Consider the following 469125-nt stretch of genomic DNA (forward strand, 5'->3'; position numbering starts at 1 on the left):
TGGGACAAAAGACCACTTTTTTTTAAAACAATCATATTTTCACTGCCCTTTGTCCTGAAGACATTCTGATCATTTCCATTTCTAGAAAACATCCTGAATTAATGGGAAATGTGTACATTTTACTGATGTATCATTTTAGCTCGCCTAGAGGGGAGCAAGTGTAAAAAATGTCCCACATTACCCCGCTCTCCCCTACTGATATGTAGTTACTTGTTTTTGTGCTGTAAAAAGTTTTTAATGAAGTTTAAAATGTACATCCATTCTTTATGGAAGTGAAAATCTGTGAGTATGCATGTTAATGTCGGTCAAATAAATTTTGCGACAGTGGAAAACAAACAGGAAATAACATTCGGCAAATAAATTGTTGGTGACATGATAATATTTATTGTATTTGTAGACGCACACTCTTCCTCTGTTTTGTCTGAGACTGTATTCAAACATTTCATTCATTGCTCCTTACGCAGCTTTCATCAATCATCAAACCATTACAATCAGCCTCCTGTTCCCATCCGATGACAGTGCTCATTACTAAACAACCAGGAAACATTACGCACAAATGTTCACATCCCAGCGACATCATCCTGCATTATTTGGCTGATTAGCATAGTAAATTGATTAGAGTGGTCGTATTTCTTGCTGGGGAAGAAGCAAAGAGGATTAGTCTGTGTAGGACAACAAAAGGAGGAAATGTTCCAATCCACTCGATGGTGTCGCTCGGCACATTACAATTAGTTTTGGTCTGAGACCTCTCACAGCTGGGGTCAATCTGTGGTCGGAGAAAAGAGGGATGAAGCCCAGTATTAATCTTCAGCTCTCCTCTGTCACGTCTAACTGACACCAAACCATTACTGTATGCTCAGAGGATGGATTTAAGCAGTGAAGGATCTGCAGGTGGATTTTTCTCCAGCTCTAACTCACTAAACTCAAGTGAGAATTCCATGTAGACTGCATGTGGCAGGCGCATATTAAAGCTAGGATGGTGCAGAGGCCCTCTGAGTTCCTGTGTGCCTTTCCAGTAAAAGCTCCGTGACACGGGAGATGACATCAGGATGCACCAGGCAGTCTAACAGGTCATTAGTGGTTATTATTGAATCCTGTAAATCCTCTGAAGAGGTTCCATCAGCCCAGTCACGTGCGCCACACGGAGGCAAACCAGGGCTGTGTTTTCCCAGCTGGACTCTGACAGCAGACGCAGGCTCAGTTCTCGGTGCTGCGTCCGAGCTGACAGGGAAGTCCTCTAGAGATTTGCCTCCTTGGATCCTGGAAGATTTGACCTCCACATCTCTCGGGGTCGTCTCCCTCGTTTCTGTTGAGTCGTCTTGCTGACAGCGCACTGAGATGAGATGTGGCCCGAAGGGAACGCTGAAGGGTGCGGAACCCCTTATCGAATCAATGTTTTTCCTGATTTGTCCACTGGAGTCTCGTTTAGCAGGAGGGGCGTCTCTGGGGTCCTGGGTCAGTTTGCTGCCGCAGAGGTTCTTCAGGCTTGGAGCACATGCTGTTATTGCCATGTTCAAATACTGCATGTTCTTATTATGGGATGCCACTCCTTCCTGCAGAAATATAAACAGGCAAACTGTGACAGCGTGTTGCCAAAAGGGGCAAAATAACCACAAACTGCTACTATTACATCCAAATGTGAAACTGCAAGACAGGGTTTGATTTTGAGTCCTGACTTCAATATATGGCCTTTCATAAAATTAGCTAGTTGCCGTCCTTTCATTGAGCCTGAGGGGAAAGATGTGAGGCTTCTGTGAGTTTATCTACAAATAAAAAAGAGGGTGAAAGAATCATGTCATGATCATTTAGTCAAGCATAATGAGAAATCTGTGCTTTTAATTCAATTTGTAAATCGGATTATTTCTCTATTAGAAATGCAAAACCCAAATAAAAAGCCATTATATATTCATGAATTATTTATGTGTTTTCAATCCCATACCTCTTGACATTTTGATGTTCTTGTCCATTAAAATATCAAATAATAAAGTACATCTTACTTTAGTCAATTTGTTTATAGATCAATAAACTACTTTCTATATTGACTTTTAAACATTAGTAAATAAAGTTTATTTAATGCAGAGCAGTGCTTTACATTAAGAACGTAATAAAAGTATTTTTAAGCAATACATCTAAATATAATGAAAGAACAACAATAACAATGGATTGATTCAAACGCTACAATAAACAAGGTGAAATGAAGGCCAATATGAATAAATGTGTTTTCTGTAGTCTTTAAAAGCTTGTTATCCTCCATGCATACAGTCTTCTATAAGGATTTCCATGTACAGCAGGAGGAGGGTTTTAGATAGAAAACAATGTCAAATGCAGCTTTTGTATATCTCAACGTTAAACACAGACAAGAACCTGGAAATCTACAAAAAATTTTACAAAGAAGTACAAGGAAGTTTTAATCATTTGAGGGACTAATTAATAATAGCATCATTTGGCTACCTCTGTTGGATTGAGCCAGTCGTCAGTGTTGTCGTCGCTTCGGGAACTTTTCATGGCGCAGACAACCGCCTTGGTCACCGCTTCACTGACTCTCGCCACATCATCTGCTTCCTGTGTAGGAACAGAGAGTCGAGCACAACAACACGCCGCTCTGAGAAGTGCACATCAAGATAATTGCACTGAATGATACAGACACAGTGTCGGTGTCGGCTGCAGGCAAACTTTGTTGCGTCTGTGACCTTGCAGGCAAAGCTGCACAGGGACTCGCTGTTTGAATAAACATTTGTCTGGTGGCACAGAGACTTTTGTTCATGCGGCGCACACTCCTTGATGTCCACATACACTCATCATAATGACAGGGGATCTTTTACTGCCAGTCCTGTTCATTACTCAAAGCCGAGAGGAGCCTTTATCTGGGAGCAGGGGCTTGTTGGGGGGCAAAGAGGTGGAGGGCTAACGCGCCTCTTATTTATTTCAGACACGGAAAGTCACGCAACATCTTTTCTTTCTTTTTTTTTAGGTTGTGAGCCGAACTTGTCGGGATGCTGGGGCTGCTTACCAGCTCAATCCAGGAGTTGATGCTGACAGTGATGGGATCCACTGACTCCACGTAGTGCCACCAGTGTCTGGGAACATACAGCACCTGAGGAAAGAAGATAAAATGGATTCACAGTTAAGAGACGTTACCACCTCCTCTCCTCTTGGTCTTCAGGCCTGTGATAACTGGTGTGAAATGTCATTACTTATTTGATTATCCACTAGATGGCAGCATGCACCTTCCTCCCTGGAATGTTGGTTCACCCATTCATAAAGTGTCTATTAAAATAGAGAGTCTGATTGATCCACTGCCTCCTCAGCAGTCTTGATTCATTCATGGAGAATTGTTGGAGCCATTTTTATAAAACTATCCATTTTGTCAACAGCTTAAGTATTATTAAGTGTCTGGTGAAACAACCACCTATATCTTTCAACGGTTTGTAAATCCCAGCTCATTGATTTTGACAAAGGCTGTAAAATAGTTGTTTGTAGATTTGGAAGCCAAAAAACTGACCTTCTTCCTTATGATTCGATTGAATCATGAAATCAATTACTGGGACACTTAAGTTAAATAGAGCCATTGTTGCTATTATCAGGAACATCTGGGCCTTTTCTAATGTGAAAACGGGTCTAGACAGCTGTGCTCAAAAGTACTCAAGACCTTTGACCCTGAGATCCAAGTAAAGGTAACGGTGAGCCTGATTATAACTGAATATCTCTGGGTCTGCTAGCTGTTAGCTATCCCACAGATTTTAAAAATATTCTCAATGATTCCTGTGATGTCCTTAACAAACCCTAATGACAAAGTAGTGTAATTGACTATTATAATTAACTATGAATCTAAATAAAACACAAATATATTTATAGCTTGAATTAAGAAAATACATAGGGTTAGACTAATCTGTATCCTGTAAAGTAAGGTTTCATATCTTCTTAAGTCTGTAAAAGGCAGATCTCTTTGTACAGGCGTACAGACAAGTCACTCATGCTCTAGAACAAAAACACCCTGGAAGACTTGAAACTATTTTTACAGTAGTCTCTGAAAAACAGGGCAGCTTCTGGATGCACAACCTCTCAGTTATAACTGTGCCTTCTCTGAACTCACCTGCTTGAAAAGCAGTACTGAGGATGGGGACTTGAGTGATTAGTCAGTCGATCTACTGAAACACATGTGATCCTGTAAATCCTCTGCTTGAGAAGACTTCAGGAGTGATGACGCTGCAGATTTGGCTGTAGCTGAACCTTCCACTCTCTTGAATATATAACTTCCAGGCTGCTGAAGGTGAAACACCGGAACTGAGGAGGCCTGAATTTAATTGCAACACAAGTCACGACCATTGCCTTGCTTCTTGTTTTTATGGTTGACAAATAAATCTCACAGTTGAGTCTACTTTTACATGTTGTGAGCTTAGGACCAATAAAGCTATATTTTATGGTTATTGCTTCTGTGTCAAAAGCATTTTCTTATAAATGTTGAGTGAAAGTATTGCATAAGATCAAACATCAGTAAATCACTCACACTTGGTTTTCAATGCCTTGTAGATATGAGCAAGATTTTCAATGTTTGCCGTACAAATAAGAATGATTGAATTTAAAAGGCATTTCAACTTCCGACTAAACAGAACAAAAATAGAGCCTGGATGAGACTGATAATTGTGTATGAACAATGTCTTTAAAAGGACCAAAAAAATTGTAATTTGAGTAATGACTTGAATAATGATTCCCATCATCATTCCTCATAAAAGAAAAAAAACACCTTAAGAGATGCTGAACTATACAGCCAAATATACAGCCATGTTTTCGTTTTTAAAGAAATCCTTGTGTCTACATTTGCTAGCCATTTATTAACATCCTTTGGCTGTATGTACAGTGTGTAAACCATAGACTATAATAACATGGACGACACCTCTCAACTTCCTCCCACTACCCAGAAATCAAGATTAAAGATGTTGTCATCTTGTGCATTTGGAGCCAGACTCTGTGCAATAGCCATTGAGGTCTTGTAAATACTATGTCAGAGAACTCTGACCTGTCCTGGCTGCAGAGTGACGACATGGGCCCTGGCTCTCTGAAAGTTGGGGAACCTCCTCAGGTCTGGTTGAAGCACGTCCACCTTGCTGAAGACACTGGACTCCTCGAAGGGGATCCTGGTTGGGTAGAGTTCGCAAGTGTCCTCGGGAGGAAAGAGGTGCCAGCGTTTCCTACAGAGAGGAAACATCCCCATGAGATATGATTTCAGATTAAAGAGCACACAAAGACTGTTGTCAGATATTAATTCAGAGCCGAGTCAGTAAATGACCCAGCGAGTCGTAAATTCAGGCTGAGTGGCTTGGCCAACAACGCAGCTTTCCAAAACTGTAAATAAACTTTAATGCACCGTGACAGGGCGCAGTAAAAACGACAGATCATGAAAACATTTTCAACAGTGATGGACTCGGATAAACAACACAAATATAGGAATTACATAATGGGGAAGAAAACAATCTTCTAAATTGCATCAATGACATACAGGCAATTTACACTGTTTATAATATTATTTGATTACTGGTTACTATGTTGAAAAATAGCAGAAATTCAAAAGAGAGATGATATAAGCTGATGAAGCTAACTACAAAATAATCTTTGTAAAATAATCCCCTTTTCTCTAACAACAAATTCACATTGCTTCTGATCCATTCAGTCACAAATGCCATGGAATCAATCAGCAGTGTTGTACTTTCATGGATCAGCTGTGTAGAACAACTGCTCAAGCTGAACTTCATTGTGTTTGAGATCAATACTGAATAAAAGGACCTGAGAGCCAATTTCACGGAGTGAGATCAACTGTTGCACTCTTGGAGAAGTGAGATACAACTGGAATTACCCACACGCAAACCAGTCAAGTTTGCAGTCTACTTCCAAAGTCATGTAGAAGATGTAGTGTAGACTTTAAAAGGTATGCAAAAAAATTGATTTTGTCATAATCAGTGTGTTTTTGAGTGATTTTTGAATTATTAGCGCCCCCCGAATTGAATCAGTTCCCCTCACGGTCTGTTTCCATTTCCCTCCTTCTCTGGGACAAATCAACTCTTTCTAAGAGGTCAGAGGATGGCTCACATTCTGTGTCAGCCGTCACAATACCCTGCACCTTGATTATGTGGTTAACAGGCAGCAAACCGCCAGCGCTATCATCGGTTTGGTGAAATACAGCTGGTGACTCCATGAAAACCTGAACCTCATCCCTGCTCCATTACAACTCTCTATAAAGAGCACAGAAGCATTATCTCAGCCGTGAAAGAGCAATGTCATTATATTTTACACTCCTCTGTGGATGTATCTATCTCTATTTTGTTTCTGGCGCCTAAATTGGAAATCAGTATACGACCCAAGACTAGATATTAGTATTGACTGCACATTAAACCATACTCAATACCCATTTTTACCTCCGCCAATGAAATAATGTTTTAACCCTAGTCCGTTTGTTGGTTTATTTCTTTGGGAGCAAAATTGCACAAAAACAACTGAAAGGATTTCCATGAAACTTGGTGGCAGGATGCATTATGGATTATTGCTGAAGCGTCATCAATCGTTCTGTCATAACATGGAGTTCAGGAGATGATATACAGGATTACAAACTATATTCTCAAGCTTCACTAGTTTATTATCTCATGTATTTGCTGAAAACTTTTCTTAAAATGGTACATTTTCGGAATATCGGAAATTCAACCTCTTATGTTTAGAAAACTGCTCAAACTATATTTTTTATGGTTTTGCTCTTAATTAATACACACCATGTTTTTTCTTCGATTTCACCCTTTATTAAGAGTTTATTGTTTCGACTCCCTTCACTCTGTTCTGCTTTTAAGCTTCTGTTTTGAAGATCATTTTCATGTAAAGCACCTTGAGCTGCACTTTATGCGATGAACAGTGCTATATAAATAAAGTTTGTCATTATCATATCAAACACTAGTTAACATGCAGATGGTGCAGGTCTTCTGCATTTCATATTTTTGAACACTATTTGTCCTTGATCTGCAGCACAGAGCAAACACTACTTCTTATTCCACTGACAATTTTACCATATTACAAGTTTCAAGGCCACAGGTTTTGCCCAGTTTTGATTTGTGCTGCATTTAATTAAAGCCTTTGTTATGACTTGAAGCCATATTGACAAACCACTGAGGCGGTGAAATGAGTGATGTTTTTATTTAAAGTCCCGTCGATAACATCAGAGTGGGTGCATATATTAAATGATGCATCTCACTTTTGTCCAATACTGATCGCATTCACACATGTTTTGGAAACAAACACATTCTGTTGAGCTGTGTGGCTTATTTCTGGCTGACAACATCGGGACAATTTTCAGCAAAAAAACATGTTAAATGGTGCAGCAAGTTCAAAGGTTTGCAAGTCATATTTGTGAATAATTAAAATTTGAATGGTTCAATCAAAACAGTGATAACAGACATGATATCTGTAACTTAATCACATCAAGAATCCCAAACGTAGCTTGAAGGTGTGAATGAAGAGTCAAAAGTAATACCTACCCAAGTACTTAAAGTTTTTGTTTATGGTAACTAGATTTTTTTAATCACATAGGTCAATTGTTCTGGGGAAATCAGGGATTAAAGATGGTTTCATCTAAATCGCAAACCATACTTTTTATTAACTCGTTATTCACTGAAGGATTTATAAGCTGGCTACTTTGGTGCATAAAAAAGCAGCAACACATGCTAGGATCCGTCTTACCGTCCTTGCACCTGTAGTACCAGGTTACAGCCGTAAGAGTCCAGGTGGCACGGTGTGTTGGCCCCTTCTGTGCCAATCCACAAGGTGCTCTCTCTCCCATTGCGCCCCTCAAAACCGAAGTCGGACCACTTTACATCCTGCAACACACATGCACACACACACACCCACACCCACACACACAGACCCACAGACACACAGTCACACACACACAGATTTTTTAAATTACAAGTGTCATTTTTGTCTGTCACAGCATTGCTCACAGAGGGATCCCAACCTCATCAGCTGCTTTGACAGGCTCTATTATGGGTGACCAATGGAGGTCTCTTTGTGAGAAACCAAACTACAATATTTGTCATCTCTCCACAAAAAACTGGCCTGTCAATCATGTCCTGTCAGAGCACAAAGGTTTAGCAATCATAGCAGCATCCTGAGTAAGTCATTACCATATATGCAGAAGGCTGCAAATGACAGGCTGGTCAATCTAGCCTTCAGGCAGCCTTTTCCCAGCACAATTTTTCCTGTAGAGAGTCCATGTCTGCCTGTCTCAAAGGCATAAGACAGGCGGGAAATAATTGTAGGTGGATGTCCAATAAGAAATTATAGCAGAGATAAAAATGGAATTAACGCGTGGCAGTGGCTGGAGAAAGGATGGCGGTTTTTATGTCTTTACCTAATGCGGGACAAGAATAGCTGCTGAATGAAAGTTGTTACGTGAGAAAACTTGCCATTTTAATTGAAAATGTCAAAACAAATAAAAAAAACTTGAATAAAATAACAAATGGACACTATTTTGCCTCTTTTACATTTTTTCATTAAATGTTTCATATGTTGATAAGCTGAAGCTGTTGCAAGCTGATAAGAAAGTAATAGTATGGAAATTATTATTTTTGAATTAAACATTTAGAAAACTGATTTTCTATGTGTTTATGACAATTTAAAACAATATTTAGTATTCATAATCGGTTACTGTTCTTCAACCCTTTTGATTACAGTCATAATTCTGGTCCTCTTTAAAGGTCACTCTTGAAATGTTACAGCCAATGAGTCAGAATGAGTAGAAGAGACACCACTTTGGAGCCAGAACAGCACGTCTGAACCAGGTCTTTGTTAACCGCTGTTGTTGTGATATGGGACCCTGTTCACAGAATGAGGAGCCTTAGCTTCAAAAATGTGACAAGGTTGTGTGAACATTGAGTCCGGTACAGACCACAACCCGCCTAAAGTAACACCATTTGAGTCAATATGCCCCACATGTGGGATGGTATAGTTCAAACACGTTAATATGTATGCATAAGCCTGGTTACCTCAAACATGAAGGGCTGATCTTGAAACAACATGGCGATGTATTTGTAGTCAGCGTAAGCCCAATACTCTGAGCTCGAGAATTCAGAGAAAGGTCCAACATCTGTCCCACACTGACCCCGGGTCCAGCAGAGAAAGTGCTCCAGCTTGGCCTCCACATATGAACACTGGGTTTCAAACAGAGGGGCTATGAGAGAAGGAATAAAAAAAGAGTAATAATTGGAAAATTGTGAGAAAATTCTGCAACGCAAATTAATTGATTGATGCTAAAGGAAACACAAACCAGAATCACATCGCTATATATCATCATGTAAGCATGAGAATTTGTCTCACTTTTATGGAAGAAATAAATGATTTACTTTTGTTTCAGTAAACAAAGAGTGTCTATAGGTGAGTGATGGCATTAGTAATGAGCAATGTCCTCCTGTTAGCCTGTCAGCTGCTGCTGAAAAAGATTTAGAAATCTAATTAGTTTGCTTTTATCAGAGGACATGCTCCCTGTTATTCATCACAGAAGGAGTCATTACTGTAGCTGTTCTAGAGCCACTAGGATGGCAAAATACACCAGATGCTTGAAGGCTAAAACCCTCATTCCTTTTTTGGCTTGTGTGACAGCTTCCGATACTTCATCAGGTCCCTAACAAGGTCTGATCTGTAAATGCTCACTTGTCAAAGGATGAACTACACAATATCGCTGGCAATTATTATGTGATCTCTGAAAATTGGGTGAAAGTACAGAGGCTCTGTGCAAAGATGTTATTTAAAAAAATCAAAATCATTCATTTATCATATTTATATATCAATGATTTCCACATTTAAGTGTAGGCTTTGGCCAGAGATTGATGGATAATGTCTGACAGTGGAGTTTAAGAAACCTAAGACTATGATTTTTAGTAACAGCTTATTCAGGACAAAATAAAAAAAAGGGTTTTAAAAGGATTTTTTATGACCGGCAATGGGTGGAAATAGCATCCAACAAAATCTTCTATACTGAGTGATTCTTACCTAAAGATTGCTTTAAATTAATTGTTTCCTCATAATGTCTTTTCTTTAATGTGTATCTATCTATCTATCAATTGCTGATTTCAAATAGTCTAGACTTTGAGGGGCTTGGTGGGTCAGGCTGTTTCTTGCTTCATTAACCACATAAGAATTATTTCAACCCAGATCTGTCTTCATTAACCCCCCCGTTCTTACTGTTGATCTCCTCCTTTCTCCCGAGTCTAAATCGAATCAATTTGTTGCTGAGGCAGACGGACAGGTGCTCTGCCGTCCACTGGAGCGCCGGCCAGCCACAGGTCATGTTCATGAAGACTGCCGGCTGCTGCAGGTGATGCAGAATCCTCTGGGTCTCGTCTGTGCTGAAGGGTTTCATAGCGTCAGAGGCAGCCATGGTTTGGAGTTCACACTGGCAGTGGGCAGAGTATACCAGTGCCAAGATGGTGCTGTAGATGCAGATGTTTTTAAAGTTAAAACAAGCATCACTTTTTTGTACTTGTTTTCCTGACTTGAATTGTCTTAAGCATTTTCCTAGTTCATAATTTTTTTTTGCTGTGTTGAAGATTTCATGTGACATAGCTCCATATTCTTTCATTTAATTTGAACACTACCTTGTGTCCCACCACCTGAACGTGGTTGGCCTGCTTCCTGGTCACATTGCATCCTGCTCATTGTTATTTCTCCTATATTTACTTTTCCTGCTATGCTGTCAAGCACTTTGTAAACTCAGTTTTTTAAAAGCGCTATATAAGAAAAGTAAATCAATATCATTATCATTATTATAAATTCAGCATTGGTTTGGTCAGTGGTTCAATTAAAGAAAAATTGGTTATATTAAAATTCATATACAATATAGAAAGCTTTAAAAATCGAGTATAACAAAGTATAAAACAGTTCATCCAACAAGATTAATCAACGATTAAACGATCGTTAGTTGCAGCCGTCCATAAGTTAACTTTCTTTAAATAGCATTCATGTCACTGGTATCATTCTAGCTAACTCCTCTTAACTGCTCTTGTCCTCTTGAAAGAAACATGAGGCCATTTTATTATCATACTATTCTCATCATGAAGCACCATCATGTCATTAAACATTCGGATAAAGTGTCTAACGACACTTTACTTAATCACACAACTCGGACAATACTAGTTAGCTGCCTTTAAGAAATACCCACGCTAACTACTTGACCTCCCTGTTTGTGTCGATACAGTCCGGGGAGGCTGACGTTAGCGAAAACAGGGGTCTTTGAGGATTTCTGAAAAACAATCAACAACTCACCTTGTGCTACACGTGTAGTCGACTCTCAGACGGAAGTAAACAAAAGTCACATGACAGTGCGGGGAGCCCGCTTACAACTTGGCTCCTTACCTCGAAGCTGCTCCATTCGGGCGCAGCGGCTACAGCAACAATCCAATTCAAGCTAACGGGTCGCAGGAGCCAAAATGGCCGCCGAGGACAACAGCTTCCACTTCCGTAACCGTCTCTGTTCGCGTATGCGCAGATAAGCGAAGTGACAGGGTGCAGGCTGTTATTGTTTTGAGAAGAGAAGCTCCAGCGGGTCGTTCCACTTCTCCGCCGCTTCACACGGCGTACAACCCGGGATTTGAACTGTAGTGACACCCGGAGAGGAGGACCATGGGTGCCGGTTCGAGCACCGAGGCTGAGCGGGAGCCGCTGGTCGGTCCCTCCGGCGCGGAGGCGAGCAGACAGCCGGTGAGCAGCGGCAGGGTGTACGGGAGAAGATGGCTGGTTCTGAGCCTGTTCTCCCTGCTGGCGCTCATGCAGGGGATGGTGTGGAACTTCTGGGGGCCCATCCAGAACTCGGCCGCTCTCGCTTACGGCTTCACCAAGTCCGACATCGCGGTGCTGGTGCTGTGGGGCCCGGTGGGCTTCATCCCCTGGCTGCTGTTCATGTGGTTAATGGATAAAAGAGGTGAGCAGTTCTAATGTGGTACATAATGTCCCACTGTTCGAGACCTCGTTGTGATCCCGAACCATGACATGTCTCTCATAGACATCCAGAGGTTTAATGCACCCAGATCAGTGGAAACACAGTATGTGGAGTTCCTCTGTAAAAATGATTGGAAATCAGAGATAAGATAGAGTTATGCCACAGTTTTTCATGTGATATCAGAAACTTTTGTATTGTAAGTCTAATATTGTGTCAATATATTTATTTAACCACCCAACCTTTTCAGAAAGAGAGAAGTAACAGAGGAAATATACCTAATGTTTTGTTATTTTATTTATTAATTTAAACCAATATCAGATAATCCCTATTGTAAATGTGACAGGCAATTGTTATAAAGCAACATTTTTATACTCACTTATATTCGATGTCAGTTATATTCAATAAATCTATTTTTTCCTGGATAACTTATTTATACGTTTAAAATGAATTTTAATCTCTCAATCCAAAAAGTTTAAAATCCATTTAAATTTAACTTTTTATACAATTTCAATAATTTTTTGTTTAAACCTATTTTTGAAATATTTAAGGTATGAAATAGAAAACAAGTTTAAGTAATCAGAACAGTAGTTAGTATTTTTACTTAAAAATTGTACTTATTTTGAGTTTTCTGTCAGTAAATCATTAATTATTTCATTACTGCTCCTAATATAGGTGTACACGTTTCGCTTCCATTCACCTTAAGGTGAAGTTGATATTTGTATCAATGAACCTCAAAATGCTGGCAGATAAAACGACTCATACCCATTTAACTTTTAAAATCAGTGTACCTAGAGGAGTTTTCCTGTGTCCACTGTTCCATGAATATGATTTAGAGACATCCGAGGGTTAAAAAACAACTTGTGTGAGAAAATTCTTCTCTCTGTCGAGAGGTTTCAAATTCCCAAGAGAGCAGAAATTGAGTAAAAGTGCCTTTGAGTGATGTCAAGCAGACGCCCTCTTGACTTAAGCAGCTGAGTTAGGCACCCTTCACCCAACCAGTTCCTCTGCATCACCTGACTGACACGTCATAGTTCAACTGACAGATGACATAAACAGCAACGAGAACGCCGTAACCAAGCTGCTGACAACAAGAAGACCACAAGTGGAGATCTTGCCAAGAAATTACATGTGATCCTGATCTTGTGATTCTGATTCATCAGCGATTAGTGGTTCTGGGTGTTTTGTTTGCAAAGGTTAGGTTGCCACAGTATACCTGCTCTCAGTTAGTGGTAGGAACATATTAATGATAAGACTACTTAAGGTAGGGTTATACTGTTATTGACCCCCATTACACTGGTAAAGTTATTGCTCAGCGTAATACAAGCGTTGCATACAAGTCTGCTCAGGAGTCGTATATTGAATTAGGGCATTCAGCACACATGAATTGCATTAAAACCCCAATGTGACCCATATAACATCCAGGGTTTGCAACAGTCTCAAACTGTACACAGTACACTGGCTCTGCTTCAGATAGTCAGTAGGGGAAATGCTCCACTCCCCTCTGGGGTTTCCTCCTACCAAAGGGCAGAAATAATGGCTACAGTAATTATTTGCATATATATATTTTTTTATTAAACTCTTGGTTTGTAAAATGTCAGCTAAAGTAAAGAATGCAACTAAAATCTGATATTCTTGTTGGCTGGAGCAAAAGGTTTTGAAAATTGATGCAGCAGAACATGAAGGCAAACAACTGACTTAATATTAACAAACTTTGTCAGCATAGGTTGGAGCGTGATCATTTTGTAACAGACACAGGGTCATACTGATGAGTTATGACCAGTTTTTCCCTTCAGGCATCAATAAAACATGTTTAACAGTGGTAACAAAAACGCACACAGGGGAAAAAAGAGAACAGCGAGGTGGAGATAGTTTCCTTAAATGAACATCGTGTGGGTGAAACTGAGAGTAGACACTTCGATGGTTGACAGACACATTTCCCGAGTGATGCTTCAACATGCGATATTAAACAAGGAACTGTGGAATTTCTGTTGTCACCAAACTGAAACCAATAAGTCTAATAAAAACGTTGAACTGTTTGGGGGGTTTTCAAACTGCGTTGTCACTTTGGAGAAGGCAGTTTTTGGTGCTGTTGAGTTCATGCTGACAGAACATGAACTTAAGTTATTTTGTCCTTCCCATTTACATCAATACTTGTCCACTGAGTAACAGCGATACCTCTGTTTGTAACTCAACACAATTCAACATCATCACAAAGCTGATAAAGTAGAATCAACACTTCTCTAAATATTGTTTAAGCGCTGCACATTGTAACATTTATAAAGATAGGATTTGTTGCAGGACTCTTGTATTCAGGATTTTGAGAGAGAGTTAATAGTTTAAATAAGTGACCGACTTGAGAAAACCTAATGTTCTCTCGATCCAGCTTCTGAAATGGAATGATTTACTGCCTTTCACTGTCTTTTTTAATTATTTTTAAGTGAATATATTTAGCATATGAACTTCGGGTCAGGCTATTTTCTTACACTTTCAGTTAATTAGAACTGGAAATAGTCGTTAGCAGTAATCACCCTTTGGAGGTATTATTAGATTATAAATATAGACTGGTGAGCTCAACCATATTTCACCCCTTCAAGGCCATCTCCTATCAGCCGTTTTCTTAATTTTTCTCCACTTCTATGATCATGTCTTGTTTCCTCCAGGTTTGCGGGCATCCCTCCTCCTCTCTGCGTTCCTCATGCTGATAGGAGCAGCTCTGCGGAGCATCCCACTGACAGATCTGCCTCTCAGGCGAAGGTAAGACTCGACTATAAACAGCTGGGGGTTCAAGGAGGGCAAGTGTGACGATGAGATGAGGCTTCTGATGTCAGATGGTAGTGCTGATGATGATACCACAGGCTGCTGGCTTTTTTTCAGGTGTGGGTCTTTGTAAGTGTCAGTTCTGAAAAGGACAGCGCACAGCAGCAGGTTGTCCCAAGCAGAGAAGCAAACTTCAGAGCGTGTCTCCTTGGAACGGTAAAATCCTCAGGACGTACAGCTTGACGTCACAGTGCAGCGCAGTGATATTGTGTAGTCAGTTGTTAGGCGCATCCGCCAGTTCCACAATAAACTGCTTAACAGATATTTACAGTTCCTTTTGTTTACTGTTCATGTCGACAAAGGCCTGAATAAGTTTTGCACACTCACCAGGATATTCAGATGTCATTGCAGGGTTTTATTCCTGCAGAGTAGAAAAATACACTGTTTGCTTATGATGCAGAATTTTACATTGTCTGGTGCAAGCAGCTCCACAATGGCGACAAGGCAGGGAGAATGAATTTTCATGTAGGCTAAATCAACGTGTTTCATGGGCACTAGATAGTATAAACACCTGGATGAGAATAGGTACGATATGCAATGGTCACTATTGTTGTTTCTTTGTCATACTGTGTTCAGCTTGATTTAAACCAAGGTGCTGTTTATTTAGACCTGTAGAGGAACAGCCAGAAAGCATTTCGGCTGCTTGAGAGCAGGATTCTGTAAGACAGCCCAATATTGTGTGGATCCTATACTTATTTCTTGTGTCCTTGCTGCCAGCACCCTTATCAGCCTGCACGTTGACAGGCCATCAATGAAATCGGAGAAAAATCCCATTATTCTCTCTGTGTCAGTCTCAGTTTGACTCATAAGCTCATAGTTCCTCTTTTGAAAAGAGAAAGAGCTCAGAGAAGGTCATTTCAATTATGAATCAGCCTTTTTAAAATTGTAATCTCATTGAATATTTCTGTGTAGTAATCTGTCTAATGACTCCATTATTAGGCCTCACAACGAGGTAATATATCATAAAATATCAATACATAGAGGAAATTGTATTTCCACAGAAGTCGGATAGATTCCACTCCATGGATTTGAGGATTAAAAAAAAGCAAATAAATCGGTCTCTTTCTCACTGCGTCTCATGAGGCTAGGGCAAGACAGTCATCTGTGGACTGAAAAGCTTTTTCTCCATGCATGCCAAATTTAAGAAAAATAAAAGGACTTTGTGTCAGTACTTAAGAAGGAAATCATGATATTTTTGTGATTGGGCTTAAATTAAAAGACAGTATTTATGATTTCCCTGTGAAATGTAAAGTTTTGCGTCAAGGGCTCGTTTCCACTCCATGTGGTCGTGGCAGCTTCTGTTTTTCTTCCTGATACAGCCCATACAATTATCTGCTTTTGGTTCAGCAGGATCATACATAAATGCTCAGTTGATTTCTTTGATTTTGTGCAGATGAGCGCCATAACCATGACTCAAGGAAAAACTCATTAAGTCTTGGTTCGGATCTGGATCATGGGGGCGCATCCTGGAATTTTTTAGATTAACGTCGTGAGATTGGGGATTTCTCAACATTTTCATTTATAGCGCAGAGAATACTACATGCGCCTATTCTGTGCCACTTTAGTTTGTGATGGTGAGGAGTTCAGCCATCTTTCATCAAACCTCTGTACAGAAGATTTTTCGTCATCAAGTCTAAAAGCTAAGGCAAGACATTTTACATACATTAGCTTCCTTACGCATTTACCATACCTTATTTGGAGTACCCGCAAAAATATCAACACTGATAACAAAATATAGATTTTCTACAAAAGTAATTAAAAACATCAACAATTTGGTATCACAATACAGGAAAATGGGACCACGATAACTGCCATTACATGTAAATCACTATTTAAAGGAGGGTAAACTATATATATGTCCAAATACATTGCCCAATCATGCTGAGGAGGTATAACTCAGATTTGTTAATTTTTTTGCTGTTAAGCAAATGTCCACCATTTGCAATGTGAAACAACAACACTCCAGTGAGGCCAATGCAGCACCAACCGTCATTTGTTGGTAGATTGTATCCATGGCGTCATACAATACCATAAAATAGATCAGATCAGAGATACTTTATAATTTACAGTAAGTCCATTTTTCACTTCCAGAGTCTTTTACTGTAAAGGGGAAGAAGGCTCAAATAGAAAAGCGAGCAACTGCGTAGAAGCAAGAAAGCTCTTCCTCTACTTATCTGGGCTCACTGAGGGCAGGACTGTCAGTGGTTGTAACTGACACACGGACGCCTCACCCCTCATAAAACCAGCCCTGCAACGAGATGTATCAGATCTTGGTGTTTGCAGAGCTCGTGCGAAAAATCGGTGCCGAGCTGCTGGTCTAAGCAACCATGGACAGCCTTCAGCTGCTTAGATTCTGTCTTCAAAGAGGAAACAAGATGGCACGGTGAACACCAAGATAACATGAATCACACAGTAAATGTTAGCTCTGACACAGTTCAGCTTACTTTGCATAGTAAATGGAACCGGTCGCAGCTCTTGAGGCCATATTTTAATGGATGACATAGTGGATTTTGCTGATTGAAACATGTAGCTCCTTGGATCACCAGTAGATGCCACTCTTTGCTTTGCAGTAGTGGACATGGAACAATAGCAGACTGCCAGAGCTTTGTTAAATGACCTGTGGTGCAGCTGCCTGTGCTGGCTCTCTTAAATGAGATATTGTTTTCATATCAGAAGTACTGTTTGGGCTTAGATGAGGATTTAGACGACCTGAGACATAAAGAGGGGCTGCAGATTTTCCATTGTGTGGAGTTCAAGGACAAAAGAGGGATCAGAAGCAATGTTTGTGTTTCCTGCTCGACTGATCAAGAGACAAGTTCTCCAGGTTTAGAAACAGTTGAGTTCCCTCGTCAGCCCCCTGCAGATCTGCAATTGTTCCGCATCTCCTTTTATGTTTGACAAGCAATTAGTTTATTTTCTTTTTATACTTTCTTCTCAATGATGTAACATTCCTCTGTTTCTGTATTAGGATCATTTTTAGGAAATCAAAGGTAATGTAAACAGCAGCACCTCCTGTTTTTCATAACCAGGATATTGTTTGTATAGCTACTGCAGTTGCTTTTGAAAAATAAGTTTGTTTTGCGACGTTCAGACGGGGACAGAGAAAGGACTCAGGCATCCGTGGTCACTGATTAGACCTCGCCTGTGATGAAGTCTGCTCTCGAATCAAAGACATCAACTTTTGACAATCTCTTGTTTTCATGCATTCACACTTTTCTCAAGCCCCCTTCAGTCTCTTTCTATGTCTGTCTCTGTCATATATTTAAATCCAGACGTGGGGTGTGATTAATAAGTGTCTCTTAGTCCCTCACACTGTCTGATTGGTCATTAGTACAATCTGTGGGTCATATTTCCATTACGATTGTTGCTGGGCCATTTTCAAAACAGAATTGTTTTAGTTTTTTATTTAATGGCAGAATTAGGTCTGTTGCCCCAGTTGGACCAAAAGCAGCCAGCTGATTTCACCACAGTACCAACTTCTTTGTCTCATTCTCGATTAGATGCCGCCCGACAGGGTTCATCAATACTGATTAACTTAATCATCTCTTGTTGAAAAAAAAGCAGCTCCCTGCCCCTCATTCTGTCCCCTGCCACAGTGCGGCTGCCTCATGTTACCAATCACCCTCATCTTAGACACCATCTGTCCTCATCACCTGTCACATTAAAGGCAATTTTCTTGCTCACATCCATCCTGAGGTCTTATAGACGCTGAGGCAGGGTAATGAACTGCAGTACTTTGAAAGTACTGACCAAACTTTCTAACATAAAAGTTTCAAAAGCTGTCAAGCGCTGAAAGCCGTCATTGAATTGGTCCATTGTGAAAACTGTAAGCACCTAAGGACTTTGAGCATGTTTAGTTTGTTTAAATATATAAGTCCAGAATTTCTTTAAGTAAAACCTTTCAGGCAGATTATACCCAGTATTTCCTTTGGGGTCAGCCCAGGTCAGTTATTGTTGACATGGGCAAGAAGGTTATGTTTTTGCCTCTATCCATGGCTGAATCAGTAATTATGTATTACTTTCCTCAACAATGCGAGATTTGTTTGCTTTTGTTGGATATTTTCACCAATAACCCAGGGGAAAATAAATGGATCTTGATAGACAAAAGAACCCTTGTATATTTGAACTGATATAAGAGTGTGTGCAATAATCGGCGGTTGAATTAAAGGGAGCTATTTGGCCTACGCCGAGGTATGCTCTTTTGAGTGCCATTCTAGTTTTGAATTATAGTGATTAATTGCATTGCTTTTGAGTGTTTGGATAAACTGGGTGTACCTGCAGGTTTTGTTATAATCTTTGTATTTAGTGACAATGTGGTATAGCATAGAATAGTCTGGTATCTGGACCCTTCACAGGCCTAAATGAAATGGTAATCGCATAACCTGTCAGGCACAATACCAGTGATTTCCAGTTTGGTGTCAGTTCCATATCAGTTCAGCATCCAAACGGCGTCTCACCCCCTGTCAGTTGGGATTGGCTCCATCCTCCCCTGCAACCCTCAAAGGATAAGCGATATAGATAATGGATGGACACACGATGGCAAATGTTTCCTATTTCCACTTGAATCTACAACTCTCTGCTGCTGGTAAATAAGATACATTATGTATCAACATCATCAATTCAGACTAAAAACAATTTTTTTACAAATCCACACAGAAAAGACACTGTACTGCCTCATCCAACATTCATAAGCTATGAGATGATGGATTTTATTTATTGCTGCAGCATCTTGACCACCTGCCGCTGTGTTATTATCAGCTGATGGAGATTCAGTGTCATAGCAGCTGTCTCGTGACGCCTGCTCTCTATTCATGTTGTTTTCTCCACTGTAAGAATTACGAAACAAGTGCCACGCTGGCCCAGCCAAATGGAGTGCGGCCACATTGATATACGTGGTGCTGTAGTTAGCAGTAAACAAAGCGTGACACTGACAGACCAGCACAAACTCGTTAATCATGGAGCGCTGCCAAGCAGTTAGAGCAGTGACGTTCACTCTCCGAGCCCCAGCACTGCTTATTTACTGTATTTTGCTGAAGTACTCTTTAAACATACCGGATTAGCTGGATCAGGTTTGTTTCGTACCAAATGCAATTACTTTGTGGAGATCGTAACCACCGTTCCCACTAGAATGGTGCCCCTTAATGTGAGGGTTGTTTCTCATATTATTCATCATGATATACTGTGATATTGGTTTTAAAACAACCTGTAAAGCCGAAGGCAAATTTCCACATCTGTGAAAAATAAAGATGATTATATTGATCTGGCCAAACAAGAGTAAACTATTCCATTGTGAGCTTTGTGGTGCTGTAATTGAACTACTTGGTTTGAGAACAAATAAATCAGTCACAGATGTTGAAAGACGTGTTTGATGGCTCCTGATGTGTACAGTTATTAATAAGAAAGCCAACAGGGGCTAGGAAATCAAACAATAATCCCAATATAATTTTCAGAATGATGAGCAGGTTTTACACATTACGGATCTTCATCAGATTTGTAAAATGTTCTTACTCTTTTTCGAACATTTTCGGCTTGTGAAGAAGAGTTTGAAAACACACCCTTCACTCAGGAGCAAAAATCTGTCATTAAACCTGAATAATGTCAATGTCAAATTCATTGTGATAATTATTGATATCATTATTTTACAATATCCAACGGACAGTCAGGTCTGCAGGAAAGATCATCGGTGCCAACCTGCCCACCATCCAGGACCTGTACACATCCAGAGTCAGGAAACGGGCAGGAAAAATCACTGCAGACCCCTCTCACCCTGGACACAACATTTTCAAACTCCTCCCCTCTTTTAGGCGCTACAGATCTCTGTTCACCAAAACCACCAGACACAAAAACAGTTTCTTCCCCCTCGCCGTCTCACTTCTGAACAGCCAACCCACTGTGGCACTGTGCAATAACTCTGGATCCTTTTAATAACCACGGTACAGTTACTCCCGAAATTGTATACTATTATATATAATATATATTATAATTATATTTAATCATGTTTACTTATTTCACCCTCACTGGAAAATTGTAATATGCACACCTGCACTTCTTTTCTTAGACCGTAGCACTGTTCGGACTGTTGTATTGGTTTTTTTTGTTTTGCTTTGTTTTGTTTTGTTTTGTTATGTTTGTTTTGTGATGTGTATTCTTTGTAAGTAACTGAGAGCCACTTTACCGAGTCAAATTCCCTGTTTGTGCAAACTTACTTGGCCAATAAACCTGATTCTGATTCTGATATCTCTATATATCCAGTTATGTTTGTAGCTAAGAGCAATTTTGCAATCAGCAAAAATACAGCATCTGAACATTGAGTACATGCTCTTGGTACAAGTAAAGACGTGGATATCATATCCTCCAGACACACTTTGAGAAACCTGTATATGGTATTCTAACTTGGTTGCTCTGCTTGCACCAAATGGAAATGCTGTGGTTTGTGGTATTACCCAGGTTAATTTTGTATGCAGATACAACTTTGATCTCAATCCCATTGTAGTGTTATATAATAATGATCAACATGCCGAAGTGAGTGTGTGGCTGTTATTACATCGGGTATGATTTGTATTGCCTATCAAGCTTGTCTTTCATCATTTGTCAGAAGAAAAAGAAGAAAACAACGCAGTGGTAAAAGCAGCCACTGGGTTCAATCCTCGATGCAACAACAGAAAGGTTGGATGTGGAGGAGTGAAATAACATCACCCTTGCACCAATGCAGACGACCATATCAGAATAATGGTAGAAAAATGAAGCATGTCAATTATATTTTCCACACATGATCAAAACAGGATACTGTATGTCCTCATTGTGGACGTGTGTTAATCTGTAATGGAACCCAGTTTAAAACCATTGCAGTCAAATGAGCAATAAAGACCAGGGCACTCTAGCAAGAACTGCACAAGGAAAGAGTGCCGCAGAGTATTTGATGGTGTGTAGGTTGGGAAGTTAGCAGGTCTGGGATGTGGGAAGGAGATATTAGTCAATCTGTCACTGACCATAGCACTTTGAATTCTGCCACTACATTTATCTCAGAGTCAGTGGAGAGCAGAGTTAGACACAGTTGGAGGGCAGAGAAGTATTATCACAGAGAAGGGTGAACTTAACACGTATATACCTGCTTTATGTTAGAAGAAATGGCTTTCTCTATATAGGAATGGGCACTGGACCTTAATACTAGAACAAGTTTCTTTAGCACAGAGTATCGAGAATTGAGGATCCAAAAAGCATCAAATTTTCATATTTGTATTATTGTTTACATATTATTTAATCAGATGGGTGGAGTTCATTTGGTTTGGACAACAGTTAACATGGATTTTTGAAATGTTTATGCTCAAACAAATTTTTTAATGTTTCAATCAATCAATCAATCAAATTGTATTTGTATAGCCCATATTCACAAATTACAATTCGTCTCATAGGGCTTTACCATAACCTTTATTATTGGCCAATAAAAATCTGCCTATGTGAGCCTGTCGCAGACATATCAGTATCTATAACATTTACTTACAGAATCAATGATGCAGAGAAAATGTGCACTTACATTTTCATTTCAGATAAAAAAATATTTTCTTCATTCAAGTTCTAGGTGTTGTATTTTCTTCATATTATAGTTTTTGTAATAAAGTTTATGGTTAAATTGTAATTTGTGATAAAGGCTTGATAAGTATGGAATACATTATTATATATTGGTCGATATACCTATATCAGACACTTTTTACTATATGCCCCTAAAATCCATATCAGTCAGGCTATAATATCATAAATGTAGTCGTTATCCCTACATAGATTGATTTTCTAATACTTGTATTATTATGTCCTGGTTTTACAGTGCTGCTGATGGTTGCCAAGAACCTGGCAGCTACACAATATAGTTTTAGGATCTCAGCAAGTCCTGATACATTCTTGCACATAAACCAAAATCTTGAGTAATAATATATTAGATAATATGGAGATATTGTCTTCCCTACTCATATATCTGAAGTCAGTCTTTTCAAATATATTACATTTAACTAATTGGTGATATATTTAATCAGGACGGTAGGAACAACATCTTTAAACATTTCTCAATTGACTTAATTAAACAAAAAAATACAGTTCTCTCCGACCAGCTTGCACTCACTTATGTTGAGTTAGAATCAGCGGGGACACTTAGCTGTCAAATCTACAATCTGAATGGAAATATAATGAGTATTTTTGAATACCAAAAACTCTGAATTAGCCCGAGATCCCACATGTCCTCTCTCTTCTTCATCTTTTCTCTCCCTCTCTGCCTCTTTCCTCCCTCCATCCCTGTTCTCCTTGTATTCTCTCTCTCCTTGGCCGTCTAAAACTGCCCTGAATGAATGGGGTCTTTACTGAACTCACAGACAATCAATCAGCCGAGCGCTGTCTCTGGCGGCTGGCTGTCTCAGTTAGACAGAGCTTGAGGTGGCTGGCGGTGGTGAAGGGTCTTGTGCCATCACGGGACGTCTCGGAGTAAATCTGTCTCATACCGCTCAGTCTGAAGTTGCACAAGTGAACCTGTAACTTGGACTCTCTGTGGAGCATTTTGTTACTTTAGCCACTGCAGATAATGTGATCTTATTTTTTCCCCCCTCATTATTCCAGCACATTTTTGTAACTTTTTTTCGTGTCTGTATATTGTCAATTTACCGTAATACACTAATCTTAGGCTCACTTCTGTGGCCATGTTTGATTATCTTGGTTGTTTAACAGTGATTGGTCCATTTCAGTTTGTTATTAATAGGTCTCACACAAACCAAGGGTTTGCAGGGTTTACACTTCTGTCATTTTCAGCACTTCTTCAGTTTTCCCAGTTGAAAAACTCCTTGACGGTGAGAAAATGGACCAAACTATTTTTCACAAAGTCATAGTTAGGTTGTTAAATGAACTTTAAGAGGTGTCACAGAACTCCAAACTGCAAACTAGAACTACAAAATGTTACATTGGTTCAGGGAAACTTAAATATCATAGCAAAGTATTATATTTTCATGAATGGAGTCCAGTAGTTTTTTGAGGTGATTATAGACCCACACTATGCAGACTCAACCTTTTCAGAGACACATTCATTCCAAAACTTGTTACCTGTAATCAGACTTTCATTGGCCCGATTACCCTGAGTGCCCGGTCTCACTTTCAAATAGACTACCCTAATTATTATCCTGTGCACTGCCAGGGTAATTCATTAATTTCCTATGAGATTTGAATTAGGGCAGCATGTGCTTGTGGTCAGCTGGGGTCTTTCTGTTTGGAGTTGGCCTTTTTTCCCCCTCTGTGTCTATGTGGGTTTTTACACGTACTTTGGCTTACTCCCACAGTCAAGAGACATGCACATTGGGGTTAGGTTAATTGTAGACTCTAAATGTGTGAATGTCAATGGTTGTTTGTCTCTATATTTTGCTCGTGTCCAGGGTGTACCCACCCTCTCCCCCCCGTAACCCTCAAAGGGATAAGCTGTATAGATAATGAATGAGTTTGTATGTTATTATTTCAATTTAGTTTTATTTGTATAGCATCAAATCATGCAACACACATTATCTCAAGGGACAATCTTATATTAGCCCAACTGTTCATACACTGAGAAAGCATTTGGCGACAACATAGAGAAAGAGCGATGGAAACCGATGGTCATCAAAGGATTATGATTCATGATATCTGCTATTATGGCGACTACCACACCTCTCTTTTTATATTTCCAACATGGTTGTGCAATTTTATATTCATGTGTTGTTTTTAGTGAAGATTTAATAGCATTTTTTCTTGCTCTTTCAGGTTGATACATGGAGGTCAGCTTCTGAACGGTTTAGCTGGCCCGACCATAATGAGTGCTGGCCCCTACCTCTCGACGACGTGGTTTGCCCCCGACCAGAGAGCCACCGCGACGGCTGTGGCCTCGCTCTTCTGCTACCTTGGAAGTGCTGCTTCATTTGTAGTAGGACCTCTGGTAGTGCCGTCGCCCAATAACACCCAGAAAGCCCCAGCGATGGTAGCAGCATTTTCCGTCAGCTTCATCCGAGACAGGATCCAGCTTGTTATGTATGCAGGTACTATCAGTGAGAACATCTAAGCTTGCGGAGGATCAATAGCACATCATTTCGACATCATGTCAGCACTGTCAAGGGACACAAATACAATCAGGAGAGGGGATCCAAGAATTTTGCACAAACACCAAAAAAACTCCAATTATAATCTTTATAACTGCCCCTCTGAAAAATAGATTGCTGGAAATGTTCTGCTTAACTGACTCAGAAAATTAAAATCATGCTCAAGAAAAGAACAAGCATGCTGTAATAGATTGAGGCACTGGCTTTTGTTTAACCTAAGTTAATATTGTTATTCATTTTTAAAGGGCAAATCCGGCTCACTTTATGAACCAAGTTTTGGAAGTTATCAGAACAAAAAATGTAAGACATATGAATTACATTACAAGTGGCACTGACTACATCTACACATGAAAGATCAATGTGAGTGGAAATGCAACTTTTATCTAAGACTAACAGGCAGATGCTGTTCAGTGTTTCAATATATGATGTAATGAAAGGGGCTGCAGTGCATATGGCTGCAACGATGGACCTTTTTAGAAATAACTATAGAATGTATATTCTGGTGGCAATATATCTGGAGTACAGGTACAAAGCCTCATCCATGTTAGCAGGTGGGACATAGCCCAAAGTAAAAAGTTAAAATATGCTTCAAATTTATTTTTCTCAGAGATGAAAATTAAGCTAAAGTATCGTCAATGCCCCCTGGTGGCTGGCTGCAGTATAGGTCATGACCCATGCCTCCTCCATGTTAAAAGATGGTTTCTGCCATTATTGGTTATTCATAATTTGGGCTTTAATTAGTTATTTAATACTAAAGAAACAGGGGGGAAACATCATGATTGGTTGAGTGCTTGTTCGGTGGGAATTTAATACATCTCTATCCCCTGGTCACTCTAATGCAGACTCTGGATCCGAATGACATCATTACATTACATTACATTACATGTCATTTAGCTGCAGTTTAACCAAAGCGACTTACATTTTTAGAACACTCATCATTTTTTATGAGGGGCCATCTAGGGGTTCAGTATCTTGCCAAGGACACTTAGGCATGCAGATGGGATAGAGTGGGATTCGAACTGGCAACCTTCTTGTTGCAGAGCACCCGCTCTATCCCCTAGGCCACGCTCTCCCCACCGCAAGATGGTAGCATTCATATCTAGGATATTTTGGCTATTGTTGAATTAACAGCCTTTAGAAATAACCAAACTGTAAAATATGTTTCTTTGCCAAGAAAACAATAACATGAGATTTCAATCAGTACTTTGCCATATTGTATAGTAATATAACATCGACATGTATTTAGTCTTTCTTTCTAGTCTAGTACGATATTCTGTTCATTCCAGGGATGGTATTAGATGATTTTCAGATGTCACTGTGACCTTTTTTTATAATGTCAAATTGGTCTTACTGCCTTTTTCATGAAGATAACCTGTGTCTCTCTTATCTGTGTCACTGTGCTCCGGCAGAGCTGGTAGCAATTGCCGTGCTCTTTGCAGCGGTCCTTGTGTATTTCCCATCACGCCCACCAATGCCTCCCAGTGTGGCCGCGGCGAGCCAGAGACTCAGTTACAGAAGCAGCATCTGCAGACTTCTCAGGTAAAATCACACACTCCACACACACACACACACACACACACACACACACACACACACACACACACACACACTAACACACACAAGGTCATCTGAAAGACTTATATCACCTGATGCCTTTTGTTGAGATCATTCTTTAAGTACCTTTGTTCACTGTGCCTAGCCGTCACTGTCCTTGATTCAACTCAGTTGAAAAAAAAGTGAAACTTCAGTAGTGCATTTGAAATTAGGTTCAGAGACTCTCATATTTTAAAACATCAGACTTGTCAGGAGATTTCTGCAACACCTCCAGTGCTCTATTACCACTGTGTCTACAAATCCATTAGGTCTAGTTTGGTATCTGATTTGCTGATGCAAAGCGCTCTTCTTCTTCTTAGAAAGTTAAAGTGACAGACTCTGGAGAAGGATATGGAATCTTAATGAAGGGGTCTGCCACTCACCATCTGCTTGGGTCGTTATCTAAGGAACCCCAGCGTTCCCTCTGGATTAATTACTAAGCTCTGATACACTGGTCGCTGCTGAGATCTACATCATCCTCTGCATCTATACCATAGACGTCTTATATCAATATACTCTCAGGACACCAGTGGAGCATGTAGTTAAAAGACGAGAGAGATAATCTATCATGACAAGGTCTTGAATCTCAGTATTAGTTGGATGCCTTTATTGATGTTTCATCACCTTTGTCTGTAAATTTTCCTACTGGAAAAAAGAGCAAGGAATAAATCTAGACACAGTGATTTATTCACATTTCACTAACTCTGCAACACCCCACGCCTCTTCTTACACTTTGTACTTGGAAAATATTTATCCAGTAAGCTTTTGTTGCATTTGTGGAGGAATGAGGCCTTTGCAATGGCCAGGGATTAAAGGGCTGGAGAAGGGAGAATAGACGCTGATGGCAGCTGGAGAGTTGGCTTCATCTTGGTCCCCCTGTAGTAAGAAATAGTTTCACTACTGCACAAAGCATTCCGTAGGCCCTTTGACCAGCATAGACTGGTTTAACTTGCTGTAAGAGCCTCCTCAGATTGATGGCAGGGACTGAGCAGATAGCAACCGAATGCATAGCTTTGGACACACACACAAACACACATTGGCCAAATGAACTAGGCCATCCAGCTGAGAGGGTTTCTGTTCCACTTCTGATAGGCAGCCTTCCAGTGACCTGTTTGGGCAGCATGTTGTATCTCAGTCAAGCAGCATCAAGCATTAGAATTATCCTGCAGGGTCTAAACTAAACGTAGTCCATGTGTTTCTCATACAGGAGGTAGAAACAACAATTGAAACACTTCAGGAAAAGGAATGAAAGACTAAAGCCTCACTACTCACTAAAAGGCAGGGTTGCGTTTGATGATTAGTCAACAGAGAGTCATCTTTGGAGCTTTTAGCCCCATTTAGCTCAATGTTTTGGGTTTCAACAAAGTAAAGTAACTTCAACCCCTTCAACACAGGAAGTACTTTTTAATTTCCTCAGACCTCAGATTGCAAGTACTGATTCCTAATATGATATCACTGCTCTTTCCCCCTAAATTGCATGGGGCAACTTCAGTGCAGGCTCTAAATACTAAGTTGGTTGTGACCTAATAAATGTTTTATGAGGACATTTTATTATGACATCGATGAAGAAACTGTATTTAAAGTGGATTAGTGGCAACTGGGTGATAACCGGCTCTGTTTAATAAGGTGAGCATCAGCTCGGAAACTACCAAAGAGTTGTGTGGTGCATGTTTATTAAAGTTTGTATCTGGAGAAGTTGACAAAATGACAACAATTTACCCTTCACAGTGGCAGTGGTTGCCAACTCGTCAGTTTGTCCACCTGATACCTATCTGTGGATGTATCTGTTCATCCATTCCCCCTGCCAGCGCATGAGCACTGGTTAATGATCTCCACCTTGATGAGTGCTTCCAGCTGCTCACATCTGCCTCCACAGCAGCAGTCTAATTAGAAGCCCGACACATGGTGTAAAGTTATGATTGTATTCTGATGGCAGTCTCAGGGAATGCTAAACAGCCCAGAGTATTGATGTCATACTCACTTTAGCTTTGGAAGTTGTCATTTTGATGCATTGATCCCCAGCCAGATCTGCCAAGGACAAATGGCACTTAGCTGATGATACCGCCAGCTTTGAGACTTATTCGGAAATATTTCCTCACCAGCGGGAAGGGAGGGGAACAAAAATGCCCCGGCTCTTTACCCAGTAGCTAGCGTCTCTAGCTTACATTTGGCTATCTAAATAAGCTTCCAGACGGAGAAAAAGGTGCATGGATATTGATTTCCCACTGTTGTGGTTAGGTTAATGAAAAGGTACGTGCGTGCGTGCGTGCGTGTGTGTGTGTTGAGCGTTTGAAGTCACAGTGGAGATGGAGAGGCCAAAAGTGTTCTCCAGATGTCCCTGCACGATACTGCTCAATATGGATTTGGATTTGTATTTATATAGCGCTTTTCTAGTCTTGATGACCACTCAAAGCGCTTTACAGTACAATTTCACATTCACCCAATCACACACACATTCATACAGTGCATCTATCCCAGCACTTTGTTATTCTATGGGGGGCCATTCAGGGTTCAGCATCTTGCCCAAGGACACTTCAGCATGCAGATTGTTCAGACTGGGGATCGAACCGCCGACCTTCAGGTTGGAGGACGACCCCTCTACCCCTCAGCCACAGCCGCCCTCTCAATATGCTGCTTGCATTGAGCAGCATATTTTGAGCAGCATACCTGCTTGAACGGAGCAGGTGGAGAATGAACGTCATTAAACAGCATCCATAAACCCCAAAAAAAGAGGGCAGGAAAAACAAAACAATCTATGAATCTGCTGCCTGCTCTGGCAGACCGGCATCGTTTGTCAGACACCCAGCGATTCTAATCACATTGTTAGGGTTGAGGAGGTGGCACCGATTTAAATCAGCATGCCACCTCATTGGGCGAAGGTGATTAGTGTGGGTGTTCCAAGTGATTGTAATTGGATTGCATGAGAGTGGAAAGGGGCCATATACCCCGAAGAGGTGAGCTCTCTGTGTGTATGCAGGATATGCATACATAAGTAAACCTATGGAAGTCATTTTTTTCCTCTCTCAACAATATAGTGTGAGCTGATGAGATATAGCAGGCGGCTCCAAACAAAACCCTGCAGCACATCTTTAGCCTGAAGCCATTTATCACAGCTAAGAGAAGGCGCTTGTTTTCATCTCCTATTGTGATGTTTGACTTCATTTGGTAACTTGATTAGGATTCATCAGTTCTGACTGCATTTAACTAGTGCTGAAAACAAACTGGTTTGGAAAAATGGGTAATTAAATGTAGAAAGTACATGTTTACCTCCAAAGGGGAGGTTATGTTATCACCCCTGTCTGTTTGTTGTTAAAATTATGGATGCATCCAGGGTTGCATCCTGGGTTACAGAAGAATTCATTAAAATGAAGATGCAGATCTGGATCAGGGGGATGAGCCCATATGATTTTGGTAAGGATCCATATGAGGGGGCTGATCCATGAATTGTTTTACAACTTTCCTTGACATCATGAGTTGTTTTCAACATTTTCACAGTTCTCCCAAGGTGTAATGCATGGATGTTGATGACAACAAATCAGACTATGACTAGAATATGCTGATGTTACTGAGAGTAAACTGTTGATACTAGAAGTTGCTGTGATAGTCAAAGTTATGCAGTAGTTTCAGCTTTTCAGTCTCTGCAGAAGGAGACAGGTTTCCATTCAATTTGATCATTTTAAATCAGAGTGTTTGATTTGTTATTGCTAAATCCAGAGTGAACTGATTGCAGAATTTCCGCTGAAGAATCAGATATCGCTCACTCCACCTGTTAAACAACATAGGACCATGTCAAGCATTGAGGTCATTAAGAAAACCTATATAAATCCATAGCTTAGGACTGTATTGTTCAGTCTTAGATGCATGTTGACCTCTGTGATCCCTCTCAGCTTTATTCTGGCAGCTCTGCCCATTAGCTGGTTATCTCTGTGTCACTAAACTCCGCAGAAGGATAGATCTTATTCTGTGGCAGGAGCAGGGAGATGAGCCAGGAGTGTGTGTCTTTCTGCAGTTGTGTCTGCGTACGTGTGTGTAAAGTGATAGTAAAGACCTGGAGGTGATGGCAGGCCTCCAAACTCTAGCGAACAAGAGGAGAAGGAAGCATTCCATTATCTTGCTGTCTCTCTTACATCTCAGGCCAGTGCAGATAGGATGTAAACTGAACTTAATCTCAAGTGTTTTTATACAGAAAATAAATCAGTGGTTAACATTTAAACATGAGTCGAGCATAATAACCCTCCGGCTTTTCACTTGCCGTTATGTTGCCCGGAGTGTTATAGAAGATTAAACAACATAATCTAATCATTGCAAAATACATCTTTCAGAAAACACATCCTATTGTTGATAGAGTCAGTATATAAGATGTAGATGCGAGACTATTTTTCCTGAGCGCACTCGTGAATGTCTAATGTGTGTTTGTCCCCCGCAGTAACTTTCGGTTCCTGATGGTAGCGCTGGCCTATGCGGTCCCCACAGGAGTGATAGCAGGCTGGACAGGAGTCCTTGACATGGTCCTTACTCCGGCTAAAGTCAGTCAGGTACGCAGCAGACATACACACACACGACAGAATAACATATCGCTTTTAATCTTGTTAATGTATTAGGTTTGTATAAAAAGAACATCAGCAAACCAAGGTCACTTTTAAATTATCTTAATTTATGTTTACATTTGTCTTAAAATATGGTCAGATCTTCCATGAGCAATCCCGATCTATTTTATCCAATGATACCGTAATCATTATATTCTTGTTGTCCATACTGAAAACATCATTAACATATTCACTATGTAGGTCGGACGTATGTGAACCCCGGTACTAAAGTCACACATAGAGTGAAGCAGGAGCCAATGAAAAAAGATTGGAGATGTGGATTAGAGAAAATAAATACTTTGAACATTTTGATTTTGCTATTCACAACATGCATCTGCTTATGTGAACAGCGATTTGCCAAAGACAGATTTCCAAGGACGTCTTATCGGGAATTGTTGATTTGGAAAAAGCTGGAAAGGGTTAGCTGAGTGTAGATTTTCATCCGTTCACAGACGAAGTCTCTATAAAAAGAGAGATCCTTTAACTCTGTGACTAATTTTTCTACAAGTCCAGCTAAGATGTCTCCAAAGGCACAATGTGGAAAAGAAACTGCTTAAAACATAAAAGACTCATTGGAGCTGGTTTACATCTTTGTTCATCAATCCACCGAATGCAAATCATGGTGCGTGTGTGCAGTGTTCATGGCAGGACATGACGGGGGAGACAACGTCTCTCCAAAATGAAATTAAACGCTCATACTTAAAGGACTCATCGTTTGCCCATTTCACCACAGTTGATATGGTTCCTTGGAGTCTTAATGAAATGTCTGTAACATATTTTGGTCAAAATACCATAAGAATCACTTAAAACAGCACCTTTTTACCCTGTCTAAAACAGCCCTCCTCAGATTGGCCTGTTTCGAGTGCCCGCCCCCCTCTCACCCAAATTAACATGTAGAAGACATGCACTACAAAAGTGGAATTTTCATAATATGTCCCCTTTAACATTAACAAGTATTCCAAACAGCACATTTAAACTAGATAATCCTTGGCTTTCACCCTTACACTCAGGTCAGACATCAGGACCACTGTAGGCCTCCACCAGAGTTTGCTCTGGCAACGCTTTGCCCAGCCATATTTCACCAGGTTAGGTAACGCAGCAGCACAATGACTCTAATCATTGAAATGAAAGAAGTACAGAATCCATTTTTTGGAGTGGTTCAGTCAGGGCCTAGATCTGACATAAGATGCTTTGGAATATATTAAGAGGGTCGTTCACACCAGACATCCTAAAATAATGGCTGAACTAAAGCAGTTCTGAAGGAAGAATGATCCCCAATTCCTCCTGTCCATTGTGCAGGTCTGACCTGTAGCTACTTGTTATATTAAATCCAATGGTTTCACTTACTTTTACCCTAGGTTCGGTGAACGTTTACTTGGTGTGTTCATTAACAACACAAACGATTATATTTGAGTGTTATTGCCTCACACACGTTGTACTTTGTCTACACCTGTGATCTAGATTAAGATCAGATTATATTTTATGGATAATTATGTAGGAAACACAGGTGATTCAAAAGTGTTCACATCCTTTTCTTGGCACTGCAACTATGAGTGGGCATTTTCTTCAGCGAATACGTTTCCAGGAAATGTTTGTGTGGGAAGCAATTTCTAACAGCATTCCATCCCAAAGGTTCAATCCTTTGTCAATACTGCTATTTTTGATGTTTTTTATGAAAATGTGAACAGTAGGGCCCACTTAATCTGCCCAACACTTTAGTTTTCATCTTGATAACCCTTCAGGTGGATTCATTGCAATCAAGACTAGAATGAAAGAAAGCTTATCATAGTATTTATGCATAAAAAGGAAGCAGCAATAGTAGCTAGCCATTTGATTTGCCAGATTAGATTTTCCCATATTTCAATCTGAACCTTTCACCAATGAAGCCAACTCAGATGAACAATGGGATAAATAAGCATTGTGGTTTCTCTTGGTCTCAGTGTTGCATTACGGAAACATTTTCAGAAGCCTGTCATGCTTTTCAAAGGGTGAAGCCTGTTATTGTCAACTTCAAACCTAGTTTATTTTAGTCTTCCTTGTCCTCTGCTCGCGTGTGGTTTTCTTTCGGCTCGTCCACACCGCCCCACTTTTTTTGACTTGGTGCGCGTCGAGTGTTTTGCTCAACGTAGACTGAGCTGAAGATAAGATAAGACCTGCGAACAGGTCTGTCACTACAGACATTTCTCAGACCCCTCATCAATGAGGGAGCAAAGAGATCCCCAGATGTCACCTGTCTGGGGATTGCAGAGACTTTTGGTGGAGTTAAAGTATTCTGCAGAAAACTATCAAAAAAACTCCGGGTTTGTCAAGGCAAAGAAGCATGCACAGGCCTGAAGCGGTGCTCATGGAGAAAAAAAAGCCAGAGCTAAAGCCATCCTGTTTGTGTTTCCTTTTCTTCGTGGCCTTTTCCCGGTGGTTTGGTTGCATTTTTCTCAGCTACAACACCAATCATTTAGGAGAAGACAGCACCTAATCATGGCACCTCATAAAAGCTAGAGGCGTCATGTTGTCATTATATTTGTGTCATGACTAATCCGTCAAACATAACTGGAGATTCATTCTTCTTAAAGTCAATGCACGAAAGAAACATACTCAAAATACTGGAGTCGACTTGAGGAATAATTATCTGAGAGCTGAGCTTGTCTGTAGTGCTTTATCAACCTGCTCTTGCCCTATTTAATGTTAAGAAAGTAATTTACTGTCCAAACAACAGATTGAGTCATATTCCCAGGAATCCTAAAAGAGGAAAGACTCAACGCTTCTGTCCATCTTTTGTGTTTGACCCCATCAATTGCAATTCACCATTTGCATGTCTGCTCTTTATCTTCAGTCTGAGATAGCTAAATTAGGAAGTTGAGTAAGTTTTAAGGTGCAGGTCAAAGAAAAAAAGCTTTGTACTGTTTGAATCTTTCAGGTTTCGACACAGCAGTATGTTTCAAGGTTGTGTTCAAACAGGTGCTACTTAAGAGGATATCACATACAGGAGTGCGGAGGATGAGACACTTCCAGTCACACCTCTCTCTTTATACGCCTGTCAAGAGGGAGCAGAGCGCATGCCAAATCTTTCATTTGTTCTCAAAAGAGGGTTTTTTTCTCCTCCACATTTCTTTTATCCATGTTAGTTAAGGAGATGAAAAGTGTTTTAAGAATAAGAGTATGTTGAAGTGAGGTGAGGTATGTGACAGGATCTCTTTAGTACAAAATTTTGAGGTTGAAAATAAATCAATTATTCAGTATTCCAAGGTGAGTTGGAGGAGTACTAATGCAACAAAAAAATTCAGAAACTTTGCTTTATTCTTCACGCGCAGTTTGTTCTCCAAGTCAAATTGAACTGTGGGAAAACAAATATTGATTTATCAATGGGAGAGCGTGGCCTAGGGGATAGAGCGGTGCTCTGCAACAAGAAGGTTGCCGGTTCGAATCCCACTCTATCCCATCTGCATGCCTAAGTGTCCTTGGCAAGATACTGAACCCCTAAATGACCCCTCATAAATGCTGAGTGTTCTAAAAATGTAAGTCGCTTTGGATAAAAGCGTCAGTTAAATGACATGTAATGTAATGTCTTTTTGTTGAATTTCACTATGACTCATAAGTACTCAAGCACCGTTAGACCACCTTGGAGACTTCAATGGTACCCCATTCGGATTGAATGGGTTAACCTCATGCATTGCAGAACTTCGTTGTAGTTCTATTGCTTAACTTTGCTTGCAGCGCATATCTCTAAGTGGCAGCACAGACATATGCTAGAGTTTAGATACCCGATTCAATCTTTGAACGGAAATTGTCGACAGGTTTGCAACTATATAAGGGTTTTGGCACAAAAAAACTGAATGCCCGTCGGGTTCGGGTTGGGCTGGTGCTCCAATCTCTATCACACTATAAAACAGGTCCTTCCTGACATCACATGTCAAAAATGAAGGAGAGATTGGTAATCATCCTGTCCTCCATCCAGTGACCAGCGGGACACACGTCAGAGAAACCAAGTCTGGAGAGTGGGTGAGCCGACTAACGTTTCTCTGAAGTTGGCTCTGATGGCTAAGTTGTGTATGCAGAGTGGGAAATGTTGATTGACACCCCAGCACAAAACAAGCGGCAAAAGCATTAAAGAAACTATATTTGAGTGCTCAGTAACTAAACCTGTTTTCCGATCTGCAGTAAGATTGTTGAATCTGTCAGGTCCAAAGACAGAGCATGACATAGAATGTGATTTTTCCTCTCTTTATCACAAAAGTTCCATGCATCATTTATTGGAAGATAACTTTTTTTGCTTTGCTGTGATCCTTTGCTCTTTTGTTATATTGTTGTGATACTTTAAAATATGTAGTAAGAGCCATTGCACAAGGACAATTTTATCCGTTTTAATAATTTGCTAATTCTTACCTACTATTTGTTAATGTTGGTGAGGTTGGATGCTCCCTTCCTTTACTGATAATTGTTCCATTAAACCGGAACCAAGCCCACTTTTTTTTGTGTAGCCTGTTTAAGTCTGTTATTATACAAAGCTTACCTCCATCTATCGCTTACCGCTTATCTTACCAGCTCCAAATCGGCAGGATGCAAGTTTGCTCATTTTTGGCACATGCTGTGATGCACCTCAACTACATATCAATTTCCAGCTATCTTGGTTTATTTACACCATCTGTCCTTTTCCTGTATATTTGCTGCATGCTTCCGTGCTCATTTCAAATACAGATTTCCAGCTCTTGATTCCTCTATCCTGTATTCTCTACCATCCCTAAATCTTTGACAGCATTTATTTTAGATGTTTCTTCCGGTTCTTTAAAGATAAAGTTACTTCTGTCATCTGTCTTCTCAGCCAGCCATGCAGTCTCACTGAAAAAGCATGGCTGCTTTGAGGTAGAAGGAGCAGATGTCATAGAATAGAAGAAAGCAACAAATGTTGCCATCTATTGGATGGAAAACAAAAACATGTGCCTTATCAACAGCTGAGGACCCTAAATCAATTGAGTAAAAATAGGAGAAAGAGATCACTACAGATGCCAAAAACTGATCCAACGCCAATCCAGCTCTCTGGTCACATCTGTCATGGTGGAAAATGCATAATTAGGTGACTGGATAGATTCCGGGTGAAGCTGCGGTGGTAAGAGTAACAGCTGGGTGTCGTAGCTAAAGGCCACACACCACCTTCTCAACCCAAGCTCTTGTTGTTATAGGGCCCAGATAAAGGTGCATTTGGGGGAAATCTCTTTCACTTTATATTGATATGGTCTATCCATGGTTGAACTGAATAAGAAAAAAGATGGAAAATGCGTTTCCACTTCCTGCTTTCCAGAAATTAAGTGAAATAAGGCTTCTATCTTGTCCTGATGGTGACATTTTAGGCCAGAGTCTTGGCAGTATTGATCAGGGAATGGAGCAGTCGTATCAAGATCCCACTGATAGGTGCACTTGATCATTCAGACATTTGTCTCAGCTTTCAATCATGATGTGTAAATTATTTTTTATAGAATCAAGCAACTCTTTCCAACATTCAAGTTACAGCAACAATCTTTAAGAAAAGTTCACTTGACGTTTATTTCAACTTTTTAGTTTTACCAATGTTGCCTCCATGAACAGGATGGAGGTTAAGTTTATGACCTATTCTGCAGCCAGTAACCAGAGAGTGATTGAGAAATGCTTTGGCTTCCCTTTTCAGAGCTTTAATGTCACCCATCCTATGCAGTCTATGGTCCACTCACCACGCACTTTATAAGGAACACCTTTAGCTCTTCTTATACATGCTGTGATCCATTCAGCCAATTGTGTCTGTGATTATAGGTGAGCTAGGAGTTAGGTTATGCTCTGATAATGCTTAAGTGTGTAATTCTTTCTTTTGATCTGATGCGTAAGCGGGATTGTAGAAGATCGTGTAAAAGCAGTGGCCTGCTGAGGTTTGAACATCTGTTCTGTTAGCTTTGCGGGATGGAAATGTGTTCGACCTGCAGACAGAAGGACTGAGCACAGAGCTTAGCATTACCATAATGAGTACGACTCAGGAAACAGGTGCCGTACTGTGATCATCAGTCATTTGTAATTGTTCCCATTATGGAGATGAGCCATTTAGAGTGCACAGAACTACAAGGCCGATCCAACGTTTCTTGCTTCTTTCAGGTTGATAGCAGTTTTTATTCCCTCACAAAACTACTTTCACAGCTCTGTTGTACTGTTTAAGTTTATCAGAATATATGCCCTGCCTTCACACAGAACATTATTACAGACTGTTGTGTGGATGTCCTGGGATTACTTGCGAAGTGGAGTAGGAATACCATGTTGGGGTATAAAGCTAAGGATGAGGTCTTTGGTTATGGTTTAAAATGGCTTATAACAAGAGACTGCGAGAGAAAATTAACGAAAACAAACACGTTAATATGTCGGGAGCCTGAAGACCTGGCTTTTCCAAACCCTAAAAACAGTCCTCTCCAGCTTATTGACACAATCGCAATATACCAGACGTGATTAAGCTTCAAATCTGGTCTTTTTTAGGGTTCCCAGGCACTAAGAGTATCACAGTTAATTAACTCTCCACCCGCACATGAAACATCAGAATTTGCATCTCAGAATTGAAATGGCTTGGCAAGCAAATTGTGTTTTGCTTCCTAAATTGGTGCACAAACCGATGTCACAGAACACATCTTAAGAACCCTTGCATTGGCTCTGTATCGACTGGATATATAATGAGCAGCAGGTATACAGTGGGTGACATGGGGATAGTGGATATAAAAAATGTTGGCTTATCAAATAGTTGTTTGGTATCGTTTTTTCATCACTTACTCAGCCAGAATAAGTTTAACATTTAATAACTTTGATAGTCCACTTTTCTTTATTATAGACTTTCCTGACAGGTCGTTGCAGAGTGTGATTAAACAAAAAGCATCAGATCCTACTTGAGATTCTGCTCCCTCGCCGTATCATCTCCCATCTGGTTGAATTTGGTCGAATGTGAGTTATTGCCTCTGGGAGATTGATGGCAACCAAACACCTTCATTGGCACTTGGATACGTTCTCGCCTAGGTGCCACACACTGATTGGCTTTATGTGAGTGTGTGTGTGTGTGTCTGTATGTGCATGCGTGCACTTCACCTCATATTGATTCTGCCGCAGTCCCTTGGCCAAAGTATTTTTTTCATCTGATTTTAAGGCCAAGTGTATGTGTTGGCCTTTATCAGGATAAATAGGAAGAGACAAGCATCTTATACTTTTGTTATCTTGCAATTTACCAGACCCACTGACTGACAGGCCTCAGCGGACTTCAGGCACTTGCTCCCTGTCTAGCTCTGTCCTCATAGTCATGAATTGAATGTTGAACACTAAATAACCTTCCCTTTGCTACTCTACTTTCTCCTTCTTTCCTCGCCTTTTCTCCTAGCTCTAACCCTCCATCATCCGATTATCTTTTTTCACAGGTGGATGCAGGTTGGATTGGTTTCTGGTCGACTGTTGGCGGGTGTGTGTTCGGAGTGGCAATGGCCAGGTAAGATACTTTGTTTTTTTGAATGACGTAACTGTCTCCCTTTGTTGGTTTCCAACATGAAGTTGTACCATATGATTGGTGAAGCGAATTAAGACTGCTGATGCGTAACAGACCTTCCCTAGAATAGGCTCCCTAATTAACATTTCCGCAAAACAGACTCTGTGGACCTGGGTAGCCTGTACACAGCTTACTCATCCATGTTATTATGTAACTCAGTGTTGAAAACAAAATGGCAATTCAGTCTGATTATTAGGCTAATACCAACCAGCTCACTGAGAACTTGATGGACCCGCTGAGGCATCAAATTAGAAAATAAGCTTTAACTGTAACCCCTCATTTACATTTACAGACCTCGTTCTGTCGGAATACTTGTTTCCTACAATATATTCAATGGAGGTGATAAGTATAGAGTTAGCTGTTCACATTGAGCCACATTTATAGGAAATACGCCCAGTTGAATCAAAGTGGAATTATCCTTTAACACAGTTAGGAAGAATGTTGAAAATCTTTGAACAGGAGCAGTACTCTACTCTTAAAGGTCAAGAAGATTATTTGTTGAAAGTTCCATTAAAAAGTACTTGCTGAATCAAAAATATGATATGAAGTGGTGTATATCACTGGTTCCTAACCTCTGGCTCAGGACCCTAAAAAGGTTTGTAAGATTATTGGACAAGAAAATACATATTTTTCCTACAAAAAGGGATTTTTTTTCTTTATAAAATACTGGATAGTTTTACCTGTGTAAAAAATGATGAATGGTCAGAAATAGACAATTATTAAGGGTTAAAAATGTTAATCCTGTAATAATGTTGGGAACTACTGGAGCTCAATTTAAAGAAGTACAAATGACTTAAAGTATGTTTGAATGGTTTATATTGTTTAAAGTCACTCAAACGGGAGAAGAAAATCATTTGATTTAGTGACAGGCACAAATCCAACATATCTGCAGCCTGAAGGTTGACACACTGTCAAAAACCACATGTTCCAGGAAATATTGTCGGTTTGATGTAATAAAGCACAAAAAAAGAACAAACTGTCCTTTAAATGTAGTGATAATCAATTTAAGTTCTGGACTTTATGGTCCCCTGAAGGAAATTTGTTTCTACGTGATTGCCTTGCCTTTGTCTCTGCTATTTGAATAGCAAGATAATATGATTGTTCCATTTAAATCTTCCTCACAGTGGTCACTTGTAATGCATATATTTGTAATTTAGACACTAGGAAAGCTGGACTGTTTATAACCTATTGATAACACAATACATCTGTTCTATAGAAAAGTGGTCGACTTGAGTTAAGGTGAGGTCTCTCTCTTGCTCTCTTCATCGAATCTACTCTGCTTTAATATACGATCCGAATCCAGCAACACTGCGATAGAGTGAGGGGAATCAACTCTAATGCATCTGCCACTTCACCTCCCTCGATGAATAACGAGTCCCACTGCGGAGACAAAGTGTGGAGTCTGCAAAAGCAGCCGCTCCGTCCCTGCTCTGACAGATATACAGTGGAGTCCAAAGGTCTGAGGCCACTTTACCCATTCACTTAGAATAAGCAAAAGTTATATCAGAGTCTTGGAGTCCACTGTGTGTTTATCGCAGGCTGACGCCAAATCAGCACTTCCAGGCAGCCCCACTGTTTTCTTTAAGTTGTAATCAGGGAAATGAGCCAATAAATCCCACTGATAATCAATGAAACTGTTTTCAGCGCAAGATGAGTGTATGTAAACAGAGCTGTTGAATTATCGGTGTTGATAACGTTGACTCTGAGTCCAGGGATTATTCTTTCTTTGATGCTTCATTTGAAAGTTAAATGAAATTGAGCTGCAAGAATTGGCTGCATGTTATTTTCTCTATGTTCAACTACACATTGACGGTAGGATGTGTTTGAACTAACTGATTATGTCTGTGAGTTGTGTCCAGTTTAGAATTTGTCGATAGACTAATACAAATCAGCCGATACTTCAGTAACATTACGGTATGTGCTTTAACTTTTTCTGTTATACACATATATTTAAAAAAGCACAAAAAAAAAAAAGGGTTTCGTTTATTTTTAGAGATGTTGAAAATGCCAGGTCTGGCTTTGATGATTACGCGGGTCTATGCAATGTTCCGATGCCACGGCTACAAATTCTTATTTCCCAGGAATCACTACTTCGCCTCTCCAAAAGCTGTACTGCCACTGGCAAGTACTGTTTTTAGAACTGCAAAGAAGAAGAGATTTTTGTTAATGTAGAGTTAGCAAGCGCTGGCCAAATTGTCAGCAATATTTCACGCTGCAAAATCCAACAAGTTATGTGTTATTGTTAATATATATCAGCTGATATGGCGGTATCAGAAACTTTTACTTACTTATGTGTATGTACAGTATATTATGTGTTGTCAATTTATGTGAAGACAGGGATTATTTGTAGTATGAAAACAAACATGTCTCAAGTATCAGTGTATTGATATGACTGCGACTCTATAAATGCTACCTCATCCCAAGGATTGCTGTGATTCCTGCACTTTTGCAATAAGCTCATAACAGTATCATAACTATTTAATGATCACGTATAAAGGTAAAGTTTACTTTGTGTACAAAAAATCTAAGATGACAAAAAGTTGTTTATTTTACCAAAAAGCCTCTGAGTGGCAAATATGCATTATAGTTTTCGATTGTTATTTCAACTCCAGTATTCCTCAGTCACCCTTAAAATGTGAGGCCAGCTTTCTGAATCTATCGATTGTCGGCTGGTTTTGAAAAGTGTTGTTTATGTGTGTGTGGAGATCACCTTGTTCATGTGGCCAAAAGCGGAAATGGAAAGTTGCGGATTTATTAAATTCAGGTTGATGGATGTGATCACAATGGAAATTAGATAGATAGATAAATGATAGATGGATTCTTTATTAATCCCGTGGGAAATGTATATCATCCAGTAGCTTATACACTTAAACACCTCACTGACATACATAAATCACATACGGAGAACATATTTACAGATACAGGAATGGAATGCAATGATTGTGTCAGTGTCCAGTAGTGATACACTTGTAATACAATTTCAAAAAGTAGTTACACAACTTTCATACATAATTATTTCATTGTAGTTATTTCAGAAATTCAAAGTCATATATTGAATAATTATTTAACCTTACATCCTTTCACTGTCTAATAATTTAATGCTGAGATAGATAATAATTGATATGTAAGCCTCTTGTGATTTGTGGTTGATGATGTTAATCATCAATTGTTAGTCATTGGGCTGATGTCTCCTCTTTGACTTTAGAGTCAATGAAGAAATGAAACTTAGATGCGATATGACCACGGTTCTCTGATTCAGATTCAGACAGCTTCCCTTTTTTTAGCTTTTAATTTCTTGTTCCTCTCTCTACTCCATTAAAACTAAACACTCAGCTCTTTCCTTCTCCTTCTACATCATCTTGTGGTAACTTGGCATCATTAGACACATTCCCAAGAAAGCCTGTGGTAATGAAGTGAGCAGAGAGCAATGTTTGTCCCCTGTTCACTCACTAGAAGCCCTGAAGATGTTGATGTCTAGATGTGACTTATTAGATGCCGCCATCCCTCTCCCTCAGCTGTCACAGTACCATGCCAACGCTGAGCAGAGTTCCACAGGGGGCCAGAAAATGGCCCTCTTTTAAATGATCTTTGTGTTGCAGTTTCACATTTTAAGTGGCTGCAGAGCTGCATTTCTTAGGGGATCAGCAGTTGCCCTTTGCCAAAAAACATTATTTCATTGCCAGTTGTCTTGCCAGTTGAATGGCAGAGAGCTTAATGCAGCAGGCTCAGTTGCTAGTGGAGGATGCTCCAAGGTGTGGAACCCGTCATGGAAACATTCGACAAAACATCTGCAAACTGTTTGATTGTCTTGCCTAGGTAGAGACTGTTTGGAGGAGGCTGTTTTTTTTCTCAGATTGAGGAGGGGAAGAATAAATACTAGGGGTCTCTCATAATCTTACCATTACAAGCCCTTGGAAACAGGGGAGAGCGGAGGTGTTAGAAAAGGGAGCCGTGTTATTCCCCTACACATCACAAAGGTCTTCACCAGACAGCACTCCAGGTTAATGAGACCAGATCGAGCTAAAACAAATGAGTATAAGCTGCTTCCTGCAAACAGGGACCTGTGATTCCACACTGGTCATCTTATTATGCCGTCTACATCTATTTGGGTATTTACTGCAACTCCCTCACGAAAAACAGACAGCCCCAAATGATAATTAAAGTTAAGTTAAAGTAGCTTTATTGTCAATTTCTTACATGTTCAGAACATACAAGGAATCGATACAACGTTTCCCACTCTCCCACGGTGAGACATATAAAGTGCACAGGCACAACAGATAACACAAGACATTTCCTAATAGTAAGTAAACATACAGAATTTTTTAAGTACAGCAGCATAAGGTTCTCTAAAAGTGTAAACGTAGTGATTTAAGTGATAAAGTGCAAACAGTACAAGAGACAGTTTGTTGCAGAAGTAAACATACAGAATTTTTGTACAGCAGCATAAGGTTCTCTAAAAGTGTAAACGTAGTGATTTAAGTCATAAAGTGCAAACAGTACAAGAAGTACAAGACAGTCCTGAGTGTTTTTAGTTTTTTGGGGGGGGATTTAAGCCTCCAGTCAGACTAGAGGTATGGCTGGGGGGAGTGAGGGGAGAGAATTTAGCTTCCTGACAGCTTGGTGTATGAAACTATTTCCGAGTCTGGTGGTGCGGCAACGGAGGCTCCTGTACCTTCTTCCAGAGGGTAGGAGGCTGAACAGACCGTGTGCGGGGTGGCTGGTGTCGCTCACGATCGAGGTGGCTTTCCGGGTGAGGCGGGTGGTGTAAGTGTCTTGCACGGAAGGGAGTGGGGCACCAATGATCTTACCAGCTGTGTTGACTATGCGTTGCAGTCTCTTCCTGCTGTGTGCAGTGCAGCTACTGCCCCACGCAGTGATGCAGCTGGACAGGATGTTTTCAATGGTGCCCCGGTAGAATGTTTTCAGGATGGGTATGGGAGCTCTCGCTTTCTTGAGTTTGCGGAGGAAGTAGAGGCGTCGCTGGGCTTTCTTCACCAGTGATGCAGAGTTGGTGGCCCAGGAGAGGTCCTCGCTGATGTGCACCCCCAGGAATTTGGTGCTGCTCACTCGCTCCACAGCAGCACCATCACACAGATAATATCACACAGATAATATTTCATCATACCCTGCAGGCCCTGGATGAGGAGCAGAAAATGGAATCTGATTCCGATCCAATCTTTATGGCCAATAAATCCTGTAAGAGGAGTGTAAAAGATTGGCATTTAATTCTGACATTGCCTCATGAGATGATATGACCCTCTTTACTCACTGAGTAGTGTAACTGGCATCTGAATTACATTAAATGATATCTTTATTAGTGAGTTAGCAATCCTCAACCAATTTATTGGCATTTGCTCTCCCAGACTTGCAATGCTGGATAGAAGTGTTTTCTTGTTCAATGTCATTTCATAATTTTCTTTATGTCTCTAAATCCTATGAATACAGAAAAACCAACACGATATTTCACTATCTTACACCTTTGTGGCATGTTATTCTTTTACAAGAAAATAAAGTAGTGAGAGACAGATTTACCATACAAAGGTTAATTTTCTTTACGGGAGATTGACTTATAGACTGTAATTAAAGAAGAACGACACATTTCCACGCCCTCCCACTATCCAGAAATCAAGTATCCCGAATACAAACACTGCCATCTTGCGCATTTGGAGCCACTTCCCATCTGTTAACATGGAGAAGATGGTATTCATGACCTATACTTCACTTTTGAGTAGCCTTGATTATGTCAATCGTTATATACGGTCTATGAATTGACTCAAACTAAATTACGCTGGCCATGTTTGTGATAATTAAGGAACATTTCAATCAGTGCAACAGGGCAACTCACTGAAGTGTTGAGTGTTTTCGGATTACAATAGCGCTCTGTGGCACAAAGGGGTAAACAAGGCTTTGACAACATAGGCATTACTTGTTTGTGGCATTGACTGTTCGGTTTGTCTTTTACAGAATTTGTTATCAGTAAGAAAATATTGAAGGCCTTACCATTAAAAACATGAATATTTAGCTCTGCTCTAATCCAGTGGTTTTCAAAATCCATATTCTGCTCATTTGAATCACTTCTTATTCAAACTATGTGGCAGTCTGGCAGATGACTTATCTTGGCAATCAGTGACCTGACCAAGCTCTTTATCAAGTGGACTCAGGGACCGTCAGAGGTTGAGTACGCAAAACAAGCTACTTATGGTGATTCTGCCCAGAGGATCGATTGGAACTGATACGGGGGAGTAGCCTGTGATCCTCTCTGTAAAGAGATGAGAGTTTGGCTGTGTGCAAGCTAAGGATTTTTATCCCTCTCTGGCACCGGGGGAGGTTGAAGGGTCGTGGACGTGAGCCAGCCAGTGGCAGATGCATGATGCAGATTTGAGGGATGTTGCTCTGGGCAGAGGAACGAGGCATCTCTGTGTAGCGGCAAGCTCTGACTCGGCTGCCTTTTTCACTGAGCCAGCTCAGAAATGTGATGACTTTAGATCTGTTAATCAAAAAAGACAGAATTCATCATGCTATGCCCCTCAGCTCTGCTCTAAATTCTCCCCCAACGATTTGGAGTCCAAAGGTAGCGTGTCCTGTGGATGTCCTGCAAACCGTTATGTGTCGGGGCTGTGAATGACAGCTCATAAAATCCCAGAGGACATAAGTGACATCCTTAAATGCCATCCTGGAGTATTCTGAGAAGAGGTGTTCTCATTATCCGCCCAAAACATAATTTCCCTCCTCCCCCTGGCTCTCAGCATTCTGACAGAACTTCACACTTCGCCAAACTAATCAGCCGTTTCCAGCATCTTTTTATTCGTGCAATAAGTTCATTTTCAAGTTCAGCGCTCCCCTTTTTAAGCATCTCATCTTTGAGCGACAAAACTAAAGTAATTAGTGTCTGTCTTTGCTACAGGCTTTGTTGCTCCGTCTAATCTTTTTGTAAGCTTATGTATGTTTACCCAAAGGAGCAGAGGAGCTAATGAACTATGAGTGTTTGGAAAAGACTACAAAGGGAAAAGCACGATGCCCATCAGAGTTTGAGAATGGCCAAATCTCTTGTCTTCCACAATATAGCGCAACGCACATCTCAAGCCTGCCTGTTTAGCCGGTGAGACAAATTCAATCAACTCTGGGAATTGTGTCTGCTTGTGTAATGGCAAGTACAATCGACACACTCTGAAACAAGTGGAAGAAGGAAATGATCTTGCTGTTCTCTGAAACAATGCATGTCCCCCGTAACAGAAGATGACACAAGTCACAGAAGCGGCAGACACTGAGAAATGACATGGCTGCTCATTGTTTATGAAGGATGCCTCTTGTTTCTAAAGCAGCTGTCTTCACTCTTTTCAGTAATCTTGTCAGCATTTTTTCCTTGTGCTTTTCGAGATCAGTATTTTGAAAATGTTTTGTGTTTTTGACATTCCTCCCTTGTCCCCCCTTGTCCTCCCCATCCCCCCTGTCCTTCCTAACCCTGCAGGTTTGCAGACTCTATCAGGGGGATGTTGAAGCTGATCCTGGTGCTGATGTTAGCAGGAGCCTCACTGTCCTCCACCTGGTTCACACTCACCTGTCTGAGCAGATATACTCACCTCCCGTCCACTGCAGGTGGGTCAAAAAGCAGTGTCGCTGTCAAGGTGACATTGTACACACAGACGGTGCAGCTGGTGAGCTCTGATACGACCCAGAGCCAAAGTAAATTGAGTGGGCAGGTCGGTGCCTTTCTCCAGATAGATTTGCCAAAGGCCAGCCAATCCACTCTGAATTATTATATGGAGTCTGCAGTGAGCGACAGCTCATGTGTGTTTTCTATATTTCAACTTCAACTACATATACCCAGCATGTAAGTGAGTAGAATCTTCTCGTCAGTGCACCAAATACCGACCTCTGCTCCTGCGCATTGCTTTAAAAGACAGCCAACAAAATAGGCTGTAAAACTCATCCATCCATCTCTACAACTTATCATTTAGGGGTCACAAGGGTTTGGGTGAGAGGCAGGGTACACCCTAGACAGGTCTCAAGTGTGTCACAGAGCCAACACCACAACAATATTCACAGTATCTCCAATTAACAGAACCTCAGTCTATGTCTTTGGCCTGTGGGAGGAAGTCGGAGTGCTTGAAGAAATCATGCAAACTCCACACAGAGTTTTACCTTCTGCCTGTGAGGTGACAGTGTTGTCCAATGCCCCAGCTTCTAAAATATTGAGTCAAATAAGTTTGATTATTGCATTAAATAATCATAGTTTTTACATTAGATCCAATTGATATTGCCTGAGAAACACAGTCATCATATTGAATATAAAGGGTCAATGTCATACTAAGGTCATATCAATTAGATAACGTGCAATAACGGTACAAATTGGTACTCATTCAAAAGTATCAATCCATTAGTAGATGTCAGTGATAACCCCATCAGGGACATTAGTGGACTAAGCTACCTCTACCGAAGCCAAACAAGCATATCATTCAAAGCCACTGATTCTAGCTATCATCATCTATCATCATTCCCCAAGCCCTGGCTCTTATCAGAGTCACTGGCCGTCTGCAGCAGCCAGGCTCCAACCCCGCTCATCCACCTGGCGTGTCATACAAGAGGGTGGCATGATGCTGCAACACAATCTGCCAAAACAATTCGTTATCCCAGCAGGACAGATGCACACGCAAACACAGATCAGCTTAATCTGCAGTTTCTGGGAACACATGACCATTTTTGGGGCGAAAAAAACAAGAGTTTTCATAGAGGTTGACATTTTGCTATGGTCCTATCAAAAGACATTGAGATCCGAAAATTGACATCCCCACAATCTTCAAAATTACAGATATACTAGACCCACCTGATTTATTGCACATGGATTTTTCTCATAATTAACTTCATGATTCATTCATGCTAATCTTCACGTTGCTTGTGCAAGTATGTTTTTAAAGCAATAAAAGTTATTCGGCATGCGGTAGATTTCTTCGTCCCTTGTCACCAAGCTGAACGTAGAGAGAGGATGGGAGAAACTGATGTGGAATGTCATCTTAATTTGAAGGATTCTCTAATTTATTCCTGACTCTCGTCTTCCAACATGCGATTATGTGATATACATTTTTAGCGAAAGCGGTCGTGGTTCAGGTGGTACAGTTGGTTGGCCCTGGTCCCCTTGTTTGGCCTTTCGGTCCCCCGTGAACGTGGTTTTGTCAGCATGGACATCCAACATAAATAACAGAAACAAATCCAAATTAAATATGCAGATGGTGATCCACTCATAATAAAACCTCGGCAAATAAAACAGGTGGCGGGCCGGGGGATGAGATGCCAATCATGAGAAGCAGGTGCAGTTCACTTTCTGTGGCACGAGCACTCAGGCGCCACACTAGAGCCATTGTAGCGCACATGGAGCAGCTGGACAGCGCTATATGTGTATCAGTTAAAATTGTAATGTGGGCAAAATAAGGGAAATATGAAGTCATGTAAATTTTTCTTTGGGCTTTAGGTCAATTTTCTGTTCTTTAGTGGCTATGAATGCTCAGTTTTGTTTGGCTGCAGCCTTCTGTGTGCAACACGTTGCGGGTAGCACCTACCTTTCAACATGTTAAATATAGACGCAGTCACAATCCTTCCAGTTATTTTCAGGCTTTTTAAATCACAATGAATTTGCTATTTGTATCTACTCCTTCCAATATTTTGCGCACTCGAGTAGAAACGATATCGCATATTCATTAAGGCAAACGTACAAAATGGACTGTGCATGTTATTCTGCACACAATCTTCAGTGTGCACTGTTAATAGATCAGCTTGCATGCTTATTTTTAGTTGCAGCCCTAAATACCCCTTGGTTGTAACATGCCACGTAACATAATTTCTAGAAACAACATCGTTCTTCAGACCAGTGAGGTGCATTCTAAGGTCCTCAACTGCTTTGATCTCCGTTTCCCATCTGGGAGCTGGCTGTAGATAGCCTTGTTTGACAACCAAAGGGGGGAAAGGGCAGCAGTTGAAGTGCTCTTAGAGGTTTGATATCAGTGCTTCATTAGGGTTCAATAAAGACAAGCAGGGGAGGAGGCTGGCTTTGATGGCTGCACGAGTGCAGCTTGGGTTCCTGTCTCAGGCAGGCAGGAACACGAGGGCCCTCAGAGGCTCCGTGATTAAAGGAACGTGGAGGCTAATGGGGAGCTCATTTGGACCAATCTGCACTGATACGGGAGATGGAGGCTGCCGCGATGCCACCGAGGTGATGGCTTAATCTCTCAGCACCATCCACTCTAATACATGTTCACAGGATTTACTTTTGGTTCCGGCCAAAGAAGCGCTGCTGGAACTAGACTCTGAGACAACCAAACACACTGAATGGAAGTAAACTAAAAGCAGCAATATGTGACTAAAAGAAATTACCTTGAATGACCTTTACTGATTTGTTAAAAAAGTTCTCTGTGGATCTTTCTATCTGTCTGTAAGGTATCATATACAACTAGAATGGTCCCCAAAAGACCAACAGTCCCATTCAATCAACCTGCACTAAATTGCATTCATATATCACTTTAGACGAGCATTTTATTATTCCCTATAAAATCAGTGAACATGTAAAAAAATCTCACAATGTGAAAGAGAGTGATCAAATAATTTTCTTAGCTCCCTCTGACTTCTTGTTTGGTCGGTTTTGCGTAATCCTGCTGACAAACCAACCAACTCACAGATGATAAAACCTCTCAGTCCTTCCGAAAAGTGAGCGCATGACCAAAAACACACAATACTGACATAAACAACTTATTATGTGACGCTGCAGACCAAGTGAAGGCATTTAAAAACTTGGTAAAAATGTGAAATGATGCTTTTTTGTTGCAAAGTGGCCATTTCCCCTCGGAGCCCCTATAGTATTTTGGTTTTGTTTCAAGAAAATTGCCACCTCAAGGGGCGGCACTCTGAATGAAATGTTTCCGGATGAGGGTTTGTCATAAATCTCAGTGCTGTTGAGAACAAATGATTCAGTAGGAAGCTTCAGGATGGGCATAAATCACCACTGCTGTTCCATAAACTTGACTAGTATGCCAATGTTTTCCAACAGTCGCCCAATTACATTAAAGTTCCAAGTTGAACCGCGGCTCACTTTTTACCTTTTGCCCTTTTACAGCCATCCTGTACACTTCCTGCATCCTGGTGGGGATTTTTATCAACAGCAGCGTGCCAATATTCTTCGAGCTCTTCATTGAGACGGTGTACCCGGTCCCTGAAGGCATCACCTGCGGAGTGGTCACTTTCCTTGGGAACCTGGTCACTGGCCTGCTCCTCTTCTTCCTCACCTTTTACTGTACAGGTAAGACAGAGGGACTACATGTGTAGTAAAGTGCAGCTCGGGCTGCAATTGTCTGTCCACACCCGATTCCCGATTACAGACACATGCAACCAATGTTACTGAAATTCAACCAAACCCGAAAATCCAACCCGGCCCATCTCAAGGTATCCGCATTCTAGTGTGAAAAAATGAGGAAACTGTATGCCATGAAAACTTTAACTTAAACTTTGATAATATTTTCTAAATACAAAAAATGTTCATTGATTCATTTTCTGCACCCCCTAGTCCCAATGATCATGGTGTTAGGATAAAACCACTTCAATGGTTCTTTTATAAGTCTTATTTCTGTCAATAGAAAACATCCAAATGTCCTTTATCTGTTCCCTCCCCTGTAGATTTCTCTCACCTCCCAAAAGCCACAGGGTCCTTCATTTTCAAAAATCCATTTGAAGCCCTGCAGATGCTGCCGATAAAAGGCGGATGGTGTGAAAATTAGGTTCCTATGCAATCGACAAATTCAGCACAAAGAAAGAAAAACTTCCTGCTATAATTTAGCCCACGACTTCGCTCTGAGTCGGCTGCCTGATAGGGTTTTATATAATAATTAGGGGCCACAGCCAAGAGGCATGTCATCTGCTTCTCTTCAGACTCGGCGGCTTTCACAGGACAAGTGAATTCTTAAGTAAACCCAGCTCAGTCATCCATCTTAGCGTCTGTTGGTATGTGTCAGTGTGTACTCAGGACTCGAGTTATGTTCCATGAGAACTGCTTCTCTCTGATCTTTGCTTATCCGTCTTCCATGTCACCCCTCTGTCTAAGTTTGGCTACGTCACAGCACCAATCAGCTGGAAACACTGATCCATCTTTGACACACACACACACACTCACTCACACACTTACACTCATGCCTTCTTTCCTGTGTGTTCAAGTAAATAAGAAGAATATTCTCAGATACTCGTAAATATTCATGAGCTTCATCCTCCTCCTCCTCCTCTGCCAAATCCTTCTGAATGCTACGAGGCCACAGACAGCTGCTGCCTAACAACTATATCTTCATCCTGCCTTCTGGCTTGTCTTGCCAGTGAAGGTGGATAGGATTCTTGTTTGACCTTAACAGCCGTGGGGCCCAGCAGCCCGCTGGGACCAGCTAACAAGTACGACAGCCATAGCAGGAAAACAGCTTGTCTTGTCAAGAACAGCAGGTCTCTAACATAGCGTGATATCAGCATGGGACGAAATTAAGGCGGAAGCTAAAGATTATCTTGATTCTGGACTAATCTGTGTATCAAATTTTCTGATGGATTGATTATTAGTTTGTCCTATAGGATGCAGAAAGTAATGAAAAAGACCCTAAAATCTGCAGATAGATTTCCACCAACACTTTGTTGCTAATACAGTTTACAACTGAACACCGATCAGTACACCAAAGCCTAGGTATCCGTTTTAGTCACAGGGCTAAAGAAAAGTCTGATCTCTGAATCTGTAATCTGAATAGTGGAGGATGACACTAGAGGGATGTCCACTAAAAACAATGGTAGTTAAATGATAACATGAACTCAAAGGACACTGATAGTTGGGAATTGAATGACAAACAGTGTGTGTCTGTCAATTGTCCATATGCTGATGAATCAAAGATTAGACAACAATATACCAGGTGTGTATAGATTGCAGTTTAGGTACAGCAGCTCTGGGTCGACACACATACACACACACACACACTCAATCAATCACAAGTCGAGTAGAACTCATTAAAAATAACTTGCGTATCCTCTGCTTGACACTTCTCTCCACAATGTTGCACTAAAGAGGCTTGGTGCGGATGAAGGTGCATCTCAATGTGTTGCATGTCATGGGTTTGGCATGTGTGTGTGGGCGGGCAAGCAAGCGTCTGATGTGCTGAGATGGATCCTGACAACAACCTTGTGGCAGCTGGAGAAAAGATCAAACTGGCTTGATGGAGGCTTACGCTGCAGTTTTCTTCACTTCACTAACCCTGCAGTTGACTAAAATACACAAATTAGTTTATTATAAAGCAGGTATAAAAGCATCAAAAAAGCAATGAACCCAAAACTTTGAGCTGAGTTTGCTTAACTCTCTTCTTGGTGTGGCGCTCAAAGTCACAGACGCCAGAAAACAGGGAACTTGTGCTTTTGACATCGTTTGGAGTCTGCCAAGTAGTGATCGTGTTAGGGACTAGGGATTATTGGTTACAGGCTCCATCAATGGCGGGTCAGTCTCAGCTCTCATTTATCATCAAATATCCAAAATTAACACTAGTTCCTACATCAGTGTGATAAGAAAAACCTAAAATGACTCGATGACTAGCATGGATGGACATGTATTGCAGCTAGCTACCGGGGGGCAATCTAGATGAGTGGGTGTCCCTTTTGGGTGGCTGTCATGTCATCCATCTTCATGTCCATCATTGGTCCCACACAGTAGAAAGGACATGACATCGATTTTTACTCATGTCTACTCGAATCGATGGTGACGTTAAAACACGGATATTGTGCAGTCAGGGAATTGAAGACGTACACGTTTCCTGTCCTGTTTGATAACCAGCTGCCGTCTGTTCTCCTGAAGTAATCACTCCTGTGAAGATGAATTGGATTATTATGTGAAATTCCCCTTGGAAGTTTTCTAGTGGGCCGTTTCATTACTATAATTTCCTCTCTTGTGTCCCATAATGGATTTGGAAAAAAATATGCAGACTTCAGAACTGATAAATTCTCCATGAGCCTCATCTTTTCGAAACCCTTTCAACTCCTCATATTGAAAAATTGGCAACTTGTGCCTTTAAAGATTTCCATCTATTTCCAGTTTATAGTTCATTTTAGGGTTTTCCCTTTGGCTGCCCATTGCCTCGTTATGCATTCTAAATCATGGCTCTTTATCCCCTGCAAGGGAAGAGACGTTCATGAATTTAGCACTGTGTCCGTTTTAATATCCATGCGAGGCCCGGTCTTGCTTCAGTGATCCTAACTGGCCTCTTGACTCTGTTTTCATGTTTCTAAAATCTCCCCTAAGTCTCTGAATCATGTGACTCAGAAACATGAGTGGAAACCTCTGAGTCTTTATCCACGCTTGTTGCTCTTTCTCAATTTCATCTGTGTTTGTGTCATTTAGCCCGGAGCGGTGAGTGCAACAACAGAAAGGTATTGTGGAGCAGCAGAGCCTCAGAGGTTCTGTGGAGGAAGGAGGAAGATGAAAGATGAGGTGCGAAGGGAGGGATAGCGTCGAGTTCCGTTCGGAGACTTCTGCATTAGGGGTAAAGCAGAAATTATTCAACACGGAGAAATAATTGCTGCAGTTCTTACCTCCCGAGCACCTTTTTTTCTCTCTTTCTACTAAATTTTGCATTATCGTCTGAGGTGAAAACACCTTTGCAAACTAACTTTTTCCACCCGCCACGTAAAGACCACGGAGGTGTTTAAACAACACATACAGCCTCAGTCACCTCAGGGAGAACAAAAAGCATGTTTTTTTTCCAGTTTGGAATCGCGACAGTTCAAGGCAATGCTAGCGGGTAGATACACATTAAACACTTTAAAAAAACACGTCAGACTACGGTAAATATTTCCACATGCATCATAATGGGAAAGTTTTGCGGTTGGTCATCACACAGCTTGTCCATGTATCTGTAGGTGCGACCCCAGTCCTCTCAGACAAAGGCTGAAGTCGTAAAAGAGAACCAAGCCACATTAATTATAACGCTGCATTGACCTCAATTAAAACTGATTGAGGCCATAATTCGCCCGTCGACTCCTGTCTATCTCTTCATCTGTAGCTCTGTTCTGCTGACAGAGAGTGTGATAAGCTGTTAATGTGATGAACTGTTCACTCTGACGTCCTCTGAACATCACCACACAGTCACAGTGATCCCACTGTTGTTCAGGGCACCAGTGACCAGTCAGAGTTCTGCGTGTGGCTGATGAGTAAGTGTTCATTGTTCAGCGTCATCCGACATCATCGTCTACCGCTGCCCTAAAAGTCCAACCTGCCCCTGATCATCTTCCTTTGTTGAGGGATAGTGACATTCCAGGTGGCAAGAGACTGATGGCCGATGCAGAAATGGAAAGGTCAAAACTATAATAATTTCAGCTTTAATATAATACAGTTACTATTTTATTTAAATAGCATCTTTCAAAAACACAGTTATGAGTGGCTTCAAAAGTAAAAAATGCAGAATTGAAGGCAAGAACTAGGACTCTTATAAAATTTAAATAATTTAAATAATTAAAAGTTATTTGAAGATCACACAACATTAGAACAGAAACACTGAATAAAATAAATTCTAAAATGATAAATATAATCAGTTATTTTAGGTCAGTAAGGTCTTTTATGAAATCAAGGGGAAATTCATCTTTTCCCATTTACCAAAAAACTAGCAAAGTGAGAAAAAAAGTGATGCTCCACCTGCTGTGGTTATTATTATGTTGTTATTAATATTATTGCATTTTCTGTGATTCCTCCTTTGTGAGTCTGTTTCTTGCCTTCCAGATCACAGATAAAAGCAATGTGTCACAGTGTCATGTAAACTCTTGACTAGCGTCGCAGGTTGCTTATTCAGAATCTGTTTTCTAATGAGCGAGCGAGTCGCTGAGTTGTCAATGTTGACGCACAGCCACAGTGAGGAGTGAGAGGTGGTGGAGGAGTCGCTCTGCACAGTAAAGATGACGTTCAGTTCCTAACAACTGGAATCGAGGCTATATTAAGATCAATATATAGAAATAGATAGGTTTTAGCTTGAGCTCAGATTCATAGTTAAAGGTATAACTTTCATACCCCTCTTGCACTGTAGGAAAAGTCTCCTCTTGTGAAACTGACAAAGGTGATAATTAGATCTCAGGATTTTGACCTCAGGGCGGTTGCCATGGCACCACTGTAAGGAGCACAGTGCTAAAGTCAGGTAAGGTTGAAGAGAAGAAAGGACAGAAAGAGACTGAAAATTAAATACAAATATTACCGCTCATCCAGGTCATGATCCTCCAAGAAAAGACTTGAGTGCAAACTGGTATTAATTGTAGATACTTGATAACATTTCACCTCTGATCCAAGAAGTTTCTTTAATTCTAACTGACTCAGGTATTTAACCTGAAGGAGAAGGATAACCATTCACATGGGCAAGATTCAGCAACATAAATGCAAACTTAAACAGCCATTTAAATGACTCCTTACTGTCCTTTTAACAGGTGATAACAACAGTTTACAACAGATGAAAACTATTGTGCAAAGTTCAGGATGATTATGACAAGAGATGTAAAAGAGAAGTGTTAGAAGTCAGTCAAGTTAAAAGTTTACAGGACTGCAACAGAGCTGGAGTCAGAAGGATCTGTCCTTTAAACCGCGATCATTAAAATCTAATATTCAACTTGAAAGCAAACCGCTGATCTGAGGAGCCTCCGGAAACAGAACAAAGTGACTCAACTCATCTTTTCTCCCTTTTATCTTATTTGCTATGATCTTTTCCCCTCTTTCTCCTCCTCCTCTTCCTCTCCCCTCCTCTCTGTTTACTGTTCATCCAAACTTTAACACAAAATCTATTTCCTCCTGACTTTGCAGCAGGTGTGTCCTCAGAGATCCGATGGGAGCGATTGAGCTGCTTGTTCATTTTCACCACATCGCCTCGATGGAATCTCTTAGCGACACATTAGCATTCTTCTAACGCTGTGAGAAACAATCACACATAAACAGACCGTGTGTCTTCGTCCGGGGCTCACATGTGAGAAAATGAGACACAGTTAGATGCAGAAGATTTTAGGTCAGTTAAACACAACTCCATTACCCCGTCTCCACGCCGGGTCGCCCCCTGTCTGCCTTACACGCTGCTGATTAATGAGGCTGCTTCAGGAGTCTCGACACCTCGCTGCAAACACCCTCACCCAATCCTTCACCTTCCCCCACTCCCAAGCCTTGGTCTCCACCTGTCTCTTACCTAGATTTATCCTTCACTTCCATCTCTGCACCTTGTACCCCAGACTCTTCCCGAAGCGACGAGCACACATAGGCTTGTGTTCTGCAGCCCGTAAATAATTTACTACACATCATCTGCATCCAAACACCAGAGTCCTCGTGCCCTGATCTGGTGCTCTCTTTCGGCCAGGGCAGATGTTTGGCCAAGTTGTGAAAAGCCGGCTGAGTAAAAGTCGAGACCGAGCCGGTGCTGAGATGAAGCACACTGTGCCAGCAGGGGCCCCGGGGCTCCGCTGCAAACACGACCTGATTTCTCTATATTTAGTCTGGCTCGTTATCGGGGCCCCGAGCCGCTGCCGCCGCGTCCTGGCCTAGGGGTTGGCCCTCTCCAGGCAGGGGCGCAATCTGCTTAAAGTCTCTGCCAGCAGGACGAAACACTATTGAGTTGTCGACACAGCCGGTTTCTGCTTCTGTTTTACAGATCCGTGCTTTGTCCTGACGTGACGCCGATGTCAAGTGTGATTGCTTGTTTGTGCAGGCGAACATAAAATCCGAGTGCGTTCATTGCGGAGGCTGAGAAGACGGAGAGGTTGCCTGTGTGCTAATGAGTCAAGAGGCCGGTGGTTAGGCGGTGTGGCGAGCTTCCCGTCTGCCCTCCACATTCTGCGTTAGTGCAGACAGGCCAAGCTCCTCTCCTGTGGTTAATGGAGCCTGAAAAGAGCTGAGAAAATAGAGCGCCTCATTCTGCACCAGGGTTAGGTTCAAGTGTAGGTCAGTGATAATGGGGACCACTGGCAGCATTATTAAATAGTTCCAAAACAGGAGGCTGTGCTTATTTCCTGTATGGTGTGTCAGGATTTCCTTCTTGATCAGTCATTAGTCCCATATGATTCTAGTAAATGATTCAAGGTTGCTTTGTGCAACCTGTCGTTAGTTCACTGGGGATATGAAGATGACTCATGTTTCATCATGAACCAACACATGGTCACATGTTGTCGTCTGTTGCTTTGTGCTGAGGCAGTTTGAAGACAGTGCTCATTAGTCAGTATGATCTTTGATCTATTCAACAGCCAATGCATGAATATATCTGATATGATGTCACCCGTTGAATAATTGATTTGATTACATCGTCTCCTTGAACTACAACAAATACTATGGACACACATATTACCGTATTTTATTTTATTGTAATTGGGTGTGCATTCAGTGGCCAGAAGTAAGTGGACACCCCTAAACCCCCATGTGATTGTTGACCATGTCATTCCAGAGACCTTGGGCATTGCTCTGTTGTAATAACAACACCGACGTTGGGTGATGATTCCTCTTGCTCACAGCTTTTCAGTTCAGCACTAAGGTTCTGGACGAGGCTAGGAGCCTGGCTGATGTTACACTATTAACTGAATTTATAAATGTCTTAGATTTTCCTTAATTTCGAACTAAGGGGACTAGCCCAAATTATGAGAAACGGACCCAGAGCCAAAGTAAATGGGTGTACACATGCTTTTTTCTATATCCTGTAAGGTTATTTAGTTCAGAGAAAGAGGAAAAGAAAAAGGGGAATGTAGAATCTGTTAAAAATGGAAAAGAGGAAAGTTTTGACCTACAGAACTGTCTGGGAGGAAATTAAATTAATCATCTATCCCCGTGTATCACTGAGCGCTAAAAAAAACTAACCCTAGGCATCTCTCTTTTCTCTCTCTCTTTCTCTCTATTCAGAGCTGTCGTGGCTCAACTGGTGTCTAACGGGCTCCTGCGTCTTCAGCCTCGTCCTCGTCCTCTGCTTCAGGGAGTCGTACGACCGCCTCTACCTGGACGTCTTCGTCTCCGTGTGACGTAAAAAGGGGGCAAAACACACTTAACGACTTAATAACAAGGGACTGAATAACTTTTCTTGCACAAACAAAAGGAGAAAGGGAGGCGAAGGGAAAATGGACACTCTTATGATTTTAAGATGTAAATGTACATATACTTCGGTGACAGTGGTGATGGATCGCTGTTGTGCGGCTACTGAGAAGAACCGCAAAGCGATTCCACATCAGTGTTTCCTCTGTATATGTCATGCCATGTGACTGTCTTATTACCTGTTTTTATATGTCAGTGTATGTTTTAATGTAAACACGTTTTTTTATACGTTTTACCAGGAACGGCATGACAGACTGTTTACAGATACTATAATATTTAAAGTTGCTCTCATTGTCGCTGGCTGCTCCGTCATCCTCCCTGATTGTCTTTAAAAAATAAACTGGACACTGTCTCAAAGCTCACGCGCCAGACGCCACTGACTCCAGATCAGCGTCAGGTGTCGTGGGAGAACTTCATCAGCCAATCAGCAGGCCTGGCTGGGCTGGGTGGAGATAAACGTGGGACCTCGTGCTGCTACAGACTGACCCGCTGCTTCTCAGCATAATGTGACACTTCCTGTCATTGAGAGGCAGGCACTTATGTTCTCATCCCCTTCTCAAGACAAATATGCAAAACTGTCGAGATCGATGATTGGATGACAAGCCGCCGCTGTTTTCCTACCAATGAATTGTACACGTGGAAATCATCGGAACTGTTACATCACGTTTCAGATTGTTTGCAGCAAATTTAATGACAATTGTGTCTGGGAAAATCGCTTTTTAATCAAAAGGAATAATGTTCATTTGTTTTCTAAACTTTGTAATGATTTGTTCTCCTCAGCAGTCTGCCAGTATTTATTGGAAACATCTCAACACTAACACCATTAACACTCAGCTGCGTAGAAAATGGTTATGAAATTGACACGGATGCGACACGCTGAGGGAGATTGTTTATTATTACAGTCATGAGGATTAAATCATATTGTTTTGTAATTGCCAAGCTGCTCCTCCTCCGAAGCACCAGCAGGTGTCTCTGCGCCAACTGAGAGTTCACTGGGAAACAAAAAAAGAAAAGGAAGGAGGTTAAAAAAAGAAAAGGAAGTTCCCATTTTCATGGATTCCTTGACTGATACAACTGGGACTGTGACAAAAAGCAGCTCCGGGTCGAGAGGGAAATAACCACAAAGAAACACATGATGACAAATGGAAAACATTCATCAGTCGCAGTCAAACTTTCTCTCCGACTCGTCCATGACTTCTCTTTGTGTCGCTGTCTTGCACAGCAGCTAGAAGACGTGTTGTAATTTGATCTCCTGTGGGTTATGAGGAAGCTCTGTAACATGTTTTTCGGTGCTTGGTGTATTTTTTCATTTTGTACTCTCACTGTACAGAAAAAGGTTTGTCTTTTTACCTCTTTGACGTGTTGCCTTAATTGCCCAGTGCAGTGCGTTTTGTCTCCCTCTCCTCCACACTGTGACTATAATGTCTGTATATAGAGTTAAAGGTCATGTTCTTCTGTTCACTCTGCTGTTCCCTGAGATCTTGGTTTTAAATGTCCTTGTTCTGTGGAAAGGAAATGAACAAATGTGACTGTAAAATATTTCCAGCACCTTATTAAAATGAACATTTTAAGAATAACGTTCCTGTTGTTAATGAGTGTTATTATTGATATTTATTTATTTAGTGGCTCTTACATTAATAATCTACATTTCCAGTTGGTCCCGGTGTAGATGTGCACATCTCACATCCAGTGATCGAGTACAACACAGTAGAAAATGTATTATATTGCTTTCATTTTCACAGCAGAGCTTCTTACTCAAACTCGACTGTTATGGCTGAAGCACGTATGCGTTTGGTTTCATTATTTCCTGTGTGTTGTTTGTACAGTTTTCCCATTTTCCTTTATAGATGCAAACACCAGAATTGAATAAATGCAATAAGTTGTTGCTTTCGGTTTAAGGAAACATTGAAAGCAACGTTATGAAACTTTCTTGGCTTATATCAGCAGCTCCATTAAACAAAACATGCACAAAACATCATGTGACTTTAGACCCCAGAGAGTTGAATTCATGTTTCTGAAGCGTGGGGAGAGGCAGATTTTATGTAAAAGATTTTATGTGGTCCCTGTAATGGTTGAAGCTTCAAATAACTCTGATGACATCATTTACATTATTTTCTCAGACGTGACAAATCAGCTCAGAGTTACAGATGACATCATAGAGCTGACGCCATCATGGAGTAGGTCAGACAAAGGCAATGATAAAGTAAACGGAGCTAGATGTGCGACATTGGTGAATTTCCTCTTTAAGTAATATGTTTGACATCAAGATATGACCCCTACATATAAGTGTAATATTAATGATAAGAGGTAAAACAGATTAATGAACAACATTTTGACAATACAATAAAAACTATCAAACTTAAAAAGTCTGACTTGTTCAATGTTGACATTTTACATGACTGGCAACACTGGGTTACTTCTATAAACTTTTCAACACCAAACACCATAAAACAAATCTATTTATCACATAAAGATTAAACCGCTGTCAGTCAATGTAAGAGTGATGGATGGTTCCAGTTGTGAGTTTTAGTTTATTTCCTTGTTGTTTACATGTGTTTGACAGACTGAGCCTTTAAGCAGCAGATTACTTATGGCTCTGCCGGGACCTGAACTCATCTGCTGTGTTATTTTGGCAGCTCAGTGGAGCTCTCGCTCATCGTTCCGAGGCAGCAGCACAGAAAGCCTCCGAGGCCTCCTGCCTTCGAGGAAATCTTCCTGCTCCTGTCTTACCTCAAACACAAATCCCCATGAGCGTGAGAGTGACCTGCAGCCATGACCTCACTCACGCGTTTTGAAAAAGGCATGTATGGTCCCCTCCCCCTGGTGGCCCTGCTGGGGATGAGCTCATACTCAGTTTCTGGTGAGAACAATCATCTCTGAGTCTGCAAACGGAAAGACATGAATTCAAGCCTGGTTCCACTCAGCATCACTGGTTGTGTGTGTGTGTGTGTGTGTGTGTGTGTGTGTGTGTGTGTAGACGTGAATAAGCTGTGATTAATTTAGCCTCATCTATATAAGATCATTATTCCCTTTGTGATCCTTTGAACCGGCGCCATTAAAGCTGACAGGAACTCCTGACCCGGGACTCAAATTCGCAAATGGCATGACATGAGATCAGATTGGGTGGTTTAAGGTTGGGTGTGCCGCAAATTATTGTTTGGCATTTACAAAACAGGCCTGCAGGGACGTAAAATGGATCCGCTGTTTTATGGTGGTCTGCTTTTGGTTTTAGAGGAGCTGTCACACGCATTCATCACAGATCCTGCAGGGGAAAAGAGAAGTGCTTTGTTTTGACTTTTCAGTTTATTGACACAGTTTCAGCTCATTCCTCTTCTCCTATTGCCTCCGTCCCCCTGTGATCTCTGTGTGACCCACCACAAATCTGATAAATAACACAAAGATTATCTAATTCAAAATGAACAGTACAAACCCAACCAGGCTAAAGCCAATGTGTTTTTCATTTAAACATTTTATTGTGGATGTGTGTTTGTTATTGATGGTGAAATAGAATTGAAGATATAGTCCCAAGAAAAGTTGCTTCAAATGGTTTTAAGACAAACACCACAAAGCTGTTTGCTAAAAAAGTTTACTTTGGAACTACAAAATGTGTTTGTGATGTTACCAAACATTGATGTGGGATCATGTTAAAGTGATCCTCGAGGATTTAATGTCATGAATACACGGTTAAAGAGTCATAACACTAAATACACAGAAAACCAAATAAATTCATGTCAAAGACAAAGCCAACATATGGAAAAATGAAGTTGCCAAAATACAGAAATAAATAAATATAGAAATATAAATGAAGGAATGCAGAAATCAATGTAAAAATAGAAATGAATAATGTAGAAATTTAGAATTTAAAAAACATAAAGTGCATTTATAATCAATCAATCAATCAAATGTTATTTGTGTAGCCCATATTCACAAATTACAATTCATTACATAGGGCTTTAACAGGGTGTGACATCCTCTGTCCTTAACCCTCAGCAAGAGTAAGGAAAAACTACAAAAAACCCTTTTAACAGGGTAAAAATATGTAGAAACCTCAGAGAGAGCCACATGTGAGGGATCCCTCTCCCAGGACGGACAGAAGTGCAATAGATGCCACGTGCAGGAAAACATCATCAAGATTAAAGTCTTCAAGATTAAAGATTAAAGTCTCTAGCAGCATTTGATGAGGGTAAGCATCGCGAAGGACAACCCCAACATGACATGCCAAGCAGTCCCGCTGCAATCACAGTCCATGGTCAGCAACCAGCAGGACCACGATCCACCATCCAGACCAGAACGCCACTCTAGTCCTCAGTCACCGTCCACCGCCACCCACCACGAGCCGCCGCCGCGGTCCTGGTCCAATGCCCGTACCCAATGCCAACGCGACACAGGGTCCGCCACCACCACCACGATCAGCCCACACGACACAGAATCCACCACACAGGGTCCGCCACCACCCACACGATCAGCCCACACGACACAGAATCCGCCACACTGGATCCACCATCGCGGCCCCCTGTGCGCGATCAACAAACCGCAATCCATGGTGCGGCCACAGAGGCCCTGGATCTGCGGGTGATAAAGCAAAGGGATTCCGGGGAAGGGGGATAGGGATGGAGAAGAGGAAGGAGAAGCTGGAAAGAGAAGCTCTGTGTGTCATGTGTCATAAAATAGAACAAGTAACGTTCTGCCGCACTAATTAGCTCTAACTATAAGCTTTATCAAAAAGGAAGGTTTTGAGCCTACTCTTAAACGAACAGATGGTGTCTGCCGACACCCGAACTGAAAAGGGTAGATTATTCCACAGCAGAGGAGCTTGATGGCTAAAAGCTCTGGCTCCTACTCTACTTTTAAAGACTTTAGTGACGACAAGTAGGCCTAAATTCTGGGAGCGGAACGCTCTAGTGGGTTTATAATGTACTAACAGCTCTTTAAGGTAAAATGGCGCCATATTATTAAGGGCCTTGAAGGTGATGAGGAGAATTTTTAATTCTATTCTGGATTTAACTGGAAGCCAGTTTAGCGATGCTAACACAGGAGAAATGTGCTCTCTTTTCTTTGTTCTCGTCAGGAAACGTGCTGCGGCATTTTGGACAAGCTGTAGAGTCTTTAACGACTTACTGCTGGAGCCTGATAATAATGAATTACAATAGTCCATTCTCGATGTAACAAAGGCGTGGAGTAGTTTTTCTGCACCTTTTTGCGAAAGGACATGTCTGATTTTTGAGATATTACGCAAGTGGAAAAAGGCGGTTCTAGAAATTTCTTTTAAGTGACTATTCAAGGATAAATCAGGATCGAAGATCACTCCCAAGTTCCTGACTGTTTTGTTGGAAGCAAGGGCAATGTCGTCTAGCGCAGCTATATAATTAGATAATGCGTCTCTAAGGTGTTTGGGGCCAAGTATTATAACCTCTGTTTTGTCTGAGTTTAATAAGAGAAAATTGCGGGTCATCCAGGTTTTTATGTCCTTGAGACATGTTCGAAGTTTAGTTAATTGATTACTTTGTTCAGGTTTTATTGACAAATATAACTGGGTGTCATCCGCATAGCAGTGGAAATTTACAGAGTGTGTCCTGATAATGTTTCCTAGTGGAAGCATATATAATGAGAATAAAATTGGGCCGAGCACAGAGCCCTGGGGAACACCATGGTTTACTTTGGTGCGCACAGATGACTCATCATTAATTTGCACGAATTGGGAGCGATCAGAAAAGTATGATTTAAACCAGTTAAGGGCAGTTCCATTAATGTTAATTAACTGTTTGAGTCTTTGTAATAATGCATTTATGCATTCATAATAAAATGTATAATTATAGTCATTCATTATTATTTTTGGCACCAGTTTGTATTTGTTTATGTTTGTCTTTAACAAATGTATATCTGCATGTATTTATCTACTTGTTAATAAATATGTGCAGAGATTTGAGTGGTTTGTTTCTTTATTTGTTTTAAATGTTGGCAGTTTGTTTTGGTCCTTAACAAACCAAGAGAGGCATCAAAATCTGGAAATAAAACGTTTGTCTCTACATCAAAAACAAGCAGCAACCATTTTATTTGCTTTGAGGGATGTTACGAGAAGAAAAAAAACACTTTTACAAGGAGGACTGTGTGTAAGCAAATACATTCAACTCCTCCGTCGAACACTTTCAGCTGGAGTTCAATTCTAATTTCTTCCTCTGGTACTGTGGATGTTGAGGGTCTTTCGGGAGCGAACGGAAACGCGCAAACGGGAACAATCGTTTTTCTTTTAGTCACAAGTGATTTCTGTGATCTGGCGTATGTTGCATTGCATCACCGCTTCTTTTCCCTTCTCTTGTGACCAAAAACTCACTCGTGTCTCTTTTCCACTGTGGCACCTCGGGGTCTCCTTGGGCCTGCCTGAGCTCCACAAGTCCCATAATTGACTTCTCTGGGATTATGAAAAATGAGCTCGGCTTTCAAATGGCTCATTTAGCAGGGCTGCTATCACGGCGCCCCTTACTTTATCTTCTGCATGTTAAAAAGTGCGAGGTGCTCTTGATGAGGAGCGATGGGCTGTGAAGGCTCAAGCTACCGGCGTTTGACAGCTGGCCGCTAATTCTCCAATTCATCACCGGTGAATTTGAGGTATTTGGCTGCTACTGTGGGAAAACACAACATATCAAGATATAAACGCCCCAGCAGTGTCTCTAAAAACCAAAGGACGGACTAATGGGAGATGTAAGTAAGACACCCATGTGTGAGTGTTTATTTAGTGCAAGCAGGTCACAGGTTTATGGGCTCTGACAGTCAGGGTTTGACAAACTTGTGTCGAGAGCAACATATTAAACGCATGTATCCTCATTACCACAGCTTCCTCTGAATGAAAGCACTGGTTCAGTGTTTCCACACAATCATTACCATGCAATAATATGATTCAAACTTCTATCTGAATTTAAAATGAAGCTTCCACAAACTTCATTGAAAAAAATCCAGGGGAAAGCTTCTGAGGTAACAACCTATTCTCAACAGTGACGTCCCTCTGTCTGTTCCTCTGCAGCGCAACAGTCAAACACTGTCGAGTGAAACACAAAAAGAGAATTTCATACCAAAAGCACCAAAATGCTTTGAAAAACATTTGAATTTTTATGAAGCCTTGAATAGATGGTGGGAAAAGTCCACTGTTTTTTTACTGCTGAAAAACAGCTTCATCCCCACTTCAGTGGTGGCTCACTACTGAAGTGAACTCTAATAAACACTCATCATAATATCTCAGGACCAACTCATAGACATTTACCTTGAAGTGCAACTGCTTATACTATATTTTGGACAGCAACCATTATGCTGCTTATTATACAATTATCTTATTATCCTGTTTTTATCTTTTTTTGTGTTATTCATTAATGAGTATGAATGTGGACGATGTGCGTGGAGGAATGTGTGTGTGTGTGTGTGTGTGTGTGTGTTTGTGTGTGTGTGTGTGTGCGCAATGAGAATAAAGATTTCTAACTCTAACATCAAAAGCATAGAAACTGCACCAACCAGAAAAGCTGCATACAAAAGTTTCACTGTTTGGCTAAACAGATGTTTACAGCAGCACTTTAACATGTCTATATAAAAACAACTATTCTAATGTTAAAAAACCAACACAGTTGAACTGTATATCAGTAGTATATTATGGCAGCATGATTTTAAAAGTTTCTTTGGACTTTTCCCCCCGACAGATGTCTTTATGTTTAAGACAGCGCTGCTAGAGAATCATTACAAGTGGCTGCAACGCTATTTGTCCCTGAAATTCCAAAAGCGTTCTCTTGACACAAACACTTTACCCGCACCTCCTTCGGCATAGTGGTGAGTAGATGATGAGTGTATTTTTATTTTGGGGTGAACTATCCCTTTAAAGAGACCAAGCTGGGAATCACATGTCAGGTCCACCTTTCAGTTGAGATCGATACACGTCGTTTTATCTCCACATGAAAACCACTTAATTTCTCAGACACGGAGCCCAACAGAATGAATCACCATGTGTTAAGAGATTAAGATTAAGATTAAGATGCATTTGTTAGTCCCAAACACATGCACAGACATGCAAAGGCACACTCATGCAGGTAGGGAAATTTAACCTCTGCTTTTGACCCATCTGGTGCAGGACACACAGAGCAGTGAGCGAACATGTACGGCGCTCGGGGAGCAGATGTTGGGGGAGTAAGGTGCCTTGCTCAGGGGTACTAGAGAGGGTAGGGAGACTCTTGGATTTATGGACAGATCAATCCAGGTTAGTCTTTTGTTGTCTCTCCGTGGAGTCGAACCAGAGACCAACCAGAGACCTTCTCTGCCCATAGTCCACGTTTCGGCCACTAGACAACCACCTCTCCTTGCTGCAGGGGGCGCTGTTGCTCAGTAAAACAAACATTGTTGCTTTACGTGCATTTTTCGGAGTCATAGAGACTCACATGCATGTTTGCCAGAGCCGTCATGCAGTGTCACCAGGTTCGAATCCGATTCGCCCCTCTCGCCGCTCTCTCACTCGTCCTGCGAAATGCTCAAAAGCTAATGAATCAGTATGTCTAGCTTCAGAGGGCGCTATTGTTCAGTAAAAGTCACCTCTGAACTTCATAGCAATGTTTGGCACGGTTCGACAACTTCGTAACTCACACAATTCAAGCTGTGGGTGGAGTTTTACTTGAAGAGGAAGTACAATACGATTTGAAAGGTCATTGGAAACATCATAGGAGGTCAAGTAAGAGATGGCTGACTAGAGCTGATAAGCACTTACTCTGTCACTGAATAGGTACCCTCTGATTGTTCCTAGTATCAAACTTCATGAGGAGTTCTGAGGAGACGAGAGAAAAAGAGAAGCGTCCACCTGCGGAGCCAGGTTCTGCTTGGTTGAGGCTCCTCGCTCTAATGCAGGAAGACGTGGCCCTGACGGAAGCAGCATGTCCTCTGAGCAAGAACAATTAAGATAACCATGCAAGCGGAAAAGGCTGCAGCCTGAAGAACAGCGAGACAGGCTTTAATGCAGCAGGCTGCCTATTTAAATCACAGCTCACCTCCACCACAGAAGCCATCCTCTTCTGATGTTGATGGGCTTTTGAGACTGTGGGCTCCTGTCGGCTCCTGTGGGCTCCTGTGGGCTTCTGAGGGCTCCCTGCTCTGATCTGCTTCTTATTTTGGCCCCTAAAAACATAATTTACTTCCTTGAATGAAGGTGCTTTTGTTTCGGGGCAGAAGATTGAGTGATGTTTTCTTGTGATTTCATTAAGATGTAATGCCTAAGTAGCAATACCGTTTCTATCAGGACACGTGAAACTTGACGTTTTGGATGGAATCTTTCAAGAAACAGTTTGAAAGGCCGACAAACAGTTTAGAAAAAGTTAAGAACTCTATACCTTGGCTGCAGAAATGTTCTAAAAGTTGTTTGAAAGTTATTTAACCCATTGGTTTCATTATTAAAAAAACTGTAATTTACAATCTGAAACTCATAACAACCTTTCATCATCATGCTCACAAGCACATTCATCTTCTTCTGGTATTACACGGACAAAACTAAGAAAAAGAAAAGAATAACTCACATTCAACATACAGGATTAAAAAAAAACTTAAGAAATATTCGAAGAAGTTTCCGCAGTCAATGGTTAAATTTCTGAATATTAAATAGAACTTAAAGCCAAAAGTTTTGTCTTTATTAACTGCTTTGTAAAACTTTGCTCACCGGAGATGTTTGTTTGACATTTTGGTTTGATTTACTCAATTAGTAAACATTACAGATGACCTTCATTAGATCCTGGGTGAGCCCAGACCGGGTGCGTGTGTTTGTGCGCGCGTGTGTGTTTGTGTGTGTGTGAGCTGAACTCAGTAGAAACAGTCAAAGGTCATCATGCTTAATATGAAGATGTATTGATCAGAAAACAATTCTATTCCTTTCAATTCTGAGCAACCTCAATAAAACCCATTTGACTTGATAGTGGATTATGGCTGTTATCACATTGGGACTGTTTAGCTGTTTTGACATAAAGTGAGTCAGAGCATTCTTCCCTGAACAGATACAGTACTGCCTCAAGGCCCCGACACAATATCTCTCACTCTTTCATTTGTATTGTAAAGTAGTATTTTTTTAGTGAGGGCAGGTACATCTGTCACCACCCGACAGCAACTTTTACTGCTGATGGTCCCCATGCAGGTGATTTTGCATTATGTCTTATGTTGTGCTCTGTATCTAAAATGGTTATTGGGGGTTATAACTGTCACACCCCCCAATCTCTATTGTGATGAGCTCTGTGTATTGTTATGAGAAGAGCGGTCAGGTCCAACATAATGGTCCATTCCACATGAGCTGGCAGAACAAATTGTGATTATAGGATAGAATAGAAATAGAAAGAAGACACATTTCGAGGCAAGTGGAGAATAAAGATTTTTATTGTGCACTTCCCTGTGAATGTGTCTTTGCCTTCACAGCAGAGCACATTGTGTAATACGATGCCAAAAAAAAGGGCAAATAACACATTCTGGATTATTTTGGACAGTGTGAGATCTAGTCCTTGAGGGGGGGGGGGGGGGGTACTGTGACGTCCTGTCATTTTAGTTGGGTAATTTCTGTCTCCTTGTGTTTTTTGTTTCCTGTTTTATGTTGTAGTCTCGCCTTCCTTGTGTGTTGTTTCCAGCTTCTCGGGTTTCATACATTCAGGCTCTTACTACAATGGAATGCTAAGTGTTTACGGTTTACGGACACTTGGAGACTTTATTTGATAGGTTTATTCAAGTAAGAGTTGGGACAGCTTTATCAGGAAGTTATATGGTGGAAAATGGTACTCCTCAGGGCAGTGTCATTTGTCCAATATTGTTTTCCATTATGATTAATGATGTATTCTCTCAAGTTCAGGGTGATATTGGGCAAAGCAACATGCATGTTGTTTGCATGTTGCTTTTGGATTTTAACTTTTGACCTATAATGAAATATAGTAGTAGGTGGTGGGAATGCATCTTAATATAGGTTGCAACGAAGAGGAAAATTAATACATTTCCACTTCAGCACACCATCAAACTTCATAGAAGAAGAAGAAGAACTTCAGGACATCTTTCAACTTTTAACAATGAAAAAATTACTTCGAGCCTTGAGAATTTTTTTTTACGGGCAATGCTTCTGTTATAGGTGAGCATAGTGCAACATATCTCACATACTTTGATCACTTCATTTATACATTTGAGAGGATAGAAATTATCAGAAGAAAGCCTTTGCAAAGCATTCACAAAGCAGCATATCTAGCTGGTCAATACTACGTGAGAATAAGGGTTATAAAACATATGCAGAAACAGAACAAAAATACAGACCACCAGATTTCGGTCTATTTTGAGGAAGATTATAACAATATGGAGGTATGCACGGGAGAGTGAGAGATAGTAGATGTGAGGAGGGAGGACTAGATGTGATAGCTGATGAAGAGTTGGAGTTTAAGACCATATTGAGATTTGATGAGGAGAGAGACATTTCAGTGAGTCCAGTGAAATTGTTTTCTGTGTTGAAAAACAATGCAGGTAAGAGACATCAGCAAGGCTAAAGGCTAACGTATGCTCTCCGCGTCCGGACGGATCGGACGGACACTTTTTGATTTATAGTTCTCCATTGCTGAAAACATTTGGGCGCGAGAACAGTAGGTGGCGCAACGGAAGACGAGCTTAGAGAAGCCTACCTCATGAGTTTTCAGAAGAAGTCCACGTTAATTATTTACCTGTTCCCGGCTTTTCACACACACAGTCTGCGATGGCAACTCAATAAAATAAAGTGACACCCAGCGGATCATAATGCTGATGTTATCGTTTCTTAGCGCAGCGGTTCCCCGGTCTTGTTTACAAACTGCGTTGCTAATTCAACAGCTTGAGGCTACACAGAGGCAGCTAGCTCCCCCCGAGCTTCCACACACAGTCAGCAGGGACTCCAGATACTAACTACTACCAATTGTTGCTCCTGAGGGTGTTTGAGAAACAGTCTCATGATAGCCGTGGAATTAAAGTCGTGACAGCATGTTTTTTCACAGTTACCACCGCAGTTAGCATGGTGGCTAGGACGCTAGCGGCGTTATGAAAGTTCGTTATAACCGTATGTGACCGTACACACATGCCGTCTGGGCTCTAACCAGCCACCGTCAGCTGGACAACTCCACTGGCTTAACACACTTGTCACATTAATCGTATCACATTTTTTCAGCAGGGTTGTATGGGCTGGTGGGTTTTTTTGTTTCCAATTCGACATAGTCAGGCTTTGCGCTATGTGTGTTATAAAATGTGTACATTTGTTGATTTATCCTTTTAAAAAGAGATTTTATCTACAGCCACAACTTTGTTCACAGTAGAATAAAATTTCCACTGAGTGAGACTTTCCTTTAATTTTGAAATCAATAAGAAAAAACATACAATTCTTTCAACAAAAGTAATCACCAGGTGTGTTTGTGTCTGTCAGGAGATATGACGCCATGAATATTCCAGCACCTGCAAAAATCTTAGCTTGACATACAAATGAGAGAGATATGGTGGAAAAGGAGTACAGACTTTACAGCATTATGAATGTAAGTCTCACACAGAGTTCTACAGCTTCACATAAACCACACATTCAGTGGTCTGTACATGTACATCATAAAACAAGTGAGTAACTGTAATAGTGAACCATGAGACTTTATATTTCCTCCAACAGAATGACTTTTTTGAAATTACAGAATTAAGTCAGAGCTGAATACCTCTCAGAAACCTAACAACGAGTAAGAGACTCATTACACTTCACTGTCAGCATGTGTCAGGACAAGGCCAATATATTTCATATATTTCATAGATTTCATTGTCTTTGGTTGACATATTTAAAACCAAAGAAACTAAGAGGGCCAGTTCCTTATCCAAAAACTCAATATTTCCAACTGAACTGTGGACACCTCAGGTTAGTTATCACACAGTGAGTGTCACACTGTCCCATTCTGTAGTCCTCTATCAGGTACTCGGGTATATTATAGATACATACAGTCAATCAGTGGTAGAAACATATATTTTTGCCGCCCTTTATTGATGTAAATTACGATATTTTAATGAAGTTGCTGCGTTTTTTTTTTACATCTGTAGTTTTCCTGGAAATGACCAGTTGATTTTTACGATAATTATTTTAAATTTTAACTTCACCAATGTGGGTTTTCCAACAATTTTTCTGATAGAATATTGTATTTCGCTTAAGACATTATTGGTATTGTATGTACAAAATGAAAACTCTTTATTATTAGAGGTGTAACAATTCTCCTCTCTCAATACGAGAATGTGAATGTTTGTTTTGCTTTATGGTCCTGGTCTCAAAATTGTTACAGCCTTATCCCGATACATCAGTTACCTTTCATAACCTCAACACATCAGAGCACCTTTGGTAACAAGGATTTTTCTCTTTTCAGGACACTATGTTAGTGCGGTAGTCCAGCGAGGAGCAGTTGAAGATGATGCTACTGACTCCTGGGTTACATATGTAGCAGGGGAATCAGTTTGTAGCAATTATCAAAAAAATGCTTATGTCCTTTTCTACAAGAGAAGGGTAAGTTTACGTATTTTTTTATTTTTCTTAATAATAATGGTGATGACAGAAAGTGATACACAAAATAGACAAGAAACACAGAACTATGTACACACAGACATAACATAATGAAGGTTAAGTGATGTGTATGATAACCTTGCAAAATAAGGGTTTCTTGAGTAGAGATGAAATAGGGTGTGTGGGTTCAACATCAACAATAAATAATAATGATAAACAAAATAACATAATAGTAAAGACATGCATATAACCTATAACATAGTTTAATATATAACATGTAATATAATAAAAAACATCTGCTCCACCACCACCACTGTCACGGTTTGAGGAAGGAGATGGACCCAGGTTGCAGAGGTTACAAACAAAAAAGGTATTTAATATAAAAAGGAGTCTTAAAACAAGACAAAAACAAAACAGGAACACTAACAAGCAACACTGACGACCAGGAAAGCTGGTCGAGACAGCAGGACAAGACAAACCATATCTCACGACGTGTAGAAACGTGTAAGAGAACAACAAACAAAAAAGGTATTTAATATAAAAAAGAGTCTTACAACAAGACAAAAACAAAACAGGAACACTAACAAGTAACACTGACGACCGGGAAAGCTGGTTGAGACAGCAGGACAAGACAAACCATATCTCACGACGTGTAGAAACGAGTAAGAGAACAACAAACAAACCGACAAAGGGCTTGGGGAACACAGAGGCTTAAATAGAGACACAGGGAAGGCTGGGGTAACTAGCTACAGGTGCAACACATGAGGACTGGGAAAGACAATCACCAAGACAGGAAGTGACAAACCCGAGAAGCTGGAAACAACACACAAGGAAGGCGAGACTACAACATAAAACAGGAAACAAAACACACAAGGAGACAGAAATTACCAAACTAAAATGACAGGACGTCACAGTAACCCCCCTCAAGGACCAGATCTCACACTGTCCAAACTTGAACCGAGACAGGGGAGGAGGGGGGGAACCGGAGGAGGGACTCCGGGACGTGTCCAGGGCCCGGCCCGACGGCTCCGTGTCTGCTCAGGGACAGAGTTCTGAGGCTCGGGAGGACGGCACTGTGGCCGCTCAAAGGCAGAGTTCTGCGGGTCAGAAGGGCGGTCAGGAACCAAGCACAGGAGCTCCTCAGGCGAATGGCCCGAAGACCGGACAGGGACAGAGGGCAAGAGCTCCGACCTAAGCCCTGGACGTGGGGCAAGAACTGGAGCTGGCACCGCAAGGATATTCGACGCCGGAACCAGGGTGGCGTCTGCCGGGACCCTCCGGCGTGGGACAAGGACTGGAGCGAGTACTGGAGCAGGGAGCGGAGCTGGCACACCGAAGACCTCCAACGCTGCAACCAGAGTGGCGTCTGCCGGGACCCTCCGGCACTGGACAGGGACTGGAGCAGACGCCGCTGTGAGGATCCCTGACGTCGGAGAACGAGAGACATCAGCTGGGAGCCTCCGGCGCAGAGCAGGGACTGGAGCTGGCACCGCGAGGACCACCGACGCCGGAACACAGGGGACATCAGCCAAGAGCCTCAAGCGCAGGGCAGGGACTGGAGCAGATGCCGCTGTGAGGACCACTGACGTCAGAGAACGAGAGACATCAGCTGGGAGCCTCCGGCGCAGAGCAAGGACTGGAGCCGGTACCGCGAGGACCTCCGACACCAGAACACAGGGGACGTCAGCCAGGAGCTTCTGGCCAGAGATGGTCAGTATTTCTATTACTTGTATACTTTTAAGTATTTTGTAATTTGTATTTGATAGGGCTGATAAAAAATCTAACGTAATTTGTAACAAAATACTTTAGAGTAGAGTCATTTTGTATTTAAAATACTCAAAATTCTTTCTCCACGAATCAAAAAACAGACTAGTTAATTTGCCATGGCGGGCAGTACGGATAAACACAGCCTACCTAAAGTTTGTTACATGTATTAATGTGACAAAAATACACGGGGACCAGAGGTAGAGTGAAGTAAATGGTCTCTAATTATATAGAGGTTTTTTTTGCTTCGATGAGCACTCAAAACGCTTTACAGTTGTTGTATGCCATTCACACAAACATTCATACATGTATGATGTATGATAAATTGCGCTGAGACAGACAATAAAGTTCAAATTTTCTGGAGTCAATGCTGCTCTCCTCTTCTGGACAATATGACCAAAGGGTGAGAACAGCCGCTCACAGGGCACTTTGGTAGCTGGGGTTGACAGGTGTTTCTTTGCTATTCCTGCTAGCTTCTCATGGGTGTGCTGCCTTCCTGTCCACCAATTTAGTGGACAGTCCCCCATGCATGGCTCAAGTAGCTTCTCCAACTTCTCCAGTTTAGCCAGCTCCGGTGCAATCAACATCGAGATGTTGGTCCTGTGCTGTGGCAGCAAGCGGACCCTTGTTTCGCTTGATCCGTTTGATCATCTCCAAGGCAGAATTCCACCGGGTGGCAACATCTTGAACTAGCGCCTCTTCCTGCTATCCTTTTGCAGTTTGATGTGCTCTCATTCAGACGGGACTTATCATTTGACGGGCTGTGCTTTAAGTGCGTCGAGAAATTCCTCTGCACAGTTCTCCGCTGTATGTCACAGCTCTGTTTTTTTTACTTCGATGCAAATTATCTAAATTTCCATACGTTGTCATTAACAATGAGCTGTGACACCCATTGAATTGTCATTGCTGACTGACGTCCAGTGGTCACCAGTAAGGGTGACGCTGGCAGCTTGAGGAGCTGAATTTTATTCCGAAGTAAACAAAGTGCATTAACTGAGTTAAAATATTTTATCGCATTAATCTCGGGCACAATAATCTCATAGATAAACGCATTAACTTTGACAGCCCTAATAGTCATACATCCCCACTATCTGTGAGAAGCCATTCTGGGTTAAGCGTCCTGTCACTTGGTCATGCAGAATTTGAACGGACGGACCACTCTCTTTGCCACTCTGCAGAAGAAGTTTTTAACCCTTTGAAAAAGTTTCTTCTTAAAGGGTTTATGACTGCTTGTGTTGACATCATCAACATCTACGGTTTTGATCGCAGCCGCAGATCCAGTGTTTGAAGAAATGGAGGTTGACTCTTCACTCGTTACAGTGTTGAAGAGACTCTCGTCCAAATTATCCAAGGGGGAAACAATCATGAGCTCAAGGGCAGTGTCATCATAGGAGCTGGTCTCCATTTCATCTACCATGTGAACCATTGTTATAAACGGATGATTAAGAGCTTCACTGGGACTAATCCTCTGCTCAGGATCCACTTGCAGACAACATCGTCGAAAAATGCCATCTTATCCTGAAACTCAAGCCTATCCTGTTCATCCGAGTTTTTTTTTTATTAAGTTCCTCCTTAAAAGATATATAGCTAGACTTGTCCGTTTCTGGCTCTTCCTTATGCTTCTTCGTGAACTCCTCCCGTGTCATCAATCTCCATCCTGATTTATTCAAAATGAAAAACTCCTCGCTGTATTCTCCAGCAGCCAGCATATGGTCTGCTGGCTGACCCAGCAGGTCCACCAAATTTTCCATCAAGCCATAACTACATTCAAAAGGGAAGGGGGTGTCAACTAAAAATAGCAGCAACATGATGCAACCCAGTGACCAGATATCAACAGCTTCGGTCAAGGGGAGGCCTAACATGACTTCCAGAGCCCTGAATTGAGGATTCTGCACCAGATGTCCAATTTCTGCTTCACTCACTGGAATGGCCAGACCAAACTTCAATCAGCCGGAGCTTGAATGGATGATCCTTGTGATTGACAAGCATCAGGTTGTCCACTTTCAAGTCTCCATGTATGATGCCAAGACCTTTGAGAGCTTCAAGACTGACCAGTAGCTGGTGGAGCACAGGGCGAATTTCATTGAGACTCAGGGGCAACCATGTCCTCTTATACATCAGGTCAAAAATGCTCTTGTCTAGCATTTCAGACCATACAGAAGAGGTGATTGTACTTGAAACTGTCAATAAATTTCACAATGTTCTTTTTGTCTGATCAAGGACACTGATCGCTTTTAACATCTCCACTTCCTGAGAGATATTTTCGTCATCCGCATTTAGAAATTTGATTGCCACCATCTCGGCAGGGTCTAAACTGAAACACTTGGCAACTTTGCCGAGAGTCCCCCTACCATGTATGTCCATGTATGTCCATGTAGACCGAGGTATTGTTGTATATAATATCATTTGGCGCAATATTATTATTAATGAATGGTCGCATAGCTAGCTAGGGTGTAGCTCAGAATCATAGAGTATTTATAGACAAGTAGGTTTACACCTACCTGGAATTTCCTTTGGTATATAGGTGCATACAATTAACACCATCCAGCCCAGACTGCTGAAGGCCAAACTGGAGGGCACGCAGGTGAGTGCTCCCCTAATCGCTTGGGTCGATGACTATCTGACGGACAGACCACAGTTTGTGAGATTACAGAACTGTGTGTCTGATCGTCTGATCAGTAACGTCTGGGCCCCCCAGGGAACTGTGCTGTCCCCCTTCCTCTTCACAACATACACTGCTGACTTTAAGCACTGCACAGAGAGGTGTCATCTGCAGAAGTTCTCTAATGACACGGCCATTGTGGGGTGTGTTGAGGGCGGGAGGGAGGCTGAGTAAAGGGACCTGGTTGACAGCTTTGTGGTGTGGGGAGAACCGCATGCAGCTCAACGTGGTGAAGACGAGGGAGATGGTGGTGGATTTCAGGAGGAACAGGCCCCTGCCCTCTCCTGTCTGCATCGGTGAGACGGCTGTGGAGGTGGTCCCTGCATACAAGTACCTTGGTGTCACACTGGACAATAAACTGGACTGGTCCACCAACACAGAGGCCATCTACAAGAAGGGCCTGAGCCGGCTTTATTTCCTGAGGAGGCTCAGGTCCTTCAATGTCTGCAGCAAGATGCTGCAGATGTTCTATAAGTGTGTTGTGGCGAGCACCATCTTCTTTGCTGTGGTGTCCTGGGGTGCAGGCATCAAGGCTAAGGACGCCAACAGACTGAAAAAACTCATTAGGAAGGCAGAGTCTGTGGTTGGCTCTAAGCTTGTCACCCTGGAGGAGGTGGTGGAGGACAGGATGCTGGCAAAACTGCTGGCAATCATGGACAATCCCTCTCACCCCCTCCACATAACACTGGACAAGCTAAGGAGCAGCTTCAGCCACAGACTCATTCAACCCTGCTGCTCTAAGGAACGATACAGGAAGTCGTTCCTCCCAACCGCAATAAGACTGTACAACTCATCTACCTCTGTCAGAGCCACCATCACAGAACTGCACTAAATATACCTGTCTCAATTCATCATTTTATACAATAATATTGTCTTTTGCACACTCTGTCTACATATTCTTACACTCATAGTATATTATATTATCTATTGTATCGCCAAATACTTAGATATATTATATATTTATACCCGTACTATATATCATATATTATATCATACTCTTTGTATATTCTTTGTATATATAAGTCTATATTCACATATTTATACATGTGTACATGTTATTATTATTATATTTTACTATTATTATTATTATTATATATACTGTTGCTGCTATCATTACTATATACTGCTATTATATTGGTATAATTACTATCATATATAAATATATATTATATACTATATATACTGTACTATTTTTTATATACTGTCTAACAATAACAGTACCATCATATCATCAGTAGTATTACCATCATCTGCGACTGCACCTTATCTACCTATTTATCTTGGGTTTCTGTTTTTATTCTTTCTACCGCAATATTTTATATTTTATATTTTATATTTTATATTTTATATTTTATATTTTATATTTTATATTTTATATTTTATTTTATTGTATTCAAATGTACCGGCTGCTATGACGACTTAATTTCCCTTCGGGGATGAATAAGGTACTCTATCTATCTATCTATCATCCATCTAAAAACACAATAAGTACTTCACATAAGAAAAAATTAGTAAATTTTCACCACTTTCTACATTACTGCAAACTTTAGCAACTATTTGAGCACGTTGAAGCCCTCAAAAAGCCAATCCATTGTACGAAAGAATAATGATAATAAAGATAAAAAAAAATTGGACTGCAAAGCAGAACTGAGCGGGCCCGAGGTCATGCAGTTTGAAGTGTTGCATCGTTTTGCCTGGAAAAAATAAATAATGACTGAGGAAATATTGACACATAGAGCTGTTCAGGCTTGGATTCTGATCACGAGACATAAGTTTGGTGGTGATAGGACATGAAGTTAGGACAACATCGTCTCCTTTGGCGAAGGATGAACCTTTGCCGTACCTCAATGTTTACACGGTTTGAGGAAATGTCCAATTCTGAGAGAGAGAAAGAGAGAGAGCGACGTCTCCTTTGCAAGACATAACTTAAACACACAATTTAATTCAGTTCTTTTGACTTAAAGTAAGTATTTGTGTAAATGTAACTTGTAAACTTTAAACTTAATCTATTTGTGTGTTACCAGAAGTAAATTTTGAAGTTGGACTGACAATTTTCTTTGTTCTTTGAGATTTTTCTTCAACATCATGCTGACACAGTCTCTCAAAGAATCGAACGTTATCAGGTGGATCGTTTCTGTATTAACTGAGCTCTTATACTGGATTGTGCAGGTTTCTAACCCCCTGTAGTTAACTCAGATTCAGTACAATCAGGTCACACTGTCTTTGCTGCGTCATTACATCGATTAGAGGGAAAAACAATCCACTATTCCCATGTCCAGCTGCAGGATCGATGTGATGCTGATGACGAACACACAGCCCCGTGCACACACTTGTACTTCTGCTGTCATTGGCATAAAGAGTTTAAGTGCTGCCGCAATTGATTAGTTAATTGGCAAAAACTCGAACTATTGTCTGGTTTCAGTTTCTGAAACATGAAACAATACGTTGACATTATTAAAGACCATATTCCCAGGAAACGCTCGACCAAGGTTCATATCTTTGTTACATTGTTTACATTTGATCAGGTTAGTTTTGGTTTCACATTAGAATTCATCCTGTCGTCCTCCCCATTTTTCTGAGATGGCCGCCCACTCTGAGTCTGGTTCTAGAGGATTCTTTCAGTTAATGAGGGAGTTTTCTCTCCATTTAGCCACCAAAGCGCTGCTCATTTTGGAAACTGTTGAGTTAAGGTCTTGACCTTCTATGTAAAGTGCCTTGAGATAATGTTTATTAAGATTTGGTGCTATACAATAAAAATTCAATTGAATTGAATCATCACCTATATTGGCTGCATCTACTATAATAACATAATAATAATAATAACAGTTCACAGATGTATGTCTGGAGTCATAATGTCATCTTTTATTCATCTTTGAATGGAGAAAATGAATGACACAGTTCATTTTGGTAATTATGTTACAATATCGTCATGGTAATACTCCAGGTAGCAGTACTCAAATTATCTTCTGCTTCATTTTCTTCTTCTGTTGTTTAATGCTCTCTGAACTTCTTGCATTTGGTCCAAAAGTCTGAATCACACTGCAAATGTTTGATCCGGACCAAGACCACCTCTCATGGTCGGACAAGATTTTGGTTCATTGTTCCTGACTGTGGTCTGAGGCACCTCTCACACATTGGTTCAGACTAAACCTCAAAAGTCCAACGTGTGTGTGAAAGCAACCTGAGAAAAGAGGAACTTATCAGCAGAACTTGTTCCCTCGTTGGCTCTCCAAAATATTCCTTAAATCTTATTCGAACCAAATAATAAAAAAACCTGTGAGGAGGTGAGGACGGGCAGAAATGTCCTCACTTTTCAAAAGTTTTCCTGTGCTCGGAGTTAAAGTAGAGTTTGGTCCATAGGAAAATAGATTAACAAGAGAACACGTATATCAGAGAGGGTGCAGCCGTCCGAATTCATTTCATTCGTTGAACTTTTCATTTTCACACCCTGTGCAGTGACTTCACGCCACTGCTCAGTCCGTCCCTGTGATCCCGTCTACCAACAGCCGACGAGAGTGGAGCATAAACAGGACTGTTCTGTTTAGAGTAAACACACTGGTTTGTCTCTGCAGCCAGTGCCACAGTGGGAGAGCTTTTACCTGCGGTGAGAGTCGCTGCCAAAATCGTTCACAACAACTGGGATGCAGGAGAAACGGTGCACAGCAAGACTGTAATCCTACGTATTCAGAGCTTCAGTGCCCACATGCAGCTCTGATCTCACAGCACTCATGAACAAGAAGAAAAAAAGAAGAAGAAAAAAGAAATAATCAGGTGTTATGCAGCAGGTACACAAAGGCACAATGGCTCATTTAAAAGATACAAAAAAACTGAGTTTGGAAAGAAGGAGGTGTGAGGAGTGAAGTTTAATTAGTAATGGAAATGATAAAATGGGGGGTGGGGGGTTATGATTTGTCTTCACTATGGGGAGCTGTCATGTCGTACATCTTAATATACAGTCTATGCTATCAAACAGTACAAAGAACAAGCCAGATTTTTTAGATTTTCTCTCACGTCTACTCAGATATCGTTGAGTCGCTGCGACAAGGGAAGTAAAGACGTACATGTTTCCTGTTTGGATATCAGCTGTAGTTTGTTTTCCTGAAGCAATCACTCCTGTGAGGATTAATTAGATCATTATGTAAAATTCCCCTTAGAAGTATTCTAGTGGCCCATTTCATATCAACTATATCTTCTAGCATCAAATAATGAATTAAAACCAAAAGGTATCCGAAACATTAAAACAAGTACCTACGTCAGTGTTATAGGAACTAAAATTACAGAGAGAACATTGCTTGGTGTAAACTTTGACTTTTCAGTTTGGTCGATATAGCATTTACTAACACGGAGGAGGACAGACCTATATTTCAGCCCGCCACCAGGGGGCAATCGAGAAGATCTTGGCTTTACTTTTGAAAGCAGTTCATCTTTACTGTTGATGGAGTCAACAAACTGCTATGAATAATCCTTCTGTCCTTGAAGAATGCGTGTGATTAAAATGAGCTCGTAATCTGTTGTTGTCTGTGGTGTCATGGTTTGAGTTTCGAGGGCACAGACGAGAGGAAACTTCTCCAGCCTCTCACAGCTGCTGAGAGCAATTGTCAGTTAATGGAACACAATGGCTTTGATGCCGCAAGTGTTTCACTGACATTGCAGGAAAAGGCATCAAAAAGGCACAAGGACGGGGAAATTACTTAAAAGCCTCCCTGAGCATGTTGCGAACGCTTGGCCTGCACCCCATTTCCAATTACTTTGTCACTTTCTCATTTTTTTTCTGAATCTTTAATACCCATATTCGTCCTTTTTTGTTGTTTAAGCACTTTTAAGCTCCCATGCTTCAGACGCAGGCATAACCTCAAACTGTGTTGTAAAAATCACAGCCCCGGGCTGCATAAATGATTCATGTCGGACAACTTGTTACCATCTTAGATCTGCAAAGCAAATGGGAGTGTAAATGGCCTCTCTCTGTGTGCACTAGATGCATTAACCCTGCCAGGAGGAGAGCAGCGACAGGGGTCCCTATCACAGCTCAAGCCTGCCATGGCAGTGGGTTGAATTTAAATCAAAGGAGTATTTCCAGAGTAAACGGATATAGTGTGTTTGTAGAGCTAAGTGGCAGTTGGTATAAAGTCAGCATTAAGCCTCTTGTTCATACAACATCAAGCGCAGTGTAAACCTAAAGGGACACAATGGCAGATCCCTTCTCCATTACCTTATCAACAAATGCACGGGTGTACAGCTGTGTGCACGGGGAGGCTCAGACCGCAACAGTTAATTACGCATCACTCCTGTATGGGGAGCCTACACTCGGGCTCCCCCCTGGTTTATTTCTCTTTACCGCACAAGTTTATTACTCTTTTCCTCTTCTTTTTTTTTCTTCCGGTTGGTCTGCCATGGTGTCAGTTGGTGAGGTAGTTGTCTCTTACAACTAGCTGCTCGTTCCGGCCCTGGTTGTTAGTCTGTGAGAGCGGGTTTGTAATAATCCAGCGCACTACTAAAAAATGATGTAGTGCCGTTCCTGGTCTCCAGGGAGCGCTTTTGCAGAGACAGACGTGCTTTTCTTCCTAAATTATTAGCCTATCAAAATTATTTTGAAGACAACCTAGTATTGCTTCAATGTATTACTGTGAAAGTGAAATGGAGGCTCCTCCACACGATAACCTCCGTGAGCTGCAGGAGGAGCAGCGAGGTTATGTTACCTCGCCTCACTCAGCGGTACCCATCCCGTGTCCCCATCAATATCCTCCTGTCGTCAGCACTTCTATTTACGACATTGTCATCAATATCGGCTCCACTCAGCGAGGTTTCCAGCCTTTACAACCGTCGTCGGCTAAGTAGATTGAGTAAAATGGAAATGTTTCTCTCAGGCTCTGTGCTGCGCAAATACCATGAACTTTGATGTTCCTCAAATGAGCCTCTTGGAAACAGCCCCACAATTTGCAGCAGTGAATTTAACGGCTGAACGTTGGTGCTCGGTTCTGTGTGAGAAGAAGGCAATTCAACATTGTTTGGTCTCATCTTTCTGTTTTATTAGGAGGAGACCGGGGGGAGGACTGAACAATGGGAGCACTGGGACTTTTCCTGGTGGCCTGATGGTCTTATTGGCCTTAACCAAATAACTTGACCAGAAATAATATAGCAAGTCGGGAATGAGGTGACGGACCTTTTATTCTTGAGAGGTGACACAGATATTTCCCCTCACTCTTGTTCATAGTGACCCCCACTTTCTGTATGTCGAGTCTCAGAAGGTTTTACTTTAAAACCCTTGAGAAAATCAAAGTACATTTTACCACTTTTTCTTATGGCACCCAAAACTTGTCCATTTTAAGTATCATTTTCAAAGATTCCATGGGAGGTTAAAGTTGGCTACTTTTTCATCATGGCACCCTTAAGTGGTAGCCGTTACATCAAGTAATAGGGTTGGCCTGCAAAATTAGAGGATATTGTGCTTTGGGGGAAAAGGGTCTCTTGGAAAGGAGTCTGATTCGCGGCCTGAATTATTGTCCCAGTCCGCCCCCAGACGAGACCCTCCATCACTGCCGAGTCTGTCTCTCCCACTCATACGTCTCTGTCAGTGGAATTTAACCTGTGACACCATTAACCCGTCCTTTCCTCCTACAAGTGCATGTAAGGAGAGCAGCCCAGCGTCTCCTTCAGCAACATGACATTGACATTTCTAGCTTGTTGCCATCTGTATCATGTAAATCTGAAGTAATCTCATCATCCTTGTAACATCAAAACGCAACAAAACATAATAAGAGAGCAGCAGCAGTTTAAAGTTTAAATTGTACATTTCTTATCAAAATATAAAAAACTCAAATTTGTCATAATACATCATCCTGAACTGTGGAAATCTATGAAAATGATGAAGAAAGTGCAGAGACACATTATCTGTATCCTCGCCTAAATTTAAAAGGGTTTTCTTGAGTCAAAGCCTTGTACTTCCAGTTTCAGTTAAATGGTTTTTTCCTTAATCTTGCAAACAAATAAACCAACAAATAAACCAGAAGCCAGACGAGTGAAAACATGGCCCCCCTGGTGCAGGTAACACAGGTGTAGTGTCTTTGTGACTGGTTGTTTTGTTGGTCGGTGAATAAAACATCATCAGATCAGCCTGATTCTGTTCGACATCGCTCTGCACTCTGGTTGCTTTTCAACTCCTTTCATTTAGATTCCACTTCGGCAGATTCCCGAGCGGCTCTCCCGGGCAGGCTGTGCCCAGAACTCGCTAACACACGGACAGAAGCACCGGCCAGTGGATTGATGCTATAAGCTGATGGGTCACATCAAACCATTGCTCTGTTCTCTCATGGAGGAGCAGGATGGAGAGCTGTGATGACGGAGGAGACAGTCTTGACTCCTGCAGACGACGACAGGCTGTCATGGCTGCGGCTTCAGACAGCGTGTGATCTGCCCATCCTGCGTCTTTGTGCGAGAACACACACACGTCTGTCTGCCGGCCGCCTCCTGGGATGCCGCACAACACACATCAAACACCCATGCGGCTGCTCGCTCTGTAAACAGGACAACACCAAATAAACATCAGATGGCCACATTATGAAACTGTGATCTGTGGTGGGTGAGCCATGCTTCTGATTCCTCGGACCAGTGCTGCGGCTGCTGTCACACACGTGGATTCTTTGTGGAGACGAATCACTGAGGTGATAATGTCTTTACCGTTGGTTAATACATCATCACTCAATGCTTTGGATTAGAAACAACCCATTAATGAGAGCACACCTACAGATTGTCAGGAACTTTGTGCCTGTCAAACAACAGTCTCATCATCTGTCTCTAGTGTTTATTAGGTTGGAGCAATATGGCAAAAATTATATATATAATATCAATATTATAATATTCAGCTTCATGTGCTTTATCTTTTTCACTATTCAGTTTTACCATTGATTCCTGTGTTTTTCTATAACTGTTCTGTTGTTGTCTAGTGACTGTGTGTGTGCTTCTGAAATGTGCTTTTTAGAAAAAATACGTATTAAAGTAAATAGCTTATTACTAATCGCATAGCATAGAAATCCTTTAATAGTTCAAAAAGCCTGTTTTAATTAAGTAACGATGCCTTGGTAAAACCTTGCACCGTACTTTTAATTTTAAAATGGCTAAATGATATATAATAAATAAAATTCTAGTCTTCCATCCTCTTAAATGTGAACACATTTGCAAACTCTGTTTTTCAGCTATCATCAAGATAATTCATAATGATTGTGATTGTGACTGTCACTGCTGCTCAGTTTGTGGAGAATGTTTTTTTCCACACATATCTTCTCATTCATTTCACTGATCATTCTAAACACAAAGCTGCTGTTTTTCTTTGTCTTCTCCGGGTTGTTCTCTTTCCTCTCTGTCACAAAGAGGGGGAATCAGTCCATCCAGGGAGGGTCCTTCCCACTCCCCCCGCTGCCGTGTCTCTGCCGGACTTCGACCATTTCCATCCGAGCAGGCCTCTGCTCCCGGGCCTCCTCCTGGCGACCTCCTCCTGGCCGCTAGCCAGAGAGCCGATCACCGCAGCTGTCCGTCAGCAGAATACCAACTGATTAATGCTTTCACTGCGACCATTAATAAAACTGCCAGGAGGCTGCTCTTTCTAATTGAGAGGTACAACTCAGCCTGCACTGGACCAATGAGAAGGACATATACAGTATGGATAAGTGTGTGTTTTAGAGGATGAAGAGTAAGCTGCTCTTGCCTCTGACACTCCATGATATAGTTGCCCCAGTAGAATACAAACAGTACACTCTTATTTATGTGAGGGGCTGAAGACTGAGTGTACACAGAATGTTTTATGATTTCATTGAGTGGCTTTTTCCTGTCCTGGGTGAGAGCGGCTGTTCTCAAGCTTCGATCCTGATTTTCTACACCGCAGCAGAATCCTTGCGGTGTTGTGACAAAGTGCCGGTGTCTGGGCCACTGGCACCGGCAGTGATCCACGGGCACTCTGCTGGACACACCCTGACTACTTGGCTCTTTCCTCTAATCCATCTCCCCTCTTCTCAAACGGCAAATATTCCAGCGCTGCAATCATTCGTTTTGGGGATGAAGAGAGAGGAGGCCCTTTAGTGACACGCTAGAATTACACAATCGTAGCTAAGGTCGCTTCTTTTTCCTTGCTTTTGCCTCTCTTAGAATATATAGTGCCCTCCGCACCAGGTTCCACGTCAGTGCTAACTTTTTCCGTGACTTGTCAACTTCGGTCCAGAGGGTGCAGCATCCTCCACAGGCTTCCTGCCCAGACACACAACATACAACTGAGCGGGAAGAACCAGATCTGTTGAGGACTATCATCATTTTGCATGCTCTATCACCACAAAGAGACTTTTCAGCAAGATAAAATGTAAGTTTAGTCTCTTCAAAGTTTGTATTGATACACTGTTGGAACACAAACTTAACCATTTCTCAAGTGCTCTTTCTGCATATGACTGCCAATAAACTGTTATTACCAGAGGCACTGTCTGCACTCGTGTGATTGCTGCAGTCCAAAGTAGGAGCCATGGGTTTTTTGACTACAAGTTGTCACAAGCAAGGGAAGTTAGTGTCTACTAGGTGGTTAATGGGTGGTTATGATGAAGCAATGACTAAAGGAGAGAAGTTGTGTTTCCCTCTGAACTTTCTATATCGTCATGAGATCATTTGATTGAATGACAACAGCGTAGGTTTGATTAAGAAGACTGAAGGATAAATCACTGAAATCTAAGTTCACCACACATGTCAAGTGAACGGCACATTTTCATACAATGTCTTCAGGTTTGAGCTTAAAGCTGTAACTGGATGATAAACACCTTTTTTTTTTCTCAAAGAAAAGTGTTAATAGTAATGTTTAATTCCTTAAGATGAAGTATAGCTGCTTTCAAACATTAACTGATAAATGTTCCAGAGGGCTGGGATGGGATCAGAACATAAATGTCTGAGTCGGTTGCTCCGGATGTTTTCCGTAACGTGCCAGCCCTTTGGTAAAATGTAAACAGGAGCGGTTTACCTAGAAGACAACCACCTGGAAAGAATAGATTTGAGAGTTTGTCAATCTGCTGTAAACCAAAGCATGGGTCTTCCGCAGTAGAATTTGCGTCCTGCTTCCTGATGCTCTACCCGTCTGCCACCTCTCGCCTGAATGTAATTTTCCAGTGTTGTGAACGCGTCTGACGCACACACTCTGGAAAATGCCTGGTCCTGATTTGGCAGCCCATTTTCCAGAGTTCCTTTCTGAAAATGTCTGTCTGTATCTGTAGAGATAAAATGCCGCGATTGTCCTCCTCCAAACGGTACATCTGATTAATCCCACTGTCCATATGCTGTGTGTGTTGGCATCAAGGTTTATTATCCTTTATAATGTACAATATACAAAAATATAGGGTACCAAAAAATTCACAGTGTCTAAAAGGCAGTGATTACAGTCTACATGACAGGTCTAACAGTACACCTGGTAAGTTGCATAGAAGGGCACAGAGCCTCACATCGCAGGGGGCAGAGTTCAATACTGACCAATCAGATGACCGGCTTTCGCACCGGGCCAATAGAGGCAAAGTCTGGATCAAAAACACTTCCTCAGGATATCCGCACTCTGTGTCCACATTTCATGATCGTTGCTGCGCCGACTTATCCTCAGCCCGGAGCACTTGGTCATTTGATGTTTGAGCAGCTGGGAAAGGTCAAAAAGCCGAAGGCTGTCGGTCACATCTCGGAACTCTGTCCCCAAACAAACCTCATGGTTGGTGTGTACTTAGCTGCTGCACTTTTTTTTTTAAACAACTATAAGGCTTTCTTAAACAAACAGTGTTAGCTATACAATATACAGATACATTTACATGGTCCTCTTCATGGTCATTAAATGGGCTGCAGAAGGCTGTCGCTCATATATACAGATAGAGCTCTCATTTCGTGCATGTACAGTAGCAGAAGTGAGAAGCATTTTCTGGGTTAGCATTCATCGATCAGGCAATAATAATAAAATATAGCTGTGGAAATGCCCCTTTATAAACCAAGCATTAACTATAAATAGAGTCCATTAAACCTCCAGCAGGAACCAGAGGAGCGACGCTTTAACTTACAACAATTAACATCTGGTACGTGAAATATAGAAAAACCAGGAGAACGCCCGGAGTGTCAGTGACAGGATGTGGAAAAAGAAATGCCGTTGCCAGACCTCCTCATATATCATCATGTGTATGAAAGCATTTACATTGTACAAAATACTGTAACTTTCCTCATTCGGGCAAACAGACAAGCAGAGAGTACACGTGTTATCATGTACGCACATCTACACACACATGCACTCGTTTTGATCTTCACACAGGCAAACTTCTACACAAGCATCTTTTTTATCTCTGAGAGTACTTGGGCCATGTTAGAGAAACAACATGTTGGAGATTTCTAGAATAAAGTAATATTGTGAGAAAAAAGCTGTAATTTAACAAGAATGATGATGTCATTTTACAAGAATGAAGTTGTAGTGAGAGACGAGAATCGAGTCAATCTTTCGGCAACAGTACATTTTTTTTTTTTATTATATTCTTTGTGAAAATTATACTAAAGTATAACTCAACAAAATGCTCCACACTCCATATTTCAACGCAGATAAAAGACAGATCTTGCCCCTGTAAAATGAGACATTGCCTAAAATTATTACTTTAGCCTCTTTACCAATAAAAGAATCCTAATTTTTGAAATCTCAGAATTTTTATTTATCTCTAACATGGCCATTATAACTCATCATTCACATAGACGTTTAGTTACAATAATTAATTTTCTTGTAAAAATCTGTAATGTTTATTTTCTTTGTGTTTCAGGAACTGAAGATGCAATGGTTACAGAGCTGCGGAAAAACCAAGTAAAGAAGAAGGATGTGTTCATTCAGTGAAGTGAAATTAGAGAAACAACAATTAATCAGCTATATCTTAATTAACAAAATATTTCCTCCTATGCTACGGCTCATCTGAGCATAAAACAATTATCTTAAAAAACAAACATTAAAAAAAAGAAGTGCCAGACTACTAGCTTATTCTACCATCATAAAAAATCCCCCCCAGTCCAGTTGTTCAGCGCACTGGTCATATTTGATATGACCACTGAGCTATTTAGCACTCAGTAGAATCGACGCATTCGATGGAGAATCGATTGGATAATCAATCATTTCTCTTTCAGAAGTCTTTATTGTTCTTGGGAGAAAAAAACAAAGTGGTGGAAAGAAAAACAGATTTCGCCCCTGCCGTCTGTTGCATACGTGGCGTTTCCCGAAGCTTTATGTACAGTTCAACCCCCCCCCTCCCCAGCTGCAATGCTGCAAATAAATGTCCTTGCTCCTCAAAAGGCTTTGATCATGTGCAGATTTAAACGATTATTTCCAACCGGTAACTCCTCCAAGCCGCCGTCCAAAAAACTTCACTTAGAAGTTCTTATCTTCTCTGTCGCATGAAATAGCAACAATGGAGGGCGTGCATATCCCCCTCCGCACAACCGGGCTGATATTGATCTCTAATTTATTTCATCATCGACTTCATTGTTGTTCTCCCGCTCCTCGCTGTGTGGCAAGGACGTAACGATATGCGCTGTTTCTTCTCAGTAACTGCTTTTGTTGTCGAGGGACTCAGAGTTCATTACAGGCTGAAAATGGCTGCAACGCAGAGGAGAGAAACGGTGACCCAGATCCAGGGAAATGTTTTTTTTTTTGTTTTTTTTTACTGTTCTTTTTTCAATTCTGTAATTGTGAATGCTCGACTCAGCACCTGTGCTGATGTGCCCTTTGTCCATAATAATCTGAATAAAGCCGAAACTCGCCCTGCTGGTCTTTTCCACTGGATCCTCTCATGAAGACGATGCTCTGGGTTGACACTGCTATGTAGAGTCAGGCCGTTGAGATAACACACACTGCGCTGGCTGCATTGTTGTCCAAACCCATATCTCCTGACGGAAAGTTCCAGAAACGCCCTTGAAAACACAAACCCTGCCATGCAGAAGACACAGCGAGGAGCAGGGGCGAGGGTGAACAGAGGAACCCGGCTCTGAGAAACATTTCAGTTCATGTCAGTTCAGTAATGTCACCATGGCGTTTGGGCGGTGTCCGTTTTGGGTCTGCGGCAGAGGGGGGGCTGGAGAGGTGGTTGTGGGGCGTGTCTCAGCTGTTGTTACTGTTGTTGTAGGTTCTGCACGGCGAAGGGGAAGAGTTGGGCTGGTAGTCGAACTTGCCAAGCGGCGTCGGGTAGTAGGTGGTGGTGTAGACGTTTGTCTGCTGGAGGGGCGTCGGGTAGAAGTTGGATCGTTCATCTGGCAGAAGGTTGTTTTTATTCAGTGTCTGGAAAGAGAGAAGTGAAAAATAAGGAGTTTTAACGTTCCACTCGTACAGAATCACACGTTTTACGAAGAAAGTAATGATAATATAGTCCAGCCATTCTTCTTTGGACACCTGAGTTGTTTCCCCTTTATGCTAAGCTACGCTATCTGTCTTCTGACTGTAGCTTCATATTAAATTACAGACCATGAAAATAACCTGGATCTTCTCATGTGACTCTCGGCATGAAAGAAAAGGAAACTATTCCCAAAAATGTAAAGATTTTCACTTCTTTAAGATAAGTGAAGAAAACTGTTGAAGAAATAAAACAATGTTTTTATACAAATCAACTTAATGTCAGGTGTTTTCTAAAGTACCTGCATTTTTCATGTTATGAATAGAGACTAAAACTTATAGTAAAACCTGTAACAGCTGGATTATATAATTCCAGTTTAAATAAGAAACTGTTTCTATGGTTATGCTGCAAGTATATTTATAACCCAAGCAAACCATTTGAACAAATTAAATTTAGTTCATGTCAAGTATACTCAACGCACTAATAGATGAGATGAAAGGAATTCACTGGTCTACAATCCAATGCAATTCCTGAGTCTTAGTAAAGCTGAACACAGTGAGACAGCTTCCAGGTGCAGCATTAGTCTAATGTAATCCATGTGAACAGCTCAGGGGACCGAGGCGGTGAGATAATCAGGTTAGAGTCGGTGAAATACAGAATGCTGGGCATCATAAATTGGCCTGGAGGAGGGGAACCTGCTGGATAAACAGTGCTGCTGCCGTGAACGGTGACATCGGCTGAACGTCCAGCACCGTCTGGCTGCCCTCGCTGGTCATTAAAGCTAATGAGTTCAGGCTCTCAACGCCACGGCAGCTGTCAGCACCGCGTCCGTGCAGCGACAACAATAGCGGCGAGGACAATACGTGTCGGGAGGCCGACAATCACAAACAGCGATGGGTCATTGTGATTAGGTACCATGTTCCTGTTCTTAGACAAGGCCACGGTGGTGGGAGGAGCTGAGATGAATCCCTGCGGACACTCGTTGGCTGATGTCCTGTTGATCGGCACTTTCTGGCGTGTGACCCAACTTCCAAACATAAACACAGTTAAGTCTGAGCTGCAATGGATTCATTTTTAATGTGTCTGAAAGAGCTGTCAAAATGTCTGTTTGAAAAAACAAATATTGGGGATCAATATAGTTTCCTATCTTAATCATTTCAAACAGCTCTGTGATCACTCACAGGACGACTTGTGTTTTCAAGGCAAGTTAGATTCTGGATCACGTAAATGAATATAAACAAATGAAATGACTGTGCTACTTCTTGGATGCAGGATAGTATATGATGGAGAAAATAATGCCACCAACAGCAATGAGACAGCAAATGGACGGCGTCAGAACAACTAGATTGTAATTAAAAACTTGGATGGAAAAACTATTTGATGGTGACAAAGATCAAACTGAACCAATTCAAAGTTTTAAGTTTAGTTACCAACAGCTGTTTATCACCCGCAGACTTCGGAGCACTTAGCAGAAACAGTAACTTGACGCAGCAGATGGTTTGTTTCACAGATGATTTTGCACAGATCCATCTGGGAAGGCTTCGTTGGAACATCTTTCGAAAAGGGCAGGCACTTTTAAAGAATAATTGGCAGACGATTGGAGGAACCATCTGTCTATCACGGCCTATTATGGATGAGGAAGCCAATCAGAGGACGAGCAAAACTTCTCAAGATTAAAGAACTTTGTTGTCATTGCGCAAACACAATGAAAAACTAGGTTAAATGTAACCTTAAAATCAAATTGTGCCTTTTAATAAAGATTTACAAAGTAAAATATACACATTTTGTAAACCAAATATATAATAAAAAGACAAAAATAAGGAATAGAAGTGCAAAATATAAAATTAATTTCCATAGTATATAAGTAATCTCAAGTCAAGGTAACCATAATGCAAAGAGCAGTAGCACTAATTGGTATAGAAAATAAATATAATTCATATAAATAGTTTAAAGGTGACATGATGAGAAGAAAGCCATCGAGAAAAACGAGCAGTGCAGGGGCGGAGCAAGGGGCAGGGCCAGAGGGGGTTGTTGGAATATACAATTGTGGCCCCTTCGTTGCCCCCGATTTACAAATAATCTTGTATTTACTTCTGATGAAATATTCTCCAGTTCTAATTTAGCTGGTGCGACAGCAATGTCCATGCTAACTTCTGCCATTGTTGTTAGGAACAGTCGCTTCTCACTGTAGCTGCCAGTGGATCCTGCCTCGCGCTGTTTTGACTACAGGCAAATGACTTGGAAGTCTAGCAAGATGGATTGTATGGGTTCTCACTTGCAAGGTTACATGGAGGGGGAAATCAATCATGTCCCTGAAGTAATCAACAATCAGTTAGAGAGCAAACAATGCAAAGTGCAGAGAAAAGGACACAAAGCTGCAGTAAAAGTCTACGAGCCTCTGGTGAAAGTACTTTTCTTGACTGGTTATAAATGTGAGTGCACAGCAGAGCGATAGCAGTGGGAGGTGGAAGGCCGGCTAATGCTTTAGAAAGTTAATGGGGCCCATTAATAAGGACTTGGTTTGTGGGCTGCAGGTAGAAAAAGGCTTAAAGCCGATAGTTTCTGAATATGAGCAAGGAGGAATAGAAATGAACAGTAATTCATCTTCTGCGGTTTGCGCTCAATTGAGATAAATGCATGAATAAATGCTCTAAATAAAACATGAACCACATTCAGTGCCCTTGAATTTCAAAAAATTTACATCGGTGTGTGAGAGTAACACCAAGTATACGACATACTACCTCTATCTATGTGAAATATAAAAAAAACTCGTACCTTGAACTCCATGGGCGTGTATTTCTCATTCTTTGGCGTGGTGTTGCCCTTGTAGTTGAGGTGGTTGGGGGTGGTAGGGTGGATGACCGCAGACTCCTGCGAGGGCTTATGGAAACGCTGACAGTAGACGTAGATCAAGAAGGACAGCAGCCCCGCCCCCAGGAAACAGGACACGCCGGTCGCGATGAGGTGGATGGAGGTGAACGCTGGTAAATGAAGGAGATGAATAAAAAGGTCAGCATACATTATTGCCTCTTTGGAACTTTGGTCTCCAGTGGTTCAGACACAACTGGTCTACCAGACCTTGTCGAACCTGAGCAGAGGTCTTTATAGGATTATTCATAGTTAATATCAGTACAGTAGCATGTTCAATATAAAGATGGACGATATGAAGAACCCAATCCATCTTGATCACCCCCTGGTGGCTACCGCCTCCATGCGAAAACTTAAAGGTCAAGGCACACATTGAGAAAATGTTTCTCAGAGGTGGTTTCTGTCTTTTTAGTTATCACACTGATGATAGTTCAAATGTTTTTGATTAGTTTGGATTTAATTAGTTATTTATAATATAAATGGGCAGAGAGGTCATGATTGACAGCAGAGGCCGACTCGCGATTTGTCGAGCTTGTGTAGGGGCGGGACCACGATGCAGCCACTCCACTCTATCAAGGATATTTTAGCTTCATTTCTATACAATGGTAGGAAGTGGCAATGCGTCGTCCATCTTTATCCAGTGTCTATGGTTTTCTCCAACAAAACCTAATTTCACATTTGGTTGTTTAAAGTAAACGTGCTCATGTGCAGTGTGTGTTTGAGGGGGATAAGCTCTGTCAGAAAAGACCTTGACTCTTGGATTCTGTCATAGCTCCCCCTAGAGGAGAGGCTTTTGTGCTTATTTAACTGTATAACGCTGCGGTAGGGACGTCAGCTCTTTGTGTCTCACACTGAACTGAGCTCATGAACAGGTTGGGTGGCTGTATGAGGAGAAGACGCTCCGAGAGACCTGCTGAGCTCCACTTTCTTTCTTCTATTAATGGAATTAAAAACTGACTTCTGCAAACTTACCTCTAAAAAAAGGAGGTTATGTTTTCACCCTTGTCCTTGTATTTGCTGGTTTGTTTGTTTGTAAGCAAAGTAATACATAAACAACAAAACTGATTTACATTGAACTTGAATCAGGAAAGAACCCATTTAATTTTGGTGTGGATCCAGGGGAAGAATTAAGATGTTATTTTGTACTTTCTCAAAAATTGTGTGATAGAGCATTTTTTTCCATTTTCTTAGGTGATACTTATTGGCTCTCGAAGAGAAAAAAACAAAACCTTTAGGAAAATTTTATGAGTGCCATCTTTAAGTCTCACATTTTGCCCACAATCCAATTAGTTTTGTCCCTCTTTTGTGTTGATATCTGCCTTTTCAGGGACAGAAATGTGAACTGAAAAGAAGGTTTTATGCGAGTCAGACACATGGAGCCAGACTGCTGTCTTGTAAATGTCCTCATTTGCTGTTATACAAAAGTTTTGACAACTCGAGAGTGTTCCAGGTACAACACAAGGCGGTATCCTTCCGAGACTGCATTTGAAGACCAATTGTATCACAGCGGCACTGTTGTGTGTGAAAGACTGACACGCACACGTGTTGCTTCAGAACGTACACTGTATTCTTTACTTCAGTCTCCTGTGTCGATCAACACTTCCTTGTTCTACAATGCTCGCGCATTGCCCGTCACGTCGCATCCCATCATCATCACACAGTTTCTTAAAGGAACCGTAACCACTATTTAGTAACATACAGCAAACCCATGTATCTCAGTGTGACCATGTTATTAGAACATAACAGGCACGACTAGACTGTCCCATTTTGAAGGCTCCTTCAAATACGTCAGAAAAATGGGTCCTTTCATCTCTGAGAAACAAAGGCTCCATTCCAAGCCAGACCAATCCCAGGATTCATTGAGCTCCAGTGACAAACTGTCGGTTGCCTGGCAACAGCGATAATGGCGGGACGAGCCGGTGACAGCGATCTAACCAGAGCCTCCGTAGGCCAGAGCGTCTCATTTTGGTTCGGCCTTGGTGTTCTACCAGGTCCATGAAGACTCGCTTCCTTGCAGCTGTACAGTGCCAATCATTTTAATCATCCTCCTGATCAGCTGTTAGACTCTAGCACAGCCTGAACACACGTATGAAGATGCACATATAATGCATGGAAACTCTGATCATGGGCAGACATCTGTGGAAACAGATACAGGGACAGGAACAGAAACAAAGCGAAGGCAGCTGTGAATCCACTTACCTCCGCACTGTTGGTCCTTATCAAAACCAGATGCAGGGAGAATGACTGCAGAGAGGAGAGGAACACAGGGTCAGACACACACCTGCATGCACACACACACATGCACACACACACACATACATGCACTCTCCATGGAAAAACAGCCTTCAGAACACAGCAACCACCGACTGTAACACCAGGAGAGTTGACACATGGAAAAACAAAAACAGGGAATGAGAAATTGAGATGTTGCTTTTAATGTTCCGCAGAGATTTTTTTTTTTTTTTTTTGCTTCGATGAATTTAAAACGTACTCCGGTGAGAGCGAGAGAACAGCTCTGCTCCGTCGCAGCGACCCTCTCTGGATGCCGTTAGAGACACTTGACGGCAAGACAATTATTTACAGCGCAACACATCCTGTCCACTGCCGAGGAGGAAACAAGGAGGGTTGACGTGTGTGAGTGTGAACACTTAATTGCGGTGCCACATCCCTTGATTAATTTTTTGGCCTTATTTCCCAGCTTCCTCGCAGCCGCCTCCCCTCCGCCAGTGACCTTAACAAATCCATCCATCGCCTCATTGAAATTTGCACTGAAATTAGATGTGATTTGGTGTTTTGACAAGCCATTAATATTAATCGCCTTCGTCTGGACTCATTAGGGATTCCGTGTGGGGACGGGCTGACTGCGGCAGGCCATGAAAGATCATTCCAGGAGAAACTTTTCGGAGAGCGTCATCTGCAACACGGTGAGCTGAGGCCGACGGGGTCACCTGCCGACTTGTTGGATTCGCATGGACTTCGTGGTTAATCACCAGAGGCGGATGAGTTTAGTGCACGGGGAGGATGTTGGCCACATACACACAGATGAGGCATATGGATGGATGTGAATGCAGAAGGTGAGGCTGATGACAGTGATGACATTGAACGACTATGATACTGTGACTATGACGGATGAGCAAAGTTAAATTTAGGATTGATTTGAGGATATTCTCAGTAACCTCTTAAACCTCAGCATTCCAGCCTGGCATTTGCCATCTGGGCCCGGAGGCTCTTGAGTTTCGTTTCTTCTTGTTCTGTTTGTGTTTGGTCATGTGTGCATAAATTTAGTCTCTTGGTCAGACAAACGTACAGATGTCATTTTGGGCTCTGGGAACTAGGGACTAGTAATTGAATTGGCTTGAAAACAGGCATATCATAAATAATCAATAATTTATTTAAGCTTTTCAAACTGTCAGATCTGATTAAGGTTTCTGTTCATTTATTTGTCAACCAATCCTTGTCCCGGTGACACTGAATAAAACAAGACATATATTTTATTTAGAGATATATTTGAGCATTTTCTTGTTTGTTGGATAGTAAGTGTGAAATAGGGAGAGAGAGAGAGAGAGAGTGGGGAAAAGGGACGAGTCACAACTGAACCGACAGCTGCAGCTCACGAGCAGGGTGCCAAGAAAATGTAAGAGGTCAAGCACAGTGTGTTCAATCTTTTTCCACATTAAAAATCTAATTTTACAAGTTTTTATTTGAATGTGTCATAGAGGGGAAGTGATGACCTGAAGGTTACGGAAGCAAAGGTGGGACCAGAGGAGTGAGACAGCAGTGCTCATCCCTCACACAACTTCCCTGCTCCAGTGGAGCCGCGCAGTAGGTGCAGGTGCAGGCACCATCCAGGTGTGAATGTGTGAACCTGTGCGTGATCAGGGTGTTCTAGTAAAGCACAGGCTGCCTCTCAGGGAAAATATCCAGAATAACTATTGAAAAAAAGTCAAACCAGAAGCATGACTGAGAAAGGGAAAAACTTGTATCCATCCACAGTTGCAAAAGTTTCACACAGGTCGACTCCTCAAAACTTTGTTTGCCAACCTGCTGTGATGGAGGCTGCTCGTGCACAGCGTGTATCTGAGAACTGACTGACTCACCAGGTATTTCATTGCAGTCTCTGCGCTGCGTGCTGTTCCCCACACACGGGGTGTTGCCCTGAGCCCCACACACTCGACTCCTCATCTGCAAGCCTGAATCATCGCACGCCGACCACAGTGACCAGGCCATCCAGCCACCTAAACACAGAAAGAGACAACAATCAACACAAACCCAGACAACCAACACAGGCCACATAGAGCTCATGAGGCCTGGAAAGCAGCGCGCCCACCCATGCCGTCGCCACCCGCGGCCAGCGACCTTCCCGGCCAGCTGAAGAGCCCAGACACATCGAAGAGTGTTTGTGATGTAAACAGATTGGAAGAGTGAACCCGTGGAGAGTTTGTTTAGTGCATAGCGGAGATGTTTGTCCTCTGAGCCAAGCTTTAGAGTTGTTTCCCCGCAGCAGGCAACGGAGCAGTAAACAAAGGCGGCGACCCAAGAGGAAAGAGAAAACTCCCAACGCTCGGCTCCTCCCTTTTGAACCACGCACTTGGAGCCTTCTGTCACCCTTTGTCTCAAAGCATCGGAGTGAAGGGAGCGATGAAAGGCTGATGAGAAAGCTGGTTTGTTATTCAGGGTGCTCTCGAGTGTACAGTTTTGGCAGCGAGGGCCCGAGTCGAGGCCTCTTTTACCTTTCCTGTCAGTCTGGTGCTCAGCCACCGGCTGCTCAGTCGCCACCATCTGCTCCCTTCTCGCACCATCTAGACGCACAAAACACACAGACCACCTGAAAAGTTTTAAATGACCCTTGGTCGTTACAGCCCTCGTGAATTGCTTCATTTATTCCTGTTTATTTTTGTCAGCCGGACGACCTGTGTATTCTCTCTGTTGAGTCAGAGGCAACGCCATCAGGCCTAAGGCTCCTCATTAGTATTCTGGCCCGAAAGCGCTTCCTGCTGTCCTACATTAATGATGGACACGTCAATCAAATGACCTACGACAGGGGCATCAAATATACCTGTGACTGACAGCCCCGCTTTGTGCTAATTACTCATGCAGAGAGGGAAGCGGCACCAGCAGGACCCCGGTAGATGACTGATGCCGTTCCCGTCAATAACGCACGCACAAGGAGACAGATCCGGGCCGAAGGGGCTGTTAGCAGACAGTCAATAGGCACAGGCCAAAAGGGATGGGTTGGTAAAACTGGAAAACATTATCCTGATGAAGGAGGATGATTAGCATCTCGTCAAAGGCGGGAGAAAAAAAGACAGAAAGCCATTTACCTTTCTTTTTCTGTAATTACCAGGGAGGCCGACTGTAAGAGTTACTCTCCCCGTGAATGGCAGGAGGGGGATTCAAAATGAAAAGCAGCCGAGGAAAACGATGGTTAAGGGGAAAATACTATTTAATACAGGCAGAAATCACACACACACACACACACACACACACACACACACACACACACACACACACACACACACACACACACACACACACACACACACACACACACACACACACACACACACACACACACACACACACACACACACACACACACACACACAGGGCCATTTTTGTTTTACCGCTAAGTGACTACAGACAGAGGCTGAAAATCACATTGTGGGGACAGAACACTGAAGCTTTGATATTAAACCTGAGAAACAGAATGAGGCTGAGCTGTCATTATGAGTTCTGATACTCAGATCTCTAATGAATATTTCAGTGTCCTTGTGAGAGCAGAATAAGATGAGAGGGGGAACATGGAGGAGGCTGTTATACATCTCATATCTCATCTTCACATGATGAGACTTCCAAATAACCAAACCTCTAAATCAATTTGAAAAAAAACCTGAGCATTAGATTTATTTCAACCCAACTGGGGTCTCTTACAGTAATTGTTTTTGTGTGCATTGTTTACCTGTGTAATGACGATTTAATCAAGTTATTAAACTGTTCATACAAACGGCTAAAATAAACTTCCTTGCTCAGTTTTTCTATCCAGGTTTTAGGAGATCAACCTCTGAGATTTTGGTCTCTGCTCCAATCAAAGTAAAATAAATCTTAATTGAAAAATCTCATTTACGAAAACTTTTCTGTCAAACTGTATACTGTATATATGTCACTCAGTAATCAACATTTTTATTCATCTCTGCTCTTTACTGTAATTATAAACAAACACTACCACATAAATACATTCACTGTGCTTCATTCATACATGTACACTGGATTCATGTTTATTATTATTGTCTGTACTGTACATGTTATTGTTGTTATTGTGTTATTATGTCTTTCCTTCAAGCTTTTTTCTTCTGTCAAATTGTGCTGGTTGCAGCTTTCGGAGAAGAATCGAGGATCAGTTGTATGAATCAGTTGTTGTTGTTATCAACAACGTTTGTGTTGCTTACCTGCACTTTCAGATGCACTTTGTGAGATTCATGGTTGTTTAACACAACAACTCAAGTTGAACCTTTTACACAGAGGTTGCCATAGCGCTCAGAGCTCCAGGTGCACAGTGGGAAAGACACGGCAGGCGGACATTTTGTTCAGGCAGCATGAATCTGTTGATCTTTTCATATATCTAAAAGCTGTTCTATTCATTAGGAGAAGATGAAAGAAGCTATTTGGTGAAGGGGGACAACACACAAGATGACGCAGTGTGGGAGACGATTGGCTGCCTGGAGGCGTGATGAAAGGACCTTGAACAATGGTGGCATGGCAGAGTGAGACACTGCGAGTGTGTGACCTTACCATCACAGGTGTGTGTGTTGCAGAGGGCCTCTTCGGTGTGTAGTCCGATGCAGATGTCCCCTCCGTTGGTGGCCGCAGGGCTGTTGCAGGAGCGTGTTCGTTGGTAATGACCGCCACCGCAACCCACTGAGCACAGAGACCAGGACGACCAGCAGGACCATGCACCTTTCACTGTAACACACACACACACGTTATCGATAAAATGCAGAATAATCCCAACTATCCCACTTGTTGAGACTGATGTTCTTCTCAGTGGCGTACTCCCCCCGGGCCCGGAAAATCGATGTCTTCAGTAAGCCTGGATTAATCGGGGCTCAGTTCGAATGTCAATGACTCTACACTTGACTACTGTGACGCTTGACTTCCTGCAGACTCGACGAGACTCCAAAGAATGAAAGAAACATGCAACTCTGTTCGATCTATATAATCCACGAGCGGTGAAAATAAATAGATGCAGCAACTGGGAGCTCTAATATCTTTAATATCTGAATATTTGGGCGATTGAAGAGACACGTAACACTGAAGTTTAATGGCCAGTATTAACAGAGGGCCATGACTCTGTAAGACCTGCTCCATAACCAGTTCTGCTAGTTTAATTTTGTTTGGGTTTATTTGCACCGGCTGAACGTTTCCCAAGGCTGTGAGTGTTATGACCCTGTTGCACCACCATGGCACCTTTTGTGTGTTTAGACCTTGTTAGGTCCTACAGCCTCTACATTCACAGCTTTTTACCTGCACCAAGGAGGTTGTGTCTTTGGCCCTGTTTGCTCACTTGTCAGCAGGATTACAGCAAGACTACTGAAAGGATTTCCATGAAACTAGGGGGGGGGGATGAGACTTTGAGCAAGAAACAACTCAAATGTTGGTGTAGAACCGGTCAAAAGAAGGATCCAGGAATTATTATTATTTTTTACAAATTAGGCACATTTAGGGGACTGGTATGTGTGAGTGTTAGATATGTCAAGCAGTTTGGTTGAGTTTAACAGGACTGTAGGGCCTTGGTGAAGGTATGCGCTCTATTCGGTTTTCTTCTGTGTTGTTTGTGCTCCAGGGGCCATTTGCACCACCTGACCATTCTGCAGGGCGGTGATTGAAGACCCTTATGCAGAATGTATACCAGTTGCACCACCCGGGCACCGTTAATGCATCTAAATACAGATTTACACCTTTCAGAGGTCCCACAGCCTGTTCACACACAGAGGTCTTTCTAATTTTTTAATGTGAATATTTATTTAATATTAAATATTTTTCTTTACACAAATAAATATCAATATGATATATGTATTGTTCTAGTATGTTTTCTGCTTTTGTATAAAATATCCAGTTTCATCTTTTGCTCCGTTGCTGATTAGGTTCTTCTTTGTCTCCTGCCTGACTGCGGCATTTATCCCGTCCCTCATTGGGGACCGTTGATGTGTCATGTGACCTAATCAGAAGCGCTGACTAATTGACTGGCTGGTTGACTGGCTGGTGTCCGTCTGACTGACGGAGAGAGGCGGTGTTGCCAGGTAACGTCACAGTGCTGCAGAAAACTCCATTAGCTGAGTGGATTAGTGGGACCCAGAGTGAAGCAGGCTGTGACCAGCACGCTGCCTGACCGACTCTAACCGGCTGTTTACCTGGCTGACTAGCTGAGTGTCGGATTCATTGAGTAACCGCCTGCCTCACTGGTTACCTGACTGTCAAACTGCTTCTATTAGTCTCTCACTATTTTCCTGTGGGGCTGTTTTCATGAAGTGAAGAAGTCTGAAGTTGAAAGTAGGAAAGAAGTCATTTCTGACCAGTGATTCTCAAACTGTGGGGCCCGCCCCACCGGTGGGGCGTGAAGGCATATCAGGTGGGGCGCGGGACCGGGAGAGGGAAATGTGATGCCGGGTTCCAACCATACACGGAAGCGCGCGGCGCTCAGCGCGGCCGTCAGCGCGGCCCTCAGCGCGGCTCTCAGCGCGGAGCACCGCGCTTCTGTGTATGGTTGGAACCCGGCATCACATTTCCCCCTCCCGATCCAGCGCCCCACCCCGCTCTGCGCGGCACTCAGCGCAGTTCTCTAGCGCACAGCCGCCTGGCTGTTCACGCCGGAAGACTTGACGCCGAAACCATCGGTGCAGGGCGCGAGGCGCAGCCGATGTGAACGGCACAATTGAGTAACAGAAATGGCGCTCGCGCAGCGAGGCGCTTCCGCGTCCGGTGTGAACTGAAGAGGACCAGTTCATTGAGATGACATCTGACTCCAGCCTGAGGCTGAGGTTTACAGCAAAGACACTGAGTGAATTCTGGATTGGCGTGGAGGAATGAAGGAGCATCCACTCATAGGGCAGAGGGTTAGGAGGATTCTGCTTCCCTTTGCCACATCCTATCTCTGTGAGATGGGCTTTTCTGCTGTGGCCTCACTTAAATCAAAGTACAGATCTCGGCTCAATATTGAAAATGATTTAAGAGTGGCATTATCAAGCTTAAAACCCCGTTTTGACAAGTTGTGCAGTGTAAAACTCATTGCAGCCACTGATACAGTTGACAAGACTTGAGTTCTTACATAGTGAGTTGTTTCTGCATGTGTTATTTTTGGTTGAACTTTATCATCTTGGAAACAAAGTGATTGTAATTTAATACATTTTTTCTCCATATTAGAAATAGCACGGACTGATGGAGGAATGTAGTGAAGAATGTCACAAAAAGTTTTAATTGCTAATCAGAAATTCCTGAAAGTGATGTGAAGTTATTGTTCATGTACATGCTATTTAAGTACACAAGTTAAACGTGACAAAGGTATTGCACTATTTTTTTGTAAGAAGCACACAGATTGATGTGGCAAAGTAGTGACAAATGTCCCAAAAAAAAGTTGTAATTGGTTAGCAGAAATTCCTGAAAGTGATGTGAAGTTAATGTGTATGTTATTTAAAATACACAAGTTAATCTTGGCCTATTTTTTAATAATTTTGTTAGGGCAGGGAGCGGGTGGGGCATTACAAATATTCTCGCTCATAAGTGGGGCATGACAGAAAAAGTTTGAGAACCACTGCCTTAATGTGTTTATTCAGCTGATCACATGCAGACATTTTAATTTGACCTGGATAATCCAACTTTAACTTCAGAGGGGTGGACATTTTGATGCGAGTCAGTAGAAGTTTGAGCTTGTAAAATTACTGAACAACTTCAATTAAAAACAATTGGCTTATAAAACAAATTAGACTCAACTTGTTCTGAAAAGAGACATTAACTAAATTTATCTTGAATGGTTTGAGAGTTTATCTGGACTGACGTTAGAGTTTACCTTGATCTGTCAGCACTCTCTAAATGACTTGACCTTGACTTGGACTGACATAAGACTTGATTTGTTAGTTCAACACCTTGATCACTGAGTGACCACCACCAAATCAACTCTGGGTACCCGGTCATCACTTTTCAAACCATCCAACAACCAGCCTTCATCGCACGCCCCAGCTTCCTGCTCCATTCCTCATCCTCAGCACTACCATTGTTTAGAGAGGGAGCCTCCTCTTTCACATCCATATTCATAGGACTGCTTCCATACTATTCTACTTCCTGTCGAGGTCAAAGCACCAAAGGTTATACCTTGTATTCCCCATAGATTTGACCGATGTTCTTTTCAGAGGCTTTTTAATTGTCACCTCTGACTTTAAGTTTGCTGACGGATAAGTAAACTTGCAAAGGCTTTGAAAACACTTGAGATAATACTTGGATTACTCCCAAATGACGTAACAGGGGACTATAATCTACGCAGAAAACACACATTGTTAAAAACTGAATTAATAATGTCTCCTGTTCTCTGCAGGGGAGCCTCCTGTTCATTTGACATCACACCACAAACTGAGCTTACAGAAAACCGACTTAACTTTAAAGGCTGTTTTTTTAGGTCACTTGTTATGAAACTCATTATTGAATTCTGGTAACTTGTGACTGACTCAATGACAACACGCCCCTCTCTCTCTCATCCCCCCCACACACTCCAACGGTTATATTTCATTCTCCTCATCTCCTCAGTATTCCCTCCATCATTCTGTCTAATGTTATTGTCAATTACTATTTCACACTCATTCTCTCTTTTTTGTCTCTGGCCTTGTCCTTCTCTCAGTCTACCAGGAGAGAGACAGTGAGAGCGGCTGACACTCGAGGCAGCAGGATTCGTAATTGGCCACCTCAGAGCCGAGGCCGTCTCGTCTGGGCTCCTATAGGCTACATGTGTCGGCTGCTGAGCGAACCACTCACAACAACTGACATTTAGAGACACATCAGGAATTTGATCAGATTTGCATCATCGATCATGAATATCTTCGATATCGTACATGACTATTCAAAGTGAGAGGTCAAAAGGAGTTCAACCCTTTTTCGTGTGTGTGTGTGTGTGGTCAGTGTGATTCAATATGTGTGTTCCATCAATGCAGCAACCTGTGGTCAGCAGAGTTCAAGGTCAGCTGATCATGGTCTGATGAGTGGTTTGAAATAGATAATTTAATTTGTCGAGGACTCTCGCTGGACTACTGCAGCTTCTGGTAACCATTAGCTAATGAAGCTAATGATCCACTCCCTCCCCCTCCCACTGGCTCTATTTCTGCCTCAGTGTGCACGTCCTCCCTTCACGAACCAATACACTACTCACTCACCAGGACACGCCTGGACATTACAGTCCTGGTACTCCACCGGTGAGCCACGACACGCAACTGGGGCACTTTTCCCTTCTGGTCCAGCACAGGATCGCCGACGGGTGCGGTAGCCTTTGGCGCAGCTCTGAGAGCAGCTCGACCAGGACTCCCAGGATGACCAACCGGCACCTGCCACCCTCACCACTGGTATCTTCAGGAGCTCCTCGACGAGGGCTGGTGGGAACGGATAAAAAGCAAAACAAAAGGATCCAGATTAGATCACAGAAAAATATGCAGTGCTTGTAGAGTGAAGGCCCAAAATCATACAGCTGGCACCAAACAGTGTCTTTGTTTCTCAGACACAACAAACTGTCTTTAAACTTAAAATAAATAATAAGAAGACATTTATGATAGTTACGGATATGAAAATGCATATATTGCTATAATTTGAGCCATATTGCCCAGCCCTACTTTCTCTTGAAAATTCACCTCTACAAGTTCAGTCTGCCAAGTTGCAAGCACAACTGGCTTATAAAGGGAATGGGAGATTGCAGTCTGATTGGTTTAGTGCATGTTATCGCCAAACACAGCCACGATTCATTCAGTCTTAAGTACAAACTTCTTGAACCATGTGTCTGTTGCAGTGACCTTTCCCTTCCAATGTTAAACCAGCAGAAGCAGATCTAGGATAAAAGCCCAGAGAGTTTAAAGATTTTAAAAGGAAACATATGAAGCATGCAGATTCTTTTGAGTGTCTGTCACACACTGAATACGACTTTGCCAGCAGGCAAATTTCTCTTTCTGTCCGTCCCACAAACTCGTTCTGAGTCTCTCATGTGGGTTGTTTCATCTGATTATCAATCAATGCGGCGCCCCCAGGAGTCTGACAGGGAGCGACAGGTAATCGGTTCAGGAGAGGGGGACATGGAAAAGCCTCCAGTGGAGAGCAGTGGACTATGACCCCATGTAGCTCTCACAGTGTTCGTGCACCGGGCTCCTTCTCTAACAACATTTAGGGAAGATAACAGGCGGCCTCTTGAACCTGCTGGGAGAAATCTTTGCACGCCACTGCTTTCACTGCACATATTCTTTTGTATCAACTCCCAGCATAGCACACAGAATTCATATTATTGTTATTCATTCTCAACTATATTAATTCGGGCAGCTGCGTCTAGGGGGGATGTTGAAGGTTTGAAGTTGAACTGACTGTGTCATCAAGTGACTTTTTCACTTTAGTGGTAAGTTTATTTATAGTGCAGCCCCCCCACCCCACCCCCCCAGGAGACTGTGCGCAGGTTACAGAATATATTAAAACATCGGACACACACAGTTGCAACTTGATCACACACTCATGACTAACACAATAATACATTTGATAACTGAGACAGGTAAAGTACAAGGTAAACAAGTGAGGTTTACGAGTTATCGGGTAGTTCTGAAGGCCAATGAAACGGAGCCGCTGAACTTACTGTCCGTCTCGCAGGCCGCTGTCCCGTCGTTGGGACAGAACCGCGTCTCCACCTTCCTGCGTCCGATCTGCAGCTCGTGAGGATCGGACAGGTGAGCTCGGCACATGTAGCGCATCCTCTGCTCCTGACGCGCTCCTCCCTGGGTTACGTTGACAGGCATCCAGGGCGTCCAGGGTGTGTTCCTCTTGACCTCCGGACACGCCTCCAGGTTACAGGCCTTGTATTCCTGGATTGAGACGAGATAACAATTTCTACAACCGAGCTACAGCAGCAGCATGTTTATGTTAAAAGATGTCAGGGGGCAGGTATACAGATTCTTAGTTTGTAAGCTGGTTGTGTATCTGTGTGTGTTTGTCCTACCAGTGCACATCCTGGGCAGCTGTTGCCATTCTCACAACTGCGGACCCTGGAGTGGACACCTCCCCCGCACTCGGTGCTGCACTTGGTCCAGGATCCCCACGGAGACCAGAAGATGGGCTGAGGACAGGGCACCCCTTCATTACAGAACCTGCGGAGATGGCAGCAGCGGGGGAGTTTAAGAGGATTGGTTGGGACAAAATGACAGTATCAGTGAGAGCTGCAGACCTGAGACTAAGCCAGCACAACCATCATAGTGGATCATAGTAATAAGGGGCAGATCAATAAGTGGTTTTGGAAGGCACTGACATCCTGCAGATGATGGCAGGAGATGAGAAAAGACATATTAAGGTTGAATGTTGTTACTATTTTAGCTGTTGGATGTGAAAATTGACTAAAAAAATGTTTAATTAAGACACAGAATTAATTTGATCTTTACTGCATCAGCCCATCATATAGATAATGTGACTGCTGGTTGATAATTTTGACCATGTTAGCATAAAAGTCAAAGATGATTATATCATTATAAGTGAGCCAGTTTAAGTAAAACCAGGGTATTGTTTTCACCCCTGTGTGTGTTTGTACAAAATAACTCAACAACACATTTACACATGTTCACCAAACTTGGTGGGGACATTACTTTTGAGGGCTTCTTCAGATTATTAACTTTTGGAGATAATTGGTCAAAGTCAACAATTTGTCTAAAAATATATTATTGCAAGATATCTTGGCAAACAATAGGGGAGAGAGAGACGATCAGAAATGATCTGACATCATATGATAAGTGACATCATGAACGAGTCAGGAAACGACCTCATGCATCATTCAAACTGGTATTTTTTTAAGTATCTCTGCATCCAAATCTTAAAAACGGACCTAAAAGTTAACATAGATCCCCCTAAAAATGTATGAGTAATTATGTCATCATTACATCACTGTGAAGTCAATCAATGTAATAATGTATTAACTTTTGCTACCAATAACATTAGAGACATGATCTACAGTTTTATTCAGAATATCCCATCATTTGTCATCATATGGAATAAATGATGAGGCAGGTATCCTCACCGCTCGTCCCTGCTCGGCCCCACACACACCCGGCCGCCATGTCGGGGTGAAGGGTTGTTACATGAACGCTGCCGCAGCTCGAAGCCTGTACCACAGGTCGTGCTGCACTGTCCCCATGACGACCAGGGCGTCCAGCCTCCGTTTCTGTGGAAACAGGCATGTATATAAGGACAGGTGCTGACCCTACTGACCACCTGTGTCCCAGGGGTTCACCGACCTGTATAATTTTCACTTGTGGCTGGAGAATTAGTCACTCACAGAGTGTTCTCTAATGCTCAGAGGACATAATGATAAAACTATTTTCGGGTTTCGTCTGCGATTCTGGAAAAAGAAATGCAAACACACAGGGAGCCCGTTCTGAATAGGAAACATTCATTCAATTTGCTTAAGTGCTTTGTTCCTGGGTAGTAGTACTCATGATTTAATTGCCACTTTCTGCTAAGCACAATTCAATTTCGACACCAAGGATTAAATCTGGCGCAGCCATCCGCTGGACTGAGAGTGTCTAATCTCTCTGTCTGAGCTGCCCTCGCTGTAACACTCACTGGTCACTTCCCCCTGCAGACAGAGGTGCTGAGGTGTCACCTACATATTCTAATAAGATTCACAGTCATTATATTTCTCATGTTCAGGCAGGATGGAGATAGTGGCCTGAGGTGGCTGCTTCAAAATCAGTTTGGAGAAAAGTTTAAGAAAAGATGCTGGAGTCAATCTGGTTCTGGACTTAACTCTTATACAAATGCTCAATATGCTGAATCCCAGCCGCACTTTCCAGTTCACGCGACGCAAAAAGAAGGCGCCCCATTTTGTATGCATTATACAAGATTGTATTATTAAACAGTATCTTTGCTATTAAAGTCGTCTTAATAAGGTAAATAAATGCAATAAAAACACAATGAAGTTAAAAAATATTACAAATATGATGAAATTAACAACAAATAATTACACATGTTAAACAAGTTAAGAAAATTTACATTGCAGTAAAAATTCAACAAGGAAAAAAAGAAGCGAAACTAATTCATTTGCGCATTAACCAAAAACTGCTTCACTGTGTTTTTATACCACAGTTTCCGAAAACAATTAAAAGATTTATCAGGTTCATATTCTTCAAGCATATCAAGAATTAATTTTGTCCAGAGGCTGCTGAGTAATTTATAGACTAGTAACAGCACTTACAGGTAATTCTGTATCAAAAGGGAGACATTGTAAAGTGTTAAGAGAGGGACTGAATGAATTACACAGCTGTGTTTTTAGGTTTGTCATTTTAGGGTGACAGGATAAGAGGCTGTTGTAATACATCATGATCAAAGTCAGATTTAGATGTCGCCTTGATGTGAGATGTGGAACAATTAAAATATCCAGATTTCTATTTTTACTTTTAATGTGTCTGCAAGCTAGATTGGAAGTCAGGTCTTTTCACTTCAATTATTCAAAGGGAATAAATTAAAAAATAGAGAGATCTCTTAGATTTTTTTCCTATTGATTAAAAACATCACCCCAACCTGCAATATGATGGATAATACGTTGGTAGTATCTGTTAAATTGCAGTGATTATAGTTTTATTTATACTATAGGTCATGATAGAACAGGTGATACACAATCATTTAAACCTTTATTATAACTTATTATAAAAATCATTATTTTAGTGCTGATGTTAGTTGTTATTGTTAGAATATGACCGTTCTCTATACCTCGAACAGTTGGCGACTTCGATGGTGGGACCCTCACAGTTTTTGCCTCCACATCGGGGGGCGGGGCTGTCACAGGATCTGGAGCGACACAAACAGGAACTGACTCCATCCACGCCATCGTCGTTGTTGCAGGGTTGCCACGGTGCCCAGGGTCCGAAGCCCCCATTGGTGGTTTGATTCCGCAGCTGGAAAAAACAACAATAAGTCATGAGGAGCAATCATCCGTTAGAGTTATTTAACCAATGTTCATTGGATATAGATACATTTATTGAGATTCATCCATCCATCCTGATGACAACAGCTGTGATGCTGTGTTTTCACCGTTCTTAAAGTCCAATGCCGCAGCGACGTGATTCTTACCGGACAGACAGTGATGTTCTGCTTCCACTGGCTCATGTTGGAGCTGTCCTCCAGCGTGGTGCACCTCCGCTGCCTGAAGTCCCAGCCACAGTAGGGATCCCTCGCATCCAAGCACAGCCTGCGGGGGACAGGAGAGGAGGAGGAGGAGGAGGGAGGAAGAGTGTGGTGTCAGCAAACTGAGGAGTTGTTCAAAAAGACAATCGTACACAACGCTGTGAATGTGCCGGACTAGAAAAAGGAGAGACACATATGTCCTAAAATAGCAGAAAGATTAAAATAAAAACATATCTCAGCCCTGTTGTCGTATTAAGCCTACACACATTTTGGCACCGTGACCTTGGATCACAACTCTTTCCGATTTTTAGCATATTTCTGTGGAGTAGAGGATGGAGCTACAGTGGCGAGCTCCGGCCGGTACACACATGCGACCAATCGTGAGTCATGGCTGCCAAACATGACGTTGGACCATGTTTTTATTTCATAACTAAAGAAAACCGAACTCATCCCAAAACTTGATCAAACATCAGTGTGACAAGAATTTTTGAGAGAGCGTGTACTTTGACTGTTTTGTTTGGTTCATACCCCACTCACTGACAAGGAGGAGACAGCCTAAACTGCATCCAGCCCCTGGGCATCGATCCAGACATTTTTAATTCACTTTTTGCGGAGCTGGCACGTCGTCCATCTTGACTGTGACTTGGTAGACTTTGCATTCAGGGTTAGGATGAGACTCAGGTTCATCTGTCTCATGAACAACACCACACATGCTGCATCACACAAACTGGGATTAAATGTTTGCAAGCTCCTCCAGCAGAACTGAGGCTTAATAAAGGCTAATTAAATCTAAAGCTGTTAATGAGGACGCTAAATTGCCAGAGCTGATGTGGACACCTCAGGAACGCAGGATGAGAGGCGTCTGAATAACTCCTCTCTTTGTCTCCCTCTTTCTTACTCTCTCCTCTCCTTCATCAAAGCGTCGCAGCTTCCCTTCCTCCATTCTCTCCATTCAGCTTGTTGTTTTTATTTTTCTCCTCTGCTGGCACCGACCTTCGTAGTATATTTGAAGAGCCCTGCAGTGTTTAGCCTGGAGGATGAGGAATCTCAGAGTGTTGTTACAGCTCTCCGTGCCACGTCTGAGGCTCCACAGTGAACCATGAGGTCGGCTTGGATCCAACGGACATTACTGCTTAGCCAGCACATCAGAGGTGACCCCACAGACTGAGGGCGAGCGAGCGCAGGCGAGGCACAGCCAGGAAGAGAGGGAGATTGAAATATCTGTGGCACAGCTGGAGGACGCCCACTTACTTCAAGAGCGAGACGTATTCCCTGCTAACCTTCCTCTGTGTCATTTTAATAAAGTGACACCATTACAGCGACGCCGGATGCAATCTCCGATACAGATGAAACAATAATCATAATGAGGTCGGCCACAAATTCATAGTTCAGTGATCCTAATAGTCCATTTAAAAAGGGCGCAGGGAAGAGCGTGTTGCCATTTTGGCTCAAGGTCGAGCATATTGTGTCTGTGAAGGCTTTGATGCGTGGCTATGCATCGTCATCGTGGCCGTAGAGTTCTCATTTGGTTTTCTGATTACTAACACACACACACACACACACACACACACACACACACACACACACACACACACACACACACACACACACACACACACACACACACACACACACACACACACACACACACACACACACACACACACACACACACACACGCACAAACTCTATTACAGGGATCAGCTAAGCAGAACAATTTATAAGTGCGTTGTTCAAGGATGGAATAAATAATGTTGTATAAAAGGGGAAGATTTGAAGCCTAATTAGTTTTGGGTAAAGAGCGCCGCGAGGCAGGCCGGGGGGCGTCTGACCTCAGGGAACTCACATTTAGTCCTGGATTCACCCTGTGACTCACTGACGCAGAGGAAAATACGAGTCAAAACTTTAAAAAGCTCAATCCACAACAACTCAATTGCCGTGTATCCCGTAAGAAGAGATAAACTGCTGGATGGAATATTCTGAAAAATTGGTTAGAGGGATGTATAATTAAGTGGTAAAATCTTAAATGTTGAAAAAAAGGAAAACTCATTTATTACCACGTGTATGAGCTGATCATAGCAGATTTATATACAAGGTAAAACCTGCATTTTTTTGTGTAAGCCCCCTTAGTTTCCACTTGAGGCAAATGTTGAAGCATACTTTACACACTTTATATTTTGGAAAGCGATGTGCTATTACCTCAGAGGCAACAGTCTGTCAAGGTCCTACTTGTTTCTATTGTTCCACAAGGACAACCCAGGTCTGTTAGGAAAACGTTTGGAAAAACTTGACCACCCTGCAAAGAGTCCTGACCTCAGAACTGCAAAACCTTAGACAAACCTCACAAATGCTGCTGTTGTCGGATGGGAGCAAATCTCCACAACCAGGATCAAGAATCAGGTGTCAAGCCTTGAACCAGGAGCACAGAGTTTAAGCAGACTAAAATCCATCGATTACAATGTCCAACTGTCCAAATACAAATACTGGCCATGTAGTGTATTCTAATCAGGTTTGGGGTGTGTATAGTTGTGCAGTGGCTGTGCTACAGTGGACATCCAAAGTTTACATCTATTTCTTGTATATTCATGGACACACAGGTGCAAGAGGAGAGTGGGCGTCTTGCCTCAGAGGCTGCGTCCTTTGGAGCTGAAAATGAGACGCTCTGATGTAAAGAAGAGTCTCTCTTTGTGACAACAGCTTGTTGTGCATAATTACAGTCATTCACGTTTTCTCATGTCTTCTTCATACAAAAGAGGTCGTCTTCACACGTTTAAGCTCCCGATAAATATTTTTTCTCACAACGTTTTGGATTTGCAGATGTGAAAGCAGGAAACAGTCTCTAGTAAAGACGGCACACCAGGGGAAGAGACGCACCAGAGAATCATAAATCGTTTTCAAATTGAACAGGTGATGATTTGACTTGATTGCCGTCTCTCCTATAAAATACAGTTCTCTGCGGCAGCTCCTGCAGATCGAAACGCTGCCTTGTTAAATGACAGAATAAAATTATTATTGGGAGCTTTACAGTGTGTGGACCTGCTCCTCTATAAATCTTGTATTAAACTGGATGTTGTGACATATATAGGATGCATAGTAAATTCGAGGTTACATGGATTAGGAAAATACCACACTCCTGTCTGATCTCATCCTTCACCCCAGTTTGTTTAATTAATGAGAATTTACTTTCGGAGAAGGAGAAGTGGGCGTTTTAGATCTCACTCTGACCTTTTATGCAGCTGCATAAAACATCAGCCAAATCCTCCTGATGCCTTTTTCTGTTAAAACACAGCTCCTTAAAAGTCAATTAGAGGCACTGTGGGTGGACAGGGGGCCGTGAGATGGTAATAGAAAAGCTCATTTCTGAAACAGGCGGTGCAGAGGGCTGTCAGCCGAATCTGCAGATACACTGGAATTTAAGAGTGTGTGTAAATGGATGGATGGTTTTGTATTGATATAGCGCTTTTCTAGTCTTGATGACCACTCAAAGCACTTTACATTACAGTTTCACATTCACCCATTCACACTCACATTCATACAGTGCATCTATTAGCAGCATTTCGTTGTTCTATGGGGGGGCCATTCGGGGTTCAGCATCTTGCCCAAGGACACTTCTGCATGCAGATGGGTCAGACTGGGGATCGAGCTGCCGACCTTCAGGTTGGATGACGTCCGCTCTACCCCTCAGCCACAGCCTTGTGTGTGAGCAAGTGTGTGTGCATGATCACGCATGTGTTTTGAATACATTGCAGTACACTGTAAGCGCTTGGCTTTCTGCTGTGGGTGTGCCACAGTTTGTGAGAGCATCGCTTGGACAAGTCTACAGGGTACCGGCGGATATTTAATTCAGCAACGTGCGTGCCCGGCAGCACACTATATCAAAACAGAGAGGCCACGGAACATGGCCTGTTAAATTTTAAACAGACTGAGCAGCAAAACCCAGCAGCCCATATAACAATATGTCTGGACGATTGGCACCGGAACATAAATCTGCTCCTTTCTCTCTGTGGGTGTGTAATTTACATTTTAAATCATTTGTGAATGCTGTTAAAACCAGTGTCTCCTTTTATTATAGGGCTTTTAACAACTAGACATAAAAACAACAGTTCCCCTTGCCTTTAATGACAGGCCGTCAGTGTGTAATTGCAAATATGATCACCAAAACTGATAAATGATGGATTGGAATCCGCCATTATTAAGTGTAGCGCTGAAACTCTGGGAGTGTGTCAGTAAAAGGCTGTCTGGAGGATCTGTCTTATTTAAACATATGTGCACGCTCCTGCCTCTCCACACAAGCAACGTCTTTTTTCTCCCACTCTCAGGAGACGACCACTGACAGCCTCCCACTCCCCAGCCTCTCTCTGTGGGAGAGAGAGTCTGTCCCTGGAATTTTTGTCTTTTTTTTCACCTCTCCACGAGCGTGCTGGACTGAGCAGGCCATTTAGGAAGTCGGCTCATGATGAATTGGAAGCACAGCGAACTCCTGCTAGCACTCAGCCCTAATACATCCAATTATGCCCAGTTGGAGCCAGGCTGAAGACTGATGGTACCCGGTCAAAAAAACAAAAGTGAGACGGCTGGCTGCCAGAAAGTCCCTGCTGTCCCCAATGCACAATTTTAGTCCCTGGTGAATAAAAAGAAGCTGCAACATCACGGAGAAAGAAGCTTATGCTGAGACAAGCTACAAGACAGAGGAAGAGAGAGTAAAAGGAAATGCTTCATAAGTATATTAGAAGGTGATGTGATAGAGGACAGAATGACATGGATGAAAAGATCAACCATTTCCATTTATCTGACTTATTTTCATTTCATCCTAGTGATGTTTTCACTGATGTTTTTCATCTACATTTTATGAATTGTTTTCCTAATTCTAGAAGGGGGCCTTTCTAGTTAAATACTTTATATTTGCATCAGAGCAAGGATCAGGTAAGAAGCAATTCAAATATTAGAGCGGGTCCTTTTTTAACATTGAGAGATAAGACTTTTTTTCTCTATGGGATTAATTTCTGGATCTTTACAAAACAAGTCATACAGGGCACTTATAGCTACTGGTGTGTGAAAACACCATTGCCTAGATATTTTAAATATATATTGGCCAATATATCCAAATCCGAAATGTTGAACTTCCGTATCAGTATTTGCCCCAAATATCCCGGTCAGTCGGGCTTGAGTATAAATTATTGATATGATAATGCATGAAATGTTACTTTGGTCAGGTTGAATTTAAAAGGTCAGATCCTTTGGGAGCCCTTGAGAGAAGCGGTACTTCTGTCTTATACAAATAATAGTTCCTGAAACACTGACACCAATTTGCACATAAGAGGACAATGGCCGACTGTTTGATATTGGTCTGTCATCAGCTTACATCATCATCAGCTTACAACATCACAGTTTCAAAGATCACTAGCTAAAACTCTAGCAACTGCTGCCACTCTTGTTGAGGGTTAAGGGGAGAGGATGTCGCACCTTGCTAAGCCCTGTGAGATAAATTGTGATTTGAAAATATTCGTAATTTCATCCAACGACAGCAACAATCAATGACAGCTACAATTACAACCTAATCCTGGGGCCATTTCTACATTTCTCTTCAATATGAGGCTCATTCTCCAAGTTTAGCAAATCAAGGTATTTTACTGGATCCAAAGTGTAACTGGCTTTCAAAACCACTTGCTTGTTTTAGATTTACATCGTTCTCCCTGAAAAGGAGCAGAGAGTATTTTGACTTTGTCAGTATAAGGGAATTTGAAAGGTGGCGAGCTGGTGGCTGACATACACCGGTGGAAATCAAGGCTCGAAGAAAGGGTAGACAGAAATTGTGTATGAGAGAGAGCAGGAGAAATGATTACACTGAACCTCAGCCAGAACAAAGCCTTTAATAAAAGCAACAGTGTTGTGGATCAGTAATAAATACATCCACTGTGTGAACACCATCGCTCTGCCTCCCTCAGCCCTTGGCTGGTGAAGTGATCCTCTGATTGGTCATAGAGGCTTAGCTGCTGAGAACTCCAGAGGCCTGCTGGCAGGCTGGCAGCCTCCGCCAACAGTAAATTGGGTTTGCAGGAGACTGACCTGTAAGTTCCCCTCATACAGGGAAGTTCACACCTCGGTATAGGGGTCCTATAGGAGGTGATACTGAGGAATGAGGAAGTCTCACATATTCTGATTTTAACAAGCAGCCATGAGCCCACACACTCACAGACTGTAGCAGAGATGCTAATGGTCAGTGGTTTTCCTCTATGGCCACTTAGTTTTTTCCTAATGTTTTAAAATCCTGCTGCAGGCGGGCTTAGCTGCCTCGGCCTCACAGCTGCTGCCAGGTCAATGTTGGCCACAAACAACCATACACATGCAATCACACATAAACACAGCCAAAGCCCCTCAGGCAGAAATGTAACCAACACCAAAAATCCACCTACCTGAAAAAAAAAAACTACCTGATTTGTACAATTTCCTTCACCTCAACATTATCCTCATTATTCATTCAGCGTTTCCTCCTTTGCTGCCTTTTTGATCTTTCCTGTTTCCAGATTCTCTCTTATCGAGCTCCGTCTCACGCTATCTGCTCTCTCTCCTCATGTCCACATGCATGAAAAAAATATTCGGGAATCATTACGTTGAACACTTTCCTTGTCCGACACCTTCGATTTCGACAGATGTGTTAACAAATTCATCAAGAGTCAAGAGAGTCCGTGAATAAAGGTGCAGACACTCAATGCACCTCAAAGCTAGTTTTGAAAACCACCATCTAATATTAAGTAAAGAGGAGCGTGATGAGAAACCCAAATCAGCAGTACGACTATCAGAGTTGTTTTTATATCTCAAGACATATACTTAACTTTGACGACTCGAAAACCAAAATGTTGGCATAATGTTACAGTTTGCTATGAGACTAATGCTACATGCGTCTCACTATGCTTTTGTTTTCAAACTGAAACGATCTCTGTCCTCACAAGCATTTTGGCTCTGTATCCATTTGAATCCTCGTCCATATCAACATGCCTAAAAACACATATTTTCACTTCACAGGTGTATATGCAAAACTTTGGTAGCCAAGGTTGATGCTGTCTGTTTTCTTCTGGAAATGGTCATGTGATTGGAGGCTTACAAATGAGTGATGTGTACGTTGTGACTGAAGTGACCCCATCAGCAAGTGGTAGTGAGGGTCTACGTCCACATTTTCCAAACATCTACGTTTCGGCCAGATCAGACTTAAACGCGGCCTTGCAGTGTTGAAACTAAAATGGGACCAGTACTGTTTCAGTCGCCGTGTGGACACGAGGCATGCTCACGAGTTAAAGAGTGTAAAGACAGAAACGTAGCAGTCTGGATGTAGCCCAAATCTATAGTGCCAAGACGCCATCAGAACTCAGGTTGCTGCTTTTCAGTCATAAAGACATGTCGGTCTACCTGGTTTGCATGAAATCCAACGGGTTTCTCTCCTGAGCAGCAAAGACATCGACTTTGTGGAGCACTGAACAGTTTCATCCATCGTCTACTTGGCATCGTGGACAACAATCCTTCCTTCAGCGTAAAGGGGTAAGAATAGCCCTGATGGATGCAACACTGCGTGAAGGCTAGCACGCTGCTGCAGCCCAAATAAATCACTGCACTAACAGAGCAAGATAGAGAGATAAGGGCTGGATGGAGGACGGAGTGGTGCTGTTAGCCAGAGGTGCCAATTGGCCAGGTCAAATATAATTACCACAAATAGAGGACAAACACACACAGGCTAGGGTTTTGCGCACACACACACATGTACACAAGCTGCAGCATTTATCTGCGAGTTATCACTAAAAGGCTACAAATCACAGGCCGTTGAAAGGGTTTCCCAGCGTAACAGAAAAAGCACTTTAAAGATGTCAACGTAAATGCTACTCTATTCTCAGGGTTGCGGGGCTCGCCGGAGTTGCCAATAAGGATCAATAACAAAGGAAAACGTAAACATTAAATGCACTTACACATGATTTACTTGTGAGTCTGCAATAGCGGTACAAGCGTCCAAAGCCACATGGGTTTTTGTGGCCAAAGCTGAAAAGTACGATTCAGCATTTTGACTCTGATTCTGAGTGTTCTCAAACTGAAAACATGTCAATTTACATACACAAAGCAAGTTTTACAACCACAGATCCTCCATTATTCTGTTACTAGAGAAGATAAGTTCTTTATCCATACATCACGTCCCGCCTTCGCTGCAACGCCCACCACATTACTGCATGTGACGGTGAAAAGCAGCATGTGTGGCTGCAGATGAGCGGCTGTCGGCCACAAAATCACTGGAGTGTATTCAGCTGTTATCAGTGAGCGCTGGGACGTCAATGTGACGACCACACAAGACGCAGGGGAGACGAAACAAAAAAGGCTCATTCAGGCAGCAGCACAATGACGGGGAGTGTGTTCAGGCAGAGTGGGACGGCAGGTGGGTCTTTTTCACGGCGTCTGAATGGTGAACACCCAGAGAGATGGATGGATGCAGAGAGGGATAAAGACAGAAGTTTTATTAGAAAGTAGAAGCAGAGTTTGGTGGGAATGATGATGCAGACAAAGTAAAGTTACTGTAAACGTGTCTTTACACCACAACACAGTCATGTGTCCCATTACCAAATTCCTTAGAGGATATTGTGCCAATTGTTTTGGTTGAAAGAAAATGTATTTTGAGCATCTTAGTTTTGTTATAGTATGTTTAAATATAAGATAAATTATTAATCTTGGAGTTGAATATTCATTTTATTTCATCCATAGGCAGGAACAGATACTTTCCAGCACCCTCAGTTCCAGTTCCACTCTTGTCCCTGATCAGATTCGATGGAGTGAATAACCTTAATCTCTGGAATCACTGTCTGTTGTAAGAATATGTGCATGTGGCAGCCGGTCAGGATAGTACACCAGATTTAAATGATCAGCCTCCACCTTGCAAGATGTGTGGTTGGATAAAACAAGCAACTTTTAACATATTCGCCTTTACCTGCATAGACATACGTCCATTGCTAAGCAATGCATCACCTATAGGGCAACATAGAGCAATCTCGCATGGTCCGCCACTTTATCCAGTCAATCTCCTCCCAGAGTTCTGCAGTAACTGTAACATCATATAGAAACTTATAGCAGCCAATTAGGAACAAGTCTCTGCTCAAGAAGTTCTGCCATTGCTGAAATGTCTTCTTAGTGACCAATGATCCTGGCTACACTGCCCCCTAAGATTTGCGGTAGTACTGCTCCTTTTTCGTGTGTCTTGTCTCTTTCGTCTGCATTCGTAAGCGTTCAGAAGACGTGCACGAATATGGAAAAAATAAAAATAAAGTACAGACAGAGGGCTTCATCCAACCCTAAATGAGCCATTGGGATCTGGAAGATTTGTTGATGTTACTCAGGGGGTAGGGAGGGTCGTACACTTCAATCCTTGGATCCTCCATTCGGCATGACAAAGTGTCCTTTGAGACTGAACCCCACATTATCGCTGAGGGCAATCCCGGCAGTTTGTGATAAAGGAAGCACAGCATAGAATTGCGTTGTAAGAAATGTTCGTGTGAATGTGAAAGTGCTTTGTGTGGTCGTTAAGACAAGAAAAGCTCGATATAAATAGAGTAAATTTACTATATTCGACTAATGAACACGCTAACTGTTAAAGAAAATAGCTGCAGTCACATTCACAAGCATCATTTAACTTCCATTTTCCCTCTTGATTCCATGAGTCGACCTCATCCCATCTGCCCTTTCCGACTCGCTCCCAGACAAGTCCCTCCGCCAAAACCTTGGGTGTCGCGCTGACAGACAGGTTGACATTTGTCGTGTTCCGTTGCTCACTTTGCGTTTGGTTGCTGTGCATTTCAAAGATTGAAAGAGAGAGCGAGACGCAGAGGTGAGCAGAACATTGCAAACTGGATTAAGGACGAGCGCATTCTACCTCCCCCCCCCCCCCCCTCTCCCCCGCCCCTTCTCTGTGGTGCCCTTGCAGCGCACTCTTATCATTTCGCCACACTGGCTCTAAAATAGGACTCTGGCTGCTCACTCTCTGCATCTGTATTTCTCTTGGCTTTTCTCTCTCTTCCTGTACTTGTCTGTGTCGCTCTCATCTCACATATTTCACCCACATCTTATTTAATGCACTTGATGTCTGGTAATGTGTGTGTGTGTGTGTGTGTGTGTGCGTGTGTGTGTGCGTGTGTGTGTGTGTGTGTGTGTGTGTGTGTCTGTGTGTGTCTGTGTGTGTGTCTGGTTTTAGTAGAAATAGCAAGCTGACTCATCAGGCAGCGCGCATATGAGAACTCGTCCAAGCACCAACCCACGCATAGATCACACCGATTGGACTGCACAACATACACACACACACACACATGCATGCACCCAACGGAAAAAAGCAGGGAGCCATTTGTATGCTAAAATGAAGTCGACTTTGAAGAAGTGAGTTGGCCGGCGGAGGATCCTGATTGAAAGCGCTGATGAGATACAGAAGGTTGGACAAACAGCCAGTTAGCTTTTCTCCCCTCACTCACCCTTGAGACGGGAGATTTTCACATGAATATCACTGAAGCTGCAGATTGCAGAGTAACCCCCCCTCCCCCCCACGCCTCGCTTTCTCTCTCTGCGTCTTTGTACCTCTCTTTCTCAAAAACATACCTTCAGAGAAACTTTCCTGGAAGTTTCATTCACACACACACACACACAAACGCACACCTCTTGTTCTTCCTCTGACTCAGACCGAAACAAAAGCCAGGGCAGTTCTTTCTCTGTATTATACAGAACCTAATTACTTTGGGGAAAAGAAAACAGCACAACAAATTAATTTCCTCTGGTGAGCAGATGCCGCCACAGTCATTCGTCTGCTTCCATAAGGACTTTAATGATTATAGGCGAGGTCTTCCAGACATTAATTCAAGTTGAGGACAGATAATTACCTGCAATAGAGGACCAACCATGTTGAAATGAACAAGACACAGAAACGAACAATTGGAAATATTCAGCATATACTGTGTATGTCCCCTGTTGTATATTCCATCTTACTGCAGAAAGCACGACAACTATACTGTGCTTTCCGTATTCAGAAATTGAAGACTGCTGTCCCTCTTGTGGCTCGGCACTATTTGACTTCAGAAAGTTAACAAAACACCGGATCCCAAACGAAGTGAGGAAGCTCCTTAACTAGAGGAGGGTCTACTGGTATAGGAGCAGAGGCCGCCTGAAGATCCTGACGTGGGAAACTGAAGGGAGTTAGTTGTAGGACAAAGAAGGAAAACAATCTTAGAAGAATCGGGGTTAGTGAAACCTGGATTCAGTCGGGGAGAGGAAGATGCTGACACTGTTCTATGGCCCTGAGTTGTGACCAAAAGAATAACATAACGGATACAAGGGGTCGAAAAATGTTTTGCCGTAGGTTGTCATGACTCACACTAAGAGAGAGCTCAGACATCACGATGGAGCTCACAGGAGATCTGCTGCTCCGTCACATTGAATGGAGCTAGTTGTTGTGGTCTTAGGTTTCTTGACTCTTTTCAACTATGGACGAGAGTCTGGAGTGGACCCGAAAACTTGCTAGAGGGATTAAATATCCGACCTGGACTGGGAATATCTCGGGAATCCCCAGAGGGAGCTGGAAAAAAAACGTCTGGGAACAGGAGCGTGTGGACCATCTTGCATAAACTGTTGCCATGGTGACCAAATGTAGACCTAGACCAGCGGTCGGCAACTTGCGGCTCCGGAGCCGCATGCAGCTCTACAGCCCCTCTGCAGTGGCTCCCTGTACAGTGCATGTTGCGCATATTGTTCTCGAACGATGAACTTAACGAATCAGTTCTTTCATATGATGAACGTGATTGAACGTCACGTTCACGTTCATTTTTTAAATAATCATCGTATCATGCCATCATGAAATACCAGGAGCGGGTGAATGTGTGTGTGTGTGTGTGTGTGTGTGTGTGTGTGTGTGTCCGCGCTCCCAGATGGCCGACACACACACAGAGCCTGGGCTCCCCCCCCCGCCCTGAGCCCCGCTCACTCGCTCAGAGAGACACATTGAGAGTGACTGACCGGCTGCTTCTCAACAGTGGAAACAGTGAAAACAACGAGTTTCTCTGGTCTCAGCTGATCAGAGATCAGCGCCTAAGCTTCTTGATCAGAGCAGAAGCTGCAGGTGGTTTGTACCGATCTGCAGTTTCTGTGTCTGCCTCCAGTCTGACCTGCTCTCACGTTTTGTTTTAATATTTCAGCAACTAAAATATGCGTCACATCCTATTATGTCCCGGCGCTCTTCCCTGCAGGTCGCTAATCTATAGTTCCAACCCCCGGCCTCGGTAAGCTAATCATGGATTAAATCCCAGCAAAGAAAATTCTGGGAGGGAAATAGAGTTTAATTCTGCGTGGACAGATTACTTTGCTCTCACTGCCACCAATGCTGTCTTACATGTATGTTTGATATGTGGCAAGGAATTAGCAAACAATAAGAAACGTAATGTTGTAAGACATTTCCAGAGCAAGCTCACAGCATCTGCTGAAAAGTACCAAGCTGGAGATGAGCAAAAAAAGCTGAGTTCTGTGTTTAATTTATTCCAAAGTAGGCCCACACGTGTATTTTGTTCTCTAATTCATAAGAGTTTGGTGATTTTGTAACAGGTAAAAATAGCAGTTAAATGTCAACAGTTTTTTTTTATTGTCGCTGTATTATTTGATAAATGCAACAAATTATAGTTTTTATATATATTGTATAACTATATATATATATAACTTTATAACCTGTGTTATCAAATACGTTGTGCGGCTCCAGACAGATTTAATTTTGGGGAAGAGGGGGCAAAATGGCTCTTTCGATTGTAAAGGTTGCCTACCCCCGACCTAGACAGACCTTAGTAACATGGAGGATGGATTTTATGCTGTACTTACATCTCAGTTTTGTAGGTGGAGCACCTCTCCAGTGGAATCTTCAGGACTCGGTTGTTTAATCCGACAAAGAGCGACCTGTCACTGTGCAGGATCTGCAGGCTAAAGATTGGTTCCCGTACCCCTGGTGGGAGGAGCTCCATCTCCTCCAGGTAACAGCCTTGCAGGTTCTTGTTGGGCGTAGCCAGCGCCTTCAGGATGGTGCCATATTCTGATTCGACAAGAAGCACGAGAAGATATCAGAGAGATTTCGAAATATACACAATTAATCAGAGGCGTGTTCCTCTTTGCTCTTTGTCTCCCCACCCGTGCTGATGTATATAACATGGTAGAGCTTGTCCATGCCCTGGACGATGTCCACCACCAGGTTGGAGAAGCGAACGTCATCCTGCATCACAAGCGGATCAACAGACTCCGGCTGGACCACGTCGTTCATCAGGTAGAGCCTCTGGGCGTCCTGCAGGCTGCGCTCGGTCAAGCCCTCGTTGGGACCCTCATCATTTATGGTACCACACTGGGAAGCAGATTTGGAGAGGGGGACGGGATGTCAGAGAAGAATGTGAAAATGTGGAATGGATACAAGAGAAAGGCAAAGGATAATGGAGAAGCCCCTCACACACCTGTCTTTGCACTTTGAATTCTACATCAAGGCTTGTTCTTCGTTACTATTCTCAGTAAGTGCAACTCTTTCTAAACCCTCTCTGATTGTGATTTGAACACAACCACACAGCAGCATAATCAGATGCTGCAGACAAAACAAATATGAAACAGAACCCCTCTGGAAAGCTCTGTTTGGTTTACAGAACTCAGCCGTGGATCGCAGCTCCTGCTCAGTTCTGGTGACATAAAATGAGATTGATTTGCTGGTAGAATCCACTTTGGAGCATGCAGGAGATGTCTGATGTCTTTACTATTGGATTAGTGAAGCGTGTTTTCATGTATAAATAACTAGCCTCCTCAGAATCTTCAATTATTTGTGATTTTTGCAGCTCACAGCAACTGAATTTGCTGGAACTTCTTCAAAAAAACACATGCAAAAATGAGTGCTCTGAATTATGGCAATAGTTAAAATAAAATTAAAACATTTAGAGATTTATAATATTTTCACAAATACTACTGAATGTGATGAATATTTCATATTATTACATTTTATTGATTTACTCAGTCAATTATTGTGAATTACTTGTCTCTTAGGAGGCAGCCCAGGGTTGCCCAGATTAGCGTGTGCATGTTATTCTCGTATCTGTGTGGGTTTTCTACAGGCTTCCTCCCACAGTCCAAACACACACAGATTAGCGTAAGGTTAATAGGACACTGGATTTTTTTAAAATTTTTTAGTCAGTCAGTCAGTCAGTCATCGTCATCCTCTTATCCGGGGTCGGGTCGCGGGGGGAGCAGCTCAAGCAGGGGGCCCCAGACTTCCCTTTCCCGGGCCACATTGACCAGCTCTGACGGGGGGATCCCGAGGAGTTCCCAGGCCAGTGTTGAGATATAATCTCTCCACCTAGTCCTGGGTCTTCCCTGAGGTCTCCTCCCCACTGGACGTGCCTGAAAAACCTCCCAAGGAAGGCGCCCAGTGGGCATCCTTACCAGATGCCCGAACCACCTCAGCTGACTCCTTTCTAAGTAAAGGAGCAGCGGCTCTAATCCGAGTTCCTCACGGATGGCTGAGCTTCTCATCCTATCCCTAAGGGAGACGCCAGCCACCCTTCTGAGAAAACTCATCTCGGCCGCTTGTACCCGTGATCTCGTCCTTTCGGTCATCACCCAGCCCTCATGACCATAGGTGAGGAGAGGGAAAGAAGATCGACCGGTAGATCGAGAGCTTTGCCTTGCGGCTCAGCTCTCTTTTCGTTGCAACTGTGCGGTAAAGCGAACGCAATACCGCCCCCGCTGCTCCGATTCTCCGACCAATCTCACGCTCCATAGTACCCTCACTCGCGAACAAGACCCCAAGGTACTTGAACTCCTCCACTTGGGCTAAGGACTCATTTCAATTTTTTATTTATTTTCAATTTTTTCTTATGTTAGATGTCAAAAACGCCCACTTGTTTGAATTCTGCGGACATTTCAAACAAGTTCTGCTGTATTCTCACTTGGTATAATTCCACCATTCTGCAGAGTTTTCATTAGGGGCTGGCAGGAAAGATCAGTTTGTACGTTGACCAGGGTGCACCCCACATCTCGCACAAGGTCAGGCCCCCTTGACCCTCAAGGAACAAGCAGCATGGATAATGAACTGATGTCTGAATTAGATTACAATTATGACGAGAGATAATTTGTAAAATTGTGAGCTTTTGAAACAAAGTGATTAAACTCTTGGAGGAACTAAGTTATTCTATCTGTGATGTGTTTGGTCACAGTTTGTCACAGTTCACGATTGTGGAGGGCTGAACAGTGCAATGACAAACCGTGAATAATAAACTCACCTGGAAGTTGTGGATTGGGTTGGGCGTGGGGAGCCAGGTGGAGCGAGGGTTTTCCTGGGAGCGGAAGGGTCCGTTGAACGCCTGCGTTATGGCGCTCAGGTTGAAGGCGCACACTGCGGATGCTGCAATACTGTTGCTATATAGTGAGAGATCGATAACAGGGGGCAGAGTGGGGAGGAAGGATGGGTAGAGATGAGAGGAGAAGACAAGAAGGCAAAACATAAAGACGTTATTTCAACAGTAATGTCGGATGTGAATGAGAAGCCGTATCAGAGTAATAGAGCTTTTTTGTAATGTGTTGTGTTCCATCCTCTTAATGGAAGTGCTGTAGCTACAACCTGCACCGAACAGGAGCTCCTTGGCAGACTGGATTTGGCTGCAGGGTAAACAATGCTATCAGCGCTGCACAGTGAATGGGGACAATATTAAGCTGAGGATATAAGAGGCTGTTGCACAGATTATGACGGCACACACACAAACGCACACACACACACACACACACACACACACACACACACACACACACACACACACACACACACACACACACACACACACACACACACACACACACACACACACACACACACACACACACACACACACACACACACACACACACACACACACACACACACACACACAGAGGTGTTACATACAAGAGCTAAACTGCCAGTGTGTGCAAAGTTATTATCGCAACGCTCTCTCGCCATAATGTGCAGCGAGGTAATGAGTGTCTTAACTTCCTGCTATACTGCTAACTGCTTTTTTCTCTCTCTTCCATATACACCCAACTCTTCACTCCAGCCCAGTGCCTTGACACGGGTTGGGAGATAAAAAAAAATAAAGCTGATAAAACACGGGTTAGCGGATAGTGAGCGATGCCATTTTGTGCAGAGAGCAAAGACGAGGCAGGAAAAGAAAAAAGCTCACATTGCTTTACCGTGAACTGTTTTGGTAGCTGGGGTAATGTATTAATCAGTGAAAGCTAACAGCGGACAAAGCTGAGAATGCAAAGGTTGACTAAAATGATCCCCAAGGTTTGGTCAAATGTTTTTACTGAGGACTAAATACTTGGTTGTCAACCCTTAGGCTGATTTAAAACGATTTTTATGACAAAGTCACTAATCTCTGAGCTTGGCAGACCACACCGTAAATTCAAATGACGACAGAGACAGCTACTTACTTTTGAATCAAATTAAGGATAAAACTAGAATTTCAGTCAAGCTGCACCAAATTGCACACACTTCATATATGAAAGATATCAGGGCCCTACATATGCTGTAGTTGTCCATCAAGATCCATTAATTATTCCCTGTGAAAATATGGTGAAAATGCTATAATAAAGAAAGTGAAAAGAAATGGATCTGCACCAATATTTAATGGACTCCTCCATCACACGTAACACATCCTTCCACCGAGATTTGTGGCATTTATTTTGGTGTATTTGTGCAATCTTGCTGACAACCAAACTGACCAAAGGAAAGGACAGAAAATATGACCTCCTTGGTGGAGGTAAAAGTTTTAATTTGAAAGAGCTTCACTTTATATGATTTTAGATGACGGTCGATTTGTTGACCGTGCACGGATGTTCACTCTTGACCTTTGGGTGAAACATACAGTGAGAAACTCGAATTAATCTGATCTTTAACACACATCCACGTTAAGTTGTTCTGATTGCAGCATCATGTGTATGACCTCTGTCCTGCTATGACAGAACAAAGTGTCCCATCCCTAACATTAATTGAATTTTTCTATCATTTCATTTCAGCTTAACAGAAATAAATTAAGAATTGTGGCATGCAAAAATCTTCATTTTCACCGGAGAAGATGATTCTCTGACCTGAGAAATGTGCGGCTGTCCTCATTTGGTTTTGAATACCGGTTTCCCCAAGAGATCCAGTTCAGGATTGTGAGGAAACCAACATTGTGCATTCGTTACCTCAGAGTGGCAAAGGGCTGATCAGCACCAAATGAGCTCTGGCTAAACAATGAGGGAAAGCAGAACAGGTCGGTCCCCTATGGGACTCGCAGCCTCCAGCAAAATGACTTATCTTGTATTTTACGTGGAGTGTGTGAAGCAGAGTGAGCACTGTGGTAAGATAAAAACTAAAACTGAAGGAAACCACAAATAAGCTGCAATAACTGAGCAGCAGCCGCAACAGCCTCATACACTCACAGTCTGACATAATAGGAAGTTAAACTGCTGGTTTGTGGTCGAACTGCAGCTTCAGCTCTGCCACAGAAACCCTGAGGTGTCTGCTTCATTTGAGATTTCTACTCGCTGCACACGATGACAAGAGTACCGAGTGTAAGCGAGCACTAAGACAAATACGGTCACTAATGGATGCAACACAAATGCTTCGAGTCTGTTTTAACATGAGTGAAAGCTGTTTGACATCTGCTGTGCTGTTTGCTGGTGGAGCTGTGTGAGCCCGGCCGCACCACGATAATCACTTTCCTTTTAAGGGGAAGGATCACAGCTCGTCCTCTCAGACACTTCTTAATATCCTCTCGTTTAACAGAATTCATCCCAATCCGCCTCTCTGTCATTCCCTCCTCGTTTTGGTTTCTAATTTGTTCAAACCCCTTTTTTTAGCAAATCTTGATATCCCGCGTTGCTTGGGATTTCTGAGATGTAAGCTCTTGCTGAGCACGTCGCTGTGAGAGAGAGAGAGAATCAGCAGGAAGCTCCGTCTCTGTTCTGTGATGCACTCAACAGAAACACCTGCTCCCACTTTCTCTCCTTCTTCCCTCTTCACTGGAGGGATCAGTGTGTACAGAGGTTTCCCTACATCCCTCCAGGTTCTCCACACAGCATACCGAGATTACTGAGATGTATACATAGGGATAAAGTTAAGGTTTTTAAAGGTACTTGTAACTGTACTTTTATTAGATTTAAATAAAAATGTACCTTTTCTTGAACCACACTTATCACACAGCTCTAGATACTGTTAATGATCCAAGTATTTCCTGTCATAAATTTATTGAGTATAATAATTCAAATAGGCCTCTGCAGGTTATTCCCAGATCACGACTGGTAACAGGAAACATGCTGGGTGTCTTTTATATCATTTATTGGTTTTGTTTTGTTTTAAATCAGAAATCTTCTACAAATGTTTGAGATATTTTGTGTACTTTCTTATTCTGCTGTTTAAAAAACTGTTCATCTTTTGTGCTTTCAATTCTGTTACTTACATTTTTATAATTTTTTTGTGTTTGTTGAGCACTTTATAACTTTGTTAAGAAATGTGCCATGAGTTTGCTATTTTATAAAAACCAAATTGGATAAAGCAAATAAAAATTGCTAGAGCTTTAAGTGCAAATGGTTATTTAGTTTAGCACCAAAATTCACATTTATTTCTCACTCAATTTGGATGTTAAGCTCTCTGCCAACCACATTCAGTGCAGATCAGCCAATTGCTGAGTCTGGTCTGATAACCAGACATGTTTTCAACCAGACAAGACAGATATGATTTATATATTATTGAGCAATTTATGTACAAAATATCAGTTCTATTGTTACATTTTATCTAAAGTTATTTCTAGGATGTTATGCATCCCACTGTATTGTTAACCTCCCTTCCAAACCACTTTGGTCAACATTTATTTTTAATGTGCTACATAAATAAACCACTTTGACTAGAACAAAATGTGCATAATAAGCAGTTCATTGGAGAACAGTGGGTCCAGCTGAAACCTCAGGTTTTAGGCTAATGCACCTAACCTAATTTAATGTGGGGGAGAACAAGGGAACGGCTAAAACTACAATAGGCCAATGTTTCAACTTCAGTGAATACCTGCACCGCAGCAGAAAAGGAAAATGGCCCACTCAGCAGAGCTGCACGGCTGCAGAGATTGAAACGCGGCTGCCGGGATTATCCATACATATTTTTATACAGCACAACAATACGCCAGCAAAAGCATTAGCTTTGGCCCAAAACAGTCACATTTAGAGTCAGCCTGAGTCAGCACCACCTCCACTGAACAAGAAACAGCACAGGTATAACAACTTCCACAAACTCCGGGTGTTAGATTTCAGCAATCACGAGCACAGTATAATGATATGAAGGCTTTGTTTATGATTTGAGACAATTTTGATGAGCTGTATTTTTTTAATCTTAGTCTGACATGACCTTTTATCACAATATTTTCAATTAAATGCAAATCAGGCCTGAAGATATTGAAACTAAAGAAAGCACAAGAGGGAGTTTCACTTGAAAGAAAATCTGCAGGAGGAATGATATTAAAAAAAACAGAAGATTCTGTCAAACAGTATTCAGACACGGCTGTGCCTGCCACTGCGGACCTGCAGTTCATTTCAAGGTAGATTTGATGCCAGGGAGTTGATATGATAGGTTGTGTAACATCTGAAATATTGTACAGTTGCTGCCCAGCTTATATTTATCACCTCGGTCAAATCTGATCTGAACGTAGAGTCAGTCACATATTTTCCATGGAGAGGAAGGATTTCAGGATCCTGTGTTCTGTGCATGTACTGCTGCACATGTCTCACGTCCCAGTGGATTTCTATTGCATAAAAACCTTTGACTGCACCGGATGAAGTATGACAAAGTCTGATGGCTTAAGCAACCCTTTGTGTTCATAAAACGTAAGTGTAAGACAACAAATGTCTGCCAGGAGAGACTGTTAAAGAATATGCTGCATTTTCCCACATATGAACAACATCTCTAGCAGGTTTTTACCAAACAGAGTGTCTCAGTTTGTTTTAATTACAAACCAAGTCTTTTCCACATCCATAATCCTGCTGCTGAAGCTCTGATTAGTCTGTTGTTTCTGCAGCCGGAGAAAACCTCAGAGACGTATAGACAACGGTTCAGACGTCTGGAGCATGTGCAAAGATTACCTTTTTATCGTGTTTTTGTTAGTTTGTAAATTTAAAATAGGTTTTACAAGTTTCAGGAGTTAAACTGGATGTCTTCACAATCAAATGCATCCATCCATCATCTATATGTTGCGCATGGTTTGAGGGTTAAATGGGGAGCTGGAGCCAATCCCTGACATTGGGGGAGAGGTGGGATAAACTCTGGACAGGTCACCAGTTCATCGCAAGGCGCGCAGAGTCAAACAATCACATTAACACGTTTGGTTGATAAAGAGTCTCCAATGGATCTAACCACAGTCTGCATGTTTTTTGACCAATACATCCACGATCCAGAGGAACAAACTCAACACAGAGAGACCATGTGCAGCCGTCACATTTAAACCCATGCAGCGCTAATCTCATACAGTAAACCAGCAAATTCTCACATTTCAGATGGAACCGGCAAATGTATTTGTCTCATAAATGACTCAAATGAAACTTATCATACTTGTGTATTATCAAATACTTTTTCCTCGATCTTCTAATGATTAAATGCACCATTCCTTTCAGCCTCCTCATCCCTGCTCAGACTCTCAGTTGTGAGACCCTCTAATTAAGTGGACGGTGTGTCACTGATGTCACCTAGGAATAGATAAGGTGGCTCATAATTAGTTAGCGATGGCAAGTTACAGCTCGGCGGGAGAATGTCTCGGCCGCTCTGAGCAAATGTGAGACGGACTCTGCCAAGAAGGGCTCAGAGTTAATTAAAAGACATGGCCGTGCATTGAGCTCTAAAATGTCCACATTCTGACAGAATACTAAAAGCCTCCACTTTATAACCGCTCCACTCGACAGGCTCGGCTGAAAGTCTCAGCAGAGTTATTCCCATCACTTCTATCAACTCCTCATCTGATGTTGGCCTTCAGTTACTGAATGAGCCATTAATATTATCGCGGCCTCACGCATGAAAATCAGCTCACCAACTATGAGATAGACTCTGCAAGAGAATATAGTTGAGCTGTATACAATCTGAGGTTTCATGAGGTTTCTAAAGCTTCGACTTTAAAGTGTATCTACACCACTGGCTGTCTCAGAAATATCACAAGAGCGCAGTGCTGGGCGGTGTGAGTTCTCTACTGTATACACATGTATTAAGTAGAGAACTCCCCTCTGGAGTTTCCTGACGGCCAAGACCACCATTGTTCTGACCTGTTCAACCGGTCATGGTCTTGGAATCTCCAGAGGCAATAATCCTGTTGAAAAGTGTGTGTGAGACAGCTGGGGGCAGGAGAAGGTGGGGGACGTCTCTGAATGGCAGATGATGTGATGGGTATTCTTTCCACATAGATTCAGAAAATTAGCACGCATTCCAGATTCCCACTCACAAGCCTATGGCTCTAAAGCATAGGTGACCTACACTCAATTCTGTGCCTGAACGCTCCATGTGCAGAGAGGAACACTGAGAGGAACAAAGCTGCGGCTTTCGATCCACAGGAGATGCTGGTGATTTGCATTATGGATTTCAGTTTTGGTTGCAGTATGGGCCTTTTTTTTTTTAAATACGCCTATTGCCAGGTTCCTAGTTACATTTTTATGAAGTGCAATATTAAACCAGTGGAGTACGTCTTAAATCATTTGGAAAGCAAAACTTCTCATCTCTCTTTCTCATCCAACCCAAAAATATAAAATGTACAATTAAGTAAAGCAGAAAGCAGAGAACACATAGTTACAGATACTCGTAACAGGTTTTTAACAACTTACGAGATACTCAATAGTCATTTGTGGAACACGATGGGAAACATCGAGACAGTCGGCGGGGAGACCTGGACCAGATCTACAGCAAACTGAGCGGGTACTTCGTTCCAACTCTTCCTGTTGTGTTTTACGGCCCCAAATTCCTGAGAGCAGCTGTTCAATTTAACCAAGGCAGATAGCGACAGTGTTTGTGGTGATTGCATTAACATATCCAACCCCGATGAGGGAGGAGGTTTTAGAGGCAGGTTCAATGAGTTGCTTCAGAAAGGAAGGCCAAGGAAGGAGGAGACAAAGGACAATGAACAAAAGCTCGGGGCTTGCTGATTCATCTCATCACCTCCTCTCATTTCCTTCTTCTGTCTATCTCCATCTCCCTCTCCTTTCTTATTCCTCTGGCCTTTTCTTTTGTCTCTCTCCGCCATATACCCATTCCCTCTATCTATCAAAAAAGACGAGTGTAGGCTGAGAAGTAAGCAGCAGCGTGGTAGCGAATCCCAGCAGCTTAACAGGTGAGAGAGCAGAGGGTGAGAGGCAGGATTCACAGAATACACCTGAACACAAACGACTGTGGGCGGTCAGACTTTCGATTTCAGATTGTCGGACTCCTGATCAAACTTGAAGTGCACTCTCTAGAGCAAATTAGACTGAGGCACAACCCACGATTTTCTATGCAAACATACTATCCTCTTTACACAGGTTTTTGTTGGGCTTATTTTAAAAATCTAAGTTAATTATATTTAGATCTCTGTTCACCTTGTTTCCCCATGCATTGACTAACACCTAATATCAGTGCTGCGGAGCTCTTGGACCTGCTATAAATCACCACGTTGGCCTATCCCACCTATTTATCGTCCCGATAGATGACAACGTTGCCGGCAACAAAGTGACCTAGGTATGGAGAAACAATACAACAAGAATTGGGAAAAAGGAAAGATTTTAGAGACTGGACACGACAAGTTGTCAGGAATGAAAGTAAATAGTTATAGTAGTATTTTAATTCTTATACATTAATAATTTAACACAGGGCTTGTTTTGGAATCTGCAGCTGCTCATTTGTCTCGTGAGAGTTGGCAACAGTGAACACCACACAAACCCAACAGGAATTAAGGATTTTATGTCTAAACTGCACTCGAGCCTGATCTTTTCCCCAAACACTGTAAATACCTAGTAAATCGCCCAGGCAACATGATCAAAACACAGCCAGACAGGCTCGGGTCAGGTTTCCACATTCTATATGTTTTTTAACATTAGTGTTTTTTGGGGTAGTGAATTTAGATAAAATGAATTATGAATCATCCTCTGGGGACCAATAACATTCAAATGTATGAGGCCGTTTAGCCACTAGTTATTATACTTTCTTCATTTAAATCAAACCAAACTTGGCGACAGCTTCCTCTCGTCAAAAAAGTGATGCAGTTACACTTTTACCGAACATAAAAAGCCTAACGTGAGCTTCAACCGACACGGTTTGGCTTTTCTCTGTAATGAAGTCTGTGACACCCCCACCTGGAGCTATCAAACAGCAGAGGGAGTGTGAGTCAGTCTGTGTATTCAGCTCGGCTGAGAGCTGTATGCATCCACACTGATCATTAGCAGCAGCAGGGAGGCTCTAGACTCCGGAGGGAAAAAAATAGGTCTCTATGGGCGGGAGAAAGTGTCACAGTAACAAACCACGTGAAGTGATGAAATGTGAGGACTAAAATGAAAAGCAGCTCCAGCTCAAGTGTTTTGGTCTGCATGTAACTATTCCCCCATTAATATTCTTGTTGGGGTTAAAAGGCTTCTTCAGCACAGCTGCTGCTTGTTTCCTCTTTTTGTTCGACAGCGAGGACAATGCTGAGGAGCTGTGCACAGACTTAAGTATTAAATTACTGTCATTTCACTTTTTATATTGTCTATATACAGTTTACTGTGACACTGTGCGACTGGAGGTTGCATTACTGAAAGCTTCCATCTGCAATAACTTTATTTGTTCATCACTCTTAATACAAACCAGAGACGACTGCAGACTAAAGTGATGAAATGTATACATGTCGTCCATAAAGTTGATATCCTCCATGCAGACAGTCACACCTTATTTTTTCAGCAGCTGTGCACATACTCTGACTTGAGAACTTGTCTTTCACAATTTGGTCTGTGTACCCAACGCCCTCGGAATCTGTTGTGCATAATAGTGAAATTAATGTGTGTGCACATACACCCCGCTAACACAAGGGATTATCAAATTCAGGTGGAAACGTTACAGAAAAAGTAAAGCAAAATTCCTGGATCCACTCACTTATTTGGATCTGCCAAAAATTATATCGGGTGTTTTTTGTGAAATCCTGCTAACTGACAGTTAAAACATGACCTCTGTGGCAGACAATAATTATATCATAGCAATAGTAGACCTGGTGCCTTGTTACCACTTTAATTAATTTTATTCAGATTAATAATCTGAGTTGACCCCTGTGAAGAAGTATGCAGCTGCAATTTATTTCTCATCTCCCAAAGGTGTAATTACCAAGGCAACAGTAAAGCTTTGAAATGAGTAATGAAAGATACAGTATATAGAGAAGAAGAAGGTGCTGACAAATCATCTGCTCCTTTACCGATGGAATAATAAAACTGTGGCAGGATTTGTACCTGTGGGAAATGAGATCCTGTTATTACAAAGAATTCTCATCAAAATCTTTCCCCTTTTCCCAGAAAAAACATTTGCTGACACTCTGGAGTTTAAGCTTGTCTACATGTGTGGTCACAGATCAGTTCAGATAATATGCACCGAGTCAAAGACACACACTCGAAACCTCATTAATACAAACACCAAAACTAAATCCGACCTTGAAATGCTATTATTATGACAAGATAACTGGATCAACTGTTTCGGCTGCTGCTGGTTCTTCCAATTACTTTTCCTGATAAAAAGTCAGCTCATTGCTAAGCTGTGAGGTGAAAATACTACTCAGAATAAATGTGAATAATAAAGGGGGGAAAAAAATCAGCAAATAAAAGCACAGGTGGTCAAACAAGTGGCTGAATCCGACATGAATTTGATGAAGGGGAAGCAGGGCAGCGCTGATGATAACACTCAATATAACACCAGTGCTCCCAGACAAAGACAAAACAACATGACAAAATCTCCAAATGCTGTGCGTGTGTTTGTGTTTGTGTTGGTGTGTGTGCGCGTGTGTGTGTGCTTGAGTTTGTGTGTGTGTTTACAAGGTAACTCAATTATGCATGGACTGATTTTCACCAAACTTGGTGTGAACATTACTTGAGAGAGTAGCTCCAGACGAAACGTTTGGAGCTGATCAGTTAAAAGTTCAAAGGTCAAGGTGAACAAAACTGTGGTCCAAAAAACACATTTCCCCCGATACCTTCATCAATATAAGAGAAATAATATAAAGCTGAAATTGAGCTGAATCATTCACCATCATATCATGAAGAAGTCAGAAAATTACGTCTTTTAAAGTTAATGCATTTGTTTGAATCTCAGTATCAGAACTATACACACAAAATTACTCCTATAGATACAAATAAAAACTCTGATTATATGGTAGGAATGACCAGAGATGAAAAATATGTTCATATTCAAATTCAGCTTCATGTTTACGATTTTAAAGAATATGAGAACCATTTATATAAAATAACAATCAGCAATAGTATTCAATTTGATTATGCAAAGATACCCAATGCTTAAACATAATGTGTTTCCCTACATTTATAAGCCTTGTGGGTTAAAATGTGAGAACAGGGCTGGAAATCCTGTTGTTTTACTCACACATTGGTGGTGAAGATGCCGTAGATGAGGTCTTGCTCTGGCAGGTAGAAGGTGCTCTGCAGCTCGTTGTAGTAGAAGGGGATCTCGCCCGAGCGGGAGCAGTTGAGCCTTGCCTTCATGAACGTGGTCCACGTGTCCTCCAGGAGGAATCGCCCGCCGATGTCGTTCTTGCAGACTCGCGCCACACGGGAATAGACCGTCTTGCCACAGTCGTGCTCCACTGCGTTCTCCCTCAGGAAGAAGAAAGTGAAGAGGCCGATGTCATACGCCGAGATAAAGTGTGGCTCTGTCGGGGGGAGAAGAAGAAGCGGAAGAAGGGAGGAGGTGGAGGGGGGGGGGGTCATTACGTGATGACTCCAGGGAAAAAAGAAATATTTGCAACATTTATCTTCTAGATGCTGTTACGTTGACCCCTGTACTCCTTATCATTGATTGCAATAAAAACTTCAAAATTATACTGTGGCTCTCCTGTTTATGGTGGTCTGAAAAAGAGTGTCAATGTCAAATGTGTAAATGAGAGACAGTGCAGAGGGAGGCGGCGAGGAGAAGATAAAAAATGGTTGCTAATAAATCTGCCTGATGTTTTGATGGTAACTCCATAGAGCTATGTCTCTTTAACTGGAGGCCCGTGTTGCTTTTATTGCCCTGGATGACACGAGGAATGATTCACTGCCCTCCCTACTGGGTGGATTATCAGGTAAAGCAGACTGAATAATGCTTTGAATGGGGAATTACTGTCATCCGTCGTAAACACACGACCCATGAGGATGGAGGGATCTTGGACTTATAAATTCATTTTAGTCCTAAATCCACAATATTGACTGTAACAACTACATAAAAGTCTTTATAAGATCCTAAAGGATATGTTTGAACAGATCCCACCATTTTCCCACTTACCTGGTACAGTAATCATGCACTTTGTTTTGGCTTTATGTGCAGACATTTAAAGATATTTGTGTGTGACACACTTCAACACTGTGTATTCCAGTGGATTTAGTTTTGGTGCTTAGAAAAACAACATCTGAAAAAATAAACAGATCTTTTTGGGGGCATTTTGCCATCGACCGATATCAAGGTCTGGGAAAGGAGCGGCTGGTTGAGAAAATTTCACAGACTGATAATTGTTTGGTTATTTTGCAATATTTACATTTAAGAGACTCTATCTTGGCCCATAAGCCATCCTCCAAGTTTGGTAAAAATGTGTTCAGTAGTTCTTGCATAATCCCGCTGACAAACAAATATACCAAGCAACTGAGTACAGCACATACCTCCACCAATGCCCAACAGTCTTCTTATATCAACATTTTTTAAATCCTGCATCTGCCGCCTGATCTAGATACAGAGCAAAATGTAATGGGTACTTCCCTGGTGAAGTTCTGTCGTGAACTTCACCAACGAACTAATGTGCAGGGGTGATAACATAACCTCCTTTGTTGATGTAATAAAGCGGAGACTGTTATTAGTTCCTCATTAATTATGCATTTAAAATCCAAAGTTAAATATTCAAAAATGTCCATTTAAGAAAATAGAGCAAACCCAGCAGTGTCATTATCTTCATTATCACCATTATTCATGAAACCCAAAGGTATTGTTTAAAGCACTCGTCAGACTGATCGCTGTAACGCACTGCACATCCCCGCTCAGTTAATAGGTGCTAACAAGCAGGCGGATGAACAAGTGAGACGTGTCATGTTTGTTGGATCACTGACAATTACTGCAACTGAGGCTGAAGAGACAACCATCACGATGCCTGAGTGCGACTTTACCTGCAGCTAGAGACTGATGCGCTAACCAAAACGCTAATTGTGTTTTTGCATGTTTGAGCTATGATATGGAAGGTATATGTGAGTGTGTGTATGCAGCTATGTATATGCACACCAGGTTATCTGTATGTTTACACACTTGTGCTCATGCATACTGTACCTGTGTCAGCCGAAGGGCAGATGGAGCTGACAGATTCTGCATAATGTTACTGACGCTGCGTGGGTGCAAATGTGATGAACGGACTATTTCCAGCACCCTGCCGAGCGGTAAACAGATTGTTCAATCTGGCGCGCTGGTTGGGTGCTGGAGGTGCGGAGGCTCCATCGCTGACATCACATGACATTTCAGATCAAACGCAGCAACGGTACAAAGAGCAACGCTGTTTAATATTCATATCAGCGGATGCAAAACTGGTCCATTAGTGATATGGGATGAGGATTGGTCTGAACGGTTTTCTACACCCTGCTGTAAACCAGCTGTGTTGTCACGTACAGAACTTTATCTTTTTAATTATTATTCAGTTGTAATTTGTTCATTTTTTCCCCTCAGCACGAATATTGACCAAAGTGGAAAACATCTGCTGTAAGGAAATAAAAAGCTGTTGTTCAACAGTAGCTGTATACGGGCCACTGTGCAGGCTTTAGGAGAATATATTGCCAGAAATGGAACCTGATATTTATGATAAACCAAATTTGTGTGTGTTTTTGTTAGCTTAAAATGAACCTTTAATACTTACATTAAGAGGCATGTTTATACAGAACAAATACTGAATGTAGATATGGGCGATACCAAAAGGCCACCACAGATCCTCCTACTCACTTATCATGGAGGGGTCATCTACAACCCCACAGCTCTAAATTCTACAAATTGGCCATTTAATGTCTATAATACTTCTCAGGTAGACGGTTTACGGAGAGCATGCTGATCAGGGAGATCACGGAGTGGTTGACCATATGAAAAAGTGGGAGAGGAGCTGACATCATAATTTAAGTAATAATGAGCATTGAAACCTCAGAGCAGTGGAAGCCTGCTGTGAGCTCTTGTCTCACAGGGATCACGTTTGTTTACCTCATTATTTAAAAACATTATCTGCCATGGTTACATTATAGACAGAATATAAGGAAGAGCATAACAGGTCCCATGCATTTTTTTTTGCAGCATTACATTTTCGTTGATGTAAATCAGATCTATAAAAATATTAGTTAGAATTTTGAGGTTGAAAAGTAACATGTGCTCATTATAAACAAGGGGCTGGAAAATATCTTGCTTTAGCTTTGTGCCCACATGTGTAAAGAACCTACACTTTCTTCACAAAAGCTGAGAGCGGATAACATCAACATGAATTGAGATTCATGTCATTCAGGTGCATGATAGGAAACAGTTGGTCAGCACCTGGCGGGCAACCGATCCAATAAGGGAACAGATTAATTAGATCCAGGACCCCCTCCCTGTCTGGAGTTCTGCTGAACTCAAGAGGCTTAGAGCTGGAAATTAGATTTTCATTCACACCCCAAATCCACCGGGAACACAACTCCACATCCCTCCGTGAATCAGCCATGAAGGGAACCGGCTTTGTCTGTGATGGCATCTGTGCGTGTGTGTGTGTGTGTGTGTGTGTGTAGAGCAACCTGTGTGTGTATGACTATGTGTGCACCAGGTTATGATTATGCTGATGAGGACACATCGAGTATGCTACCCAACCCCCCCTGCCCCATAAGTGTGTGTGTGTGTGTAATGCTCTATAACACCACACTTAGTTAGGACATGCATGGACACACATGCAGGGTGCATACAGTTTAAGAACATATCGTGTAATGACACACACACACACACACACTCACATGCAGGCAGTGTGTGGTCCTGGTATAGGGAAATTTCACCCTCTCCCTGCCGAGAGAAATAATTACATTGCTCACTGATTCTTCAGTCTATCTCCTCTGCTTCCCTCCTCATCCTCGTCCCCGAACCACAACTCGCATCACTTCTCTCACACCACACGCACACACGTACACACACACTCAAGCACGCAGACACCTTTACATTGTCACACTCTCCAATTTTACCCTCCGTTCACTCCGTCTCTCCTTTATTCCGGCCAAATCTCTAAAATTCAGATCTTACACAGCCCAGTTCTCCTCGTACTTCACCTAAACCTGAAATAAGTGAATATATGTTTGATAAATTGAATGCTGATGATTAGCTATTTAATGCAATAGTCCCGAGAAAGAATACCAATCAACATTTAGTCACACAATGTTGAGCTTACTTTGGTTCCTGCTCCTCAGATGTGAGGATTGGCTCATTTTCACATCATTGTTATTTCAGTATCTTTGGGTTTTTCAAAAATTACACTGTGCTTCTTCATGCGTATCAGTGCTGCATTGGCCAGCTCAGCAAAGGATGAATGAAAGAAAGAAACTCAAAACCTGAAAGTGGCCAAATGCTTTACAAGGTTTCTACTGACTATTACCATTAGCTTCGGCTCATTGTTGGCAGGGCATATACCACATAGTACTTTGTAATTGGATGTCATTAATCAAATCAAACTGACAAATCAAAGCTCTAGTACAAAGGAAGTTGATGAACACCTCCTCCAGTGGACGGGCCTTCTACATTCCTGCCGGAGCCGGAATGTGTGGGAGAGGATTTGGCCTGCAGCACGGTCAGGGGAAAGTCACGGTGTCAGCAGCAGGGAGATTACTGACACGGACACCAGGAGGATTGACAGCATTTCATGTTCTACGCTATTCCATAATCCCACCAATTCCTATGCCTAACCTGCACTGTGTGTTCCACATACAACTTCAAATCCAAACAGTCTTTCTGATCCTTTGAAAAAACACCCCTGTCCAATTGATCCATCTTGGCTCCAACAAAAGAGACGATTATATTGGACTGGCTGAAAGTGCAGACTTGGCCCTTGTGCTGCAGAAAGCCAGCCCAGAAAAACGTGTTAAATAACAGGAGGAATTTTCACAGATTGTTTGACACAATTCTTCACCCTGCTATTTCCTCTCATGTGGAGTTCAGACCTGATCAGATTACTAAGCCTGTTGGTTTAGATTTCTCACGTCTGATATGAAACTGAGAAAACACTGAACCTGAGAAAGTTGGAGCTTGAACCTGTATTTCATTATTCATCCTCAATTCACAGAATGTTGGGCCTCAAATGATCTGAATGAGTTAAGTCAACGCATGACAATTAATTAGCAATTTATCAACATTTAGCCTGTAAATTCTCGTTTAGCACTATGAGATTGCGATGCTATTTATGGAAAAATGCTGTGGAATCATTGCCAAGGAGGTTTTTTTTGCCCCAGTCCATTTGTTTGTTATTTTGTTTGATTGAAAGCAATGATTATGCAATAACTACTAAATGGAAACTTTGTAGAAGGACGGAACGTGGGCCAAAAGGAACCCATTACATTTTAAAGGGTAGAATCCAGGATTTTTATTGTTGTGTTAACTGTGTTTTTTGTTATTCTCAACATTTTTACCATTTTTCCAGGGAATAATAAATGGATCTCTTGCACGTCACCCGACACAGCCCTTTGCTGAATGTCTTCCCTGCTCTCTGTCCCCCTTTCATGCACAAATTGTGTCCTATCATTAAAGGCTACAATGCCCCAAAAATATCATCAAAATATCAGGAATATTACAAGACTGAGTGTGTGGAATTTGTTATGGTTTGATGGTGACTCCCTTCATGGAGCTACGCAATCAACTGATTGCCATTCTGGTTATTAATGAAAAGTATCATTGGCTGCAACACAACAAAATCCCTAACACAAATGATATGTAGCTGCCTGACTGTACCATTGAGCCATTTTGAGTTATACTGGGCGGTCCGGAGAGGAGGCATCCCACCCAGGCTGCGGTATATGACAGGGTCCCGGCCGGAGAAGTCAATGACCGTGGCGGCAAACAGCTCTCCGCTCTCCGTCACCACCGCGGTAGAGTTGTGACGTGGGTCGTACGGACACCGCGCCACACCGTTGACCCGCTCCAGCACACTGCTCATGTTGCCCACCTGTGGGTGGAGAAAACAGAAAGACACAGGGATAATACGACCTGCAGTGGTGTCACCGTGTTCCTATAAAATCCAACACACACTTATCTGTACCTCTCTGGTTATACACAGAGGCTGGAATGCATTGGTTCCACAGGTCATGACCTCGGTCTTGTTCACCAGCAGGACTCGGATGTAGTTCTGACATTCAATCTGCAGGGAAACCAGAGGAAAGCTTTGAAAGACGAACAGCAATTACACGCTGAGGTGGTTGGCTAAATACCCTGCGACATTTCCTGAGAAGAACAATGGAACAAGTCTTTGTGAAACTAGTCTGGCACAAAACTAAACGCACAGCAATTCAGCATTGGCAGTTTTCACTCTCATTGTTCAGAAATATGAATGGAAGACTATTTGTGACATCGACGGGGGCTTCACATTAAGTTCAGAATGCATGTCAGAGGAGAGTCAAATCTGCTCTAACAAAGGTGCGGCATGGATTTATTTTTGCAATGGCATTTTATGTGAGTAGGAATTTATTGTGAAAGCTGCTGCCTTTGTTTGTGGAGAATAGCGGAGGTAATTGCAGTGACATATCTGTTTTGTGTATTTGGGATACTTTCGCACTATAGGCACAGTAGGGGGTAACAATCACAATCAGTCCCCCCAGAAATAATTGTCATAGAAGAATTGATCAAAGCATTAGTTATCAGACACATTTGAAAGGAGTTTTTTGTACGTCTCACTGTTTTGCCCCGAGCTCTCCTGTGCACATTTCCCTTCCCTTCGTTATGCCCTCTCTCCACTGACAGAGAAAACATCCCTTGATTGAAGGGTCTGAAATACTTGTACTCTACAGAGCCCTCGCCTGAGGCCCATAAGGACCCAACCACAAAAGCCAGAAGATATCAAGATGGCCCCTCCGTGAGCCCGGCAGCGCTGACATGTAGTGTTGTAATTGAGGTTACCTCTGTTTTGCCTTTGCTCTGACAGGATCTCCTGGTTTCCTCGTCCGGTGCCCATTCTGTTGCCTGGGAGAGAGAAACAAGAAAAAAGCGCGGGGATGACAAAAGAGGCCGAAAAAGCAGTCAGCTGAGTCCTTCAGACGCTGCAGAACAGTTACGCAACGTCCGACTGTTGCTTATACTGTAGGCATTCACAAACAGATGCATGAAAGGACTTTAACCTCATTGCTGTTTGTTTATTGTGTAAACATGGCGACCGGTTTGCCCGCCAAGAGCCTATTCGAGGGTGGCGGGCAAGGTACCCAAACGAGGCAGTTGAAGGGCTGAGGATGGCATTAGCATGTTAATGGATTTCTCTCCACCTTCTTCTCCTGCTTTCATCCCCCGCTCCATCTCTCTGAAAGTTTGCAGCACTCGCCTCCCCCACCATCCTCGCTGCTACCGGCCAATTCCTGTTGATGGTTGTGTCCTGGGCTTAATTATGGATGCAGGCAGCAGCAGCAGCGCACAACTGCAAACACACTAAAGCTTGTGCATACACATGCTGCTTCGCCAACTGAACCGCACAGGCCCTGGTTAAGAGGATTGATGTCCCTGTTTTTTGGCATAAACTGTATATGTGCAAGGTGCCAGGGGACCCCTGTTGTGTGTCACTGGCCTCATTTTACTATCCTCCCCCCTCTCCTCTTCTTCTGTGATCTCACTGCCCAAGTAGGAAGGTTGCCTGAATATCTTAAAAGTTAAAAAGTCTGCCCTTATATAACAATCTTATTCCCCATCTCTCTGCTGCCTGGCTTTATTTCTTTCTCTCTTCTCTAAATCTCACGAATTGCCTTCCCCCAGACAATCTGCCAGTGTGACAGAGTTGTGACCCAACATTCAGCGAAGCCTGCCAATTGAGGGCAACCAAGAGTCAACGCTGAACTGGGTCAGTATTCCAGGAGCCGGATGAAAGACTCCAACAAACCCAAAACTCCAGAGTAAAAAACACATTGACGTCACAAAGAGCTCCTCTTAAATTACCTATTTATGTATAAATAGATTGAATTTTTTAGGTGGGAATTTTTCCCTGGGTAATATCACTCCTGCTTTTTTGGATCCTCATTTTGCCTTGATTAAAACTTCAAAAACTCTATAGACCTGAAACTCAGTGAGGGAAAATTAGATCTTATGAACACATTAAATGGCAACTTTGAACTACTGCCAGAGTCTTAATGTGGACAATATAGTGGGTTCAAACTATGTGGTGTAAGAAGAAATCTCTTTATTTCACAGATCATGGAGCATTGCATTTCAAATGTGATTGCAGGACTTGAAGTTTTGGATTTTGGACGATTAGACTCTGCATAAAGTCTTGCTAATGAGTGAAAACAACAGACAGTAGAGTAGTACAATCCACAGCTTAATGAGCTGTAGTCAAATAACTGCAATGTCCTGGGACGTCTTTTATTGCTTTTATCCTAAGCTCATATTCATAGAAGATTCATGACTGTGTGATTGCTTTTTGATTGCTCACACTGCCAGAACTGTTTGCGCTGCCAAAACACTGAAAAATACGTAATTCTTCCTCCGCTCTGATGCCATGTTTGATTATTTGAGATGCAGCTCAAAGCTCTAACAAATACACCCACTGGAAACTGCACAGAATAAACTGAAAGTTAGCGACAAGCTGGTAAAGAAGGGGAAACATAGAACAGCTTCAGATCCAGATACTGTTCGCTGGAGATGGTGGAGACCAAATCAGGGCAAAAAACAACAAACATTTGTATCCAGTGGACAGAAACCTGTATTCAAGAAAAATGTACGTTAAGCAAATTAACTACATGTCTGTCAGTCTGTTTTTGTGCCCCCTGGTGGCCAAGTAAATTATTCTCTGCATATTTTAATTTGCAACTTTATGTTAACGTTTTCCACAATGTCCTTAAAACACTGCGCGACATTAGCATTCACCTAAGTGTTAATTTGCGAGCGTGTGTAGCCTTCTTCTTAACTTGATATGATGTTATGAGTGGTTGCAGCTAGTCGGCACTGCAAAGCTGACCACAAATCAGCATGAAGGAAAATACTTAATAAGCAAGCAGTTGAGAGTGTCTACGTATTTGTTAGAACAACAACGTCCAAACTAAAGGCATGGTCACACGTTGGCGTATGCAAAGTGAATATCATGTGTCAAAATGTGTTTTATTCGCCTCCTCGCTTGCACAGATTGTAAGTGAACGGAAGGAAGTTTCGCCACTGCTACATTGACATGTTTGTGGTTGTGACCCTAGTGTCCCAGACTCCATGGAGGAGATCTGGTTATGTGGCTGCTGCTTATGTTCACCACCTTGTTGCTAATTATGATGGTCCAGCTAGAAATTAGTTTAACGAGGATGTTGAGACTGATGCAGGACAGTAAAACTCTGCACTTTAACCGTAAAAGGGCTGAAAGGTATTAAACCATCCACAGAGCAGTAATGAGCCCCTGGTGATTATGTGAGTTTGTCACGACGAGCAACAAATTACACAGGGGCATTAGATCTATTATTAATGTGAAAATATCGATTAGAGCCGCTTTAACGAGGCTAAACTCCTAATAAAAAACAGCTGAAACCTCTGTGCTTTAAACAAGCACAGGTTAGAGGTGGAGATTGATCGTTCCATTAGAGTTGTAAAGCTATGTTTAGCTCCTGGAGCTGGTAAGTGGGCTCTGGCCCATATTGATAGTTACAGCTCATCTCCCCGTCTCCCACAGCAGCTCCCTTCAATTAACCTGCTTCAGACTGCACAGGAGAGAGAGCGACAGAAGCAGAGGACGGCTACATAAAGCAAAGTGTGATTAAGGTGGAACCTGAACTCCAGACACTGAGCACAAAGTGGCTGGAGAAATAAATATACAGAAAGTCACTCATGCGCTCTGCAGGAGCTCGGCTGGCTGGCCGCTGAACATTACTGCGTACCTCGAATCCACTTCCCATGAGCACAGTGAACAGCGTGGCACCTGCCATTCAGAGAGCAGCCCCGCCCCCTCTGTGGCAGTCTATCACTTTGCCTGTTGAAATGAAAACACTGCTTCTCCACAGCCCCTGCCTGTCAGCCCCTGTCAGCCCGCGGACTGATGGGATGACGTCATTGTAAACACACATACACACACACGCAGATGGATGCCTTTGCGATGAATCATGGCTTGGGGCATTTCCATCTTTTCGGCAGGACCCCGTCTCCAAGGATTCCCATCGGCTTAACCCGCTGACCTTCACCAGAAAGTGGCCCCCTCCCCTCCCTGTCCATCTCCTCTTCACACCACTTTGGAACAAAGCCACACACAAACACACACACACTCACACACTCACACACACACACACACACACACAAAGCTTGTGAGAATACCAATTCCGCCTCAACATCCTCTCCCTCAATTATCTTCCTCCTGTACCGAACCCTGAATGCCATCGACAGGATGAATGAAAGCTTCAGAATTTTGTGGAAGGATGCAGAGTTTATTTTTCACTTAAAATTTTCACAACCTGTCTCTCATAAAGAAAAGTCATACGGAGAGTGGGAAGATTATTTTTCACAAATTCCATGTTTATATTGAAGCTCTGAATAATACACTGTTAGTTCACTCACTGTCACAATCAGATATCTATTGCTTTATGCTTTAAAAATAATAGCAAAGTGTTATACATTTAATATGTGTATACAAAAAATGTATTTACAGTTTAAAGGGTCATGGTCATGATTAAAATAAACCAGTTCAGCACTGTTGAGATGATCCATAGGCAATTAAGCCTCTCATGCAGCTCAACTGTAGCTCTTTTCTCACAGTGTCTGCAGGATATCATCTTAATAGAATGACAAAGATGACTCCCATATTTAGCCATTTTGCTCCATGATGTATTTTATCTTGGTCTTTTGTCACTTCTTTAATGCGCAAGAGAGGAAAAACGTCTCTTAAAGAAAAGACAACATTTTACCTGGACATTTTCGTAAAATGTACCTTTTATTCGAGACACCACATTGCCAAGTCAGTCGCTCCACACATCAACGGAAACTTTTCCTGCCAGCTTCTCGGTAAAATGTCCGAGAATTGAGATTTTGTGATAAAGGGCAACGACGGGAATGTGCTGTAATCAAAAGCGCCGGATTTCCACAGCACAATTTCTACATCATGTCCTGACTCCTGCCTCCTCTAACCACACGTTGCTCCTCGCCAGACAATTACACACATTTTCTTAGAGCTGTGAACACGTCTGACCTAGAGAAGTCTCCGGCTGCATTCATCATATGTCTCTAGGACTGTGTCTGAACAACTGACTGCTTCTCTGCTTTCTGTCCAGTGAAAATTTGAAAATTGTCTATTGTATTTACACAATTAACATTTGACAGTGATTTGATGGAGCAGTGGTGATGAGGGGTAGGAGGTTTTCTGACATTATAGCAGAGAATCTGAACAAACAATCATTGGACAGAATTTTTATAAATGTCAGTTTCGTATTTGTAGATTTAATAAACACAAATTAAGTCTAAATATTGGAGAGAGAAGGGAGTTTAAATCACTGTCCCTGACACAACAAATAACACACAATCAAAGAGCTGTCTACCTCTCGGAGAGGAGTCATTTTTCATGCTTGAATATTGCCCAAGGCCACAGAACCTGTTTATTGTTTATGCCTGTAGCCACAGACGCATGTTAGAGTTAATTTCCATCTATTAGGAAGGCCAACAACTATGTATGCTTCCAGCTATCACTTCCCTCCCAACCTGAGCTAGACATCCCATTTCTCCCAATTTCACCACCACCGTATATACAAAAGCATATCTCGCCTGAGGCATCTTTCTTTGAGGCGGAAAGAGAGAGAGAGAGAGAGGAAGGAGGACTTGCTATTCTTTTTTTTACAGGCACATAAAATTCAAGAAAACATAATTAGTGGCAGGAAAGAAGATTCATCGCTTTTACTGAAGAATGATGGCGGCCGGGCTGGAAAATAAATTCTTTCTGCACAAGAAAGACAGAGGAAGATAGGGAAAAGAAAGGGGGGGAGATGGAGAGTGGGAAAAGCTAATGAAGTAAAGAGAGATGTGAACGCTGCAAATGTGGCTCCTGAAATGTGTCGCTGTGCTGATAAGGCCGTCTCTTACTGACATGCTGCTAACATCATGTGTGACAACTAATTATAACTCATGAATATTGTAAATAAGTGTGTCGGGGGAGTAATGGCTGTTTGAATAGGAGCTGTCTGACACCCGGAGCAGTCAAGATAGATTTCTATAAAAGTGCAGCGGGACTGGACCTGAGCAGATTCTAGAAAAGACAAAATTAGAATAATCCGTTATGCATGGAGTCTAATAATGTCGGCACCAAAACAATAGGCTATAATAAGCAAGAGCTGAATTATTACTTCATATTCGAAGCTTACATAATAGCTTTAACAGTAATAGCCCATTCTGCTAACAAGGCCTGAGGGTTAAAGCTCTGTGAGCATTGATAGTAAAAATTAAGGAATTAAATGGAGTATTTTCCTGTGAATATCGACTCTGTGACAGCCCCTGCTTGTTGCTCGTGCTCTGTTCCTGTGCATATCTGTTATATGTCTTTTGTTCTTAGAGAAGCGGATAACCCAGACTCCAGATTTGGAGAAACTGTGCTTCTAGGAATTAAACGCCTCGGCTTCTTGTGAGGCTTTTTCACGCTCATTTTAGTATAACATCAAATTTCTATTCATTTGCATTTTAGTTGTTATCCTGTTTTTAGTCATGGCCTGTTAAGACATCTTTGGATCTGTTACATTTGCTTTGTAGTTCTCTGGAGTCTGGTAACTGGCATGCACTTATTTTATTATTTTGTGTATATTCAAAATGTTATATCGAGATATCTGTATGGAAGGTAAAAAAGGTTTTATGTCGTTACTGTCTCAAACTGAAACCTCATGGAATCGTGTTTTTTCCTCCTCGCTCATCCTGCTTCACTTCACTGCAGGCTCCTCTGTGGTATGTTACTTAACCACTGAGACAAGGGAGTACAAAGTAAAAATCGAGAACTGAGAAACAAAGAGATCATCAGTTTCTTTCTTCAATTTAAAGTGAGATTAATCTTTCCTCACTACTCCAAGTGATGCCTGTTTTTTATTGACTCTGTGCTCTTCTCTCCATTCTACGTGATCTGCTATTTTAGGTAATAACCCACACCCAACATATACATTCACAACTTGACAATATGGCCAATTTTGGCACGAACCGGTGCCCAGGTGGTGCAGAGAAGAAACAGACAGCAGCAACACAGGGGGGACCACAGGAGTGAACACAGGAGAAGGCACCACTGGCTGTGTTTTTAAACAGCAAACCAGTGAGGCACCATGTGCTTGTCTAACCCGAGTGTCAAACAGACAGATGATATTCTGATACTGTGAAACCCACATGACAATTACCATGATCATTTATTCCCAACATGATCTAAATCATTGCTGTATATGTGTCATTGTTGACTACAGGAAAGCAATGGGAATTGAAATAACCTCAATGGAAACAACAAGAATCAACACCCTGCAGTTGTATGGCTCCACCAACCAGTGCAGTTAAGTCAAAATAAATTCTTTATACAAGATCACTTTGACCTTTGACCACTCATCTTTCAGTAAAAGTGACAACTGGTCAAAATTTGAAGAAATCCCAAAGAGATATGTTCAAGGGGCCATGTTTTCTTTTGGGAGGCCACAGTGACCTTGACCTAGGGCAACCTAACACCAATCAGTTATCCGTTGAGTCCAACCAGAAATGTCTGCCAAATTTGAAAAAACGATTATCTCAAGACATTCTTGAGATAATGAGTTCACAAGACCAAAAATAGGGTATGACCTTTGACCAACAAAATCGAATCAGTTAACCCTTGAGTAAAACTGAACGTTCAAAACACTAAATTTGAAGAAGTTCTGGCGAGATGTTTGGACAATTCCTGTCTGTCACAGGCGCCAAGGCATAAAAAAAACATTCTTCACATTTCTTCCACACATTTACTCTCTGCAGCTCTACCTTCTGCCTTCTGATGCTCAGGAAGCTCCAAATAACAAATTCATAGCTCAACAGTTGTGCGTTATGGTGTCTTGCCATCGGCTCTGTGCCAGCGGTCACGGCTGCTGCCGGGCCAGAGGCATACGGATGATTAGTGTGACCTGCATACACAGCAAATTATACTTCACAGTGATGTGCAGCTGGAGAAGCAGGATCTGTGCAGGAATTATTGGGAAGATAGAAACAGTTGAGCTTTATCACCTATACACATACTTCACATTATATTGGTACTGCCGTTAGGTTGCACGTGTAACATTGAGCAGCTTGTCTGCATCGTTAACCAGTCCCTCAGTGCACTGGTCGACTGGTGCACGACTGCAATGCAAAGATTTTTTTGTTATTTTGAGATGTTTATCTTTGTATTGACATCTGGGTAATTGATAATCTGTGCTCATTACAAATATTTACTTTCTTGTAGGGATCTTCCTGAAGCTGATCTGTAGTTTTCTAATTTATTGTTGCTGCAGGTTTATTTCAAGAATACAGGTTATGGCTGTGGGATCCTTCTGTATTTACACTGTTTGCTTTGTTATTTGCGTGTAGACCTGGTGTCTGGATTTTCACAAACAAATGTAATAATCCATGTAATAAATTGTCAATTTTATTTATTATCACAGATCTATTTTTTCATTTTCGTTTGGAATTAAAATTGTATTTCTTTTGAATATCTGGATTCAAAATGAATGAAAAATTACGTTCTTTGCACAGTACATCACAGGTATTATTTCATAAAGGAAGCATGACACTGCATGTTGGTTACGACAGGAGCGTAAAGATGACAGGAGGCGGTTTTGTACAGACGTTTATCGAGGATAAAAGTCACAGTTTGGAAAGAACGTTTTTGGCAAAGGTTTTGAAAAGTCTGTTTCTGTTGGAGATGTTTGTGTAACTGGTTTTATGGAGGTGATTTCCATGTTCTTTGGAAAGCACTTGATGCAAAGCTTGAAATGGTCTATATAAATACAATTTATAATAACCAATATGGTGTCATCACTGTTTAGGGGGAAGAAAGGTTTGGACAGCTTTTCATTCACCCCATCACCAGCACCAACAAAATATGTAAAATTACATTTAGTTTGAAACAGCTTTAAAGAGAAGTTCAGAGCAGAGGCACACAAGCCAAATGCTGCTGAACTGTAAGTGAACCATGTCATCACATCTCACATCCTGACTGAGATTTCATTCTTTCAAACTGCTGACTGCTGTGGATTTAATTTTTGAACTGCATGATCATTTGCATTTCACACACTGACAATACTGGCAATTGGATTCAAAGGACAGGAAACGGATATCAAATGTCGAGTTCCAGAGTTGACACTGGTACAAATATTTTTTTAAATATCCACATTGGCTGAGATCCCAGGTGGACTGACGTGACTCATTTCTGCACGCACGGCACACGACAAAGTCAAGCGTTGTCACTAAATGTTCACACAGCAGAAACACAGCTCAGTGCAGACACCAGCACAGACTGACAGCAGCAGCATACACATTCATTCAGCCATGAATACAATCCTTTCGATGCCAACTTGTGCAGTTTTAGTCTGACTTCTAGAAAAGAAGAGTTTAGAAGGATAGTTCATCCTAAAGCTCATGGAGAAATAGCTAGATGTGATGCAGCACTAACAAAAAGCTGAGTATTGAACTTAATTACATGTTCTGTTCAATATCCAGCTACAGACACTGAAATGTGTCTAAAACTCAAACAGACTGAAAACATCGGGTTTGTGAGATTCTTGGGCAGATTTCTTCTTTGTTTACATATTTAATCTGATATTAATGCATCTAAATTGCTGCTAATTTTGGATAAAGGTCTCGTTTAAGTGATTTTGTTTAGAAAACACTGAACATTGATGCAAGGAGCTGATATTTCATTAAATGATTATAAAGGGAAGTAAAAAACATCTATCCTTCTCAAACAAAAGTATTTCAGTACGGAATCGCATCTAAGAGGCATCAGTATTTGTTTCTAACAATACATATTTACATATTGAAATGTAAAGAATGGGTATGCTCGGAAGTTGTTCCCTCTTTGAAAAAGTACTGAAGTTCACTTTCATCTCCAGCTCGCGGAAGAACTCGTGGAAGAACTCTCCTGTCATTGAAATCCTCTCCATCATCATCTTCTTTTCATGTCTTTTTAAACTGAAAACCAAATTTTCCATTTCCATTGGCAACCATTAATCTGTTATTTTGATCGACTGTCTACCAGTGAAATGTGACAGTGGAGGTTTGGGACTGTCAATTCTGTGAGTGGGTGCTCTGCTGCCTGTTCACCACCCAGACCCTCACTAAAGGAGATGCATGCATGGCAAAGGCTGCTGTTCCTGTGTGTACCTGCCATAATTATTGGTCCCAGACTTTTGCATTGGAGCAGTCTTCTAATACTTTATAAATACAAAACCATTTACCATTTAATAATGATTTCCTTCATGTTCTATATCTACCTATCTATCTATCCATCTATCTTTCTCTCTCTCTCTCTCTTCATCCATCCATCTTCCTACCTGAATATAAATTGAAGGACTCTGTATATTACTTGTGCACTTACATACAAAATATTGAAGTATTTTCTTTTCATTAATTATAATTTTAAAATGTACATTGGTTGCAATACAAACCCACTTACAACCTACTACTACAAAATACGCTAAATAAGGAGAAACTTTATGTAATATAGTGTATTTCACCCCCTAAATGCAGAGGCGCTAGGAGACCAAACATCTCCAACGAGGCTTTTAAATAATGTGCGAACTAAAATTATTCCTGAATCGGATTGTTAATCAGGATATATAATTGACTGAGGTCTTCTTCATGCCCAAGACATCCAAACTTTCATGGAAATCTGTGTTTTTTAAGTGATCGCGGTGACGTGCAGACAGAAAAACACCAATAAAACCAACCTCCTTCACAGAGAAAACTACAAAAAAAACCTAACCCTTACTATTCCCAAACGACAATATGATGCAGTTATACCATCACAAAGGACTGCAGAGAAATGTTTGCTAAATCCTAGACACGTACAGCAAATGTAGAAATGCTCTTTTATGTTTTTTAAAGAGCTTTTTGCGATTCAAGAAATCAGAAGGAAAAATGGAAGCTGTTTTCCTCTCAGATGTGAAAACGTTAAGTCGAACACAATGTGTGGTTCAGGGTGTGCTTGCCCACTCACTCTGCTGCTGCTGCTTCCCACCCACTGTAATTCCACATTAGGGACGATGGCAGGTGAAAGCAGACAGTCTCTCCATGAGCAGCCAACCAGCTCAGTGGTTTACTGCTTCTGTTCCACAGACACTTACTGTACTATACACACCCACAAAGGTACAGACGCAGGTAACACAGTGGAACGTTCACACTGTCACTGTGTTGAAGAACATCACGTACACACAGGCCCAGTATTCAGTTTCCATTAAATAGAACATTAGTCACTTATTATTTTGAGCATTAATAATGGTGTGAAACTTTAAAAACTGATCAAGAAGAGGAACTATTGTTTTCTGCTCATTCTCCCAGTTCTCTCAGTGAAAGGAAAAAGATAAATGCTGAGACAGGAAGTCAAAACGATGAGACGCTCAGCCATTATTTTTAGATACTGAGTCACTGTTCTGAGCTGGTAAGTTACTACATTGTATTTTAGGAAAGTTTTTCATTATAATGACTTTTAAAACAATCATTGGTTGTTGTTCTTTTATCGTGATGGTGTGTTCAGGTGCATCTTTCAACAGGAGAAATGAGGGATTTAGGTTTGGGGTTATGCTGTGATTTTCGTGTTTTGCCCTGTTTCATGTCACCATTTGCAAAACAGCTTTTGTCTGTGCTTGTACATAAAAAAGCCATCTAGTGGATTTATGAGGCTGATATTTACAATTTAAAAAAAATGTATAAGAATACGTTTCTCAATATATACTAACTTTTAACAAGCATGACATAAAAAAAATAGATTGCTTTCAAGCAAAGCATTCTGCTACTTGTTTTCATTCATTAGTCGATATAAATGCCAAATACGTGATAAGCTGCTATCGGCTGTTATGGGGTTTAACTGATTCAAATGCTCATACATAATCCCACTCTGACAAATCTGTATTCTGATATATTGTATAAACATTTTTCTTTATGACATAATAAAACCAGCTACTAACCCAGATATGTTCCAGTGTGGGAAAAAGGATTGAGGCTGAAATGAATCTTTGACAAACAAACAGTGATGACTCTGTACATGTATGTAAACATGCAGGTGCCAGGTTGGAAACGTAAACATTGGAGGTGGTTATTCCTCCTCAGACGTCAGGCAGAGCTGCGGCACATCACAGGGTGTCAAGGAGCCGCCGTCTCGCTCTCAGCTCTGCGGCTCAGAGAAGATCCCTCCATTCTCACAAAAGCTGCATCAATAATTAAATCTCTGGCCAAATTGCAGCATAGAGATTAATGAAGAGTTTGAATGAAATCAGCCATGACTCATCAAACTCGGGGGCAAGAGAGTGGAGCTTGATACTGTGGGCGAATAAAGGATATGAATATATCTGAGATGGTCGGTTTAATGTCCGTCCTTTGGCCTTTCATTCATTTTGATCCTCGGCTTTTTCTATGAATCCACTCTGCCCTTCGGCCATGTGAGGACTACAGCTGGATGTGGCATTTCTAATGCAGATATGAAATTATTCAAATTTATACTGTATAAATATATATATTCACACTGACACCACCGGCATGAGAAAAGGTTGCCGTGTCTTCAGCTTAACTAATCGCTGCACGATTCCTCCGCTCCCGAAGGAATCTGGACCATCCAACAAAAACACCTAGAATAACAGCGACATGTATTTCCGTGCGGGTGCATTGGTATGTTGCTGAGGGAGTTTACATAAGGCACTTCCTGTTTAAATGAACAAACAGGGACAGTCGACCTATTGACCCCTCAGGTCAGATCTGCTCTCCTGGTCGTGACTCGCCACAAGGGAGCGACGCGCACTGGGACCGAGCAACAGACCAACACACAAACCAGCTGCTCCCTCCTGTTTCACTGTCATCTCAGGGCTGCAAAGCGATATTATGTCTAATTAAAACTAATCACAATAAAATGTAAAGTACACTCAGGTTTCACTACAAAGTATTTCAACAGACATTTTTGGCTTCACATCACATAATGTAAATTGATAGTAGCGTTTTATTTTAGGTTTTGGGGAGTTTTGGGGAAACATGACAATGATCCACATGAAATCTAGAATATTTCCATTCGAGGCAATTATACCCTTTACATCTTAAATAAAATCCCACAATTTGAATAAATCATTTACCTTTTTAATAATCACTAATTTCAATAAATAGATTGTGTTTGAAAATGAAGAATCTGGAGGCTGGTTGTCATTTCGATTTTCGATTTTCAGCCTATAAATTTATGACTCGTGTGAGTAATGGCACTGGTCAAAATGTAAATAGTGCACAGTGATTGGACGTCTTGGCCCAGATATCGCTGTCCATACCAGAAGCCCTAAAATATTGGTCATTGCCCCCAGAGGTTATTTTGTCAATTGGATCATTTTTATTTTTCTTTACAACAGATTTTAGTAGCAAGATAAAATCACCACCATCACAATATGGTTCTAATACAGTGAAATGATTGGTCCGTCAGACAATAGATTAATCATTTAAGTTGTCGATGAGAAACTCGTATTATTCTCTAGTTCTAGTTTCTCCAAGGTGATGATTTGTTCCTTTTCAATGTGAATACGTCACCTGGAAGTAGAGTTTTCCTATGTTTTTATATAAATAAAAAGAAGTAAACCGTCAATGAGGATAAATTCCAGAGATGACAAATGTTGATACAATAATACTGAACCCAGCTGGACCATATTATCAGTACTTTCAGGAAATAATATTCACATAGATGAAGTGGTTTCAGGTGCGTAGCCATGTAATTATATATGTCAGGTAAAAAGCGTCACCAGTATAATATACCTAAGAATAACTACATGAACCATTATGACAGATATAAAAAGATTGAACTGCAAAGAGAAAATCCCAAAAGAAACATCACTGTGCACTGTGCACACCCGAGCCTCGCATCTGATACAGACCATCATGTGGCACAGCAGGACGGCAACCTGGGGCCGCTCATCATCAGCTGGCTGTGGGAGCCAGAGACCGCAGCTCGACTCCAACAACCCTAAACACAAAGTCCACGTCAAGGACAAATCCCAGGCCCCCCGACACACAGGGGGATCCCTCCTGTCTCAGAACTTCTGGTACTTTCTCAGGAACCAAACTAACAACAAACACAAGGTCCCTGCTTCAGCAAAATCGAGACTCAATCCAACAGAAGTGACCCAGAGTGAGTCTCGCTCTGGTAAATGTCAAGACCCCCACTTTGAGTCGATTCCTTTCCTATCTGGGGGATAATGACTGATGAAATTGGGTGGCTCTGGAGGGGAATAACCAAGAACTGTATATCTGGAAAAAAGCGTAAAAAAAAAAAAAAAAAACACCTATTGTCCTTTTCCACAACCCCTGATGCCCCCCATGGATTTATAAAAAGGGCAAATCAATCAGAGGGAAACGGTCGACTATGCCCGGCCACATGGAAGAGTGCAGTTCAACAGCAGCACACATGCGGGGCAGCAACGAGGCCTTGTGTGGTTTGGAGCTTAAAGAGGCTAAACTCAGGCGCAGTGGTTTTCACTGGACAGAACCCCTGCATGTGTTTTCCAGTCGTCTCGCTCTGCGTCTTGTTTGTACAGTGACATAAGACGACGGTTTGGATTAATCAGCAGCTTTGCCACGTGACCTTGAGAGGGTACGATACCAGTTAGCCCTTCCTCTCACCGATTCTGATCACCAGAACATACTGCATGGGCTGACTCCCAGAGCCGAGCCATACCAGTGCATTAAAAAAACTTATATAACAGGTTTTAACAGCTGTGTCCTGCTAACACTGTATGAGGGGCCATCACTGTTCTATAGCCCGGCTCAGGTTAAACCCTTTGAAAAACAAACAAGTACAGATAATGAATAGCATAAAACTTCTTTTATTGTCTTGTCACTTTTTTACTTGTGGGACTCTCCTGCATGAAATATTGACAATTACCAGAAATCACTTCTTCCTCTTTGCCTTAAAAACAGTATTTGTCAGTAGCACAGTAGCACAACTACAGATTTAGATTTAGGCAAAGCAATGATTTCTGGGAAACTAAAATACATTTGAGACGTGGTATCGAGTAGGTTCACAGATGTATGTGCCGTTTCCAGAGTATTGTGCAGAGGCATTTCTGATGTGGGCATCGGTTTCTAATCATCTATAAAGTTCACTTATTATTGTCTGTAGCTCTGAAAGAATAACAACTCAGCTTGGAGTAAACGTCAACTTGTCAAACCTGATTGTTCCACATGATTTGAAGAACTGGCACCTAGTGGAAATCCAACTGCAGTTCCACACAAATATAATCTCATCCTCAGGACAGAATGTCACAGACAGAGGCCTCGTGATCTCTCCAGCAGATTTGGATAATGACACGTGTACAGCGGCTGAGGAGAAAACGAGTTGAGAGGGTGCAACGTTAAAATGCGTGGATGGATGGAGGCAGATATGTTGAGATCCAGACAGTAATGTGGTGTTTACATTCCACCTCCACGTTGCTCCTGTCTTATCTATGTTTGGGTTATCTGATAAACTGCCAAAGACCTCTCCTCCTCCTCTTCTTCGTCCTCCTCCTCCTCTTCCTCCTTCCACCTGCTGGCTTCACTCTTTAACAAGCAAGATGTTTATTTCAAGTGATTTCAAAATTTCTCGTTTTTACAGGCTTTTCCTTGTGTGTGCCATTGGTTCTGTGTGAGTTTTCCTTCTTTGTTTCAGGGCTCGGTGCTCTGTTTATCACACACACTTTGATTTCAAAAGCCTGTTGCAATATAGGACCTCATTCAGTTGTATCTTTCCGCTGCAGGAAACAAAGTAATTTTTACTCTGTACTTTGTATTACATTTCAAATGTCATCCATTTAGTTGTTTTTTTGTAATCCAGCCAACAAACAAACAATCAAGTACACAGCAGTGAAAACCTATTCTCCTTGATGGATGGAATAAAACCCAAAGTTTGCATTACCACAGAGTAACCGTTCTGGATGAAGATATTCAATATATTGTTTTTTGTATAAGGAAATCCTTACCTTTGTGCACTGGATTAAAACAAAAATCATCTTTAGGTTTAAGTTTAGTTTAAGATACGAAACTAATGTTTGGAAAACTATCTGATTACCTTGTGCTTTACATGCTAATCATTTGAATATCTGGTCAAATACAATTTCAAATGAATTTAATCACAGATCATCAAGACTACTGAAAACAAACGTTTGTGTATCAATCACTGCCTTTTGTAAATCAGTCAGCCGCAACTTAAATAAAAACGATCAACACAAAAAAACTGCAAATTCATCTCCATTATGGGATTTTGGAGCGTATTGAGAATATGAATAGACGATTGAGAAAAAGATAAAGATGCATGAGTGGTTTAAGAGTTACTTAAATTTGAATATCCTTTCTTGCCCCCATGAAGCTTTGTGACTGGTGGAATCTATTCAATCAGCCGGTTTCCACACGGCCCACAGCTGCTGCCCCTTTTCCAGCAACCTTCAAACCCACAGGGGCCAAAGCGTCTGATGCTAAAAGCCTAAGTAGTTGGAAGGATATTCCTTTAAACCAGTGATAGAACAATAGCTTCACTTTCTATTTTGTCTTTCCAATCTACAAACCATGCTGTTCTTTTAGTTGCCTGCACAGGGAGCGAGATGAATGAATCCTACTTCGACTGTCAGCTCCTCGCTGGTGTTGTTTGTCTTTCCACTTCCCTGCCATTCGTGTTCTTTCTCCTCTTATTTTCCATCCCATATGTCGTCCCTCTCTGTCCATGCTGGTACTTAAGCACAGCAGAAAAGGTGGGGTCACTACATCTGTGACCCTAAGTGCTTGATACAGGAGTTACATTCTCCACCATCTCCTCACAGAAGACCAACGCTGTGGCCTTTTATGCCCCGACACTGTCAGATGAGTGCACAGCTGTGAGTGTATATGACAGAAAAGGGAAAATGGAGCGAACTTAAGAGCACACTCATCGTACTTTCTGTAATTATGGGACAAATGGCCTTCGAGCCGCAGTGTGTAAAGACATTTCTCTGTGTAAAAAACCTCCAGATTATCTGCCACAGTCTGACAAGGCCGACGACTACAGCGACTCACGAAAAAACATAAAGAAAAACCATTCAGCTAAAGACATTCGGCACAATCCCGCAGCTCGGTTGCCTTGTACAAATTTGTTAGAGGGACACAAATCAATATTCTATCTCGTGTAAGTGCCTCGCAACATGTGGAAGAAAGAAAGAGCCATCCAAACAGGGATCTGCTCCTGGTACTTCTCTATTACTTTCAAAGTGCAGAAGCAAGGAAGGATTAAGCGTTAAGCGTTCACTCCCGCCGCAAACATGAAAAGTTTTCAGATCAAAAGTTTGTCTTGTCCCCCCCCCGTGACAGCAGTGGAAATGCTCTTGCAGCACATCTGGCAGATCTACATCCAAATACAAATAAACAGTGAGAGGGCAGATGACAAAAACAGAGCATTTGCCTCAGCTCCCCCCCTTTCGCCTCCCACCCATCTAACACTTGAGCTTTTCTCTACTTTAACCACTCTCCCACTCCTCTGTTTTATCTCTCACACACACATACACACAAACGCACACACACACTTCCCCCTGCTGTTGTGATTGCGGCGGCGCTCAGGCCGACCAGCACATCAGTGAGAGAGAGGGAGAGAGAGAGAGCTCTGTCAGTGGGCACTTCTAGGACAGAGCATGTGGGTGGATTGCAATCAGAACCACTACCGGAACTACATCTCACAAAAAAATATAAAAAGACAGGCAGTGCGAGTGAAGGGTTTGAAAATGAAACAAGAAGGAGGGCAGAGGACAGGGACGGAAAACTCTCAGACTCTGCAGCGGCACCTGAAGTTGAGACTCTATCAGCTGCGCCCGAGCCGGGTGCCTGAGCGGCCCCTGTGTGAGGTGGCTCTGTGGGCCATGGTGCATTTATTGTGTGTCGAGTGCAGAGTTGAGAAAGCTTTTCTCCTCCCCTCCACACACTCTCTCCCGTATTCACTCCTCTTCTCTTTGTCATTCGTCTTCATCTCAGCTCTGTAGGTGCCATTTCCAGTGTTGTTCTCTTGGTCTCGGCTTGTGTTTCTAGTTCCATTCCTTCCTGTTATCTTTCCTGTCGTTCATTCTTCAGCCCCCGGCTACCTCTATATCCCTGGATCCCCTTTTCTGAGACGTCTCCTTCCCCCTCACTCTCCTCCTCCACTGATTGCCTACAAAGTTATTCCTCTGCGCTCGCCTGCTCACTAATGGCGTTGGCAGGTGTTCTCCCAGGTGCCTGAACACAACGGCCCGGGCTGAGCTTTTAAAAGTCCTGGCATCAGCACCCCGACCCCTCCCCTGGCATGGTCTGCCTTCACAAACTTCTGCCACCGAAAAACTGCAAAGCTGGCATCTGCCTCCAAACACACACAGACACACATTCAGTGTAAACAAAAGAAAGGAAATACATCCAGCCTTTCATCTCCGACGCTTCCACCCAGACAAGTGGTTGTTCTGGCTTCAGCTGTGTGATGAATCAGTCTGGAACGGCCCATTTTGGCTGTCATTGATAACCCAAATGGCCGACACACAAACAGTCCAACACACACAATTTCTAATAGCTTCATGCAGGAGAGAAAAGCCGACATTAAAAGGGGGAGAAGGACGGATGGTGACAGCGGTGGATGGTTACAGGCCCTGATAATGGCCCTGTTGGATAGCCCAGGACAACCAGTCCCCACAGAGGAGTGGGAGAGAGCGGAGAATGCGGCATTGTGTGTAATTCACCCTCTTTGGTTTGGCTTTTCAATCAATCAGCAGGTCCTTGTATAAATGGCCTCACTGTGACTCTCACCTGTTCTCAGCGGACAACCTTTATTTTAAGGTAAAGCCATTCATGCTCTGTGTCCCACTGGACTGCAGCTCCATTTCTTTACGGGTCGACTTGGTTTCTGCAGTAAACTTTGGAACTGGCAGTAGATGCCGTCTTAAAATAAGGTCACATCCTTGACTTCAGAAGTACGCAGTGTACTTAGCATTTAAATAGCTGAAGTTGTGAGTGCAGTGTTGTAAGGTGACTGACAATACAGATGAATTTCACCCTGTTGCCTTTTCAAATGCACAACAACTGGAGAACTCAGAGCTTTGCCGTGCCCATTCTGAACCTTTCTTTTTGGAACGGCTGTTTTTCTTGGTCTGTGATGATGCTGGTTGCAGATTTCTTTCCGAAACTGCAACAGTGACCCGCAGCAATTGAGTTGCGGCGACCAGAGACCGGCCATTAAACATATCGCTTGTCCAAATAGAACCAAATTCAACACTGCAATTCCTTTGGCCCTTAACGATACACGGAGGAGTGTGAAGCCGGCGAGATGGATGGTTCTCAAGACACGCGAGCCACAGAGAGACATAGATTTCTGGAATTGGAAGCCAATGCTGTCGAGATGTCTTTTCTGATCCAGTGCCGACCAGAAAAAACCATAACCCCCGAATGCACCTGAGAGAGGTGGACTATGACTGGCTCCAGTGGAAGTGCAGTGCCGTCTCAGAACCCAATCAGTAACCCCGCAGGAAAATTAATTGCGCAGCACAGCAGTACAGTTAATCTTTAGCGTTTCTGGCTCCGAACTCATCCCCCCCTGCAGCATAGTCCCCCTGCAGAGCCTACACACACAGTCTGGGAGGAGATATCTTCTGCTCAGAAACTTAAGAATTGAAGCAGGATGATTGGGTGGTGATGGGCTCGATTAAAGCAAAAGCCAATAAACACTCATGGTTTTGGAGATGGAATGACGAAGCTGCATTGCTATATTGGTGTTTTGAGTCGGTGTTGAAGAGAGGTCACATTTGAGAGTAGCAGTGCAATCGTTTCCTCTGAAATAAGGAAGCCTCATTCACGCACTGTGAATGTGTTACCATACTTTTTTTTTCACTAAAAGCATTGTGGCATCGAGGTATTCAGTACAGGAGCAAACACGTCTCTATCAACTGAGCGTACTGAACCATTAGTGACCGAATCAGCAGCTTCTTAAATGTGAGGCTCTTTTCAGCGGCGACTGAAATCTGCGACATTCATCTGTCGGCTCAGTCGTTATCTGTATCCTGGCTTAAAGGTTTGATGTGATATCCACAGAACCATGACTATGACGCAGATCTAGCTCCTGAAAAAGAATCAGATCAAGTATACAAAGATTCAATGAGGGAGCGTCGAAAACTCAACTCGGGTTTGGATTCAAACAAACAAATCCAGTGTGAAACAGCCCCTCGTGTCTGACAGGTGGTTTGGGGTTTTAAGGCAACAATCACTGGTTCAGGAATCTAAATGACTCTGGGAATTGAGCCTTTGATGTCGAAAGCAGGAGCTCGGATAGGCAAGTGTTAGATTTGGGTTTGTTTTTCCATTTGGTCATTCAACAAAAGAAAGGGAGTATTTTAAGATATCGCCCTCCTCCGTCACTTTGGACAGCTCTCGTTTACTGGCAAATGAGCATGGGGCTGCGGCCCCTCCTCCCTGCTTTGTTTCGTCGGGCAGTTTGTATAATGTTCACATCGATTTCAGCCTTGGCATCACGGATGACACCTCCGCATCGGGCCAGAGAGAAGAAGGATCAACCTCATTTATCCCCAAAGCCCACAATAAGCTGAGGATGTGTGTGGGAAGGGTCTGAGGGAGAAAGACACATTTAGAGAATCCAGGCAGCATGGTGGAGCACATATTACTGCACATTTACTGAATATGCATGTACAGCATGGATGCGTCCTACGTGTCGGAGTGACGTCGAGATAGCAGATGTGTCGTGGAGCTGCAGAGAACAACACAACCGGGGCGAAAACAAATGAAAAACCCTCATAAGTCAACTTCTCTCCTGCGAAACAAGACAACTGGGACACGCAGACAAAGGGCGCGTTGATATCGGTGGTGACACACGGGCGGCAGCTGTACACATCATGTCATTCACTTGTGGCTACAGTGAAAAGGGACTTTGTTAGACAGAGTAGCGTCTGCTGAGCTTTCATCCACATGCGGAAATGTGGGGTAAAATAATGCAGGCGGTTGTCCTTGAAAATACATTTTAACCAGTGCTTCTTTTGTTTAGTTTAAATGGTTTCAGAATATAGAAAAGAATGGTTCCACAAGCTGTTCAATAAAAGGTGAATGATGGAGCCTCAATCAGGAAAGAACAAGTAAATGGATTTCTCCACATTAAGCAAACAGTGGAAGTTATCAAACAGAAATGATATTAATGCAAGAATCTGACAAATTCCTAAAACCCATACTGTTTGCCCTGCAGCCTTAAAGCCCAGCATATCGCTATCGGTGTTTATAATTGCAGATTTAAAGACATCAATTTTACAACGTAAACTCAGATTTAGATTTACAATTTATTTAATATATAAATAATTCAAGTTCTATATATTTGGTTGTATTTGTGTTATCTTTACTTTAGTTGTTTATTAGGAGATATATCAAAACGTGATTTAATTTCTTTGTCATCAGGGTTTCATAACGACATCTTAGGAATCATTGACTCTACAAAAACAACGACATATTAGCCAATATATTGGTATTTACAAAAATGTACCCCCCTAATATCAGTATTTGCATTGGCCTGTAAAAAAACATATTACTCAGACTTTAGTTCTAACTATCTAACATCACTCCTTCCATTTTTTTTTCAGCAGCCAAAACAAGAATCTCTGATGTTCCTTTAATGCAGCACCAAGGAATTAGTTTTCAAAAAATCGTGAAGACAAAAAGTGAAACACACAAGTTCTCAGTGAAATTAATTTTCTTACCATGAGCTAAGCTTTGGAAACATCAAGTTGACAAAATCTATAGCTAATGGGCCAAAACATGCACAACCACCACTATGTATCGCCTGTTTGGATTATAAGACATGAGAAATGACATTAGCGATAACAGGATCAGAACACATAATGAACTTTGCAAAAATCACCAGTGTACAACTAAAGAAGAGATCTTTAGACACCTGTGCTCTATGAAGATTCCTAGTCTTTCCTCAGTGACAGTGAGGTATCAGTTTAGGTTACACGGCCCTGAAGAGAAACGGGGGGGGGGGGGGGGGGGGGGGGGGGTTGTGAGGTGTCTGATGCAACCGTAACGCAACCTGTGCCCCGGACCTCACACTCCCGGCTACACCAACACTGCTTTCCTGCTCAGCGCTCACATTATCATGAAAACACACGCACACATAACACCCACAGGCAAAGGACCCTCAGAGATACAGTGTTTACTCTCTGCAACATGGAGGAGGGCAACTATTCTTAGTTCAGCATATACACTCATCTCCTCCAGCTAATTTCAACCGTCATGTAAAAAGATATCATTCACTTTTATAACTCAACAGTGGTTCAGTCATATGTGCGAAACTGTATATTTGTAGTTAACTGCAGTAATAATTGGAACAAGTGGCTCAGCAGACAGATCATCACCGACAGAGACTTGATTATTACTGCCAACCATGAGTTATTGACATGTGACGTCCTGTTAATCTGAGTAACACAGCAGGAAGCATTTGCTGCAAAAAAACATTAATGCAATCAGTCGCCAAGGGCCTGAAATATTTTCGAATGGACGAAAGGACTACCAGGGCATTCTAGGATTTCAGCAAATTTCATATCAAATAATTGTTTCCTTTTGCCATTTTAAAAAAAGCTTGCTCAGCAAATACCACTGTTCAGATTTGGGATTGCCATTTCCCCCCAAATCACGCTGTGCAACTTCAAGTAGATGAGCATCAAGAACATGGTTAGAATCTTTAGAGCATATTCAGCAAAAATTATTCTGGAAAATACTTAAAATAGGGAATTTTATTTGTCACATGTTACCACCACAGGATGCAGTGACCCAAAAAGTTTGATGAGAACAAAATAAACTGAGGCAAAGTCTGTTGTCAGGTTCTAAAAGTTTTCATTTCTTACTAGTACTTTATAGAAATAAAGTACTAGTATTTTTAAGGTTTAATGGTAAATCAGAGCATTAACAACCAGCCATCCTAGTTCTATGATGAACTGCGCACACACCCACACACACAAACTAACTACATTCAAACCTCGTCCAGAACCTGAACTCCCATCATCACCCTGACCTGCCTTTACATTGAAATACACATGCATATATCATTCGGCTGCCTTCCGTATTGCATCTATATTAAAGGAGCCGCTAAATTTATTGTAGTAATAAAGTTTTATTATTGTCAGCTTTTCCGCCTCCAGGTGTCTCCTCTAATAATATTTCATGCCACAAGGGCAGCTGCCTTTAAAACCTAAATATGTGTATATCAAACAGTGTGTAATATCTAATAACCACAGATAAACCTTTAAAGGCAGAGCAACAATTGGTGTGATGCCTCAATCCTTTAAACTCACTGACAATTTTCTCGAACAATGTTTCTATATCTCGAAATACACAATCACCACAGCTCAGCACGACAAAAACCACCAGACAACATCTCAGGCTCTGTATTTTCAAGAAAAGCTATTGTATTATCTTTGTTAGTAAGGATTTAATTAGTGTTTTACTTGAAAATCTTTACATAATCGAATGTTTAGAAAATACATCACTTTTCTGATCATTGCAGCAGCTCCTCTTTTCAGCCTCTGTCTAAAACTCTGTCGTTAAACTCGGTCTGCTCTGATTGGCCAGCTGGTCCACTCTGTTGTGATTGGTCAATCGCTTTAAGTGCTGGGGATGGTCACGTTTTCCAGAAATCAAGTTCGAATAAATTTGACAGGACAAGAAATTAATTCAAATATATATACGCAAACCCTCCTTTTCTGATAGTGAGCGCCCTATGCTGGATCATGGGTTATTTGTCATGACAGTCTTAATATCAATTATTCCACCTGCATTCTTTATGTATGTTCCAATTTTCAAATACAAAGTTAATTCCATGGCGTATAGACTCTAGTTGTGGATTATGGATATGAGCAGAATTGTGGTGGTGGGGCGGCTGTGGCTGAGGGGTCGAGTGGTCGTCCTCCAACCAAAGGATCGGCGGTTCGATCCTCAGTCTTCCCCATCTGCGTGTCGAGGTGTCCTTGGGCAAGATACTGAACCCCTATATGGCCCCTCATAGATGTTGAATGCACTAATTGTAAGTCGCTTTGGATAAAAGCATCTGCTGATTGACATGAAATGAATGTGGAAGTTATATCTGATGAGATGTTTCAGGAGCAGGTTCATTGTGACCAGACTTTGGGGCATCATTTGAACTTTGCAGAACCCAGAGGACAGACACACAAATTGCATAATATGTCTCCTTCAAAGGACAATTAGCATATACTCTCACAATTAGTGAAGCAACAACAATGCAAGTTTGAAACTGAACTGGACCCAATGAAGCTCAGCAGGCAGAAAAGAGAGAAAGGAGTGGTACGTCGGCCTACCTGTATCAGCGACATGTTGCTGAGGTCCAGTCTGAACAGGTAGTTCCTTGATTGAGGAGAGACGACAGACGACAGTCAGTGTGTGCACAGTTTGACCTTTATCCAGGGGACATGTGTTGAATGAGGCAAATTAAGTATCAGAGCAGGGACAATTTTAGCTTCTGTCAAATCAAAGCAAAGCCGATTGGCCGATGCATTTTATTATCCTTCAGTCATCTTCATTTCCTTTAAGTCGGAGTGTCTGTTTTTGTGATGCATATTAATAATTTGCACTTGTGTGTTTGTTTTTTTAAGAAGGTCAAACCAGGTCATGAAGCACTATTGCGACATGACTTATTTCTTCCAAATTCATCCCTTCTGCCAAATCCAAAGCCTGACTTGGTCCAACGAGGCCTCGGCAGAGCACTTAAGAAGCGTCATATCTGAAATGTGTGTGTGAGTCAGAAAGGGTATCATGTTCGGAGTAATGTGCTCGGTGCGGTGAGAAGCCGAGTGGATTTACAGTCTCTTACCTGGCACCCACAATAAGCTCATTCCTGGTCAGGTCAAGGGTGAGCTGCGAATAGTCTTGCACACCCGGTCGGGAGAAAGTAGATATCCACGGACTGAGTGCTGAAAGAAAGGAAAGAAAGAGATAAGTTAGCAAAAGCTTAATAGGATCATAGGTCATGTGATAAAAGCAGTGACATTTACAGGTAAAACTCGTATATGCACAATAGAGCCAAACGTTTCAATGTTTATGTTGACAATAAAGCAAGAATAGGTCTGATAACCTAATGAATCATTTGTCATAAAATATTGTCAAAGAAAGTGAATGTTTTTCTTGGATCTGCTCTTTATCCATAATCGCATCAAAACTCCCTCTGTTCTCTCCATGCTCAGGCCTCCACCGAGTTCAGTGGAAATCAGTTTAGCCGTTTTTGCATAACCCTCAGTGGAGTACATACCTCCACTGCCAAGCACCAACAGTCTCTTCAAATGCAATTGTCGTGTATATTCGTTAGAGTAGACCATGTTGGGACGTGTCTTAAACACAAAGACAGGCTTATATACTTCTGGACTCTCAGACATTCTCGGAGAGTCCTCCAGGTGTTTGTGTTATTTGCACTTTGACTTCTTGGGATTACCTTTGAATTAGGGAATTATCTGTGACCGGCTAATGGATGGGTTAAGAAGGAATGTGCTTGACCTCTGTGTCTTCATGTTCGGACACAGAAACGGGCCCTTATTCAGTCAAAAGTCCCTTTGGGGACGTCATTTACCTGAAGTCAAAGGCGGAACCAACCTCCTATATAAATGTGTGTAAGACCCCAGCACGTCAGACTTTCACTATTGGCTGTGTGTCTCCGGGTATCTAGATGCCCGTCCCGACCTGTAATTTCTTGTAATAAACTTTGTTACACTGAAACTACTGGGTCCCCGGAATCCTTCCTTCATCATCAACAACTTCTACAACATCATTGACCTCTCGGCTGCATCAAATATACAATACAATCAAGCTGCACCTGATTTCACAAAATCATTAACATCACTTCGCTAAATGTGCCTGATTTGAAAATGTCCAAAAAACGCAATGTTAGAGAGTAAATTTAATTCCTGGATCCACAGCAACATATGATTTTTCCCTGACACACACTGCATCGTCTCCCCAAGCTGAGCCATGGCAATCCATAGTTTTTGTGTATTGCTGCTAACTAACAGACAGACACAAAACTTCTCGGGAAAGGTATACAACAAAAAAAATAGACACTTGGTGAGTGAATGCATCTTGTAATGTTAAAAAAAGTGTAAATAAATGTCCTAGATCCACCCACTTAATGGAATCCCCTCCAACAGTGAATGTGTTCTTCCTTGGCCAATAACCAACCCTTCCCCCATTATTTAACAAAACCCTGTAGATTGAGTGTAATACTGCTGAAAGACAGACAAAGCAATGAAATCAAAACCTCCTTGGCTGAGATCTCAAGCAGACGCTAGAAAAAAGAAAAAAGAACCTTCTTGGCGGGAGGTAATCATTTGGTGAAGAAAACTCCAAATGTTTGCTGCATCCTCCGAAATTGGAGGATTTTGTTATTTTTAGTTTGTTTTGGGACTAAAGAAATGCGAAGAAAAGCAAACCTCTACTCTGATAACATGATGCACAATATTAAAAATGGTTTGACATTTTAAATAACCACTTAAAACCACTTAGCCAATTATTTAAACTGATGACTACTGTATTGATGATGAGAGAAATGATTGCAGCTGTAGTGTTTGAAAAAAAGACAGAAGCGGTGAATAGAGCAGGGAAATCTCTCAATGGGATGGTGTCTCCTGCAGAGAGGGACAAAACTGTCCAGGCCACATCAGGCACAACGATCCTGATACGACCTGACACTCGGACAAACACGGCTCTGTGTGGCGTATGTCGGCTGAATCCTGCGCGCAGTTTGAAACCGGCTTCCGCGGATCTGACAAGGTGGAAAATTCACAGGGGAAAAGAGCATTTTCTTTGTGACCCGGAGAGCAGACTTTCCATAACAGATTTCACCTCATGGGAGGCTTGTGCGGCCTAAAAGGATTTACCCTACTCCCCATGTAGCACACAGGATCACAGCAGTCACTGGGAATTCAGTTGCACTTAACCAATTTGAAAAGCGGTGTTCAATGGCTTTTAGCTCCTGCCACAAAACCAAAAAAGGTGGAAAACAAGTGGCTGTAAATTACTAATCCAATGCCTAGGTTGTCAAAACCACAGTGAAACTATTCAACTTTATTGTTGTGGTGTAAATTCCAAAGTAAACACATGACAAAAAAAACTAAATTAAGTCAGAAAAAGTAAAAAAAAAAAGAGACAGGATGAGATGAAAAAAGAGGCCACGCTACTTATAACGTATGCATTAAAGAGCTCATCAAACATTTAACATTTTAAAGTATCATTTTTTAAACATTAAAGAAGCTCGTATGAAGCTCGAGGCTACGAGATCAAAGTGCTGGAAAAAGTGAACACTGAGCAACCCGTCATCATGACGAGGGATGGAGTTGAGGATTGATGGGGCCCATATGGCTCAGTCACCTGGAAACATAAGTGGGAATGGGAGTGATGGGAGGCTGAAGCTGCAGAACAGTGTGGTGCTCTTCCTTTTAACTATAACACACACACACACACACACACACACACACACACACACACACACACACACACACACACACACACACACACACACACACACACACACACACACACACACACACACACACACACACACACACACACACACTGTGTGAGGGTGAGTGAGGGTGCCAGCGCTGACAGCGGACATCAGTGAGATGACAACTATCTGCCCCAATCTGGTTTCTCCAGATGTGGATCAGGAGGAAGTGGTTTTCACTGAGCTGCTGTCAGACTGAACTCCAGCGTTTGTAGCTGTGCCAAGGAGACTCATGACTCATCATTTTATCATATCATTAATATAATAAACTCCATACATAGAAGATTGAAGGTTTCAGATTTCAATGAAATTGCAATTATCTCTATTAAAGTGAATTATTAGAGTGTGTCCAATTTGACATTAGCAAAGCATATTTTAAGTAAATTATATATATATAAATACGAGTCAATCTACCATTTATTAGTTCAGCATTTCTGCAGCAGATGAGTTTATGTGTTTGCGGTAATAATGTCAATGTCAATACACAAGTCTCATCAGAGCAGTTTTGAGTTATGATATAATATGTTGTCTGCCTTATCGTTCATATTAAATCTTTACAGACCATAACAAGTGACACAAGAAACAAAACTCCATTAAGATAAGACACATATTATTAGAAGAAAAAGAAAAGGGGGGAGTTGAACTGACTTCGCAGGGACCAAAAGGGGAGAGGGGCCCTTTAAATCCTGAATGAATAAAACTTTTTTAATATATAAATCTATTTCTAAGGACTTAATTTAAATGGTCAAAGCTTTGGACACATTAGAATATATCATTGGGTTTAGTTAATCTCTTGAATTTGCTCTTTATCCAACCCGCTAGGGCTCAAGGGGCTGAAGTAGCTCATTTGTCAATATGGGTTACACTTTATCTTAACTGTGTCATTGTCAATCAGATTTCACAGCAGTGAAGTAGCACAGGTTGGCTTTATCAGTGTAAATATACACATTTAATGTTGTGAAGTATACTTTTAATATACTATTTCATTAATTATGAGCCACAATTAGGTACATCATATGTGGCCTTGAATGATACTGTTACATATGTCTTGCATGTAGTGCCCAGAAGCTCAGAGAAGACAAAGTTGTGCCAGCACATAAAATCCCTGAAACTACAGAATGATGCATGGTTAATTATATCCACAACAGCTCTGGTTTCATTCACAACAATAATAAGAGAAACATGAACCGGGAGCAACGATGACTTTTAATCAACCATCCAGCGCAGAGACCTAATGTAACCTATATAAAATGAATAATAGACTAACACACATACACACACACACACTCACACATGATTAAATTACTGATAAACTTAACACACATAATAACTTACTGGATTCTATAATGCTATTCTGATACTAAACATATTCTACGAGAGGCAATCTCTAATATTGTCTCTATAAATATTTACATTACGTATATGCACATATAGGTCATTTACATTTTTCATATTTGAGCCTAGGCACATGTTTGATAGGAAGGTGTAGAAACTGTACAGAGCTTGTGTAGATCACCCTCTGATTAATGGCTGAGGAGGCCAGAGCTTGACGGGCAGAGGGGAGTGGCAGCGAGCGCACACCAACCTCAGCCACACAATATTATGTAAATAGAGCAGAGGAGTTGACTTAAGGAATACAACACGCTCACAGGCAGCATGTGTGTGTGAGTGTGTGTGTGTGTGTGTGTGTGTGTGTGTCCGTGTCCGTGTGTGTGTGTGTGTGTGTGTGTGTGTGTGTGTGTGTGTGTGTGTGTGTGCAGTGTCCATGTACATGTGAGAACAGAACATGTGATCACAAATGAGATCATTAAAGTTCACTTTGAGCACCGACCATATTAACATGCACTGCAACACCTCATTAGCTTTCCAGAGATTATCATTTTTATACAAATATACGAAACCAATACTTGAATGTGCAAATATTACCAATGTGGTGGTTTAGTTTGAACATTTGAAAAACATTTGAAAACGAGCGCAGCTTTCAACGTTCCCACTCACTTGGGGTGAGGGCCGCCAACCTTTTCAAATATATACCTATGTCATGAAGTTAAGATAGTTGGCTCTACGCAAGCATTGGTCCAGAAAGGTTGAAGATGGTTTTAAACACTAGGTTGCGATATGAGCCATATTAAATCAATAAATGCAGTTTTCTTTTACAATTTATTAATAAATGTGATTTTAAAACCAGCATTAATGTATTTCCTCAAAGAACAGATATACGATTTAGTTTACAGCTCAAAAAACACACTGAAGTTTGACATATCACTTTTAACAGAGGCATAAACAATAGGTCTGTAAATATCTATATTACTGTGTGTAAAGTGAAACGATCACGGTGGACTAAATCAAAGGCCCTCGATGTTATCACTGTGTATGTTTTGTGTGCGAGTTCAGATGAAGCCTGAAGGCTGAGCCCATGCTTTGGGAAAGTGGAGAAACGTGGAGAGATTAACAACAACAAAAAACGTTGTGACCAATAGATAAGACTCTGAGAAACCACCTCCCTCACATTAAAAGCCTTTGAAACCTCTGTCATTCAGGTAACAGCCCTGCTCTATGCATTTTACCTGTATTCTTTGTCCATCAAGTAAGAGTTTGGTGTGTTTTAATTTCACAGCATGGCTTTAGTTCCTCTCTGTTGTTTCTACAGTTGCCCACTATGGCATTAAAGTATTGTTTAAAAAAAAAATAGAGTAGTGTAAAGAACCCTGATGCTGGTCTCAGTTCAGTCTGCCTCTAAGTAAAATACAGCAGCCATCAAACCCAAACTGAAGACTCGCCCTCTTCGTTACACACAATATGACCTGGACAACATCCAGAAAAAAATTAAAATGACGTCATTTAAGAGATGTGCCAGACTGTTAGGAGGTGACTTATTGTCCACATAAAAATGAGACCGTGAAAACGTAGCATATGACATGATTCATTAACTTAGAATGTGTGGTGGCGAACCAGATAACAAGAACATTATTCCCAGAGAAACGTTATGGACCCAACAGTAAAAACAAGAGCTGTTAGTGCGGCTCAGAGAGTTTCATGCGGAGCGTAAATCACTTGAAATTTGAACTTGGAAGGATAAACACATTTCACACAACAGGGACGTCTCTTCAAAGCTTGTACAAAAAAAAAAAGAAAAAAAGCCTGAGTTTGATTCATGCAGGACAACTCATGAACCAGGAGCGTGTTTACTCTCTAAAAGAGGCCTCTCTGACAGCGAGGGGTCTTTCACGGACTGACATTTATCCTTCTGTCTACAAGTGGTTTTATATGGGTTGCTCAGTCCTCGCCCTTATAACTGTGTGGATGGCTGGTGGGTTGAGCGAAAAGGCCTAATAAAGCCAGGATGAATATGAAAGCCCCCTCTCTCAAGGTCGACTCGTGGGCCCCAAGCTGGACTTGATGAACGATTATTGCGTCCCTTCCCCCCCCCTCTGCAAACGGCGGGGAGACGGATTAATGCATCAGCCTGTGGCTGCCACGGGGACGAGTAGAAAGATGGGGAGGACGGCGGAGGCATTCGTCTCACTTAGAAATAAACCATAACTTTTTCTATCTCCTTCCATCTAACAGTTTTTAAACCCTTAGCTCCTTTCCTCCATGTGGACAGAGTGAAGTGGCACCCTGACTGATTGGAGCCGCTGAGAGTCGGACTCAGGCGAAGAGCAGTCGAAGCTGGAAAAAGCAAACGCATTATGGAGCTGAGGGAATGAAAAGACAACAAATTGCAGCTTAAAATTAAAACCCTGTTGCTGCAGAAACATGCCCACAGAAAACCAAACAGCTCAGGCCCAGATTATTCTTTTATGGCTTAAAAACTTGATGGAATGTGAGATTCCCTCAAGTTGCAGCCTGGAGAAAGAAACAAGATCTAATCTCAACTTTATCTGATCACCGTGAAAGGTGAAAAGTTGAATTGGACAACGCCAACCTGTCGGGGGAATCCAGGTGGCAGAGGAGAGACGTGCTCTGGGCTGTCGGGGCACGGGTGTCGGGGCACGGGTTCCTGGGGTCGCTCAGATGAGGAGTTTGCCCCAAGTGGAACGCAGCAGGAGATTGATCATGAGAAATGAATCCAGTGTGTGGCTTTATTTAAAACACATCAACACCAGTGTCATGTCATCTGCATTTCGGTTTTCTGCATGTATGGCTCCACTGTTTCATCCTGAGATATTTGTATTCTCCAATTTTTGCATCTGTCCTGTGAAGGACACCTGGTCAATATGCTCACTGCAAAGTTTCAAGAGGTTTACCGACTGTATTCTCATTTCACAAAAAGGCTGGCGTGAAGAGTTCATGAGAATGTCTAATGTCACATACAGCCCCAGAATGAAAGCAGCTTTGTAAGAGGTTTGTGTTTAGAGGCAATGTCTTTGGGAAAAGTGACCTGCAGCTCGGAATGTGTCAGAGTCAAAATTAACTTTGTCAATTCTGTACAGGACAGAGGATTGATATACCCTTTCTCTCTCTGATCCCTGGTTTAAACATATAAATAGATATAATATATGTATACTATATATAGTATTTACTATTTCAAAACTTTCTCACAGACCAGTTTATTCCTGCAGGTGGTAATTAACAGTCGCACCAAACACTGGGTTACAAAACGACACGACACCTCAAATTATAGCAAACATTTTTGGCACTCAGGGCACAAATGGTCTTTTGAGGGCACTATTAGCACAGTGTGGGTAAAAAATGACTTTTTAGCTGTTACCTTGACTGCATGTTTAAATAATAGGGAAAGGTGTCAGGCAGTGGCCCAGGCTCCCACTTATCTCAGTCCTCCAACAGGGAGATTCATGTTTGCAAGGTGCAAAAAAAATAATAAGAAAAGCTTTCAGGGCAGCAAAGTCAAGCAGGGACAGAAATAAATTGAATGAGGGGGATGTAGTTATAGAAAACGAGAAGACTGGTGAGTAGGACTAAAATGAGTTTGACTGGGTGATTAAAGGTTATGGCTTTAAGATCCATTTAAAGGTCCTGGAAGAACAAATGTGGCTGTTGACTGGGCAAAATCCTTTAAGTGCTCGACAAACCCCCGGCGGATGATGGAGCATAGATGACCTTTTATAATTTCAGTAAACTTACTTTTTCTTCACAAAGCATTTTCATTCTCAGTCTCACAGAGAATGGTCACCTATAACTACATCCGGCGCTATATCATATTTCTGTTACCATTAGCAGTATGATCAGGCGTCAGAGTTGATTCCTCCCCTCCAGCGCTGCACTTGTTTAATGAGCTATGAATGAGACATATTCTATTAAATGTGTCTGTCTGTCATCGTCCACCTGCAGGGGGATACACAGCCACACAATGTCTGGCTAATAGGAATAAGACTGCCATATTAAAAAAATGGTTATCTTCGGGGAAAAATCGTCGATCCAATATTGTTAACAGAACAGGTCATGAAGAGACTTGATGCTATCTGGCAGTTCTGTGAATGAAGGATCACCACTAGAGTTGGCATGTGTATAATTGCATTCGGAATAAATTGATGCAACATGAGCCAATGCAACATGCTGAGAAAAATGTGAAAATGACAACTTCGGCCAAATGATAGGACGGAGTGAATCCTTCCTGCAAGGTACACATTTACATACAATATCCATTAACTGTGAGCAGATATTTTGTGTAAGCGGGAGGAGGATCATAAAACACCTCATTTTGCAGCACTACTCAGTATTGAAGGGGGAGAACTTCCCCCTGCGACTTCACAGCTCGGCCTTATCTGGTAAAAATCCCTTGAAATACGTTTCGTTCGCTCTTCCTCATATCGCTCCTCGCCCTAACTCCCACCCACCCTGTCTCGCCTGTCCTGTTCCGCAGTATCTCTACTATTCTAACTTGAATTTACACTTTCGGAGGGTGATAGTTTGAGAGAGGCTGCCGTGCCTCAGTGGAGCACAACTTTCCCTCTGTATCCCTCTCTCTCCTTGTCGTTCCTCTGCCGTCCCGTCCTCCTCCTCCTCCTCCTCCTCTCACACGAGTGAATTCAGATGCCGGGGTCCGCGGGCTACGGGCGGTTTTGTGTAGAGGGCCTGGAGGGGCCAGAGGAATGAGCAGCCACGGGCGGTACGGTGCCGGGGCCAGGAGGCTAATAGCCTCTCAGTCAGCAAACTGGTGGAGATGTCCGCCCGCCTCTCACAAAACCAGTGGTGAGGCCACATCCAAAACTACTGACAATTTGTCAAGAGTGGCCTTATGAAACTGACAGAAATGTAAGCACTGTTGTCAAAGGCAGTGGGAGAATCAGGGGAAACATTCTGCCGTGGTATCTGTGAAAGCGCTGCAGGGTGGTGTTCGAACACAAAGAATCTGTTGGTGCGTGTTGGGGAAATATTGAAATTAGTGATGAGGAGTCGTCTCATCTCCTTAACAAGCTGCATCGTGTTTTTTTAAATTGTTATTTTGCAGGGGAGCACACACCAATGTTTCAGTTACTGACCTCCAGAGAACGAGAGACATTCTATCTTGATTCTTAACCCAGAGGATGAATTCAACTAAAAATATCCATGAAGTCCGACAGGTGGGGAAAGGCGATGTGACCATAAAAGTATTTGAGATATAAATCATGATAAATGTCAAATTAGTACTAAGTTTAGATTGAGATTGCAGGTTGTGATTTTAAACTCTTGTTCATTAGCAGAGAATGTTTTTTTTTTTTTTTTTACAAATACACCACAAAGAGGTAGAAGATTAAAACACATTGCATAGGCAATATCTAAATATATAATTAAATATTGTTATATTGCTATGAGATACTTAGAGAAACTCATTTTACTCTCGGAACTAAAAACTGCTCTTGAATGGTTTTCATTTCGCTGCTCAGAAGAGCCATCAGCTAGATATGAGAAGGTATTTATGAAAAGCAGAGTTCAAAGAAACTGGGAATTAAATGGATTTCAAGATCTACATTAAGAAGAAGTGAATTATCATATGATAGATAGATAGATAGATGGATACTTTATTAATCCCGAGGGAAATTCAGAAAACGAAGTTTGTGCAGATAGATTTTTCACTTGTCGAGTCGGTCGTACTGATGCAAAGAGAAAAATCTGTTTATTAGTAATTGTACCGTAGGTTAACATGATGGAATTCAATTCAGACTTAGCTGTTTTTGGAGCTACACATGATATCGGGTGTGAAGTAGTGGATGTACAGCCTTGAAGTCTTAATAAAAGACATCACATCGTTGTTTTAGAGATGCATTAAAACAACAAGGCATTTTTTAGGTTTTATTATCTGGGGGGACAGGAGACGGCAAAAACACAGAAAAACAACTATTTCCCACGGCTTCGCCACTTGTCAGTGAACAAGGCAATAAAGCCCTTAAATGCTTTCTATTCTTTGATCCTCCGCTATCTGGCGGGCCAGTTATCCTGACATGCCATCAGTGGGTGAGCGACTGGCCCCAGCAGCATGCTAAACTCAGCTCCACGCAGCTGCCTGACTGATGGCTGCAAACACAGCACAGCTCTGCTAGCACAGCTCCAATTAGGCCCAGCGCTGAAATCGTGAGTGAGATGGAAAACAGTGTCTGGTGGCAAAGTAAGAGGGGAATCTAAACCAAAGAAGAGGAAGAGGAGTAGAACTTTGTGTGAGAAAACGTTTTCTCTTTTAAGTGAAAGTCATGTCTTGAAGGTAGCATCGCTCGCTTGATGTTCAAGAGCCTGTCGGGCAGCGAGACAGCAGCAAAATGACAGCACCATTACCCAGACGATGAAAGAGATTGAGGGAGTCGTACTAAGCGCACAATACATTTCTCCTCCTCTTGTCGAGCAAATGATGGAGGGAGAGATGAGGAGAAAGTGAAGGAGAAAAGTGAAAAGGGGGATCTGAGAGGAGGAGCACGGGGAGGAGAAGGAGAATGAATGAGAGAGGAAGGGAGATGAGATGGGTTGAGGGGAGAATGTGGACAGGCTTGGCAGGAGAGAGGGCAAACCAAATGGAAAAGACTAGAGATTTGCAAGGAAGGCAATGTTCCTCCTTGGAGTTGGAACCCTGCACGTATTTGAGCAGAACAGATGATCAATAGTGTGGAGCCGTCACACAGCTCCTCCTCTGGATGGATATTGCTGTGCTGGGTGTAAAAAAGGTTCAGAGTTCGAAACCAGTCCAAAACCAGTTCTCTGGGCCTCACAGAGAAATTCACAGCCAACTCTATAAATCGCAAAACAGACTTCACGTCTAGATTTCCAGGAAGTTCCAGTTGCTGCCCTCATGGCGCGCTCTTATCAGACCCGGAGTCTTATGCAGCGAGCCAATATCATCCATCTGAATCAGGAGCTGGCGGGTTGTACAGTGTTCGCCTGTGGATGGAGGTTGCGCGATTCCTTTCGTGATCTGTTGTGTGTTTGACAAAGTGTGTAGCAGCGTCAGGTCCTCTGGCACAGCGGACCTTCCAGATAACAGTCGACGGTGTTTATGGTGCGTTTAAGCAGACTGTAAAAACACAGTGATATCGAGGCTGATGGAGAGCGTTGATTCTCAGCGTGCTAGATGTTTGTCTAGATCGTCCGTGCGTGTGTTCCTGCGATGATGTGTTTTCAACTCATCACAACTTCAGGTGCTGCTTCTATGATGTTTTCCAGCTGCGTGCGGGTGAAAAGTCATGTGACTACAGTGGGATTTTACAAATCAATAATTTGCAATTGGTAATTTACAGCAGGGCAGTGTTCACTAGCTGCACAGCACCAAACAGACAACGCTAGCAACTAGCTCGTTACAATAGTGAAGCATCTGCCAGCTAACGAGGCAGATATTTGAATTGAATACCTTTTACTTTACTATTATTTCAATTCAATAATCTTTGGCATGGATTCTGTAAAAGCACTTTTTAACCTTATTTTGATATGCAAATAAATTATAAAGGATTTATTATCATAAATTGCATTATCATTATTTGTATTATTATTTCCCTCAGAAGGTCGGGACACAAGGATGAATATTGGACTTAGTATACTTTTGCCATGTGGACAAAATGCAACCTCAAATAAATGATAGTGTTTCTCTGTATCTGGTGAAAGTCTTGATAAAAAGCTATGATATTTGCGATGGGAATATGGTTCCAACTGTCAAAATCCCAGGAATCGTAAGGTTCTGAGCTTATCAATAATCCATTGCTTTTACTGATGCTGACATGTTTTTCTAATAGCTGCTTATTTAAAAGAATGTGTGCAACAAGAGTCCTGCCACAGAGGAAACAATGCACAAAGAAATCATGGCTTCACATCACAACGGGTGTAAAGATTGTACTTATGCCAACTAAGGGTGTAAACAACAGCAATCTGTGGAATAATCTTTCATCTTGGGACAGCACGGTGGTGCAGAGGTTAGCAATGTTCTAAGAAAGTTGTGGGTTTGAACCTGCCGGCCAAACCGTGGAGTTTTACATGTTCTCTCTGTGTCTCAAGGTATTTCTTGGTATTTCAGCTTCCTCCCACAGTCCAATGAACTGCAATTTAGGATTACTGGAGGTGTGAACGTGAATGGTTGTTCATCCCAGTGATAAACTGGCGAGCCGACCAGAGTGCGTACACCACCTCTCGCACAATGTCTGCGGGGATTGGCTAAAGCCCTCCTCTCACCCCCTAGAGATAAGCTGTATAGATAATGGAATGGATGGATGAGTCTTTCATCTTCCTGGAATTTCAGTGCGTGTTGCATATCAACATAGACTTAAATTCCATGAATGCAATGTATTTGACGCATGAGAGCTGCTGCAGCATGTTCACAGCATCAGAGACATAGACTCCACTTGGGTGGCCCTTAAAAATTAAATATTTAAAGACTGGCAGCCAATTACATCTGATAGAACCAGGTGGAAAAAAAACATTTTCTGTTGATACTGTGCAAGTTTTATCAAAGTAAAAGATTCAGGGCTAACAGACGGATCAGTAAATTAGTCCTAACATTTGACAAGTTCAGGTTGTTTTTCCTCGAGACTCTGAGAGAACAGGACTGGGCCTCATGCAGATAGCACGCTCCACTGGACAAACCAGCTCAGAGACCGGAGGACGGCTGATCCCTTCACCCTGCTCAGACACACGCTACAAGGATTAAATCTCACTGCATCACACATGGACACTAAGTGGTTTAGAAAAACCCTACTTAGGCAGTCAGACATAACAACACAAACAATTACTTGTCGTTTAAGGCACAAACATGTAAAGCGCGTATCGATGAGTGAAAGCTCCTCCAAACCCAAAGTAAGCCAGCTCTCCGGGTCTCCTCCAGGTGACTGAGGTAGCGCTTCAACAAGCTCCTATAAAACGCTCATCAATCACAGAGGCTAATCTCAGGTTCTCGCTGACACTTTCATTGTGCAGGCCTTTTCTATACGGCTGCCTTCCCATAATGCCCTGCTCTGCCCGCTTTGACAGGCCAGCTGCCTCGCAGCTCCCTGCCATGAGAGCTATTCTCAAGTGGCACGCCTTTGAATCGAAGCACCGGAGAGCTCCGGCTAATCTGGACATCTGGAGGCCAGGAGGGTGAAGCGGGACAGAGGCAAAGACTCAGCAGAGAATAGGTGACCTCAGCACAGCTTTGTGGAAAGGAAAATGGCCGTTTCACAAGTTCTGGGGTTTGAAACTACAATAGTAAAAAGGTGGCACTTTTCAACCTCATAACTGCTATTACACCGGAGGTCGGGCAAATGGCACCAAATGGCACTGAAGTCTTTATGGCCTTCTTCAGTTCCATTAGTCAGAGATCAGACCAGCAACATAGGCGAGATGGCCCTGGAGTACTGAAGGAGACATGGAAGGAAACAATCCTGTACTCCTAAAAAAAAAAGGATTTTTTTTTCTAATCACAACAAAGCCCTCTGGCCACCTCTTCCTCTTGTGCGTTTCCATCCTCGATGCTCACCAGCAAGTTTTTTTTCTGCTTCTTCAATCTTTGTCACCGCTCGACAGGGGGAACACAAACAGCCCTATTCAAAAATAAACACAGCAATTTGGAGCGTGTTTACCTTTCCTTGTGCCATATCTAACTGTTCTGTTCCATTTCATGCCGGGAGGAAGACCTTGTTTCTCGGACAACTGTACAGATGACGGGCCAGATAGCGCGAAACCATTATTCTACACAATCATTTCTATCTTGTCCCCTCTTGCTTTTCTGTTAATGTTGCAAGTGGCGCCAGGAGAAAAAGTATGTTTACGAACATCCTTTTTTTTTGGTGGCTGTGAAAAGTGGCTTCTGACTTTGGCTTTTATTCAGAGTAACCCACTGTTGATACATGAGCTTTCATGTCAGTTGTAGTTTTTCTTTGAGGAAAAGTCAGATGGGCAGCTTACCATGAAAACACTATTCATAATACAACCCAGGCCTTATTTTTGAGGCTTTGACCATTATTCCTATCACTTATTATAACGCTCACTACAGATTCATAATTATGACTCTTTATAGAAAAGTTGTCAAGGGCAGAGTAGAAAATAGTCTTGTTTTTTAAAAAAGATGCCCGGAATTATCATTATGGTGCCAATCAGTGCATTTGCGATTTGCAGAGTAGATAGAAGTTTCTTTAACTGGGTATAGGTATTATAGAAACCTGGATACATTGTCATTATCTGCAACTACACAAAGGTCAGCATGACATATATATATATATATATATATATACATGTGCCTCAGTGAGCACAAGGCTCAGATATCCATGCACCCTCAAATTAATTACCTCTGCCAGAGAGGTTTTGTTTTCAACACTGTTTTTGACTCTCAGTATAAATGCCCCAAAACTACAGAACGGATTTCCACAGAACTAAGCAGACGTTGTGGCATGGGCAAAATTTGATCCAGGAATTATTTTAAAGCACTTTCTTGCAAGATTTACGAGGAAATAATTGATGGATGTAGATGAAAAAAAAAATCCTTAGTCAATGAGTGAGTGCAGCTTGATTGAATCCTAGGGTACTACTGGGCCTTGGCAGACGTTTGCGCTCTACTGAGTGCCATTCTTGTTGTGTGTGTGTGTGTCTGTGGCCACTACACTACAAGAGCGCCATCTGTGCATGCATCCTCTAAGTGGACTCCAAACGGACTTGAAAGTAGTTGAATAAGAACAACTACAACAGATGTCCAAGTGTGTCCACAACGGAGAATAATTGAAGCCTTTGCCAGATATTTCACTGGGTTTTTGCAAGAATGCATGAATGTGCAGCTTTGGTAATGACCGGATGAAAGTCAACCTAGTGAAGAGGGTCCCATTATTCAAATAATTCAATCAAAAGCTAGACTATAACTGAAACTGGCATTACAACTTCCTGTAAGTTCCTTCATCCCAGTCCAAATGAGGGTAAATCTCAAAACAAGACATCCATGGGTCAAAAGTATAGTAAGAGATATATGATTATTATCAGGCTACAATGTACATAACACACTTTCAGTTTCCTTGTGTCCATGTAAACATTGTAAACAGGTTTATCAGATGTTTAACAAGTGGTTAAAGATGATGTCTGACCTTGGATGGAAACCTTTGGGTGTTCTTTCTTTGTGCACTCTGGTTGGGTGAGCGGGTCAAACAATGACGGGGTTGTCGGGACTGAGTCCTGAGTGAAAACAGTCGGGAAGAGGAGGAGGAGGAGGAGGAGGAGGCCAGCCATAGACGAGGGCGTGGAGTCCTGCGAGGACGCTGTCATGGTGATGACCTCTCCTCTAACTGCCAAGGTGGGCCTCTGGGATACGGCTGGAGGAGAGAAGAGACCACGTCAGCACCTGAATACATTTAATACATCAGGCTTAGAGGAAAAGAAGCTCACTATTCTCGTCAAAATCATTTCTTCTCTCGAGGCCTTCAATTCCTGAGGGCGCCCATTTCAGAATCCAGGGGAACAGAGAGAGAAGAATAATGCAAAGATATAACATTTTGGTTAAAATGGACATAAGTGTGGGATGAAAGCAAGAATGTTAGGTAACTAGTGGGTGGCTGGAAAGGCGAGATCTAAAACAGATACAGAAAAACTGCACAAAAACTCTTTTACCTCAGTGATGAGCCAACTGAAAGAAGTGCCTAACCTCTAACCTTAAGACGATCATTTGAAATGTGCAGTTAAACTTTGGAGGTTCATTTAATGGCTGATTAAATTGGAGAATTGAAAGCAACAGTGGACTGTTCAATGAGGCAGACGTTTCCTCAAGTCAGTGGAGCAGGAGATGGCTAACTTAAAAATGTGTGGCACTGAGGGACATGCTGGAGAAGTGTTAGAAAGTATTTACTCCAACTCCCCTATCCTGAAAATACTGTTTTTACCCCACATGTGATTCATATTAACACATGATTAATATCCTGTCTGGCTGCCATATCCATGTATTACGTAAGGGGTTCCAGCCGGAAAAAAGGAACCCTCATGCTTTCCTCAGTTAATGTAATCACCTCCAGTCATAACATACGAGTCCACAGTGCAGAGCTGAAACCGGCAGTTCATCATCTCCCGCCCCGCGCTCCTTACGACGTTAGCTTAGCGAGGTGTAATGTCATTAAAGTAGATTAAAAACTGAGCGCATCAACTTTCTACACAACTTTGGCTGGGTTACATCTCTGTGTGGTGTTTTCCCTGCTAATGCTCCGATCAATAACAAATTATTAGCTTGGTTGAGTTGCAAATCAACCATATTGCCTCTGCAATCAATTACGCCTTTGACTACAGCCGCTAACTAATTAGGCAAATGCACACAGAGCCTATGTTTGTCATTATACTGCAGAGTCAACAGGCTCCCGCAGCCACTGGCAGCAAACACAGGGTTGATGAAACCGGTGGAAGTTTTTAATGAACTCTGCACCGGACACCAGCTCCCTGTTTCATAAACTGAGACTGAGAGCGTAGACGGCTCTGTTACTGTTGTTGTGTTGCAACAGATACAAGTCAGAAGATGATGTGCAATCCAGGCATTCAGGTTTTAGTGATGCATCTGTTAGTTTCAGGTGTCATGCCCTTATCACACGTTCACTCTTTATCCTCAGATTGATGAATAAGACCTGGTACTCTTCTCTTATCTAACCAAATAAAGACACATTTTTAGACAACACTTTTTTATTTAAATTAACCCTTTTAATCAGGCCCTTTTGTAAGACATACAGATATAGTGTATTTGAAAATGATGTATATGTGTCACCAAAGATTCAATTGTGCACACAGTAATTGTCCATGGTCACTGGACTGCATTTATTTAGCGCTTGTCTTGTTCTTATTGACCAGCGTCTCATTCGCACACACCTTCATACAGCGCTTCTATACCACAGACCATTCATACTCTACTCTACATCAACATATGGACTGGAGGAGCAGGGGATGACAACCTTGTGGATAGCATACGACCCAGTGTACGTCAATATGTGCCGCCTCTGTTACTTTGCCATCCAGACTCAAACATCATGACAAAAATAAGAAAGATCAAATCTCTTCCTGCCACATGCAGGCCTATTGAGCTTGATGCCACTCCAACTGAGCAAGCATGAATATTGTAGAGTGTCAAGAAGTTGAGACCCCCTCAGAAATGGATCACATCAAGATGACATCCATATGGGCTTCCTCCTCTACCTTTGCTTCTCATCAATGTTTTCTAGACTGAGTAGCTATAAAGGCTTCACCTGTCCTCATTTCAGCAATACGATTTCTTTGCATTTCCTCCAGCTCGACAAATATTTAAAAGACTAAATTGCAAGAATCAAGGATATCTTTTTTATCCATTTTGCAGTATCCACATCAACCTCAGCCGTAGATAGAACAATTTACATAAAATAAAGACAAAAACACAGAAATCCAACCCTCTCAATATATAAGCTCAAAATAAATTATTAAAAAGGCCATTGGCTGCTCGGATAAATTAATGATTGTACCGGTTTGTCCTGCATAGAGGAAAACTGTATCTGAAGCCAGAGGGAAACAGCCAAAGCAAACAGAATACTGCATGAGATGAAGCCATCACCTGCATTTTTGAAGACCAACACTACTTACGTATGGACGTCAAAAATATAAAAAGTTAACATTACATTCTGGTTTCCATCAGAACTGAAACCAAACTTCTATGCAGATGAAAGTAGACTGTGTGAGCACTGCCTGACATCCAGCGGTTGAAACTGTAGATCATAGAGCACCCATTAGGCAATAGAGAGATTCACATTTGACTTCCACTCTGTATATTGGAATTTGGGAAATAGAAAATATACTTTATTTATATGGGGCTCTTCTAGCAATAATGACCACTCCAAGCACTTTTTTAGAACAAATCACGTCCATCCATTCTGTGGGGGATTCAAGGGGGAACTCAAGACTCCAAACATGGGGCTCCACTCAAAGAGGTGTTTTGTAGCATTTTCAATTAGGAAAAATACCTTTGAATTTTGACGTCAAATGTCTTCTTTTCATTAAAGCTAATAAGAAAAAGTGATTCAATGTGTACAACTAATTTGCTGATGTTAATGGATGTTCATCAAAACCAAACAGAATTTTCAGTTTGCACGTTCTTTATGATAATCCAACTTCCCTTCATTTACATTTTTTATTCTCCACTTGTCTTAGTTTCGAGTAACATGCCAAAATGCCCCTCTGTCATATTTATTCCTAGTTACACAGCACTGATACCTGCTTCATACAAATGAAGCAGAGCATCTTCTGTTGTTTACTGTGCTGTACAAAGGCTTTTAATTAAACCTGAAAGATTGACCATATGTTCCCAATTTAGCGCATTGTGATGGGTTGGAAGCATGAGCTGCCACTGTCTTCATGGTATGTCATATAATACCTTCAGCACACTCTGCATTCTGTTGTCTACCATTTTCACTTTTAGTAGATACCTGACAGAAGAAAGTGACATGAAACACGAGGAGAGACAATAAGAATGTAGTATGAGATCAAATTTAGGTTCCAGGCTGAAACCAATCGGAGCACATTATGCTTACACGGCCCACGTTTTACCAAGTAGAACCAACCCTATTCCTTTATTTCTATTATCTGCGGGAGCAGTGTTGGCAGATGCTTAATTCACATTAAATCTCAGAGACCTGAAAGTCAACGGCTGACTCTACAAATTCTCTCATTAGTTTAAAAGCTGGAGTGAGAGCAGGAAGGGCAGGAGATCATGACAGATGACCAGGACTCTGCCGCAAGCTCCGACTGTGGTGGGTAAAAGCTGAATTATAGTCCTGCGACTGCAACCGTGGAAGCCCACGCAGCTGCATCGACAGACTCGTTTTGGTTTATACCTCTCTAACATACTGCGCGTGTTGCACCGCAATTCACCGCCAGAACCTTAGGCGGAGTAACGTTTTTTTTCAAAGACAAAACACACAAAGTAGAGACGTCTTCTTCTTCGTCGACTGTTTATTTACATCGCCACTCCGGCTCCTCATAGCCTATTTCTGGAGGACAAATCGGCCAGTCAGTGACTGGTTATACAAGTGGTCATACTTTCGGATCTCTTCTGCCAAACGCTCTTCTATTTGGTCCATATTCGTTCTTCTAAATCTTCCGTGATTTCCACGTATTGTGGGGCATGAAACCGGAAACTAGATTCCGGACGGGATGTAGTAAGCAGACCAATCACAAGCCTTGCAGGCTGCGTGAGGCTCAAGTCGATTTTTCGTGTAGTTAGAAAAATTGGCGGACGCATGCAAGCCGCCAGAGGGCTCGAAAGGGGCGTATTGCATGTCTTGTGTGCATGCGTGCGTGCGTGCAACCCGACTATAATTTGGCCTTAAGTGTGGACACACACTGAGGGAAAGTGAGGACTGGTCAAAATGTCTTCACTCTGTAGGGTCTATGCTTAACATGGTCCTCGCAAAGATGTGGGTACAGGAACACACACAACCACATAACTTGCGTATATTGACAAACATGCAAAACAAACAGAGAGAGAGATTCAGAGAGAGAGAGAGAGATAGGGAGAGATTACACAATTTACTTGTATACACACCCACAGACACACCCAATTTAATTATTTTCACCTTCATGCACCAGACACACAAACACACTTTACTTATTCATATGCAAGCCCACCTTACTTATACATATATACACATAGACAAGTGTGCATGCACACACACACAGCTATGAAAACTGGCAAATTCAGCCATAGACAGCTGGTCACACTCCATTCTGGGTCACAGCGCGTGGGCAGCACTGTCGCATGCTGTGTGCCAACATCCATTCCTGAGAGGGAGTGTGTTTGTGTGCATTTGGTTGTCTGTGTTGTGTATGAGAGTGTGTCTTTAAACCATGACTCTTTACAGCCACTCCAAAGATGCTGTCCATCCAATTTTCTCTCCTGCCGTGTTTGGGATTAGCAACAGTTTGTCAGCAAGGAACCAGGATGATCTATACCTTGGAGGAAGCCATCTCCTAACACCAACACCCACACCCACACACACCCACCCACAAAAACACACACGCACACACACACACACACACACACACACACACACACACACACACACACACACACACACACACACACACACACACACACACACACACACACACACACACACACACACACACACACACACACACACACACACACACACACACACACACACACACACACACACACAGGTGAAGCCTTTAAAAAGACTCAGTGAGCTGCTGCATGCCCATCAGACATCCTGCTGGATACAATGAGTCAATTAAAGGTGCGCTACATGCACAGGACTTACAGGGTACTGTAGATTGGAATAATAGATGTCCGGTCACGTTTCTTTGTCAATAACTTGGTGACCCATGAGCAGAGGGATTTACTGCATTAAGGCTGTTAAAACTGAAGAGGAAGAACATTTTCAATCCTTTAGAAAGCCACACTATCACAATGCATAATACTCCAAGGAACTGCCCTGCAGCCAGCGGCAGCTTTAAACTATACTCAACTATTTAAACTATTCATCGTGAAAAAAAGAAAAAAGTAGTCTGGTAGCTCCTACAGACATAGAGGGATGTGTGGTGAGGGGGTCACAGCTTGCTGCGAAACACAAGAGCCACAGACTTTGAACAACCCTCATTACTCTTCTAACAGTCGGAATGAACAGTAGAAACTCTGCTCCCGATGCAGTTTGCTACTATCTGCACTTTCATCTGGACATTTAATTGGAACATGCAACTCAGGGGACATATTTATTATTGGCGGCAGACGGGTGTGTTCTGATGGGGCTTTCACACCTACTTTATTTGGTCTGGACCGTCTGACTTTTCAGGTTGGTCTGAATCAAAACGTAAAAGAGCGTGTGTCAGTCTGGATCCAATGAGCCATGGTTCGTACAACAACAGAAGAAGGAGAAGTGGAAGGAAGATTTCCTGCAGTCAATGACAAAGAGGTTAATTTTGCTGGTAATAGAGGGCTACAGTGATCAATCAATCAATCAATCAAATTTTATTTGTATAGCCCATATTCACAAATTACAATTCATCTCATAGTGATGGTAGTACACTTGCAAGAAAGCTAACGAAGTGAACTGGGTCATTCCTTTGCTCCATTCATATGTAGAGACTTCTTTATTCAAAAAGACACTCGCTCAGTTGACAAACAAATCAAGGTCAAGAAAAGGTACATGCAGGTCATGTAGGCTGTGACGACACGGCATTCGTATGTCACACTGAAGTCTTAAATCTGCTCTCTAAACTGCAATGTGAAATGATATTAACCGGATCACAGACAACAAAGAGATAAAACTTGGTTCTGACCAAGGTCCTGACTGTCATACATGAAAACGCCCAGAAAATACCTCACCTAAAAACTCCAGTGAAAAACAACTTTGAGTTAAAATGCACTCTCCCCCTTTGTCTGTGTTTGACAATTTACAGGAGGCAAACAATATCTCATCGGGATGCTTCAGCATGGTGCCGCTTGGTAAACAACCCGACACAGTGCAACACCCCATTTTTTTCTCCAAGAGGCTTAAAGTAAAAATACGACAATGCTTTGGCTCCGAGATAATTTGGGAAAGTTCTTAGATAAACAAGGTAAGCTCTCCTCTTTAAGAAAAAAAAGTCTTCTCTTTATCCAGATGGCAGTCAGTAAATCTCAACCTTTCCTTAGCACAGGCTCTCATAAGCCCCTGCCGATGCCAGCATGTATCTATGGCAACAGAGCAGCAAATTGGTAGTCAGGCAGCGGGAACCAGGTTGAGTGTGTTTCGGCACAGACCTCTCCAGTCGACCGGCGGGAGCTGGATGCAGCACAGTGTGAGGAAGTGGAGTGTTCAGAACAATGAAAAGCTTTAAGTAGGCGAATGTGAGCAAAAATGTGTTAAGAGGGTGATGACAGTAGATGCATGGACTTTCTAAATACAGAAATAACAAGTGAACCGACTTGCCATGTCATTTCAAAGGGTACCTTTGCTCCAGATGTTACTTTTCCCCGTTAACTAAAGGAAAGACTCTGGGGCCACAATTGCAGCTTTTCATAAACAGATATTTGGTTATCAGACAACAACTGTGTTTATCCTTCTCACACCAGATGCAACCTGAACCTTATTTTGATCTCATCCCAACCCTCTCCTCCACTAATTACTCCTTATCACTTGGCATTATGCACCCTCACTTCTTTCTTCCATTGCTCTCAAGACAGTTGGGGACCTTTTTTATGGCCGTGGGAGCTGGATGCAACCCATTGTGAGTCGAGTGCTTCGGACAATGAAAAGCTTGAAGTAGGCAAATGTGAGCAAAAGGTGTTGGAGGGAGGTAATAATAGTAAATGAATGGAGGCTACTGCACAGATAGTCGACCTACTTACTTGTCATTACTATGGGGCTTTGCCTCCAGATGTTTCTGCCAGGCAGGGGAACTGACAGATTTTCGATATCTATACCTTCGATTGTCAGAACATTTTGTTGATCCTTTTTGTGACAGATGTAAAAACTTCTACTCATCTCATGTACCGCCCTCTCCTCTGCTTATCAGCCCTTACTCTCTTTGGACTCTGCCCACTCATTTCTTTCTTCCATCGTTCTCGAGACAGTTACGGACCCAGAGTTCCCAGAGAACACTCCACCTTTTTGTCGCCGTTTGCTACCTCATCTCAACCTCGCCTGCGAGGGGAGTGCCTCTAATTACAAGTCAATGCCAACTCCCCCAGCACAGTCTTGTCCGAATCCATTACGACACTGATTAAATTGCTTCTGGTCCATTGGGAAGCAGTTGCCACCTGTACAAGGACTATTTTATGCCATGTTGCAGCAACACAAGAAAAATAGTCTGTGTGGCCAAGGATGGCAAAACAAAACCAATGTTTGATACCTTTAGAAAAAATTGTCATCACAGAAAACAGATAAGGAGTTTAATTGATCTTTTATGAGGAGAAGCTCCCAGATATCATGATTAGATATCATGTTAAGCATCTTTTAGCAGGATTTTAAGTTTAGCCCTCCAGAGCGTTCATCTCATAAAAAAAGTGTTGTTCCTACAGAGCCTGCTGAGATCCACTGCTCATCAGTATTTTTTATGGCAAAGGAACACCAATATCTCCTCATCCAAAAGCTCACAGGAATTCTCTCGCTCACAAACAAGATATGAATTGCAACAGAAGGAAATAACACCTGTTTCCTCTAGGAACTAAACACACGATCACTGCCTCCAATTCTGAATGTAAATCAAGCACGTTTATAACAGAATAAAAAGCAGTAGAAATCAATTCGTTTTTTTTATCTCTATGTTGCTACCGCTCACTTGAAGAAGTGGTGAAGAAAAAAGCCTGTACAGTAAGTGTGTGTTTTCATAAATCTCTTTTTAATCAAACTAACAAATCAAAGCGACTTTACCACAAGGTGATGAACGCCGACAACCACACCACGGTTGCATATTGCCACCATATTCCCATCCTATTCAAACCCTCCACTCTTTCCCTCAGGGGGGTTTGGTACAGCAAAGGCTACATTGACCATGTCTAATTCAACTCAATAGCTCAACCCCACCAATCTCTTTAATGCCCGTATTGCTATGGGGGGGGTGGGCCGGGGGGCGGCGGGGGCCTCGTGAGAGTCTCGAGGGAACAGACTGAACATGTAGACAACATACTTGGGGGAAGGACGCAGGAATGTGCGATAAAGATGGTTTCAGGGTGATATAGAAGACGTTTTTCTCTTCCTCTTCCTGGAAAGAAAGGGTCACGGCACACATCCCTTGTTATTGAGTCAATTCGCTCATGCTTGACAAGCCAGGGAACAACCAGAGAAAGGATCTGGTCTAGGAATGAGGGAGGGTTGACCTCGGACTGGATAAAACAGTGTGTGTGTGTGTGTGTGTGTGTGTGTGTGTGTGTGTGTGTGTGTATTTGTGTGTATGTGTGCTGGGGGGGGGGGGGGGCAACAGTGACTGACAGGGCTGATGAAGTGGCAAGGATTGGAGCCACTGTCTGGATTACGTCTGATATCAAATCAGAGGCTGTGGTGGAATCAAGGCATTACGGAGCCGGAGGGAAGGTGCCACCTGATACACTCATACGGCATTGGGACTGACAACTTAGATGTGATGTGATGAAACAGAAACACAAGGACAGAGATAAAAAGAAAAAGAAAAGACACTGGAGATGTGCAGCCATTCTGTGTCTGAAGTGGGGTCCAAAAGCATGACACAACTTTTGAAATTAGTCTCAGACTTTAGGCGCCACTGAATGTGTTAATGTACACGTTTTTGTGCTAGTGTGTGTGTGTGTGAGGGACATACAGGCTCTGGGTAATACTTGACTGTCTGTACGCTTCTCGAGTCTATCGTTTTTCTTCTTTCTAGCAGAATATTTGTCTTTTCACCATTAAAAAAGTTGAAATGTCAAGATTTCGAAAAACAACAACACTCTTCACTTTGTTCTTGACTTTGTAAACAGCAGCTGACATTAAAATCTCTGCTGAAGATCCAAAACATTCAGAGTTTCTCCTTTAAAAGAAATGTGAATGTTTTGACTGACTTGGTTTTAATAGGGTGGTCAGCATTATTGACTCAAACCAAGAAGGGGTTCTTGGTTTGAATCCCAGTGTGCCAAGGGTCTTTCTGTGTGGAGTTTGAATGTTCTCCCACTGATGATTGCTGATAAAGACTCTAAGACGAGGTTGAAACCTCCACAACAACAGAGTAGTAGATTTTGAGTTGAGAATGTTTTGTCGACACATTATGTATAGGGGTGGCTGTGGTTGAGGGGTAGAGTGGTCGTCCTACAGCTGGAAGGTTGGTGGTTCACTCCTCAGTCTCCCCCATCTGCATGCTGAAGTGTCCTTGGGCAAGATACTGAACCCTTAAATGGCCCTTCATAGATGTTGAATGCACTAAGTGTAAGTCGCTTTGGATATAAGCGTCAGACGAATGACATGTAATGATTCCCCAAATCCTGTCAAGTTCACTGGTTGCTTTTAAAAAACGTTTGTAACTCATCTGTATTCTCACATTTTTTTTTACTGTGAAAACCAAAAAGCTATTTGTTCCATTTAAATAAAAACTGGTGCTCTTTACTTACTATTTCACATCCTGATTGCATTACTCCTCTCAAATTATGCAAATAGCATTTAGTTACTGCAGCAGCTAGACCTGAGGTCAGAGGTCACTGGTCTGTAATAGAAAAGCTCCAGCAGCAGCATCACATTATACTGAAGTGGGGAAATGTATCAATCAACCATAAGAAGTTAAAACTGTGTAGTCGGGGGAACTTGTTAAATTCCAACAAAGTGCATGAATAAGAGTCGGACTGTTCAGATAAACCTCTCAGTGCTTCTACTTCTGGAAGATACAGCAGCGATGTGAAATTATAGAAAAAAACACCTTGTTTTTTCTATAATTTCAGTGGAACTGCTCTGAGGAGACGATCAAAAACATGCTGGCCTGGATCTCAGCTACAGAATATACCACTTTAGGAACAGTAACAATCCAGAAACAATCAGGCGAAGTATGATTACAGGACAGTGGCCTGATAGATGGATATTTATGGTGATTAAATGGCAAATCAGATTGTGTAATATGGTTTGATTGAGGCAAAATCCTGAATCTGTCTTTCGGATCTTGTCTTAAATTCACACATTCATTCTCTCAAGTAAATGGTCTATGTATTCATATAGCACATTCGTACAGTGCTTCTATGTGCGGCCCTTTCTCTATCACACATCAATCATACACTACAGGGACAGGTTCAGTATCTTGCCCAATGACACTTCAGCACACAGAAAAGGGGGAGAAGGGGATCGAACCACCGACCTTTCACACCCTCATGTGTACAATTACAAGTACAGTATGATCCGTGAGATACATGTGGACAATCCTGAGACACACAAACCTGTAACAGGCAGCCATTTTATAGCTTTTCCACATCCTGCTCTGTAATAACTCAGTCTGCTCCTCAGAAACTCTATTATGATTTCACTTTGCACTGTCAACCACAGTCTCACACCTTCATTCACACATACACACACACACACCACAACCCTAATTTGATCTTCGACTGCAGTTCTCTCTCCGCTCCCTGATACTGTTTCTCTGTGTGAACAGCTCCCCCCCACCCACACACACACACACCCTCAAGGCCTGTATTGATTTGAACCCACCAAATTCGTTCAGCGAAGCTCGGGGAGTAAGAGACTGTTCAATTTTGGCCAATAACGCTTTCACATTAGAAAGTTACCTCACGGACTGAGCTCAGGTGCATTATCAAGAAACGAGTCTCACAAAGCAGTAGTTTAAAAACGCTGTGGAAATGCCAAAGGTAAAATATCAAATACCGTTGTAGTGACGGTTGTCAGCTGTTAGTGTGGACTATGGACATTATATAGTACCACTGAAAATAACAACACAATTTAAAAGAAATGTTCTAATTTTGAGATGATGAATATTTGCTTTTTATCATCAATATTTGTATTAACTCATGCTTAATGGTCAGATTTCAATAGATATTATATTAACTGCCCTCATAATTTCTGTCAAACTTTCACCACAGTTTGTTGATGAAATAAGTAAAAAAACGAAAAAAGCCATAAAATCTTCCAAAAATCTCAATTAGGAATCTTCAAGTTTACTATTTTTATCCCTTCAACAGTCCAAAACCCAGAAACAGGAATCCAAGGATTATCAATGATAGAAAAAAGGTGGAACTTGGTTCAGGAAAGAAGACCTAACGTGTCTAGTACACAAATGTATGTTTATAAAAGATTACCTCTGTTCTTTAAAGTTTTAAATCTTCCAGCCTCCAAAAAGTTTTCCATTTGAAACATGTCAAGATGAAATGTGAGATGACGGGTCACAAAAAGTGCTTCTTTATTTTCTTTTATAAGGAAAAAGGTAGAAAATCACTGGAGTAATTGATAATAAACAAATCTGCTTAATCGCTTCTTTCATGTTTGTCACATAAATGAAACATATATATGAATACATATATATGAATGTATTCAGTACATTTACTTTCACTACCTACTTTGTATGATTTGTGGTGGATTTCGAATTTTCATGGTGGTGGCCTAGTCCTTGTCTTTGAACAGAGCAGCATGTTAGAGTGCTGAGGTCAAAGGGGGCAGGGCCCAGATAACTTGCTATTAGAGAACAAAAAGCCAGAGACATGATTAACCGCTCAAACAAAAGCTCTGTCCAACACATCTCTGCCATGACACAGCCACAAAGACGGGCGTCCAACGCTCTGAGTGGAGGTCGTTAATTGTAGAGCCAGAGGTCACAAAGGGTTAGGCTTTTGCTTTTTTCTGCAGAGCTTCTGTTCTTGCTAAAAAAAACAAAAAAAACGAGACATGATTAGATGGATATAGGGCAGACGGAAAAAGTAACATAGGCTTTTAGTGTTCAGGACAAAAGGTCTGCCGGTGAGTTTCAGAGGGAGTAGTTAATTTTTCCAGGACAGAAGTTTTTGCTGCCCTTTGCCACAGACGATCTCCACCCCCATATAGGGTGTGGGTTCAAGAGGAACCAGGAATTGAACCAGACAACCAATATCCAATCATGTAATTATTGGTAATATGTAACTGAAATTCACACTGGGAGTGTGTCTCTTGCATATGCATTGATGCACTATAAAGAGAACATTTTATTCCCCCTTAATAAGTCATTATTTTTGCATTTGCAAGTATAATGTTATCATGAAGATATAAACCAGAAGACAAGACATGTCCTCACACCAGTTGAGGCTCCCGCGATCCCTTCATTTACCTCCCACCAGGTTTGTGGGAGCTTCAGCTGATGTGAGGACATGTCTTGTCTTCTGGGTTTCGTCGCTTCTGTCCAGCACAGGGTGCTCATCAAGTTTGGATATGTGTGCTTCAGATACTCCCTGTATCATGTAGTTAGGAATCAGTTGGTGTTACTGGTGTGAAAGGTTGAAACTGGAGAATGATGAGAAATAAGAACAAGGCTGATTCTGGTCATTTAGAAGACGCTGGTGGTCTCTTGCCTCTTCTCCAGGTCCCTGCAGGCTTTGATGTCCTTCACCGTGTGTCGTTCCAGCTGCTAAATGCTTTACGTCTCTGCGATGAGTCACAGACACAGCAGGCCAATGGCGGCAGCACTGATAAGGGCTGATAATATAAAGATAGCAACATCAGACTATCTCTTCACTTTAAACTTCAAGGCGTTTAAATGTCAGCAACTATCTGAAGAATCCGAGACAGGACTCACACGTAGACACAACGTCAACATGAATGTGTTCATGTGAGGTCTGAGAAAAACTCTGGATTGAATCATTTGTGCCACCTCAGGCGTCTCTGTGAAGAGTCCTCTCCATGCACAGGTTTCCACAGGAAGCTGCCGGTGCATAATTTGCAACACAAACTGAATTACGCTTCCATCCCGCATGCTGCTCCTCTCTGCTGCGAGAGCAACGCAGGCTTATGAGCGCCTGTGTGCTTATGAGGCAGCGATTCAGACAGCTCGCATTTATTAGCCGCTATCTCAAGGATGACATGACACGCTCTGTTCCAATTAACTGGAGCAGACACCAAACAAAACACACACAGAAGGCTGAGCCCGGCGATGTAATTGATGAGCAAATTTATTACATCTGACTTCAAAGAGGCCGCAGATCAAAACGCAGCACATGATATGATGAGCCAAACTACAGATACATGATATGTCTGGAGTGTGCTACACAAACACCCCAAAAACGGATCTAATGAAGTTGCATTGCTGGTGTATGTCTGTGTGTTCATACTCTGTGCATGAGTGAATAATATATATATATATATATATATATATATATATATATAAACCTCATTATACATAAGTGATGATAATTAATTTAGTATTTAAAATGCTTGGATAAACTAAATTAGATAATTAGATGCAAGAATCCTCGGCCTGGTAGTCACACATTAACCAGGCTTCTAACTCTCAACCTTGAACAAATTTCAAGATGCAACTGATGATAATCACAGAAAAATCCTCACATCTGAGAAGAAAGAACCAGATAGTATTTGGCATTTTGCTTTAAAAAAAAATAAAATGTAATGGTTAATTAACTGAAGGTTTCAGCATGAAAATAAAGCAAAAATCATTCAGAAGATGGGGAAGCGGATGAAAAAGCAACAGTTTGCCTCTGAATCATCACAGCTGATTGGAATCCGCCTGTGCCGACATGGCAATTAAGTGCAGTGTTTGTGAGCGTGAAGCAGGCGATGCCCCTCAGACAGGGGGGGGAGGGGGGGTGCAGTGTTATTAGCAGGAGTGATCCACAGCCATGATCCCATCAGCAGGAGTCAGACTCAGGGACAGACAGGGGGGGAGGGGGGCAATGAAACAGACCCCTCTATCTGGTGCAGAGGTTTGGGCGGACCTGGCTAGATTCAATTCCACAGGCTGCCCTGATAGCTCACCCTGGACGGTGGGCGGGAGCGTAGTGCATAAAACACATAGCATTTTAAACACCTACATGCTGATATGGAAACACACACAACCTGCTCACTGCTCCAGACATTTATAACGTCAGTAAAATCTCTATTTATGAAAAAATGTCACCTTATCTGTGAAATATTTTACCTTAATCTAGCAGGGTACCTCTCTGCCAAGGCTAACACCTTATCTCACCTTGTTAAAGAAAGTCCATTTATCTTACCTTGGGTCATGCACCAACCCTCCACAACATTTAATGGAAACCAGTACAGTAGTTTTCAAACATGGATGGATTGTAATCGTAACTTGTACATTGTATTGAATTTAACAAAGTTCTGTTGTCATCCGTCCAGTCGTTTTTGCATTATCCTGCTATCTAACAAACAAACAAAGGTCTAAACAAACCTTGTTGATGGAGATGCATAAATAGGGCATCCATGTTGGAAGACGGTTATACATTATATAACCGTAAAATGTCCACAAATGATTTTGGGCGTTAATATCGACTCACTTAAAAAACTACAATTGACTGTCTTCCCACAAATTAAACAAATGAATACATTTATTCTCTGATGAACGGAGATTGGTTGGGGACATCAAGCTAACAAGGCAATTTAGATTCTTATTTCAGCTAAAGCTCCTTCACAAATTGAAAGAAACACATTCAGTCTTCCGGGTCCAGGTGCATGGGATGCTGCACTTTGGGGGTTTGGAGTTTGTGGCAACATCACATCTTTTTCGCCAATTGTCTTTGCTCTGCAGCACAGAAACAGAATTTGTCTTTGTTTCTCCAGTTCCAGGAAACAGCTTAAACTGGGACCTGAATACTTTCTCTCTTGAGTTCAGTCCAGTAATAAAACTACAATAGCTTGTTTTTCTTGTTACCGCCATTGCACAGAGTAATAACTCAAACCTCGGTGACACGTGGATGGATTTTTAGGGCTTTGGAATTACAGTGTTGCCTATTGACCTATTTTGTAACTTTGACTGAGACTAAGCTGGGATTCATTCGGAAATCAGCCCTGTGTTCCACAGTGCGAGCGGCTGCTAGGGGGGTACGTAGCTCCAGGCGCCACTGGGACATGAAATGGTATAAAAAGTCCCAATTGAAGAGATTTGGGAATTTGAAAGCTCCTCAGAGGCCAAAAGGCTGCACAATGATTCCATACACCCTGACACAGGATTGGATACAAATGATCACAGTGGTATTTGGTCTTAAAAAGCACCACTCATAACACTAAGTTATGCAAAGGGAATGTGTGCTTGCAGGTATTGGCCGACGCAGTGTCTTGCCAGATGGCGTTGGGTTGTGCTGCAGGAGAAGTTGAGCCGGGATCAACTTTTTGTGCTGTGCAACCCTGTGATTTGCTGTGTTCACAACCCTTGTGGCCTGAACTTGGCTCAACTGATTCTCAGACATTTTCATTTAGCTTAGAGCTTTCCACCACCGGACGCAGTGTTTTTTAATGTAAGTTTCTTCACTTTGAGTTGTTTGGTGCCAAGTTCTCATGATGTACTTTTATTCTGCTCGTCCCTGAGGTCAATCAGTCCAGCACTGGCCGTTGATACGTTTAGAAATTGAAAGTTAGGTGAAGGAGAACAACCTGCAATCTGCTTGAAAAAAGGTTGAGGGTCTACAGGCACAGCTCATACAGTGTAAAATTTGATTTTCTTTCTGTTTAAGTTTTTTTCTTGTTAAACTTGTGTGTGTTGTTTTTCTCTCTTTATTTGCTGTTTAAGGTGTTCAGGTTTCTGTCGGTAACATTCAGCCAGTGACAGCTGCTGTTTATCACAAGGACAATGAGCCGGTTGGTCCGTTGATTCCAACCTAAGTTTCTACCTTTGAAAATGACATTACATTTGCTCGTTTAGCTCGCAGTGAGGGAGCAACAAGCCGATTGGCCGAAGCAGAGCGGAGTGAACGGACTGGGGTGTAAGGTTTGACCATGTCCTGGATGTAGACTGGACCTGATCTGTTCACAGCATGGTACGCAAGTACTAGTGTTTTGAATCGGATGCGGGCAGCCACTGGTAGCCAGTGAAGGGAGCGGAGGAGCGGTGTAGTGTGAGTGAATTTAGGTTGGTTAAAAACAAGTCGAGCTGCTGCATTTTGAATGACCTGCAAATGTAAACGCATCATTCATTCTGCTCCTTCCCAATACATCCAACCACATGAACAACTTGAGGAGCACTACATACCTCCGCTGGGAAACTTCGGGCACTCTCACAATCTAGAAAGTGGAGGGAAAAAAATTGGAGTAACCCGTTTATCCGGACCTGTTCCAAAAAATAACGGGTTTCGTCCTAGGGTCATGCTCTTTACATTACATTACATTTCATTTAGCTGACGCTTTTATCCAAAGCGACTTACAATAAGTGCATTCAAACCCGAGGGTACATACCAAGGACGACAAGAATCAAGAAAATACAATTTCTTCAAATAAAGCAAAACTACAAAGTGCTATAAGTAAGTGCCATTTAAGTGCTACTAAAGTGTTAGTTTCAAAAAGTTGTTAGTGTTTTTTTTTTTTTTTTTTTTTTTTTTATTTATTCAAGGTAAAGTCGGAAGAGGTATGTTTTTAGTTTTCGGCGGAAGATGTGTAGACTTTGTGATTTCCGGATGTCAATGGGGAGCTCATTCCACCATTTAGGAGCCAGGACGGAAAACAGTCGTGTTTTTGATGAGTGTTTAGCTCGCAGTGAGGGAGCAACGAGCTGATTGGCCGAAGCAGAGCGGAGTGAACGGGGTGGGGTGTAACGTTTGACCATGTCCTGGATGTAGACTGGACCGGATCCGTTCACAGCATGGTACGCAAGTACTAGTGTTTTGAACCGGATGCGAGCAGCCACTGGTAACCAGTGAAGGGAGCGGAGGAGAGGAGTAGTGTGAGTGAATTTAGGTTGGTTAAAAACCAGTCGAGCTGCTGCATTCTGGATGAGCTGCAAAGGTCGGATGGCAGTAGCAGGTAGACCTGCCAAGAGCGAGTTACAGTAATCTAGACGTGAGATGATCAAAGCCTGGACCAGAACCTGCACCACCTTCTGAGTGAGAAGGGGTGAGAAAGAGTGAGTGCTCTCACTCTTCACAGAGATTTATAGAAATCGGTCATTGCATCCAGATGTGTTTTTGGTTAAACACAGTATAAAAATGTGTATCAAACTCAACCACAATCTTTCCTTTCACCTTGACCAAGAGCTGTGAGTGCCTCTAACCTTCCATAACAACGCTGTAGTCACTACAAGTGGATGTCGAACAACAAGATCTAATCACGGAGGAAAATGAATATGTATGTAACACATTTGTGACTTGCTAAATGCATATATTAACAACGTATCCTCATTAGTATAGCAGCACACTTATTCAAATCGTGAGGATGTTTCATAGAAAAGCGTATGTGGTGTCACAGTGCAGTCAACAGGGATGGAAATAGGCCAGCTACAGCAGCAGGTGAACCAGACCTTCCCCCGTCCTGTTTCTGTCGACCCGTCCATCCTGGAAGGACCGCAGCCTCTTGCTAATGCTTTAATACCACTTCTATGTAAAATGTCCCCTAACTTCTTTCTTTGCTCCGCTCATAATTACTGTGGCTGTAAGGGCCGACCAAATTTGTCATTTATTAAGGGAGGACAGTTTCCCTTCACCTGCCACCGGGTGTTTAGAACAGCTGCAACGTCAGCCGCGCTTTCATTTATTTCTATTTTTCATCAGTTTTGTGAAAATGTCTCCTATTGACTGATTCTATTTTTCCATCTTGTCTCAAGTTGCTGGAGAGAGTTTGGCGCTCTCTTCACCCAGCAGCTATCGCTCCTCTCCTCTCTGTTCTATTTCTGTGGCAGCGACTAGAAAGAAAGCTCTCTGCTCCCTGTCGGCTCCCTTCCTCTCGGAGCTGATAGATCTGAACTGTGGCTCCGCAGAAGCTCACTTCCCCTTCGCTGCCGGAACAGACCTGAGCAGCTTGAATCACACACACACAGGGTGGACTGCAACTCATTGGAATTTAATGCAGCATGAAGTGCGTTTTACGGCCGGGCTCGAGTTTTGTCCAGTTTTTTCTTTCCAATGTTGTATTTCCGAAAGCGAGTAATAAGTCTCAGCAAATGAGGTGACGATGATAACAAAGCTCTTTTCACGAGTGTGTCTCTTTATTAATTCTATTATGGATAGTCTCTTCGCAACGGGCCCCATTAGACAGAGTCGGCCCAGTAGAGCACGGCATAGCTCAGGTTTAATTGACAACACGGCACACATGGGAACATGGGAGAAGGCATGATCTGAGTGCATGACTGATCAATGCAAATTACAGCCTTCTCTCGCATGAGTAGGAATTTCAAGCTGGAATGATGCAAATGTTTGAATTAGTATTCCGACAGGAAATGTATCAAATCAAAAAGAAAAACTGAAACAAAGTTGCTAAGTACCCCACACTGCAGTAAACAGTGGTATTTTACAATCTGTCCTGCTAAGGACTCTAGTGACTGTCTTTCTGATCTATTGGATCTCTTTGTTTGGATTTCTAGGAGCCAAGGAAGATAGGTTCTCACAAACACCACTGAACAGACTCCCACGAAAAAACCTGGTGGACAGATTTGGAACGTGGGACAAGAAAGAGCTCATCAAGTTTGGATGTGGATTGGTTCAAAGGTATGGATGTTTTTTTTTATTATTCTAATTGCGAAATTTTTGGACATTTTCACCGATGTCCCAGAGGATAATTCATGGGTCATAAAAAACTTGGTGCAGATCCAAATGAAAATCCAGATCAAGTAGATTTAAACGCACAATATGTAACTGCAGCCACTAGGGGTCTCTTAATGAAAACAATAAATAAAAAGCCCTATTCTGATGAATTCATGAAGCAACGTGAGATTATGGGGAAATCTGTGTGTTAAAGATTTATTCATGTTGCACAGCTAACTGTGATGAATCCTGATCCATTACGAGTGACCACACAAGCCCACTGGCTGGAGTTAGGATTTTGAATATATTATTCCCCGTTTTACTTTGTGGTTCTTTCCTTGTGTTTCTACTAACTTCCTGTATTTGTCATGTTTACGGCTTTTGTGATGGTCTGCCCCGCCCTGATTCACCTGTGTTCATCATCCCTCCCTGCCTCGTTTCATCTGAACTTCCACCTCTATAACCACCGTTATTAGAGCGCTTCCCTGTCACCTTCCTGTGTTTGTGTCTGTCTGCCTTTTCCTCCTAAACATAAAAACAACATTACACTGACACAACACTGAGCTGTGTCGAAGTGAGCTTTGTAAGGCGGCCTGATGACAAGACTGCTGGTGGAGTTTAAACAGCTCTGTGTGTCTGTGCTGTGTCTGTAACACGAGCGACACGGTTGAACAGTGGCTCAGAGCTTTGGACATATCACAGACCACTTGTCTGCTCTTTATTCCATGTTTCCAAGTGAGCTCATTCTCCGTCCGAGGAAATTGCAGTGGGAGCTGACAGGAAAATGTAAAAGATAAAAGTAAATGGCAAGAAAGTGCCACATACTGGGAAAGATTTGGATTTTGTCTATGATAACAATCTATCTGTATATAGTGCTGTGATGTTTGGACTTCATGATGGATCATTTCTTTGGCAGTTCTCCCTTAACAAAAATATGACATATGTGTAGTTGTTGTTAGATGTTTTAAAGCAGAAAAGTTATAATTCAAATAAAACCTCAACTTTCGTCAGCAGATCCTGGAAAAGTTTCTCCTGTCAGCGACACACTAATCCACCCAAAATGTCTGAGGGAGAGGTAGCACAGGTCGTTCCTTCCTGCTGCAGAAAGACTCCACAACCAGCTCTGCTCCGAGTGGAACTACACGCACCCATTATAGACTTTAACTCTGGTTTAACTCTCCTAACTGTGCAATATTCATTCTGTCTGTGCAATTTTTCTTACATTACAGAAAGCTGCGGTAAGAGAGCCGACATGTTGAGTTGGGACCTGGTGTATGGATGGATTGCTCAACACTCTACAAATGGCAGGAAATCTCACATTACCTTTGGGAGAGAGGAGCAGCTGCTCCATCAAATGCTACGACAAACTTTGAGACCCGTTGCCGATATCCCTGAGGAATGCAAACAGGGAGTGGAGCAATTCAGGATGTGTACAAGCAACTAGGAGGCATGAATCCCCAGGAGGAATCTGGATTGGCAGACCAACAAGGAGACACCCCCCACCCTCATGAACCTGATTAGAATTCACGGACGATTCTGTTTTCACAACAACACTGATGAAATGCCACCCTCTTCCACCCTGGGCTGTGTATAGTGTGAATATTTTTACTAGTGTCAATAAAATACCTGAGCTTCTGTACCAATATCAAAAACTGAATATAAATATATTTCTCTTGAATTCCATTATCTCCTTTAAAATTATTATTATTATTATAATTTTAATGTTTGATCTAAGCAAGATCGGTACTTGACTATTTCTGATACTCTGAACTATACTGTAAATAAGGTCAGGTCCTGAAACTTTAAGCAAGATTATTTTGTTTGCCCCCTGGTGGCTGCTGCCTCCTTTATGTTAGTGTACGTGGCATGGACCAGAAAGATGATGTCTGTCATTTTAGACAGTTCTTATCACATTAACGTGTTGTCAAGTTATTTGATGCTGATAAACGTTGGGAAATCTCCTGATTGCAAGCAGGCACTGACTCACGATTGGTCGAGAGCGTGTATCGATGGGACCTCAAAACTGCCGCTCCACGCCACGAACACTAGACTGCACAGACTCTGGCTCCAAATGACGTCAACACCCAACATGGCGGCCCCAGTATCTTCTGTATTTTGGCCTCAGCAACTCCCGTTCACACACGTATCAATGCTCCACTGCTCTTCTCTGTTTACACCGTCGCTCTGCGCTACATCACGTGTTTGTTTGCTCAGATCTGTTGAAGGTCAATCCAGCTTCACTCAGAGGCCTTTTGGTCTGTAACCTTTGACAGCAGACCTTGGAAAGTCATGGTTCTTTCTGTCACAAATCTTTGACAGGTACTGAGAGCAGCGTGCAGGACAACACAAACCATCAAAGTTTCATTTACAACTGTCATCAAGTTGGTAAGTTTCAGATGATACCAGGCCCCGACCTACTCCATCGTCCATCACAAGTGTTTCCAGCTGAGAAGCATCAACCAACAGACTGTATTTTATCCAGCTCGACATATCACAGAGGTTGTTTTTAAGTGTTGAAACCGAACAGGCTCATCCGACTGTACCTGCTGTAACAGAGTGATGGCAGAGCAATTTATTTATGAACCTGCTCCTTCGATCAAAACAAATCTATCAGAACTCCTGTCGTCTGAAGATGATGTTTTTGCCTGCAGGGCGGAGATGCATCATGTCCGTGAAGAAAACAAAAACAGGCCCTCGCACCGTTTGTGTCCTGCAGCCTCCAGGTACTTAACAATCTGTGACTCGACTCTGCAACTTTCTTTATTACGTCTGTGTTTTATAGATACATTAGTACGTTATTGTTTTTCTTAGTTTGCAGATCTGTTGCTGGTGTCATAAGAATTTAATACGGATGTCGTAAAGGCCTGCGGTGTAAAACAAATTCCCTTAAGAGCAACCAAGGTTTCATTCATTCATCCACGCTTTCACGATTGTTCCAGGTTAAATTAAAACACAATAAACCTTGATATAAATGTTTAAATGCACATTACGTCTGCATGGTTTATCTTGAGGAGCAGCACTGGGTTAAATCAATACAAATCTTGTGTGGATGTAATTATGTGCAGGCTTCTCAGCATCCGCCGCTCAGTGCTCGGTGCAGCAGGCTGCGATCGCCAGGCACAGAATTGTGATGCACAACGGACACGGCCACAGACGGCTGATGTGCCCGACCCTGTTCATCACCGACCACGCCGGTGAATCCACTTCAGACGGGCCACCCAGGTAGGAGCCATTCCATTAAAGACCTCCCCCGATGATTACAGAGCAGCGATATGCCACCAACGCGCGGCTGAATTGGAACCCTGCAGGTGGTGGTCGAGCGCCATGGTGTGTGTGATAGAGTGAGGTAGAGGGAGACTATGAAACAGACGGAGAGAGAGAGAGAGAGAGAGAGAGAGAGAGAGAGAGAGAGAGCGAGAGAGAGAGAAAAGTTATCCAACTTATTGGATTCTAGCAGTAGGCATTCATCACTCTCCACCTTTTTGCCACTTGGGGATCGGCTGCAAAACTTTAATAAAAGCTGCCGACGACACACACACACAGCTACATCTGTCGAGACTGCCTCTGTGATTTCAGAATAACAAGCATTAATTTAGCTGCTGATGGTTATATAACAATCAGACCAACACTCTCTCACACAGACTCTATGTGACGATGAGTAGGCCGACACCAGCAAGCTGAATATGTGGACGTCTGTGAGGAAGAACCCTACGCTGTGTGGAGAGGAATCAGCTGACGGTCAATGCAGCAGCCTGAGCGGAGCCGCTTCTTTACAGGTCTTGCCAGACTCTCAGTGGCCTCCGCATGCAGGATGTAACAGGCCAGCCGCGGTGTCAGCACTGCCTCGGGGAAATTGAAACATTCACCTTATTAATTGGACCGATCTGTGATATAAGAGGCGTCAGACCCATTTTCAGCGAGTCACCTACACCCACAGCTCCAATTCAGTGGCGCCCAGGTCGCTGTGCAATCTCCCAGAGCTCGTTTCATCAGCTGAAGAAAAATTCAGGCTGAGAAATGTGTGAAATTGATTCTTAAAATAGGTTTTACAACATAGACAAAGAATTTGAGCCATTTCTTAATTCCTTTTTTTTTTTACACTCTCGCAAGTCGACTTGTGTATCAACAGCAGCTCTCTTGTATTTTTTCCTCTCTGATTGTTTTTCAGACTTCAAGTCCAGGAGATTTTTTTTTCAAGTAGAAGATCGCAGCAGGAGATGGTCCGACACGTTCACACAACAAGTAAACGTCTGTGACATTCAGATGAGGAGTGGCGTCCGGCAGGACATGACAAATCATTTCCTCTGCGGAAATTAAATTTGTTTGTGTTTACAGCACATCGACACCTGCTTCAGCACTTATCGCCAAAAGGTCAATCCACTCTGTGTATTAAGCCTCTTTTGTATACAAACATCTTGAGATATTTGGATTCTTAGAAACATCAACATGACTACTTATTAGCTGTGAACTCTTCCGCTGTATTCTAACACGGGCTCACTGGGACATTTTACTAGAGGGCTGAATGGAACTAGGACCTTTGTGTTCTCACATACAGCCCCTCAGGAAATTTGCAGGAAAACATCCGGACTTCTCTTCATGTCTGAAAGCAGCTTACGTTTCTCTTTTTTCATTTAGCAGAAGCATTTACTGAGCCTGGTCTGTCACAGAAGAGGCTTATACACCATAAGACGCTATTTTCAGCAGATCTTATACAATTATTGGATTTATGAAGGAATAACCCCTACATAAAAATCACTTTAAACAGATCTGTTATCTAAAATACAGGCAATTTTCTGTCAGTGTTGATAAACCAGAACATAAACAAAGATATGTCGATAAATTTGAAGCAATGAAATGATAGGTCTGCACACAGTGGTTCAGCAAATCATTGCTCAGAATGTTTTTCATTCAAATTATCAAAGCGATTTTCTTCTGTAGTTTAAAACTACTTGAAACGCCTTTGATGAAATGCTTAGACTTGAAGTGGAGTTTTAACTGACTTTGAAATTACTTTTCAGAAACAATCAGTGAGGGAGAGAATATTTATAACATCTTGTTTGATGCTCCATTCCTGTCAGGTGGACACTTTCTGCTGAACTTGACAAGTCCCGTGACACAGACACACACCCCGATCCAGCATCAAAATACATCTCATGTGTCAGATCGACAGCTAAAAATACAACTGTTAACACAGTACACACAGTCTGACAATGTGATCAGCCAAACTGTGCCAGGGGATGGTGGCTTGGGTTTTTATGGAAGCAACACTTACTGACTGATATTCTTAACCGCACTTGACTCTGTCCTTTCTTATCTTCGGAATGTTAAATACCAACAGTGCCTTGAAATGGCTGTAAATAGATTCGGCTTTGCCTCTGCTGGAAGGACAGGGACTTGATTAAAGTGGTTTGACAAAGTAAAAGCCCGGAGATCAAAAAGTGAAATCAGAGTAGGAGCATAATGCACATGTGCTTTTCTCTCATGACACGTTCCCAAAAATCTGGATCTCTCTCAATATGGTTCCACACAGCACCTGCATCCATTATCCTCTATGCGCCGTGCTTACGTTTAGTTTTTTACCACGATCATGTTGATTTTGTTGTGACGACAGCAGATCACGTTTAAAATTTGATTTTATTGAAAAATGATCTAGAGAATATGGTGCATTTTTCGAGCTGCCTGCACTTTACCTCAAAACCATAAATTCTACAGTGATTCTGCAGCGCATCTAGTTTTTTGGAACTTGTTTGGGTTTTGCCTTCATCTGTTGCTGCCAAATGAGGAAGTCAGCAGTTAGCTTTTCCGACATTTACTGCTAAATTCTATCTTTTAAAGTATAAAGATGCAACTATGAGTTCTGTGGTAAACAAATTATTCCAACACATGGGAATTTCCAGCCTTTTCGGTTTGTTTTTGTGGTTTTGGTCCTGTGCCGTGGATGCTTTTATTTTGTCACCATGAGCTGGAGTTCAGTGGGCGCCGCTGAATGAAATAGTATTGAATAGGAAGCCTTTATTGTCGTGGCACAAGACATAGCAGTACAAAGAAACAAGATAAGTGAAAACATCTGACAAGAGACAGAACCAATTACTATAAGACTAATAAATGATACGAGAATAATTCATACCACACTAATAAACCACGATAATTTATAGTTTCAGGGATTCCATTAAATGTGACACAGAAGAAGTGTATTTTGTAAAAGTGCGACCGGGACACGCTGAGATGGAATCTGATGCTAATTGATTCAGTGGCTACCTGAGTCTTGTGAGTATAGGAACTGCAGCAGCATGAGCACATTACAGCTAAATCACACCTGGAGCAAAGTGCCATCATAATCGACATCCTGCTGCTCCGAGTGCTTAAGGTATATATATTTTGTTCTTGACTAAGGGAGGCAAATGTGAGTCATCATTTCGTTCTGAATGGCCTCAACAGAGTGATTATAATGTGATTCACTTCAGTGCATGACACCAGTCCACCCACACATGGCAGCTTAAAGAAAATGAAAAATGTAAATGTCCTCGTGACAGTTTTAATCCTCCTTAAAAAACAAGTCTCTGAACTGCACTGGAGAGAACCATATTCCTTGTTTTTCAGGAAAATGGAAAGAACCTTCTATAACACATCAGTCCAAAACTCCCACAACGTTTGGTTGACACTTCCAATAGTTTGACATCTGGTAACTGGGTCATACGATTGACATCCTGCCAGGCCTGTATGGAAATACCTACATCTGTTCATTTATGTAGGTTTTTGTGTGTTTATTTGAATTTTCAGGACACAAGACATTGTGCACTCTGAGGAAAACAAGGCCACATTTGTCGGTTGGTGACAATGTGCTTATGCCGCGCTTCGTCCTCGGAGGTGAATTCTGCCACTTCTGCAGAAACACTGTGCAAGTGATGTTTTTGGCTATTTGCATACAGAGAGAGAAAGCACAACCTGGGCGCCTGTTGTCAGAGGAAAATCGATTTGCAGACAAATGCAGTCTATCTCCAAATCCGGGCAGACACATGTAGTTACATCTAAACAATGTCTGTCTCTCACACACACACACACACACATACACCCACAAACACATGAAGAGGTAAAGTGGTCAGATGTTTAGAAGAAACCACAAAGGCCATTTCCAGTTCCCAAACTTCACAGCGTTCAGTTGGGCTGGCTGCTGTCACACCCCGCTGTTCTCACAAAGACTGACAGGAGGAAGACGAAGTGTCGAGGAGAGGGATTTGAGATTGCAGGAACCCTTTAAGCTTTTGGAAGAGCACAACGCGTTTGAACTGTCAGAGGTTTAAACTTTGCAGAAAACGCTTCCTCTAGTGCACGTCTGTTTGAAGAAACTAAACTTTCCTGGAGGAGGTGGAGCGCCTCTGAATGAGCCATCACACAGATCATCATGATTTAAAAAAATGGCTGAATTCACAATGAATCCTTCCAAATGGAGACGGTGAGTCAGACTCAGGAGTCTTTTCTGAACGCAGCTTAATGTTCAGGAAGCGAAGGGAACATCCGGTCTCTAATAAGACAGATGATCAAACCTGACGCCACAGTTGCTTTACACAACTTGCGGCTGTAATTAAATCCATTGTGATGTAATTAGAAGGGAAAAAAAACATCCTGCATCCTGTTTTAATTGCTATGTGGTCTCACAACACCGTTTCTCGTTACAGTCGTCTCGATGCGTGACCCAGGCGTTATGCCAGGAAATTTGGTGATGAAAATGAAACGGGTCTGATCACTGGTGACATTGTTTACCGCCCCAGTCACGCAAGCGCTACATTTATAATTCCGAACGAGAGCCGTCACCCTCGCCGAGCCCTCGAAGGAGGGGCGGTGTTGTGTTGTGATTGTGATATAATCACCTGCAGCAGGAACAAGGATCGCAGCTCCGTTTCCTGATGAAATACAACAATCAAACGATTGCTTCATTTTGTTGTTCATTTTCTCATTAGTCCTGTAAATGAGCAGTTTGATCAGGCTGAGCAGAAAGTTAGAGGCTCCAGCGTGGATAGCTTCATCAAAGCCTGTGTTAGTATGGATCAAAAATCTGAATCTACCTGTTCAAAATGGGAGACTTCCAAACATCTAATTAAAAAGAATCATCGTTTCCTGATTGACACAGTTTGTTTAGTTTGATGTTTCACCACTTCTCCATTAAGTTTTGTGTTCTTGTGTCTAATTTCCTTTCTACAGTTTAATATGCACTGAGAACATAACTAATAACACCTCCTCTCTCGCTCCCTAATTTTGGCTGAGACACAAAGGACCCACAGTCTGAAAACACACACGCACACACACCTCCTCAGTCCCAAACCTCAGAGTAATTAATTCTGTAAAGAAACCTAATTCTACCAAAAAGAGGTCATTCTGTACAAGAACGAGGATTACATGTAATCCCAATTTGATGCTGAAGCGAATGTACCTTAGTGGGAGAGTGCATACAGAGCAGGGCTGGAGCCACACACCCACACACTTACTCCTAAATGTTTTGTACTTTTGAACCTGGATAACTCTCCCCCCAGCTAACCAAGTTATAAATACTTACAACAAATTACTAAATTACTAGCTCTTAACCTACTAAATTAGCAGTCTGCTGTTTTGTGTGAACGTTGTGAAGTGTTGAATTCCAGGACTGAATTATCGTCTCTGTTCACTCCCACTGGTTGTTTATGTTGAATAAACCCTTGGTGATTGATTGGAGCCTTAATGTATATGTCTGTGGGATTCCTCTGGCTGTAACGCTACATCCATGCTATGCTACGTGATACCTGAGTGACCGTTCATGCAATTTGATCGGGGAATCTAATCTTAGCTGAGGAAAATGACACGTCACCTGACTCTGCTTTCTCATTCAAACCAAATTTATCCTGAGTAATATCCGTCCATGTCATGGCTTCACTTGACATTATTTTAATCCACTGTGTCTGTTGACAAAGCAGCAGAACACAACTCTTTAATGTGGCCATTGATATCGAGTCCACAGCAGGTATAAATTAAATCTGTGGATCAAATTTGATTATCCAGATAATGTATCTGGATAACAGAGATCACAGAGATCACATGTTTACAGGTATAAATAAAACAACTGTCTTTGAAGATAAATGAAACTTCAGATAACCAGGATGTGTCTGTACTGGAGACAGACAGATAAAAATGAAAATCAGCTCGGCCATCAAAACTACAATGTCCATGCGTCCACAATTTGCCACCTGTCTACGTCTGCTAGGGTTTCAATGAAATGTATGTCCCAAATGTCAGTGGAATTAATTAGATGTGTGGATCATGGCACATTTACTGATCGAAATAAATAATTCTTTGGGTTTTTCTGAGGACATTCATCTTTGCAATATGGTCCCACGTCACAGACTCAACAAATAAGTGATGGGAAAAGAGACGCACCGATCTGTCCTGCTCTCCTGACTGATAAGGTGCTTGGATTAAAAATGGATGGAACCTTTTCCTCTCTTACACTTTGAAGAAATTACTTTGACTAAACAAAGGAAACCCAGCTGGACGACTGCAACGGGAGCTGCATGAAAATTTAACTCTAAATATTCTGTATGTTTGAAACTTCACTGTTGCAGCTGACCTCACCTGCGACCCTAACCCTAACCCTAACCCAGGTCTGATTATCAAAACACATCAATGACATAATCAATGCAGAGAACACCAACCTGTTGTTAAACCCAAAGTATGGGATGAAACTGGCAGATATTATTTTATTATTACCATCTTCGGGCATCAAGGTCTTTCATGTATTTTCTATTTTAGCTTTTCAAATCAAAGTGTCTTTGTAATGGAAACAGATAATGAGCTCTCCCAGAGGAGTTAATCAAAGCTATTGTTCTCCAAGACTGAAAAAATGTGAAAAGGCGTGAAAGAGAACCGATTGATTGTGTAGAGAGAGAGAAAGGAAAGAGGTGGTGTCCTTTTCTTTCATGCTTTTCCTTGTTTTCACCTAGATACAGGAAGTGATTTATTTTGACAGCTCTCTCATTGAGTGTTATTTTATTCAGATGAAAAGTCTTTATTATGCGCTCAACAAGAGGGGTAAAAAAAAAAAAATGAATCACAAACCGAGAGGAGAGACGGAACTGAGCGATAAAATAAGAACAAATAAAGAAAGACAATAAAACGATGGCAAGTTAACGACGCCAAAATAAAAACTTGATCGTGGCTATGAGTAATCCGCTGGCCGAGGGCCTTGTGGGTTAGATGCGACCCCACAGGAGCAGGAGAGAGCACAGTCCAGGTCTATAATTAGAAAACACACAGTAGCACTAATCCTTACTGAATGATTAAGCAGCAAACAGCAGGTTCACGGCCAGGAGCCCACAAACCCACAGCTGATCGCCTGTGAACAGTCAAAGTTGGGTTCCCACAGAGCGAAGTTACCCACAGAGGAGACAGTGGAGCTCGGCTTTGTGGTACGACTCAGGTGAAGCTGCCGCAGCCCGAAATAAATTGAGGGTTTCAAAACGGATTTGAGAGATGTTAACACATTAAAGCTGGATTTATAGGTGTGTCTGAGGGGCTTACAGGCCCCGTATATAACCATGAGTTGAGGCTACAGCAGCTACAGGACACATGTGGACTGTTTCCTTGTGGATATTTCCGAAGAGGGTAGTTTGGACTAAGAGCGAAAAAATGGGATCATCAGAAAGTTTAAATACAAAGTTGAAGCATCTGTACGAGCCCAACACTTTCCTCTTCATTTGTTCTGAACCTAAAGACTTCACGGTTTATTCCTCACCAAAATAACAGACACAATGAATCATGGGATGTGTTGGGCCAGGAACAATTCACCCAGTGGAGCCTCCGTTGCTCAGTGCTGGGAGGACACTGTCTGTCGGCTGCATTTGGGACAGTTTAGTCGCCTCTCTTGGATGGAATTGTTCTACGAATGCATCTTCCGAAGGATTTAGCCCCTTAACTAAAACACAGGTCTAGACTTGATTAAAGATGCACAACATCACATCTCCACAAAATGGAGCCAAATCTTCTTTGACCAGTTTTGGCCCCTATCACCAAAAGCTCTCGGATCTTGTCTTTCCAAGTTGACCTTTTTTGTCTGCCTCTTCTACGTGTATGAAACCTCTTTTTCATCCTGAGATATTTGTTACCTTCCAGTATGTTGCATGGTAGAGATGTCACACACCCACTCGCTCGCTGCAAATTTTCACATATGGGATTTCAGGGGGTGTCCAAAGGAACGGATTCAGAGGATTGGGTTCTCACAAACTTCCTCTTCGGGTAATTTCAGGTAAATACTCAGACATCAGTGCATGTCGAAAAGCAGCTTTAGTTTTGTGTTCTCAATAGAGTGTTTGGAATACTTAAAATCACTTTAAACACTCATAAACCGTTTATATTCCACACTAGGCTGGGTGAAAACTCTTTTAGAAGACAGTAAGTCAGAGAGATAAAGGGAAAACATTTTAGGCCAGATTTATATGTTTTCATTGCCTCCTCCATTCAGACAAGCAGCAGTCAGCTCTGGAGTAGCTGGAGAAGACAGCTAATCATTAGCCAGTTAGCCTCCATTACGGCCTGGGATCCAGGCCTGGCGATAAAGAACCAAAGGACTCAGGGCTCAAGGCTTAATGATCCGAAGATCAGCGCAGGATTTACGGGCCCAGGGTTTCCACCACAGCCACTGGACAAAAGCCGTCTCCCTTCCTTCAGCTACTCGAGCGGAGGGATTGAGTTCATAAAACTGGGAAACAATGTTGGAACGTAATGAAATCTCCCACCTATCGTGGAGAGAAAATAAAATGGAGACATCAATCACCGTTGTAAAGCTTCCATTTGATTAGATGATAAATAAAGCCGCGAACAGAACATTTCACAGCAGCCTCCTTATTAGGTTTTCTTTGAAGAGTTTGACTCGTGGTACACTCTGGAATTTATGTGCCTTTGGTGAAAACTTGACTCGACCATTTCAGGCCCGGGGGATCCGGTCTGGTCGCTTGATATCGAGTCTAAGCTACCGGCTGGTGTTTGAAACAGAAGAACAAACTCCCATCAAAGCAGGCAGTGTACAACAGAAAGACGTTTATATCTGAAAGTGTTTCCCTCTCAGATCAGAGCAGGGTTCATCAGGTCGCCTCAAATAACCTCAGAAACATCGAAGCACTGACCAGATAAAAACGTGTCTCCAGATCTCTTTGACCTTGGAATGTGCACCTGCTCATTTACTCCACATAAACCGTTGTTCTTGAAGTGGCTCAGAACGACCCGATAATTGTTTGACTGGCGTCATCTAATCTCGATTGAGCAGATTCAGAATGCACTGAATCTGCAGGCGAGGGAAAAGATTTTTGGAGTTTGAGGACTTCTGGTTTCTGTTTCCAGTTCCACTTTGGTAATATTTTTATTCATCTGTATTAATATAAAGATAGATATTAATAGAGATTAAGACCTAAAACACCTACAAAACATAGCACTTTGTGTAGAGAAACCCTAGGAGCCTCAAAATATTGTCCGTTGACCCCAGATGCCAATTTGTCTGTTAACAGCATGGTCTGACATCAAAAACTCATAGTTTAGTTAGTGGAAAAGAATTAGCTGGTATTTGTTTTTGTCTGTAAGTTTTCGAGGACAAGAAGTGACACAAAACAATATTTAATTCAATAATAATACAATAAATATGTATATCAATAAATATGTAGATTAAATTATATAGTAATTCATCCAATCCATTCATCCACTAGCCTTTAAGGGTATCCTTCTTCTTTAATAGTAGAATAAAGAGGATGTTTAAAAGTAAAATATGAATTATTTAGTAAATCATTTGCATTACAAATTACAAAAAAAAGTGCTTTGTTTAAAAACACTTTAAAGAACTCATTAAGAAAATAGCATTAAAAAGATGTATTTGAAGATCCTGTTTAAAAAGTGAAATAAATGATTGGATTCACAAATTTAACGATTTCAATCAGGTATCTAAAAGAGCAATTTCCTTTCACGTTTGCTTTTTCACTTCCTCTTCCCTGCTGCTCTTCCTTTATACTATTAGCTGTTTGATTTGCTTCCTCATTTAGCTCCAACATTTAACCTTTCTGTGAAAACAATGAAAATCTGCAATGGGGTGTTACAAGCTCCCTGATTGCAAATCACCTGACATGTCACAATTCTTCATCTACCAATTCCTCGCATCCACCGACACCTGACACCTGCTAACACCCTGATGGTGAAACTGGAAATTTCTGAATTTGAAGTGTAAAATGTTGATTGATGACTATTTGTTCCTTTTTAGCTTATTTGCAAATACAGAGAACATTCAGATCCTGGTGTGGGTTTATGGATCAATGTGAAGACGTCTGACAGAGCTCCTCATCGGATCCAGGATTTCCAGCGTTGATCAAAGCCAAGCGATGAGATCGTCATCTGGCGGGTGTTTTAAGGTTATGTCACATCAGCCTCGGCCGCTGTGATTTTTACTCATCTCAGGGGACCCTCTCCATCACCGTCACCATCCCCCGATGTGGTGTGAATGACTCCTCTGTGAAACAGGCCAAGGATCTGCCAGCAGCCCCTCTCTTTGTGAGCTGAATGGGCAACGGCTCTGCCACGTTTTAAAGCACCCTAATGTACCATGGCTGGACCACAAAGGCAGCGTGGTAATTTGCCAAGGATAATGACGCTCCCTTAATTCGGCCCTAGGGGCCACAACAGAAACCTTTAAAGAGAATCCCCATCCAGGGATGAGTCCCCTGTCCCCCCTCTCTTCTTTGCAAGGTCTCCTTCTCCCTCTCAGTCCACCCCTTCTCTCTTTCTGACCTGAAAGGAACTTGTTTTCTTCCGGCTTATTGTCATCCCAAACTAAACAGCAGCAAAGAGCAGCAGGGCTGGAGGTGACAACATGCCAACCACGACTGGAGCCGCCGATCTCGTCCCAGAGCAGAGAACCAAGACAAACACAGGGGTGCTTCCTCAAAGCAGCCGGAGACGGAGCTCCACCGCCGCCGCTCTGCTCCAATGACACATATTAGGGAAAGACATTTAGGCCACAAATTGAATCGAGCACAGTAAGTGGAAGCAGACAAGTGCTGAGCAACAACAGAACATGAGCAAATGCCAGGGCCGGCCTTCAGGGATATTTAATACAGAGGGTGAGAAGTAGGTGAGATTGGAGAAAAGTGGTCTGTGCCATTCATGATAAATTGCTCTCTCTCTCTTCCACGAGGTGTTTTGTTTTTTGAGAGCGAAGGTTTATGTGATGAGTTAAATGTTCAGTCTCCGTTTGAGGAGCGTTTCAAACCCACGACGTACAAGATGCCGGGTTTATTCAGAGCCATAACCAGGTGATAAATCCTGAAGAGATTTCTTTTACACCTGCGATAAAGTTGATCTTCGTGCTCTTTCGACAGATTGTACCTGGTGCTCTGCAGCAGATAAATGAGGGATTATAACATTTAATGATCTTGTTGTGGGAGTTTGGGGGATTTGTGTGTTTTCTTTAACAGCTTCGGGCAATATGTTCGCTCCCTATCCTCACGTCTGTGTTTATTCACATAATCTCTACTCACGCCTGAAGGAAGATACAGAATTAAGATGTTTCATTTAACAATTAAACCCAAGAACCATATTTTTCATGATTGAAACTTTCATGTTTGATAGTCGAGTCAGTCCCTCAAGGACGCTCGGTTCATATTCAATTATTCTTTTGTTGCCTTTGTAAACCATCTTGCATTGTTATTGTGTCGTGACTTGGGCTTGTGATGTCATCAAAAGGAAACTAACTTCAAAAAACTATTACCAGTATCCGCAAGGTCCTCTAACTAATAAAATCAATCCATTTCATTATATAAGGTTAACCTATATAATGTAAAACTCATCCATTAACAGCCCGTCCCTCCACCACTCACCCCACCTCTCTCCCTGCTTATCCTCCTCTCCTCCGCCTCCATTGCCGTCCTCTAACTGCTGCTTTTCAAATCACTTCACTCAGAATAAAGGGCTTTCAACCAAAAAAATAAAAAAGACTGCCTTGCTTTTTACTACTGAGGCTGCAGAGATGTGGGGGGACTGGGTGGCTGGGGTATGGACACTTATAGAACTGAATAAAGTGAGATAAAGAATAATAGCCAATACTTTCATGGAGATATCCAGAGGAGCAGAGATTTGCATTTGCCAGCAAAATTGAGGGAAAATACGGGGGAAAAACTGAAATGACATAGAATTGTATAAAAAAGCCGAAGTTCAGGTAAAAGATGCATAAACTCAGAAGAAATGTCTGGAGGTGACAAGGAAGTGAAAGAAAGTGAAAGTACTCACCAGCTAAGCATCACTGGGGTGTGGGGACGGGGCGGAACGGGCCGTCTGTCCTTTTCAAACTGATCCTGGAGGAAGAGAAAGAGGAAGGGGGATGGGTGAGTGTTTCGGTAGCTGCTCGCCGCCTTCTGCCGGAGTTCTCATAAACAAACCGCCAACTTTTTCAATGGGCTGGAGAGGGCGGAGCAGGAATGGCATTTAATCCGAGACTTCATGGAGTTTGGGGCGGGGGGGGGGGGGGGGGTTAGGGAATGCAGGAACAGAGGGGCTCTACGAGATGTAGTAAGTGGACGATAACAAAACCACAAAGTTCTGCACAGCTCAAAACACAATAAACTCCAAAAGTCGTTGACCCCTAGCTGGACTGGTGCTGCACAGGAAAACAGAGGCCCACCACACTCCACTGTAAATTACCAGTACAGATGTAATGAGGTGAGCGAACTCCTAATTTATTGCTTTGAATCAAACACAGATGCTAATATGCAGCGACCACTTTGGGTTCCAGGCTTTTTGATCTTGATGCCATAAAGCAAATTGGTACAAATGGCCCCAGCCGGTTTCTACGGCAACCAGCAGGAGCTCCTCAGACTCGCCATGTCCCTCACGTGGCGTCAACCGCCACGATGTGGCCACCGCTTCCTTCACTTTCACACAATACGGCAATGACAGATGAAAGAAGGATTGATTGTTGTCGCCCGATCGCTCCGGTGAGACCGATGACTTCCTCTGTGATGAGCAGGATAATCAATCGTGTATTTAAATCGCTGCTGCCCATTAGCATGAATGCAGATCTTAACAAAAATACACTCAGCTGAAACTTCTGATGGCTGCAATTCACTTTGCTATTGATTAATGCTGATTAGTTTTACAACAAACTTATTTCCCACAATGTCAAGAGTCCAAAACGTATTTGAAATCAATTTATAACAAACGAAAACAAGGATATGGGGCCAATTCTCACACTTCAGGAGCTGGAACCAGATGATTTGGGGTATGTTTGTTTCATAAATGTCCATGAATCGCTTATAAAGGTGATTTACAACTATTTAAACATCTAGAAAAAATTCCTCTGAGCAGATTCTCCAGACTCTGGACGGACACGGAGGCAGGTAGGTAAATGCACTTAAGGGGATTTTCTGTGGAGCTAAGTTGAGAATTTAGGGCCGAGCAGCGGGAAGGGTCCACTCAAACAAAAAGAAAACCTTCCCATAATCTCCAATGTCCTCGCAAGATCAGGCTTTGTTCACTGCAACAAGTGAGGGGGAAGAATTCTCATAAACTACCTAGTGTGGAGCCTTTAGTCTTAACTCACACACACACGCACGCACGCACATGCACACGCACACGCTCCCACAGTGATGCCCCCGCACCAAAGAAAGCAGGAACGAGTTAAATCTGCCTAGTAAAACTTTGTTGAGACGACTGACAGGAAAGTGACCTTCATCCTGATGCAAAACACTCTGCAGAGTTGAGGTTTGATCAGAAAACAACTCGGCAGTGTTGGATAAGATAACATTATAGAACCATTGCCAGGTTTCCGATTTCGTAATAGCGGCACACAAGAAAACTGTTTCTGCACAAATCAAATAAATGTAACGCTGTGCTCACTGATTGCTGTTTCCCAATATGAAAAAGAGATCCAGCCAGTCCGAGGTGTGTCAGGACCAGACAAATAGCGACAAGTGTGGATGAGATTGACTTAACTGTCACTATATTTATTCTTCTGCAAATTGACTGCACAGTAACACCCGCTCCAAGAAAATGGAAAAACAACTACAACATGATGTCAAACTGAATGATAAAGTGAAAACAGAACAGCAATTCAGACAAATTATTAACATCAACACAATCTCAAAACAACAAGAGGAAGGATGGAAAGCGCCCACGTCCTTTATATAGCAAAGGCACCTTCATACATCCACGTGCCGATTGGCGTGTTTGTGTTAAAATGAGGTGTGGTCCGTCACACTGCTGGTGCATTGCTAATAGTACCCTGATAGGTGGAAGCACAACACATGTACATTCTGCTTGGGTCACACATGTTGTGTGTTCTTTGCATTTTAGGCAACGTACGAGCAGATTGTTTTCCTCTGCAGAGACGAGTTGTTGCTTTTTACCTGGAAATTCCGCTTTAAAATAACAATCTGCTTTTTTAAAGGGAATAACATGTTTGACTCTTATTGGTTTACTGCATGTCATGCTCATAACACACCAAGGATTAAATAAGAGACTAAGGACAGCCTTTTCAAACCATTCACCCAGTGCTTCAACCTTTTTATTCATTATTCTGCAGATACACTGGCAGCTACGTGAGACTGAGACTAGAGGAAGGTGAAAGTCATTAGAATTCATCAAATGGGAACCATGAAGGCCCACACTAATTTCCATAGCAGCCCACTCAGTAATTATTGAGATATTTTGGAATAGAGCGGGCAACCAATCGCTTAAGTGACATGGTCATTCTTAGAGTTAAGTGACTAGTGTAGCTCATAGACATTTCTTACCAAAGACAGAAAGCTGCAACATATATATAGCAGCCACTCACATCTTCTGATAACTGTGTGTGTGTGTGTGTGTGTGCGCGTGTGTGTTGAACTTGAGATGCTCCATAACCAGCAGCAGTCCTGATATCAGGCAGATTAAGCAGTTCTCAAAAGGTCTTTGTGCTCTGATGTGAAACTTTCTTATCGCTCCGTCAAAAACTTTTGCAGCTCGCCACATGCGGCGCATTTTCCAGATTTGTGTCTGCAAGGGGTCGTAATCAATGGTCGCCATCGGATCAAGCAGTGAAATCAAATTCACCTAATTAAGCTGCAGTTACTGGTAACTGAATCAGACAGTTTAATGCAGACGTAGCGGGAAGCAGGTGATGGGGCGAGTTAGAAAACAGCAGGAGCTTCTAACAATCGACAGCTCGCTGCGTTTATATCTCTCACAAACACACAAAGGGCCACAGTTCAAACAGTAGTTTGTTCGTCAGAGCAGTGAAGCAAATAAGCCAATTACAAGCAAATTATTGCCTGCAGCTTTCTTGTTAACAGACAGGAGCAGCATGATGGTGCTTAACAAACTTTTTGTGTGAGGGCAAGATGCACTACATGATGTTAACAATGGCACAAGACAGTGGCACTCCAGATAATCTCTCAAAACAGTCTGTTTATTACTTAAAAAGAAGATGTTAATCTGTTAATCAAACATAAAAACTGTATCTGACCTTCAGTCGTCCTTCAAAATGTTTACCCTCATCAATGTTGCTTTGAGAGTGAAAAACCTTTATCTTGATGTTTTCCTACACCTGACATCTATTGCACGTCTGTCCGTCCTGGGAGAGGGATCCCTCACATGTGGCTCTCTCTGAGGTTTCTATGTATTTTTACCCTGTTAAAAGGGTTTTTAGTAGTTTTTCCTTACTCTTGCTGAGGGTTAAGGACAGAGGATGTCACACCATGTTAAAGCCCTATGAGACAAATAGTGATTTGTGAATATGGGCTATACAAATAAAATTTGATTGATTGATTGATTTAACGAACAAAATTGGTAACTCTCACCTTCACATTTTTGTTTTGTCAAGTGTTAAAAATTCTTAACCAAATTTCAGAATTTTTTTTTTAATTAAAAACTAAATTAGTTTTTGCTTTGTGCCACTGTGAGAATGTAACACAACCAGTAGCCTGGATTGATGACACAGGGCAGTTTGGACCCTGAGGTTCACGATGGTGAAGCCAAACTCTGACCCCAACATCTTCAGCCTCAGCAGAAAAATCTGATTCTCACATTATCTCAAGCTGCTGACCTGTTCCTGCAGGACTTTGTGCCGTGCACCGCTGACACATGAGGACTGATGAGTTGCATGAATAAGCAGATGTACTGACGTTCAGTAATAAAGTCACTGTTCTTCACATTTGAGGTTTAAAATTCCGGATTAAATCAAATACACTCGGAATTTCAAATGAGTAATTATAATTTTTTTCAATTTGGCAAGATGCCTGAGCTCCACCACGCAGGGAGCACCCTTGGCGTCTCTGTGCTCAGCCTCCCTGACCCCTCACATTCAGAGATCGATGAGATTTGGCCAATTTGGTTTTCACTCGCCGCGGCTCAATTACTGCAGGTCACTTTTCCTGTTCAAGAAAACCAGCAAAACCTGAGGCCAAGAACACGGCAAACTGGTAGAGACGGAGACTGAGCCTGAATGCATTCCAGAGGCCGATGGCTGTTGTAGTGTGGTCACACACACACACACACACACACAAGCACACATACAGCTTCACAAAGGTTGAGTCCTACAGACGAGGCGGTTTAACTTGCACAACTTGAAACCATGGTATCACGTTGACGGGCAAAGTCATCCATTACCCTTGTTACGCTGCTCCGGCCCCAGCGTCTCTACAGTGCTGATAGTGGTCCGGTTTCCAGCCCAGGCTCAAGTGTCCTTGGCTTTCCATCATAGCTCTTGACAACTGTGTGTAAACGGCGTGAACTCTGACCCTGCACTCCCCGTTCTCGGAGACAATCTCTCCGGGTTGGTGGAGAGGTCACATTTTGTTATTACGAGAGTGGTGACCAATGACGAAAAGGTCACTGCTGAGATGTAAACAAGGACTGAGATTCGACAGCAGAGAGTCGCTAATGTGAATGTGGGCCGGCTGCTGATGGTGTCCACACCTCCATGTATATACTGTAAGTGTTACAGAAAGCTACTTCCCGCACTCAGCTTCACGAAAAGTGCTCGGGCCATGCGTATGTGTTCCCATACACCTGAGCTCACTAAGCTCCAGTGGATCTCTGTGGTAATTAAGTGGCACATCCATTAAAGAAGCCTGCGGCGAGCATTCGCTTGAACACCACCAACTGCACAGATGACCAAGTAGCTGAGAGAAATGGTGGGGAGCTAACAACGCTATTTAAATGCATCGATTTACAGGAATGAAGCATCACCTCGTGCAGGCCACGCTCCATTAACCACAGTGAAATACTAAATATTCATTATATTTCTGTAAAGGTGCAAATGAAGGCAACATCGTTACCAGTACCATAATCTGAATTTTGTTGATATAAGCTTCTTAATCGATCTCAGGACTGAGGAAGTTAAGTCAGGGACAGGCTGAGCAGCATCTGCATCAGACATGATAGATGTAATGGTTGCTTAAAGAAGATGCTGGAGATGGTTGCCCAATCACAACAGAGTGGTTCCAGTTTGCCAAACAGAGCAGACTGGGTGGGTAGGCTCAAGACAGGAGCTAAAACCAAGAGTGTAAGACAGAGGCTGAAAAGAGGATCTGCAGCAATAATGAGGGAAATTGTGTTTTTTAGAGAATTTAAACCTTTACAACGCCTAACACTATTTAAAATGATGAACCCAAATATATGCAGAATATGTCTAATTTAATGAAGCTGTAGATTATGAATGCAAACAGGTAAAGTGGAATTTCTAAGAAAACCTTTGCTAGGAAAGAGCCCTGTTCTGACGTGTAAGGAGAGATATTTCTCCCACTCAGGTATGTATTGTTTCAATTGACATCTATTTTAGCGCCGCTGCTCAGGCCCTCCATCACTTGTCCCTGCTTCACAGTAGTCCTTGTGCTGTGGATTAGTTTGCTGCAGGAGTTAAGAGGGTTACACAACCAGGTGTTTTGTGCCGTGGGAACATTTTACATTATCGAGTGATTCAGCCGCGCACCTACATGAGGTGTGTTTTCTGCGTCCTTGAGTGGTCGCCTGTGGAATGGTGGCTCACATTCATGTCAGTGAATTTGTTTTTTTCCAATTACAGTTTGCTGTGCTAGTGCAGAGTGAAGTGTACAGCCGGGGGATCGAGTTGTCTGCAGGCGGCTTCAGACCGGCTTTACACTTACGAATGGCTGTGCCGGTCTCGCCAAGCCAGCAGAATGAGACATGACTCCTTCTAAGCATTTGACACAAACATATGATGCACATTTTTGCACTAAAATCATTTATCCCTTTTACAGTCTATTGTAATAACTGTTTGAACTTATTCTGCCTCTTTCTGCTTTAGCCCCAATTAGCTAAAAGAGCCGACATGATGCAACTCTTGAGGGGGCTTTAAATGACAGATTGCATTTACATCTACAATGTGCTTTAAATTCAAACCACATATCCTTTAACGCACATTTACATAATGGGGCAGTCAGGCTCGGTCGTGAACCTAAGGAGAGTGAATAACAAACTAGAAGTGAACATCAGTGAGACAGGAGCCTCCATAATGTTTGAAAAGAGTCTAATCCTCACACTGGCTGCTGGAAAATTAATCCTTCCTTTTCTTTTCTCTTCTTTTTCAAACATGAACAATGCCGACACCACAACAGACACACCGGATCACTGGAGCTGGAACAGATAGCCACTTCCATTTTGGATTAATTTCAAAGTCCTGAGTGTGAGCCAATCTCTTATTAAATCTTCTTCATCTTCACTCTTTTTTTAGTGGCAAAATGTCACTTCAAGACATTAAATATGCAAGTTCTGTGAGAATAAATGTTTTAGTTTTACAGGAAAATAAGATATTATCTTTTCGTTTGAATAGTTAAAAGCTAAATGTAGGTTTGTGTTGCAAACTTCCAATTTCATTCTGGATCCAGTTCCTTGCTGGCAAAATCCCCCAAACTCTGAAATCTCTCCCCAGAACTCTTATTTTTATTTTAACTTGGCACCGTCACTTTCACTAGTGAGACGTTCTGAATCAGCATCTCAAGTATTTGGATGAGGTAATGTCTGAAAACCGATGTACAGTATATTATGTTGTAAACATCTGTTATTTGAAGGTGTGCGTTACCTAATGTCCTGATGTTTCTCTCACTTTCACACAATGTGACTAGTGATCTCAGTTGAATCGATGAGTTTAAATGATTATTTAGCTCTATACTTCAAAGAAACATGGAATTTGACTCAATATTAGAATAGAAACAGTTGGTCCGATAAAAAGTGTTTTTGACTTTTGACAGAATAAGCAATTAAAATGTTTACCTATATTTAGATTTTATATAAAAAGGTTTCTTCTGTTAATCCAAGTTATATATAGTTTTGTATTGCCTACTGTTCCTGCCAAGAAGGTTAAGTTTTCTGAATTTGTTTGTGAGAAAGATTTCACTACGGAACTGTGACATTCTCCTGCCAACCAAGACGGAGTGACAGGTAAACAGAGTAATGAGTGAAAGAACTTCTTGGGAACTGCATTGCTCAACTGTCGCTGAAACTTTGAGTTGTGACTGTCTGCGTGGATGCTTTCAACTTTATCAACTTTATTTTAAGGGGTGGGCGGTACACAGCTATACAAACAACGGAGAAAAACATCAAGTTACAGATCTCTTATGTTATTATGAGAAGTGTCAAGTGCTTCTTGGTATATTATGAAAGTGTTTGGTGACAAATTCAACGTTTTTTCAACGTATTGACTAAAATATAATAATAATATATCAAAATCAGACATGTTTGTTCCCTTATATCTGCATCTGACCCCAACAACTGGTACTGGATGGGCTCTAATTATAGAACCGCACTGCTAATCTTTATGACAGTGGGGGGGGTTTGAAAGAAGTTGGATTCAATAACAGATTCGATCAAATACTATCAAACCACAGCCTTTAGGTCACATCTGTGAACCAGGTCAATACATATGGATCTTTGGAGTGTACAAGAGTCGGAGCCGTTTGTGCCCATGTCCGGCTTGAGCTCCACATTTCTAATCCTGAACAAAGCATTGTTAGATTATCCCACACAGCGCACACTCCAACCCTCCGTCCCTCATTATCCAGAAACACTTGATCTCAGTTTCCCTCTCACTTTTCATCCAGTTCACATCTCAGCAAAGAAAAACACAGACAGTAGCCGCATCATTAAAACATGCACAGTGACCGGATTCAGCAAAATTCCCCGACTTTGTGGGCGGAGAGCAGCTTCACTCAGGAACACAAGATAGAAATGATTCTTTCATGCAGTCATGAAGTGGTGACTTCTCTCTTAGGAGGGCAAGCCCGTATGTGGCAGGGGAAGGCGAAGAAAACCACTGGCACCTGCCGCTCAAATGCATATTTACTCCAGTGGACTCTGAGGTGTCTTGAGGATAATGAAAGGAAGGACTGGGGCGAGGAATTATTTACTGAGCACTGGCTTCCAGAGGAAAAGAAAGGATAAAGCACCGCGTTTTCCCTGTTGGTCAGACGCCATCAAGGGAAGAAGTGAGCTGAGCAGGAGCCGCAGTAACTATCGCCCAGACTGAGGAAGAAAAAAAGAGAGTGGGCGATGAGGAGGAGGAAACAAGAGGGACGAGAGGGGAAGGGCATATTGCTGCACCACGCAAATCCAGAGAAAAACACATCTTTGGGGAGAACATGCCTGCAGAAGTCTTATACAGAAGAACAGAACTAAAAACTAAAGTCTGTTTCCTTGACTGGATGCAGTGGCATCAAGGCAAATTCAAAAAGAGACATATAAAGGCAATCAGGAGCCTCTTCAGCTGCAGAAGCTGTACAGCCAATAGGCTTTTTCCCCTCCACTTTGTAAATTATGAGTAGAAAATTGAGTGAAGGTTCCAATCACGCTGATGTTTAACGTGCATTAAGGTAACTTGGCTTTCAGTGTGCAGCGCAAAAACAACTCATGATGTGAGAATCAATCTGCCCATAGGGAACCGGGAGGAGGAGAATAAACTTTACAAATGAACATGATGTGGTCTGACCTTATAACTGCTGACAACTTAGCATTTCAAAACTCTACGAAAACTACATTACGCTCAGCAGAGCACAAATCTACGCCATGGTCCAAATGTCCCCTTAAATTCCAGACACCAAATTGCAGTCATCCCCTCAAAGATCTATGAATTATTCCCTGTGAAAGGTGTGAAAATGTCAAAAAAGCAACCTATCTTGCAATGTTGAAGGAAGTGATAAAGGAACTACTGGATCAATGACAAAAGTGGAAGGATTCTGTCTTCTCCCATGTCTCATCCTTCCACCCAGCTTTGTAGATTTCTGTCGAGTAGCTATTTCAGAAAACTCTGCTGACAGTCAAACCAACAAACATGGTTGAAAATAAATACAATATGAGCATGAACTCCAGAAACTGTCCCAAATACTGGGTCCGGACTTTCTCTGGAGTTTGCCATTTACATGTGAAGAACACAGCAGGAGATTGTCCAACAGTTCAAATCTGGGGGAGGGGTAGTGCAGTACACAGGAGGCAAGGGAGGAACGTGTAAATTACACTGGGGAAATCATATGCATTTTTTTGTCTCTGGGGTTAGCAGGAGACACTTTGTGGGCTGTCAAGAGCAACTTAATGGGACATTTGTATTCCTGTATAAAGCGATTATTTCCAGAGAATATTTGGAATTCAGTGCTGGTACAGGTGGAGGTGCTCTGCCAAGTGCATGTCGGAAAGCGGCTTCATGTGTCTATGTGAGCATTACACCCCTATGTGATAGTTAACATGACATTCCCTACACGTTTCTAGTTTCTAGAGACTTCTCCTTCTCAGCCACTAGCGCATGACTACCGACCAGCACTGACTGGATGGATGTTAATGCCTTGCTCATGTTCATCGTGAAGGTGTTGGATCAGTTTGGGTTCTGGGTTCTGTGACGCCTGAATGTGTGTGTGCTGGAGCTCAGAAATAGAGAAACAGGAAAACAACCTCCTCAAGCTGCAGCCAATAAGTTGGAAGCACACCATTATCTACGATATTTTGTAGCATTCCTTTTATAGGAACGAAAAAAGATTCGGCCAAACCATGAAAAACAGCCCCAGAACAAAAGTGCATTTCTGTGTGACTTCTTTTCTTTTTTTTTACCTTTTGAAACATCAAACGCTTCCTGCCTGTAGGCTTGAAAGGTGGCGCTGACACATTTGTAGCTCACTTCTTTTCGGAGCATTTCAACTGTGGATTCAGCGCAGTTAGAGAAGCAGTGACTCAGAGAGCGAGGGCAGCACAGACTCACAGCGAGAGGATAGTCAGAACGCGTTGAGGTGTCCGTAGAACCTGCTCCAACCACTGCTGCAACATGTTTAACATCATTTCACTATTAAAGCATTTAAATACACGACACAATCGAGCAGCATGGAAGTCTATGTGGTTATGCTGTGGTGAATTTGCACTTTCTCCACAGCACGGTATCCCAATATCATACTGTATATTAGAAAGTAGCATATAGTGAGTGCATGTATTGGCCAGACTAAGATTTTCTACTAGGAAGCTTTTACTGGTAATCTGTTATAAATAAAGCTGTCTTAAAAGCAATTATGCTAATTTCTTGATTCAAGTTTCATTAATTTGTATGGTCAGACTTTTGAATATCAAGCCTCAACTAAATTTCCTTGTCAGACAGTTTTGATAATGACTTTTAAGATCCTCCATTCAAACATACACACTGTGAATTTTTGATACTTGAAATATTAATCCACAGAATTCCTTCAATTCTTTTTGATTTTTGGGAGAAAAGAAAACGCACACTCATCCAACCTGGAAGAACCACCTGCTCCCAGTTAACTTCAATGAACCCTGACAACAAACCCACTTAACCAGACAGGAGGAGAAAGCTGACCACCTTATTGCAGAGTAAACCGAAACACAATCATTCTGGGGATCATTTTGAAGTCGACAGGAGCCGGAGAAGTGAGGGATTCACATGGAGCGGCAGTGGACTGATAGAGAGAGGCTGTAGGTGATTCATCTTCCTGAGCTGGGCTTGATTAGGAGGACACAGAAGGGCAGGACACGTCTGGTTTTAATCAATGGAAATTCCACCTGGAGCAGAGGCTGAACGAGCCAAAAAATAGAAAAGCAGAAAACCAGAGAGAGAGAAAGACATCGAGCGAAGAATGAAACGAGCGCCACAAGAGAGCCTCGAAATGAGAGCCCTCAGGATTTAAAAAGCAGCCTCCGGTGATGAGGATGATGAAGAGTAAATTCGGGAGTCTAAAAGAATAAAAGACAAGCGATGAATGTTGAAGGCACGACCAGAAGAGGGGCAGAACTCAGCGAGAAGCGGACAATTTGCATCGAGCTCCCCAATCCATCTTTTAAAGTGCAAGATTGAAATCCCCCATTCATCACGGCGGTGGTGACGACACAAGACAAAGAGGAGAAAGTGGCAGGTGACCAGCGCCCCCGCTTTTTATCAAACTCTTCTCCAGCTAAGAGCTCCTGACTTTCTGAAAGGCAGCAGGGGGATGGAGAAGACTCGATTAATATATTCAGTGTTTACAGCTGAAGTCTCATCCGTCATACGTGCACCGTTTATTTCTTGAAATGGAAGTACTTAGCAATTAAGATTGGACTGCAGAACAGGGAGTCAGGTTCAAATGATATGTTACTCAGTAAAAGAGGCTATTAATTCAGGTCCAAAGAGAACATGGCCTGAGGGGAAGTAAAGAGGAGGCAAGTTCCACTGTCTGTCTGTCAGCGAGCGTACATGATCGAGGAGTCAGAAGAAATGTTTGAGCCGACACAACATAATTATCTCCGCTCTGACAACATCCTTAAATAAAGTTAAGGCATCCCTCTGCAGAACCTGCACCGGTCAACAGGAGGCAGTTTGAAAGTGATGCATAAGAAGAAGAAGATGAAGAAAGACTTTTTCTCTGCACAACACTACACGAGCCAAACACAGCCGTGATCAAAGCTTATACCGGCTGAGACGAGGGCTACCCAATGTTTCCTCCTTAAGGACCTTAAGGACCTTCGTTCAATATATCATTCACCTCAGAAATACAGTGAAATAACAAGGCTGACGACAGAGGGGCGGAAACTCGGCAAAACAAGTTTGAGCCTCTGAAAACTTCCATAAATCAACAAATCAATAACCCCAAAAGCTCAACAACTTTAATCAGAATCAGAGTTAGATCATTATGTTGTAATGTTTTATTTTTGGGCATTTCGCCGTTATGGACAAGACAATCTGTATTTCTTGTTTATAAAATATAAATTGTGTAGGATATAAAAATGTAGATTCAATTAAAGATCTATATCTGCTCAGTGAGCAAGAAGATAAGATTACGACCAGATTTTCTTTTCCATTCTTGGCACCCTGACACAATCAGTCGGAACCAAAACAGGAGTAATTTCCTCCTCCAAGCTGAGGAGTCCTGCGATGGGGAGGGTGCCGCATGTTGTACAGGTCATAAAGCCCACTGAAGCAAATCTGTGATTTTTAGGCAATATCAATAAAACTGACTTATGCTCACTTGATGTCGAGCCATAAGTAAGAAGCTGATGAGGGAGTTTTAATAGAAGCCATTGAGTAGAGTGCCGGTGTGGAAAGCCACAAGCGTAGTGCGGAGGCAGGATGATGTGCTCCAATAACTGCACCACAATTAATGCACTGTTATGAATCATTTATAGGAAAAACAGTAACTCTGGGATGAGGTTGACTCAGTCAGCAAGAGAGCCCATTAAAAAAAGCAGCAACTTTCTGTACAAACGTAAAACATTGGAACAAGGTACAGTAAAGCATGACAGTGAAAGCATCCATCACAGGAGATGAGCCCTGCTGCATCGCTCCGCTCACTGATCCCTCTGATGTGATGAAAATTCATTCTTTTATCACGAGCCAACACTTTTCACCTTTTCAGTCAAGTCAATTTTGCACGTCTTAGATTTTTTTTTGTCTTCCCCTCGTAGCCTTGGGATTACAGTGCAGGCTTTGAAACCGTCCACCTGTGCTGCATCCGACTCTGGCACAGACAGAGAGAGGAGACAGAACAGAGAAGTGGCGTTGGAGGAGGACGAGTCTTTTAGTCTTCATCAGATTCCCGTGCCAGCCAGCTGTCTGTGGGTGTCCCTGGAGGCCAGAGCTACCACATTAGATCACAGGGAGTGTCAGAAACACACACACACACACACGTAACAGTGGGAGAGCGGACTCGCCCTGTCCTCCAGTATCAAACGGCTGTTGTCAGCAGAGGCAGGGCCACTGAGCTGGATGAATGCCAGGTCATTCATTTCAGAGTATTTCATAGCAGCGAGGTCATTCTGCTGCATCGCGGAGCTTAGTAGCTCCACTCATCACAGAGTCGCCAATATGCTTTTCAACACTGATCTAAAACTGCAGTGCTTACAAGTTATCGAGGCACACCTGCTCAATGAGTCACTGGCTTTAACCGCATCCAAGTAAACCGCAGGAAAAAGTCATGATAACGATTTCAAGGGTATCATCTGCACCGACAGTTTGCATTAGATTGGATTTGCTTTATTTTTCATTCTCGACAATAAAATCTATTTGTACTTCCATTGGCTTGACATCTTACCTTTGAGGGTCGCAGGGAGAAAAGAATCCAAGGACACACAGAAAAAAAAAACAGCCAGTCACCAGGTTCAAACTCAGAACCCTCTCACTCGGAGGCTAACCACTTCACCAATGCGCCGACAACCAAATTCGTTCTGTGTCATTCTGTCAACAACTGGCCCTCATGAGGCTCTGATGGGTTCGCTTTAGTTTATATGTAGGATTGCATATATTCTCTTCGTCTTTATAACACTACATGGTAAATGGTTTGTATTTATATAGCGCTTTTCTAGTCTTGATGACCACTCAAAGCACTTCACATTGCAGTTTACCGTTCACCCTTTCAAACACACATTTTATAGCGCATCTATTTGCAGCACTATTTTTGTTACACAAGGGGCAAATCAGGGTTCAGCACCTTGCCCAAGGACACTTCGGCATGCAGATGGGGAAGACTGGGGATCAAACTGCCGACCTTCTGAAGGTTGGAGTACGAACGCTCTACCACTAAGCCACAGCCGACCAATGTACTATGTATGATTACATCAGTGGTAATGGTGACAACAATCCCACAGCACAACAGGGACCTCCTGAACGTTTCCCACTTTCCTTATATCAAACTACCTCGTTGTGTGTTATTTTTGACATGAATGGCATCAAGAAGTGATGTTACATTGATGAATAGATGAAAACTCTGTATAAGTATAAATTGAGTATTACATGAAGTGGTAATGGAGCATCTAAAACCAATTTAACAAAGATCTAAGCATCAAATTTCAAAATCAGTGTTTATGCTGAACAAGGTCCTAAAGAGACACTAAAAAGTACACTCACACACCTCGATGGTTAAAGAACTGTGAGGACAAAGTAGAGGACAAGAGGACTCCGACACTGTGTTTCTGACCTCTTCCTCAGAGCATTTCTAATAATAATGGTGCCACCGACTTTCATGGTGCATTTAAGATAATTAAGAAAATCACAATGGGGTCATTCATAGAATATGACTTTGCAATTACGTTATGACGCAAAATAAAAGAAACTGACCACCTTATGTGTCTACTGTACAGAGACGTTTACTGTGCTTACTGAAACTCCTCAAACCACTGGCACCACATGAGCTCATCGAAGAAGCGAGTTGCGGTGCAAACAAAACCCTCGTTGGCAACACCTGCAGAGCAAGCTGATGTAAATTACCAGACAAACAAAAGGTTTAAACCCTCTCCGTGTGTTTCAGATCGTAGCGAGTGAGGATTGTAAAAAATCTTTTGAGCGTTCGATGAAACTAATCCAAGGTGTACAGCTCACGAGAGAACAAAGAAGCCAAGGCAAAGAGCTCCCTGCTCACATAAATACGCCGCCGCCGCCAGTAAACACTCATTCAGATCATCTGCGAGTTTCCTTTCCGATACCAAAAACAATACAGAGAAGAAAGAGACGATCTGATGGACAAAGAGAGGACACCTGAAGGTAAAGACAGTCTCACAACCACCAAACTGATGCTCCGACAAACAACAGCCCCATGTTTTATGTCTTGTTTTTCCCTCTCGCCGCAGAACACAAGTGGCCCTCTGTCATTTGCGCTGCCTTAATGAATGGGAGCACGTCTCCAGCAAAGTCAAAGACGCGTGGGCACGGCCGCCATCACCGCTGGTTTGTAAATCGCCAGGGTGTCTGGGCGTCACGCCAGCAGGGACACACTGTGGAAGCAGCAGGGGGCATGGAGGGTGGTACAGATCAGTGTGGGGGGTTTGTGAGCAGAGAAGTGAGCGAGGCGCACAGAAGAGAAGCTACTCTCACTTTCCACCACTGTAAAATATACAATTTACTAAGTGACGAAAAGGATGTGGACGCCCCTGTGCACATGGCAGAACCTTTTCATTTTTGTGTTTTTTTCACGGTTTGGGACAGGTCCATTTAATGCCTTTAATGCTAATGTCCACATACATTTGACCATGCAATGTGTGTTTATGCCTCGGCACCAAGCATCACATCCCACTCTGTGAATGCAAGATTTCAGTGACACAGAGAAGGAATTTAATTGTGGTACTTTAAAACAAAGTTAAACAGATTAGATATGGGTGGTCAAAGGTCAATGTCGCTGCGATCTCGCCAAATCTGTTTTTGGAGGTTCTTGAACGTGACATCTCAGGATTGCTTTGAACAAATGCTTTAAAATTCAGCACAGACACTCACTTGGACTCAGAGATGAACTGATTAGACATGAACTCATTCGATTGCTGTGGTCGAAGGTCAAGGTCCGGAGGGGATTTCATTACATCTCACAGAAACATTCAGTTTCTCTTGTACAATAGATTCTGATCTTAGAAATATTGTCCCCTGGTTAAATAGAGCCTTTGTATAGGCAGACTGAGGGACGACCTGATAGGAATTTGATGATCAGAGGTCAAAACTCAGATACAGTAACTGCAACAAAATTTAACAAAAATGTCTTTAGGGACAAAATATTGAAGTGTTGATTGTCAAAGGTCACTTCACTGTAAACATAATGTTAAATTGCATAAAACCAATATCCAGCACCCTAACTGAAGAAGTGTCTGTGACCGAATTTCGTGCAACTTTGAAACTCTGATGTTTTCCCCCAGGTATTTAACTATGAGAATGTAAACTAGAATTTTAGACACTAAACAGTATAATACCAATGATAAATATGTGCAAATAACAACAATAGGACATCTTTTGATATGAAATTTCAGCGTTGCTTCCTCTTGGGTTAATAAAGGACACGGATAGGGTAAAGACAGTAGGTGTTTAAATTGTCTTTGTTAAGTCTTTTTTAATATCCTGTCAGATTTGAGCCGAATGTGCTTCAACCTCAACCTGCTGTGTTAGAGCCACGGGCTTAAAGTCAGCATCTCCTCACCCACTGCATGTACGCTGAGGCCCAAATCAACTTATTCTCTCAAGGTGAGCGGAAGAGAGACATCTTCATCTGCGTACGGAGGGCCGACACTAAAAATGAGACATCTGAGCACGAAGCTGCGTGAAGGGTGGTTCTCTCTTGTTGTCGTCTCACTGCTCCCCGAGGGCGTCATAATTCATTGGAGCCGAAATGAGAAGCGAAAGCAAAAGCACTGCAGAAAGCCAGAGAGCAGCATGTGTCTAAATAACAAACACAGGGGTAATTGCCAGCGCTGCAATGCCATGATGTAGGTATTAATCCATCTGCCTTCATCATATACAGCATGTTTGTCCAGCCAGCTGATGATACAATGATTAAAGTGTAGTTGTGATGAATGGAGCTAATAGAGTCTGTATTTGGAGGTAAAGAAATGGATTTAGTGCAGAGAGAAAGAAATAAGGACAGATGTTTGGACACAGATCCAGTTACAGAGACTACAAGGACACGACAGAATGAAAATGCATTGGTGGGAAATACTAATGGAATTCATGCACATGTGCACACAGGACCTCACTAGAATATCTTTTTAATTCTTGATTATCTTTATATACCCATGTAGTTCTCAATATAAGACAACCATCTCTGTGTAATGCTTTCTGAAAGAGCATTTCTCTTTTGGAGGATAAAAATATGATAAAGCAGCAATAATACAAAATATTGATAATACAGAAATTGTTGTTTTCTGGTGACCTGCATGTTTTTTTCCTAATTCAGGGCCAGCATCCCATCACAGCTCCCCGACTAGGCTGTCCCAGTTCGAAGGGATCCAACGGGCGGATCCGTCCTGTGCCAACCCATTCCAGGATGAGCAGCCAAGTGCTACTTCATATGCTTTTGAATCAACTGTGAAGCCTTTGATGAGTTCCTTCCTCTTACGTATATTTCATTCTCTAAGTGGTGATATTTCACACATTAAACGCAGCTTCACTTATCTCCTGACTCCAGATTCTTACCAAGGACACGTGATGACACTTGAGCCTTCTTCACTAATTGCAAAGATGTGAAATGTGTTGGTAAGTGAATCTTAAAATACTCGGCTAGTTATGAAGCCTCTATTCCTGTGCAGTCACAGATGAAGACAACAGACTTCCAGATCCGCACTGGAACTAAGACGGTTGCTCCCCAGCCAAGAGTCCTGGTAATCATTCAATTGATTTTTGTTTGTGTAATATTGCTTACAAACATAAAAACCAACCAACAAACAGAGGTGAAAAATTTGAAAGTTATATTACCATTTTGACACATGCAGCAGGGCTCACAAACCAGACGGACCGGATGGATTTTGAATATATTCTTGTCATTTGGAGACATACTGTGGGTTCATGACCGCTATTGGGACATCAGCCATAGTTTAAAAAGCGGTTGACTAAAGCCGCTATCCTGGTGGGTGATGAATGGAGCTGCTGGCCAACGCTAGCAGGAGCAATCTGCTATGAGGGGGTCAGACATTTACTCCAAGATCAAACATCCAGCGGCTGATTTGTACACATTGCTGGAAATCGACCTGTGGTGTTTAAAAACTGAAATATGAAAACAACAGGCCCACACACCAATTCCATCGAGGTCACGGTAAAGAGGCCAGACAGGTGTGGAAAAATGACAAGGTAACGTTACCTCCTTTAGGGTTTGATGACTACACAAAGGAATGTGTGTATGTCTAGAGCTCATTCATCACGCCCTCTCCAGTTATAACACCAGCATCACATAGCTGGCGAGCACTGAGCTCCTTTACACGGCCGCCGATACAAGATGAGAGCCGGAGGGTCAAGTCACAGAGAGGGACGAGTGTTTGATTGTGGAGGGCTTGGGTGTCAGGTGGAGAAGAAGAGGAGGAGGGGGAGGAGAAGATGATGAGGGAGAAGAGAAAGAGGAGTAGAAAGTCGGAGAAAGAAGAAAAAGAAGTAGACGACAATGACAATGATTACGACGACAAAGACCCAAACGAGGACAAAGAGGATGATGAAGAAGATGAGAAGGAGAAAGAAGAAGACCACGGAAGACAAAGACAAGGAAGACTACGAGGAGGATGATGAAGAGGACAGAGAAGACAACAAAGACAGTAAAGACGAGAAATAGTAAAGCAAAGACGAAGAAGCGAAATACGGAAGAAGAAACATAATAAAGAAAAAGAGGAAGGCCCATAAAGATGAAGACAAAGATGAAAGCCATGAAGAAGACAAGGATGAAGACGAAGAAGAGGAAGTCGAGAAATAAGATGATGAAGATGAGGAAGAGGAAGACGCTGAGGAAGATGACAAAGGCGATGAAATCAACAAATAAAGATGACAATGATTAAGTTAGAGACATGGAAAAGATGAAGAAAGATGAAGATTACAAAGAGGAAGAAGAATATGAAGAGGGAAAATAACACAACAAAGAAGACAAAGAAGAAGGGGAGGAAGAGAAAGAGTAGGAGAAAGAGGAAAAAGGCTTTTTTCCGCTCCGAGGACAGACTTTAATTGCAGTACATGGTGCTCACACACACATTATGCACTATAGCAACTTAACAGAGGCTCCTTTCACCTGCAGAGTTAAGGAGCGGTGGAGTAAAGGGGCAGTCAAGTGAGAAAACTCCGGCTGGGACCAGCTTCCTCAAAAGGAGCTCTAATGGAGTTTCAGATCCAGGTGGGGGACATGAAAGAGGAATAAGAACCACGGAAAGCTTTGAGGTGGTTTCTTTGTAAAAAAGTGTGTAAGGCATGAGGAGAGAATGAGTTGTGCACGTGTGGTTGCATGTGCGAGCAGAGGCCAACTATCCAGACACTGCAGTAGGTGATGTCCATAAGGCCCAAACTCAAATCGAGACCCTTCGAATATCCCGCCGCAGCGTTTGTGGAGGTCTTCATGTTGAGGAGGGGGACGCCGGGATGAAGAGGCACAGTTGGCTGCTTATCTCCATCGTGCAGACGTTTTAGCCTCGAGTCGTCCATCACTTCAGTTCCTTGTTAACAGGCTGCAGAGTGGCTGCAGCGTCTCCCGACTCAGTCGACTAGACGCCCCTCTAACCACGCCAGCCGGGAGAAGAGGCCATCTCAACTCGTCAGACGCACAGACAGATGGTTCTCTATTAATCAGCCGGATATCCAGGAATCATTCTACGAGACTCGCAGGTGGACCTCATTTCCTTCTTGATTTAATCCTTAATTTAAGATTGAATTTTTACTCCGACTTTCATCCGCCAAGTGTAAAACGAATTGATTTCTGTACGATAAATAATTCACAGGATTGTGATTAAACTTCTCTCCGATATTGTGGTGGTCGGGGCGGGGGGGGGCACTGTGATGTTGACGACGGGCCCCCGAGAGTCGACTGTCTCTGTTTCTGCCAGGACATTAATCACTGTCACACTCTCCTCTTTCTCAGCCTCAAAACAGACCCTCCTTCCCCCCCGCAGAGAGCCACTTCCATCGTCATAGTAACCAAAGCCGACCGCGAACCAAACTCGGCGGTGCTGCAGAGCTGGTGGGACGCAGAGGAGAAATGTTTACAGTGGATTGATGCTCGACCGCTGTGTCGACCTGAACACAAACACTTTCCTTCACTCCCGTCTGTCAGACGTGTCGCTGGTGACAGAGGAACCTTTGTGTGGTGCGCTGTAATCACACATCGAGTCAGGGTCCTAATCTTTAAGGGTGGACACTCGTGTTTGCTGTTACACTCATAAGAGGCCTGTGGTCAGAAATATTCTCCTCTTTTAATTACTGTTTAACTAACTTGTCCGTTCTAAACCTTGCCTGTTTGGAATGTCCTGTTCTCTTGTGCCATGTTATGCTACGTGCGAGTCCTCATCGCAACAGTTTGGTTGTCTCATGTTGTGTGCAGAGCTTTAAATACACAGTCTACGGTGCAGAGTTAAGTTAGAAGACTTTATGTTCATCCTACCTGGTTTATCTGCAGTGAAGATCTTATAGTCTTCATAAAAGAAACTGAATTTCCTTTATTATTTTATGGCTTATGTACAGCACAAGTTTGAATGATTGATATAAAGTCTTATTTTTTTCCAAACAATGCAAGTTGGCTGGATCAGAGATCTGTTAAGCAAAAGAAAATCTTCAGACCAAAACTTTTCAAAATAAGATGTTTGTAATTCTGCATGATTTATGAGCCGTGACAACTCCACTGACTGCTACAGGTCACTAGTTGCCTTTTTATTAATTTATCATTGAATATGAAAGTCTTCAAATTGGCCCTGCACTTCCGTTGGCCCTTAACAATACACATGCAAATTGTAAAGCTGATAAGATGAACGTTTCTCGAGATAGGAATTCCACAGACTGACAGATTTCTTGATAGATGAGCTGTTGATTCAGGTTCCTCGTGAGCCTCAGCTTCAGAAGTGATCGTCTCGGCCCCCCCCACACAAAAAAAATAAAATAATCGGCCACCGTTAGAGAAAAACTGCGCTCTCTCTGTTGGCTTAAGACCAAGACATTTCTGGCAAGGCCCAAACAAAAAGGTCAAAAGACACACTGGAATAATTTCTCCTGAATGTCTGGCAGGTTACGCCAGGTGCTCATTGCTGCCCTGGTCAAATAGGAAACTGTTTCAACCTCAGACACTGAATAACCGCACGGTCTGATGGTCGCTGTGAAATGTCGAGCTACTTTGGCATCTGTGATGTAAAATAGGCTTTTTGCCGCCACACAAAATGGTATTTGGTCTCCGTTATTACTTCTCTTTGTTACGCATTCCTCGATTCAGGGCCACTCTCTCAGTCTCTGTCACGTGCCATCTCCAGAATTTAACCTGGAATGCCCATTCAAGGCACTGGTGAATATTTGGGAATGAGTGCAAAAGAAGGGCAGAGTGAAAGATGACAAGTCAGCGTGAGGGTACATGATATAAAAGGCGGCTAACAAAATGTTTAACAGATTCCTCGTGCTGTCACTGAGGAGACATGTAATTATCTCACATGTAGGCTTGTGTGTCTGCAGGTCGAGGTCACTAATAACACATGCAGCATGAAATATTTAGAGGCTGCGGATTCCAACAGGGGAAAGATGAACTTGTCACACAAAAGGAAAGATGGAAAGGCCCCCCCCCCGCAGTTCAAATAGTGGGCTCTTTGTGATGCATCCTCTGCTCTGCTGTTTGTTGTTTGCTGACAGCTTAATGGGACGGCAGCCACACTCTGTCAGTAGGGAGATGAGATGGGAAAAAATAAAGGGGGGGTTTGAAATTTGAAATGTGTTGTTTTTTCTAAAGAATTATTCACTTTATTTAAGATCAGGACAACAAGGCCGGCCAGGGGCATAGGCAGTATGTGCCAGACGGGCCATTCATCCAAACAGGCATGAGAAATAAGAGGAGAACCAGATATCTGAACTTGAACTTGCTTTTATTAATGAAACGTGATATGATGAAGATAAAAGTCTATGACTGAAGGGGAAACTGCTAAAACCTTGCCTCGGGCACCAAAATCATCAGAGCCGGCTCATGAAATGACCATCGCTGTATCTGTGAGTGACCATCCTTTATTCATATCGCAAAAAATAAATCACTGAACAGATTTCTGCAAAACTTGGTGGATGGATGACACATTGGCCAAGAAAGAAAACACAACCAGACACGTTCTTTAACAAGATGAGGCCCATCTTTTTTTTGGGACATCTGCACCAACTTCCCATGCACAAAATAACTCATCATCTCAGTGAGAGATAAATCTGGCAATATTGTGTTTCCAATTTGGCGAAGATCTTAGCAAAAATGTGGCTGTAGCAGGTTCATATGTGGTGTCATGAGGGGACTGCTGGGCTTTGGTGGAGGTGTATCTGCTCTGCTGTGTGCCATTCTATAGCCGTTTCAGTTGTAATCCACCGGTTCACCCTCTGCTCTCCAGTGGATTTAGACCCCCGCATCACCTCTCGTGCCAACATCGGACAAAGAGACAACTGCTCTCATCATATTTATTGCTGCAAAATCATTAGGCTCATACTGCAAGGCACAGCCTGACATGTGGTTGTCCAATTACACGTGCTACAGGGACGTGGATAACGGTGGAAGCGGAGAGCAGCTGCCTGCTTTTGCTTACAGCTCATTTCCCGGCCATTATACTGCAAACCCAGAGCAGAAACGAAGCGGACACACACCCAGTTGCTGACCAGTATGCATGTGCGGTGCTTGCTAATGAGTCAGTTATATGACCTATCAGAGCTAATCAGAGTCCAATACTGAAAACACACTAATAAAAGGTAAACACATCAGGAACTCTGATCTGTTTTAGCCAATCGCCTCCAAATCAGCTGCTATTGTTGAGATGACACTCGGAATCAGGACAGTCTGTTAAACGTCCAACACGCCAAAAAAAAGCGAATCTGGTAAAACATATTTCGTAGCCGCTCTTTTTCCTGTGGGTGTGTAAATACACAGCCAGATAAATATTCCAGGAGTTGCCAATGTGTCCTAATCCAATCCTTATTCGGAGGGCTTACTGCAAACCTATTACTTCACCAAGCACAGAGGCGAGGAGGGAGTTTAGCTCTCTGCCTGTGACTCCATTTGGAAGAGATATAACCATTTTTCGAAGGTACACCATGGTAAAAATGAGCCTTATTCCATTTGGAGGGTTTCTTAAAGACACGTACAATGGGGCTGTTCAAAGTAAAATACCCGAAACTCAGACATCCTCAGGAGGAGTGCAGAGGATTCAGAGGAAAAGATCTGGTTTGATGAAGTCACTTAAAAACACTTGTCGCTTTGGATTTCATTGTTTATAGGGATTTAAAGAGGTTTTCCATAATATTTAAGAAAATGTTTGTAATACCCAGATTTATTTGCGTCAAACTCACACATGTCCAGTACCTTCCAAAAGAAAGTCCAACATGCATGTGTGTGGTTTTAATCATTTCTGCTTAAATGCCATGGGTTGTCTCAAAATGTGTGTTACTACAATATAATGCAGCCTCAAGACGATATAACAAATTCAAAATGATGTCAAGGTATATGAACAGTAAAGTGATATGTTACTGGTAAAGTTCGCTGAACTCTTAATTAGCTTTATAAATGAAACAGTGAATCACAATAGGAAAATGTTTCTCAGATGTTTTGATCTCAATGAGTAAATTGGAGAGACCTCTCACATGAGACAGCTCCAGTATCTTGTAAAGCACAACCCGACGACCTGAGAGAGACTATCCAGCTCACAGACCCTCTGGTTCAGAGTGGTATTAAAGCAGCGGAGCGGGGACAATGTTCCCACCGTCCCCACAATGGGCTCAACACCCATCTTCCAACCCGGTCCTCAGGGTCACAACATGCTTTGAATAAGCTTCCTTCCTAAAGGATCTGTGGGTTTCAGCCATGCGTCCACAGCATCAATGGGAATAGTGTTCCTCCCCCCACAATGGCCAAATCAACGGTGGGAGCACTTTCTCCTCCTCCTGCGCTCCTTTCATTCCCACCCTGCTCAGACCTTGCCGGGCTGAACAGAGGAGGGTGGGGAGAGAAAAGGCACATGCCTTCACGTCCGCTCCGCATGCATACAAAGAGAAAAATCAAATTGCTCAGACATGCACGCATGCGCACACGCAGGAATGAGCGCATGACGGCATTCAACACACCCTCTCACACACCTCATAGGGGCAACAAAAAGAATATGTGACAAAAGAAAAGAGTAGTTTGACACTAAGGACCAAGCCTTCGGTTTCCAAACTATCCTTTAGAATTACCGATAGTAAAAACTACTGCTTGGTATTGATTAATATGTTTAATATCTTTTTATATATAAAATCACTTCATAAAATAATACAAATAAAAAGATCATCATCATAACTTCCTAAGGCTGAAGGTGACACCTAAAGAAACTATATGTATGCAATTTATATTAAACAGGGAGAAGGTCCAATGATAATTAACAATGATTCACCTAATTTATTAGTTAAATAACCGGCACAGTAATTACAAGACAAGAAAACAAGGTAAAAACATTGATGATAAAGTTCCAGGAACCAATTGAGTCTGTTGAGTTGCATCAAGCATTAATTAGCAGGGTTTCAGAGCTGCAGCCGAATCAGATTTCAACGAAGACGAGGTTGTGTGTCAAGGCAGAGAAAGAGAGAGAGAGACCAGGTTACGAACAGGCGGACACTGCGGGCGAAGGCCACGCCGAGTGCACTCTGCATTTGGAAACAATGAGATCCTGGGAGGCTGAAGGGACCCAGACAGACACGGTGGAATTATTCATTTCGACCCAGCGGCTGAGACTGCACCACACAGACCGCTGGCCTCTCTCTGCTGAAGGCGGATTCTCATCGGGATGCTGCTCAAGTGAAGCACAGTGTATCTGTCAAGCTGCAGTTTGTTGCTGCTGACAGTAGATTTGGCCACAGAACGTTCACATTAGCCTATTAAAGAAGAAGAGCCGCAGCCAAAATGTGCACGTCTCTGCACGAGTCTTCATATAGAAAGATGTCATGTCAACAGGACCTCAATCAGGTGCTCAACTGGAAAGGGGCAGCATTTATGTCACATTCAGGTGACAAGGCAGCTGAGCTTTGTATTCAAAGTATAAAGACCACAGTGAATATTGAGGTGAAGGCTGGGCCGCCACAAGTCACAGTGCCTGAAGCTGTGATTTCAAATCTGGCATTGTATTCAAATAAAAGTGAGTAACAGTCTCTGTTTTCAGAATATAAAGAGAAGCATCTCTGGCAGTCTCTTCTCCGCCTCGAAACGTCTGGAGGAAAACGCAGTATGTTTGCTGCTCTCGTTGCATGCACACAGCTTTGTTTTCCCTCAGTGTCCCCTGACCTAATTACCATGTGAATCCTGCTCAAGAAGGCCACTTTAAAAGTCTGAAATGTCTCTGCTTCACTCTCACATACCAAGCTCAGGCTTTGTGGGGGAAAAAGGAGCAAAATCAAGACCAACAGTAGGCAGAGCACGTCTCAGCTGGCCACTCGCTGCCTCGCAGCATGGGCTTTGAGCATCCTGCCTGGGTCTTAAAGTGTGGAAATGCATCTCCACACTGTTACACTCATGTTACACTCATGTTGGGGAATTTAAAAAAAGAAAAGTGAGATTTTACTGTGTGAGTGAGGTTGAGATGAGCTCCGTCAGATGTCATGAAATTCTTATTTGACATGCATTAAAAACAAAACAAAACTGCAACAGTTCCCAACTCTGTTTCGGTGAAGTTTTCCCTTGAGATGACAAAACAGTCTGTCGATGGATTATTTTTTCCTTCAAACTTATTTTCTATTTTTATAGACCAGCTGATATGTGAATGCTGTGACCGCAGACCGGACTGAGTCTTCTTGTTATCTGTATCCCTTGGTTATCTCTTTAGACAGACACACAGTCACGGAGGTCAGACTATCCTCCCTTTCTTTCTTAGAGAATTAAACTTGGTCAGAGGAGAGAGGACGGATCAAGTTCTGCAGACATTAAACTTTTATATGCGTTTGTCCCCTCTCAAATGATGCCGACGACAGAAGTAATCCACATGGCTCAGTTTAAAATATGCACCATTAATAATTTGACGAAGAGGCTGTCAGCTCATTTACTCCGCACCTATCATATTCGTTAATGAAAATGAATTATTCATGTCGACATCAGATGCCACGACGATACAGACCCTTATTACAGTATAATCAAAAACAAAACACTTTCACACTCTGTAACAACAAAGACATCAAGCGGAGAAAGAGAAACAGAGCGGAGGAGAAAGTGAACATAGAGGCGGTGTGAGAGGAGTATGGGGGTGGGGGAGTGAATCTCTTGTGCTGGATCTCTTTTACTCTACTGGACTGGACTGGTTCCCCCTGCCAGGACCTGTCAAGAGCCCTCATAAGTTCATCAAAGATGAAAACCCGTTTTCCATTTGAAAGGAGTGACCCACGATACTAAAAACTGCTCTTCAAACAACAAAAGCGTTAATCATCCATAAGACAAGCATGCGGGGCCTGACAAAACCTGTGAGAATATATGAATATCTATCAAAAGATTGGGGGGGGGGGGGGGGGGGGGGATATGGGACTTTCACATGTGCTGATTAATGAACAAAGTGCCAACTTCTATTTTTAATTCCTGATGAAAAGAATAAAGTTGTTGAGATATGGATTAGGAATCTGTGCCATGTTGTCCACTGAGAGGGAAATATTGTAGCAAACTAATAAGCTCATGAGTCTTTGTTTATTAGATCATTAATTAGAGTTACACAAATGGTTTCAGAGTCCGCGCATAGCAGTTGAAAAAAAAAGCTGCAACACAAACGTCTTATTTCCTGACACATTTCCCAAAACCTTAAAGCAGCCATCCTCGGTTATATGTGACAGACATTTTTGTGTTGATGAATAACAGTGTTCTTCATTGACGCCGTTAAAATTGTATTGAACAACTGAGGCTAAACAAAAAAACAAAAGTTTGAGATAAAAAAGGCAAAAAAAAGTCCCATGTTGATTGTTGGTGATGGTGGAAAATAGACTTTCAAGTGAACAATTTTGATGAATTTAACCGAACGATTGTGATTTTTTAAGGCTTGGAAAATTAAAGCTTTATGCACAAAACATCTCTGAAAGCTGTAAACCGGCTGAAAATGCGTTGTTCAAAGTGCTTGACATTTAATCAGCCGAAGCAAAGAGGGAGAAAAAAATCATACAAGCAATAATCCATTAAAGCAGTGTCCCTAGATGTTGTAATTTGTCCGGGCTTGGATGAGTGCTGCACCTTTTACTCCAGTGCACAAACAATCTGGTCTGCAAATAAGTGTGCGTGTGTGTGCGTGTGCGTGTCCACCTGTGGAGATAGTCCAAGCTTCACTTTGCAAGGTGTTTACCACAGCTGTAACGTGCTGCTCAACACTGCCCTCTGGTGCTCTGCAGCATCACAGCCCACCAGCACCACCTGCTCCAACAAAGCTCCTCGGAACAATCAACCTAAATGCACGCAGGAGATAAATGTCCCACTTTATTTCATAATACTGTATTTCTTTGTGCCACATCCCTCAGCTTCGGCTGGACACTTATCCCTCTCTTGAATTAAAAATGAAACAGCGTCTGCACAAGGCGGTGGGGGAGAGAAATGGAGAAGCAATTCATCCAAGTGACAAGCTCATGAATAATGACTTTCTGAGCCGATTTTTCTGTGTTTTCACGCAGATTTAGTCGCACCAGTGTTTGCTGGGAGCTGCACAGAATACGAGGCTGTTTGAATATGTGAATGCTGCGCGTAAAAAGCGGCTCATTGCGCGCGTAAAAAGCCTGTTAATTTGGATTTAATAAGGGATGAGGTCATTGTTGGAAGTCTGGAGCCAGTGAACGAAGTTCACCAGCAAAAGTTGCAAAGGGGTCAACATGGTGATCAGTTTGAGATCACATGTTCTGGGTCTAAATTAGATTATCACGTTTAAAAATAGTCGATTTGAGAGAGAAAATGCATTTGGAACGCACGATTGAAACAGTTAATCCTCGTCTCCCGAGAGAGGTTTATCTCGAAACTTTACATGTGAAAATCATGAGGACTATAGAGGTCCGCGAGCAGCACAAAGTAAGTTTGTGACGGTACTAATGTGGCAGGCACAGGCAGCTCCAGCAGCCCCACAAATGCTCCTCTGATCCTGGGATGAAACGTGAGTGGAAAGTAAAACTGGCCGTGGCATAAAGAGCCCAACTGCTCAGAAAAACACACGCTGCATGAACGGACAGGGCAGCTCACCAGAAACACTGGACAAGACAAAGTGGACGAAAAGACAGGAAATTATTAGATATTAACATTCAAAACGGGCCGATTACTCGAACACAGCATAGAGAACACTGGTCCAGAGAAAAACGGACCCCACAGCACGGCTGAATAAAGCTCCCGGGTATAGCCAATCCATTAGTGATGGAGGGTGTTGTTTTAATCTAAGGAGGTTACTCAACATGATATGTTGTTGATGTATCTCTACTGTAAAAAGCCGTCACCTCAATCCAAACTCAAACAACATCGATTTCGCCTCTATACGCGAATTAGAAGCGATATTCAGGCTGAATTCTTGTGCGCAAACCACCTGAAAAAGTGCTTTGTATCAGTCATTCCAGGTATTTTGCCTGAGAAAAGAATGAAAAAGTGACATTTCCCTTTACCTTGGATGATGATAGTATTCCCCAAGTTGGTGACAAAGCAAGGTGGAGACGAGGAGAGAACCAGACTAGTAAGAGACACGGGTCTAGTGTTGTGTTCCTCAGCCGCTGTGCGCGTCCCTCTCCGGGCGACCTGCAGCCAAACACTGCGCTCTCTCTCTCTTTCTGCCTCTGTGCTGGATGGTCGGGCGATACCACACGGCTGAGGAGGGGACGGCAGGGGGGAGAGAGGTAGGAGGGGTGGGAGAGAGGAGGAGGAGGAAGACGGGGTCCGACTTGTTTGCAGGCGCAATGTGGAGGAAGCGCTCATGCACACCCCCGGAGAGGTGGAGGAGTGTCGCGTCCTCGACGAGAAGCAGGATGTGTGTGTCTGGGGCTGAAGCGCAGCAGGGACCTGAGGGACAGAGACACCGGGGCTTCTGGGAAAGATTTGCCCCACATGTTGTTGTGTTGTCTGGGCCACAACAGTGCCTGCTGTGTGCCAGTGTGACGGGTAACCTGGCAATGTAACTCCAATGGGTACATACGAATTTCCTTTCCCTTTTGCTTTCCTGGTTTGTCCAAAGAAAACAATGCAACTCAGACAGTTCACATATGAAGTTCATCTGATGCTTACTCTGGGTCACAGGCATGCAGTGTTTTCTGCACGTTTTTTTTTTCGTGTGTAATTTGCCCCTACTTGTATTTATATTTCAAACTTGTTTACTTCATTACTGCCAATCTCGACCAGGACTCACTGATAGAAGAGATAGTGTATCGTAATGGGATCTTCATGGTTAAATAAAGAGTGCATTCAAATTTATTCCATTCTGTCAGCCAGGTTTAGACTGAGCAAACATTTTTATTTCATTAAACCTTACTTTCATAAAGAGTTGAACTTGATTGGGAATCGGAACCATCCACTATTATTCTAATATACTGACCACAATAACACTCGATTTAAAGAGGTGTGTAAATGTTATGCAAAACTACCAAACGACACTAAAAAGCAGCTGCAGGCTTTTAAATGGCACAACACATCTCTTCTATTCCTATCAGTGATTAGAGGTTATTCAAAGGGGGTATCAGATCCTGATGTTTATCTTTTGTATATCCTTTTTGTGAGGTTTGTACATAAGCCATTACTGGTTTTAACCACAGCCAAAACATACCTATAGATTTGATTCAGGTATGTTGCGTGAAATAAAATAAACTATATATAAGATAAGATAAGCTTGATCCTACGATGGGAAATTACCATTTTATAGTACATGTAGTAGACAAGAGAAAAGTATCGAATAGAATAAATATGAAAAATATAATAAAATGCGGAAAATATTTACATAATGTACACATTTCACAGATGGATTATTGGGGTTTGAGAAAAGTAATGGGGAAGTGCTTCTCCTTACCCATAGGTGTATATTATAAAACAATATAAACTAAACCATATATTCAATTCAAACCTATGTTGAGTCGGAAAAAACACTCATTTATGCAGTTTTATATATTTTTAACTTGGATGGGCAGGCTGCTACTAAACATGGTTGCAAACGGTAAATAAAGTAGAATTCATTACTATAAATATTCCATACACTCTATTAAATTAAATCTCCTTTTCAAATACAAACCTTTTACTGTGGACTTCATTTACGTCTACAAACGGGGGAATATGTTAGCCCATAAAAACAATATTGATGGTTTTTATTTTTTTGTTTTCAAAATGTAAAATTTATATAAATATATATTCATTTGTTTAGACCTAACCCTTTTGGCCTATTGGCCCAATTAGCAGTGCATGCATCAGCCGCTGTGGCGCACATTTTACTGCCATAATCAAACCAAGTATTCCAAAGGAACCTAAAAGTAATTGATGAAGAGCTAATTAAGAGCCATTCAATCACAAGCCAATTTACTAATAAGCCTGTAGTGTGATTAATTGTGTGCATTATGGTGATAGAACAGAATCATGTAGACCTCAGTGCTGACACATTCCCGCCCTGATAGCATTGGGGAGGGGGGGGGGGGGGGAGGCGCCAGGTGCAACAGCCGACCCCTTCCCGGTAACTGCCTATTCCCTGGACTACATTTCCCGGAGTGCCCTGCGCTGTGCGAGGGAATCCGAGTGCGCCTGCGTATCCAGACGTGGCAACGGCATCATGGCCTCTTGGACCCTCTTCGGGAGACGGATGAAGGAGGCGAGAATGTTCACGCTGGTGCTGCTGGTGAGTGACATGGACGTTTCCCTCCGTGTGTCGTGTGAAACCGCAGCGGGCTCTCGTGGACAGTCTCTCCCGGAGCGGAGGGTGTTTGTGTCCTGTGGAGAGCTCCAGGAGTGCGGGAAGCTGGGAGTGGAGCCACCGCGGCTGCTTCCATAGTCTCCCCCCCCCACACACACACACCGCGCTGGACGTGAAGTTGACAGCACTAATTTGAACTTAGGGTCTCGGGTACAACCAGTTGCTCGTACCGTGTGTGGACAGCGGGTATATCGGAAGGGGTTTACCCGTGTGAGGGCTCACTCGGAGCGGAGGGTTCTCACGTTAATGGTTGCCTGTGCACGGGGGCTCCGTCCCCTGTGTCTGAGCCGTAACCAACCGGAGAGTGCAGACGGTCAACACGGGAGAACCAGAGCCGATGAGCCGATGAGCCGATGAACCGACTCACCTTTACCCTGAAAGTTCCGTTTACTCCCTGCCTGTTTTCTATAAGATTGTTAAGTTTCTAGTCTGGTAGTTGTTATTATCTCAGCAGCACCCAGACACTCATGACAATCAATGTGTTGAAAGTCAAGTGTTTGTAAAAGAAAATGAAAGGTGAAAAGTTTGTGGTTTGAGTGGAAACTGTCATGTCCTCAGGAAGAACTACATCTATATATATATATATATATATACACAACAAAAGATACGATAGAGCCAACCACAAATAGCATAAATAGAGATAGATAGATAGATAGATAGTAGGTTGATAGATAGATAGATAGATAGATAGATAGATAGATAGATGGAGACAACGGTAGACAGAGACAACGATGGATAGATACAAGGATTTGGATGTGGATACATAGATACTTTTTTAGGCATCCAGTAGCACACAAAACCCTGCTGAGTTAAATACTGATGCAGGCTCGTTCCTGCTCTACATCCTGATGCCTGTAGTCTTAGCAAACAAGGGTGGTGCTCTGGTGTTTACCTACAGTGGAGCCATTAGCATTCGGACGGTGCTACTGTTTGATTTTGGCACTGCTCCACATCTCATTGCATCTAAAATACAATTCTGACTACTTGGTAAAGTGTGTGCCCTCTGAACTTTAATGTTAATGGTGTTTACATGCACAGCAGACAGTGCATGGTGTGGGATATGTAATCCCCTTTATTTGATTGTTAATCCTTCACAGTTAATAGCTGTGTTCCCAACCCACGCTTGGTTGCCTTGTTTATAGGTTCAGGTTCACTGCTCGGCTGCGTTATCATAAAATTAGAAGAGATTATGTATAAAGGGTCCTACACTGTTCACCGATTATGTTCACTTTAATTAAAATTTCCAGATGGTATTTGTCCTACTCAAAACGAATGTGTAGGACTACAAAGACATCACTGTCAAAATACATGATGACTGCACAGTATGCGTGTTATGAAAATGTCATTGGTTATTGGTAAATTGTGTTTGGAGCTTTTATAGACCAAATATTAAAAGGACTAGTTGAAAAATAAAAACATCCAACATATTAACCAATGAAGGAAAAATATGATTACCTGCTGCTCAAATCATTACATATTGATATTGCTATTATGCTGTGATGGAATTTTGTCCTTATCATCCACCACTGGTGACCTGATTTGTTTGGCCCTGTTCATACATGGCACAAACATGGGTGAACTGATTTTGGTGGGTAGAGGCCTGACTGTCAAAACTGTCAAAGCAATATAACCCAAACTCCCCTCACAGACCAATCATACAATACTATTAAGTTCACTTGCACATGACCGGAATAGTATCTCCAAGTCAATTATATCCAGATTAATCAATATGTGTGACCCTATATGCTTTCAGTGACATTTAGTGTTCGGGCGACCTGTGAACTACTGAGCTCCAAGAAATGCAGTATCTGAGCTAAAGTAGGCCAATCTTAAGACTCCGGATTAGCATCAAACGGCACAGAAAGTCAGTCATCCTAACATGTTTGAAATAATTCATTCAACTATCCACAGAATTATTGCTTTTAAGGAGTATTTCTCTGATTTAATGCGGTAACGGAACTGACTTAACATTGAATGTCAACTCTGTTGACATGACACTTTTCTGACACTTATTGTCTGTGGTCGCATTTTGGTCAAAAATTTGCATTTCAAAGTCCGCATCATCCCACAACAGCAGCAGCTTGACAATGTATTTGTATAGACTCTGCCTCTACCCGGACTTCCATGTCTGACAGCTGAAACGTGATAGTTGCTAAAGCTGCTAATTGATTGCTCCTCTGCTCATTTGAGAGCTAAGTAGCCTCTAAATCAGCGCCCTGTGTGTGTTATCGGATGCCGCGTCGCTTCCTTTCCAACCAGCCAGTCCGCACACACCAACACACACCTGACTGGCTCATTAGTCAGAGGAAACTCAAGGCAAGTGCATGACAAACACTGCGATTTGTGCTGATTCAGTACTGCCCCTGGAACTGGATGCCATTTATTAAGCAGATTTGTCACAGCAGATGGAGGGTATGGGCTCGCGGGTAGGGGCTGGGCACCTGCTGCTTAGAAAGCACCACATTTTTTATTAGTTACGTGACAGGACATAGTTTTATGGCTGATAAAAGGATGTCCTGTGGATGTTTAAAGCACCAGTGGTATTTACTCAGAGCATTGTGTCTGGGTATTTCATGCACTGAGTAATCACAAAATGCCAGTTTAACATAGATATCAAGTGCAGAGGCTTTGGTTTGATTAATGAGGAAAGAGATTCAGGTTCATTACCATTATGAAAGTGGATTTTGTTGCGCGGTCACATTTTTATATGTCAGTTGACATTTTAGCCGTAGACTGATTGTGATCTCTTTTGGCATTTGAGCGAGGCACAGGTTTTGGGCATTGCTGCAACACTGTGTACCTTTCAGTGACACTTTACTCTGGCCTTTATTGTAGGGCAAATATTTTCCCCATCTGCTTGTTTGTATTGGCTCATCATAGAAGGTTTAGGCTACATTTATGCTAATGCTATTTGGTTTTGTGTTGAAATAATAAACACATTCTTTCGTTTTTTGACAGTGATATTTTCAAAGAATGTTGGTATTTATTCTTAACCTTGTTGAACAATAACGATATCTTCTCCGCGTATATTCAATTGATGTACAATTTGTAAATTTTGCCACTAAATCGAATTGATAAAAAAGACAAATTATATCTCTTGGATCAAATCACCATGTTGAATGATAGAATTGCTACTGAGACAGCGATTCAGTTCCTTCGTTCTGCTTTATTCACCTTTCTCATTTAATACTCCTGATGGAACCCACTACTTGTGTAACTGTGTGGAAAATGTGTTTGCACATTTTTCACTGAATCATGCTGCCTTCATTGGGTCTTATCTCCATTGATCTGGTTTACTCCGATGAGGCTGTCTCCCTGCAGTGTGTGTTGAGCAGGCAGTGATTCTGGGGAAAGAAGGTACAAATGCAGCACCATTATAATGCCTCTCACAGTGATGATAGAGTGAAGGAAGCTTTCAGAGCTGTTGGGCTACATGCCTCAGTGTGTGTTTGGTGCTAGCAAGGTTTCTCTCTATCAGTCACCTGCCAGCTGAGACACGAAGCATATTTCAATGACTGTTGTCCTCAAGTAAACTGGTTTAGCGACAAATAAACTAAAGCATTCTCTCTCTGTTATCTGCATCACATCTAACTGAACCATATTCAGTTCAGGACATCAATTTGGGCCCTGAAAAATTCTTAGGGCATTTTGTCATTGTTTTTGACTTTGTGAGCTGAACAGTAAGTTGATAAATATCAGCAGTCAGTGCAATGATAGTTGGTTGCAACACCAACAAATCACTCTTGTGAACTAATGACACCAGATCATGTGGGACATACAGGTTATTGAGCATCTTATGTTCAATAACTGCTGTTTATGTTAAACAGCAGTTTGCCTGTTTAACAATCGGGTATTAATGTATCACAGTCGACTGGAGAGAACATGATGAAATCTCAATATTGATCGAACTTAAATCCTTCTGAGTTAAGATAATAAGGATCAGTTGATATATATTCAAATTCCCTGATTGTTGTGCATAAATGTGCATGTATGTATTTCAGCAATCATCCAACATTGTACTGTGAAAGACTTCAAGCATATTCTGGTGAGGTCCTTAAATCCAAGGGATTCATGTGTGTTCTGGGCCATAACTACAAATTAGCATATAGCCACAGTGAAAAGTGATGAACGGTTCCTAGTGTTTCTGGTAGCTTGTGAAAGGAGAATTAAAACCCAGATTTTAATGTAGGCTTTAGGCATCAAGGAGACCAGAAGGTGGAACAATATACAAACGCGAACAGAGTGAGTTGATAAATGACACTTTCCAGACAGGTATTTGTCCAGTAATAAGTAATAACAAATTAGCCGATCATCAGACTTTTTTCTGTTTTGCTGGATTGTCCATTTAAGTTCTTAGGGCTTGATATCGATGTAAGACAGTGGCACCTTTTTTTACTTGCTCTGTCGTAGAATGAAATCCTTGGGATTGTGGAATCACAATGCTGATCTCGGCTTCATGAAGACTGCCAGAGGACAGAAAACTATTTTTCTCTGATTCCAGAGAAACATTATCATCTACCACTTGGCTTTGAAATACATCTCATCTCCAGATTGTATCTAGATCTTTAACTCAATTATACTATTCGAATCATACACGTATTATTATACACGAACAGCATGGGTCTGATCTGAAGAAGCTCCAATCGCTCTGACCAGCTCATATCACATCCTCATTACTTAAAAAAATATTTGTCACGTCATCATGCAATCCAGGATTGTCATGAATGAAGTCCATAGTTGAGGACTGGTTCTTATTTTGATGGCTGTTAGGTGCCCATCTGCCCACCATGATGGTTTGGACCAATCGTGCATGATTAAGCTTTTTCAACCTTCGTAGTTGCTGTCTGTGAATTTCATTTCCATGTTTGACTTAATCAATGGGCTGTATTTATAAAGCACCTCTAGAGGTGCTTTGACCAATCAGGTCTCAATCCATCCTCAACGTGTCAGGTGCATGTGGTCAAGCTGATTGCTGTCCAGTCACCCTAAACACATTGTAATGCCAGGTGTATATGGGGTTGAAAAGACATGAGACTTCTCATCAGCTTACTTTAACTGAATCCACCGTGCACCCACCATTCCTATTTGATCTATTGTGCAGGTTTTTGTGCAACAGAGCTGCAACCTTTTAACAGCTCTAAATGTGAGGTTCTGACCAAATATTTATGAGTTGCCACCAACATTCCTTAAAGGGGTGCCACAAATTCGTTAAAAGCTAGAAGGCTACTTTTCGTTTTGATTAATTTATTCAAATTTCATACCTTTATAAACTTTCCTACGAGAAGATAGTTCCAAAACACCAATGTGATGAAACTGCATGTGAACTGAACTATTACTAGAGATGAAGAAACATGAGTTTTGATTAAGACTGCTGTGATCTGATAAATATGGAGTTGTGTGCTGTAGTTTATCCCTGCTTGCATCTATCATTTGCAGTTCTAGTTAAAGAAATGGGCCATTTATTGTAGAAGACAAGCAGCCCTTGAAAGGAAGAGAGCACCAGCACTAAACAGATAATTCAGACACCATGAAAATGAATCGGCTTCTCATCACAGCCACTTTTATTATCAGTTCACTTTTTGTACTTGCACAATTCACATCATGTAACTGCATAACACTGTTCTGCTGCATTCATGTTTTCTATTTTACTGTAGCTGCCTGTGCATCATTGTAAGAAAACTGCAGCTCAAACCGCCAGCAGTGCATTTATGCTGCTTCTGAATGAGCTGGTCTCTTATAATGCATTGTGAGGGAAACTGTCAGCAAAGTAAATATTTCTGTAACTGTATATCTGATACAGAAAGATGACCTAAAAGACTTGCATTATTTCACTGTTGACAACAGTATCATTCTCACCTGCCTTAACTATATGTATAGTTATCTCTCCATGTTAGTGGATGGGACATAGGCAGAAGAAAAATGTCAACTACACATTTTCTCAACGATGGTTGCTTTAGGTGGTTCTTATCACACTTATCGCACTTTTCTAGTCTTGAACACAACTCAAAGTGCTTTACAGTTCTGTTTTTTTTTTAAATGTTTAAAAACAAGGCGAAACTTCCTGATTAACTAACACTCTCCAATCATTGGGTAAATGCCACCAAAGAAGGGTTTTTAAGGTGGCGCTTTAAAATTTGTAAGCTTTGCAGGAGATGGCAGCTGTTTGTATGCATGACAGATTCAGTCATTACAGAGCCACAGTCACAACAATTTTGAAATATCTATATGTTGCACTACAAGAAGAATACACAGTAGTTATTTATTTATTTGAAAAATCACAATCCTTTGTAACATTAAAACATGGAGGGGACAACTGTAGTCAAGTGGATTATGCTTCTGTACTTCTGATATTGTTTTTATTTTTTGACAGATTTTACACAGTGTGCTTTTGTAATGTCTGTGGATTAGTAAACCACATTCCTCCCACAGTCGTCTTTTAAAGAAGACCGGAACTAGTTGTTACTTGAATGTTTCTGTGACGCACCCCATCACTTTTGTGTATTGTAAGATACTGCCGCACAAACGTCTTTCTACATCCCTCGTCAGTTTTATATACCATCCGGGACATATTTTCCACTTTAGCTTAATTTGTAACATAAAGACGATACATGTTTCACTACTGGGAGAGGAAGTGATTAAGAAAGGACGCTGTTGAGTTTTCATCACCTTAATGAGTGTAGTAGGCCATCAAGTAGCCTATCACAGTACGACAGCCTGCCATCTACTTTCAAATCCGCTTTATTTTGCCTCCAGCTCCTCGCTCCCATAATGACTGAATGCTCACCTATGCAGACAACTGTGATCTTGCCAGCTTCTAATTAGCCCACCCTTCGCATTGCAGCTCCCATGAGTCCTAAATAGATCCTGACACAGCTTGTGTCGTTGTCACATGAACCTCTTCATAATCATATACTAAATTCAAGTGACAAAGTAAACAAAGATCAACTTCCCAAGTCAATACAAATAAAACTTTGATTTACCTTAGATTCACCTTAAATACATGGAGGACATTACTGAGTACTTAAGTTGTCTGTTCTCTCTTTTCTAAACCCTCTGGCTTTTCTTGTAAAATCTTGAAATTTACTGATGTGTAACGTGCAGTGTCTTAAGATTCCCATCAGATTCGCCTCAGAAGAGAAGGCACTTGGGAATTAAAATGAGAAAACGAGCCCGACAGGTGTTTGTTTTCACTCCATGTGATATCACTCATCAAGCAGGATCTGCTGAGCGAGCAGACGATGTTTGGTGTCTAATTTAGTTCTCTGTAGGCAGAAAGGAAAGGCTCTTCTAATCAATGGTGATGGCACAGAGACGATTAGAATCCATGGAATTAACTTCATGTTGCCGGAGTAATCTGCCTTTTTTTTCCTCTTTCTTTTCTCAGTCGTCTTTGATTAAAGTGCAAGCCTCTCGATATAGGCTTTGTTCCCCATATTGGGTGTTTCGCACAATTTATACAACTACCAGTGTTTGGAAAGTCAACTGAGCCAGGGTGATATTGGAAACAATGAGCTATCTTGTTTGTTTCGCAGTAGGTAAAAAGAAATCAGTGTTTATATAAATGTAGTGTTCCAGCTCCTAATAGCTTTTCAGTTCAGTGTAAATGTCAAGACAGAACTGTTGATTTAGTTTATGGCAATTAGAAACAGCAGTAATGGACGACTGTAGTGGTATGAAATGAGATCAACCCACTTCATGAACTTCAAGAGATGTGTTAATTTGCTCGTTGGCTAATAGCAGATAATCATTCATCTAATAGCAGCATAGCCTGAGATCGAGCAGAGCACTGAAGATGCACTCGCATTACCTGATTGAATCAGCTGCTTCTCTGTCAGTTCTGAGCCTCATTCATCTATTACTTGGCTACCAGCTGAGTAGTAACATCCAATCAGCTTTATAGAGACGTACAGCATGTCCATTATAATCGGACTCTCAGTATTACTCTGTGATTTGGGTACTATGGAGACACATACCAATTCTCTTGTTCTAGTTTGCAAGTAAGCTTTTCAATGTTATATTTAAAAAAAATCATTTGTTGTACCTATATTTAAAACTTGATGCTTAGAGAGGTTAATTTATCTATGTCAGTCCTGTAAGATTGTTTTCATTGTTTATATGGCCCATGACAAAAATAATAGAAAACAAAAAATCTGTCAGCTTTGCATAGACTGGTATTTGTTTGCTGATGTGTGTCAGTATGGAAGGTTTTATTTTACACAATAGAAATCCAGGAAATTACATAAAACATGTATTTTTTTAATTCAAGTTGTACATATTTAATTGCAATCGTTTTATTTTAATTATTAGTAAAGTTTATGGTTTTACTGGAAAATATTGATTCTCAGTTCTTGTTTAACTCCCTTATAATCACATCTATATCGCAATAGCTTGAATGAAAAGTCAATTTCATGGCGGCCTGTGTTTATTTCCCCAGGTGTGGCTGCTGGCCGTGCTTGAGGCGGTGAAGGTGTCTCCTCTCATAGAGAAGGTCAGCGACCACAAAGACTTCAAGAAGCTCCTCAGGACGAGAACCAACGTTCTGGTGCTCTACACAAAGACAGGTAGGTTTTGGGGAAATTATGCTATCTGTACATTCATCAAAAAATACTCCTGTTTAATATAATACATAAGGGAGGAAACAGGGACCGCAGTCCTGTCAGACAATTATAGTAATGCATCATGAAAAATGCTTACTAATCTGAGGTCATTGTGAAATGCTGAAAAGCTCAGCAGTATGTGGTGTTTTAATCGAATGACAGAAGTGGTTCAGAGACGATATGCTTGCCAGACTGTTGTAATTAGGAAAAGGATTAAAAAAGTACCCCAATCATCTATATTTGAATGAGTAATTTAATCGTCAAATCTTAATTTACAATATAACAAGTTGCTGACATCATGTACAAGTGCTTAACTAGGGGCAAATATAATCAGAAAAAGGACAAGTTGAAAGCAGATTGACTCATAGCAGCATTCACCACTACCACAACTAGTTGTGTTTGAAAATACACACACAGTTGCATCCCACCATCTAAGAAAATAAATCATTTATGACAAGAGGAGTTGATAAACATTTTAAAGACGACTGAAACCTTTCGACATAACGTGTTGCTCCACCATCCTCATTTAGAGAAACTATCGATATACAGATGTATGATGCCATTTAAAGGCCATTTCCTTCAAATTTTGCAGCTCCAGTTATTATGAATGATTAAAACACAAAATTAATTCGAATTATTTTGATTGCTCAGAAATAAGAACATTAGCTCTTTGCCCAAATCTGATATAATTAATACAAAACTTTGAACCACATTAGCTCTAAAATACATTCTGCAATAATTCTCTGTAGCCTGTGGGCTTCTTTATAGTGATGATCACAGTAGTCTGTCTCACTAATGAACTGAGAAATATTTATAATGAAATATAAAATTACATATTAGTTGTTAAATAGAAAGTAAAACACTTTATGCTTCAGAGTTAACAAATTGTGTTTTTCTTCCAGCCATTAGGGAACCCGCTACTGTACCCCAGTAGATTTTAATTCCATTTGCATCTTCTCCAAATGTACTCAGCAGGCTTGTTGAAGTATCCGCTTGATATTACAAAATTGTATTTTCCCATTTAAAATTATCCTGCTAACCTTTAATATGCAGCAACTGACTCCCAGAACCCCACAGCAATGTATTTATTTGTTTCATAATTCATGGTTCATATCAGTCAGCCTCTGGTCACTGGAGAAGGCTTCTATGTACTGAGCAGTATCTCCGATTGATCACTGGCTGATCACTGGCCATTCCTTCTTTGAAGACACCAAAGATGGAGCTCCCTCTGCCACGCTGGTTTAACATCCTCCAACCAAATATCAGATAACTTCCAGCCACATGTCGTTCATTCTCTGAGACTTGGCCCTGGCCTGGGCAAGAAAAAGAATTATCCCAATGTAAATTTCATCAGTAGAAAAGTGACAAAGGTTCAATATAGCAATATATTTCTTATGCATTGGTACCTCAGATTTGTAAGATGTTAAGATTTGAATAAGTTAAACTGACATGTTTTTGGACATATTGCCCAGCCCTACTTTGCCTTGTTTGCCTCACCCACTAACTGCCTCTGACCCTTTCAGTCATGTTCTCGTCGAGTTTCCTCGTGATATTTCCCATCAAACCTTGAAAAAGCCCCATTAGAAAATCTACCCGCTGGTACCTGCTCAACTCCTGCTTGATGCATGGTGATAAAGTGACACTTAATTGTCAAATGTTTTTTTTCTGACCCGGTGCACGGCAGGACCCTTTGGAGACATGGCACTGCCCCCAATCTAAATATAGCCAAAGCCTGGAGCATCGAAAGGGCTCTTCATGCAGTTCATAAAACACATTTGGTTTCATAGGGGGAGAATAAAAATGATTAATTGTATTACACAAGGACTATGATATTACACTGTGTTTACTTTACTCGAATGAATCTACTTTGCCTGCTCTATCTGATCAAAGCCGGTAATATTACTGTGAGTTGTTGTTGTAGCAGATATAGTTTATCACACACCACTTTCTCTTCTTTCCTAACGCAGAACGCAAACTGCATAGTTCAGCCAAATTTTCTCTCCGACAAAGTAAATAGTGCAAATCCCCAGTGGTCTCCACGTCGTCCTTGACTGAGCTCGATGTACCTCATGCTTCACAATATGGTACCAAGCAGCAGGCAGTAGATCGAGCTATAGTTTGCCATAATGTACCGTCTGTGCTTCACCCTTTAACTGGAAAGTTGGTGTGCTTCAGCAGTGGCAGGGAATTTAATCCTCCCATCTCCTGCTTAGTCACACTATTGTGAGATGTTGAAAGCTGATGTAACTTAACCCCCCTCTCTGAACCCATCAAGTGAAAGGTATTAGAAAACTCTCTTCCATCACCCCCTCTAACCCACACGTAGTGGTCTCTTTCTTCATCACTCGGCGCTTCAGTAAGACACTGAGCTCCACTGAAACTCAAATCCACATCTCTGTGTTTGACATGACAGTGTCCTCTGTGTCTCCAGGCTGTGGGCTGTCCTGAGCTATTGAAGAGTTCCGGTAACAAGTATGATCACGGTTTATTCTCTGTGTCCGCAGCTACATCAGGAGACTCCCAGCTGAAACTGCTGTCAGATGTTGCCCAGACTGTAAAAGGCCAAGGGACCATTGCCTGGGTCAACTGTGGGTAAGTAAAGAGATCATTTTTAATAAAATAAAAAATAAAACTCTTCTCGCTCCATCATACCCATTGACTCCCGGCCTTTTTCAAGATTGCAGACTCTCTTGTCCAAGGAATTTTCTGACAGTCGTTATAAAGACAGAGCAATTTGCTCCTCCCAAAGAATGTCTCTGCTGCCATCCATCTCCAAAACTGATGTCTTTTCCAGCAGGCTGTGAAAATGGCCTTGTTCCACTGTTTCTATTGTACAGGGACAACTTGACAGCTCATTATTGGAGCCATTGACGCTTTGGGACTAATGTGTTACACATTTAAATACATTTTTTGTTTTATTCTAAAATGGTTAATAACAATATAATAATATGTTTCAATTTTTGTAGGTATATTTGTTTTAAATTTGGTTGTTTTCCTTCCATAAGTAAGTATCATTGGGTTATAAAGCCCAAATAACTAGTGAATGAATCTAGCAGTCAGTGCCAGGGCTGTGCCAGTTCATTTAGGGTTTTGGCAAACCGAGAACTTTGAGAAACATAAATGGGTTTTTTAACCAAAAACTTTCTTCATTTAACATCAGATTTTTCGTCACAAGAATTCATAAAGTGTTTCAAAAAAGATCTCACCAGCCACTGATGCTATCATTTATTGACCTGATGAAAGAAAGAGTTGTATCTTTTTCAAGCCAAAATGTCAATCTCGAGTTACAGCGTCTAAACTAGGACATTTGTTTGGTTTTGTTGTTTAATGTGAAAATAGATAAAACAAGACGCTCGAAGATGTCCCCTTGAACTTGAACTATTGCTCAGTGTTTTAGGGTTTCAATCTGTTGCTCAGACGAAACGGCCAGTTTGAAAATGTTATGTCTTCAAAATCATGTACTCCATGTCCTCTTTTCCATATAATACATCTGTCATGTGTCACTGTGGAGCAGATCTATCTTCAGCCCACACTGAAAATGTGCTTACATTAAGCAAACATTAGATGCCAAGCACTGTTCTCTAAGCTCAGCTTCATTTGCTCCCTGTGATCGGATTTTAGCATGTTGTTATTCCTGCCCTTCCTGGTGTTTAGTTTCACTTACTTTATTTAATTTTTCTCTCATACCGGTCAACCCTTCAACTGCATAACTGTAGTCCCTACCAGAGAGGAAAGAATATATCATAAAACAGGAAACTGTTAGGAAGGCAGTAACTCCCCTCTGACACCAAGAGCTTGTTGCAGCATTCACAATCTTTCTCAAGCTTATCCGAGAGAGACGACTGTCAGGGACAGAAAAAAAAAAGGAACTACACTCAGAACTTGTCAGAATTGTTAGTGTCCACATTGGTCTTCAAAGATATGTCTCCTTTTCTACTGTTTATTATTTGACTTTGTGGCAGTTTTTTGTCTGGGAGAATATGCTATAACTTCCATCTTCCTTCCTCAACAACCTCAGCATTCTGGAGAGCGTGTGCTACTGTTAACCAGAGATTTATCACAGGCCAGATTCCTACCAGGGGAGCTAGAGCGATACGGGTTCATCACCGCAGGACACATCGGTCCAGTGCCAGGCTCTATAGTGCATTGTGCTGGTTGGCATATTCCTCCACCATCGCAAATAATCAGTTCCAAATGGAAGACCAAGTTGAGAGCTCATGGTGGACAGAGGGAGAGAAAGTGGAGTGCACATCACAGCGTGAGAATGGTCTGCCCTGCCAAGGAAGAGGGTACACCGAGGCCAGAATGACACACTTTGAACAGATGACAGAGACCTCAGTGTTGGCCGACTGGGATCCACCAGAGGGATGGATGATCTCATACAGGAAAGGGCTGTGCTGCCTTGCTTACATTCCCCTGACAATTTAAAACAGACATAGACCATGCTAAGTAACATAGTCTGGTCTGGTTTAGTGGGAATTGGAGAGCGCAAACAATCACAGCACATATGAAGATTTGTGTTTTGAAGTGAAATATTTTAATGATATTCAGGAGTTCATCCTCTATGCATTTGTGTTTCGCCTGCCTGCGTTTCTTTCCCAGTCAGACTTATTTTACACTGTTTTCAGTTCTGATCTCTACAATGACGAAAGCCATATAAAACTAAGACCAGAGAGCTGATAAAATAATAATTTAACTCAACCAGATCATGATCAACAAGTCATGATGAATAGAACAAGAGACAGTTCATTCAGTAAATCGAGCAGCATCTGACTTTAATTGCTGACAATGCTATATAAACCCAAGGCATACAAGATTATACTGTAAATGAACAACCTTTACTACAACAGTACTAACTGAAGTTGTAAAGTCCTGTGACCTCAAAGAGAAATTCTGCAAGTTTCTCATTCTGACAAACAAGTATTGTCTCATAACAACTTGTAATTACAAAATGTTTCCTTGGCATCTACTCTACTGTTGCTTTTTCTCTCCTCACCTCATCTGTTCTCAGCACCTTGTAGTTTCTTATCAGCGTCCTCGTCCTGCTCCTCCACCACTCATACAGCACCATCGTACTACACCAGCCACGCTTACTCAAACATTGACTGACTCATCAACTGATGTTGCCCCACAGACGAGTTCTCAGCAGTTGTGTTCCGATAGACAGGCCTTTTATGGTTTTTTATTGGTCTCTTCACAATCTCAGAACTCCAGAAACATAATGGGTTGCAGTCTTTTCATCTGAGTCGGAAATACTCTGCACGTATGATCAAATGACCAAGAGGGTGAACTATTCGCCCGTACCCTAGCATGTGGCCCATTTATTCATTCAAAACATTTCATTTAACATTACCTGGTGATATTTGATCTCAGCACTGCACATTTCAGGTCAGTTATTAACATTATACTAGAACATTGTGTCCACTGAAAATGCATTGTAGTTCAATATATCTTGTCAGAGACATTTGAACATGAACATGTCTTTGTTTCACAAGCAGAGTGCCAAAACGTTGGCAGCTGTCTGTGAAGTAGTTTCATATAAATTAAATCTGGAGAGCACATTCTTCCACCGAGACTATCACATAAAAGCTCTGATCCAGTTTAGTCAAGTGTCAACTTTTGGTTATTTTAACTTTTGATGAATCAATCTTTTTATAAAGAATCATATCCTGACAGATTTTCCCAATCATAGACGTTGTCTTTGAGATTGGTTGCTTTTAAAATACCAGCAGATCTTTCATTAACTATCACAAACACAGAAAGGCAGCAAAAACTCACATTTGAGAAACTGGAACCAGAAAATGTTTGGTATATTTCATGGTTAATTACTTTAAAGAGAAGTCAAAAGTGTAAGCTATTTTTTATCAAGTGACCCATGAATTTCAAGTAGGTGGTTAACATTTGAAGGAAAATGTGCAAAAGAAGGAAGGATGGGAGTTTCTCACGATATCGTTTGCTCCATATTGTGTATTTGGTTTTTGCTTTTCTTCAGGCTCTGGGTTCTCAGGCAAAGTAAGTTAACTTGACGTCTAACGACTATGGATAGAATAACAAGGATCCTTTATCGAATGTTTACCAAGTTTCCCTTGACATGATAGTTTTGAGATCCTCTGTATGTGTGTGCACTGTGTTACTAGTGGCCATGTTTCAGGGATTGGGAGCAGCAGCCTGGTTTTGAATTGGATGACTGCACATCATGTCCCAATAAGTGTCGAGGTCACATCTGCTCCTGGTGTGCCCTGACCGGTGCCATCTGCCTTCATGAGTCAGCAGTTTATGGCATTAAGCACACAGCCATCGCTTAAAATATTGTCCGTCTATACGTGTACTCAAAGATGTACCTGCCCTCACATAATGCAAAATACACTGGACTGGACATATATTCTTTTCTCTGTTGGGCCATAATTGAATTCCACCTCTTTGAATTTGCTAGTGTAAGGCTCTCTCCATAATCTTACTCAAATAAATACATATTACTGTGCTTCTGTACAACAGAAGAGGAACAGTGCTTCATGCTGCTGATAGGGCCTCATTGTATCGAGTGTGAAATATGTGTAGGTGGCTGGATGCATATTTATTTCCTTTCCAACTACAGCCCTCTTTCAATTACAGAAATGAGCCCCTATCCAACAGAGGGCTTTGTGTACTGACATCCTGTCGGTTTAGGTTGTAATCAACATTGTATTCCCATTGCATATGTTTGTGTTTGTGTATGCATACCGGAGCAACTAATAAATGGAGCCGGGAGCCCTGTTTTTATTTATACAACACGGTACACGTGATTAGACTGATCTGAGGGGATGGTAATGCACTTTGTCTTCATGCAGCATACATTTCCTTTCTAAATTCATTGTGACCAAATAAACCCTGTTGGCAAAGCATGTTTTTAAACATGATTAAGTACATAATACAAGCACTGAATATATGAATAGAAGCTGCAATACAAGGAATTTAATAATTAGTTATTGAACAGAGAGGAAATTATATAATTATGTTTATTATGTAACGATGACAACATTTTTCCCAGACAGAACATTGCTTTAGGCAGATATCTACACCATCAACGAGGAGCGTAAATGTAAATAAGGCAGGACTTTGGGAAAAGGACAAAATAGACTAAATGTTTTAATTATCCATTATTACTTAATAATTAAGTAATAATGGATAATTAAGTATGTATTTGGTTAAGATTTGTACTAGATTTTAACAGTTCCTTTAGTAATCTTTTTTGTATCCCTGTTTTTAATCTTTTTTAGAGATTCAGAGGGTCGTAAGCTCTGTAAGAAAGTGAAGGTGGACCCAAGCTCCAAACGTGCCGGAGCGGAACTGCTACATTACAAGTGAGTAGCCAGAAACTCAGCTGGCTGTCAGACACATGTCCACACACTCCACTGCTTTTTGGAAAGTAATACAGTGTTAACAGCCATGCTTCTCACTGTCATTTACTCCTGCTGTTGTGAGCACTGTCTGTTTTGTCTTGCAGAGACGGGACATTTCACATTGAGTACAACAGGCCTGCTACCTTCAAGGTCAGAGCTCAACTTATCCCTGCAGTCTCTCTGCATGCATCTTCAGCTCACTTGCACCACAGTGGTTCTTTTTGTTTTGGGATTGTCTTCACAGAGTCTGATACAGCATTCTGGCTGCTTAATCTTTAGGTTCTCTCCTTCTCCACCGACATGGAACAGATTCAGTGCGAGTTTGTGAACGTAGTTTGTAACTGTTCAGGAAAATTTGACCAAAAGTAAATGGGTTTCAAATCTGAAAAGTTGATTCGCAGCTGTAAACCAAAGACATAGCCCAAAGACTTTGATGTAGTATAAAAAGGACAGATAAAGACTTGTATGCTGAGATAAATCACTCAAAAAACATGTTATTATAAAGTTATTCTTGCTTAAAATAGCTACAGAATTGTAGTCTTGTGATTTAAACATTCCTAAATCGATTTGTTACTTAAATTGAAAACAGATTGATAACATGTGTAGTATGACTTTTTTCTTTTGGAATTTACTAAGGACATTTGACACCTGTTGCTTTTTTCATTTTTCTACTGTGTTCAATCCTATTTATTTTCTGACAGTTAGAAAGGCCTCTAAAATAATCACACACCCAAAGTCTCAGTTCAAACCATTTCAGAGTAATCTCAACAATAATAGTGCTGCCATAATGAATTATCTCCAGCCTCTGCAGACATATGGTTCAATATATTTACAAGGCGCGTTACCGAGCCCATTAACAGACACTTGCAGGTCCTGAAATAGCTCTCACACATCATGGGTGAGCAAAAACGTTGGTAAAGATGAGCTTCCATCCGGGCACTGAGTGACTTTTTCAACAAACGTGTAAATCATCAGCTGCCATCATAATTTTTCCCAGAATAATTAACGTAAGAGTTGCCTTTGATAAGAATCTCTGTTGTTTTTCTTTCATTTTTTCAGTCCATGGTTTCGTTCCTGAAGGACCCATCAGGGCCCCCACTGTGGGAGGACAACCCTGAGGCTAAAGATATCGTCCACATAGAGACGGAGAAAGTAAGTACAGACCAAAGACCTATGGGGCTTTAGAAAAAATTTGAAAAAACGTCCCCTTCACGACTTATTTATCAGGCACAATATTGAAAAACTTGCAATTTTAACTTGTCTTACGCTTTATCAGATAATCCTGTCTTACTGTAGAGTTGGAGGCTCCTGACCGACGTTTGGATGGTCGGATGAATTTCTTACAAGTCTATTCCGCAAACTTTTTTTTCTCAATTTTCTGCGGGAAATGGCAAAACACAATGAAAATGAAAAACTAAAATGGGGAGAGAAAGGGGTTCTTGCAGTACAGTAATCAGAATGTAGCTAGCGATCAGTATGCAAGCTAGTCCATTTGCCAGCACCTCCTTTTTTGTGTGTTTTTTTGAGAGCAGCACGTTTCTCCCTTGTTATCACTGTTAGCAAACAATCTTCACCTTCGGCTTCTTCTTTGACAATAAAGACAGGTCCAGAGGAGCTAATACTGACATACAGTGTGTAGCAGTCCAATCGTGGCCAGATGATTAGTTCTATGTGCCCAGGTATCGCAACAAACAACATTTCTAAAGTCGTACAGTTTACGCCCAGCTTTACTATCTCTGTAATTAGAAGACGACACATCGAGATAACAGTTAATGCGATGCAGGATCCACCTCTCCTCATCTGTCCTGTTGAGGGTTGAATCAGCGAGGCTGACACAGCAACCTGTCCACACCGGAAACACAAAACCCTGCAAAAAAAAGCAACGTATCCGGGCTTTATCATCAAAGGGCCACACAGAGTATAGTTAATGAAGTCTGTCCTTACACCCAAAGTATATCTTAAGACAGCTCTCATGCAGCAGGGTCGCAGGGCTGTAGGTGAACACATTCACCTACAGCCTGTCAAGCTAAGGCACTCATAAATGATAGATGTACTGCATTTCGAAGGCCCTTTAGTTTAATGAGCAGCTCTCCTCACTGTTTTCACCTGCCCATCCACTCGTGCCTGGAGGCTTGTTGAACGTGTCAACAAACGATTCTGCTGAATGTGGGATTTTTAGGAAGTAGCTGAGCTCATAAAGGGGATGGTGAGGAGTATAATCTGGGATGGGGGCCGGTCTACCAGCTGTCATGAGAATTTCTTTCCATCTACTAAAGTCTACTTAACAGTTGAGAAACTATTGAAGCAAAGAGCAAGGGGTGCTGCTGACCCTGATGTATTCTTTCTCCCGTGACAGCAATTTGTAGTTACTTCCGTATGTTCTGTGTGTGTGCAGCAGTGTTCTGATTCTGAAAGACGGTGGCCTCTAACCTCTCAAAGGTGTTTGAAATCAAGCCCATTACACTTTACTCTTCAAATGAGGGCCTCATTTTAATTAATTATCTGTTGCCACGTGTCGTAAGCCTCCCAACTCCCTCTCTTCTCTTGCTGTGGTTCTGATGTATCCGGACATGGCTCGAGTCCATGTAGCGATGGAATCAGTGGTAGGGGTTTGGTATCCATCTCAATAAACCTCAAAAACCTTTCACGATAATATTCAATTCAAATTAGGGGCCTGGATCCAGGTGATGGGCTACATGGGTTGTGTCTGTGGTCTGTTTTTATCATCTGTTTATGCATTTGTTTGTATTTTTCATTTTTCTTTTCATTAAAAAAACAAATATGGAGGTGCCCTGAGTTATTTTAAAGCTTTGTATAAAACTAAGACACTACCCTGCAGCGAGCTCTTTGTAGTCTGGGCTTTAGTCAAGAGTAGCAATGTTTCTTTCCTTCATTTAATGAAGTGCAAATGTATTTTGTTCATAAATAGTAAAATATCTCTTTCATGTTCTTCCTCATTCTCTCTTTCTCTTTTTAAGGACTTCAGGAAGCTGCTGAAGAAGGAGGAGAGGCCGATCCTCATGATGTTCTACGCTCCCTGTGAGTCTCTTTATTATCACAGCAGCTCATAGACTGATTTGAGTGTTATGATGAGTAGACAGTGCATTTGGGGAAATTGACAGCAGATATTATGTTGAAAAAAACAACACTTAAAGAACGAGGCTTAATTTTCTTGTCTCTCATTCTTGCTAAGTAGTAAAAACATTACATGAGCTCTTCTGTATGGTTTTCTCGGTACAGATGATTGACCAAAAACATTTTCTATAGCGGAAGATGGGAAATCCTTTAAAAGTCGTATTGACGCAAGTTTTTGTTACCACTTGGCTCTTTTGTGATAACATCTGTTAGCACTGTCTTGTATTTTTTGATTGCAGGGTGTGGCGTATGTAAGAGAATGCAGCCCATCTTCCAGCAAGCAGCCACAGAAACAAAAGGAAAATATGTAAGTCTAATGAATCTTCCTCTTTGAACCATGGTCATTGTTCACATAACTTCTTTATTTTACGTAGACGTGAAGCAGATTAGATGAGATGGTCAGCATTTAATGCCTGGATGGTTATTTGTCAACCTGAAATAGTCTGAGGGCCTGATCCTAAATGAAAGCTTTCCTTGCTTGTCTCACAAGTCAAACACCTCAGCAACTTGTGCGCCATATGTTTTGGTTCAGAAGGATAATAATAACTCGGGTGGACTTTTGAGGCAATGCAGTGGCCCTGATCCTCTTTCTGCTGGACCAGATATTTATACTTAATCTGTGTTTTGGTTTGCATCGACATACCAGAGCTTCTGCAGTAGTTCTTTCAAAAGTCCACCAATCTTCCCCAGCAATCTGGCTTTAATGAATTTGGTGGTTTATAGTATTGAAGCGATCTATAATCAGTGTCCATATTAAATGAGTTTGGTTTTCACCGGGCACCTGCAGCCACATTTAAGGGCTTCCAGCTGCAGTTTACAACCCATATATAGATTAAATGTCAGTTTAGTCTGCCCGGACTTTGTGTCTACTCCCGAACTTTTCTTGTTTTCGTCACATTTTCTTCCGCTGCCTGGTCCCATGGGTTCGTAACGGCCTGTGTTGTTAGTTTGCGGACAGACAGTATTACAATAGCAAGCAAACCTGATGGGGCTGGTGTGTGAGATCATGCTCAGTTCCCAGCTGTTGAAATAGATTTTAACAGCACTACACAAAAGCATCCAAAGGCCTCTGATCATCTCGTGAAACAAATCTTTTGTGCTCATAAACACTCAATCACCAGAAGACGTCTGCATTTTTGTTTTGACCATTAGACAATGGTTATGATTGCTGGAATACAAGGTGTGTGTGTGAGTGTGTGCGTTTTTGGGCGTATGACTGTTACTTCAGAGATTAACAGTGCAGCTGAGCCGTGAAAGGTTGGAATACTGAGTCAGCCAAGCTGTAAACTTGTGAGCACATTTCTCGCCTCACTTTTATGGATTGAAGACGGTGTAGAGATGTCTTGAAGGTTTTGTGTCTTGCCAGGATGAAACCGTTCTCACCACTTAATATTGGGGATGGCTTTGATTCTATCATTTGTGTTTGAATTTGTTGTGGTTTATTCTGTATTATCTTTATCTTGGACACATATTACATAACAGAGATATTGTTGAAGTACCCTGTCAATTTTAAATAGGTGGAGAAGGCACAGAGAGCTTGTTATGAATCATGGAGATGCCATGAGATATTTTTGTCATGAACAGGGAGATGTACAATATTATTTTAGAGGAAAGCTGCAAAGTTGTAGTTGTTAGATCACAGCATTGTCAACGTAGAAGAACATCTCCATGTAGTCATCATTTACTCCCCCGCAAGCTGTGGTGCAGGTATTGGATTTTTCATTGTTAAGTCTGTCAGCGCCTCTAGCTGTAACTGTATCTGAGGCCGACTCTTACTCAGGATGTAATTTTAGGACTGAATCATCGCATCTCAATAAAACTTCCCATCATTTTTTCACATCACTGGATAGTGAATGCCCTAATGCAAAAGAGTTCCTTCTCTTTAAAGAAAATCTTGTTTCGACCGGTAAAACACTTGATATTTCTTGCTGCCTATCTCTCTATGGTCAGTCATAGTGAAATACAACTCAACTACCCATGATTATAAGTTGCAGTTGCCCATTAACATGTACAGTACATGACAAAATATATCCAGATCTTATGGCTGGATTGTTGTCATGCTAAACTTAACTTAATCTTCCAAAAAAATACACGCCATACTATCAAAGTAGAAATGTTTAACATTAGCATCCTGCACCGTATTTACAGTGTAATTTGACACATGCTTATAATGTTTTGTCAGGTTACGTCAATATGTTAACAAACTAACATCTCATGCCTCACTAAGTCAACGTAAATGCACCATTAGCAAGTTAGCATGCTTATATTCTGAGGTGGCGTCCAAGTTTACACACTGATGTTATCTACGCACATGTTTTCAAAGTTACATCAGAATGTGAACCTTAATTGATTGGCTCACAAGCAAGTTAACCATGTCTTTTAATCCATCCAAACGTGTCATGCCTGTTAGTGTAGCCATAGACATGAAGTCCTGAGGCTAATCCAAGGCATTTGGTGATAAAATAACCAAAATACATTCAAATGCAAAGTTTACACTATTTATGTTGTGTCATGTCTGAAATCAGGTCTCCGCTCATTTCAATATGGCTGAAGTGAATTTCTCGTTTTCTGTGTATAACTTGTAAGACATGTTGATCACAAAGTATTGTAATAGAGAACACTCACCAACATTCATTTACTCTCTCTTTTCACAGTTTGGTCTCTTTTCAGACTTTGAATAATCAATCTTTTTATACTAGAGCCCATCGATGAAGACAATTCTGTTTGATGTTGAATGTCCTTTCCCTTTGTTGTCTGTCCTCCATTTTTTTCTTTACCTCCCTGACAACCCATTCTCCTTTTCCCCTTTGTTTTGTTTTTGAAGATACTGGCGGGGATGAATGTGCACCCGGCTGAGTTTGATGGCCTCAAGCAAGAGTACAACGTCAAAGGCTACCCGACCTTCTGCTACTTTGAGTGAGTCGAGTCCTCTCATCCGTCTCACTTTAGGCTCATTCCTCTCTTCCAAGGCTCGAACATGAGAGTGGCTAACTTCAAACAGGAACTGCAGTCCATGCCCCTTGAACACCAGCTGACATGATGGCAGCTGACTTGAAGCTTGTAAAGATGACCGGCAAGGTTCAGAACTCGCTTCTAACAGGTGGAAAGAAGAAAGTTTCTGATGAGCTTTGAGATCCTCTGGCACTCCCTTTGAAAAAGTAAACTCACAAGAGAGAGGCAAGGATTCTTGTAGCAGCTCAGTGCCATCATCAGAGGAGATAAACACACAGCTGGTGCTGTATAGTTGGCTTTAAGTAGAGCTGAGACAATTTCTTGACATAAAGACCTACAGATAATTGATTGTTCAAGGAATTCACTTTTTGAAAAAGGCTGGTTCCAGCCTCTGTTTTAATTAATTGCATTTTTCTTTATCTTTAATTTAAAGATAAAATAATAATACTGAATATCTTACGCCTTTGTGGTGTTATTTAGACATAATGAGCATTTTGGACTGGCCATTGCAGTGCTTTGTCTGAGACAACACTTTAAATTGTTACCAAAGTTTAACTTCAGACCCTGTTATTTTCACCAGAGCCCTCTACCTTAGGAACCAGCTGTGCCTTTACAGCTAGCCCATTGAAACAATTGGAGAGGATGCATTTTGTGCATACAGAGCTCTTGTCTGCTTAACAACTCAAAACGAGTCAGCAGTTTTAATTATTGATGCGTCCGACTAAGTAAAAGCCTTAATGTACAGCACCAAAGTTTTCTCCATCCTCAAGAATCCCTTATGGTTACATGCGACATTGATGTGGTACTTGGCACCTGCATTTCTATTTGAGCATTTGGAGGAGATTTCTGCTGTAAGTAATCTGATTGCTTCAGTTTGCTGTTAAGTTTAAATATGCATACAGATTGCATGCACACTTAGCTTGTAGCCATATACACAGTAGAGGCTCGGAGTGTGACTGATGGTGTTTGTTAAAGCAGACCCCCCTCAGCAACAGCATCCCTGCACTGTGCTCATATTCAGTGTTGTTAATTGTGCACTGTGTAGCTGGTTATCTCTGTTGTCTGCTTCTTATTCCTCCTGAACCGGCTTTATCAACCCCATTTTCACAATAAACACTCTCTCATGCCAGTCTGGCATGAGAGAGACTGATTAAGTGCCTCTGTGGTTAGTCGGTGTGTGTGCGCAGTTCCTCTCTTTTGTTTGTTTGTTTGTTTGTTTGTTTGTTTGTTTGTGTGTGTGTGTGTGTGTGTGTGTGTGTGTGTGTGTGTGTGTGTGTGTGTGTGTGTGTGTGTGTGTGTGTGTGTGTGTGTGTGTGTGTGTGTGTGTGTGTGTGTGTGTGTGTGTGTGTGTGTGTGTGTGTGTGTGTGTGTGTGTGTCTGTATTCCGTGCACTGCGGTCGTGTGTAGCTGAGCCAGTCTGTTAGCTGGGAGCACATTAATGTCAGTGCAGGGCAAGCTAACGAGTATCCGAGCCCATTGGCTTCAGTAATGAGCCCCTCACTGATAAACGGCAGCTAATCACTGAAGGGTAAATCAGCATCAACGCCGCCGGACTTATCTCACCGCTGCACCCGCTGTAAGACCTGGTATTCAAGGTCTTTTACCTTTACTGTCCCGCTGATTAAGAACCCTCCTGCCCAACGTAGCTGCACTGCACGTCCTCTTTCTACCAATTAAATAAACAATTTAAAATGAAACGGCTTCTTTGTTCTTGCTGTGTCCTTTAAGAGCAAAATGTTCAAGACTGTCAAGCGAGGGACATTTATTTCAAATTTCCTCAACCTGATTTTACAAGGTTTCCGTGTACTTTGCAGCGGCAGAGATAAAGCAAGTAAATATAGAGTTGGTCATAAATCACACTGATTGAATTCCAAGCAGCAGCTCTTCGCCACAGCAGTCGGTTCACTTAAAATGCAAGTTTGCAGCTTTGAATTCAGCGTGTGTATTCACGCATCAAGTTTAATAGTGTCCACAGTGTATCTCTGGAGCTGGAGCGGCGGTCGTCTTCTGCACAATCACGCTGCCCACAGCCAGTGACTACCGACACTGATCCTTCGGCGCTGGGCTGAGCCAACAGATTTGCTTTCCAGCCTTCATTTAGTCACAGCGAATAGAGGAGATAGTCATTTCTATGAAGAAAATCTCCTTATGTTTTGAATCTTTTCAGCTTGTAAGGCAGAGCAGATGCTTCCAGATCATTTCAAATGCATTACATCGGGTTACTGGCTTTTCTTACACGGATGTTTAAGCTTAAGGCGTAAAAATATAAGACAGCGGAGGGAGTATCAATCCTTGTTGACGTTTAAGCCTGCCTTTTTCCCCCCTTCATGAAACGTCTCTTTTTGGTTTAGAGCTGTTGTTTTTCTAGAAGGTCTGACCCATCTCTTTTTAGGATTTGAAAGATGGTTGTTGGTCAGCTTTGAACAACACCAACTATAGATTCATAGTGCAACTCTGATTTGATGGTGAAAAAAAAACAATAGAAATCACAAACCGACATAGCAGCATTAGCTGCTCCACCTTCTTATGTTGAATGGGTTATTTATCACTTTATTCTTGTGTTGTAGCTCCAGATCTATTTATTTTATTTAAGATGACTATATCAGCTGTTAACCACAAACGAACAAGCCTCCTACATGTAGTGACCTCATAGTAAGGAAAAGTAGGATTAAAAAAAAAATACCTTCAATTAAAAATGTACGATTATAATCATTTAAGTGTCAAATTGTGGTTCACTTTTAAATGACAATTACCATATTAGCAGTGTTTTTGACTGTTTGATCATTACTAAAGCAAAATTGTGTCCATTGCTGACAGATGGTTAAGAGATCATCTTGTTCTCTGTTGTTTTTCAGGAAGGGGAAATTCCTTCACCTCTATGAAAACTACGGAGCTACAGCCAAGGATATCGCTGACTGGATGAAGAAGTGAGTATGGTCCTAATCACTTTGACCCTCTCAAGATGCCTTTAGCATGCACTGAATTCAATATGTTTGTGTCGAAAGTAGAAAAGCAGAGCTTCCAGACTACACTCTCTCTACTCGGATAAATAAACTGCTTGTACATCTCATTTTGAATGTCTGGCATCACTGAGGACCGGTGATAAAAGCTGGAGCTAATGTATCATTGATATAATATTGATTAGCTCTTCTCTCGACACTGGCGAAATTAAGAAAATAGGTTTCCTATTTCTTATTGGTACTTCTTACACATTTTGTCTCACTGACTCATTTCTGATGAAGACATTAGTCAATGATGCTTAACTCTCTCTCGCTGAGTCATTTTTGTGCTAGTGGCTGGAGCACACACACACACAAAGACCCTGCTTTTAGACAATGATGGAGAAAACTTAACATTCACCAGTGTGCTTACACTTCAGTAAAGTTGATGCCGAACTGACAGTGCTCATACTTTCATGTCTTGACACATCATGAGCAATCTGTCGTCTGTCTTTCATGAAACTTCATCAGATACAGATAAAAGCATTTATTTGTTGCTCATCTCACCACATCTCACCTCGTACATAGTTAACTAAAATATACAAATGTGGTTTAATGATTACATTAACCATCAGCCTGATAATTGTTTTGAATGCGTTCATAGTAATATGAAATCGTTAGTCATTTTAAGTGTCATTCAGAAATTCAATATTACATCATGCCAGAACAGGAGTGGATTCAGCGACAGAAAATGTCTATTTTATTTAGTTTATTAATCAAATTTTAATCTGCAAAACTCTGAAAAAGAAGGAACTGTAATTAATATGAAGTACACATGAGAAAATATTTTTCTTTAAATAAGAAAAAGGGCCACTACAGTTAACAGCTCAACAATACTCATGCCTAGATATCGCCTTATCTTTCTGTATTTGTCATCATGCCTTTCCCTGCCTCTATTCACCCTCACTCACCTTGGCATGGTGTCATCAATCTACACCTGCTCTGCTCTGCTTATGTCTTGTTTTTCTTTCTCATCTTGGCTCACGCACTCTCCTCCCGCGACTCCCTCGCTCCCTCTCTCTCCCCTCAGCTGGGCTCTCCCTGCTTCCCGTCCCCCTCCGCCTCTCTTTTCCACTTGTGCTAAGGGCCTGGCAGGAAAGCCACGACTGTCCACAGGGTTGAAGCCAGAGGGCACAGAGCATGGCTCTCACAGCTATCACAGGAAGCGGAGCGAGACAGGCAGAGGATGTGTTCAAGCAGTTTCCCCGGCCCAGAGGCAGAACAACTCCCTCCCCAGTCCTAAGCTTTTACTGCTCAGCTTATTCAGGGGCCAGCAGTATAATTGAGAAGTGGTTAGCAGGCTGACAATTAAGCAGTCAGGCTGACAGAATTGTTGTGTGTGACTCAATGCTGTGTATAATTACTCCTCAAATTAAATTTTTAAGACGAAAACTGCGTAACAATTGAAACACACATTTCTGTTTAACTTCATATATCTTTCCTCCTGCCCAAAAAAACAATTGAATTATGAATTTTATCTCCCCCAAACTTTCTCTCAGATTGAGCTGTCTGGGCTTTTCTGGTTACCCCCTCAATTTCACTTTTCATTTGTTTTCAGTGGCCTAAATCATTCAGTTTTTGTAAAACAGGAACAATAGAATCTGTTATTCTCAAACCACGTTATTCAAATGTTTTAGTCATTGGTTTTTAATTAACCATTTTTCATCTTCTCATCTACGTCAAACTGATTCTTACTGTCTTACCCTAGAGTATAGTTTCAAGGCAGTTAATGCACACAGACATCGATGGAAGAGTCAGTATTGCCAGTGATCGTATCAGTGCTGTCCACCAGTGTCTCAGACATAATGGAGAACAGCACAAGTGGTGTAGTTGTTTGGTTTCTGGATGGAGCTGCACACCCTGTTGCAGAAGAGCAACCAAATATCAAGGCCTGAGTGCAGCTTCAGTCCCTGATGTACCCTGGTGCTGAGCTCTTCTGTATTAGAGAGAGATATATTCGACAGATGACATGTGGATTAGAGATGTGTATCTGGAGGGAATGCAACATTTCTTAACAGTGTTTTTATAAGAGATTACAGTCTCATGAGGCTTCAGCGTCTTGGCTCAGACCAGAGAGAGGATTGCATAAGGGGTTTGTGTGTGTATAACTTTCACCTCTCTAGGACCTTTTCAAGGATAAACACTGATCTTGTCAGAACCAGTAGACCTTATGGGGACCAAAGCCCGGTCCTAACGGGGAAAAAATGCATTACTGATTTCCGTTTTTTTTTTGTGTCAGTGATAAGTGTCAAGGGTTACGTTTGGAGGAAATAAATATGTATTGTCCCTAAAAGTGACCGAAGTAAATATGCCTGTCTTTTTAAATGACTTGTGTGTATGTGTGCACCACTGCAGGGACTATGTATTTGTTTACCTCAATGTCCACTCGTTCTTGGCGTTGCACCATTGTGTGATGTCAATAAGGCGGTGCTTTTTCGCGTGCATGGTTTTGTTTGGGTGGAGTCTGTGTTACAGCTGTGTCGGATTTATTCTGGAATTTGTCTGTTGTTTGGAATTTGTCTGTTGTGGGTTTTTTTTAAATGTCCTTAAAAAAATGGCTTTTCCGGTCTCCCCTTCCTGTTTCAGCCCTCAGCCCCCGCAGCCAAAGACCCCTGAGGTGCCATGGTCGGAGACGGACTCCGCAGTCTTCCACCTGACCGATGAGACCTTTGACATCTTCCTGGAGGAACATCCCGCCGCCCTGATCATGTTCTATGCCCCTTGTGAGTAATATAGAGAGCTTAAAGTCTAAAAATATAAATGAATATCAAAACTAGTCACAGCCCAAATCATGTAGTTAAATGACTGGTTTAGTCCAACCTGTGGCCCAAAACCAAGAAGAAATTCTCATTACAATTAATTGTAAATTAAATTAACAAATTAATTTCTAAAAGTGTTTTTGAATATATTTTTAGTTAATCAACAATCCTCACAGTACACAATAATGGAATAGTCCCATTAACAGCATTAGTTTGGGTCTACTTCCAGACATTGACCAATAAGACTGTGCTCCTTGCTCAATATGTTTGCTGTCAACAAATCCCATGAAAAAAAAAAACTGTGATTGCATTAGTCTGCATCAGTACTTCAGAGTCCTCTGCACTGTTGATGGAACTCAGCCTTGAACTCATCTGATCCCACTGAAGAAGTAAATCTTCTCTTTAAAAAGAAACACAACTTCTTAGTATGATCAATTCATTGATCATTAGTATTGGTATTTCCATGGTAGGTATTGACAGTTGAGAAATATTATAGAATATTGACGGCCTTGTGCTTTAACAACCAACTTTTCTGTAATAAAATTGATAGTCCTCAGAAAGAGAAAATGGTTTTAGTTGTAAAATATGTGCACCAGCGTGTCAGAAGAGCTTCACATTCCTTCCTGTGTAAAACATTCACTTGCACATTCGCAGTAATTTAGACACGGAAATGACATCTCTGTTTTGCTCATGCTCACTATAACTCTCGGTTAGAGAAGCAACTTAAGAAAAAGTTGTCGACGATCTAATGTTGTGGATATTGTGACAAGAAATATGAGGAAAATGTCTGCCATGGTAAAGGCCTTTTGGATAGCTGGGACTTTTTAACCAATTGCAGGAAGTTGAGCCAGCATTAAACTATAGAGGGAGGTTTTAGTCTTTTCCTCTGACAATGTAATATATTGCTAGACTGTGGAAAACCCTAAGGAGAAGCTGTGTGCAGTAACTTTAGATTCTTGTATCTCTCACTCACTCTTGAGTCCATTGTCACAAATAATTCTGATCCATCACCATATGGTTCACATCAGCATGGCTGTCGTTCAATATGTTCTCTCGCCCAGTACCACTGTTGTTACGAATAACTTGTAAACATGCCAGATTCTGTCACTGGGTTTGATTGTTTATTCCTGTTCCAGATTGTTTTGCTCTGGTCCAGCTCTCCTGCGTGTGAGGGAACTTTCCTAAGGAGAGTTTGCAAATATGACCTAACTGTAACTGTAAAATCATGATAGTAGATTTACTCCTTTAGAAATACTCCACAGCTAACAAATACCCTGCAACATGTACACAACACAATCTGAATTGAATGCAACCAATGTTTGGACCTTTTACTTTTTTATTTTTCTCTGTCTTACTCTTAACCCCTGACCTCACCTCCCCCTCGTCCTCATCTCCTACTCTTATTGCTCATCTCAGTCTCCAAAATATAAAATTAATAAATAAGTTAACAGAAGGCCCTTTCACCGAGCTTTCACCCCAATGATTCATTGTTTTAAAAATGTCATTAAATACTTTGCTGCAGAGCTCTCATACCTGCAGGTTGCCTGAAGCATTACACTCCACCCTGAAGGGAAAGACTCCAGTGGCTGAATTGATATAAACACATACTTAACACTCACTCACTGCAGAGGCACATGCTACCTCTACTTATAACACTGCACCACCTCAAACTCTAAAATATTAATTTCAAACTTAACTTCTGCCAGTTGGCTGGAAAAGAAACTGTCACAATGTGGAATTTCTGTAAATACGATCCATTGAACTGGGAAAGCCAAGTGACATAATTGTGTTTATGAGATCAGCCTGTTTGGAATGTAATAACAACCGTTGCACAAGACGTACAAACCAGGATCGAGAGAAATGTTGCATGCAACCCCTTGGATCAGCTTTTGGTCGATAAGTAGCTCCAGTGCCTAACTGTGTGTATCACTGCGCGCTCACTTACAGCTCCTCGGGGTAAAAAAGTTCAGAGTTGCAGAGCATGTTTTGAAAGCCGGATGTCTTAACGCCACTTGGCCTATTGATCACAAGTATAATTGGCACAAAAATGACCTGCTCGAAGCCATTTAGTTACATCAGATGTGTGTTAATGTTTTACCACAGTGCATAGCTCAGCTCTGATGCTTTAGCATACAGTGTATGAAATGCATTAAATGTAGGTTTATTAGCATTTCCAATGAAATCTTTAGACGAACGAAAGAAAAAGATATTAACGAATAAAATGGAAGAAAAGTTCTTTCAAAATAGTTGTTTCATAGTTTTTTTTCCCAGTATTAGGTTTTATATTAAACCATCCATCCTGCTTTAAAACTGACATGAGTTCTCATGCTCTCACTATTATATCACTATTAGGTATTAGCTGACACCACATCGTATTGAGCAAACTGGCACAGATGATTTACCTTCATTAGTTGATGTGTTATTAGCTACCTATGTTCAGAGGTGCTCCTCCTGCATGTTGACTCACCCACGCTCCTCAGATCAAGGGCAGTCAGCTGAACAGCCTGCATCAAGTCTTTTCCGCTTGTACACACAAACACACACACAGTCACACACACAGACATTTGTACACTCCTGACGCATATTGAACTTATCTTTATCATTATGACACAAACATTTATTGCACACAATTACGCTGCATATCCCTGTCTGTCCCTCCCTCAAACATGTGAGTGGGGCGGTGTGGCCTAGGTGGTAGAGTGGTGGTTCTTCAACAAGAAGGTTGCCGGTTCAAATCCCACTCTTCCCCATCTGCATGCCAAAGTGTCCTTGGCAAGATACTGAACCCCTAAATGGCCTCTCATAAATGTTGAGTGTAATAATTGTAAGTCACTTTGGACAAAAGCATCAGCCAAATGACATGTAATGTAATGTAACATGTAATAACATAGACACACAAACACAAAAGCCCAGCATTGCTGCTTCAATGCAGTTTCTTAACGGCCCTGCTGTCAGAGTGGGATAAATGGTCTCCCAACCACCACCATCAGCTTGCATTTCTGTCCACCTCTCAGCATGGCCTTCTAAACGTCCTCCGACCAGCACTCAGTGTGGGTATTTACGCACAACCAGCAACTGAACGCTGTCACCAGACTCCCACAGCTTAAAGAAACTCTCTTTCCTGAATATGTGGCTGAAAAGGTTTGACCTCCTAAATGTTAAGGTTTTTAGGGATTTTAACATCCCTCCTGACTCTCCACTCAGCGAGTAGCCACTGACTCAGTTTACAGCTGCAGTGGCCACAGAGAAAATGGCCTCACAATAACCTAAAGGCTCAAGATGTGGTAGTTTTTAGCCAACATCGTTTTTTATAGCAGCTACAGCGTTTTGTGGCCAGTTTGGTCGTTCTCCTCACTCTGATCTTTTCTCCCCTACACTTGGGCTGAATCAGCAAAATTTGTGTGTGTTTTAACACACACACACACTGACCATGCCCCTCGTGCACCACTTGCTCTGAATGCGTAACCAGGCTGATGCAGAGCACAGGACACACATTTGGTTTTCTCTCTTACTCATCACTTTGAAGGGTCAGACAAAGTCCTTTTAGTCACTCGGCATCTCTGTTCAGCCTCAACACAATCTACATGATCACACACCACAATGGCTCAGTTGAAAGAGAGGCAGCTTCTATTTTTTTCCAAGAGCCATATCACACTTGATTTATAGCCTGCGCCAGCGCTGCATTATGTATTGAAGAAAGGAATTCCTGAACTGTTATGACAAGGGCAATTTACCATGTTTGGAAATGTACCAAGTTTGTTTCATGCGTCTATGCACAGCAGCACTATGAGAGTACACACACACACACTGCTCACTCCTGATCAAACCGACTATTCATTACATATTAAGACAAAAAATGTTGTACATTGTGTTAGACCAATACCGTGCTATGTGTTTCAAAGTCATTTTAGATTAAAAAATTAAATGTTTGCTTATGCTATATTAAACACACATCAACACCAAACATGGCCTTTATCCGTGATGCTCGGAGCAAACATGTGCACACACTTACATTATGTCCTCTAGATAATAGAGATACACAGAAGAACAACATCAGTAAACTTGTCCCAACTCCCCTCGTTAAAGGAACAGAGAGGTTAATAGTTTGGCTGATGTTGAGGTTTTGAGACGCTGACATTTCTTTGAATATTGATCTATTCATTGCCAAATCATTATATAGGAAACAGAAAAATATTTTCAATAAATTTGAAATGATTCATTCAATTGACACAGTATTTTATGTAGGAATAATTAACAGGATTTAATCAAATTGTACAATGGAAGCATGTGTCTGTGGTAAAGGTGTCGTTGTTTTCAAAAGAACATGTTGCAATTTTTGGAAAGAAAATTGTAAATTTACGTTTACAGTCTGACGATTTTAAATCTCTTTACTGTTTGGATTGCCATCATATCTGTATCTAAACAAATTGTTTGTTTTTTTTTGATCACACATTTTTTCTGTCAAATAGAACAAGTTGATAAGGAATTAGTTTTGCGGTCAAGTTCCAATGTAATGTTGAGACTTCACCTCAACTTTTTCGTTGAACTCCTGCTGTCCTTTTACATGAGATGATGAAATATGGCTTGTGTAAAACAGTTACAGTCCTCTTCATTACTTAAATGTCGTTGTGGTTTCATGTAAATCTCACTTTTTTATGGTTTCGTTTAATATATCATTTAAAACCAAACAATTTTCAAACGACCAAAGTGTCTACATTTCATTTCGGACTAACTCCTCCATCAGCAGCATGACTTTCAATCTCATCTACAGTTGTTATTGCCGTGCTTGGCTCTGATGTTAATCCATGAAACCCAATCAATTGTTTATGTCTTGCAGTGAGATGGTACAAATTACATTGGTTTTACCATGAACAATATGATAAAGCACACCACTAGTCATGATATTGATTTCAGTCATATTGCCAAGCTCTGTTTCCCATCTAACTGCCTTTATTCTCTAGCTCTCGTTCTTTCTTCGCTGCAGTCATCACTCACTTAACACCTAGGCCTATCCAACAGGCTTTCACACACATACATACACGCACACACACACACCCATGCCTGAGAGTTTAAAATGTAGTAAGCAATCAGACATGAATTAACTCTCCTGGGGAACATGAGAGACGCTTGTCATCTCATTTATAGTTCCAGTCTCAGCGTGGCGGCAGTAACCCCCCCCCCCCCCCCCCCCCCCGCTAAACGAGGGAGAAGCAGCAAGACACCAGAGAACTGCAGCCGCTGATGAATTAATTCAGAACGACAGCTCCATGGATGTTTTACAAAGATCGCAAAGATTTAAAGATGATTCTTAGAGTTGGTTTTCTGCAAATCATTACTTCATATATACGTACAGTTGCTATTTCTCTTAGTCTGAGAGGTGATTCACTAATCTACCTTATTTACTCTCACTCATGACTATTTTAGAAAGCAGACTGATATCATTCGTTATGATTTTTAGTATTATTATTTTGTTTGAATAAAAACTGCAGTATATAAATATTGTAGACAGTAAACCCTATCTTTTATCTACTGTGAAAAAGGAAAATTGTTGGAGTTGACATGGGCGATAAAACAATATTAACAATCCTCGCAACACAAATTTCTTCAATGGCATTCCTGAAGTCCTATTTTGAGGTTTTTTTTAAGTTGGGAACATTTTTTCCTTTTTGATTTCAAATTTTTATGTATAACTAATTCAGTCTTCCGTTTGAAAATGTGTATATAAAGTCTACTAAAAAGATTTTTTATATTTGTTTCTCCTCAGATAACCCGGCAGATACACTATTTTGAATTTGTTCTACTCTTAAATCGCCGTATTGATATCATTCTGAGGAATCTGTCATCAGCCGGCTTCTCATGTGTGTTTTGACTCTACAGGGTGTGGCCACTGCAAGAAGATGAAGCCAGAGTATGATGAAGCTGCTGAAATACTCAACAAGGGAGCAGATGTAAGCTTGATAACTTGTCCTTGACGGTTTATGTGTGTGTGTTTGTGCAGCATTCATGTCTACTGGCCTGTTTGTTTTGTCAATTTTTCACATCTCACACTCTGAACACATAGATCTACGTGGGTGCACCGGTGCCTCATTAACAGATCATAATAATCCCTCCTCTTGGCCGGAAGGCGCCTGGCCGGTGCATGTAACCCCACGGTCAGCCTGAACGACAGCCTGGCTCTCAATGTGTTTCTGATTAGGCGGGTGTGTTCCTCGTCTCCCCTCTCCACCATTATGTCCTCTGTGGTAATCTAACTCTCCCAAGCCAGGGGCAGGGCCTGTAAAACTCCAGCCTGGTGACTGTTGCAATTATCTCATCCATAAGAGTCCCCCCGGCCCGAAGCTTGGATCTTCTCCTTGTGGCGCTCTGCCCAGCACTGGAGGTCAATGGCAAAGCCTGGCCGTTATCTAATATAGATGGACCGGAGCCTCTCTCACCCTGAGCTCTTAAGACCCAACGCATCATTTATTTTTCTCCTTCTTGCTCCTCTGCTAGTGTTTTTTAATGCAGCACTTTTACATACAGAAAATGCTTTGCTTGCTCATTTTCAAAGATTGAACCTTCTAAAACGGGAGTTGGTAATTGGTGATGTGCAAAGATTTAGTCTTAGGGACCTTGATGGGTCTAATTAGACATTTTAACTTCCACTTGACAGTCTTTTTGCTATTGTTTTTTCTTCTTAGAGCCCGGGTGTGTTAGCAGCCGTGGACAGCACTGTGAGCAAGGCTGTGGGGGAGCGCTTCAAGATCTCCGGTTTCCCAACTGTTAAGTACTTCCAGAAAGGTGAGGAGAAATACACGCTGCCGCATCTCCGCAGCAAAGACAAGATCATCGAGTTCATGCACAAGTGAGTCACACACTAATCAGGCAACACACTCGCATCTTTACTTCTTTCTGAAAACTGCAAAGTTATCACATTCAGAAACAAATCAAACTCAATAACAGTGCAGATATTAAGGCCGTAGTTTTATATTTTAGCTTCACTTTAGTTTGTCTTTGATTAGCTGCCACATGTAATAGATTTGTCTTTGAAAAAGGTCATTGTGAAAAGAAATGGAGGCAGGATGACATCATTACAGCTGTAGAAATTACAGACTCCATAAAGACAAAGTCTGCAGACAGAGGTCAACAGACATTATTTTATATAACGCTGACGTCTCACTCACTGAGTATTATATCACATCTACTACTGGGAACAGCTCTGTTGTGTGTGTTACGTATGCCTACTCAATATCTATATTTATGCTACTGTTACCACCTACAGTAAATTTAAAGCAGGGTTTGTCATACTTAATAAATATTGCTTTTGCTGTGTTTCATATCTCCAGTCCCCAAGCTCCACCTCCACCTGAGCAGTCTTGGGAGGATACGCCCTCCAGCGTTAGTCATCTCGGATCAGAGGATTTCCGGGAGGCGCTGAAGAAGAAGAAACATGCTCTGGTTATGTTCTACGCCCCCTGTAAGAGCTTAATTCATTATATCTACTTAACACAACTGTTAATTAACCCTCTTCAAAAGTCAGAAATCACTCCTGTACGGCTCATCCATAAGTGGCACTAGGTGGATTAATTTAATTTCTTGGCTATTCTGATAAAAATATCTTGAGGCTGTTAAGTTGTCACAACCAAGTGTTATCACAGTATTTATCTTGGTGTGATCATATCCTGGTTTTAAACCAGTGTGCATACGTAACTCTGCGCATCCTGCCAAGCTCCTCATCACACGGTTTATAAACTCCACCTTAACCATGGGGAGAAGGAGGAATGAATCACATCACTGAGAATAGATCTTAAAAAAAACAAAGAGGGCAAAACACAGTTCCACCTCATATGTCAGGGAAAACATGAAACTCTGTAAAACCCTGAAAAAAACACACAAATATTACATTTATGCACTTAACCAATGCCTTCCTAGCCGGCCTGCCAGCTAGTTATTAACAGGAGGAAAAGCAAGTTTTTAGATTAGTAACTTGAGAATGGCGAGTACTTGTGACGTTTCCACACGTTTAATTTAAACAAGAATTTATACTTTTGCTAGTTTGGGCCTAAATTCAATTTCAAGTCATATTAAAAAGGTCTTAAAAAGACTTGTTTACAGTTGTGGACACCATGAGGGACAATATTGTCATTTAAAGCTCTGTTAAAGATTTAATAGTTATAAATAATCATATGACTATAAGTAAATAGATGTGAGTTAAGCCTTTCAAGCTCGTTGTTTTGATTTTACTTTGTGCTTTAGTCTCCTAAACATTTGCAGTAGCAGTAGGCAGCGTTTCCATTGTTCTATGAGTAGCAACAGAAGTCCCAGATATTTTTCTCTAAGAAAGCTAAATATACTCACTTTCACCAGTTGGACATAAGTGATGAATCCAAATGAATTATAAACAAACTGAAAAGAGTCCTCATACGTCAGTTGTGTTTATTTCCAGCTTGGGTTGAAGTTTTTGTGCTTCTCAGGATCCAAAAATCCACAAGCAAAAGATTCAGTCATCTGCTCTCTGAGGACATTTGACATCACCGCAAACTTCTGATTTAGAAAAGTCTTTGGCACCAACTAACTGAGCTGTTTTTCTTTTAAATGAGACTTCCATAAAGACAGAGGTGAGTCTCTGGCATTGAACTCATCTATGAAAAGATTATTTCTTTAAATGTAGGCCCCCGGTGTTGTGACACTCTTCATCCGAATTCTCAAACAAAACACAGGTGCAGAAGGAATACAGAGTAGCCGACCTGCATATATATCAACACACACACACGAACACACACACACACACATTTGTCCCAGTTTCGCCCTTGTGTCTGATGAGGGCTTCAAAGCCAGACAGGGCACAGTGGCCAGGCCGCTGCCTCCATCCGGCCCTTTTGGTTCGCCCTTCTACAAAGAAACACTCCAGATGCACATCAGGCGGCGGCAAACTGTGGTCCCTCCACTCCGCCTACTCCATCTGCCCCCTGCTCACTGCTGTCTCCCTGTTTCAGAGAGGAATCTATGTGTCTAATAGAGCATTTGATAAGTTACAGCTGCTTGCTAAGATATCAAGGCTGGAGATTCTTCAGACAGAACTGAGGTCGGGATTATTAACTTTTAGCCTCAAATCAGCATAATTGAAATTAAACTGAGACTAAATGCTTTCATATCTTCTCCTTCCTGAAAGGACTCATGCAATTATATTGTGTCTGTCCCTTTGTATAAATTTGGGTTTAAATTGATTTACTTAATAATGAATTTGCTGTCATCTGTATACTTAGTTGTAACCCTCTGTTCTCAGTGTGTAGCATGCTCCAGCTTTTCTAGGCAGTGGGCAATAACGGTCTACAACTTATCCTTATGCACAGCTCTATATTCTTGTTTTGTCTTTATTTGATCCACACCAACACGGCAAACCTTACATAGTTCCCAACTCACTCTATCGGGGTTCACAGTCAGATTTCTTTCCCACCGTAGCGGGAGGCTCAATTCACCTTCATACCTGTCCCCCTCTAAACAATGGCAGGTAGGACCTGATCTAACAAATGAAGCTGCACTTTAATAATTATTTCAATTGTATATTTTCCCGTTTATTTATTTAGTGCTATAAATGAAAGAATGATGTATTTAAAGTTAACTTAATTCTGCCAGTGCACAATTATGCTGTGGAATTATTCCTATTGAAATATATCATTTCTGAGTACACATCTCAATAAGGAACATGAGTTTGGCATATAAAATGTGAAACCAGAAGAATTGAGGCTGTTACAACAGTAGATTAAAGCACACAGGTATGAATGACACTATCAACCTTCATATATGATTATAATATTTGGATGTCCACAAATTGTTGTATATGTATTGTAGGTTAGAAGAGATGGGTGTTAAATTAGCCCACATCTTTTGTATGTATGACCATTGGAAAACTTAAAATGATGGCTTCAAAAATACAGTTTTTGTCTATTGTTATTATCTGCTGATTGACCAGTCATTTCACCTCAGTCCTGCACATGGAAGCTTATTTCCACTCACCCACTAACTCTCTGCTTATTTCCTTCTGGAGAATCTTTTTCCCAGCACAAGCGGTAATTTTCGTTTTTAACCTTTCCAGAAGAATAGTTCAATTGCTGACAGCGTTCAGTTTGATTGTAATAAACCGAAGCGCCGGGCACTTGACAGAAGAGCAAGACAAGCGAACGGCCTCAAATACCAACAGAGAATCACAGGAAAACATTGGTGCAACCACAATCACTCTGCTTGATTGCAAGTTCCGTCCAACAAACACATATTCCTGTCCTCAGTAAGCTGTAGCTAGGATCTGAAAATCTTCCCCCACAGATTAATAGTTACCTGCTACAACCTGCTGCCTGTAAACATGATTTAGCTGCGGTACCTAGAGGTGTTTTTGTGTAAGTATTGACATAGTGTAAACTGATGGCTGCTGGAGCAGAGGGAGCTCCTGGGAGGTTGTGTTTATGGCAGCAATAAAGAGAGTTACAGTCTCTCATAATATATGAGCGAACCATCTCTAATGTGGCATAAACCTCTCAATAACTTCAGGATTGTGACAGCAGCACGTGCTTTATGAACATGTTTGAGACTAAGTAAATTATGGATTAAGGTATTTTCATTTGCATCTGTAAATGTGTGCCTTTCAGCAGCATCGTGTTTGTCATTATTACGTTGCCATGGTGCTGTTGAGGATGTGAAGCCGGATGTCGTGGTGTAAAAGTGTCACTGTGAACTGTAATAATGTCCCATCTGTGTGTTCTCCTCACGCAGGGTGTCCACATTGTAAAAGCGCTGTCCCCCACTTCACCACAGCGGCGGAGCTCTTTAAAGAGGACCGGAAGGTTAGTGCTGCTTTTGCACATTCAGCTGATTACATTCATTTACTGCATTGATGACACCCTGAAAATGAAGCCAATCTTCATCGCCTTCTAGTGGCGGGCTGCAGTATACATCATAAACATTGCCTCATCCATGTTAGTGATGGGACATGAATCAAACAAAAAGGTCCTATGACACTGATGCATGACAGCTGACAATCACGAGCATGTGTGTCGGCAGGATCTTGATCCCACACCCCCATCCCCCATTCAGTACTATTGCCTTTAGCTCCAGTGAACTGAATCTGATAAAACGCTGCATAACACTTGATTCACAGGGGGAAAATATATATAAATCTTCTCACTGAACGTGATGAGAGAAAGTAAACAAGCATATTTCCCCACTCTAGACCTCAAAGTGACCAAACGGCACTCTTTTGATTCTCTATGTAGTGCAGTTAAATGTGAACTCTTTGATAATCCATTCACTTCTGTACTCTGCGCTCAGGCCTTTTTGACAGCTCAATAGGTGTCAGAGGAGAAATTCATAAAATAAACTGGTAATCTGAAATTAGCATGAAGGCCCTGCAGCCTCATTGCACTCACTGACTTAGATCTTAGGATAACTGTGGTGTTCTGAAAACTCAAAGAAAAGTAGTTTTCTCTCCATCTGACTGATTCATTAAAACTTGGCAAGGAAAGAAACCTGGCACACTCCGGGCTTTGGGGTTATTGGAGGTTCACGCAGTCACAACAGGACACACTCATCCTTACCCTCCATCATCCCTACTCCCTCTTATTCCTTTTCCCTCATGACTCGTGTCCCAACACCCTCCCACTCCTGCTCTCCACTTTTAATGCCCTCTGACTGCAGGGCTCAATTTTTCTCTGTGGCTCACATAGTCTTGCACACACACGCACTTAATGTTAACCGCACATAGTTCTAATAGTGCTCAGGCCATCTTGCTCTTTCATTTGTTTGGAATTTTTCAAAATCAATGTCAGATGGTATAAAACAGTGACGTCTCCTCAACAACTTAGTCATCCGTCTTCTGAGGCAATCCGCTGCAACATTTCTCGATGCAATAAACCTCCTAAGATGAATTAGAAAAGTTTTTTATACAAATCTGAGTATTGCACTTCAGCTACAACTCTTGAAACCCGTACAACATCGATTCCTTGATTCTTAGAGTAAACAATGAAATATGTACACTCCACATCTGCCTTCCAATTACACAGTATCCTTCACAATATAAAACATGTGGGTTATTGATTTATCCAGTTGGAAAAGTAGACTGTAATAAACAAATATAAGCTTTTACATATCGTCAATGGAGCTATGATTGAAGCTACTGTTAAAGAGGTACTTAACACTTAGATGTGGTTTTAGCCCCAAACTAAATATTGACTGTTCTGTGATAAAATACATTAATGCTGGTCTTAATATCACATGTATTACCTAATTCATAAAGCATTTCAATTTATTTTTTAATTTAATGTAATTTATTTATATATAATAATGTATGGTAACATGTATGTATATATATGTATGTGTATATGTATGTATGTATGTATGAAAAACTGAAGGTGCCTGGTTTGAATCCCTTCTGGGGATAAGGTACATTTTCTGTTTGTGTGAATGTGGTGGTTTTGTGACTGTACGGCCCTGCAATACGCTATCCAGGGTGTACCCCGCCTCTCACCCTGGCAGCTGGCATTGGCTCCAGCTTACCACAAATTAACCAGTATCTAGCGGCCTAGGTCAAATCTCCCAAACAGATGAACCCTCATCTGTGAGGTTTGTGTAACTGCAGAAGCTTCAGGTCTCTTACCTCTCGTCCTCCCCTCCTGTGGCCAGTGAAGGTGAGAAGTTGTCTTTGAACAGGAGTAGATCTGAAGCCTCGGCATGTGTTTACTTGGCAATCCAATCTATTTATAAAGCCAAGCCCCAGTGTATTGTACCAGGCTGGTGTTAATCACAGTCTATTAGCCGCCCCTGCCTCATTTACCAAATACAAACACAAGCTTAGCTGCGGCTTTGAAGACACAAACAATTAAAACTCCACATTCTGTGCTGTGTCAGATGGGGACTTGTGCACAGAGTTTGTTCTGAGCTGTTTGTCTGCTTCCCAGATTCTAATCAATAGCAGCATTAAAGTACACATTGGTTGGAGCTGCTCGTTTCTTCAAGCTGTCAGCTGCCTCTGCAATGAGCCATTTAATACTCAGCATGGAGTCTCTACCCTTTAACCCTTGTAGTTTGTACAGGATACAGCCAACCAGTGCACATTTAGTTACTCAATTAAATGGAAGTTTACTTGGACACTGTCTCTTCCTGGAAAACAATGACTGTGGAGATTTACTGTTGATCTTATCATGCATGCTGAAGACCTTCTCCAGTTGAGTTTCCTGAGATAATGTCAGATCAAAAAGTCGTCTGGCTGAGCTGGATAATGTTCTGTTGGCGCTGCACATACATGAATGGGATTAATTGAAACTAAAACAGCTTTTCTAGACTGTACAAATGTTTTTGTATCTAATGTATTGTGAAAATTCACAATATTACTGGCTATTCTACAGCCACTCCTTTTCCATTGATTGTGTATTAGGAAAAAAGGCTTTTTGGGCTGGTGTGCACCATGATGAAATCAGATGTTCTAGTGACCTGGTTTGGCTGATGTGGGACAATCATTTCTCAGCCCAGCACCGTTTCCTGGCCAAACCTGCTCAACAGGGGGCAATACAATGCCAAGCTATGCTGCAGAGAAACAGCAGACACAGGGAGATGGAATATACAAGCTAGACCTCACTTTTTACCATTAGTGTGGGCATAAACAAAAGCTTTATTAGTTATTAATTCAGTTTAATCACAAGTAGTGATATAACAATGTACTCACCACTTTCTTTGATTCGATAGCAAACAATTTAGTCAGCCCAAGACCCTGAGCAAGCATAAATGCAAACTGGTTTTACATATACTTCAGGTCAACTTAATTTAAAGAGAACATAAATTATCATCAAAAAATGTCTGTCTTTTAAAAGTCTGAGTTCCCTGCTATGTCAATAAGACATGTTTTTGAAGATAAAATAATTCTTATAAAGCAGCTTCATCTGTATTATTATACAGGATTAAAGACAGAGCATGTTGTCAGTATGTTTGATTAACTCTCTTCAGTTTGACACTGAGGTCTTGAGACTCAACTGCTAATATGCTGCTCCTCAGAAATGTTACCTTCGAACAATGTCAGGATGTGAGGTCCCTGTCACCTTACAATGGATTGATAATGGAACTGGCTGCGGACTTTGAAGAGCAGCGTCTCTACGACTTCATTTTGTTCTGTCTATTCCCAGCTACTCTGATTGATCACACAGGGCTGAGCAGTCGGATGGAGTGTGTACTTAAATTATGTCTATGTTGGCGCTGCTGCTGCTTAAAGTACTGTCAGTATATCTCAGTGTCGTAACTCAGAGGTCGTCAAATGCAAAAAGACATTTGTTCCCATTGTAAACATCTTGGTGAACTGCCCAGCTCCGGGAAAAGTAGAGTGATTTGACACTGTGTTGTCAGCTAAATTTTTGTCGACTATTTTGCTTTTATAAACATCAAACATCTGAAACCTGCTGAATAAAAGCAGCTCGTTTTGTTGGGGAGCACTCAGACAGCTAGTGTGAGGCACTTGATTAACGGACTGTCCCTTTATTGTCTCTCCATTGCCCCCTTACATGTAGTAGTTTTTTCCTTGTTCCCCCCTTTGTGTTCAAAGATGTCTTTGCTGCTGAAGACTCAACAGCAGTGAACTCATCTAACAGTTGGTGCTAATGCAGATTCTCGATATTTGAGTATTTATATTTGCATGGGAAACAAAACAAGAGCACTTGTAGTTTGTAATGAGGACATGATGTTTTGAAAGGCCCTTCATTGTAGGAGGTGCAGAGAAGTGTCTAATATGTTTACTTTCCGCAGAAGATCTGTCATTTCCTCATTCAGCATGAGCAAGCAGATGTACCGGGAATGATTATTCGATGTTGACAGGTTCAATGCTCCAGTGTTCAGCTCCCTGAGAGAGGACGACATATCAGCTGTCCAAAGGGACACGCAGAGTAAGCCATGTATCAGTGAGGCGGCATTCATGCCTTATTGGGCGTCTTGTCACTAATCGATGCAATAGCCTCACAACATAAATCTCCTTTGTTGTTGTTATGCAGGAGTGCCTTTGTAGGAAACACATTTCTCCAACTCCTTCTCTGAATGGTTTGAATAAAGAGGAATGCTCCACTTATTTCAATGCCTCCACCCCAGTTATAGCCATAGCTGAAATTATTTATTTATTGTTGTTTTTTGAAGGTGGTACTTGGCTGATTTAGAAATTGTCTTCATGTAGCTGTTGAAATTGAAGTGGCTAAGAGGGTTATGTTCGAACTTAATTGGTGCAGATCTTGATCACCGTCTGTTTTTCAACATTTTCCTTGATTTCTCAGAATAATTTATGGATCTTGATGAAAAAGATCAGGCATATTAAGGGGACTGATATTTATGAGTGTGTGTGGTCCAAATATAAACCTGGAGATAGTGAATTTAAATATGGTTCAATAAAGGGCTTTTGGGCTTTGACCGAGGGATATGCTCTAATAGTTCATAGATTTTAGTGTCATGGATTCAAGGTGAGCACTGAGATTTATTATTCTTCATTGGGGCCAAAAACAATCATTTCAAATTTCCCACTTGTTCAATACTATTACTCAGAAAAGGTAAAATGACTATACAACTTTATTTGAGTTGTGGGTCATCTGCCTATTTATGGTGAGAGATGTTAGAATTTCCATATTTTGAACAAGGGGGGAACATGTGCTGTAGATGTGAGATGGACAAACCTGGAGAACGCACACCTGAGGAACCTCACGTGTGGTTTCTCACATTCTTTATTACCAAGTTATACTCATAAACTAGTAGGCTATCTTACACTGAGATACTGCAACACCTAAACTGCAATTTGTATGCGTCACTACTCAGATGTCTTTACAAACTTTTAACAAAAGCCGTCTAAGTGCGTCGGTGTGGGTGATATCCAGAATAAAAAGCATTAAAGAGATTGATGTGCATCAAAATACTTTTTCGTAGTTTTTCCTAAAAAGGGTAGCTTTGATATGGGCATTTAGTTATTTATCACTGAAGCATCCAGGCTATACTTTTTACAAACGAGGTTTATTAAAATGTAGTCGTCTGTGCCCCCTGTAAAAAACCCTGACTTAATAAAAAAACTATATCTGTATTATCTGATGCTATGTGGTTAAAGCATCCTTTAAAAGATCCCTGAGAGGTCCAGACAGGTCTCATTGGGAGGCACAGGAGACAGCCATTGGCCGAGATGAGGTTACAGACTTTATCTTATCCCTAGAATGGTATTTATAAAAAAAGATGGTAATTTTACAATTTAGTAGAGAACAGTACAGCCAGGTCTAATGCTGCAGGGTGAATTAAGGGATCCACTGTAGAACTCTAGAACTGAGAGTGTCCACAGGATCGATGACGGGAACTGAGCGCAGAGCTGGTGTTGGTGAATAATGAACTGGATGAACTGATTGGAGTTTGTTGGTCACTGTGACCTCAAGTCTGTCCATTCCTCCTGAAGGCAATAATATATCAGCAACAGCCCGGAGCACAGTTCATCACATCTAGCAACCACTTGAACTCCAGAATGAAATGATAAAAAATTGGTGTTCGGCGGTCAAACGTCAAGGTCACAGCCACATCACAAAACACATGCTTCAAGAAGTCATGAATAAGTTATCACATATCATAGTGAAAAGGTTAAAGGTCAACTTCACTGTGACACAATATTTTTCTGAAAAAACACAGGTCCTTATTCAAAGTGATGCATTCGGAACAGAAGGGGAAAGTGTGACCATGTACCTGATTGGTGGAAGAACACCACGGCAACACTTGTTTTGTAGAGATTTGTAAAGAGTGAGTCTGTGCAAGTCCTTGTTGTAAATGCCCATTTCAAGTGGATAATTATTGACTTTTCTATTGTACCCTCTTCTAACATCCTCTTTGTACTTTTTATAGTATTGATCTGCAATTATAATAAAGTCTATTTGCTTTAAAAAATAAAGCGAGGGCTAACTAAATACAAAAACAATCACTAAGTTGAACACAAACAATACAAATACTGGGTGGGAATTAAAATCATTTTATAGAATAATAAAACAGGGACATTTAATGACAGAGTGTGAGCCAAAGCATAAATAGAATTGACTCATGAACTTACATTTGTTTTTATCCGGAGAAAATAACTGCAACTCTCCTTAAAACACAAAAATACACAGGTTTGCATTGGGTAACTTCTTCTCCTCTGCTGGTTAGTATGTTGACATGCTTAACATAGAACATAGAATACACATAGTTTTACTGATAAATCTTACAAATGTCCACCACTTTCTTATACTATCCTTCATTCATTCTTCTTCTTCACTTTTATCTCTTCCTCAGATTGTATACGCTGCTGTGGACTGTACAAAAGGACAGAGCCACGAGCTCTGTAAGCAGGAAGGCGTGGAGGGTTACCCAACATTCAGTCACTACAACTATGGCAAGTTCGTGGACAAGTACAATGGAGATCGTGGGGTAGGTTGAACTAAACATCTCTCCTGCTCTCATGTTTACTTTCATTCTCACTACCGATGTCACTCTCTGTGTAAGCCCACACAATTTAGCTAGAATTTCAATTTATTGTACTTGTTTTGGCTGAAATTCATTGATCATTAAAAAGAGGGTGGATTTCTTCAGTGGAAAGAATTATTATGTTAATGAGGCTATTTATAGCAACAGCTGATCTCTCCATTAGCACTGGTTTCCAGCCAAACAGCCGACTACTCACTTATGTCCAGTCAGTTTTTTTATTATTTATGTTTTTGCCAAAAATTGTCAAATTAACAGCTTTTTGCTGATGATAATGATGATTCTTGATGTTAAGTGTCTGACCTATCAGTAATCCCCTTCAAATGTAAATAAAGCTCTTCACAAACTTTGTAAGAAGAATTCTTCTTTACGAGAATTCACAACATACAATAATTAGAAATCACGTAACCCTTTCAAAACATACAAGTAATATCAGTATATATGATATTAGAACATTCCTGAGTCACCAAACAAAAACGTTCAAAGCCAAATTAGGTCTTTTTTACATCCCTGTTCATCCTTCACACTCACAGCTCATCCTGTCCTTTGGCAGCAGAGAATAATACAGGTGGAAGGTTTTGGAGCTAAGAAGATTGACCTTCAACTTGGCAACAAGATTAAGATCAAGTTCTGTGATGATAAGTACAACTTTGCGCACTCAGCAACTGTTCCTCTGTCCACAGGAGGCAGGCTTCATAGGCTTCATGCGCAGCCTCAGAGGACGGGACCAGGTTGTCAAGAGGAAGGAGGAGCTCTGAGGGGGGGAGCTCAGCGAGGGGGCGATGCGCTGCACAGTTTGTCATTGCACTGGGACCTTTGACCCCGGCGAGGGCCCTATCCGCACTGACTCTGGAGAGTTGATGACCTCAGTGAAAGGCTATTTTTTATACCAACAGAGTACCTTCAGTCAGACCAACCACTTTTTTTTTTGTCCATGGATATTCTAATGGGCAGATAATACACGGACAGAATTAAAAGTGATTTCATGTATTTGCCCAAAACACTGTGACTGCATATGTGAAAAGCTACACCCTATACAGAATCTATGCAATAGGGACCCCTGCTTAGCCCTGTGTGGGGGGTCTGAAACTGAATGACACCATTGGTGGTTGGCACCATTACTTAAAGATGGAGGCGTCTCTCCACAGGGGTCCAAATCCAGTTCCATCGTCCCTGCTCTGTTGATAATCAGTATGTGTCTATTCTATAGACAAACACCTGTTCCAATATTTTTCTACAGTTTCTTCATGTCTCAAACCCAAGATCATCCAGGGTATTGCTTTTTCATCAGTTAGAAGATAACTGCGTTCAACACTTACATCTAAAAGAAGTGTGGCTGCAGACGGTCAGGGACTGTAGCAATGTGGTGGTGGGGGGGGGGCAATATTCGGAACAGTTCCCAAATGTCATGATTATTTTGCCTTCAAGGTCATTTTTTTCTCTGCTCTAAACTGTGGCCTTACGGATCTAAAAAGATAAAAAATTATAGCTGGGATTGCATAAATATGAAAAGTGATAAGTGGAGGGGAACCAGATGCCTGGTGCCCTCGTTATTCAAGAACATGAAATGCCAAATATTACTGCACATTACCCTCCATAGTTTCATGCTTTATACATTTTCATTTTGAGTTTACAACATTCAGCACTAGAGTGACATTTAACATCTTGCAGCGCTCGTGTTGTTAATTCAAAATGGGTTTTCATCAAGGTTTTAACAAAGGTAGAACCCAAGTAATGATAAAATGTCCAAAACTTATTCATCCCCCCGTCTGTTTAAGTAAACACCCAGTATCTTACAATCCGCTATGCATTCACACATCGTTCAGGGAGAAGCTGGAATACTTTAAGCCTCTGGTTTACATTTTGGGCATTCAGGGTTTTTGTTTAAGTTTAATGTTTCCCTACATCGGTGAACTGAACGATACAGAGGAGCCAAGAGTCAAAAAATATCACTGTGGCCATTTTTTTTATCTCTCGATCTGCACCTGCCTGCCACACCTTGGCCTCGCTCGTCTTCAGTTAGCTTGGAAAGCGCTCTCCCATTCCTCCCCTCCCATTTCAATGGATGTCTTCACAGTACAACCAAGGAGTTATTAGGTATTAATCATCTGAAGTCTCCAGACCCCTCCAGCTTCGCACAGCATCATCGATTCAGAGTCATAATTATTACCTCTGAAGTCATTTTTTTAATGCTCTGTGTTTTCAACTCCCATGCTTTGGCCACTATAAATATTTAAAGGCTTATCTGTAGCTGGACTTGTGTTTCATTATTCAAGACTTTGGTTTCTTTCATTTTGAATTTGGTTCTCAGGGATCGCGAAACACAATTAAAGGGAACTAGTTTGTTCGTAATTATGCATTCCAACAGAACAATTGGGAGCCCTTAGGTCACCAAATGAAATATCGTTTGTATCCCAAGAAGATAAAATCCTGAAATATCATTTTCTGTGCTGTATCAGAATATCATGTTTTGAATAAGACTTGTCCGTAGACGTTATTGAACCATTTCTCGTCGGACACACTCGTTGTGATTGTTAATGGACTCATTCCAAGTGAAACCGTCTCAAATGTTCTGGCTGGCACCAAACACATGTTTGTGTTTAGTGTTCATTGTTACTTTAATTACCTTGTGGTGTATCAAGAGCTTTTCGGAAGAGTTCTTTACATAGATCCGTGTTGACATATCGATGTGATTAGGTGTTCCTTCTCCTCGCGAGGAGAAACAGTTTCCTATGATAACGTTGTCCATTTGTTTTCTTCAGAAATCTTCACTGTGAAATCACTTGTTTGTTGAATAATAGAACAACCACCGTCTTATCCCAAAGGAATCTGTTTTGTGTGGGAATCTGTCACACTTGCCAAGAAGTCATTGATGCCTTTTGTTGACTTTTCTGTGCCCAGCAATATGTACAGTTTTGCCCCTTGCAGTAAGGACCTTGCAAAATAAAATCAAAAAAGAGCATTTCCAGAAAATAAAATCACATGTTTTCATTTCATACATTTCAAACATCACATGCGTTCAGGGTTTCAGGGATAACGCTGTTGGCCATATACACAGACGGATGATACTACCGCTCCCAAATGGGATCTATGATAATAGTCTAGGAATAATACTTGGGATTGAACCTCTATATGATTAACTTTTTGAACCAATCAGTCAAAGATGAAAGATAAGTCAACATAGAGTAGGTTATGAAAATAACTATGGATCTATGTGACCACGGTATTTGCCTTGAATCATGCCCTCATCTCCCTATCCACGAGACCATATATCAATGAAAGTCACGTGAATGACTTTAGGGGGCAGGACCCGCTTGCCATAAAGCTCCCCGGTGAGCTTGCCGCCTCCTCCTTGTTTGAACACCTCAGCCCATTCTGAGTGACAAGAGAGGGTGACGGTCACATAGATCAATAATTATAGTCATAATAACCATCTTTATTGCCCCCTGGTGGCTGGCTGTAGTATAGGACATAAACCCTGCCTCCTCCATGTTAGCAAATGGGACCTGAACCAAATATAACAATTCTAAATATGCATTAAATAAATGTTTGTGTTTTGGTTATTAGGTGTTGTTAAAGGGATGTATGGCTGACACTGATTTGAGTTCAGTTGAGTATGAGTATTGTCAGGGACTTTTATACCATGGCTCCACACAAGGATCACGACTGTGCAGACTCCAAATGATTTCGAAAGATGGCGGCGCCGTGAAATGAAGTGAAAAGTGTTTTCCATCGTTATTTACAGTCTGGGGTTGAACATGGTAAACATTACCCATTAAACATATCATTGTGCTTATAAACAACACAAGTAAACATGTTTACTTCACCACTGCTTCTACAGAGACTTCATGTTTTTGGTTACTTTGTTAGTAATGTGACATTGTATAAATTAATTAACACTAAAAATAACAAAGGTGAAAATTATTGTAATTCTTTAATCTTAGTGATGAGCCTCGAGCATATCCATCAATATTCGTGCTATTTTGTATAATACACTAAAAACATAGTTTGAACTCGAAGAGAAACACACAATATAATTGATTGAGAGTGTGAGAACATGTTTGAATTTCTTTTTAAAACACTTTTGCACCGGCAGCTGAAGGCTCTACTGTTGCCATAATGGAATAGATTAAAATCGACCTTGTCAGGTGGCTGCATTGATGGATCGTCCTGGTGAAAGCAGGTTTTTTTAGTGGCCGTAAATTTTGACATTTTTCTCAGTTCTGCATCTCAGAAGGGAAACAAATGGAGCTTGAGCAGCACTCAGCAGATCTGACACTGATGGCTTTATTATGGGAAATGGCTGGAAAATGGCGCGGGCCTAAAAGTGACCCCACTCATGATGTTAGTGGGAGCCCATGAGCTGAGCTTCAAACTTGTCAGAAACCATCAGGGAAAAATGCTTTTATGGTCAAAGTCCTCAGAATGCCGGGTAGATTATTGTATATGCAGTCTCTGGTTGAGCCACATCATCCACCTGAAAGGCTCCGTCTAAGTTCTGGAGTGACTTTGAGACTTTTTTTAAGTCTGTGTTCATTTGTTGAGGAGTCATGTGGGTGTGCTCAGATAAAGTGCGGTTGTTGGGATGCAGGCCGTGTGGAGCCGGGCTGATTAATGCCTGTGAGCAGGGGCAGAAATACCCTCTCAATCCCGATTTCACTTCAGGGGATTTTCAAAGAGGCAGGAGATTTTTCATGCCTGCGAGTTTGCTTCCTCGCCCCCTTTGTTGGGTTTTTACTGAGGGGAGGGAGAAGCCTTTTTAACCTGTGGAAAATGAGCGTAGGAAATGGAGGGCCGTTAACACAAAGTCAAGGTCTGCTCCCATCCAAGTATCCTTAACAGGAACAATTTTCCCTTTATAGATGATTGTGTTTGGGGCTGATCACAGTTTTATCTCTCTAATGTTTCTGTGTGTCCACTGCCTCACTTATGCTTCAGTTCATTTTTAATAAGCAGAACAATCAAATAAAGTGGCCTCTGAGTGTCTGCTTGAGAGAGATAAAGATTTTCTTTAGCACATTTCTCACGAGGCTGTAATCAAAATGATTTGCATTCTCTGTTGTGAGATCACAGTTTTCACTTTCCATGGAAATCGATGGAGCCGTTAGTCAACACTGGGAAGAGCGGCGACATTTCCATGAAATATTTGGATCCGTCAATAATGATTTATGAAATCAATAAGTTTCTCATGAAAATGTCAAATCCTGATTGAACAGTGAAACAATAAAAACTGTAGTAAAGATTGTGCTTCCTCTGTATATGTGCAGCCAGCTGCACCATGCACACAACTTCAATTCACATGAGTATTAGCTGCAAGCTACACCTAATTAGATCAATACATTTACTGTCAATTATTTATGATCAATATCTGACCCTCGTGCTACAGATTCTGAATCAGATCCTAACTGGCATTTTGCTTCACCACTCTCCCATCACTGAATCCACGTTCCAAGAGACCAGTGAATAGAATCAATCTTTACATGTTCTTTATTTTAAAGTCATTATTTCTAGGAAAAAAATAAAGAAAGAAAGAACAACACAGTTTGATCTTCAATTTAATTAGGAAAGTTCCTTTGATACTGCAATAGTAAGTCACAAATCCTTAAACAAATCGATGAAATAATTTGTCGTGTTTGTTTGTGTGTGTGTGTTTGCGCTCTTGTACACCTATCTTTGTAAGGACCAGTTTACAACCAACATAGTGAGGACGTTGTGGGAAAGTGAGGACCTTTTGGCCTTTCCTCACTTGTTGACCCATCTTTAATGGACTGTTTGGGGGTGAAGACGGTTTTAGGGTTAGGATTAGAATTAGGTTTGCGTTTAGGTTAGTTTAATGCTTAGGGTTAGGATTAGGCACTTAGCGTGGATGTTTAGGGTTAAGGTAATGGGCTAGGGAATGCATTATACCAATGAGTGTCCTCACTAAGACAAACTAAGTCTGTACAAAATACGGTTTTGGTTGGAAAAATACTTGGGACTGAACTTAATCCAATACCTTTTTAATCCAATCATTCATCATCCTGTAATATGAATGACATCATGATGACCATAATGAAGTGACGTTGTTACAGTAAAACAAAGGTTTCTCAGCATCACCTGACTGCACAGTAAAGTTATTGTGCAGGGTAAATGCATTACCATTCCGAAACTTGCATTGCAATTTTCATTATACTGAATGAATTCTTACCCAAGAGAGTAGAACAATACATTTCATGAATTTCCAGAAAAATGTCAAACTCCTGCAGTTGAACCGGGAGAATGTTCTGAAGGTGTGTTTTTAGATATGTCAAGGTTCTAAAGAGTTTCTGGGCTCAAAGTTGAAACGTGTAATGATGACATCCTTGGAAAGAGGAAATCGGCGCTGATGCATTTGAATGCTGATGTGTTTGCACATCTGTTAAGATGGTGTCACTGTGAATGACGACCCTGCCTTCCTCACACCTGACACTCTCTGCATTGAACACTTGCCTGAGACTTGTGGCCATTCATCAACTTGTCAGCAGCAGCAGGCATCCATCATCCGCTCTCTCTCTGTGTCTGTCTCCCTCTCTCGCACCATGAGGGGACCGAGGAGGTCCCTCCAGGCTGACACATTGCCACAGCTCTGGGGAGATTGCACAGGTATGTGTGAGGGATGAGGCCAATAAGTGTGTCTGTATTGTTTTCATTTCCTATGGCCACAGTTTGAGTATTTCGTCCATATCTTAACAGGAAATGTATGAAAATAGGAAAATGCAATGAATGGCTCATTGCAGAGGACTAGCGCCCGGGCAGACTTTGGGAACACATTCATTTTTCATGTTATTTTTATTTCTGTGTTTTTTCTCAGCATCAGATGGTTGGAGTACAGCTAATTTGTTACTGGCTTTAGTGGGAAACAAACTGGAATGAGAAATACAAATGGGGTTAATATGTGAATAATGAAACAGTATCTATCACAGTTAATGGGCTCATGAATATTTACAGAATTGGAGTTGGGGAGAAAATAGTGAATAGTATAGTAACTTTTTTACTGTCAACCAACATTGACTTTAAATGATAGTTCTTTGATAGCATTTTTGGTTCAAAGTACAGTTTCTCTCCATATATTATCACTGGGTAACATTTATTAATTAAAATAAGATTTATGTTGAACTTCATGTTTTAACCTTTCACTCTTTCCACCTTTTACCCTAAGATATTGCGTAAGTTACCCAAGTGCTACAGGATGTCCTAATGGTAATGTCAATGTCAATTTTTATTTATGTAGAATTTAAAACAAGTTGGTCGATCAAAGTGCTTTATAAAGTAAAAGGTATAACAAGAAAGCACGCAATATATCACATCACTAATGATAATAAAATAAAATTGATTGTGTCTTTAACAATGATTAAAGTGTGGGAGAGAACAGCACAAGTTATGCAGATAACTGTTTTTATTAAAATTAGAGACAAAATAACTTAATTAAACAATTGCAAGGAAACGATTACAAGGACTAAAAACTGGGTACTGGAAAATAAAGTAAAAGGTACATGTTTTTGAATTTTTGTAAGCAATTGATTTTGTACTAATATCTTGAGATTATAGAGACATAATTGCAGAAAGATTGGAAACAAACACAAAACATTAGTTGATCTGAAAATAAAAACTGAGATAAAAACAAGTTAAACAAAACATTCTGAAATAGAAAAATAGTATTTACAACACTATTGGATTAAATAGGTAAAATAGATCCTTTTAAATGAGTGAGCATACAAATGAATAAAGTAGAAACTGTCTCAGTGACAGAATTTTGTTATTATAATAAATAATAAAAGTAATTCTATTCTATATAATTAAATGCTAGATCAATTGGACACAAGTTTATTCAAACATTACTATAATTGTATTTGACATCAAACGCGGAACAGGGTGAAACGTTCCAGATGTTTTATACACATGCATTCAGAGGAGCGTCCTTACCCACAATGCAAAGCGAAGCAGCCACGTACGGATCTACAGATCCGCCCCTGCTGCTTGTCGTTAGCTTCCTGTGCTAACTGTTCACTCACAGAGCAGCACGCCACTGGTTTCTACACGATGCTACACTCGTTTACCAGGTATTAAACACTCAAACCAATCATCTCACTATGCTTAACACGCCTCTCTTCTTCAGTCGGACTCGTAGCGTTACTCGGAGATGCGGTTAGCCCCCTGGCCTGCTAACGTTAAGACGAATTAGCTAATTGGTTAGATGCTAACGGTGGCTAGTTTTCTCTAATAGAGCTAGTTATCGGGTTGTTCCTGTTATTTAAACTGTGACGTAATATCACAGAGAAGCGTGATTATGATACGAAGCTCGTGGCTAATGCACAAAACATGCTGTGTGGAAATACAGCTAAGTCTTCTCGCTCGTTAGCTGCTAACCTAGCTAACAAACTGTGGTCGTAACGTTTCATCACTAAACCAGCTGATAACAGTTAAGTTGTTTGTTTTGAAGCTATGACATGTTTTTCCCAAAAGTTCAGTGAAAACACATCGCGACGTCATTTATCACCCCCCCCCCCTTTTCAGTGTGGAGCTGTCCATGGTCCTGATTTAAAGGGATAGTTGACCAAAAAAAGTATAAGATTAAGATACATTTATTAGTCCCAAACACATGCACAGACATGCAAAGGCACACTCATGCAGGTAGGGAAATTTAGCTTCTGCTTTTGACCCATCTGGTGCAGGACACACAGAGCAGTGAGCGACCATGTACGGCGCTCGGGGAGCAGATGTTGGGGGAGTAAGGTGCCTTGCTCAGGGGCACTAGACAGGGTAGGGAGACTCTTGGATTTTTGGACAGATCAAAAATATACACTCATGTACTCCCCACTATGCCAATGGGGGGGCAGGTGAAGTGTTTGAGTCCACAAAACACTTCTGGAGTTTCAGGGGTAAACAGTGTTTAAGTCAAGTCCAATACAATTGAAGTACATGGTGACTCTTTCTTCAAACGTAATACAACAACAGACAAATAAACACAACATGACTCCATAGTGGTTCTGTAGCCATTTATACCGTATTTTATCCTACATGTCCTCTGTAATCCTCTGGAGCAGCGTTTGCACGTGGAACACATAAGACATTTACACTAAAAACATGGTAGCATGAAGAATTGATCACTAGTAATTCAATTGTATTGTATTTGGCTGCAGCACTGTCTACCCCTGAGACCTAAAGTGTTTGTTGATCTCAAACACTTCACCCACCCCTTCACCGGCATAGTGGGGAGTAGATAATGAGTGGTTTTTCTTTTTTTGGGTGAACTCTCCCTTTAAGCCATCACACAGTCACTCAGCGAATGTTCAATTCTTCAATTATTGCTGCTCCTTCATTTAAACAAGAGCTGTAAAACCCGCACATGTATAAGTCCCTTAATACTAGGACAGAATTGTATGAAAGATATTTGTCCTTAAACGCAATGTTATAAAGTTGGGTTTAAAGATGATGTCTTAGTTTGGGGACACAAGTCATTGAATCACTTGAAGGAGCCTAAATGTTTTTCTCAAATTTTGGAATCATCGCAACTGTACAGCTGTGGCCAAAAGTTTTGAGAATGACACAAGTATTGGTTTTCAGAAAGTGTGTTGCTTCAGTGTTTTTCGGACCCACCCGTTTTTTTTTTTTCATGTCGGTATCCACATTATGTCTGCAGGGGTACGGGACTGTAGTCTGCACTTGTAACTGTGGTTTTAAGTCCGGGTACATCAACGGGTGCGTTTGTAAATTAGCTCTGAGAGCGCCAGAGCGTCCATGTGACTGCCTCTTGTCCAATCGTGCACGCGTGATGCGATCTACCCACACTACCTTTGCGATCGACCGGTAGATCGCAATTGACATATTGGGCCCCCCTGCTTTAGACTTTAGACTTATATATCTTAAAATAGAGTTTTGAATGATATTTTTTTTGCTCAGCATTTATTTTGTGTTTTTTTTTTCTAAATTCCAAAAATTCCCAAGCTTAATATTCCCATGGACAGAGTTGGAAAGTTTTCTGGAAATTTACCAGAAATTGCCCGCCCCTTTGCAACCATAAGTACAACACATGAAACATAAACCATAAATTAAAAGTGGTGATAAGGGTCAGTGTAATTTGCTTTGAGTGCCAGGTGTGTGATAGGTCTGTCCTTCATGTCTGAGATTTTGTTTTTTTATTGGATTTTGTGAGCATGTTGTAAATTTGTAGCAAATTGTGCAGGATGAGTTGAGCAGTGGTTTTGCAAGAGTTTCCTAATTTCATGGCGGGACCCACCCATGTCGTGTGTGAGAGCCATCAGGAATGAGAGTATAACAAACACAGAACTATGTATTGCAACTTTTGTTGCTCAGATGTTCAAACTTTTGAATACTCCATGTGTGCTGGTAAGACAATTAACTGTATGCTGGCTCCAGTCTTTTCTAGTAAGCAATGAGGGAGGGGTAAAAGTTATATTTTTCAGCATAACAATAATTTACATTATCAATACAGCAAGATTATTAGAACCTGAGTGGAGTTTGTTCAAGTTGTAAAACTAAACATTAGAATTGCGTTATATCTGATAGTTTGGAAGGCAAAACAGGGATTTGCTTGACTGATGTAGGAAGGTGACTTGTGTTAACAAGTAAAGATGTTCTGCATTTTCAACCAGTTCTTTTACCCAGATAAATCTACAAATGTATTTTCTGGAAAACCTCTAGTTCTTTGCCGCTCCAAATCAGCAGTTGCGATCAGTGTGAGGGGGATCTCCTCCCAGACCTGGATCAGGGCATCCTGCACTGTGGTGGTACTTTGCAGAGTCGGATTCACGATACATGATGTCCCATAAGTGCTCAATTGGACAACACACTATGGCCACATGAAGCCAGACATTGTCCTGCACCTGGATCAGGACAGCTAACGACAAAACAGAAATAAACAGCAGGGTGGATGATTAACTGAGGCCAAAGGCCTTAGTGAACAGGTGGTGCTTGAGACGTTTTTTGCAGCTGTCCAGAGGTGTAGCAAAAGTTTGCACTTTGGTGTTGGAGATGAAGGCTGAGATCGAGGACCGCAGCCTTCTGAGCGGATTGTAGGGGTGGAGGAGGTCAGTTTCAATATTGTAGTGCTAGGGCGTGGAAGGGATTTATAGGTGAGAAGGAGGAGTTTGTATTTATCCAGACCTTTATCTGGAGTCAGTGGAGGGGAATGAGGGTCAGGGTGATGTGCTGCCAGGGCTTAGTGCCAGGGCTTTAACAAAGTTAAAGACAATTCTAGCAACTCTCAACATACAAGAAGAAACTTCAAGCTTTCCTCTCCATGTTATGTATGTTTGCAGGTCTTCAGGGAGATCACCAAAGCTGTAAGATGTCAATGGTAGTGTTTGCCTCTGTGGTTCGGGTTGGGGACGGCCTGCCACTCTCTGCATCAACCGACTATGAGCAGGATAAAGAGCTTCAGGAAACCAAGCGGCATCTCAAAGGTCTCTCCAAAAAACTCAGCCAGTTTCCGGACCGCTGCACCCTTAAGACTGGAACGTACAATGTCAAGTAGGTATTACTGAATGTTAATTTAATGTCCTCATGGTTGGCCATTATGAGACCCTTTACATTAGACCCATTGTTTAAAACATGATCTCCAGAATATGCAACATTTGTTTGTATTTGACTTTAGACTTTATTTGCTTTATGTATTTCAAATTCAAGTTATAAAATAGAGATTTAAATAATTTTTCTACTTCTTCATCCTAAGTGCCCCATTGGATGATTAAACATTCTACTTCTAACTCTCAACCTGCTCTCCCCCTCATGTGATATTTATGTAAAATGCTTTTTAATTCCAGTGATTTGACAGGTTTTCATTCGAAGTGTCAGACTTTTTCTAAAAGGGCAGTGCTCATCGCAATGCTTTGAATCGCTCAGAATCAGTTTGTAAAGGGCTAATTAGTCTTATTTAAACCGAGGACATGACCTCAAAATAAACTTAACAAATGATCCCCATCAGTGAGCCATAACGCATACCTTTCAAAAACCACAGCCTCTGATGATCAGAGTCTCTTTAATGAGTAAGAGCCTGGAGCATCTGAAGAAGAGGAGGTCAATAAACGTTGAAGGTCAGAATGAGGCAGGTTAATTTGTACTGTGATATCCGAGGCCCTTTAAAGCCTGTTGTTAAGTCTGTTATGGTTCTAAGCATAATGGCAAACTGGGTAGAAGAAGTAATTAAACAGACATTAAACTGAGTCATTTTTAATTTGATTAACCTAAAACAAACGAAAATCATTGATTTAAAAATCACAGGATGTGAACCGTGACTTCATATCATTTCACAGGTCTTGTGACGGTGATCTTGACTTACTTTGGCTTTTTTTAAATTTGGACCCCCCATATTTTTCCAAATTAATCCCAGTTGGACCATATGATCTTTTGTGTGTAGTTTTTCTCTGTCATCTGCAATGTATTTAGCTTGATGTCCAAATTAAGGTGTCCCATAATTTCTGTGAGGAAAACAGTGCAGTGTATGAAAAGTAATGATGTTCTTGTTTCAGCTTCATAAGCTCACTGGGTGTTGGATACCTGATGGTGTGCACGGCAAACTACCCCAACGTGCTGGCCTTCTGCTTCCTGGACGAGCTACAGAAAGAGTTTATAGTAACTTATGACACCAAACGCACCAGCAGCGTTGTGCGGCCCTACTCCTTTATTGAATTTGGTAAGCTTTGTTTTCTATTATCTTTGCAATTTTTGGTTAGAATGTCCATCGCTAAATCTCAACGGCCACATGTTTGTCCAATCAAAAATCTAAAAATAATTAAATAAAAAGGGAATAGCCATAAATCCTTAATTTTAAACCTATAAGCAGAGAATGACACACAATATAAAAAAATTAAGTTAGACGACAATTCTCCACTTCCTTCCGTTGTACAAAAATGGGGCCAAAATATCCCGAGAACAGATGCTTTCATCTTACGATGGTGACATCGTTTGGAGCCAGAGTTTTCATTTTTATTTTCAATAAAAATGAAAACTTGTCAAATGAATTCTCAAACATTGTTTGGATCCATCTTTATATACAGTCTATGAAAATGATTATTGTTTCAGATTAAACAACCATTTCAGTTTTCATCCAGATTATCATTGGCTGAAATCGTTCTTTAACCTTGACCGAATATCCTCCTCTTTAATACAAACAATGTGTTTATCCCCCTTGTTGTTCGCTCCCGGTGATACTAAAACACCTTGTTGTGCACTGTGATCTGTCAGACACCTTCATCCAGAAGACAAAGCAGCGCTACAACAGCCCTCGTTCTCTGTCCACCAAGATCAACCTGTCTGACATGCAGACAGAGATCAGGCTGCGACCGCCCTACCAGCTCTCCCCTGAGGACCTGCGAGCTATCAATGGATTCTCTGTACACGCACCTACAAAGTACAAGGGCATAGGTAGGACATGAGCTGCTTCCGCTGAAAACATACACACTCCCATGCAAGTAGGGCTGCTCGATTATGGAAAAAATCATAATCACGATTATTTTGGACAATATCAAAATCACGATTATTCAAACAATTATTAATATATGCCCTTTTTCTGAAGTCTATGCTTTATTTTTTTTAATCACTTCCGGTTCCGGTAAACACAGATGAAGGCTGCGTGTCTTATTCCTCCGTGAAACCAGGATATCGGTGCCCGGTTATTCAAACCCTTAATGATGGAAACCCTAACACTCTATGACCGAGTGACCGGTGCGGCGCAATGTGGGTCTGGTCTGACCGGTCAGAACAGCCAGGCGGGAGCGCGCTTGAGAATAGCGGTGCGCGGCACGGCCGCCACATGGTGTGCTGCCGCCCTCCGTGCTTTTCCACTCGTGCTGTTTTTTTCACCGCCGGTCACCACACACACAACTCGCCTCCTTCACTTTACTGCTGCTTGAGACTGAGAGCCAGTCAGCTGGGCCGCTGAATGCTTAGGGGGAAGGACTGAATTGCGCATGCGCGTCTCTTTCGAAAAAAATGCCAGATAATCGTTTCAACTCGATTATAGTAGTTTGGAGATCGTTTGACTTAATAATCGTAATCATGATTAAATTTCGATTAATCAAGCAGCCCTACATGCATGTATTCAATTATAAAAGAGAGCTATTATATTAGCATGCCTGCTTAGATTCCCTTCTGGAGATGAACAGAGGGATATCTCATGTAATCATGAAATCCTTATGTAGTACTGTGAATACTGGTACCACTGGTCTTGTAACATGCAAGAAGGTCACCAGTTATTTCCTCAGAATACTGCATGCCTCTATGCAGCAGTCAAATACTGGATGCATTGTCTTTATTCTCATTGTACATTGTGAGAGAGGATTGTTCACTTTATAAACTGCAAACAGTGGTTCTTACAGCAGGAAACCTTTGGAAGCATGGTCACATAAAATCTCTGTTAATATCAGTTTAAAAAAGAGATTTTCAGTAAAAATCTGCATCTAAAAACCTGGAATATTCTATATTTGTAGTAGTCAGATATCACGTGGTTCAGTCAAACTGTCCCACTGTTTCTCTGCTGCTCAGATCCACTTCCCCTCCTGTACCTGCCGTCACACCTCAGCTGCCCCGAGCTAAGTGATGCCACCTCAGGTCACTTAGAGCTGTTGTGTTTCGCCTGACATCCTCTTCACTGCAGCTCTACTTTATCCTCCAGGATTTTGTCCTGGAGGATGAAGTATGCTAATATGATGATATTTATGGATCCGTGCCTTTACTGCCTAAATGTCAAAAGATTTCAAAACAATGTTTGTTTAGATTATTTCTATTCAAGGATTTATCTTTTTATCCAGCACGTTTTTATATATATATATATATATATGTCTTTTCTAAATGTTGTCTTCCAGCTCCCACACAGATGTTGGAGCCTGTGACTCTCCAAGGCATTGTGTCCTGTGTACTAAGTGTCCTCTGTGGAGGCTTGAACCTGCTTCGAGGAGTCCATGCTATAGAGAGCATTTTACAGGTGAGGATATAAAGACAAATCTAGGTTTCATATGCACTGAGTCTATTTTCATAGTTGGGTCTGACAGTCATAAGGGTCATAACCGTTGACTGCATGCAAAGATGGACGGACATGACCGTTTCCCAAACCGCACCTTTTAAGATGGTCTCACTAGTTCTTCTTAGGTAGTTCTTATCACACTAATGTACTGAATACTCAGGTGCATAAGAGTATCAGTTCGCTGTATCCTGTCCATTCCATTTGAATCTGTATATTGCATAGTCTTTTAAAATAAATGAGAAAAAGGCATTGAAAACTAAACTTTTCTCTGTTTCTTTTCATCCTGTCTGCAGAATAACGATGAAGACTTTAATTATGTGATTGCCTTCTTCCTCGGCACAGCAGCCTGTCTGTATCAGGTAAGTGATAGTCTGCCGTAAGAGCAGCTCATCATTGGCTGACTGGCTGACTAATTGCCCCGCACTTTACAGCTCAGCAGCTTGTCAGCTAGACTAACATTAGTGAAAGCTCTCTGCCTTTCACTGCCGTGCACTACCTTCTCTGAAACATTTTTATCAGCAACTTTTGTGCAGCTCTCGATGCTTTATTCTTATTTATGAAATTTCTTATCTGGAGTCAAGATCTACTGAAAATTGTAAAATTTATGGAGGAACAAGGTAATTAGGGAATTAAGCTCTCAAGCCAAATTGGAAATAGTCAGGAAAATTGGTTTAACCCCTTAATGCCTGAATTCATTTCCAATTGTATGAACAAATTATAATTTGTGTTTTTGGCTGTCATACCGATGCTAGATTAATTGGAGATTGGTAATTTCAATATAGCATATACATTAGATATAGAATTAAGGTATGAGGCAAATTAGCGACATTAGGCAAAACCTTAATTTAACAAATTTTTCAGTCTCTCTAGATTGATGCTGCTTTTGCTTGAAATTGAATAACAACATATGTTTCTGTACAATCATTGCTGTTCCATCATCACAGTATTTCAAATTCAGCTTAATACCTAAAAATAACTTTGCTGCAAAGTCCCAAGGGGCTAGTATGTACTTTCCACTCCGACCACTAGATGGCGGCATAGTGCTTCCAATACCTTCCTTGGTATGTGTAGTATTTGCACCATCAGGCACATCGTCACCTCGACGGCATTCAGACCGGAATGGGTTTTGAGGCAAATTCGCGACATTCGTCGGCAAGGGGTTAATTTCTGTCACATGTTCATAACGTCATCCATACACAAACTATTATTCTGGAGATTTATCTGCTGTAGGTCACTCGTGTTCGTTTTCTGGCGATTATTTTCTGGGGACTGGCTGGAGGAGTTCCAGAAAATGTCCTGAGTAACTGACTTGGACATGAATTAAAGCAGCTTTATTTTCCAATTAAGCATGATGACAACTTGCAACTGGTCAGTGTGTAGCATTCAAATTCTTCTCCTTTCCCCCTTCAGTGCTACCTGTTTGCCTACTTCTCTGTGTGGAGGAACAGTAAGTCCTTCCTGGCATTGGCACTCATCTGTCTGTCCAACATGTATCTGTATGAACTGAGGAACATGTGGCAGATCCTCTTCCATGTGGCCGTGGGCGCCTTCATGACCCTGCAGATAAAAGTGAGACAACCGCTGGGCAAAGCACCGGACTATAACGTCTGAGTGAAACTCTAAACACAGAGGCAAATGGACCAACTGTCTCATGAAAGCCTTGGAAATACAGCTGAGGCAGCACCGACCAGTTCAAGGCCAAAGTGGAGACCAAGTAAGAGGGAATCTGGCAGAACCACAGTCGTCTTGTTCTCACTCAATCCCAGAACCAGTGGACAAATCTGAGTGAGACACTCTGCTGCAGCCTTGAAGCATCTGAGGAATTTATTCGATTGATTTGAGAAGCTGTCTGTTCCACACCAATGTCTGTTTACGACATTTACTGATACTTCCTTTCTTTGCAGCTATAGTTTATTCCTGTATGCAGGATGCTCCGTTTGGCCATCTGTGCTCTCACTGCAGCCACAAAATTACCTATTGGAAACGACCTGTCATGTTTAAAACCTTCTTCAAATCAAATAGCCGTAGACAAATCTTTCGTCATGTTAAAGCTCCCTTTACATTTAAGATATTAAGTGTCACTATTCAAAATAATAACGCTGAAGTGGGAGCTCGGAAGAATTTACAATTTATAAAATATCTGACCAAATTATATGTTCCCTTGTCTGAAACTTCATACACAACTTATACAAGTGTGACACATGAAACAACATATTTCTGTATTTAATATTCGTTGATTTCAGAGTTGATTCAGTTTGTCCTGTTTTCAACAACATTCAGCTTGCATTTAATTTCCTGTTATATACTTTTATTTGCACATCTACGCTTGATTACCTGGCCTGGTGCAGGGCTCAGGATTAAGTCTTGGCTTGAAACTATGCAACGCTGCCTCACATATCACTTCAATGTTTGTGCATTCTGTATTTAGGAGCCAAATATCTTACTTTGAAGAGAAAATATTCATTTTGTAGATGGTTCATTTAGCTATTTATTTCCTGATGGATTCATTGGCACATGCTCAGTGAAGATTTATCCAGATATTTTATCAGTTTTATTTGTTGTCTTATGTTTCGCTTCTTTTAAAAATGTGAATCTTGTCACAAAGCTTTCCTGGCTCCAGTCGACACAAACAGCCTGTTAGCATTCATTCCCCACTTCCTCGCCCACACAGCCGCGAGCATGTGCCTGTGTCAAGTGACTTTGTTAATAAACAAGTCTGTGTTGGCAGCAGTAAAGGAACCTGCTGTGTTGTTGAGGCCAGAGGCAGCTCGGATCATCTGAGCAGCCCTTGGCGTGTTTCTCCCCCCGACGATCCCCTCTCTTCAGACACGGCTGCATCTGCCACTTAGGAAGACAAAAACTCAGCCTCCCACTCTACCTGTGTGATGGATATGAGCACAAAATTCCAATTTAGCGTCATTACAATCAGGAGATGCCACATTCGTCGTGATTAAGCTGCGTGAGGTTTTCTTCTAAAACGACGGGAAGATTTCCCGGCTTCCTGCAGCGTCCCAACAAATAATAGTAAACAAATGGAGAAGGGTAGAGGCTTGAGTCATGCCTTTATTGTTCATTGTTCATGAGAAGCACAACTGTTATGCCAATATTGTCATAATGTTCTTTCTGTTTTCTTTACTGATCAAAGTTAAAAGTGAAGAGAAAAGAAGCAAACACACGCAACTAGCCTCAGTGTCCATCTGGCAGCTGCACTCCACATCTGTCTGGGGAGCGCTGCTTCACTTCAGCCTCGTATGATTCATCACTGTGTTCAGAGAATGTTCCCTCGCTTTCCAGCAGACGCACCACACCTACATGACCTAATAGTTCCTTACACAATATGGCTCGGATTTGATTGGATCTGGATTGTGCTTCACTGGCTCCAGTTGTTTATGTTCTTTTTCCACAGCAGTTACAGAAGATGTGTGTTGTGTAAAATCTGAAAAAATGTACTTCAATGGTTTTAAACTGTTTTACACATATATGGTAAAAGGATGCGACCTCTTTCCACTTCCTAAGAACGTGGGAGAGAACTGCAAAACAATATTTGTATGCGATTTCCACCCCCCCACATTTTTATTCATTTTAATGTTATAAGTTCACAGAATAATACAATACTTTATTGTATATGCAGGGTTCAATTCAGGAAACGCAGAAGTGGAAAAGAATGGCTCTAATTTGAAAATGTGTTTGAACACTGGATTTAAAGCATATCTGAGACTGAAAGCGCTTTCATGTTGTCCCTTCTTTCACGTCACAAATGAAGACGCATCGACTGGAACCAGGAGTCTTTTCTGTGCAGTTACCTGATCGCCACATGTTTGTGTGGGTTTCCTGCAGCTTCCTCCCACACCCTAAAGACATGCAGATTGGGTTTAAGTTAATTGGAGACTCTAAATCATCTATAGGTGTTAATGTGACATTGAAAAGTTTCTCTTTGTACTTTGTCGCTGGGATGTACGGCGACCCTGCCTCTCACCTCATGTCAGCCCTGCAACATTAATAATACAAGACAAGCAGTATAATGGAATGATCAGAAATGTATTGATTTATCAGGATGTGACCTGGTCCTGTTGATTTCAGCTCAAATGCACTAACTCTTGTTTTAGATTAAATTTTTTCAGTGCAGCTCTGGAACAATAAAATAACACGATTGACATTCAAAAAAATATAGAATGTGTTTAGTTTTTCCTGCAGCAACAGATTGTGTCATGAATCGGAGGCGTTTGAATCTCTTAATTTTTTGGTAGCAATTAGTTTCTAATTTTATTTAAACCAGCAGTGGCACAAGAGTTATTATGATAATGATGAATGTAGTTGATGTTATTTGTGCAGTTTTCCTCCAGATGTAGATTAATGAAGTTGCGATGTATTTTCTACAGGAGCAGGAAGTGTGTGGGCTTTAATGTCAGGCGGCGTAAATTGTAGACTTCTCCGTGGACAATTTGAACTCAATTGAATGTCAGAGGCGATAATGTTTTTGTGGCACAGCTCGCAGTCAGGGACTCTCGCGGGTTGGCTGTTCAAAAAGGTCAGAATCATTAGGAGGCTCTGAGGAGGAGGTTTCAAAGTGGTTAACATCTGCTGCACAGCTCAAAACTGCACGTTTGCTTACATTCAAATGAAGAAAATTTGATTTCAATTACAGGCCAGTGCTGCTTCTTATCTAGAGTTATTCAATTAACTTAACCAAGACCCTCATTCGTTCTCACTCGATTTAATATGACTGGTATATAAATACAGATATTGAGTTTGTAATGGATGAGACGCCACTCAGGGTACTAATCTGCAGATGATCACTGCTTCCTTCCCTTCCGTCATTTCTAAACAGAAGAAAACAAAGGAGCTTGTGTAGAAACCAAATGCTGTAGTGCTGCTGCCATCTGTTGGTGGACTGCATGAACAATTGAGCACATTGGTAATCCTGGAACTTAATCCTGGATTTAAGCTGGAAGCACATTGTCTAAAATATAATTCTATGTTGCAGCCTTAAAATATTTCTGGACACAAAAGACACAAGTCTAAACCTTAGTGTGTCCATTTACTTTTGGCTAGAATGTGCAAGTCTGAGGTGCTATAATGGAAGAAAACTCTTGTAAGTCTGAGTTTACTGAGTGCAACAGCTTATACATTCGTCACGTTTTACTAAATAACAGTACAAATGAATACATGGAAATTCACTAAAGTATAAGCACCGAATTAAACTCTTTACTTGAGTTAATCCAAGTAAGTACTTGATTTTAAATAAACATCGAGCTGAATCTCGGAGGTGGTGTCTTCTGGAATCCATGGCAGATGTTTTTTCGGCAGGAGGCGGAGTCTGATGTTTCATGCTTGCTTTGATTGGATAAGCAATCAAGTACACCCCCCCCCCACACACACACACACACACACACTCTAATTATTACTCCTAAAACTATAAAAAAACAAAATTCGGGCAGGCAATGGATTGCTGTTAAAAATGCTATGGAGAATACAGTACAGCTATTTGCAGATATATGTTGTGGAGTAAAAGTAAAAAGTACCTGAAAATAAATCGTCATAAATGTGAAGAAATGTACTAAGGAACAGCTACAAAGTAAATGTGCTTTGTTCCACCTCATCACTGACTGAATGTTACTGTTTGAGTGTCCGTATACTTTTGGCCATACTGTGTAATGGATTAGATAAAACCTGAGTTTCCTGCTGCAGCTTTCAACAGAGGCAACATCCAGTCATCTCAATCCGTTAAGTGACACCACAGAAAAGAGTCGACATATACCTGTGAAGAATCTCAGCAGTTTATTGAAACTGTAAAAAAAAAAAAAAGAGCATAGTGTTTGGCATGACAACAAAAACAACCCACGCTCTCGTCTGTCCTGCTGTTCTCGGCACAGACACTGCGTCACCGTGTCACAGTCACCATGAGGCTCCTCGGCTGCACAGAAGATAAAGACGAGCTGCAGCCTCCACCTCACGTCTGGGCCTCCTCTATGAGCCCCTGTGTTTTCTAATGGCACGTTCCTGCACAATTGACAGTAGAAAAAACAACGAACAGGGCTCACAGAACAAGCACCGCATTCAATGAGTGTGACGGGATCACGCTGAAGGTTGAACGAGTGGTGGGAGATGATGGGCAGCAGCAGTGCTGTACAGTAACCAAACAGAAACCAGCGGTGCAGACGTTCTGTTGTTCAGGCTCAAAGCAAAGTGAAGAGTTCCTCTCGTTATTTTCAAACAGGTAACTGGTGCTGATGCACTTTTTTTTTAAACTGTCAACAAACCCCAAGAAAAGACCAAAATCAAGAATGAATGGGTCCCTGTGTAAAACCTGGATTTATCTTAGTCCTCTGCTGCTAAGAACGTGTGTGTGTCACATTGAACAAGGAAGCTGTTGTTTCTTTAATTAAAATAAGTTGATACAGATCTATTGTCATGGTGATAATTTAATCATGCAATTTTAAACTCAGTGAACTAATAAATCTGACCTAAAAAGATAAATTAATTCAATTTTGGGATAAAATTACAGAATATTTTGTTTAATTCTTTTATTGTTTTTGCCATTCCGTTGATTGACATGTCTGCTTAACATTTTCCATCCAAACATACACATCAGCGCCACCTAAAATTCAAGTCCAACCCAGCGGAGGCTCCGATTGGCCAAACATCTGCCAACATGTTGCATCTGGCCAATCAAAATGCACCTGCTGTCTAACGGTCTTACCATCCTTAATTATAATTTTTACTTGCTGATGAGTTTCTATCAACATAACCAATCAAAGCCAATTCATTCATTGTTATTTGTTTCTAAAAACATAAGTTTGATCAGGTTATTAATATATCCTATATAAAATAAATTAAAAAAACATTCATTCCTGTGGCAGTCAAGCCTCCATATATTGGCTTTGATTGTAAGTCAATCCTACATGCAACATCCTGGAAGAAATTTTAATTATGAAGAGCAACTAATGTGTTATTAACACAAAGAGTCCCAATAAATGTTCTATTAATTCCTGTTTGAATGATGCTCAACATAACTAGTCTGTTTAAGACTTCACAAATGAACAGGGATAGAGAAAAGGTCGGGGAGTCAAAAAGTAACATTTGAAGGTGATTTTGTTTTTTTCGTCGGAAATGTTGACAATGAAAAAATACATATTGGAATAATGAAGGCCTGATCCTTATGCTTCCACGTTAAATTGCTCATTTCCTCGATCTGCAAACTCAGCCGAGACAAACAGAACCAGTGTTTTGTGGTGAAATGGCTGACAATCGCAAAAAATCCATGACAGGCCCATGTTCAAGACAGTTTGTTTGTAACCATGAGTGACGTAATACTGAAGAAAACTGCTCTGATAAGAAAAACAAAACAAACACGACAGTAGATAAAAAGGGCACATTTCCAAACGGGCTCGTCTTTCCCTGTCCACAGGATTAGCATCGTCAGCGTCATTAGTATAGAGTTCATTTTAAAAGGCCTCATTGGAGATCATTGGACATTCATTGGGTCGTACCATCTGATTGAGCGAGCAAGAAGAGGGGCTGGGGGATGTGGAGCGGTACGGGAAGGGGGTGGACGGCTGAACGCACCGGAGCGCAAAATGGCTTTTTGAGCACCGAGGTCGATGCACTCCTCGTCCTCTCGTCATTCAAAGTGCGCCCTCACTCGGTTTGACACTTCCTTCCTTGCTGTGAGATTTAAACGCACCGGTGAAGGGAAATCATCCGAAACGTCGTCTAATCAGCGAACGGTCGACTTCCTGCAGGTAAAAATAGAAAACACGCTCGATTCGGGTAAAAGAGCGAGAAAAGAAGAAATCTAAAAGGGCGTCTAGGTGTGTCGCTCTGCTGAAGTTATCGCTTCATCAGCTGTGGCTCCACGTTAAGACCAGGCAACACAAGTGAGGATTTCCTAAATCCCAACGCAGGCATGGTTCGAGTATGTACATCTGAATACACGTTGGTGTTTTATAGATAGCTCTCTAATATATTAATGTACAAAATATAGAATCTTAAAATATCTGATAGGGGTTTGGTGTTCTGAAGTCAAAATACAAAATGTCGAAGATTAGTAAAAGCTCTTCATTGACATCCTCTTAGTGTGTTCTCTATGTACGCTGATGATACTGTGGTGTGAGTTGGTGATTTCATACGTTTGACGGGAAGCGTTCCGTAAACACCGCTGAGTGTCGTCCAACTGTGTTTACAAAAAAACGTCCAATCGGCCTCTCAGGGACGTCCTCACACTTCACTGATGAGACACAGCTTAGTGCAACTCCTCCGCTTATCAATGAACTGCTGATATGATCAGAAAAGGACAGGTAGTGCTGCAGTGCTGGCTGAGTGTCCACACTTTGAGATATGTACCTGCGTCACGACAACATGTGTTTTACATACAGTACAGAGCATTGTATACATGACACATAAAACTGTGTGTTTTACGTGTACTTCAGCAGGAGAAAGGCAGAATGAAAGAGGAAGCGACATAGTTTGTGTCTTCCTGCAGGTTCGTCCAAACCCGTCGGGTAGATGAAAGCAAGTATAAGTTTCTCTGAGAACATATATTTCCTTCAGGGCCTTGCGAAGCTGGTGAAATCTATCCGTCCGTGTGCTCTGATTGGACATCTTTGGTGTCAACGTCAGAGTCGGGCTCGCCAGGCCTCTTCCGCTCAAGTCTCTCCTCCGCAGGCTGAGCTCTGGGGGTGAGGTTCGTCATCCTTGGTCCTCGTTGTGGCCCCAGAAGAAGAGGCTGTGAGAGGCTTCGGTTTGTCTCAGTAAGCTGTCAGAGGTCCATGAGAATGCTTGCCGCGACAGAGGCAGAGTTAAGGCTCTTAACCCCCACGTGTCTTGTTGGTGGTTCAGTGTAGTGTTAACTGCTGGGGGGTCCGCCGGTCAGGAAATAGGTCATCATCTCTCCTTTGCCCTTGACTGTGACCAACCCTCTGTACTCCAGTGTGTAGTTATAGGAGCTCAGTACCTGTTGCAGGTCTGCGGTCACCTGAGGGCAGGAAGAGGACGTGGGACAAGTTTATTTTCATAGTATTCTCCACGTTTTTATTATTTAGTATATGTTTAGCACCCAATCACTCCCACTTAGCATCGATTAGATTAATAATTCAAAAGATATCTAGGTTAAAATCAGGCTAAATTTATTTGAAAGGCTAGACACTTTTTCAGATAAGGAAAACAGATCATTTCAATTATTTACATTAGATTCCATTTGCATTTTGTTTGGCTTGCCAAAAAAACTTGTCCTATTTAAGACTTTCCCCAAAATACTGGTATCTGCATTGAATTTAATTTTACGTGTTTAACTGTGCAGAAAAGATGTGCAATCACATTCATACTAAAAGTTTATTGTCTTAATTTAGGTTCTATTATTTGATTGTGTTTTTATTCATAATTATTCATGATAAAATGGAGCCAGACTTATGGAATAGAGGCAGAAATGAAACACCACAATCATCAGCTTTTCTCAGGCTCTGTCATACAAATGAAAAGTTACTGAAAACATCATATTCTAAATGTTGTCATCTACATAAAAGATTCTAAAAGTGACGTCCAAGTATTGTCGCTGTCGTCGAGCAGCTGCTTTGTCACTTTTTCATTTTCATCGGATCATATTTGTTTGTACGTTAATTATTTTCCAGAAGATTCGTTGGAGCGTATTAATTCAAATTAAAACACGTCCATCTGTGTATAAAATGCGTTTGATCCATGAACAAATTATATTATACATATTATAATTAACACTTTTTTCAGCGTTATTCTACATCCAATGAGCAGACACTTTTGTATATTAAATCTAAACAAGTCTACACTCTTCTTATTTTGAGAATTATGGTTATGGTCCCACTGTGGTACCTGGATCTTCTCCGGTACTCCGGTGCTGTCCATGCGACTCGCCACGTTCACCGTGTTTCCCCAGATGTCGTACTGAGGCTTCCTGGCCCCGATCACCCCGGCAACTACAGGACCCATGTTCAGACCTGAGAGAGGAAACACGCAAAGTTCTTAATTACAAGCAGACCTACTGCACTTGGGACACGTGGAGACTTACTCTTACTAAACTACTGACATAACAGAAGGTAAACAATAGATTCTACTTGATTGGCAAAATTATATTTATTCCACCCCCACCCCCTGTTCTGTCTGCAGCTCACCTATTTTCATTTTGAAGTTGTTGAAGGAGTGCTCGTTGATGTACTTCATCTGGTCCATCATCCTCATGGCGTAGTCGGCCAGAGCGCGGATGTGCGTGCGCCCCACCTTGTCGTATGTAGAGTCGTTGAGGCCGGACGCCGCCATGTAGGTGGAGCCAATGGTCTTGATCTTCTCCAGCTGACGGAACTGATCCTCGCTGATGATCTAATGTGGACGGGAGAGACGGTTTAATCTCTGAAGGTTCAGGTCCTGAAACCTCCAGGTTGATCACCCGTCCGACGTCACGTCCTTCCATACAGACTGTGCTCACGTCTCACCTCATCGAAGTCGGCGATGATCTCGTTGAGCAGCCGCAGACACTCCACCCCCTCGCTGTTGGCCTCCAGCTCCACGTAGAACTCGGAGAAGTTGCTGATGGAGGCGAACATGACGGCGACACACTCACACGACTGGTAGTAGAGCTCGTCGTTGCGCCGCTCGCGCTGCAGGAAGTGGGCGGCCACGTCTTTGGGCAGGATGTTGTGGAGCAGGCGGCGGTTGTAGGCCTGCAGCTCCTCCATCTCCTCCTTCTCCTCTGTGGCCTAGTGAAGAGTTGGTGACCAGGGATAATAGAGTAAATGAAGAAGACATTCATTTACATTGATGTTTATTCTACCACCTCTTCAATTCCTTCCTTGTGACATTTCTGTCTTTTCTTTTGCTCCAAGCGTCACAGAGCTGTTAACATGGATGGAGACTACTTGTTATAATATTAACCATCAGTGACAGTGCTGAGAATAATTAAATAAAAAAAAATGTGCTTCCTTGGCAGCATCTTGTAGTGTGCACTTCTTTAAACTAAAACCACACACTCTTTCACCTTCAAAATACATTTCCCTGAAGTTCACTCCTTCACTGGATTTACAAATGAATTTGATAATAACCCCTACATGCTCAACCTGACCTTTACCCTGACCCTTAACCTCAAACCAGGTGGCAAGATGTCACCCATTTGTTTGTTTCAAAAGCTCGACTTCGGCATGTTGTCCAGCGCCATCAGATGAGAGCCTATTTAGAGGAGCAAGGGGTGGAGCCTGAAGACACTGCATGTCCACCTACACCTGCTGTGACCTGCAGCCATTGGGCGTTACTAGCTGTCAATCACACAGTACCCACACCCTCTAATTGACTTGAATGAACATCGACCATAGGCTCATAAATCTGATGTTTTAAATCAAGTGAGAAGTGTTTTTTTTTTTTTCATAGACAAATTAAAAATTTTTTATATACAGTCTAAACATGTTGTGATTCAGAGACAAGTCTCCTCATTGTGTCCCCATGTCACAGACACTAACCTGCAGCTTCCACAGGAAGTCCAGTCTGGCCGTGGACTCCACCTGCTGAGCATGGAGGTAGAGAGCGAGGACGAAGACGGTGATGACCACCGGGGTCATGATCTTCAGAGGAACCTTCATGTCCACCACACAGCTGGAGAGCAGCACACAAGCACATTTGGTTTGACCATGCTTATACTGAGCACTAATGTCATATAAAGCCATGTAGTAAAGTTCAACCAAGTGGGTGTAATGAAGGACTTTTGCCTCATTAGCATTAGCATGTGTTGCACAGTGATAAAGATGCTGTGGGCTTCATCTGAAGATTGAGCCGACTCTCTGGGTCTCTACGGAAACAGGAGCTGCCATCAGACTCACCTTGTTCCATTCATGTGCTCACTGTGATGGGAGGAAGAGAGAAGAGCCAATCAGGTGTTAGAGCATCTGCACACGGTCACAGATTAAATCCATTACAAGTGTAACAACACACACACACACACAGCTTTACTGAGGTTACTCACGCGGCGTTGATGGCATTGGCCATGACCAGCAGGTCCTGGTTGTCGAAGAGGCTCACTTTGGGCACCTCCATGATGAGGAGGTAGAGCAGCTCGATGAAGAGCATGAGGAAGAGTTTCCCGATGCTGCTGACCTGCAGGAAGACCGAGCAGGCGAGCAGACTGAGCAGCACGCAGCACGAGAAGTACTGAGGGAGGAAACAGGAGAATGTTAGTTTTAATGTATACATCACTCTGTAGATTAACTGTTTGTACCTGCAGTAATCTTCACTTAGTGTATGACTTATCGTGAAGGAAATATGTTTCTTCCTTGTTTCTTAGATTGTTTGATTGTTCGTCGGAAGGATAACACGAAAACTACAAAAGAGATTTTTCACAAAACTTGGTGGAAGGATGAGACGTGGGTCAAGGAATCTGTTTTTCTGCATTTGACCCAATTTCTCAGGTTTTATTTCATAGCTCTTTATGAAACCAAACCGTCATATTAAGAGGACTAATGTCTATCAGTGACAGTAGCTTGGCACAGCTTGATAGAATTGAAGGAGACTGTTGGGCCCTGGTAGAAGTGTGTGTTCTACTGAGTGACATTGTGGTTCTACTTGTTTGTTACCTCTGCCAGGGTTTTCACTGCTGTTTGTTTCTTAGCAGGTTTACTTAAAAACAACTTAAAAACAATGTAATGTAAAGCCTCAGCTTGTAAAACCTGCAGATGAATTTGATTTCTTACACATGCACGAGTATGTGCATGATGCCGCCAAATTGGTTGTAAACCAGAGAATTAACGGCACACATAAGTCCGAAATCACACCATGCAAACAACAAACACAAACACCCACACCCGCAGAGCAAACAGCTGTACCTCAGGAAAGCTGCAGATGAGGCTGTCGTCCACACAGGGGCTGTGTTGTGTGTCCAGGCTGTAGTTGAGGAGGCGGGCATGGCAGGCGTCCACGCTGCCCAGGCTGATGTTGAGTTCTGACGTTATGCAGCTCCGCAGGTCGTGGCTGCTGCAGGTGAACTGAAGAGGGTCAAAGGTCAGTAAGTGTGTGTGTGTGGGGGGGGGGGAATTCAGAGCTGTTCCTCAAAACTTCAAATACCTTACATGACAATAAAAATATGATTTTATATATTTAGTGTATGGTTTACAACTTGTGCTGACGAGAGCTTACAATATTGATGAAAGCAGACAGAAAGACGATGATGATGGTGAAGACGCCCACCAGCGTGCTGTTCAGTCTGGAGTGGACTATCTTCCTGGAGAGAGTCTGCAGAGCCACAGGGAACAGCTGGGGGAGGGAGAGAGGGGCGAGGGAGGAGGGGAAGATGAATGACGTTAACGAGTTCAATGCAGGAGCAGGGCCACGCCCCAACCGCACCAATCAGATGTGTTCATATACACAGTCAACCCATCACGCTCATCCATACATCCTCTTCCTTTATCCATCATCTTTCATCCCTTCATCCTCCTTCCTCCATCCTACCGACATCCCAGTATCGTCTCTTCCCTCATCCCCGCCTACATCCATTCATCCTCTCTTCCATCCTTCTTCATCCATACACACATCCCTTCTTCATCTTCTTTCCCCAGTCCAGCCTATGAGAGACACCACCTCAGCCCCAGTCCCTCAGCATCCATTGGTTTTTCCTCAACATCCATTACATCTGTTTCCATTGTGGCCTGGTCCTTGCTAGAGAATAATTTGATCATTCATATTTTATTTTATTTGCAGCCACTAAAAAAATTAACCCTTAAAACAGGACAGCTGGCAGTGACATAGATGCTGATGTAACATTGTTCCCAAAACCCTTTTTCCTCATCTCGCGTCTGATTGGAGGACTGACACAAAGCGTTCTGACTGTATGTTCAATACTTGTACAAGTGGAAGCTCTTTTCTCCCAGAATAAAACCATGACTCATCAGTGGAGGCCGTCAGGAGCAGCAGCTTCACTTTTATCCTTTAAGATCCTTTGGGTTTCTAAAGGCTAATCAGAGGCAGAGAGAACAGGAGATGATGGAAAAAGCACCTCCTGCGGTTTGTGAGGTGAGATCTGCTCTCCATCGACAATACTACAAAATCATTACTGCATGTTAGAGAAGATTCAAAAGAACCATCAACAGTTGCAGTTTTTTTACTTCATCTTTGACATGAAGAAAAACCTAAGGCTTTCGACTGCAGCTCTCAGAGGAATTAAAAACTGAAAAAGTTCAATTCATATTTTACTTAATAACTATTCCTTAATTTATCAGGTGACCTACAAATAACTTGAGTGTGTAAACATTTCTAGAGCCTGACAATAGATTTCACACATTATTCTCAATGACGTCGGATTCTCTCTGATATATGAAGCAATAATAAAAAAGTAAAGAACACAAAAAGCCGTCAGTCCATCTCTGCTGACATTCAATCCACAAAACTGAATCCTGCATCTTAAAAACAATCCTATATTCACTCAAGAAATGACTAATGTCTTGGAACTGAGTTTGCTCGGAGCTGCCATTCATCACAGGCACAGACAACTCACCCCGAAACAGCAGTAAACAGCGGAGACGAACATCACCGCCGTGAGGATAATGAGACAAGTGATGAAGAAGCCGATCATCAGACTGGAGCTGCAGACATCACAGAGAGAAGATGTAAATAAACATTTTATTTCTGGCGATTTTTTTTAATCATTTACAGTTTCTGTGAGATACTGCATGTGAGGCGATAATGAGTTTGAAAAACAAAGGAAGTTAACAATGTATTTTTGCATGAATTTGACAGGAGTGGATACAGGAGAGAAGGAGTAGAAACAGATTCAACAATGAGAGGAGATGGCGTAGGAGGGACTCTGAGGAGGAGCGAGAGGTTAAGACAGGAAATGGAGTGGTAAGATGAAGGGATCCGGGGGAAAGGTTAATAAAGAGGCAGACTAAATGAGATCAATACAGAGAGGTGGGCAGGGAGGAAAGTCTGAATAAAGAAGAGATTAAAGAAAGAGGAGGGGATTAGTGCGGCTGTAAGTTTCTGTCCAAAAGCAAATGAGCACGAGCGAAAAAACAACCGACCGGAACCTGAGCATGGCGTTAGGGCTACTATAAACTGTTTCATTATAATTTCCACTCTAACTCATCAGGATTCAATAAACCTTTATTCACATGTTCCTTGTTAACCAATGTGAACGATGCATCAATTATATTTCAGAAATAGAGGGCTATGTCAATGTTTAAGGTTTGGTAATTTAAGACCTGCTTGTTTTAGAAGCAACTATATTTAAACTTAAAATAGCAGCTTGGTGTGTTTGTGCAAACAGGAATACAGAAAATAAAGAACAAGTGGGAAACAAATCATATGTACTATAGAAGGGATCGTACAATACGTTGTAAAGTAAATGACTGCACAATTTGGACGATAGGATAAGATATTTACAATTTGAAGTATGTACAATAAGTCTGGGAAGTGGAAATATGGAGAATGTTTCCTCTCTCATTCCCACTCCTCACCCTGAACGTCTGTTCTGTGTAATTTTGGAGAGTGGGTACAGTCTCCTGTGAGAAGTGGGAAACTGACTGAGAGTCAAAGAACCAGGCCCAGCCAGTTGCAGAGTGGTTCTGAACAGTAGATCAGTTCAAAAAGACTTAGAAGTCATTAAGAACCAGAGTTTATCTCCAATATTCAGCTGGAAACTTTAAAAATAAGAAGAATTCTAAACAGAGTTTGATGGATTCGTTACAGCTGCATCCTCTGGGTCAGGAAGCCGGGGATCTTGGGTAATATCCAGCTTTCAGTCGGGTTTCAGTGCAGTGAGTGGGACGACGCAGTCAGAGCTCCACCCAGCACACTGATAGACATTTCTCTAAATGAAAACCACTGTCTTGCAGCCAAGTCACAGGGATTAACCCTGATGTTGTGCTGTCACTGTATTTTAAAATACTTTTTCTTCAGCAGAGCATTTGAATAATCCACTATAATTACAGCCAGACTCCGTCATCCATCATTTTACATTTGTTTGCAGTTGTTACTCATTATTGTCTGACATGTGTGATAGTGCTCATTACTCAGAGGGGGGAGGAGACACATGGGTGATGTTAGCATCTGTTAGCATCCTGCTGTTGGTGAAACGACAGCAACGACAGATGCGTCTGTGAGGGGCCAAATTACTGTCATCTCGCTTTCTAATCACAACAATTTGAGTGTCTAATGGGGGCACGTGAAGAAGAATGATGCGTCTCCTGATGTTTTCTCTGCCTCAGTGTTTCGTATCAGAGTGTTGACTCACGGAGGCACAATGACGATCTGGATGAAGCAGATGAAGAGAAAGACGAGGGAGGCGCAGGCCACGTAGGCTCCGAACCTGGAGTCCACCTGTTTGGAATACTGCAGCACGGAGGGAGAGGAGAAGAAGGAAACAGCACTTCAGCACGTGATGACAGACTTTTCTTACATTCGGTAAAAAAGATGCACATGCATTCCTCTCCGACAAGGCAACAGTTCCCTTAGAGGTCCAGTGTGTAAGATTAAGGTGAAAGGAATCTACTGGCAGAATCTGAATATGAAATAATCCTAGTGATGTTTTCAAAAGTGTGTTTCATCTAAATCGTACAATTGTTGTTCTATTTACCCTAGAATGGGCCCTTTATATTGAAATACTTTATATTTACATCGGGAGTGGGTCCTCTCTACGGAGGCCGCCATGTTTTTTACAGCAGCCCAGCCTGGACAAACTAAACACCTTTAGATTTTTTATGACAACTGAAGGCTACCACGCTCATGTTTAGAAGGGGATTGCGAGGTGAGGGGTATTCAGCTGCAACACGAAACTTCACCACTAGAGGTCAGTAAACTCGGCACACTGAACCTTTAAATGAAAACGGCTTATAACTAAGGCCACTTTACTGGCTAAAACCCAGTGTATCTGATCTCAATATATGTAAAACATGTTGAGGTGTGCCTACTCAGTGTTGCCTTGTAGTTTCTGTACAGCTCTTTTTTCTAAAAATAATATATAGATATTTTATATTATATAATAATATAAGCTGCAGATACTGGTGTTCAGTATCATCACTGTCTCTTGATACTTTACTTGTTTCCTGGTACCTTTGCACAGAGAAGATTGCTTTTCACGGCCAATTATTTTTAGGCAGTGTGTCTCACAATGTCTGTCTGCCTGCCTGCGTGCGTGCGTGCGTGCATGCGTGTGTTCCCCCTAACCTTCTTCTCCAGGTCGGGCTCTCTGAAGGTGAGCAGGAACTTCTTGACATGTTCGGAGCGCAGGCGGTCGATGCTGCGCGCGTCAATGGCCCGGCCCAGGAACTCGTCCACCTCGTCCTCTGGGTTTAAGTTTTCCTGTGTGTTTCTGAAATTGAAATGCCTGAATAAAACAAGATGAGACTTCGTGACATTTCCACATCAAGAAAAACGGAAAAAGCATTTTCTGAGAGACACTGAACGCCCGAGCAGGTAATTCTCTTTCCACTGGGCAAGGAAAACTTGTAAATCGACCCTAACATCTTTCTGAACTCAGAGGTGCATTAACGTTTAGATAAGTGTTTGCAAATTGAAAAGTATCTGATGATCCGTCTCATCTTGGACTAAACACTAAACTAAGTATCACCTCCATTGATTGAAATTCTGCAGCTGTGTTGAGACCAATTACTGATTCAGGTCAGTGTTTTTTGTTTACACGATCTCAAGGCAAACAATCATTTGAATTTAGACTTAATAATATAAACAATTAAAAGTCTTACTAAACTTTATCACACTTACAAACACTGCTGGACAAGTGGATCTTATTGAGCTACACATTCTCATTTATCATCAGTTATCAGCTATGAAACCTGCCTGTCTGACCTTGGCGGAGGTACTGTATGTGCTCTCCAATTTAGGGAATAAGTGAAGGGTCTTTAACATTATATTTGGACCTTTGCAAAAGTCAAAATTTGAATTATCCATCAAGAACTCAAGTTATTAAGTTTGCTGCCTACATCCTCCTGTGGTGTTTGACCTATTGATGCCATGAGGGGAGTTTGCAGCCAGTTAAACTGAGGGAGTTTAACTTTCTGTTATTATCACAAATGATGAAAACAGGATGAAAACTAAACTAAATCCTAATTGTTTATGCACAGTGCACATCTGACAGAATCCTGGTGTCTTTAACGTCACCATCTGTATTTCTTTGTTTATGCTTGTAAGCAAATGGGTGGGAAGCTAAACGCAGAATGAATAATTCAACAGTGAGACTATATACCAGTCAGAGCCATTGACAGTTTGTTAGTAAAGATCTGTGCCTGGTGCAGGAGGAAGTGTCAGCGAGTGCAGATGGATTTCAGACAGGTAAGAAGACAGTGCAAAGAGCCGGATGAGAGGAAAGACAGAATAACGTTGAAGGAGAGTAAACTACTCACTTGTCCTTTGGGTCTTCAAATCCCTGTGAGACGAGAGGAGAAGAGAAATGAGCAAAAGAAAAACAATCAGCTGGAAAAGGCAAATGCTGGAGTTGTAATGAAGCTAAATCAGGAAAAGTTTCTGTGTCTCCTTCATTCACAATATTCTCCTCTTCTAATCAGCTGACTGTCGGGTGTTCAACCCAATCAGGTTTAGCCGTGATCTTAATCGGCCAATCATGTCATTGCTGTCAAACTTTAAACCTGTTTTCCTCTCTATGGCCATGAGCTGTCGCTTCAGTGATTATCTACGACCCTCCTCCTCCACTTCCAGAGCCCAGGTCGGGTCCAATGTTTTCTACATCCCCTCAACCACCACCAGGGGCAGTCTACTATACTTGGCATGGCCACCCCATCTTTTCAACCTCGATGACATCATTATGGGGTCTAAGATCCGAAAGTGTGACAGAGACAACTGGGAACTTTATTTATTTCTCAACAAGACTGGGCAATTTTTTTTAGCCCTATATGTTCCATCCACAAAAGATGGATAAAGATTTAAAAATTATAACTGATCATTTACTTTAGATCGATTAAGAAATTAAAACAAATAGTGAATCAGCTTTGAACCACCACATCTACCGATTCAGTTTAATGATTCCTGTTCATATCATTTCCAAATGAGCTATTTTAATTTATAATTTTTAGATAATAAATAACAATAACGTGGTAGGTTCAAAACTCTGTGATAGGGACATCGAACCAATAAACCAATAATATATTTGTGGGTTCAAATACAATACATTAAATCAGCTGTTTCAGCCCTCATCCTCCTGATTTTCTTTGCTTGATGTGTAATTGGTTAAAGATGCTGAGACCCTGAAATACCTTCCCAGAAGTTTAGTCTATTTGCATCATGTCACAATTATATATTTTCTTTATGGACTCGACGATGTTACAGCAAACCACTGTCCTGCACACACAGATTATCTGTCTCTCTAGTTCCCTCTTGTGCCGAAAAGTGTTAATGTAAATGCTGAGGAACATCAGGAGCACATCTTGCAGACAAAACACCACATGGAAAGCTAAAGGTAATAACTATGCCCTCCTGCCTGTTCTACTGACTCCTCTAATCACCTCCACAAATGACAGAGGTTGAATAAACAGTAGAAAGGGAAAAACACACGAGTAAAATCCTGGAATTCATCGACGGTTCCACCGCTCAGCCTCATGTCTGTGTCTGAATTTACAAAACAAATAGAGACGTTCCATCCACCACATTCCTGCCTCTCTGCCACGTCTATCAAATCTCTCTCTCTCTCTCTCTCTCTCTCTCTCTCTCTCTCTCGTGCCCTCTGTGCGTCTCCAGCTCCTCACGCTGCACAACTTCCTCTATCTCCAGAGCTGTCGGTTGATTAACGAGCAGAGTAGAGATACAGAGGGAGACAGTGACAAGCCAGAGGATGAACAAAAAAAAAAAAAAACGTTGACAAATGAAGTTCAAGAGAAAAGGGATAATGTCCCTGGAAAGTTTTCGTTAAGTTAAGGTGCAAAGACACTGGTGACACACACGTCTTATTTGAGGAAAACAAAAAGGCACTGGCACAACCTTCAGGACCGGTAATTACACAGCCTGAATCTCGGTAGATAATCCGGTTGTTTAGTCTTTAAGAATAAAGCTTTAACAATTTCAGTAGGTGGCGCTCTTTTCTTGTTTTGTTCAGTCATATCAGCTGCTGCTGCTAATGACACTAAATACCCACTTGTTGTTGCTTGTTGCGATCTTTAATCAGAACTGTTTGTCAAAACACCGATAATCATATAAAAGTAATTGATGTGGAAATCTATGCACAGTGATCTTTTAACTGAGGACGCAGCTCTGATCCTCTCTCTTATAATAGATTCATGGTGAGAAGTGGGTGGAGTGAGGATGTGAAGAAAAAACAATTATCTGTGTGTGTGTGTGTGTGTGTGTGTGTGTGTTTGTGTGTGATTCAGATGTGGGTGCATCCATTCACTGTCTGAGTCACTGTTTGCCAGGTCGTAGCAGCAGGGAGCATCAGCCACGGATCGTAAATAAAAGCGATTCTCCATGTGGTCACATCCCCTGCGCTGTCACCGGCTCATTTCAAGCTCTTCCTATGAATCGAATTGAATCGAGGAGAGGGTGAAGTTTGGAAGACGGGGGTGGTCTCTTGTTTTTGCTTGTGGTACCCGCTGCATGGCCCCCCTGCCTACATGTTGCTGTTGTCTTCCTGAGAGCTCCTGAGAGCCTCTCAATGCGCAGGGCGAGGTGTGAGAGGGGGCGTGCAGCATGGAGGGTCATTGTGCCTGCTTATCACGGCTACACATCAAAGGATTATGGGTTTGTACAATGTGCTGGCTTCAACATCAAATAAGAGCTGAGATGAGATCCCGGCAGAGGTGTCACCTGGCTGTGACACAGACGAGCGCGATAGAAAAGCTGTTGTCAGGAAGCATTTAATATGACAACGTTTCACTCACCATCCTCTTCATCTCCTTGGAGACCTGGTTTCCGCCCAGGTGGTTGTAGAAAGGCCGGTCGGTCCAGTGGCCGCTGTTGTGGGTGACAGAGTTGGTCCTCTGTCGGTTCATTTTGGCGATCATCGCCTTCTCCTCTTTCTGGAGGAGACAGAGACACAGAAATGGACAGTGAGGGCAAATCAAGTTCTGCATTTATTGTTCATTCAACAACCAAAGTGCTGTGCAATAAAAACGTAAAGAGTGGGAAGTACTTTTACTCCAGTACTTTTTCTCAGGAGTAATAACTACAGATTTCCATGAAACCTGGTGGAGGGCAGCAGTATGCGTCAGGGAAGAACTCGTTTCATTTAGCTGTGGATCCGGATCAGGTGACAGATCCACAAATCATTTTGATCACTTTCTATAACATTGCAAGATTGGCCATTTAGATTAGTTAGTTTTGTTCCTGAAGATCCATTTATTATGTCTTTAGAACTGTACAGAGACATATCTCCAAATGAAATTTAGTGCAGCTAAATTGAATGTAAGGAGACTGTTGAGCTTTGGCAGAAGGAAGCGCTCAGTTAAGTGCCACTCTAGCTCAGTACTCATACCTCATTACAAGTATAAATCCTGAATTGGAAATATTACTTGAGGATTTTTACACGTTGACATATCTACTTCTCCTTCATTGAAAAATCTTCAGACCGGATATTGTATATTAAAGAAAACAGTTTTATTATGTTGCACCTTCTTATCAGCCTTTAGAGTTTGAAATGAAAACAGCAAGATAGAATATGATTAAAGTCAATTCAAAAGGTTTAATTGGCTCCAACATTGATGATATCTAATTCATGCTGCAGATTTACTGAAGAAGACGATGTAAAAGATGCTGTCACACAGTTCAGCCAAGAATTAATACACAGCAGACCTTTACCTCAAGTTAATTTAATAAAACTGTCCAACTGTAATACTGCATGATTTGGCCTAAGATTAATAATCAATTTCAGCTATTATTGTTGTGTTAAATTTCTTTTTAATTTCTACAGATCTGATATCTGCACTCTCTCTAGGAGGCTTTTTTCCCCCCTAAAAAAATGGATAAATCAAAAAAATGAAAGTGAAAAGTAACCCAAAAAAATGAAATGGAACATATTTCCTTCTGCCTCACAGCATGAGCAGCATATTGAGAGGAGGATAAGACAGGATGCGCTATCTATAGACTGAGCTTGGCCCCTGTCCTGTCCTCCCACAAAGTGCCATGGACATAGCCTCCATGGCAGAGTTAATAACACTGTGTAATGTTTTTTGAGTGTAATGTACGGTGGCCCTGAGAGCTCAATGAAAAGCAACTTAAGAAAACACATGCAAGTTGACAAAACACAAGCAAAGTAAGAAAACATCTTCATCAATTTCACAACACAACACATTACAGAAACGCGCTGCAAATAGACAAACGCGCTGCAAATAGAGGCGACAACACAACGGAAGTGTTTCCAGAGGACAGCTAAAAGTCATGGACACTGCTGCCACAGGAGACATAAAAACGTCCAATACATCATACAAATTTGGTTCCGCAGAGGGGTCGGCCACCCGCGTCTCTGGAGCCGAACGCGGCTCCTCAGCCCCTCTGCAGTGGCTCCCTGTACAGTGTTGTGCATATGTTTCGCGATCGCTGAACTTAACGAATCAGTTTTCATATTATTAACGTGAACGTAACGATGAACATGAACGTCACGTTCATTTTTTAAATCATCATCGTGTCAGGCCCTCATGAAATACCAGGAGCGGGCGTGTGTGTGTGTGTGTGTGTGTGTGTGTGTGTGTGTGTGTGTGTGTGTGTGTGTGTGTGTGTGTGTGTGTGTGTGTGTGTGTGTGTGTGTGTGTGTGTGTGTGTGTGTGTGTGTGTGTGGCCAGCGCACCGGGGAGGCGACCCCGCCCACTCGCTCGGACAGACCAACAGTGAGCTCTGAGCACTGAAGATGGTCCGATCTAGAGACATGCCGTCTTCTCCTGTTAAACTGAATAAACAGCGCTAACAAGCAAGCCCCTGTTTGTGAGGCCATGTATTGTCCATAGTGAGCAGGGGTTTGAAACCTTTACTATCAGAAGAGACATTTTGCCCCCTCTTCTGAGCGAGTGGGCGGGGTCGGTGCCCCGAGACCGATCAGCCCAATAGGTCAGCTACTGCAGGGGCTGAGGAGCCGCGTTCGGATCCAGAGCCGCGGGTTGCCGACCCCTGTGCGGAACCAAATTTGTATGATGTATTGGACGTTTTAGTGTCTCCTGTAGCGGCAGTGTCCATCCCTTTTAGCTGTCCTCTGGAAACACTTGTCGCCTCTATTTGCAGCGTGTTTGTCTATTTGCAGCGCGTTTGTCTATTTGCAGGGCGTTTCTGTAATGTGTTGTATTGTGTTGTGAAATTGATGAAGATGTTTTCTTACTTTGCTTGTGTTTTTTTCAACTTGCATGTGTTTTGTCAACTTGCATGTGTTTTCTTAAGTTGCTGTTCGTTGAGCTCTCAGGGCCACCGTAGTAATAGCCCAGCTTTAAATCTTAACATTTTCTTAAATTGTCTTACAAATGAAACAAATTCAGACTATCCCTAGGACCTTACCCTTTTCTGACTGCTGCCCACAATGAGGTAGGTGTCGATGTTGTTCTTCTTCAGGTAGGCGTTTCTCTCTCCCCCGTCTCCTGCCTCCACATCATAGTCCCCGTTCAGATAGTTCAGAGTGGCCTTGGTGACATGAATACGCCTGAAATCAGAGACACACACACAGATAAAGGATGGACGTCCAGACACTGTATATTCACATGAATAACGCTAACAGGGACTGTTTGAAAGTTTGTCGGATCCAGATGATAACCCTGGAGACATACCCAGCTTGGCCCCCAGCTTCCATCTGATTGGCTAATGTGACGTCATTGGACCAGACATCAAACTGCCACTTCCTGAGGCCCAGCACTCCGCAGTGCACCCTGCCGCTGTGGATACCCACTCGCATGTTCACATTCACCCCAGTCACCTCCCGTACCAGCCTGCAAGATCACAGAATATTGAATTACCAAGAGTGGAAAACTGTAAAAGGATTGATTCACATGTTGCTTTGCTGATACACGTGTGGCAGAGATCACTGGTTCATTAGTGTTAATAGTGGTCATGTGTTTCTAACTGCAAGTGCTGTTGATAAGGTTCTCATAGGTGGCGCTAATCCTGAGAAGCACAATATCTCGGCCCTCACTTACAGGTTAGATCTTCTTGCCTTTTGCAGCAGCATCAGTGATATTATTCAGATGTTTGAAATGACGAACTCGTTACATTTTCTCATCTATCCAATATAAACAGGACTCAGCTTCTGGATTGATAAATTGCTGTTGAGTTATTCAAAATAATGTTTTATTCTTCATTATAACCCCGTCAACTGCAACTGGAAATCAACCATGAATCCATCCAGTGGGTTCCTCACTAAACACTAGACCGTCCTGCTACTGCTCAGATCCTCGTTTAACCACAGCTGTGACTTACGAGATGGCCTCAATCATGTCCATCCCCATCTCCACGCAGCAGCTGGCGTGGTCGGCCCTCGCCTCCGGGAGCCCCGACACACAGTAGTAACAGTCGCCCAGGATCTTGATCCGCAGACAGTGGTTCTCCTGACAGGACAAAAACAACTTACTGAAACTTGAGGCCACATTTGATTTCTTCCCTTGGATTTACTACAAGATTCAAGATTTTTGTTATCAAATGCACAACAATAACATTTAGCAGTCGCTGGCAATGAAATGCTTGAGTCAGTATAGTATAAAATACAATAAAATAAAATATCAAAAATTTAAAATATCTAAAATATATACATCTAAATATATATATTTACAGATGAAGAGAAAAATAAAGCAATAATAGTGCAATTTGTGCAATAGTGCAAATATGCAATTATGAAAATAAGCAAATATGCCATGATGCTGGTTTGGTGGAGTTATTGCAGTTCGGAGGAGTTTAAAAGTCTTATGGCCTGGGGGATGAAACTGTCTCTGAGCCTGGTGGTGCGGGCCTGGATGCTGCGGTACCGTCGGCCAGACGGCAGCACGAAAAAATGTTTATGGCTGGGACGAAAGGGGTCTTTAATAATCCGTCTGCTCTTCTTCCTGCACCGCTGGGTGTAGAGGTCCTCTATGGATGGTAGCGCCATCCTGGGGATGTGCTGGGCAGACTTCACCACCCGCTGTAAAGCCTTACGGGTTTAGGGTGGTGCAGCTGCTGTACCAGGCGGTGATGCAGCCAGTCAGGATGCTCTCTATTGTGCACCTGTAGAAGTTGTAGAGAATCCTGGAGTCCATGTTGAGCTTCCGCAGCCTGCGGAGGAAGAAGAGCCGCTGTCTGGCCGTCTTCCTGATGGAGTCTGTGTGATGGGTCCAGGTCAGGTCATCACTGATGTGGACCCCAAGGAACCTGAAGCTGCTGACTCGCTCCACCGTGGTCTCGTTGATGAAGAGGGGGGCGTGTTCTTCTCCTTGTCTCTTCCTGTAGTCCACTGATGTAAACTCCCTCGGGATGTAATAAGGTCGGCATCTAATCATGAGCTGCTCCAGGTCCGGAGAACAGCCCGAAGAAATAATCCTCACATCCAAGCACCACAGATTGTTCACCATGAAGCAGAGGCCTCCTCCCTTGCTCTGACCTGAGTTTGTTGTCCGGTCCTGGCGGTGACTGGAGACCCCCTCGTGAAATATGGCGGAGTCCGGGATCGAGGGGTCGAGCCAAGTCTCAGTGAAAAAAACGTTACAAAACATAATGTCCCGTTGAAAAGCCATCCTTTTGGGACTGGACATTTGCCAGAAAAATGCTTGGTAGAGGAGGCCGATTCTCACGTTTCCTCAGCCGGACCAAGACGCCTGCCCGCGACCCTCATTCCCTTAGTCTTCGCTTTTGTGTTCCAGGTACTGCAGGTAAACAGCGCCATGGGTAGTCTCCCTTGTTTGTTGTTGGTGGCGGTGAAAAACAGTTTTTTACCGTCAAACCGATGGACAGAAGTAGTTCTCTATCATATGAGATGATAGGGCTCGCTTTACCGGAGTGCACAATACAAAATAAAGAAAAAAGAGAGAACAGAGCAGAGCTGTGGGAGAGCGCGAGACACGGCAGCCTTCCTCGGCGCCATCGCCATCCCTCTACAGTTGTTTCATTTACACACACTCACTTAAATATTACTGGCTATTGAAGGTAATGCGGTAAGACCTGCAGGAGCTGGGTTTTCATCCATTCACATATCCATTCATTCAGCCCTACTATATGCTGCGCTGTTACTATCACACGCCGCCAGCAGAGCAGTCAGGGGCAGATTGGTGCTTAGTAAGTAAGGACACATGGCCGGGGATCAAACCACCGACCTTTAGGTTAGTGGAGGACTGTGCTTTACCTTCTGAGGCACAGCTGCCCACCTCTACACTGCATTATCGTTCATAGAAACAAAGATGTAAAACCCGGTTAACAGGTACCATGGTGTTCTAACTGGATCACGGTAATGCAATGGTTTCTTCCAATCACTTGCAAAAATAAGTGCAGTGTAAGTGAAGTGCAAAATCTGTGAATTATTACTTCCTCAAGTGACTTATCCTGGCCTTTAACACCGAACCCCCAAGAACAGATGTCAAAATGCTGAAATAAATAGTCAAATGTCTGAAAGTGATGAAATTCCTTCCCTGCCAGTGCACCGAGGAACAACTTGGGTCCTATGCTTCTATATTTACCCTGCAATCATTTAAAACTTATTCTGAAAAACAGGATCATATGATTCGGTGTGTGATCTGGAATCTCTTCCAGCGAATCCAGTCCAGTCGGTGAAATAACAACCGAATTCTTTCTCAAACTCAGATTCATTGTGCACGTCTTATCACAATATTTTCAAGGTCGCAGAAATCACTTCACACGTCTTAAATCTGCCACATGCACACGTTGGGCTGAAGTTCACATGTTCATTACATAAAATTCTACAGAACGCAGGATTTTAACAAGACTCGAGAGAATGGACTGTGTCCGGCCTGGATTAGCCTACTCGTCTGACCTTTAACTCACATTTGAGACAGTAGACAGCCATGGAGCAAACCGCCTGAAGAAACCAGGTCAACACAGCCACCGACCTCTTTTAAATGAAATCTGTAACCACACTTATTGGAGACTTAACTGATTTTACTGCATCTTTATTGACTGCCTGTTTGTTGGCGACACTGCCATACGTTTATTTGTTCTATTTGTTCATTAGTGTATTAGAAATTGTTTTTGTTTTCTTTTGAGGATTTGATCTTATGTGGAACCGTTTTTATGTGCCTGTGGAGTAGGTGAATTTTTTTCAGTATAACACTATACCTTTTACAGAACAAAAAGTCCTCCACAAAGTGTTTGATAAGATAATCCTTAATATTATTTATAAATCAGTCTCATAACTCAAAGAACTCTGCAATGTGTCTTATATATGTGTGTGTGTGTGTGTGTGTGTGTGTGTGTGTGTGTCTGTGTCTGTGTCTGTGTGTGTGTGTGTGTGTGTGTGTGTGTGTGTGTGTGTGTGTGTGTGTGTGTGTGTGTGTGTGTGTGTGTGTGTGTGTGTGTCTGTCTGTAGGGCTTGAGATAATTCTGTGTCTCATGATAGCCTCCTGAGTATCTCTAGCACATGGCTCTGGGAACATACAAAAAGCCTCACTGTGCAAAGAGCACACACAGAGAAAGAGTGTGTTTGTGTGAGTGTGTGTGTGTGTTTGTGTGTACGTGTGTGGCACTCACATAAAAGTGTCAGCGGCAGCTTTTCTGCTTTATAATGCCTTTAAGCCTGTTTCCACACAGGCAGGAAAAATACAATTGATTAGGACATCACTTCCCCTTTTACAAACAAATTACATTTATTGAGCATTTACTGGACAAACACTGACGCTTCTGGGTTCAAAAGTAAAAGGTCAATATTCGTGAATGTGAAGCTGTGGCTCAGATATTAGAAACAAGCTCTAAACCAACGTGTGGCTGCGGGAGATGGAAGCAGAAACTCTAAACTCTGGAGTGATGCTGAGACTTTTACCTGCATTTTTCAATTAAGTAAAAAAAATACATTGACATAAGGAGCACATTGAATTAACAGATGTGGACACTCAGACATCAGGGCACCTTTTGGCCTTATATACATCTTCTTTCATGGAAACTAAGCCTCGAAGAAATTGAGGATTCAGCCAGTTCATGCAAAGAATGACTCTTCCTCTGTGGGATTGCATTTGGATGTGTTTCAACGACAGTGTGATCGCTCTGAATTGTCTCCTGACTCCTCCAGCTCAACCCCCAGGCTGTGATGTATGGCATATATCGACCATGCATCACAGATTTTATATAAAGATGGACGATGCATTTTCACTTCCTCCCACTATTTACAAATGAAGCCAAAATATCCAGGAAACTAGGAGTGTAGGAGTCTGCCCGGTAGCACGATGTGGAGCTGCGGTATCGAGGTCTATCGGCCAGTTTCAGCTGTCAATCACAAAGTTTCCCAAACCAGAGGGTCAGCGGTTCAATCCCAGTCTCCCCCTTTCCGCGTGTTGAAGTGTACTTGGGCAAGATAAAGAAAACCAAATTGCCCCTTGCGACTGTGCTGGCTCCCACACAGCTAAATTGTTTTGGCCCACGTCCCACACATCCCGCCCACATACCACATGGAAGGATGGCACTTAGGCAATTTGCTCCTATGAACTAGATCAGGGCCACAAGAAAGCCACAGCAAAATAACGTCAGCCAAAGGTGACCTGAATATGTTTGGGCCAAATTCACCTTGTACCACATGGGCCACTTTATGCTCACATCCAGATTACACCTTGCCAAGAGATTCACATGTTTACAAAAAGAGGCCCACGTTTGTTTTGGGATATTTAAGCCACATTTGCAAATTTACAAATGTTTGGTTCAGGCTACAGGACGACCAGAGGAGTCGCATTATGTTCGAAGTGGTCCCCGCCCGTATGCTGTGGGATTGATGGGCGATAGAGAAAGCGTATAGATGCACTGTATGAACGTGTGTGTGAGTGGAGAGATGGCAAAAACTGTGAAGGACAGACAACCCGAAAACATAATGCCACTGGCTGTCAGAGGCACAAATGCACAGATACTCCAGAGATGGGCTTTGCAACAGAAAGGGGGGGAAAAAACATTTCCATTACTAAATTGTGAAGACCATAACACGACCTGTGGTTAAACTGGTTCACCAACGAGACAGTAGCATCAAAGCTGTGCACAGTGGGGCTCTCCATGAACCACAAGTCCACAGGTCCGTCTGCAGCCACAGGTCAAACACAAGGAAAAACAGGTGACTTTGTCTCCTCTTGTTGTCACGTACAGGGTGTAGAGCGGGTGTACGCTGTGTTATTGAGCTGAATCATCCTCTAACCCTCAATGTGTGAATGAATCACCTCAGTCACAGTCACCAGAAGGTTCTCAGGAACACACAGAAATGTGATCAGGCTTGTCTGACCTCAAACTAGTGTGAAACATAACAAGGTCAGTAGAACTGCAGATGCTTTCATCCAGAGATAGTTAGGCTTTATCTCTGGATACTGAATAACAATTTCTATAACTGTTTAGAGAGTTGGTGAATTACTTTAGTATTTTCTACCTATTGAAACTAACGAATAAAAAACAAGTGTTGTCTCAGAATATAGTTAGAACACATGAAATTAAAGTCTGGAAACTAAACTATCACACAGTTTGTGCGCATGATATATATTGTACATACATGCATGTGGTTGTATCCTTACCGCTGCTAGTTTGTCAAAACGGGCGAAAAGCTCATTGAGAGTCATCACCAGCTCCTGCGCTGTGCACTGGGATGCCAGCATGGTGAAACCCTCGATGTCTGCAAACAAGATGCTGCAGAAAGACAGAGACAGAACTTAACATTTTATGTGGAGAGATTTGTTCCTATTTCCCTCCCACTCTGGATGGACGTGTCGATGGAAGGAGGGTTGTTCCACGTCAAGTGGACGTCACTGAGGAAGAAGCTCGGGTAAGTGTCTCCGAGTCTTTCTCTGTTGTGATGCTACAAAGAAAACTTTTTAGCTTTTTGTTAAATAACCAGTGTTATACCTAAAGTGTGATGAGTTAATCAGCTGATATATCATGATCCATTCAAAGACATTACAGCGAAAACCTATATTTCACATTATAAACAATAAAGAATAAAGAAAACATGTCAGTTATGTTAACATTTTACATATAAAGTATATTTCTGTAATTCAGTTCTGTTTATTTGGTTGTATTTGTGTTTCCTTTTTATTCACAATTATTTATAATGAAGTTTACGGTTAATATGTAAAGTATTAAGCCTCAATAACATTTATTTATCGGCTGATATCAGTACAACATTTATTTAATCCCTAATATAAAGATCTAGTTCTAGTTCAGTTCAACTTTTTTTTAAAACTTAATTTACAAAGTGTTCCTGCTTTGCCTCAGCCCATAGAACTCTTACAAAAGAAACCACCCTGGGGTTTCATCTGAGTACATCAGAGGGAACAGAGAGGTGCTGGTGGGGGAGTAGACGACTCTGTCAAGATGTTCCCTGAATGTGACAAAACGTCTGTAATCTGCTTGTTAAAGTACTTGTTATGGCAAAAAACAGAAAAATGGAATGAGGAGAGAGAGGAAGAGGAAGTGGGAGATAATATATTTGTTATGTACAGTGCACTTGCAAGCAGTTAGTCTCCCCACCCTGAGAACAAGGTAAACTGATACAGCACAGGTCTGATTGTGACTGAGGCCTATTCATTGCTTTCCTCACAGCAGCACACAAGCAGGACAGATGATCTCACTGGACTCAATCCATTTCTCTCAGGCAGAAGAGAACAGGCTCACAGGTAGAGGAGGTGAAGCTGTGGGAGACACTTCCTACAGTGTTGATACTTTGTCCACGTTTATATTCTTTAACATGTTTATATTATAAAAGGAGCAGTTCCCTTCTCTGTCACTCACATGTAGCCCATCAGAAACACTGGGAAAAGACCATGGCTTACATACTGTGTAATATCTGCATGCACGTGTTAGTCACTCATCACATCAAATACTGTTCATACTATGAGTTGTATATTTTGTTAGTATTTCAGCTTGCTGTGCTGCTGTTATACTGATGTCATTATATTTATTGCCCATGCTTTTATTATTTGTTTGTTTTTTTGCAAGGTAATTTGATGTTGTTTCAAGTTGTATGTATGTTAACATTCCTCAACTTGATGAATTCACGGTTGAATTACAAAACTCTGCCTGAACGGAGGAAGAAATAATGATGTCCTCGGAAAGTGAGTCATAATGAATCTTATAAAACCTGTGTGAATAATGTCTGTGCTCAGGTTTGACTGACAAATTGCAGCAATCAAGGGTCCAAAGGGTTTAAAAGTAGTCTGCTGCTGAGCAACTGCTCACAGTTATAGGAGGAAACCTTATAGAAAACCTCTAGAAATACAGTCTAACTGTATGATGGAAAAACACAAGAAGTATCCTGAATCTTAACTATCCTACAAAATCTCATTTTACTCAACATATTCAAAATAAATATCAATCAAGCAGATAACTGTCTATTCTGGAAATGCTGCATCCAGCTATATACATTTAAAAATAGGCAACATTGTTGTGGTTTGATTTTGATGGAGGAAGAGGAAGAAGAGGAAGAAGAAGCCATGAATATACAAAGGTTTTAAACCAAACAAGCTCACATGAATCTAAGAGGGTAAATGGATGCTACACAGCCAAGAACAGGGTGTGTTTGTGCTGTAATCAGTGGCCAGAAGGTTACTTATGTTCCCATAATATACACGTAAAAGGGAGCTGCATTTCTGAGTAATTTGTGTCCGAGTGTTATGGTCCTTTAACAGGGTTCACAGACTCTTTTTTCCCCCAACAGCACTAACACGTTCTAATGTACTTAGACTTGAAGACTCCTAAATTTACTTCATTTGCTTTTCAAGTTGAAGAGGATTAAGTGTCCCTACTCTGAGGTCCACATCTCCGAGAATAATTGATTGTTTTCTCGGAACTGTTGCATGGGAGGTCGAGTGAAACCGGACACTTGGCGACTCCGGAGTAGGTCTATCACTGTGGGTGGAGGGAGGCAGCAATGGTTGACGAGAGAGGAGGAAGAGGAATAGAGGTAAGAGATGAGAAGGAGGTGAAGATTAGGATTGACAGGAGGAGTGGACTCCGTGGTGAGGGCTTTGATTCACTTTGATTCATCCAAATTAAATACATATATGAAGTATACACAGAAGATTACTTTAATTTAATTGTTATACTTTACTTATTGGATAACTGCACATTTAATTCCCCCTGCATCATCATATTTAATCATTGGACAGTGAGTACAACGAGTGTCCACATAAAACTGATCTGTTTAATTCAAGATGCAAGACAAAAAATCCTGGCTTCTGCCTTCATAGAAATCTGAGGCAGTAGTGATGCTGAGATAGAGCCACTGATACACACTCAGCATCAATTAACACATTTTAATCATAAATAAGCTTAACCTTACATACTTATTCAACACAAAAACACTTGAAGATACATCAGTGTGATAATAAAAAAAAAGCTTACATCAAAATCCTTCTCAGATTTCATGGTTCAATATTAGATAAAGTTTTTTAGATTTAAAAATGATTATAACGTATATCTTTTGCAGTGTAAAAACTTGACCATCCTCTGTGTCTCACGGGTCCTGAATCTATTCACAAGGCTGAGATTTCCTGGTGGATTATCACAATCAATCTCCACTGACACAGAGAGGCAGCGAGGAAAAGCCCCTTCCCACAGCCCGATGCAACATCACAGACGACAGCGGGCTGCAGACGGAAATAAGAGCGGGAGAGGGTGTGAGAAAGAGACCTGCTGGGTTTAAGTCCAGTTTAAGGTTTCCTTGCTGACATATTGCGTGTTAAAATCCTGAGACTTTCGCTTTAGTAGTTTACAGTGAGCACCGTGAGGACTACTTACGTTAAAGGGGACATATTATGAAAATCCACTTTTGTAGTGCTTCAACACGTTAATTTGGGTATCTGGCATGTCTACCGTCCCAAAAACTCTGGGAAAAAAAACACTCCCGCGATTTGTTGTGATTCCTCTATTTCAGAAATGATACGCTAGAGTACGTAGAATGGGATTATGAGCGAAATAAACGTCATAGTCAAAACCATGCCCATGTAGGGAGACTCGCTACATGGCCTTGGACGAGCGAGCTAATGCTAGCCGGGCTCCAGCGGCTGGGTAGCTCGCGAGCTAACAGGGCCGGTGGGGCACTCAAAACAGGTCAATCTGAGGAGGGCTGCTTTAGACAGGGTAAAAAGGGTGCTGTTTTAAATGGAACCCAAGGAAGCATATCAACTGTGGTAAAATGGGCATAATATGTCCCCTTTAATGTTGTGTCCATCTTTGGTCAATTAAAGGAAAATAACTTTAGCCAACCGATAACAACACAGATATGAGAGGGTTCTAACCACAGAGCAAGTTCCAGGAAACGCCTGCCAGACAGATCTGTGACGGGGCTTGGTTACACAGCAGTGTATATTTTGGTTTGGGACAAACAGAGCCTTTAGCGATTCCTTCAACAGTAACTGTGGATCAGAGGAAGCAGAAACAGGAGAATTTATTTTATGTTAAATAATAGATATTACAAAAAAATTTAACCGAGATGTTAATATGGAGGTTTGTTTAATCAGAGCTATAAATACGTTGCATATGGAAAAACAGCCCCAGGCAAATTAAGCTGCATATTCTGAACGTTTCATATTTTCGAAGTTAAAAGACCCACAAACAAGCGCTGCAACAAACACGTTAAAAACAGGCCTTTCTTCACATGTTAACACCAAATGAAACTGTCTCTGCAGCGCAAGGGATTTTTCTGCTCCTGATTCAGGGTTTTTCTTTTCTCTCCCACTCTTCTTCCGGTAGATCACTAAAAGTTCTGGGATATTTTTAAGCCGACCTGCACACAAAGCATGTTTAAGATCTTCCCACAGATTATTTTCGGTGATGCTCAGGTCAGGAGACTGTGACGTCTGAACCTACAGCGTCTGTTTCCACAAGTACAGTTCATGATGGATGTTGACATCTGCTTTGGATCATTGTCCTGTTGAAGAGGACTGCTTCACTTTCACTTTCATCCAGAACTTGGATGCAACAATTAAATGTTTTCAACGTTTTCTTATTTATGAAATAAAATGTAACGGTGTATTCAGAGTTTGAGGAGAAGCTAATTTATTGTCTGATTGCTACAGGGGTTATATTTACCCCGGCTAAGGAGGTTATGTTTTCATCTGCATTGTTTGTCTGTTAATTTGCAGGATTGCACTAAAAAGACAGTACAGACGACCACACAACTTGATGGAAGGTGGTATGGGTCAAGGAATAACCCATTAAATGTTGGTGCATTTCGGGATCAGGGGTCAGATTCAGGATTTTATTCACTTACGAGATTTGTCAAGCTTTTTATTGATTTCTCACAGAATATGGATTTAGATTTTTAGGTATGGTTTCGTAAGGGGAATGTTGGGCCTTTGCTCACGGGTTCAATTTTCCTCTTTTCACTCTACATGCAGTATGAATCGAACTGCATAGGGACAATTTCCTTCTCTTGCTTTCAGAGCCACTGCTTAGAAAATGTGCTCCGGGTGAAATCTCAGCTGAACTGAAGCTGTCCTGTGCTGGCTCTGCTTGACCCTGTGATCCGCTCTTGTCTGGCACTAGTTCTGCCAGTGGCCAGCTGCCTTTTATCGGCCCCAGGCTGCAGCTCTGCTGGTGGCTCACAGAGGCACTTCTATTCTTTTAATCATCGTCTGGCTCAGACAGTTTCTGCTTCATTTCTTACTTTTTTCATTCCCTCCTATCTATTACTCATCAGATCTTTCTTCATTTCCTGTTCATTTCTTCTGTCTCTTATCTCTGTCAGATTCTTGATCAACCTTGTTGCACCCACTAAATGAACCAAATCAGACACCCAAACGTTTCTGATATGCATGTCTCCAGGAACAGCGTCTGACACTGCTCCCATCTCCAAAGTCTCATAATCCAACATGACGAGGGAGGAACCGTCAGGTGGTGTTGAACAGTTGCAAGCATGTAGGGAACATAGGGAAGTGCGACTTCACGCTCATCTCAGCCGCATGTTCACAAGGAGCAGAAATGCTCCCTAACGTTTATGGTTGGAGGTTTTTATGTGTGCAGAATTCGAAACTCAACGAACGCCATAGGCAGTGTAGCCAATGGCTCAAGCAAGATGATCATAACTCACGAGGAAGAAATTTCAACAATGGCGGAACGTATTGAGGAGAGACTTTGCGAATTGGTAAGAAACTACAGGCATGATTAATCAAAAATCAATCGTTAATTCTCTAGACGATCGATTAAGACAATTTATTCGAATGCCCATCCCTAATATAAAATGCAGCATAAATGAGCGTTAACATCTTATCGACAAATTTTGCAAAATAGAACCCCTACAGTATCTATCAGCATCCGAACACAGATCATTTTGTAAAGTATGAGTAAAGTATGACACTTAATCGGATAAATAATCCTTTATATAAGCCCGTAGCCAGACGAGCAGTCTTTGCTTATTTTGTGTATCATGGCAGTTAGCATCAGCTGATTTGTGAGTTGTGTGCTTCCTGCATGCATGTGTGTTGCCGTCTGCTCACCAAGGGACAGACTCTCGGGCAAGGCCTGGCTCCAGCCTCATCAGCAGGAAGGCCTTATGCAAAACACACACGCACATGATTAAGTGCGCTACACACACTAAAACCATGGGACTACGCTGTACAGTTTCAGTTCTTCTCCTTTTTTGAGTTAGACGACGATGGAGACAAAGGTAAGGTCAGTTCCTCTAATTTATGCAATGTTCTCTCCATGGCTGTCTCTTCGGGGTGCCGCTGGCCTACATAGCAGCAACAACAGCTACAGTCACAGCGTTCTGTTTAAGAATTTTCCTTGAACGCTCACAGGGCAGCCTGGCAGCATCAGAACATCCGGCCCAAAGCCCTCTTGCATAATACCTGAGTCAGCGAACATTTTGGCCTCATTGGCCGCGGGACGTGATTTTACTCCAGAGGACAAACACAAGTGAGACGACACATACTCAGGGAAAGGTAGAGCAGAATTTTACCTCCGGGGCAAACAATTTCCTGTGTGCTGGGCCACTATCATTGGCTAAAAGTCAGAAGCACCTTCAACTGTACAACTTATAGCAACACAACTAAAACTAGCACAGGGGAGAGTGCATTCCTCCAACAAGGTCAAACAGTCCCCTTAGATTTATTCGAGCTGCACCAAACAAGAATAATAAGTCCCCTAATAATGCCAGATGTTTAATTTAAGATCCATGAATCATCCCCTGGGAAATAAGTGAAAACACCCTATAATTATGCCTAAAACAGTGTCCATAGACAAGTATATACATAATCGGATCAGATATTTTTACAAAAATAAACAGGACATGACGTATAAATTCCACTGTGGAAATCACGTGTTAACATTGTTTACTTGTTTTTGTTGACAGCATTTTGACACCAGCATCGGCCCTAAGCTCTTGAATCTCATCACCTTTACAAGATTGAACACCTTTCAACAGGAGATATTTGTATTCTTCCAGTTTCATGTCCGTCGTGTTATAGAAACGTCATCAACACGCCCACTCGCTCGCTGATTTTCCTGATGTATTCTTACTTGGGCTAACTCCAGACATTTTTATCAAGTGCTGGCAGGACAAATAGGAACAGAAGCAACTCTTCAGATGTTTGAGATCTCACAGACAGTCCCTCCAGAAAATATTGACAAATGTACCTTTAAATAATGGTTAATCTAATGACCTTCCCTGGCACCTGGGTTTGTGAGCTCTCAGGTGTCCTCCGCTCACATGAAGACGGACAGAAACATAAATACTCCAACGAGAGCAGCAACAGGGTGACTCGAGTGACTCGGCCTCCTCTGGACGCTCTCCTCTGTTTTCCCTCCTGCTCTCTGGTTGTAGCAGCAGGAGCTGTCACTTCTCTTCCTGTTGTTACTCAGACTCGCAGCAGTGCCCCAATTATCAAAAGCCACTGGCGGCTCCCCGACAGGCCTGTTCACACATGGTTAGCCGGCCATTAACCACACACTCATGACAACAGATAGAAATTAGAAAGGCTCAGTGGATGCTGCTAATGTGCTGCCAGCTCCCCAGAGACTTGCAGAAAAACCTGCAGCAGGAGGACGTTCGACCAAACTCGTTCCCTTATTTTTCTTCGGTCCTTGCCTCGTTTGAATTATTTGCACCTTTTATAACATGTAGATTTTTATCAGTTGACTAAACTAATTTACAGGTATGTATTTTAAGCAGTATGGACCCATATCAACAGTGGAATGGAAATCATGTAATTTAGAAATAGATCGGAAACTGTTGTAGAAACACAATCTGTTGATTTCCACAGAATCCACATGATCCCAGTGACACATTGGTGGTTACAGGTTTGTTGTCCTATTTGTATAAGTTATTATACAGCAGGAATAAAAAGCCGACCCTCTCTAAAATCATGTTTAATTTACTTAATATGGATTTTTATTTGTGACATCAGCTCCCTAAATATGTAAAATCTCTTTTTCAAAATGCATGTATTATTCCAGGGAAATTTGTGAAAAAGTAAAAAAAAAAAATCTTTGGCCCTGTTCGTCTCATCCTTCCTCCAACTTACATGGAAAACTACTCAGAAGTTTTGCGTCATCCTACTGACAAGCAAACAGACAGGGGTTAAAACTCAACCTCCTAGGTGGTGGAGAATTTAATGGTGTTTGGTGTTCTCATGTGGCCAGCTGCACGTCGGGGTTGAGCGTCAGTAATTTCTGTCACATGCCCTGTAAATTTCAAAAAAATGTCACCCCTGTCCAATCTCAAAAAACAATCTGCCATGTTACTTATACTGAACTCTTAAACTTAGTCGAATAAACAGCATAATTCATGATAATGATCACATTAATGGAGATGAAAAGACCTTTGTGTACGAGACCTGATGCCTTAACCCGTGATGATTAAAAAGGGCCACATCAAAGTGATTAGGGGCTTCAATAGCAACTATTATGTATGGAGGTTTGGGCCGCCACCTGATTATGACCGCTTCAGGCCATAAAACACACACACAGAGAGAGAGAGAGAGAGAGAGAGAGAGAGAGAGAGAGAGAGAGAGAGAGAGAGAGAGAGAGAGAGAGAGAGAGAGAGAGAGAGAGAGAGAGAGAGAGAGAGAGAGAGAGAGAGAGAGAGAGAGAGAGAGAGAGAGAGAGAGAGAGAGAGAGAGAGAGAGAGAGAGAAGAGAGAGAGAGAGAGAGAGAGAGAAGAGAGAGAGAGAGAGAGAGAGAGAGAGAGAGAGAGAGAGAGAGAGAGAGAGAGAGAGAGAGAGAGAGAGAGAGAGATTCCACAAGATGGTGCCAAACCTACCCACAGGTTTTCAAATGCATCTGAACTCATTGTTAAATGAACTAGAATATTATGAGCTGACACTCAGTGTCTCGTGTGAAGTAAAACCAATGAAGTGCCACTGCATCCCTGATACCGAACAGACTGTACATGACACCGAAACTGAGGCCGGCATAGAAGCATCGAGGAGGGAGAGGTCAGTCGCCGATAAGGACACGACCGGTGGGAGATCAAAGAGGACTTTCACCTCAAGGGCCAAAGATAATTTATAAACCGGATCAGGGGTTATGCTCTCCTCTCTCTATATGTCCACTTATTATCACATGAGTGGAATTCCACATGTAGCAGGAATCCACATCAAACGCAAGATGTCTTCAGAGCTGAACAGCATCAACGCTGTATTCATGGCTTACACAAGCACAACAATGTATTAAATAGCCCAGGTAAATAAAAAAGGCACAGAGCAAACCCGGGAGCTTTGATCAAGCAATAGAGATATTATTCCTGAGCATGCAACAAATTCATGGGAGGATATTGTGCATGTTGTGTTTGTCAGTGGGTATTAGAGAGCATTGATGTTTCGTGAGCCAGCGAATGAAAAACACTTGCTGTGTAGATATGGTTTTTGAGTGACAAACGTACATGTGACATTTCAAGCTCGTATCTTCCCCTTAAACTATTACCAGGAAGATAAGGAATACTAAAGTTCAGCTGCCGACACAGTGGACGTTAACATGTTAATGCTAATAATTGCACCAGGCTATGAATGGGACAATTTTCTGAAAGTATGAAAAAACATTGTGTGAGTACAGGGACAGTCACAGTTGAACTTAATATGGGGAGGGAAAGTTGGAGACGTCTGATGAAACAGTAGATATGAAGGAAATACAACAAAACCCAAAACAATAGATAGAAAAATGTTAGTAAACCCCACTGCTTAAGGACATATTGGCCATTTGCCATTGCAAACTAGAGCCAGGCTGATTTATTGGTGGACTGTAAAAAAAAAAAAAATTCGGACATCATGAGCCTTTTATGGAAATATCAGTCCCAGATTTATTTTCTACCCAATACCAGCATCAGTCCGGCTCCATACCATCATGTGAAATACTGTTAGGACCTGGACCTGAACCTGTCTACTCAAGGTTCCAGGTTTGCTAACTTTAAGATGTCTGCAGACCGTTGGAAAAATGTGCCATTTATTTTTGTGTGAATTCTGAAATCGGTAAATGCTCCGTTACTTTTTTATTCCATGAAAGTTTATGAACATACAGTACTCGTGTCACATGCAGAGGACGTAAACAAGCCCCCACCTCAGCCCCAGGCCCAAAACGTTTTGTTTTTTTCACTACATTACAAATGCTATTACGGTTAATGATACTGTATGTGGAGACACTTGAAAAAAACAAACATGCAGCTAGTTGTCATAGCAACAGCTCACTTCTCCCTCCTCCTCCTCCTCCGCCTGTGGGTGGTCTAAACCTTTCAGGATTAACCTGGATTAAACCCTGGTTTATTTTACTGTTCTCTAGCACCAAGATTTCCACTTGGCTTAAATTCAACAGGGGAGACGTGAATTAGAAATAACATTATTTTGATCGTGTGTGAAATCCACTCTCACTCCCATTATTACAGATAACACATGATAAACCAACATTACATGGAAAAATAAACTGTAATGCTTCTTAGTAAAGTCAAACTTCTCTTTTCTCAAAACTTGCTGAATGCAGCCAGCAACGTTTATATAAAAATGTAATTTCACAATCATCTTTACTTTGAGTATTCACTGTAATTCCTGAGAAAAACACGCAGCGTATCCTGATGTGTGTGGGTGTGATGTGTTTTTAAGAGGCAACACGCAACCCTGAATGATTCGTGGAGTGTGGACATGATAAGAAAAGGGTTTATTTATAGCAGCTTCAATCTGCCTCGTCCAGACCCCCCCGTTACCTGACGTTGTCGTGCTTCTGGATGTAGATCTTGTGAAACATCATGTCCTCCTGCTTGGCGTTTATGTCGGCTTTCATCTCCATGGCAACGTGGCGGGGAAGCACTGAGAGCAGGAGACGCTCCTGCAGGAAAAGCGTGGGGGGGGAATAAGTTCAGCGGACGCGTATAAGTGAATTAAAAGGAGGAGGCTGTGTTTGTCTGAGGGGAGGCAGAGGGACCAACACAACTAACAACCGGTTGCTCCACCGGTGATCAGGAGAATACTGGAAACTGAAGTGTTCAACAACAAATGATCAGGTAGGTCCAGTTTGGGATTAAGACCAAACTAAAAACATGTCATGTTTATAGAAGGAGGATTTTAACAACGTGGTGGATTCCTCTGCTGCAAACGGGCGCAATAGGGAACCGTGGTGTATCGTAAGAATTATTTTTAATTGAATCACCAACACCTTTCTGGTCCCACTGCTCTCACATCTCCCACATCCATCTGTCGCCATGAATCTGAGCTCTCTCACCTGCTGCTGGTTTTCCCTCTGGGAGTGAAGGCGAGCTTGGATGCATTCCCTGGTCTCCTGGAAGGCCTGCCTCTGGGAGCCCTCTGCGGGGTAATGTGTGCACACCCCCACGATGTTGGTGCAGGAGAAGATTAGCACATTGGACACTATCTGTGAGGAAGAGGGCGAGAAAGACAAAGTGGGGGCATCAGTGTGAGGTCAAACAGAGTGTGTCACTTTAACCATAAAAGTCAAGGGGGTGAAAAAATGGTTTGAAGACAGAAATGGACAGAGACTAAAGTGGCCTTCACAACAGTCTCCTTCATATCTGCTGCTGCTCCACTGCTCCAATTAAAACAACCCATAGTGAACAGAAGTTGACCTGAGATAAATAATCTACAAACATAACAAAATGCACATTTAGTTTCTTTCTATCACTGACTGCTAGAACACAATAGTGATTCAACCTACTATTCAACCTTAGCAATGTAAAATTCTCTCTTTAAATACTGCCGGGCACATTTGACACGTCATTTCTCTCTCTCTCTCTCTCTTATTCCTTTCGCTCTCCACTAACAGTGAACTGACCATAAACAGTCAATCCCTGTTGATCAGTCAGTGAGGGCTCCATACTGCTGCTGTCTGAATCAATCACATCCTTGTTCATAAAAATACAATTAAATGAAGAAATGCTCATTGGGCTTGTCTTTGGGGAGACTACCCAATTCATCAAACCCTCAACATTTACAGTTCTTAACATCTGGAGCCGGATGTGACGCATAAATAGGAATGACCGTTCCTCTTTTGAAACAGAGACTTACTCTCTCTAAATGAGCTGCGTGATACAGAACCGTGACAGAGGCAAGATGGAAGGAAGCATCCCAAGGTGGCTGCATGTGTTTTCTTTCCATCAATTATCTAGGATCTTCGACCCGTGGAGGAGATCCTTTTCTTGCTGTGAGGCGACAGCACACACTGCACCAACGTGCCAGCCGGCATAATTTGCCTCTAGCCCAAATACAAAAATCCTCATGCTGCCACATCCACCATGCTTTATATGAAGATAAATATGTCTGCTGGTTTTTACGGCAAACTTACTGCAGAACACAAAATTCCGACTGCTTCGCATTAAAAGACATTATGAATAATGAGTTCTTCTCCGAACAGGTGCACCACTTCTTACAAACTGATGACTGGGGTTTCTAACACGGAGCAGGCAGGTGTACAGGAATCTGGCGCACGAGTGTGAACACAGATTTAATTCGGAATCTACACGTGCGCTTCACAGGTTTGGCATTTCACATTTTAACAGCAACAGCAGTTTGTTTCCGAGCGACCGGAGAACAAAGACAAAGTGCTACCTGCACAACCTCAAACTGTTTACTGAAACTTCACAACTGAATATGAAGAGGTTTCCCAATGATCTCTGGAAAGTGTGACGTCTCAGAGCATAAAGACGTCTCAGAGAAAGTATTTCAGACATGGGCAAGTGAGTGCTTTCATTATAGCCGCATAATCGTTATAATTGTCCCTTCAAATAAAGACCAGTAATAGCAAGCAATTACAATTAATTATAGTAAATTCATTTTGACAAAAGTGCTGTAAATTAGAACGGAGACAAAGAGTTGATTAGTTCTATAGCCGATCATCAAGAATGTGAAATATGGATTAAAGTAATTTCTGTTGTAAACCTGTCTGTTTGGATTAAGCAGATGCTGGTTGCATCATATTTTGAAACCGTAAAAGTGACCTGCAGTATTTGAGCTGCACCGAGTAAAGACCTGCTGCTGGACCGCTGCGGCACAACAAGCTGTTCACCTGGTTATTCAAAGTTCAGAGAAGCTTGACGCAGAACCTGAAGTGGAGCATCATTTATCGTGAAGGCGCGGCTGTGATCGACGAAGTCCCGCCTTGGGTCGTCAACATTACACATGCCAGTCGTGAAGTCTGTAAGATGAACAGTTCTTGAGATATGCTTCACACAAACAGAGATTTCTGTAATTAGTACAAAGTTTATTTTGTATAAAAAAAAGACTGGAATGATTAATTGAGAAATTTAATTGTTAGTTGCGGCGCTAAACTATATCCAGATATCTCTGTAAAGCCTTAGGAGAATAAATTGCAAACCATTGGGAACATGTTCAAAACATTTACCTCCGACAGGAATCTGTGTATGTGTGCGTGTGTGTGTGGAAACTGCTTTGGTGCAGAACAAACTGACAAAGAGTCGGCTGCAGAATTTGCACTTATCTGAGATTTGGGACGTCTTTGACATAATAACAGCCGATAAAGTGTGACAAGTTACAGGCTCAGCCTAGGTAGACTCACTCAGCAGCAGAGTTGGTTGTCTGTTTGTGAAGCTGTAGGCAGCCTCTGCCACATAGGAAACGTTATTCCCGAACTTCATAGTTGTACAATATGAGTATTAATACGACACAAAGGGGTGTTTATTAAAGAGCCCAAAGTTAACGTTACTTCGTTCTAATGTTGGCCTGTAGAAGATGAGGAGGTGTTTGTCTTGGAGCAATCAGACCCGTGATGTGAGACGCTCAGAGAGGATTTATTATCACCACACCTTCAGATCCATATTCCACCTCAGCCGGCCCTCGTGCACGTTGCGCTGCTGCTCCTACACGGACCAAAATAGCTGGTGTGCTTGGAGACGCCCACACAGTCTGTATGCCGCTGACCTGCTGCTCCTTACTGATCGTTGCACTTGCGCACTTAAAATAGAGCCCCTGGCCCTGTGCAAGCGGAATGCATGCTCAATTAAATAGTAATCAGGAGAATGATCTTACTTTAGCCGATTAAGTTTACGCTCGTTTAGGAGAAAAATGCCGTCCAATGAATTTTGATGCATTCCACTGAAGCTAGTCTCCTGTAAACCTCTGCATTCGTCCCGGTGCCAGTTCAGTTGGCAGCCACACGTGTCTGAGCCATAACAGAACCACTCCAGATGTTTGACAGATGAGGAGAGATGAGGAACAAGAAACAATTAATAGCCCAGTGTCCAATTACTTTTGAATCCCTTCAATTTATGCTTTATCAGTTACAGTAAAATATCTTCATCTCACATTAAGCTTTTTCAATATTGTTGCCTTAGGAACAAAATATACATGTCTGTTCAAAATATGTGTCGCAGGGTTCAACTTATTAAGCCTGAACACAAACAATACATCTATATATCATTATTTATAAAAAGGGAAATTGTGAAATGAGTAGAAATGGTTCAAACATTGATCATTGAGGAACCCCACACAACATTCAGACATTTCATCCTGTAACCATGGGTTTTACTGATGAGCTGCATTTACATGTACTTAAGTGACATCTTTACCTTAAGGCTTTATGCAGTAACCTGATTTCTTAAACATCATGTATAGAAGAAACCTGTTTTTTTTATTTGTAGGCGATTAGATGAATCTGACTTGATGTTATATTTCTCCTGGCAACAGGAAACATTATTATACGTGGAATGGATTTTCTGATTGAAAATATTCCATCTAATAAACAGAAATCCATCTAAAGCTTCCACCATCAAACATATGACTGTGCTGTCACTACAGTCTCTCTGTGAAGAAAAAAGGATCCATGTTTTAGAAAGATGTTCAGGGATGGAGGGGAAATGTGATCACTGACGTGCTGCATGTCCAGAGTTACTGCAGAAGATGTAAACCTACTATCCAGACCTACACTAAGCAGCAGCTTGTAGAAGAGAGGGTCTGTGGGAAACCCTGTGTTGCTGCTCACTATCCTGCGTTTGCCTTCAATTTGAAGTTCTCAATTTGCACCAAATCACTACCTTCGAGTTTCCACCTTTCAAATACAAAAAACACCAGGGCTGAACGACAGCAGGCAGCTGGTATGAGGCGGCTTCTTTTCATATTCACACCATCACCACTGTGTTGCCAGAAAACAAACAAAAAAACACATGAAGTCCAAACCCCCTCAGCCGGTCTCGGTGTGAAAATCAAGCACACACAGCAGCTGGAGCATCTGGTGAAAGACTGGAAGTGAGACACGACCAGGGAAAGTTAAGAAACAAGATGTGAGACAGAGAACAGTGTGAATTAAAAAAAAGGTAATTCTTTGATATTTCTTCCTCTTATCTCATCTTATCTTAAGCTGCCAATGTTAGCATTAGTCACACGAATTGGATCAAAATGATTCTTTGCCGTTTGCTGTGTAGCCTCATCTGCAAACATAATTAGCGTCTCGTCAGGTAGATTTGACAGTGGTAGGTATGTACAGAATCTTATTTGTAATTGTATCTATTAAAAGTGTTTTTGTGCTATACACACTTGAAGTTAGTGCCCTGGAGGGAATGCTGAAGTGCAAAACTGCACAAGCGTCTGAATGTTAAAAGTGGTCCTGGACAACGCCGTCTCCTGCTGTGGATGCTGCTCCCTGCAGCGGAGCGAGCCAGGATGCAGCTGCACACGGAGCTCCACCGAGCGCTCGTAGCATCCCGCCCCCGCACTGCCATAGAAACAGCACGCATCAGAGAAAAGTCTTTCAACAGGTCAATACAAATATTCCCCAGCAGCAGCCTCTTTCTATTAATAATGCCACTGTGGCTCACTGAAGCCTTGGAAAAGCTACGGGCTTTTCCTCAACATGGAGAGAGAGTGAGACGCGGAGAGACACGACAGGCAGAAAGATGCAGAGATCCTCCGCAGGGGAAGGACGTGATACTCTATTATTAAATATAGAAAGACTGTTGGATGTAATGATTAAAGACATGTAAACAAATCGGTGTCGTCTCAAACTTGACATACGCAATAAGAACATTCTTAGTCATTTCCCCAGGTGACTCCCGCCTATTGTTCTGCTTACCTCACGCGCGCTGACTCATTTCCATACTACTCAAAAGCTGCTGAATCGAGAGCACTTGGGAGAGTCGTTTCACAGGAACTGGTTAAAGCAAACACACCTCAAAGTCCCAGAGTGGCCGAGTACCTGCGACAGCAATGATGCCTCAAGTAAGCTGTCGCAGGTGAGATTATTATACCCACAGAGCTGAATCCCCACTGAGCGGAGAACACGTGATGGGAACACTCCAGGCACTAAAATGTGTTTGTCTACAGGTGCTCCCACAGGTATTTTACTGTTTATTATTCTGCGTATAGGGGTAATTTAACATCTGGGGAGGCTGATACCAATAACCATATAGGGAGAAACATTTTAAATCGACATATTTGAAGATATTGCCAACGATTCCTGAGATGTAGTTATTGAACAAGTCCGCATCAAGGAATCAACAAAAACGCTGCTCATTCAACTTTGAACGTGGTGAAGTCAGATGTTCCCTAAGCCAAATCAAATCGTGTTTCAAGAAAAACTAAAATATATATAGCTTTGTTCGACTTTTGCTCCATAAAATGTAAACATAAATGCACATCTTGTCTGGTTCCAAGCGATCTGAAATCTATTGACAAAATGTATGAAATCTGAATGGTCATAGATACGTTTTCAAACAGCACATATCAGCAAGCATAAACCAGATTTGAATCGGCTGAAGGTTTAATCGGTCAGGTTCAGTCCTGTGGTCTCAGTTAAAAAGAAACCTGTTGTGTGATCACAACAACTCATCACCACTGATAAATGAAAAAGATTCACCGCTTTGGAGCTTTACTATAATATGAGGCTGTAATTTATAAATCAAATTTACAGAAACAAGTTGTATTCACTTAAAATAAAATAACTGTATATACTATTTTGTCATCTGCATTATTTCTTTCAAGACATACAAAATATGACCTGTTGATTAAAAAGATTAAAGAATCGTTCAAAGTAAATCTAACTGGTGTCAGTTCTTCTCCTGAAGGAAGTGTTGTTTTACTCTCCTCCTCTTGGAGCCTGCAGCTCAGATGGATTTTCTACTAATGACACGATAGCGGTCGTCATGAGACGCAGACGACACACGTCACGGCGGGAGCTCCCCTTTGACCATAACTAACCACCAAGCGGGGGAGGGGGTGGGCTTTTCGTTGTCAGCAGTCAGTAAAGTGAGTAGTGCAAGAATAAGCATTAAGCCATATTTATGCAAATGACATGTAAACATTTAAAATATAATAAAGCGGCCTTGAAGTAGAACACATCAGTTATTTTACCCTATGTATCCAATGTATAGACTTAGAGTATGTCAGACCACAAATGGATTTTCTGGTCACCTCCATTTTAATTATCAGACATCAGTTTGTCCAACAGTGAGTGACCCTCAGCTTTATCTATAACAAGTATTTTAGGAACATGCAGTGATATTTAGTCCTGTGATCTTGATTTAGGGAGACGGGGATGACAGAAGGCTGAATGTGTGATTGTGACACACTTTTTATTCATGTTGCTTCTTTTTCATCATGTCTGTGTAGGACTAATGGCAAACAATCGAAAACTAGACCAAAATGGTTCACACCTTGTTTTTTTATAGGAACGGTACTTTTACTAACCTATGTATATATAAAAAGTATTATTATTAAAATGTATTATATAAATGGCTATATATATGATACGAGTATGAGTTGTGAAGCAGGACACATTTCTGTAGCCTGCACAATGCAGGCATGCAAACTCAATTTTCATTTCCCATTCAAAAACATTCACAGTCTTCGCAAAACCTTTTAAGAGCAAAAGACAAATGCATTTGATTAATTCGTTCTGATATGTTTGCAATATAAAATTAAAGGTTCTAGCGATTCAAGCGATACATGTATAATGAATCTACTTCTGTAAAAATAATTAGGATTATATAGTAAGAAAAATATGTGGAATCAATAGTAAGGCGGTGAAATAAGATGAAAACTATATAAATATGGGTATAAAAGGATTTAAAAATTGTGAAACAAGAAACTACAGCTTCAGAAAAACGTATGAAGCTAATACTTGTCGTATATATTGTGGGCAAAATGACAGAATTTTAGTACTTGGTGAACATTCCTGTGAGTGTCAGTATACAGGAAGTGTGATGCACTAGATATGGCGTTTTACCCTGAAACAAATTTATCACAAAATGTTTAGGGTAAAGAAGAGAAGTGCTCATATGACGTTTCACTAGTAAGAGGAGGACAACCACTAAGTTTTACAGTGAGAAGAGATATCATTGCCTCCTGGACTGGTGCAGGTTATAAAAAAGCAACGCACTGTATACTTTATCAATGCAGGAAACATACAATGTGTTCTAAATATGAAAGAAATGAGAGCAAACTGCAACTTCTATTTTTTCCATCCAACATCAGAACTTTCTAACTAGAATTTTTTTGCAATCACAAGATCACAAGTTCCAGGAGGAACTGGCTAAGGCAAACCATCAATTTTATTTGGACCATTAGTCAGAGGAAGAAATAAACAGGCCTCTGTTAGCTCTGTTTTGCCCCTTGGTAATCCCTGCAACACTGTGTCAGTCTGATTTTTACTTTTACTTTTGATTAGCTTATTAAATTGATTATATGTGTACACCCCCTTCGTTAGCACACTGAGACACATTGTGTGCTTTAAAGATAAATGCAGGTCATGTGCTGCATGCTTATTACTGCGAGCAGCCCACTGCCAGCCTCAGTCTGCAGGGCAATGTACAACAGAGCGAGAGTCTTTCACGTGAGAGCTCGCACTTGTGTGTTGCTGGATTTTACCTTGAAAGCAGTCAGCTGCTACATTAAAGACTTTGTCACCAGCCACAAACCTGAGGACTGACGTGAATGAACTAAACCCAGGTTCCGTTGCCAGGTTGGGTATGTTAGACATGATGTTTTGCATGTGACGGTCATATCACTGCTGTTATTAGACTCCTCTGTGTCTTCTGTGCATCACATTAAACTAATCTAATTAGAAAATAAGCATGTGTAGTCTGCTGTATGGTACTTACATAATTTATAAATATGAATATATACAGGGAATTGTTTAAATCATTAATTATGCCTCATTGTTTCTACTGGTATAAATGTGTACATTAGAGATTTTTGTGCACCGATGCTGAAACCTAAATTAGGGAGTAGTCAATAAATAATAAAGAGCAGATATATATAAAAAAATGTCAATGATTTCTAAGGTCAGGGGTTCCCGTATTGAATTTCATTAGTTAAACCTGTGCTTATACTGTGGCATGTCCGAATGTCTTCAGTGAAACAGCCCTGTGCCCTAAACCAGCCTGTGCATGACCTCTGTCCTCCAGCTTCCTGTCGCAGTGTCACACATGATTCTGCTGAAATGGATGTAGCAGGCCGATGTCAGCTGATTCTCCTTCATGACCATCCTCTGGAGCGGGGGCTGGATACGGGTCGGATGCGTCACGCTAACTGCCGGTCTGTTTCCTGAATGTGACATAACTCTGCCTTTGACTGGGATCATTTCTGGGAGTCCTACTTCACTACTGGGACACCGAACGCTTTCAAGCATTTCCTACTGCCTCACGGGAGACACTGAACTCCTGGGAGCTCAAAGGTCATTCGGTGAGTCACGGCTTTGAAGAAGAAAGACAAGCCCACGGACAAACAGAAGAAAAGGCGCGTTTAATTTTTCATCTCGTGCTTCAAAGGGGAAGCGACAGAGAGGGGACACTGACGGATTGCAGATTCCTCCAAATATAGATGCTGCGTTTCAGCTCCGGACACACTGGAGACACGGCTGTGTGGCACTTTGATGTCAACACTTTGCACTCACATCCAGTTTCCTCTAATGCTTTGACAGGAAATAAATATATTGTTATAGCTAGGTACAGCAGGTCTCTGCAGCCGGTGCACTGCTATCCACCTTGACGAAAGGCAGAGATGACAGCTCGTAGGAATTCTTTGCCGCATGCACGGATTCATTCAAAAGCCAGGAGGTGAAAGGACTCAGTCTCCATATTACCTGTAGAGCCTCAGAACAAACACGGCCTTATGAAATGGTCCGAAAAAAACAAAACAATGCTACAAATATCCTGTAACACACTCGGTGTGTCACTGGAGAAGCCCCGGAGATCACAGAGAGAAAAGACGTGGACTGAGAAGGCGTCCCCTAGTCTGCCCCAATGATGAAATGCTAGGAGAAACAATGGTTCTCCTGGGACAACTCGTCTCCTAATACTCCTCATGCTCGCTCCCCCCCCTCCCCCAGACTGGTGCCACCTGACGTGGATTCAAGCTTTTCATGGCATCCTTTTGGGGCCTTTTCAAGCCTTAATTGATAGTAACAGTGGAGTTATACACACTTTAAACGTTGGGCCACCAGGTCACCTCCAGTGGTATCGTTCTAACAGCTCAACAGGCAGAAAAACAAAAGCTTGACATTATTAACATGTTCATTGTAGTAACTGGAGGAGAGTGGGAGGAGGGCAAACCTCCGCCAAGCCCCACAACCTATTTGGCCTTGTTAAAGAAAGAGAAAAACAAAGGATTTGCAGAAGGAACAAGGATTTGCAGAATCCGCTCATTCCCGGATATCAGTTTGATCGTTTTTGCGTAATCATGCTGACACTCCGACGAAAAGCAACAACATACTACATGTTCTCCTAATTTCCTTGTGGGGGGGACTAATAAAGGATCCTTTTCTCTTTTCATGCTATTGTCCGGACCATCCATCACTACAATGCAAGAACATTTGTTGTTGTTTTTCTGTTGGTGTGATCCTGGTCTTGAATTCATTGCATATGTTTACAATGGCCAATAAACTTAATTCTGATAATAGTTATTTCAGCTTTAAATGGACCGTTTTGAGTTTGTTATGCGTGTGATATAATATTCCTTATGGACACCGACATGATCTTATATAGACATATATATAAGGTCGGTCAATATGCCATAACCACTGCCTGCAGACCGATGTGCTTGCGATGCTATTTTTCATACATTATAGCTTCACGGCCCATTTTAAAAACTACATGAATCTCGTCAGAGAATTGGCCGAAGAGGAATTGGAGACGCGTCGTTCATCTTTATCTACAGTCCATGTTACCAATGTTTGTTGATGCCCAACTTTGAGGCAGGAGCCACGATGTGAACGGATGAATCTAACCATCATTAGAGGACAGAGGAAAAATGGATTATGCTGCAGAAGAGGCTTGAGAAGTTTCTATCGACATTTTAATTCATCCATTTGTTTCACTTCAGCAAATGAATCAATGATGATAATTAAATGTATTTAAAGCGTAAAAAGGTTTTACTCATTCCACAGTCTCAGTTATTCTGTGAAAACTTAAACTACAAATTTTCAAGTGCAGAGAACTGAATATGATTGTGGTGACTCTAGAATCAGGCAAACGTCCTGGCTGCACATTGAGAACTGCTGTTTCACATCTCGTTTGGAGGCCTATACTTTGAGCAGTAAGCATTATTTGTGTCACTGTGATACGTCCTCCAAAATGAGAGCCAACTGCAACAGAATAAGTAGAAAACAAGCAGAAGCTTAAGTCTGTAATTTACCTGGGCACAAGAAAGACTTTCGTAAAATGAAACAAACGAGACAAAACAAATCACACAGCTTTAAGAGGCTCAGCAGAACACGACCCCGGCTTTTTATTAGCAGGAAATGGAGAAAGACGGAAAGATCCCCCAACAACAGGAGCGCTTAGCTTTAAGAGTTTAAATCCTGTTCTATCCCAACCTGTACATCTCAGAAGAAGTAAGAGCTGAATGTGTGTGGGAGCCACAGACAGAACGTGTGTGTATGTGTGTGTGTGTGTGTGTGTGTGTTTGAGAAAGAGCAAAAGCTTAGTGGGAGAAAGTACCGAGCCTCCAACATACATGCCATCTCTGAACCAGCAGGGGATAAATATTAATGCTCAGTCTTAGTTTATGTGCAACTCTGCCCTGTTCTGTATATTTACTTGACACCGTTTTGAGAGGCAAAGCCAAATATAGCCAACGCTCCAAGAACAATATGCCATGAACGACTAACAATTAACTTTGGGGACAAACGTGAAGAACAGTAAGACAAATACAGCTCGGATACTTGTGGACGTGAATTAAGAGCATTTTGAACACTTGGTATTCAGATATGCATTCAAAGTGGATTATATTGCATCAGTGTATTATAAAGTAAAAACAGCTGACAAGTCTCATACTGAGACTACTAAAGCACAGAAGGTTACTACATTACATAAGCTGAAACAAAACATTCATTCTTATTGAAAGGACGTATGTGTTAAGCAATTTAACAAATCTATATCAGTGTATTAAGTTTGAAAACATAAAAAACATTTCATTGATTCCTGTCAAATCTCAGCTCAGCACATGCTTTACTTATGGTAATTGAACAAGTTTTAATTTCACAAATCTTATTTTGTATTTGACATCATTACCTGTATGGACAACACTAACAGAGGATACCTGTTAGACCATTATGATCACTATTTTATGCCTGGTGTCAATATTAGAGGTATTTCTATATTCTGATTCCAAAGATGCTGTTATCAAACTCTTACGAAAAAGAAATGTGATGGAGTTTGATATTTTACAGTTAAATATCAAATAAATAGAAAAGGCAATAGAAAAAGTAAGAACATTTAAGCGTGACCAAACATTCACATCCTTTGTACATCGTTTACTCTGTAAAATAAGATGCTGATATTGATTGATGCCTTTAAAAGGATCCTACTGGCTGTTTAAATTTATTGGCCAACCAATAAATTTGTCAGGCTCTGATACTTCCTCCTTTACTTCCTGTTAAACCAATACAATATCATAATCGTACTAAAAAGGGAGAGTAGAAAAGAGTTTGTCAAACACAGTTGAAACTAAAACCAGCACTAACGTGAATCTAATCAAATCAATACTGATCATGAACGGCAGCGTTGCAATAACTGCTGGAACGAGGCCACCGTTAACAGAGTGTGGCGTCGGTTAAAGGCCGACGCCGACTGACCGAGTTCAGCTGTTTCATTCATGCTTCACAATCCCAAGCTTATTCACAGCTGTGCGGCCGTCAGCTGACTACAAACTATCAATTGTGTTTACGGAACAGCACAGGGAGGCCATTATAAACAGATTCCTGTCACTAGTCCACTGCTAAAGCCTTTAAAGAACCGTTAACACCACCACAAGGCTTTAAGGTTTAGATTTATACATAATAAATAAAGAGAGGATTACATTTTGTTAATTTTGCATTGAAGTCCAAAAGTCAAGAATAAAGTTGAAGGGAACTCCTCTGGTGCATCAAATCCTCTGGTGCATGAAATCCAGTTGGAGGAGTCACGGATTTACCCTTTTAATGTTTGGTGGAACCATCGACATCCTTGTGTGTGTCCTGTCCATTATCAGTTATTTCAGTTTGTAAGAATGCAGCCACTTCTTTCAATTTCTGGTTTCTCTTTATAAATAAACGGGGCACAAATTCTTCAAATTCCTAATTCTGATCACCACACTGTTTATGAGCTAAAAGATTAAAAAAACTCCCTTATTACTGAAACCGATTGTGAAGAACAATTTCACCATTCAATCTGCACAAGACATTCTATAGAGGCAGAGATGTGCATTAATATTAGTAGATTATACATTTGTAGAAGTTTGAATTGAATCTTGAAAGTGTGTCTCTTATTTTTTTAACCTATCCATGATGTTGAATTTAACATTTTTCTTGATGCTTTGACTCATTCCTTTAAGATGTTAAATTAAAATTGTATTGGTCTGGCCCTGATATCAACAGAAATGTCAATATCACAGTTCGGAAAAATAATAAATTTGCTCAACAGAAACTTGACGTACCATACATGAATAGAATTGGGCAGTTCATGATCTTGATGGAAATCCAATCATTTCCAAATCTGTACCTTTAGTTTTACCAGCTTTTATCTGATAAAAAATGAGAACAATTCTCAAGTCAAGAGACGGTGGCGATGCAATTTTGGGATGTAAGAGAATAAAGTTTGGAAACCAGTTTGGAACCCATCACCAATATGAAAGATGTGCAGGAGCGAGCGGCTTCAGGGATCCAAGACAATTTGAGTGAAGAAGAAGGAGCAGGCGGAGACTGTTCAGGCTGGGGCTCGAACTCCGACATCCCAAGTTCCTCAGCACTTATCTTTGCTCGCTCCACAGTTTGGCGGTGGCAATGCTCTGTGTCTGAGCGCCTGTTGTGTTTGGGTGTCTGGGAGCCGTGCTGGCGGCCAGCGGCCATGACAGTTCTGTGTGAGTGATCAAACACGCCCACACTGTGATTTCCACAGCGCTGAGCCAAAACAGACTGGAGGCCCTTGGAGGCAGTTGGACTGAGTCTCAGTTACAACTGGCCTGTTCAGTGACAGTTTACACTATAACACCTTTCAAAATATGCCAAGTGCACGACTGAGGCTGCCAAAGCCCTTCAGAGCGTTTAGTAGTGTCAACATTCCCCAGCAACACATCTCTGCATGTTTACAACACCGCACTGTCTCTGTGCTAATGGGACATCGTTTATTTCCTTATGTCGGAATCACAGATACAGAAACAACAACAGTCAAATCAACTCAGATCGTTCCAACACCTCAGACTGAATGAATCCAAGTTCATTTTAGTTTTATTTAGATAAACTAGATAGTTTATTGTCCACTCCAAATATTTTCTGCCTATAATCAACTAACACTTTTAGGTTTTGATCAGTTTGTCTGTTAGTCATATCCACTTAAAAGATTAACACAAAAATCCGAAAGATGTGATATGGGTTGGGAAAGAACCCATTCAATTTTGGTGCTGATCTGGATCAGAGGGCAGATATTTTTTGTTTAACATTGAGCTGTAGGGCATTTTTCACTCAAAATAATTCAAGGATCTCAATGAAAAAAATCGACCGTGTTTAGGGGACTGTTGGGGTGTGTGCTCGACTGAGGGACATAGTTGTTCAAAGTTATTTACTAACTAACTCAATTCAACAGCAGAGTGTTAAAAGTAATATTTGATCAAATTTGACCTGGAAATCGGCTTGAACTATTTTAACTTTTCTTTTACGTCGTTTGTGTATTGGTTAAACTCAGAAATAATACATAATTTGAAAGACGCTTGAAGCAGGGTGCATTTGATTTCAGTGATTGATTTGATTTCAATCCTTTCAGCCCAGTGGTTTGTTATACAAAAAAAGTTTGAGCCAATTTAATGAATTCAGAAAGAATGAATTTATTGGAAAAATTAAGCTTTAACATTGAGCAGGTTTTGTATAAAAGCTTTTCTCAGAGGGCTGTAAGCTGATATTAAACTGTGGCTCCTGTGTGAGTCTGTTGGACTCCTCTTTTCTGTCTTTTATTGTTTATGAACCATGCAATATGAAATTCCAGATCTTCTTCAGATATAAAAAAACAAACTGTGGCCACAGTAGAGTTACAGCTCAAGAGGAGATTCATCTATCACTTTTTATTGATAATAACTCAGGTTGTACAGGACTGCAGGTCTGTAGCTGTTCTTTATACTTGTGTTAGAAATAAAAAATTTCAAGAATATCCTCCTCTGGAGTATAAGATTTGGCCTGAAGTGTCCATGTGTTTATTGCTGCCTGCACACAGCTGCCTATATAACAGTCCACACTTTATTTAACTGTCATTTATTCATACCCGACTATCTCTAGCATACTTGCCCGGGTTATTCAAGCTTTCCCCCCAAAAAATAAATCAATCTTCTTGTGTCACTTGAAACAATTGCTTCAGGAAACTAGAATGGTACAAATCGCAAACAGTTCTCTTAAATATATTCAAGCTTCCTCAGATTACACACAGTCATATCAGTCCCTTAAAAAACCCGGATTGTTTCATTGAAATCATCAAATTATTTCCTGGGAAAATGGACGAAAACCTAAAAGCTAAAAAAATAAATAAGTACTTCTATGGCGTACTGTTAAAGAAAGTGAAAAAAAAATCCTGAACCGAGGTAGCTAATTTCTTCTCATATTAGGTAGTTATAAAATTATCAATTAGCTTTTTCCTAATGTGTAATAGCTCATCCAGACTCGTTCGAGTCAAAAGAAAAACGTCTGGGTGGAAATCACATGTTTTTGATTCAAGCACATTGCCATTAGTGTCAGTTCCGAAAACACCAAAAGCTTTTCTTCTCAAGTTTACATCTTCTATGTGTATGACACATCTTTTTCATCCTAAGAAATGTTTTACCTCATCAACGCCTGCTGTATTGTCACTCGGACATTTTCCAAACATTTTACAAACAGGCCCGCTGGATAATTTCGCCTAAATGTCCCGACTTGAGTGCCCATCCGCATGAGAGCAGCTGGACAGTCAACACCTGGTGAGCTAAAGCTGGATCATGTTCCTGATAGAAAGAGTTGAGTCGGTGTGCCTCAGTCTTTGAGTCTGAATGTAAATGTGCCGTTGTTTCGGGGCAGCAGCTTTCTGCTCCGCAAGGACTTTTAAACCCAAGAGGCTTTCATGTACTCCAACTGGTTTGTTTCGCTGTACAGCTGAGCATTCATAAACATCACAATCATACACCCCCCCGATGCATCCCCGAGGTCACGTTTGCACATTACAGATGTATCTCTATGAAGGTAGGAGCATACTGGTCCATTCAGGCTTTCGTACACGACTAACTAACTAACAACGGTGCTTCTGTTTTAACAGGAATGTCAGAGGTCCTCTCCCGGCCAGCAGCCATTGTTCTGCCGTGTTATTTCTGACAAGTTAAGCTGAGAACGCCACAAGCAAGGCACAAGGGCAAGGAGGAGGGGAGCGAAATGTTATTTCACGGCTTCGGCAGCGTCCTGAGGACACGGCGACACGATGGTTAGCTGAAAAAGAGGAGGTGTTTGTCTCATTTAGAAGTGATGGCTTCGCTCATTTTCTGTCATAATATACACCTATTTGATGGTGAGTGGATTACTCTCGCACCTTAAACGAGAGCAGGGACATTATGCTTCATTTTTAAAAGCTCTCATTAGTGAGCCTGAGCAAATCTGTTCACAGCTTCAGGTCCTAAAGTCTGGAATCTGTTGTACTGTGCTCCCATGTTAAATACTTTCCATAGCATAATTTCAAAATCCTAAATCATGCTTCACGGCACATTTACAAGCCCTCAGAGGCCGGGGATTGGTCGTGTAGGAGTGGAAATTTGGCACAGGAAATTATGCTTAATGCATCAGTAAAAGTACAGTGAATCACACAACTCTGCAACTCGACTTCTCGTTGGAATACCGCTCATGTAGTTGTTGATATTAAACCTTGAATTGTACATTAAATCTCAAACAACCTTCCTCGCTTCTTTTTTGTCAGGTCAAATATTTGTCCAAAGTGAAAAAATATATACCAAGTCGATCCAGGACCGGAGTTTGACAGCGTGAAAGTGATTCGTTTTTGGATATCAACACCATCTCCATAAAGCCCCAATGGGGAGTTTAGCTTTCGATGGTCCACACTCCACACTTTGAGCCATGAGTGTGCGAGTTGAGGGGATAGAATCCTCTCAAATCTCCTTATAACTCCTCTGGAGGAGTTTGAAGTTGTTCAGAGTTCATATCCCAACTCAAGTGAAAGCAGTGCAGTTGGCAGTTTAACAGTGATCGATACATGTTTACAATGCACAAAAGATGAACATTTAGGTTTTACATTTTATTTTCTAAATTAAAGTTCTAAATATTTGGTTGTAAATGTGTTTTCTTCTTATTTTAAGTTATTTATAATAAATTCTATGGTTAAACTGTAAAATATCAAGCCTCAATTACATTTTTTGTCATTAGGGTTTTATAACGATATCTTAGGAATAATAACTGTGTGTGTGTATATACACACACATACACAAACACAATAAGATTTGTTTAATAAGAATTGTGTGTATATAACAATTGCACCATTGTTGATTGACTATTAATTTCTCCATTTATTATTTCATATACAAACACTCAGCTCTACTACCATAGTTTTACATTAAACATCCACTTTATACCTCTCATCCCAAAATTCACAGAATATGACACAGTTTCACACCAGGGAAGCAGGAGGATGAGAGTTCGAACTAATCCACGATCTGCAGTGAGCCGTTGCATTAAGCTCAGCTTACAAAGCAGCCGAGGTTCAAGCTCCATCCATATAAGGCCAGGTATAGAGAGAGACTGAGCCCTTATCACACCCTGTGTTACTTCGCCGCTCCGCCAAACAGTCATAACACATGTGGGAAGCATCACTGGAGCGGGATCTGAGGACCGAGGCTGTTCCTTGACAACCAGCCACAGAATAATGATAACCTCAGAGTTGAGAGACGGCCCTCACCGCCCGATTTGGACCATCTGTAATTTCCGAGTTAATTTTAGCACAATCTAACCAGACGTTTCTAAATATAAAAAGAACAAACAGATGTAGACACACACACACACACACATACACACGCACACACTACCCTCTCTTAGGAACAAATACACTTCAACATTTTGTTTCCCTTGCAGAACATTGGGACGATACGGTTTGAGACACAATCGTCAGCGCTGTGTAATACAGAAGACAGATTAGCATATGAATGCTACTTATGTTTGAGGGAATGCAGCATACATAAACGGATGGCTAATTAAAAACAAATCTATTTTTAGATTGTAGCACTACTTTTGATCATCGAGTTCTCCAGAACATTTTCCTGCTTCTCCAAAAGGAGGACTTGCCATTAAGTTAACTGAAGTGGTATTTTTCAGCATCACTTCTGTTTAATGACCACACAAACCCACATATACACAATGAAAACAATTGCCTGTTCTCATATGGGACATTTGTGCCCCATTATTGTTCTGCTCCCCATGCAGGAGGGGTAATTGGCGATGGGCATTCTGCCCCATATCTAGCCTCTGTCATGCACCCTCTGTCCAGAGCTGGCTGCTTTTATGTCTCGCTCACAATGGCGCCTCTATAAAACTATGAAGGGGTCTGTGGGAGATGGCGTGAGGTTCGATGCCAAGTACACTAAATCGGTTTGCTCTGTACACGCAGAAAAGTGACGTTGATGTTTGTCTGTGAGACCGGTGGAGGAACTAAACCGCAGTATACATCAAATTGTACTATACGGATCTGTAAATAAAGGCTGCATGATCAGTTCTGTTATCAACGCACTTGAGACCATTTGTCACACCATCATGTCATTGTGAGTCATCGGTCAATATGAATCTCTTGTGTGAGTAAGAGACAAACACCACATTTTCCACTCTCTATCCATCAAGGACCTGAAGACAGGACAAAAGATTTGCATTTATTACTGATGATAATGGAATTACTTTCAGAAATTAGCATAATGGCACATAATGGGCTCAATGGACTCTTCGTGCCACCTTGACAAAAGAAGCCTGTGAGCCGCACTATGTAACTGTGCAGGCAAGCACACTTTGTGCACAGCAAACCTGGTACAATCCGATCCAGGCTCTACACCGATACACCCAGCAAGCCCTACAATCTGTGAAATGACGAGGTATTAGAATACTTTAAGTACTTCGTGAATGAGTCTTAATGCTACAAGAATCTCTATAGATACAGCGATTCTATATTTAAAATGATAGGGTTGTGCAGAAGAGTCCTTCAGGCTGATTGGTTCTCGTCAGTCACTTTCACTCATAGCTCCACCTCATTGTCAGTTCACGAAAAGAAAATGTCTTAATACTTTTCACCATTGTTGCTACTTGATCCTCACAAGTTCTGTAGCTAAGAATGAACTGAATAGAAAATCCTCTTCCTGTTTATCCCAGCACGCCGTACTCCCAAGTCATGTGACATGCATTTTGAGGTGTGTTAATATGGACAGAGATTATTACCAATACGACCTAAATCACTTGTGTTGATGGGAAGCGTGAATATTGGATTTACGGTATTTACAACGGTTCTTTATGACATTATATTCCATAATAAAACACCAAACTAACCACAAATGTCCGTCTTGGCCAAGAACTCTCCTCTCCATGCAGGCATACTGCAAAGAGAAGCTCCATCAGCAAAAACAGGAGCAATAAAGATGCAGAGATGGCTGAGATCTGCTGCATCAAATCACAGGCTCTGGTTACAGCGGGCAGCATATGGCCAGGTGGAAGGTGAACAGCCAGACAGGAAACAGGGACCGTTTCCCTGGATACCAATGGTTTTACAAATAAGGCCCCACACACACACACACACGCACGCACGCACGCACGCACGCACGCTCGCACGCACGCACGCACACATGCACGCACGCACACGAGTTGTATTCATGAGGTTGAGTCTGGGATCTGATTCCTGTTCCAGTCTCATCTCTGACCCAAACACAGATCTGCTGACTGAGGTCTTCCACTGCGTCTGATTCATTGATTACGAGCTATCTCTGCGAGATGGGAGAGGAAAGCATCCCCTGTGCGGCCGAGGGAAAGATGAACTCCACTTATCACAAAACACAACATTGCGCTGAAACGACAACACATAACGTTCTCATTTTCAAGCTGGATTACATTAAAAACACATTACTTAGTTGTTGCCATTTTCAACCAGCGCTTTTTGTCCGTGCTAAATGTTACAGGTCAATATTTTCACTTTGTACTGGATTCTTGCTCTATAAGGTCACTCTGAACTTCCTGAAGGCCGGCCAGTTTGTGCATTTAGTATTTGTCCCGATGTGCAAATATAAACAGTAGTACTCACTTGCACACTAGGATTCTTCTTAAAGCAATAAAATATTTAGCTATTCGGTTGCACAGCAGCAAGACAAGAACACACAATAGGAAGAATTAGTCAAATGTAAGAAAGTATATATTCAAACGTTTCAGGGAGACATTTCTATTATAAAAGCCAAAGAACACTTTAAGTCAAGTTCAACACAATCCCTCTCGTTTTCTCTCTGTACCAACTGTGAAAAAGAATTTATCTTGTCAGATTTGCTGTATCATCATACAGGACGATGTAATCTGGCTGCACACACAGAATTACATTGGAATTTAAAAACACGGCGCCTTCATATGACAGTTATGTGTTGTAGGATGAAAAGCACAGGGAACGCCAATCGTATATTTGACCGGCCTGGCTCTCCTGTGTCCGAATTTAGGAGTTGCTTCAAATCCTAAATCATCACTTCAACTTTTCAAGGACACAGCGATCAGCTGACCCACTTGGATGATTTTATATCAGAAATTGAGAACTGTGGTCATCTGAATGCACAATTTTAATTATTTTAAGACGACTTGCTCCGTAATCAACTTAAGAATCTGCCAGTAAAATGAAAAGTTGAATGACCAAATGCTTCATTGCTGAGCCGTATAATAAACTGGGCAACCACGCTTAATACATCCTCTGTACTTAGATCCTCGATTTGGATAAAGAAAACAGGAACCGGAAGCAAATGTTTTATTCACCTTCTTGCTCGCGGATGTGTGGTTGTGACCCCGGTGCGTTGTGAAGCAAACTACCTGAGAAACTATAACCAACAGATACAGTGGAGAGGGTCTGTAAGTTTTCCAGAACTACAAATAAATATTACAATTACTTTACTATTAGACAAATAGATAACAACCTCTATCCATAGTTGATCAGTCTGTTTGCTTCGTTGTATTCCAGACTCTCATTTGTGTAAAATTCACCTTCACTCTGCCCTTCCAAGGGCATCATCATCATATTCATCATCATCCAGAGAAGATAATCTGTACGCTGCTTCTGTGCTGCATGTCATGCATGAGCCGCAGATTCCAGCAAATTCAGGAGGACACGGCTCTCGGTTTCAATCAATGACTGATTCATGAGGAAAAAAATTAATAAAAAAAGGATCATGAGAGAAACATGAGTAAAAAAATGGCTGATTGTTTATCTCGCATCTAACTCAGAGCCGTCAGCAGCGGGCAAGGCAGCGGCTGCAGAGCCCCAATCACGGAGAAATGACCATTAGTTCCCGTCTCACGACAGCCATAAAGAAATCAATACCATCTTCTCGTTCACGTGTTAAAGAGATAAAGATGTCCTGATATAGGCACAACGTCAGATTTAAGTGCATCGTGCATTTATCAACAATGCTCATGTCAGTCAGTCTGTAAAAAGATTGTATTATTAACAAAGCTGTCTAATAATCCACAGGGCTGCAGTGATGTAATACCAGTGCAAGAGGCTGCGCTGAAAAACAGCAGTATTATTAATAATTAATATGCACATGTACATTTACACCATTATTAAGGGAGCAAGATTGAGATTTCGTTTTTATGTGTATGTAGCATTTTGGATCATGTTTTTTGTTTATTGACAGATGATTAATGAAGAAGAGGTTCTGCCAAAGAAAAAAGGGGTTTGGTGTGCTGTGTGAGTTTCCATGGAAAAAGCCAGAGTTAAGCCCAGTGTAAGTTGGATAACCTCATTATTCTGCTTTGTGAGGCAGCCCCAGGTCAACCTCATGCTTGCAGATGAGCGGCATGATACACAGTCAGCTGAGCGAGGACAAAACTGGATTATTTCAACCGAAATACAAAAAAAGCATTTTTCCTCTCACTCCTCGTGGTGTGTTTCCAGGTGAATACTTCTCCGTCAAAGACTTTTTGTGCTCACTGCTATTTGGCTGATGGCAGGATTTCAATTTTATTGAAACTTGGAGGAAGGATGGGACATGAAAGAACTCACTGACTTTAGGATCGGACCCGTTTGAAAAGTGGCACCACAGTACTATGGAGGTGTGAGGATTTTGAGACGTAAACACCGGAAAAAGTCCACACCAGAGGGCTCCGGACATTCTCCAAATTTAGTCTTTCACATATAAAGAACGCAGCGACGGATTCTGCAGTCAGACACGTTCACAACAACACAGACCTCCGGAGCGTTCAGAGGAGTGCTGGCAAAGCACGCAGGAGGAAGGATGTAGGGTATAAAACCTGCTGCGGAGGTCAACAACAAATCGTCACCACCATCCCCCTTCATCCCCAAAACTCTTGTTTTCTTTCCTAAGCTGCTTTCAGACAATGAACTCTGGAGTTCCTCCTTATTTTCTCCAGAGGAGGTGAATGTATGAACGCAAATGTCCGAGTGAGACTTCATCCCCCTGGCCACCTGGTATAAACTCCCTAGAACTCCTAGAGAAGTGAAAACAGCAGGTGATTCCATGCTGGATTGCCTTTACCCGCAGGTCATGACATTGCTCAAGTTGGAATATTCGTCAGTGTCTTTTACACGTGTGACACCTTCATTTAATCCTGCGATATTTGTATTTGCATCCAACATTCTCGTTTCAGGAGAATATCAGGAGAATATCCAGAGTTAATAAATGACTGATAGAAGCTTGGATGTGTTTTTTTGGAAAAGATTCACTTTATTTCCTGAGGTGTGTGTTATCTTTAAGTCCCATAACAGAAAAGCTACACTTCATAAGAACTAGAAAAGTGTTAATTTTTCTTTGGAAGTGAATCATTCTCCAGCCTGACACCTCTTTAAAAGATAATGGGTTTCCCTCTGCAGAGGACAGAGCACATCAAAGTACTGGTGGAGCTTTGTTAACCTCGCACAATGAACCAGCTTCAGCGTCAACGAGCCCATGTCGAGAATCCTGAAGGGGAAATTATAAGACCGCCGCACATGACCAGACATAAGAGAGGCTAATTTTAAGGCAGCGAATGCATGAGGCTCGTGGAACTAGAAATGAGCAGCGGAGCGACAGAGCTCAGAACCACACAACCGTGCAGACAACACTTGAGACTTAAAAATATACTTGAGCTGGGCACTGACGGACATGAGAAACGGGCCTTCTGCCTTGAGCTCGAGCCCTCTGCCATTACGGAGTGGAAAAACAAACCTGCCGGGGCTGTTAGGAATGTGTAGAGAAAAACAAATAATTTGAGAAGGGCCATTAAAACAGACAATGAACCGTACAATATACAGACGGTCAGTGGCTCTTTAACAAAGAAATGTGGCCAGAAATTAGGTTAGCTGACATTTACTGTACTGAAGAGGTTGCGGGATTTAAAAAACAAACCAAAGTGACATGATGGGCATCCTTCCACTGTTGATTTCATGTTATGACCTGGATGTTTTGTAAAGGTAATGGATGGGAAATGTTAATATATATTAGGGCTGCTCGATTAATCGAAATTTTATCGTGATTTCGATTATGGGGTCAAACGATCTCCAAACTACTATAATCAAGTTGAAACGATTATTTGCCATTTTTTTCGAAAGAATTCAGTCCTTCCCCCAGAGCATCCAACTGACTGGCACTCACTCTCAAGCAGCTGTAAAGTGAAGGAGGCGAGTTGTGTGTGTGTGGTGACCGGCGGTATTTAAAAAACAGCGTGAGTGGAATACGGCAGAGGGAGGGCAGCCCCGTTCGATCGACAAAAAGGGCAGAACAGTTCTCTTGTATGGGAACACTTTGGATTCGAAGGATCCGACGAGGAGCAGCACCACGAAATGTAGCGGCTGCGCCATGTCCATTCTCCAGCGCGCAGCCGCCTGGGTGTTCACACCGGACCCACATTTCTCCACGCCGGTCAGCCAGCGATTCTCCGCTTGTTGTTGTACGTTACCCGTTCAAAGTCGGGGTTCCGGGTTAAATGATGATGGTCCTCATCCCCCCCACCCCTCTCTTTCTCTCTGTCTGTGTGCTTGTAGTGGGGGGGCATAGATATGGTGGGGGGGCATATGGGGAAATTTACCAGAACCGGAAGTGACTGGTACTTCCGGTTACAGTCATTTAAAGAATAAAGCATAGACTTCAGAATAAGGGCAGATATTAATAATCGTTTGAATAATCGTGATTTCGATATTGTCCAAAATAATCGTGATTATGATTTTTTCCATAATCGAGCAGCCCTAATATATATCGAAAGAACTGAGCACAGAGGGGAGAGTCAGATATTAGCATTTACAAGGCTTTGAGATGTCAGGAAAATGTTCCAGACCCAGTTTTCAAGAAATTTCTGGAACATGTCTGAAAGCATCTTAACATGATAATGTGAGAAACACCTGTTTTAAATTTGTAAAACAGATCTTAATATTCGTCAGTATTCTCTAAGTACAGTTTCACTCAGTTATATGCACGATTGATAGAGTTTTGGTCCAATGTGTATCAATTAAAGGGCTTAAAAAGAGAAGAGGAGTGTCCATGTTGCCATATGTGTCACTTTCATATGTTAAAACTGTAGATTTAAATAAAACATCACTGTTTCATGAGCTCCAGTTCTCACATAAATACTTTACTCATTGTTTATTTACACAACTTTCTACGTCCGTTTAATGTTTTGGTTTTAGAGTGCTCGCTCTCTTTTTAAATCAAGTTACCTAATGGTAAATTGTTTATCATCTGCGTAAACGGTTTACTGCCTAATTCTGTATTGAGTAGTTTAACCACAGTGCGACATTATCATCAAACAGAGATGTTAAACGTCCAAATTGGCGCAGCGTTAACCAGGCTGAGACATGAAAATAACATTCCCACTTCTGACGGCAAACCAAAACAATACCCAGGGGAGAAATGGGAAGTTAAGTGGAAGAGATTTTCATATCATCCGAGCTTCCCAGTGAGAAACAATGATCTAGATGCTGTTTCTGGACAAAGATGCACGAGATGAACAGATCAAAGACTGATGAGCTTAGATATGTCTGTATGATGTGGCTGTATCATTTCAAATCAAAGTAAAGGGGGCAAACCAGTTCATTTCAGACAGCGCTGCAGAACCCAGTTCCTCCAACTTTTCCACCTCTACAAAATGGACGAAACAACATGTTTTCCTGTATTATTCCTACTACTGCCACACCCCATCCTCACTGTCAAACCACGATGTTCACCTCCGAGCTGAGTGAAGGGTTGTGCCTTCAGACGTGTGATAAGGAGTTTGATCAAAATCTGGGTCATTACACCGGCTCCTCCATTGGAACAGATGAGGTTTAAGGCAGTGGCAGTCGGAGGGTCCCCCCTACCTCGTGCTCCAGTGTTATGCTGAATGAACCCCCCCCCCCACGGGATATATGTGTGTGTGTGTGTGTGTGTGTGTCGCTTTTCAAACAGAAACTGACCATCACATGTTTTTGGTTATCAAGTTAATAATCTATTATCTAAATATATTTCAGAGAGTCCCTCCTCATGAATCATGCGGCACAAAGCAAATATGTTATTCACACAAAATACAACTAGACATGATGTCTCATCTATCCACGTTTGAAGTCGAGCCCTCGCTGTGCAACATATAGTCATCTCTCACAGGACTTGAACTGTGGAGTCAACAACCTTCTCCAACCCCGCCCAACTGAATAACAACAGGAACAGGACTTCATGTCAGGTGCTGAAAGGTTATGTACACTACAATATGCAATGTCCTGCATATGGCACACAAGCAAAAAAAACATTGAGAGCCAACATCACTTTCGATGGTATATAGATGATAGTTCTGGTTGCCTGAGCTGCTCCCAGTGCAGGCTGAAGAGAAAATTACACATTATCTTACTTCAGTAGATGCAATACATTTAAAAACAGGCTATCACAGCTTCTAGATCAGGGGTGTCCAAAAACCAGGGAAGATTTAGAAGAGCAAATATGGACCAAATAGAAGAGCGTTTGACAGAAGAGGTCCGAAAGTATGACCACTTGTATAACCCGTCATTGACGGAATACAAGGACAGGCAGATGGCCTGCATTCCTGGAAGGACATCCTGGCTAACGTCGGTTTGCAGGTCGCCGGTACGAAGCTGTGGAGAAAGATCAGGGACAAATTTGTCCTCCAGTATAAGTAATAAAGTAATAAACAGTCAACAACGACTGCCACACACAAAGAAAGCGTCTCTAAGGTCGTCTTCCACAAAAAACTCCACCTAGTGTTCTGGCGGTGAATTGCTTTGCAACACGGACAACCCTTGAAGAACCATAAATTAAAACGAGTCCATCGACACAACTGTGTGAAAAGATGCAGCCGCAGTTGCAGAACCATGCGCCGGCCTTTATTGTACGTCGTTTGGATAAAGGCGTCAGCTAAATGAAGTGTAATGTAATATAATGGACTATGGTCTACTGTATTGCACTTCTCAGCCTTGACTTGCCGCCACGTCCCCCTACAGAAGGATTTTTTCTGTATGTGGCCCTCGGGACAAAAAGTTTGGACACCCCTGTTCTAGATACAGCAGCTACACCCTATTGTCAGGGAAATATTAAAAACAAAAAGCTAACAAGGCGCAAGAGCTGCATGAATAATGAAGAGATTACAAAATGGTAATTGAGATCTGCCTTTGCTCAGAGTAATTCAGATTAATATCATTATACATCCATAACACCAGCAATTACACTAATCACCACAAAACTGATGTGTTCGCCAGGAAGCAGGAGCCGATACCACTTTAATAAAAAACCAAGCTTTTGCAGGACGAATAAGATGTGGATCATTATCATTTTTTCAGTCCCCCTGCAAATAATAATCACAACGAGTCTGAATTCCTTCAGAGCACACAATCTAATTAGAGCTAATGAATGTCAGATGAGCCGGAAAGAAGCAACGAAGCCCAACAGCCAAGTGTAGCCCCGCTCGCCACAGTGCAGGCACGACGACGTGAGAGTGGAAGTTTTACATTCACTGTCAAATGATCCGCTTGTAATAACAGGAACATGCAGCGGACATCGAACAGAGAGGATGTTTGAACTTTATTAAATATGCAACGAGTTGATGGACACACAAGGGATCTAAAGGTCAAATTCCTCTTGAGAGCATTTCAGAAGCTATTTACCACATCTGTCTTCAGTTGTAGGTTAACTGGATGTGAACGGTAAGATCACAATAAATCAGCCGTTACAAGCCGTTTCGCAGACGAATCAGTATTTATGTTTGATGATATACGGTGACATGAAAAATTCCACTCCACAGAAATTAACAATGTCAAAAAGATGTGCATTTATCTTTATTTTCTCATTTCATTCATGGTTAAACTGTCTCAATTAAATTTTGTGTTTTATACTAACATGAATAAAATTGAAGAATTTTCCTTTGATTTGTCTAACTCTGCCACAACCGCACACGAGTTGCTAGTTCAATTTAAAATGTAAATAATGTTTTACAGGACATGATCTGTGTTCATTTATTTTGATGCAAACCACAAGATTTTAATAGAAATGGATCTTGTCGATTCCAGGAACAGTTATAATGAGCTAACACTGTTACAATCTACACACAAGTGGTGTCTGAGGAGAACACACAGTGTGAACAGAGCACAGAGGGGGCAGTGATAGGAGCCTTCCACAGAAGTCATGACTCTCTGCAGTACTGAGCAGTTTTTTTGGACTCGCAGGGAAATGCGTCAGCAGCGGTTTCTGAACAGTGCTCAGGCCTGCCCTGCGTCCATGTTTGGATCAAACCGTGTCTCCGAAACAGCAGCATCCTCAGCCTCTGGGTCTCTCAGAGACAATCAAACAAATCAGAAAGCAGCTGAAACTATCTGGAAACTGCCACGAGGGACGGCGATACAGCAGTGAACTTTGTTCTGTGAAATCTGATGTTTGGATTCTTATTTAGATACGTTTTCCTGGGGGGCACTTCTGTCTCATTGCTCTCAAGCACATGCACTTTTGTCCTGGAGGGGAGGGAGGAGGTTAAAAGTCTTTGCAGAGGAGTCGAGTCTCAAGGGGGAAATCAAAAACACGTCTCGAAGCAGGGAGGAGGACGGCTGCAAGAAGACAGGTAAAGGAAGGGGAGGTGATGTGGACATCTGTTTTGTATTTACACACATAATAAGTAACAGGCAATTCAATTAGACGGGCAGAAAACCCTGTTACCCCTGGAACCCCGCCAGCAAGGACTGACCCGCTTAAATTCCCGGCTCCATGAATTTGTGGAGGATGCAGCAGACAGATCAATTTTGCCAAATGCAAAGTAATAATGTTCTTGACCGAGGTAGGAAGGAGGATTTCAATGCTGTTAGCAAGTGTATAAGATTCTTTTTATACTGTATATGTGAGGGGAAAAAAGTTGTTTATCGCCTATTGTCGCACCAAAACGTGACAGATTCCACAGTAGCTTCCAATTGACAGTTGGAGCCAAAGACTATATCTGTAAATTGAAAAAATTGAAGGTGTGAAAGAAGTCTCATGATTACATAAAGCTGTGTTGACAATGCAGAATAAGCTATTGGATCAAAAGACAATGCAGCAGGTTTGCCTACATTTTTAATAGCCATCAATCCAGCTCTCTTAATGTCAACAAGTTCCCACACCATTTCCTCACTTGGATACTCGCACCAACCACTGCTTGTTTTCTGTATAAAAGTCCCTGCAGTTCAACAGTGCAAACTCCACCTCAATAGATCCTGGGCCATCAGACAGTAGCATCCAGAGGAAAAAAGTTTTTTTGATTGGGACAGGAAGAAGAAACTTTCAGCTTACAGTCCCCGGGTGCTAGAGCCAATCTTAGCTGACACTGGGCGAGCGCAGGAAAACGTGCAAACCTCAAACAGAAAAGCCGAAGCAGGTTTTCAGGTTCAAATCCAGAAACTTCTTCTACATCTTTTGGCCTTTTGACCATTTCAATCACTAAATCCAGGTTTACTGAAGTACCTGGAAGAGGTAAAACAAAAGATCCACAGAAAAAACAACATCCTGACGTCCTTTCAACATCCGTCTCCATGTCCTCATTGACCCAGCCATGCTGCAAGGCTATTCCCAGTTCAGATTTCAGTTTCACCTGTTATGAACCACGGCCTTGACTATCAACAGACACGCACACTTCAAGCTGTTGTCAAAATGGTGTCGGCCACCAGAGTTTGAATAGCGAAGGGAAGGAAGTGGTGCAGGGGGAAGGTTACAAGGTTGAATGATGTTGCAATAAAAAAAAACGTTGGGATAAAAATCAGTTTTGCTGGGAGCACACGCAGAAGAAATGGCATTATCCTGGGATCTCACATAAACAGCAGCGGTCAAACTCAGCAAAGAGCCGGGTCTTATGTAAACAGGAGGGAACAGATATGCTAAAAACAACAGCATGGTGAGGAAAGAACAACAAATACAGCAGCTCGTTCCCACACACTCACATCCAACACATCAAATGACAATGTGGCTTTCGCTAGAAAAAAAGACACAAATAGATGCAGGGTCACATGCCATTCACACAAAAAAACTAAACTACCAGACGGCTTTTTGCTTATATAAGTAAATATTGGATTCCAAAAAGGAAACACAACTCGAGGTCGGGGAAACAATCCGAGGTCTTTTCCGGTGTGCAACAGATCCTTTGCACGTTTTCACTGCCGATGCACTTGCTCAGAAGACTGAAGAAGATATTGACACCGGACATTACAACGAGGCTGTTAATGAACTTTTATAGGGTTTTTATACAGTACATAACTGTAACTGCTCTTTTTTAAGTTGGAAACATGACTGATGATTAGGAAAGTTAGCTATTAACCTTTTAAGGTAATAAACCAACTTCATTTGATGAAACTGAATTTGAACGTTTCCTTTAAGTGGAGCATCGACCGACATCGCTTGGTTTTTCAGGAGAATTTCAGTACAAATAACCCATTCGAGTTAATTAATCTAATATTCAGGGAGGCATATTAACAAAAGCACTTAATGTAGAGGAGCCACATGGTTGGAAAAAATGTTTATGAGCAGCACAGGGGCCTGATAAAAAAACTGTGAAGTGAGCTGAGAACAGCCAGAACAATACGACAAGAGTTTGGAGCTTCAGCAAAACACATACGCAGGGAGTTGAGGTGTTGAACTTGTACGTGTGTGCTGCCGTTAAGTGAAGCTTTAACCAATGGTGGAAAATTAAACCCATTTGTGCAAGAAGCTTTATTGAAGATTCCAGCAGATGACGAGAAATGTTTTGAAAGTAATATTGATGTCGTAAAAGAATAAATACAACCCGGGGCATTTAGATTTTATGAGCGACGCGTAGGCTCAGCAGCACATTAACAAAAGATCCCTCGAAACCATCAACTGGGAGATTATTACAAGTCCAGACGCAGTAAAACATGACGACCTGAAATCAGTCTTTTCCAATGCTGAGGGCACCAATGCTTGTTTCTTCTGTAAACAGCTTAAACGTGAGGTATTTAACCAGCAGCTTTATTATTAAATACTAAACCTGATACATATCTGTGGTAAGAAATGTGATCAGAGGCCAATGTTGAGAGGTTGAGGGTTGGATTTATATTATTTGTATATTTGAGCTGTTGCTTGAAGATATAATAAATGTACCCAGTCAACAATAAAAAACCTTCAAACCTCACTCTGCTGTTACACACAACAATAAACTAGAGTAGAGTGGTGGAACATGTCGACCCGGCAGGAATCCACTGGGGTTTCTTTGACATTTCAGCCTCTAACAATAATTATTCGTACAGAAAGTAGGAGCTAAAATACATGTGCACCGAGACAGTGAAGAAAAATTAAATGTGATAGAATTGACATAAGACTTGTGGTGATTGAGTGATGTGTCCGATATAAAGAAACTCAGTGTGTAACTTTGGCTGAAATCAGATTTGTTGTTTTCTGACAATATTGCTTTTTATGGAAGAGGTTGTTTATGCACTGTTGGTTACGTTAATCAAAGGGGAAACAGGAAAACGTCTGAGTGTAAATTGCATGAATGCACTCGTGTTACACCTGTAGTTGTCTGCACCCTGTAAGAGTATGAAGCCAGCGGGGGTTTCTGTGGCAACATTTCATCTCTTGGACAAGTGTTTGTGCACCAATCACTGGATCAATTTGCCGATTAAGTTATTTGGTGCTACACAGGATGCAGTCATGGTGACAGCAAACGACACTGGATGAGAAAAACATGCAGGACTTGCCAACATCTGTTCGGGATTCTTTTTATACCCAATTGCCCCCTGTGATCAGCCAAAGTGCACCTTACTTCTGCAACTAATGCTTTTTGGTAAACACAACCACCTTAAAGCAAACAAATGGGACATAAAGTATTGACCAAGCTTAGATTCACCTTGAAAACACATCTGAAGGCAGAAGTGTTCATGCTTGTGCGGCCAAAATCTCAGAGGCTGGATGAAAAGTCTGCTGTCACAGCCTCCTAGTGGCTGCGTTAACACAGCTTCCCTGAAATCTCTCAAACAAGTCTGCACCTTTTTAGGACCCTGTAGTTTTTACATGACGGGGCTATGAGATTTTGCACAGGCTCTCCTCAAAGCCATCACTTATCTTGCACTGTTCTTGCACACACGAAAACTCACTTAAGCGGCCGAGTGAAGAAAGTGCATGAGAGGGGACCGTGATCCTTTTTTCATGTTCGTTCTCTGCTGCCCCTAAGAAAGTCAGTGCATGCCGCCACTGTGAGCAGCTTTTTGACATAAGATAAGTTCATCTTTATTCATCACACACATGGGAAATTTGCAATAAAGACGGGAACACCTCACTTCTATTGGATGGCATCTCTTCAACCCTCTGTACGTGCCAAACCGAAGTTTCATGAATGGAGAAAAGCTTGGCAGCAGGAAGCTTTAAAAGGAAATGACCATGTTCTGCACTGTGTGTGTACTCGTTCTTGTTCTTGCTGTGTCTTAAGGATCCTTTCCAGCAAAAACACGCTACTTGTCAGGATCAGTCCACCTCATGGGGACCAAAGTCCTCAGTCTTAGTCGGACCTTGCATTTACTTCCAATCGTTTTGGACAGCCCCGACCAATACCTTATCCCCAACCTTAATCATGAACAATTCGTGGATAACCCTTACCTAACAACATCTGACCCCAAACCTTAACCTTAGAAGTGTTTTGCATCTTCAGGACTTTTTCCTCCAGCACAAACACTGAGCTAGTGGGGACCAATAATGGAGAAGAAAGTCCGGTCCCAATGAGGCAAAATGTCATTCTTAGGCTTATTATGGTTGGGAATGATTTGTCGTGGTTATGGGTTAGGAATAAGGTTTTGGTTAAGCTGTCCACAAATAATGGAAGTCAACGCTATGTCCTAATACGCATAGCTGCACAAGCCTCTGTGTGTGCGTAGTATCAGCTCCCTGTGCACTTTCTCCTAAAAGCATTATAAAAACAGCACCTTGTTCCACATACCTGTTTCCACAGAAAGCTGTCCACGCCGTTTAACATCCAGGAAACAGCCACGTGGATGGCGGACAGAATAACTCCAGTGATGACCGCGGCGCGCATCCTGACAGGCAGCAGGGTGTAGATGACATGGATGAAGAACACGGTCCACCAGATGCCCTCCGACGCGCTCCTGGGCTGCACGAGCAGCACCCCGATCACCTGGATCACCAGCACCAACAGGATGACCACATAGCACACAATCCACATGTGGTCCTGATGGAAGCCGTTCCTGTTGCACACCACCATGAGCACGAGTGTGAGGAAGATGGCAACGGAAAACACCACCACGAAGGGGATTCTCGGCCCCGTCGCCCCACTGGAGCAGTGGAAGCCCAGCATGACGGTGAAGACCAGCACCAGCACCGCCATGAGCATGGTCAGGCTGCTCTGGTTGAGGCGGAAAAAGTAGCGCTGGTAGAGCCGCTCCAACTTCTCCGACTGGAATTTCTTGGATTTGAAAATGTGCATGACGCTGGTGCAGCACGCCACCAAAGAAAAGTTAACATCGGGCATGACCTCCTCGTCGTCGCTCCTCTGCTTGGCTCTGCTCTCCTCCAGACCCAGCTCCACGGACTTGGGTCTCACCTCGTCGTCGGGGCGCTTCGGGGACGCGCGGCCTCGGTTCTCCTCGCCATGGTCCTGCCAAGCCGACCTGGACCTGAAGCTGACCCTGCTGACGGTGGTGGAGGCTCGCCCGGGCTGCCGGTGGTCCGGATCATCCTCCTCTCGCCACCGACTGTTAGTCCGGGTGAGCTTCTTGCGCGGGGATCTGGCAGAGTATGGGCACCCATTGGCCACGGACTCAGACTCTCCCCAAGCTGCTCTGTGCTCGGTCCCTCCCCTCAGCCTCGGCGCACCGACACCGGGTGGGCTGACACTGTTTGATCTAGACATGTTGGATGGCCGGAGGCGACACTGGGATGTGTCTAAACTAATGAAAACTGCAGGGAAAGTTTTGCTCCACTGACAAACAGTGTCAGGAAACTATTTAGTCCCAACGAGGAGGCGCAACAAACGCGCACTGATGGAGAAATGTCCCATAGTTGGTCACAGTCTGTGCGCTTCCTATCTTTCTGATAAACTGGAAACTGTCACAGCTTGAAATGTTTACTCTTAAAATCTCTCAAAAGTCGACATGGAATTATCCAAATCAATTAAGAAAGTGCTGATTAAAAAAAACAGCCTCCGGGGATAAAAACAATTGATCATGCGCAAAAGTCACAAGGGAGCCAGTTGCGCACATGGGGGAGGAAACATGTGGTCCAGGTGGATTTGGCTCCACATCATTGGGCCCAATTAAGTACCATCCATGGAGAGGTTGCACGGCAGTGCACAATGCACACGATGAAAACCCATCACACCCAAGCAGATAGTCCCTGGAGATCATGGCGCACCGCCGTCAATTACACCGTGGATCCGATATATCTGCGCACATGTTTCCTGGGCTCTTGTGAGCGGTTTGTGCGTAGGAGACACGCTGGAGGAGGATTCACAGGGTGAATCCCAAGTCGTCTGTTCCTCCGAAACGCACCGTAACATCGCAGCCTGCACAGCGGTGGGAGCCTCACGTTTGGCCGCCGAGCATCATTACGATCCTCCGCACACTTGCGCGGATGGGAGCGGAGGAGACAAACTCACCGGCCGCTGCTCCTTCTCATCCGGTGGCAGCCGCTAACAACACCCCCCTGGTCCATGGTGCAGCGTGCGTTTGCAACACGGTCAGTTCGCCGTCAGCCTCGGCACCGGATCACTGCCCAACAGCTGTCCATCACTGTTCAATTCCCCCAGGGAGCGACTTGGGCTTTGGTTCAGCAGCCAGGGCTCCGCGCACGGACAACCCGCGGCATGCAGCGTCTACCCGGCGGTGCCAAAGCGCGCACTCTCCCCGGCTCGGACTGTCCGCTCGGTGTCTGGTTCGGAGCGGGGCATCATCACATATTTACCGCTGATTGCTGCTCTGATGGTCATTCAACCAAGTGTGCTTCCTGCAGCCCGCCTCTCCACCGCGCTGCAACTGGAGGAGAGGAGAGGATGAGTCACACTCCGGTGCCTTGTCATTGGACAACGGGCCCGTCAATCATCGTCTGAGGCTGCGCGGCCCCCGGGCGCTTTCGATGAATGGGCGGGGTCTATCTTCACAGCTGGATGAGACCACACCACCTCCACACACACACCCACACACACCCATACACACTCTGGGGGTCCTGGCAGTGTGTAGAATGTATCCTCCCCTTCCAAACATGAAAGAGAACCTGTGGTACCTTCAGTTGTCATCAAATCTCAAAAGGTGTTTCACTTTGTCCACTACTACAATAAAAATGGCAGCCTCTAAAGAGAAGAAGCCCCCTGATGTAAATATAAACTATTTGAATATAAAGGGCCCATTCTTGGGTAAATAAAGCAACTTGTGAAAACATCACTAAGAATATTTTATATAGAACTGCTGTCAATATATCCCTTCACCCTAATAGTACACACCGGAGCTTTTAAATTAGGTTCTATAATTTAGGCAAATTTAGATTTTGTATCATAAGTCAAATTTAGTTTAAGATTGTATATCCTTTGTCGTCTTTAGTTTTAGATTTAATATCATTTGTCATCTTTAGCTTTAGGTGTTGTACTTTATGATTTTTCGACATAGGCTTTGCATTTGGTAGGATTGGTAAATTGGTAAAGATTCTTTTCTCAAAGGTATATCAAATGTAGTTTGGTTTGGGAAATTTACACATATTTTAAATTTTAAATGATGAATCAAAAATCGAAAGCTATCATCATGTTCAGCTCTTTTATCTTTTCTAGCTAAAGTACAATAGGGTGGGTGTACCTGCGGACTATTACTTAATTAAGAACTAGTATAAGATGGGGTTAGAAAAAATATGTGTCCCTTGTGCCATTATTTCCAGTGGCAGTCTACTACCATTTACATCCATGAAAAGAGCATTTGTGCCATTTAGGTTCACATTGTGTGCTAACAAATACAAATGGGAGGCATGTGATAGGGAGCCTCGTGTGTTTGCTGGGACCAGCTCACCTCCAGCTGAATTCCCTCGGCTGCTTCTGGAATTCATCAAGGGTGAAACAGTGTTAACGGATAGAACAGGAGCGTCCATTCAAAACCGTCTTCATCAAATAAAAAGGGAACTCGGATATAAATCAGATACAGATTTGTCTTGATTCCAGTTGAACTGCTTGTTTCCTCTTCTTCTCCCATGACTTCTTTGCTTGCTCTCTTTAAAGTCTCACACAAACACAATGTATTGCTGAATAATGCAAAGGACTATTTAACTCAAACTGACTAATGTGGGTGTGAAAAAGTGTTGATTCCTCCGCTGACATTGTCTGTTCCCCATCACCAATAACTACAAGTTCCAAGTGGACACATGTTGTTTAACAGGTACACCTCATGGAATGAAATACATTCTTTTACAATAGCAAACTACTTTTTTCTACAACATTTTAATTTGCCTATAATGAACGAGCACCAAGCATATCTGTGATGTGAAGCTCAGCTCAGAAGCTCAGAAAAATCCAGAACATCATTTTAAATAAAACAAGTACATAAGCAAAAAGCACAAACATTGATAATTCAGCCCCAAGTGCGACCTTGAGCCGAGCAGAAGGTTGACGGTTGAAATTGCGTGTCCCTCTCCCACAACAGCTGTTCCCTAAATCTTCAGTTCAACATATTAAAGATTATGATTAAGATTAAGATGCATTTATTAGTCCCAAACACATGCACAGACATGCAAAGGCACACTCATGCAGATAGGGAAATGAAACTTCTGCTTTTGGCCCATCTGGTGCAGGACACACAGAGCAGTGAGCGACCATGTACGGCGCTCGGGGAGGGGGAGTTGGGGGAGTAAGGTGCCTTGCTCGGGGGGCACTAGACAGGGTAGGGAGACTCTTGGATTTTTGGACAGATCAATCCAGGTTCGTCTTTTGTTGTCTCTCCGTGGAGTCGAACCAGAGACGAACCAGAGACCTTCTCTGCCAAGAGTCCACGTGTCTGCCACCGCCTTTCCCAAAATAATAATAAAGGAGGGCAAGTAGGCTGCCGGCTTACCAAGATAATATCTATCACATGTTATTTTGATGTAAAATCATGACCCTCAGTTATTCAGGGGGGTTCTTTATTCAACATTTAAACTGGGGCAGCTTTAAAAACTTATATTTAATAATTAAAGGGATAGTTCACCGAAACATTTTATTTCACTCATCTACTCACCACTATGCCCCCGTACTGCTCCTGTGGTGTCTGTACAGTTTCAACTGTTTTTTCACACAAATTCAAACCAGCAGCTCAGTTTCATTTCATCAAAAAGTTGACATCTCCTCCAATGTGTAACATTTCATATTATGTATACTCTGTGTGATCGCATGTGATGCTCTTTACATCACTTGTTTATCAGTGATGTGATCGGGCCGATGACAGACTGACGTGTTGTTTCATGTGACAATCATTGGCTCTTCTGTTGCTCCTGAACGCACCTGAATGTTCAGGAGCTTGAAATAAAAGGCCAGTGACATGATCCGTGTCCTGAGACGTGCACTTCCTGACCTGCCGCCAAAATCCATTTTCATTAGTGTGAATGCATGACAGTGTGGATAATGAGTTTAAAAGCTTTGTCTGAGCTGGTTTGCATCTGGTGAAGCCTTCCAGTCCCATTAAACTGCACGTCCTGTCGTCCTGCATGAGTCACTGGTACATTTAAAGCAAACATGGAGATCATCAACTGGTTCTTCCTGAATTATTAGGTGCAGTAAAACCATGTTATAGGTTTATTGTAAATATAGACTGATGTTCATTCCTGTAAAAAGTATACTGGCCCCATGCAAAACCTTTGTATCAAAACTTTATTCAATAGAACCAGCTCTGGAGTAACATATGCCATGCTTTAGTGTTTTCTTTTTTTAAGCCATGTTGAAACACAGGTCATCATTTCAGGCGTCCACATTTCTACCTCATGCAGTTTTACAACGAGCTGCACTTCTGCTGCCTGCAACACATTTCAAACAAGCATCCAATATCATGCTCCATAATTTTGAGAGGATGAGGAGAAAAAAGACAAACACTTTGCTGTTGCTGCAGAAACAAAGGAGTGAGAGACCGTTTTGGAGGTGGACTAATAAGAGGATGATGAGTGTTAGCTTCTGAAAGAAATATTTTGAGGAAACAATGAATAGTCTGTTCACCCTGGTGACAGAAAATACTTCTCACTTACCTCTTGTGCAAAAGTACTGAGATATATTTGAGATATTCATTTCTAAGTTTTCTGCCTTTCAAGAATATTGATTAAATCTAGAAAGGCACACGCACATTAAAAAGTGTATGATATCAGTCACTCTGGATATGACAGAGATCTCAATGTAGACTCTATTCATTTTAACCAAGATCTACAGAATATAAAATGTAATAAATACCAGATTCGACAATTGAGAGCAGTGGCTCCAAAGCTGTGTTGTGGGATAAACTACTATTGGTGTAACATATGTGCATTAGATCCATAGATACATTTTTCTGGCCGTATAAAGAGATGTCTGGCAACTTTTTTAATGTTCATTTTTAATGCTGTTAATTAGATTAAACTCAAATAATATGTTCTGTTATGGAGGTGGAAATCTCAAGAATGACATAAAACTCTCTGGTTGGAAATGTTCTGCCAAGGGTTTGTGAGAAGATGTTCTTTGTATTTTTTGATGAGCAGACTATTTAAAGAGTAACTCAAGCAGAAGAGGTTTTTGCTGCCCGCAAGGGGTTAAAGTTCCTGGTTGTAGAGAAGTATTCATAAGGATGAAGGTGCTGCAGACTCAAAGTCTCAACTAAAAGAGGTCCACGAAACAATGATTGACTGATTTGTGTTACGCTTTTTCACAAACAACTGCAGCTGAGCAAAAGAAAATATCAACCATTTAGGAGGACAACAGAAAAAATGTGGAATGTCCCTGGCTAAGTAAATGTCTTACTTTATATAAAATAATGGAACTATTCTTATTCACAGCTCTCTCTTTGTGTTGTACGTTATTAAATCCACCAACGAATACAAGCTCAGTAAATACGTCAGAACCGAGCGTGTTTGTGCCTCAAGGGAAAAGCACTCCAGCTCAAAATAATGAAAATCACTTTTATGCACCTAAGTATTGTGACGTCACTGTTTCAGAAAAGTCCATAAACTTAACCATCCGACACATTTCTGGGCTATAATGTATTTTATCCTTCGTGTCACACGTTTAAAGCTCATTTAATCTGAAAACGTTGTTGCTACTGTAGGTTGTGCTATCTGTTCTTTTTTGCGCAAGTCTCATAATGTCATAATTTTCTTTTATAATCAAAGTTTTTAACGTCCCTTTAACTGTCCCCCTTAATTAAGGAGGTTTTTTTCACCGCAGTCTGTCTGTTTGTAAGCAAGTTTACACAGAAGCAACTTTTGGATTTCCACTAAACTTTGTGGAAGGATGAGAGATAGGTCAGATAAGAAGTCATTCAATTTTGTTGCAGATCCAGGAATTGTTTTCCACTTTCTTTAACTGCGAGATTGGATGTATTTTGGTTTGTTTTTTACATTTTAACTATTTCACAGGGAATAATTTTTGGCACTTGATGAAAATAAATTAATCAGAATTATTTTGGGATTGTGTGTAATTAAGGACTGTTGGGCCTTGGTAGAGGTATGTGCACGACTAAAGACAAATAAGTAGAAAGTGTGAAGGCTGTAATTTTGGATGGTTCACAAACTATCATTTAAATGCTAAACTATGCTAAAAGACGTTAGTTTCAATATATAAAAGGGATACAAAAAAAACTGAAGCAGCTGAAGAGATTAGGCATGTGTGAAGGAAAAGCACGACTCCTCTTCAGCCACCTACTGGCTACTTCAGGGTAGTGAACATCAAACGATGAGGGGAACCAACAGACAACTCACTGACAACATCCAGGGGGAACGATGGGAAACTTGAAATTTTAAACGAGTTGACACATCAACATTATCGATGTCAGACCATGAGATAAATCATCAGTGCAAACACCAAAACAAGAGGAAAATAGATGGAAAAACATGCAAGCACAAAAATGAAAATAATCATTTATTGATTAAATTAGGAATGTAATCAAAAGTCTGACTGTAGTGAAATGAAGAAACAAAAACAGACATGTGGACTTGACACTGTAGATGCAAAACCTACAGACAACCAAGTTGTGGAACTAGTCTTCACATTATTTTCTCTTCATTGCAGTGAAGGAAAACTGCATCTTTAAAAAAGACAATAGGGATTTGAGAAATCGATCTTTCCATAGTCATTGAAAAATGAGATTATTGATTCTATCAGTGCAGGATACAGTTCAATGCTTTGTCGTGACTGAGTAATGCAGCTCAAGTCAAAATACAGTTTCTCTGTAGCTGTAAGATCTTTAGCTTTAATAAAGTAGCTGCAGTTCGATGCCTCCGCCAAGGACGTCATGTTTTCGTCTGTGTTTGTTAGTTGGTTTGCAATATTATGCAAAAATGACTAAATTGACCTGTGGATCCAGGGTTAATTTTCACTTTCGTACACATTACGAGATAGATATTTTACTAGGAGACTGATATCCATGAGTGTGTGGGATTTGGAGCAGATTCAATAAAAATGAGGTTTCATATGGGGACTTGGCGGAGGTATACACTAGTTTTTAATAGCTTCCATTTCAAGTGACCCACTGACCTCAAACAAATTGTATTATAACCCTAGACAAAGAAGACTCCCCTTATTTTATTACCTCCACCAAGTGGGTTGAGTTTTCATTTGCATTTGTTGTTAGTTGGTTAAACATGGCGAGATAGGCCGTTAGCCTTGGCGGAGGCCTTCGATGCCCTACTAGTTCATGAATGAAAAGATCAAAACAACCAAAAAAATAACACCAGTTCGTTCATTAGTGAGCATTTATACAACCTAGACAACAGCTGTAAGAGAAAAAGTAATAATAATAACTTTGCTTGATAATTTGATCGTCTGCCAGGTCAGCTCTGGCAGTTTGAAAACTGCCCAGATTTTATGTAAATTGGATGCGATTTAGTTCCTCTTCTCTCGGTTGTTTTGGTTTTTCATTTCTGCGTGAATACTGTTCAGCTCACTCCACTTTGCTGTAGTCGTCTATGTGGCCCAGGACCTTCTTCCTCTGTCGTATCATGTGGAAGTAAAGCTGGGGGAAGACTGAGGGGAGGCAGAGGGGGATCAGTATGAGAAATAAAGACTTTAACATCAAACTATAACAAAAGAGACTTGTTTTTATATTGCAAATTGTTATTCATTGGAAAAGGGGAGCCATTTTCTTCTAGTGAAGAAAGAAGAAAAGAAAATGTCAAATTTGTCTTTAGCAGGACTCTGTATGTTTGTGATTTTGAGTACATCCAGACTGGAAGAAGAGGATTGATGCTGCGTGTTTTTATTATCATTAAAGAGTGGAAAAGTAACATTTGCTTGTTGACTTACGGGGAATGTAGGAGATCATGACGAGGATGAGGAAGGTGTGGTAATCGAAGGAGAAGTTGTACTTGTTGGGAAGAGTGACGGAGTACAGGCCCGTCTTCTGCACATACGGCAGAGCTGCATAGATAGTCAGCAACTCCCCGGTCACTCCCATAGGATACAGCGCAAAGAAAAAGGTGTACCTGCAGCAGAGGGGTTTGAGAGAGAGAGAGAAGGGAAAAAAAATGTACCGGTTGTTATGCTACATGAGGGGTGAGCATTATAGCTGATACCCGAGGTATCAATAGTAAAACAATGATTGAGAAAAGCATGATATGTATTTTATATCTTGGTGTTTGCAACACAAAAATGAATAAGTAGGGCAATGGTTTGAGTACACACAGACCAATACGTGTCTTTAAAGAAAAAAGGTGAATTTGATTAAAGGCCTGGTGCAAATTCTAATGGAAACACATTAAAGAAAGAAAGAAACGGCTGCATTCCCACTTTTAATATAAAAAAAACCCTTAAAATTGTGTAGCAGCAATTATGAGACAATAGCACACACATTACATTAAACTCTAAATACCCTGTGATATAAATATTTACCAATCCGCTGCTTTGCAAGAATGTAAATAAATAGGATGTAACTGCCTCTACATAGTTAACCCCAGTACTGTTGAGGGATCAGGCCTCGAGAACCGAAAGCTTTGCAATTAAACACGAGATACACTGAGCGGCTTTTCTCCTGCCCAGAGAATAGATATCAAAGGGAGAAGATAAAATGATCCCTCTCCTCTTTTACTACAAACGGGTGAATTAGCAGTTTTTCCGTCTCTCATGGTGCAACTCGAGCCAAAAGTTGAATACCAATATAGCGACGGCCTAATTTGCTAGCTGGCAACAAAGACTGTGGGGAGGGAGGAACTTGACAACTGTTGCTCTGCTTGAAGATGCACATAAGGAGATGAAAATTTGTACAGTGGAAAGAGCACAACATTTTCAGTGGGTGTGATGATCCATGCTCCTCAGCAAGTTAACAGACGTTTTCCTACCTGGCCCATTTGATGAGGTATGGCAGGTGGTTGAGCAGGCTGAAGGTGTAGAAGGAGTAGCGGATGATCTCCGTGACGGTCCAGGCTGTGACGAACAGCAGCACGCTGTCCTCGCTCTGCACCTGCACAAAACACAAAGGATGATGGGAGGAGGAGCGAGTGGGGCACATGCATCATGCTGCGGTAGTTAATCTGCTGTTGGATAATCGAGATCTCTTCATCGCAGAACCATGCTGTTTGAAATCAGATCACACTGCAGGCTGCTGATCTCCATCCTCAGATATTAGGTTAAAACTGATGCATTAGGATGTTAAAGAAATAAAAGACGCAATCCCTGACACACACTTACAGTCTATATACAGTTTCCATACACATTTAAAAGGAATGAGAGAAAAACTTGTTAGTACGTCATACAATAGACAAACAAAAGAAACACAACATTAAAACAGCATCGGTTATTCACTAGATTCATTCCTGCAACTCTACAGCAAGACCGTCTGACATTACTTACACATTTACTCCTCTCCAATCTAATCCAATCCAAATCTATCAACAGGGCAAACAGTAAATCAACTGGTCACTATTGAACATGAAGCCATTTTCCACTATTGTGTCGCTAAAGTAGCTTTCAGACATGCACTGAACTCCTGAAATAGACATTTCCCCAAGTTGTTCTTGCCATCCACCAAAGGAAAACCGGGAAAATGTCTGAATCCCCAATATTCCAAACAGGAGGGCAGGTCTGAAAATGGCTTGAAAGAATAGAAAGAGTGTGTAATAAAATGTGAGTGTGACTGGAGAGAAACTGGTCTTACCTCTCTAACACTGTGTGTGACTGCCCAGGTGAGGAAGACCCGTGACATGACCTGGAATCCAGTCAGGACCACTGAGGACGGTACAATTCCTGAGATATGAGGCAAAAGACACACACTTGATATCTGTGAATGTATGTGTATGTGTGTGTGTGTACATGCTCAGACTGGGAAAAGTCAGCTAGCTTTAGCTACAAATCCCAGATAATGAACAACATGACTGTGAACTCATCCGGTTACACCCTCAGACAAAACTGAAGAGAAAAGCTTCAGTTTTGTCTGCACTTCGTGTGCCTCTGAGAAACATTAAATCTGACGAGTCACCAATAGAATGGGGCCAGTCCACTTTATAATATAAAGATATCAGTCACTGCTTTGAAGGGTGGAAGCTGAAGAGAGACTCACCTACGGCACAGTGCACTATCTGTGAAAGGAGGAGATAAGAGAAAATTAGTAACCATGCTCATACATGCTGCTGCTGCTTGTGGTTAATTGTTTCCTTTCTCTCATGCATCCCTGGAAATAATCTGATTAATGAAGTTAAATCATGCTCATTTTCAATATTATCATTGATTTCCTATTTATAGTCTCAAGACAAATGTTAACATCGTTTATAACATGTGGTGTTCAACCTGTTCACAGACCATTTCATGAATGAAAACGAATCTCCTCTTACTAAGCTACAGTGTGTCTGGACAGGATCACTGAAACACCTCATTTGCTCAGCCTCCACACTGCAGGAGACACGTGTGTCTCAGTGTGTAACAGCCGGACATACCACGCTGAGATGTTACAGAGCACATACCAAACCCTGAACAGATAACAGGCCTGTGGAACCCACCGCAAATCCACACTCAAACTTATTTTATCAACCTGATGAAGTTTATTTTTTTGACATCTTCTTTTTTTGATGTAATGAAAATGATGATGGCTCTTGATGGGGAATAAAGCTCTTTTTTAGGAGAGTAGGATGTTTGGTGAAGATCCAAATAAAAATCCCAAACTAGTGAATTTAAATGTGGCCTCAGGATGGCACTGTTGGGCCTTTGCAGAGGTATGCGCTCTACCGAGTGCCCTCTATATTATATAAAGTCTCATCATACATACTGTGTTAAATGAAATACATTGTGTCTGTATCACTCAGCCGTTGGTGCTCAGCTCACCTCCAGCATAGCTCCAGTCTGAAAGAACTTCAGAGGCTTCTCTATAGAGTAGTACAGCCCATGGTAGCTTCCTCTGGCCAGGTAAGCTCTGACCAGACCCACAGCGATCACCAGCCACCTGGATAACAGAGGACAAACATGTCAAAAATAAAAACATCTACCTGATGATCTGATGAGCGAAATAGAAATTGGAATTCGGCTTGCGTGCATTCACTGTTTTAAATAGAAGAAGTATTGACTGTAATCTAAGAAATCATTGATATAAATATACACAAACTCAGATATACAATATGTTCCGTCTCCTTAAATTGGTTGGTTATATCAACCACACTGTTCTATTATTAATATTCTACACAATAACTTAAGTCATGTTATTAAATAGGGTTAGATTTTTTTGTAAATATAAAATCTTGGTGCAAAGTACATATTGAACCATGTGGGTATTTTTCTAGATTGGAGAATCGCTCCCTGATCACAACATACATCAAAAAAACATGGTAACAATGGCATGTCATGCGTTACATCATTAAGGTGAAACCTGTCTCCCTCCACAGAGAGGTCAGAGGTCAGCTGCAGCACAGAGTTAGTGGAGGCAGAAGCTGAGCAGACCTGAGCAAGGAAAAGGTTTCACTTCACACTTTGCTTTCACAGACTGAAGAATGTGACTCGTATGTAAACTGCCCCAATAAACATATTAATAAAAGGGCCGGTTCAGCAGAAACTGCGCGGGCCTGCTTAGCAGATACTGCAGTGGAAACGTGTACGACACCCTGACTCGTGCTCAGTACAAAGCCAGCAGTGTGAGGCCCATCCACACTGAGTGAGACACAATGTGACCTAACTGGTTAGAACAGAGAGCAAACAACAACCACCACTCCATTGTGCAACAGGGTGCAAATGAGTGCGATAAAACTGAGATAGATTTCAGTTCATGGTCAAAGATTCATGTAATTACTTTTAAAATTTGCATATCTATGCTATGCTATCTGGGGTAAGTGGAGGTCATACAATGGCCGTGTTCATCCAGTTGAATCTTATACAAACTTAACTTGGAAGATTTCAAAATGCAGCCCAAAAAAAACCCTCAGACCACTAGTTAATGATGAGACGCATCTAAAACCAAGATGTTAATTTATAATTATATCAGAAATTGATCCACCTCAAACTTGCAGTTTGTCATTCTATTCTCGAAAAACCATAACCTTCATGCAAAAAGGTCGTTTTTAATTTAAACCAATAATAATGTGACACTTACATTTAGACACACCGCTCAGCTCTAATCTATTACCACCATTGCTGCAGATGAATGCAGTAGAATGCAGTTTCTACTAATTTCAACCAGATTCTAATCTGGTTGAAATTACATTTTGAAAAGCATCTTTTCGTGACCTCTTGTAGCAGACGTGTCTCTTTTTTAGGAGTTAAAAACGTTTCTTGTTAACATTTACATATTTGTTTTATGTCAACATTGGGAACATATTTGTTTTGTGTTAACATTGGGAACATATTTGTTTTGTGTTAACATTGGGGACATATTTGTTTTGTATTAACATTGTGAACATATTTATTTTGTGTTAACATTGTGAATATATAAAACTCAAATCCTGCAAAACAATACAATATGAAATGCCATTTAGACAAAACAATGACAGCAGACAACACACCAGATGTCCTTGTGTAGTAGGGTGTGTGTGTACATGTTGTGTGTCTGCACTGTGTGTGTCTGCATGGTGTGTGTGTCTGCATGGTGTGTGTGTCTGCATGGTGTGTGTGTCTGCATGGTGTGTGTGTCTGCATGGTGTGTGTGTCTGCATGGTGTGTGTCGGCACGGTGTGTGTTTTTTTTGTGGGTCAGACTAAAGTGCAGGGCAGGTGGCTGTCTGACGCTCATCAGCGTTAATCTGTGTGAGCCGTGAAACGCTCGTGAGCTAATTCAAAGTGACTTCAGTACACAGCATGCTAGCACTGTTCATGCTAATACTATATATGCATCAAACAACCTCATTCATACTCAAAAATCAACGCTGTTAGCAAGAAATCTGAAAAGTTCGAAAAGGAAAATCATTCTGCCATTTAGTCTCATCTTGTTCAAAAGCCACACACATACACATACACACATACACACACATTAGAGCCATGTTAGCACGAGGACACACGCTACATACCCTGCTGTCATAACAACGTTGTAAATGACCAGGTAGGCCGTGGCCAGGGCGCCGGGGCCCCTCTTCTTCTTCGGGGCCACATCACCGTGGGCTGCCTTGGTCCCCGCAGCAGCTGCTGACATGACTGCGACCCTCGACGGTGCTTGGTCCCGGACAACAGCGACTGTCTGTCGGGTTCACCGACTCACAGGAGGGAGGCACACACCCGGAAGTGCCGTCACGGGGACAGATGGATCCCCTATCCGTAGTTCCGCCTCCGCTTTGTGACGCTTTCATTGAAATATGACAATGAAAATCCACCATTTCCACTTGAAACTTAATTTTAATAAAAAAGAACTAGATTTAATGTTTTTCATTTGGTATATAAATATATGATTATACTGTACATGCTGTACTTCCCGCGGAAATAAATAGTAACAGTAGAGCGTGAACTATCTTGAGCTAAGATTATAGTATTGTCTCTTTCCTGCAGAGGGCAGTGTTGCCAATTTAGCGACTTTGTCTGGCTACTAGCAACAAATCTAGCGAATTTTTCTGGTGATATTGGAGACTTTCTGGTGTTTTGGAGACTGACGTCAGAGTACGTATCGTTCTGCAGTGACTGTCCTCAACGAGCGCTCAGTCTCCCAGTAGCCTTGCGCAGCAGTCCCAGCTGCAGTCAGTGCAGAGAGGAGACCCTCCAGACCAGTGCTGTCCTAAAAGTCGCTAGATGTCGTTAAATTACGTCATCGCCTAATTTGCATAATGTAATGGTCGCTATAGGACGTGCAGAAATTGAGAAAAAAACACTTTAAATATGTTTAGAACTTAAAATAAGCTTTCTTGTACAGAAGCGTATTACATTCACTTCACAAAAATGATTCTGTTTTTCTTGGATGGTTATCCCAGAAATTCCGAGACAAATGCCCCAAAAAATAAAAAATATCATCATGCTGCGCACATCATCCTGCAGCGCACTTCATCATGCGGCACACGTCATCGTGAGGCTCACATTATCTGGTGGCGCACATCATCCTGTTGCGCACATAGTCTTGCGGCACACATCGCTGCGCACATCATCGTGCAGTGCACTTCATCCTGCTGCACATAGTCTTGCGGCACACATCGTCCCGCTGCGCACATCATCCAGCAACGCACTTCATCCTGCGGCACACGTCATCGTGAGGCTCACATCATCTGGTGGCGCACATCATCCTGCTGCGCACATAGTCTTGGGCACACATCGTCCCGCAGTGCACATCATCCTGCTGCGCACATAGTTGCGGCACACATCGTCGCTGCGCACATCATCGTGCAGTGCAATTCATCCTGCAGGACAAATCATCACCACACATCATCTTACAGCGCATATCAACATGCGGCAAACATCATAGGAGGAGTGTTGTACCTCGAGCTAGAAGTTCCACCCCACATAACAGCCTTTTGATTAAATTTGATATTCTAACATTTAACAATACAGGACAAAATAGATTTATGTATGTGGGTCTAGATCCTGCGGCTGACATCATGCTGCGCTGCACATCATCCTGCGGCGCACATCATCCCAAGGCGCACATCGGCGCACATCATCATACCTTGCACATCATCCTGCAGCTCACATCATCCTGGGGCGCATATCGGTGCACATCGTCCTGCAGTGCACATCGTCCTGTGGCTCACTTCATCTTGCAGCGCACATCATCCTGCGGTGCACATCATCCTGGGGCGCACATCATCCTGTGGCGCACTTCATCCTTGGGCGCACGTCGGCCCACATCATTCTGCAGAGCACATTATCCTGCAGTGCACATCATCGTGCAGTGCACTTCATCCTGCTGCACATAGTCTTGCGGCACACATCGTCCCGCTGCGCACATCATCCTGCAGCGCACTTCATCCTGCGGCATACGTCATCGTGAGGCTCACATCATCTGGTGGCGCACATCATCCTGCTGCGCACATAGTCTTGCGGCACACATCGTCGCTGCGCACATCATCCTGCAGCACAAATCATCACCACACATCATCTTGCAGCGCATATCAACATGCGGCACACATCATAGGAGGAGTGTTGTACCTCGAGCTAGAAGTTCCACCCCACATAACAGCCTTTTGATTAAATTTGATATTCTAACATTTAACAATACAGGACAAAATGGATTCATGTATGTGGGTCTAGATCCTGCGGCTGACATCATCCTGCGCTGCACATCATCCTGCGCTGCACATCATCCTGCCGCGCACATCATCCTGGTGCGCACATCTGTGCGTCCTGCGGCGCACATCCTCCTGTGGCGCACTTCATCCATGGGCGCTCTGACGGTGTGCACGGCGACCGGCAGCAATACACTGCCCCGTTTACTCGAGTTATTGTTACCAATGTGAAATGTTTGTGACGGTGCGCACGGCGACCGTCACGGCATTAGTGCACTGCCCGTTTACATGAATCATTATTAGGTTAACTTTGTGTTGCATGTATTGTCCATTTACTTGTTTGTTTAACCCATCCATTTTCATACAAACCTCCGTGCATAATCCAAAAGCTTACTTCCATCATTACACCGCTACAGTTTAAATACCTTTTTACCCGTCAGTTTTCTGTTAAAATCATCACACCATTCAAAGTCTTGTATTATAAATGTTCCGTTTATTTAGTTTTAAATCTTACATTATTCAATTATACACAGCATACGTTTTACCGTGGTTTTGACGCGGAAGTAAATAGGCGTTCGACTTCCGGGTTAGCCGGAAGTGAACCAGCGGACTATTTTATTTTGTTAATGCGGTATATTATTAATTGGCTATGCCTTCATGGAGCAATAGTATGAGAGATATGTTGTCAAAGTGTTTTCCAGTCATAAAGATTTTTTGAGATAAGCTGTTAAAGCTTTGGGGATTTTTACCTGTGACACCCCTGTGTTTGATTGTATGTTGGATTGTTCCAACTGTGGGGGCGAGGTTAGATCGCAAATAAGCCTGTGGGTTCAGTCTGTAGGGGGGGCAGCGAAGGTAAGGACGTAAGTCTGAGAGCTCCCCTGGGAAGTGTTATGCTGAGCAGTATATTGATATTTGTATTGTATTGGGCCCACATGCCGCTTTATTTTCTTATTTGCAAGTGTTTGTTTTTTCTTGCTCTTTTTTTTTATTAATTATATATTTCCTAGTTAATTCTGCCTTGTCGGCCTTAATATGGGACAATAAATAATCCCATTTTTACATCTTCATCGCTGAGTCTTCCTGAGAGTTCTTTTTTCCACCATGCTCAAGCCACTCATTTACTTCCCACCTTCAACATTTGGTGGCAGTGGTGGGATCAAGTGACCGCGAGCGGCTCTCAGTGAGTACAGATGGAGACCAGAAGTGGAGTTACGGCACTCCCTGGGGTTGACTCTGCAGGAGACCCGGGAGCAAGGCCGAAATCTGCAGCGTCGTCCAGGACGCACACTCCAGTGGTCGTAGACCGGACCGATCGGCTGGAGCATATTTTGAAGTCGGTGGTGGACTGTCAGCAGAGGCAGCAGGACCAGTTGGACGTGGAGGCACAGCGCCATGATCAGCGGTGGAAAGCCATGGAGCATCAATTTCACCAGCTACAGAGTTTGGTGAGAGGGGAGACGGCGCGACAGTCCCTAAGAGAGCTGCAGCAAAACAACCCGCCCATCTCCCGCCCCTCTTCGACCCAAGGGCTAAATCCCTAAGGTTTCCCTCAGGATGTACCAGCTCAACTGCCACGTCCAGCGTCCGGACTACAGAGCTCCCTGAACTCCACTGGTATCGGCCTAGCCACACCTCCACGCTCCAAGACTATCCTGGAGGGAGAGACGGCGAAGGAGCTCCATGATCGCCTCAAAGACCTCCTGGGGAAGTGGCTGGACCCAGAGACTAAGTCAAAGCAACAGATCTGTGTCCACATCATACTGGAGCAGTTCCTGGGGATGCTGAACCAGGAGCTACAGGTGTGGGTGAAGGAACGCACCCCACACTCCTCGGCTGAAGCGGCGGAACTGGTGGAGACCTTCGTGGCCGCCAGACAGTCCAGACGGTGCTACCAGCTGAGCCCACACGACTCCTGGAGAAGACCTCAGCAGACAGCCCAGCATGAGCCGCTGAAGACACCGGTCGGTAAGTCTGTGGGTGGTAGTTGTCGTGTGTTCAGCCCCTCTAACATCCCCTATAGGCCAAGCCCCAGTGTTAAGCCCGCTCCAGTTAGTTCATCTAGGGTTCTGATATGTCACCACTGTGGTCAGCAGGGCCACATTAGACCCCATTGCCCTGTGATGAAAGCCACTGATTCAAGACTCTGTTATTCCTCGGGCCCTAGTAAATATATAGCATTCACTCCGGCTGATGTAACTGTCCCCGTCAGGATAGGAGGCAAAACGCTGCAGGCTTTGGTTGACTCTGGTAGTAGTCAATCTTTTGTTCTTAGATCTTGTTTAAAGTCTAATTATCAGCCAGTTGGTAGCGTGAGGGTTCGCTGCATCCATGGAGATGAGTCTGTGCATCAGACTAGCGAGGTCCCCATTGTAATCAGCGGTCAAAAGTATTTGCTTACTGTAGGGCTCTTAGATAAATGTCCCTATCCAGTGATTCTAGGCCAGGATGTGCCAATCTTAACAGAGTTGTTGCAAAAGGTTAACACAGCTTCTGGGTATGTTTTAACGAGGGCACAGGCCAGAAAGAAAACAGAACCAGATTATTTAGCGGAGATACCATATAGTTGCCAAGGTGGCAAATATAGAAAATCCAAGGCAGAGAAGCGTAGAGCTAAAGTGGCAGGTACAGCGTTGCAAGAGAGTCTTTCCCTACCACCACTGGAGGGCACTGAAGTCCTTGTGCCAGATTTTGGTAAATTACAGCAGGAAGACCCTACCCTTAGCTCTAGCTTCGCCTCTGTGAAGACCCCAGATGAGGCTAAGGAAGCCATAAATGAGGGAGGTGTTTGTTTCGTAATGCATAATGGGAAACTGTACAGGGAGAGTGCAGACAAGGAACAGTTGGTGGTTCCAGAGGCTCTGAGAGGCAGAGTATAACATCTTGGGCATAGCATTCCGTGGGCAGGACACTTAGGCAAAGAAAAGTCTGAGAAAAGAATTGTCAACAGGTTTTACTGGCCTGGTTTTCAGAGGGACATAGCAGAATACTGCAGGTCATGTCCGGAGTGCCAATCAGCTGCTCGCTCGCATAGAGGCTTGAAAGCGCCTCTCATCAGTCTCCCCATTATAGACGTGCCGTTCAGTCGCATAGCCATGGATGTAGTTGGTCCCCTAGAAAGAAGTAGGGCGGGCCACCGGTATATTCTAGTTGTATGTGATTATGCAACACATTACCCTGAAGCTTTTCCCCTCAGAAATACAAAAGCTAGGCAAGTAGCCAACTGCTTAATTCAACTATTCTCACGTGTGGGGATCCCCAAAGAGGTCTTGACAGACCAGGGCACCAACTTCACTAGTAGGTCTCTGAAGCAGGTGTACTCCATGTTAGGGATCCGGGGTATCAGAACCACACCCTATCATCCGCAGACTGACGGCTTGGTTGAGAGATTCAATCAAACCCTGAAGTCTATGCTAAGGAAATTCGTGTCTGACTCGGGGGCTGACTGGGATCAGTGGCTCCCCTATCTGCTTTTCTCCTACAGAGAGGTACCACAGGCATCCACCGGGTTCTCCCCCTTCGAGCTCTTGTACGGCCGGGAGGTGAGAGGCCGTTTGACATTCTCCGTGAGAGCTGGGAGGGGGACGCTCCTCACCAGCCGGTAAACATCGTGAGCTATATCCTAAAGATGCGGGAGAAGCTGGAACAGCTGAGCTCCATGGCACATGACCACCTAGCCAAGGCGCAGACACGACAAAAGACATGGTATGACCAGACTGCACGCAGCCGCTCTTTTAATCCTGGAGAGAAGGTACTGCTGCTGCTACCTTCATCTGAGAGCAGTCTGTTGGCTAAGTGGCAAGGTCCATATGAAGTGCTTCGCAAGGCCAGCGAAGTAACCTACGAAATTGCCATGCCGGACAGACGTCGCTCAAAGCACCTCTACCATGTCAACCTACTGAAGCAATGGACAGACCGTCCGGCGGCCGTCCAAAACCAGCTGTGGGCGCGGACTGAGGTGCAGGAGGAAGAACCAGAGGAGTTGTATTTTCCTACAGCTGGTGGTGAGTCTCCCTACCCCTCCGTCACCTACCTGACACTGGAACAGCAGGAGGACCTGCTGAGCATCATCCCCAGAGGCCTGTTCCGAGACCAGCCAGTGCGGACCGAGGTGATCACCCATGACATCCAGCTCACGTCTCCAGGTCCCATCCGGCAGACCGCTACCAGGGTTCCAGAGCATCTGATGTCTACGCTGAAGCAAGAGGTACAGGCCATGCTGGAGATGGGGGTGATTGAGCCTTCGCGCAGTGAGTGGTGCAGTCCAGTGGTCCTGGTTCCAAAAAAGGATGGCGGGCTCCGCTTTTATATTGACTTTTCAAAGCTGAACAGCATATCGACATTTGACCCCTATCCCATGCCCCGTGTGGACGAGATGGTGGAGCGCTTGGGGAGGGCAAAGTTCCTCAGCACTTTGGACATGTGTAAGGGGTACTGGCAGGTGGCACTCTCCCCCCGAGCACAGGAGCTGACCGCCTTCCGAGCTCCATCAGGTCTGTACCAGTTCCGGGTCATGCCCTTTGGTCTTCATGGCGCCGCAGCAAGCTTCCAGCGTCTCATGGATGAGGTGCTCAGAGGTGCTGAGGACTACGCCGCGGCCTATATTGATGACGTCATTATACATAGTTCCTCCTGGGCAGAGCATCTTCATCACCTTTGCGATGTCTTCCGGCGGATCCATCGAGCAGGGCTGGTGGTGAACGCCAGCAAGTGCCAGCTCGCCAGGTCGGAGGACTGCTACCTGGGCTACAGCCTGGGTGGTGGCACTATACGACCGCAAATCGGCAAGGTGGACGCCATCCGCGATTCTCAGCCGCCCTCTACTAAAAAGGGGGTGAGGTCTTTCCTGGGGTTAGTTGGTGGGTATCGACGGTTCATCCCTGACTTCTCGAGCCGGGCTGCACCCTTGACGGACCTAACTCGCAAGACCAGTCCCAACAAGGTGGTTTGGACAGCTGAGTGTGAAACTGCTTTTCAAGACTTGAAGGAAAGCATGTGTCTGGATCCTGTGCTCCAGAGCCCAGACTTTTCCTTACCCTTTACAGTACAGACAGACACCTCAGGCCTTGGCCTGGGGGCAGTGTTGTTGCAGGGTGAGAGAGAGGGCAGAAGACCAGTGCAGTACGTGAGCCGTAAACTGTTCCCTCTTGAGACTCGCTACTCCACTGTGGAGAAAGAGGCTCTGGCTATTAAGTGGGCCATTGACACTCTTAAATACTATTTGGTGGGCAAAGACTTTGTCCTTGAGACGGACCATAGGGCCCTGCAGTGGCTCCATCGCATGAGGGATTTTAATTCAAGGATTACCCGTTGGCACCTGTCGTTGCAGCCCTACAAGTTTACTGTGAAGTACAAGGCTGGCAAGGACAATATTATTGCGGACTTCCTTTCGCGCCATGACATGGACGCTCTATCTTAAGGGGGGGGGGGGGTGTGACGGTGCGCACGGCGACCGTCACGGCAGCAATACACTGCCCCGTTTACACGTGTTATTATTACCAATGTGAAATGTTTGTGACGGTGCGCACGGCGACCGTCACGGCATTAGTGCACTGCCCGTTTACATGAATCATTATTAGGTTAACTTTGTGTTGCATGTATTGTCCATTTACCGTGTTTGTTTAACCCATCCATTTTCATACAAACCTCCGTGCATAATCCAAAAGCTTACTTCCATCATTACACCGCTACAGTTTAAATACCTTTTTACCCGTCAGTTTTCTGTTAAAATCATCACACCATTCAAAGTCTTGTATTATAAATGTTCCGTTTATTTAGTTTTAAATCTTACATTATTCAATTATACACAGCATACGTTTTACCGTGGTTCCGCGTCGCGTCTCTGTTCGTTTCTGTTGAAAGCGAGCAGACCACGACGCGGAAGTAAATAGGCGTTCGACTTCCGGGTTAGCCGGAAGTGAACCAGCGGACTATTTTATTTTGTTAATGCGGTATATTATTAATTGGCTATGCCTTCATGGAGCAATAGTATGAGAGATATGTTGTCAAAGTGTTTTCCAGTCATAAAGATTTTTTGAGATAAGCTGTTAAAGCTTTGGGGATTTTTACCTGTGACACCCCTGTGTTTGATTGTATGTTGGATTGTTCCAACTGTGGGGGCGAGGTTAGATCGCAAATAAGCCTGTGGGTTCAGTCTGTAGGGGGGGCAGCGAAGGTAAGGACGTAAGTCTGAGAGCTCCCCTGGGAAGTGTTATGCTGAGCAGTATATTGATATTTGTATTGTATTGGGCCCACATGCCGCTTTATTTTCTTATTTGCAAGTGTTTGTTTTTTCTTGCTCTTTTTTTTTATTAATTATATATTTCCTAGTTAATTCTGCCTTGTCGGCCTTAATATGGGACAATAAATAATCCCATTTTTACATCTTCATCGCTGAGTCTTCCTGAGAGTTCTTTTTTCCACCATGCTCAAGCCACTCATTTACTTCCCACCTTCAACATTTGGTGGCAGTGGTGGGATCAAGTGACCGCGAGCGGCTCTCAGTGAGTACAGATGGAGACCAGAAGTGGAGTTACGGCACTCCCTGGGGTTGACTCTGCAGGAGACCCGGGAGCAAGGCCGAAATCTGCAGCGTCGTCCAGGACGCACACTCCAGTGGTCGTAGACCGGACCGATCGGCTGGAGCATATTTTGAAGTCGGTGGTGGACTGTCAGCAGAGGCAGCAGGACCAGTTGGACGTGGAGGCACAGCGCCATGATCAGCGGTGGAAAGCCATGGAGCATCAATTTCACCAGCTACAGAGTTTGGTGAGAGGGGAGACGGCGCGACAGTCCCTAAGAGAGCTGCAGCAAAACAACCCGCCCATCTCCCGCCCCTCTTCGACCCAAGGGCTAAATCCCTAAGGTTTCCCTCAGGATGTACCAGCTCAACTGCCACGTCCAGCGTCCGGACTACAGAGCTCCCTGAACTCCACTGGTATCGGCCTAGCCACACCTCCACGCTCCAAGACTATCCTGGAGGGAGAGACGGCGAAGGAGCTCCATGATCGCCTCAAAGACCTCCTGGGGAAGTGGCTGGACCCAGAGACTAAGTCAAAGCAACAGATCTGTGTCCACATCATACTGGAGCAGTTCCTGGGGATGCTGAACCAGGAGCTACAGGTGTGGGTGAAGGAACGCACCCCACACTCCTCGGCTGAAGCGGCGGAACTGGTGGAGACCTTCGTGGCCGCCAGACAGTCCAGACGGTGCTACCAGCTGAGCCCACATGACTCCTGGAGAAGACCTCAGCAGACAGCCCAGCATGAGCCGCTGAAGACACCGGTCGGTAAGTCTGTGGGTGGTAGTTGTCGTGTGTTCAGCCCCTCTAACATCCCCTATAGGCCAAGCCCCAGTGTTAAGCCCGCTCCAGTTAGTTCATCTAGGGTTCTGATATGTCACCACTGTGGTCAGCAGGGCCACATTAGACCCCATTGCCCTGTGATGAAAGCCACTGATTCAAGACTCTGTTATTCCTCGGGCCCTAGTAAATATATAGCATTCACTCCGGCTGATGTAACTGTCCCCGTCAGGATAGGAGGCAAAACGCTGCAGGCTTTGGTTGACTCTGGTAGTAGTCAATCTTTTGTTCTTAGATCTTGTTTAAAGTCTAATTATCAGCCAGTTGGTAGCGTGAGGGTTCGCTGCATCCATGGAGATGAGTCTGTGCATCAGACTAGCGAGGTCCCCATTGTAATCAGCGGTCAAAAGTATTTGCTTACTGTAGGGCTCTTAGATAAATGTCCCTATCCAGTGATTCTAGGCCAGGATGTGCCAATCTTAACAGAGTTGTTGCAAAAGGTTAACACAGCTTCTGGGTATGTTTTAACGAGGGCACAGGCCAGAAAGAAAACAGAACCAGATTATTTAGCGGAGATACCATATAGTTGCCAAGGTGGCAAATATAGAAAATCCAAGGCAGAGAAGCGTAGAGCTAAAGTGGCAGGTACAGCGTTGCAAGAGAGTCTTTCCCTACCACCACTGGAGGGCACTGAAGTCCTTGTGCCAGATTTTGGTAAATTACAGCAGGAAGACCCTACCCTTAGCTCTAGCTTCGCCTCTGTGAAGACCCCAGATGAGGCTAAGGAAGCCATAAATGAGGGAGGTGTTTGTTTCGTAATGCATAATGGGAAACTGTACAGGGAGAGTGCAGACAAGGAACAGTTGGTGGTTCCAGAGGCTCTGAGAGGCAGAGTATAACATCTTGGGCATAGCATTCCGTGGGCAGGACACTTAGGCAAAGAAAAGTCTGAGAAAAGAATTGTCAACAGGTTTTACTGGCCTGGTTTTCAGAGGGACATAGCAGAATACTGCAGGTCATGTCCGGAGTGCCAATCAGCTGCTCGCTCGCATAGAGGCTTGAAAGCGCCTCTCATCAGTCTCCCCATTATAGACGTGCCGTTCAGTCGCATAGCCATGGATGTAGTTGGTCCCCTAGAAAGAAGTAGGGCGGGCCACCGGTATATTCTAGTTGTATGTGATTATGCAACACATTACCCTGAAGCTTTTCCCCTCAGAAATACAAAAGCTAGGCAAGTAGCCAACTGCTTAATTCAACTATTCTCACGTGTGGGGATCCCCAAAGAGGTCTTGACAGACCAGGGCACCAACTTCACTAGTAGGTCTCTGAAGCAGGTGTACTCCATGTTAGGGATCCGGGGTATCAGAACCACACCCTATCATCCGCAGACTGACGGCTTGGTTGAGAGATTCAATCAAACCCTGAAGTCTATGCTAAGGAAATTCGTGTCTGACTCGGGGGCTGACTGGGATCAGTGGCTCCCCTATCTGCTTTTCTCCTACAGAGAGGTACCACAGGCATCCACCGGGTTCTCCCCCTTCGAGCTCTTGTACGGCCGGGAGGTGAGAGGCCGTTTGACATTCTCCGTGAGAGCTGGGAGGGGGACGCTCCTCACCAGCCGGTAAACATCGTGAGCTATATCCTAAAGATGCGGGAGAAGCTGGAACAGCTGAGCTCCATGGCACATGACCACCTAGCCAAGGCGCAGACACGACAAAAGACATGGTATGACCAGACTGCACGCAGCCGCTCTTTTAATCCTGGAGAGAAGGTACTGCTGCTGCTACCTTCATCTGAGAGCAGTCTGTTGGCTAAGTGGCAAGGTCCATATGAAGTGCTTCGCAAGGCCAGCGAAGTAACCTACGAAATTGCCATGCCGGACAGACGTCGCTCAAAGCACCTCTACCATGTCAACCTACTGAAGCAATGGACAGACCGTCCGGCGGCCGTCCAAAACCAGCTGTGGGCGCGGACCGAGGTGCAGGAGGAAGAACCAGAGGAGTTGTATTTTCCTACAGCTGGTGGTGAGTCTCCCTACCCCTCCGTCACCCACCTGACACTGGAACAGCAGGAGGACCTGCTGAGCATCATCCCCAGAGGCCTGTTCCGAGACCAGCCAGTGCGGACCGAGGTGATCACCCATGACATCCAGCTCACGTCTCCAGGTCCCATCCGGCAGACCGCTACCAGGGTTCCAGAGCATCTGATGTCTACGCTGAAGCAAGAGGTACAGGCCATGCTGGAGATGGGGGTGATTGAGCCTTCGCGCAGTGAGTGGTGCAGTCCAGTGGTCCTGGTTCCAAAAAAGGATGGCGGGCTCCGCTTTTATATTGACTTTTCAAAGCTGAACAGCATATCGACATTTGACCCCTATCCCATGCCCCGTGTGGACGAGATGGTGGAGCGCTTGGGGAGGGCAAAGTTCCTCAGCACTTTGGACATGTGTAAGGGGTACTGGCAGGTGGCACTCTCCCCCCGAGCACAGGAGCTGACCGCCTTCCGAGCTCCATCAGGTCTGTACCAGTTCCGGGTCATGCCCTTTGGTCTTCATGGCGCCGCAGCAAGCTTCCAGCGTCTCATGGATGAGGTGCTCAGAGGTGCTGAGGACTACGCCGCGGCCTATATTGATGACGTCATTATACATAGTTCCTCCTGGGCAGAGCATCTTCATCACCTTTGCGATGTCTTCCGGCGGATCCATCGAGCAGGGCTGGTGGTGAACGCCAGCAAGTGCCAGCTCGCCAGGTCGGAGGACTGCTACCTGGGCTACAGCCTGGGTGGTGGCACTATACGACCGCAAATCGGCAAGGTGGACGCCATCCGCGATTCTCAGCCGCCCTCTACTAAAAAGGGGGTGAGGTCTTTCCTGGGGTTAGTTGGTGGGTATCGACGGTTCATCCCTGACTTCTCGAGCCGGGCTGCACCCTTGACGGACCTAACTCGCAAGACCAGTCCCAACAAGGTGGTTTGGACAGCTGAGTGTGAAACTGCTTTTCAAGACTTGAAGGAAAGCATGTGTCTGGATCCTGTGCTCCAGAGCCCAGACTTTTCCTTACCCTTTACAGTACAGACAGACACCTCAGGCCTTGGCCTGGGGGCAGTGTTGTTGCAGGGTGAGAGAGAGGGCAGAAGACCAGTGCAGTACGTGAGCCGTAAACTGTTCCCTCTTGAGACTCGCTACTCCACTGTGGAGAAAGAGGCTCTGGCTATTAAGTGGGCCATTGACACTCTTAAATACTATTTGGTGGGCAAAGACTTTGTCCTTGAGACGGACCATAGGGCCCTGCAGTGGCTCCATCGCATGAGGGATTTTAATTCAAGGATTACCCGTTGGCACCTGTCGTTGCAGCCCTACAAGTTTACTGTGAAGTACAAGGCTGGCAAGGACAATATTATTGCGGACTTCCTTTCGCGCCATGACATGGACGCTCTATCTTAAGGGGGGGGGGGGGTGTGACGGTGCGCACGGCGACCGTCACGGCAGCAATACACTGCCCCGTTTACACGTGTTATTATTACCAATGTGAAATGTTTGTGACGGTGCGCACGGCGACCGTCACGGCATTAGTGCACTGCCCGTTTACATGAATCATTATTAGGTTAACTTTGTGTTGCATGTATTGTCCATTTACCGTGTTTGTTTAACCCATCCATTTTCATACAAACCTCCGTGCATAATCCAAAAGCTTACTTCCATCATTACACCGCTACAGTTTAAATACCTTTTTACCCGTCAGTTTTCTGTTAAAATCATCACACCATTCAAAGTCTTGTATTATAAATGTTCCGTTTATTTAGTTTTAAATCTTACATTATTCAATTATACACAGCATACGTTTTACCGTGGTTCCGCGTCGCGTCTCTGTTCGTTTCTGTTGAAAGCGAGCAGACCACGACGCGGAAGTAAATAGGCGTTCGACTTCCGGGTTAGCCGGAAGTGAACCAGCGGACTATTTTATTTTGTTAATGCGGTATATTATTAATTGGCTATGCCTTCATGGAGCAATGGTATGAGAGATAGGTTGTCAAAGTGTTTTCCAGTCATAAAGATTTTTTGAGATAAGCTGTTAAAGCTTTGGGGATTTTTACCTGTGACACCCCTGTGTTTGATTGTATGTTGGATTATTCCAACTGCGGGGGCGAGGTTAGATCGCATATAAGCTTGTGGGTTCAGTCTGTAGGGGGGGCAGCGAAGGTAAGGACGTAAGTCTGAGAGCTCCCCTGGGAAGTGTTATGCTGAGAAGTATATTGATATTTGTATTGTATTGGGCCCACGTGCCGCTTTATTTTCTTATTTGCAAGTGTTTGTTTTTTCTTGCTCTTTTTTTTTATTAATTATATATTTCCTAGTTAATTCTGCCTTGTCGGCCTTAATATGGGACAATAAATAATCCCATTTTTACATCTTCATCGCTGGGTCTTCCTGAGAGTTCTTTTTTCCACCACGCTCAAGCCACTCATTTACATCCCACCTTCAACAGGCGCACATCAGCCCACATCATTCTGCGGAGCACATCATTGTGCAGCTCACATCTTCCTGCAGCGCACATCAACGTGCAGCACACATCATCCCAGGGCGCACATCGGCGCACATCATCATACCTTATACATCATCCTGCAGCGCACATCATCCTGGGGCGCATATCGGTGCACATCGTCTTGCGGTGCACATAGTCCTGCAGTGCACATCATCGTGCTGCGCACATCGTCCTGTGGCGCACTTCATCTTGCAGCGCACATCATCCTGCGGTGCACACCATCCTGGGGCGCACATCATCCTGGGGCACATATCTGTGCACATCGTCCTGTGGCGCACTTCATCCTTGGGCGCACGTCGGCCCACATAATTTTGCAGAGCACATTATCCTGCAGCGCACATCATCACCGCACATCATCGTATGGCACTCATCATCCTGCTGCGCATATTTTCCTCACCTCACATCATCGTGTAGCGCACTTCTTCCTGCAGCGCACATCAACGTGCAGTGCACATCATCACGGGTCGCACTTCGGCGCACATCATCATATGGCGCACATCATCCTGCAGCTCACATCATCATGGGGCGCACATCGTCCTGGCGCACATCATCATGCGGCACACGTCATCGTGAGGCTCACATCATCCGGTGGCGCACATCATCCTGCTGCGCACATCGTCTTGCGGCACACATCGTCCCGCTGCGCACATCATCGTGCAGTGCACTTCATCCTGCAGCACAAATCATCACCACACATCATAGGAGGAGTGTTGGACCTCGAGCTAGAAGTTCCACCCCACATAACAGCCTTTTGATTAAATTTAACAATACAGGACAAAATCGATTTATGTATATGGGTCTAGATCCTGCGGCTGACATCATCCTGCGCTGCCCATCATCCTGCGGCGCACAAAATCATCGTGCAGTGCACTTCATCCTGCAGCGCAAATCATCACCACACATCATTGTGCGGCGCACATCAACATGCGCCGCATATCAAAGATGGAGTATTGGACCTTGAGCTAGAAGTTCCACCCCACATAACAGCCTTTTGATTAAATTTGATATTCTAACATTTAACAATACAGGACAAAATCGATTTATGTATGTGGGTCTAGATACAGCATTAAAGTCATGAAGTTATTTTGAGAAGTGATGGCCTATTTCAATGGCAAGATAAAAAAAAAAAAAAAGAATCAACAGAAGAATACGGAAGCATTCACTTTTATTTTTTTATTTTTGGGGCATTTGTCTCGGAATTTCTGGGATAATCATCCAAGAAAAACAGAATCATTTTTGTGAAGTGAATGTAATACGCTTCTGTACAAGAAAGCTTATTTTAAGTTCACAACATATTTAAAGTGTTTTTTTCTCAATTTCTGCACGTCCTATAGCGGCCAGTACATTATGCAAATTAGGCGATGACGTCATTTAACGACATCTAGCGACTTTTAGGACAGCCAATAGCTACTTTCCTTACTGAAGCGTTGGCAACACTGGCAGAGAGACGCTCTTTAAAGGCTGGGGACTACATTACACTCAGCTGGATATAATGATAGATAGATAGATAGATAGATAGATAGATAGATAGATAGATAGATAGATAGATAGATGTAATAAATAGATAGATAGATGTAATAAATATATAGATAGATGTAATAAATAGATAGATAGATAGATAGATAGATAGATGGATGGATGGATGGATGGATAGATAGATAGATGTAATAAATAGATAGATAGATGTACTAAATATATAGATAGATGTAATAGATGGATAGATAGATAGATAGATAGATAGATAGATAGATAGATAGATAGATAGATAGAGAGATAGATGGATGGATGGATAGATAGATAGATGTAATAAATAGATAGATAGATGTAATAAATAGATAGATAGATAGATAGATAGATGTAATAAATAGATAGATAGATGTGCTAAATATATAGATAGATGTAATAAATAGATAGATAGATGAAATAGAAGGTATAATATACGTAATAATGTATATACATTGATAACTTTCGAGTTTGATATACTGTGGTAGAGAATACATCTTTATGCGATGATGTTCTTCTTTTCTGCCGCTAGATGTCTGTATTTATTTTGTACAAATAAAGACAAAATACTAAATTACCAAGTATTAAGTGATAAATAAAATGAATAAATCAATAAAAGGGCCGTAGTTTTCCTAAATTAAAAAAATATGTAAAACATTTAACCACTAAACGTATGAAAACAAAAATGTTCTTCTTACGTCATTTACAATTTTTTGTTCAGGCATCGTTGAAGGCAGCCGAGTTACCGGAAGAGCAACTGGTGCGAGTTTAATGGACAAGGAAGAGAAATTATTTATTTAGGTGAAACGTCAAGTCTTCACATCAAAACATTTTCCTCTCGTCGAACTATCCGACTCCGTTTTTAAGTTGTCATCATGCCTTTGTTTTCCCAAAACCCGTTTGACCAAGATGTCGGTGAGTGAAGCTGTTTCTTCTTTGTGCTTTTCTCTGTGTCAGAGGGAAGCTAGCGACGGGAGATAATGTTAGCTTAGCTTAGCCTCGGTTTACTCAGTGTTTAAGCCACAACAACATCCGTAAATCCACAAGGTTCAATTTGTACATGTGTCTCTCACCAGCTGACAGGTCGCTATTGTTTTCCGATATATGTATCGATCAGTGATTTTTACCAGGATAAACTACTGAGTGGTAACTTTAAGGCTGATTCATGTAAACAGTGACTGGGCTCATGTAGTGGATCACCTGACCTGCAGATCACGTCATATCTGTTAGATAGTCAGATTATCCCCAAATCAGAGACAGAAATAATATTTTATATTAAATCAATCTAAACCCCGAAGATGTTAGGTTTACAATCTCTTAACGATTAATCAATTTCGTGAGAAAATGACCAGCAGATGAATTGACAATGAATCACAAGTTGCACATGGAAGTTGGAAGGATTTGGCTCAGATGGGAGGAAATTAATCAGCAACCATTTTGATAATGTGTTGTTTATGTTTGTTTGTAGTTCTGTAAAACAAAGTGAGAGTTTTAAACGTTAAAAACAAGCAATTTAAATCTAAAAGATGTTATTCTGGTCTTCAAGGACTCACAATTCCAATATTATCTAATATTTTACTGTTGGGACAAGTCAGAAAATACTCTTCAGATGAATGGGCGATGAAGGATACTTGTCAGTTTGAATAAAACGTCATGCCAAGTTCCTATAGGCCATTATCCTACACATCCCATTAACATCAGAGTTGTTAGATCCCCAGACAATAATCCATTGTAATGCTTAGTTGACTGTTACAGAGTGAGGATGAGTCTTGTGATTAGAATATGAGCTAGAAATGTCTGTTTGAATGATTTCATGCTTACACAAATAAATACACATTTATATAAGATTACAAAAGTCAATGTCAAGAGAAAATAGCACTAGTGCATTTTTAATTAGTGTTGCAGCTGTTAAGCCTTGCATCTAATAAAGTGATCACAAGATGAAATGCGTTAAGATCTGTGTGGTTTAAAATCTTGACTTTCAGGTCAGCTTCACACAATAAAAAAGAGAAAAGTAATAATATCCCAACATAGACTCAAAAACCGAAGACCAAACTGTCTATAGGTCTTAATGACATAAACTAACTTATATGTCTTTATTGAAGATACTATACAGTTTAAATAAATACAGAGCTGGAAAGGAGCTGTAAACAATATAAAAATCATTTTTCTGGGACCTTTATTAAGGGAGATGGGGCCAGTTGAAGTCACAGACTCCACGCCCAAAGAATCTAGTTAGTTAGTTATTTAGTTAGTTAACGCCCTTAATTAGGATTCAAGACACATTAAGTCTGAGTGCAATGGGTTTCTCATGTGACCAAATCGGCATGAAAAATGTCATTAAGATCTGGGGCCCAGAAGTGTAATGAATTGACAGGGAGTGCCCCAGCTGTGAAATGCTGACTGACTTCAGTACATTAGCCTGTTCTAAAACATGGCAGCTATTCATTACTTTAACACTTGGCATGTCTGCCCATGAACACATTATGTTTGAAGACAAACAGCCACGATGCCAGCAAAGATATTTTCTCACAGAAACATATGTGCTATTTATATTTTTCCAGAGAAGGCAACCAATGAAAACAACACAACAGATGACTGGGGCCTGATTATGGACATCTGCGACAAGATCGGGACGACAGCCAATGGGTGAGCTAAAAAAAGAACATAATAATATAACAATCGCAGCACTGTCGTTCTAAAAGCTGCTTATTTAAGAACAGCACATTTGCATTGGACTTTTAGTTTGCATATTAACAGATCAGGTGCTGGGCAGGAGCATCGCTGGGCTCTGTTGTAGTTCCTGTACTAACGATGCATTCCGTCCTGTTTTCATCTGTTCCAGACCAAAGGACAGCTTGAGATCCATCGTGAAGAGAATCAATCACAAAGTTCCTCATGTTTCCATGCAGGCCGTCAATGTGAGTCTGCTCGCTCTCTGCTTCACAGATTGAGAATATTCTTTCAAAAATTTCTAAATAGATGTCAAAGTGCTTCACAAGCAACAGTTGACACAATAACATTGAATTGTCCCCCTACCAAGGTTCAATCTTATGTTAGCTAGATAGATGGATACTTTATTAACCCGTGGGAAATTTAGATCATCCAGTAACTTATACACTTAAACACATCACTGACATACATACATAAATACCAAACGGAGAACATATTTACAGACACAGGAATGGAATGCAATGATGTCATTGTCCAGTAGGAAAGTGTTCTTGTGCTGCTAGAGTGGATAGTACAATAAAATATATCTATATAAAAACAACAGAAAAATATATATGTAAATATATAAGAATATGTGGTGGTAAAATCTGTGGATTGGGCTAGGATAGCCAGTAAAGGGATGGACAGTGGGTAATAAAAAGAGTACAGTGTTAATGTACAGTACCATGGCTATAACAAACCATGTTGGTGATGGATATTATGTATTTTGGTCGTCAATCCGCCCGCCAGTCCATCCATCAACTCAAGGATGAAGTGATTAGACTGTGGTCTTCAAAGATCACCCTGAACCTCACAGAACACATTTTTTGACTCCAGAATGAATGTACTAATTATGACAAAATTACCAGATGTCTAAATGGATGAACTGATGAGGTTTTAACATTTAATATCCAAAAGGCCAAAGGTCAATTTCACTGTGGCATCGTATTGTTCGTCAATCACTCTTTCTTATCATAATATATCACCATAACTCAGGAACAGAATGTGAGACTATGATAATTTTTTCCCACAACCCGATTGGTTCGTTGAGACAAACAGCCAAGAGGTTCTTCTGTCTGCAGAAGTTCACCAGATGTGAGGAGGGTCAAAAGTTATTTTACATTTAGGCTTATAAAGTAGGTGTTGACTAATATGTTGACCTGCAGATGAACTGCATTTAAGCTAATATTTCCATCGTTCAAGCCGTACATGAAAGTGTAACGTCTTACACCTGGAGGATTTAACTTGGATGAGGAGTAAGGGAGCTGTTTCTCTGTCTGAGTCATCATGAGCGAATATGTTCTTTGCTATTTTTAGATTCCTGTGCTCATTCATTCAGACAATCGAGGACCTTTTGTCATTGGAACCATTTATAATGACAAAAGCTCCACCAGCCATTGATATGTGCTCTGAATAATTCACTAATGAGTGGTAGAATAATCCTTTTTCCTTAGTGGAATTAAATCGAAAAACTATATTTTTCTTGCATATAAACAGCTGTTAAATCTTTTCTTGCAGTTGCTGGGAGCCTGTGTGTCGAACTGTGGCAAAATATTCCACTTGGAAATATGTTCAAGGGAGTTTGCCACTGAAGTACGGACCGTGCTGGGCAGGGTATTTTCCTCTATTCCTACTTTTCAACCATATCTCGTCACATACGTCCTTCCTCACACTGTGAAGAAAGTTTAACAGTTGCAGGAACATAACTTCGATCAGCAGCATTTCCCTTAAGTCATTAACTCGGTTAGGGCCCTGGAGAAAAACACAGGAGAGAGTAACACAGCTGTTCTTGTGCGTGTCCCTCGTAGGCTCACCCGAAGGTGTGTGAAAAGCTAAAGGCGATGATGGTGGAGTGGGCAGAAGGCTTCCAGAAGGATCCACAGCTCAGCCTTATCGGCGCCACCATCAAGTCTCTGAAAGATGACGGCATCACTTTCCCCTCGTCATCCTCACAGGTATGTTGATATAATATAGAATATTGCTTTTTAAGAACATAACACAAAGCAAGTACAAAACAAATGCTAGCTTACCTTCATCAATAAGTTAGTCTTGCAGCATAACCACTGAAACATAAACGTATAATACATTTATTGTAATTAGTATTATACCTATCGATGGACAAAAAGGTGGAAATATACAAAAACAAATCATTATTCTATGTTTTTTTGAAACTTTTTTGGCGCAAAATACATTATGATTGAAGTCGATGGTGATTCCTTCTTCAGACGTAATAAAACAACTGAAAAACATAACATTCCTACACACTGCTCCTGAGGTGTCATTCAAGTGTCGACGTTCATGTTCAACTCCAAACGAGGTCATTTCCGCCGTGTTTTTACTGTAAATGTCTTCTGATATCTTCTGATGAGGTGCATTCAGGGACCATTGGAAGTGCTAATGTCCACTAGCTTAGCCACTTCTGGTGGACTTTTAGACTTAAAACTTGGTATAAATGACCTTGTTTGGAGACGAATTTGAACGTCTAATTATAGTTAAAGGCCATTTAACACAATAACCAAAATAAGTGTGTGGATCCTTTTTGTCTAGCCTGAGGTTGTTATTGTGGTTTCACTGCAGACCAGCTGGTCTGTCTGAGTTTGTACTGTCCCAGCTTACAGTGGACTTTCCTGCTCAAATATTTCACATAATTCTTTTGGTATAAATATTTGTGTGTGTCTGTGTCTGACCCAGGATCAGGACTTTGTGGTCATAGTGAACTGGATTCTGTCTTCTTCTTCTTTCTATGATGTCTGTGTGATTGTATTAGGTATCAACCTCATGTGTCAAGGGTTGAGTGGGAATTTGTCCTCATGTTGTCATAAAACTGCTGACACACTAACTGTTATCTGTTATACAGTAAACGCTTGACACCTTTTGTTCTGGGTTGTTGACCAAGGGTTTTGCTTCTTTAGACAATGAATAGTCTTAAGCTGTTACGTGACTTTCAGTAGTTGTATTTTAAGAGTGAAATAAGTTAATAAGTAAGTATACCCATTAATAACAAAATCATAAACACCTATTGGTTCTCCTTTATGTTACAATACATACATTGTTTTACTCATATGTGAAGGACAGTGCAATGTATTTTTGTAATAAACACAGTTCCTAACACTCAGAAGCACTGATTCCCTCTTAAAGGGCAAATAAACAAGTTCCATGTGTTCATAAAAGAGAGAAAAGGTCATGGAGGAGAATGGGGTTCATGGTTAAACTGATACGTTTGATACATTTCCATGGGTTTACGGTAGAAAGAGAAAGCTAAGGAATAATATGACATCGAATGGATTTTCTCCCCCTCATTGCTGTGCTGCTCTTTGCCTCGAGCTGTATATTGGGGGCACAGAGTTGAGAAAGCTGCTTTAAGGAAGAGCAGGTGGCACATGAGGCAGCAGGTATGACATTTCATCTGAAAGAGCCATTAAATAAACAGCAGCAGGTGGTCTGTATCGTGCTGTGTTAACGCTTCCCTAGTATTTACCTTTTTAGCTCTCAGGTCATTTTTAGATCGGATGCGGCTTTATTTTCTCCCCGCTGTGATACAGCCACATGATACCAACACATGTTGATCGAACAGGTTTCCTGTGCCTGTCGGTGCACGTTGCATCTAGTGTTCTTGCTACACGTTGTGTATTTAGTGTTCTTGCAGTTGTGCTTGTTCGAGATGGAATGAAAACCTCACCCTGTTTTCATGCTCAAAATGTAAGTTTGAATGTTGTGGGTTTCCTATGCAGGTTTAAACCGTATCTTTAGTTACAAATATGAGTTATGTAAAATGGATATTTGTATATATATTATAAAACGGACATGGATGAATGTCTGTTTCTGGATGAAGAAGAGTGTTTTCACCTGTAAACTACTACTTTAACTGTGTGTATAAATGTATTTCAAATACCTGTTCAAATACATATCAGGTTACTTTACAAACATCTGGATTTACTCTCACTTGCTCCCTCGCACATTTCACTGAAAGCCCTACCTATCCTCATGATATGCAGTATACAAATGTGAGTATTTTCTGGTGGTCTGTAACTCTGATTTTTAGCAGTGGGCTTAGGGAACTTGAGTCACATGTTTATGGGAGTAGTTGTATTGCTTTGTATACAAAATAGTGAGTCAGCTGTGAGAACCCGACCAACATATAATTCCCAACATGGCCTGCAGATGGCATCACAGCCAACAGAAATTTATTTTTCACTTCTACACCCTAAGTGCTTCACTGTCACTCTCCCTCTGTTGCATATTGTGTACATGCTGTTGAGCACACATACACACACATACACACATACACACACACACACTCACACACACAGAGACCTGACCTTATCCCTCTTTATTTACCACAGGGGTCGACAACAAAGGTCAGCACACCTGCTGTAAGCAAAGCATCTAATGATGACGACCTGGCTAAAGGTAAAGGGAGATGTCACAACACACACCTTTGTCAAATGCATCTGAGCATAATTTTCTTCCACAAATACATATTTTCCAGCCACTACACTTTATTTGCAAGACCTCACTTAGTACCAATATGCCTTTTATTCACTGTAGAGTAGTGTAAATTCATGACTCTTGTGTCTGGACATAGCTCAAGTGTTTGGACATCTGACAAATACACTCCTCTCCTTTGCACTTCTCTTCTGTTGCCCCTGACCTCCTCCAGCCATCGAGTTGTCCTTGCAGGAGCAGAAGCAGCAGGTGGAGACACGCCCCCTGGCCGTAACCTCCGAGCCCCCAAGCTACGCCAATGGTGGAGGGGGGCAGGAGGCCCGGAAGGTGCGCGCCCTGTACGACTTTGAAGCGGCTGAAGATAATGAGTTGACCTTCAAAGCTGGAGAAGTTATTCTGGTTTTGGATGACAGGTAAAGTTTCATAACCAGCCGATCAAGAACCAGCTCTTCTTTGTCCTCAAAATACCAATTTAATATCTTTAAAACTTTAATAACTGTTCATAGATGATGTAGACTTTCTGATCATTGTTATTCAAAGGAGTGATATTAAAGCATGGCTATAAATTGTATTAACTCGGCTATATGGCGTCCAATTTTGAAGCCACTTCACACTGCTATCTTGATTTACAGGCATTTGTAAATTTGTTCCACATACTGTAGCTTTATTAAATTGCCAGAAAAGAGTGTGTTCTACAAATAAAGCCAGCAACGTGTAAAATTGTAATACTGTGAATAAAACTCTGTATAATAAAACCAAACTGCGAATGATTTGAGCGGAGCTGTAGCAGGCACCATAAGGTGAAAATTCTTATTTTTATTTAATCCAGTGTTTTACATTGTGATGTCTTTGATCGGCGTGAACCTTCGCCAGACGCTCAGTGTGACTCACTCTCTGAAGCTCAGGCCTGTTTCATGCTTTTGTTCCCAGTGATCCAAACTGGTGGAAAGGAGAGAACCACAGAGGAGTCGGCCTCTTCCCTTCCAACTTTGTCTCAACTAATCTGAATGCTGAACCGGAACCAGGTTGGTATATTTACAGAAGCGGAAAATGAATCCTACCGGTTCTAACGCCTTCTTTTTATGCCTTTTGGAATCATTCATGATTTGAACTGGAAGAAAAAAATTTAAGAACAGTTGATCCAACGTGATATTTTTTCTCTGCAGTGGCTTATGTTGAAAAAACTGCCAGTGCTGAAGAGCTGAGCCAGGAAACCAAAGTTGAGCCTGAGCCTGTCTTCATAGATGAGGTACTACATTTCCTGATTGGACGTACATTTACAGTTCAGTTGAGCTCTGCTAACCCAAACCTGCTCTCTTAACTCTGCAGGGGAAGATGGACAGAACGCTGGCACTGCTGCAGAATGCAGATCCTGCGAATCTGACTCCTGACACCCAAGAGCTGATCCAGCTGGAGGGTATAAACCTCAATACTGTTGAAAAATATAGTGTTGGTGACGACTGCAGAGTCTGATCCACACAGTTTCTTTCTAACTTGTTCCCTCCTTCTCTCACTGTGAATATCTGATTGAACAGGAGCGTGTGAACAAATGAACCCGATGATTGATGAGCAGCTGGAGGAGATTGACAGGTACTGTGAAGAAAGATGATAAGTATTTATGTTTATCAGAACAATCTCTACTGATGTGTTAATCCCAGCTGGGTGACTGAGATTATCAGCTTCTGCTTGTTTCTCGACATATTTCCCAAATCAAAACTCTTGTTTTACAGAAGAAACTATGTGGAAAAGATGTGCATTCATGTGATATGTTGTGCATCTCTGTTTGTGTGTATCGCAGGAAACACTCAGAGTTGTCAGAGTTGAATGTGAAAGTTTTGGAGGCTCTGGAGCTTTACAACAAGCTCATGAACGAGGCTCCATTCTACTCACCCTACTCCAAGATGCAGCCGCAGTACGCACCAACCGGCCCAGCTGTGACCATGCAGGTCAGTTCAAGTTCCACTTTTACATTTATTTATCGTAATGATGGAGTCATTGTTTCGAAGGCCAGAAGCTGTAGAAAATGAAGTCTTCGGTCTAAATGACACGTTGGTCTTGCACAAGTCGTACATAATTAACGAGGGGATTCAGTCAATGTTGACTCACAGTTTAGAACATTAAGAGCCGTACATTTTCTGTGGTAAAGAGATGTTTGTTTGAAAATCTGTGCATTAATAAATATATCATCTTTTGATTGTCGCCACTGTGTAGACACCCACAGCTGTGGGTTTTCGTGGTCATAAAAGAGGACTAATGTTAAGGACTATGATACAGAACAGCAGTACTTTTTAAAATATTTTTTCTCATGTTTTCTTTCATTCTATAGTCAAGTACTTTTCTATTTGTCCTGTAAAATGGTAGGTTTGCATCCCTGACTGATAGTGTGACATTCAGTCAGCCTTTTCTTTTCTTCCTCTTTGGAGAATTGCAGGCTGCCTGGCTTTTCTGGGCAGGGGATACTTTCTGTAGTTATTCTTGTCACTGTCTCCCCCCTGAGATTTGGAAAGATGTCCACTTCAGTGGACAGACCCACAACAGAGTGCTGCTAAGTTTTCGCCCTCCTTCATCTTCTTTTTGTATCTGCAGAGCAAAGTAGAACTGACGTCAGCTTGTTCTCACACCTGCACTGACACACATTCTGTTTCACTTGAAGTTACTGAGATGAAATCCTGGTTCTATTTATATAAACTCCCAAAGCAGCTGTTGTGCTTTTCTTGCATCTTTTGCAGGTATGAAAAATAACACCAAAAAACTAGCTGACTCACCGGAACACTGTTCACTTAATTCATCGAATAATGTTAATTTATAAATAGATACATTTTGTATTTAACTTCCAGCAGCCAGACATGCAGTGACGGACTTCTCTTTTATCAGTATCACGGAAGAGGACATTACGTTTTTGTGTTTTACATAATGTTTCAGATTATTTCTGAGTGACTTCCTGCAGTTGTTTTGGACTCTGAAGTAACTGAATAATCTCTTGTTACGAGAGCCCTCAGTAGACATGTGGGTAATTCTCAGACCTCTGGTCCCTCTTGTTTGCTCAGGGCTACCTCGGACCAAACAACGCCCCCTACCTGCCTCCAGGGATGTCCCAGGTTCCTGCCGCACAGCCTTACAACCCCCACAGCGACCAGCCCGCCCCTCTGCATTCACTGCCCCCAAATGTCTCGGCACCGCCCAACTGCCAAGTGGCTCAGCCTCCCTACATGAGGTAAGAAGACATAATGAACTGAAGATCTGTACGGCTCTCGGAGCAGAAACACTCCAAAGACAAACACTGACATGTGTACCGTCATGTGGCTCACAACCTCAGCATTAACTGGACATAACAAGATATTTTATCATCTGAGAGGTTATAGATGATCCAGATGTTCTATGATTTGCATTTTGGATCATTTTCAACCCAGTCCCTTTTGTCATAGCATGTCCATGTAACAAAGATTTAGTCGCTCACTGTTTTCATATATTTTCTATTGCAACTAAGTGTCAACTCTGTATTTTCTTCGCAGCGGTGGCATGAACACTCAGTACATGAACCAAGCCGTGGGAGCTTCTTACCCTCCTCAGGGCGGCGTGGCCATGGACATACCGACCTATCACAACTCGGGCATGCCTCCCGTGTCCTATCCTGTGGCTGCTCCTCTTCACCAGGCTCCGCAGCAGCAGCAGCAGCAGACGACGTATTATCAACAGCCGCTGCTGTAAAACTCCAGTGACCGCAGACCTGAGATTCATACCCACCTCAGATATTTCAGCAGCTGGCTGTGTGTTAATTTGGCTTACAGTGTGCGTTTGTATGTGTGTGTTTATGTTTGTGTGTTTGTGTGTGATAGCTGCTTTAGGATCATTCCTGTCGAGCTGGATTGAACACACCCTGGGAAGGTTGAAGTAACTGAGGTGTGTGATGCAGGTCTGCTGTGTAACTGAGTCTGCACTCGGCTGCTGTATATGATGCTAAAGATGGCGCCAGGAGTTTCTTCTTCTACGTCTTTTTCCTGTTTGACTGACACTGGTTTTCACAAACATCACAGGTCGACACAGGAGAAGAGTTGGTTTTGCTCATCAATGCAGTCAGCGAGACCTTATCTCGCTTTATGGAAACAAGCTTTTCACAATCCCCAGTTAAACACAAAACAAAGCTACTCCCACACGATACTATTACTGAGTCCTCTCTCCTCGGAGTCCAGGCAGCATGTCATCTTCCTCAGTGGTAACAGAGGGTCCGGCCATGTCCAAACTATTGCAGTTAAATGTAAACATGTGCCATTGTTTCTCACTGGCCGCTGTGAAGGGAAAGCAACGCATTAGCTACAGCTTCTCTGTATATTTGGATGTTTTCAGCCAGAGTGCTGCTGTGCACTCTAGTTATTTTTGCAGCCCTTACAGCCTCAAATAAGATCAGGAGGGAATAAATATACAAGAGATCAAATATATCCCTCAGGTTGCAGCTCAGAAAGTGACCCTTAGACGTGGCTGGTTCAGATTTATTGATCAAAACTGATGCATGTCTGTTCTGTCACATGTCTTCTGTCTTATTAGACAGGTGATGGGACCAATGCGGCTGAATGTCCCATAAAGACGGTGTGCAGGCAGAGAAAAACACAACTTTGCAAAGTCAATACAACTGGAGACACCACACACTGAATATCCATCATTCCTCACCCACATCATATGCTAGCGAACGCCATTGGACACCTGGCGTTTTCATACATGTGAACACGGCCCTAAATGTTTCGCTTCTCTTTAAGTTTTAAATCGCCATCTTTTTTTTAAACGCATCGGGGACTTCATCCTCGGGCAGGTACAGTTCATCCTGACACTGAGGGATGGAAACACTCTGGGGTTGTGATGCGAGAGCTCGTCTTTCTGCCAAGTCAGCATATAACGGTATCTGTGGGACGAGTCGCTCGCAGGTTGCAGTTATTAAAAAGCCTGGTGCTTCATTTCTCCTCCTCCTCCTCACCAGCACAGATCTGTTATGTTAACAGTTATATTTGTCCAAATGGTTCAAACGTTGCTTTTCCATCAACTCACTGCCTTGTAATGTGTTGGAGACATTTTTGTGTGTGTGTGTACATTTATGTCTTTTGCATGTTTGTATGTGTCGGGGCGTTCTCTTGTGGAATGACACAGGTTTTTTTGCAAGGTCAGATTATAGGTTGAACTAAGAACCAGGTAGTTGATCGATTTGTGTGTTTATTAATCTGATAAAATGTTGCATCTGTTCATGATTGTTATGTCCCTTTAGCAGAAGCTGTCGACTTGCGTTTCTAAACGGTCAATGACATTGCCCCTACATTGATTTATATAGATATATATATTGAGGCATTGTTCATGTGGGATTTACACTATTTCAGAATATGTGACGATTGCTCCTTCTTTTAAAGTCCTGGCAAAATGTAAATGGAACAAAATGTTTGTTGTTAATATGAAGAAAAAGAAGTTAGATGTCATGTTTTTAACTTCTGTTGTTTCATCAAAAAATAGAATCTAATAGAATCTACAATTCTTTTGCAGTCGGTCCGTAGTTATGATTTTTTATCCAGAACTGTCTGTTTCCATAATGCGCCTCGTATTACAGGCACTGTATATTAGATGTAAAATACCTGGGTTTGACATTGACATTGCACCTTAGCTTTGTAAACATTTATATACCACTGGATGCCTTGTTTTTCTGTAGAGAATCAAAGGAATGACACAGATAGAACTTTGGCGAGTAATTCTAGTCTCAGAATCCGCTGGATATGTATAATTCTGTATATTTAAAATATTCCAGGAGAAGTTTCTTTATCCAGGATTTAAAAAAATTGCTTTTGTAACAGAGCAAACCTATAAATATTCTTTGAAATAAAAAAAATGACATGTGGCTGGAGTGCTCTGTGTTTTGTTTTAGCTCTGCCACTGAGGTAATGTTTGCCCCCATGTCTGTCGGTTGGTTGATTGTTCATCAACAGGATTACGGAAAATGTACTGAGCCGATTTCAATGGAACTTGGTGGAAGGATGCAGTATTGGTGAGGGAAGAAGGTATTAAATGTTGGTGCGGATCAAGGACTTTTATCCCTCTTATTATTGTTGGGACATTTTTACCCATTTCCCAGGGAATAATCCATGGCTCTTGATGAAATAATCAAGCACATTCAGCAGACTGATTTTCAGAGTGTGGGACTTGGTGGAGATTGATTGCATTAACGTGTGTATGCACTCTACTGGGCCGCTCCAGTCTCCTACATATGTCTAATTACATTTGCTCAATTAAGATCAAAATAGTAACTGTCTCCTTAATTAGGTTCTTCTATTTCCTGCACTCATCACCAGCTGTGTGGTGCATGAGCCAATAATATGACTATTATTACAGTTTCTACTTGCACTGGGGATCTTTGGATACCAGTGTTACTCTAATGGAAACATGCAGGTATAAGCTGTTCTGTCTGATGGGATGTTCCAGGCACTACAGGCTGTTTTCCAGGTTACACACAGTATAAAGACTTTCCTTTGTGCTGCAGCGAGGTCGTCTAAAAACAGCACAGTGGGTAGTTTGGTGTGTTGAGGATGACTGAGGAGATTTGATCATATGTTGTCTGTCCTGGTGAGTTGGTTGATATAAACCAGAGTATTTTATTTTGAAAGTAGAAGAATGCAGCGCTGAACTTACAAATCTTCAAAATATACTATAAATGTTTTTATAAGGCCTATATACAAACATGGTCTATTTTCATTTAAGACATTTTAAGGCAAATCATTATCACAATGTTTTGATTTTTATAAGCATTTGAAACTATTTAGTTTTACACTAATAACACATGGTCTTTAATTGGCTTATCTTCATTTCTTTGCTACCTTAACTAAGAACTAAACCAGGCTCAATTCAAATAATGATTGGATAGACCATTTATTGTAAAACATAAAAACATAAAATTGTTGAGCAGTCTACAACCTCAAAACTTTGTCCCACAAAAATCTGTGCATCATACCTTTCCAGCTTCAATACTGTGCATATAGTCTTCTTATTTGCTTCATCTTTTTTTACTCATGCAAACTGCATTGTTAAAAGTGTTAGATAAGTTACATGTATTATCATACATTTTTATCATAAGTCGAAATTTCAGAAGCAGTTATTAAATGGAGAAAAACTAATATGGCAAATCTTTCTAAAAGAAAATACATGTGATCTATCAGTAGAAACAACTGCAAAGTATCCTGTTAACAGAGATGGGCCATTGGTTTGGGCTATGAACTGAAATAAAATGGGAATGTGTAGGGGAGAGCGGGGTAATGTGGGACATCGGGTGATGTGAAACACCCACTGTATCTAGGCAACGGAACACATTTGTGGTCATGTGACTATTATGTTTAAAAGCCCCTCCCATTCCCCCCTTGCCATGAAGGAGAAGTTGGTGCAGGTGCTGTGGAAAGTATGTTTTTTCACAAAAATGTGTTTTTTGCATGTAAATGTAAATTTTCTTGCTTTGAACTTAATCAACTGTTGTGTCAAAACAAATTGATTCAGGTAGAAAAAATTATATCATACATGTTGATGCACTTCCAACATATAAAACCATGTGATTGATGCTAGCTGAAGATTAGCCTGAATTGCTAAAAGATGTTGTTTTTCTAAAATTGTGGCTTCGGGGTAAAGTGGGACAATGTCTCACTTTACCCCACCATGAAGCACAAGTTAAGTTTATTCTTAAATATATTTTAGTGTAATATTACATTATATATGTTTTATTTTGAATGTCATAAACATTGTAGAAAAGCCATCATGCCAAGAAACTATACCAGGAAGACAATCTGGGGCCAAACACCCCTTGCAGAGATGGAGAGTGCAGCCGCTGAGCTTGCAAGGAAAGAAGTCCTTGAGAAAAGCTGGAAGGGATAGAAATATTGACAAGACAACCCTCAAATGATTCATAAAGTAAAGATAAAGGGAAAGTAAATTCAGTAGCCTGGGGTGCAGTAGCTGAGGTAAAGAGAATATTCACTGATGAGATGGAGGAGGAGCTTGCCAAACACTTGAAACAACTAGCTGACCAGTTCCATGGCCTTGCTCCAGTTAAGTGCCGTGAACTGGCATTTGAATACGCAGAGAAAATCAATATCCCTGTCCCTACCAATTGGACAGAGAAACAATATGCAGGTAAGCTAGGGTTTGCAAGAGATCACATGAATCATAATAATCATAAATGTGCTTAATTGACCAATCCCCATGATTCTGTTACTAGTCCGATATTAGTGGTTGTCAATCTAGCTGTCGGGATTTTAACTATTACAACATGTGTAAGTTTTAAAGTGGAAAAAGTAATTGGACCACTTTACCCCGTAGCTGGGGTAAAGTGGGACACAAGACCACTTTTTTTTTAAAACAATCATATTTTCACTGCCCTTTGTCCTGAAGACATTCTGATCATTTCCATTGCTAGAAAACATCCTGAATTAATGGGAAATGTGTAAATTTTACTGATATATCAGTTTAGATTGCCTAGAGGGGAGCAAATGTAAAAAATGTCCCACATTACCCCACTCTCCCCTACTGAAAACTGAAAAAAGACACTGTAGAAGACATGCAAACTGGAGGCAAGTTAAACTAGATATGTTTATTTGTTAAATGGGTTTTAAATGAGCTCGAATCAATGTGTGAGGTTCTCTCATCTCATTTTCATCCGCTTATCCGGGGTCGGGTCGCGGGGGGAGCAGCTCAAGCAGGGGGCCCCAAACTTCCCTTTCCCGGGCCACATTGACCAACTCTGACGGGGGGATCCCGAGGCGTTCCCAGGCCAGTGTTGAGATATAATCTCTCCACCTAGTCCTGGGTCTTCCCCGAGGTCTCCACCCCACTGGACGTGCCTGAAACACCTCCCAAGGAAGGCGCCCAGTGGGCATCCTTACCAGATGCCCGAACCACCTCAGCTGACTCCTTTCTAAGTAAAGGAGCAGCGGCTCTAATCCGAGTTCCTCACGGATGGCTGAGCTTCTCACCCTATCCTTAAGGGAGACGCCAGCCACCCTTCTGAGAAAACTCATCTCGGCCGCTTGTACCCGTGATCTCGTCCTTTCGGTCATCACCCAGCCCTCATGACCATAGGTGAGGATAGGAACGAAGATCGACTGGTAGATCGAGAGCTTTGCCTTGCGGCTCAGCTCTCTTTTCGTTACAACGGTGCAGTAAAGCTGCTCCGATTCTCCGGCCAATCTCACGCTCCATAGTACCCTCACTCGCGAACAAGACCCCAAGGTACTTGAACTCCTTCACTTGGGCTAAGGACTCATTTCCTACCCGGAGTAAGCAATCCATCGGTTTCCTGCTAAGAGTCATGGCCTCAGATTTAGCGGTGCTGATCCTCATCCCAGCCGCTTCACACTCGGCCGCCAGCCGATCCAGTGAGTGCTGAAGGTCACAGGCCGATGATCCAATGAGGACCACGTCATCTGCAAAAAGCAGTGACGAGATCCTCAGACCACCGAACTGCAACCCCTCCCCACCACGACTACACCTCGATATCCTGTCCATGTATATCACAAACAGGATTGGTGACAAGGTGCAGCCCTGGCGGAGACCAGCATCCACTGAGAACGAAACTGACTGGCTGCCGAGGACCCGAACACAGCTCTCGCTTTGGGAGTACAGGGATTGGATGGCCCTGAGGATAGACCCCCTTACCCCATACTCCCGCAGCACCTCCCACAGTTTCTCCCGGGGGACCCGGTCATACGCCTTCTCCAGATCCACAAAACACATGTAGACCGGATGGGCATACTCCCAGGCCCCCTCCAGGATCCTTGCGAGAGTGAAGAGCTGGTCCGTAGTTCCACGTCCGGGGCGAAAACCGCATTGTTCCTCTTCAATCTGAGGTTCGACGAACGGCCGAACCCTCCTTTCCAGCACCTTGGAGTAGACTTTACCAGGGAGGCTGAGAAGTGTGATGCCCCGGTAATTGGCACACACTCTCTGGTCCCCCTTTTTGAACAGGGGAACCACCACCCCGGTTTGCCACTCCTTTGGCACTGTACCCGACTCCCACGCGATGTTGAATAGGCGTGTCAACCATGACAGCCCCTCAACACCCAGAGTCTTTAGCATTTCTGGCCGGATCTCATCAATCCCTGGGGCCTTGCCACTGCGGAGATGTTTGACCACCTCAGTGACCTCCACCAGGGAAATTGACGATGAAACACCATCAACCTCGAGGTCTGCCTCCAACATAGAGGGCGTGTTATTCGGATTCAGGAGTTCCTCAAAGTGTTCCTTCCAACGTCCGACAACCTCCTCAGTTGAGGTCAACAGAGTCCCATCCTTACTGTACACAGCTTGGATGGTTCCCCGTTTCCCCCTCCTGAGGTGCCGGATAGTCTTCCAGAAACACTTTGGTGCCGACCGAAAGTCCTTCTCCATGGCCTCTCCGAACTTCTCCCACACCCGCTGCTTAGCCTCCGACACGGCAGCTGCTGCAGCCCTTCGGGCCTGTCGGTACCCTGCAACCGAGTCCGGAGTCCTCCAGGATATCATATCCCGGAAGGCCTCCTTCTTCAATCGGACGGCTTCCCTGACCACCGGTGTCCACCACAGTGTCCGAGGGCCCCTTGAGGAGCCTAAGACCCTGAGGCCACAGCTAGCTGCCGCAGCTTCAGCAATGGAGGCTTTGAACACCGCCCACTCCGGCTCAATGCCCCCAACCTCCACAGGAATGCCAGAAAAACTCACCCGGAGGTGTGAGTTGAAGATACCTAGGACGGGGGCCTCCTCCAGGCGTTCCCAGTTCACCCGCACTACTCGTTTGGGCTTACCAGGTCTATCCGGAAATTTCCCCCACTCCCTGATCCAACTCACAACCAGATGGTGGTCGGTTGACAGTTCCGCCCCTCTCTTTACCCGAGTGTCCAAAACATGCGGCCTCAGATCAGATGACACGATCACAAAATCGATCATTGATCTTCGGCCTAGGGTACTCTGGTACCAGGTACACTTATGAGCACCCTTATGTTCGAACATGGTGTTTGTTATGGATAATCCATGGCTAGCACAGAAGTCCAATAACAAACGACCGCTCGGGTTCAGATCAGGGAGGCCGTTCCTCCCCACCACGCCTCTCCAGGTGTCTCCATCGTTGCCCACGTGGGCGTTGAAGTCACCCAGCAGAAGTACGGAGTCCCCTACTGGAGCCCCATACAGGACTCCATTCAGGGTCTCCAAGAAGGCCGAGTACTCTGAACTGCTGTTTGGTGCATACGCACAAACAACAGTCAGAGTTTTCCCTCCTACAACCCTTAGGCGCAGGGAGGCGACCCTCTCGTCTACCGGGGTAAACTCCAACACCGCGGCGCTCAGCCGGGGATTTATGAGTATCCCCACACCCGCCCGGCACCTCACGCCCTTGGCAACTCCGGAGAAGAATAAAGTCCAACCCTTATCCAGGAGTACGGTACCAGAGCTGAGACTGTGCGTGGAGGTAAGCCCCACCAGATCTAACTGATAGCGCTCCACCTCCCTCACAAGCTCCGGTTCCTTTCCCCACAGCGAGGTGACGTTCCACGTCCCCAGAGCCAGCTTCTGCCGCCCGGGTCTGGTCCGTCGAGACCCCTGACCTTCGCTGCCACCCATGTGGCTGCGCACCCAACCCCAACGGGTCTTCCCACAGGTGGTGGGCCCATGAGATGAAGAGAGGGGGGGTGCCACGTAGTCGGGCTATGGCTATGCCCGGGCTCCGTGGCAAACCCGGCCACCAGACGTTCGCCATCGAGCCCTCCGTCTGGGCCTAGCTCCAGACGGGGGCCCCAGGCTTCCTCCGGGCTGGGTCCCATCTCCTCTTGTGTCGATATTCATTGAGGGTTTTTGAACCATTCTTAGTCTGGCCCCTCACCTGAGACCACTCTGCCATGAGAGACCCTACCAGGAGCACAAGGCTCCAGACAACACAGCCCTCAGGTTCACAGGGACACGCAAACCTCTCCACCACGATAAGGTGACGGTTCAAGGAGAACCGTCTCCTTGAACCGTCATATAAATGTGTGAGGTTTATATATTTAATATTTCCATATACAATTCAGTACATTTCACTCAGCCTTCAAATTGCTAAAGCACTGTGAAAGGTGACATAACAAAATGTATTTTACTATTGTCTTCTTCTTCTTCTTCTTCTGATTACAAAATTATGATTATCATCATTATGATTTTAATTATGATTTCTATTGCTATAATAGCTATTATTGTTTTTAATATTGTTAATATTTTTTTGTTGTTGTTGTCGGTTTATTTTTACTTGTTAATTTAGAAATACAATTTGAGTATTTATTATAAAACTAGTCTCCTGCCGTGTGATTGTTGTCCTTAGGCGCCCCACAGTCCTGTGTGATGGAGTGGATGGGTGAGGAAGAGGAGGAGGATGGGGATGGAGGAGGAGGATGGAGGAGGGGCAGCAGAAGATCCGATGTGAAGCAAACACAGTCTCCATCCTCATCTGCTGCAGAGACACGAGCAGGACACCTCTCCAGCAGCCGGAGCCATCTTTTCTTCCCCGCTGTCTCTCTCTGTCTCTCCGTCCTCTGCTGCTGCTGCGGTGACCCGGAGCTGAGCTGGAGCCCGCGGTGGTTCCCTGTCCGCTGCCCGAGCAGCAGCACTTCCAGTGGAGCGGGGCCGAGCGGCAGCCTCCGCCCTGGACCGACGAGCTGGCGGACATGTCCCGGCACATCTACACCCGACATGGGATAGGAGAGGGACTGCAGAAGCCTGTGTTCCAGGTAGGAGGAGAAAATACAAACTCCAAACGTCTTCTGCTCGCCTGTTCTGCTGTTCTCCTGTTCTCCTCTCTCCTGTTCTACTCCTCTCCTGTTCTCCTCTCTCCTGTTCTACTCCTCTCCTGTTCTCCTGTTCTCCTGTTCTCCTGTTCTCCTGTTCTCTTCTCCTGTTCTACTCTTCTCCTGTTCTCCTCTTCTCTTGATGGATTGCTCCCTCTATTTTGAACTGGAGCTGAATTCTTCATCTTCCCTAACGAGCCCCTGGGGTTTCCATTAATTTAGTGATCAGGTGCTGATTTCAAAAACCTGAGATGATGTGTTAATTAAACGCATCATCTCAGTTAACAATTAACAGCTCCTGATGGAGTTCCTCTCATGGTGTATGAAATGTCCCAGGCCACTTTTTACAAAGAAACTGATCTGAGTTCTGAAACTAAATTAGCTGAACAGATAGATAGATAGATAGATAGATAGATAGATAGATAGATAGATAGATAGATAGATAGATTGACAGAAAGAAAGAAACATGACTGTAATCTAACATGTGTATCCAATAACAAATACAACCAAAGAATTTAAAATTAATTATGTATAATAATTATTATGTAATGTTATATACATAGTTTTAATTTTGGCAAAGAACACTGATAACCAAATGTCTGTGAAAGGTTCATATCGGCCAATATCTATCTGCCAACTGATATATTGGTAAAGCTCTATGAGAAATATAGACACTGTTGGTAGATACAGTAATCTAGATACCTGACGGATCAATGTGTGTCACCATATTGATGCCAGGAGAGCCATAAATCAGGCCGATATGGATTTTTTATATTGACCACAACGTTGGAGGGTAAGCAAAAATACTGAATTCTGGGATAACTCTCACTCTGTCTGACAATATGATTCATATGAAAGATATGGTCACTGTGTCCGGTCCTAATAGTTTGATAAATACTTAATCAATCCTGCAGGGAAACGGCAGTGTTGCATAAATCATGAGGAAAAGATGAGAGGTTATATAAAGGCTGCGATACAACACATTGAACACACGGAAGCTAATCAATATATATTTTACTGTTATAGTGCCAGTAGGAATATACTGTAAATTAGTCACGCAAAAAGCGAATATGTAGAGATCGAGTTCAAACTGTTACATCTTTGGATTCTGGACTTATGGACCTTGGGAAATCTGAATCAAGTTTATAAGCCATTTTCACGGCCGACGTCTAATGTAAACCTTTTTATAGATATCTCAGTATCAGCGTATATGTTGGTAATATGCTCCTATATGAAAACCTTTACTTTACAGAATAAACAATGCAGAAATGTTATACATTTATGTTTAATTTCTTAACGTAAGTTCTATATATTTGGTTGTATTTGTGTAGTTATAAATAATAAAATGTAAACTTTGTAAAAGCAAGCCTCGACTACATTTCTTTATCATTAGGGTTGATAACAACATCTAAGGAATAATAAAACATGTTTAACCCCCTGATATTGATGTTGGTATCGGCCGCCAAAAATCTACATCGGTCAGGTTCCACTGCATGAAAATTGACATAATAGGTAGGAAAGGTAAATCAAGTACTATCAGTATATATATATATATTAAAAATACAAGAGCGGAATCTTATATGAAAGTTATGAAATAATAATGAAAGATGTAAAAATGTATGGGCAATATGTCATCAAGAGTTAAAGAGCTTTACAGTTAGTATAGAAGTTAATGTGTAATTTGAACAGTGATGGGGCTTTGTCACAGTTTTGTTGAATTAACACTAAATGAATATAATAAGTCATATAATCAGAAGGTTAATTGACAGTGAGAAAAGTTAAATGTTCGTTGCATCCCCTGATAAAAAAACTGTAGGGGTCATTTTATTTTGTGCTCGGAAGTTTAAAAGCCTGAACTTCACCCCAGACGTGCTCCATTGCCTCAGGAGGACAACATGCGGCCGATACAGAGATAGAAAAGTAATTTCTCTTATTTCACCTCCTGGTTTTTCACATCATTCCTCATCAGATGAAGTGTTTGCTTATGGGCTCGTCAGGCACAGAAACAAACTACCTGTGAAATCAGGTCAGACATCATGAGAGTGTGTTATGGATGTTGGTGCAGGACAGCCTGATGAAGATTACTGCATCAGGTCATCACAAAGGACAAGAGGCAGCTGGTTAAAGAGCTCTGCCGAACCCGGGGGCCGAGACGCAGGGTTAAATAGGGGCTGCTGGACAGAAGGTGCCCTTGAGCAAGTGTATGAAGACAGTGAGGGATAAATTCGCGGAAGCTGCAACAATGACAGGGTCACAAATACAGGAAGTGAATTTGTGTCTGTTTGAACATCATCAGGGAAACAGAGGGACCTACTCCAGACGCAGCCGACTGAAGAGGTCCGACGGCAGCACCACGTCCACCAGCTTCATCCTCAGACAGGTGAGTCACACGTCGCTTTGCTTTCAACAATCTGGAGCTGACAACGGCTATTTAACTATATCAACATAATAAAATGCAGTAGTTCTAAACATATCATAACCTTTTTAGCACTAATATGATCACGTCAGCGTATGGGAATCTGACTGTTACAACGATTTTAAGGCTATCAAGGCTTTGATAGATTTAATTTGACTTTCAATACTGCAATATAAAAAATTCCAAAACATCTCTTATCACTGGAAATTGGCTGGAGCGAGTTAAACGTGGCTAATTTCAACAATGTCCTACTAAGTAAAACTGAGACTGAATAAGTCCACATTATCCCGAGTACAATGTGAAACGGAACATGATTAACTGGACAAACCGCTCTACCTCCTTAGCCAGAATGTAAAGTGTTTCAGCACATCGTACAGAAACATTATTTGAGCAGGTGGGTTTTTCCGTCTTTGTGCTAGAAATGTCACATAGTCTCAGAGTCTTGAGAAAGTGAGCGCTCCGACTCTGCTGCACCACTGCTGCTTTTTGACCTCAATCCTAAGCCGTTCCTGAACCTTCAGTCTCACTTAAACAAGTCGGACTTTAGCGTCAAGTGAGAAGTGATGAAAGGCACAGGAGGTCAGACGATATGCTTTTGTTCACTGTTGTGTAGTTAAGGGAACTGATGGCCTAGATTTGTATCAGCCTGGGAATTGAGTCCGCTCAGCTGCTCAGGAGGCGTCGAGCCGCAATGTTTAATTCATCAGGAGAGGCCTGTTTAATTCTTCTTTTCACATGTGCCACTGTTAAGCAAATTCAAAATGCTATCCTGTATGAAGTCCCTTCTGTAATTCATAATACAGGCAGGGGCTTAGCCTGGACTTTGACATCCCACTAACAAGTAACCAAGGGAACTGAGGCTGCTGCGGCCGTTCAGCGACACCAGGGTAGTTTGTCATTGGTTACCTTTGTCCCCAACACCTCCACCCAGCTGCCTTCTTCCTTTCTTTGGTACTGGCTCTCTCGTTTCTCCATGACCTCGAATCCTCCATCATGTTCTTGCCGGTGCCAAAACTACACATCTCTCTGAGGAGATCTGCTGATGTTATATCTAAATAAATCAGGTCAAAGCCCCCCCCCCCCCCCCCCCCCCATGTCATCTAATATCCAGATGTGATTTATGATAGTGTTATTGCTTGTATCTGAGTACTGAGGAATCACAGGTCACATATATACATTTACATATTAATATAGGTATACTATACATATACAGTACATAAGGTTATTTATACACATATACATATACAGAATATTTACTTATTCATGCACATATACATACACTTATACACATACAGTACATATTCATATACTCTTGCATAGGGGAGAGCGGGGTAATGTGAGACATTTTCTACATTTGCTCCCCTCTAGGTGAGCTAAAATGATATATCAGTCAAATTTACACCTTCCCCAATATATTCAGGATGTGTTCTAGCAATGGAAATGATCAGAATGTCTTCAGGACAAAGGGCAGTGAAAATATAATTTTTATTTAAAAAGTGGTCTTGTCTCCCACTTTACCCCAGCTACGGGGTAAAGTGAGACAGACCAGAGAAATCAAGGGGGTAAAGTGATCCACTTACTTTTTCCACTTTAAAACTACCATAACAACACATTTTGTATAGTTAAAATCCTGACAGCTAGATTGACAACCACACATTCCAAAACTAATATCGGACTAGTAACAGAATCATGGGGATTAGTCAATTAAGCACATTTATGATTATTATGATTCATGTGATCTCTAGCTTACCTGCACATTGTGTCTCTGTCCATTTGGCAGGGACAAGGATATTGTTTTTCTCTGCGTATTCAAATGCCAGTTCACGGCACTTAACTGGAGCAAGGCCATGGAACTGGTCAGCTAGTTGTTTCAAGTGTTTGGCAAGCTCCTCCTCCATCTCATCTCAGCTACTGCACCCCAGGCTACTGATTTTACTTTCCCTTTCTCTTTTTTCTTTATGAATCTTTTGAGGGTTGTCTTATCAATATTTCTATCCCTTCCAGCTTTTCTTAAGGACTTCTTTCCTTGCAAGATCTCAGCGGCTGCACTCCACATCTCTGCGAGGGGTGTTTGGCCCCAGGTTGTCTTCCTGGTGTATAGTTTCTTGGCATGATGGCTTTTCCACAATGTTTATGACATTAAAAATAAAACATATATAATGTAATATAACACTAAAATATGTTTAAGACTAAACTTAACTTGTGTTGCATGGTTAAGTTTAGTCAGCATTGTCCCACTTTACCCCACAGCCACCGTTTTAGAAAAAACAACATCTTTTAGCAATTCAGGCTAATCTTCAGCCAGCATCAATCACATGGTTTTATATGTTTGAAGTTCACCAACATGTATGATATAAGTTTAACTACCTGATTCAATTTGTTTTGACACAACAGTTGATTAATTTCAAAGCAAGAAAATGTACTTTTTGTGAAAAAACATACTTTCCACAGCACCTGCACCAACTTCTCCTTCATTGCAAGGGGGGAATGGGAGAGGCTTGAAAACATAATGGTCACATGATCACAAATGTGTTCCGTTACCTAGATACAGGGGGTGTCTCACATTACCTGATGTCTCACATTACCCCGCTCTTCCCTACACATATACATACACATACACAGTACATATACATACACAGTACACAGTACACACACATATATATGTATCAATGTATACATTAACTCTTTTTCCTTTTTCTTTTAAATAACTTGCTGACTGAAGCTCAGTCCCTGATACAATGGTCCACTACATCTTTAATTGACACACAATCAAAATGTCAAAAGATAAATTTGAAGACAGAACAACTTCCTTACTCCCTCACACTCGTTACTTTTCCTTGCAACATGCTCATAGAGTTCTCTAACACCCCCGCTGTGATGTGTCATCACCGGTGTGGTTGTCATCAGGTGAGAAGTGGCTCTCTTTTGATTCCCCCACGTATCCATGGTAACGGGTGCCCTTTAACAACAGGGATCGGGCCCGGAAGGGAGATGAGCAGGAAACTGCAGCTCCGCTCCCTTTTCAGCAGGAAGTACTTTCTTTATTCAAACACTAGGTGCTCACAAGGCAAGACAATTTTATTTATAAAGCACCTGTCAGACACGGTGCTGCCGACGTAAGGAAAAAAACACAGAGACTAAATTCAAAGAAAAGGTTTACAAATTTCAAAGCCCAGTTTAAAGTAAGAAGCAGTTTCCACCCAGAATTGTCTAATTTCTGAATCAGTCAAACATTAAGCGGCAAAGCTCCCTTACCAAAATTAGTTTCTGCTTGCAGCCAGAAACTCTGATAAAACTGCGGCGTCTTGACACTGCTAATCCCTCTTATGTAGGTCACATGGCTCAACTCAGCAGCCGTTTAATGCATGAACTACTGCAGGAGTACGGACACTGCTGTCACAACTGGCACAATGAACTTTAGCCCTCCAGTCACTCTGAGTAAAACTTCTAACAAGAAAGTAACCCTGTGAATATTATACAAATATTGTATAGTGAATAGTAAAACACTGGAGTGTCTACGGATGTGTTGTACAAGTAATCACATGATTTATATTCATTATCATTCTATTAATCGATATGGTATTTTCAGTATTTAATAAATCTAAATAAATTCCTGTCATTTCCCTGTCAGAGTTCTGATTTTGTCATAGATATATTAAAAAGATGTTCAATTAAAATCCCATAAAACAGATATGAACAACAAATTCCTCAAATAAAAATAATTTGCTTTACTACCAAGGTTCCCGGCTCAAATCACCATCTCTAAATGGTCCATAAATGTGAGTGTGATAGGTAGTTTGTGTCTGTGTGTTGGCTCTGTGATGCGCTGGTGACCTGTTCTCAGGATGTTAGCTCCATCCTGACCCCTGCAGTGTTGTGGATATTGAATAGATTGTCGATTAACAATTGTCCCCTGATGGGTTGTTCCTGCAACTACATTTATTACAGCCACAACTATAGCCTGAATCCTTACTTTAAATCTCATAATATTTCCAAACATGGCCCTGGAACTAAAGGTCTCAATCTTAAACTCAGTGTTTAACTAGTGGAAGCTGAACATTGAATTGAATGAAGCTCCCAAACTGTTGCAGAATCCCATGTTGACCTGTATCTTATGAGATACTCAATAAGCTCCTTCTCTCTCTTTCTCTTTATTTGTCTATTAGGAGTTCCCAAAAAACATAGGCCTCATGTGTTACTTTATGCACCATTACAGACACACACATACACACACATACACACACACACACACACACACACACACACACACACACAAACACACACACACACACACACACTCACTCACTCACGAGAGGCGGTGGTCTAGTGATAGAAACTTGGACTATGGGCAGAAAAGGTCTCTGGTTTGTCTCCGGTTCGACTCCACGGAGAGACAACAAAAGACGAACCTGGATTGATCTGCCCAAAAATCAAAGAGGATTGTCCCTACCCTGTCTAGTGCCCCTGAGCAAAGCACCTTACTCTCCCAACATCTGCTCCCCGGGCGCTGTACATGGTCGCTCACTGCTCTGTGTGTCCTGCACCAGATGGGTTAAATGCAGAGGATAAATTGACCTACCTTTGCATGAGTGTGTTGTGCATGTCTGTGCATGGGTTTGGTATAAATAAACATATCTTAATCTTAATCTCACTCACACACCCCCTAATGCTAACCTAAACCTAAACCTAATTGTAACCCTAACCCTAAAACCAAGTCTTAACCCCCAACAGTCCATTAATTAGCTTGTAGATGCTAGTCCTCACAAAGACAGCTGTACAAGAGTGCACACACACACACACACACACACACACACACACACACACACACACACTGCTGAGGTGCGACACGTCAGTATCTGATGAGTAGTTATATAATATATATAATATCTGATGACTGTAGAACAGGAAGAACAACTAAGATTAAAAGAACTGAGGCAGGTTTGATGAAACTGCATCGGCAGGAGGTTGAGCTGCTGTAACGTGTTTTGTCAGGAGAGGGCGCTGTTGTTCTTTATTTATTTTGGAAGACAGAACACAGGAACCATAATCACACAGTTTGTATTGGATCCTACAAGCATAAAATACCAGTTGGATTAATGTATCTATATTTGAAGATAAATACACATTATTTTCCATCTGAACTTTCTTTGTAAAAGGTACACAGCCAAAATAATAGTTTTACAAGTAACTTTTAACAAGCCAATACAATACCAAGGTTGATATTAAACTTTAATTATAGAAATACTGAAACATTTTCAGTTGTTTTTGTTATAATTTGTTTTATCACAGTTGAAAGCATCTTTGTATTAATCAAATAAATGCCTTCATACAGTAACTTAGGGAAAATAATATGCAGGCCATGATTATTAAAATAAATGTTTGGTAAAAGAGGGAATTAATCACTAGGAGCTCCGTGAAGAATAAATTAACTACGAATCGATCAAATACATCTTTACACTTCTCCAATATTCAGTGATTATGTTTAACACTCATGGTCATAAAGGCATCAATCTAGAGCTTTTCATTGATTGATTTCCTATATGATCAGTTTGTCTGTAACAGACGTCCACAGATTGATTTTATAGACGTGCAAGAGCAGCTGTAACAGAGCAGCAGCATCAGCATCATACACAGACACACACGCATACACACACACACACACACAAACACACACACACACACACAAACACACACAGACACACACACATACACACACTCGCTGCTGGTTAATGATGCTCTCAGGCTGCGGACCCCAATGCCCCCCCCCTGCCTCTCTCCACCTCTCCTTTATGCCTTCTTCCTCACTTACAGTCAACCAGCCCGAGCGTAGCCTCCGCCGGCCAATCAGCAGCCCGCATCCCACCTCTGTCATCAGACGGTGCTGGAGAAAGGGAGGATGCCTTGTGTGATCTGAGCTTGGAAGGCAGATGAAATGCCAGGTCTGCTAAGCCTCTGGGGACAAGCAGGCTGCCTTATAATGGGAACCAACACTCGCTCGTCTCGGGGGCAATAGCATCCAATTCAGCAGCGGGAAAACACAGGGCTCCACCTTTTTCGTTATACCCTGTCTGCTGCTGCTCTGGTGAGGTCTCGTTGCTCTGGGCTCTACCTTCATGTGGAGACAGAGACGGCTGCTGGGCTCTGTAACCCACCCGTACTCATCATCATCATCGATCCTATCTGGAGCAGTTTGACCCCCCCCCCCCCCCCTTTTTTTTAATAATTTTTGCATCGAAAAGCTGCTTTTTGGAATCTCCCTCCTCCATGTACGATAACTTGTACCTACATGGATTTGAAGACTCGGAGGCGGTGAGTGGACGGGGCGTCTGACGCTTTTGAGCCTTTCTGTTGCTCCCCCGCGTAAACACCCACACAGGGCATTGAGTCTTGAGTGGGCTGAAAGGACACTTTTCTCGGGGGAGTTGGAGGATGTTGGAGGAAGGTTGTGTGTGTGTGTCGGTGTGTGTGTTTTAGAGAGTGGGCTCCTCAGTCAACCAAGTGTACAGTTTTGTCATCAGATGACAGCTCTCCCCTCCTGTCTGGACTGAGCATCTGCAGATCCTAACAGCCTTCCCTCACCATCGCTGCATATGCATGAATGGCCAGTATGCATGGAAGCCTGTTTGTGAGCATGAGGGGATATTTATATATGTGCATATGTATGTGATTCCCAGCAGCAGCTTGTTTTTTGACGCCTTCCTCCTTCGTGCCCTCATTTGTCTTTTTCTCACTTCATCACATCCCGCTCTACATCAGGGTTCACAGAGTAGACCAACCTCCATAGTCATATCAAGCATCTGTAAGAGCCTGACTGTGCTGTTGCTGCATACAACGAGAAGGGATACGAGGTAGAGAAAAGGCAATTGCATTCCCGTGCCATTGAATATAAATTCTCATCTCTACGCACACACACACAGGTACCAGGACGCGTGGATATAACCGTATTTGATACAGAGAGGCAAATGTTATTATCGCCGGACATCTGTGGGATAAAAATGTGTCAGAGTAGCGGAAAAAAAGATCAATAAATGCAGGAGGTGCTGCTGGGTGGAGGGGAGGAAGGAATCCCACTGAGCCAGAATCTGTCAAGACCTTTCCATAACCCCACCTGGGTGCTGTTGCGAGACGAGAGGTGGAGGAGATTTTTCCGTCGTTCTGCAGCAGGAGCAGGGTGGGAGGTTCAGTTTGAGCAAAAATAAAATAAAAGAAGTACTTTTGATTGTTGCATCTTGAAGAATCACCTCATTTTCATGTTGCGTTTTCAGCCCAGTCCATTTTTACATTACATTACATTACATGTCATTTAGCAGACGCTTTTATCCAAAGCGACTTACATTTTTAGAACACTCATCATTTTATGAGGGGCCATCTAGGGGTTCAGTATCTTGCCAAGGACACTTAGGCATGCAGATGGGATAGTGTGGGATTCGAACCGGCAACCTTCTTGTTGCAGAGCACCCGCTCTATCCCCTAGGCCACGCTCTCCCCTCATTTCTCTGTTTCCATTAGTCTATACACAAACACCACTTTAGGGATTTCCATTAAACTTGGTAGAAGACTGTGTGTGTTTTTTCCTTCTAGTTTTCCACCATGATTTTCTCCCATTCAGCCACAAGAACTTTAGTGTGGTCCTACACTGATAGTGGGTGATAGGGTTAGAATCCCAGTTCATCTTGAAGGCGTTGGATGACATTGAGGTCTGAGGTTTTGTGCATCAGGGTATTTTCATGTTAAAACAGGAGAGCCCATGCAATGAAAAAGCTCCACATGTGGTTGAGATTGTGTATTTAAACATATTGTGACACAACGCTGGCTTATCACCGCCTGTTGAAATTTGATCTAAAGATCTTGCAAGAGAACGGTTTATTAACTAATCCAGCTGACACAGATTAATTCGCTTGGATTCATGTTTCCACGAAATGGCAAATCCACCTTCTTATACGTCTGTTTACCTATAGTGGCAGTGCTGTTACTGTGTGGTGCTGAGTGAGTTTGTACAGTGAGTTTGTCTGAGTGTTTCAAATGAAAGCAGCAGCCTGGTGGAAGAGTACAGCTCTCAAGAATCTGCTTGTCTTTATTTTCTGTCAAAAACAAAAGGATTTAATCAAGTGTAAGTATTAAAAAAGTCAGATACTTTAATCTGACAGTTTGTCAGTGAGGCATGAAAGTGATTTTTAAAGCTCATTTGGTGGATTTTTCCTGCCAAAGTGGTTGTTGGAGTTGAATTCTCTCACCTTCTTATTCCAAAACTTTTTACTTTTTCATGAAAGAACCAGAGATTCACTTAAGGACAATTTCTATTGGACCCATAGAGCTGCTATGTGGGTCCCTAGTAGTTCACCGCAACCCAGAAAAGGCCTGTTGTTTCAGCTGCTGTTATCATGTGGTATTTGTTTCATTATTAATATGGGTCTGAATAACTGATGAGGCTATTAACGCTCCCCCTCAGACTGGAGCAAACAAAACGATCTCTGAATATTCTCAGGGAAACTGTCTCATCCAGGCTGTTGGTGTAGATACGAATTGATTTATCCCTTCGTTACGACTGATTCAGCTGCAGGTTCATTTAATTCTCCTCCAATTCCTCTCAATTCAATTCATGTGTCAATTGATGCAGGAGGAATGTGGGTCTTCGCCCCCCCACCCCCTGACACCTCTGAACCCAAGCTGAAAGAAACCAGTTGAAACAATCTCTCCGAGCTGCTGCGTTCCACATTGTCTCGTGTTCGGAGACGGGTTGGCAGCTCTACAGACGAAGACGTCTCCGGGGCTCTCACTGTCCTGGTGGTTTCCTATCAGCACTTGTCATTAGCTGACGGAACTGTGGATGTTTTTTCTGAAGTGAGGCGATTTCTGAGGCAACAGCCAGGGAATTGAACTCAACCTGTGATGACCCACAAACTCGCTCTGCTCGTGTGACTCACTTCCAGTTGATTTCCCATGAATGTGTCATAAGCTGTAGATTTTGACCATGAACGTAACATGGAACGCGTGTGTCTCTTGCCTTGGCTTGTTTGTGACGTCAGCATCATCATCACTTAGTTTTATTTATAGAGCCACCCACTTTCTCACAGTTGTTAAACAAAACATTTACTGATATGTGTCTTTTCTTAAGATTTCACGCCTTGGATCATAAATTAAACAAACAACCTAGAATGGAGTGTATATTTCCCCGGAGGCCAATCAGTCCCCTGAAACTCCATCAAGCTGCACCAAATTGCTCACATGCTTAAATATCAGTTTCCTTAATATGCCAGATTGTTTTCCATCATGAAAAAATGGATGGAAAATGTCCATCAGGAGAAAATTGAAAATGTCAGAAAAAGCCTTATGAAAAAGTGATTGTTCGCCCCTTCTATCTGGATCCACACATAAACGTAATTGGTTCTTTCTTGGCCCATGTCCTGCCTTTCAACCAAGGTTCATGAAAATCAATATCAAAAGATAGATTCAAACAAAACAGCCAACAAACACAAAGACAGGGGTGAAACTTCAACCTTTGTGATTTTGAGGTAATTAGTAAATGTAACATAGCAAAGTTATGAAGAAGACACTTAAAGTGGAGTCTTTTCTTTAAGAATGAAATAAAATTGTTGTTTGTACACTGGTTATCCTGTGACTGTGAGTGTGGCGTCCGTTTCAAGTTATGAATACTGCCGGATGTAATGAGGACAGAAAGCTTTCTGCTGTTCATGGAGGCTCTGATAGGAGAGCAGGTCAGCGGAGGAAGAAGGATGGAGATGAGAGAACAGACCGAGCTTTGGCGTCTGACCAGATAAGGCTGGAGTGTGGCACGATGGACTCAAGACTGGCCACTTGACACTCTTAGATAATGGCCTCACAAACAACCCATTGTCAGTGTGTGTCTGTGAGTGTGTTTGTGTGTGTGTGTGTGTGTGTGTGAGGGAGAGACAGGAGGCAGACAGGGAGGAGGGGGAGAGGTGGGTTGGCTGAGTCTTTTTACAGGATAGTCATTTTGGGAAAGCTTCAAAGTGCCTCGTGCTCTGAATACCCTCTGTCCTTTCCAGTGAAACGTGCTGAATGACATCATATTTGACATTCGTGCATGAGCAGGCTCAGAAAAAACAAAGTGACGAATACAGAGAGGAGCATTAAAATGACTTGAGTTTATTTAGACTACTTTGTGGTTTAGTCTTGTCTTAGCCCGAGAAACCATGAAAATATATCATAGACGACCAAGCATTTATCTTTTACAGAAGTACTTAGAAGAATATGTGAAATGACCAGAGAAAAATATACTTTATAAAGACTTTTCCAAATGTGTTATATACCAAACTTTGGTTAAGTCTAATTAGTCTATTTCTATTTCCATTTCTTGAACGGTGGCACTAATTGCACATAATCTTTATTTCTTTGGCCAATGTCCAACTTTATACTAAATTCCACTCAAATCTGAAAAAGGTTTATCGCTAAAATACACAACCAGTCCTTGGTTCTAGTTTTGTGTATGTGCTTTAGCTGCTTTTGTCTGTTTTGGGAAAAAATATTAGACATTAGACATTATTAATAAGACATTTTACACATCTTATGAACTCAACTAGTAATTGATAACCTATTAATAATAATAATACTAATAATTATAATTATAATGTAAATTATAATAGGTTGCATTTCTCATTAATATATCTGCTGATTATATATGTATAAAATGGTTCTTCATTATTTTAAATTGAGGAACTAAAATAAAACAGGTGTAGTGACCAGTGAGGAGGGGCTTTTCTTTTCCTCTCTCTCTCCATTCGTTATTGATTTCATTTGTAATGAGGCAGTAAATAACTGTTATTTGTATCAAAGAAAGAGTCCCATGGCTCTGACTGGATCATTAGCAGAGGTGCCTGGATCCCTGGACAAAGGCCTTAATCCTCATGTCCTGCCCAGTAGCTTGATTTCAGAGACTAACTGCGGTTCAAATCCTCTGCTGCACATTTTACATTTGTTTTCATTCCGTTATTGATATGCAGTTGTATTTTTTTCCCCACTGGAACCATGTTATCGTTTCCAAACAACATTTCCAGATTCAGGACAAGAGCAAGTCCTCTACTAGTCTTTTATTCTGCTCAGAGTTTTACAGATTTTCTTATATTCTTCCTGCCTGAAAGGATGAGTGAGTGTGACACTGTCATCAGTCAAACATGCAGCGTGTTGGCAGGTCCACAGGACACATACAGATACATACATGCTATCTACCACCTCGTATGATAATGTGGAGTTTATCAAAAACATGCTGTCCCTGTGTCTCTCTCATCGGAGCTGTTAAAGAGCCGATCACCACAGAGAAAGCAATCGCTCAAGGCATCTGTTCCCCTGTGAAAGTAGCTGAACAGGGTAATTGGAGGCTCTACTGACGGAGAAGAAATTGATGAACAGGGCAGAATTTAAAGCAATACATCATGTGTTAGCCCTCATGTCAAGCAACCCTATGTAAGCATGTTTCCTCCCCCCTGAGCTTTGAAATAGTGTGTGTGTGTGTGTGTTTGTGTGTGTGTGTGCGTGTGTGTTTGTGTGATTTTGTTCTTCCACATGGACTGTGCACAGCTGCCACTGCTGCCACAGATGATACTTATTTTTATTAGATAAATCAAAATACAGATATATAAATTCAAAAAACTTTCCACTACTGCTTCAAAACATACAATTATTCACTAAATACGAGTATAACTTACCTATAATAAATATGCCTGATGTCTTTCATCAAGATCTTTGAATATTTCCCCAGGAAATCAAGTAAAATATCATCAGTTTTCTGTAAACTCTCCTCAGTCCAACGAGTTTCTTTTGTCAACCGAGTCAGATGTTTCCAAAAAACCCACCAAAGATACTTTTTGTAGATATTTTAGGTCTATGCAACATTTTGTGATCCATCTCTTGAGCTATTTGTTTATCTGCTGGCAACCAAAACCTGCTCAAACGTGATTGGTCAAACTGGAACCAAAAAAAGAAAATTTGGCCCCTCACCTTCATATTCACATGCAGAATCTGCTTAAAGGGATTAACTATTGTTTGAAATACAATTATATGCTGTTCGATTTAGATTTCCCTTAGTGGCATTCGAGAGACCAAATCTAAACCATAAGGGTCAAAGGTTTTGACCATATTCTGTTCCATATAGACAGAGAATTTTTTTTACCCCATTAATTGATCTCTTCTGAAATGTGTTTATGAAAAATTCTCTCGGCTATTTATGGATCCATTGCTCACAAAATCCCACATCTTCAGCTCTCATGAAATATTCAGATGAGATGAATGAAGCCTCATTTCCAGCACAGCGTATCTGCCTGTGCCATTTACCTCCCTGTCCTCCCTGGGCGCTCTTAATGGGTTGTGTTCAACATAGGCAGCCTCCATAGGGCGACAGACTGTGCCATCACCTGTTAGATAAACATTTGTGCTGAGGCTCGGTTTATCAGCTCCTGTTCGGCTGAGTCGCCAAACGTCCGCCAGCTGATTTTCCGGCAAAACAGGAAAGAGAATACCCCCCAACCTGATGAGCAGGAGAAGTAACAGCACAGAGCATCTCAATGAATCAGGCTTTATAGATATGCTCATGGCTTTGATTAGAGGATAAGTGAATCAATTAATTGAAAGACAATTAATCACGAATTAATTTTGACAAAAGTAATTTGTAAGCACAAGTTCACAATATTTGACATTCCAGGTTCTCAAATGTGAGGATGCAGAGATGTTCTTGGTCTCACTGTAAGCTGAATATTTTTGAACGTTTGATTATTGGACACACAAGGCTTAAATAAATTAGCTTAGGACTCTCTGACAGATGGAAACATCCTAAATCAATACTGAATACACTTAAACACACAGAGTCTTGACCTTTAAACTAACTTGATTTTATGTTTGCAACCAAAGATGTGACATGTAGGAAATGCTGAACCATTCAGCTCGTCAGAACTGGAACGACTCCACGATCTTCACGCCTCAACAGCCGGGTGGCGACACGCTGAATCCACAGCCGCCACTTGGACAGAGCGAGGTTAGAGATGAGCTCTCGTCAGCGAAGGTCACGTTTCAGAATTTGATCATCGGAAAGTTTTATGTGTAATCTAACAAAGACACATGTGACTTGTATTATTTATTATTCATATTACTTCATTCAGAAACACTTAATCCGAGATTATTTCTTTGCCATTCATTTTAAATATTTCAGTTTTGTTTTTCTGAGATTATTTCGGAATAAATCCCACAGTTCATCTTTTGTCATTGTGCTTCTGGCTTGTTTCAGATCCCGAATTCTGATCCAGAATCTGTAGCTCAGGTGTGGTTCAGGTCATTGGGAGAGGTTTCAAATGTTCTATTTATAGTTTGAAAGGGTTGTGAGGTGGAAGCTGGGTCTTGTGATGACTCATCCAGACTCGGACTCGCCTCTGATATTTAGTTTGATCCGTGTCATCTCGTTGCATTGAAGCCTCTGTAGCTGCAGCTTGTTATTTTGAGAGGCTGACATGTGCACAAGGTTCGGGCTTCACCTCGTCGAATCAAGTCTACATACATGAATACATGGGTAAAAGCAAAGAAATGAGTTGTGTTGTTGTGTGAGAGCAGTGTGTTGACACGGCAAACAGTAACGTGATATCCTGGCTCTGAGCTAATGTAACACAAAGAAGACACCGCGTCACCTGCCATACTGTCAACATGACATTATTATGTTAGGATGCGTTAGTTCAAGAACATGGAGGGTACATCTGACTGCTTGTGTGCAGAGACTGTGTAATAGATACCTGGATTTGAGGATAAGCAGTTGTTGCACTAAGAGAGCAGGGTGCACTTTAAATCCCAATTCATCTGACCCACAACGGTTTATAGATTATGTTGAATTGATTGCACTAATATTTATAAATGATTTTTTTGTTTGCGTTATACAATACAACAAAATTATTTAATGTTAACATTTTTGTAGTTTTTATGAACTTTATTTGACAAGGTGTTCTAGCATAAAAGGGAACAAATTTAAAATATTCCTCCGCAGTGGTTCTGTGATAACATGGTGCTGATGAACCACAAAATTAAAGATTGTGTTATTTGTGAAACTTATACTGAAATATAACAACAAGATGAATTTGATAAATTCCCTCTGAAATGAGTTGCCTGAAATATATTCTCGGAAATGTATGACTTTTTTCTTGTATTACTATGACTATCGTTATATTGTAAAATGATTCTCTCTAAACTCTTTGTTTCTTCAGCATGATCCTTATACTCCATTGTTCATGACAAATGTGGTGATATTTTATGAAAAATAATAATAATTTGTTGATGTTGGAATAAGAAAATAGGGCTGACACGTTTTTTCATGGGTGTTGATAGAACAGTGCACAACATTACCTCACGCTACATAATCCACTATGATAATCATGTTCATATGTCATGTAAATCATGCACTGATGTTGCGACATGCAGGAGCTGCCTGATCAAGCGGAGAATTATGGGTTTAATATGAACTGCAAACTGGAACAGCACAGTTCTATTGTGGCTTTATGCTGCTTTTTGTCTCTATGAAGACAAAGTGAGAGAAAGTGACACACAGAGACATGTTTGGACTGGATGACAGATGAAGGCAGACAGGCTGGCAAACATATAGGGTAACAAATGACTGTGGACAGGTGGGTTACCAACACCGCGGGGCCTATTGAATCATAAAGGGTATTGGTGTCTGTGTGGGAACAGCAGCAGAAGCAGGAGCAGCAGCAGCAGCAGCTGTGCTCGCTTTCATCATTCACTCCCTCATCTCATTTAACGCAGGTGACACTGGGAATATCTGGCTCCTGACCCTAGAGGAGAGGGCCATGCGTACGGTTTGCCCTGTGGGCCACAACTCACAGTGGAGATATGATGTAGTAATCAGCTGGTGGACAGCCTGAGCCGGTAGCTCCCTGCTTGTAGGGCAGGCGGCCGGTGTTTATGCTAATGTAGCGATTGCTCAGCAGTAGTGTAGCGTGAAGAACAGATTTTGTGTCATAGAACGACAACATCTCACTCCATCACTGAGATGGAGTAACAGGTAACTGGACTCGAAAGAGAGAGGGAAGAGGGAAAACTGCTGAATTCAAGTAATGTGTAATCACCTGTTCTGAATAGAAGGGGAAAAGACCTGCAGTCCAATGTATAAAGGTTTACAAGTTTATAGGGTTAGGGTTAGGGTTAGGGTTAGGGTTAGATAGGGGGTGTGAAAATGTTTTTTTTTGTATGATACAGTTTAGAAACCCATCTTCATATATACTTTGTCATGAATTGTAACACAAGCATTAGCCTTCAGCCACCGGCTACTACAAATCTCCAATTATTCGCTCAGTTTACAACGAATTTAATCATGATGGTTAGCGTAAGAAATACAAAAGAGTTATGCGTTATAGGGCAGCAACTAACAATTATTTGTATGAACCTTCTTATTCTTCCAATTACTTTTATTAATCACTTAATTGTTTGGCTTGTAAAATCTAAGTTAAGAATTAAAAAAAATACCCCATCACAATGTCTCATAGAAAAAAGGTAACTTTCAAAAACTCAAATATATTCAGTTCATCGTCACCTAAGACCAAGACAAGCATTGCATCCTCATGTTTGTGGACAATGTGAATCAAATATTAAGCATTTTCGCTTGCCACTGACTGAAGTGATTGACTAGTTGTCAAAATAGTCTTGCAGTTGATTAGTTGATCCACTAGTTGCTCTACACGCAGATCGACAATGTGTTTGCTTAGTCCTCTCTAGATGGTCATATAAAGTATAGCATTAGGAAATGCTAAAGGGTGTCCCTTTGTTATCATGATTTTTTGTTATTGTAGTTTTTGGTTTATAATTGTGATGTTGAAATTGGAGAAAAATATAATACACAAATGATTTATCATAGTGTTCTTAACTTTCCATTTAAAAAAAATGATTATACAAGATTCACTTAGAGTCTGTTCCTGAGCTCACAGGCAAAAATGATCTCCATTAGTTTCAGACTCTTCATTACTGTGTCACAGATGTGTTAAACAACCCACTGTATATATTTATGAACACACAGAGCTGTCATTACGCGGCACAGTTGTAACAAATTGGCCCTGGAGCCAGAAATCCCACATGAGAACACAAACAGCTTCAATGATGGTCAGCCAAAGGTGAAGTGGTGGAGCCAAGACAGCTTGGTCACACATGCATCATCCGTGTGTGAGAGCAAACATCACAACGGTGCTGTTTTAATACGGAGGAACTGGGTGCGCTGCCGATTTATCCATCTGTGATGATTGATGGATCTGTAGTAAAGGTCCGTGAGGGAGGGATCCACTGACGGGACCGAACTGTTCAGATGTGTAATGTCTGTGATTTTTAATTTCACAGTCCGAAGCATTGAGGATGAATGTTGGCAAAGGTTTGCACTAAATGTGACCAAATACCCCTAAATCCTTATGTATTAATACAACAGCACAGTATTCTGTGGGTGTCATTTACACACCAACTCAGCTGCCATTTAATTGCCAGTTTTCCAACACACTTAAAGATTTAATATATAGATCTAATACAATGTTTGACCTTGAACTGTGCTATTGATTAGCCATATCAAAAGTAGTAAAAGGCATCAAAACTGTTGTAATAAGACTTAACAAGTCACAACAGTCTCTGTAGACAGCAGTCACAGGTTTATGCTGTGATGATGTGCAGCCTTTAGCTTTAAGAAAATAAATACCTTAATTAAAATGAAACAAACATAGGATAACAATACAATAATATAAAAATCACTAAAATGAAACATTTGCAGTGTAAAATACTACCTTGCTGTAATTTTAATTAAATTGTGTCTGTGTCTGACTTTGAATTTACATAGTTATGGTTAGTCATTTTTTTCTTGTTTTTAGTAGGTGTTGCATGTTTGCTGTTTTATAACGAATGGAATAAAAATATCTGTCCCATGGAAGAAAAGAGAAACAGTCAAATTCATCAGCTCACTGATGTTGATATCAAAGAAGATGAAGATATATGTATATATGTATACATATCCTCAGTGCTCTCCACCCATCGCTCCATGCATTGGATTTTGGAGCTGTGAAAACATTCTGAGGGAAACTCTCTCTGTGCCTCCACTGCTACTTGTGTCTATGTTTGCACACTTTTCTCAGCTGCTCAATGCTCATCTCATAATCTTTCTGCTTTAGTCTCTCTCTCTCTGTGCCTTGAATAAGTGGGAGGGTGTTTTTACCGCTCCTCTAGCCCGGCAGCCACTGACTTGTGGCTAATAAGGAAGAGGCGAAGCCAATGACTCCTCTGATGGTGATGGTAGGAGACTGTTCTCCAGCATGAGGCTCTTAGGTAGTGCTGGAGGTTTATACCAGTTATACACACACATAGATATAGTGCAGATGCAGTAAGGGCCGTCCAAAATGTCTGTACAGGTTATACTATTCTTAGAAGACATACAGAGGGATAATAAACTAAAGAAAGGGGAAATTTGCTTCTCACCTCGACCTCAAGATTTTATGTGCTTCAACCTTCACCAGATCTCAACCCGATAACCTATGGGAGATTTAGAAATGACTGCACTCTCCACTGCCATGATTGAAATGAGGGAACATTGTGTGGAAGACACTGCAGTAAAGGTGTACAGCTGTAGCTCTTGGTTATATTTTCACCAGTTTCTCTTTAACATTGCAAGTTGAGGCAATTTCCCAGTAGTGATTGGAACATATGTAGGATTGCTTGGCCTTGGTTTATGTTTTTTTAATTCAAGGGTGTGGTCTTTTCAGTTTTAGAGAAGGACTTATAGATAGGACAGATTTGGAATACTGTCAATCAAAAAGCTGCGTTTTATTGTCTGTGACGATTAAAGGTCCCCCCAAAAAAGTTGAATCAATAATAACTGAACTCAAAGGAGCTAATGGCTGAAAGGAGAAAATGTCTACATCTGGTCTTTGTTAAATCTGCATAGAACTTGAATTCTGCTTCTTTTCCCATGTGATGACAGATGTTTTCAGAAGTACAGCAAACATTCAACCCATAGATGTCAGTGTAGCAGAGGTTTTCTCCTTGACTGCAAGTAAAAGAGGAATATTTTTACCTCTGCGTCACTCAAATTCATACTTTCTCAGATCAACAGGGTTAAAAACAAATGAAGTGGATTTCTTCATGTAGACATTCCCGTGGCACAATGGTAGTTTGTCTGCCCCTAATGTTTCTAATTTCATTTCTAAAAATAAAACCATCTCTCTGAATCTTTCCCTTCCGGCCGGGTCGTGTTAGTCTTTGATCCTTTATGGAAGGAATACAGCTCCACACTCACATGCACATGCACATGCACACGCACACTCACACACACTCACACACACACATACACACACACCTGGGTTTCTCTACCCTCCCACTCATGAATTTGCTTCATCTCTGTGGTTATAAGAAACAGTCTCTTATCATGTCCTGCATCTATTTGCACTCTTTTGCATTTTAATGTGTTAAGTTCTGAATTACACATATCAAATAAAATTATTATGCCTCTCGTATGTCAATATGTCTAATCTGTGATGAGGAAAGTTGTCACCCTGCAGCGGTTTCACATATTCCTTTTAGAGGCCCTCCTAGTGACAGTATTTCTGTTTCCTGTCGCTCTGCAGGGCTCAGCTGATTCCTACACAAGCCGACCGTCTGACTCAGATGTGTCCCTGGAGGAGGAGAAGGAGGGCGGCCGGCAAGAGAAGGAGCAGCAGGCCACTGTTCAGCTCGAGAGGGCAAAGGTCAGCGTCACTGCACAGAAAATCACAGGGAACACACACATTCTCAGCTCAGGGACAAAACAAAGGATTTGGGTGGATATTCGAATTACAATTACACCAGTCCAGGCATTACCCAAACCAGTCACCTTGAAGAAAGACTGAAGAATCAACTCATGTAACATTCTGTCAAAAGGTGAAACAGCAGCTGTACTATGAAGTATGTTACTGTTAGGGCATCAGGAACATACACAATGTCACTTTGGAATATATTGTTACCGCATCGAAATCAAAAAATTAATGAGTTAAAGGAAAGTGATAGTGAACCAACTTAATCAAATAGCTTCATTTCTCAGATTTCCTTTTCCACTCTTCTCTCCCACAGACTAAAGCGGTGGCGTTTGCTGTGAGGACCAATCTCAGTTACTGTGGTGCGTTGGACGAGGAGGTTCCCGTGGCCGGCACCGCTGTGTCTTTTGATGCCAAGGACTTCCTGCACATCAAAGAGGTATAATTCAGGCTCTATCCTGTATGTTAAACCTGTACGGAGGATTTCGTTTATGCAAGAACAGATTGTCTTTTGTACAGTTCGTCACTTTTTTTTAAATATTAAACTAACCAAACCAGTGGCTTCTGCAGAGGAGATTTTAAAAGCACACACTAGTGTGAGTTAGCCAAACCTATCTCTCTATTGATTTTCTATGATTCTGTGTTATGGACACTTACAAAGCCACTTTATTTTTAATACTGATTTTCGATGTTATTGCCGCATCATTCATGTGCATTTTATTCAGAGATGGAGACTAAAATGCTGATGATTTCTGTCCTCATTTCACAGAAGTACAACAACGACTGGTGGATCGGCCGCCTGGTGAAGGAGGGCTGTGACATCGGCTTCATCCCGAGCCCTCTGAAGCTTGAAAACATCCGTCTCAATCAGGAACAGAAGAGAGGACGCTTCCACGGGTGAGTTGGAGGAGGAGGACAGGGTGTGAGAGTGCAGGCGGCGGAGGAATCAGACGACATATGGATCAAGGGATAAAAGACAGATGGACGGATAGTGGATGTGTTGAAGAGCCACTTCCGGAGAGAGTAGAGCCGGGCAGTTGGGAGGAAATCAGGTGGATGGAGGCCAAGTTGTGTTGTGTGGTCCAACCACTCATAGGGGGGCCATCACACAACTTTCCATCAGATGGGGGGGATGTGTGTTAGCCACCGCCATTTATTCAGGCTAAAGTAAATTAAAGTTACATCACATTGGAACCGTTTTTTTTAATGTCCAGGGAATAATAAACACGGCTGATTATTTTCTGTCTTAAGCTAATGCTTTCGTATTAAAAGATGAGATTTATCTTTATGCAGATTTATTTGAAGAAAACCTTACTTTTCTGGGGTATTCATTTCCTGTATGGTATACAGTGTTGTACTGTGCTCTTAATGTAGATCTGGAACGGCATCACTAGAGCTCACACCTCCAATTAAGGTCCAACAGTCTCCTTATAAATCTACCTTCAAATTCACTATATACTGATTTGTATTGGTAACTGCACCAAATTGCACATGCACATACATATCAGTGCTCTAAGAACAATCTTACAATGTTGAATAAACTATCCCTGTGTGCCTGTTTTACCCACAGAGCAAAGTAAGCCTTGAACACAATCTGTGGTCACCTGTTCTCCAGGGGTTTGGGATGTTTGGCTGATGACAACTTGCAGGATTTTACCTCATCCCTTCTCTCTTTGTGTTTTCTGTCCTGGATGCAGCAGTAAGTCCAGCGGGAATTCCTCCTCCAGTCTCGGAGAAATGGTGTCAGGAACTTTCAAGCCGAACCCTAACTCTGCAGGTTCGTCCCACAGACACAAGTCCACTCACGTCTGAGAGGAATAACTGGGTTCAGGTTTACAGAGGGAGTAGTTTGGCTTGGAAGCTGCTCTGTTTTTGTCATTTATTCACACCCTGATATTGTGATGTTTCATATTTTCAGATATAATTTTTGTTTGCACTCACAAAATTTTTTTTCTTTCTTTTTCAGGAAAGCAGAAACAGAAAGTGGTGAGTCCATTGAATTAATTTATTATTTTTCATGTTTTGTATGCAATATGATAAAATCTGGTAATAAACAAAATAGTAAGGTAATAGTAATAGCTTAAGTTACTGATCAAAATAACTATTGGAAAATAGAAACATTTACCAATGTGTTTTGGTATATATACTTTGTATAATGATAAATAAATTTGATCATCTGCATCTAACAGTTTTGTTTGACATTATTTACTTCAAAGCATCACTTGAGTTATATTTGGGGTGACTTTTGGGTAGTTGGAGACTCAAGAAGACTTAAGACTGGCAGTGATATCAAAGTTTGACTGAAGCTGTGTGTTTCCTCCAGGCGGAGCACATCCCTCCCTACGACGTGGTTCCCTCCATGAGGCCGGTTGTCCTGGTGGGACCTTCCCTGAAAGGTTATGAGGTAGGACGGGCTGCTGCTCCTCCAGATGTTCTCATCAGACTCTAATTCACAGCCAAAACTAAAATGTAGTTTTCCTTTTATCAGTCAAAAGTTTTCTACAACTAATTATAAGGATCCAGGCAGTGTGATGTTTATTCACATAAAGTAATTTTCTAATCACTTTCTGAGCCTATAGTAAGTTGACATTTTAGTAAAGATCAAAACTCAAAGTTAGCTGGAATGTCCAGAATGAATGATGATTGAAAAGAAAGAAAAATGACATTACAGATAGAGGTATACATTAAAATATATCGCGCAAAAAAATCCTTCCTTCGTTCTGTGAATAATCTGCATAGACATAACTTTAGTTGTGCATTACTAGTGGCCTCCATCCAGGGACTATAGATAAAAATCAGCTTTCAGTTTGAATGAATTGACTGTATTTACCTATTGATTAAACAGTGAATAATAATGGCAATAATAATGATTGTGTAACAATGCTTCTGTTATTAGCCATGCTGACTCATTCCCTGTATTACATCATGTTTTGGGCTCTAGCTAATTCCCAGAGATCCAACATTAAAACACAGGCATTGTCATTGATTATCAGTTATCACTGGAATCACAGGACAAACAATGAAGGAGGCCAAGGAGTTGGCGGGAGGGGGAGTCAGTTGTCATGGAATCACAGTCCTCGGTGTTGCCATGGTAACAACCTTCGCTGGATAAACTGCGGTGTCTGTCAATGTGGAGCAGAAATAATATTAGAAGCAAAATAATGCTTTTTAGAATTGGAAGACTTACCACATGACATTTTGTGTTTTCATGGCCAAGTACAGATGTTGGCGGCTAATCATTTCCTCTTTACTGCATATAAATAAGAAAGCTCATGACAGACAAGCTTTGAGTGAGCTGTGCTGCGAGATGAGGATGTAGTTACCTCTAATAATCATAATGTAATAATAAAATTCACATGCATTGCGTTAAAGGGGAGGTACGGTTGCCATATTGAAATAAATGTAAAAATAAATATTTATTTAACACAAATTCTCCAAAAGCTGTAAAAACTGTGCACTTAAAGTATAGCAAAAATATGTTTTAAGTAAAAGAAAACATCATGCAATATTACAACCCGTGACAGTTTTATTTTATTACAGGTTGTCAGTGTATCGCAGGGCCAATGTACAGAGACAAACCATTCACACTCATATTCACAACTACGGTCAATGAAGAGCATCTAACTAACCTTACCTCAGTCTGCCTGTCTTTGGACTGTGGGTGGATAAAAGCCACACAAACATGTGGAGGACATGCAAACTCCACACAGAAAGACTCCAGAGGTCTGTGAGACCAACTTTTCAATGTGCCGCCCTTGCATATGAAATAGTAATCCTCAGATTAATTAGTAACTGTAACTTTCTGGTGGTGGAGTTAATAGTACATTTCTCTCTTAGATGTTGGAATAAGAACATAAAGTAACTTAAAGTGGTATGCGACTTGAGTAAATGTACATACTAACTTCCACAGCTCTTTGCTTTAGCTCAAAGTACGTCAACCCTCGGTCACCTGAGATGACTGAATGTCTATTAAGAGGATTTTCTGAACAGAGGCAACTACTACAATTGAATTTCTGCTTCAAGGCCTCAGAGTGGAGCATGGGCCAAAGCTGCACTGGAGGCTGCACTGCGTACTCGCCCAGATTCATCACCTGTGCACTGGCCTTCTCATTGTGGCTGCTAATCACTTTATTTAATGTGGCTGAGCGCCAGGAGAGAAATTGTGATCGCTGTGCACAAGTGTGTTATTCGGAGCAGCTTGTAACACTGTTGTCTGCTTGTCTTTCATTTCTTCCTCTCCTCTTTTCATCTCACCTCCTCCTCACCCTCATTCATCTCTGCAGGTGACAGACATGATGCAGAAAGCACTGTTTGACTTCCTGAAGCACAGGTTTGATGGCAGGTAAGACGTTCAGTGTGTTCAGTCGTCGTTCAGCGCGTCGTCCTAGTGCACGCTTGTGCTGTATGATGTGTGTTTTGTGTTGTTGCAGGATATCCATCACACGGGTTACAGCTGACATATCCTTGGCCAAGAGGTCAGTACTAAACAACCCCAGCAAGAGGGCCATCATTGAGAGATCCAACACCCGCTCCAACCTTGGTAAAGCTACAGGAACTGTCTCACTCAACGATGTGCATGTCTGGTAAACATTGTGCAGTTATCCTCATATGCCTGTTGTTTTCATCGTTGCTCTGCTGTATGTTGTTGTCGTTTCCTTGCAGCCGAGGTCCAGAGTGAAATAGAGAGGATCTTTGAGCTGGCCAGGTCTCTGCAGCTGGTGGTGCTGGATGCAGACACCATTAACCATCCAGCGCAGCTCATCAAGACCTCATTAGCGCCCATTATCGTCCATGTTAAAGTGTCCTCACCTAAGGTAAGATTGAAGGCTCAGGCCCTGTTCAGACCTGGTTTTATACACCTGTCCTGAGAGATCTGAGCACACCTCAAAATGCATCTTGAATCTGTGACCACTTGTGATCAGATGTCACTTCCGGAATTATTATATAGTTAATTCAGGATTATGCCTTCTGGAAAAAGGAAGATTTTAGATGAGATTTAAAAGAGGACACCATCTCAGACCGCCTTTTTCTTCAAACAACTCATTCCACAGCTTTTGGGCCCAGATGACAAACGCTAGTTTTCACCCTATAGATTCAGTAAGGGGCAAAAAAAATCTGCTGGTCAATGGTCAACCCATCAGTTAAGAAAGTGTTCAGGAGCCCTTTGGTGTCTTATACTGAAATATTTATTGAAGCTTAGCCAAGGAGAAAATCTGAATTCATTGATACATCAGCTGTGCATAATGTCCTCTTATATTCTGAAGTCTACTTTCCTGCAGTCACACTTTAAACTGGTACAGATAATTTAATCTATGGGTCTATTGTTTCCTAAACAATCAAATGTATTTTCTAGTTCTGGAGACAGTATTGCCTGCTTACGCAGTCTCATATCTCCCAATGTGTAAAGGTGGGCAAAATAACCTCACTTTTTTTTTTTTTTAGATATTGACAAGGGGGTACCCCAAGGCTCTGTCATTGGACCTCTACTTTTTATGATATATATTAGTTAAAATATATATTAATGAAATTCCCTCCACACTCACTTCACTTTCTCATGTTCATCTTTATGCGGATGACACAGTTCTGTATTGTAGTGCCTCCAACATTGACTCTGCCATAAATAGACTGCAGATCTCCTTCCACATTCTAGAGAAGCAGTTAAGTGACCTGAAGCTAGTCCCGAATTCTGACAAAACCAAATGGATTATTTTTTACTAAAGCCAGAAACACTGATTTTAATAGTTTAAAACTCTGCTCCAAAAATGGTACAGCTCTGGAAAGGGTCACCAGCTATAAGTACCTAGGCATTTGGGTTGATGAGAAGCTTGATTTTAAACCACATGTGAATCAACTCGTAAAAAAGCTACGAATAAAATTGGGCTTTCTCTATAGAAATAGGTGCTGTTTCACTTTCCTTGCCAGGAAACGCATAATTGAGTCTGTTTTTATATCAGTTTTAGATTATGGTGATGTTATTTATGGGAATACATCCCAAACCTCACTGAAATCCCTGGATGCTGTATACCATTTTGCTTTGCGTTTTATCACTGGAGACCGCTATGGCACACACCACTCTACTCTTTATAACAAGGTTGGCTGGCCTGCCCTGTCAAAAAAGGGATAATCATTGGAATATCTATATTTACAAAACAATCACTGGGCTACTGCCATTATATCTCTCCTCTCTCATCACCTGGAATTGTAATAACCTCAATACCCGCTCCCAGAGCTGGCTCTCATTATATCTGCCTCGGGTTAACACTAACTTGGGGAAGACAGCTTTCTGCTATAAGGCACCGTACATCTGGAATGAGGTCCAAAAATCATTAAAATTGGCCTAATTTATTTCATTAAAGGAGTTCTCTTGTTTCATGTAGGGCTGGCTTCTCCTGCAGTGATTGTAACTGTTAGTTGGGTTAAGCTTAACCATAGTATTTTATAGTATTTACTGAATCGTCAGGGTTGATTTGTGACCTTTTACTTTGTATTGCTGTATGTATACATGCATATTTATTTATTTATTTTATTCTTATTTATTTATTTCTCAATGTTTTACTCTTTATTGTACCCTCGGCACCATTGTGGTGTCTAGGGAGTGAAGCCTTAGACCTTCGCCAAGCTCTCACACTTCCCCAAACAAGACAGCCAGCTGCACTATGCCCCAGAGAGCGGAGAGGAGAAACTGTTTTACTTTTATTCTCATGCTATTAAAATTCAGAGTGAAACCTGAGAGGACCCTTCCAAGCAGTGAAGGAGGTCTGAAGCATATCGCACGACTGCTGCTCTCTGAGTTTGAACATATAGGAGCAGCGACAGGCGTGTTATTACTTGTGCTGGTTTGATTTTCTGGGAATTTAATCTCCCAAGGGCCAACATGAATACAGCAGCTGTAATGTTCAATGAGCAGTCAAATTCATAGAACTGGAAATGGTGATGAAGAGGCCTGTCTGGTGAAGAGTGTGGTTTGTTTGATAATTAGTAGTAGTTGGTATTCATTCCATAATCTGAGGCATTTCCCTCTATTTTTCTATTGTGTATGTGCTTCCCACAGGTTCTCCAGCGGCTTGTCAAATCAAGAGGGAAATCTCAAAGCAAACACTTGAACGTGCAGCTTGTTGCAGCTGAGAAACTATCACAATGTCCATCCGTGAGTCCAATCCTTCAAATCTATACAAGCAAAGCTAGACTTTGAGAAGAAAAACGCATGCGAGCATCAGCTTCACTTGTCTCTCTTCCTCTCCGACCTCAGGAGATGTTTGATATTATTCTGGACGAGAACCAGCTGGAAGATGCTTGTGAACATCTGTCGGAGTACCTGGAGGCGTACTGGCGTGCTACACACACGTCACTTAGCACGCCACTCAACCCCCTGCTAGGACGCAATCTGGGCTCTACTGCTCTCTCCCCGTATCCTGCCGCCATTCAGGTGAACCTCTAGAAAAGAAAAAGAAGTAGTGGTGTTCTTGTTTCCTTTGTTAACTTTAAGTTTGAACTCTCTGATTATAACGTGTATTTATAACAGTGTGTTGCTTGTCTATAAAATGCAATCTCTCCAAAATCATACCTTCATATTCTGCTATTATTGCTGCAGTTCTCTAATAACGGACTGAAAGCAAAACTCAAATCCTCTGAATATCAAACATGTTCCTGCAATCTCAAAAAGTAGTTGAGAAATGTTGCACTTTCATAATTGATGGAGATCAGCAAACGGATTTATAGAAAGTTGAAGAATATCCAAATATTCTGTGTCTTGCTGCTGCCCTCCTCAAGGCTCTTAAGCTCCATGGAAAGGATCTAATTACGGAAACTATCAGTGTTTTGTCCATAGTGATTATATGGATTTGCATCGAAGGAGTGAATTACCGGAAGCTCTAAATTCAAAATAAGAGAAGTTCCTGATCTATTTATATATTTTATTAAAGTCAGTTCTGCTTTAAATACATTTTCACTTTCATATCCTTCACATAGAGCATCGCTAAATATGATGCAAGCAGGTATTTAAAATAGATTGAACTGCATTCAATGTTTTTTGACCTGTAACGATTCTTTTCCGCTCTTTCATAGTGTTAAACTAACAAATATAAAAAATCATCACCTCTCTCAAACAGGCCCAAAGAAACATGAATAGCAACCACACAACAACAGACCATGCGCCCGTGGAACGCCGCAGCCTGATGCCCGCTGACGAGAACTACCATAACGAAAGGGCGCGGAAGAATCGCAACCGTCTGTCCTCAGGCTCACAGCAGAGCCGGGACCACTCGCCCCTGGTAGAGGAGGACTACCAAGACCCCTACCAGGACTCTTACAAGCCTCACCGCAACCGAGGGTCGCCAGGAGGCTACAGCCAGGAGTCCAGGCACCGGCTGTGAGCTGAGGCTGCAATCTCGAGTCAAGGCCTGTCCTTCTCTAAACAGCCACTGGGGACCTATGAGTGGAGGCAGCTCTCCTGTGTCTATATGATGAAACCACTACACTCATTTGGATTGAAACAAACTTGTATTGATGTGTAGTACCTCATATTCCCTGTGGCTCCTGCCAGACGGGCATTTGAATATAGAAAATTACAAATCCTGCTCTTGCTTTGACATGAACAAGGGAAGGATAAGAAAGTAGCACAAGACCAGAAAAGTGATGCTATAAAGGGAAGGCTTAAGCTGGAGTCGATCTGAATGTGTCTCAGATGTGGGAGTAATCGAATACACTAGCAGATGTAACGTAGGCTCCTCTAGACCCTTCCCATCACCTCAGATGTTACTGTAGCATGCAGGTTGGACTGTGGCGACAGGTCACTACATGCCTCAAATCCAGTGCCAGATAGCAAGAGCATCCAGCACAGCGAAGATGATCAGCACAGAACCTGTTGGCACGCACCCAGGAGCCAGTAGAAGCAGAATATAATGCATCTGTAACGCTTCTCAAGTTCCTTTGCCACTGTCCTCGATGTGAGTGTAATAGATCTCGTGGAAGCCTGTTCCCAAATCCAGAGTTTTACAGATTTGCTTTTTAAATGACATGGACAGTGTCGTAGTGTTCTCTTCAGGGTTCATACAGTTGCTCCCTGTGCACAACCCTGTTCTTTCTTACTGCCATTTTCTGTCGTTACTCATGACAAGAGAGAATTATTTCAAAGAAATCATGCAGATATTAAAACATTTCAAAGCTCCAAACCTCAGGAATGAGAGGTCACTACGACCTGGAAGAGTGTTGACAGATGTAGCTTTTATGTTCTCACCCATCTGATGGGGATACTGAGTGTAATGTTGATTTGTTAATAAAATATTGTTATGATTTAGTTGTTACAGAAAACGTTTTTCACATCAGGAGCTCAGGAGTCACTTAGAACGGTCGTGCCAGCATGTTTTTCATACGCCTTGCATCTATCAGCTGCTGTTGTCTGCCGTGCTCAGCAGGACAACATCCGGAATTGATTAGATTGTAATGAAAAGACTTGTATTGAGGGCTTCCATTTGTAAATACAGTAAACTAATTATAAAAGGATTTATTGAAGTTCATGAAATTACATTCCATTAATGAAGTCCTTGCATATGCCAAGCAATGTCTGACAGAAAAAGATACTTTCCTTCTTCTTACTTTTAAAGCTTTTGTCAATAAAGTAAGTGAGTAAGTAGTCTTACAGGCCTCAACTATTCAATTTAACTTTCATTAAAAGACTAAAAGAAGATAAACCATCAGAAAGCACATGTGCAGGACTGTCTGTGCTGCATTTGACATAGTGTCTTTTAATCGTAGCGTGGCTTCCTGTATTTTTTTAAATCAGATGAATTCACTTGGACGCTGACAAAGGATGATTATACTATTTCCTTTTAATGAAATATCCTGGTATCTTGTACTTTAGTATTTGTTGAAATTATTTTTAGTCCCTATGCCAGAGCTGTCATTGATTCTGGAAAGGAGCATTGACAAAGATACTTCTGTTCTTATCTGCCATTAACAGTAGCTTTTAATGTTGTTGTTGTTTCAAAACTCTGGAGAATAAGCAACAATTTAAAACGATAATGAATACTGCCTGTGAGAGAATGATGCCTTGAGTAGAAGTTTGTGTGCACTGTCAGTTTACAATTGTAATGAAATAAACTGCCCTTATGCTGTTGTATGGATAGCTCTTGCTTTCTTTTAAAAATACACACATGCTCTTTGTCTTTATTTCTTCATTAGACTAAGGTTTTTAATAGAAGGTGAAAATTCATGAATATTTTGGGTTATAAAACTGAACAACATTAAGAAGAATGATATTTTTTCAAGAGCCTCAAATAACATGGTCAATTTGCTTATTTTTCAAGTATAAAATCTAAGGGAACATCGATATAGTATATTCTATTATATTAATTTCTATAGTTTGTCGGAAAATATAAATTACATGTTTGCAGAACCTAAAGTAAGGTCTTCAAACTGCTTGTTTCTTTCCAAACGCAAAACATTTAATACATATATGTCAAGAATATCTATGAGAATTTATAAACTCTCTTTCTTTTTTTGCCTATGAGTGAATAGTAAAAAAAAAACTATGAGTGAATGATTAAATGATTATCTAATGTTCCTTTATATTATATTATCCATCCATACATTTTCTATTTGTCATACTTTGTGAGGGTCCCGGAAGGACAAAACAACAGAAACACGTGTCTCTACAATAAAAATATAACGCAGATCTTCTGTATTGTGGTTTGTACCTCTACGACAGAACAGGTGCGCATGCGCAGCACTGACAGCTAACTAGCGGAGCGTACAGCACAGCTGAATCACCTAGCCGCACTGGTTAGCCTCGGGTTTGTTTTATGGGAATACATCCACTGTCACACTTAACTGTCCGTCACATGGCAGACGTATCGTTAGTGGTAATTCATACCAACATGGCGCTCGTTCTCAACACCTCGGACAGCTCTTCGCGTGTGGAGTGAGCGAGCTAGTTAGCTGGGTAAAGTTGATATCATCGAGGCTAGCTAGCTAAGTTACGGCGGATTCTCGCAAGCTGGCATCGGCAAGACGTCGTCGTCAGCCATGGGGATACTGTTCACCAAGCTATGGAGGCTTTTTAACCATCAAGGTAAGAATGGCACGGTGTCATTTACCGTACAAGTGGCGGAGGCGCAGACAGCGAGGTGGGCTGAGTGGGCAGAGGAGAGGCCCGTAGTGAAAGAGGGTCTGCCGCCGAGGATCCAGCTTCACACACACCACAGCTAACAAGACCCGTCACGGTGTTAACCACTCTGACTGACATGCTTTTTATACATTGGTGTATTAACCTCATTATTAAATCCAGGAGGCATGTAGCCCTCTGCTAACTTTGCTAACCGTCCCTGCGTTAAGTTGCTGTTTGATTATTTATGCTCCCAGCATCGGAGCTGCAGGTCGGATGACACCGAGTCGGTCCCCCGGGTTAGTGTTCTCAAACCGGTAAACAAACAATTCGAAAGCCCTGTAACATTAGTGTTCCGCCCAGTATCACTGGAGATTGCTGCATAAGCATAGCACACTGAGGGCAGCCACATCATCAAAATGCTCCAGGGAATGTAAGGACCACTGGATGACTTCAGGGTGAGTCACACTGACTTTGTACGGCCACTCTTATCAGAGTGAGACAGGTAATACTTCATTCATTCATTAACGTCCCTGTAACAGTACTGTCTCTGTACAGTCGTGGTGGATCGTGACTCTGAGTAGATAACATGGGACACACATGCTGAGGGCAGTCAGTTGTGAATAAAACAGCTGTAAGTCCATTACATCTACTCCAGATCTTACACCGGTGTACTGAACTGTGCACAGGGAGAGTACCACACAGAGCGATTTGCATCCCTAAAGTTGAGGCTTACATAGACCCAACCAACCTGCTGCTTTGTCTGTATTATACAACAATAGGTTTTGAAGATGCCACATTGAATTATGGGGAGTAGTGTCCCACAATTTGCTCTTAAAATTGCAATCAAAGCAAATTATTGTTTTCTCATTTCAAAAGTAGTAGTCATTTTGCATCCCTTCATTTAATTCAGATCTGCACAACACTTGCAAATATCAGTCCCCTAAATGTACCCGATTTGTTTTGTCAAAATCCATGAATTAAACCTGAAACAGATGATCAGTTAGTCCGTCTATAAGTGAATGTATATAGGTTCCTATCTTTTTTTTAAATCCATTCCAGATTTTTTGTTTGAGAGCAGAAATGATTCATTCCACTTTCAGATTTTTTTATGCTTTCATTTAAGTCATCATTGCAAGTCGTCTTTTGTTAGGTCTTCATTTTGCATCCATCCATCCTGTCACTGGACTCTGTAAGGCTTTTATTGTCACTTCTGGATCGATCCCCAGATGCACTCTAAAGTACCAGGATGTCTTCTTACCCTGACTGTCCCTAGCTGATTGTTTCTATGTGGAGAAACAACAGACGTTCATTCACAGAGAAGACACGTGATAAGAAATTATAAAATAAACATGCCGTCCATTTTCCAGTTAAATGTTAAAAAGCTTCAATGAAATGTTAGCAAATGTTATGTTAACTTGCTGATCTTAAGCTTGTAAATAGTTCCATGTTTCTGTCCATTCTCTGAAACGTTTATCTTCCTCATGTTTATATTTGGCCCTGGATACATATCTCGGTCTAACCTGTATATTATGCAACAGGTGGGATACAATTTATTGATCGTAGGAGTGGGGAAATCTCCCCTGTAGTCAGATAACCCTATCATTACCCCATGGAATTGTCCAAATATATTTGTTTATCACATATGTAAATGTGATTTGACTGGGTAATATTTTTAATTATTGTATATTCATGTGATATGCTATTTTAGTCCCCACATAAAACGTTTTTGGGGCAAATAAGGGGGATACAAACATTTCCAATAACCGTCTATCAGGAAATATATATATATGTTACAGTTAGGTCACAGTTGCCTTTTTACTTTTGGAGTGGACATCATGTAAATAACAATTAAAATGGTTTTGTTTTATATTGGTTGATTCTATTAACACAGACATGCCATTTATCACAGCATTTTATGTTATTTTTATACATTTAAGCTTAAACTCAACAATGCACAGCAAAAATACGCATTGCAGAATAAAAGTAGCTTAAAAAAATGCAAAATACTTCTTAGCTGCAGACTGACTTGTGGCAGGAAACACGTGCAGCCAATGTGCCACCTGCTTTTCAATATGTTAACTGTCAATATATCAACCTGCAGCTTAGCTGACACCTGCATGACATTTTTTAAATAAACAAGTTTTAGTTTTCCGCTCTAATTTCTTACAGTTTCACAGGACTAACTTACAGCCTCCAAACATTTATCACAGTGTAATCAACAATTTAACATTTCTAACATAACTTACTCCTGGTCTTCACACTTGCTTTGTCTATGTTCAACTAGCTAGAGTTACCAAGACAAGGGGATCTTGTGAAATTCTGTCTGTTGCTCCTTTCACTTCCTCACCTTCATTGAGGTTTGGTCTCAGTTTGACTAACAGCTGTTACTTAGAGATTCATAGGGCAGACACTACCCTCTTTACTGTGTTGTTTACAGATGGATCCAATTTCCTTGACATTTTTCAGTGTTTTACTGACAAGAAATTTTAGTGTGGTCATTTAAAACTATGAGGGACATTGACGAATTGTTGTCATTTTTCACAGCACACTGTATGGAAAAAAACCCTATCAACATACTGGTTGACCGATTTTTATCAGCCGATTTGTCCCTATCTTAGATATATTGGTGTTTACTACTTACTGCATCTACACTCTCTTTAAGACGCCTATTTTATTCTTTTATAGAGCACAATGCAGAAAAAGTGCTCAATTTGGACAAACTGTGTGCTAATCTCCTGTCATGCTCTAGTTTCTCTCAATTATCTGTTTGGCCATAACTAATAACACCAGCTGAACTATCTTCATATATTTTTGGCATTTTCACAAGGTCTAAACTTGACAATGTCCTTAAGTCTTAAAAGTTAAAGGACAGATATTATGTCTTTTGGATTTTTCAATTTCCTCTAGTGTATTTGTATAGTTTTAGAAAACACTGCTCCTGAAGCTTCTGAAACGCCTTGCCAGTGGTCCGGCCGATACCTCTGCACCATTGTGATGTTTCATGAGGTCACGGTGACCCATAGATTAATAATGCATTCCTAGTTGCTAGTGTGACACCACCCTAACAAAGCCAGGTAAAGCAAGAGCAGAGGCTGACCAATCAGAGCAGATTGTGCTTTGAAGAGCATGTCGCAAAAGATTGATAGAAAATCAATCAGCACTGTGATTCAACAATTCTGTGCAACGTTGTGTCCTTTACCTTTGTCCTATCCTTCTGCTAACTATAGCCTTCAGTGTATCAGAAGAGAGACAGAAAAAACTATTTTTCACAAGTAAATCCTCTCTTTACCCCATTAATACCACTCACTAAGTAATCTGTAGCTGTGAAAGTACGCCATTCACAGCACCACAGTGTCTCAGCGACGCTTGACGTGTGAAACTACACAATCTTCCACTGAAAGATGGTGCTGAACACAAAAAGGGCTGTTGGTTGAATCACTCAACGCAGTTCCACATCAAAAAACATGTTTTTTTTAAACAGATTACTCGGCTGAGTTTATATAACAGTGATACATCAGTCAGTCACCAGCACTGAGCCCACATATTGATGTCACTGTAAGCTCTGAATTCTTTGTGTCTTTTTTTTCATTTCAGAGCACAAAGTTATTATTGTTGGTCTGGACAATGCCGGCAAGACCACAATTCTTTACCAGTTGTAAGTACAAAATGTTATCATTTAATTAAACTTCTTTATGTATGTCCTCACAGTTTTTTAAATCATATAATATTTCATAAATGAAAAGTTTACATTTTACCAACATGTTTTTTCTTCCTTATGCATAGTTCTATGAATGAGGTGGTACACACCTCTCCTACGATTGGCAGTAACGTGGAGGAGATTGTGGTCAACAACACTCATTTCCTGATGTGGGACATTGGAGGCCAGGAATCCCTTAGGTCTTCGTGGAACACATACTACACCAACACAGAGGTAATGATGGCTTATAGTGGCTCATCGCCAATCAAAGCATCACTTTGGTTATGGCGTTCTACAGTTTAGGATTGCTAGAGTAATCACTACTGTAGGTACAAACTGCTGTGTGTCAGATTTTCTACAGTAATGTCGAAGTACTGGAAAAAACGTCTGCAGAAAATCAAGGAATACACATTTTTATCAAAACTTGGTCCCGGTCCAGACCAAGGTCAGACAAAGTTGAGATGCTTGTCATTTTTTTTTTACCAGTGTTTTGTTTCTCTCCATCTTTTCTGACCAGTTTGTAATTGTGGTGGTCGACAGCACAGACAGAGAAAGGATCTCTGTGACAAAAGAAGAACTCTACAGAATGTTAGCACACGAAGTGAGTGTCACAGAAACGGGATGGTAGTATTTGTAAAACATTGCATTAAAGGTATTTATAAGAATGTCCATAGATATGTTCAATACTTAGTATCAAAAGTACAGCAGTGTTTTTACCACACTTCAATAAATCATCTTTAAAAGATGTAAATTGTTAGAGGTCTAAGTTGTAGAAAAAGTAATTTAATACCAACTCCTAAGAGAAAATTCAAATCTTGTTGCTACAAAAGGCTCATATTAAACTGATTGCAGTGTTAAGTACAGTATGAAGCACAAATTGTGGGTCACTAACAGAGCTCAAGAGAAACAATTAAAAATATTAGTTGTATTTGTAAAAACATTTTTATGTTTAGATTATTCTTGTATTCTTTAATAATTAAGCATTTAGTAAATTTCCTTAAAAAACTCTGCAGATTCAAGCTATTTTAAATGCAATGAAAATGTATACAACCCAGCTTTGCATCAGTGTTTGTGATAATAACATGGCTATTTTTAAATTAGAGTCACAATCTGCCATGTAGATTAAAAAACTACAAAACAAAGGATTTAAACTGCCTGTTACACTCATACTGATTCACAGGACTTCATTCAAAGTCTGACCGTATTACCGAGGTATTAAGGTTTTCTAGTTGAGACTTTTTTAATGTGCTCAAACATAACAGTAGAACTCACAATGTTGTTGTATGTAGCTCTCAAAATATAACAAGTCTGTCTTCATACTCATATTAGCTCACATTAACACACCATTTTCCATGAAAGGTTAATGTCATTATGTTACATTTCTTACCCTCTCCTTATTTGATGTCTCTTATCTGCCCCTCCAGGATTTAAGAAAGGCGGGGCTGTTGATCTTTGCCAACAAGCAGGATGTGAAAGGTTGCATGTCTGTGGCCGAGATCTCCCAGAGCCTCCAGCTTACCTCCGTCAAAGACCACCAATGGCACATCCAGGCCTGCTGCGCGCTCACTGGAGAGGGGTGAGAACTACAAATAATACTCACTTTATATTGGACTGTAGTGATAAGTGTTCATACAGAGATTTTGTTTTAATGCTTTCTGCTCCCACTCTCTTCCATATCCCAATTCTTCTACAACACTCCCGACGTCTTGCTCGACTCCAGGCTGTGCCAGGGCCTTGAGTGGATGATGTCACGGCTGCGTGTGAGATGATGACCTTTGACTCTGATCAAGAGTGCGCCCTTGCTCTCTCTTTCTCTCTCTCTGCCTCCAGACAGGAGCTTGAAAATGGGAGGAGGATGAGGGTGAGGTCAGTGGATGGATGGCCCTCTCCTCTTTCCTGTGAAGCTGACGTGGGCAGACCGCTGCCAGGACGTTAAACCCTTCTGTGATAATTTATTTTACAAACGACGTTTGAACTATGAACAAAAAAAGAACAGGACCTTTTTCAGAAGGACATTGGACAGCAAAAGACACTCAAATTATTTAAATTTTAATTTCTGCATGGTTTTCTTTTAAGAGAAACACAGAGGTGAGCAAAGGGTCTGACTTGGAACTCCTTGGACTTATTATTCAGCTGTGTGCAAGTTCAGCCCATGGTGGCCTTTCAGTATTGCCAGACTGGCTGTTGCGATTTTAATCGCCCCCTCCCCCCTGTGTATACAGCCCAGTATTCTCTTTTAACGTGGTGCCTGGCGCAGAATGTTCAAGCGATGATGGTTGATGGTGACTGAAACATGCAGAATGGAGGGTTAAATCACACAAGGCCCTCTGTCTTTCAGTCCATATGAATAATCGGTGAAATAAAGTGTTTTTAACTGTATCAGGTGACTTGCATTGCATCATGAATGTGTATTTCTTTCAGGTGGTTCCCACGATTGTCCTATTCTTTATTGTTGACTTATCTCTTGTGACAATTTTGAGCTACAGCGGATTCATGTTTGTAACTGCAGTTATTCTGTTTGTAGTCCTACAGGGGGCAGAATGTGTCACATGGTTTTCAGTGAGCACGATGAGCAGCTACAGGATTAGGAAGGACAGAGACAGACAGCAGTAAGTCAGAAGAGGTGGAGAGAAAAAGACCAGGTCCAGAATGTGAGCAGCGCACAGTGAGTGAGTGGGTTAGAGCTTTTTAACAAAATCAGCAAACGGCTCTACAATTATCCAGAATTGTATCATGTATCATCTCCCAAGAAACCACCATTCCACTTTTGAAACGTCTCATGCTCCGGTCTTGTCATTACACATTTGTTACAGATTGTTATTCTCCTCTGTTTTTGCTATTGGTAACGGTTGGTCCCTAAACAGCTTTAAACGTTGCCCTACACATTTTTTGTATAGTTATTACTAGTCTTAATATTGGCTTAAGTTTATTATCTTTGAGCACTCAGGTCCAGATTGTATTAAAGCATTAATCAGTATGTTTTACTGTAACATTGAACCATAAGAAAGAAACTCAGTGAACTCTGCAGCTCTTATGGGCTTCTTATATCTCTTTTATCTCATAGTTTTGGTTTATAGCACTTAAGATCCATTTATTAGTCCCAAACACATGCACAGACATGCAAAGGCACACTCATGCAGGTAGGGAAATTTAATCTCTGCTTTTTACCCATCTGGTGCAGGACATAGAGCAGTGAGCAGCCATGTACGGCGCTCGGGGAGCAGATGTTGGGGGAGGTGCCTTGCTCAGGGGCACTAGACAGGGTAGGGAGACTCTTGGATTTTTGGACAGATCAATCCAGGTTCGTCTTTTGTTGTCTCTCCGTGGAGTCGAACCAGAGACGAACCAGAGACCTTCTCTGCCCATAGTCCAAGTTTCTACCACTAGACCACCGTCTCTCTTGTACTCTAAGTTGATTTAAATGGATAGTTCACTGAAGACTCAAACACTTCAGCCACCCCTCCATCGGTAAAGTTGGTAGTGGATAATGACTCAATTTAAACTTTTCGGTTTACTATCTCTTTAAGGGCAAAAACCTGAACTTTGGAACGTATTGACAACAAATCTAAATAGCAGTTAATCAGTGCTGGGATTTTTTTTTTTTATTTAAAATGTTTTGTCACGACAACTGAGCAGACGCCATCTCCTTATAACAAATACAGCACAAGATTTGTCTGAAAGCTCACCAAATTTATTTGGTGAATTCTTGCCATCTGTTTAAAGCTCGGTACACATTCAATCCTATGCAGATTTAAACAGGTATGTCCTTAATGCAATTTTTCCCTTTTCAAACTGGGACTCATGTTTCATATTGACTTTGAACATGCAGACTAGCTACCAGCCAGGTAATATCCATTAGTCATTGTTTCATGTTTTTTTTATTTCAGGTAGTGCTAAAGGTAAATGAAGCCCAAATAACACCTGGAGATTAACTCGAGGTTGAACTATTCTACTCATGATTGACTAGTTCTCATAGTAGAAATACAAAAGAGAACAGGAAGTTGTCTTTTATTGTCATGACAAATATTCACAAAAATATCCTGGATCCTCCCCTAAATCTCCTTTCGGCAGAAGAGTTTAATACAGGGGTGTCAAACTCATTTTAGTTATGGGGCCACATACTGCCCACTTTGATTGCAAGTGGGCCAGACCAGTGAAATCATAGCTTAATAGCTTGGTACGCCCCCGTTTTATTTTCAATGCTGCCTCAGCCACGCCCCTCCGCCCTGGACGACATTTCGTCGTTCAAGGTCGGAGGGGCGGCGTGGCGGCGGCGGATACCATCATGATACCAACATAACGGGGGTCCGACCCGTCTTGGAACACGGACCTAGGACTCTGACGCACGCATTGCAAGTGAAGGGTGAGGGCCGGCATTGGCCGGCCGAGGTTGGATTCCAGCACTGCGTACCCCCTGAACCACTTCGCGTATCCCGTACCCCAGTTTGGGAACCGATGGTCTATGGCAGGGGTCACCAACCTTTTTGAAACTGAGAACTACTTCAAGGGACTGAGTAGTACGAAGGGCTACTTGTTTGATACAACTTCCTGAATAACAAAGTTGCAAAGATCACCTTTTAATAATAATAATAATATATGTGAAGAGACTGTCTGATCACGTCAATGTTAATTATTTCTCACAATAATTATTAACAATGATTTCCACAACAATGATGGTAGGAAACAGATATATTAAAAACGGCAACATTTATTTCTGTTACTTTGTTTCAACTTTGCTTAAATTCAACTTAATTGAAGTACTTTTGGTGACATCAATATATACCTCCATCAGTCTGTACTTTTTCAAAAATGGAGAAAAAATTATTAAATTTGAATCACTTTTTTTACAACGATGATGAAGCTCAACGAAAAAATAACACATGCATGTGACTGGAGTGTAATGTTTCTAAGTGTCTTCTTAATTTGCTGGGTCTCATACTGTCAGCTGCCAGAGTATTCAGACCTAAAATCCACACTGGTCTCTCCTCATCTCCTCCTTCATTCACTGTGAACCCAAGAGAAGGACAGGCTTCATCGTACTTTTTTTCAACTTCGTTTTTGAACACTGTGTCTTATTTGTCCCTGACCGGCTGCTTCACGAGAACGAGCTCTGATCCCACTTTGTTTCTCTCTGAGCGATTGAGTGGGGGCGGAGCCCGTTTGTGTGCTGTCTGGGGACACATTTCCCACTCCTGGTATTTCATGCTGGCCTGTTAAGATGATGATTTAACAAATTAAAGTGAACGTGAGTACCACTGTACAGGGCGCCGCTGCAGAGCCGCGGGTGGCCGACCCCTGGCTACAGCGAAAGAACGATTTGTTTATTGTGCGACTGTTCAAGCGATGCCAACGTCTAAACATTAGTTCCGCCTCACATGTCCCCCATCCCGGTTGCGCGACCCACCAGCCCGTGGGCGGGATATTTGACACCCCTAGTTAATAGTTCCTCTGCGGCCCTATCGCTTCACCAAACTGGTAAACCACAAATGGTTGAGTGGTGTTTTGTGTAATCCTGCTCACAAATAAACCAGTGAACAGCCTGACAAACATGGTAATAATAACCTCTTTAGCTGGAAAGTGATGAAGCACATATTGACTTTATTATCAAGATTAATTGAAATAGGGAGCATTTTATATCCATTTAACACCAATCCACAGTGCAAGATATGAGACCTGAGTGTATGGATTATGTCAGGCACGATTATCACCTCAAATAGAATAAGCTTGTCTTTTCCTTTGATATACTGTTTTTACAAATCTAATGTTCTATGCGAATCATCATATCTATCCAAAGTCTTCTATAAAACCATGAACTATTATCATTTGATTATTTAAATAGAGACCAGCTCTTGCTTACCAACATAGACCAATCCAAGACGTCACTTGCTTCTTGAAGAGCTAGAAAGGTCAGGGCGGACATGTGTCATTTTGTGACGGAATGAACTGGGGATCACTTTAGGCCTCTTACCTCACTAGATTTCATTGTTTTTGTGATGGTGGGCTAAAATTGACTGTTGGCAGTGTTCATGTTGTGGTTGTCTTTCCAACAGCTGGTTCTAGTCTCACTGGTCATCAGTCATTTTTTCCATTGACTAAGCATCATGTAGCCCCCTCCCTGGATGCCCTTCGCCTTGGTAGGTCATTATTTTGTCTGTTAGAATCATTAAAAGTCTTTGATAGCTTGTCACTTAAGAAAATATCTCTCCATAGCCTGAAAAATACATTCAAATTACTTTTAATATTGTATTCTTCAATACATCGGCGGTAAATGCATTTTACTTGCAACATAGAAAGCCTCTCTGTTACTCAGGCCACACAACAAGCCATTAATAATGTTCAAAGGGACTATTCAGTAGAAACTAGTTGCGATGAAAACAGCTGACTTTTAGGTCTGGATAATCATTTGTAATTATTAGACATAGATTATTTTAGAATGTCTTGCTGTTTGACTTTTTTTTTCCGATGCTGCTGCCACAAATCAAATATCCCTAAAACCCCAAAAGGTTTCAGTTGAATAATTCAAATCTTGAACACATCAAATTATAGCTGTAGTGTCAACCTGTGTCTCTGCCTTGTCGTACTGTGTTAACACCATGATGAAGAGTGGGTCAGTTTTT

At 41.9% G+C, this 469125-nt stretch overlaps 10 protein-coding genes across 13 annotated transcripts; 6 read left to right on the forward strand and 4 right to left on the reverse strand.

Moving 5' to 3' along the window:
• Window positions 1-361: 361 nt before the first annotated feature.
• hspbap1 (hspb associated protein 1) lies at window positions 362-11421 on the reverse strand. The gene is made up of 8 exons (XM_062402532.1): window positions 11296-11421; window positions 10216-10463; window positions 9021-9205; window positions 7717-7853; window positions 5018-5189; window positions 3011-3094; window positions 2452-2562; window positions 362-1553 (listed from the first exon to the last, which is right to left on the reverse strand). Exons 2-8 carry the CDS (start codon window positions 10409-10411, stop codon window positions 972-974), a joined length of 1467 nt encoding a protein of 488 aa, XP_062258516.1. The 5' UTR covers window positions 10412-10463; window positions 11296-11421; the 3' UTR covers window positions 362-971.
• An 81-nt stretch (window positions 11422-11502) lies between these two features.
• Window positions 11503-59244, forward strand: slc49a4 (solute carrier family 49 member 4). 2 transcript variants are annotated; one of them, XM_062402534.1, is made up of 9 exons: window positions 11503-11950; window positions 14629-14722; window positions 24551-24822; window positions 26292-26421; window positions 30902-31010; window positions 38465-38532; window positions 46058-46185; window positions 49691-49873; window positions 57482-59244. In XM_062402534.1, the coding sequence occupies exons 1-9, from the start codon at window positions 11653-11655 to the stop codon at window positions 57595-57597; spliced, it is 1398 nt and encodes a 465-aa protein (XP_062258518.1). In that variant the 5' UTR covers window positions 11503-11652; the 3' UTR covers window positions 57598-59244. The 2 variants fall into 2 exon arrangements, with proteins under 2 accessions (XP_062258518.1, XP_062258519.1); XM_062402535.1 differs by having other exon boundaries at window positions 30902-31001.
• Window positions 59245-85907: 26663 nt separating this feature from the next.
• sema5ba (sema domain, seven thrombospondin repeats (type 1 and type 1-like), transmembrane domain (TM) and short cytoplasmic domain, (semaphorin) 5Ba) lies at window positions 85908-242450 on the reverse strand. The gene is made up of 23 exons (XM_062402018.1): window positions 242299-242450; window positions 214086-214150; window positions 179800-180024; window positions 164660-164759; window positions 164148-164193; window positions 140587-140649; window positions 139733-139831; window positions 139426-139639; window positions 133846-134131; window positions 123503-123638; window positions 121380-121587; window positions 121077-121284; window positions 108156-108273; window positions 107796-107980; window positions 106105-106248; window positions 105040-105187; window positions 104680-104905; window positions 103232-103444; window positions 98610-98780; window positions 95918-96055; window positions 94020-94064; window positions 91728-91933; window positions 85908-88900 (listed from the first exon to the last, which is right to left on the reverse strand). Exons 3-23 carry the CDS (start codon window positions 179975-179977, stop codon window positions 88724-88726), a joined length of 3309 nt encoding a protein of 1102 aa, XP_062258002.1. The 5' UTR covers window positions 179978-180024; window positions 214086-214150; window positions 242299-242450; the 3' UTR covers window positions 85908-88723.
• A 1919-nt stretch (window positions 242451-244369) lies between these two features.
• On the forward strand, window positions 244370-292845 carry pdia5 (protein disulfide isomerase family A, member 5). The gene is made up of 17 exons (XM_062402037.1): window positions 244370-244499; window positions 253009-253135; window positions 255676-255763; window positions 260428-260511; window positions 260655-260700; window positions 261610-261702; window positions 263529-263589; window positions 263925-263992; window positions 266510-266601; window positions 269493-269564; window positions 272223-272359; window positions 278273-278343; window positions 279076-279239; window positions 279721-279851; window positions 283142-283212; window positions 289679-289813; window positions 290551-292845. Exons 1-17 carry the CDS (start codon window positions 244434-244436, stop codon window positions 290623-290625), a joined length of 1581 nt encoding a protein of 526 aa, XP_062258021.1. The 5' UTR covers window positions 244370-244433; the 3' UTR covers window positions 290626-292845.
• A 4971-nt stretch (window positions 292846-297816) lies between these two features.
• On the forward strand, window positions 297817-308588 carry sec22a (SEC22 homolog A, vesicle trafficking protein). Its single transcript, XM_062402601.1, has 7 exons — window positions 297817-297945; window positions 301165-301375; window positions 302374-302537; window positions 303089-303268; window positions 304708-304826; window positions 305159-305224; window positions 306276-308588. Exons 2-7 carry the CDS (start codon window positions 301194-301196, stop codon window positions 306474-306476), a joined length of 912 nt encoding a protein of 303 aa, XP_062258585.1. The 5' UTR covers window positions 297817-297945; window positions 301165-301193; the 3' UTR covers window positions 306477-308588.
• A 2036-nt stretch (window positions 308589-310624) lies between these two features.
• Window positions 310625-379790, reverse strand: adcy5 (adenylate cyclase 5). Its single transcript, XM_062403218.1, has 21 exons — window positions 377415-379790; window positions 345597-345746; window positions 345082-345203; window positions 334469-334580; window positions 329214-329341; window positions 328568-328726; window positions 328302-328443; window positions 325706-325843; window positions 323222-323244; window positions 322029-322188; window positions 321097-321194; window positions 319360-319447; window positions 318006-318122; window positions 317696-317854; window positions 316840-317024; window positions 316697-316717; window positions 316340-316472; window positions 315323-315586; window positions 315005-315209; window positions 314706-314830; window positions 310625-313839 (listed from the first exon to the last, which is right to left on the reverse strand). Exons 1-21 carry the CDS (start codon window positions 378342-378344, stop codon window positions 313711-313713), a joined length of 3588 nt encoding a protein of 1195 aa, XP_062259202.1. The 5' UTR covers window positions 378345-379790; the 3' UTR covers window positions 310625-313710.
• Window positions 379791-384520: 4730 nt separating this feature from the next.
• Window positions 384521-391300, reverse strand: hacd2 (3-hydroxyacyl-CoA dehydratase 2). Its single transcript, XM_062402538.1, has 7 exons — window positions 391087-391300; window positions 388923-389040; window positions 388165-388183; window positions 387763-387851; window positions 386948-387069; window positions 385917-386095; window positions 384521-385637 (listed from the first exon to the last, which is right to left on the reverse strand). The coding sequence occupies exons 1-7, from the start codon at window positions 391206-391208 to the stop codon at window positions 385555-385557; spliced, it is 732 nt and encodes a 243-aa protein (XP_062258522.1). The 5' UTR covers window positions 391209-391300; the 3' UTR covers window positions 384521-385554.
• A 16003-nt stretch (window positions 391301-407303) lies between these two features.
• On the forward strand, window positions 407304-419587 carry stam2 (signal transducing adaptor molecule (SH3 domain and ITAM motif) 2). Its single transcript, XM_062402457.1, has 14 exons — window positions 407304-407475; window positions 409125-409209; window positions 409406-409481; window positions 410791-410886; window positions 411081-411227; window positions 413616-413682; window positions 413933-414131; window positions 414649-414743; window positions 414885-414967; window positions 415048-415135; window positions 415254-415308; window positions 415517-415664; window positions 416766-416932; window positions 417231-419587. Exons 1-14 carry the CDS (start codon window positions 407436-407438, stop codon window positions 417424-417426), a joined length of 1542 nt encoding a protein of 513 aa, XP_062258441.1. The 5' UTR covers window positions 407304-407435; the 3' UTR covers window positions 417427-419587.
• A 6614-nt stretch (window positions 419588-426201) lies between these two features.
• On the forward strand, window positions 426202-456702 carry cacnb4a (calcium channel, voltage-dependent, beta 4a subunit). 3 transcript variants are annotated; one of them, XM_062402695.1, is made up of 14 exons: window positions 426202-426455; window positions 428809-428892; window positions 447543-447662; window positions 448024-448146; window positions 448477-448604; window positions 449405-449484; window positions 449674-449693; window positions 450031-450111; window positions 451991-452049; window positions 452138-452247; window positions 452370-452521; window positions 454759-454854; window positions 454957-455133; window positions 455816-456702. In XM_062402695.1, the coding sequence occupies exons 1-14, from the start codon at window positions 426393-426395 to the stop codon at window positions 456077-456079; spliced, it is 1557 nt and encodes a 518-aa protein (XP_062258679.1). In that variant the 5' UTR covers window positions 426202-426392; the 3' UTR covers window positions 456080-456702. The 3 variants fall into 3 exon arrangements, with proteins under 3 accessions (XP_062258679.1, XP_062258680.1, XP_062258681.1); XM_062402696.1 differs by having other exon boundaries at window positions 449408-449484; XM_062402697.1 differs by lacking the exons at window positions 426202-426455; window positions 428809-428892 and adding an exon at window positions 435156-435237.
• A 1713-nt stretch (window positions 456703-458415) lies between these two features.
• On the forward strand, window positions 458416-464895 carry arl5a (ADP-ribosylation factor-like 5A). The gene is made up of 6 exons (XM_062402698.1): window positions 458416-458775; window positions 462406-462466; window positions 462595-462742; window positions 463026-463109; window positions 463933-464084; window positions 464229-464895. The coding sequence occupies exons 1-6, from the start codon at window positions 458730-458732 to the stop codon at window positions 464275-464277; spliced, it is 540 nt and encodes a 179-aa protein (XP_062258682.1). The 5' UTR covers window positions 458416-458729; the 3' UTR covers window positions 464278-464895.
• The last annotated feature ends 4230 nt before the right edge of the window (window positions 464896-469125 follow it).

This window comes from Platichthys flesus, chromosome 13 (assembly GCF_949316205.1).
Source record: "Platichthys flesus chromosome 13, fPlaFle2.1, whole genome shotgun sequence".
Taxonomy (NCBI): domain Eukaryota; kingdom Metazoa; phylum Chordata; class Actinopteri; order Pleuronectiformes; family Pleuronectidae; genus Platichthys; species Platichthys flesus.

Bases quoted from the DNA above. Each gene is read 5' to 3' on its own strand.
- sec22a (XM_062402601.1), top strand. From the start codon at position 301,194: ATGTCAATGGTAGTGTTTGCCTCTGTGGTTCGGGTTGGGGACGGCCTG. The intron at 302,538-303,088 runs GTAAGCTTTGTT...GTGATCTGTCAG, and splicing joins CTACTCCTTTATTGAATTTG to ACACCTTCATCCAGAAGACA. The intron at 305,225-306,275 runs GTAAGTGATAGT...TTCCCCCTTCAG, and splicing joins CAGCAGCCTGTCTGTATCAG to TGCTACCTGTTTGCCTACTT.
- pdia5 (XM_062402037.1), top strand. From the start codon at position 244,434: ATGGCCTCTTGGACCCTCTTCGGGAGACGGATGAAGGAGGCGAGAATG. The intron at 278,344-279,075 runs GTAAGCTTGATA...TTTTCTTCTTAG, and splicing joins TACTCAACAAGGGAGCAGAT to AGCCCGGGTGTGTTAGCAGC. The intron at 279,852-283,141 runs GTAAGAGCTTAA...CTCCTCACGCAG, and splicing joins GGTTATGTTCTACGCCCCCT to GGTGTCCACATTGTAAAAGC.
- sema5ba (XM_062402018.1), bottom strand. From the start codon at position 179,977: ATGACAGCGTCCTCGCAGGACTCCACGCCCTCGTCTATGGCTGGCCTC. The intron at 123,639-133,845 runs GTGAGTAAAACA...CTCACTATATAG, and splicing joins GGCATCTTCACCACCAATGT to CAACAGTATTGCAGCATCCG. The intron at 94,065-95,917 runs GTGAGTCAGTCA...TCCTCTCTGCAG, and splicing joins AGACTGCAATGAAATACCTG to TCATTCTCCCTGCATCTGGT.
- adcy5 (XM_062403218.1), bottom strand. From the start codon at position 378,344: ATGTCTAGATCAAACAGTGTCAGCCCACCCGGTGTCGGTGCGCCGAGG. The intron at 325,844-328,301 runs GTAAGGTCCTAG...TGTCTCCTCCAG, and splicing joins TGGGCAGCAGTCAGAAAAGG to AAAGAGGAGAAGGCGATGAT. The intron at 316,718-316,839 runs GTGAGTAACCTC...CTCCCATCACAG, and splicing joins GCCAATGCCATCAACGCCGC to TGAGCACATGAATGGAACAA.
- cacnb4a (XM_062402695.1), top strand. From the start codon at position 426,393: ATGTCCCGGCACATCTACACCCGACATGGGATAGGAGAGGGACTGCAG. The intron at 426,456-428,808 runs GTAGGAGGAGAA...GAACATCATCAG, and splicing joins TGCAGAAGCCTGTGTTCCAG to GGAAACAGAGGGACCTACTC. The intron at 450,112-451,990 runs GTAGGACGGGCT...TCATCTCTGCAG, and splicing joins CTTCCCTGAAAGGTTATGAG to GTGACAGACATGATGCAGAA.
- slc49a4 (XM_062402534.1), top strand. From the start codon at position 11,653: ATGGGTGCCGGTTCGAGCACCGAGGCTGAGCGGGAGCCGCTGGTCGGT. The intron at 24,823-26,291 runs GTACTATCAGTG...GTGCTCCGGCAG, and splicing joins CCAGCTTGTTATGTATGCAG to AGCTGGTAGCAATTGCCGTG. The intron at 38,533-46,057 runs GTAAGATACTTT...CTAACCCTGCAG, and splicing joins TTCGGAGTGGCAATGGCCAG to GTTTGCAGACTCTATCAGGG.
- hspbap1 (XM_062402532.1), bottom strand. From the start codon at position 10,411: ATGGCTGCCTCTGACGCTATGAAACCCTTCAGCACAGACGAGACCCAG. The intron at 7,854-9,020 runs GTAACCAGGCTT...TGTGTGTTGCAG, and splicing joins ATCAGCCCTTCATGTTTGAG to GATGTAAAGTGGTCCGACTT. The intron at 2,563-3,010 runs GTAAGCAGCCCC...GTTCCTACACAG, and splicing joins TCAACTCCTGGATTGAGCTG to GAAGCAGATGATGTGGCGAG.
- hacd2 (XM_062402538.1), bottom strand. From the start codon at position 391,208: ATGTCAGCAGCTGCTGCGGGGACCAAGGCAGCCCACGGTGATGTGGCC. The intron at 386,096-386,947 runs GTAGGAAAACGT...CCTCTGCTGCAG, and splicing joins TACCTCATCAAATGGGCCAG to GTACACCTTTTTCTTTGCGC. The intron at 385,638-385,916 runs GTAAGTCAACAA...GCCTCCCCTCAG, and splicing joins CATGATCTCCTACATTCCCC to TCTTCCCCCAGCTTTACTTC.
- stam2 (XM_062402457.1), top strand. From the start codon at position 407,436: ATGCCTTTGTTTTCCCAAAACCCGTTTGACCAAGATGTCG. The intron at 410,887-411,080 runs GTATTTTCCTCT...TGTCCCTCGTAG, and splicing joins TACGGACCGTGCTGGGCAGG to GCTCACCCGAAGGTGTGTGA. The intron at 414,968-415,047 runs GTACTACATTTC...TTAACTCTGCAG, and splicing joins AGCCTGTCTTCATAGATGAG to GGGAAGATGGACAGAACGCT.
- arl5a (XM_062402698.1), top strand. From the start codon at position 458,730: ATGGGGATACTGTTCACCAAGCTATGGAGGCTTTTTAACCATCAAG. The intron at 462,467-462,594 runs GTAAGTACAAAA...CCTTATGCATAG, and splicing joins ACCACAATTCTTTACCAGTT to TTCTATGAATGAGGTGGTAC. The intron at 462,743-463,025 runs GTAATGATGGCT...TTTTCTGACCAG, and splicing joins CATACTACACCAACACAGAG to TTTGTAATTGTGGTGGTCGA.